The 528,040-nt window shown below is 43.7% G+C and overlaps 2 protein-coding genes, 3 long non-coding RNA genes and 1 other non-coding gene across 6 annotated transcripts; 2 read left to right on the forward strand and 4 right to left on the reverse strand.

Moving 5' to 3' along the window:
• The first annotated feature begins 38,522 nt into the window (after nt 1–38,522).
• Nucleotides 38,523–428,923, forward strand: Maml3 (mastermind like transcriptional coactivator 3). Its single transcript, XM_046459549.2, has 5 exons — nt 38,523–39,867; nt 273,628–275,181; nt 415,768–416,016; nt 420,769–420,853; nt 425,500–428,923. The coding sequence occupies exons 1-5, from the start codon at nt 39,388–39,390 to the stop codon at nt 426,495–426,497; spliced, it is 3,366 nt and encodes a 1,121-aa protein (XP_046315505.1). The 5' UTR covers nt 38,523–39,387; the 3' UTR covers nt 426,498–428,923.
• Trnaa-ugc (transfer RNA alanine (anticodon UGC)) lies at nt 130,574–130,646 on the forward strand. The gene has a single exon. It is a non-coding gene; the product is annotated as a tRNA-Ala (tRNA).
• Nucleotides 138,325–141,711, reverse strand: LOC124103062 (uncharacterized). The gene is made up of 3 exons (XR_006855089.2): nt 141,541–141,711; nt 141,055–141,089; nt 138,325–140,924 (listed from the first exon to the last, which is right to left on the reverse strand). It is a non-coding gene; the product is annotated as an uncharacterized LOC124103062 (long non-coding RNA).
• On the reverse strand, nt 223,319–231,639 carry LOC124103063 (uncharacterized). Its single transcript, XR_006855090.2, has 4 exons — nt 231,130–231,639; nt 230,630–230,781; nt 227,365–227,448; nt 223,319–224,374 (listed from the first exon to the last, which is right to left on the reverse strand). It is a non-coding gene; the product is annotated as an uncharacterized LOC124103063 (long non-coding RNA).
• Nucleotides 325,346–336,308, reverse strand: LOC124103065 (uncharacterized). The gene is made up of 3 exons (XR_006855092.2): nt 335,815–336,308; nt 329,004–329,074; nt 325,346–328,502 (listed from the first exon to the last, which is right to left on the reverse strand). It is a non-coding gene; the product is annotated as an uncharacterized LOC124103065 (long non-coding RNA).
• Nucleotides 428,924–431,804: 2,881 nt separating the features above from the next.
• Mgst2 (microsomal glutathione S-transferase 2) lies at nt 431,805–454,278 on the reverse strand. The gene is given in 6 exon segments (XM_046459514.1): nt 431,805–431,908; nt 431,911–431,936; nt 432,376–432,457; nt 436,212–436,282; nt 450,003–450,102; nt 454,221–454,278. Coding segments are annotated over 6 exon segments (441 nt in total).
• Between the last annotated feature and the right edge of the window lie 73,762 nt (nt 454,279–528,040).

Consider the following 528,040-nt stretch of genomic DNA (forward strand, 5'->3'; position numbering starts at 1 on the left):
TATTAATTTTGGTCCTTAGGTATTTTTGGAATTTTGATCCTGTCATCCATTCTACTTTCTATCTCAGTTATTGAGTGAATATTTATCAGTGCCAACTGTGCCTGGCACTGTTGTAGATGAATGGGGTCTCCACACACAGTTGTTCTCCAAGAGCTGACATTTCAAGGTTGGAGAAAACACAATAAACAGATAACATAAATGAATTAGTTCAGATGGTATCCCAGTCATTTTTGGTTGATATAACAAAATAACAAAATGCTAAAGCCTGGGTGACTTGTAAACAATAGAAACTAATTTCTCACAGTTCTGGACACTAGGAAGTCCAAGATCAAGGCACTGACAGATTCAGTGTGGGGTGAAGTCCTGCTTTCTGGTTCACAATGGCTATTTGCTGCATCCTCACATAGCAGATGGAGAAGGGAGATTTATGAAGCCTCTTTTATAAAGACAGTCACACCATTTATGAGGCCTCCACCCAAACTCCCCATCCCACCTAATACCATTATATGCGGGAGTAAGATTTCAACTTATGGATTTCGGGGTGGGGGGATGCAAATATTTAGTATATAGAGATAGTGGTCCCTACTATGAAGAAAGTAAAACTGAACACTGTAACAGATAATAGCTAAGGTAATGAGTGGCTGCTCTAGCTTAACTTTTCAGAGAAGTTCTTGTATAGGTTGTCAGTTGCAAACACCAGAAAACAACTCTGCTTAAACTTAACAGCAAAGATACTTCTTGGAAGAGTTTTAAGTGGCTAAGAACCTTGGTACTAGGCAGAACCCAGCTTCTGAAGGACTAAGGGAGGCAAAGCACAAGAAGATATAATCACAAGGTGGTCTGCATTAGCTCTACACCCGCCAGGCACTGCCATAGCTAGCAGCATCACAGCATGACTGCAGTGACCCCGGAAAACCTTAGACACCCACTAGCATTTCACTGGACTCTCCCAGGCCTCAGAGCCACCATGCTCGTGAAGCCCAGGGTCAGGGTCTGGTGAGCTGCTCCTGTGTCATACTGTACAAGATTTCAGAGTGGAAAGTAGAGACCTGCCCCTCAGGAATTTACATAGAAGCCAGGGATGTTTGTTGGGCAGGTAATAGACATGTCTCTACACCTTCTCTAAAAAGTGCTATTTGAAGTGATATTGAAAGAATGAGAAAAGTAATGAGCCATATCAAGGTCTGGAGGAAGAACATTCTAGATCAAGAACACAATAGGATCAAAATTCCAAAACAGGCATAGGCTTGGCATTTTGAGGGACATTGAGAGTCCAGTGGCTAGAACATAGTAGAAAAATAGTCAACAGATGAGGTCCAAGATGGCAGAGGCCAGGTATGTAGAACTTAAAGACCACAGGAGGGATTCACAGGGGAATGTATTGCATAAGGAAACCACTGAAGGCTTGAAGGATTCTAGACAGGGAGAGGATGTGCTCCTTCCTGGGGCTGTGTCACTTAAAATTTTGTTTGTATTTGATTATAAGCATGTTCCAGCAACTATTAAAGCATTTGGGAAAACAATAACATTTCATTGTGTTGATCCTATTTTCATTTCTACTTACTGCCTGCAGAATCTGCCTGTGTGCATACCTATTGTCGTATCACTGCCCATCTTATATATACTTCTATATTTCATTCTTTTTACTAAATATTATATATTATACACTATTCAACATTAGGGATAATGCCACAGTAGAAATTTTCCTTTACAAACTTTCTTTAGGATGAACATTTAGAGATGAGATTACACAGTCACAATATACGACATTTTATTTAAAATGCAATCCATATTGCCATGAGCTCTCTGAAAGAATTGCATTGATTTATAATGCTACCAAAGTCCATGAGAATATTAGTTTCACTACAGTTAAATAGCTTTGCTGACTTTGCAGATGTCTTATGACCAAGGTTGCTCTCACTTCATTTCTTTGATGAGTACTTCTGCTCATCAAACAGCAGGATGGAGCACAGGACATGTAGAAAGAAGTCAGAAGGGAGGGGTATTTCTCCAGCCCAGCCTCCATCCTGAGAAGTATGACACCCCCCCTTACAGGCCACACTGATCCTTCAAGCTTGGGGCTCCTGAAGGGTCTCACTGGTGCCCATAAGTGGCCATGACATTGCATTTCCTTCTACTGATGGCTGCTTTCAAATCAGCTCCTTGGGTTCCTCCTCCACTCTGTGACTGCCCACGTATCCTCTACCTTGTTGGACAGGTAACTGCTCCTCCCTTCAGTGCCTCTGGAGTCAGGTTGCCCAAGGAGGTGACATTCCCACCATCTCTCCTGCCACTGGCTCTGCTACAAAGAGTGATTTCTGGTGCTTTTGGTTTTCTTGGAAACTCAAAGTCATTCATTCATTCATTCATTCATTCAGTGACTCATTATTCAGCAGTGACAGACAAACTCCCTGCAAGAAACAGATGGCACAGTCAAAGTGGAAAGAATTTCATAAACGGATTATTTTTAAATGTAGGTAGAACTAAGGGTAATGTGTGCTCAGAGGCTAACAACAAACAGGAGCTCTTGCCACTTGAAGGATAAGAAGAGAGTGTGGTTACAGGGACCCCAAGATGGTAGCTTGAAGGTGACCCCTTTGGAAGAGGGATGCAGGCAATCCATGAAACCCAGCAAGGTGGACATCATGCTCCACCTTGGGAATGCATGATCCCTGAATTCACTCTCTGCCTAGAGCCCTGCCTCACCTCCTCACAGTGGCTGACTCCAACCACAGGCTGTAAGGCAAGACAGCTTCTTCATGGATCCAGGAGTCAGGTGACAGAGAAGCAGCCTCACAGCCCTGTGGACAAGATTCCTGGGGATGAACATGTCCTGGGCATGCTGAGTTCCTGATGGCTGACGCACACAGGAAATAGTCCATGATGACTTTCCTGATAGTCTCAAAGCAAATACCATGGCTTAGGCTGCCAGTTTGGAGGGATGGAGCAAAGGCTGAGGGTCTTGGCTAGGAGTATGCAGAGTTTTGTCATTAGTTCCTCACTCCCCCTAATGATGAGCAATCCGGGGACGGGCAGTGTTTTCCTGAATGCAGGAACTCCCTGGCCTGCTCTTAGACTCACATTTGGAGGTGTGGACAGTGGGCTATAATTTTACTCATTCTTTGTTTTGCTTAAAGATCAGCACAGAAACATACAGTGCAAATACAAAGCCCTAAACACAACAGAAAAATACACAAAAATATCACGAGTCCACAAAAGAGAAATGTCTAACTTGGAAGATGGGTGGATGCCAGGGAAGGCAGCATTCAGCTGGGAGAGTCCCCACCGACTCTGAGAGACCCTCATTGATCCACAAAGTGGGAACCGAACCATTCTTTCTGTGAGAGTGTCTTTTAAATGTATTTTGTCTTCTGTGAATTATCATTGCTATTCATCATGTTTTTTCATATGAATTTGAACACAGGTTTCTTTTTATTGTAAATATTATTCTGTCATGTTTGATTAAAATATTTTTCCCAGCCTGATTTTTGTCTTTTAATGTTAGCAATGTTATTTTGCATTGTATGGATATTTTAAGTTTTTACTTATTCATATTTGTTATTTGCCAGGCTCTTCTGTTAAAATTGTTTGTGTCTTTGATTTGTTTGTTTTGCAGCACTGAGGATTGAATTCAGGGTCTCGTGCATGCTACGCAGGTGCTCTTCTACTGAGCTACACACCCTGCCATATGCATTTTTTTATTGTTGAGAACATTACCATGCCTCCATAGATCTCTACAAATATTTTATTCTATTTCCTACCAGACTTTTATTTAATTTTGAATTATTTAACACTTTTAAAATATTTGAGAATGAGTTTGCATGTTATTTAACAAATGGGCACAAATTAATTCTCCATCCAAATATTAGAATCTTTTCTCTATCATTCAACTTACTGATCAAACTGTAGGGAGGTACAGAGTCAAGTCTGCCATCTAAGCTACCAGAAGCTTCCTTTTGGCCTTATATGAACCCCGTAATCAATATTCTTGGTGATTCCCATATGGATCCCCATTTCACTCTGTGTGTCTTGGGTGGTTCCTGTCTCATCCTTGCCACAGACAGTAGGTCCCATGAAGGCAGGGATCATGGATTTACCCCTGCCACCTACCAGAGTGTCTACACATGGTTTCTACGACACCAGAACCATTAGAAAGAAAGGAAGTGAGAAAGCAAGAAGAAAAGAAAGAAATAAAGAAAGAAAGAAAGAAAGAAAGAAAGAAAGAAAGAAAGAAAGAAAGAAAAAGGGAAAGGAAGGGTTGAGAATCTGCCTACTATTTTATTATTCATTTTCCTATAAGTCCACAAGGATAATATGAAAGACTCTCAAATGCTACTTAAGCCATCTGACTTATATTATTTCCTTGATCCACTAGTCTAGTAACCTTATCAAAAGAGAAAATTATGTTAGGCTCAGTGCTTGTCCCTAGTGGACTCCCAGACTCTCCGTAATCCCTGCTCTCCTGTCTAAGTGCATGCTCTCAAAACATCTGCTTAACAATCCTTTCTAGAAACTTGTCTGAAATCATCAGAAAGGCTTTTATTTCCAGAATCTGTCCCAAACTTGCCCTCACTTCTTTTTGGAAAACGAGGACAGAAACCAAGCCTTATTCGGGCTCAGTATCCCCTTTGCAGAACACTGCTCTGGAAAATAAAAAGTGGTCACTTACTATGTTTAATGCATGAATGATTGAATTAAAAAATAGCTTATTATCATCCAACCAAATTTTCAAGACAGCATAAATGAAATTATCCAAATAGACATGGGACAGTGGGAAAGGCATGATGACAAAAATCAGCCACGTTCCAGGCTCCTTCCAGGACTGATGTAGCAGCAGCCCTGAATATGTTCGCTGCACTGGAAGGAATTCCAAGAGGAAAAGACAAAAAGCTAGTCCCTGAAGGGAGCTCTAACATCAGGGAAAAGCACTGCCTGGTAAATGTGACACTTCCCACATTTAGGTCCTTAGAGCAAGACATGACCTAGGCTGGGAAATGTTTGCAGAGATACAACGTCAATCTTGATTTGCTATTGTTTGAAAGACATTTTATTTTGTTCCTTTTTTATTGATATAAGAAAGAAAAAAGACTTTTTAATGTCACAATTTCTTCTCATGTGACCCCTTATGCAAGGGTCCAAGCTGAATCACTAGTCTTTGGGTGTGCAGAAGGAATATTTTAAAAAATAAAACCAGTTCCATTAGTGAGTCATCTGCCTTTGAATATTTAACTTAATTCTTTAAAGTTATTGCCCGTGGATGGTGTGTTTAGTACCATTCGTCATAAAGCAGAATAAAGCTAATCTTACTGAAGGTCAGACGAAAGGTCCTCCAGTTTAATGAAGCATCAATATTAAATTGGAACCAGTAAATTAGTATTAGGAGAATCTGATAAGCAACACCAATATAGGAAGAGGAATGAAAGCAAGGCTAACTAAAGCTGCACTCTAATGACGCCTTCTCACCAAAGATCACCAGCCCCCTCTGTTGACCTAAAGCCTGTCAGTCTAGGCACAGAGAGTGTAAAGTCCCCCACCCTCTGTGGGTGACCAGCAGTGGGGGTCACAAGGGAATCCCACAGGCTGCACCCCACACTTCTCTGCAGAACTCACATGCCAGCACCAGGGCCCACCTTGCTCCTGGTTGGATACCTGCCCTTCCTGTTCACAGCCTCTTCTCCATGGCCTATCTGGGACCATCAAGTTCAAGGTCACCCTTTATCACTGCTGGTGTTGGTCCCACAAGAAGCCCAGGAGTCCCAGCTCTCCCCCCACAGCCTGAGTCTCATCCACCGACAGTGATTGATGTTCCTCCATGTTTCATTCCTCCCTGTCCCCTGAGGGAGGCCTCTGAAATTTAAGGTCAATAATCATCAATAAAATCCACTGCAAACTTTTGGCAAACTTTTTCTGAAGGGGACCAGATAGTAAATGTTTTAGGCGTTGTGGGTCAGATGATCTCTGATGTCACCACCCAACTCTGTCCTTGCAGTCCAAAGCAGTTGTGGATGTCACCTAAGTCACTGGATATGGCCAGTCCATTGATGTACCAAACCCCAAACTTACAAAACCAGGTGGCTCTCAAGTCATCATTTTTCAACCCCCTTTAAGAACATCCCCTGAGTTTTCTCTGGCTTTCTTGACTTCTCTCTGGCTGATACAAACCTCTCGCAAAGGTCTTTCTCTGTGGCCCTGCCAGGGCTCTGTAGCTACTTTTCCTTCACACTATGGAATCAGGGGTGGGATGGACTTCTGTGTTTCATAGTGTCACTTAGAGCCCAAGCTCCTGCCTCCTACCAGTACTCAGCTCAAAGTCTCATTCAGCAGATGCCACCTGCCCAAAGCTTTCTCATCAAGACTGGTTCTTCAAGGCCAGTTTCTATTTTTATTCACGTGATTTCAATGACCAATATTCTTTCCAACATCTGGGCTTGTCAGTTCCTTAATATCCTTTTTCCAGTGGCCTCATTCTCCCCTCAACCTCTGCTGTTCATGCCCATGGTCATACCTTTGATCTTTTCAGTATTAATAATTTCTCCACCTCCAAAGTCTTAATTTGAGAATCCTCATCAGTTATCACAGCCTACCATCTTCTCAACTCATTCCCTCTCACACTCCTACATGAACAATCCTTCTATGACACCAGGACTTAACTTCCACAGTCCTATGATCATAGGACTCCCTGTTCTACCCCTTGCCACCCTCTCTCTGCTTCATGTCCAGCTTAAACCCCGTAGTCTATCCCCCAAACCACTTCTTCCCATACAGATGCCACTCCTTGCTCTCTTCTCCCCTGAATGGCTTGGCTAAAACAAAGCCTTACCCACATTTCAACTGTGCCCATTGGGTTAGGGGTCCCCTCTGTACAGGATTATTCTTAGTGTCTACACATTATTCTTCCATTTTGGGAAAAAAAAAATTAAACCCTTCTGATTCCACAGCATTCACTTATCCCCTTCCCCCTACAGCCAAGCTTAGGGTCAGAAGTGTCTGCTCCACTGTTCACAATCTCAATTCTTCGACTCTGCCTTCTGTCCACTCCAGTCAGGCTTTCCCGGTCACCTCTCCACCAAAGTTGGCCTTATCCAGTCACCAATGGTGCCACATCTCTCAGCTCTGGTGGGCAATCTTTAGTCCTCTGGTGATTGACCTATGAGCACCTCTTCTATCTACTTGTACCTGGAATTTCCACAGTACCCTGTGCTTCTGAAGCATGGAAATGAAGTTCTGGTTTTATGAAATCAAAAGCATGGGGTAGGAACAAACCAGTCTCGTAGCTCTGCTCCCATCTGCCTTCTCTGAGTTGATGATGATTTATGACCGAGTGGTAGCAAGGAATGTTCATTGACTTCATTTTAGCACACGAAAATTTCTTACCAGGGACTACGGATTAATAGGGGAAATTTCGAACACTGAAATTTTTGTTTTTCCATCTGAAAGTTTCACTCATTTATCTATCTCAATATTTAGCATCCCGGAGCAGTGTAGGACTTGGAATTTATCTTACGTGGCAATAAGCTGAATGTTCTTCTTTGACAGAGAAGGACCCTGTGAGTCCAGGGAGGCTACACAACCCTCCCAGGGTCTCAAAGCCAATGAGTGACAGATTTAGGAACAGAACCAGAGTGTCTCACTCCAAGTCCAGTGTCCTTTCTACCTGGCTTACTGATGTGGTGGGTGCAAACACCCTCTCCAGGTTCACATTCTGTGGTGACACTTTTAATCCACTCTTCCAGGAATCCTTTTATTCTTCTGAATTATATGGAGTCTCCAGATCCAACATCCTTTCCAACGCACTTGCGGCTGATGGGATTTCTAACGTTCTGTTCAATGTGCATGTTCCGCACTAACACATGTCATTCAGTCCTCAAGGAGTCCCATTGTCTTCCTGGATGATTTGGGATTTTTGGTTCCATCAGGTAACATACTTCTCTTATCAGGGCTAAACCTGACAGTGGTTTTGATTTGTTGCTTTGCCCCCAAGTTATAAGAGAGAGATACTTGGCAGAATTCCAGATTGCATTCCAGGGCCTGGAACTGAAAGATGCTCTTGGTTGTACAACATACAAAAATACATGACATTCTAGGCTTTCTGACTGTCCAGCCACCTGGCCAATGCCATGGCGTGCTCCTGCTCCATAATTCAGGAGCCCTCTGACTTCTGAACCTCTGAGCACTGTGTGCAGTGTCCTGAGCTCTGCCCAGGTCCTCGCCCCATTGAGTTACTTTTGTGTTTATTCAGAGAGTCAGGACAAGGTGAGGAGAAATGAGGCATCCCCTCCCACAAGATGCAAATGATAGACCCCATAGGACAACAAAAAGCAAAGTCCCCTCCCTTTCATTAGCCACTTTATTGAGGTATGATTGACATATTGAAGCTGTATGTGTTGAATGTACATTTTTCCGTGAGTTGGGGGATAAGTATATATCCACGAATTCCTTGCCTCTGTCAAGGCCATGAACACATCGATAGCCTCCCAACATTTCTTCCCACCTCCTTTATCGTCATTATTTTCTGTTGCAGTGGTTTGGTTTGACAACAGCATTCAACATCAGATCTATTCTTTCAGCAAAGTTTAAACACACCATACAGTGTTGTAAGCTATAGACACTATGTTGTATGGCAGGATTTGCAAAGACCCCTTAATGAGACAAACTGGTTCTAAAAACAGTGTAATACTTGCTGACAGCTATTAGCATACCTAAAGAATGACTCTGCGTCATCTAAAAAGGGGTTCCTAGTAGCAGCTGTAATGATAACTAACACTTAACTATGAGCCAAACACTATTCTGCCTGCTTTGTATGTATTACATTTAATCTTCACAACTCTATCAAATTGGTACTATGATGGATGAGAAACATCAGGAACAGAGAAGTCAACAGCTGGCTAAGGTCACACAGCTAGTGCAACGTGCATCCTGACCCCAGTTTTCATTTCAACCACTGCATACCCTGCCTCTCTGGACACCACAGGTTAAAGAGCTGGTATCTACCATTGGTATTGTCAGATGGGGACTTGGGAACAGTTTTCTCCTGTAAGCAACCCACATGGTAAGGCCATCCCTTCAGTGGACAAAAGTTATTTCCTCAAGGTATCTCAAGATAGTTTTTAAATTCAGACTCTCTGGGTTTTGGTTAATGTGAGTCTAACAGCTCTTCTAAATTCGCTCCCCAGATGCTGACAGATCAGATGCAAAGCTGAGAGGCAAAGGCCTGAATGGAGCAAGTACCACCCTGGGGAGACCCAGGTGCTGATCTCTCCTGGAAACTGCAGACATCTTGGCATCACCAGCCAAGCTTGTCTTGTCTTTGAAGCTTCAACTCTCTTATCTTCCCTGTTGGAGTGGTGGCTTCTTGATGGAAACTACAGGGTTGTACATGTCTTGGTTTTCCCCACGGTCTCTGTCATTGCCCTGCCCATGTCCCTAGGACATTTCAGTGTGCTTCAGCTGACTTCCAACCGCCACGGTCTGCCTCTGGGAGCTGAGGGCTTTCCCCATCCTGGAACAGCAGAAGGGGAAATCACCCAGCAGGCTGACATTGGCTGGCTGTCAATCTACTGCCCTCCAGTAGCCTTCAGCCAAGGGTTCCCAGCAATAGGTGTGTGAACATACCAGCACTCTGCAAACTCAGTCAGGTAATCCTGAGGCTCTGTGTCACCATTCCCCTGTAGGATAGAGTTCCATCACCCACGCTGGCGTCTGGCCTAATAGCTCACCCTCTCTGGCTGCTTCTCCCCTCCCCTGCTGCATCCCCCACCTGCATCCTGCCCTGGAACCCTTATCTGTGGGTCTGCTCTGCTTAGAACCCAAAATAAGACAGAGGAGCAGGCAATTAGGATCCACAGAACATCTACGGTGCCTGCCACTGTGCTAGAATTCTTGCAGGTGTGACCCTTAATCCCTGCCACAGCCACACTACATAGGAAGCTGTTCTGTGCAACCTGCTGGTGGTCACAGAGCTGCTTAGCTGAGCTGGTCAGTGTGGGCTTCCTGTTCTCTTTGGCTTGATGCCTATCCTGTTCCTCCCTACCCCAGTAGCCTAGACCAGGGCTTCCTACTCTGCAACAGAGCCTTGGAGTATGTGTGGAATGCGTTCATTGATATTTCTGAAACAAAGCCTGGTGCCTTATTATCTATTACCTGTTCTACGGAAGGATCGGCAATGATAAAGCAAGTATCAACCTAAGCAAGCATCTTCAGAACACCTCCCTGTCTCTGTTCTGTCTCTTCTCTGTTCAGAGCTGTTGCCAAAGCTGAGCAGGGAGCAGGGTGACTCACTAACAGCCTGCTAGGCGGGCTGCACTGTGAGACTCCACATCCCTACGGACGGCTCAGACACAGAGGGAGGAAAAAGAGGGGAGGATGTGTCCGGATGCACCCACATCAGGGTGCCTGGTGAGGCCCGCAAAAAAATGTTCCTCAACCTCTGTGTTCACATGCCCTTCACGCCACAGAGAGGCTCCACTGGGGGAGGGGTCAGTGTCTTCTCACATCTGACAAATAAGCAGCCAGATTGCTCTCTAACTCAGGGAAAGCTATCGTCATTTTATTTTTCAAGCATTTCTCAAACATTAGTCAGTCACGATTGAGCATACCTAGAATATAAACTTAGCAACAAGCTCCCGTGGGCAAAAACTTTGTGGTCTGATCATGGGATGTAGCAATCAAATCCTTCAGTGGGAATGAGGTTCTTGCCTCCTATTCGCATGTCTCGCTGGATGACAGTCACTCAGTCCCCCAGAACAGAGCCAGCGTGGCCACCTCCTTGTTGACCATGGAGGAAATGTCTACCTTCTAGACATGCCCCATCTCCAAAGAGAAAGGAGGCAGGACTGGCCAGGAACCCTCCCTGCTAACACCTGGAAGATCCTCCTTCATACGACCACAGAGACTGTCTGTGGGTGGGGGAATCCTCTGATAGCCACTATTGATTAAATGCTGGCAAACGTGCTTAGGTTGCACTTGCTGTCAACCGAACTAGTGATGGCTCCATGTCTCCCTATAAATTCTCCCCTTCCAGCTGGGCTTTGTGTGGTTTAGTATTAAAATAGATGCTTCCTAATTAGACAGATCTCTGTCATGAGGATCAATCTAAGAACTTCTGGGGTATTTTCATATTAGATATCTCTTCACAAATCAGCCCTGTGCTCTCCAGCTTTTCTAAATCCTAACTCACTGAATAGCTCCTTAAGCAGGCAACAGCCACATAACTAGTAATTAGTGTCCTGTCAGCTGCTATCAGCAGCATCAGTTTGAGCTGCTGACATCAGCAAATTCATCATATACTTAAAGCCATAGCAGCTCATAATTGTGATGAGTACATCTGAGATATCCAATTAATAAGAAAATATTTTCTCAAAATGCCCAAATAATCCCAGGTTTGGGTAAAAGTGTACACAGTGAATTAAAATGGGAATTACCAGTCAAATTGCAACACAAAAAGAGTCCGAGCCGGTCTTCCTAAACAGGCTTCTAAGCTGCGTTCAGACACCTATCATAAATCCACAAACAAGTCTGCTCCTTCTGATTAAAGGATGGAGTTGTTTGGTCAAGGTCATAGAGAGCATCTGTTTTGATGACAGAAGTCAGGAGAAGAGCAGAACTTTGAGTCCTCCGTCCTTTATTCACAACTGCTCATAAAAGAGTTGGTGATTATTTTCTTTCCAGTATGTTCCCCCTGCTTAAAAAGACAGCAAAATAAAGAGTCGACACTTACATGTAAGAAAAAAAAAGCCCCATAAAGCTTGTGTTTACTTAAAAATTCAGAAATTGAAATTTCAGAATAAGTTAACATTATCTGAACCAAAGACCGTTTTTCAAAAGACTTGTGAACTATTATGAGTATAAACCAGAATGGGAAAAATAGAATCATTTTCAAGAAATTAAATACAAAGAAAAACACCTATTTAATTATGAAAGCTATTTGATTCTTAGGAAACAATCAGAAAAATAATTTTCTTTAAGAAATGTATTTCATCTATCATGTAACTTCTTCTATTTCCCCCAAATGCTATCAAAGCGATATCTATTTTTAGACTTTGTTGTGAGGTTTTGCACCAAATTGACGATTGGTCCACCTGCAGAGCCTCACCTATCAAATTGAGTTACCATGAACTAGATCGCAATTGCAACTAAACTTATCAACCTCCAGGAAACTCAGCCTGCTGCCACCAAAACACAGGAGCTCAGATTTAATAAAGGACTCCTGAACAGGTAACATTTTTCTTTCTCCACAATTTGAGACACGTTTGTTCATCATACAGAAATGGCAAATATGCATGTTGGAAATTCAGAAAACAAATATGTCAGGAAACATTTTATGCATCATTTAAAATTATATTTAAACAGTTCTCTGGCTGTAAATTAAAGAAAGGAAAAATTATGTGCCTAAGCTTTCATAAATGTCATATACCAAATTCATAGAAATTAATAAATACAAATCAAGTACAATTTATCTTTTTTTCATTAAATAAAACAGTAATTCACCAAGTCCAAATGAGAGTTACAGACACAAGCACATTATTAAAGGGAACAACGATACTGTGTTACCAGAAATATTTTTAACGTATTAGATATGTTACCTCAAATAGACAGGAATAACCTAGAAATAGCATGTGTATTTTATGACATATTGATAGTTTTTCTTCCTTGTTTAATCCACCCCTTTTTTTCTCAGAGTTTAACACTTCCTCTGTTGGGGGGCGATCTGCTATCATCTCATGTCAAAACCAATTCAGGACAAAATCGAGCTGCTAGGCAACTCAGTGAGACCCTGTCTCTAATTGTCAAGTGCCCCTGGGTTCAGGGTCAATCCCCGTATCCCTTCCCACCACCAAAAAAAAAAAAAAGCAAAACACAATTCAGGAGAAAAGCAGTGGCCAATAGCCAATAAACCAAGGGCAATGGCTAATAAGGAATATTTATATACTTGGGCAAGATCAGAGAATAAGGTCTGTTCCTTCACCAGCTTTTCTTGTTTGTTGACCTGCACAGAAGTCCAACCCTGATTACATTTTTGAAAGAGTCTGAACAAGGGGCTATTTTATAAAGGTGGTTTGTAATTACTGGCAGTGGACTGTAATCCAGGGATCTGTGACCCAGTGCCAACTAGGCTGAAGAGAGCAAGAAGAAAGAGGCAGGGAGGGAGGTCATTTTCTTTATTAAAATTCAGAGTTTTTCCAATTATAAAATGTATGTTTGCTATACAATTTAGAAAATGCAGAAATAGATTAAAAAGTAAAAGTATCACCAACCTCTTAGAGATAATCATCTCGGAGATAGCCAATTTTGTGTTTCTTCTAGGTATTTTACATATCTATATGACAAAATTTGAAGCATAGCTTATATTCTGCTTTTTGTGGGTGTGTCTCTGTCTTATGAAGTATCCTTCAAACACATGTCTTTTTTTAAGGGTTGGGGGGGAGCTACACAATATTCTATTGATGTCATTTAGTAAGACATGCCCTGCTATTGGACATCTAGGTTGTTTCCAGTCCTTTAGTTTCTCCAAATAATGCTGTAACAACAAAATCTTTGTTTATATGTTCTTGTGTGCATCTTTGATTATTTCCTTGGAATAGATTCCCTGTTATGGTAAGTGTGCTCATTTTACACATTGCCAAAGTATTTTTCAGAGAATACAATACTGATTCACACGGCTAACATCAGTGATGGAGGATAATATTTAAGTATGATCTTAGCAGCACTCAATACTATAAACTGAAAAAGAAATGAAAATTTAAATAGGTGAAAATGTGCAATATTTTTCATTTTAATTTACATTTCTAAGATAGGTGAATTCTAAAGATCTACTTCAATAATTTTATTATTTTTATCAAAAACACTTAGTAACTAAAAAGTATAGAAAATAGCAAACAACATGTATTATGTAGTTATAAGCAGAAATAACCATTTAAGTTTTTATTTAATATTTCTGATATATACATATATTATGTACAAATGAAATGACATTGTATATAATATTTTAGAAACTTTCCTGCTCAACAAAACATTTGTACATTTTCCCATATTATATAAATAGAAAGCATCATTTTTACTATTTGCACATGTACTAACATTTGTTTACCTGGTTGTCTATTGATTGACATTTAGGTGATAAGGAGGAAACTGAACATTTTGAAGACTGTTCTTTTTGTTGAAAAAAATAACTTAAAATCTAAATGTCTCAAATACAATATTTCAAAATCATATAAGAGATATAAGAGATAGTATATCAAATAATATAAACATTTCTATGTCTACCCCTGAGTTTTTAAAAATCCCAATGTTCTGCCGATTAGATCAAATATTTTTAAATAATTAAGGCAATATAAATAAAGTTAGATCTGCAATCATATACTATATTCATGAACAACATGTAGCACTTTTTGTGTACTTACACTTTTAATAAATATTATTATCTCCCATGCATCTCTGGCTTTTTTTTTTTCACACAGCCAATTTTTTTCTTAAAATTTGTCCAAATTGAAAAGCGTAGCTTAGGACCTTCATTTTCACAGCTGCACAGTATTTCAATATACAATTGTATCTGACTACTTTTTAAATTTTTCTTCTATATTGAGGATGATCTCCAATATTTTGTTACTACAAATAATGCAGTAAGAAATATTCACGCCTTACTCCTATGTAAGAGTTTCTCTCAATCAGAAAATATTTCCTAGAAATGGATGTACAAGCATCTTAACTTTGCTATTGCGCTCCCAAATTGTTCTACAGACTTTTACTCTCAACAGTAGAATTTTTGAGGCTCTTAGACTTTGTGATGTTCTGCTCCAATTAGTATGAAATGGTGTCTCTCCTTTCTGTTCTCTCTTTATTCTCTCTCTCTCTCTCTGTCTCTCTGTGTGTGTGTGTGTGTGTGTGTGTGTGTGTTACTAAGCTTTGAAGCCAGGGGTGCTCTACCTCCCAGCTAGAGCCACAGCAACTTATTTAAGGTCTTAATTTTGAGACGGGGTCTTGCTTAAGTGCCCAGATGGCTTCAAATATGTGATTCTCTTGTCTCAGCCTCTGGGATTACAGGCATATGCCACCACACCCAACTTGAAATGGCATCTCATTTTTATTTGCACTTTCCTGATTATTAGCAAGGCTGACCATTTTAATATATGCTTATTGGCCATTCGAGTTTCTGCTTCTGTAAATTGTCTATTTATGTCTTTTGTCCATTTGTCTATTGGATTGTCTTACCCATTCCTTGTGAGCTAAATGTATAGCAAATGACTTCTTTTAGTCTATAGCTTGACTTTATACATAGTTTTGGGTTTTGTTATTATTGTTGTGTAGTTGTTCTTACTGTGATGGTGAATTCTAACTTTGTAATGTCACATTTGTTTTAGTTAAAACTATGCACTGCTATGACTAAAAGACCAGAAGAGAACAACTTAGAGAAGAGAAAGTTTATTTTGGCTCATGGTTTCAGAGTTCAGTCCATTGTTGGCTGACTCCATAGCTCTGAGCCCAAGATGAGGCAGAGCATCATGGCAGAAGGCTGTGACAGAGGAAAGCAATTCAGGACTTGGCAATCAGGAAGCAGAGAGAGAGCTCTGCACACCAAGAACAAAATATATACCCTAAAATCACACCACCAGTGACCTATTTCCTTCAGCCACACCCTACCTACCTAGAGTTACCACCCAATTAACCCAACAGTGGATTAATCCACTGATTAGATTACATCTCTCACAATCTAATCATTTTATCCTGCAAATTCTTGCATTGTCTCACACAGGAGCCTTTAGAGGACACCTCATATCTAAATCATAACAACATTTATTAATTTTTTATGGGTTTGCATTTTATGTCTTATGTAACAAATCCTTACCCACACTGATATATTATAATATACATTTTGTTTTAAAATTTTTACTTTATATATTTAATTTTGCAGTGCACCTGGATTTTATTTATTTTTATTTTTTGGGTTTTTTTTTATTGTTTTGGTATGGTATGAAGTAGAGCTCCTTTCCCATGAATTGTTTTAGCATTATTTATCAGACATTGATATGGATTTGTGAGGCAACCTCTGTCTTATGCCAAGTTTTCCATAGGCCAATTTCTGGACTTCCAATTTCATTTCATTGGTTTGTCCCATTTTGCCCTATAATCACACTTCCTTACATATTCTTATCTGATAATGGGTCAGGATTTTCATGTTTTGTTCTACCTCAAAATGTTCTAGGCTACTTTTTGTCTTTTACTCTTTCAAATGAATTTTAGGATTTGCTTTTCAGCTGTTTTAAATGAGTCTATTATGCTTCTGATTTGATCTTTATTTACTTTTTAGAATAATTTAGAGTAAATGGACTCCTTGGTGTATTATACACTCTTATCCATGATCATTGTATTTCACTTCATTTTTCCCCAGTCCTCTTCCATATCCTTCTATAAATTTCTTATAATTATTTCTCAAAAACTTCTTACAGACCTTTGTTAGATTTATAACTAAGTAGTTACAGCTTTTGCTACTCTGGTAGATTATTACTTATTTTATTTTCAAATTAATTATTATTTGTGTATAGGCATGCTAAAGATCAGGTATTTTCATGTTGTACTTACTATAATTGGCAAAGGTCAAACTCTCTTATTTATTCTAATAGATTTTCCAAATGTTTTTGGCACTGCTCTTATAGATAATAATAATCTCTATATAAAGGTAATTCTATCTCTTCCATTTCAGTTCTTGTTCTTCAGATCATCATTTGCACCTCATTGCATTGTTTAACCAGAGGGATAATATCAGATGTCCTTGTGCCTTTCCTCACTTTAAATTTATAAAATTGTAATATTAAGGAAAAGGTTTCAGGCCAGCATGGTGGTACATACTTGTGATCCCAGCTACTCAAGAGCTGAGGCAGGAGGATCATAAGTTTGAGGCCAGCTTAAAATTTAAAAAGAGATTGGGAATATAGCTCAGTGATAAAGCATTTGCCTAGTATGCACAAGGCCCTGGGTTCAATCCCCAATATGGTGAAAAAAGAAAAGAAAAGGTCCTCTATTGTTTTTATATTTGGTACTTATAATCTGTTTATTCTGCTTTTCATGCAGTACGTTTTCACTGAGCACTTACTCTGTGACAGACGTTTTTCTAAGTGATGGGAATGGAGAGTGAAAATGTCAGTCTTCCAGGAAGCGTACAGGATAGTGAGGAAAACTATGCACATATACGCACATATCTACACAATATAGAGAAAAGCAGAAAGTGACAAGATGCTTGTTTTAGATAAGATGTTCAGAGGGCAAGTAGCTCCAAAAAATTAACATGTGAACAAAGATCTGAATAAGCGAGGTGAGTTGTGTGTTGCAGATCTGAGAAGGAATGCAGTGTGCAGGTTGTATTTCTTTGTTTGTTTCTGGTGCTGGGGATTGAACCCAGGTTGTGTTTTAGGAAGTCACCTGAGGACCAACATCAAGGGAAGCAAAGTGAGAGAAAGAAGAGTGGGCAGAAGAAGACACTGACTGCAGTCCTGGCCCAACAACAGCTTGCCAAGTGTGAGAGGTGATCATTGCAAGGATATAAAGGCCAAGTCCCTTGCAACGATCAAATACCGAACATCAGCCATTCCAGGAAGCAGTGTGACACGAACAAGATCATTTTCTCTGTTATGAAATCCCCAAAGAGGATTTCACAGAAGGCTGCCCACTGGGATTCCAGCAGCTGAGCACATGATTTTCAAAAAGGGAGCTGATTAGTCCCTCAGAGGTCATGTGAAGATCTGGAAGACTGTCAGTCCATGCAGGGGCAGGTGAAGAACACACCTGAGCTTGGCATGAGCCTACTATGTCCAGGCTGCATGAGTGAAGGGGAGTGTGACTAGAAGGGACCAGCAAGGAGATGAGCAGGAGAGGAGTCACTGAGGTAGACCAGTGTCAGGACACAGGGTGATGGCAAGAAGTTTGGAATTCACTCCGAAGGGAAGACTTACGGGAACTATCATGAGGGAAATGATTAACTAATTTTTTTTTTTTTAATTTCTCTCTGGCTGATAGTGGTAGAATTGACTATAAGGAAACAAGAGTGAAAGCCGAGAAAACAGTTGGAAAACAATTGCTGTCAATTGTGTAAGAGGTTAGCTGCTCTGCGCCATATTGGTAGCTGTGAGAGTACTGAGAAATGGTTGTACTAAGAATGTACTAAGAATATACTAATATACTAAGGATAAAACCAGTAGGATTAATGATGGATGGAATGTAAGGTTGGCAGAAAGAGAACAGTCCAAGAAGACTCTCTATTTCTGGGCTGAGCAGCTGATAAAATGGTGTTGCCTTTACAGAAATAAAAAGAGGGTGGAGTGGGGATAGGAAAGTATTGTGTGTTGGTGGAAGAAGGGAAACCAAGAGTTCTGTTGTGAACACACACATTTTGTATTTATATTTTAATGAAGATAATGGAGCTGTAGCTCCATTTGGATGTCATCAGCATAGCCAAGATATTTAAGGTCACAGGAATGAATGATATCACTAGCATGGCTGAAACAGAAAGGAGGAAAACAGGGAGAATGGAGGACTTAACTCCAGGGACCTCTGACATCTAAATATCAGAAAGACACTGTTGTCCCAGAGTTGGAGCGTGAGAATGGGTGACCATTCAACTAGAAGAAAAAACCAAGGGGCTATAGAGGCTCAGAACCCCAGGGAAGGGGAAAGAGTTCTTCCATGTCAACCTGCAAAGAGAAGATGAGAAGTTGCCCACTAACTTTGATAGTGAAATTGGGATGATCATAGCCTGACATAGTTGGGCTGAGGGAAAAATATAGGTAATGAAAGCAGTGTATCTAGAAAGAAGAGAATAAGGAAATTCCTTTCTGTTCATAGTTTGCTAACACTTTTTAAAACTTAAATCATTTTATCACATCATCATTTTTTGCATCAATTGACATTTTTTTTTCCTCTTTCATTCTGATAATGTTGAATTACATGTTTTATGATGTTGAAACGTCCTTAACAGGATGGGAAAACTTCATTTAATTATGCTGTGTCACATAGATTAATATAGACTTATTGTTGAATGCAACTTGTTTTATTTTATTTAGGATTTATTTAGGACTATGTCCACAAATGAAATATAATGACTGTATGATGATCTTTTCTTGTACTATCATTTCTACTCTCATTTCAAAGTTACATTAGCTTCGTAAAATGAATTTGGTAGTTTTTCTACGTTTTTAGTTACCTAAAATAATTTTTATAATAGTGAGATTAAAATTTCTGTCAAACGGTCTTTGGGTCAGGAAGCTAGGGAGCACATGAAGGATATTTCAACCTACAGGTTCCATTGCTTTCATAGTTACAGACTTATTATTGTTAGTTGTTTTTTTCTTCTTCTTCTTCATGAGTCACTTTTGAGGATGCCACTCTTTTCCATTTCCTCTCATCTTTTTTCTCTGTCTTCTTGGTGCAAACTGGATTCCCAAGCTTCCTGATCCAATCAACTACATTTGATCACTATCAGAAAACTTGTGGGTGGGAGAAAGAGAGAAGCCAAATGATCTCTCCTGTCCCTTTGCTTCCAGCAGTGACTGTCACTTCTGAGGTTCCAGCTCCTGCAGGACAGCTTTTCCCATGGTCCCAGCCGCCTCCTTAGCCTCTGTAACAAATGCAGGTCCTATGGGTTGACCTGCTTCCTACACTCTAGCAGGTGCCAACTAGGGGTGCTAACAACTTCCTGATGTGACTAATCTGAGGATTGCTTTGAAGTTCTCCTTTTGCAGTGACTCTTATATTAAATTTGTTATTACTGAACTACCTGGAGACACTTTTTTTTTGCCTGGCCTGGACCTAGCTGATCCTGATAGTTCATATTTTTTTTTGACAAAATCATCTAATTCACTTGCGTTTTCTAGTTTATAGCATACATTTGAAAAATTACTAGCATAAGATTTAGTTAAAAGGTTTAGAGTCCGTAACATATTCATAATTATGTTCCCTTCCTCATTCACAATATTGTTTGTGTCTCCCCTGTCCCCCGCTTCATTAGTCTTGCAAAAAAACTGAAAAATGTATCCAGCTTTAACATTGGAACCAAAAAAAAAATGGAGGAAGAAACTATACTGTGTGTACTGACTTAATGTAAAATAGTTATGCTTAGAGGGATGCACAAGATAGTAATATAGGCTGTCTAGGAGAGGGAAGTTGTTTCTCAAGAAGAAGAAAGCAAGCTTTTAATTGTATATCAAATCATACATTTTGAATTTTGAACCATGTGAAAAATGTATCTATTCAAATTAAATTTAAAACAATTTAAAAGAACAGATTTTTATTTTGTTTGTCTTTAAAATTTCCAGAAAGATTCTTTTTTGTAAACAGTTAAGATTATTCTAAAAGTTATTTTTAAAGGCAGAGGATCTTGAACAGCTAATAATTTGTAAAAAGGGGGCAGCGGTCTACCTGATTTTAAGCCTCATATACACTAATCTAGACTGGAGTGTTACTGGAGGGCTAGACACACAGGTCAATGGGAGAGAATAGAAAACTCAGAAATGGACACCTATCGATATGCTCAACTGATTTCAACAAAAGTCCAAAAGCAGATCAGCTAAGGAAGGACAGATGGCCTTTCCTACAAATAGTCTGAACTAGTTGGCCATCCATAGGCAGAGAGAGAGAGAGAGAGAGAGAGAGAGAGAGAGAGAGAGAGAGTATTTTATAGAACTATAAAATGTAAAAATGAAGGCTTAGGAGAAAATCATTAAAACTGGACCTATGTAGAATTCTTTAATACAAAATCATAATCCATAAAAACAAAATATTATAAATTGGACTTTATTCATATTAAAAACCTTTGCTCTGGAAAAAAAATGTCTTAGGTGACGAAAAGACACATTACAAGTTGAAACAAAATGTTCACAAAACACATATCTGACAAATGACTTGTATCTAAAATATATAAAGAATTCTTAAATAAATGAAAAATCAAATTGAAAGGTAGGTAAAAGATGCAAACAGACACTTCACCAAAGAGGACAGACAGGTGGGAGATAAGCACATAAAGATGGTCAGCACCAATATCCATTAACAAAATGCAAATTTAAAACCACATCTGTCACAATAAGTAACTACAAAATAGCACTATACCAAGTAATGGCCACAATGAAGAGAAACTGAACCCCCCCACCCCCCCACCCCACACACACTGCTGATAAGAATGGGAAAGACACTCCGGAAAATAGTTCAGCAGTTTATTTTAAAACTACACATGTACATACCATATGATCTGGTAACTGCACTCCTGGATGTTTTTCACAGAGAAATGAAAACTTACATTCATGCAGAAACTTGTATGTGAATATTCAGAGCAGCTCTATTCATAATAACTCCAAATTGGAAACTATTCCATTGTCCCTCAAGTATAAAGAGATAAACTGTTATATATCCCTGCCTACAAAAAATACTCTTCAGTAAAAAGGAGCAATATATTGATAAATGCAACAACTTGGATGCAAGTCAACAGGAATAAATGCTGAGTGGGAAAAAAGTTACATGTTATATGCTTCCATTTATATAACATTCTTGAAATAACAAAGTTATAGAGATAGAGAAAAGATGTTGCCAGAGTATAGGGACCTGTGGGAGAGGAGGTAGGCATTGGACTTTGCAGTAACAAGAAGCAAGACAACGATAACTTGAAAACTCTGAGAATGTTGTTAGAACCAAGAAGTACAGTTTCCATAGGAGATTCAGAAATTCGTGCTTCCAAAAGCATCATAACCTGGAATCTAGAGTATTAATCATCAAAGAGAATTACATTTTAATTTTGTATTTAGTACATGGACAATAAAAATTATTCCTCTGGTTCAGTATATTAAATATAGGATACCATCTGCTAACACATTAAAAAAAAATCCAATTCCTAAGAACTGCATAAACATTTGGCCCTATCTCAGCTAGAGGATTTGTTATAATTCTGATTAGAAAATCATTCTAGAAAGCAATTGATCTAAAATTTTAGGAGGTATATGTTTTAAGATTACTAAATGTTATCCCTTTAACACTGGGATATTAAATTAGAAAAAATTACTTAGAGCTAAATAATTGTTCTCCAACTAAAGAAGGAAGAGAAAAAGACTTCTGACATCAGGGCTTTTCTCAAATACTAATTTTTGTAAATATCATCTGTCTGGGGTTTAATTTCCCTTCTCACCACACTTATGTAAACACAAGTCCCAGTTTTGAAATATATATAGGTTTAAATATCAGAAATTCAAGGTACCACTCTCAATATTCTCTGTGTATCATCTGTTTAAATGATCCTAATCTGTAGGAGGCAGTTATAAAATCTGGATAATGAAATTTCTTGACTACTTTTTAAAATGCAAGAGATTCATAAATTCCTTTAATAAGTAGATTTCATTTTACAATAATGTATTGTAATTAGTGATATATTTGAATACATTTCCACTGTCTTCATAGCCTTTTAGCCATCTTTCCTTTCTATAATCTTCCTTCTCCTTTTCTAGCTTTCTGCTGAATTGATAAATGTTTTTCTTCCATTTTTAATTTTCCTCTGCTGATTTGAAAACTGTAAATTACATTTCCATCCCTGTTGTTTCTACACTTATATTTTAAACCTATATAACTTTTTATGAAAAGTTTAAAGTTATTTTATCACCATCCTCCTAAACACAGTGAGGGTCTGGGCATGATTTAACTACATACAGAACAACTCTTCATTTTACTATTACAGAGTCTTAGATTTTCCTCTTTTTAACATAAAACATTAATTATTACAATCAATGGTTAACTAAAATATGTCCACGTATTTTATCCACTTCTCTGTTTACTCTTGTTTCTTTCATCCAACATCTCCCAGTCTGCCTGATTCAAATTCTGGTCCTCACTACCTGTGAGATCTTCATCATTCTGGGCCTCGGTTATTTGATTGTGAAATGGGATTAAAAATGTCTCTGCCTTCAAGTGTTGTGGTCTTAGCTATCATTGTTATTACGAATAGTCTGATTAAGCTTTTCCCTTTACACTCAAGTTAATCTTGAATGGGCCTGTGAGAGCTAAAGTTGCCATAGGTGAAAGGTCATTAATTTGTGTCTCTTTTCAATGATGGTGTAATTTCCATCTGATAATGTAGCTAGATGCAAAATGATTCTTCTTTGGAGGTTTGAATCATCATTTCATCTATCAATGCTGATGAGAAGTCTGCTGCAGGACCAGTTGCTATTCTTCTGTAGGTGACCTGTCTTTTCTCTCTTGTAGCTTTTAGGATTCTATTTGCCCTTGATAATTTCCCTACAATGTGGATTTATTTTTACAGCTTGGAATTTGTTGTGAACTTTTAGTTGCAGGATATATGTCTTTAATTCTTGAAAATTCTTAGCCGTTTTCTCTTTAAATGTTATTCCTTCATCTTTACTTTCATCTGTTTTCCCCTGGAACTTCTATAGATTTATTTTGGAGCCTCTTAATCTATTATTCATGACTCATAGCTTCTTTTTCCTGGTTGTGTCTTCTTGTGTAGGATTCTCTGTGAATTCCTCGGCACTGTTTTCCAATTCTCTCTTAGGCTGATTCCAATCTAGACTTTATCCTATTTGATAATTCATTTCAAGTAATCCATTTGTGGTTTCCAAAATTTCTAATCAGTTCTATTTTGTAATCTATGTGTTCTGCAAAATGTTCATTTTTTCTATTGTTGTTTTCTATATATTACTACTTGAATGTGTGACTATCTACCTTCCTGCATTCAAGTAAGGAAAATTCAGAACTTTAGGTTTTCAAGAGAGTAATGCTTTTAATTCATTCAAGTTTATTAATTTATAATATTCATAAATTGAGCACCTATTTTATGTCAAAAATCACTCCAGTGTAGTAATGAAGATTCTTAAAATGTCTTATCTTCTGTTTAGCTTTCTATTTTATCCTTCTCAGGAAATCAACTATTTGCATCAAACATACTCCCTGCATGCACATTCCAAGGAAAATCAAGATTAAATGTAACAAGCACACAAAAATACAGTAAGTTATTTACTTATTCCTTTTGTGTGGGGGGGGGGGGAGTGGGGGAGGGTGTCAGGCAATGCAACAGTCCCAGGTTAATTTGGCTCATAGAAGACAGAAATTAGGAGCTCCATGGATTTAGAGCATGGGTTTAATCTCCATTCTGACAAACTGTATCCATCTTCTCTTCTGAAAGTACCTCAAACTCTTTCTGCTATGCAAAGGGCCCAACCAAGGCTCAGAAGGAATATTTAGAAATGTTTTTCCTACCAAGAGGCTGCTTGGTGCCAATGCATTCACTCAATGGCCCCTTTCAATGGCCTCTACAAAACATAAGTAGGGGTCCATCAAGAGCCCCTCTATTTCCCAAGGGGGAACCGGTTTTAAATTGGAGCACTTCATTAATTCTCTTTCATCAGGAGCTCAGACTCAAAGTGTCCCATTTATCTCATAGGATCCCAAGATCCTCAGAAAGTTATGTGACCAATGATGACTCCTCCTCTGAGGGCCAGCTGGCTCTGAAGTGCTGGTCCAAACGGAATCTCAAATCTCATATCGATTCTAACTGTGCTTGAACTGGGTTAGAGTTTCGATATACTAGCACCTGCATGTTCAATAGGCATTTAACCCAATATTGTTCAAATCTTGTTCTGAGAGAAACTGTAGCTACTGTGTATCTTTTATACTTTTGTTTTCTTTTTCAAAATGTATGTGTGCTTTACTTTAACTCTATCTTGTAACAGTGTTTCCAACTTGAGATGTGAGAGCCCCTGTGATTATCTGTTTTCTGGTAGCCCTCTATATCCTCCAAAACAGTTCCACACCAAGTCGCCTCATCATTTTCTTTTCTTTTCTTTTCTTTCTTTCTTTCTTTCTTTCTTTCTTTCTTTCTTTTTCTTTTAGTTCATGTCAGATGTGAAAGTATCTTTTATTTTATATTTTTTAGTTGTAGATGGACACAATACCTTTATTTTGTTTATTTTTATGTGGTGCTGGGATCAAACCCAGTGCCTCACACATGCTCAGCAAGCACTCTACCACTGAGCCACAACCCCGGCCCCCTGAGTTTCTTTTTGATGTGCTTTATTTGTGAGGAATAGCGGAATTCTGGAGCCAGAAGATGATGTAGACATTAACCTTCTGATATACATAGTTAAGGAGACAAAGTACCAGGAAAATCAAGATCAAACAGTTAATTAGCATCAGGTCTAGGGTTAGAATTCATGTCTCCTAACTCCTGATCTAATGTTCAGGAAAGCGGAGCACCCATGTATAAACAGGAATATTTAGTCCATTCAAAAGCCACCTGAGAGATCCCTATACTCTGTAATGAGTCTATTAGTAGTATAAAAATTGTTACTCCTGACATGTTATAAGCAAAATCAACAACCTCATGGACCCATTATGAGCTACTTAAGAACTTTGGAGGGCAGGGAAAGCAGAGGAAGAGCCAAAGGAGCTCTCTGCAGTGGGCAGCTTGCCCAGAGAGGCTCAGAAGGGGGTGGGGGGAGAGAAAAAAGAAAAGAAAGAGTCAACAAATTAGTGAATCAGAGTTCTTTTAATAGTTCTATTATGATGTCTAGTTGTGAATGTAAGACCCTGTGACTGCATCACAAGTTTGAGCACTTATTGAAAATGTTGAATCAACTTGCGTTCTTTCAAGACACTAAATTGGAACAAGCTCTTGACACTTAAGTGAAGAGACAAACCTACAAAAGTCTAAGCTTATCTTAGGTACAAAACCAGTTTCAAAAATCACAAAAGACCTTAGAAGCCCAACCTCACCATCACAGGTAGTTTATTTCTGAATCTTTACTAGTAACTTGCTCAAGATCTTGCGGACAGTAACACTGGACTGGGATTTGAAGGCAAGTCACTCAAACTACAGAATTTTGCTCCAAATCACTATGCTATACAGGCTCCATTTCATTATATGTGAGGATGGTAGCTCATGGAAGAAGACACTTCCATACCTGTGCCTAGAACTGTGCCTGACCACTTTTGAAGGAGGCTTAATAACTACTTGTTGGATACACAGATGAATAAATGTACAAGGGTGAAAAGGGCTGCCCACATCTCCAACAGGTGTGTTAAGCTCCTACGGAATTTACAGTGGATGCAGGACCCAAGAAAGCTTTGCAAAATCTTGGCCATTTTCTTGTTAGTCTCAACTAAATTGCTTCAAATATATCACAATATGAAACTTCAGAGTCCAATGGATTTCCAACTGTCTCTTTACTTTCCACTGCACAGTTCAAAACAGGGAGTCCATGTTCAGATGTAAATTACTGAAGATACTCTATAGTAGAAATATTTTTATCCCTGAAAAATAAACATAGGGAATACATTTTTTAAAAATCAATTCTTGGTATTCTTTAGTGTTTTTTAATGACTTTGCAGGAAGATCATTCCGATTGGGAGACCTAGTGGTTACATGTAGTCTCTGGAGTCAGGTGGACAGGCAGCTAGGTTTCCATCATTGCCAGCTGTAGGACATTAGTAAGGTCATCTCTGCCTCAGTGTCCTCATGCAGAAAATCTTTCATGCCCTCTAGGTGGCTGTGAGAACCAAATGAGTGGATTTATATAAAATCTCTTCACAGTGCCCAATAAATGATACATGATCAATAAATATTAACTATTATTACATCAAAAGCATCTAATGTCCCTGGATGTAGAGAAAGAAACACAATCCACTCATCAGCAAGCAGGTATTAAGTGTCCTCACATGCCAGCCTCTGCCTCCCACACAGGAGATGGAGAAACAAGGACTCTGTCTGCTCTTGAGGACCTGGGTTCTAGAAGAGTACCTACCCAGAAATAAAACCAGATGCACCTGTGCTTGGCAGTGAATGGGCTCAAAGGATTGTCAGAGTAGCTGGACAGGGAAGATGGCCTGAGGGACACTCCTGAAGGGAGGGAGGCCTGAACCTGCAGATGTCTGGGAATTCAATATTTCGAAAGAGGGAGCCCATGGTGTGTTCAAAAGGAAAGGAGACAGGAAGCAGAAGGAAGGAACGGTCGGAGAGGAAGCCAGCAAAGTGGAGTGGGCAGGCAGATTCTGCAGGGCCTTCTAGACCCTGGGGAGGACTTTGGATTTTACCTGGAATAAGATGAGAATGACTTGCAGGTTTTGAGAAGGACATCCACGATGTCACATGTTTGAGAAGGATCACTGAGAATCCTGTGCTGATAATTGACTGCAAAGGGACGGAGATAGAAGCATTTGGACATGAGTGTGTTGGATGTAGGCTCCGGTCAGGAAGGGAGCAGAAAACAAGGTAAGTAGTGGTCAGATTCTGGATATATTTTAGGGATAGAGCTGAATCTACCTTTGGGCTGGAACTTACATGTGAAAGAAGAAGGGTGAAGACTGACCCCAAGGTTTTTATACCAAGGCATTAGGAGACTAATGTCTCCTCTAGAGAAGGAGGATGCAGCTGTTGGGGTCTCCAGAGGAATGGGTCAAATAAACTATGTGTGTATTTGTATGTGTGTCTGTCTGTCTCTCTGGGGATTGGCTGAGCAATGATGGAAGTTATAAATCCCAAGATCTGCAAGTTGCATTGGCAAGCTGGGATCTAAGAAAGCCATTGATAGAGTTAACATCATCCAAATATTAACATCGTCCAAAACACTCTCACAGAAACATCTGCAATAATGTTTGACCAACTATCTGGGCACCTCATAGCCCAGTCACCTCGATTAAGCATATACTTAATCATCACGGAAGAGAAACAGATTTGGAGCGGAAACTGAGAGTTTTGCTTTAGACATATAAAGTTGGTAATACTTATTAGGCCTCAAAGGAGAGATATGGTCAAGGCAACTGTGTAGAGGGACCAGTGCCCTGCAGATGCGGGGTGGGGGGGTTCTTTTTCCTAGTATATCCCATATGTAGTCCTGATGTGAAATTCCTTACGTTAGCATTGACTTTACACCATTATATACATTCATACAATATTTTCAACATTGCTTTAATTGTACATGCATAATTGTATATAGGATTAAAGCAATATGTAAAAGATTAAGGTAATAAAAAGCATGCAAAATCCCAGAGTAATGATGTTGAACTAGATTTCTAGATTTCTTGCTAGGTTGGTTAAAAACATTTAAAATTACATAATTTTACAAAATAAACATTTTTATTATTTTTTTTTATAAACTGCCTTTTAATTTTTTAAAAAGGACTTGTCATTAAATTAACAAAAATGGAAGATACTTATGGTGTACAACTTGAGGTGTGAATATATATATATATAATGGAATGAGCAAATCAAGCTAATTAACATAGTTATTACCTCATATCATTTGTGTGGGTGTGTGATGAGAATGCTTAAACCTAAATTAAAATATTTTAAAATAGCCAGGTCCTGTGACACTCATACCTATGATTATAAGTCTGTGTCTCCCAGCAACTCAAGAGGCTGAAGCAGGAGGATCTCAAGTTCAAGGCCAACCTGGGAAACTTAGCAGACCCTGTCCCAAAACAAAAAAATAAAAGGACTGGGATATAGATCAGTATTAGCACAATTTTCTGGCAGTATTCTAGCAATTTTCAAGTATACAATATGTTGTAGTTACCTATAGTTACCATACTACTATACCTAATTCTCCAGAACCTATTCATCCTGCATAACTGAAATGTTGTTCCCTTTGGCCAACAATAGTACAACAATAATAATACAACAATTATTTACAATAGTCTCCCTATTCCCTTCCTCCCAGCCCAACTCCTGGCAATCATCATTATATTCTCTGAATCTATGAATCAGCCTTTGTTAGATTCCACATGTAAGCAAGATCAGCGGGTATTTGTCTTCTGTGCCTGGCTTTATTTCATGTAACATAATATCCTCCAATTCACCCATGTCATCACATATTACAGGGTTTCCTTCCTTTTCAAGGCTGAATACTATACCACTGTGTATACAGTATATGCCACAATTTTCTATTCATCCATTCATGGCCACTTCTATTGTTTCTACACCGTGACTTGTGTGGATAGTACTGCATTAACATGAAGTACAGATGTCTCTTTGACAAACTGACTTCATTTCCTTTGGATATATACCTAGTAGTGGAATAACTGGATCATATAGTGTTTCCGTTTTTAATTTTGTGTGTGTGAGTGGGGGTACTGGGGACTGAACCCAGGGGTGTGCTAATACTGATCTGCATCCTTGTTCTTTTTATTTTTTGTTTTGAGATAGGGTTCTGTTAAGTTTTCCAGGTTGACCTTGAACTTGAGATCCTCCTGCTTCAGCCTCCTGAGTCACTGGGAGACCCAGACTTATAATCATAGGCATGAGTGTCACAGGACCTGGCTATTTTAAAATATTTTAATGAACTGCCATACTATTTATTAAAATGGCTGTACTACTTCACATTTCCATCAATGGTGTAAAAAATAACCTGCTTTTCAAAAATCAACAAGATGTAATGAGAATCTTATAGAGTATCTTAATTGTGATATAGTTGAGTATGACTCATTTTAACAGTTGCTAATTTAAATGTATTTATATAATATATTTATCCAATCCCTTGATAATACAGATATCCAGTCCCTTGATACAGGCTTTCAGTTGTTTTTATCTATTTTGCTACAGTAAATAATGCAATGTTATGTGTAGATTTACATGCATATTTTAAATTGTTGCCTATATTTCATTATTTGGATATGAGACAATTTATTTAACCAGTGTCCTCATGATGGTCATTTCAATCACACCACATGCAACACACGTATGACTGCAAGAATGAAAAGAGGGAGAATGGATAATTGTTGGCTTTTGTAATGAAACTTCTGGGGTGTCCTGGCTTTAGCCCTGCTGGATCCAGGACAGAAATGATATTCTGAAAGGGATTGTCTCCCTTCCTTGGCTCTATTCTCCTTGGGCTTATTTTCAAGTAGGTCTTATCCATATTATATCAAAACTTGCCCCAGGCAGCTCCAACCCTATATGGTCCCATGGTTCCTGGAGGACAAATGTCTCTTTTCAGGAAGTTCCAGCAAAATTCCCAGAAATCTGTAATGGTACCAGCCTGAGTCACACATTCATCTTGGAACCAATCACTGTGATCAAGATGCACATGGGAGACCGACATGCCCCTGGGGCCAGGCAGTGCTCAGCCTCTCTAGCCCTCTACAAAGTGCCAGGGGTGTGTAGGCAGGTTGGATGGTTCTAAAAGATGTCAAGGTGTCCTGTTGCTAGACAACTGGTCAAGCTTACTGGGCAGATTACCATAGTTAAAAAAAAGAAAAAGAAAGAAAAGAAACAACCAACAACAAACACTAGCTCTTTTGTGGAAAAATAAGTTTTATATGACTTCCAATCTGTAAGAAGGTGCCTGAGGTTTAGAACCTCATTTTAACCAACAGATGCCACAGTTTCTACATTAAGGAGGGACACTCCTACCCCTTGCCAATTAGAATTGTCTTGTGTTTTTTTATAACATCTGCCACTCATCTGTAGTTGATGAGCAGCGCTGGCTCAATGAAACTCCACCATCATGAGAGGCTGTGACTTCATCCTCCGGCAAGGTCAACTCCTTGTGGAAGTGGAGATCTTATATACTCTTTATTTCTCCCATGCACAAGATTCTTTAACAGAGAATTTTCAGGAAAGGATGCATAAGAAATAAAGTGCATTTAACCCAAAGCTGAGACCTTTGTTTTGAAACTACTGGGACCTAACTAATACACAGGGAGTCCTAAAATTGCCTTATTTCATACTAAATTATTTCCTGACCTCGCCAAAGCCAAGGGTAATCAGAGGCATGATTGGGCCAAAGTGCCAGGCCAAAGTACATGTCCTGGAGAGGTCGACCATTTGATGGACCTTGCCATCATTTCCTTCGGCACTGACTTAGAGAAGGAACTAAGGATAAAGCAGCTGGGTCACCCAGCTCTCTCCTCCACAGTCCCAACCTGGCACACCCTGTGACAGCGGGATACACCCTTGTTAGGAGCAGTTCATTAGCCATCTACCTTTGCATGGCTCTAGGGTCTCTAAGCCCCTCCCCACCTCTACACCAGCCAGAGCATGTGCATGCCCAGCCCTACCCCCATGCCCTTCAGGTGTAGTAAATTATTTTTTCTGTATCATCACACACTTAGTTGGGCTACCCTTAAGCCTGCCCAGCTCAGAAAAATGAAGAGAAATCTGAGGGCCCCAACATTAAACAAGTGGATAATTGAGCTTTGGAACCAATGTGAACCAGGGTTTGGAGACATCAAGAAGAGAGAAATGAAATAATCTCATGGGTGATGGAGGGTGGTGAGTGGGCAAGGGCAGGAGAGAGAATTTGCCAGCAAAAAAACCAAGACAAAGCACAGAACAGCATTCAAACTATTTGGCTTTGGAGTTGTAACTGAAAGTGGTGATCTGAAGAGAGAGCAGACCCAGTCCCCTCCTCACTCTGCCATGGTCCCTGGGGCCCCTCAGAGGGAGTTCTTGGGCTCAACATGGCTTAAAATCCGCTGACCTAGACTGTCTACAGGATGCGATTGCACTATGTGCGGAGACCAACTGATGTAGCCTTGGCTCTGTTCCAGTGTTAAAAAGGGAGAAGAAGCTACGGAGCCAACGAGTCCCAACCATAAACAGCTATCTCTGGGTGATTTTTCATCAGACAACGAAAGCAGGACTTTGTGTTCTTAAACTATTGTGTTTGTATGTGTGTGTGTGTGTGTGTGTGTGTGTGTGTGTGTTTATTTATTTATTTATTTTACCTTTTGAATGTCATGCATACTGTGACAAAGCTTTTCTTAGTAATGGGTGTAATCTAACTAAGCTGAGCCTAAGTTTGTTTTTTCAAATCCCCTAATTTACTAGTTTTAACTGTGACAAAGGTTGCCCTATGCCTCCTGCAAACTCTGGTCAAAGAGGTGACTACTTCTCTTCTGCTTGCTTGGTATGATATTTCCTCTTGCCTCCAGATCAGTAAGCTTTCTCAAGGGGGAAAATGTCTTCTTTCCAATATGATTCCTTGTACCGAGCACAGGCTTGTCCACAGACACAAACTGCTTGCTGGATGAAGGACTCAAGCAGAGAAAGAATGACTTTGAGGCTCTCCAACAATGCCACCACCATAAAGAGATTTAGATAGTAGTGTGAGGTGCTTAAGACAGAGGCTTTGGGTCTGATTGGAATGCAAGTTATGTAAACTCTTTTTTGTCTTAATTTTATCTTTGTACGGTGCTGGGGATGGAACCCAGGGTCTTGCACATTCTAGGCAAGCCCTCCACCACTGAGTCACACCCTCAGACCCTATGTAAATTCCTTAAGCTTTCATTTTCTCATCCATAAAACAGAAGTGCATGATAACATGGTAGTTCCATATTTCTCAGGTGTGTAACTGCCACAAAACATTCTACATCCTAGTCAGTGGGGACTAAAACACCACAGACTAGGTGGCCACACAGCAGATGTTCATTCCTCACAATTCTGGAGGCTGGGCAGTCCAAGATCAAGGTTGGGGACAGTTTGGTTCCTGGTGAGAGTCTTCTTTCTGTCGGCAGGTGAATGACTTCTTGCAGGATTATGACCTGGTACCTGGTGGGGGGAGGGGAAGTACACTCTCCTGTTTCTTCTTATAAAGGCACTAATCTCATTGCTTCACTCTCATGACCTGATTACCTCCCAAAGCCCCACGTCCAAATACCATCATGCTGGGGATTAGAGACTCAGCATACAAAGAAGGGGAGGGCACAAACCCAGTGCACAGCTCTTTACATCATCCATGCAGTAGAGGAGGAATCTACAGTTTGGCAAATTCCTTTACTACCTATTACAACTCCCAAATGATAGTCTCTGTCCTTCCTCCACTGTTCATTTTGAGGACAGATGAAATAAATGCCCTTATTGAAAAAATATATATTATATTATTAAATATATACATAATAGATAATATAATATATATATACACACACACACATCTCTTTCACCCATGCATCTCTAAAAGTCAATTTATAAAAAACAGGAAACTCCTGAGAAATAGCATTTTGAAAACGATATGACATCTTCCTATGATTTCCTTAGATTACATCCAAATTCTCTCCCCAGGCAGACGGCACAGCACTGCTCTCTGCAGAGTTACTGCCGGGCCGGGGCCACGACTCTCTTGATCTGGGAACTCTGGCCATAGTGTTCTGCTCACTCTTGCATTTACTTATTCCCCATACACAGTTATGGAGCTGCCACTGCCAGGCCCTGGGTTAGGCACAAAGACTAATAAAAACACAAGTGAGAAATAGTTACAAAATAATGTGATAACCTAAGTACCAGAACGGAGTGGCCAGGAGGCCCAGAGCTCTGGGAGGGTGACTAGCCCAGAATGGGGGCTGGCACAGGCACGGCCTGCTGGAGATAGCGTTCTGCACAGATGCTACCCCAGCCCTCGCCCCGTTGCAGTAACAGACTTCTGTTAGCATAAGACCTGGGTAAAACACAGTGAGTGTAGTTTTATAGAAATGTAGAGCCTTAAAAGCTGAAGGAGACTTAAGAACCTAGCTACACGTTCCTTCCACAGTTTTGTGCTCTGGGGTCAGAGTGCCTGAGTTCAAACTCGGTCTCTGCCACTTTACACTGTGTGGTTTGGGGAAAATTCCTCTGCTTCCTGTGCCTCAGTTTCTTCAGTTTATTTGTTAGTAAAATGGGGAAAACAATAGAAGCAGGGTAGGACAGGTCTTCATGACTATGGGCAGTTAAAATGAATTACTTCTAAAGTTAACAGTTTAGCTGATCATAGTCCTTCAATAAATAAAAGAAATTCATAAATATTTTCTTTCAGAAATCTTTGACATCCAAAATGGAAGCCAACTGTGCTCAAGCCAGATCCCTTGTTCTCTCAGATGACTGAGTGCTGAGAGGAGAATATGTGAAATAAAATTAAAGCCTTCTAAAAATTTTCCCTGCCATGGACTTTAGATAACCTTTCCTGCATTAACCATAAAATCATTATACACATATTAAAATACATGAATAAGAAAATAAACTCCACGAGTTCCTATTCATGGAGGGTTCAATAAACCCCTTCTTAATAAAAAAGTGAAAATTAATAACTCAAATAGGATCTTGCTGGGAATATTTAATGACTTAAGGAAACAAACTTTGAAAGACCCCTAGTCCATGGGGAATGTCACCTACATACAATTGATTTACTAGATAGAAAGAAATCATTAAAATTGCTCCAAGAGGCCAGTATTTGGTAAGCTAGACAGACTGCAGGTTTCAAAAATAATGAAACTTTTCATCTTTAAAGGTATCATATAATTAAGATTTTCAGTTAAGTGAGACTGAACTTTCCCTTAGTAATGGGGGTTTTGTTATAGAGAAATATTAATACAGCATACTCAGAGGACTAATACTGGACAAGGTTGATCAAACACCCTTCTGGGACTTCTGCCTTGTGTGGATGCTTCCTTAGTAATTAAGGGTCAGCATTCAACCTTGAGCCCTGACCCTGAGTACTAGAGATTCAGACCGGGTAGATGGTAAGGGGAGTGTGATCTCTGCCTCAGGCCTCATACCAGGCATGCTGTAAATTTCAGTGGATTTAGAACTGCCTTCAATTCTCACTCTCTCTTGCACTGAGCTTTCTAGAGTATGTTCTATTCTGTGGGACATATCAGAATTTTGGCAATGTTAGGTTAAACAAAGTTAAACAGGCTTTGCTGCAGGATTTCATGTGACCTTCAACGTGGTAATGAATCTTCCAGAGACGTTGTTCAGATCACCTCCTAAACTTACTTGGCTTAGAAATCTTTCTGGTGAAGCGTCTGATAGGATCAGAGTTTTTAGGACACACTTTAGAAAACACTATAATACTTTGGCTGTGTTGCCAAAGCCAAACTTGTAAATGAGCTTAAATCCTTTTAATGGCAGCCATGGTCCCCAAGATGTAGTCTAAACTTCTGGATGGCCTTGAACAATCTGGCTCCTGCTTATCTCTCCAGCCTTCGCTTCATCTCCCATTACACCCTCTCACAGTCTCAATCCTGGAGGGAACTACTGGTGGATTTGTCTGCAAAAACTTTCTTAGACCCCCGAAAGCATGCAGTCTCTTATCTGTTCCCATACCAACTGGAGATTAGTCCTCTTGTGGCATCTACCACCCTGATCCACTGATGTTGGGACTCTACTTGATTAGGCTGTACAACCCAGTGCCCACCACATACTCAGAGGACAAATACTGGACAAGGTTGTCTGGCACACAGAAGGCCATAAACCTACTTGTGGAATTATTGAAACAATAGCTGTTAGTAGAGAGAGGAGGGCCCCACTGTGGCCAACACTTCAGGAATGTGTGGGGATAGACAAATGGCACATAAGCTGAGTGTCTGTACTAGGGCCTCCTGCTTCTCATTGGGACACTGGGTGCTATCTGTGGACAAAGGAAGATGACAGAGTTGGTCAAAGGAAAGAGAACCTGGTTCCATCCTCTGAACTGTCAACTTTGGCTCAGGGCTAGAGCTGTAGAACAACCTGGTGCAGGTACTTATTTGTCAAGCCCTTATTACTGTAGCATCCACAGAGTTACCATCAAAGTCTGAGGATAGAGCCACGGGAATTTCTCTGTCATTTCACTATGGCATTCCAGAGGATTTTTTTTTTTTTTTTTGCATTCAAGAGAAACTGCATTTGTGATGTGTCTATAGCCCCCATCTTAAAGTTTTGTTTTGTAGCAAACTCAAATAAAAGACAAAGAAGTTCATGCTATCAGTATCTAGTGATGGGAAAGAATGAAAATTGCTTCCCTAGAACTTGAATTTCTTTGTGACTTTCAGGGAGCTGTTTAGAATGGTGATCAAGAAAGTTGGCATGCTGGGCACAGTGGTGCATTCCTGTAATCCCAGTGAGTGCAGAGGCTGAGGCAGGAGGATGGAAAGTTTAAAGCCAGCTTCATCAATTTAGAAAGGCCCTAAGCAATTTAGTGAGACTCTGTCTAAATAAAATATAAAAAGGAGTAGGGATGTGGCTCAGTGATGAAGAGAGCCTGGGTTCAATTTTCTGGTACCCCCTCCCCTCGCAAAAAGAAAGTTAGCAGCCTTGCTGGAATGTATCATAGAATAAAGGTGTCTCTTTCTCCTAAGGTCATGGGAGTAGGTGAACATCTCTAATTCAAGGTGATTGACTAGCTTAGACTGTTCAAGATTCAAGTTTTATTCACTGCCCGCTCCTTACTTCTAATTACCTATGTGGTGCTGAGAATCGAACCCAGCACCCTGTGCATGCCAGGCGAGCGCGTTACCGCTTGAGCCACATCCCCAGCCCAGAATATAGGCCACTCTTTTAAAGTAAAATCGAGCCACAGAGAACACTGCTGTTGTTCAAGAATAGCTCCATTTGTCATTGGAGGGCTTTGGGGTAAAGCCTCAAAATATGATCCCCCCACCTAATTGTTCCCCAAAGGAAAGGATGCAAATTCCTGTGTATTTCCATAGGTGAGATAAATGCGTGACACGGGTGAGATAAACAACTTGATGGGAATACTTTGGTGCTGCCAAAGTCATTTTTTTTTTAACAAAATGAGAAAATCTCAATGGAAAGAGAACTCTGGAATGAGAACCCATGTCATAAAAGTGAAGGCTCATGACCCTCAAACTTGTTGCCTTTGTGAATCAAGTTGCAGTCATGTGTTGACTAGTGGGGTAGCAAGAGAGTTAAGAATTAAACTCTTGCAAAGAGTTAATGCAGAGTCATAGCTTCCCCTCTGAGGGAAGTCATGTGCTTCCTGAGTTAACAGATATTATTTAGTAAATATGTGAAAAAGAAAAAGGCTACTTTGGTATCGCTTTTTCTTATAACATCACTTTTTTTTTTAAAAAAAATATGTTTTTAAAGTGTGAATGGATTCATTTTCTATAGAACAAATTCAGTTTAATTTTCTGGCTGAGATTGGGGAAGGCAGCAGTTTTGATCCAGGAGTTTGTACATTAACTAAATAGCCCTTAGAAAAAGTATGGCAACTTTAATAAAAGATACTCTCTCTTGTTGGTTTCACTACTTAGAGGTAGTCTCACACCATGCTAAATAACATTTTGTTGCCCATTTTACCCTATAATCTAGTGATGTTAAAGATATGGTTCACCATATAACCTGATTAATTGAAGAAAAATACAGCTTCTTATCGCTGACATTATGAGGTTAGAAATAGCATCCTATGCTAATCTGCAATGCCAAGAAATGAAGATGGTTTAAATCAGATCTCATGACTAATGCATAAGATCCAAAGTTCTTTTATTCCTGGCTATCTTAGAAAACTGGGGTGTATTTTACCCTAAAAACTAATTCTATAAGATTTATTGAGGTAATACAAAATGCCTTATAATTAACATCTATCTCACAATTAAGATTTATCTTACCAATGATCACAGAAATGTTAGCAGTTTCTCCATTTCAATTTTTGTAAAATTATGCATATGCCATGGTTTAAGTCCAGATTCCATGATATTTGATGCTTCTTATTGTTTTTTGATATGCAATATTTGGAAATACAATTTTCCGTGATAAAATGAAAAGTTTAGATTGCTTTCTGCAGTCACCGTTTCCTTTTAATTGCACTTGCTGTGAATTCATTGAAACAGAAATATATCCAGCCATAAAGTAAGCCTGTTATTTTTGCTTGTTTTTGTTTTGGTCATGACAAACTGTGAAATGCTGTGTTTTTCTTATAGTTCTAGTCCATGAAATCTGCAATCTTTCCACTTGATTTACGAAGGGCCCTTAATTACTGCTGTCATTAGCACCTAGTGTTCAAAACAGTCTGTTAAAATGTACTGTTAGTCTCACCTCCAAGTCCCTGCTTGCTTTATTTTATTTTTTTCCCAAGGGTAAGTAAAACAATAATTGTCTTAATAACAATCATTATATACAGTGAATTAATAATATTGCAAGTTTTTTGGTGCTTTTTTCCCCCCTGTTTATTCAGAATTCGGTATTTTTGTGTTAAGACTGGTCCAGAGTTCGAACAAGTGTCCATAAGCAGGCTTGTTACTAGAGAGGACTTATTACCTGTGTTTGAAAAACAAGTCACTCATTTGCCTTTCTCTTTCCACATGGATGGGAATGACAGACGACTGCTGTGAGGCCGCAATGTTTCTGCCTGGTCATGCACAGTTCTGCAATATAATGCATAAATGTATAACAACAACTTGGGCTCCCAGGCTACCTCGCTTGGAATAAGGAAATCCAGCCAGGCGCGTCCCCGTGGTTGTCCTCGCGCGCGCGCTCGCGGGCGCACGCGCACACACGTACACACATGCACATATACACTCACACACGCACACACAGGTCAAAAGTTGATTCATTCCTGAGATCCCAGAAATCTTTCTTTTCCCGGTTCCTGGCGGCTCAGGCTTCCTAGTCTGGGTAGTAGTGAGGTTGGGGCGTGGGAGGGGCGGGGAGGGCGAGGCAAAGGAGGCGGGAGCCCGGCGCCGGGTGCCGGTGCGTGCCGCGCCCGCTCCTGCCGGGTGAGTCCGGGCCGGGTTTTGCGCCGTGTCCCCGGGCTTGTCTCACGGCCTCCAGCCGCCGCCGCTGCCGTGTTTACTGAGCTCGCGCGTCCTGATATCACTCCGCTGGCATGGAGGAGGAGGAGGAGGTGGAGGAGCGAGAGGAGGAGGAGGAGGCGGCGGCGGCGGCGAGCAGTTGATCATTGTGATGGTGGCAGGAGCAGCGGCGGCAGCGGCAGCCCAGCCGAGCGTTAGGGGCTGCTCTCCGCGCGGCGTTTTCCAAAGGACTTCACCGATCTACTTTTGCAGTCGCCTCGGACTGTCCATGTGTTTACTTCCCCCAGCCCGAGGATTCGATATCTAGGTTCCTGTGAAATGCAACTGAGCAGCCAAAGTACTTTGAGAACACGGGGCGGCATAAACACCAAAACTTTTTTGTGGAAGGAAAATGCAATAAGCAAGCTTGCCGTTTTCCGATGCGGTGTGGAGTGAGTGTGTGTCGCGCGTGTCCGCACTGGAGGCATATGCTTGTGTGTGTACATGGGGTGTGTTTTTCGGTACGTAGGGAGAAAATGCTTGCCAACTACCGGAAATCTCCTGGAATTTATTAGAAAATAATGGATTATAAAAAGAAGGCAGGCGAGGAGCGGATCTCCCCTTGAGTTGCAACCCGATTTGCTGCTGGCTCAGTTTGTTGTGATTCTTTTTGTTGATAGGTGTCTGATGGTATTCCGATAACACCCCCCTTTTTTTCCCCCTCCAGCTTTACAGTTTAAAAAAAGGAAACAAAAAAACCACCCCAAAATCTCTCCCCCTTTTTTTCGCCCGGTCGGGATCGCTGTTTCCATCCATGTGCTTGCGTCTCCCCCGCGTTCCACTTAAACTATTTTAATCCTTGGACCCAAGGAGGAGGCTGATAGGGGGGTGGATAAAAAAAGTTCTTCCAAAATAGTGTGCCCGGGGAGCAGGATGGGGGATTTCGCAGCCCCCGCTGCTGCCGCGAATGGCAGTAGTATTTGCATCAACAGTAGCCTGAACAGCAGCCTCGGCGGGGCCGGGATCGGTGTGAATAATACTCCCAATAGTACTCCCGCTGCTCCGAGTAGCAATCACCCCGCTGCCGGCGGCTGCGGCGGCGGCGGCGGCGGCTCCGGGGGCCCCGGCGGCAGCTCGGCGGTCGTCCCCAAGCACAGCACGGTGGTCGAGCGGCTCCGCCAGCGCATCGAGGGCTGCCGGCGGCACCACGTCAACTGCGAGAACAGGTACCAGCAGGCTCAGGTGGAGCAGCTGGAGCTGGAGCGCCGGGACACGGTGAGCCTCTATCAGCGGACCTTGGAGCAGAGGGCCAAGAAATCGGGCGCCGGCACCGGCAAGCAGCAGCACCCGAGCAAACCCCAGCAAGATGCGGAGGCTGCCTCGGCGGAGCAGAGGAACCACACGCTGATCATGGTGAGGGCGCACTGGCAGCGGGCTTGGGGTGCGCGTGGGGGGGGGGCGTGAGCTTCTTACTGGGTGTGTGAGGGTCTGTCTGATTTGCACCGTGGGTGAGGTGGGATGAAGCCGAAGGGTTAACGTCAACTTTTCCTAGGGAAAAAGCTGTCGTCGCCGCTACCTGTTAATCTGTCAGGGTTGTCAGATTTGGGGAGGAGGGGGTGGGGGGAGAAGCCAGTCACGACTGCGAGGGGCGGAGGGAGCCTCGAGGAGCGCCGGGTGAGGTGCTGGAAAAGTTTCCTCCTCCCTTTCTTAGATACAGATTTGAAAGAGAGTGAACCCCAGAGTTGAAACCTTGCTCCTCCTCTTTACCGCTCCCCTCCCCATCTCTCGCCGCGCCGCCTAGCCTCCCAGGACCCGTCCCCTTTCGCCCACCCCTCTCTGCACATCCGCCGAGTGTAGGGAGAAATTGATGCTGTCGCAGATTCTGGGCGGGCACAGGGCCCTCAACCCCTTGGGGGAAGGGGTAAGGGAGAGTCTCTCCTCCCGTCTCAAGCTCACCCCCTTTGGGCTGAGAAAGTCTGAGAGTTTTGTGAATGAACTTTGAAGTGGGTGAGAAAAGAGCGAGGCTGGCTACGCGCGCGCTCGCGGGAGCGCGCGCGGATGCGGGACGCGGGTGCGCTGCGCTCGCGGCTGGAGACCCGGGGCTAGCCCGGCAGGTGGAGCAGTCTGGAGGGTCGGGAGGGACTCGGCCCAGCAGGGGCGGGAGGCAAGAGCTACTACGCCCAGGGCTTGCGCCCAGAGTCTCCGCGGCGCCACTTGGCTTGGGGTTCTCTCCGCTCCTCTTCCTAAACTTGCTTGCACCCAGTCTTCTCCGCCTCACCCCCGCCCCGCTCCTCGCCAACTTTCCAGGCCGGCGTAAGGAGCCTGAAGGAGTGGAGGATAGCGGGGAGGTGAAAGAGGCTTAAATGGCTGGGTGGGTGGGTTCGAGGCAGGATGAGCAGCCAATGGCTTAACTTCTAAGGGAGGAAGGGGCAGTTCCCACCCCCTAACCCTGAGGGTGGAATCCTTTCTCTTATCTCCTCTCCCGGGTTCTTTGGCTTTCCTTTGGTGGTGGTGGGGGGGAGGCCGGAAGCTTGGGAAAGGTGTCTGCACCCCCTCCCCCACCGCGCTGCCCGGCTCGGGGCCGAGGGTGCGCGGGGTGGCGAGGCGGTGGGAATGCTAGCTGGAGCGCGCCCGCTCCCTGTGCACTCCGCGACTCGATCGGCCGCGCAGACACCGGCGCGGGGGGCCCTGTGTGTGTGCGGTGTGCCAACCGCGCACGTCCGGGGTCTGGGAGTCCTCGGCTCGCTGAGGGTGGTGTCAGTGGCGCCGCGGGCTTTGGCCCGGCGCTCAGTGACAAAGAGCCGGCTTGGGGGAGGGGAAGCTGCGGCGTTCGCTCCCCACCTCCCCCCGCCCCGCACGTGAAGAGGAACAATTTGTTTATCTTGGGCTTCAAGAATCCTGCCCTCCTCCCCGCTCCCGAGGCCGCCCGGCTCCTCCTCTCTCCCCTCCCTCCTGGGCAAGATGCTGCCGGGTCCCGCCGGCAGCGCCTCCCTCCTCCCCCTGCTCCTCCCCTCCCTTCCTCCTCCCCCGGCCCCTCCGGCCCGCCTTCCCCCTCCCTTTTGGAACGCGGTCGTGGGGGAGGGTGCGGGAGGCGCTTTGTCCGCCTCGCGGCCCTGCTCAGCCCAGGGCGGCCGGTGGGGAGGGGTGCTGCGCCCGCGGCCCTGCCCCCTCCGCCGCCCCCGGCCGCCTGCGCCAAGAAGGGGCCGACTCGGTTGGACGAACCACGGTCTCAGAGTCGGGGAGGGAGCTTCTCGCTTTACAAACAGGAAGCCAAAAGCCACTGACACACTGTAGCTTTTCTGATTGTACCCGGAGGCGGGGCGGGACCTGCAGCCTGGGTACCCAACGCGTACCCATTTCTCTTCCAGACCCCGCCCCGCTCCCGCTCTCAGCGGTGGAGACCCACTTTGTGAACCTGAGACTGGGATAGAATTTGAAAGGCATTTAGGATTTCAGCTTTACCCACCCTCGCCCCCTTTTCGTGTGTGTGTGTGTGTGTGTGTGTACACCCCCTGCTCACAGATTGTGTAGAAATGGGCGTTTTGCTTGAAATTCCAAAATCCCCGTCCCAGGGAATCACGACCCTAGGTGATGAGGACCGACGAGGCGCTTACCTCGCCAGCTGGGCGACTCTGGAACAAAAGCCAGTGTCGTCCCCTGTGCTGGGTCGCTTTTGACCGCTGCGAGAGCAGAAGAGTTTGCGACCACAAAGTTTTCGTGTTTGGGTTATGTTCTTACCAATAAGCTTTGGGATGGGTAGGGAGGACTCGGGGTGCGCGCGCCTCGGTTGTAAAGCATCCGCTGGTGGAAGTAAGCCCAGCGTCCTGACGTTATCTGGGAGGCGCAAGCCCAAGCCAGAGCTGCCTTTGCAAATGAAAAGATGATGCTTACTTGAATAGATGAAGACATCAGCTGTAAATTTCATAATGAATCTCAGTTCACCAAGGTGACAACAGAGACTTGAAAAATGATTGCCAGAAAATTAAAAAAAAAATTTCCCTATCAATTTTTGTGACAATAATTTAGCCTATTGACTATACTTGGCACCAAGGCACAGAATAGGATCATATTGTAGCTTCCACTGTTTCACATATGCATCTTTCACTGATACCAGTGCGAAGTATGTGTGATGAATGTTATGAAAATAAACAGCCTTAAATCTTAAGCAAAGAGTTGTGTATAAATTCTGTGTACTAAAAAAGGAAAAAGAAAAATTAACATCATCCTCTCTACAAGTTACATTTCCTTTCAAAATAATTAGTTTAAAAATTCACATCAGCCTCTGAAATGAAGACTATTTTAACTTAGCTTATGTGTGAGATAAAATCTGAAAGACAGAAGTTAGGAAGAAAATGTTGATCTTCATTTTCTTGAATTGACTCCTGAATTATAGTTGTGCTTCAGTGAGGCACAGAGCAATTAAATGTAGTTCTCAGATTGGGCTCTCCATTTGGAAAGCCCTTAAGAAAAACTATGATCAACCACAAATAATAATAAGGATGATGATAAAAATAAAGGTGAATAGGATTCTTTTCTATTTTATTGCTATTGTTTATTTTGGGGGGCCAATATGTTGAAAGTACAAAATATTGATTAATCCTCTTTCTGCCTGGCTTGGGTTAAGAAGGCAATCTAATGAGGGCTTTATATTTTTGGATTGTTTTGCTGTTTTAGACATTAACAAGCAGGGGCATGTACAACCGACTAGAAAGCAAAAAAGCAGGGTGGGTTAGGGCAAACAGGCATTCTTTGGCTCCAGGCTGTTGTATAGGGTCCTGAGTTTGTCTGGGTTCTCAACAGCACAGCTGATGGAACAGGTGGGACTTCTTAGTTTTGAAATTGCTTAACCTCAGCTAGGAGGTCCTTCTAGACAGAGAGCTGAGCTCCTACCCCAACCCCAATCACTACCACTTTGTTTATAGTGAGGGGCTTTTCCCTCCAAACACTTGTTGATGAGAACTCTTGATTTCATTTATTAAAGAATCCCAGTCACAAAGGTATCTTTTCCTAAAATAATTTTTTTTATGGAAATAAATGGAGTTGTTGTTTATTTGCTGTCCTTAGATCTGAGGTTCTGGTTAGGGTTTTTTAAAAATATTTTTTAGTTGTAGATGGACACACTACCTTTATTTATCATTATGTGGTGCTGAATATTGAACCCAGGGCCTCACACATGCTAGGCGAGCGCTCTACCACTGAGCCACAACCTCAGCCCCCCTGGTTAGAGTTTTAAACTAAAGTTCAATTAGCAAAGTTCATTTTCAAGCCCAAAGATAAATTGAATTGACAATGGGTGATCATTCAGGCATATTGAACAGCACCACAATGAAGTTTTCAAAATTTCAAAATGGTGGTCGTCTTACTCCACATGGATAAGACCCATATTGTTTTCAGGACCTTTTCACTGCACTACCATCATTATAACTTTGGGAGCATGCTTAATTTATAGAGCATTTACAGACTACATAAATCTGTGTGACCTTCGCTCTGAAGAATTTATCAAATAAAGTTCACTTGATTCTAATATATTAATGACTGGGTGTTGGAGACCACTGCACCCCTGCCAAAATGTTCTCATCCATTCCTGAAAGAGATCCAGGCAATGTCAACATATTAGCCCAGTGCTAAACCTTCTTATAAATGAATTGGGTTTGCTATTCCTGATCCTACTGAGGGTGATACTCTGGCTCTGCATCCAGGTTTCTTTGCAGGCTTGTACTATAATCTATTTCTAAATCTTTCCTATGATAACCTTTTCATTGGCTTTTCTTGTTTTGCTGCTGTTGTGGAGGATAGGACATAGCTGTAACTTAACTTCCCATAGCCCAACATAGTGTACTTTAATAAGTTTGTGGGAAACTTTTTAAACTTGGATTTCTCTGTCCTAAACATGTTCTGGTATTTTATTCTCAAGAAGCATTTTTTTTTCTTTTTTTCCTTAAGCTTTAATACGTTTAATTCTTTGATTGTGGTATACTTTCTTTTAGTCCTAGGCAGCCAGTGGTCAGAAAGTAGAAGTACAGTCAATTAATCATTAATCTTAATCTACAAACTGCTCTTCAGGCTGAGTCTTTCCCAGGGAAAGTTGCTGTGTATGTGCTCTTTCTAGACTGACTTTTTAGAGTTATAAAGTCAAACTTTAGAATCTTTTGCAAGTTTTCTGCCACCTAATATGAGAGAAATGAGCAGTTCTTGTATATGGTTCTGGTAACATTCTGTGAAAAGGATAAGGATCTTAGACCTTAAAGTCAAGTTAAAGAAAGTTATTATCTGTAGTCCTCTGTGAGACCAATAGTCAACTAAAAGAGATGTCCTGATGGGGATCATTCATTTGGATAGGAAGAAATGGAAGCCCCCCCCCATCCTTTGACCCCCCCAAACACACACACTGGTGCTGATGTCATAGAAGGGCTAGGACTCTAGTATAATAAAGCACATTGCACATTACATAGTAATTCTTGGACACAATTGAAGTACTTGTAGAAATTTATTTGTGATGAGTGTTCTGGGTTTGTTCATTAACAGTCCTGTGCCACACTCTTGAGTTTAGGATGGCTAAATTCTGTCTTTTTCCACATTAACCATCATAGAGAAGTGTAACATCAATCAATCAGACATTGAACTCCTACAAAGAAGAACATATTTAAAACTCACTCTCAAGGTGTTCATAATATCTGCCTCTTAAGTCTCTCAAATACCTTTACATTTTCACTCTGTTCCTCCAGAGCTGATTGTTGAGTTTTAGATCCTGAAGCTGCAGCTGCTGGCTTTGTTTTCCCTCCCCCCTCCTGCTGCCAACCTTTTGGTCTTTCCCCTGGTCCTTAACACTTTCACCAAAGAGTGGGAAGAAGCAATAAGAAGAGGAGAAATTTAATTTTGGTGCTTCTGGCTCTCATAACTAATGAAACAACTGGGTAAGACACTGCTTTGGATTTAGTGTGGATTTGATTTTAGACATTGTTTACCCTTCCTTAGCACAAATAATAGAGAATAGATCGGATTTTTAATTTCATTCATTCAGCCATATTGGTACACAACCCATAGTGCTTCACAGAAGTTAAAGTGTGAAGTCGTGTCCTTGCATCCTGGGCTTTGACAATGTGTATTCTTTGTAGGTTTCATTATTGTTCTAGCTAGTTTAAAGGGAATACAGACTTTTTTTTTTTATTTTTTTAAGTCAGCATAGTAATTGGGCTTCAGGCTCTTGCTCATCTATCCTATGATACTTTAAGGAAAATAATAGGCATATAATATGCTCTACATTCCTGCTGTTTCAAACTAATTTGACATAGTTATCTGGAAAAAAAAATTAAAAACAACTGATTTATACATGATTGCTGCACTGTTTTAACCCCCCACTCCCAAATTTAATTTTTTATTTAAAAATATAGCTTTTTTTTTTTTTTTTAAACAGACACACTCCAGAACTCCATTATTTAGGTTCAGGAGTTGGAAATACAGCTTTGGGACAATCAGCTATCAAGAACTGATTAATTCTCTTTTACTTAATTTTTTAAAATTTAAATCTAATAAAGTGTAAAAAAAATACAAGTTTGGATAAAATCACTCAGAAAATGGAGTTGAGGCTTCACTATTTATCAAATACTTAAATATCATAGGGTTCTACTCAGTAGATAAAAGAGGAGAACACACTTTGTTTTTATTTTATTTTGGTCTAGATGGCTATTCCATCTGATAAACTGTAGAGAGGCTTTTGAGTTCCTTTCTGCAGTTGGGAAAGAAACACAACCATTCCCTTAGGGCCACATACACACAAGCAAAGGAAACGGAAATTACTAATATGTCGCAGGTTTTCCTTGTTTGGGGTGTGTGTGTGTGTGTGTGTGTGTGTGAGAGAGAGAGAGAGAGAGAGAGAGAGAGAGAGAGAGAGAGAGAGAGAGAGACTGTTCTTGTGAGAATTTAATAAAAATCTCAAAAGGCTTGCAATGTTTGCTCTGACAGAGGAGAGTGATTCCTTAAGAACAATTTAGGCACTTCCTTTTAGTTATATAGAACCTCTCATTGGCTGGAAATGACCTTATGTTGAAGTAGAATCTTTTAAAATACTAATAACTAACATTCATCCCCTTTAGCATTGGCTTCACAACTGCAGAAAACTTCAATGACACATTTGATTCTTAACTAGCAACTTTCAGAATTTCCCTTCTAACCCCTGAGGTCCTCATCCTGCTGGGTAGAATCTGGTTGTGTCAAGTTTCACATTTACGGATGCTGCAACCCTCCATTGCATCAGCATTAACTTCTGCTTGGGAAGAGATTAGGATACCAGGATGTGTGTCCCCTTCCCTCTCCTAGCATCTTTCTCCACCTCCAGGACGTTTGTCTGCACAGGGGCTTCTTTCCTGGTCAAGGGAAAAGGCAGAAGAGCACCGAATGCATTTGTGTAGGTTCAACCTGCCTTGTGCCTGTGACTCAAAAGGATCGCGGAGCTTCACATCCTTTATTGTCTCAGTGGTGGGTTATTTTCTGTCTTTGTTAGATGCTGAAAGTAGCTCAGTGAATGAGAGTGAATCTAAAGGGCTGGTTCCCCAGTAAAGAGTTTTAAGGAGCTAACAGTAAGGGAGAAGCAAACGGAGATGCGCAGTTTGGAGGCATTGCTGTAATGGATGGCAGGGGAGATGGGTACAGGAGAGAGGATTGGTTTTGCCCATTTGTGGTAAACCATGTCCTGCTGTTTTGAGAGTTTACAGAAGAAGACTATGCTTTTAGTAGTCTATCCTAGACCTGCAGACCTCAGTGAAACTTGGATGTGAATTTTCAAGAGCTAATTGCTATATTATTTGTATAAAAAAATTGGGAAAAAATTCATGTTCCTAAGAACATGAATTTATTTATTCTCTTAAATGATTACTACTGCCATCTGAATGGAATTACTGTGAAATTCCTTTAATTCAGTGATTCGCAACTGGGAGAGATTTTGCCCCATCCCCCAACCAACAGGAACATTTGACATTTTTCTTTGTCGCAAACTTATGGGTGTTACATATATTTAATGGGTAGAAGCCAGGGATGCTGCTAAATGTCCTATAAGGTACCCACAACAAAGCACCATCTGATCGCAAATGTCAGTACTATTGCTGCTGAGAAACGCTGGTTGATAGAGGGAGCATCCCTAGAAAATTGAAAATATGGCAGAGCTTGGATTTGCACAATATGGCTTTACTCACGTTCTGAAAACATTCTTACTGCTTCAGGAGTGCAGTGAGGCAGCACTACTATGGGAGGTAGAGAGTCCTTAGTAGATAACTGTGCTGCTTTTTAGTTCTGTCTTGCTGGCCTAGGTAGGACCTTTTGCCTTTTACTTTATGAATATCAGCTCTGTCCCCTTGCCTGTCAGAAGGTGAACAGTTGTTCTTCTTTTCATCTCTGGAACAAATGTTAGGAACACACGAGTTAGTACTGTAAGAGTCTGCTGCACAAATGTTAGCTATATACATATATTTTTTTAAAATTTATTTTTTGGTACTGGGCACTTATTGTTTTCATTAACATATCTAACAAAACCACAAAAACCATTTTAGGGGGCACTTTATCACCAGCTACATCCTTAGCCCTTTTTATTTTTCATTTTAAGACAGGGTCTTACTAAGTTGTTCAGGGTCTTACTGAGTTGCTGAGGCTGGCCTTGAGCTTGCAACCCTTCTGCCTCAGTCACCTGAGTCAGCTACCTGAGTGGCTGGGATTATAGACATGGGCCATTGCACTTGGCTTGTTAAAATTACTTTCATTTCACTTTGTTGTTACTTCCCATCCAAATGCAGACTAAAAGTTGAGTGATTTGAGGCTTATTTTGCTCATACCTGAGCCAAGGTCTAAGGAATCTGCAGGGGGCAACAGTTGCTTCTGGGGCTGTATTCTAGCTACTTGGGGATTCAGTGGTGAAGGGGGCATCCTGATTCTCACTGGATGACAGCAGGGCACAGTTGCACATTGCAGATTAACTTCCTGAAATGGTATTTGTGGTTTTGTCAGACATGTTAATGGAAACAATTAATAAACTAACATTTAGGAAAAGCCTAAGGGTGCTAAATGGTTTGTATCTTCTTGCAAGCATTGCTTTCTGTAACAAAATTACAGAATTTATTTCAAGGGAGGAAATTAGGTGCCATGGTGGGGAATAAGACTGAGGTATGTTTACTAAAAGTGAGGCGAGTTATCTCCCCCGCCCCCTTAGCTCTTTCTCTCCCTTCCTTCCACCTTCCCTCCTTCCCTCCTTCCCTCCTTCCCTTCCCTTCCCTCCCCTCCCCTCCCCCCCCCTCCCCTGCCCTCCCCTGGTAACACCTGCTCATGTCTTGACATTAGCTGTTAGAAAAATTACACCAGGAGGACTGCATTTAGGAAGGAGCAAGCAGGAGCATTGGGAGGGGGGACCTACCTGGGGGTGTTTAGTCTGACCGAGGGGGTGATAGGATTGCTTCCTTAAAATATATGAAGGGCTGCCGCATGTGAAGAAAGGATTAGATGTGCTCTTCATGGCCTCAAGGGGATAAATTTAGGATCAGAGGTTGGTGGTTATTAGGAGCCAGGTTTCAGTATAATATATATTTTAAAAACCAATTTTATGAAAATTAAAGCTGCTCAAAGATGGAATGGGCTATCTCTGTGAGTGGCAGTGTCCCAGCGATAGCTGTTCAATTGGCTGGGATGTTGGAGAAGGAGAAAGATAGGGACTTTATTTCTTTATTCATTTTTTCATCTTTATGACTCCAAAAGAACCTACCTGAACATAGGAGGCACTCTAAGTATCTGTTGAGTCAATTACTAAGTGAAAGTAAACAAAATAAGAAGTGACTTAATTCCTTCCCTCACGATGTTCCCCTTCTTAGAAGTTACTGTGGGTTAGGGTCTTGTTCTCCTGACCATCTTCTGTTTACATGTATTTTATATATTGCACATAACTGCACATTAGTTTTTTTCTATAGAAATTGAATCATGTATATTGTTTTAAGATATATTTCCCCCCCCCAATTAATGTATTTTATTTATTTATTTTTGTCTGGTGCTGGAGATCAAAAAGGCCTTGAGCAGACATTCTACTGCTGAGCTGAATCTCCTGCCCTCCATTTTATATATTTTAGATATTTGCCCCAATTGGAACATATAGATTCTTTTCTATTTTCTTTTTTGTACTGGGGATTGAACCCAGGGGTATTTAACCACTGTGCCACATCTCCTGCCCTTTTAATTTTGAGACAAGGTTACGCTAAGTTGCTTAGGGTTTCACTGAATTGCTGAGGCTAGCCTCCAATTTGTGATCCTTCTGCCTCAGCCTCTGGAGCTACTGGGATTACAGGGATGTGCCACCACACCCAGCTAGATTTTTACTCATTCTTTTTAACAGCCCACTTAGCACTGCATACTGTGAAAGTTCTGTAATTAATTGCATGATCCCCTATTGATAAACACTGTTAGCCTCCCCTTTTTTGTTACTCCAGTGTTGCAACATCCTTATCCATACATCTCTTGAACATACATGCCAATTTCTGCAGTGCAGATGTAGGGTTCTTTCTATATATTTAATATGTATAAACAGAAAGAGGATGGCACAAATGTATCTTAATCTAATATGGTTAAATATGGCACCTGACCCTTATCACAGCCCATTTTAGGGCAGATGATAATTGTGTCTCCTTAAAAATGTGGCTTAAAAAAAAGTATCAACTTAGTAACTACCTTAGTCTTTGCACAGAACTTTTAGAGGCTGTGTATCTAGCCAGTAACATGGTATAGAAATGATGGTCCTTCTTTTCAGCTGGACCTAAAGAGGAGGCTGAAGTAGAAGGCTGATTAACAGCTGCTGCTCACTCTGTCAAAGTGGGGAACTCACCTCCTTGCATAAGTTTGTAGGTCTCTGTTCCTGTCTTCAGCGTGGTGGTTCACAGGCCTGATTGTGTGGCTTTATTATTCGTAAGATGCGCTTCAACTCACGATGCAATACCTGGGGGTGTCCATGGGTGCATAGTTGAGTGGTCCTACAGGTCTCGGGTCTTGAAGTTGCCACTTCCTGCAGGTTAAATTACCCTGACTAATCCAGTCATCTGTGAAACATGGTAATAATAACTTGCTGACCAGGCCAACTGTAGAAAATGCATCCAAATGGACTTGCCTGACAGTGGCCTTACAGCGTTTGTTTAGACAGTGAGAAGTCCTAGCAGTGTCGATTATTCGCAGGTGTTGAAGTGGGCCCACGAGGGCCCATCCTCAGAGTTCCTGTTATTTGATTTCCTCTGGCATCGCAGCTTCCTTGGGTGGAGACACACAAGTCTGTATTTTTACAGTAGCTGGAGCAGTCTGGCTCCAGCATCCAGTTCTTGGTTACTACATTATTCTGCCCTCTCTTGACTGCAGTGGTCTTTCTTGGAAAGGTCACCTGAGTGTCTCAATTTTCTAAACAGCCACGTTCTCCCAAGGAACAGTCCTCACCTGCTCAGCTTGTCTTTGGGGCATTAGGTCAGTCTGAACAGGAGCCCAAAGTAAGGTACATGGTTGTTATGGTTTGGATGGGAGGTGTCCCCCAAAAAGCTCACGTGTTGGACCATGCAAGAAGGTCCAGAGGAGAGGTGATTGGGTTGTGAGTGCCTTAACTCAATCAGCGAATTAATCCCGCTGATGGGATTAACTGAGTGATAATTGAAGGCAGGTGGGCTGTGGCTGGTGGAGGTGGGGCATTGGGGGTGGCTTTGGGGTATATATTTGATTCTGGCAAGTGGAGTCTGTCTCTCTGCTTGGTCATGTGAGCTGCTTCCCTCTGCCACACTCTTCCACCATGATATTCAGCCTCACCTCAAGCCCAGAGGAATGGAACCAGCCTTCCATGGACTAAGACCTCTGAAACCCTGAGTGCTCAAATAAACTTTTCCTCTTCTACAATTGTTCTGGCTGGGTCTTTTAGTCACAGCAGTGAAGTAGCTGACTAAAACTGGTGGTGGTGGCCCTTGCTAGCTGCCTTTGCTGTCTCCTGGCCTCACATACCTCTGGCCTTGTGTGTACCGCCTTTCCCCCTCGCTACTACCCAGGTTCACTTTTGTCACAGTGAGAGTAGCCCCTGGAAGCTTAAGCAAGGTGTAGGTGACAGTGAGATGAACCAGGGAAATAGATTAAGGGTAGGAAAGTGGGAGATGGGGGCCTACAGTTACACTTCCTCTGATTCCAAAAAAATTAGGCACCGTGCTTTCATTTATGCTGATTAGCCACTTAGGGTCACTTAGCAGTCACACAGCATCTTAGAAAAACCTTTGGCCAACCAAGGAAACTCAGCTGATGTGCTCAGTGCAGGCTTTAGGGAAGGCTTCATCCTAAACACAGCTAGATTTCTTCTGTTTCCAAGGCTTAAATCAGCAAGATTGGTTGAACACAGAAAATAGGAAACTTCTCCCCTTAGCTGAACCTAGTCCATCTCATATTATAAACTAAGAGATTCTTAAAGGTGCTTCTCTGGTCATGTGTCAGAATTCCAGTCTTTGGATTTTCCTGGTCTGTTACCTTCTCTGTTGTCCTTCCTAGGAGTGCCATGCCACCTTTATGGGTGTTTGCTACTGATTTTTCTGGGCTCTCTCTCTTGCTCTAGAATATTTTCTTTTAAGGATAAATTTCACCTACATACAAGGTAGATAAATATCTTGCATTTTGCATGAAGTTTAACCCTTACCTTTATGTTGAAATGTTTTGAGTCCTAGTTAGCTCATTGCTACCTGATTATAATATTAGATAAAAACTTCTCCACAGGCTATTGAGATTTGCTGTGATTAACATCTAATTTTTAATTCCTTTGGGAAATGTTTTACCATATTTCTTTGAAAGAGTCCAGAGATCATTTGAAATAGGTAATAAAATGGAAGCAAATTTTACCTTGTTACAGGTAAATTTTACCTTATTTAATATATATATATATATATCTTAGAAAAAGTAGATATTTCAAACCTGTTTTTGTTTTTGTTTTTAAAGAAAAATGTGAAAATTCCAGGCAAATCTTGACAGGACAGCCATGAAGACAGTTCAATAACTGTGGGTATGAATTCATAAACAGGAATATCTAGGGGTTAATGTTAACATTTATGCCAAGACATTTGACTTATGTCCAAGTTCAATAGAATTTTCTGGAGAGTAAGTAAAAGAAATGAAGAAATTATTTTAATGGTTTATTCTTGAGTTTGAGCTTCAGAATATCTAAGTGGTAATAAAGCTGGAGTTGCTAGTGGGTTTGGGGGGAGTGACATTCCCCTCCCCAGTTCCATCTTCTGTTCCTGGCTCCTGTCACTTTCAGTGCCAGTGCACTATGGTAGGTGCACCCTCTCTCCATGGTAACCGTGTGGCTGTAGTAGTGGCAGCAGGGCACCTCAGGGACGGTGACATTCACTATTCACATCCTGCAGTAACCCTTTACCCAGAGATTCTCTGGTGTTTGGTAAACAGAGGTGGTTTATATGAAGAAACAGCTTTCTCAGTTTAAAAGTTGTTATGGCTAAATGGTTGAAAATGGATTTTGGAGTTTAACTAGGAATTCCTAAATAGTGCACAGCTGCTATTGAATTTTTAAAAACACGTTCATTTTCTTTAGTGAAGCATGGAAACAATGATTTCAGATTTGGATTTCATGCTGCCTGATTCTCAAAACCTATTGAAAGAATATTTGAAAAAGTTGTGTGTCATGATGCTACATAACCACACTCAAAAATAGTTTGGGCAAGTTGTATTTGTTAGAGTGGAAATGTCTGTAGGTTGCAACAAACTGGAGACAGGGAAAGGTGATTTAGGGGGTGACAAAGTGTGACAAACTGGTACTTTGGGGATCAGGGATAGGTGGGATCCAATCTATTGAAATTCATGTCATATTGCTTTTTTGATATTTGATCCTTCTGTATTTGATTCTTAGAGTTAAAGGACTGATATGAATCATTCAGGGCCTTTTATTAACTTTTAAATTTGTGGTTGAGATTGGAATTGGGACACTTGGGACTGTGGAACAATAGTTTCAAGCAGGGGAGTTTAATGATGGTGTGTGCTTGTGAGAGTCCTGGCTTTGTTCCCTGTGAGGCCCAGGGTGTTTGTGTTACTGGTTTGGTCGGCTTTGTGTTTATCTGTGGTCTGGAATGTCAAAGGATTGCAAACCTGAGAACTTTGCTTCCCTCTTTAACCTAAAGTGATGGTGTAGGAGTGTCTGGTATTGTCCTGGGTGGGAACCTCCTTATATGGAAGAGGAGAGGGGATTGGCTGGCTTCGGCATTCTCCTCTGGTTTTTCTGATGCCATCTTCGTTACTCTTATTAACAGAGACAGTGGATACTTTGAATAATTACTTATGTCTGTCTTTACCTTCACAGTGGAGTGCACATTTCGCTTGTTTTTTTTTCCCCCAACTTTTTGTAATATATGTGCTTATGATACGTTGAAGAGCAATAAATTTGAGGAGAGAGATAATTAGCTTTGACAGACTTGCAGAAATGAGACTGTAAGAAGGAGAAGCAAGAGCATTGCTTCAGAAAAGGATTTGGTTACCAGCTTGAGGAAAATTATCCAGATAAGAACTTCTTCAGTGTTAAAATTCACAACCATAGGGGTAGCTCAGGGTTATGAGAGGAAGAGGCTACTTTTGTGATTTTAAAAAACAAAAAATTGTCTGTCGTTTAAAGAAATCTTTTTAATTTTAAAAATAGAAAATTTAAATGGAGAAATTCAAGATACTCAGTAATAATTTTGGGAGGAAGAAATAGCAACCCAGCTGCTGGGGTTAAAACTCCCTAGGTTGTTCACCAGGCCCTGGACATTAACTAACCTCTCTCAGCATAAGTGTGTCGTTTTGGAGGAACCTTTGTTTGGTAGCTACCTTACCTTAAAAAATAGTTTTCCTTTCACTTTGCTGGCTCATGCAGTTGGGGAAGTGACCTTCAGGAAATATGACTTAGCCAGGCACAGTGGCACAGGCCTGTAAACCCAGCAACTCAGGAGTCTGAGGCAGGAGGATTGCAAGTTCAAGTCCAGCCTGGACACCTTAGCAAGTCTGTCTCAAATTAAAAAATAAAAAGGGCTGGAGGTATAGCTTAGTGGTAGAGAACCCCTGACTTCAATCCCCAGTACTTCCAAAAAAGAAAAAAAGAACAAAAAAGAAGAAAAAAGACTCATTCTGCTCCAATTTGATTTAGCTGTTCATCCTGCATCTCCCAAATTGGGGATACTTTGCAAAGGGTCAACAGTCTCAATGCCTATAAAGAAAGAGATTAATGATGGGGTGTGTTGCCTTACTATTGTTTATAAATTTTTATTTTCTGCATTAATAAGAGAATTTATAGATTGACAGATAATTGATTAACACAGAAAGTGGGTAGGGATAAAATGGATGTCATCTAAGGTTAGCCAGGGTCCAGGATCATCTAAGGTTCCTAAGGCTCTTTCTCCCTGGGCCAAACATGCTCTCATCTGCAATGGAGGTCATGATGACACAGAGAAAAGGGGATGGGTGGGGGCAGAACTATCTACAACATTCTGGGAGATATTGGCTTATTTCTCATAAGAGAGAAAAGGGGAGGCTTTTTAGGGGAATTTCACTGAGAAAGGAAATGTTTAGACAGATCACAGTCAAGTCTAGGGAACGAGTTACCTTTGCTAACCTCAGCTCTCAGCAGCAGGGTCTCTAAGCATTGACTAGAGAATTGCTGGAAGAGGGTTTGGGGCTCCCAGGGAAGAATGGGGGAGCCCAAAGGTTTGGATTTCGCTATAAATTGAACCCAGTGTCACCAGGGATCAGAGTGAGGAGCCTTTCAAATGTCCAGCTTTTCTTCTCTCCACACCAGGAGCCGCCTCTGTTCCCTGCACCCCCGTGCCTGAGTCTTTTGTTCCATGAATAAATATTATGTGGTTTGGTGCTCATTACTCTTTGATATGAAAAAAGGCAATTCATTAGGTTGAGGGAGGAGGGGGAGGGAGATACCATTTTTCACCGGGTGCATCAAGCGCGGTTCCACTGATTTGAATTCCCAGAAAAGTAATAAAACAGTGAAAATAATGATAAGCAGGCTCCTGGGCTGACAGCTGTGCAGCACACGGGACACTGAAGACAGGCCCCGGTGTTGCAGCAGGACAATATTGCGGAGCATATGGTGCCTGGGCGAGCCAGTTGTTGAACTCGGTGACCGGCTTTTGTTTGGGGAACTCTCCCAGCGCTGGGTCTTGGTAGCTCTCAGAGCTTGCTATGGGGGCAAGCGTGCTCTTGGCTGTGTGCCAGCCCTGCTGCCTGCTGGCTGGCTCAGGCCAGGCGGAAAAGCTCGTGTTTGGAGAGCACTCACTCCTCCTTACTTTGGTCACTCATCAAGTCATTTGTTCAACAAGTAGACATTGGGACCTTTTCCCACAGTGGCCCAGTGGCTCCATGGCAAAGACAATTTTCGACAGGAATGCCAATTATCAGATGCTTCGATTCCCTGATGCTCCAGACTTCTAAGAGTGAAAGTTGTTTTGTTTTATTTTTAGTGCTTTTCAAAGCACTTTGCCCGTTACCTCTTCATTCTTAAAGTCTCGCATAACTAGAATTGGCAAGTATGTTGGGGCCAGGTTACTGCTAGAAAGGAGAGAGTCCCTGTCTATCTAGTTTTTATAAGGCAGGGCTAAAATAGGCCCTTTGCTTAGCATGGGTCTATTTTCTGAATGTGCGAAGCCAGCATGTGTGTGTGCATAAAAAGGCTAATTAACTCCACTTTCCTGGGAAGGGTCTCCTGGGCTGCCCTGTGGTGTGTTCCACGTGGGCCAGAGTCTCTCTGCCATCTTGAATGCTCCATGGCTTCAACCTGTCTGTGGTTATGGCCATCCATTCTGATTCCTTTTCTTTTGGCTCCAGAATGCGGAGGGTGATCTTGAAGGGCTCCATGGTCATGGGGGAGGTTTCTTGGAACACAGCAGAAGGTGAGGCTCAGAGAGAATCAGACTTCATGAGGAGGGGCCAGAGCCTGTGCTATTGTGCTCCGTGCATGAGAATATTTTTATTTCAGCAAGTGGTATTCACATATTCTGATGGCAGATCACCAAATGTCACCATATTCTTGATCTCTGAGACTTTTTTTTTTTTGGCAGAACACCTATGAAGGTTGGTTGGGTTATGGTGTTGAGACGAGTGGATTTCTTTTTCTCATGAACAAATGTCATTACAAGGCCAAATCTCCCCCCGCCCCACACACACATATACATATGTATGTATTTGTGATGCTCTAATCACTAATCAGAGATTATGTTTTAATGCCAGGCTGCTAGGGACACTGATTTTTTTTACATTTTTGATCACTGGCCATAAACAATTGTGTTTAAGCGGAGGAGACTAGGTCTGTTGATAAATCTGCTGCAAGTGGATGCTGACATTCAGGAGTTGGGGATTTGATGCCTTTGTCCTGGGAGTGATTCAGAGCTTTCTGATATGTGACCAGGGTCCTGTCTCCTGGTGACTTGCCAGTTTGGTTGCTCCCAGAGTGTGTTCACAGGAGTCAAAGTCAGGGGACGAGTGTTTCTTGTTTATTGCTTTCCCCACGACTCCTAAGTTAGGGGACCAATCTCAGGAAGCAAGAAAACGATGGAGGAGAAAGGCAGACTCTTGGCTTTTCCTTACTCTTGCCCTGAGCACTGTGGAGCCAACCACAGCTACTTGCAAAGGTTTCCCTACAGTTATCACAACCTCCCTGGAGTGGAGAGATGATAGAGATGGTGGAAGGTATGAATGGGAAAGAAGCAAGACAGCTGGAAGGGACAGCTGGAGGAAAGCGGGAAAGGAGAGGATATGAAAAGGTAGGACATTTTTGGATGTTAAGAACGGATAACAGTCTGTATTCCCAGCTACTCAGGAGGCTGAGATAGAAGGATTGCTAGTTGGAGGCCAGCCTCGGCAATTCAGCAAGACCCTGTCTCAAAATTCAGAAAAGGGGGCTGAGGGTGTATGTAGCTCAGTGATAGAGGGCTTGCCTGGCATATGAGAGGCCCTAGGTTCAAACCCTGGCAGTATGTATGTATGTGTATACACACACACATACACACACACACATAGTGGCAATTCAGATAGGTGAAGTATTCTTGTTTCCATCTAAATAAATTTGCAAATACATTTAATATTTGCAAAATAATATTAGATATTCTAATTATGCAGCTTGTTTATGGGACAAGAGGAGCTACAGTGAGACCTGACTCACCAGGTCCCAATGGGTGGCAAAGTCAAAGTACTAACGGGTTTTTGAATGTTTTACCCTTGGTACAGCTTTTCCAGTTTCGGATGAAGAAATCAGAATCTGAGAATCTGTCTCTGTTGTTTTATAAATTATTGAGAAATGCAGTCTTCAGGAGTTCTGAGGACAGTTTGATTTAAAAAAAAAAGACTTGCCCCCTAATATGACTTGTATTATAATTATTTAATACCTAAAGGACTCTCATAATTGAATTTTAGGGTGCTTCATTTCCATTCAAGCTGGCAAGAATTGCAATACTCTCACTTTGTGCGCCTCTAATCACTGTCCCAAACATTCACAAAATGCCCCGTGATTCAATTATAAGTATCTTCTGGGGACTGTGTAATTATATACTATGTGGTTATCATTAGAAAGCACCAGGGGACCTTAAGCCAATCAGATGGTTTTAGTGGTGGAGATTCATGACCCTGTAATTGATAACACAAGGTGCTTTGGGTAAAGCAGCAAATTTTATAAGGGGAGACCACTGAAGTTTTAGAGGCAGGGAAGGGTTACATACTAATTTTTAAGTTATACAAACAGGACTTTTGAAGTAAACTCCTTTTTTTTTCCCCTTTGTGTTGTTTTTCCAACATGGAAAACTATGCATATGTATGTTACACAAGCAACGGGCAGTGGTGGAAATTCATCTCTATTCTCCCTTCCTTTAAAAATAAATACAAATTTCAAAATAATCTGTGCATGTGTGTGTGTGTGTGTGTGTGTGTGTGTATAGATAGATAGATAATTTTTTTTTTTTTTGGTACTGGGGATTGAACCCAGGGCCACTTAACAACTGAACCACATCCCCAGCCTTTTTTGAATATTTTATTTCGAGATAGGATCTCTCTGAGTTGCTAGGGTCTCGCTAAGTTGCTGAGACTGGCTTTGAACTTGTGATACTCACTGGAATTACAAGCCTGCACCACCACACCCAGCTAGTCTGCAAAATTTGATAGTACTTAGAGTCAGCAACTTACACCTTGAAGTCAACTCACTGATACAATACTATTAATGGATAATATTAATGAACTGATTGACTGATTAGTTCAGGATAAACTCAACATGAGGTTAAAAAAGATCTAGACCCCAAACCTCTAAAGCTTCCAGTGAAAGAAAGGGGGAAGGGTACAGTTATGAACATGAAGCATATGTCTTTGTAAAACTAAAATTAAATCAAGAACAATCTAAGAATATATGCCACATATAGGAAATCATTACTAATATGTGTACCTAGTAATCTTTGAATTAAAGAACAGAACAAATGTTTTTAGGGATGTTTGTGCAGATAAGAAGCCTTCAGCCTGTGCCTCCCGGGCTCCACAGAGGCATTTACTGGAGGGCTTCACCTTCTTCCAGAGGTCTTTAAAGTAGTCGCCAACTCTCAACAGCAATTGCTTCTGAGTAGTGTTCAAACAACCCTGACACGAGTCCCTTGGTATATCATTATCTAGACTCATATTTAACCTTTTTCTAATAGCCTCCCCAAAGTCCAGAGTTTTCAGTTAGCACCAGAGGAAGTTATAAAAGATGTTTTTCCCCTCTTGACTGCACAGCTGTGAAAAGCATGAGTTATCTGAACGTCGTCTTTGTTTTTCCTTTCTTTGTCCTGCGAGGGACCAGGTGTATGTGAAAGTAAAGTGACTTGTGCAGATTGGCCAGGCTTTATGGCCGGCATCAGTACATTCAGAAGAACTCCTCCATTTCCATTTTTTACTGAGTCTCGTGTCTGATGAACTCTGTTCTTAAAAGAGAGGAGGGGAAGGGAGGCAGGGCAGACACTGGTGGACCGAGAGCCTCTCGTCTTCTTGGGTATTCTTAAGCTGGTTATTACTGGAGCGTGCGTGCCAGGACCAGGTCAGAAAGAAGGGGCAGAGTTGAGGGGGCCTGAGACCGCAGCGTTGAACACACGGGTACAGAGCCCACCCTGGCGCCTCCTTGTTGTAAATGAGACCTGCTTGCCCATTGCCACACCCTCTCATGACCCCAGTGTCCCTAGAAAGATGCTGCTGCTTTGGGAGGAATATATGCAGTTATGGCATCCCTGATGATGTCTCAGATAGAAACTGGAGAAGCATTCCTGATTTCACATGGGTGGGGAACACCCGGAATGTCTCATTTGGAGTGGAGACCAGTGGCCGATGACCTGGACAACCTTCCCTGTCACTGCCTCATGGCCCGGCCTGGTGTTGGGCGGCAGCTGACTGCTGGTGCTCCACCCCAGGGTCCACACCAGCTGCCAGGGCCGCCCCTGAGGTTGATAATGGAGATGGTGCAGCTGGATGAGAGGGGCCATGGGGTGGGTGGGGAGAGCTCCATGGGGAAAAAAAGAAAAGAAAGAAAGAAGTCGGAGCAGGGAATACCAGGAGACGTTGGGATACTGACTATTCATTAGCTGGAATTGATTTTTGAAATGGTGAGCTTCTGAGTTTCACCACTTTTCTTGAGGACAGCCTGTGGAAATCCATTGTGATTTTCCTTCCTGGAGGCACCTTTTGTCTCCACTCTGAGTCCTTTGGCAGGAGGAACTTGGAAGTCTCAGAAGTGGACCTGCTCCTTAAGGGGAGCTCCTCCCTATGCCCCCCTGAGTAGGAGACCCCACCCTTCCCCGACTGTGCTACACACAGGGAAACACCCCAGCTTTGGTCTGGGCAGAGGTCTGCTGCTCTGGGCATTCCCCCCATTTTCCTGGCCTGCTCTGCAAACTTCCCAGGCTAAACCAGCACCAAGTCAGTAACTTCCTCTGCATCCTCTCTCTGTTTCAGAGACAGAATTTCTGAGTATTGAGTATAACCAACAGTCCCACCATCACATCTGTTCTGGCTTTCTCCTCCACATCTGAGGGACAGCTGGGTTTCAGGGAAGGTATGTGATGTGGGAACCAGGAAATCGAGTCTGCATCGGGCCTGCCATTACTAATGCTTTGACCTTGACCAAGTCGCTGCATCTCTGAGCACCACAAGACTCATGGTTTGATTTGATTGATTTGGAAGGACATTTTACAGTAGGAAGGGAACAGATTTATGGCATGCAAGTTTTCAGCGACTTTGTGTAGCCATGCTATCCTACCTGAAATTGTAGGAACATCTGCATCCGTTTTTCTGTCCACCCTGAGACGTTGATCACAATAAAACCCAGAAGGGACTGGAGGATTTTTGTCTCCAAAGATTGTAAAGTTGTAAAATTAATGTCATGTGACATGCCCTGATTGGAAATTGGGTATGTAAGATTAGGCTGGTCAGCAAGCCACGAGGAGATGTTTCCCAATTCTGCCTGTCCATCCTGTCTGTTGAGAACTCTGGCTGCCTGTCCCTGATGCTCTCATAGCACCCTGCATGTGACCTTGTGCCTGTTCTGTTGCCCATGGGAACGTGGCCAACACCGGGTGGTGAGCAAAGTCAAGGTAAGAGTTAGGCTGATTCACCGGAGAAGCTCAATAAATGCTTCTCAAATTGACTATGATATTGGCTGTTTTATCATGGCCTTATTAATCATGGCATTAGTCCTGAACTTCAGGGCTGGAGTCTTAAATGCGGCTTGTCAGTGAGGCCTGCAAACCTTTCTTCAGGGGAATTGGAGCCACTTGTCTGCTCTTTCAGTTAGCACATATCTTTCTGTCACTACTATTGAAATAGCAATGTGTAAGTAAAACCCCTCCTTCAATAAGGCCAAATAATATCCCAAGGATTTTAGATTTTAAGACATTTTTTTTCCTGGTACTGGGGATTGAACCCCAGAAGCTTTACCATTGTGCTACATCCCACTCACCCGCCCCTTTAAATTTTTTTTTTTAAATGAATGTTTTTCTCCTCTAAGTTGTCTTATTATTATTATTATTATTATTATTATTATTATTATATTTAATTGTTGATAGGCCTTTCTTTTCTTTTTTTAAGAGAGAGAGAGAGAGAATTTTTTAATATTTATTTTTCAGTTTTCGGTGGACACAACATCTTTATTTTATTTTTATGTGGTGCTGAGGATCGAACCCAGTGCCCTGCGCTGTTAAGCGAGCGCGTTACCGCTTGAGCCACAACCCCAGCCCCTTTCTTTTATTTTTTTATGAGTGGTGCTGAGAATCAAACCCAGTGCATCATATATGCCAGTTAAGTGTGCTACCGCTGAGCCCCAGCCCCAGCCCCCAAATTTTTATTTTAAGATAGCGTGTTGCTAAAATGCTGAGGGTCTTGCTAAGTTCCTGAGGCTGGCCTTGAACTTGTGATCCTCCTGCCTCAACCTCCTGAGTTGCTGGGATTACAGGTGTGCACCACTGCACCTAGCTTTAAGCTGTTTTTTTTTTTTTAATCATTATACAAATTGCAGTTCAGATGCCTTTATAACAGATGCCTATAGATGACCCTCAGCAAAATCTTTGAGACTCTCAAGTGCTTACTATAGACTATCTCAAACAAAATGATATGATACCACTTTTAGTTGCATTTCCTTTAGAAAATAATGGACAGTGTTGGTATAGAGCTACTATATGTACAAACAGCATACTATTTCTTCAGTTCTAGAGATACTAATCATTAGAGTGGGTTTCTGGGCACATTTTCTAAAGAAAAGGAATTTTTAATGAAGTAGAGTGCTTGGATTATAATAACGCAAAATCAAAGAGTTTTCCAAAGTAGTATATACCAAGCATATTCTTACACATGTAGCCATTTTTCGGTCCTGAGTGACCCCTTTTGGCAAGCGTATTTTCTGTGCTTCTCTCTGAGTAGGTTTGACAAGCACATGGAGAAACAGGAGAAGGCCTTGGAATTAAATCAAATTCAGTTGTTTTGATGACAGTTCATATTCTTCTACAACTCCTGTGTGTGTGTGTGTGTGTGTGTGCGTGTGCGCGCATGTGGGTGGTGGGAACAACACTCCAATCAACTAAACAGGAAGAGAAATGAACTTGTTTTAGTGTAATGTTTGTTTTGAGCCTGGCAATCACACAGGTGATTCTAATTGCTGCAGTGCACCCATGGATTTCTTTCCCATGTCACAGTTAAAAATCAAAAATCCTTCCCTGCTCCACGTTTGGTTTGTAAACAGATTATTTTCCCCCAGTTAAGCTTTTTTTTTTTTTAATCTCCTTTCTGCTTCAGGTGACAACTACTGAGATTTATCATTGTGCCTTGCCCCATTATAGAAGGTTTATTGGAATAGTAGCAAAATATTCAGATGTTTTGTTTCAATTTTAAGTGACTGGTTAAACTTGGGCTCTTGTAGTTGCTCTGCTGATTGGCGGTCAGCCTGCAGGCAACATCTGCCAACTCTTGTGCCTTTACCTTTTGATGATATATACTTCAGTCAAAAGTCAGTTTTGCCTTAATTTGATTAAAAAGTACTTGTCCACCAGGTGCAGTGGCGCACGCCTGTAATCCCAACGGCAGCCAAGACAGGAGGGTCGCAAGTTCAAGGCCAACTCAGTTAAAGCGAGGCGCTGAGCAACTCAGTGAGATCCTGTCTCTAAATAAAATACAAAATAGGGCTGGGGATGTGGCTCTATGGTTGAGTGTCCCTGAGTTCAATCCTTGGTACCAAATAAATAAATAAATAGTAATTGTCTGCTGCTGGGGTGGGGGTGATGCACACCTATAATCCCAGCAGGAGGGAGGCTGAGGAAGGAGGATCATGAGTTCAAAGCCAGCCTCAGTGATTTAGTAAGACCCTGTCTTTAAACAAAAAAATATAAAAAGGGCTGGAGATGTGGCTCAGTGGTTAAGCATACCTGGTACCAAATAAAAATAAAAAAATAATTGTCTCAAGCTGGGGATGTAGCTTGGTGGTAGCCTGCTTGCCTAGTATATGCCAGACCCTGAGCTCCATCCCAGTACAAAAAAAAAAAAAAAATCTCATTCAAAAAAGGAAAGTATGTATAAGAAATTCAGGGGGTAAGGGCATTTAGAAACACCTTCTATGTAGGATTTTGACTTGACCTCAAAATGAGAGCTCATACCCTAAACTGTTCATTTATAGCATCTAGGTGGCTTCCAGAATTTACCGCAGTCTGGAAGGGGCGTTCATGGTGCTCCCATGGATGGAAAAGCAGTAGAGCCCACAGCTCATATTTCCTGAGTGCAGACACTGTTTTACATGCTTTCCATGCATTGCCTCTTGTCATTTCCACATGACCCTGTGCAGCTGTATAATTATTTCCATCTAAAAGATGAGGCTGCTGAGTCTCAAGAATTTTGGTTACTTATCAAGGTTCTCCAGGGGTGGAAAAGTGATTCAAACCCGACAGCATTGCTCAGAGTTTGGGTTACTGAGCGTGGTGGCTAATTACCTCCCTAGGCTGGCCCTCGGAGGAGGCGATGGCTTTAGGACTTTGGAAGACTGTTTGCCTGTGCAGGGTGTGAGGGGAACCGTGAAAGTCCACCCCAGATTCTGCTTGTTACCCACTGATTCCCTCACTGGCTCTCTCAATTCTGCCCTGAGCTTAAGGACAGTTCCCTGGTGTTAGCTCTGTCCCTGGCCCCACATGTGGCCTGCTCATCATAGTCTCAAAATGTTCCGTCTACTTCCATCAATTGGTTCCTCTTCCAAATCACCAAAGTCAAGATTTTCTTTGGGCTTTAAGGACCGGAGCAGCTGGCCCCAAGTTTTAAGTACTTTACATGTGATCGTCTCTCTCAATTTTCACAATGATCCCCTGGTGCTATAGTTGCTTTATGTGGATGTTATAGTTACTTTTTCCACTTAAAAGATGAGGCTACCAAGCCCCAGGGAGTTCCCATGTGCAGCCGTGTGTGGGAGAACCAGCATGGGTGCACCCCTTTTTGAGGGGCACATAGAGAGCTTTCCAAGAGCCCAAGTTCATGGTGGTAGAAGGAGGCTTCTACTACATACAGCTCCTCATGCCTGAGATGAGCCCTGATGGGAGCCAACCTTCCATAACAGGAAGACAACCCTTGACCAGGGTCCGAAGCTCTCTAAAGGCAGAGGTTCTTTTCCTCTTGTCTCCTACTCTGTCTGCTGGCTCTAGATTGCACATACTAGGGGCTCAATACACGTCTGTGGACTTGGATTATCGTATAGCCAAGCAGTGTTGTCCAGAGGCACAGGGTCACCTCCAGGTTCCCTACCGCCCTCATATCTCTCAGATCCTTTCTGAGCCTATGAATATGTTGGGCTTTTGCATCTCCTGAGGTGCAGAGTGCTCTATTTTTATGAAGAGCTCTCACCTGTCATGCATCCTAAAGTTTCCTTCATAACTGAAGGGGGGAGAAGTTTGGAGCAAACAGAAAAGGACCACGACAGATGACGAGGCCAAAGAGAGCCGGGCAATGGGAGCAGGGCCTCACCAGCGAGAAGATCTGTCTGTCTTATCACTAAGGTCTCCGTGATGTGCAGGTGACAGCATCTGTGAGGCACCGTTGATGGCCGTGACTCTATAATTTAGTGAAGTCACTTTATTTGGTGGGACAGTAACTCCAAACTTTGGCACAGTAGGTTATCCTTTCACTCTTGGTTAGCTCTTGATATACGCACACTATCTTGGGAACTAAGTGAAACGTGGATGGACAGGAGGCGTGGCTTGCATTGTGGTGAATGATGTCCTTCATTTAAAATCTCTGTGTCTGCAGTAAAGTTACTTGATATCTGGGCCTAGCTGGGCAACTTGTTTCCCTACCTGAAAAGCAAAGGGGACCATAGTTCCTTCATCACAGGACTGACATGAGAACTGAGAGATATGATTTATGCAGAATTTCTATATAGTTCTGGGAACACAGTAGACATTCTGTAAATAGCCTGTTATTATTAGCACATCACCAAGATGCCCACTGTTGTGCCTTGGGATGGCAGCCTCAGTGGGTAGCCAGGCTGTTCTCTCCAAAATATAGAGCACGGCTCCATGTCTGTGGTGGGGATTATAAGGAGGAGTGGGGCTTTTCCTGGCTCTTGCATGTCTTAGTGGAAGTGGTTATAGCACGTCTGGGCCCCGGTACAGTGACTTTCCATGTGAGCCATATTCCCTCAACACTTCATCTGTTCTGTTCACTTTGGACTTGACCACATATGCCTTCCATCACTTATCACCCACCATTCACCTGAAACCTGTTGTGACCGAGACTGAGCATGGAGGTGACGGCCCTCTGGGCTATTGACTTTGCCCTGAAGGGCTTGAGGAGGGTATGGGTAGGTGGAGGATGGACATATGAACCACAGGACATGAGCAGGGAGTCTTGGCAGTGTTGAAACAGAAGGGTCAGAGCAGAAAGTGGTGGGAGAAGAGGCTGCTTAGACAAGCCAACATCAGGACCCAGGCAGCCTTGGGTGCCATGTTCCAGATTGCAAACCCCACCATCCAGGTTGAGAGGAAACCAAGGGGATTATAAACCAGGGAGTGACGTGGTCATTAGACTTTAGATAAGGCACCTGAATGACCGCATGAAGGACAGGTGGAGACAAATACTGGAAGTAAGAGGCCAGGGAGGACCTGGTTGAACACTCCAGCAGAGATGTTGAGGGCTTGAAAGAGAGAGAGGTACATAGATGTGAGACCATTTTCAAAAAAATATGGAGGAAACCATTCATCAAACAGACTAGGGAGGATAGAAAGAAATCAGGATCAGGGATAACTTCCAGGTTTCTAGCTTGGAAGACGGTATCATTAGCTAACTTAGAAAAGAGAAGAACTGTCCTAGCTTTTGAAGGGAAGAGGTTCAGCTTTGGGCGTTCATAACTTAATGACTGCCTTATTTATGGTCCATTCTGAAGGATGTCAGTAGGTATTTGGAGACACAGGCCTAGCATTTAGCCCAGAGTAGGGAGTGGCAGGTGCTGACATAGCAGATGGCTGAAACTTTGGAATGGATGAAAGTGATGCAGCATGGATTCTACGGAAGAAGAGAGCAAGGGCAGGAATTTTGTGAAACAGATTCATCTTTAAAGGAGACAAGAAGGGGTAGTCCAAAAGCGAGGACCTTCAGGAGAGTGGGGCATTGAAATGTAAGGCCAATGTAGTTTTAGCGGCCATTATTGGCAACTGAGAGGTCCTGGCTTTTTGTCAATGGTGGCGGGGGCGAATGGGAGGTGTGGAATGGGAGGTGTGGAATGAGAAGTTTAGCCTGACAGAGGAAAAACAGATTGTACCAGAAGGGGAAGGAGGGGGCCAGGCCATTTCATAGTCAGAAGAATGGCCTCCTTTCAAGTAGCTGGCAAGTCTCTTGGGACAGGACCGTCTCAAAGAGCTATGGTTTTGTAGTTCTTGTTACCTGCCCCCCACCACACTCAATGCTAGTTCAGTCTTATTGTTTTTATTTTAAAAGAGGGAATTCTGGAATTACCAGGTTGCCACTTTAAAACCTGTACCTTCTCCTCTACATAGGAGTAGTGTGGTCATTTGCTTTGACTGTTCTGTGTGTGTACAAATAAATATATGTATGTAATATAATTTGGATTTTTGGAAAGGTCAGGTAAGAAGAAGTCATGTAATTACTAATTGCTTTGTAGTGAATTCTTCATTGTTTCAAAATATATGCATTTTAATAGCTTTTATTTTAGAAAAATGCACATTTTATTGAGTATTTTCAGCTTACATATGTTAATATTAATTTCTGTTCTGATATGACTTGAAGTGTCTTTTAATAGAATGTATATGAATTGAATGTCTAAACTTCAGGATATTGAGAAGTAAGCTAAAGTTGGGCTTAATTAAAAAGCCAAAGCCTTTGCTCAGTTTCTTTAATTAAAGGGCATTAGAAAACAATTAATTTCTATGAATCATTTCTTTTAGAAGAATTGGCCTCTTCTGCCTGTAGACTCTGGCTCTGCATAGGAGGCAGGGCATTTCAGCCTGGGCATCAACCTAGGGGGACTTGCTAATGAGGGCACTTCCGGTGCTGGGGTCACAATTCAGGATGCCCAAGGCTCTGCCATCTGTACCACGGGCCTTCCCGCAGTAAGAGCATGATGAGTTCCATGTTTTCTAGTTTACCAGCTTAATGACTATGAAGAAATGTCAGCTTAAGACAAATTAGGGTTGGAAATAGGCCTAGTAGCCCTGAATGTCCAAATGCTAAATCCACATACCCTGGTGACCCTCTTCTTTCCCCTTTCCTCTCTTCCCCTACCCTTCCCTTCTCTTCTCTTTCTTGCAGTGCTAGGGGTGGACCCAGGGCCTTGTGCATGCTAAGCATGTGGTTTCCCAGTCCCAAAGGTCCACTTTTAAAGAGGTGCTTAGGGTTCTATTTTGTGATACCTCTTAGTTCCCATGATATACATTTTTATCACATTTCTCAGGGATATCTTGGGTGGGACCTCCAAGCTCTTTCCACATTAAGAAGGACTTGGAAATGGCTGAGTGTTTGTCCTCTGAGAAACTTTTCCAGGCAGACCTAGTCAGTGCCACATAATCGTATCTCTGCATCAGGCAGCCTCTGGGAACTGCACAATAGGTCAGCCTGAGCTCTGTGGTGGGCGTACCTAGCTGCTAATCAAGAAGGTGGTATCTTGGACATTGCTTCAGAACAGCCACTGTTTTCAGCTCTCTGTGCACAGGCTTGGAGATACTAACATGCGCAAGGCGTTGTGCAAGGTGTGGGGATTAAGACAGATGTTCCAGGATCCTTGAGAAGACTTTGGAGAAAAAGGGCAGAATGTGACCTCAGAGAACAGGGTCAAGTGAAATCTGTTGGAAGGGCAAACATTCTGAAGACTGAATTTGGAAGTTTGAGAAGAGAGAAAACTCCTATGTGGTTATCAGTATTTATCTGGGAATTTTTTTGGGGGAGGGGGGATCTGACTGGATTTTTCCTAAAAACTGAAGTAAAACTTAGGGATTTTCATTTCAAAACTTGGTCATATCAAGGTTTGCCATGAAATGTGACACAAAAGAGCATTGTTTGTCTTGAATCTGCATTAAAAAAAAGCCCAACCTCTGTTCCACTCCAGGAACCTTCCAGAAGGATGGGGTTTAGTCCTGTCCTCTTCTCCTCTTGATTTATGATGAGTTCTTTCTCATCAACTTCACTTTATTATTATTTTGAGGATACCTTCAGTGTCTGTCTACATGCAAAGAAGCCAGACATATTTTAAAGATGTTTCTTCCCCAAAATTGAATTTATGATTTTTTACTCTTTAGATGCTTCAGGTTACTCAGATCTGAATGGTGAGGAGCAATAATGGCTTCAGACATTACTCTCCAAGGAAGTAGGCTGCACTTTCCCCCCTGTACCTCTAAAGAAGATCCTCCTGAACCAATCAGACTCAAGACCCTAATGAAAGTTATATGAGAGAGAGAGGAGAAAGAGAGAGAGAGAGAGAGTTCACCAGGTGTCAATTTCTCACCTATTTCTTAAAAACTTCTGCAAATACATCTTTGTTTAAAAAAAATTATCTTCAATTGCACTACTCAGGTGGCATATGCTATGGAACTGGGTATAATTTTTCAGATCCCTTTTAATTGTATATGTAGGCCTATAGATGCTTTCTTCCTTTTTCTACAATTGGTAATATCTCCTAGCTAATTTGACAGTTTATGTGGCATGCATTTTTGCAAGCCATCTGAATAAACCTTTTCTGGGGACAAGTTGAGACTGAATAAATAGTCACATTGTAGTAGAAAATTAACCATGGTCCATGTGTAAACTGTTTTTTGATTATAGCTGTCTCTTTAAAAAGCTATAGAGCTCTTCTTGGAAGAGGTTTGAAATGCTCAGAATTTCTGGTTTTTGTCTTATATTTAATATAGGGACCATATTGGTATAGTAGAGAATGAGAGCAATTGGAGGTTGAGATAGTTAAAAAAAATTTCAGGAAAGCTCAACCTTATTATTAGGATCAAAACTCTAGGTACCCAAAATGCTTGTAGATATTTACTTAATATTTAAATATTGGTGTACTTTTAAGAAATGATGATACTTTTGGATTCATAGATTGGACTCATTTGGTTATTCTATTATCAGAGTGGTTTTTGGTTTATCTTGTTTTGCAGTGCTGGGGAAGAAACCCTGGGCCCTCACACACAACAGGCAAGCACTCTACCACCTAGCACAGCCCCTAGCTAAGTTGCCCAGACTAGCCTCAAACTTGTGATCTCCTGCCTCAGCCTCTCAAGTAGCTGGGTTTGCAAGTGTATGCCTCTGAGTCTGGCAGAACAAAGTCATTTAATAAAATAAAATGTATCTGTAAAACTCTGCTCTTTGCTTTGGCACACTGAGTCCCTATCAACACAGGCTAAATCAGATGCAAGTATGAAAGGAGAGTCTTGCCCCTGTCTCTGGAGACTATGAAACCTGCACCTCTTTTTCCCTTTTAGAATGGTGGTTCAGTTGTGCTCACCAGCCAGAGAACATTTCTAATGGGTTGGATCATGGAAGAACATTGGAACTGGTTAGTCCTTAGAATCAACAGAAAGATGTGCTATGTTGTAGAGTGGCCGAGATAATCTGTCTTCTGAGGCTTGTAACAGTGGCGTATTTATGTGAAAAGAAAGCGTATTTAACATTTTGAGTTTCACCCAGGTTATGGTATGTGTCAGGGAAAGGTTAATATTTGTATCTCTTTGGTGCAATTAGGAAGAGCTAAATCTCTCTGCTTCGGAGACCATCACTGCAAGATGTAACTACAAAACAAAACAAAAGCTTTAAGAAGCCAAGAAATCGAGTGTGAGCTCATCATAGTTATATGTCCAAGTGAAAATGACTTTGCCTTTGATGTGTCTCTCTACGACATAACCAGTGCCAGAATTTCCAGAAAAACACCTTGTCTGTAAACATAGAAACATTAAGACTCTTTAGAAGCTTAAAATTAAGTCTGTCCTTCAGAATGGATTCAGCGTTTTTAGCCCAGAAGATTTTCTTTGATACTAGAAGTGCATTTTTCCTAGAACCACTGTGTGTTTTTGTAAATAATGGCTAACGACCACAGCAATGCAGCCCATTCCTAGGGAGGCTCTTGAGTTACAAACTGCACATCCTTGTAATATTTCCGCTCTGGAAAGGACACCTTTCCCCTATCTGCTGCTCATTTCAAAATGAAAAGTGAGAGTAAAAAGGCCAGTTAATAACATAACCGTATGTTTCTCTATGAAGAAAAAAAAAAAAAAGATTAAGGAGAAACTATTAGATCTTAGCTGTGACTGGTCTTTATATGGGAAAAGATTAATTCTGATGGACTAACTATATCTAAAATTAGAACTGTGGGAAAGGATTATATGCAACAAAATGCAGAAGATTAATGTGGAAGCATGATGCCCAAGGATTGGATGCCTTAAAACATGAATCCACACCAGACGTCTTTGCCCAGTTTCATGTAAAAGGAAGGGAATAGAAAAACAAGAGAGATATCCGCTTAGCCAGAGGTTTCGTTAATTTGTCTTTGGTTAATAATGACTTTTATAAGACATCATCTAGCTTGTATGTGCAGCTTTTTGTGTATGGTATCGGTAGTAACCTGTAATTTAATACTGCTCATTGCTCATTAGGAGAGGCACTCTGATTCACGTTGTAGATGTCACACTCTGGTTAGCTTTTAACCTCCGGAGATGATCTTGATCGTGATTGGAAGTCTCTTTTCAATCCCATAATAATTATTAATTTGCTTCTCTGGAGGAGCTAAGAGTAGTTGACTAAATGGAGAAATGGAGAGATGTTTGGCGGCAGAAGAGTGCCTGTCTTCAAAGGCATAAATACGGTTTATCCTGCAGTGTCTCTTAGAAGTAGTATAAAGGAAACTTGTACTGTGTGTAGGAACACGAAATGAACCACTGGTGCATATCCAAAAAATGGATGGTGAGATGTGAGAAAGAAAGATAAGCATCCAGGGAGGTATTGGATAAGTGTAAATTAATTTCCACCTAATATAAGACTTGAATGGTTGAATCCAAGTTCTTTTCACACCACCTGAAATAAGTGGACAAACGGTTACAATATCTATTAAAATTGTTGGTCACAGGAACATCTTTTTAAATGATTTCTAGAAAGGACAATGTAACAGAAAACAGAAATAAGTTCTTCTATCATGGGAGAAAAAATCTGGAGGTTGACTTGAGCAGGAGATTTTGAAAACACCCTTATAGCATACCAAACTTTTGCCTTGAATTCTGTTGGAAATTCAACAGACTTTGACATTTAGATGGGACGCAGTGGCGCACGCCCGTAGTACCAGTGACTCAGGAGGCTGATGCCAGAGAGTCACAAGTTGGAGGCTAGCCTCAGCAAATTAGTGAGATTCTGTCTCAAAATAAAAAGGGCTGGGGATCTACCTCAGTAGCAGAGCACCTCTGGTTTAATCTCCAGTACCAAAATAGATGGAAGGAAGAAAGAGAGGGAGGGAGGGAGGGAGGGAGGAAGGAAGGAAGGAAGGAAGGAAGGAAGGACATTACTAAGCTACCTTTAACTGAAGCTGCTACGGACTGCCACTCTGGCTAACAAGCCTATGTTAACTTCCAAATTCCTTATCAAAAAATAATTTGGTTAGCTTGAATGATCACATTTGGATTGCAGGACCCTGCATCCTTCCTGTATATGTCCTTGGATGCAGCTGGGACAGCAGGGAGAGAATCTGTTCAACCTGGATCCCTGGGTCCAAAGTGGCTCTTAGGTAGTTGTTTTTAGAACTGGAAAGGGTATCAGGTTCTCTTCCCCTGCTACGGCTTATTCATGTCCAGTGGGCTGTAATATAAATATTGATCAAAGGAATGCACCAGAGCTTTCTAGAACAGTTTCAGTGGTACATACTCCTCTCTTGGTAGGAACTCATCTGTTCACACTGTACCAAGCATTTTACCCACAGTAACTCATTTACTCTTCCAAGTAACAGCATGTTTACAAATGAGGAGACTGAGGCGCAGAAAGGCTATGTGACTTGACCGAGGTCATACAGCTACTGAATAGCAGAGCTCTGGCTTCAACCCAGGAAGTCTGGACCCAGAGTCTACACTGATGACTATTATGATTATTGTCATTATTACTATTATTATTACTACCTTTCTTTTGCAGTGCTGGGGAGGGAACCCAGTGCCTCACACCTCCTAGGCAACTGCTCTACCACTGAGCCACAATCCCAGCCCTAACTTCATTTTTAAATGTTCTAAAGTGAGAGACATGACATCCACAGTTAGTTATTTCTTCAGAGTCTATAGCTAGACAATCGCCACAAAAAATGTTCTTTCTAGATCAGCTACAACCCATAATCAAAATATTTAATGTATTTTTCCTCTTTTTTTTTTCTTTTTGTGTTCAGAACATTTAAAAATGAAGTTAGGGCTGGGATTGTGGCTCAGTGGTAGAGCAGTTGCCTAGGAGGTGTGAGGCACTGGGTTCGATCCTCAGCACCACAAAAAATAAATAAATAAATAAAATAAAGGCATTTAAAAAAATGAAGTTAGGGTGTTCTTTTAGGGTTTTATTCCCTTGGGATATATTACTTTTGGCATATATTACTGTTTATGATCTTAAACTATGTATACACAAATCGCCCTGAGGAGTTATTAGATAAAACTCTGTTCTTTGAACCATTGGCCTCTGATCTTGTGTGACGTCCTCAGAGAACCTGCTCCTTTGATAACTTCAGCCTTTTGTGAGTTTATTAAAGATACAGCTGTCATTTAGAAACTTTTAATTTGTGTTTTTATGGGGCTTAGGAAAGTGGCAATAGATTAGACCAATTTCTCTATTGGATGTATTTACAGTTTTGAGGTGTTTTGTAATGTTTAAATAAAACTATGTTTTACAAGGGGTTTCTGATTTGGAATAACTTGCTTTGTCATTTATGATGCATTTGAATGTTTTCTTAGGGAAATAAATATTCTGTAACAGACTTTTTAAGTTTGTGTTTAGATCATGCATAAAACATAAAACTGTATTTAACTTTTATTTTTAGAAGGTAGATTTTTATGTGGTCAGCAGTAAAACACACCTTTTTTTTCTTCTTCTTCTTGTTCTCCTTCTCTCCTTCTCCTTCTCATTCTTTTTTTAAAATCTAAGGTTTCACTATATTACTCAGGCTGCTCTTGAACTCCTGGGCTCAAGTGATCCTCCTGCCTCAGCCTCCCAAGTATCTTGAACAACAGGTGCACATCAGCCTGCCCGACTTAGGAACACCTTTTAAAGGTCTTACTTGAGAGCATTTAAGGACAGACAGGAGATATATTTGGATTGACATAATTAGGAACCCCAAACATTTACTTTTGGGTTGGAGTAAATAAGATATAAGGATGGCTCTCCCCATAATTAAAATTTTCCTTTATTAAGAATCTTAACATCACCCAAATGACACCAAGGGTAAAGGTGAGAGACATCCCCCTTTTGAGAACAAAAGAACTTTTAAAAAAGGAAGTAAACCTGCTTTTTATTCTGCCTGGGAAGAGGAAAGGGCCAGGTCTGGCACTCAGCATGGACTGCCAGCAGCAGCGAATGTCCCTGGAGCCCAGGTGCCTGGGTGAGTCTTGAGAGGGTCCTGCCAGCTTCCCCTTGCTGAAGGTGGTCTGCGCAGCCGCAGCCGCACTTGCCTCTGGATTTAAAGGGCCTGGGTTTTCTAAAACTCTCATGGGTGAGGGGAGATGTAAATCCAAAGTGCTAATCCTTTGTCATCAGTCATAATCCCCAGACACTTCTTTACAAGCTAAGTGTTACTGATTCAATTTGGCCAACTGTGTTTAGCTTCCTTAAAACCTGCTGCAGTTTCAGTTGAGTAAGACATGATTCACTTCCTGCCCTGTAGGGTATAAACCTGCTCCATGGGTTCAGTGTGCGAGTGGTCCCAGCTGCCCACCCTGGAGGGGATGGCAACTTGGGACGCCTTGAGGATGGCATCTGGGGTCGGAGTGGCAGTTACTAACAGGACATTCTGAAGGGGTTGAATCCGGGCAGGGGGCTCCACTGACTCCTGTTTTCTTTTATGTTCTTTGTCAGCCTCCCTGTTTTGCAGTAGAATAGACACCTCTAGGTTTCTGGTGAGAGCAGTCATCCCAACATGGTCTCTGTGAAGCGCATCTTTCTCGGGAGACCCCATGGAGACACTTCAGGGCTGTTCTGAGTAAGGGACTTCCTGAGTCAGGGCTGACTCTCTGGGTGACCTAGATAAGGGATAGAGTTGTTCTGAACACACACACACACACACACACACACAAATTAGAATCCTGGGAGCACTTGAGTTTGGATGTTCAGAATTTGTGATAATTGTGATATGGCTTTTTACATCTTGAATTTTTGAAAGAGTATCAGTGAACAAAACCAGGCATGGGATAGGATGTTTTACCTATTCAATAAAATAAACTGCTTTTATTTAGAATCAACCTTTTGGGGTGGAGTGGGGGAGGAGGAGAAGGAAACAATAAAATCATTGCCAATAAAATCACCAAAGATCTTAAAGGATGTATCTTCAGAAAATCTTTGTAGTCTATGTATTTGTATCTATTTCCTAGTCACTTGACCTTCATTAATGTGTAAAGTGGTGAATGTTTTCTATTTTTCAATAGACATCTGCATGTCCAGTGACTCTGGGTATGTGGTGGGAAGGCCCTTTATAGTCAAACAGAAAATTCAAAAGGATGATTTTTGCAGTATATAAAAAAAAGAATCTTAACTTCCTAAGATCTTCACTTTAATATTCATCTAAGGGCAAGATTTCTCTGTACAAATGTATTTAGCTTTTCAGAAATATTTCAGTTACTGAAATTGAATATAGTTATTTATATGCTGTTAATGGCCCAACGCCCATTTCCAGATCAGGAATATATTGTATATAAGTTCACCAAAAAGTGAACTTACTACAGCCAATCTTAGTCTCTCACTTTCCTCTGAACATATGTATAAAGGAAGCACCAGATCTATCCTGGTGTTGGTCTTTTGCATTCAAAAGACTAGAAGACACAAACAAGAGTTCTGTTTTGTAGATAAAAATATTTACTTCCATGTGTTAATTTGCATGCCAAGTAAAAATTCTAAAGGATATTTTATTGCTTTGCATACCTTACTTGTTTATGAATTATTTCATGGACAGCAGATTTTTTTTATAGCCGTAGTTTTATTTTAAAAGTGAAAATTGAGAGTGGAAGCATTTGTGTTAATTGAGGGTGAGCAGTTGAGTTTGAGGAGGAAGGAAAACATGTACTTTGAGTTTTAAAAATAAAATGTATTGTTATGGGCTATGAATAACCCAGAAGTAGTGTTAACTCATGTGGAAGTCTTTGTGGGATAAAATCTTTGAGTAGAAAGGTAATGAACTGAAAAAATTATTTTCATATATCTGTATAGGACAAATGTTTCACAGAATGCCAGCAGCGTAATTAGCACATTGCATTGAAATGATACTTCATGTGTCCTGCCCTGTGGAATGTTGTGACTCTATAGCATTTGAGTTTGGGGCTTTTTGTTTAAATAGGACAATTTATTTATGATCGCATAAAATAACATATTTACACTGTTAAAAATATACTCAGTGCAGAAGGCTTGAGGCAGTTGGAAATCATACCACTCACAGAATATTTGATGGTATTAAGGATAATTATTATATATTTTTTAGATGTGATAATGGTATTGTGGTTCTATTTTTGAAAAAAAGAGACCATGACTTTTAAAAGTGCATCCTGCGATATTTATAGATGTGATATAATGACTGGAATTTGCTTTAATATAATCTGGGAGGGAAAGGTAGGGAGGGAGTATAGAAACAGGAGAGGCGTCGGCTGGTGTATTGGAAATGTTCAAAAACCAAAGTTTTTTTTTTAAAAGAAAACATGCATAAAACTTATCGACTAGAAACACATTGATATTTTTTCAAGGGGAGTTAGGGTTTCAAGGGAAGGAAGTGCCTAAAAATATCAGAGGTTTGATTGCATTGCAATTACATACAGCTATATACAGCTACATGATTTTAAAACCCAATAATATTGTAGTTTTATTTTAATTAAGGCAAGCCTCTGCTTAGGCGAAAGGAAAAAGAACACTTGCCATTTTGACAACAGTCTTTATTTCAGCGAACATTTCCTTAAAGCCCCTCTTTGCCAGGTACTGTAGAAATCGCTGGAAATTCAAAGAACATGGAGGCGGGCCTTACACTGAAGTCATTGGTGGGATTTCTCCATGGCGTCCCACAGTGTGATGTGATAAGGGTTCTAATAGACTTAGGAAAATCGACTCTGGGAATAGAGGCTGAGCTGATTTTATTCTGCTTTGGTTGGGTGGCTGGGAAGGGGTATGTTTGGGAGTTGGTATCTGAACTGGACCTTGAGGAGTAAATAGAGTTCTTCTGGGCAGAGGCATGGTATGGCTCTGGAAGAATCATGGCAGGCAGAAAAAACAGCAGGATCCATAGCAGGGAGCAGGGGGACATGGGTTGGGCCAGCAGTGCCTGGGTTCATTGAGTATGGAGTAAAACTGGTGAGAGCAGATACAAGAACATCAAAGTAAAATCCAGCGTTCAAGTCCGCCCTGCCAGACGCCAGTAGATTTACATCTGTGAGCCTGATTTTGCAGGTCCAGGGTTAGACTGCACCTGTGTCTTTGAGTAGCGTCTGTCACCCCTGCTGGCGCTGAGGGGTTCTAGGTGTCCTGGCTGCAGCATCTCCTCACTCACGTGCACACACTGGCATGGTCCATGTACAGGTAAAGTTTGCTGACGGCCAAAAGCTCTCTAATCCTCTGTCAAACAGATTGCTCCCAGACTTTTGTGGGAGTTCTGGTTGCTTTCTTACTTGAATTGAAAAATAATGGTTGTGTGCAAAACCCATCAGGTAGGGAAATCCTTGGGATTATTTATCGGAGTAGAACCTGGTAGGTCTGATTCTCCCAGAGCAGTGCAAGGGCTATGTGACGGGCTCCCGGTGGGCATCACCCGAGGACAGCTTCGGAGGAAAAACCATCACTTAAGCTTAGTCACCTCATTTGCACAATCCTTTACAGGAAGGGGCCCTAGAAATTTCTAGCTAGTCATGCTTTACTTCATATTAGTCATTTGGCTCCTAAAGGATAAGGCCTAAAGGATCCAGGCCTCACCAAACCAAGACACCCCTGGCTTCTGAGCTGCACATGGAAGGTTTTCCATTCTCTATATTTTTGTTCTGAAAAGAACAAATAGCAATATTTTGTCCCTCACCAATTACTATGCAGTTGTATGTAAAATAGAATCAGATACTGTTTTGGGGAACAAGTGAAATGTGATAAATAATTTGGTCCTGACACAAGAAGGGAAGGACCTCATTGATGAGGTCCTCATTGCCAGCATGGATCTGGAACACCTTGTGGAACCAGACCCATACCTCCTGGGTCTGCAAAGAATCTTTGCTGACTTTGGCCCTGCCCAAGGCAGACTGGTGGACACACTGGCTTGTCCCCACCACTTGGCACTAGTGCTTTGGCTTCCTGATCTCTGTGCTCTCACTTTCCTTCTCTTTGACCTTAGTGGCCCCATGACTCCACAGCCGGGCTGTGTAGCCCAAAGGTAAGCCAGTTCTGGGATTACTGGAAGTGAACACATGAGATGGTCTGAGCTCCCCATTTGTACAATCCTTTACTCCCCGTACCACTGCTTCCTTCAGATAGTGATGCTTCTATTCTCTATTGAATAGACCAAGACATTTTTTTTTACATCCCATCCTCGAATAGATTTACATTATATGCCATGCTTGAAGAGCATCAAGTCCACGTATTACCTTTAAAAGTGTGGAACAAGACTTGCAGAAATGGCTACGTTCCTGGGCAGAGGTGGGGAAAGGACAGTTCCATCTTATGGAACCAGAAAGCAGAGGAAATTGTCATACAATCAGAATGACAGGGGTGAGATTGGCCAGATGGATGTCTCCCACTGGCCAAATTTGGGAGAATTTATATCATAGTAAATAAGGTAGTTGATTATCACCAATTTAATAATATATGAATTCCATTATTTCATACTGATATAGAAATAGGCCAAATAAATAAATGGGAGGGGGAGGTTAAAGCTCTTATTCAGAGTTAACAAGGAAGTATAAAAGGACTGACAGAGATATAGTCATCAGTGTGCGAGAGTGGAAAGTGTGCATTTGATGAACAACAGGGTATTTACATAGTCTCAAAGTATCAACCCACAAATGCCTTAATTAATTAATTACAAAGGCAAATCTAGCTTCGTAGCCAAGAAATCTGGAAGAGATCACTTCATGACAGAGTATCTGACAAATTCAGACTGAGGGTCATTGAATGAGTGGGCCTGGAGTCTTGAAGAATGTCATGTTCAAGAAGACAGAGACCCCCTGGAGAGGGCAGGGCTGGGCTGGAGTTGCATCAGTGGGCAAGTTAGAAGGGAAGGGCAGGTACTTTCTTCTTATTGATGGTGGGAGCCTCTGGCTTTCTTAAGAGCAGGTTCTTAAGCAAGTGTTAAAAGTTGGCCCTTCATATTGAGATGGAGTAGTGGAGAAAAGGCTCTCAAGGTGAAGATTGTAGGAGACATTGCAGAGGCCTGGTCTCCTCTCACAAGAGGGTACAGAAAGGACAAGAGCAACTTGAGTTTCCCAGGTATGTTCCTTCAAGACATTTATATATATTTAGCCCTTATTACCCAAATGATGTTTATCAAATTCTAGAAGAGAAAGGGGAAAAACCCTAAGATGACGTAAGTAAAATCCACAAATGTTTTTATGAATATGTCATGTGTAAGTGTTGGTATTGCCAGAATTCCTTGGAACATTCTAGTCATGGCTGGCCATTCAGAGCAGAGATTATGAACATCCAGTGTGTTTGCAAGCATCTCTCTCTGTGATGTCTTGCAGAAAATTATGCAAACTCTTGAACTTTTCCATGGATAAGCTTAGCCTCAGTTTCATCTGAGATCATCTTTTTCGGGCTTCCCTTGAAGACTTAATGAACAGTGAGGTGGCTAAGTGATCCAGAGAAAGATAAAAGGCCTGTCCACCAACCACTAAGCAGAGTGGCTGTGTCACAGAGGTCATGGACTCATCAAGCTTTCCATGTTTTTTGTAAAATACATCTAATACCATGTTTAATACATGTAGCCTAGGTAAGGTCAGCTCATAAGTATAATGTTTTGACAGCTGGTTAAATGTTTTGTGGCTATGGTTTTTAGGATTTAGTCATAAATAAAACATTTCAAGCACATTTTGACAGGTGTTTAAATACTAACCTAGGAATTCATTATTTATGTTTAAAAATTACGTCTTGTAATTTTCATTTTGTATTGGGATTGATTTCATGATATGAAATTACTTGTTTTTTCTTAATAGGAGTATTTTAGGTTAACCACAAAGCTAGCACCACCTCATACAACTTTCTGGGAGAAGAAGGATTTATTGTTATGAGGACGACTGAAGTTAGAGTAAGTGTGGAACAGTGTCACCAAGTTGAGCTGCCTGCACCCAAAGCATTATCTTTCTCTGTGCCCTTTTGTCCAAATTTTTTTTTTAATGGCTCTTTATAGTTTGCTTTTCAAGTCCACATGACTTTGAATGCTGCCTTTAAATTTAATTACTCTTTCCTGTAAGTACTTTTCTCCACAATGTTTTTCCACAAAAGCATTTGCTGGTCAAAGTTCACCTTTTTTTTTTTTTTTAATTTTGTGTTAGCTGTAGATGGACACATACCTTTATTTTGTTTATTTATGTTTATGTGGTGCTGAGGATCGAACCCAATGCCTCACACATGCAAAGCAAGCGCTCTACCACTGAGCCACAACCCCAGCCCTGCTTTTTAATACTGTATGAGTGAGACTTTTCTCAGAGGCAGGGCTCTCTCCACCACCAGGAATATGCTCAATGCCAACGACACAGGAGTGTTTGTTTTATTACCCGAGTGTGAAGGGAAAGAATGAAGAGCATTGGAGGAAAGGACGGAGGACACACGTTCACACGGAGGCCTCTGCCCAGGCCTCACCTCCGTCTGTTCCAGCTGCCATCCCGTTCAATGTCACTATGCTTGCTGGCTACTGTCCTGCAGGATCAAGGTCCCTGTGCAGGGTCCGAGCCGGTAGTAATGAAATGCCTTCCAGAGAGGTCAAAACTGAGAAATTCTGCTGTCTAATTTCCGGACCCAGATTTTTAAAAAAAATGTTAAGAGGATCGTCAACGAACCAGAGTTGTTTTTGTCGCCCTCTCCCTCTTGCTGGCTGGTGCATTCCTTGGCTGCAAAGGGACAGTTCACGCACAGTCAGCTACATTTATGCCAGTCACAGCCTCCTCCTTCTCCCATCCACCCCCCTTTCCACTTAAGGTTTCTTTTAGTTTTTGCAAAGCAGCCATGTGAGAGGAATAAAATAATTTTGAAGAGCATTATATGGTGGGAATTTTGACAATGAGTGGAAGATGGTAATTACTCTCTTCCATTAGACTCAGTGGCTTTGGACAGATAAGCTGTATTGAAACGTGTGACCAGGGCATGGGATCATGGATTGTCTTTCACTGTTGTCATGGAGACAGTGATGCAGGTGGCCTATAACTGCCGGGCTGTCAGATCTTATACATCAAACTGGTGCTAAGTGAAAATATGTTAGAGGCATTGGGGAAAAAATTGCCAGCGGTGTTTATAGGATCAGCTGGAGAAAAGCTAGCCTACTTGAAGAAAAGATTTCCGTTAAAAGCTCTAGGTGATTCCGAGGAAGTCAGAGTTTTTACTTTTTATTAATAAGATGAAGGTGGACTATTAAAAGAAAAAAAAATGGCTTCTGGATGTGGCATGGCTGTCTGTGTACACATAATTAACACAATGCCTTTCTTCTTCCCCCTTGAGCTAACGTGATAACACGGTGGCCTCAGAAGAGGCAGGAGACACCTTATGGTCTAGAAGCTTTGCTTGGGGATTAGGGAGCCAGCTCTGCCCACTGAAAGAGGTCTGAGACATCTTTTGCCAGAAAGCCTCACTGGATTTTTGCTAGTTAGAAGTGGTAAGGAGTCATTTTGTAAAATTCTAATAGAGCGCTTTGAGCATTAGCGGACACTGCTTGCTGCAGAGGTTTATGGAAGGTGCATTCAACTGGGGGTGGGGTGGGGATTGTTCCTTGTCAAGTAGTCACCACACTGCTTCCTTTCTTCTCCCTTCTTCTCTTTTCACAGTCTCTTCTTTCTTTCCTTAAAAATTGACAGACGTCTTCAACTGAAACCCTCACATGCTAAGAGACCACTGGTGTAACTTGTATGTGTGTGATTATGTGGTCCCTTGTCCCAACAAGTTGAAACCTGCTTTATATTTCTCGTAGAATCATGGCATCTTGATAATAGAGGGAGAGGAAAAGTGTGTACATTTCCATTTCCATTTTATATTGAGGGAAACGAGATACTGTGGCGTTCAAAAAGAAGTATTCAGGACAGGACAGGGTGTTCACTGGAGCATCAGAAGGGACACCGGGGCAGTGGGTCCTTTGGTGGCCTGAGTTAGGCAATGGCTTTACCTTTGACATTTCTCGGGCATATTCTTAAGCAATCAAGTCTAAGTTCATAGGAGTAGGTGAAATCACTCTTCCAACCCATTGGCACATAATCAATCAACCAATCATACTAACAGGGATTCAACTTAACCCAACACACATATTTTGAACATGTACTAAATGGTAGGTATTTAACTTGGTCCTGGTAATGAGTAGGAAGTAGAATCTCAAAATTATTGAGCACCTAGTTTTAAATTAACCTTCACAGTAATCTTGAAAAGTAGTTACACCATTATCATTTTGCATTTAGAACTTTGACAAAAATAAAATCTAAATGGGGTACACAAGACTCCAGACTCTTTTTTTTTTTCCACCACGTGGTTTCAAGGGATGGACAAGATTAGCCTCTCCTGCAAGGAGCTCAGAGTTTGTTGAAGAGCCAAAGAAGCACTTAATAACTCCAGGGCAGCTTGTTAAGTGTTCCAAGAGACATAGGAATACAAAACAGGGGACAAGTAACTCCCAAGAGGAGCTCATTGCAGAGATGGCTATTAAAGAGCAAATGGATAATTTGAAGGTAAATGAAGAGGAAAGGGAATTCCAGGCTGGCAGACTCCACGAGAAAAGACACAAAAGACTGAGACTATGGCACCTTCTGGAATGGCGTGGGCGTGCACGTGTACCCACAGGGGAAAGCCAGGGCTGGGGAAGGTGGCCAGGTGATTCTCTAGAGCCCAGCGGGACTTGTCTTAGGTATGCGATTGGGGATTCCCTGTTGGTTGTAGTTGTTGCCTGCGGAGTCCAGATGAGCTAGAGGTCATTGACTTGCATGGCAGGTCCTTCCACGTTTGGCTTTCTGTTTTATTGATGTTCTCCCTCAGTGCCTTTTCTTTTTCTCAGAGTATGTATTTCGCTCATCCAACCATTGTTGTTTCATTTCAATTATTCTAGTTAAAGGCTTCTTCTACTTAAAGTGGTTTTTGATCCATAGTCTATGAGACCCTAAATGAAAGGAAATATTAGGTAGAATGGGTGAGGAGACTGGTCCATCAGTCCTGGATGAATCGTTTGAATAACTAAGAGGAGGAGGAGGTTTTATTTGTTAAAAGGACTTCATTGGTGACAGTTCTTCAGTGTTCAGCTTCAGGTGACTGAGCGCTAGACTCAGCCTTCATCTCTGTGCCACACACTGCGCAAGGTGCTCCCTGCATGTGGTTTATGTACGTACCGGGGACTGGACCTCCAGCCAGAGATGTTTAGAAATCCTCTGCTGTTTATTTTCTTGTTTTCCTGAAGACATCATTCTCCTGAAACCTCATTCCTGGGTTAGCACATTTTATTCCAGAAATTAATCCCAGGCATTTGCTAAACTGTGCCTAATTTTAGACTAAAAAAAGAAAACTTGTGAACTGCTCTCAAGCTGTGATTGGTTGCCAGTGATTTACAAATTGTCTAGGTGAGTACCATACCAACAATTAAGGGAAAGGTAACATTAAAGCCATTAAAGGTGATAAAATTCAGTGTGGGTGTGCATGGGTCTCCATGCCATATGACACAAATATAAAAATTAAAATACTAGTACTTTAGAGGTATTTGAAGTATACTGATTTTTAATTAATTAGTTAATTAACTTTTGGACAAAGAAATCAAAGTTAAGGTCACAGTTGCATAAGATAGATTCTTCTTGACCTTCATATTTCACGTATCTGTGGATGCCTACGTGCGTGTACTTGCTCATGTGTGCACACGCACAATTGTATAGTTCTGTTGGATTGGTAATTCTAAGACAAGTGGCATATAGCAATTCACCCAGTATATCATGTAAGGAAATTTACTGAGAGAGAGAGAAATCCATTGGCCAAAACTAGGACTTAATGAGGGTTGAGTTCATTTAGAAGGACCGTCCTGGCTGAGTGGAAGCATTAGTACATCTATCCTTGCCTCAAAGCAGGAATGTCAAATCAAAGACAAAGATTTTTTGAAAAACGGGAAATGGAAAATTAATTTGAGCCCTTTCCCCCACAATCGTTTACATGTCTCAGGAGGGAGCCGTTTTTTTCCTTCTTTAAAAGTCACTGTTTACACCAAGACATATCTGGAAATAAAGATGACGAGTGGTCCCTTCAGTTTAGGATGACTGTCCCTAGTGGTGTGGCATAATGCAGAGTGATGGGATTATTAGGAGGAAGTTTTGAAAGTGGGATTAGGAGCATCGAGGTGGAAAAACCAGGCTAGCTCATTTTAAATCGTTTTCGAATTTGGGAAGCTGGAGCCATCTCATGTTCAGCTGTAAGTTTTTCAGGCATAGAGATGTTTTCCTGGTTTGCACTGGGCCATTGCACTTCAGAAGCCCAGGATGTCAGCCTCGGTGGGCCAGGTCCCCTCACTCCACTGATGCATCTTTGACCAGACCGTGAAGAAGATTTGGGTTTCTTCCACCATGTTCCCCACAAGCAGCTTCTGGGTTATATGCTCTCTTATGAATTTGTCAATGAAGCTGTTTAAACAGGCAGCTTTTTGTTCTACTTTATCAATACTAGACTTTGTAAACAAGAAAAATGGATGCGATCTAACTTGAAAATGCCCTGCAGGGAATAATCCTGTTTTGTCAGACAGAGGAAGGGCTGATCTGCTGGCTCTTTTCATGTTTAATTCTTATTATTCATTCCTCAAGGTACTAAGAAGTTCTGCAGGGGTCCTTGGCACTTACTTTGCACTTATTTTAGCCCTGAAAAAGTAGAGCAGGAGAGAGGGATTTGATGAACATTTGAAATGGAGCACCAGACTGAGGCCATGATAAGGCAGGCTTCTCAGGAGGCCTTTGGGTCCATGCACGGTTGTCTGTTATCAGGACTGTTTTGGTCACGATTTTAAAGGGCTTTTTTTTTTTTAAAGTTATAAAAAGCATGCTTTATCCAAAAAGACACAGAGCAGGAAAGGACTTTCTTTTACACAATGTCTTTTCCATGATAGGACACATGATCTTAGGTACAAAGCAGGCAGAGTGAGGGTCTTTATGTAGTCAGCTAAGTCAAAGAGCCTCAGGATAAAGATACTTTTGCTCCTTCCATGAGCACTCCAGATCCTCTACTACTACTTGGAAAGTTTAGGGAGAAACACTGGAAAGTCCTTGAATTAATATCTCAGACAAAGGACAATATCACCAACAGATTACCAAAATATGAACATTAAAATATGGCTGTGTGATTGTATATCCCTTTGTTTGGTGAAAAAGAAAAGAGTTTTACAATGATGCCTTCACTCTTTTCTTTAAGGTACTGTTTAAGAAAACACTATTAGTATTGATTTTTGGTATCAAAAGAGCACCGCTGTAAGGTTACTGATGTGATGTATTCAGTGGTACAGGCTGTACCTCTACCAGGAGAGTAGCAGACGGGTATTCTTGTTTGAGTCATTTCCTTACCAATAGGATGCTTCTGGCTTATAAATGAAAATTGGGTCTCTGCTCTGCTGAAGCTGAGAGTGCAGTTTTGATGTTCCTGTGGTTGTAGCCAACACTACTAAAGGTGAGTTACAGTTCTTCCCAGTAGCCATGTCTTATCTGGTAAGGCTGAAGCATCTCACAGAGCCCAGGGAGTCGACCCAGTGAGGGTCAGGCAACAGGCAACACAGATGCCATCTCCTTCTAAGGTACATCCGTTCCTCTGTGTCTCTAATTTGTTGTGGAATTATTCACAGAGAAAAACCATTTCGATATTTCATATCTCTTTAAGACAATACTTGGGCACGTCTTAATGCTTTATATAAAGTCATATCTTCAATATGCTGGTTTAATTTTGTATGAAACTAGAATTTTACATGAAAGGCTTCCTAATGCACAAAAAATCCTCAGTTCTCCCTCGGAACCAAAACAAACACATACATAAACAACAGCAATAAAAGAATTCCAATTAGGATTTTCAGAACACAAATACCCATTTAAATGCACCTAACAATTCTCTGCTAGCAGCCACTTTAAATTATTGTTCTTTTTAAAAGGAAAATCCAATAGAGTTGAAAGCTTGTGCTTTTCTAAATACAAGATGCTTTCTGCATTATCTAAAAGTGGGAGAAAGTCACGTCTTGCTTCTTTGGATTTAACATATTCTAGCTAATCAGAAAATCTTTATTAATTACATTTATGAGCTATATAGCACTCTAAGAAAGACTTTGTATTATTTTGGTTGCAAAAATATGTGATGAGAACAATTACATTGTATTTTATCTTGTGATTTTGCAAAAAGCCTGTGATTGCTTTGCGCCTGGGAATGACTTCAGTAGGACAGAGCACTGGTCCTGCCCTGTCATTTGAGAAGAGGGTGGGGTTTTCCTGCTGTTACAGCCAAGTCAGCATCCTGGTGCAGAGAGGGATGGGTTTGGAGGTGAGCTGCATTTCATCCCTTGCCCAGTCAGTTTTTCTGGATCTTATTGTTGCCTTTCTGTATGGTCGGGTTTCCTTCTTCCATACTCTGGCTTTACTCCCTTAACTTTGTATGATGGGTGATTGCAAAAGGTGATTTTCTGTGGTCAGGGAGTGAGGTGGTGTGGAGTATGCAGCACCACAGACACAATTGGGTGGCCCCTAGGAAATGGCAGGGAGCCAGGTGGACACCCCAGCTCTACCACTGACTAGCTTAGTGATTTTGGAAGTTGAATGGTCTTCATTGTGTCCCCCCACCCCAAATTCACAGGTTGAAGCCCCATTCCATATTGCTACTGTATTTGGAGAGAGGCCTTGAAAGAGTTCATAAAGCTAAATGAGGTCATAAGTTATGAGATTGGTGTTCTTATAAAGAGAAAGGAACTGCAGGGATAAGCAGGTACAAAGAAGACCATGTGAGCACACATAGAGAAGTGGCCCTCTGCAGGCCTCAGAGAGCGGCCCGGAGAAACCAACACAGCTGGCCCTTTATCTTGGATTTCCACTATTCCAGAACTGGAAGAAAACTAGTGTCAGTTGTTTTGTTATGGCAGAAATAGAAAAGAAATTCAGAAGGATACTGAAATCTCTCTAAGCTCCCATGTTCCCAGCTTTAAGTTGATGTTAGAAATTGATCTGACACTATAGGGTTCTGTATGAGAAAGAATGGAATGAAGCAGTTGGCCCAGTGCTACCATGACGCCTTCTCCAAGATGGAGACTTTCTGTCTGACAGGCAAGTGTCTATTTCCTATATGACTTTTGGGTGAGTACTTAGCATTATTTAAAAAAAAAAAAACACAAACCATTGAGCATGTTAAGTTTCAAGTTGTCCACCATATTTTGTCTGACTGATATCTTGGAGAAGAACCATGCTTAGATGATTATTTTCTGGTTCCAACATGTGTTATATCTCCTTGGAGAGTGAGTCATATTCTCCATACATCTCGGTGTTGTTCTATTTACTGTACCTTACAGATGGTAACAGGGAAGCCTGGCAGATGTCAAGCAAGTGCTCAGCTGACAAATTTCACACATGGAATTGCATGTACTAATTCAGGTCATTTTATGTCCTAGGATCACATATCTGCAGAATAACAACAGTACCTTGAGTTTATGTAAATTTTGGCCAACGAACTGGGATCTGAGGGGTTTTCCACCCAAGACCTCATTTCCCTTGTGGTCAGGTATGCTTCTCCCCAGTTGACAACTAGACACATGAAGGCACAAACATTTCTTCCTCCCCTGCATGGGAGGTGATGGGGATAGAGGATAGATGGAGGATCTCCTGGTTTCAGGACAGTGTTTACCGGATTGTTCCTGAAGTTATCTATTAACTACATCTGTCCAAATATTAGTGACAATTCTGATCTTTCACTTCTCAAAGTGAAGAACAGAGCTTAGGTTCTTACCTCCCAGTCTTCGGGTACAGTCTCTTTACTGGGCAATCAGTGAATGGGCAATCAGTGAATCTGATGCTCAAAGAAATGGTGTTGGACACCGGCTGTGTGCCACACCCATGAGGGAGGTATAATATAAAACATGAATGCTTCTTTCAGATGCTGAGATGAGAGACCTACTGGGCTCTAGGGCAGTTGTCGTGGTGATACACTGGTATTATACATACTTCTTTAAGTTCCGTTTACCCTTGACTATTCTATTCATTGACGAATAAGTCTTATTTTCAGAGGAAGCGTGTTCTTTTAGGTTGGTAGGACACTGAGTCAAAAGTGACTAAGATGGGGTCCCAGTTACCTATTGCTGCCTAGAAAACCACGCTAAAACCTGCTGGCTTAAAAAACAACAATCATCGTTTATGTATACCTGATTTTGTTGATCATGACTTGAAGCAGAGATCAGCTAGAAGAGATTCTTCTCTTCTGTGTAGCATTGACTCTGGTCACTTGAGGGCATTTAGTCAATGGCTGGTCTGGTCTGGAGGGACCAGTATGGCTCCACTCATCTGCCTGGCACCTTGGCAAGATGCCCAGAAGGCTAAGCTCCCCTAGGTCCCCATGCCTTTCCATGTCACCTTGGAGCCTCTCCACGTGTTTTCTCCAGTAGAGTAATCATATTCCTTACCGCAAAGTTCAGGGTTCTAAGAGACCAAGGCCAAAGCTGTTAGTCCTATCAGATACTGGGTTTGGAAATGGCGTACAATCACTTCTAAACTCTATTTGCCCAAGCAGTTTCAGCAGCTCATTCAAGGGAAGAGAAAGAGACTCACCTGTCCATGGGAGAAGGATTTTTCTCCACTAAGGAATTCCTCTGATTTTTAAAGGCATTTTTTTTTTTTTAGAGTTTATTTATTCTATCCTTTCAGGTCAAGAAATTATCAGTTTGGGTGTCATCTTCATACAAGGAATGCTAAAACTTCAGGGTTATTTTGTTAAATTAATAAAATTTGGTCTCTTGTCGTGGAGGAACCAACAATCCAGTGGAGAGGACCATCATTGATATGGGTAACTGTAGGTCACAGAGTTTAAGTGACAAACCTGAGAGGCATGGTGGATGCCTGAGTGAGGATCACTGAGGTGGCCAGGGAAGTCAGGGAGGCTTCAAAAGAGAAGGTGGTACTTGAGCCCAGCCTTGGAGGGAACAGTGATCTCTACAGATGGGAGGGTTGGGGTAGGGTGGCAGCCAGGAGGGGAGCAGCGGAAGGCAGTGTACCAGAGCAGATGGTATACCCCGGAACAATGACTGCAGCCTGGGACATGGGGACTGTGGTCATTCAGGGGCAGGGGTGGGTGGTCACAAGAGGTGAGGCTGAACAGATGGGTTGGGGGCATGTGGACTTTGCTCTGAATGCAGATTCATTCTGAATGTGATCCCATTGCAGGATCTGCAGCAGAGAGAGCCGTGGTCAAATTTCCCATGTTGTGAATGCTACTTCTAATAGCAGGCTTTGGATGATCTGGAGGAGTTGCAGGCAAGAAGCTGAAAAACCAGCTGGAGGGCAGGGGTCCAGGAGAGCTGCCATCACAGAGGAGGGAAAAGAGAGGTTTTGAGCGTGGTATGTTGTGGGCAGGGAGGTTGGAGAAACACCTTTTTCTGAATGCCTCGAACACTCTGCTTCCATCCTTCCTCTAATTTAGTCCTTTCAAAAATCCTTTTTTTTTTTTTCCAGATATTTATCCAGCTCCTTGATGGTGGATAGCATGAAGTGAATAGGGTTGAGGTTCAAAGCCAAGTGCATTGGGCTACAAAGTGCCTCAGAATTTTCTTATGAAACCTCATCTCCTCACCCATTAAAAATGACTGCAGTTTTCTTACTTAGGAGATCATGAGATAGATGGTTGTACCAGTATCAAAAACAAAGAACTCAGAATTTTGTTTAAGCGTTTTACAGATGTTTCATTCCTGAATCATGTGTGTGTGTGTGGCGGGAGTGGGGGGGCAGGGGAGAGAGAGAGAGAGAGAGAGAGAGAGAATCATATGTTTCTACCTTGAATGTGATTTTGTAGACACTTTAGGTTTGAGCTAGTTTCCTTATCAGTTCTATCAACTGAAATGTTTCAGATAAGAAAGGACGGTGAAATACACACTTCATGTTAATTGTGCTGGCCCTATTTTCTTGTTCATAAATTATTCTTGCCCTAATAACTGGTTTTATTGCACATTCGATTCTTGTAAACAAAGATTCTATTGTGCCCCATATGGAACACACCAAGACATGGGAGGGGGAGCTGGGGAGGAAAAGTAAGAATGAGTCTCAGAGCCAGAAACAATGGAGCAGTTCATTTGGGAACTTCCCCTGAATAGAGCTGTGACCCCCCCCCCCCACCTCCCCAATAAATCACCTTCTTCATTTTAAGAGCAAAAAGGCAAGAGAGACAGCAGTTTATGTTTCTTAAATTCTATTTCTGCCTAAACCCTAGAGACCAGGGTGTGTGTCACATACCCTCTGCTTCTGGGTTCCCAGGTAAAGCCTGTGGAGGACCAGGAGCCACAGGGCCTTTGTATTCAGGACTCAGAGCTGCAGGCTCAATCTCACTTGAAAGTGCCATCCTTGATGAGATCTGGAAAAGAATGGCCTTTGGAAGATTGGGACCATATCCAATCTTCACAGGCTTGCGGAGCCCTTGACAAGTTCTGGTGATAATAATGTGAAGGATGGGGAGAGAGAGGGATCTTGGTTCTCTTTTCTGTTGCTGAGGCTCCATGCCTAGAATAGACTCTGGCACGTAGCTGATGCTCAGTAAACAGTTAGTAAATGAAGGATTGCTTAACTGCCACGTGCCAGGTTCTGTTAGGCCCTTGACATCGGATCTCATTTAATCTTCATAACAACAATGAAACCTGGTCTTCCATTCGACAGATGAAGAAATCAGTGCCTAAAGACATTACCTGACCAAGGTCATGCAGTTTGTGTGTAATAGATAGGATTCAAACCTGGATTTGCATGGCTTGAATAAACCTTTTGAATGTATCACAGATATTTTTTGGTCCACTGCAAATATTTTTTATCAGAATATTATTTTTGGTGTGAATCAACGCACTTAACCATGTGCAAATTAAAATTTACCCCGATTTTGAAAATGTGAGGTTTCTAGGAACTCTCTGGATCAAACACAGAAGAGGTGTGGAAGACATGGTAAATAAACAATGACTACTATTTATTTCTTGCTAGTCTAATGTTATATCGTGGAGAAAAAAAAAAGATGTGGAGGACTCGAAGGTTTGTAGCTTTTAATTAAGTTATTTTCAAGACAAGTTTCTTAATACAGGCAGGTTGACAAAAAATACCAAACCAGTGAGAGTCAGCTGGGAAACGTTCTGCGGAAACACAGTATGGAGAATGTTGTGGTAACTTCTCCCCCTTGTCACCAGGAAGAAAAGTGAGCTAGGAGATGCAGTTGTGAAATTTCCAGTTCTGCAGGAATGGTCACATAAGCGGCTGAACTTTGGCTTCCTTCCCGTCGTGCTCTGTGATAAACTCTTTGCTTCATTCCTAGAATTAACCAATTTATGCCTCTGGCTGCCCTTCACCCCTGCTTTTCCTTGGATATGCTCCTTCCATCAATATTCCTTTTGTTTTTTTGGGGGGATGTGTGTGTGGGGGGGTACCGGGGATTGAACTCAGGGGCACTCGACCACTGACCACATCCCAATCCTATTTTATATTTTATTTACAGACAGGGTCTCTCTCTGAGTTGCTTAGCGCCTCTCTAGTTGCTGAGGCTGGCTTTGAACTCGAGATCCTCCTGCCTCAGCCTACCCAGAGCTGCCGGGATGACAGGTGTGTGCCACCACACCTGGTTGTAATATCCCATTTTGTAACGTTTCCCCTTTTATATTTTCTCATTCAACAGCATTTCCATATAATCCCATTTCAAACTCCTGTCTTGTGAAAAATAACCAGGTATGGCTCATCCTTCTGCTGAACCACCAGGGAAATGAGTCAAAGAAGCCAGTTTTGGTGGGCTTCCTCATCTAAGCTGCTCCTGGACAGCTGAAGGGTCTCAGATGAGGTGGACAAAGTAGACATAGAGAGGGAAGGAGAGAGATGGAGAGTGGGTTGTCAAGACCCAAAGAAAACTTTCCCGGGTGGAACCACCTTGAAATACAGTCACCCGTGTTGTTTGGCCCTGAATTACAATCTTAGTCCATTTGAGTTTTGCATGGATGCGGAGGTGTGGGACGTGCTGTATTTGGTAGTTTTTTTGGCAGACAGGGTTTCCTGTTTCACTGTGTTTAAAAATAAAACTGCACATACAAATGTGTTCTCCAGAGTATTGAGTTTTTTAGGTTGAGCACTGTTGGTGGGCGAGCATGGCGTGGCACTTAGCAGTTCCACGTCAGCTGAAGTTAAGCAATGGCTCATTCGTCAGGTATGTCAGTAGTATCAAAAATGCCCAGATAAACATAATCAGTGAGTTCTGAGACGCCTTTTTTAAAAAATTGTTCATAAAATATTACAAATTTCTTCTGCAAGTAGCAAATGTTGTACGGGCTTCAACTCTTTCTTGCTATCTCAATCATCATTATAGAGGTCAATAGTTTATCTTTATCATGGGATGTATTAAGGGTTGTTTTTGTGTGGAACTTGCTCCCAAATGTGAGATGTCCCCAGCTGCTGTGTTCTTTGTGGACCACTGAGCTACATCCCCAACCCTATTTTATATTTTATTTACCGACAGGGTCTCACTGAGTTGCTTAGCACCTCACCAGTTGCTGAGGGTGGCTTTGAACTTGCGATCCTCCTGCTTCAGCAGCCCAGAGCTGCTGTGTTTCATTGAAGTTTGTCTGTCTGCTCTTTGGTACATGGTTAGCACTTCTCCCACCACAACTGTGTGGGGTCCTGGGGGAGCCTCTTTCCCGCTCACCTCTTCCCATACTTTCTCAAACTTGCTGTGCTGGGAAATGAGATTGTCCAGATTATCAAGGTGGCTTTAAAGCAGGAACAAACAGGCTCTGGACCTAGACCAGATGACCCCTGGCAAGTTATCTCTTTAAGTTCTAGTGCACGGACTTTCCTACATGTATTTTGGCTTCTCAGAAGTGTGTTAAACTGAGATCCCTGCTGAATTCTGGTTAGTTAAGGTTTCAAGATAAGTGAGCTGTCACTCTGTGACTCATCCGGTCCTGTTTTAAGCAGCTAGACAGCCTCAGAGAATAAAGGGATGTCTAATCATCTCCCGTTTCCTGTCATGGTTGACGTCATCGTCTTCAACCCCATCACATTATTAAGTCCCCCAGAGTACGTAAGTTGCGAGACAGAATATGTTACACAGGCGCACTCATTGGTGCCTGGGAACCTTCTGTCTTTAAACATAGATCATACGAAAATGGATCCGATTCAGACCAAGACATTGATTGTCCCGCCGTTAAGTAATAGGTGGCATTGACTGGTAATCAGAAAGCACAAATCCAATATCCCAATTGCCAGGGGCCTACAGTGTGTAACAGGTGCCCATGGTGTGTCACTACGCAGAGAAATATGTCATGACGGCTGTTCTTAAGGAACTTGATGTGGTGACAGACATGTGCCTGAGCACTGGAGGAGCCAGGAAGAGCGAGTGGCTCCTAGAGTGGGGGTGGGGCCCTCTGGCACGGTTCCAGGTGTCAACTGGGTGAAGAGGTGGGAGGGGCCGATCTGTGGGGAGGGTGGAGCGGGAGGCTGGAGGCTGGAGCTTCCTGGTGGGGCGGGCCCTGGTTCAAGTCCCTGCTGCAAGGAGTGTGGTGACAGAGGAATAAGAGTTCTTGAAACGTCATGTTGAAAAGCTCGGAGGGTGGGGCAGAGAGCTTGGACCGTGGTGGAGTGAGACTTTGGTATTAGTTTCTTTCTGGTGGGGAACCAGAGGCCCAGTGTGGAGGAGGATGGATTTGACGCAATCTAGGGCTGTGGTCTTCTCCCTGGACTCCGGGAGCTGGAGTTGAGAAATGAGTGTGAGGTTAAATTCAGAAAGCTCATGACTGGATGAAGGAGATGAGGAGAGGTGCCGTTAATAGGGCCCCCAGCCCCAAGTTCAGGGTCCTGCACACTCAGAGGAAAACAGTGTGTTCAGCTTTTCATATGCAGGTTTTACCTGTGCCTCCCAGGGAGGCACCTGGCTCCAAGCTAGTCCCTCAGTACGATCTTAGAGAACCTGGGAGTGGCACGTCCACTGATTTTGCTGTGTGAAAGTTAGGGACAGTGACTGGGATTGCTGGGAATAAATGAGGGAGGGAAAGGCAAAGCTTTTTCCCAGTTTATCAAAGTCAAATCTGACATAAAGAAGGAGAGGCAGACCTGTTGCACCCCAAGGGCCGGTACTCAGAATGACGTCTTTTGAGAAAGAGGCGGGGCTCCTGCCTGAGCCAAGTGGCCCTGGGTGCAGTTGGTGGCAGCAGCCCAGGCTGAGGAAAGACAGCTCCTCTGTAGCCAGGGGCTCAGATCCGTGCTGCTGATTGGCCCGTGCGCTGTTCTCCGCCCTGGATGGCAGGCTGCCAAGCCTCCACTAGGCTGCCACTCACGGGGAGGGCGGGAGAAGAGGGATTTGCTCCTCCATAAAGTGTCTTTTGGCTTTGAGACAAAAGAAAAAGAACAGCTTATTGCACACTTCATGACCCAGAGAGCCAGCTATTGATCAGCTGAGAGAGAGAGAGAGAGGAAAGAGGAAGGAAGGAGGGTAGAAGATGTTCCAATAGTTTGTTCAGCTTGAAGCAAAATTAAAAAATATATATATATATATACAGAGCTGAAAGAAAGAGAAAGTTTCTCTCGTGGGGCCCAAGTTCACCCTGCAGCCACTGTGGAGCTATTTGCCATCTTTCCAAGTGCTCTCTGGTCACCAGAGATGGTCAGAACGAGGACTGAAATGAGCAAGAAAGGAGCACAAAGTTTCCAAATTTAAGCTTTTCTTAATTAGAAAGCTGGAAGAAGATGAGCAAAGCCAAACCTGAGTCCCCCCCGACCCCCACCCCCATGTGGCTGGACACAGTTGCTGGTCCTCAGCACGGGCAGCCTTGGCCACTGCTAACCTTGATTTAACTTGTGATTTTTCTTTGTTATGCACTGAACAGTTCCCTTGTCTGGCCTTCAGTGGGGAGCAGATAGCCCGAGGATAGCAATTAGCTAACGCAAGGCCCAGTCTTCTTTGCATAGCCCGTGATGATGTGTACAATCCTGCTGGCATCTCATCAGCTCTTTCAAACCTTCCCTCTGCACAGTGGGAAGAAGACAGGACCATCTTCTGAGAGTCCCTCCCATTTTCTCCCTCCCAGATTCCTCCTTACCTGGATGAAACCCTGGTGCACATGGACCTTGCCTGCCAATAGAACTGACGGCACTGCTACGTCATTGGGCCTGGCAGAGCTCATTGGCAGAGAAGTTATGAGTTTTATTTTAGACCAGGAGGAGACAGGCTGGGTAGATCTAGCTAGAACAGGTCTCTTCTGGCTCAGGCCCTCCTCCTGCGGTTGCTGGGGTTTCAGAGGATGGAATGTCAGAGAGAGCTAGCTGCTGACTGTAGCCTGAGCAGGACTAACTCACTGCTATTCAGCAGGGGACACTAAGATCTGACAACCAGAGGTGGCTCCCCACCCAGCTGGCTGCTGATCTGCCTCCATGTTGACCTTCCAGTGGCTCCTTGCTGTAGTGCACTGGGCAGGAGCTCAGTCAGCAAGGACCTCCTGTGTTCCTCAGTTTCTTTCCTTTTCCCTTCCCTCTTAAAACATGCATATATCCCTCACCTAGATCAAGAGAATTCCAAAAGAAAGACTCAGGCTAGGCTAATACATTTCAGATAAGATGCTGCCTCTGCAAATGGGAGTTTCCACTGTGGAAATAAAAGCTTTACTGCAGTGTACAAGGGTATATAGAGATTTGATCCAGGAAGGCATAGGAAACCAAATATGTGAAAAAACAAGGATCCACCGAGCAACCAGAAAAGGTATCTTTGCAGAAACCTAAAAATCTGTTTACATGGTCTGGCAAGCTTGGATTCTGATTTAATTATAAAAATTCACATCTGGTTGTACCTTTAAGGAATCTTTTTTTAAAATAAATTTTTGTTATCTAAGTACACAACTTACCCCTGATCTGTACAACATGACAATAGAACACAAATATAATTTCTAGATATTTTAACTCAGGGCTGCCTGAGAATATTCACATTGGAGCCAATGGATCAACACCCTGCGTGGGAATCCATCTGGAATCTGCTGGCAGCGAGACCTGAATTAGACTTTTCCGGTCTTCCCATTTGTAGACTATGCCTGACTTGATTTTTGCAATAATATATTGCAATAATCCCTACTTCCTTTCCTCCTAGCCTCGTTTGCCGTCACTAAGCAGCAACGTCTCTACTGCTCTAATGTCACCATCATTATTCTTGCCATGGCATTTTGGGGTCAGATGTTCCTCTTTTTGGTTGCCTTAGTGTGGAGCCAGGCGCAGAGCACAGCTGCAGTGTGGTCATGGAGCCTTGGGGTCCTCTGGAGCGGTCTGTGGCCTCCACTTCCGGAGCAGACCTCCGCCGCCCCACCATGCTGCAGAGGAGGCCGGGTTCTGCCTGCTCTGGAAGCCCCTGGGCTCCTGGCCTGGTCTTTTCTGTTGGACCGTGCTCTGGGCCAGGCCCCTAACAGCACACAGGGAAACGCAAATGACAGCAGTAATTGGCTGAGAGATAAACCAGGAGGAAAGAGTGAGCAGGGCTGCGCGAGTTAAGTGGCTAAGAGACAATTACTGCTGTGCGGCCTGGGGGATCGGGAGCAGCCAGGCCGTTTGTTCTCAGTTTTAAAGGAGCAATGACACATTAATTGGAGGAGGGCTTCCCGGTTAACACGCCTCACCCTGCCTGGCTGGGCACCTGCGTGGAGGGGTGGAATAGATGGCCTGGAGAAGGCTTGCTTTGTTGACTGTCTGCCCCTAAACCCACTCGCCCCGTTGGATTTGAATTTGGGAAATTGGTTGTCCTTGATTCCAGTGTTAGAGTGATAGTTGGCATAGGTTTCGCACAAGTTCTCTATAGAGGAAGGGACAGGTTAACTTCCAGTGACAAGGTTTTGGTGTCTGCAGCAGTGAGTGAGGCCTAAACCTCAACCTGAGTTGTCTTATCCTCCGGGCAGTCCATTAATCCTCTGATTTTTTTTTAAAGTTTTTATTCCAAAAATGATCTATGAGTCAGATACAGCAAAGAACAGAGATGATTCCTTGCTGCTCTCTTTGGGGCTTGCAGCTTCTTTGAAGAGACAGGTAATAAATAAATAAAACCCTGGTCTACTTTGCACTTGCTCAGAGTGGGGATCCTTAGCAAAGAAGGGCTGGGGGTCTTGGAGAGAGGGTGGTGCAGTCTAGGACAGGCTGGGCTAGGCCTGCCCTGCTCTTTTGAAAGGCCACTTGACCCTGTTCTGGCCATAAACCACCATTAAGATGATTAGTCTGGACCTGAGGTGAACAGACTAGACAAGCCCTTGAACTAGTTGGGGCCCTTTCTCTCTGTCCCTGGCTTTTGACTGCATTCAAAGTGCTCAGGGTCTACATACCTTACGAGTGCTGTCTGATGGGCCCATTGTGTGTGTTCTGATGGTTTCCTTCAGCCTGGACAGCTTTGTTCTTTGCTTTTACTAACTGTCCCCCTCTGGTTTATAAGGTTTAGCCAGTTGGTCTTACCTTGTGAGGAAGAACTGGTCATTTCTGGAACAGGAACTTGTCTGCTTTGGGACAGTTTTCTCTCCCCAGAGGCCCAAACCTACATAAAACAGCAAAATAATTGAAGCCTAACCAATAGCAGGCAGAAGACCCTTCATTCTCTTGCCTAGTGTTAGAGTCTAGGGGGGTGCTCCCCACCAGTCAACCCTGGTGCCAACAGGGAGCAGGGCGTAGGCAGGGACAGCTAGAAAGTCTCTGTAGGGCTTTCGCTGTGCAACTTCCTTAGGAACTCACCAGGTGGCGCGGGGGGTGCTGGCTTGTCCTCATTAGAGAGGCCTCTACCCAATTTCTGAAGAGCACCTAGAATTGGTAGTATCACACAGTAGAAGCTGGAGACTCTCCAAGAAGATGAATAGATTGTTCCTTTAAATACGGCTTTTCTACACAGGATCTTTGCTTTGTGGTAAGAGCCAAGCTGTCTAGGTTTCAAGTCTGACTCTGCATCTAGTAGCCATTTGACCTTGAGAAAATTGGTTGATCTTCTCAACTGTCAAACAAGATAACGATATAACCCATGGCAGGATTGTTCTCGGAAAGAAATGAGCTACTTTCTGTGGCACTAGTAAGGCTTTATAGAAGCACTTTAGCACCTGCAACATATTAAGTGCTAATTAAATGTTAGCTGTTATTGTTGCTGTCCTCTTATCATTTGTGTTCTGTACCTTGTATCTTTAGTATGAAGCACAAAAAGTAATAACAGCATTTTTTGGCATTCCACCAAGGCCACTCTGGGCCCTGACCGCCCCAGAATCATTCCTACTTGGGTTCATTTCACTTTTTTGTTGTTACCACACTGGGAAAGAGAGCTACACAGAAAGGATTCTGCAGAATGTCTGTCTAAAGGTTAAAAGCAACAATCACACCACAAAAACAAACAGCAAAGCATTTCGATACACACTTGGTTCATCAGTCTTGGAACAAAATGGTGTTAGCAAATACAAAGGATCAGTAGTAATTTCTTGGGAAACTGGATAGTATTACAGGAGCAAAAATTCCATTGGCTCGGTAATTTTTAAAATGCTTTAATTTAATTCACATGCAGTAAAATTCACATAATACACACTTTCTTGGTGTACTATCCTGTAAATTTTGGCAAATGCACGGAGTCACATAACCCCAACACAACCAAGATATAGAACATTCCATGGCTCCTCCCTAGAGTCATTCCCCATGATGGCCCTTCAGAATCAGACTGTTCCCCTATGTTTAATTTCGGCCACCTCTGATCTCTCCTGCATCCCTATAGCTTTGTCTTTTCCAGAATGTCATGTGAATGTAATCATAGTTGTAGGCATGGTGGCCCATGCCTATAATCTCAGTAACTCAGGAGGCTAAGGCAGGAGGAGTTCAAGCTTGAGGCCAACCTCAACAATTTAGTGAGACCCTGTCTGAAAGCAAAAAGTGCTGGGGATGTAGCTCAGTGATTCACTGCCCCTGGCTTCAACTCCCCAGTACCGGAAAAAACTCTTATTTCTAATACTCATAAATCATCAAATTCTAGGGGTGAATATATCTTAAAGATCAGAGCCAAACATTCTTATTTCCCAGGTGAAGAAACAGACTTCCTAGGGAGTAGTGACTTGCCCAAGGTCAGGAAGCTAATTAAAGGAAGAACTTGAACACTGGGATTCCCCACCATTAGTCCAGGTCCTGTCTGTTAAATCACACTGGGACTAAGAAGAGGGTGTAGCTGATTGTCAAGGGGGTTTCATTCTTCTTGGAATTATTATTGATCAAAATCTGATCTGGCAAACTGAGCCTTACTTATGATGACAATTTTAGAAAGATGAGATTTCTAGGAGGTACAGGTTCTTTAGAAAGTGGTGTGGATTCGTCTCTCGGTAACACAGTTCTTCCTGAGGAAGTGTCTTTGCTGGTATGATTTTGTCTCAGGTGTGATTTGATAACAGAGCTTAACCTGAAGACCTATCATTTATTTTATATTTACAGTGAATACTTTTTGATAACTAATTTATCAGAATATTTTGAGTATTATTTTCACTAATATTTTAAATACTGGTGTTTCTGTATGGCTTATTCTAGAGCACGCAGCAGTGTATCTGATTGGAATAGAGCTATTGACTTCTTTTCCTTTTCTTTCCATTCTCTTTCCCTCTCTCTCTTTCTTTTCCTCCCTTCCCTCCCTCCCTCCCTCCTTCCCTCCCTCCCTCCTTCCTTCCTTCCTTCCTTCCTTTCTCTAGGGATTGAACCCAGGGTTGCTGTACCACTGATCTGCATTCCCAGTCCTGAGGCTGACCTTGAACTTGTAATCCTCCTGCCTCAGACTCCTGAGTTGCTAGTATTACAGATGTGCACCACTGCACCCAGCTATAGCTATTGGTTTCACAGGTCATTGGCTAAATAATGATTTATGGAAATTATATACTGAAAAAACTGAAGTACAGGAAATACAGTTAAGACACTTTTAAAAATAAGTTCACACTTGATGACTAGGTACTGCAAAATATGTACAAGAAACCTCTAACTTCAAGTTTGAATTTAAGTTCTTCTGCATATTCTTGCTAAGTGAAAACCTAAAGATGAGAAGGCAAGCTCCCTTTCCCCAGGAAGCTGTAAGCTAATACCAAAGAGAGGTGCAGATACAGTGCTATTGGAAATGTGGTTTCTTGGTGAAAACCAGTTGGGATATGGTTACTCAGTGCACAAAGTACCCCAGAATTTTGTATAGCGGGAAGACAAAGTCATGGCTGTCCTGTAGGAGGTTTATCTAGAAGCACCACACAGGACAGAGCGGGGAAGGAGACCAAAGCTGGAAATGAGTTTGGCTGGGAAATGCATTAGTCTAGAAAGAAGGGAGGAAGGCAGACCTCACGGCAGTGGGAATGGAGGAAATAGGTGGGTCATAGAAATAACTACTGGACACAAGAGCAAGCACTCAGAGATCAGGGAACTGACCCCTGGATGCCTGGGTGGGCAGCTTTACCATGCTGGAGAAACAGGTTTGTCTTGGGGAAGTGAGTATGGAAGGTAAGTGGATGTTGGAGCTGGATCCTGGGGCCGGAAGGAGGGGGAGGGCTCTTTCTTTGACCAGGTCAAGTTTGTTTTTATGTGCTTATGTGTGAACTTGTTAACAAGTGTTTATGCTTGACTGTTATTCATTTCCAGGAGGCTAATTATAATCCCATTTTCTTGTGTAGAGAATTCTGGGTTTTGTTCTGAGGAGTTGGTTATATAGGTCAGGGGTGTTAGCTCAGTGGTAGAGTGCTTGCATGAGACCCTGGGTTCCATGCACAGCAGAGAGAGAGAGAGAGAGAGAAAGAGAGAGAGAGAGAGAGAGAGAGAGAGAGAGAGAGAGTTATATTGGTTAGTTATAGTTTAAAAATATGGTTAAACAATTATTTTAGACCCCTTCCTCTACCAGCAGCATGATGCAGGGCTTAAAGAGAGGTGGCATGAGTGACAAAGGAGGCAGTTTGCACAGGGTGCAGTGTGGATCATAAATTATCGCTCTAATTAGGAGATAAAGTGTATGTATTAAGGCAACTGTAGCATGAAGTTATGTGCTTAAAAGACTAGAGGGGAATTAATCAAAAATCTTGAACCAGTATTGATCTAAATGTGGGCAAAACAACTTCCACTCCGCTGATATCTCCGTAGATGGTACAACAGACCCAAAGAAGACTCTTCCAGTGACTCAAGAAGCTGAAACTTTACATAACCTAAATACCATGCGGAACTCCAAATAATTGTAAGGAATAACGTTTCTTTTGGCAGGCATTGATACAACAATGAAATCAATGAAAAAAAAAAAACAGTAAAAATTTCCAAGTCACAGAATGTTGAGGCAAATATTGCTTAATCAGATATTTCCTTTGGCTTGAAATGGGATGCTACCACAGGTGTGAGTAGAATGATGCTTAATGTACAAGACAACACAGACTCTGATTACAGCCAGAGAATGTGAACACTAAAAGCGCTTAGAGCCGGACACAGTGGTGCAGGCCTATAATCCCAGCAGCTTGGGAGACTGAGTCAGGAAGATCACAAGTTCAAGGTCAGCCTCAGCATTTAGTGAGGCCCTGAGCAACTTACTAAGTCCCTGTCTCAAAAATAAAATACAGGCGCATGCCTATAATCCCAGTGGCTCCGGACGCTGAGCTGGGAGGATTGAGAGTTCAAAGCCAGCCTCAGCAATGGAGAGGCACTAAGCAACTCAGTGAGACCCTGTCTCTAATAAAATATGAAACTAAGCTGGGGATGTGGCTCAGTGGTTGAATGCCCCTTAGTTCAATCCCTGGTACCCCCCAAAATATACATATATATGAAGAAAAAAATATATATAAAGGGGTGTGGATATTGCTCAGTGGTTAAGTGCCCCAGGGTTCAATCCCAAGTACCAAAATAAATAAGTAAATAAATTAATAAAATAAATAAATAAAAGCTTAGAACCACACATGCACAAAATTGAAGGGGTTTTTTAATTTTTATTTTTCAGTGGTATACAATAATTGTTCAGAATTCTGGGACACATGTGGTCTTTTTATACACGTTTACGTTGTGCAATGTCAAGGTAGTCAAATATTTATCCTTTTTGTGGCAAAGCATTACAAGTCATCTCTTCTAGCTGCTTTGGAGTAAGCACACATTACTATTGCCTGTAGTCACCCTTCTGTGCAGTAGAACACCTCTTACCTAACTATAACCTCGTACGGGAAAACGGAAGTCTCCAATGTAGGGCAGAGGTTGGAAGAAGACTGTTTTGTGTTTTTGTTCTTTTTCCTAAGTGAGTCAATGGGACAGAGTCAAAAGGAAGAGAATTTCTAGGGACATGGTTTCCTGTTCACTGAGCCCTTCCCCTTCCCTTCCTTCCTTGCCTTCAATTGGTTCAGGTTCCATTTATGTCTGTTGTGTCCTCAGGAGAAAGAACAGTAGGCTGGAGTAGCCATGTCCAGGACCAGTTTGAAAAGGGGGACTTTAGTTCCGATTTGTCCGTGTTTAATCCAATCACAAAGTTGTTCTGGAGCCTTTTCCCCTGTGAAGAATGGTTGGAAAGGCCTAGTGCTCTGCTAGTCCTGGGCTGCTTAAAGATCACTGACATAAAGCCTGTGGACACAGGGAGGCCTTCTGACAACTAGGCAGCGTGCTGTTCAACTCTGTTATGAGACAGAAGAAAATGAAGGAAATGGGAGATGAACTGCCCAGGAGTTCAAACCTGTGGCTATCAGAGTGGAGCTCAAGAAGGAGGGGCTGCAGTGGACAGGGAGGGGGTGGGTAGGGGTGGAGGAGTGGGGGGGTGGAGGGGGGAGGGGGTGGGAGGTAGAGTGGGGGATAGAGTAGGGGGTAGAGTGGGGGGTGGAGTGGGGGTGTGGAGTCGGGGGAGGGGGGTGGAGTGGGGGAGTGGGCAGGGTCTTTCAGGGCCACACTTGTGAGGCAAGGCGCACATGGGGGAGGTGGCGGTCAGAACCCTCTGGGAGATCAGCTGTTCCCAGCTCAAAGCAACTTTGGACACATCATTGAAGCTTTTGATGTTTTATGTATGTACAGAGAGATACTCTTAAATTGGAAAACAAACACTCTTGGGGCGGGGGGTGGGGGAGGTTAAGAGCCATTTTCTTAGATTAGAAAAGACTTGTGCTGAATCCAAGAAAAGAAAACATCACGGTGAAATGGAAAGTTTACATGAGTTTTAGGGCCAGAATTTCCTTTACTAAAAGTAAATTTAGCCTGATTGTAGTTAAAGGAGAAGGCATGAATTTTTCTCTGGCAAAAATGATAGAGGCCTAAGAACCAATCTAATCTGGATCCAGGGCTCCCGGTATAGATCAATATGAAAAAATGAAAGTTTTCAGTCCCTTGAAGCTACATTTTTCCAAGAAAATGTGACCCTAACAAACGCAGCAGCTATCCCACCTTATTAGGATTTTAGATGTTCCTACGTGTCATGGTACCTTGTTCTTTATTTTGAAACTCCATCATAAATTAAAATTGCAAGGTCCTTGTGGGTTAAGCATGATCTTGTGTAAGAGACAAGCCATGGGAACTACTTTCATAATTCTAGGTTTCTCTCCATGTATTCTCTGGCTTTGGCCAAGCTGCCCCGGTGAGGTGATCTTTCCCAGGAGCTTGCATGAGGGCCTTGAAAGTGGAGTTGGGAAGAAGCAGAAGGGGCTGGTGCAGGGACCTGACTTCTGTTCCTTTCCCGGGTGCAGAGGGGCACAGTAGATATCCCTTTAGGTTATGTGCGTGTGCACCGTGTGGCTCAGGTGACCAGGGCAGGGAATGAAATCATTGCCTCCTTCAGTTTTATAAAGTGCCCTGAGGCTTGGGTTCTATCCCCTGTGAAACAGATCTAAACCTGGGGTGTCCTTTGAAGTGAGTGACTGGCTGCTCCACTTGGGTCAGCCCTGTGACTGTGCAGCAGGATGAGTAACTGGTCCTATAGGTTTAACTACCCATTACCTGTTTGTTAGCTGGGGAAGAAATAAGCAAAGAAAACACAGAAAACAGGTTAGGCAACAGCCGTTTGGGCCTTTCTGTTTCCCCATGCTGCCCTGGTGGGTGAACAAACCCTGGATTCTGTGAACTCCATTCTGTATTCCTAGCCTGCTAACAGCTTCACGGAGGTGGGGGGAGTCACATACTGAGGTGCAAAAAAGCATTAGAGGGACATTAAAGGGAGCATTTCCAAATTATCACCAAGCAACAGCAGTAACATCAACAATAACAATAGTCCAGCTTTAAAATGTCTAGTTACCCCTTTTCCCGTCTTGTTTTCTAAGATTACTACTGGGCTGGGGTGGTTCATTATAGGGGGGGGAAAAAGCAAAAAAAAAAAAAAACCACAAAATGTAGCATTTTAATATTATAATCATGTATTTTCCTCATCTTATAATTAAAAAAAAAATCTTGAACATAATGTGTTCAAGCCAGTTTTTAGTCCTGAAAGTAGGTCAAAGGATTCTCTTTCTCTGGAAAATAAGTTTTGTTTATCAGATCCAAAAATAGTTGCTAAAACTTCTTCCTTTTTTTTTTTATTTATAAGTCTTTTTCGTTTTGGAGGTCAGGAAGTAAATGCTGGCTATAGGTCATGCTTCTCAGTAACCTGAAGTGAAAAGTAGAATATTAGGTATCAAGTGGTGGGAAAAGTTGCGACCGATACACTCAGGTATAGGAAGTTGAAGAATTTACAAAGAGAAATTTTAAAACTACTGATCTACTTGTGAAAATGTATAATGACATAAACAACATTGCCACTGACTTTGAGGAGCGTGATCTCTAGGAATGATAAAGCGCCCGTGTCTGCATGCATATTACATTGCTCATAGGGGAGCACACCTTAAAAAATAGTTAAGTATCGCCAACAAGCACAGCATTTAAATGATTGTGAAGGCAAATAAGCATGGCTTTAAAGTTGTATCTGTCACCACAGAGTAAATATCTGCTAGTCCTTGACCTTTTGCTTCTCTAGTAGCTTAACATTTAGTAAGAATTTATCTGATCAAGTTTCTGTCAAGGGCCTGTTACAGGAACGCTAGTAATCATTCATTGATGCCCTAAGTATTGGGTGCTGAGTGATAGTGACACATCAGAGACTTAAAAACTCCTAGGAATAACTAGAACTAGGAAGATGGGTTTGGCTGTTCTCTGCTGACAGGGGGGTTTAACCATGAGTTGCACCTGGTTCCCAGCTAGCTCTGAGTTTCATTATCAGCAGGTTTTTGCAGGACTTTTTTTTTGTGTGTGTCTTTTAATCTAGGGTGTTTCTTTTGCCACTGAGCCTCTTTGAAGCCTGCAGTGTGGGAGAGGACTTAGGCCAGGAGGAGTGGAATGGGCCAAATGCCTGGGCCAGACAGCCAGGGAGAGGTAGGGTGCTCTGAGTTGATTTTAAGACCACAGAAACCCCAGGCCCTGCCTTTGGCAAAACATCATCTGGCTTAGTTAAAACCGGGAAGACGGAGAAGACTTTCTGGTAAAACCAAGAGAAGTCAAACTACAGAATAACTGGAGTCCCAGAGAGGCGGATGGCAGCCGCGTGGTGTGGCTTTTCCAGACTGACATGGCTGCTGGGGAAGCACAGGGTTCAGGAAGGGCTCAATTGTCAAGCTGGGGAAGCCAGATGGCATTTATGGGCACACAAGGAGCAGATCCACCTGCATTCTTTCTCGTTTTTCTGACTACTTCAGATTCCATGTGAGATTCATGGAGGCCTCCTAAATATGGCCCAGGGCAGGGAAAATAGGGACCCATGGGAACAACATGGATGAGGGCGCTCACTGGCTCAGAACTCATTTGCTGGGCAGCAGCCATGCGTTAGTTACACGCATAAAAGGAGAGACATTTTCTTCCCACACCTAGAGGAATGAGCGCTGTGGAGAAAGACAGGGCTTTTAAAAAGTTAAGGCCTCTTGCTACAGGTGGGCTGCGAAGTGATAGAAAGAGACCAGATTGGGTTTCACATTCAGTCTCTTCTTTCTAGCTCGGTTGTTTTGGCAAATGACCTAGCAATTCTGAGCCATGGATTCTTCTTCCATAAAATGGGGGTGATAATTTCTACCCTTCTTCCTCTTAAGTTTGCTGTGAATGTAAAATTAAAATTTTTCATAGAAAGAATACAGAGAAAACTGCTAAGCCCACATACACATGTACAATGATGGTTACTTAATAATAATAAAGATGGTGATAATCATAACATTCCCAGAGGGCTCCGTAGTTGCTAGCCTCATCTGTGTGCAGGAATTACCTACTGGATGGAGCCTCAGGAGTCCATAAAGGAACATTTTCCAGTTTCATTTGATTGTCGGTCCCACTGTGGTCTCCAACTTAAGGGTGTGTGTGTTGTGAAGAGTCCCAAATCCAGTTTTTTTTTTTTTTTAAATCTTCTTTTTAATTGAAATCCCTGAGTGGTTTAGTTCCATTCTGGGGAAAGTCTGCTGGGTGCTGTGGTAACTTGGGGGGTGAATGGGACTTGGTGCCTACCGGGTTAGTTTCCTTGCCTGCTGACACCTTGGCCTGTGAGGCTGGGAGGTGCATGCTGTGTGGACTGGGGAGGCCGCACGCTGCTGCAGGCCTATGGCCATCGAAAGGACACTCCTGTGGGCTCCATGTTAGGCCCAAGAGGCCAGAGGACAGGGAGGAAGGAGTCTCCCTGGAATTCTGCTGGGGTGGTTCCAGTACTGCCTGCCGGACTCTCCGATCAGAGTGGGTAGACTGGTGTCTGCTGTGCCTCTGTGTGGCTTGTTTTAAATGAGACCAGGCCTGAAAAACGAAACAAAGAATTTCACTTTGAGAACATGCGGAGATGACCAAACTTGTCCCACGTGGGCCCCCAGGCAGAATAAACTTGCATGGCTAGTCCTGAGCTGCAGTGTGCAATAAAACATTCTTTCCTTGAGTCCTTTTGACTGGGAAGGAGGCACCGGGGGAGGACACAGCAGGAACTCTTTCTTTTCAGCTGCTTCCTTCTCTGTTGCTTACATTCACTCACAGATCTCATTGGGCGGCTACTGTGTGAGAGAGGGAGCCTGAGCCAGTGTTTTATGGAGGAGACTGATTAGCTCTGCCTCTGTTTTTGTTGCCATTGGTGGTGCCATGGATCCTATTTTATGTTTACTGCCCCTTGACATTTCTTAAAAGGAGTCTTCAAAGCAGAAGGTCTTACTCCAAAGACAGGTTTCTGGGCCGTAAAGTTGACAGAGTTTAACATCGGGAAAGTAAACCTAATAGAAAAAGAAAGCCGTATAAACAACCGCAGGTCCACTCCACGAAGACCTTTGATGGAAAAAGGCCTTGTTTATGAAGATCTGGGGGCAACTTAGACCGATGGCATCCCTAGTGCTATGGAGCATGAGGTCTGTGTTTTAGCCTTCTTGTTAGATGATCCCCGCATGGGTAGCAGCAGCGAACTATTAAAGCTACTAGATAAAATCACGGTGGGAAGGCATCAATGTTGACTGATAAGATTCCTCACGGAGTTACTGTTGACCTGTTCTCACCTCCTCATCTAATTCTCTCTCGGCTCATTCTGTCACCGGGGCCTCTCCATTCTGCAGCCAACGTGTGCATATTTAGTGAAATTTACATTTGCATGTGAACTTGAAACCAGTTTATTTAAATATAACCAAGGCAGTAACTACAAACTTTGATTCAGTGAACACATAGTGTTGATAAATAGTGAGACAGTCTTTGGATGGTCCTTGGGCATATCACTTTTCCAGCTCGTGAGGACTTTGCAGGACTCTGTTATTATGAATGTATGTTTGTGCTTGTGACCACATATGTATGTATATTGTGGTTTCTTGATGTGTTTAATCTCAAGACTTATAACTTTTCTTTTTATATTTATTCCTCTTCATAAACAGAATTCCAGGGAGAAAAAATCTGGGCAGAGGAAACCTAAAATCTGGCAGAGAAGATTAAAAAGTAGCATTGATAGAGCCATAGATAGTCAAATAAAATATATATCATGTTATTATAAAGCAATGTGTTACACGGTATGGTCCATGCATTACGTCATATTCCTTTATAGTAAGGCAGAGTGGGAAAAGCACCCATTACGCCACTCATGTATTTTGTGCTTAATGATGTATAATTATTTGACTATGCTTAATAATCAAAAATATTAATTTCTTTTTTTCTCTATCGAAGTGTGCTTAGTTTTGAATTTCTTCTTACATACAAATAAACAAAAAGATCATATGAGGAACAGCTCGAAAAGATAAAACATGTGTTGCTTTTGGTGGAATCTGTGCTTCAAGTGAACATACCAATCACGGCCCGTTTTTTTGATCAGTTTCCGTATAAGCCAAGGGGACTTCTGCATTGTGAAAACATAAATCAAAGGTAAAAACTGAGCAACAGAAAACTGTCATATGTTTTATTCACTCCAGGGTGAATGCTTATTAATGACAGTTTTAGTTTTCTTTTATTTTAGTGTGCTCTGTAGATTACTTGTGTTGGAAAACCAGTTTCTTTTCCTATTTCCAATCCATTATGGACTGATACATTTAGGAAATACAATAAAAAGGAATTGCTAGAGAAATATCACCTTGAGTATGCCTTCCGTTTCAAATCGGCCTAAGCTTCTTAGCAGACATTCTCAAATTCTGTACTTACCCTGTCAGGAGTGAAACTTTGGCCAGCTTAGGGATGAGCACAGGGTCCAGGGACCATACTTTGAGTGATAATGTGTTTGAGTACGTTCTGACCACTACTAGAACTTCTGTCAATGATGGTTAAGTAAATAAGAGATAGTTCAGCTTTTTGGGTCATTTCTGCAAGTACATCTATGTTAGCCCATCCTTGCCCATCATTAGTCTCTGTCTTCCATTCTTCATATTGTATACTTTTTGGGTTAATTACTGTCTTAACATCCCATTTTCGGCAAATTAACCTTTACTTTGAAATATAAGTGATTGCATATGTTTCCTTCCCCCCCCAGTTTCACTACCACACACTCTGTGATACTCTTTGTTCAAGGGTATTTTTTTTTCTTTAATACATTTGAAATAAATCCAAACACCTGTCTTGCCTTTTGTAAACATGTATTTCAGGGTAAATTATACCTCCAGTGATTCCATATGTTTTACAGGTCAGCCTGAGACATTTATGTAACAATTAAGAAAATGAACATACTGCTAGCTTCTTGTCCTTGGCTTTGAAAGCCTGGGTACAAGGCAGTAAATGAGAAGGTCATGGAATTAGTAATGGAGAATTCACTCTTGGGTCTGGGGTCATTTGGGAACTATTGCCTGCCTTCTCATCTATGACTCAACCTTGACTAAACATTTTTCTTTAGGATTTAGAGGAAACAGTTTTTTGAGGATGGGGATTGTTTACCCTTTAATTTTCCAATGCCAGGAATCAAAAATATCAGCACAGAGAACTTCCATTGGCTTCCGACATTTCCTCCTTTCTGAAGGGCATTCATTCACCAATCTAATTTCCCCTAGTTCTCTCCTTTCTAAAAACCATCATGGCTATAGAAGTCCTTCCATATTGGAGAATGAGGCAGGGTGTCCTTCCTGGTGGAGGTCCTGTAAAAGAGCACCGAGCTCTTGATTCCTGGCTTTCCCTCCCCATGGTGACCTTAACACGGGTTCAGAAGCTAGATTCCTCCTTTCTGAATGAGTGCAGCCCTCGTGAGGTTCCCACGCACCACGGTGAATGAAGCTTCTAACAGCCCACCGAGACTCTCCTCTTTCTTCTGCCTATGTTTCCTCTCGTGACAATGGCCTCCAGCCCTGGGATCTGGAAATCACACCTGTCTCCTCTCCTTTCCCGAGTCAAGGTGGGCCGTAGTGAGCTTCTACAGCACGGTGGGGTGGCGGGTGGGGGGAAGGTTCCCTCCATGAGCCCAGGAGTTCTTACCATCCTGGTGAGGGGAGCTGATGACAAGCCTGAATTTATTTGACTCCATAGATTTCTTTTCATTATTTTCCTTCCTTGTCTGTTCTTGCTCTTGTCCCTTTTCCCTTCAATCTTTACCTTCCCATCTTTTACATTTTGTTCTGAGGGTACAGAGAGATGGTCATGGAGAGCAAGCAGGTTTCAGGACCCAAGTGCAAGGTCTTCTGCTCCCGCTCCAGCCACCCCTCCCCGATCCTTGGGAGTGAGGCCCTGAGAAGTCAAGCTCAGAGTCTCCTCCTCTGATGACCAGGACACCACTGGTGTCATATACAGGCCTGAGCTCCTGTAGCTTTCCTCAGAGCACTGTTTGGGAGGCATAGAAGTGTAACAAAATTGGTAATCATTAAAAGAGTCCTGTTCTTTCCCAAGGGTTCTTCTATTTCCAAAGCAAAGTAGAACTCATAAGGATCCTGCTTGGTAGTTTGATAAAGTTGGAAAAGATTGGTCTGAGAGTGGGTGACACTTTTCTTTCTTTCTTCTTCTTACTTTAAAAATATATATATTTTTTTTTAGTTGTCAATGAACCTTTATTTATTTATTTATTTATGTTGCTGAGAATCGAACCCAGTGCCTCACACATGCTAGGCAAGTGCTCTACCACTGAGCCACAACCACAGCCCCAGTGACACTTTTCTTAACACCAAAACATCTGATCCCCATTCCTTGATGCTGGAGTTGACTGGACTGGGCCTTCTAATCCTGTACCTGTGTTCTTTGTTCTGTTGAAGGATTGAGAAGGAGGAGGAAAGGGAGAGACCTAATTTCTGGGAAAGTCTGTTGCAACTGATTCATTTCCAGAACTCTTTGGGTGCAGAAAGACTCAACTTTACTTTTAACTCTGCTTTGCTCAGAGGGCCTAGTGACTGCCTTGATAAATAAGACTAGCCCACTTCTGTGTGGTCTATGCCCAGACTTGACATCCAGTACCCCTGTTAAATCCCAAAGCAGTTGTAAGATGGTGATCACCATCATCACCACTTCGAGGTTAGGTAAACTGAGGCTTGGTGCTGTTTCATCACTTGTTCAATGTCACTGAGCTCCTGTAGCTTTCCTAAGAGCACTATTTGGGAGGCATAGAAGTATAACAAAATTGGTAATCATTAAAAGAGTGAGAGGTGGAGTTTGAATGGAAATCTCTGACTCCAAAACTCAGTGGTGTATTGAGAATGGCACTGTGACAGATAAAAACATTTGTCTTCCCTGTTGAAGTGGCACTATGGGGCTGTCTTGGACATGGGGCTGCCAGATTTGGTTGATTGACAAGAAAATAGCCTTGCCTGCTACTTTTTTTTGTTTGTTTGTTTTTTGATGGCAATCCCGATAGGGAAGTTTTGTATGGATTAGGAACATTGGTATTATAAAGTACATGGATAGCATTCCTGCTTTAGACGTGAAGAGATGAAGAAAGCATTCTTCAGGGTATTTCAAGGTAAAGAATTTGTAGAAGTTATTGAGGGTGAGAACTCCTTCCCCGAGTCTGCACAAGAGCTGAGCTGGAGAGAGTAACCTAAGGCAGCCCTTGTTTGGAGAGGACAGACTCTGAATAGATTGTTAGAAGGGAAGAAAAGAAACAGATAGGCTTCAGGGAAAGATGGCGCCTCGTAGAGGCCACGGGAGAAAGAGGCTAAACACAGCCCAGAATAAGTGGCAAAGAAAATGAACTTTCTAGAGGTGTAGAAACAGCCTCAGCACACTTAGATGAACCAAATGGTACCAAGAGAAGTAGGGCAGGGTGAAAACAGGACTTCAGAGGCCAGGAGCCTGAGATCTTGAAGAGAGACAGAAGAAAACTTAAAAATCAGCACAGGTTTACTGGAGACTACTTAACAAAACCACAAAAGCTCTTTTGTCTCCTTCTATGATCTGAGATCTCCACCAGGTAAGAAGTTTGGAAATGTTTTCACCAGTCACGCACACTGGCAATCCCCAGTGACTTGGGAGGCTGAGGCAGGAAGATTGCAAGTTAGAGGCCAGCCTGGCCAATTTGGTGAGATTCTGTCTCAAAATAAAAAATAAAAATGGCTGGAATATAGTTCAGTGGTCCAATCCCCAGTACAACAACAACATAAAAAACTGATCTAACAGCCAGGCATGGTGGTACATACCTGTCATCCCAGCCGCTGGGAGGCTGAGACAGGAGGATAGAGAGTTCAAAGCCAGCCTCAGCAACAGCAAGGTGCTAAGCAACTCAGTGAGACCCTGTCTCTAAATAAAATACAAAATGGGACTGGGGAGGTGGCTCAGTGGTTGAGTGCTCCTGAGTTCAATCCCCGGTACCAAAAACAAACAAACAAACAAACAAACAAAAAAAAAAAACCTGACCAAACAAATATCACAACACTCACAATATTTTCGTTTAGAAGATATAAAATTAAAATGCTTAATATCTTTTCTTTTTATGATTTTTCTTTTTGTAACAGGGATTGAACCCACTGATGCCTAACCCCTGAACCACATCCCCAGCCCTTTTATACTATTTTATTTTGAGGCAGAGTCTCACTAAGTTGCTTAGGGCCTCACTTAATTGCTGAGTCTGGTTTTGAACTTGTGATCTTCCTGCCTTAGCCTCCTGAGCCACTGGGATTACAGGCGTGCACCACCACACCCCGATGATTTTACAATTTTTAAATTGCAGAAGACACGTAAGGCAGAATACTCAGCTACCATAATACCTTATTTGATCCTCATAGACCCTGGGTTGGGGGATGAAGAACATTCCTAGAAAGAATAAACACTTTTGTGTACTTTTGTATTATGCTTTGTAATATGTAATATACATGTGTGTGTGTGTAATTCCTTCCTAACACTTGGTGATGAAAATTAGTTAGTGGCCCTATTAACTGTTAAACATATGGATTTTTCCATTAAGAGTGCAAGAGACTTGCCTTTGACTTGTTTTTTCCTTAATTTTCTTTTTCCATCCTTTGGTTGGAGCCAGAGCCTTGTGCGTACTAGGCAAGTGCTGTATCACTGAGCTACACCCCCAACCCTCCTTAGTTCTTTAATGCATTTAATTGGGTAAAATCTCAAACAGGTCTAGCCAGGATACAGGAAGAACTCCATGAATTAAAGTGGTTCAGAGCCTGACTCTGGAAGGCACATATCAGAATCCAGTTTCTACCTCTGCCACTTGTGAGCAGTATGACCTTGGGCCAGTAGTTTAAGCCACCAAGCTCTAAAGTGTCAGTGAAACTGCCTTAGAAAGATGTTACAAACATTAAGTTAGGTAATAGATCTAAAGCAGGGGGCAGTTGCTGTTGGTTTGCCCAGGGGCCAGCTGAGGAGTCACTGCTGAGGAGTCTGCCTTTGAGGTTTTCTGAGGACCAGGAGTTGCTGGGAGGGAGAAGGAAGACAGCACTGGGGAATGGCTGGGCATGAAAGTGCCCCTCCCCATAACAGACCTCAGATCCTTCTTTTTCTTATTTCTTTGCTCTGTGCTCCAAACCTGCCTGTTGATTGACTCTGGTTCCCACTTAACCCCTAAGGTTTCTTCAGTGATTTCCTCCCCAGAACTCTCCAATCAGAAGACTCACCTGAGCTGGCAAGACTAACCTGTTGGCAAAAAGCAACGTGTGGATTATCATTATTTTTATTTGGTTTGGTTTGGTACCAGGGATTGAGCCCAGGGGCGCTTAACCACTGAGCCACATCCCCAGCCCTTTTTTAATTTTTATTTTTTAAAAAATTCTGAGACAGGGTCTCATTCAATTGCTTTGGGCCTCACTAAGTTCCTGAGGCTGGCTTTGAACTTGCCATCCTCCTGCCTCAGTCTCCCAAGCCACTGAGATTATGGATGTGCCTCACTGTACTCAGCGATTATTTTGAAGTCTTCTTCCAGAAGCTGTGAAGACTGACTGATGTTCACACGCGCGCGCGCGCACACACACACACACACACACACACTTTCCCAAGGTGGCTGACTGGGGATCCCCACACCCCCAGTTCTTTGTACTCCTGTGGGTCCCTGGCATAGCATCTCACACCTAGTGAGCACTCAGCGCATATCTCAGATGCAAAGGGCCGAGGAACTCATCTTAGGTACCAGAGTCCCTCTAATGGCAGCTCATGGAGATTAAGTTGAAAGGTAAATGTGAATTGGTGCAGAAAACTAGACTCTTGAAGACCTGTTGACTGCAGGTCCTCCTGAACCCATGTGGGGTCACTTGTGTTTGTCATTTCTCTCCTCCAACCTGCCCCCTCCACTCTGCCCCACCATGCTCTTTGTTGGTCAGGTGAAATGGTGACTTAGAGAATCTTCACCCCCAAAACACTGATATGGGGATGAACACATCAGACCCCTGTTCCTTTGACCATATTCTGGGTGAGCCCAGAAGAGATGCCCAAGAAGTGGCCATCTAAGCCAGCGTCTCCTCTTCCCTCTGTGATGTTTTTCTGTTTGCGGGGCACCTGTGTCTAGAAAGGGAGGATCATGGCGGCTTCTGTGACCCAGCAGTGGTTTCCTTCAGGAGTAACACCGTCACAGGAGTGGGCGGAATGGGATCCGGAAGTGTCTGGGTGACAAACCAATGTTGGGGGACTTGAGGTTGCTGCTCGGATCACAACAGGCCGTCTGTTCTTCCCCTTCCTTCCCCAAGTCCACCGCAGAGGCTCATATCTCAGACACGAGCACATTCTTCTAACATCGCATTCTGGGGCCTTCACACCCCACACCAGCCTGCCCAGGGGACTTGGTGATAATGAATGAGAGCTTTCTTGGCTAATGATATTCTTGACCATCTGTCCAGCTGGTCACTGAAACCATAGGCAGATGCATGCACAACACTCACACACACATTCTCTCTCTCTCTCTCTCTCTCTCTCTCTCTCTCTCTCTCTCTCTCTCTCTCTCTCTTTCTCATCCTGATCCCTATAAAAGGAGAGCTCATATGTTTATCGAATCTGAAAGAGGGCATCTGCTCCTACCTTCGATGGTGGGTTTTGTTTTGTTTGAATAGTGATTGCTGTGAGGCTGTGGGTCTAAGAAAGGAAGCGGGAGTTCTGTGTTGTTTTGGAGTCCTGGCTTCCTGGCTTCCTGTGGATGTTGACTCTCATAGGCCACTTTGGATTCCTCGCCCTCAGAAAGGTGGTAGTCTTGACAGCTGTTTTTAACATTCAAAGCTAACATGGGCAGTGGGAGTGGACAGGGGCTGAGGGCAGTTGACCTAGCGTCCAGCTGTGAAATCAGAGAGCTCCTGCAGGGCTTGGGAACCACAGGAGTGCTCCTCCCAGGGCAGCTGGCCATGGGAGTCACCTGGATGCAACAGTTCCCTTGCATCTGAGGGGCGGGGCATGGACACGTGTTTCCTGGGCAGCATCCCTCCCTACAGCTGTGGAGAAACCCCCGGTTGTTTGCCAATGATGACAAGACACAGTGTGATCTGGAAGACAAAGGAGACTGCAGAAGATGAGGCTCAGGCAGGGGATCTTGGGGTGAAAGATGCGGCATTCCTACTTCAGTGGCACATTATTATTATCCGTCTTGGGAAGTTTGGCAATTCTCAGAAAGACCCAGGGACTGGAATGGCAACGATTATTAGCATGGCAGAGGGTCCCCCTCTGGAGAGGGAAGGGTGCATTTCTACTTCCAATGATTTTAAAATGACCAAGTGCCACCTTGACCAAATGCAGAGGGGAAATCATTTGTATGTGTGCAAGACTCGGTCAAATTTGAATAAAAATATTAACAAGCTAAGGCATGAAGAGGTTGCCCAGGATCCGTGTCCTTCCCGCTCAAGTGGCTCATCCAATGGCATCCCCACCCCCACCATCGTTCCTGGTCACATAGGTGCCATTTGTACTTCAAGGATTTGTTTTTCATGGCTCCAATTTGGGCTTTGCTCAGAGAGGCCGGTTTCCTTTGGTTCTTAGGTGTCAGCTGTAAGGAGACCTCACAGCACTTTGTCTGTTTGCAGGGCTTCTGCCTTCATTTCTAAGGCTTGTCTATTTTTTCTTTTTTCCTCTTGAGTGTGTTCTACTTTATTCTGATTATCTTCATCAGTGAACTGAAAAAATAAGCTCACGTTCAAAAGGGAGAAACATTTTCATAATGGAAAAACAGGATTATTAGAGATTAAAATAGGATCGTCTGTAGGCCTCAAAGTACTAAGGCTAAAATCTCAGGAGGGCTCCTTTCCCAGCCATTTATTTGACATGGATGTATGCAACTCATTCAACAAATAATTCTGAAGGACTCGCTGAGTGCCAGGTTGGAAGTGCAATGGCAGCTGTGACAGAGATTGCTCCTGTCCTCACAAGGTGTCAGAATCTGGCTCATCTGTAGTTCAGTTTTTCAAAAGCAATTCCAGTGCGATCTTTCTCCAGAGAATCCTTTTCCCACATCACGTTCTGTCCTGCAGGCCCTCTGCCACGGATGTTGTCCCTGCTCCACCTGTGGCGTCTCACCACGTCCATTGTGTTCCCTGGTCTCAGTCTCCTTCCCAAGAGTGAGCAAGCCAGTCTGTAAGGGACCCTCGTCAGACTCCACAGCTGGCCTTCTCCCATAGGGTGCTAACACTTGGGAGTTGCAAAAATCAAGGTGAAGGGTTTTTTTTCCTGTGTTAAGTGGAAGCTGATAAAATCATGTATTGATGATGATTATTCAAGCTACTCACAAAGCTTGATTTTTCTTGAAGTCACAGACTTGGGAGTTCTTTTATATTTTTCAGAATATGAAGAAGGGACAGAGAGTAAGAAGTTCAGAAAGTCCAATCAGTTGGTGGCAATACAATAAAGAGGCAGATAGAAATGGATACAGTGAGGGTGCTGGGTAATAATTATATTAATAGGTAACGTTTATTGAGTGTTTGCTGTATGCTAGAGAATGCTCTAAGAATTTTTAAATAAAAATAATGATACAAAAGCAACACACATTTATTGCCTACCGGTCCATACCTGGCTCCATTGCCTTCTGTAGGTATTTCCACAATGACTTGTCACAGCAATATGAAACAGATGATATTATTTGGTGTTGTTTTTAAAATGACAGTTTTGGAGAGATGACATAATATGTTTCAAGGTCCGACTTGTGAGAGGCTCAGGTTTCAGATGCACATTTTTCTCATTCTAAGGCTGATAGAGCAGGTGTTGTTAGAGCTCTCTTTCTGGAATGGTGTTTGTTTTCATTCAAATGTAAGAACTGGGCCATTTCGTTTGAAAAGTACCCGATGGCGACCCTTGCTTACACTCTCACATCCTCCACGTAGCTTGGAACATTGCTGTGTGAATCGATTTCAGTTCAAGTTAGTGGCCATGTCATACCTTACTTCTGACAAAAGAATTCATGATGTATCTTCTCAAATATTTATTAAACACCTACTGTGTGCAAAGCCTGTATCTACTCAGGTTTACAGGACTGTCAGCCATTGCAAGGAATTACAGAGAACAAAAAACTCACGGCACTGTGTTGCGGCAGATGGAAAATATGGCGCCCAACTTTCTGACACTCTTCACAGAAGAGGTGAGGTGTGTGTCTCCTTTCTCTGAGCAATTTGTGACTACTGGGACCAACAGAATACCTAGAAGTGATATGTATGGTTGCTAGGGTTTTAAGACTAAGTAAGAAAAGGCCTTTCTGTTCCCAAAAATAGATTTTAAAAAGTTAAGACTGAGGGCTGGGGCTATAGCTCAGTTGGTAGAGTGCTTGCCTCACATGAACAAGGCTCTGGGTTCAATCCCCAGCACCAAAAAAAAAAAAAAAAGTTAAAACTGAGGCTTATGTATTACCTGAAGTGTACATTTTCAATGTTGGAAAGCTTTCCCTATGGGAAAACTTCATCCTTATGTTTTATTTATTAGCAGGAATAATATCAGCTGCCCAGTCCTGGCTGCTGAGTATGCTATTTAACTGGAAGAGACAATACAGAAAACTGTGATGTTTTAGGAACTTAATATTATCAACCACATTCCTCCCCACCCCAATTACTATTATATTCTGGGACATTATAATTTAGTGAGATTCATCGTGTCATTTGTGCTATCTCCCTCCTTGACTTGGTGGCTATTCCCAGCATTTCTTTAGAATCTGTGGGACAGATTTGCCAACTCTTGGCCATTGTGATATCTGGGCTCAAGCCACATCCCTGAGCACTAGAGGTTTGGAGGTCTTTTTTCTCCCCTTTTCTTCTCTCTCTTTCTCTCTCCTCCCCCACTCCCTCTCATACAGTGGTGCACATGCATATCCTAAAATCTTGTCATATGTGGCCCTTTGGGATTGGAACATTTAGTGATTTTCTTAATTATCATCCCTAGTCCCTCTTCCTGCTTATAAATGAGCGAAAATATTCCAAAAAGCCTTGATATTGGAGAAAAAGCATGCCAAAATGTATCATTCAGGGACTCATATGGGAACAGTATTGTTGAGGTTGCTCATATAAGTGCTGTTGGCCCTAGCCCATTTACAGAAAAGATTGGAAATCTTTGTGATTAAAAATAGCCAGTGTGCATAAAGTCCCCTTCATTCTGAGTCTGGATAATTGGCACTAAAAGATTTGTGGCTCATCTCTGCACACTGATCTGCAGATATTAGGTTCAAAGCGATACTCATCAGGGCTTTAATTGCATGGGATCTCCCGGAAAGGAAGCAGCAGCTGGGGGCTGTCCTGTCCTGCTCTGCCTGCCAGGTGTTGGGCCCTCGGAGCAGCTCAGGTGCAGCTCTTGGAAGCAGCTTCTATAGGGGCCAAGTATGTTGTGCACATTTCCTGCCTCTGGTGACCTTGGGGGAAGGTCAGTGGAGACTTTGTGGATCAGTTTAATCCAGAAAGTCTTGACGATGGCAAAGCCAAGAGAGATTGATTCTGAAAAGTTACAGCTCTGTGGGTGAAAGGCTGTGCTGACTTCCAAAGCAGAAGGAATTGCTGCATTTTTTATGAGAAATAGCACCATCAGTACAGCCAACAGATATGTGCAATAATTATATTTCTTTCCTTCTGCTATAATAAAGTACATACTAGTAATATATATGCAGGAAAAAAATTTTTTGAAGAGATTTGAAATTCTACCTTGATGGAATTTTAGAGGCAGAAGAAAAAGAAAACTTGTTAGTTCAACCATGACTAAGTGCTCAATGTCAACATAATTTATACTTTGATATATATGTACTTTCACAAAATGGCTTTGGGATTTTGCTGGCACACCCTTTATATAAGACCAGGACTTTACTTCTGCTTCCTTATTGGGTCTTGGCATTTAGCAGGGGGATGAGCTCTTGGGTAAGAGTTGTAGCCGGAGTCCCTTTACCTGTCAGGGAAAGGCAAAGACAACCAAAGTGCAGAACCACATGGTCGTTAGAAAAATGTCGTCTTGGCAGCTTAAAGCACTCTGTTTGATGAGCTGGGGGAAAGAGTGTTCATTTTCAAGAGAAGCCTAGAGTCTTTAGGACCTTCCATCAGTTTGAAGAACCGCCTTGAGAAAACCTTCTAGTAATTAGAAGAGAGGTTTAAGAAAAACAAAACTTAAAAGGTCCACTTTCATTTTAGGACACAGCTGTTGTTCCCTGTTTGTTTGTCTTTTGGTGAGGGAAGGGGAGGGTCAGCAGAGAGAAAGTGATGAGATTCTGCAGGGAAGCAGGGAAGGCGGGGGTGCCCCTCAGCAGACACACCAGGAGCTGATTTGTGCAGTGTTGTGAAATACTGGTTTCCAAAGAGGACCAGGCCATGGCAGAATCAAAAGGGACACAAGTTTTGTCCCTTCTCAGTCTGCTGGGAACCAGAGGTTAGATGGACAGCTTTTGCCTCTCACTGAGGAATTAGCCAAAAACAAACAAAACAACAACAACGAAAAGCAAACTAGTGCTTCAAATGCACCTCCAGCCCAACTCTATAAACCATAGAAACATTTACAAAGTAATAATGCACTCCTTTCTTTTTCATGGTACTGGAGATTGAATCTGGGGACACTCCACCACTGAGCTACATCCCCACCCCCCACCCCCACTTTTTATTATTTTTTTTTTATTTTGAGCCAGGGTCTCACTAAGTTGCCCAGGCTGGCCTCAAAATTGCAATCCTCCTGCCTCAGCCTCCAAAGTAGCCGGGATCATAGGTATGTTTTCCAGTGCCAGACGGTAAAGCACTTTTATATGCCACCAGTTTGGAAATCTCTGGATAACTGTGTTCTCCTCACATTCCATCTCATATAATATGCTTATGTGTGCTTCTTACAGTTCCCTTGGCATGAGTGCCATATCAGAATGCTGATATTCTTCTTATGAAACACTTGGATTTTATCTCTCATTTCAGTCATTCCTATAGAAATTCCTATAAAATCAAAGGGGATTCTTTGAAATTTAGAAAGCAGAAGCCCGTTTATGTGATTAAATATGGATTATAATCAAATTATTGGAATACAAAGTTTGCTTCTGATTTTTCTCAATAAGAAATGGAGAAGACTTCAGAAATGATGTTTTCCCAGCAGCTCCAAGAACTCGTACAAGGTCGACCTCGATGCTGGATGAACACATTCTTACCTAACCTCCCCCTGCCTGTCGTGACTTCTTCCACGGTATCCACCCATAGCATCTGTCTGCACACTAATAAATGTTTCAGAGAACACTGCCCAGCGTGCTGTAGCGTGACTGTGTATTTAGTAAAATCTTAGGCTCAAAGAAAGCGAACTTGACATCTTTCCTTTTTCTCTTTTTTTAAAAAAGCAAGCAAACAAAAAGTCAGAAGAGAACATTTTACTTTTAATATTCCAGGTGGTTCGACATTGGTTCTAGGCTCTCAGTTACGTGCTAGAAGATTCTGACTTCACCATGTTTACAAATATGAAGATTGTGTTGTGTGCTTTAGACCAGCTTCTAAATGACTAATTGAGGACCCCAGAGTGGGATAGAAAAGGGAACATGGGTCCCCGTAGGAGCGAGATCCGGGGATCCCTTAAGACGGTCCAGCCTGGCACAGCTTCTAGGCAGGAAGCAGAGAGTGCAGATGGGGTGCCACAGCCAGGTGTTCAGGACCCGGGAGCCCCTCTTACCACAGGCGCTGGTAGGTGTGGGCTGCCCAGGCTGGGTGGCCTGCTTGAGTCACGTGTCTTCCTGGCCCCATCCCAAGAAAGATACACCTATCCCTTTTTTAATATTGACCTTTTATCATGGTTCTTTTTTATTCTTGGGATTCATTTTTTTTTCTTTTCAGTTTTTAGTTTAGACCTGGCTGCCTCTTTCCTATGTAACCCAGTGGTGTTAACTTTTTAAAAGTTTTTTTTTTTTTTTTTTTTTTTTTTAAGGAGGAAGGCTCTGGGGCTTTGGGATCCAGCAAACCTGGATCCCAAAGTTCTGGCTGTACTTCTGGCTGTACTTCTTAATAGCCCTGTGACCTTAAGCAAGTTACTGAATAGCTAAATGTCTCTGTTTCCTCATCTAGAACGGGGCTGATAAAACTTGTTTCACATTGTGAGGCTCTAACTAAACAGAGTGTGTGAAATGCTGAGCAAGGTGCCTGGCACACAGCAAAGAGCAGTTAATGAACAGGAGTTATCAGTGGTACATTAAAAATAATTTAGATACACGTTGCACTGACTCACTGGCCCACAGAAATGGGTCACCTACTGGAATTCAGTTGTTCTGTGACCTTCTCTCTGACCAGAAATAAACACTCACTGTACAACCACAGAAGGATGCACAAAAGGCCCGGAGCACCCAAAATTGATGCCCAGAATCTGACCTCAAACTGTACACTTTGGTGCTTTTCCAGTTCCTAAGCGGCTCTCCACCGAGTGGAGCCTACCTGTTTGTAGTGTACACATGGTTTTAACAAGTGTGACAACCGATTTCTAAGCGTAGAGCAGATTAGATACAGCAAATTAAAGAGAGAAGAACCCAAAAAGGCAGCTTCGGGGGTGGGCAGAAATGAGCAGTAACTGGAGAGCAAACAGAAGGGGAGTTTATTGAACTAGAAAACTCGAGGAGTCGGCGGTCTAGAGCCCCTTACTGGAAGGCACCGATCTTAAACGTGAGCTTCCACCCACCTCCCTTGGAAGGCTGTCAGAGGACTGCATGGCCCCACTCCAGGACTCCGTGGGTCTCAGTAGGTTCTGAATACCGCGATTCTCTAGGTCCCAGATGGCACTGATGCTGCTGCCACTGGGTGGGGTCAATACCCCATCTCCTGGGATGCTCATTTTCACCATTTAGAGATCAAGAGAAAAGTTTATCTGGGTTCATGCTCTCCGTTTATACAGGCAGAATGGTCTGTGCTCCACTCCGGAAAGGTGTTTTATTCAAAATAATTAATGAGAACAAATCTGGTGGATAAAAAAGGAAACTATCTAGAACTATCCAGAAGCAAGCCAGAGCCATCTGCAGGGATGCCCTGCCTGAGCCTCCAAGGTGAGGCCTCAGCAAGGGTGCAGGAGGTTCTGCTCCCACATGACGGTGATCCTTACGGTTTTTTCGGGAGGTGTGTGTGTTGGTGTGAATGTGTGCTTCCTCCTCCTTCCTTAGTGACTTTCTAGACAAAAAGATGCCAGAAACAGATGTTTTTTCCTGCCACACCAACTGTTGGATTCAACTTAGTTCTCATAAATAGTTGAGTTTGTTTCAGTAACAATGTCAAAACACTGGGCTTTGTGGCGGTTGCATGTACAGGCACCATATTGTCGTTTCTTCTCTGTTCCTTTTGCCAGTTAGTGGTAATTTCTGCCAACACCAAGTAAAGTCTCAGTAACATGCTGTGGACCAAGGTGACCATGTGCGACAGAAGCAGCATGAAAATCATTTCTATTCTGAATCCTGTGTTTTCTTATTTTTCTTTCTTTTTTTTATATATTTATTTTTTAGGTGTAGATGGGCACAACACAATGCCTTTATTTTTATGTGGTGCTGAGGATCGAACCCTGGTCCCGCCCGTGCTCAGTGCTCTACCGCTGAGCCACAATCCCAGCCCTTCTTATTTTTCATTAAGTAACTGGAAGATGTATCTGGATTGGCACAAATTATTACTGGCATGGTTGTATTTTAGTACCTGGATATAAACTTGGTATAGTTCCTGCTTTGAGTTTAGGTACTAGAACTCCTACATCATGGTTGAACTTTGGTCATTGTTTTGATTACAGAAATCCTTCAGAATTCTCCCTTACCAGGCACCAGAATGGCATCTTGTTCTTTGTTAATCTTAGAGGTGCCTAGATTGATGTTTTCCTGCCCTAGCAGAAACAGTGTGTTCTTTAGCTAGAGAGAGAATGCCATCTTCCATGTCATAGTTAGGAGATCACTTTCATTAGATGGATCTCTCTCTATGATAGATCTCCTGTGTGCACCAAATTGCTTAACTTACTTAGGGACAGTGATTTGAGTCCAATTCTGGTAAAAAAAGAGAAAAGTTGACCATTTGCTAAAATGAAAATGAAATATGGCTCTAGGTGCTGGTGGTAGAGAAGAGAGGGATGAGGAGGGCTTTGAAAACCTACCTCTGCTTTATATGTGCCACAAAGAAATCCACCTCAGATGTGCATGCCATTTTGTCACTCCTAGCTACATAAAATTGGACTCATCTTATTCCCTGATGATAACTTGGAATAAAATCAAAGTTTTCTGGGACCAGTTGCTTCTTCTCCTGCCTGTTTAGCTGATAAAATTATTCTGTGCTGATAGCACGGAATTTCAGTTTGAATCTGGACCCTCTGGCTGAAATCCAGTGGCATGTATAGTTAGATTTCTGTTTACAAGTTGTCACTCTGCTTATTGCATTAGTGTTGTATTTAGGAATAGGGATTACTTTTATATGAATGATACAAAATATTCAGTACCTGTATTTAAATAGATTGTAGGTTATTTAAGAGCCTCAGAATATCATGTATAATAGTGATGTTTTAGTTAGCCAGTGCTTTCCATTACTGTAACAAAATACCTAAGATAGTCAACTAAAAAAGAGGAAAGGTTTATTACACCTCATAGTCTTGGAGGTTTCAATCTACATGGTCGATGGGGCTCATTGCTTTTGGGCCTGTGGTGAGAGCATATGGCAGAGGAAGTTGCTCACTCCATAGTGGCTAAGAAGTGGAAAGAAAGGAAGAAGAAGGGGCTAAGGTCCTCACATCCCCTTCAAGGGCACACCCCAAATGACTAGAAGAACCTCCCACTAGGCTCCACCTTTTGAATGTCCCTACCGTCTCCCAATAGTGCCAGGGAGTAGGGACCAAATCCTTAATACCTGGGACTTTAGGAGACATCCAAACCATAGCACCATTTAGACATTGTTTTATAAACTTAATGCAGGCTCTGACATTCACTGTAGGAGAAATCCATGAAATAAGCAAGACTTTCCACTTAATTTAGTGTCTGGCTTGAAATGGTTTCCTGTGCTTCCACTGTGACTGGCCATGTTAGCCCTGATCTAATGCCTGAGTCAAGGACATCTTTGTAATGTTTTTGGGATCTGTATTCCTGGCTATAGCAGGAGCAGGATACTGGGTTAAATTAAGGAAAGTTAGCCTACCTCTGTTCACAGCCTGGATTTTCATTTCAGGCTTGTGACTTCTGATGGTTTATTATTAGCCCCTTTTTGGATGCCTCTGTAAACCCAGATAGAGTCTTCCAGGCCTTTGTTAATATACATAAAATGGATATTACATCAGATATCATGTCGCATATAACAAAGGAACTTTGAGTTCCAAATATGTATAAGAACTATTATGTTGGAGAGAAAACATTTTTGCCTGTGTTTAAGATACCTTTTACATTGCTATGTGCAAAAGATGCACCCTTGATTTTGCATTTCACTGCCATAGAAACCCTGACAATTTCTGCAAATTTAACCCATCCTTTTCTATTTTCCCTCTCTTATCTTGGTCTTTAGCTCTTAGAGGCAAACTTAAAGTCACCCAGGCCAGTTTTATGAAAGCTGATTCCTTTATAAAGAAGGGCTATCCTAATACAGATTTATGAAGTTGGGCCTCCCTCAGGCTCTCTGTTCACACCGGGCAGTCCTTTCTTGAGCATGCAGCCATTTACTCATTCAATTTATTTTATATCTTTATTTATTTATTTTATGTCTTTTTTAAATCATGAGGATTTATTTTATTTTGTTTATTTGCTTTTATAATAGAGATTTATTTTGCTTCCTTAATAATCAGATACCAAGAATGTCAAGAGCATTTCTTTTTACGTTTGAACTGAATCCCCAATCAGCACATGCTCCTAAGCACATTCCTCAGGACCGGTGCGATATCAGATTCTTGAAACTCTTCCATTCCTAAGTCTGCACACACTAGGAAGGATGACTGTTCTTCAGGGGAAGGAACACCCCTGCCACCAGGCATTCCTCCAGAGTTGTTTACCGGGTTCTCTTTTTCTTCCTGTGAATGCATTTACTTATTGATTTGTAATTGACAAGAAGTAGTTGTACATCTTCACAGGCTACAGCGTGATGGTCAACACCTGTTTACAACGGGCCATGATCAAATCTCTCCAATTGGCATATACGTCACCCCTAAACATTAGTCATTTCTTTTTATTAGGAATATTCAAAATCCTTTCTTGTAGGTATTTTGAAACACAGAATGAGTTATTGTTGACTATAGTCATCCTACTGTGCTGCAGAACACTGGAACTTAATCCCATCTGTGTTCTTGAACCTGTTAGCCAACCCTTCTCCATGCCCCATCCTCCCAGCCCCTGGCCATGCTTACTGAATGCTGCTGTGCTCCTATGATTAGGCCTGGGATGTTGCAGTGAATTAGATGTTTTTCTTTCCCTGATCAAACTTAAAGTTGTCCTACAGCTTCTGATAATAGGATATCTATTTCTTTACCTCTGTTAGACAAATTTTTAAAAAAATCAAAGTGAAGCTCCATCCGGTAGAGAGAATGGGAGTTGTTGTAGAAAGCACAGCTGTTGGTTTCAGTGTGTTCTACATGGAGAAGACCTGTGCCCTCAGCATACTCACACCGAAACGGTCCTCACCTGCCCCGTAAGCTACCCCACGGTGCCGCTGCGCACGCTCATCTTACCTTGCTCGTCAGATGTGGTCACCTGCTGGGAGCCATTAGCCAAGTAGGTATGACAATTTCCTTGCCAGCGTACCCCATGTTGCTGACATGTTGCAGTGACATTGAATGTAAGTAACCTTGCTCAAGGACCAAGGCAGATTAGGGTGTTCCCGGTTTTAAGATAATCGTGTTTAGGGTGTTCCCAGTTTAGGTTCCAGGTTTAAGGTTTAAGATTATTCCTGCTGGGAATAGGGCGTATCCTGCTGCCTGAGTTCCCCTTGAGTTCTCACGGGATTCAGACAATATATTTTGGAGATAGAAGCCCAGTGGAGGTGGATTTGGGCAGAGAACGTGGATTTCCCCAGAACGTGATTGTAGACGGCTGGTGTGAGTTCGGGAATAAAGAGTTGCTGTTTGAATCTACAAGCTGTGTGGTGGCTCGTGATTGTGTGCCCAGCCAGACTGCGGCATTTGTGCCCAGCCAGACTGTGGCAGTCACCTCAGAAGAAAATGGGTCCCCAGACTCTTCATTTCTCTCACACTCTACTCCTTTTTTTTCTTCCTTTATTCTCTATTCTACCTGTGCTTGGGCCTCTTATTGGATCAGAGCAAAAATAAATAAATAAATAAACAAATAAATAAATAAAGCAAACTAAATATGCTCCAATAGGGGAAGAGGGAAACAAAAAAAGATGGTAGATGGTGGCTAAAAACGAAAACACCAGAAAGCTGTAACATGGTGAGATAGACGCTGTGTCGCATCGTGGTAACATGAAATCACGTAACTTGGCAGGACACAAGTACCAGGAACATACAGATTCACAGTAATGCCGCCTGCGAGTGGAACTGTCCATATCACATCTAATGTTGTCTGTCCATTCATTGGCCCAAGTCAACCTGAAATAAGGAAAGAATTACATCAAATGTTAGGTTCTCCTTTCTTAGCGAGGTAGCTTAAATTCATAATCTAAAAAGAGTCTAAACTTAAGGAGCTACCAACAGAGACAAAGTATTCAAGGGAAAACACAAGCCTATTGAAATCTTTGTAAAAGAGTCATCCTTCTGGGCTGGAGATATAGCTCAGTGGGTAGAGTGCTTGCCCAGCATGCACTAAGGTTCTGGGTTCAATCTCCAGGACCCGCCCCCCTCCCCAAAATAGGTTCATCCTTTTTTTTTCCTTCTTGCTCCACTCTGTGTTAATATTTTATTTTTTTAAAAAAGTATTGTATCTAATTTCTCAGATGAATGAAAGAAAACTCTTCAAATCCACACTGGGTCTTTTCAGCCAGGCATTTCTAAAAGAGAAAATTAGAGGAACTGTACATTTAAACAGAGGTTAGCCTCGTCAACCTCAACCATCTGGAACCTGTAAATGAGTTTAAAAAAAAAAAAACAGAAAATTCAGAGAAGGGTGTGTTGGGGGTGGGGCTTCACATTTAACCCCGGAGAGACAGGGAGCCATCCTGAGCTCCTCAGCAAGCAGCCTGTGTAGAATAAGAAGCGGACTAGAATCAGGTGCCAGAGCAAGAGTCAAGATAATGGAGGGCAGGAAGAGAAGAAATAGGAAAAGCAGTCTCGGACTGGGCACAGTGGTGCACACCAGCCATCCCAGCAACTCAGGAGGCTGAGGCAGGAGGATCACAAGTTCAAGGCCAGCCTCAGCAACTTAGGGGACCCTGTCTCAAAATAAAAAGCAGATGGGGATATAATTCTGTGGTAAAGGACCCCTGGAGTCAACTCCCAGTACCAAAAAATAAGAGAAAAAACAAAAGCAGACAGACTTAGGACCTGGAAGATGGAGCTGTTTAGGGTACTTTTTAGGGCAAAACAAAGAACCCCAATGATTTTAACTTCCCCAACCCAGAGCAAATTGTTTTACTGCCTGTTACTGCTAATAATATCCATAACAGTGATCATCCTATTTCAGAGCATTGATAATATGATATTTTCTGCTAAGAACACAGGAATATAAATCTGTAATGTTCAAGAAAGATATCCTTAAAAGATTCCTTATTTCAGTGACTAGACTTTGTGGGATACTATATTTCCCTTGAAGCCTAATGAAGTATAGTCTAAGCCGTCAGGTTAGCATGGACTTTTGCTGACCAAGGGCTGTTCCTTCGATTTCTTCTGCTCTAATGTCAATAAGTTGATTGATTTTGTCCTCTTCCTACTACTTCAGAAATAAAGCTACTGGTGAATAGTCCCACGTCAGTCTTTTGGGGAAATTTTCATTTTGTATTCTTAGGATGTGGTGGTTTTCATTAATTGAGCATTTACAAAATTTTATGTTTATTTTTGAAGGGGAAGAACTTTTTAGTTAATCCAACTTATGTTAACAAATAATGCACAGTTTTGACATCTCATTGGCTGGCATTCAACTTTCAAATAGCTATGGTTTAACGATGAGAAGGCTTTGGAAGATGAGAAGGTGGGTCAACACGGCATTTGCTACTGTTCTACAGTTCTGTGGTTGAGAATGATGTGTTTGGAGTTTCACTGCTTGGGTTTAAATCCTGTCTTTGTCATCTACTAGCCTTCTGACCTGAGCAAGCTACTGAACTTTTCTAATTCTCAGTTTCTATGTCTAAAACTTCGGATAATCCTGGTAAAGTTTTTAGCTTAGTGCATAGAGTGAGCACTCAATAACTGTAAGCTATTATTATTAGTCCTGATTTTTTTTTTTAAGAATCAGAAGATTTATAGCATGCCTGAATCTTTTTGAAACAATTCCAGGAAAAGACGAAAAGAAAATGAAGATGGACAGAGGGCATTCTGTACGGGCAGGGCTTGAAGTAGGTGCTTTGTAGAACATATGTCCGAACTGTCTTGGAAGGTGCTTGGGGAACTGGAACATGGAGAGGTCACTCCTTGTCGTGAGCACCAGGTGATTAGCTAACCTGAAGGCATCCTGTGGCAAAGGCCCTGGGGCATTGGAGGCTGCGCACACACTGGTACCTGGGCCCCACTTATTTCCAGTATTAGCCCCAGGCAGAGTCTCATTCACCCTTTCCTCTCTGCTAGTGCCTACTGTCCCTGTCCTTACATCTGACACCAGGAGCCCCTACAGTTGCAGCTGATTCTCACTCTTTTACCTCTTTCTCTTTCTTGCATATGCATTTCTTTGTCATCTGCTATCTATCTCTAAAGTCACTGATTCTCCATCTGTAAACTTCTAAGAAAGCTCAATCTTTCCTAGACAATGCAAGCCAGTCAATGGAATTCTTTCACTCTTTTTTTTTTTTTAACAATGAAATGACCTTTTGGTAGGTGACCGTGTACAGACATTTTGCTTACTGTCTATACCTGGTACAGACAGAACTGCCTGGCACATGGTGGGTGCCATAGGTACTTGATGAGAGGACTCTTGGAGGGCCCTTTTGGACATTTGGCTTTTTGAAATTATGTGTACTTGTAGCTGGGTGCCCAAGGGGCTATATTTTTACTTCCAAAAGGGAAGTAAAATGTTTCTAAGCTCGTTTTGAATCTGGGATTTTCCTGGAATTCTAAAGGATCTAGAAAGATAGAGTCAGCATAAATAAAATAAAGGTATAATTATGATTTACATGGTATCATTCAGACAGGTGACTAGTGACATCAACCCAACAACTGCACTTAAAAAATAAATCAACAACAATGAGGAAACCATCTCCAGGGAGCCGTCTCAAGGAGAGGTGGGAAATCTCTGTGCTCTGAGATCTGTTTCTCAGGTTGGTGCTTGAGGTTTATCGAATGTTCTAAGCCTGCTTCAAACAAACAGACCAATACTGTCTCCATACACCCCTAGAATTAAAAAAAAAAATGCCAATGATCAGTATTGCACACTTGTGATTTCTGTTGCTTTAAGCTACTCAGTTTTAACAAACAAATGAGATTTTTTTTGGATAGGGGAATACAGTCAATCAGAATAACAGATTCTTGAGTGGGAAAGGACTTTAGAGGCCATGTGGTCTGACCTACATAATACAGGAATTCCTTCCACAGAATCCCTGACAGATGGCTGTACACTTGTGTTTTGAATACTTTTTAGTGTCAGGAAATGTGTTATTTCAAGAGGCAATGTATTTCATTGTTGGACAGTTTTAAAAGTTAAAAAATAGCATTTCGCACATTAAGACAAAATTTCCATGTTTCTAATTTCTACCTGCTGATCCTAGAATATTCATTAAATGCTGTTTTAAAAAGTCTGCTGTTGCATTTTAGCATAGACTGATCAAATACATAGCCATGCAGTGTTTGTTGATGTTGGAGATTCATCACCGTGCGCTGCTTTGGAGGGCGGAGGAGGTTCTGAGGTGGTCCCTGCCTGTGGGGAGCTCATAGGCCAATTAAGAGACAGGATTAAACACACACTAAATTAACTGACAAGTGATGATCAGATGACAGGCTATCCCCATGCTGTCTCACGTATGAAGGTCTTAAAGAAGAAAGTTAGGAAATGTCAATAACTTGAAATATGAGCATGATCTTGCCAGGCAGTAGGTCCAGGGGATTTTAGGGAGGTCATGGAGACACCGCCATCCTCATAGAAACAGAGGGCAGGAACTCGAAAGCTCTGGAGAGGTCTTTATTTTAATCCGTCAATCAAAACTTCTGTTATTGTTTCTTTTCATTCTTATTTTTAAATTTTTTTTTTCTGGTGGTGCTGGGGAACAAACTCAGGGCTTCAGGCATTGGAGGCAAGCACTCTACCACTAAACCACCTTTGCAGCCCATTATTTCTTCAATCATAAAAGTAATGCATGTCTGTAATTAAAATGTAAACAGGGGCTGGGGATCTAGCTCAGTTGGTAGAGTGCTTGCCTTGCATGCACAAGGCCCTGGGTTCAATCCCCAGCATCGCCAAAAAAAGAAAAAAAAAAAAAAATATATATATATATATATATATATATATATATAAACAATACAGAAATGTCTTAAATAGAAAATAAAGGGGAGTAAAAAATTTTTGTTCCCGTTTGCATTTGACCACAGGTAGAACCATTTAATGCATACTCTAGTGGTCACCAAACAATGACTCATGAGCCCAAACCCTGGCCCATCACTTGTTTTCGTATGGCTCACATGATCAGAATGATTTTTTATATATTTAAATTGTTGGGGGAATAAAATCAAAATAATAATAGTTTTTCATGGTGCATGAAAGTTGTGTGGGACTCTAGTTTCAGTGTTCATAAACAAAGTTTTGAATTTTGATCACAAATATTTGTGGAAGTTTGTTTCCTCTCTTGTTGTATCAATATCTTCATAAGTAAGATCACTTTTGCCCTTCAGCCCTGGAAGCCTAAAATATTGACTAAATGACCCTTTACAGTAAAGATTTGCTGGTCCCTGTATATTCATTAAAAAAAAAAAGTTTGGATAAATATGTATACATAAGCCTGATCTATTTATAAAAGTGTATGAGCCAAGTTGCAGTGAAGTTCTTTAGATCTGCAGTGATTGAATTACATAAGAGGTAAGAGTCGCTGCTGGTGTGAGGGTCAATGGGGACATGAAGTTGGATGGCCCAGCAGGAAACCCAGGGATCAGGAATGTGACGTCTGCAGTAATTTAGGTGTGAGGTGGTTTGGCCCTGGAAGCCTAACCAAGAGATAGTCCAGTACCTATTTCAGACAGAAGTGGGAGATCCAGATGTGAGACGTTCCAGAATCGTCCAACGGGCATCCCGAGGCACTGAGGGAGGTCAGGTGGGGAGTAGTCAAGGTATCCCCCATTTCCAAGCCGGTGCTGAGAGAATCCTGGCACCTCGGGAGATGTGAAGAATTTTGGAAGTGACTGCACGAGGAGACAAGTTTCAGAATTTGAAGTTTTCTATCCAACACCAGGGGCACCAGTTGTTGGTGGCTATAGTTCATATCACCACCTGAAGAATGCAAAGCCCCTCACGGTGTATTTGCCTCTTGTGGTTGATTTAATAAAATTTAATAAAATACCACTTTCACGTTTTCAGTAGGGGTGTTCTGTAGGTTTCAGTAACATATAATTCATAAGCGTAGTCCTGTAGGTTAAAGCTGGATATTGATTGGGGCTTTATGTTAAAATAGAATTTGGGGGAAAAATGAATCATAAGGATACATTTATCACCATTTATTTATCTTCCCTTCTAGGAAAAAATAGTTGTTGATTTGGGAATATTTTGAGAGAAGGAGCCTCTCCTAACAGATATATATATAGGACTTTAGAGGGACATTTGAGAATGCCATCCCTATCACCGTCACCCCACCAGACAACCACACATGGCCCACACATACCAGTCACTGGGCTCTGCTTTGCACACCACACACAGGGCTGTGTTCAGCCAGTGGGATAGTCTGTGGAAAGAGTGAAAGTTTCAGTGTTGCACTATGAATCTAACTACACAGCTGCCCCCCACCCCACCCCCGTCCCCAGCAGCTCCACCTTGTGGATCCCTGTCTAGTGAAGACCTGGAGCGGCTTTACCTTCAGTGTTGGCATTGGCTAGGTAGGTGCAGGTGGTAAATACAGCCTTTCACTCAACTTACACTTGAACCATGGCTGTTTTTTTTAAAATAGGTTTTATTCATGCCCCCCATAGACTAATTTTTTTCTTAACCCATTTTGTGAAAGCAATGATACATGAGAAAGTTCAAGAAGAATGTTAAGAGGGCCATCAACAACTCTGCGACAGTAGCACAAATTAACTCAGGGATGAGGTCGACTCCACTGTGATTCAGAGAGAACCACCTGCCACTTGTGGCCCAGGGGCTAAAAGAGGGCTTTAAATCAGGAGGCCTGATCCCTCGAACCTCCACTGTCTTATGCTGTGACCTTGAGTAAACTGTACAACTCCTGTCTCCCACGTGAGAAATGAGAATATCACAATTCAACACCCAGTTATTCCAAGTAGATTGTTTGTGAATCAGCAAAATATCTGCAAAGCATTTCAGTCATCCAGAAGAAAGGGTGATATTTGAAGTTTCTGCATTACTAGTGTTCTGTTCAATGTGTACCTATCATGACGGAAGACTCCTTAGATGTGCTTTGCCAAAACCGAAACAAGTTGTACCTCCTGACCCATTAATTTTATAACTATCCTGACTTATGCTCTTGGCCTCTTGGTGTGGTTTTAAACTTAGTGCCTATTTGGGAGGAAATCCTGGATTCTGTTTGTGATATTGTTTCTTGTCCTTCCTGGAGAAAAGAATCAAACACTTGTAAATATTATTGGTATCAGCATACAGGCATTTTCTCCTGCTTTTCAGAATATTGTTAATTTTGACTTTCAAAATTAAATGGATTTTTTCCTCAACAAGAGGGAATTTCTGCCATCTAACGAATGCACAGAATAAAAGAAATACAGAGTAATTTAAAATGCTATTCTATAATTTGTGCAAGTAGAGTTTTTAAGTACCCCTATTCCTTGTACCATGCTTTGCTAACGTGTTTTTCTAAGTAGAGCAAAATTCAGTGAGTCCTTTCATTTTTCCCAGAATAATTTAATCAGGTATCAGGATAACACAGTGGTTTCTCCTTAGTAGTGACTCTGAAGAAGGCATGAGCTCTTGGAAACTGCTTTCCACTGTCCTCTACGCAGTCTAGATCAAGTCTCTTGATAGATGGGTGTATGTTGTGTCTCCACCGAAGAGACCTAAGTTACAGGCCTATCTCTGAGGTCTGCCTGAAAGTGAGGGAACCACAAATGTCCCCAGTCAACTGTTTTCCCAGAGTAGCCAGAAATGTGCCCATCAGTGAGAACCCGGTAGGTGATCTCAGGATGTACAGCTGTGCCCCGAGCAGTAGGTGTCACTATAGTCAGTGGCTTCTGCTACTCAGTACTTAAGGGGTTAATCGGGTCTGGTGTAGCAAGGAGAAAGGGGCCCATCTGTGTCCTGCAGGGTGCTGGTCTTTGTCTCCAGGGCACAGATGACCCCAGTGGAAGACCCAAGTGGGCTCCATTTTTCCCTAGGACGGGCAGAGGGATCCTTTGCCATCTGTATTTTAGACGCTAAGGCTGGCTCTTGGGTGTTATGGAGTCTGGTGGGTTGGAGTGGAGACACTGGTGAGATGATCCTTCTAACCTTTGGAAGGGAGACCTAGAACCAGGGGAAGGGGAGGATTCTATGAAGAGAAGCAGGAGAATCTGGATTAGCCTGAGGTGTTTCCTGGTTACTGCTGCTGAGCAGTTACATTTGGGCAGTGAGAGGGGGCAGAACTTCCATCAGCCTCCCTCTCAGAAATTTCCCTTGCACCATAAAGGAGGCAAAGCAAAGCAAAGCAAAAAAAAAAAAAAAAAGAAGAAGAAGAAGAAGAAAGAAAGAAAATCTCTTTCTAGCAGAGCTGTACTTCTCTTTTGCCACTTCCACAAAGCTAATTTTCAACCACTAAAATGGAATTTAGGATTTAGAAATAGCTACTGTGTTGACTAATTAAAAAAAAAAATCCCCTGATTACATAGCCAATTGCCTTTTCAAGTACACCCAATTTTACTTTTTCCTTTCTAGTAACAACACCCTGGTGTAAAACAAAATCAAACCGAGGAAACTCACTGCAGAGTTTCAGATTCATCTCATCTCTCATTTCTTGCCCAGATAACCATCTCTCTCCCCACCCACCACCCATGCAGCAGTAGATTGTCCTTTAAAGAAAAACACGCGGAGACAATCTAGGGTGTATGCACAGACTCATTAAAATCACTCCTGTCCAGTCTCTGCTCCTCCCCGCAGCCTGCCTGTTGGCTGCTGGGCGCAGCCTGATTAAGCCCTGCTCTTGGTGGTACAATACGTTAAGCTCAGACTGCTCTTTCTCTCTCTCTCTCTCCCCTTCTGTCTCCCCCGGAGCGAACGGCTCCTTTTAAACCCTCGCACACTCGCTGATCCAGGTGGCGTCGCTCGCTGCGTCTCCTGCTCGCTGTTGCTAAGTGAGAGGCACCAAATCGCACGGAAAGCTGAACCAATAGCATCCTGACCCCCATAGGCTGGTAAAAGCTGAAGAAAGAGAACCCCACAGTGCGGTCTGGGACCGGCGGGTCCTCCTCCCCCTCCCACCTTTTCTTTTGCAACAGGAAGGGGAGGTGGCAAGGGAGGTGGTAGGAGGAAGAGGGAAGAAAGAATGGGGGAGGTGAATCCTAATACGCTTGGCTGTACTTGAGATAAATGCCATTTTTTTTTTCTTTGTGAAGGAAAAGGAACGGTCGCTTCCCCCGTGCAATCGCACACCAGCAGATGCGCTTCTCTCTGCCCCCAAACTGCCTGCGTTGTCAGGGCTCATCTGAATAAGATGTCTGTTGACCTGCACATCCGCGTGGCTTTTCTCTCTCCCCGCGCAGCCTGCAGTCTTTTAATCCCGCAGTTCTGCGGCTCTGGGCACCCTGTTCCTTCCTCCTGTTCTCTCTCCTTTCCTTTCTGTCTTGTGACAGTCTCCTCCCATTCCTGAGTGCATTTCCTTTGAATGCAAAAATGAGCAAAGGGTATTTTATGTGTCATCTCCTAACGTCCTTAGATCATTTTAGGGAGTGGGACAAGGGCGGAGGCATATTTATAAAGGTAATTAAAAAAAAAACGATTAAGGATTCATAGTCTTTTGGCAAGGTCTGTGCTAGTACAAAGTGAAATGAGAGGCTGTTCTTAACTGGCTCACTGCCAGTGTAGACAGCCAGTGGTATAGTTGAGATTATACACAGGAAATGACCTTTCTCCTATAATTACCAGGATATTTTAGGCAACATCAGACCCGAGTTACCTGGGTAATTATGGCTTTGTAGATCTGACCTTAGAACAAAACAGATCCCGTGGAAAATGTTTGCTCTCTTTGGTGATGACAGTGTGAAGGGCCCCTTGCCCTCGCAGCCCCATGAAGCCTAAGTTCAAGGAGACTTTCCTCCATTCTGTGTCAAGCAGGTTCCCAGCAAGTTGATCCTGACCTTTTGGAGATGGCGCTATTGTTTGGTTGCTTTGAAAAACTAATCTGCATTTATTTCTGAACCAAGGATGTTGAGGTGCTCTGTAACCTCCTGGGTTTGCTCTGTTTGGGTGGGATGTCAGGCTTAGATGGCCCACTTGCCCCAGGAAGTGTTCTCTTTGTATTTGAAATCCATTTCCTTTACTCAGGGTCACACAAAGAAGTGACTATTATTTTCATCCTCCACCTGCTTCTCACAGCCTTTATACTCATTTGGGGCTTTTTGTTTGTTTATGTGAACAAAACGAAACTGCTTTCATAAAGAAAGTATCTGCTTAAGCAAAAAGGGAAGCCCCACTGAAAAACCTTACCCAGTGCTGAATGTCTGGGACATTTTCCTTTTTTGTCTCAAAAGTTTCTTTTTCTCATTATCACGAGAAGATAGTCAGGGCTGCCAGCTCTTCTTTATAATATTTAAAGAGAAAATTCATAGATAACCTTCAAACCTCATTTTACTTTCAGTCTCCTCTAAGTTAAACCAAAGGGATTTACAGGTCACCCAACCCCTTCGTCTACTGTGCCTATTCTGGGGGGAAGATGTTAATGACAAACTAATGCTGCAAAAATGGGCCCAGAAGTTAAGAAACAAAGACGGACAGACAGACAGACCAACAAGTCCTGTAAGTTGACTCATCCTGTGGTTGACCAGGGCTGGCTACTCTGAGGTGGTGTTCCTTGGGCTCCTCTGTCTGTGCTCAGCATGTTCTCAGGGCTAGGCACCCCCTGTGCGGGAAGAGCTAGGCCCTGGTTGGTGCCTCCCTCTCTGGGCTGCATCCCTCACTGTTTGACCAACTTCATTATTCAGATACAGGCGCTGTACTCCAGCCAAGGAAACCTGCCAGGACCAGCTCCCCTGCTTCTCTCTTCCTGGTTTATAATTCTCCTCCTCCAAACCCCAGCTTCACACCACTCCCAACTCATTTGGCCACACACAGACCCCTCTAAGTCCCCCAGCACTTTGCCCTCGAGTGCACACTGGTCTGACATCCTTCGTGGGCCTCCTTATAAGGCCTCTGTCAGATTGCCCTGGGGACCTGCTGTGTCCTCTGCTCTGTGCCTTTGCTTACCCGTGCCCTCTGTCCAGATCGCTCCTTTCCCTCAAGCCTCTCCCGTGGATAACTTGGTCTCAGAAGTGCTCTTAAATACAATTTCCCCAGTGAACGCTCTCTCAGGGTCTCCCCCTCAGACTTTATCTTCCAGTCCTTTGAAGCACCATGGCTACCTTTTCCTTTCCCCTTTTGGAACTTTTTACTTTCTACTTTCAGTTGAACTTGCTGCATCCTGGGTAGTACTGGTGCAGCCCAAGGAGGACTCTAGTCCCTCTCTTGTGTCCACTTTGGCATTCCTGCAAAGCCACATCAAATAAATATATAATTGCACACAGACTGCATTTGCTTTGTGAACATCACTTCGCCGGGTGCCCTTCACGGCCCAGTTGATAACCTTAAATTCCTTTTATATAGAAAATCAGAAACCGTATCCTTTCACTTTAAGTTATTCAGAGCCAGACTGGGTCTTTCTTATCTACCTATTTCCTATATTTGTCCACTTTATGTTGCTATAACAAAATGCTTGAGGTTTGGTAATTTGTTTTAAAAAAGAGGTTTATTTGGTTCACAGTTCTGAAGGTCCATCTTCTGCTCCATCTGGTAAGGACCTCATGTTGGTGGTGTTACAGTAGTAGAAGTAGAAGCGGTCCCAGGGAACACAGGAAGCCAGGGAACTTTGGGGGTCAGGCCTGCTCATTTATAACTTGTTCCCACTAGAAAAAGTTGGAGTCTCATGAGAATGGTATCAGTCCTTTCTAAGGGCAGTGACCTCAGTGGTCTAACCATCTCCCACTAGGTCCCACCTATTAAAGGTTTCACCACCTCTAATGCAGTCACATTGGGGACCCAGCTTCCAGCAGATGACCCATAAGGGGCAGACCACAATCAAACCACAGCATTCATGAAGTCCGTAACTGCTTTGTACCCAGGGAGCACTGTTGCATTGTCACATACTGAAGCCCAGGAAACCTGAAAAGGCATGTCTGTCATTTGCCAGGTTCATAAACAATGTGTGAGGAGAAGAGATGAATTTTCTGTGAACATTTTAAATTAGATCATGAGATCACAAAGAAATTCAGCTAAATATTACTGTGCTTACCATTCAGAAGAGTCTAGATGATGATACAGTAACAAGCAACTCCAAAATCTTAGTGATTTAAATTAAGAAACCAAAGTTTGCTTCTTGCTCATCTATATTGTGGATTGGTGGAGAAAGGGGGACTGTATTTATCCCGTTGCTCAGGGACTCTTTCCAATAAAACCAGCATTGTGTCCCACTCCTGGTTGTGCCAAGGAAAGAGAGCTCCAGAGGGTTTGTTTTGAGTGGATCATGTGGGCTCTAACCTCAACAGTGGGTTGATCCATCATAGGCTAATAGTTTGAATGAACTACTGGGAGGAGGAAGGAACTGCAGGCAGGTGGGGGCATGGTTGGATAAAGTAGGTCAACCCCTGGGGACTATATCTGCCTCTCACCCCTCCCTCCCTCTCCCCCCCTTCTTTCCCCTTCCCCTCCCCTCCCCCTCCCTCTGTCTCTCCCTCCCCTCCCCTTCTCTCTCTTTCCCCTCTTCCTGGATACCATGAGCTGAGTAGCTTTCCTCCACCCTCTCCTCCTGCCATGATGTTTGGCCTCACCTCAGTCCTAAGCAATGGAACTAGGTGACTGTGGACTGAAATGTCTGAAATCATGAGTCCAAATTCATCTTTTCTTCCTCCAAGTTTTTCTTGTCAGATGTTTTGGTCACAGAGGTGAAAAGCCAATAAACACAATTCAGTGCTCCAACCCAGAAGTGGTGTCTGTCACTCTTATTTGCTCACAACTTATTTGTCAGAACTAGTCACATGATCCCATGTAACCACACAATATTCCAGAAAGTTGAGAGATGTTGAAAGTATATTGATTGCTTCATTCTTTTGAATTATGCTCCAGGTACCTACCTAAGGACTACTCTGAGGTTTTGACTGTTGCCATAGTCAGGATCCCAGAAAATCAGGACAGGTTTTATGATTTTACACTAAGAAATTAGAGTATACAAATGTTCCATAATAGTTGCATTCTTTTTCTTAAGGAAACATTAGAAGCAGCCTAAGTATCCAATAGTAGGGGATTCTGTAAGTTATAGTATATATAGAAAATGGAATACATATAGCCATTAAAATTATATTTTAGAATACTCATGAGATTGAAAAAATGTTGAGAGTATATATTGATTGCTGCATTCTAAAAAAGCAGGCCCTGGGAAAGGAGATGCAGCAAATTCTCTTTAAAAAAAATGCATTGAAATTGAGTGTAGAATGGTAGTGACTGGTGGTTACTAGAGGCTGGAGGCAGGAGAGGTGGTGAGGCTGGGGAGAGGTTGGCCAGCGGATACTAAGTTGCACGTAAATAGGAACAAGAGGTCCTAGCCTGCTGCTGCACAGTGAGGTGACCTCAGATAACAGTTGTGTCCTGCATATCTACAAAAACTACAAGAAGAGATTTTTGATTGTTTTCCCCATGAAGAAGTGATATATGTTAGAAGAGAAAGAAATGTTTGGCCTAATTATTCAGTTTATGTAGACATCAAAACATTACATGGGACCTCATGAATATGTGCAAGTGCTGTGTTTTATGTGTCAGTTAAAAATAAATTTAATTAGGAATTTTTTTTTAAAATGCAATAAAGCTGGAAATCAGAAGATTAACAGAGGACTTTTACTTTCTCATGGTAATATGATGGGTGGATTTTGTGCTTTTTACCTTGCTGGGTTCTTTTTGGAGGGGGCCCGGGGGCAGTAGGTAAGCAGGAATGGCTTTCGTTGTCCATAAGAGGATATGTAAATATCTCTGGACTCCGAAATGTGTTCATTTCAAGTAGCATGTATGATATGACTTCTTTTAGGTGAATAATTTGGTATAGGAGGTCCACAAATGTGTCTCCTATGTCTATGGTGGGACGAGCCTGGTGCCAAGAGGCGAATTCCTTAGCGGTGCTCCTGTGGATGAGGAGACAGCTCACATGTGTCCGGGAATGGGCGTTCCACCATTTCTTGCCCTTTCTTCTGCCGAGGCGCTGTATAGATCTTCCATGGCATTTTGACTTGACATTTCACAGCTGCTGCAAATCCACTAAGCAGGGACTTGACACTGGCACTTTGAGGCCGCTGGTAGCACGTTGGTTTGTAAAGAGATGCTAAATTTGCTGAGATAGGGAAAAGCTGGCGTGTATTTATTTTGGGATGAGACGGACTCTTGTGAAATAGGGGCCCATCCTGAAGAACTTGTAGCACTCATTCATCTTGTGTTGTGCACGGAGCTAGAATGCCACAGCTGTCATGCGCTCTCAATGAACGATTGTCATATTGTCAATCCACAATAATACAGAACAATTTTCATTCTCCATGTTGAAGCGTTGCCATTGTAATATAATTCAGTTCATATAACAATGCTTTGATGACAATGCTTACCGCTCCGCCCTTCCAGCTCCCCCTCTCTGCTTTTCTTAACCAGAGGGAAATGTATTTTGACAATACATCCAGCGTTACCAGTTTTCTGCTTTTAAAACATTTTGGGCACCTAGCCCTCATCGAAAATGAAGGGAACACACCAGTCTATTTCCCCTTTCTGATTGGACTCCCTTGGGATTCCATAGAGCTTTACCTAGAAGAACTTAAACATATTTTTAGCAAGTTCGTATCTATTCTCCATGAGAAAGAAACAGGTGTTATTATTGTCTTCTTACAAGAAGCACAATTAGAACTCAACTCTCTTTGCTTTAGGTGTTACCGTCTGTTTCTTAAAGAGTCTGATTTTTTTCCCCTACCATTAACAGTGCTGTCCATTGTGTTTATGTGGATGAATTAATGGCCCTAATGAATTTATATTCGCTGATTTTCCCTGGAGGGGAAATTCATTCTGTGTATAAGTCTTCACTGATGTTCAAGGTACTTTCCTGTGGCAGTAGACTAGTTTAAACCGAATGTGAGTGTTGTCTTTGTTAGCCTTTTCCCAGGATCTAAATTGAGGTGGGCACAGTTGATATGATTAAAATACGCTGTGCATTCTTGTATCAGCTGTTCCTGGTAGATGCTGTGATTTTAAAATACAATTTTTATGGTCGCTGTTGGATGTTGGATTTTCTGTCTTTTAGTTTTTTCACCAGCTCAGATTCTTGCCTGAAAATATGTGGCAGAACACGGGGAGAGCGAGAGTTTGAGACAGGGAGAAAGTTGGATGTCAGAAACCACCAGAAATTTTTGTAAGGTCACAAATCCCCCAGATGACTGATTTGAAAGTGCTACGTACGGCATGGTCTTCCTGGGGCCTCTTCCTCAGCATTCCTATAAAGTAAAAAATCAGGGCCTTTGAAATAGCACACTCCTCACATATAGGAAAACAAAATAGAAACTAGGTAAGGAGAATTCAGCCTGGCGTATAAGACTTGAACAGAGCCTTAGGTAAATAAATTTAGATTTAAATGTCTCCTATTCTGCATCTATAAATGACAACTGGAGATGTTAAGAGAGAAGAGGGGTGAGAAGGAGACGGGAAGGGAGAGATACAGTCATAAAATATGCATGTCACGTTCGATTAGTCACGTCCTTAGTGCCAGGGTGCATCTTAGAACAGTCCTGAATTTGAATAGCTTGTCTCTTTGTCCTGATAGGTAGTATTTTTTTAAAATCAGAACTGAGCCTCTGTTTCTGGCTGGCACTACATAGTCGCTAAGCTGTTCAGGGCACTATGTGACCCAAGTCTAGAGGCCCCGGGGTCGTGAAGTACAAGACTTACCCAACAGCTTGGAACAGGAAGTGAAGACCCTGCCACTAACTGAAACTTCACACTAGGGCACCAGGGGCCCATGTCTCTTCTCAGGCAGGAAGCACCAGGGGGGCCCACAGGAAGCTCCACAGTCCTTATGCGGATCCCCACAACACTGTCTTGTCACATGGTCCCTGTGTGACTGGGCCAGACCTATGGGATATCACCCTTGTTTTTGACTTTGCCCCTTTGAAAAGGGGGGCTGTGGATCAGAGTGGGGCGTGGTGGGGGAGGGGCATGGGAGGCAGGGTTTAGCTGAGCCGCCCTTTGTTCACATGGCTGTTCTGTGTGGTCCAGACAAGGTCTGCCAGCGGTCCTGGAAGCCACAAGTTAGAAGCGTTTATTTTGCCTTTATTTTTGCATTTATTCACTCATTCGTCCATCCACTCACTCAGCTGATGACATGGTTAATAGTGCCGCGTCTGGAGTCATGTAGACAGTAGGATGTGAATCCCAGCTCTGCCATTTCCTGGATGTAATGTGAATACTAGTACTTCTGACTTTAGAGGAGTTTGGGCAGAATTAAATTAATTACAAATGATTCAAACGGTATCTTATGTTTAGTAAGACTTTAGTAAAGTCATCATATTTATCTCTCTCTCTCTTTTTCTTTCTTTCTTTTCGCGATGTTCTCTCTATGTTGCTCAGGCTGGCCTCAAACTCCTGGGCTCAAGGGATCCTCCTGCCTCAGCCTCCTGCACACCGTCGTACCCAGCTTGTTTGTTTATTTCCCAAATAAGAAAAGGGCTTCACATAGTCTAAGATCTCTTCTAGTTAAAAGTCTCTGGTAAAATAGGCTCTCTGGATCATGGAACTGCACACGTTCCTGGTTTTTCTATATATTTATCATCATCTGGATAGTTAAAAAAATGAATATTCTCCCTGTCATTAACAGTGTGAGAGGTGAGATCACTCCTCTGGTTTTGGGAGGCAGGAGGGCTGGGTTTAAATCTAGTTCTTCAATTTTGAATAGCTGATCCTCTGCCTCGCCCTCCCTTCCCTTCTGTCCAGTTGATTTCCTTCCATCCTAACCACTGGCCTCCTGACTTCAGAGCCCAAGCTAGCAAAGGCGTGTTTATTCAGTGAAGTGTATGAAACAATTCCCATTCATGTCACTTCAAGACCCAGAGGTACTATAATGTACCTCTGGAAAATTGGAATATCTCACTACGCATATGTATAGGGTCGGACATGAACTCTTGTCTACATAAAAGAAAGTAAAGTTTTATTTTAAATGTCAAAAACATAGAAGTATAAAAAATATTCACAGCGTGTCTTACATTACAACGATTCCTGGGCGCCCTCCGTGAACGTGTCCTAGACTGCATGATCAGACACTTGCTGAACAGCAATTGTAGTTCTGTTCTCTCAGGGACTTGAGTTGAATTAACTGTATTAGCTCAGATTGTCATAGCGTCTCAAGAATAGAAGGAGGGTAATATTTTATGTTTATGTAGTGGTGGAAGAAGGCTATTATTATGCATAATATATATATTTGAATCCTAGTTAAACTGTGAAGAGTTCATTCCTGACACTGATTCCCCTACTCTGGCAAGATACGGTCAGTGTGAAAGACATAAATATGGCAATTACTCTGTGTGCAATTTCACATTTCCATTGTTCACAAAATCATGATGGCCTTTTGTTAAGTACTTTACAATGTGGATTGTCGCTCTGCAGAGAGGGTGTGCTTTGAAGTTTCTGATTTCTGTGGAAGGTAATCTCAGATACAATATGGCAGACCAGCGGTAGAGGAGGAGGGCTGGTCAGGTTCGAGAGGATGTCCACCATATTACTCTTGCATGGGAGGGACTGAGTTATGGTACCTGCAGAAGCTCAGGTGGGAGGGACCCTCATCCTGCACCTGGACATGAAATCCGTCTGAGTCCTACACGGTGATTGGTGGTTGGGGAACCTCCCTCTCTGGGGTTCAGGCAAGTTTTCAGGTCTATCCCATAAGTTCAAAATATAGTTCTTAGTTTCCCTTTGTCTCCCACCCCATATCCATTTGCTGATTCAGACGATTAGGGATACTCTCAGTGAGACGATGAAGTAGAAATAGAAATGAAAATGGAAACGTGTTCCCTCCTCAAGGATCTCATAGGATGCCCTCCTTCACAGGAGACCAGATCAGCTTGCTACCTAAAGGAAGCGCTAGAGTCACCCTCTCCCTCCCTTTCCCACCTTTTCTACCTGAACCTTCCTGTCTTGGCCACATTCTGGTCTGGAAGCGTGTCCACCAAGCCTCTCTGCTCTCCTTGTTCAGTTCTGTTTGTGTTCATTCCTTGTCTCCTGTTTGGCCATGCAGAGGAGTTGGTCTTTGAACTTGGTGTGTGTATTTCTTGGGGTGGGGCGGGAGGTGTACCGAGAGGTTGGCAATAGGGTGTATTCGCACTTAAAAGGTAAAAATGATGAGTGAGGTGGCATGTGTCTGTGGTCCTGGTGCTGGGGAGGCCCAGGTTCAGCCTGTAGTTCAGGGGCAGCCTGGGTGACACAGCAAGGCCCCATCTCAAGGAAAGAAAAAAGTAAGGAAGAAACATCTCCAGGTGTTTTATGGCTGTAAGGCAGCACCATGTCAGCTGGGCTCTTGTGTCTGTAACATGTGACGCTGGGACAATCCTCTGAAGAGTCCCTTTTATCAAATCCCTGCCTGGCCCTGCATTCAGGAAGTGCTGCAGCAGAATAGAAAAGGCAGAGGTGACGTGACATAAGCAATGACAGTTCTTGTCCCTCATGCTGTGCCTAAAAGGTGTCAGTAGGAGGAGCAGATGCCAGAGGTAAAGTCACCTTCAAGGTCAGAAGCGTGGTGACTATGAAGATGGTGACCAGATCACTCGTGTGTGCATGGGTAAAGGTTGCCAAGCACGGTCATGGAACGCGCCTCCTGGCTGGTGGGCTGCTCAGGAGTGAGTGTGCGCACAAGGCTCCCCCTGATTGTGCCCAGGTGACCCAGCAGGCAGATAGGGAATTACGGCACTCTCAGAGATCCTTCCACTAGTGTACCTTACCAGCTTGTCCTGTCCTTTCCATCCTTCCCTTGATTCTCATCCCAAGGAAGGTCATAGCATTTCATTTAATTTGCCTTAATTTACCTTACTGTCATTTCTGTATATGCAGAGGCGGCTCTGCGTTGCCGTTGGGCTCTGGTATTTGTGCTGTCTGTAGACTAACTCTCAATCCTCATGACCACCCTGAGAGCCAGGTACTATTATTATCATCCCTATTTTATATAAGAGTAAACTGAAGTACTTGTGTTCAGTATTTTCCTAAAGTCTCACCTCTGGTTAGCAATGGAGCTGGCATTACAAACCCAGACAGTCTGTTGTTGGTGAGGGTTGTCTAAATATATACGGTCCTTCCTTGGGGCACACAGTCATTGTGACAGACCCTAGGAAGTCAGGGGAATAAACACAGAATCTTTGCCCTGCATTAAGATACACATTTAAAAGTATCACAAGTCGCGCAGGGGTCTCTCCATGGTGATGTGCTCTCCTTTCTGTTTGTTTTCAACTGTCCTGACATTTTTACCTGAAGCCTTAAGAAATGCACTGTTGCCAGCCAGCTGGGTGACCTTGGACAAGTCTTTTCATTTCACCTCACCTGTAAAAGCACGAGGTGGGATCAAATGATGCTCTAGGTCCCTTCCAGCTCTGAAGGTGCTTAGTTGTGTCTTTTGGGAATATTTTGCGTGGGCTCTTGGTGGCTCTGGAAATACAGGCCTTCTGATTCTCTTCTTCACCCATGTAGAATTTCTGAAGTGTCCTGTGATCTTTATTAATCACACAGGGACTGTGATCTCCTCAGACTTATGGAATGGCTAAGGTGCCCTCTGCAGAAGATGTCGTGGCTAATGTTCTCATTACTGACTAATTGGCTAAAGAGACTTCTCTCACATTGCATTAAGGCTGATTGATAGTTTTCTATCACCTGATGGGTGGGATGGACAGCCAAACCAATTACCACTGCAAAGAGAGCTCTGAACAGCAGAGCCATGCAGCTGAAGACAAAAGGCCCTTATAGATTATGTCTAGTCGGGGTGCCTGCTGAGAGTTTGCTAAACGAAATCATTTTCTGCAAAGTACAGTTTGACATGCCTTGAAATACGTGTACCTTAGGGTCACCCTTACACTCACTGGGCCTTGTCCTATTAAAGGAGGGTACGTTTCTGGTTATGTTTCAAACAGGGATAGCCTGGATACCTAGTTCGCTTTGTGACTCACACGAGTTAGCTTTGGGCTGGGGGGAAAAACATGCACCCATTTGTTCAAAACTGGAGCGCAGCCTTCCCGTGACTCACATCACGCGGAGACATGCTCTATTTCGATGGAAGCTTGTAGACATAGGGCATTACTCAGATTCCTTTTCCTATTCGTTTTCTTTTCATGTTGCTCAGGCTGTTTAGAGGAAGTAATATTCAGGTCACTTGTTTCGTCATTTAAATTGAGTCCATTTCTTGTAGCTAATGCATTAATTTATTGAAATCTCTGTTTAAAGTGCCAACTCCAGTTGTAGAGTGGAAAGATAAAGTTAAAGCGTAACTCAGGGAACTTCTTGATCACATCTTAGTCTTACTAGGGATTGAACCCAGGACCTCGCATGTTAGGCAAGTGCTGCTGAAATACACATATCTCCAGTGCCTGCCCCCGCTCCCCCCATCAAAGAGTCAGAAGTCATTTTTAATGTTTCCCTCTAAGCAACTCTGAGTTTTGAGATTTTCCTGGAAATGAAAACTCAGGATTCTTAGTGCCTTGGTTTCCCAGGAATCTACTGACTTGTGTTCTACACTCAGCAGTAGACTGAGAGATAGCAGTGCCCCCAAGCAGGACCATACTGATGACCACTGGACTCCTTAGCCTCCTGTGTTCGAGAAAGCTTCAGTCATGTTGGAGAGCCAGACTGCCAAGCTCAGGGGAATGGCTGTAACCACAGATGCGCCACAGTTGCTCTTGAGCCGTTGTCATCTCACCTTCGAGGTGTTTTCTAAAATAGGCACCCAGAGTCTGATGCGAGAAATCAGCTCTAAGAGACCAACTGGTGAGAAAAGAAATGAAAGAAACCATGGTCATTCTTATAATCTGAAAATTCGTGACTGAAATAGGAGGAGGAGGGAAAGACGCATCCTTAGGAGTGGGAACATTTGGGCTAGAATGACTGCGCGTCACTCAGGGGGCGAACCTGGAAGCTATTCCTTGGTCCTACCCATCCACCTGCAGCAGGAGAGTCCTGCGGGGGTGAACTGGCTGGTGCACCATCAAAATGATAGAGGGGTGGTGTTGATCTAGCTCAGCATCTGACTTGAAAGGGTCATTGTGTGCACAGCAGTGACATGGCTGATTTCAAGAGGGGCAGGTTTTAAACCATGGTAGCTCTTCCATCCTCCCTGACAATGAAGATGGAGTTCAGAAGTACCATTTTCCTGCATGTGGATGACTGAGATCCCCCCACACACACACACCTGCCACATTCCTTGAGGCAGAGGGCTCCCGGAAAGCAGTAAGGCAGGCTGTGACCTGGGCAACTGCTGGATTATCCCTTGCCTCAGAGCAGCGCGTGCCAGGGTGTGCCTCAAATGTGTTGGGAAAACGCACACAGTCATCATTTAATGGAAATCTTGATGGACAGGGCTATGGAAGCCCAGTTAATCACAGAAGTACTGTTGGCAACAGAAAGACTGTGGTATAGAAAACGATTTTGGGAAAGGAGTATGCCTCTTCCTTACTTTTCCTGGGTCATCCATTCCCTTTTGTAGGTGCTCTTGTTTCTGGTTGGAATTCATCTTAATCTGTGTTCATCTGCACTGTTTATTCTTCCAGGAGCTCCTCAGTAAGAAATATAACAGGATAAAATTCCAACAAAAACTGGACCTTGGGTTCTGAACAAAGATTTACCCCTCAGTTTCAGATGGAGCAATTTGGTGTTAAATTTTAGCATTCTGTTAGCATTTTAATGGGAATACTTTCCATATATTCCCCAGAAGTAAAGGCAGGGTTTGGCTTTTATAAAAGCTATATTTTATTAAGTGATGATTCCAGTAATTATTCTATTGGATAAAACAAAAAAGGGAAACCTGGTCCCTGAGTTCACGTGTCAGATCTGAGAATGACTGTGTTGATTTTACATATTTAGAATGTGAACATTCTATCTTTGAGGGTTTAACCCTGGAACTTTCTAAGCTTGTTTTGTTGGACAGCTAAACACATTTTTGACCTGGGTGTGGTTACTGTTTTCCAGTGGGGTTTGTAGCTGCTACTGTGCCTGCTTCTACCCATGCATAAGCCCCATCCATCAGTGTGTTATTTTATTTGGTTAGATATCATTAAATGGAATTTGCTAGAAGTAGGCAATTAGGAGTCAAAAATACAATCAGTTAACTGCAGTGCCTTCCTTCTCTATTGCCTCCTCTTCAAATCCAAAGCAAGACAAAAATGTGTTCAGTTACTGAGTAGCTGTGTTTATAGATCTGTGAACATAAAACAACAAACCCCGATAAACTATTAAGGGCTTACATTTGGTAATCGACTCCATTTCTTTCAACGTCAAAGAACAACTGAACTATCTCATATCAGGTGTTCATGTAGAAAGAACTGACTTTCACACTGGTTGAGTCTAGGGATCCGTATGTACTTAGCCCATCTCTTGCATGAGGACAAGAACATGGAAGCCCTCGATCCCAAGCTTGCCTATATCCTGACAGTTGGCTGGCTTACCGCACAGAATTCTATGGATTCTGTAGGAGCCTTTTATAAACACTTGGGTACTACAAAAAGGCTGTCATTGCTGTAGTAGTAGCAGTAGTTATTACTGGTCCATCCTATGAGAAGAGCAATTTAGTCATCAAAAAAACAAAACAAAAAAAAGCACCAGTTCATTTATGTTTGGGCTGTTATATTTCCAAAGGCAGGTAAATTGTTTAATATATCTTACAAAGATTTTAAAATGACAGTTGAAAATTTTTTTTTTACTTTATCACTAGTATCTTTTAAATTTTTATTGGTGCATCCTAATTTTGAAAGGTCTGCTGTCATTGCTTAATACCAGCCGACATCATTTCATGTTATATCCAGCACCTTGCCAATATTGGAACTTTTGCCTTGTTCTTAGGTATTAAATGGCTTAGTCCTTTGGACATCCCAGCAGGGTGGGTCCTGTTGTCCCCCTTGTTTGACATACTGGAAACTCAGACCTAGAGAGGTTGACTCATCCCAGACCAAGAGCTAGTCAGCATCAGAGTTGGTTTGAAACGAGGTACACACTGGTTCCAGAACTCAGCGCTCTGAATCTCTGCTGTACCAGCTCATGTGGCACCTGGCACAGAATGGACACCCAGTGGGTATTTGGAGGCTGATGATCGAATGTGATTGGACAGTGAAGGTGTCCTTGAGACAGGGCCTCCGTGGCCTTTCCTTCTGACTCCAGATTTCAGTATTTTACCTCTCAGACCCAGTTCTTTCCCACACTCCACCTCTTCACACACATCACATTTCCTTCGTCGTCCTCTGCGCTCTTTCCTCGTCAGTGTCATCTGCAGAGGCTTCACCCTTTTTTACATCCCTACCTTTTGTATTTGTATTTTAATTACAGACTCTCATTCCTAGTCATCTTCTCATGTGCTCACGTCATCGCTGCAGGACCCAGTTATAAGCAGCTGGGAAAGCTCTGGCCATCAGTCTCCTGGTGGCTCTTGGCGCAGTGATGTTCTTGCGATGTGTTCAGGGGGCTTTCTAGGTCTATGATCATGTGAAACCCACACAGGAAGAGGAGACTGAGCCGGAGTCTTATCTTTCTGTAGCTTTTTGGAAATCCAAGCATCAGCTAATGCTCTGAATACGTGTTCACAGTTAGAAGCTGGTGGCTTTTTTCCAGAAAACACAATTTCTCCCTTTCTATGACCTTTTGACCAGAGAAAAATATCAACCAGTGCATGAGACCCAAAAAGGGACCTTGGAGGATAAACAGCCAGTTCGTTTTCTCATTCTTCGTAAATAGTATTTCTTCCCCCTGATGGCAAAAGTGACATAAGTTCATTGCGTAGAATTTATCAACATACAGAAAGGCAGGAGAATAAAAATTGACTGTATTTCTAGATCTCTAGTAAGTTTCCCTTAGAATAAATGTTTAGATGTGATGTTGACACTATGAGCAGGGTTCAAAGGTCAACTCTTTTATACCGTCAAAAGCCCTTCAATAGAATGGTACCAATTTACCTACTGGTACCAGCCGCAGGGATATGAATCCAGTACTCTTATGTTTATATAATGTGTAACCGGAATCATTTTCAAATGACTTACAGTTTTGATAGTCAAAGAACTTTGAGCCTGCTTAGCTTTGGTGAGGAACTGAATGAACGAGATAATTTTAAAATTCTGGTTTACTATAACTAATTAGCAATTTCAGTGTCTTTGAAAACAGAATAATTTCAAGTCTGAATTTTTCACTCAGAGTAAAATCACTCTACATTCAACACTGGAAGTTCAACAAATTCTAAGACAGGTCAGCTGCTGTAAAAATAAACCCAAGCAACCACTTTCAATTTTGCCTAAATTTTATCACTGTGATAAAAGGGAGTGAGCCTCTTGGAGCTTTCCTGGCCTTGTCTTTGAAAATGAGTGAATAGGACTAAATTATATCTCAAACCACTTCCAATTCTGTGATTCTAGAACCATCAATCTAAATCTGTATAGAAACATTTAGAACTACGGGAATAGTGTTGGGGGTGGGGAATGAACCCTTCCTAGCAAAAGACTGAGGTAAATATGAGGCTGGGCTACATAGCAATAGGACTCCAAGGTTCACATTTCCTTTGGAAAATCTTTATTTATTTTGAGCTCACCATGTAAGTCACTTGACCCGTCAGCCAGGGCAAACAGAGTCCGCAAAGTTAGTTCAAGTGGCTGATAGAACTATTCCAAGTAAGTTGGTAGTAAGGGGTCCAGCAATACTGAAAATAGAACCACAGGCAAATTCCAGAATATTCAGAAGACAGAGCAAGCTCACTCAATTGAAAGATAAGGGCAATCTCCGTGAAAGAACTTTCTCCGCTACACTTTGGTAGGCAGAGATAGAGGAAGTTACTAACTAAGGTAATCGGGTCCTTTCCAAAATTTCTTGATGACTAACCCTCTGAAAATGTAAAATCGATGGATGAAAGTTTCCATGCCACCACAGAGTTATTATAAAATTTAACTTATATCCCACTTGAAAAATGTCACTCATTGAAAATCTTTGTATAACCCATATTGCGAAGCCTTTGCTGATGGATTACGTATTTGAGTCAAAATTTAATATAGTGAAATTTCAGGGAAAGAATCATGTCAGGCTCACAGGGCTTGTTCTCTCTCCTCTAAGAATTTTATGTAGTCTCCTCACACACAGTCACAAACTTCCTCCGAGTTTGAAGCAGCGTGAAACTTTTTGTTCTCTATGCCGTCTATAAGGAAAAATTACTTAGTTCATTTTTAAATATTTATTCTTTCTATAATAATATTATACACACAAAATCTCAGCTTTGATCCTCGGAGGAGAGTCGAAGGTCCAGTGTTCTGATGATTTCACAGGGACACACACTGGCTGTATTTGAAGAATAAATATTTAAATCATAGAATGGGTAAGCATTGGAAGAATAATGGAGAAATTTTCTTTGTTGTTAATCTATTTGTGCTTGAATTTGTTTTAAATGCCCCTGACGATTTTTTTCCCCCTCATAGTTCTTACATGGGGCCATTTTGAAGGAAAGGGGTTTGAACCTGAGTGGCTTGGGCAGAGGCACAGCACGGGGACAGTCTGCAGCTATTTTCTGGTTGGTTTTCGTCTCTGCTGTCGCTGCCTGTAGAGCACGGGATTTTCAGTAGGTAGTATATGCTGATGCTGCGTAACCATTCTGTGTAATTTCTGAGTTTCTCATTATCAAAGGTGGAAGCCTTGATTTCCCCCTAACACCATAGTGCCTAGAGAGGTAAAGATGACAATGATTTGTGCCATGCCTGAGGTTTAAAGGTCTCCTCTGATAGATATGAGGCAGAGGTGACCCTGCGACTCCTGCTCAAGCACTTAGCTGGCACCAGATGGGAGCATGCATTTGGATCTCAGCAGCTGGGAGGCTCAGGTGGAGGGCCAAGAACGGGGGCAGGTAAAATGCCCAGGAGTTGAAGGCAGAGGCTGAGGTGAGGTAAGGGCATCTGTAGTTTTCAGGAAACACAGAAACAAAAATGGTGGAGAAAGAAGAAGGAATTAAAAAAACACCTGGGGAGAAGAGGAAGCAATGGGAGGAGATGGAGGAGAGGATGATGGGCCTTAGCACAGCTTTCTAAGCCGGCTCCTATTTCCCCATGTCCACTTAGTAAAAGCTGACTCTGTCTTCCCGTAGCATTTTTCTCAAGCCAGAAGACAGGCTTCCCTTGGCAAGTGTTGGGAAATTGAGAGCAGACCCCTTCTCCAAAACTGGTGTTGGCTGTCTGGGCCATATGGGTCATATTTTCTCAATGAATGGCTGTAATTTTACAATAATTGAATACCCTCTCCCCAAGAAGATTCCTTGAAGTTACTGATGTGTGGTTGGCGTGGCATTCAGAGATGAAGAATGCAATTATCCTGGAATTAGATGGGGTGGGGTAGAAGGAGCCAAGATCAGCACCAGAGCTGAAAGAGAGGAAAAGGCCTGTCGGGGAAACCAGACCAGAGAAACCACGAGGGGCAAACAGAAAGAAGTGGTGGGGAGAAAGACCCACACTTCACCTTAGGTATTTCTTCCCACTTACAGAACCATGAATGCACTCCCCGGAGCAGACTGGGAGAGTGCGAGATGTTCACTGTACTCAGACCAAGGAAAAAGTCAACTTATTTGTCTTCAATGTCTTACTTTTATCAAACCAAGCAGAGACCTCCCCCAAAATATCCAAAATCATTTTAGTTAAAAATATGGGCTTGGGGACAGATCATTTAGATTGCTTTATTTGGTATGAATTTTACAGAATATAATAAATTGACACCTTTACTTATAGTAGTTTTGAAAGAAAAATAGACACATTTGCTAAGCTGGTATAAAATGGTTTGGACATAATGATTATGTATCTTATTTCAGTTTTATTTATGAATTTATTTATTTACTTGGGCACTAGGGTCTGAACCTGGGGTGCTCTACCACTGAGCTATACCTTCAGACCTTTATTTTATTTTATTTTATTTTATTTTGGTACCAGGGACTGAACCCAGGGCACTTAAACGCTGAATCACATCCCCAGCCTTATTTTTTTATATTTTATTTAGAGACAGGGTCTCGCTGAGTTGCTTAGGGTCTTCCTAAGTTGTTGAGGCTGGCTTTGAACTCATGATCCTCCTGCCTCAACCTACCAAGCCACTGGAACTACAGGCATGCACCTCCACACCTGGCTTTGTTTTTTTTATTTTGAGACAGGTTCTTGCTAAGTTGCCCAGACTGACTTTGAACTTGGGATCCTTCTGGCTCTGTCTCCCAAGTTGCTGAAATTATAGGCATGTACCACCATGCCCAGTTCATTTCAGTCTTTTAAAAAGAAGATTCTAGAACAGCAGTTGCGGCTCAGTGGTAGAGCGCTCGCCTATTATGGGTGAGGCAGTGGGTATGATGCTCAGCACTACTTAAAAATAGATAAATAAATAATTGTATTGTGTCCATCTACAACTAAAAAATATTTTAAAAAATAGAAGATTGTACCTGAAGTGATAGATATATACAAGTAGTTTTTTTTTTAACTTTCCCTTATTCTAAAAGTTTATTTCTATATTGCAATACAGGGTAAAAATTCACTGGTGATTATTCCAACATAACAATCAATGGTCACCAATTGAGTCACCACACAAATAAGAAAGGAATACACAGAGCAGGAGTGAATGTTTCTGAGTACAAAAATAAGCATGCATTGTCACTCAGGAAAGAGGGAACTCAGGGTCTCAGCTTGGGGTCTTTGAGGGATAACTGGTGAGTAGAGGAGGCTATCCTGGTGGCCAGTGGAGGTCATTGCAAGAAGAGGCCAAGGGTGTCGTTCTGGTGTGGGACAGTTACAAATTGGGGCCAACGCCCTCTTCCCCAGTTCAATCTGTGTTGCTGCCTACTGTGCTGAGCAAGATTTGGTCCCACCAGAAAGGTGGCACTTGTCCCCCCGGTGTGGGAGCCATGCACCTGCAGTCTCTGCCTGTTGGGTCCCATGGTTCTGTGGCTCTTCTCACCTTGTAAAATTGGGGGCAGGTGCTTCACTCAGTGAATGATTTCACCAAGAAAGCCAGACATCGTTGGAAGAAAAACAGAGGCAATATCAAAGCGGCAGTGACAACTGTGCAAGAGAGAGAGAGAGAGAGAGAGAGAGAGAGAGAGAGAGAGAAGGAGGGAGAAGGAGAGAGAGAGAAACTTGAGAGTAAATGAAATCTGTCTGTAGGACTCTCACAAGAGAGCATGAATCATCAGAGAGGTTCCGGAGTTACCATCTAGAAGTATTTATGGTGATCAGTGGTGCAAAGGGTAATAATACAAACATAATAAAGAAGAGAAAGGAAGGCACGGCAGAGATAAAGGAGGCCTGGCATTAAATGAAGAGGGAGCTAAGCTTAATGATTATGCTCAAATGACTGAGCTATTGATGGCAAAATGGCTGAGCTGCTGAACTGCTTTTTAAAACTGGCCTTTAAGAAGATAAATAAGGATAATTAAACAGTAATGAAGACCTGTTTCATTAAAAAAAAAAGGAGAAGAAGAAAACAAATAAATAGGCCAGGTCTTGGATGATGTGTTAGCATGTGTTAATGAAAGTGGTAATGACTTGATGAAAATATGGAAGCCCTCCTGTGGAAAGCATGAAGAATAACGAGAGACAGACGGATGGACGGACAGACGGTGGAGTCAAGAGTGCATGTCCGATTCTAAATGGCTCCACATCTAGTGGGCAAGGATGTCACAGACAATCAGACAGAATCATGCTGTTATCTTGTTTTAGCCAGTTTTTCCAGAATCCTCCCCCCAGGAGCCTGTGGGCCAGAGCTGCACTAGGAAGCCACACTGAATGCTCTGGGCCCTGTCTCCGAGCCCTTCGGGCCCTATCTCTCTTCTAGTGTTGCTAATGTGTAATCAAAACACCAGTTTGGGAGAGACTTTACAGAACAAGAGCCCCTGAATAATTAATTTCTAGATAGAATTAGTCCTAAATCTGTTTCAAGCACAGTACCTGCCCATAGTAAATATTCTGTGGGTGTTTGTTAAATAAACAAATGAATTAAGAAAACTACATTGCTAACAATAATAGAACATTTGAGAAGGCAAATATGGGAACTTCTATGGGATATTGGAGTCATGAGCCACAAACAACACTGATTTATAAAGATTTTCATGTTAGACCAACTTAATTGATTTTTTTTTTGTTTTCAAAATCAGAAAAGAGTAGACAAAGAGTACACGAAATATGTTATTATTTCTAAATACATTCAGACATTAATGGAAGAATCGGTAGCAGGTCTCATGAAATCTAGTTCAGAAAATGAATTCAGACTGAGTCAGATGTGTCAAATTGATTGAAAACTGCCTGAAGGACTGAAAGTGTAATGATAAATGGCGATGTATTGGGTTTCAAGGAGGGCGGGGCTGCATGCTCAGCACAGTCTTATTTATGACTTTTTAAAATTATCTAAGATAGGATGTAAATAGCACATTCTTTAAATTTGTAGAAGAAGCTAAATGGAGCGATGTTGTTAAGCCCTGCGTGGGGCAGAGGACAATATAAACTGAACTGACCTGCTCAAGAAGAGAATGCTGTTGATAATTTGATTAAAATCAATTAATGCCCCTGCAGTACTGACTCCAGTGCAGAGCACGATCCCAGACATTACAGGTAGTTAAAAGACGACTGAGAGTCTCATTGGGAATGGCTGAGGCTCAGTGGTAGAGTGCTAGCCTAGCATGCTCCAGGCCCTGGGTTCCATCCCTAGCACTGGGGAAAAAAAAAAATCTCAGCCAACAGCAGACATTTAGCTATAGCAGAAGGAAGCTGTAATAAAGGTACCCGAAAACTGCTGTGGGAACAGAGGAGTGATGACATTCTAAAGGGAACAGACAGGACTGCAAATTCATGTCCTTACACTATAAGAAAAACAGCCATTTAGAGGAAGTGGCTCGGGTTGGACCAAGGGTAACACCATGTGCCACCAAGAAGCAACAGGACAGTGACTCTTTTTTTGGTTTATTGTTTTTTCTAGCACACCGTGTAAGTCACAGAGAATACAGTCAGGACATTGGGCTCATCCAGTACAAAATCCCATCTCAAAGGGACCTGCCTCTTTTATCATTATTTTTCTTGTGTTAAGGTAAACTACTTGACGCTGTCCTTAATTAGTCTTTATCCTGATCTGAGGATCAATACTGTGGAAACACATAGAACTGCATAAGAAATAATTGCACATAGAGATGTTCATTACTTATTTATGATATTAAAAAAATGGCAACAAAATTTAAGAAGAAAATTTAAAAAGATGTTACTGTCTCATTTGACAGTACATTCTCTAGCCGTTAAGGGGTGTTTCTGAAGAATTAGAACAGGAAAATATTCGCATTTTAAATGTTAGATGAGAAAACTAAGATGCAGAATTTACAGCACAATATGATTAGAAGCACAAAGCTAGTGTATTTTTAGAAACAAAATGGTTGTCTTCATGTAGTGAGAAAGAGGATGCTAGGAAATGAAGTATTTGTAGAGTCTGACCTAATATTCTGTGTTTATTCCCATCTCTAAAGGTTTTTATTTGCATTTTGATAAATGTTTTGTTGAACCTCTAGTAAAGGTATCTTGGGAAAATGGAATGTTTTAGCTATGTGGTTATTTTCTCTGAAAAAAAAAAAGTCTAATTTCTTAATTACTGAGGGATATTTCATGGTCCTGAAGTTAGATGGACATTAAGCACCCATGGAGTACCATGGCTCCTGGCTGTATAAAGGCATAGCCCAGTGAGTGAAGGATGAGGATATGAGCTGGGGTGGAGCTCAACAAGGCCCTGGGTCCATCTTCAGCAGCACAAAATCAAAACAAAACCAAAAAGGAGCAAGGATGTGAGGAGGAGCTGGCCACCTACACAAACAACACATTCCTACGCCCACAGGTTCCTCAGTAATTGAGCCAATGACTCTCCAGGACTGGGAGCCAGTCTCTGGGAGAGATTGTAAATGCCAACCATGGAAGGGGAGCAGGGTTAGTGGGTTCATTTAGTACTTTCAAACAGGGCTTGAGGATACTGCATGAAAAAAGACATATTAAAAGTTGAGACAGCAAATCTAGAGCTGTCAGGAGTCCTGTGAAGTCTCTCTGAATCAAGGTGGGCACCGTTACGGTGTTCTTTTCTTCCCTCTCAGCTCTCCATCACCCTTCATTCTCTTCTCTTTCATTCTCCCCTTTGGTCCTGACCTCAGCCTTAGGAGAAGGGAACCATAGACCCAGGTGTGCATCTGACCATTTTCTGAGTAGTTTGTTTTCAAGATTAGTTTACCCGGCATGCATTTCTTTTCATGAGGATGAAAATCCTTACATGTTTATCGAAATGTTTTATCATGAAAATTGTCAAGCATATGCAAAAGCAAGAGATGGTATAGCTGGGCACAGTGGTGCATACCTGTAATCCCAGCGGCTCCAGAGGCTGAGGCAAGAGGATCAAGAGTTCAAAGCCAGCCTCAGCAAAAGTGAGGCGCTAAGCAATTCGGTGAGACCCTGTCTCTAAGTAAAATACAAAATAGGGCTGGGGATGTGGCTCAGTGGTCGAGCGCCCCTGAGTTCAATCCCTGGTACCCCCCACCCACCAAAAAAAAGAGAGAGAGTATAACGATCCATGTGCCTTCACTGAGCTCCCTTGATTATCAAGATTCTGCCTCACTTACTTCATCTGTCCCCCTTTTATCATCAAAGAGAAAATCTAGGACATCGGGTCATTTCAGCCTTCTTCACTAATTCTAAAATTAGTGATTTCTCGTATGCTATTGCCACATCTAACCAAATTAACAATAACTCCTTCGCAACATCTAATACCTAGACCATAATCAAATTTCCTCAATTAACCCAAGGAAGCCTTCTGCATATTGGTTTTGTTTTTCAGGATCCAAGCAAAATCCCTGCTTATATTGGTTGTTATGTCTCTTAGATGTTTTTAATCTCTGTTCCTGTTTCCTACCCCACCCTCATCAACAGGTAAAACACATTCTTTGAATGTCAGAAAAAATAGTCATGGAGTGCTCTGGGAAAGCATTAGAACAACAAGGTCAGCCTGTTTATTCTTCTGTGCGAAACTTTTTCCAGAGTATTTCCGATATTCCTATGACTTTTGTTATCAAGCATTTGGGAAGGAGATTCCTTAGCCTCTGGTAAGCCCGTCTCACAGCATGTTGTGGATCTAACCTATATCTTTCATGACAGGTCAGGTCTTTTCCCCTTGGATCTCACTTAGGTAGAATCATGAGGTCAGATATTCCTTTTTCTTTAATTATATCCTAGAGTTCATGTGTCTCCAAATTATGCCCCTCATCTCTCTCTCTCTCTCTCTCTCTCTCTCTCTCTCTATCTATCTATCATAGTAGTTCCTCTGTTTCACAAATCAATCAAGAGGTCCTGTGGCATAGTGATTAAGAAGATGCACTGCTGGATTCAAATCTCAACTCTGCTACTTACCACTGGTGTGGGCTCTTGGCTGAGTCCTCTCTGACCCTCAGTTTTCAAATCTATAAAACTGGATAACAATAATACCTATTTTATGTGGTAGCTGTTAAGATTAGTAGACACATGCATCACTGGGATCAGGTCTATCACATACTAGGCACTTAAGTAATTTTTGGCTACTCTTGGTACATCCATCATTCATGTCCTTGCCATAAAAACAAGAAAGTAAAAAGCCACCCTCAACTTGTAGAGGTAACCTTGGTTCTCCATTGTTTTAAAGGAGACTAATGTGCAAAAAAAATATATATAAAAAATGAATAATTTTGTGACACTGAATAAAAGTCATATATTTCCAGCATTAGAAACAATCTTCTGGATTGTGATAATTAAAAAAAAAAAGTTGAAATGTCAGGATTAATAGCGTTTCAAGGGAAAGCATCTGAGAATGTGGCCTAAGAATGCAGGCCTGAAGAATCAGTGATAAGAGTTTGCTTCATTTCTCTGTTTTGGGTGAATAATGTTTATTAAACTTGAATATTTAAGTGAAAAAGCACAAGAAACTATTTAAAAAGCCATGTACCAATGCCAACAAATGTTTCAAAGAACAAATGTAAGCTTGTTTTAACAATTCTCTGCAAATTCCCTCCCTCCACCATCCCCCCTGTAGCCTTTGCAGCATTAGCTCTGAGCCTGGCATAAAGGACTGAATGTGAAGGGGTGTAAAGGAGCCATTGTCTCCTGCTCCGGGGGGTGTGATTGCTTCTGAGGTGGCTTAGCAGGAGCGAGCAAGCTGTGGAGTGGCTCCCCAGGCCCCGGCTTCCACCCGTGGACAATGGCCAGGAGGCCAAAGAATTGCAAGTCTGAACAGAGCCTTAGCCATCCTGCCTCAGCTCCCTCAGGAGCGGGAAGCACAGGAGGCTGGGTTGCTCCTTCAAGTCACTCCACAAGGGAAGAGGGGAACTCTGCTTGTTCTCCTCCTGGTTCAGAGTTCTTCCCATCATTCTGCATAAAGATGTTAATCAAGGCCAAGAAGAAAGAACAGTGTCGTCTAAAGTCTTGGGAAACACTGGCTTACACATCACACTGGTGTCTTTCCTGCCTGGCTGCTCAGAGCCTTCAGTTTTCTTAAAAGGAGGAATCTCATGAAGCATTTGTCAGATTTCTTTTGGCCACTGAACCCCTTTTTTGATTGACTATGCTTTGGGTGAAAACTATTCTATGCTGTCCTTTAACTTGAATAGAGCATACGCCCCAAGAGCCCAGGGAGGAAGTGATAGCACACATTCATGGTATTTATAGCAGCCATCCTGACCTGCATTTCAACTAGGGTTATACATTCTTCTACTGAGTTAGGAGTGAAAGATGAAGACAGGGAAGGGAAGGTAAAAATTGATTCAACTGCTTATCGAGTAGGCTGAGCCAAGAAGAGATGGGCATATTTTGTCTATTTTCATTTTCCTAAATCTTATAAAACAAGAGATGAATTTCTCTTCTGACCAGGCGTCCTGGCCCGTTGCTGCTTCTCTGGCCTACACAACTTGGCTCTTTCTAGAACCAAGTTAATCCATTGTTCTTTGTGAGGCATGTTATTGATCTTCCTGGTTATTAATATTCACTTTTGGTTTCTAGCTTAGCTCTAATGAACCATTTGTGTTTATTTTTAGCACACTTAGAAAATTGGGATGTATCACCCCGCTTGCATTCCACAGCGTAGGAGCTGTATGAATGAGGAATGGGAAGTCGTTCTCCCTTTCTCTTGTTTCTCTTGAGTGGAAATAAAGGAAGTCTCCAGAATATCAACAGGCTGTTCCAGTAGGGTTTTTTGAAACTCAGAATTTTTGTTCCCATGTTCCTTATGTGATCCCACTTAAAAACTATTTTCCCCCTCGTAATTAACAATCTATGGAAGCCGTTTGTGCCAAACATAATCGAATATATTCATTGACTTTTAAACACGGGCTTCCCTTCCCTACCCAGACTCACTTGCTGGAATGAGGGACTCACTGTGTGGGTCCCCTGGGACAGTGGAGGCAAAATAATGTAGGATTGGACCAAGCCGTTCCCCCTCCATCTGCCCCTTGCTCTGTACCCCTGGTAGGCTACCTCCCCTTCAGCTGACCCAGTTTCCTCATCTCTAAAATGGGGATATTGAAGGTACCTATCTCATACAGACACACAGAAAGGTGCTCAGTAGGTATTTGCTATCTTTACCATGGGGTGCTGATGGCGTGGGGCTGATGGAAGAAGGGGAGCCGAGGGGTTTTGCTATGCAGAATATGGGGGTTAGTGGTACCCCAGGTGAGGGAGAAGGAGGTTGGTGGAATAGATTTAGAGAAGTTAAACTGCTAAAGAAAGGAAAGAACAAAGAAGGGAGATTCCCAAAGGCTATTATGACCCAGAGTAAAATTGGGAAAACAGAAATCAGAGAGGGATGAGAAATTCTTGGGTCATTTTTTTTTTTTAAGTAGGAAGGAAAAAAAAATGAGGTCAGGACGTAGGTGGGTGGTTTTGCCACTTCTTAGCTTTGAGACTTAGGACTAATTACTTAGCTACTTTGAATCTTAGTTTTCTCATTTTATAAGCTGGGAATAATAGAATTAACCTTGCGGGGAGATATAAAGATGAGAACAGTGTTTCTGAAATGCCTCGCACATACTAGGCCCTAATAAATGATGACATTTGTTCTTAGGTAAAGGTTATATTACTAAGTACTTCTCAGCGAATCATTCTCTTTTTTTTTTCCCCCATTCACAGTTAATTTCTGTAACTCAGTAATCCATGCTCACTATTGAAAAGTAGGAAACTTTTAATAGCTAATTATCTGTTCCAAGATCACACCAACCATGAAATGGTTAAATTGGGACCTGAAGCTTGCAAGTATAACTTTTCCAAAGCCTAACCTCTTAAACAATATGCAAATTTGTAAATGCCAGGGGAAGTAGCATTGTTGTTTTATTTCTTATGGTGTATAAGAAAGGAATTGTCTTCTCTTTCTCCACACATTATCGGTTTACAGCTCCATGTAATTGCTAGGGTACCTTAAAAATCAGGAGGTGACCTACCCCTTTGCTTTCTGCAGATCACTTCTTGTTAAAGAAGTGTGGATTTGGCTTCGGTTTGTTTCACAGGCCATTCCCTGCGACTATCTGAGGATGGAATTCTGCCTTCCCACCTGATCCCAGCACATAAACTTAGGTCAATTTATGAGTGGGCCAATTTTTACAGAAAAGCTGACTCCAGTGAAAGATTTTTTTTTCCCTGAAGTCAGTTTTTTATTTGTATTTGATCTCTTCTGCATGGTGTCCATCCTTCCTCTTCGCAAGTTTTGCAATTTCACTATCCAACAAGCAGTATCTGATAGGAGTTTTAATAAACTCTTCACCCTCCTCAAGTTAATATTGTCAGCTTTCTTCCATCCCCTCAGAAACAGAATCCTACTCACTCCAACATAGCTGTTCTACACAAAAACCCAAACGTGCAGACAATGAACAAAGAGAATTTAATGCCAAGCACCCCCCCAACTCTTTATTCTGTAAAATATTTATACACTGTCAATATCAAATTGTTCAAAGTTACACACATATCTAGAAATATGTACTAAATTGTTCCTATACTAGAACTGACCAATGCACAGACAAAAAATCAGTCTTGACTCAAAGTTCATGGTGCAATTATGTTATATGTTTCTGTGAACCACACTCATAAAGTATCTGCTGTTTGCTTCTGTTCTTTTCATTGTCTCCAGGTCTTCTCCCCACCCTCACCTGGGAAGAGACCAGGCTGGTGTTTGCATACGGACATGTACAGAGGCGCTTCTGTCTTGGAGAAATATGGCAGCCGCAGAGATAACCCAGCCTTGTTAATACTTAACTCTGAATAAATAGGGCAGGTAATGACCATCGTTAATACTTCCAAATGCATCATGGCAACACAGTTGACAAAGGTCAGGAGAGAAAAAAGTCGTGCTGCTGTTTGCAGTGGGGAGAGCCCTCTGAAATGAGACATGGGAAAACCAGGGGCAAGCAACATCCTGGGTCTCCTGGCCTTTGTCACCGGGAGGACTGTCAGGCTCACTCAGAACTGCTATTTGAAGATTTGTAGTCTCCATACTGAGAAAGATGGAAACTTAGCAGTAGACCTTAGTACTAAGAAATCCTTACTTTAAAGAACCCAGGGCTTTAGTATTTCTTCAGATAAATTAAGCAAAGTAACCTGCCTAAATATTGCATGACAGGCACGCTGTTATAAAAGCCACTTAACTCTGAACACTTCCACTTGCTCATCACACGCTGAAGTTACATGATGTCTCTTTTCAGGGACCTTGCAGTATTCACCAAAAGGATTTTGGTACTTTGAGTAATCCCTTGGAGACAAACCTTGGATTTGGTATTGTTGGCTTAATTTAAGTTGTACAGCAATGGAAAGGTGAAATATATTTGGGGCAGCTCCTGGGAACGTCCTCCTGTTGTTCACCTTGTTCATTAGAAGGAACCATTCATTTGGACAAACACTGAGTGGCCTGTCTTCCTGTGCCAGCAGTTTGGGGGTCTGTTTGTCCTTGTACGTTCGTCGCTCTTGAGAATTTATTGCATAGCTGCTAGGGATCAGGCCCTCTTCTCAGTGCTGGGGATAAAATAGTGAATTTGTTAGAAAATTTTGGGTCCAGCAGGAAGACAGAAGTCAAGAAGTGATTACAATATGATGAAAAATTACAGGGTCTTAAGTTGCGCTTCAGATGGCCTTCTGAGAGACCTGGGATGATTTCACACACATACAAAAAGTCATCTTTGTGGCTCAAAAATCTATTAGGATATAGTCAAAGTGTTGGGTGGGGACATTTTTGAAACTGAAATGATACTGAATCGCTGGGAAAGAGCATGACCAATTAGGGGAAATGAAAGTAGTTCAATGTGTCTAGTGGGTGGAGTTAGATGAGTCAGTAGAAAACAATTGGAACCCAAGTTGGTCAAGAGGTTGAGGTTTGAGCAATTTGGGAAAGAAAACAATCATTCTCCAATCACTAATTTTTTACATATAAGCAATTGGAGTTAAACAGTTTTGTAAGACTTCATGTATTTTAAAGTATTTGTTTAATTTTTCTTTTTAGTTTGTTATCACTGATAACAGTTCTGTGTAGCTAAAATTATGAAAAGTTGAGAAAATACCTAGGTACCCAACATGAAGGAATTAGTTACGTAAGTTGTAATAAGTTAAAATACTACGTCCCATATGGAGGAAAGTTTTTAAAATATTAAACTACATGTAGCCATTCATTTCTCAACCCATTTATTTAAAAATAAAACCATAAAACATGAATATTAGGAACCATTTCTATTTCATCTCCTTGTCTTGGTTCCAAGCAGTACCTGTTGATAGACTTTCAAAATTCTTATGGATACATTCATGAGTGAATGGGAAAAACTAAGCATGGTGACAAGAGACTCTTGGATTTCCCCTTTCACAGAGAAATTAACTGCAGGAAAAGAGTTGCATGGAAGTCAAACTATTGTGATTAATGTGATATTTGGAATAATTAATTCAGAGCCAAATAACTGTCGTGTGCTTTTTTGTTTCCATATTCCTTTCCATATAATGACATTAGTATATAAAGATAAACAAGATTTTTTTTCTTAATTAAAACATTTACTCTACCATTGCTATAAAATATTATAGTGTACTTTTCATTTAATTTATTCATTGTATCCCACAGGTAGATATATGGGCATTTGTTTTTAACATAAATTTATTTTCCACCTTCATTTTACTGAGTGAAGGGTTTTGATTTTTTTTCACAGTGTTTTCATATATATCATTCGGTGTCTGTACATATACCAACTGAAGTTACCACATAATCTGTGGGTAACACCCACAGATTTAAATTAGAACCAGGGGAGATCAGTTCTCAAATTAAAATTTTAGGTTATTTGAAGTTGATATTTCTAAACTTGCAGTTGAATGCAGAAGCCCCCTTCAACAGCTGCTTCTAGGACTAATAATCTAGCTTATTAATTTATTTTAAAAATTAAATATTTTATTTTAATAGTAGATTCACATATAGTTACTATAAGACATGGTATGGGGTGACCTTATGTGACCTTAGCCCAGTTTCTCCCAGTGGTGACATCTTAAAAAACTGTAGTACTTGGGGCTGGGGATGTGGCTCAAGGGATAGCACGCTTGCCTGGCATGCGTGCGGCCAGGGTTCGATCCTCAGCACCACATACAAAAACAAAGATGTTGTGTCCGCCGAAAACTAAAAAATAAATATTAAAATCCTCTCTCTCTCTCTCTCTCAAAAAAAAAAAAAAAAAAAAACAACTGTAGTACAGTGTCACAACCAGCATATTAATAATGACACAGTGACTGTAGAACATTTCTATAAGCTACCAGAAGTCCTCAGTCAGTTATAGCTACTCTTCCTTTCCCCTCCCTCTTGCTTAAGCCCTGGCCCCTTTTGGTCCTCCCTCTTTTTTTATAATTCTGTCATTTCAAGAAGGCTACACACATGTAATCAAACAGCACGTGACCTTTTCCCACTCGGCACTACTCTCTGAAGCTGCGTGTGTATCTGGAGTTGATTCATTTTCATTGCTGAGTCAGTACCCTATGCACTGGATGTGCACCAGATTGTTCACCATTTATCCCTTGAAGGGCATTTGAGCTGTGTCTAGATTTGGGGAGTTATGAATGAATAAAGCTGATATGTCTGATCTATCATTATGCATAGGCTGATATGAGCAATCATGTCATGTACAGGTTTTTCTTTGAATGTAATTTTCATTTCTCTGTAACAAATGCCCAGGAGTACAATTGCTTGGTCAGGTGTTAGTTATATGTTTAGTTTTTTAAGAAACTGCATTCTGTAGTGGTTATATTATTTTGCCTAGTTACCAGAAACGTATGAATGATCCAGTTTCTCTGGATCCTGCCTACATTTTGGTTATGTCACTATCTTTAGTTTTAGCCATTCTGATGGGAGCATGGCCATATCTCATTGTGGCTTTAATTGGTGGCTAAGGATGTTGGCCATCTTTTCATGTGCTTATTTGCCATCTGCATGTCCTCTTTGATGGAGACATGATGCTCATGTCTTTGACTCATTTGTAACTGAATTGTTTTCTGACTGCTGTGTTTTGAGAGTTCTTTATGTATTGTAGATGAAAGTCGTTTGCCAGATATGAGGTTTGCAAATATTTCCTCCTAATCTGTAATTTGTATTTTCATCCCTTTAAGAGAATCTTTCATAGAACAAAATGTTAGTTCTGATGAAATACAATTCAACATTTTTTCCTTGATTCCTCACATTATAGGTGTCAAGTTTAAGAATTCTTTGCCTGGCTGTAGATCTCAAATAGTTTTTTTCTCTCTCTTTATTTCCCCTCAATTTTTTTTTTTGTTTGTTTTTACATGTACACTTAAGTCAGTGACCTATTTTGAAGTGGAATTTGGATAAGGTATAAGGTTTAGATCAACCTCAGCCTTGGTTTTTCTTTGTTTTGCCAATGCATGTTTAATTGTGATACTCTTTTAATAAAAAGGCCATTATTTCTTCATCAAATTGCTTTTGCAACTTTGTTAGAAATTGCCTGAACATATTTGTGTTGTGTGGATCTAAGTTCAACATCCTGTTCCATTGATCTGGCCTCTGTCGCCACCAGTCATCCACACTGACTTCATGATGCAGCTTAAAATCAGGTACACTGATTCCTTTCACTTTATTTTTTTCCCAAATGGTTTCAGTTTTTGTAGTTCCTTGCATTTTCATATAATTTTTAGAATAATCTTCTCTTTATCTATAAAACATCTTGCTGGGCTTTTGTTAAGAATTATGTTGAACTTGTATATCAGTTTGAAGAAAATTCATATCATTTTACTATACTGAATCTTCCAGTCCATAAAAATAGTATGTATCTTCATTTGATTGGATTTTCTTGTACTTTTATTCATCAACATTTTGTTGTTGTTGATGTTTTTAGCATGTAAGTCCTGAATGTGCTTTTTTAGACTTGAAGTGAACTTATTTCTGTTTTCTAGTAATTACAAATGTTATTATAATTTAAATTTGATGCCTACATGATTATTGCTAGTACATAGAAATATAATTATATTTTTGTATGCTAATCTTCAATCATATTACCTTGCTGAACTCACTAGTTCTAAAAGGGTTTCGCTTTGTTTTGTTTTAGATTCCACTCACATAATCATATTATCTATGAACAGGAACAAATCCTTTCTCATCTGTGTAGCTTTTATTTTCTTTTCCTGTCCTATTGCCCTGGCTAGCACTTCTAATACCTTGTTAATAACAGTGGTGAGAGTAGCCATCCTTGCCTCTTTCCTGATTCTAAAAGGAAAATATTCAGTCTTTTAACATTAACTATATTAATTGTAAGAATTTTGTTAGACGTGCTCTTTCTCTATCAGTTCTATTAAAGTTTTCCTTCATTCCTAAAGACTAAGAATTTGAAATATTTACATATATTGGGAGGTGGGTACTGGGAATTAAATCAGGGGCATTTTACCTCTGAGTTATACCCCAGTCCTTTTTATTTTTTATTTTGAGACAGGATCTCACTGAATTACCCAGGTTGGTCTCCAACTTGTGATCCTCCTGCCTCCTGCCTTTAATATTGCAACATCTACTCAACATGATGTCTACTTTCACATATTACTTTTTCTAAAATAGCATTACATATTCCATTTTTTCTGGACACACATAATAAGGTCTTTCAGTATTTTAGACTTCTTGATATCACAGCCTTTTGACTAGCTGGGATTATAGGTGTGTACCACCACACTGGCAAATATTATAAATCATGCACATTATTCATTTTTTAGCTTAAGAAATTATAGAACATATATTTCATTATTTAGATACATCTTCAGGATTTATTCAAAACAGGGCAACCTAGAGTAGTAGAAATTCATTTTATTGATGTTTCATAAGAGATTAAAAATTTTGTTTATTCTGATTCTTTTGCATAACTTTGATTCTTTTCTTTCTGTGTGTGTTTTTTTCCCCATTTAAAAAATGCATCAGTTTTTCCAGATATTGGGAAAGGTTGAGGGGAAAGGTATATAAAGAGAGACTGGATTTGATTAGCATACCCTGTATGTATATGCTGAAAGATCACATTGAATATGTTAATATGCACAGTTACTACATATTGATGCCTATTAATAAATAATGAAATTAAAAAATAAATGCTATATATTGTAACAAATAAAATGCATCACTAGATAATACTGTTACATTGTAATTGATTGATAGAAGACTTTTAGTTCATACTTTAAAATAATATATACTTAAAATGAGTATATAAAAACACTTCAAAGAGCTATCTAAAAACCAGTTTCAATTGAGATTCCGAACTAATTTTCATTTGATTAATACTGGCCTTGTTTAAACTGATTTTTTATTTATTTTTGAATTTTCAATTTTTGAATTTGAAATGTTTCTGGATTTTGAGTTTTGTGTTACTCTTCACTTTGAAATTTGAACTTTGTGCAAAAAATTTAATGTTGCAAGTCTACTCAATAAGATGTCTACTTTTACATGTCCCTTTTTATAAAATAGCCTTATATTTTTCGTTCTTTCTGTACACATATGATATCTTTCAGTATTATTTTAGACTTCTTGATATCTTAGTGTTACGCAAATAAATAGGGAGAGGAGTGCTTGAATTTTAACAATTTATAAGACATTGATGATGAACTTAACACCTTCAAGGCAAGCTGTGAACACGGAACAAATTTATCTTGAAGTTATGAAAAGCAGCAACAACACACAATTAATTTACATAGATTTGGTCTATTGTGACCCACCATGTCACTCAACAATATGACTTTCTTGTTATCATAAACTTTTCTACATGAACATCTAGACTCTAAGCACCATGAAGGTCGCATCATTTTTTTTCCTATTCATCATATACAAATGAGGCACTTGGTCAATACTCGTCAAATGAATTATTTCAGATGACCATGTAGTGTCTCACTGTTCAGTTGAGGCACTGTTTATTTAAGAAGTCCCTTCCTCTTGGACATTTAGGCTTATCTAAGTTTTACAATGATACATGTGTACCTAAATCTTTGCACCCCTTCCTGCTTTGACAAGTCTTCTCTTTTTCATTTATGTCTTCATTTGACCTTTGGACATTCAGACTCTTAAAATTGTTCAACATAACTTGTCATTTTAATTACTCTGGTCTTTCCTTTGGACATTTGTCACTTCACTAATGGGTGTGGCTTGGCTTTGCTGCTCTGCTATAATGTTGGGAAGTCAGGACACTGTCAAAGACAAGTCCTTTAGAAAAATTCAGAAAGTTTTAACCAAGAAAGATTGTAAAAGTTGTGACCAACATTTTTAAGATGATTTCATAGAACACCGTGGAAAGGTAGTTCTAAATTGTGTGGTTGCGGCACTTTTGCAATCCTGGTGAGGTGGACTTTGCCCACACCTGTGGGAATCCTCATCCCGGCTGGAAGTGCTCTGGGAGCTGCTGAGGATACAGTGGGATCAGCACTAAATTATCTAATTTCAATAAACCTCAGTTTATTCATCTGAAAAGATGGAAATAAGGATACTAGCTACATTTTTTTCATTGCTGAATCTAGGGTTGGTGCATGCTAGGCAGGTGCTCACCACTGAGCCATCCCCCCTATCCTTGGTACAGTTACTTTGAAGAATACATGGGAAAATGCACATAAAACTTTTAGAAAATGGCTTATCATGAGGAAGATGGACATATTTTCATAAAAAGGGGGAAATGGGCACAAAGTACAGTATGGTCTTGTGTCAGAGATAGTAGGTTTCAGAGGTCTAGTGAGAATGAGGAGGATGTTAAAAAGACAGTAGTAAAGCACCTGAATCTTAAAAGACAGGTAGAATTGCAGGTGGATGAGGAGGAAAGGAAGGAAGGTGAGAGAGAGAGAGAGAGAGAGAGAGAGATGACCTGTGCATAGGCAAGAAGAAGTAGGGGTGTGTGGAGGACCATAGATTGACAAGACCACAAGAGTGAGCAGAGGGAGATTTGTGGTACCCTTGGTACCACAAGCTTTTGGCTTCTTGAATATTTGTTCAACGTTTTCTAGTGGGAGAATAAAGGAGAAATATTATTTTCTATTAAAAAGCAGATATACTTTTCTGTATGTTCAAAATAACATTTATATGCTCTGACTGCAGCCTGACATTTTTAACTTATTTAGACTTGCCTTTCATTTTATAGGTTTTTTTTTTTAATCATTCATAATGAGATGTGATTCGTCATCCATCACGGGTTGAGGTCATTTCCGTGGTCACAGCACATGAGGGCATGCTTGGCTGCATGTGAGTGGGTCTGCCTTACATTTTGCCAGTGGGTAAGGAGGGTAGAAACCGGAGTTAACTGGCACTGTAGTTCTCACTTATTAGTGGTGTTTCAGTGCCCCCTATGGGATAGTGCCAGGGCGCTTGTCTCATTGGGCATCTACAAAAGTCAAACCAGAATGAAGAGTAGGATGCAGAACTCAAAAGATACCCGAGGGCCCCATCCTAGGAAACTCGACTGCCTGGCTAGAAAGTTCCAGATTTTATTCATTAAATGAAGATGTCTCTCAGAAGGCTTCCTCCCAGGTGCCCCTGGTGGGATTTAGGAACACTTATCAGTGGGGAACTGCATGAGAGAAGGAAGGCAGAAGGCTGATTTGGTGGTCACATTTTGAAATGGTGTGAGGTCTTAGAGTTGGCTACCGTCAGAGTCTAGCAGGTAGAGGAACACTGAGGGCTCTTGGCAGTGAGAAGAGCTGATGGGCTGGCCAGCTGACTCGTGTAGGAGGGCAGGAAGGGGAGCCTCCCAGGACCAGACCTTGAGGCTCCCTGGCTACACACAGGCTGCACACTCACAATGCCTGTCCTCTGACACATACCACGCGGTAGACTGTTTCTCTACGTCATGGAATCCATGCTTAAGTTTCACAAGAAAAACTTGTTTTTGAATCTAAATAGCACTCATTCTTTTGTCTTTTCCTCACTGAATTATCTCAGAAAAAAAAATTGGTTGTCAAACTTGCAAGAACTCCCTGTTTTTCAAAACTTTCTATTTTAAGATCCCTTCCTTGCAAGAAAACTCATCTGATTGAAGAGGTATTAAATAATAGGTAATTGCTTAAGCATCTCTAGACCTTTTTCCCCCCCGCTTTGAGATTTAGATTACTTCTCTAATATATGGTAAAAATTAACTCGAACTTGCTAATTCAAAATTTTTGGTACTGTAGGCAGGGAGAAATTTCCATTGTGATTCTTCAAGAAAAAGATTTGTCTCCCTTTCCCCCCACCCAGAGGTAAAACATTGAAGAGAATAAATTGCTAATAGCTCTTAGAAAAGTGATCAGTAGGCTAACTAAGGCCTCTGTCCTCCCCTAAACAGAAACTTGCCGGGTCTCTATCTCTATCTAACAGATAGAGAGCTTAGACAAAAATAGCCACACCTTAAACAAGAACAAAAAAATCACTGGGGCCATTATGTGAGTTCACTTGAGCTGCTTCCTTTTACCTTCAAAAAAAAGAAACAAACTTGGAGAAAAGCTAATATTTTTTTTCTCTCCTTTGCAAAGCTATCCAAGTAAAGTTCTTAGAGCCTATACATTTTTAATATATGGTTTAATGGGATCCTTATTTCACTTGTTTCCCTTAATTCAAATCAGAAACTGCTTGATATTTTTATTAGGTGTGCCTCCCCCACTTCAAAATATTTTGACACTTCTTTTGCCTTCCCTGATTTGAAAAGATTTTTCTAACATGAGCAGATCTTGGGAAACTTGTAGGTATGTGAACATACTCAACAAAATACCTTGAAACATCTGCGAGGCAATGTTTATGCTTACTCAACTTAGTTCTCGTTGGTAATGTACTTGAAAACAAATCACATTTCTTTAAATAAAAATTCTTAGTTCTAAATTTTTAAGTGGTTCAGATGAATCTACCCCTTACACAGAGAATGAATTAAAGAATACATAGGACTCTGCTAGTAAGTGTGTGTGTGTGTGTGTGTGTGTGTGTGTGTGTGTGTGTGTATGTTTACCTCTTCATTTGGAGCAAATGCTAACTGTACCATGTGGCAAACAGAGTTCCGTGTGTATGCAGGTATCTGTATCAGTGGCACAAATTTCCAGTCACCCCAGTCAAAATCTAATTTAATTTTGTTCCTTCTGCTGGATGCTGGATACAATTTAGAATCCAGCCAAATGAGTCCCCTTTCACTAAGTTCGGGAACTAACCAGTGCCCTTGTATTTGTAGCACACATTGATGAGTCCGGTTTTTGTTTTTTGGTTTTTTTCAGTGAACCACGTGAAGGATAAAGAATGATGTTTCTCAATTTTTCCTTTGCTTTATTTAGTTGATGTGATGCTACTCAGACAAGTGAGGGTAAAATTGCCATTTGTGCTGGAAAAGAAATTTGGGGAATGTGGAAGCACCCAATGAGAGCCATGTCCATTTCGACATTATGTTGGTTGGCAATAATTTCTCTGGATAACCAAAGTTGCTTAGTTCTCATTACTGTCCAGCCATTTGCTCAAGTAGTGCTAAGCCCGACCCTAGCATGGATAAATAAATGTAAGATGCATTCTGTCCCAAGTGAGTTTAGCTTAAATTGGTAGATTCTTTTGGTACTAGATACCTTTGTAGATTCCTATGAATATAGGAAAGTATAGGCTAGTTCCCCAAGGGTGGGAATTTTTGTTTTTCTTTTCATTTCCACTTTCAAATCACTGACTCATTGAATAGTTCCTGGTCTACAGTAAGTACTCATGAGATTTTTGTTGAATTAAGGAAACGTAATTAAATATTTTACCTGGATTACTGAGAATGTTCCTTGACTTGGGGAGATGGGCAAAGTGTAGTGATTCAAATGTATTATTATTATAATATATGTTATAGTTGAGTAAGAAAACTAACCTAATGATTCTTAAACATTGCTCCACATGGTTAATTGAGGACAAATACACACACACACACACATATATATATATATATATATATATATATATATGTATATATATATGAGTATGTGTATATATATGTATATATATATATATATATATATATTTTATTAGTTGTCAATGGATCTTTATTTGTTTACATGTGGTGCTGAGACTCGAACCCAGTGCCTCATACATGCTAGGCAAGCGCTGTACCCCTGAGCTACAACCCCAGCTGTGTGTGTGTGTATTTTTTTTTTTTTTTGGATAGGAGAAGACCTCTTACTAACCAGAATAAGAGGCCTGGGACTCAGGCTGGGAAGGCATTTTACACTGAACTGTGTGAAGACAAGGCAAAGTGGGTCAGATAGGAAACACATGTGACAGGAGGGCCAAGGGACAGCTCCTTTTATAGAAAGATGCAAGATACCCCCACTGAAACATGTAGCCTGTGGGGTCCTAGGGCTTGTGGTTTCCTAAATGTGACCACTCTGTGTATCTTTCAGGCAATTCCCATGTAGTAAACCAAAATTCTAGTGACCGAACTACCCATTACTAGTAACAAGGAGGACAGGCTGATGTGTCCTCTGTGCATTAGCAACTGTCAGACTGGAGCATATGGGTGCCTCTGTGCAGTGGTGCAAATGAATACTATAATTTGCATCTCTCATGGTATCATATTAGGAACTCAAACACATAGAGAACACTCTCATTAAATCACAGTTTGAACGGTGTTAGAGTTTAGGGGGGGAAATGACCCTTTTAGATATTCCAAGAACTTAAGCCAGATTTGCAAATTATAATTTAGAAACAATTTCACTGTCCCTTTCCTGCCAAATTAATTGGTAAAGAATTTTTGCTGTGGGGAAATGCACAGGTGGAGCTACACCCTGGCACAGCTGACAAGTCGGGACCCGACAGAAATGTCTCTTTTATCGCAGGGATCCCAAGGCATACAGGGCGAATTTTTATGTGTGTGTGAATGCAGGTTGTTTACAGATACAGGCTCCTCTCTGTTTTCCATTCTCGTAAATTTTATTTGTTTATGGGAGTAAGACACATTGAGATTATCTAGAAGATGAACTGCGCATATTCAGTATCTGAAAATCAATAGAAAGGCAGGCTTTTAACTTGTGAGTGGGAAAAAAAATAAAGAATAAGATCAACCATTTGCATCTTCATCCCTTATCAGCTCGATTGCCTTCTTCTCCCTTCCGGTACCAGCATCACAAAGGAATGGTAGGTAGCAAAATGTGTTCCTCATAAACCTGCATTATTTGGAAAAATGTTGGGTCAGAAAGCATTTGGTCCTCGCCAGGTGACACAATTGTGAAAGGTCTGCAACCTGTAAGCCCCCTGTGAAAACATTTCCAAAAATAGTCCGACTCTGGGACTAGCCTAGTGTCAATATCACAAATATGAATCCCAGACATTTGGAATCTCTGTTCTCGGCAGCATCAATTGACCTAACCATGCCGTTTCTTACGGATGACAAATTATCTTTGACGGTGGGGCCCAATAAATGACTGGGTTACTAGGTTAAGGTGACTGAAGGACCATGGCTTAAGAAGGCAGGAGGCTTCAGTGCTAGAGCCGCTGCAGTTTTGGTGGGTAAGAGGAAGCTGGTGGCTTCTCCCCAGTCCCATGGGGGAGGCACAAGGTGGAGGATGGCAGTCGTAGGACTAGAAGTTCCCTGTATCTTAGTTAGCTGTGCTGGAAGGATGTGAGCAGCGAGGCTTCCCAGGCTGCCCTGGGCTGGGGCTCCAGCCTACAACCACATCTTCCCACCTCTCCCTTCTCTCCCAAATGGCTGAGCTTAAAATGGGGGAGAAGGCAAAAGAGACAGGTTCAGGAACCCTTTTGGAATTGCCATTTCTTTTTCTCTCTAGATTAATGAGATGCAGGAGCAGTTCCTGTTCTCCCTTTGCCTTATTTTTTTAGACCTTTATTATTATTTTAGCTACTAGGAATTGACCTTAGGAAGAATCTCAGCAAGTAAAAGCTGTCATGATTATGATTTCTAAGAGGGATAGTCTGGCTTTATTTTGTTTTGATTTAGATTTTCTGCTCTTTCAATGAGCACAGAAGGCTTCCCTCAAGCTGATGAGAGATTTTTAGCTATGATGAGGTCTTTCTACCCTTTACCACAAATCCTCTTTTGTATTTCTAATCTTCTAAAAATCTTAACTTTTCTCTCTACAGAGATCAGTATTCTCTTCAGTGCAGATTTATGAACACCACTATTAAAACAAAACTTAGATGAGGTATGCTTATGTGTATTCTTCACATAACATTTGCCCCAGTAATATACAGGGCCACATCCAATATCACAGGATATGTCGACTTCAGGAATACCTTTTCAAAATGGTCAGCTTTCCACCACAGTGACAAAATACCTGACATAATCAACTTATTAAAGAAAAGTTTTATTTTGGTTCATGATTTCAGAAGTTTCAGTCCACGGTCAATTGCCACCATTACTTCTGGCCGGAGGTGAGGCAAAACATCATGGTGGGAGAATTTGGCAGAGGAGGCTGTTTACCTCTTGGTGGCCAGAAAGTGAACAAGAGAGACAGGAAGGGGCAGAGAGATAGGAAAGGGCCAGGCACCCAATAGGCATGCCCCCTGACCTAATTTCCCTCCACTAGTCCCCACCTCCAAGAGGTTCTACCTCCTCCCAGTGGTGCCAGGCCTTCAATGCAGGGACCTTCAGGGGAACATTTAAGATCCAAATCATGGTGCACCAGTTACTACCAACTTTATGATGCATTTTATTTCTCAGATATAACCAAGTTTATATTCATTTTTACATGGGGTTGTTGGGAAGATTAAAAGAGTTAATCTATGCAAAGCCCTTAAGTTAGTGCCTGGCAAAGGGTAAGCTCTGTCTGTATACCTATTGCTATTAGTTTTATTATTACTTGTTTTGCATTCTAATTTGATAAGAGACTACAGAATGCTGATTTCCTTCCCTTCCTATCTATGGCCTTACCATTGTTTAACCTTGAGAGGTTATCAGAAGTACTTCAGCTGAATGAGAAAACATGCCAACTGCCTTTTTCTCTGCTCTGCCCAGGGGTCTTGAAATGCTCCCTAATTTACTTCTCATTCACTGTAATACCGACCAGGAGAGGAGAGGGTACTGGTCCCTCCTCTTTTTTCTCCCTCTCTCCCTATTGGCACCTTAGAATTAGGGTCAAGAGAGGATTTTGTTTTGTTTTGTTTTTGGTAAATTCAGTTTATTCTATGAAGTCCACTTAAATTTGGAAAATCCTTGCAAAGCACACAATCTTACTTGGCATCCTCTAAGCTAAAGATGAGATGCCAACCCCTAAAATTCAAGGTCAGGAGACTTAATAGTGTCTATTTACCCACCTGGTGCTTTAAAACTTACCTGTTTCCCACAAGTTGCCTTGAGGTTGAATTATGTCACAGGAGTAATGACTTTAACACTGTTGGGTGATATGATTGGAGAGAGATCAGATTTCATCAGGTGAGTGACAAGACTTGACCCCCCCACCCCCCACCCCCCGGCAGTGTATATAAAAAATTAAACACTCAATGTATTTTACCAAAGCCTGGCTCACGTGTGCATATTAAAATTTTTTTCAGAGGCCTATGAAATAGGAGCCTCTCTCCCTAGGAATGTTTATGGTGCTCATTGCCAAAGTCCATCCCCAGGATGTTTTCTCTTTCTAATCTGCTTTTGGGAGCATGGAGGGTGGGTGGAAATCAATTTCCTCAGCTGGATCTGCATGTGTCTTAAGTTAGAAAAAGATATTTCATTTTAATTTAATTTCATTTTAATGTCTGGTGGTATTGTATTATTTTTCTAATCTGTTGGTGTTTGGAAGAGCAAACCCTATTTCCATAGTCATCATTACCTGGGTATTTATGGTAAATGCTTTGTTGTAAGCAGATCATGGTTCTAGAAAGATCTAGTTCTGAGGTAGCTGTGTTGCCAACCTCCTAGTGTGGCTGTTTTTCCCCCTTTCCACGTTTTAGGTTTTATCTCAGTTCTTCTAGGTTGATTTTTTCCTCCTTCGTGTTTTCTAGGTTAGAGACGATTTTTGCACATATTATTTGTCAAATCGCCAATTTTTTTCCTGTCAGGGATGATTAGGAGTCACTAGTGCATTACTCTGTTCTAGATCCTTTTGGGGGAAAAGGAGACGTGAAACGTTAGAAATCCTGTCCCTCTGCAGTGTGTTCACCACCCAGCTAAACAGGACAAAGAGCGGCAGTACCTTCCAGCTAATTCCCTCTGCCATACAAGCCCCTGGTGTCCACGTGCATTCCCCAGCTCCAAGTCACACTTCCCACCCACGTTTTTCTACCTGTGCTTTTTAAGCAAGCACAGATTTTAGCTACTTTGCTCAAGTACTTTTTTCCTCTTGATTGTTTTATTTCACAAGAAATTTGAAACTCTTGAAAGCTTTCTGTTTGTTCATTTGATAGTTGGAAATTCTAGATCTGGGGAATGTGGCAGTGGAGAAGTTATATTTTATTTTATCTTCAAAAAAGCAACAACCTCATTAAAAGGGTAGAGATCCTTTTAGCTAGGAAATGACTGCGTCTCTGCTCTGCAGAGCAGCTGCTGTGAGCCCTCAGCTGGCAAGAAGGGAGTGTGGGTTTGGGGAGGGGACGGTGACTTCCCTGGCAGCCCCAGCGCTCTGTGTCTTGCTAGGCGCCTTCATTGTCTCCCTCCCCGGGTCTCCTGTTCTTTGTCTGAGGTGGGTAGCTTGTGTCACACATGCCCTGGCAAGTCCCAGCCCTGTTCATCCCACCTACTTTCTTCCTGTCCTCACTATCCCCCCCCACCCCAAACCCTTTCCTTTCTTACTGGTTTGTGATTCAAGGAATTGAAGAGCATTTTGGCAAAGTAAATTTTGCTCAAAAGGAAGGGTTTCTAATGGGCTTCCAAGAAGTAAGGAAACCACGCAGGATTCCTTTAAAACTGACAGTGCCCCCATGTGCACTGGGGAGCTATGTTCTTGGTGTAGCAATTGCTAGCTAGAAAACCCTGAACGTTGTCAGGGAGGCGGCATGGGGGGAGGGGTGTCCAGGTAGGGAGGTAGGGCCGGGTCTTAAGTAGCTGTTCATCAGAAGTCAAGCAAAGCTGCCCTGTTGAGGGGTACTGGGGTATTGAGAGAACTGCCAGTGTCCCCCAGTTTCTGTGCCATTGTTAACAAGATAGAAAATGTGACAACAAATGCCTTGTGAATTTAAATAGCCAGGTATGGCCTTCAGAGAGGGTTCTGCAATAAACACGCGAACCCACAGTCTGTCTTGTGCAAAGTGAAGCATTAATGTCTTGGTGGGCTTTCCTCTAAAGAGCCCATTTGCAGTCTCTCTCTCTCTCTCTCTCTCTCTCTCTCTCTCTCTCTTCTTCCATTACCTGTGGCTCACAATGCTTTTTAAGTGATTCTCTGGCTTGTGCTGAGGAAGAGAGCAGCTAGGGGAGAAAGGTGGGGTTGACGAGGCTCTTAAAGCCATTTCTAATTTATACTGAAACTTTCTTAGGGGGGGGGCGTACAGCATTTCGTGAATGGAGATCATATAGCGGCGACAGGCTTCATTCCAGGAGCCCAGTTATGTGTCTTGATGGGGATGGAGACTAAGACCCTGGGATACTGGGGACACAGCCAGGACACAAGGCCAGTGGGTGGCCGTACCAGCACTTGAATCTGGTGCTCTTTCAAGTCTCCTTCAGGGACACTGTTAATATCTCAGTCCCTCTGGAAAGATGTCACCAGCAAGATGTGAAAGTGGGAACACGAAAACACAGGAAAAGAAAAATTAGCCCAGGGTTAATGCAAAACCAGCCAGAATAGGGTGTTGTCCTTCTCAGAGTCCTTCTGAGCTAGTTGAGATTCATTGTGTGATCTTAAGAGATCCTTGGCTCCTAACTTACTAGAGTTCCTGTTTCTGCTTCTCCTTTCCAAGTCCCCCTCCCCCAATCTACCTTCTACCCCTTAATAACATTTATCTCCCTCTCCTTATATTAAAGATGCCTTTCTTTTTCTCCTTCTTATGGTTTTTAATTCCCAGGATGTCTGGAACTCTGTCCAAGAATTTTACCTTCTAGAATTTTACCCTGGGTATCCCAGACCTAGTATCCCCAAAGAAGAAACTTTCTAAACCTACCATGTAGTGTGGTACAGTCAGTAAAAGCAGAGCTGGCCTGGGGACAGGAGGTCAAGCCTGGGTGCTATCCACCAGTTGAGAAGACTTACAAACTCCCACTCCAAGTTCTTTCCAACTGTAGGATCGTAAACTATTATAGTAATTTGCAGAGAGGAATCTTGAGAAATTATTAATAAATTGAAGCATCGACCCAGTGAGATGATTTTAAAAGGGACAGGAGCTGGGGGATTTGTCCCTGCCTTTGCCTTCCCACCACCACAGCACAAGTTGCACTCTGCTTGTGCTTGCTCAGGGGACCAGGGCTGCTGGGAAATGAAGACCTTGGGAGTTCTGCAGTACAAGGGATACTGTGTGATTGGAAAATGAATTTTAATAAATTCAAGTTTCTTTTGTGCCAGGTTGGTTGGGGTATATCTAGTAAACAAAGCAAGGGATATTGCAGCTGTGCTATTTAGGTTTTTCTATGGTGTGTGACTATTGTGACTCAGGCCTGAAGTGTAAGCTCCTTCAGGGCAGCTGGTCCACCATATAGTGTTGGGCAGTGGGCTGCTACTTAGCAAGTAATTAATGATAATGACCACAAGCTCTGATTCTTCTGATTTGAAGTCCAGTCTTTTGAACCTACAGTCCAGTGGAATACTTACTGTCTTCAGAATACTTACGAATGTATCATGAACATAAATTGGATAGAAAGTTGACCAGTCGTCCTCTTTCCCATTGTGACTTATTAAAAACCATGATTTGTGTTTTTCTGCTTCTGCTTCTATGTAAGTTTTCTCACCTCAGACCTTGACTGAAATGATTTTCTGATTTTAAACCTATTCTTCATGTAATTATAAACAGAACACACTTCAGATGCCCCTGCCCCCCCACCCATGGTAATAATCCACATACAGAAAGACAAACGCCATCTGATCTCACTTATCCAGGGAAAAAGAAATTGAAAAGAGCAATTTGGAACCTTCAAACTGGTTTTATTATAGAGGATAGAGCTGTATTGTAGAAAAATTTCTGTATTTTACTGGAATTAAGTTCATTTTAATCTATAATAGATTATGATAAGTTGAGGTGCATAACTCATAGAGTAACCACTAAGAAGATAACTAAAAAGTGAGTAAAAAAAAAAACAATTAAATTGGCATGCCAATAAAAGATGTACTTAATACAAAGAAAGACAAAAAATGAGGAACAGAGGAAGAAAGAAGATAAGAGAAGGTCTGGGGTATAACTCAGTGGGAGAATGTTTGCCCAGTATACATGAGGCCCTGTGTTGCATCCTCAGCAGAAGGAAGGGAGGGAGGGAGGGAGGGAGGGAGAGCTGGGAGACATAAAGAAAAAATACCAAGATGGTCTTTGTAAATCCAACTATATTGGTGATGTATTTTATATGAATGATCTAATTACCCTGATCAAAAGGTAGAAATTGTCAGACTGTATAGAATAAAATAAGGACTATGTGCTATCCATAAGAAATGCACTGCTGATTTAAAACATAAATAGGATAAAAGAATAGGAAATGATATATCAGGCAGATACTAATCATTAACATAAATAAAATATATTTTAAGAACTATTAGGGGCTGGGGTTTTGGCTCAACAATAGAGCACTTGCCTTACATGCAAGGCCCTGGGTTCGATCCTCAGCACCACATAAAAATAAATAAATAAATAAAATACAGTTATTGTGTACAGCTACAAAAAAAGAACTATTACTGAAGATAGAGGGATATTTCATAATTATTATTGGTATTTCCCAGTGATTAAGGGCTATCATACACACACACACACACACACATACACACTATAAAAGTATATTGCATCTAACTACAGAGGCTCAAAAGACGTGAAACAGCAACTGACAGACCTGCATGAAGGAGCAACACTAAAGATGTCCATATTGATGGGAGAACTAGAAACCAGGGCTTCCTATACACAGAAAGACTATAGAAAATGGAACACAATTTAAAAAAAAAAAAAGAATTCTTTGGATGCTCTCCTATTTCTTATAGTCATGATTTTTTTCTTTTACCTTTCAATTTGCTTTAAACTTACTCAATGTTTAAATTATTCTGGAAGTGAGTGTGCGTTTGTGTGTTGCGGGGGGGCATGTTTGCAGGACGCAGTGGTACTAAGGGCAGGGACTAGATGAACGAAATCATTAAAACACCAGGCTCACAACTGTAGCATTGGCACCTTCACATAGTCCCATGGATGTCCAGTTCTTTCAAAGCATTGGCCACTAGCTTTCAGAGAAAAAGGTAGCCTGACAAAAGTCCCGGATAGAAGGACAACCAGAGCGTGCATCTCCCTGGCAGGAGGAAGCACACTGATGCGGTGGGACAGGAACCAGGCTGAGTCTCTGGGTTTGTAGTGAGCGCTGTGGGCTCCAGGACTCATGGACCATGAGCAGTAACATCCCCTGCTGGAGACAGTCCAGCAGAATAGTTGACACATCCAATGGCAAAATCTTTTTCCGGGTTTGCAGAACAAAGGTACCATAATAGGGAGAAACCATCAACTATGTCAGGATGCTTCATCCAAATAATGCTGGTGGTGGGTGGAGAGAGGCTGATGGTTCTGACGCTCCTGGGGACCTCTCTGGAGGAGACTCCAGAGGCCTCATGATCACATTAATTCTCACAATGCCCTTGTAGCACAGGTAAGTTGGCCCATGTTAGTAGGAGCAGGCTTGATAAAGGGATATGAGTGGATCCATTCAGAACAGTATTTTATTGGAAGGAGGCACCTTGGTGGTTCTGGGAGATTTGTATCCTTGGACATTATTTCTGCCTCTGCTCTCAGAGCCCTGTCTCTGGACTGCACTCTCAGATGGACAGAGTTCATAAATCGCTGGGAAGGGGCAGTTGTGCTGATGGAGGCATCTTGCAATTTATTAAATCTCTACCTACTGCTTTCTCTGAGGGGCAGCCAGAGAAGGGGCAGCAGGCTCAAGCCGCCAGCTAGCCCTGGCTTCGATTCTAAACTGCTGATCAGCAGGCAGAGCAGGATGACTCTCTAAGGAATATGTCGTATTTGAAAATGATTGTCCCCCCCCCCCATACACCAGAGGTAAGATAAGGACACATTTATCTCAATTCCTCATTCAGTGATCTTGCATGTCCTTTTAGACTTGATTCCTAATCAAGAGTTTTTACTTTGACTTTATCGAGATAAAACTTATATATGCCAATTGCACCGATCTGAAGTGTCCAGTTTGAGTTTTGACAAATACCTTTACCCATGTAAGCACCACCCCAAGGTGTAGTGACTCGACTCCCCTAAAAGCTCTCTTTGCCCCTCCCTGGCCCTGTTTTGTGCAAGTGTAAGGCAAAACACCTGAATAACCGAGGTGATTTGCAAATAGCAGTTTAATGGAAGCCTTTAATGAGCTTAGGCTTTCTGTTCTCTCCAGCTCACAAAAAGGGAATCTATGCTTGTCTGGAACAACAGCTAAAGCATAGCAAAAATAGACTTCAAGTACGAAGTGTGGGACAACTCGCAGAGGCCTTCCCCCCTTTTGATTGGTTTCCATGTATTGTTAAGCCAGAAGGTCCATCAACATGGTGACTGTGGATAGCCCACTATTCAGTAGAAGACTTGAACTTGACAGAGTGGCAGCAGAGGCTGGGGCTCCAGACCCCACAAGCGTACAACTCTGTACTTCAGAACTCCTGGGTATGTCATATTGCAAGTAAAGACGGCCAAGGAGGGAGAAAGAAAGATCCCAAACCTAAAGAAGAGGTGAAAATACCTTCTCTGTTGGCATGCTAGAGACGCAGAGAGTGTTTCAAATGCTCATGGACATGATACAGAACATTCTAGAATGACACATTGTGTATATATGGTGAGGATGCATGGCGCCATCAGAGAGCACAACTTGAGTGCCATCATCCATGGTGACTGGGGGCATTTAGAAACAACAGGGACACTGATTTCCTTCTGTACCACAGCCTCTGTTCAGTCATTTTGTTTTCAAAGCTGTTTGCTTGCAAAAAACTGCTGACCAAGATACCTTGTATTATGCCAAAATATTTATAAACGGTCCTCCCTCCGGGAGTGAAGGAGGGGAGACTATTGCTTGTTTTAAAATAAACCTTAATGTAGGGCAGGTGAGTGGCTAATTTATCCATTTATCTTTTTACTGTGAAGGGGGAAAGCCTGCTTCTCCCCCCCCTCCATGTGCAGGCTTCTCCGTGGCCACCCCACATGTCACTTCTCACACAGCCTTGAGCCCTTTCAAACTGGAAGGTCGGCAGCCCTCGGGTTGGTGGTGCAGAAGTGCTAACTGCGTTTGATGGGTATCATTACTGGTCTCTAGTAATTGATTACTGTCGTGGTGAAATATTCAGGGCAAGCACCCGGCCAATAGCAATCGCTTTATCCATCATGACTGTTCCCTTCCTCATCTCCTGAGACCTATCAGCCACATGCTATCTGACCCCACCAGGCAAATTGCCGTCGGCTGCTTCGTGTGTGCAATTGACTGTGTACTTCCTGTGTTAACCAAAGCCACTGGCTTTAGTGGATGGGGAGACGCTGGGGAGGTTCTTGCTTTGCAATGTCAAGTTCAGTCTTTGGCCTCTCTTTTTGTGGTGATTTGGGATTCACTGGCATTGGTTTTGTTGCTAAAAAGGAAGCAAGAAAAAGTCGAGTGGCACAGTGGTTATATTAGGAATATTAATTGTAGGACCTGAGATAGGTTGATTGGAATACGATCCTGGAGGGGTGTTTGTAATGCAGATTTTTTAGCAACAAGAAGTGGGAGAATAATGAATAACAACCAGAACTAATCAGTTTTGTGTGAGCGTGTGTTTAATCCAGTGATAATGACTAAAAGTAGTTATAAAAAGAAGTAGAAATTCAGTAGCTGCACCGTTTTCTCAGTTTTCTTCCAAGATGCTTTATCCTTGGGTCTCGGCCAATAGCCCTGTCCCTGGTATACTCAGCCCAAAGAGGAGCACAATAGGAGGAGGAGATCTCTGGGAGGAGAAGAAGAAACAGATGACGGTTACAAGAGACTGCAGTCTGATGACAAGTGATACTGTCCATAACCAGAATTAGAAAAACGGTGGGTGCCGATCCATCTGCAGAAACAGTGAGAGCCGTGGAGGGTAAAATCCCACTTGGGTCTGTTCCTCTCATTGTCCTGACACGGCTGCCTGTCGTCCTGGAGGAAATGACGGGATGCGGGAGTGCATTTGCAGAGGAGGATGCTGCCGGGTCTGCCAGAGAGCTAGGAGCCAGCAGACACGAGGTGGAGGCGAGCGGGAGAAGGCATCGCTGCGGGAGCAGAGAGATCCAGCCTATTTCCAGAGTCACTCTTGAAGAGTTCGCATTCCAAAATGTATTTAAGGAAATTGCTACAAGGGTCTCTGTGGAGATCTTGCCTCTTTTGGTGTGTTGTTGTTTGTTTGTTTAAATACTCCCTGGTGCCTGGAGCGCACGGTAGAATTCTAGCTAATTCTCCACAGGCTGGGGCCAGCGTGGCCACGGGGCTGTGCCCGGATGAGGCTTTCCGTGGACACCTCCCTGCACCAGGCTTAATCCCAGGACATGTGCATCCTTCATTCAGGGCCTCTTAGCAGAATGACAGGGACAGCTGGCTTAATTGATTCCCAGGTTGTTGGGCATGTTTCACTGTTGATCACAATCCATTTCAGCTCAGATAAATAGATTAAGCACATCTAAAGGCACTGACCTTTCACTGTGTGCTGTGAGACTTCAGTTGTGGCACAGAATTTAGGCTCAACCCTCTGCTTAAGAACCAGCATGCGATGTGCTTTATAATTCGAAGGCCTCTGGGGTTGGAGGCGTCCTTGTCTGGAACTCTCCCTGGTCACAGGCAGCTCTCCCTTCTCTGGAGTCTGGTGCTATAGCCCTCTCCTGGCTCTTGAGTCGTGGCATGGAGAAGTAAAATAGCAAGTTCAGCTGTACTGCTGGGAACTTCTAGATCTAGATGTGCTGTGCTAATAGCTGCCATTTTTTAGGAAACTTTTAAAACTCTGTCAGTTTGACCTGTCTTGAAATTTTTCAGAAAGAGTCTTTGAGAATGTCTTATACTAAAGAAAAACTGGCTTCTGGGGCTGGGGATGAAGCTTGGTGGTAGAGGGCTTGCTTATCTAACATACATGAGTCCCCAAGTTCAAGCCCCAGCACTGCAAAAAAAGAACACCTGTGTCTGGTGTACAGAAAAATAAAATCTAGAGGCATTTTCATAACAAATGAATGTCCTCTAATCAAAAGCTGCCAGAATCTATAATAGTCCCCCCACCAACACCTTATCCGAGGGTTACTTTCTAAGGCTTCAGTTAGCCAGTTAACTGTGGTCCGAAAATATTAAATGGAATAGTCCAGACATAATTGGTGAGTTTTCAATTGCATGCCATTCTGAGTAGGGTGATGAAATCTTATAGCATCCCTGTTTGTTTGAGTCATCCCTTTGTTGGGCATATCCGTTCTACATAGACTACCTGCACACTAGTCACTTAGCCATCTTGGTTCTCAGATGCACTGTTGTGGTATCACGATGCTTGTGTTCAAGGAAGCCTTATGTGGTAGCCTATACCATGTCACTATGCCTATATCATTCATCTCGATTCATTTTATCACGTAGGTTCTGAATTATCGCAAAGTGAGATAATTCACTCTGTAAGAGTGAGTACAGTACAAGATAGTTTGAGAGAGACCATATTCACATAACTTTTATTATATTTTTATAATTGTTCTATTTTATTATTAATTATCATTGTTAGTCTCTTACTATGCCTATTATAGACTTTATAATAAGTATGCATATGTAAGAAAAAACATAGTATGTGTGTGTGTGTGTGTGTGTGTGTGTGTATATATATATATAAAACCATACTTTATAAGATTCCAGGAATCCCCTGGGGGTGAGAGGCCGACTCTGTGTTTGCCTTAATAAATTGCACAAAGCTGCAGAATCTATCTCCCATATCTGCTGTTCCATTTATTCCATGAGTAACGGTTATATCTAGTCTAGATGTTGCTATAAAGGTGTTGTGTAGACGGGCTAACATCGCCAACCAGTTCACTTTAAGTAGAGGAGAATATCCTGGAAAATATGGGTGAGTCTGATCCACCTAGTTGAAAGTTAGGAGCAAAGATTAAAGTTTCCTAGAGAAGAAACTTTTTTTCTGCTTCAAGACTGTAGATCACAATCCTGCCTGAGTTTCCAACCTGCTGGCTGCCCTACCAGTTCCAGACTTGCCAGCCCCTACAATCTCCTGAGCCAATTCCTCAAAATAAATCTCTTGTTGGTTCTGTTTCTTTGGAGTACTCAGATACACTGCCTAAGTGATATATTTGAATGAACAAGAGTGAATTAGTTAACCTTGTCTTGTGATCCTCTTTGGGGTAGATCATGCTAGAATAACAGAATGCCAAATATGTCCGAAAATTAAGAATGTTGACTTGTTCACAGCAAACAAGTGGAGCACTGAAATTGGTCCCCAGTTCAATTTAGAAATATGAGTTAATCTCCTGGCTACTCTTTCGTCTTCACAGTTGATTTCAGTACCTTGGTTACTGTGATAGTTTATTTCTGTTGCTGACAAAATACCTGAAATAAACAACTTCCATGGAGGAAAGATTGTTTTGTCTTGAAGTTTCAGGGCTCTCAGCCCAGAGTTGACTGGTTCCATTGCTTTGGGGCCTGTGAGCGGATAGAACATCCTGGCAGGGAGAAGCTGTCATCTCATAGTGGCCTGGAAGCAAAGAGAAACAGAGAGCAAGGGCCATTAAGGGCACATCCCAGGTGACCCAACTTCCTTCCACTAAGCCCCACCTCTTAAAGTTTGTTTCACTTCCAAAGGTACCACAGGTGAGGAGGCAGCCCTTTAGCCATGAGCCTTTAGGGGACATTAAAGATCCAAACCACAACAGTTACTCTCTCCCCTGCACATACACACTGACCCCCTCACTATATCTGATGATGTCACCTTTTGTGTATTTTCATGGTGTTTTAGTCAGCTTTCCCACTGCTGTGACTAAAGGACCCGACCAGAACAATCGCAGATGAGGAAAAGTGTATTTAGGTGCTCACGGTTTCAGAGGTCTCAGTCCATAGAAGGCCGGCTCCATTCCTCAGGGCTCTAGGTGAGGCAGAATATTATGGCAGGAGAGTGTGGCAGAGGGAAATAGCTCACATCATGATCAGAAAGCAGAAAGAGAGAGAAAATCTACTTGCCAGATACTACATATATACCCCAAAGCCACATCCCCAAGGCCCCATCTCCTCCACCTGTCTCCACTTACCACCCAGTTAATCTCATCAGGGAATTAACTCACTGATTGGGTTAAGGCTCTCACAACCCCATGATTTCCCTTCTGAACCCTCTCTCATTGTTTCACACGTGCGCGTTGGGGGGACACCTCCCACCCAAACCACAGCACATGGCTTTGTGCTCCTTAAGCTCCTCATTTGCAGAGTGTTTTTCTCTATCTCATATGAACCATCTATTCTCAAGGCAACACTCTTGGTCTGTCATCAGCAATAACTGATCTTAAACTTTGTGTTTCAACTATCACCTCCTGTTCTGGCTTCCACTTCCTGAGTTCATCAAAATCAATCCTGATACAGTACCTGTCCATATTCTTACCTCCCTCCCAAACCAACTTAAGATCTCAGGGTCTGTTATTATGGTTGCATTTTTTATAGCTTTGCATTATTTTCTTTCCTATCTTCTTCTCCATTAAACCTGCCTTGCAAAGTCTGAGCCTTGGCTAAATACATCTACCCAACTGCTATTTACCTGCATCCACACAGTTGATCGCAGCACTAGAGGAAAACATGGGAGCTTGCTGACTATTCTCTTTTAAAATTCTTGAGCACAATTCTCCAGTGGCATTCCACTGCCCAGCACACCTTCTCTTCCCTAGTGAGCTTGCTTTTTCACCTTCCAAACAATATTTCACACCTTCTTATCCTTCTTCTAATACCATCTTCCATGTCACCAAATCTAATAGTCACTCTTCTGCACGCACTTACCACTCAGCAGCTTCCACCTGCTGGCCGTGACCTCACATTATAACAAAACTGGTCTGAAAAGTCTACATACTCTACGGTTCTATTTTTATGACATCCTCTAAAGCTCAAAACTATAGAGATAAAAGCAGATCGGGGATTTGAATGAGGGGGGAGGGCTGAATAGGTGAAGCCCAGGATATTTTTTAAGGTGTGAAACTATTCTTTATGATATCATAATGGTGACTGCATAACATGGAATTTGTCAAAACCAATGGACTGATAAAGCACATGAGTGTTTCTTAATGTAGGCAAATTTCAAAACATTTAGGAGGTCAGAGAATCCCAAGAAGACATGCGGATTGTGATAGAAGAGTCTGTCCTGAATATGTGAAATAATGTGACTTAGGGATTGGAGGGGGTGAGGTTGCTGATTTGAAGTGATTTTAGAAATGAGTGAAATTATAAAACTGGAGCCAAAGGCAGCTGTATAGAAGTGTTTCTTTTTAACACATAGTACCCTCTCTCAAGGGAGGGACAGATGAACAATTCTAACACAACTATAATAATGTGTACTGGAACTGAACAATTAAATAAGTAGATGGTGGAAGGTGGGAAGCAGGTTTCTCACTGTTGAAGTAAAAGGTTACAATAAAGTAAGGAGAGGAGGCTAGATCCATCCATGTGGTTCATGGATTAGAGTTGGAGACATCAGTGTGAACAGGCTTAGCTTAATGTAGAGGCAAATGGTGACATAGAAATGTTTATAGACATGTATATGTATATGTAAACAGGTTAACACACACACACACACTCACACACACACACATACACATTCCTTTGTTCTGTCAGCTGAGAGGACCTAGAACTGACACCCCAGTAACGTTGAGCACACCCAGAGCCCAGTTCTTGGTTTCTAATGCTGTTCTCTAGTGAAAGGGCATCTTGAAGGAATAACTGCATGTAGGGCTGGGACAGGAGGAGTCTTATAATGTCAAGAATTAAGGGAGTTTTCAAAACAAACCCACAGTGGGGAGTGGGCTGTATCTCAGGAACACAGCAGCCAACTGAAACAACTCCCAATGGCCAGTGCTGGAACAAAATCTGAGCAAAATAAAGTACTTGGATAATAACCCAAAGCATAAAATAGACATCATGAGTTTAGACTCATATAGGGAAATGCTTTAGCAAATAAATGTGTGAGGAAAAGACAAATCTCCCACAAAGAATTCCAAATAATTTTTGTAGATACTCTGCTGTCCAGAAGGTAGAGCACAATTCTTCATTCTTTTTGTTTTTTTGTCCATTTGTTTTGTTTGGGAGGTGGGGGGGGGGTACCAGGAATTGAACTCAGGGGCACTCAACCACTGAGCCACATCCCCAGTCCTAGCTTGTATTTTATTTAAAGACAGGGTTGCCTAGCACCTTGCTTTTGCTAAGGCTGGCTCTGAATTCTCAGTCCTCGTGCCTCAGCTTTCCTAGCCACCAGGATTACAGGCGTGCGCCACCACACCCGGCTCAATTCTTCACTCTTTAAATGCCATCCACACAGAGTGACATCCTTCTGAAGAGTGCAGTATAGAAGGGGGGCAGAGTAACTTTACAGCAAAGAAATCTGGCAAATACTACCTCAGGCAGATGATGAGGCTTGTGTCAACAGCGATAAGTCACATTGATACCGTGCATCCTTGATAGGATGTGATAAGCCTGGCTCTTTGCCTCCGTGGTCCTTCTCCTAGAAATCCCTAACCGTCTAGCAGGAGAAAAACATCAGACAAATCCCAGCAGAGGAAAATGCTATAAGCTGGTCAGTCTTCTCCAAATAACTGCCCCTCTTCTCCAAACCTGTTATCTAGAACAAGACAGAGAAACTGTCACAGCCAAGAGGAGCCTAATGAGAGTTAATGACAAGATGCACTGTGGTACCTTGGATGGGATCCTGGAAAATGACATTAGGCAAAAATGAAGGAAATCCAAATAAAGGATGAATGTGAGTTACTAACGATGTGTCAATATTCCTTCATCTGTTGTGACAAATGCACCATATTAGTTGAAGGTGTGAATAATAGGAGAAATGGGTGCAGGATCTACGGAAATGCTTGATACTCTCTTTGCAATTTTTCTTTAAAACTTCTTGTCATGGATGGAACTGTCTACTCCCTACCCCCATATTCGTGTTGAAGTCTCAACCCCAGAGTGTGGCCTTGTGGTAAAAACAATGCTGGCATTCTCTCTGCTGCCAATCCAAGGCTTTTGCCTGGAATTCTTCTTCCATCTCAGCTGAGGGTCATGCACAGAGGAGTGTCCTGTGACCACACCTTTCTCTCTTGTCACGTTGCTTTACTTCCAAGTTACTTCTCTGCATGGGACTTACCACCAAAAGTTGCTTTTCTCATTTGTTTATTCATTTATTGCCTGTCTTCCTGAACATGGATAGGAGCTCCTGAGAGGAGGAACCTCATAGGTCTTCTCTGCTGATTCCCCGGCACCAAATGCCATCCACCATCAGTGCCAACAGCGTGGTAGACATTCAGTGAATATTTGTTAAACGAATGCTATGTGCCCCTGGAGGCTGAGAACTCTTGATTTGGACACTTGTTCACCTCTATTATTAGACTTAAAGCACTTCTATGAGATGAAGTTATTGGGATCTGCAGGGTAGGCAGATTGGAAACCAGGAAGCCCAGGGTGTTAGATTTTTGATATGTTCAAACTCTGAGGGTTCTAAACCAAGAATGGAGGATGGGGAATCCTGACTTGGCCACAAGCCCTCACCAAACCTTGACTTCGACAAAATCAAGCCAAAATAGGACTATAGTAATCACCAAAGAAGGTGGGCATGCAGACAAGGATCAGGAAGCTGGACAGAGCAGGCAGAGTGTGGCCTCTGATCTCAGGGTGGACATAGGCTCTGTTGTGTGTGGATGTAGAGGTTGTAGACCTAGAGGGCCCCAGAAGAGGAACCCCAGATGCAGGGAGATACCCTGGAGGAGGTGAGGGATCCCCAAAGCCAGCTCATACCAAAATGTTTTCAAATTTTATATATAAGCTCTATGATCTTAAATCTCTTTATCCCCTAGGATAAAGAGACTGGGAGGAACTGGGGCCTCCAGACAACTTGCGGGGCATTAAGGCTGGCCTCTGGCTCAGAGGAATATTCCCAGCCCCACTTACCAATTATAACTTTTGTAAAAAATCAAAGTCTTTGTCTATTTTGTGCTGCTGTGACAGAATACCTAAGAATGAACAGAAATTTATAAAGAACAGCCTCCTTTCTGGAGGCTGGGAATTCTGATATCTAGATGCCAGCAGGTTCATGTGCCTGGTGAAGGCTGCTTGCTGCTTCCAAGTTGGCACTCTGATGCCCCTATCCTCTGGAGGCGGGACCCTGTGTCTTCACATGAGAGACAAGCAGAAGAGCAAGTGAAGTGGATGCTGAATTAAACTTTTCTTAGAGGGTCCTTACTCCCATTCTGGAGGGAGGAATCCCCCTTGGCCTGATTCCCTCTTAAGGTCCCGTCTCTTGATGCCATCACATGGATCATACCTGAGTCCTGGGAGGGGACAAGTTCAAACCACAGCAACCACAAACTAGCTCCTAGTGTCTGGGTAGCACTTAGACGACACCATTGAACACAGTCCAGAAGGGCTCAGCCATCAGAGCCCACAGTGGCCAGGGGTGGGGGGAGATGGGGGGGAATCTCCACAGGGGGCTTATTGACAATCCTACCTCCCAATAAAACATGAGGATGAGCATCATGAAAAGAGAGCTGGAGATGGAACTGTGGTCTAGGCAAGTCTAGACTCATTTACAACATGTTGAAGGAAAAGACAGCTCAGACCAAAACGTTTTCAGATTTTATTTACAAACTCTATGCTCTTAAATCTCTAACCCAGAGTTCTCTCACATTCACATGGGAGCAAAACTGCAGGGTTGTGGAGAGGCTTATAGAGAACGCAGGAGTACCGCCCAGCACACAGCCCGCCACATGCAAGATGCTTGATGTGTTCTGCTAATGTCACACCAGAAGGTTTGTTGCTTTTGTTCCTGTCCGTTTCTTGAACACCAACTTGTCAGAAAGTAAAAGGAGATGTGTCCTTGTCTCAGGGCCACCTGGAGATGGAGAAGTGGCACGAGGCTTCCTCCTCTGCTGGGTCTGTAGAGAGGCCAGACGAGGCAGCTGGAAAGGGGCAGGTTGACCTGCTGTCTGTGGAGGGAATCATCCAGGAGGCCCAAAGGCAGCTACAAGGCAGACCCAAAGTTCTCGGACTACCCACCAGTGACCAGGTTGGAGGCCCTGGAGGGAGACAGTGCCACAAAGGCCCGGTGTAGGTTGTTCCCAGGTGGTTGGGAACTTCACAGCAGGCCTTTGAAGAGTGTGAGGAGGATGCCTCTGCCACTTGTTTTTAAAGCAATTCCAGGTCTTCATTTTTCTAGTACATTCCTTTAACAGAAGTGTACTTTAGACACCTTTGCTCCCATTCTCTACCTTGAGAGGTCTCAGCTCCTGGAAACTGAGCCCTGAGTCCTCCTCTATATGGGACAGAGAGCCAGGGTACTGCATCTCTGAGACAGAGCCAGGGTACCCACTAGCTCATTTCCTTTGAGGCTAAAATCAAGAGGGAGACCACGGTCCAAGAACTTCTTTGTGATCTTCTTGAGCTCTACTTTTCAAATCTGCTTCAGATTCAAGTAGGAGGAGCACAGACCTGAGGGATGGGGGGGTAAAAGTCCCAGGTTGGTTGAATTTAGCCAGCCGTGGCCTGGAAGCAGGTCTGCAGCCTTCACTGGGCATTGCAAGAGGATCTATGGCAAAAACCTCTACTCTCTGCAGCTTTGGTATTCTCTGCTTCTCTGATAAATTTCCCTGAATTTCTGTGAGAAAAGAACATAGAACTTTTAAAGCTCATCTGGAGATTTAATCGGAATGTTCCTAATTAGCATTACCAATAAGGGAAGAAGGTCCAAAGCAGAGTCTGGCTGCGTTTTTAAAACAATACCATTTGCAGTACTTAGTCATATATGAAGGGCACTCTAGGACCAAAAGGTTATCACTTTATCATAATTGGGCATCTCTCTCAGATGATGTAGAGCAGGGTGTCGAATATTAGAGAATTCTGTGTCGGGCAGTCTGTCCCGGGTACTGCAGGATATTCAGAGTCCCCAGCATTGTAGTCCTTCGGGCAGCCATGAGAAAGTCCCACACAGTGGGGGGCTTATAAACAACAGAAATTGATTTCTCACAATTCTGGAGGCTGGGAAGTCCAAGATCAAGATCAAAATTCAGTGTTGCACACCTGTAATCCCAGCAGCTCAGGAGACTGAGGCAGGAGGATCACAAGTTCACAGCCAGCCTCAGCAACAGCAAGGCACTAAGCAACTCAGTGAGACCCTGTCTCTAAATAAAATACAAAATAGGGCTGGGGATGTCGCTCAGTGGTTGAGTGCCCCTGAGTCCAATCCCCGGAACCCCCCCCTCTGCAAATTCAGTGTCCAGTTAAGGCCCACTCCCATCCCAGGCAGTGTCTTCTCACTGTAACCTCACATGGAGGAAGGGCAAGGCAGCTCTCTGGGCCTGTTTTATGAGGCCATTAATCTCATTCACGAGGACTCTGCCCTCCTGATGCTAATCACCTCCCCATAGGCCACACCTCCCGGTATTATCACATTGATAATTAGGTTTCAACATTTGAGTTTTAGAGGAATACAAATACTCAGACGGTAGCACATGACCTCTGCCTACCAGGTATGAGAAGAAACCACACATACCACCACCACCCACCCCAGTTAGGACAACAAAAGCATCTCTAGACATTGCCAAATGATTCTAGTGCTAACCCTGAGTTAGGGCTGTTTAGGGTATGTATATAAGAAAAATAAGCTTTGATGTGAACTTCATTAAGCAAATGCCTCTTTAAAAATACATAATTTGTAAAGAAGAGTAAAATGTGAATCTGCGGATGTGTAGGGCTGTCTTTTAAAGCTCTCTCCTCCTTATGCCCATGCACACACAGCTCCGCCACTGCACTTGAGGTTTCTTTTAATAGTCAAGAGAGAATACCCCTCCCCGCTTTTTTGCCCTGAAGATATCACGTATGATTCCAAATAATTCTGGATGACTGGCTGTTAACGTACCATGTTTTCATCATTTCTTAAGAAATGCATGCATAAGATATCAGCCTCCCACATGGCATCTTCCTGCTGCGGCTCCAGTGGAGTCCTAACATCTGCACAGACTGGAAAGACCCTGTCACAAACACTCTCTCTTTTTCCATTTCCTCTCTGTTCATCACACCCTGTCTGATGTTAGAGAGATTGATGGTCATCTCACTGATTACTATTTTGGGGGAGGAGAAAATATAATGAAGAGGCTAAGAAAACAAGAAGAAGAAAAAAAAAAAAAAAAAACAGAAAAACAGGATCTGTCCTTCCTGCATTCTGCCTCGTGGTCCTGAGGGTTGACAGAGGACAGACAGAGGGTGTGAAGCTGTGCCCGGCTACTCGTGCCGAGGTTGCTTCGAAAGAAAACTGTACATTTCCCTCTTCCTTCTTTTTTAGATGCTTTTCAGCCATTCTCAGAATTGGAGGCAGGAAGAAAACAGAAATCAGTTGTGTTTGGAAACAGCTGAAGTCGAATACAACTGGGGTTTATTTATGGAACTCCGTGTTGTTTCAGCTTCAGTCCTCTTCCTCTTCTGTCCTTGCCCCTTCTCCTGACTTCCTCGAGAATCTCTTTTCTGTCCATCAGGACCTGGATGGTGAAGGAGTTAACCACCCCTTTTGGTTGGCGCTGCTGGGTGTGGGCACCCGAGAAGGCCCTCTCTCTCCCCCGTCCTTCCTTTAGTTCAGGCTTTCGGAATTCATCCTCAGACCCTCTGGGCTCCGGATGGAGTCCCACTTGTGTGCTCAGTTGACCTCACACCCTTTTTGTTATATTTCTGCATTTGCTCTCCGGACAAATCGTTCCTGGGCCCCCATTGCCTCCCACACACTGTTCGGGGCCCTGAGAATCCAGCAGGGAATAGAATAAGCAAAACTCGCTGCCTTCGTAGAGTTTTTATTCCTCTGGGGCATGAGGGATCTCAGAGAAGGACATTTACAAAATGAATTAATTAAAATATTATGGTAGAATGTGGCTGATGTTATGGAAAAAGTGAAGCAGGGAAAGAGAGTTTGGGAGGTGTGTGAGGTGTGGTGTGGTGTGTGTGTGTGTGTGTGTGTGTGTAGAGGTGGGCTGCAATTTTTAATACCTTGATAGGGGTTGGGGGGCCTAGCTAAGCAGCAGAGCCCTTGCCTAACCTGGGTTCCATCCCCAGCACTGCAAAAAGCCAGTGAACATGGCAACAGCAAGGGCCTCCCTGGGAAAGTGACCTTTGAGCAAACACACAAAGGAGTAGTCAACCTGCGGATCCCAGGAAGAGCAGTCCAGGGAGAAGACAAGCAGGTGCAAAGGCTTGATGCCCACCAGCAGCCCCAGCTGCTCAGTAGGGTTGGTGGGAGGCTCCCTTGAATTTAGGAGTTTGAGGCCAGCCTGGGCAACGTGGTGAGACCCCAGCTGAGAAACGACAACAAAAGCTTGAAGCATGAATCCTGTCAGGGGGGTTGAGAACGATGACCTGAGGAGATTGGGGTGGCAGAGGAGCGGAGGAGGCTGAGGTGGCAGAGAAGCAGGGGAGAAGGAGGAGGAGCCAGAGAAGCAGATGAGGCAAAGCCTGATAGGCCCTTGCAAGAACAGTAGCCTTAATCTAGAGAGATGGGATGCTTCTGGATGGTTCTGAGAAGAGAAGGGGGTAAGCTGACTTACAGGTTAATCAGACTAAATCATCAAATCACTTCCCCTAGTTAAACCCCCCGCTTGACAACATATAATCCTTTTATCCACAGGGACCAATACAAACTCAAAAAGACCTATTCTAGTGACCCTGCACGAGTCCTCCCCACTCTCGGTGAGGAGTGACGCCTTCCCCATCAAGTTCCACCCATCCTTCAAATCCATGCTGAAGTTTCAGCTTTTCCAGGAGTCCTCTGTTGCCCCTACATCGACCTCTTCTTCATCCTTTGTTACATTGATTATTTATAATGTGCTTTTGGTATTCGCAGTATGCTGTCTGACTTCTAAGAAGGCTTCATTGGTATTGCATCCAAAGGTCCAGAGAACTTGAGACCTGGAAGGATGTCAGGAATTACCCATTCTGACTCCTTCATCTTATGGATGGGGAAACTGAGCCCAGCCAAATTCAGACGTTGTTCAGGTTGGCTCAGCTAGCTGTTTAATGTGCACACAGTCTTTCTCAATGAAACAGTAAGCTCATGGAGGGATGGTGCATGTCTTATGCTTTTCAAAAACACCCTATGACATTACTTAGTAAAGTACATATGTGACCGATGCTTGTTTAGTTAAATGTAAAAGAAAACTGATTTTTTTTTGGTTCATCTGTTTTTAAAATCACACTATAGGTCCTTAATTCATCAGCAACATACTGGATTCACAGGTACTCGAATGCAGAAGGCCACTTGCAGCATTTGTGTGTGATTTGCCTTTGGATTTTTAGGAATTAGCTTGTGGCTGTGGGTAGATGGGGAAATGAAAAATTTTGCCTTTCTAGGAGGTTTTTGTCCTGACAAAATGGTAAAAAGGTAATTCTGTCATCTCTGCATGATACAGCTATTTTTGTTGCTTCAGCAAGATTTATCAAAGCAGTTGGGATTGAAAACAAATGGTTTTTTACTATTCTTTGTCCACCAGGGAAGGACAGATGTGGCAGAATCCCATTCTCTGAGCTGTTTTCTTTGGAAAATTAGTAGTTTTGATAGTAGGTGTGAATTTGTGATGTTCACAGATGCTGATGGCTGTCAGCACCCCGTTAGGAGACCTCATTCATCTTTTGACCAAGAAATGTCCTCATCCAGGTCTGACCTGAAAATACACTCCATGTGGGGGCGATGCTAAGGCTCTGTTCCAATAAAAACTACTCAGCATGATGAAGTGTTTTCCAAGAATCCGTGGTCTAGAACATAGACTTGTTGCACTTCACCTTTACAGTTCAGACCCATCCAAACAAATCAATAGTGATTTTCCACTGTTTTAATCATTGCCAATATATTCAGCACTATTTGGGGTTTGGCTTATTTATGACCTAAACTGACTGAAGGATGGAAAGTGAGTCCGTCCGCCATTGCTGTTCATGCACTGAAGCCAAAGCAGGGTTCCCCAGGATGGAAATGACCTGTTGCAGAAATCCTGCTTGTTTTGGAGAACTCTTAAGTCTAGTGTTAGTGACCCAGAGTCTGACCTAATGACTGTCAGTTGACTGAATTGCCCATAATATGATTCTGGTAATGCTGAGAAGGACAAGATACCTGAATGAGCCAAGTAGCTTGATTTATACCTACAGAGTGGAACCCCCCCCCCCATCTACTCATCTAACAGATGAATATTAGTGGTCACAAATCAAGTAAAAGATAAATTGCTCCATGAACCATCAGACTGAAAGTGACTCTAGATAGTACATTCATCTGAATGATGAAATATCTGGTATTTTGGGTGCATATTTGCTGTAGTTTAGGTGTTCAATGTCCCACAAAGCCCCATAGTATCTCCTAATGCATCCTCAGGGATGCATTAGGAGGTACTGTGGGCCTTTAAGAGGTAGGGCCTCATGGGAGGTCCTTAGGTCTTTGGAGGTGTGTCCTCAGAGGGGATTGTAGGACCCTGGTCTTGTCCTCTTTCTTTGCTTCCTGTCAGTTGACTTAGTTGCCCATAATATGATTCTGGTAATGATGTAAGGTGGGTGATGAAAGTGTTTTTGCTCTACCACACACTCCTGCCATTGTTAACTAGCATCCTCACAGGGAGCCACCAGTGGGGCCACTTGATCATGGACTGTAACCTCTAAAATCAGGATGAATAAACTTTTTATTTTATAGGTTAATTGTCTTAGGTAGCTTGTTATAATAACAGAAAGCTGACTCGCACAATATTCTAGATAAAGTATTCATCATCATTTTGTTGTATGTTTGTTTTCATATGATATGTATTATGCTTTTTCTAAATATTTCAAATAAGTATGGTCCCTTTAGAATTGTCAAAAACTTCATACATTTATTTTCACACTTACAATATGATACTGCTTTAGAAATTTTCTTCTGAGTTCACTCTTGAATTTTTTTTTTTTGAGATATCACTGTCATAAAATAAAATTCACTAATTGTCAGCGTACATTTATGTAAGCCTAGATAAATGTATAATTTGTAAAACAGCCTCCATAATTATGATACAGAACATTTTCATCTTCCAATAAGTTTTCTCTTTTTAGCACACATTGTTGACTATTATTGTTACATGGTGGCAGCAATTTAGTGGGTTTGACTTTTGTAGGAAGTGAAAGGCATAAAGAGCATCACACAGCATGAAATGACCTTGGGTCAAAACCAAAAAATGACTATGAAATCATGGAATCTGATTTCTGATGGGACTTGTAAACTTGTTCGGATGGTCATCTCAGTGCTGAATTCCAAAAGCATTTTGAGCCATAGATTGGGTGTATTTTTGTAATAAACTTCAGTGTGGTCTCCAAGCGTGGCTCCCTCTGTGAGTCACAACATTTATTTGGTTCCTTAATAGATGCATGGTATTTGCAGAGTTTACCATTTTGTGTATTTAAAAGAGGCTCCTTGGTAGAGCACTTTCCTACCATGTGCAAGGCCCTGGGTTCCATCCCTAACACTTCTAAAACAAACAAACAGAAGAACCCAAAAGCACCCCCAAAGATCTGAGATAGAAAGAACTTTGTACTTTTGCCAAGGCATAAATTCAAATATTGAATTTACAAGCTGGAGTGCGTTACAAGAGTCAGTCAGTTCCCTGGTGAGTGAGCCAAGCCAGCTGCCAATCATCTCAATCTCAGAGTCAATAGAAAGGTCTAGTCCAAGTCTGGATCAGGAGATTTTCATAATGTGATAGAAGCATAGTGTCTTCATGAGATGTGGCCTGCAAGGGAAGTTAAGTTCTGGAGTTGGAGATGCAAGTAGAGAAGGCTAAGACAGCAATTTTTCTTAACCAGAGAAATAGAAATATTGAGCAGATTAAAGGGTGGCTAGGTCATGGCCAGGAATGAATTTACCATAGGGAAATAAGAAAAGGCTTTTAAAATTGTTTCAGAGAAAAATCTGACTAATGCAAAAATCGGTCTATAAGAGACACACAAGTCATTAAGGATGAAAAGACCTTTTACGTATTCATTCATATTTTTATTAGCATAAAGCACAACACCACAACACAAATTCCATGTTACTGTGTTTCTGAATGGGAGGGTTCATGAATAGGGGAGGTTTAGTTTGTAATATCTGTTGTGATAGTTTAGATACCAACATCATCCAATTAAATGCTTGATGAGTATCCAAGAATATGAGGGAAGTTAGCATTTGAAAAATAATCTGTTGAGTTAAAGATGAAGAGTGTCCTTTGCATACTTTGAATAGTTTGGTTTACAGTCACCTGAATGGCTATTGACTGACAGAGGTCCAGTAGGCTGGTGGTGAGGCACGATGCAGGGCTGTTAGGGGGCTGAGAGGGGGCTGGGAACTGTTAGTGGCTGAGGAGATCTTTCATGGGATAGTGGGGCAGGCAGGGGAGCTGGTGGACATACTTTTTGAGAACTAGAAAGGAAAACTGGGATTTGAAGAAATTGCAAAACTAACTCTAAGATCCTTTAAAACAGATACATTTCATGTTCTAAGCTTCCGTGAACATGAGTGTAACAGTTTCTACTTTACAATACAAACCTACAATTTCGATTTTTGTTTTCTTATCTCTGATCCTGGGTAATTTATCCAGAAATTTTAAATAATACAATAGAATGCTTTGCATGTTTGGTTGACTATGACAGCTTTTTGTCACTGTGGCTAAAATACCTGAAAAGGACAACTCAGAGGAGGTAGAATTTATTTGCCTCATAGTTTCAGGGGATTGGGGCCCATGGTTGACTGACTCCATTGTTCTAGGCCTTCACTGAGGCAGAACATCATGATGGAAGGACATTCTAGAGGTGAGCTGCTCAGCTCATGGCATCCTGGAAGCAGAGAGAGGGGAGAAGGGGGCCTTTTAGGGTGTGCTCCCAGTGACTGACTTCCTCCAGTTAGGTCCCAACTCCCAGGAGTCCAGTCAGCATCAGTGGATTAGTCCACTGATGCGGTCAGAGCCCCCATGATCCAGTCGCTGCCCCAAGCCCCGCCTGTGAACACATGAGACTTGGGGGACATTCCAGATCCAAGCCATAACAGTTAGTCTTGTAGGCTTCTGGAAACAGCGAAAAGGTCCTCCTTAGAAACACTTCTAGCAAGAAGAAAGGCACGAATGTACTCTATGAAATTCACCAAGAGTTGCTGTAATGAAGATATGGACCTAGGAGACCTACGACTGACCTTGTTCTCTCATTTGGAGAAAAGAAAATGATGCTAACGCCCTAAAATCAGATGCCTTTCCTCCTCATCCATTACCTAAACTGCTTGGGCATCCTTCTAATCTTCCTCCTGCTTCCTAATGTCTTGTCCTCTGGTCCATTCTTCAACCCAGGGAAGTCGGAGTGTCTCCTCATTGCCTACACACTAAGTCCAAAGTCCCCACCATGATTTTCAGGCCACCGTCTCCTTCCCTTGCACCACATTCCTCCCAAACTGTGCTCCACAGCCCAGGTGACTCTGCTACCTTCTTTTGGTACAAACATTACTTACCTCCAGCTCTTGCTCATGTTCTTTCTTGCTCACCTTCTTCTCCACCTTTCAAAATCCAACTAGTTTCCTTCAAAGTCTTGCTCAAATGCTGCCTCGTCCGGGAAGCTGGCTGTGATTCTCCTGGTTTGATCTAGTTATTGATACTTGGCTTTTCCACAACATTGATTTGCAGACAACTTCCCTGAAAGTAGCTGCATTCTGTTTTGATGAGGATTGTGGTTTATATATCTATCTTTTCCTAAAAATAGTCGCTGGAGGGCAAGGGCTCCTATCTTTCATAACCCATTGACCTCATACCCAATAATTATAAAATGTCTTCATCCTATGATGCTGTGTATTGCCCAAGGTGGCAGATATTAGTGGCAGATCAAGGTCTAAAAACTTAAGTTTCTTTTTACTTATATCAAACGTTTAGGAATTCCAGTGTGTTACCTAGCATGTACCCCTCCATCACTGGCTCGCTTTGAAAACCCTTCTTTGTGAGTCAGGTGTGCAGAATGGCCAGTCTTATCACGGCTCCCAACATTCGGGGTGGCAGGAAGAGAGGGAGGGAGTCAGGGGCCAATGTGTTTATATAGAACATGTTTTCCCTTCTACAGTAGGTCCTGTGAATGTTTGAAGGGGAATCCAGAGGCCGTTTCCTATGAGGGAGGTTAAGTTGAAATGCAAGAAGTCAAGATTAAGGAATATTAACATAAAGCCTGTACTGTGAATTCTTTTACATAAATATGTTCCCATTGTCAGGAGAAGTGGTGTCAGGGAGCTTTCAAATGCCTACATTTTAATACCCAAATGAAAAGTTTGTTATAAATTATGAAATGTGGGAATTCTTCAAGCTTATAAAGGTCCTTGACAAAAGAATGTGCTGAGAGGAGATACTGTGTGTGTGTGTGTGTGTATTTTTCCAAGAGTAATTTTCTGATGCAAAAATGTGGGGAAGCAGGAGGGAGCAGGAGTAAAATGAGGAATGGTTGGTTCAGTCTTTAGTACTTTAAACCAATCCCTCTCCCTTTCTCCCTGCCCCCAGTCTACCTGTTTGCTGGTAGCACCTGAAAAAGGGTCTGGTGGACCCAGCATGATCTGGTATGTTGTGGGGGTGTCTAGAGAAAGAGAGGGAGGATGCGGATCTTCCCTTCCTTAAGTTTCTTCCTCTGCAGCCAGAACCCCTCTTCATCTTGCTCTGTGCTGTGGGCCCCTGGAGCTCTCCGTGAGGCTTGCTCGGTGGCCTGCTCCATGTCACCTCCTTCCTTATTCTGGCTCCAGGCAGCCCAGCACCCTTTTGTTCAATTTCTCTTGCTTGTGTTTTCTATCCAGCTCTATCTTAAAGTCATTTAAATGGGTCCAGGCAGGCTCGGGGCCACATGCTACTCTGCTTGCCTCTCTGAAATGGGGAAGGTTGAAGAACTTCCTGTGTTTTACAAACATCTTCAATGGAAAAGATTTGCTTTCTGTACTCCTATAGCCACTAAAGTTCTTGCAAATGAAGGTATTTAGTCATCTTTGCTTGAAAAAATTCTTACCGAGAGGTTGGATCTAACAGCTGGCTTCTGGGCGGATCCTTGAAAGATTTCAAGCCCCCCACCCGCACTCCTCAAGGTGGCAGAGAACTTAACCTCTATGTGCTTTAGTATGGGCATCTGCAAAGTGGGTGTAAGAAAACTCATAGGAAGTCTTCGAAGAGTTAATAGGTTAATATAGGTATAGCACAGAGGAGCGTATCTGGCAGTTAATAATAAGCACTGTGCAAATATCAAGCTATCATTACTGTAGGAATGCTTCTGCCAGCTGCTCAAAAATTTGGTTTCTGGTACTTGGAATGGACTTACCAAGGGGAATTAATAGCCTTCTCAACCCGAGGACAAACTGAGGCACTGAGATAAGCAACCAGCCTGAGCCCACAGTGGTGTCGGTGTAAACCAGGTGTGGGCTTCTGTTGCTGCTCCACTGGGTCTTAGGAAAGGACAGACCCCCTAAAGTGCCCAGCCTGGAATGTGCATCTGCTGGGAAAGAGGGGTTGAATTTAGATACATGGATGGCGGGCGAGCTAGGAGAGAGTGTGAGTACGACCGGGGACTAGCCAAGGTCAAGAAGTTTGATTCCCCCTTGCTCAGGTGTTGGGAAAAATCACCTCCAAGCCTGTGCCAACCAGAAACCAGTCCTGCAGACTCTGTGATTTTGGAACTTGCTTACACCTGTATTTTGCTAAAAGCTTTCCATTTTAGATGCCCTCCAGAACTCTTCAGGCCCAGCAGGAGAGGCTGGGTCACCTTATGCAGGTAGCCCATTTGGGAATGTGTGCGTGTGTGTGTTAAGTGGCTCACTTAACCACTGAACCACATCCCCAGCCCTTATAAAAAATATTTTATTTAGAGACAGGGTCTTGCTGAGTTGCTTAGGACTTTGCTAGATTGCAGATGCTGGCTTTGAACTTGCAATCCTCCTGCCTCAGCCTCCCTAGCTGCTGGGCTCAGCTTGGTATTTTTTAACATTGTTTTGTTTGGTGCCAGGGATTGAACCCAGAGGTGCTTGACCACTGAGCCACATCCCTAGCCCTTTTTATATTTTATTTAGAGACAGGGTCTCACTGAATTGCCTCCCAAGCCTCAGGGATTACAGGTGTGCGCCACCACACCTGGCTAACACTGTTTTTAATAAGGCATATGTTGTAGGCCACAGAGAAATAGAGTAAGCTTATATTTTAATGCCAGCTTGATTCTCTTCTCTCTTGGGTTTCCCAGACGCTGCCCACAGGAAGGGCACCCAGGAAGAGGGAAAGGTGATGGTTTTAAGAAGAGCTGTCAGTTTAGGGGGAGAGAAGAGCCACTCAGAAAAAAAAAAAAAAAGCTTCTCTTTTCCACTTCTACTGAATATTTTTTATTGTTTCTTTGTTTCAATAGAGATTATTAGGATCTTTTTGTTTTGCTCTTCACTTAGGCTTTTAAGTTTATTCGTGGTGGTTAGAAACAATGTGAACACTCATTTGCTTACCTGACTCTATGTTGTGTATATGTCCACATTCAAGTCGATTTCTCTAGCTGTCCCTCAAGCCAATCTTTATTCTTCAGCCTCTTTTTGCAATGTTTTGATGTAGCTTCAGCTTAGGTCTGCCGGGCTGGTGCACTGGATTAGTGGGAAGTCAAAAGGCCTCTGTTGCCATCATTCAAGAACATCCAGGATGAATACTTATTCTTTCATTATGATATTTTTGTCACCTTTCAAGCCTGTTAACCAAGGGCTTCTGATTGTTGTAAAAATAGCCTGCTTAAACAAAAAAGGACAAAATAAAACAACCACAAGCCAGGCATGGTGGCTCACACCTGTAATCCCAGCTGCTCAGGAGGCTGAGGCAGGAGGATGGTGAGTTCAAAGCCAGCCTCAGCAACAGTGAGGTGCTAAGCAACTCAGTGAGACCCTGTCTCTAAATAAAATACAAAATAGGGCTGGGGATGTTGCTCAGTGGCTAAGTGCCCCTGAGTTCAATATCTGGTACCCCCCCAAAAAAAATAAAACAACCACAAAGCTACACTCCAATTTAGTAAAAATACTGTTGCCACTTTGTTATAAACTGATGATCAGGATCAGCCAGAATGCCTGGTTAATGGCATCAGACATTGGTAAGAAACACCAAGATAGCAAAAGGTTTTCCTGTGGCTATGAGGTTCCTGCACATAAGGGGTGAGCCCATCCTATTAATAATCCTGTCAAACCAGAGCTGCACCTTGTGAATTTAAATGCATCTTAGGAAAGGAAGGGCAGAGACAAATTCTGCCTGTTCACCTTTGATGAGCTGACTTCCACCATTTTTCTAACATGAAAAATCCTTGCGTGTTTCTAGTTCCGAACATCTGGAGAATGGCAGGGGGTGGACGGCGCTGTGTTCTGCATGTGCCGCAGCCGAATGTGTTCATCATAAACGGGGTGCTCGGTGCAGATGAATTTTACAAGTTGAGAAAATAAGAAGACTTGAAGGGACACATTTATTTGTGAAGAGTTAATAGGTGCACAGGATCCACATGTTTAAAGATCTGAAGGGGGATACGAGGGAGCAAGCAGAAGGGCTGGATTTGAAGCAGTGTTTTATTTTTCTGGATTTGTTTCAAGCAGTATGTTTTTTTTTTTTTTTTTCGAGTTCACAACACTGCCAAAATCATTTGCGTTGGAGGTGGTGGGCGAGTGGTGGTGGCTTTTTGTTTGCTTGGTTTTGGCTTTTGCTGATGGAAAAAGCCATGAGGATAGCCATGATGCAAATGTTTTTCTTCAAGTTAATTACATTACTTGGCCAGATATTTCTTCCCCGGCGTCCTCCCTTCCCCCATCCTGCAAGCTCCCGTCTTTTAGCTTTTGTGTTCTTACAAGAGCCTCACTGGTAATAAGCAGGTGTATTTGGGGAAAATATGAAACATAGTTTAACAAAGAATCACACATAGATTAAAAAGATAATGAAAGAACGATATATTAAAATTGTATATCTTAGGCAAAAATGCACCCATGTAATAGTTTTTGTTGTTGTTGTTGTTAAAATGCAGTTTTCGAATTCTAGTGTCTTTTTAAATATATATATGAATGTATATTTTTATTTAAAACAAATCAGCTCAGATATAGGAAGGGACATGAAGACATAAGCCACCCCATCATTCTCAGAAGCAAATCGTAGGGAACAGTAAGAAACTGGGTGATGTCTTGGCCTTTTCTGCAGCTTTGTGCGGCCACAGAGGCTGGCTGAGCTGTGCCTTAGAGCACATGGAAGAGCTTGTGATAGAACAAAACACACAAATGGAAGAGTTCAGCATTCAAGTTCATGTAGAAGAATCCTGAACCTTCCAGTACATTTGTGTCATTAAAATCCAAATGGCTTACTTTACAAGATTTTGTGATAATTACACAGATCATGAGATTCGTCTTAAAAAAAATAGCAAGGAGTTATTTTTGGTTTATGAAAACATGAGGGCTTATGGATGGCTGCTGTTCAGGAACAAAATGAAAACATTTTAAGAGGTGGGCCATCTTGGAGTTGTGGGATACTTTTACCCCTCCTAACTGGTTAACAATTTAGTTATTAAAGCACAGTTTTGTTTTGTTTTTCTATTGTTGGGGTCACTTGCTCTTATTATGTGCCAGAGAACACTTGTCATTGTGCACATGTCTTCCTGATTCTGGGTTCAGTAAGGCCAGGTGCCTGGAGTCAACCATGGCACCATCAAAATTGACAGCTACATCCAGGGCCTTTTTGTTGCCATTGTTCTAGGGACCTTGGTACCAAGTACGGGCCGACGTGTGCCTAGATTTAAAGACCGTTTGAGTTGTATTCATCAAGAGATGGGAGAAGTCTAGAATAAGTAGAAAATCCATTGTTTAGAATTCAGTAATTGTACTAAAAGAGTTAAAAACCCAAATGAGGAACATTAAGACCCATGCATTAGTTGCAGTCTGCACAGTACTTTCCACGAGTTGTAAGAAGTGAGCTCTCCTGTTATTCAAGGCCATGGATGGCCCAGTCTCACCATTTTGGATGCAGTACAAGTAATATTCTTTTTCAAGTGGACATCAGCCATATGGCAAGGTGGCATTTCATCTTGTAACAGTTCCTCCTGTGGAACATAAGTACCATCGTCTCCTAAGAAGGAATAACACTTTGGGGAAGGCTCTAAGAACTATATCACAGTTCTTTCCTAACCTCAAAGTATGATTCGTTCTAGCTCTTTCTGCCATCTTCCCATGCTGCCATAATGGTGCACACGAATGTCCTGGGTGGGAGCTCTCAAGAGCAGTGATGATGCTGAACAGAGAGGAAATACTGGGTTCTTCTCAGGCCATGTTCTCACGTCACTGTGGGATTCCTAAATGTGATGGTGCATCATGGTTACATTGGTGAATTTGAAATCACTGATGATCACAGAGCTGGAAAATTGTGAACTTCACAGACAGGTTAGACCAGCATGGAGCAAGTGACAAGCCCCAGATTTGATGTGCAACTCAAAGGTCTAGAAAAATGGCTGAAGAATTTGCTCCCAAGCCATCAATTTGTTTGCATGGCACTCAGTTGGCATCATGACCACAAAGAAGCAAGACCCCAACACATAGGAGGCAAAATCCTGGAAGTCCTTTTCTAGGAATGTAACATAAAACATTCAAGTGAACAAAACAAACTAGTGAACAAAAACAAAAATTACTAGTTCTAATAGATAGTGTTTTATAGATAAAATTTTTTGAGGTATAAAAAGACATAGAGTCAAAATAACAAGTGAAAATTAATCATTGGTTTTTAAGTTGCCCCTGAATCCTCCTTACCATGGCTAGGACACTCTGAACAAGAATAAAGAGTTACTTTTATTACTGGGATTCTCTGAGCTAACACTCTACCTTGTGGTATAATGCGATTCTACCAATGTGTTTTAAAATTTGACACAGGGGATTATTAGCCAAAGAAAATAGAAAATGTGTATCTGTTTGTTGGCAGCTGTTTCTTGCAGGATTCTCATTGTCAGCCACACAAACAAGATATTGTAGCTCTGTTTCTGACCAATTGAACTCACCCAATTACTAATTTTTATACGCTTGCTACTCAAAGTAACGTCCACGGACCAGCAGCTTTGGTGTTAACCAGTAACTTGCTACAAACACAATCTCAAGCAACATTCTAGACCCGTCAAACAAGAATAAGTCGTTTTGCAAGATCCCCAGATGATTGGTACGTACATTAACATTTGAGAAGTCCTGTCTGTCCTGTTCACGGAGGTCATTCTCTAACAAGCTCTTCCTTCCGGAGATATTGAAATAAGTTGTGAATTAAGACATAGAGAAAGAACTACAAGTTTGAATAAATGGCGGGAGAATCAATTTTATTTGTGGTTATTGTCTTTCCCTTCACTCACCTCTAGTTTCCAATACAAACTTACTTATTATGGGAATTTACCATGGGAAAGAAGAAGCACTGAGATCTCCCCAGGGAGTTAACTTTTGGAATTTCCAAATGGAAATTATGGATGGCTGCTGTTCAGGAACAAAATACATATCTTCTGAATTAATTGACTATTTCCAAAGTTTACTTTTACATGGGAGGCTGCTAGAGTGGAAGTCACACTAAATGGCATTTTTTGGTCTCATTCCTCTCTTTTTTCCCCTTTGTTGCTTCTTGATTAGTTTATTTCCGCATTTGTTAGGATTTTTTTGTCCTGCACTACTGGGGATTGAACGCAGGTTGCACTACCCCTGAGCTACACCTCAAGCCCTCTGGCTTTTCAAAAAATAAACCTTTTTTTTTCTTAGAACAGCTTTAAGTTTGAAGAAAAGTTGCACAGAGAATACAGAGAGTCCCCATGCACCCCATGCCTAGCTTTCTTGCTTTTGGACCAGAGTTGCATTTCTCCTTTTCCTAGATTCCCTTTTTCTTAGATTCCCGGCTAAGGAAGCAAAGTTATAGCAGTGAACACAAATAGTATTTGATTAAGGCTAATTACAGTGCTGTCACATAAAAAAGGGGTGAAAAGAAAGCTAGCTTTTTCAAACAGCAATGAAATAACCTGCTGTCTATCTACTGACTTAATAGCTTTAATTGCCAGAACATAATCAAGATCTGGTGAATTTGTTTGAACATATCAGCAGGCACCAGATATTTCAATGGGATAAAGTGGGGAACTAGGTGGGCTCTGAGTCAACTGAAATGGCTCTGACAGAGAGAGCTGTGTAACCCAAAAGGCAGCACCTGTTGGAGGGGCACCATGATAGGATGAGCTGGTTCATTCACACTCTGGACCAAGGAAGTTGGAGGTGTAACAGGACCACCTCAGAGAAGCCTCCCTCTGCTAACATGTCTGACTCCTTATTTACACCGTGAATTAGATCAGGAAGGTAGTTTCATTTCACCTGGGGACTCATTTTACTTCCGATGGATTGAAAACTTTTTCAGAGTGACGTGAAAAATGTGGGCATTCCCCTTAACCGGCTTTGTTCATGTGCCTCAGATCATCAGGGAGGAAGTCACACACGACAGTGACCATTTCTCTGTCATTTTATTGTCCTCTACTTTCTAGCTCTTGGGAATGTGGGACTAGAGACCAAGGCACATGTAAGACAATCTACCTCTAGGAAGTGAGTTGCACAAATGACTTTGAAAAGGGAAGCCCTGGCAGGCCCACTGTGGGACCTTGGAAGCCTGATGGCATTTGTGTGGTGCCTCCCACATTCAGATATTCACTACCTTTTTCAGGATAATCTAAGGAAAGGATTTCTGCTGGGAGTTGAGTGTGTTTCCCTTGAGCTTTCTGAAAACACATGGTGTGCAGGTAAACATACCCCTTTTTGTGGAATAGTAGGAATAATTTGTTCTCTATTTTGGAATCATTGAATTCCCTGGAGTTTCAGAACTCTTTACAAACATAGCACCAAGTCAAAATAGTCTCCAAAGGAGGGAAATGTAGGTGGTGTTTTCCTAACTTTGAGAAACAGATGATCTTGCAACAGCAAGAAGAAAATAACAGCATAGATTCTTTTCCCACACCAGCTCTGCAGGGAGGGTGGTCATGGCTGATAAGTTGGCAGAGCAAATGAGAGGAGATGGTTTCTGTGTTACCCTGACCCCCCAAACTATTGCCTTAGGCCCCCCCTGAGAAGCCTCCATTGGGCCCAGGGGGTCCGTCTCCTGGGTCCACATTGAGGCTGATGGATACCTGTGGCTGCTTCTAGAACCAACCACCTGGACTAGTCTTGGACTGAGTGATGGGGACTTAGATACAGAACTGGCGCTGGGGGTGATTCCTCTCACTTCTTTTTCTTTCTTCTTTTCCAGTCAGGATTTTCCCGAATCTCCCCACAGGCTGTGCCTTCAGCAGTAGTTCCTGGGAAACAGCTGGGGACTAGGAAGGCTCTTGCTGCTAATTTTCAGATGTGCAAAAGGCTTAAGGTGTCAGGAGGACCACAGAAAAGAACAGAAGTCTGGGGGGGTTGCTTTTCAAGTCCTTGCTGCAGTCTCTCTCTCTCTCTCTCTCTCTCTCTCTCTCTCTCTCATTTTCCTTTGCCTCGTCTCCTAACTCTTTGAGATTTAAGAGGCCCAAAGTGAAGTTTGTCCTAATTTTAAACTTGCCTCTGTGGCTGCCCTGTAATTTTCATTCCACGGCTTAAATTGGAACGTGTCTCCATAGGCTGGCCTCGGAACATCTCCTTCTGTGATGCTTTACCAAGCTCCGCTCGGTGTAGCAGAGGAGCTCCTGCGTAAAAATCCAGGACTCCATTTTTTGTCAGGAGGCCGCCATGGGAAGGGCTTTGTCCAGTTTTAGAAAGTAGAGGAGGAGGAGGGCAAACGCACCCCCTGGCTGAAGCCAGCCATCTCTTAAAGCAGACATGTTTCTGCAGGGCTCACAGGGTGAGGTGGTTCATGTTCTTTCTTCCATGCAATTAAATTTGGGAAATTTTTTTTCTTTTTTGAAGGGGTACCAGGGATTGAATGCAGAGGCACTTGGCCACTGAGCTACATCCCCAGCCATGTTTGTATTTTATTTAGAGACATCGTCTCACTGAATTGCTTAGGGCCTCACCTTTGCTGAGGCTGGCTTTAAATTTGCAATCCTCCTGCCTCAGTCTCCTGAGCTGCTGGGATTACAGGTGTGCACCACAGTGCCCAGCTTAAATTTGGGAGATTTTGACTGAGATGAGCTCAGATTCTTCTTGCCCTGGGTATTTCCCAGATTCAGGCTATGTCCCCTTCATGAAGATCATGAACATCCTCATTTTCTCTAGGACCTGAGTTCATTTCTTTCTCCCTGCCGATGGATTACTTAGAATGACCTTGAGTCTCCATGAGCTTTCCTTTCCTCTCAATCTCTGGGTTCTCTGTGGTTCTCTCCAAATAATTGATATTCTCTGCTTTCTAATACTCTGTGTTTATTACATGCCAGGGATAGGGTAGGGAATAGAACATGAAGTTTTTCAGTTGATTAATTGTTATTAATTGTTATTGATTGTTATCGTGATGTAGAAGTCAAGAATTTCCTTACCATTTTAATCATAGGTATTGATGGCTTAGGTAGGTCTACTTCCATTGGAAAAACAGAATATTAATATTTGCTATCCATGAATCACCACACAAATAGGAAACGGATTTATATGTAACTAGGAACATGGAAGAGATTGGCCATCAAGGTATGTTCCTCAGTAAGAGCCTGGGCTTTTCCAGATTGTTCCACAGTAGGTAAGCAGCACATTCCCTTCAGGGCCCAGAGCGCCTCAGAAATCTCAGTGCCTGTCAATCATGGAGGCAGAATAGGCTTGTCCTCATGAGGACCACAGCTGGCTACTTGGATTTCTGTCCCAAGAGCACACCTGCAGTCTGACATCCATCGGAGCTGTACATTCGCCATAGACCAGTATCCAGCATGAAGCGGAGAGATCTTGAATCCCCCCGAGGTGTTTCAAGAGTCAGTGCCCCACTGAAGCAGAGAATTGGGGATGATCTGCCCAAAGCAGCCCCACAGCCGGAGCACCCACAGATACAGAATCAAGACAGCTAAGACAGGCCGTTTCTCTGGGCCCCTGCCTGAGCACACAGATCTGTGGGCTGCCTGATTTTTATAGGAGATATCAAGAACTGTGAAGCATGGAGATTCAAGACAAGCTGCTCACTTGACTACCTTTCTTCATCTAGAAGATTTGGTTAAAATGCTTTAGCTCTCTCTACCCTAGTCCAGGGTCCTGAAAGCCAGGCTCCTCCATTCAGTCTCTGCACAGACCTAACGGATCACCTAGGATTCCAGCCCTCATCCAGTATAACCACGTTTCAGAAATGGAACACGCCGCTGGTCACGGGAAAAGCCAATGTTGAACGATGGCTATGCTGGTGTTGCCCCAAGACTGCTGCAAGAAAATCCAAGGCGAGCCAGAGTTCTATAGAGCAGTCAGCAGCACCATCATACCTGTGGAGGGTGACAGAGTCCCATGACCACTATGGCCCTGGTGCTAGTAGTTTTCCAACCCGAAGGGTAAATACTTCAGGTCCATGGACAAATTGGGGGCAGAGCTGGGTTGGCTGCAGTAGTAGTGGAACTTGAGACCTGGATGTAAAGACAGATGTTGAGGTGGCTCTGGTTTCTCAAGGCTACTCTCTGGGTATGCCTCATCCCTTGCCAGATCCGCGTCTCCTACCCAACCTTTACGGCTCACTTAAATGCTGCCTCCTTCATGAATCATTCCCAACCCTGTCCCTGCCAGGAGAAGTCCGTCCCTCCTCTGAGTGTGGTTTGACTCTTTGGTAGCTGGCGTGATGAACTTTACATTTAACTCTTTATATACACTTCAGTTCTTGAGGCTAGGGACTCTGCCATCTCGATCCTCCACCTTGTCTCTGGTGCTTGGGCCACATCCAATAATTATTTATTGAAAGGAGAAATGAATGAACAAGGAAAGAATTCGGCCATGGCATAGCATCTCTAGCGCATTAGTGGCCGTGTGGTATGTGAGCATACTCAGCAAGTGAATCCCAGGAAGCTCCTGGCCAGTAGTGTAGCCAGAAACACAAACAAGAGCGAACAGATGAGGGTCCTGAGACATGGAGAGTGACCACCCCATTTGACTCCTCCACCGTGTCCGGCTCTGCCCGTAGAACCTTTTGTCTACATTTTGGGTCTGTTATCAGGGCTGGGGATTGTTTGTAGAATTCACTCAGGAAAACTTAGTAATTTTCCAACATAGTTAATATTCAGATATGAAAAATCGCTTACAGTTTAAATGGTGAGTAGATGCTAATTTATACATATATACTTATGCTTGGAATGCCTAATTAATGATCCTCCGTGTCAGTCACGGGTATGTTAATGAGCTGCTTCTGCTCCTGTGTCATGACTGCATTGCTCCCACAGAGCTTGAGGTTGGGGGAACAGCCTCGCTGTGGATTAGCCCATGATGCAAAATAACAATAACAAAACAACGATTCCTAAGTTTGGGAGATGGAAGTGTCTGATCACAATGACTTCGTGTGAGAAGATGGAGAGACAGTCAGAGAACACGCAGCTGGCTCCATGCATGGCCTCTCTCCTCTTGCTGAATGCAAGAAGTTGTCCTGACGTGCTGGACTGTTTTTCTCTGGTCCAAACACTGATTCACTGTCTTTCTAACTCTGTACCCAAAAGCACTCTAGATAATGGGAACTCTATTGATTAGCATTACCCCGTATTTGGATGTTATTTTTTTCAGGATCCATAAATGCTGGCTTCTGAGTCCCTTGCATGGTTTTTCTTTCTACTGCCTTCTTAATGCACTTTTCTTTCTCCCCAAAAATTTTGCCTATTTTTCAAGGCATAGAACTCCCCACTTTCTAGTAGAGGCAGGTTGGGTTTGGTTCCCACTTTACTTCTTTTTGGCCTTGTGACTTTGGTCAAGTTGATCCACCTCTCTTGGTCTCTGTTTCTCCAGCTGTAAAATGTAGCAAGAACACCAATCACTTTAGAATAGACAGGAGCTCTAGGTGAGTTATGCATCTGAAGCCCATTTCAAGGCATGTACCAAGTGACGGATTGCCCCCACTCATATTTTCCTTCTCTTTTTCTATTCTTCCCTTATAAAAAAAGGCGGCAGCAAAGAACACAAACATCTGGAGCTAGGTTATCTGGGCCTGACTTCTGTTTCTGCCAAATTCTTGCTGTGTGACCTTGAGCAAGTTGCTTAACTTTGCTGTGCTTTGCTGTTCCTTGATATATAAAATGTCAGTGCTTGGCATTTTGCAAGTGTTTGAAAAAAAGCCAGCTGTTATTATCTGACAACCTAAGCAGCTGGGTGAACGTGGCCCTGAGGCATATCGGTCTGTGCATTGGTGTTCTCAGTACTCATTCTCAGGGGTCAGGAAGCCCTTCTCTTGGCTTAGGATTAGATGCTGGGCCTCTTGGACAGCCATAGCAGGGGACACAGTTCCTTGTTCTGTTTCTCCAGAACAGAGGGCCTTTTCCTCGGTTGCTGTTTCCTCTGGAGATACCTGCTTCCCTGCAAGGGTTACACAGGAACAGATCTGCACTGCCCCCCACCCCCACGTGTGCAGCTCCCTCGGTTCCTTTGTGCAGGGGCAGGGTCTGGAATGCCCAGGCGCTGCCTCCCTCCCTCCCCACTCTGACAGGCTGTGGGAGGAGTGAAGGGCTTTGTGTCAGGCTTTTCATTCGGGGCCTCTATTTTTCCTTTCTTTTTATGCCAAAGGCAAATAGTTAAGTTTGCTTGCCAGAGCGAGGCTTCCGAACCACCCAGCTACCCTGACACTCCTGGGACATGCTATTCTCCAACCGGGATCAGAATTTGACTTTTCACGATCCTGATCTTGCACTGGAATGGGCTGCTTGGCTTTTGAAGAACGGTAAGGCAGTGAGTCCAAGTAACTGGCCCCAAATTAGCAGTCACACTTAGCCCCTTGAGTTGTGATTTGCAAGGTTTCAAAACACTTCCAGAAAAACTCATTTGATCCTTGTCAATCTCTGAATGGTGGACATGCCAAAAATCATTATCCCCATTTTACAGTGAAAAAACCTGAGGCTCAGAAGGATAAGGTGAATTATCCACCAGTGATACAGATAGCAAGTCTGGTATTCTGACGGGAGCTCAGAGATTTCAAACCGGTTGCTTTGAATTCATTAGAAAAGGCAAGATTATCCTGCAGTAACAAATCCACCCTCCCCTGTGTCCCCTTGGCTCCATTGGCTTTATACAACACATGTCCCTGATACATTTCCAGCTCAGGTTGGTGGGAGGAGATTATGGAGGCTCTGCTCCACCTAGTCTCTCAGGGACCCAAGCTGACCCAAGCTCCACCGTGTTATCACTGCCGTGTCATGTGACCCCCCAAGTCTGCTGCTGCAGGAAAAAAGAATGGGGTGAACTCATGTCAGTTCTTTCTCCACTCATACCCGAACTGGTGACTTGGCCCCCATCTAACTCCATGAGAGCCTGGAAGTTTTCCCATGATACTCACAAAGCAGCCAGCTGCAATGACCCCAGAAATCCCTGTGTCACAGGTTTTTTGGCTGGCATATTTCAAGACACCATTCAAGGACCTCTGAGCTGGCACATGCCTGTAATCCCAGCAACTCCTGAGGCTGAGACAGGAGGATCATAAGTTCAAGGCCAGTCTTAGCAATTTAGCGATACCCTATCTCAGAAGAAAACTAAGAGTCAGGGTTGTAACTCTGTACTAGTAATATGCTTGCCTAGTCTATGGACTAGTTACGTAGAGAAGTTAGGTTTGGGTGTCCTTTTGGTCTGAAAGATCTTAGCATATTCAGATATAGGTGGGCCCACAAGCGAGGCAAAAGGTAAAATGGTTCAGGGCCAGCCTGGACTCCTCAGGACACTTCTAATGCAAAGTGTATCTCTTGCATCCAACCCCATTCCTTAAAGTGATCTGCCACCGACCAGTTACTGATGGGATTCTTGTGTTGGGGCTGCCCTGGGCTCTAGCCACTAGGCTCCCACGCAGCACTTTCCCTATGGGTATTGCCCTGCTCTCCGGTTCTGGAAACAGATGTACTTGTCAAAAGCAGAGGCTCCGCCAGTGGGAGCACCCTACTCAACACAGCAGAAATTTTCATAAAGGCCTCCATAGGAGCACAGACGTGCTGTCCACTCCCCTTGTCTTTTGTAAATGAAGTGCTTTTTCATAAAGTGAATTTTAAAACATAAAATAGCAATCCAAAATGCAGTTGCTCACAGTGGCAATGATGATCATAACTGACGGTGATCTATGACATGGTTCTGTAGGGGACCTTGCGGCTTCCCCAGGCATTGCCAGAGTCTCAGCAGATCCTTTGGGTTTCAAAAGTCATAAATGTCATTGTGTTCCAGGGATATGAATTGGGAGAGTGAAGCGATTCATCTGGGGTGGCAGGTGACACAGGTGGACAGATGATAATGGGGTTCCTCAAGTGTGCCCCAGCCTAAGAGTCAAGAGATACTTGTTAATGGTGTAGTTTCTCAGGCCTCCCTTTACAACTGCTGAATCAGCATTTCCAAGAAAGGTGCAGGGAATCTTCCTTTTCCCAAGCTCTGCAGGGACTCTCAGGGCACACATTTAGGAACAGCCCTGTCCAGCAGTTACCCGCCACCCCTGGAGGGATGAGAACGTTCACCCCAAAAATTCAGAGGTGCTGTAGGCATACCTGACACTTCTTCCCATCCCTTGAGTTTTCTAGAAATGAACAATTTTGTGTATTTTTAAATGTCAACACTTTGTACCTTTGGTTTTAAAATAGGCCCTGGGGATGAATAATGTGTGAAAATATTCTTCTGGAGGTCTGAAATCTGGATCCTTTCGGAATTTGTCTTTTTTCTTGTAACTTTTGAGTAGGTAATACATGCGCATAGAACAAATTCAAAAGGCTAGAAAAGAGAAGTGTCTCTCCTATCTCTCTTCCTGTGTCCCAGTTTTCTTCCCCACGGGCCACTGGGAGTACCATTTTCTTCTCCATGTCAACTTAAGCACATATAAACATGTAAGTGGACAAATGCTTTTTTAGAAAATTTAAATGGTAACACATCCTATTTAATGCCTATGACATTGTGTCTAATTGATCATTTCCCTCTGACACCACTTACTGATTTTGTACAGTTTGTAACTTTGGTGAAGGAGAAGTGCCGAGATGCCCAGTGGTTTACCTCCCTCTCATGCAATGGCCCACTGGGGGCCGGTGGCAGTTCCTTCCTCTGGTAGCTCCTTGATGGATCTTGGGATCTTTGTCCTCCAGTTAGTGGATGGGAAAAGAGAGAGCCTGGAAGAGCCTTGCAGTCTTGCTGGAGGTTTTTATGGACCAAGCCTGGAAATGGTGAAATGGTGCATGTTGTATCTGTCCACATTTTTCTTTTTCTTTTTTTTTTTTGGAAGAGTTAAGTCCATGTTAAGAGTTAAGTGCATGTCCACTTACCAAGGTCGAATCCACATAGTTGGAAGGGTGCACATGTCTCTGGTGAGGAGCTAGCCATTTCTGCCACAGATGTCATTCCCAAATGTACCTGGTTTTCTTTCAATTACAGGGAGTGAAATTTTGTTTTCCTCTTGGCACAGGAGAAGACAGTAGGAGGTTGGTAGGGATTTTTAGACCACAGTTGTGGTCTGTAAACTTGGAAAAGCATCACTTTAGACAAAAATCCAAAGAACCCGTGGAGCTTTTGTCTCCGCTAGTGTGTGAGCCCAGGTCCCTGAACTGGTCTGTGCCTACCTGATCACTTCTTTTCTTGAACCACCTTAAACTAAATGACTTTGCTATTATCTAACCCCAACAGGGCTCAGATTAGAGAGATTCCAGAATTCGCAAATCCCAGTCTGCCTATCAAACATTATAGCCATATTATAATAGTCCTCTTCAAGCTTTCATTTAATGGATTCTCTCTCTCCCCTCCCCCTTTTAATGCTAGGCCTGCTACCCAGACATTTTCTGGCACCCGTTTTTGCTTACAAAAGTTTCCTTTGCTACTGGAGGAAAAAAAAATGAACAAACACAAATCAGCAACATAAAGAACTTTTGTTAAGTGAAATGCTGGCCAGGGAGAAGTTCGCAAAGCTGCTGGGAAGTGGCAGCCTGACCCCTTCCTCCCTCCTCTCCATGAACCAGCAGCAGGGAGGGAAACCTAGTCTCCCCGGGAACGGCTCCCTCCTCCACAGCCCTGCGTGCGTCAGCCCCCGAAATAGAAGTGTGGAGACCGAGTTGGAGGGGAGCGGAGGGGAGGCTGCCTCTGCTCCTGCCATCCAGCCCCAACTGGCCACGCTGGGTCCTCGCTGGGGCCTCGGGAAGCATTTCCGCAGCTGTCTGCTTGTCCTTGCTGGTTTGAATTGACTCTGTGGTCACCGTTATCCATGTCAGCACATTCAGAATTGCTGACTGTAAACACTGGAGGCAGCTTGCCTGCTACTGGAGAAGCCACAGGGAGAACAGCTCCCGGCATTGGGGGATTTTCTTGGTGTGACATCTCCCTTGCTCCCAGCACAAGCCCTTTGCAAAGCATGAGGCTTTGTGGTTTGGGTAGGATGAGGAGAAAGTGGAAGGAAAGGAAAAAGAGATGGAGGTTTGGCTTGTTGAGGCTTTTTTTTTTTGGACTGGGGATTGAACCCAGGGGCAATTAACCCCTTAGCCACAACCCCATCCCTTTTTATTTTATTTACTCATTTGTTTATCTATTTTTTTAAAAAAATTTGAGACAGGGTTGAGTTGCTTAGGGCCTTGCTAATTTGCTGAGGCTGGCTTTGAACTCACGACCCTTCTGCCTCAGCCTCCTGAGCCACTGGGATTACAGGCGTGTGTGTGCCACCATGCCTGGGGATGTCTTAAGAAAACAAACAATTGGTATATTGGGTCTTTGGGGGCTGCAACAGAGAGAAGAACTCCAGAAGCTGAAATGGGTGGGGCTTGAGCAAGCAAGATGGGACTGGAACCACTGAGCCCCACTGAGCCCCATGCAGAGAGGTTGGAAGCCATTAGGGCAGCAAGATTGTCCTGGAGGAAAAGGTCACCAAGTGCCATCTGTAAACTGAGCTGCCTCCTCACATCCTTCAGGCTGGTTCTGAGGGACACAGAAAGCCTGGACTGGGGGGAACTGCCCATCTACAGAGCAGAACTGGGCTGGACCCCTCCAAGCAGGGTGGCCTGGGCTCTCTGGAGCCCCTTTTGGGGACATGTATACACCAGGTGCATGTCGTTACAACCTGTCATGTCACAGTCATTCGCAGAGTGGGAGTGGATTAGAATCCACCCACTGAACCAGGAGACTGAGCCTTCCTGCTCCAGAAGGTTGTCTGCTTTGTGTATAAACACACAAACACACACACACACACCACATTGGACTGGACTCAGTACTACTTAATAAAAGAGTTACACATCTGAGACCAGCTCATCCCATACCTTGCAAAGCACCTATAAGTCCCCAGCAAAAAGTCGGGCTAATTTTAATTTATGGGAATTAAAGAATATTAGAAGGTGACCATAAAGTGCTTCCACTTTTATATTCCTGCCATCCGGAATCTACCTACTTATCATCAATTTGGGGGGGGGGAGAAAGAAATGGAGAGAGATGTGGGGTGAGAGCTTAAGGAATTTGGCTTATTGGGGATGAGGGCCGGTGAGTGGAAATTGGAGGTTCTAATAGTCATGAATGTATGCCTAGCACAGTGGCACACATCTGTAATCCCAGTGGCTCAGGAGGCTGAGGCAGGAGGATTGCAAGTTCAAAGTCAGCCTTAGCAACTTAATGAGGCCCTGAGCAACTTAATGAGACCCTATCTCAGAAAGAAAAAAAAAAAAAGACTGGGGATGTGGCTCAGTGGGTAAGCACTTCTGGGTTCAAACCCCAGTACCAAAAACAAAACAAACAAATAAAAACGATCACCATGACTGTTGCAGTCTTGAGGCCAACATGTTCAGCCGTGAAGTACAGGTGAGTTTTCTGTGATGTAGTCTTAAGGCAGAAAGCTGCCTCTTGGGTACCTCAGTCTTAGGACCTTTACCTGCCTAGGTGAGATGAGACCCACCCACAGTATGGGGGGAAATCTGTTGTCCTCAACATCTGCCCATGTAAATGTTAATCATGTCTAAAAAATAACTCCCACAGCAACATCTACACTGACATTTGACCAAACAGCTGGGCCCCATAGCCCAGCCAATAGGACACATAAAATTAACCATTACATAGGGGAATTCGGGGAAACTGAAGATATATTCCTGACTCCAATGATTTCAAGATAACATTGCTGTCTTTAGGCTCCATAGTTGGATAAATTTCGTGTAAATTAATCTTATTTGTAAATTGAAAATAGAACATTATATTCAGGTTTCCATAGATCCCATGATGGGAATGTCTTTAGAATAAAAGCCAGGTTGTCTCGACGACATGCTGGTAGTGTGACATGGCATAATCTCTGTTCCAGGAGACATTCGTTGGAAAGAGTCTTCTTTACCTCAGTGTCACAAGAATGGTATAGTGAATGAGAGAGTGAGAGTGGGAATCACTGATTTCCACCACCACCCCTGAACTCTCAGAGGCATGCTAGTGAGACGTAGAGGTGGTGTGGCTGTATGGAAGTGTTAACCCTGGGGTGGGCTGTCTGCTTTCAAATCCCAGCCCTGGTGCTACTCCTGCATTATTTTGTCTACAGTGCCTCAGTTTCCTCACATATATGATGGCAATGATATCTACCTGTTTCTACCTCCTGGGGATCTTGTGAGGATCCATTGTATTAATATATATGTGTCTGTACCTAATTAGTGCCACCTAAGTGTTTGCTATCATGATTCCTTCCTGGGAATGTGCACAGATCAAATCTGAGTGAGAGCTGAGATGGAGGAAGAAAAGTTTCCTTCTTTTTTTTTTTTTTTTTTTTGTTTTTGTTTAATAATGTTATTGTATTTTGTAAACCTTTATTTAATTTATTTCTTTTTATGTGGTGCTGAGAATCAAACCCAGTGCCTCCCACATGCTAGGCAAGAGCTCTACCACTGAGCCACAACCCCAGCCCCTGAAGAAAAGTTTCTAGAAGCAGTCTTTCTGCTGGAGCTTTGCTGTAATTCAGTCCATGTTTGAGACCACTGTTTGAACCTCCTTTGGGAAGTTCCATTCGTAGTCCTCTAGATGAACTGAAACCAAGATGGAGCTTCCTGGCCTCAAATTCTACACCATAGTTCATAGCGTCATGGAGGATTTCTAGGGTATTAATAATGAGCTAATACACCTATGAATGTTAAATGTCTTGGAAGCAGTTTCCTGATGAGCAAATAGCAGATGTGGTGATGGTCATGGTCTAATTGCCCGAGAGGCAGTTAAATATAGTTTTTAGTCCCCTCTGAAGCAGTTATTTGAAAGCTGAAATATTTTCTCGAAAGGCCCAGCAATTGTTCTTAACAGTCAAATGAAGCACAGGGGTAGAGCAGCAGGGGTGTCTGGGAGTGGGTTTGCTTCCTATATACCTAATTTCCCTTTGTAAATTGTTGGGGGTTTTCTCCATGGGGCTTGTTTGGTGTACCTCTGTTTGATATTTGGTGCAAAGCAGAAGCTTTTATTCTTGTAAAAATCCTAATTTAAAAATAGTGCTAGTTATGTTTGAGTTCTTCCGTGTCCAAGGCACTATTTTAACTCTTTTATATGTACCATCACATGTCATCTTGAAAAATAATCCAACCAAGTTGCATACCCATAATCATCATTATTTTCCATTTGAGGACATTGTGGCTTGGAGAAGTTAACTTGGTCCAGGTAGCTGGCCCATGGTAGATTCCAGGTGGCAGGAATACAAAAGCCCAAACTCTTAACAGCCACTCTCTAAGGACTTTCTTTATGTTCCATAAGTTACAATCAGCCCTACTTTGCACTAAGGACTTTAAGTGCTTTGTGGGCGTGGGTTGAGCTGGGCTCAGGTAAATAATTCTTCTATTAAGTAGTGCTGAGTCCAATCTGATATCTGGGAAATGTAATTTTCATGCCACTATTTTAGAGTGTGTAGCTTGTCTTCCATGGACAAACATCATCTCAGGAGGAGGCTGGGGTCGGCCCTCGTAGAACGCTGAGGTCTAGAAACTAGGCTACAGATAGCCGTCCATGTAAGCGTAGTCAGCAGCACTCTTCAACCTTGACAGCAAGAAGGAAAATGCCATTTAAACAAAATGGTTTAGAGCCATGAAGAGGAGGAGGCAGGGATCCAGTGTCCCAGAGATTTGAAGAAAAATCTCCATGCAAAATGAAGAAATAAAGCAGTACAATTTTCACAATTTTCATGTCTACTGTAAGCGTATTTTTCAGAAAGACTCATATTCTTATGCAAAGGCAACACTGCTGTATCAATGACTAATGTTAAAAAAACAACAGAGTGGTTGCACAATGCGGAGTCTTCCTCTATATTTAGAATAAAACTTTGTGTTTTTACTGTCAGAATGTGAGCTTAATTATAGCATGTTGCAAACTTTGCTTTTGTAAAGAGTCTGTGTGTGTGTGTGTGTGTGTGTGTGTGTGTGTGTGGAGAGGTTTGTGTGCTATTTCTTAGTTTTCCTTCTGAAATATCAATAGGAGTTGATGTAAGGTAGTTTAAAAAGTGTAGTTATTTCTTGACCCTCAATGAACTGATAACCTCCCTGAGACCAGGAAGCATATTTTAATCTGTTTTAGCTTTTCCATACAAATTTATATTTATTTACTTATACAATCAGGAATGTGATCTGGGCTATTTAGGAGGCTTTCATTTTGATCTTTACTTAAATAATATATTAATTATTCTTCTGGAAATAATTTTTTTCAAGCATGGAGACTTGTCCTTAAAAAATCAGAATTATTTATTATGTGACCTCTAGAATTAGCAGTTATGTGTGTGGTATGGTTATTTCTTGGCTACTAGGGGGCTACCTTTGTATATTTGCCCATACCTGTGTGTTTAGCATCCACAAAATTATTGCACTGAGATTATTCACATTGTCAGGCTCATTACACAGACTGAAAAGTATTTGCTTCTAGGCTTAAGTCCTTCAGATCAACCATGAAAATTTGCTCAAGCCAACATTCCCTGAGCCTGAAAGCATCAGCCTGGATGGTTTGTCGAGATAATTAATAAACTTCTCGCTTTCAGAAACCACTATTATGATGAAGCTGATGCATATATTATCTTGAGTTTCTGGATATAAGACTTTACCATACCTTGCACAGGCACATTTTCAGGATTATGTATATTGAGTGATTAATTCAAAACAAATCAAGATGGAACTAGAAAGATAAAACCGTTTATAAGCTCACCTTTGGGGGAGGGTTTTATTCTCAAGGTTTGTTGCTTTTTTCCGTTCTACCATGGTACCGTGGGGGAAAACTGAACATTTTCTCATTAGAAGATGTCTGGTGCTAAAATAGAAGGTAGTTCATCAGGCCCAGGAGGTGTGCAGGGCAGACTGTGCCAGCTCCTTCACCTTGCATTTTTGTTTGTTTCCTAAGTGACTTATTAAAACCACTGCCTAAATAACTGCTTTCATGTTATGTATGTGGATAAATAGATGAAGTGCTGCTGGCACAGCCATGACCAGGAGGAACTCAACATTTCAACAATTTAAATAAAGTTGTATTAATTGTGTGTGCGGGGGAGGGGGTTGCCTTGGAGAAAACATTTATTAAGTATCTATCCTTCAACAGGCTGCTTAAAACTCAGTGAAACAAAGTTTGTGAGTCCCCAAGTGGGAAGCCTACCAATTCAATGTCATATGACAGAGGGGAGGATAAGTATGATTTGTTGATATTTAAATATATTTGTGCAATTGAAGCTTTGACTGTTAAGTTATATTTGAAAGAGTACAGAGTGGTATGAAATATGCTGCTTTGTCTGTGGTTTTGGTTTTAGTATTAAGTATAAATGTTTGGCTATTAAAAAACCAAACAACAAAAAAAGAACTGGCATTCATCACTCACCTATCCCTAAAACCAAACATGAGACTTTAAGGTTTAGGGATAAATATATTTTTAAAAAATGTTTTGTAACAAGGTTTAGATGAAAACACATCACTGTACTGCTGGAGATATTTAAACGTGTGAATTCCTCAGATGCAAATAAAATGGTTATTCAAATAGTCTGCAGGAATAGGAAGACTTGTTGGCTTTGGAATAATTCACTCTGAATCAAGAGCCTAGAATTTAAAAGGCAAGAAGCTTCTTTCCTCAGTAGCCCAGGTCAATAAGGAGAAAGGGAGGACTTTCTAGAAACTTCTTTGCACCTTTCTAGAGCCAGGCTTGTTGGGGTTGGGGAGAGTGGAATCATTTCTTTAAACTTTTGTCCTTGAGCCTACAGCCTCACCTTACAGTATCTCATGGTAGTCCAGACTTTGTATAGTGGATAATGAACAGATTGTGCTTATGTAGCATATAAAAACCTGCCATTGCAAGAGGATCTCCGCTGTACATATTTCATATAAGAAAATCCTATACACTCATTGCAGTAGGTGTGGGACCCAAGCTGATGCACATCTCATTCTGGTTCTTTCTATTTGGGTTTTAGCCAAAATCACCCCCTACATCATGGCTTGAATCCAAAGCAGGCCCCCTCTAGAATTCCAGGAATGCAGCAATAGGGGTTGCTCCTTAAGCCTCCTGGTTGCCTCCCTCCCCAGGGTTCAAATTACAGTGGCGCCCTATTCTTCCTCCTTAATGCTTAGTTCCTCCTGTACCTCTTCTTTTCTCTCTTTTCAAAGCATGGGTATTTTACTTTTCTAGCCCCAGGCCATGTATGAACTGCCCCTCCCCCACCTCCAGCCTGTCTCCAGGTCCCCACAAACCTGGGACCTCTTTACTCTCTTTCCTGTTGATATGACCTGTCTCCAGTATCTTCTTTCACATTTGAATGCTGTAAAGAATATATGATTTTTTCCCCTCCCTACAAGAGAAGCAGCTCTCTACCCATTAAAGTTTTGTGATTAGAGGGAGAAGGCACTATTGAAAACAACCTTATATTTTAGCTTTTTTCATGTTGGAAGAATCTTTTTATTTAGGTGAGACATTCTTTCCCAGTTTTTCAGCACCCCATTTCTAATACATAAACAAAATAAATTTTGATTTTATATATTTGTTGAAATTTTTTGTGTTTTGTTAGAGAAAACGGATCCAAAATACCAACAGGCTTATATCAACATTATATCTTGGCAAAAATTCAATATCAGTTGTTTTGAGTTATGCTGGTTATCTAATAAAGCAGAACACAAAATGTTGCCTAAATTAACCTGTCAAGCTGAAAACGTTTTGTCTCTGTGATGTCACAGAGAGTTGCTTTATTCAGCTTTGGGAGATACAATGGTCAAATCACAATTCAGTTTTCTAATGTAACTGCTCGAACATGTGTTTCTACACAGTTTATACATAGAATATGTACCTTCTTTATATGGAAAAGCACAAACCTGAGGTCTCTGTAACTAATATCAGGAGTATATACCACAAGGGCATATTTGGTAAGAAAAAAATTAATGAAATTGTGTCTTATTTAATGTTAGTTTAAATCAACTTTTTGATGAGTGATTTAAGTGAGAGAGAGCCTAAGACAGAAGGGGACAGTGAGCTCATGCCATGGTCACAGGGTGGTGGCTCTCAGATAAGGTGTCTGCTTTGGTTCGTCTAGACAGTGTTATGTCCAGATTAATCACGGGGAGCTTCCTTCAGTAATCACGAGGGGTTCCAGGCCACCGCGTGTCTGCAGCAGGACAGGGGACAGGAACTAGCAAGGCTGTGTTCTTCAGCCTTCATAAAAGAGTACTCACTGTAAGCAGCATGGACTCTGGCATCTCTTGAGCTTGGCTACTAAAGAAGTCCTGAAATCCTCTGGGTTGTGTTCTCCTGGATATTATGGCTCTTTGTTTCTGTATTAAAGGTTTCTGACATAAAATAATAGGTTGGGTCATTTATTCAGTTATTTGTAGTCAAACTGAAATATAAGAGCATCGTAGACCAAAGGGCCAGAGCTGATCACCGCTCTGTCTTGCCCCAAGCAAGGCTGTGCGTGTATCACCCCCTAAACACACACGCATGCATGCGGCACACACCTGTGCACAGAAAAGAACCGTGCCTTAGTTGAGGTCTGATCCTTACTGTCTTTCTTACTGCCCTAATTCTTCCCCCAGCCATAAAGAAAGACTCCAACACCAGTACCAACAACAAATTTCAATTGTCAACTGGTACCCTAGTTTTATGTACCAGAATTAAGCTACAGCACGATCACTGGGGAGAAAACTTCTAACCAACATAAGTATGACTGAAAGCTCACACCTAGGCCTCAACCTACCTCCATATGTTGATGGCTTTGTTTCAGAAACTTACGGTGATACATATTTATAAGTCAGTGGATCATTTTTGCAGAATCTTCATAATTTTGCAGGGAAACCAAGGGCAAAACACATACACTATTTAAGCTAGAAAAATCTTCTACCCTGAAAAGAATTTTCAAAGATCGTCTAAATATAACTTATTACCAAATTCTGTAATCTGGGAAGCACATGTTGCCAATCATATACAGCTACATCTAGAGGCAGAAAACAAAATTAAAAAGCCAGCATGTTTTTATGAAAACTAAGAGAATATTATGTTGTCATAATGAAACTTAGATCAAATTGACATAGTAGGAGGAGAGAACATTTTAATTTATGATTGTGAAATGAACGAACACAATTGTGAGATCTAACCCATTCATCAGCATCACTCGTGGTCTATATTTATCATAGCTTATAAGACAATATCATTAGTAACAAAGTCTGTGAATTTATCAAAACTCCTAAGTTATGCAAGTAAATCTTAATAAACAGCAACTCCCTGGAATTATCTCTGCCTGCTGGAACATGGCAATATAGAATCTGAGTGGTGCCGTGCCGTGTTCCTAAAGTGAAGGGTGATGTGTACCCATTGAGAAGAGGGAGAAGTAATGGCCCCCGTGTGAAGAAACTCAGGAAACCAGTGTGCTGGGGAGAAACCAACCTTGGAGATGGGTCTAAGGACTCATTGGTAAAGCAGCTAAGAAGTGTCACAGTTTGCCTCCCTTACAGATCACTCACCTTGAGCTGGTCTAACATACACCACACACTGATGTATGTTACTGAATGCCTTCTTTAGGTCAGAGATGACTGCCACTGTAATCCTTACAACTGGGGAATTATTATCCCATTCTACAGGTGAGGAAACCATGACTGAGAGCAGTTAAGCACCTTGCACAAAGTCACATAGCAGGGAAGTGGGTGAGTACAGATTCTAACCGCTCCTTACTAGAAGGGCCCTAGCAAATCTTTAGAAGGTGCACAACTATGACATAGATTGGGTAGGCCAAATGTGGAGAAAATGAGCTGCCCCGATACAAGTAAAAGCTGTTCCTGTCGACTTAATTGCAGCAATCACAGCAGCATTAGGGGTGGAGGGGTGAGAAAGGGGGATTGTAAGAATGCCTGGGAAACCCGATTCCAGACAATGCAGAGCTACGGCAGGCTGGGCAATGAGAGCGCTAACCTGCATGCAGAGCGTACAAGATTCAATCCAGAAAAAGTTTACTGAGATTACCACACAAAGCAGTGTGCCAGTGACTTGTCCAGAGATGCAGGAGGTCTCCTACCCCTCAGGCATTTATAGTTTAATGGAGAAAAGTGCTCTCATTGGAGGTCTTAACAAGGCACTGTAGAAGGACAGGGCACAAGAGAGTAAACGTGAACTCAGGGGTTTGGAGAAGCACAGTTGAGTGTGTGGCTTTGCAGTTGGACTTTGAAGAATAGAGAGAGTTTGACCAGGGATGAGGGGGCTGGGGAGGAAGATGGCAATGAGTGAAAAGGGCATCCATCTGGGCACAAAGGTCAGCACAAAGGTACAAGGTTGGAGCGTCCTGAGGATTGGGCTGGATGTGATCAACCAGACTGACCCATCTTATAGAGAAATTGAAACATGGTAAAAAGAAATTTGAACTTTACTCAGCCATGGAGAGCCACAGAAGTTTCCCGAGGGACTTAATGATGTCTAGAGGTGTGTGTGAAGATGCTAATTCCGATATCTTTGTCAAGGATAAAGAGAAATGCTTTTGAAAAACAGTTTATACAAGAGAGAGGGGAGCAGCGTGTGGTGGTACAAGCCTGTAATCCCAGAGACTCAGGAGGCTGAAGCAGGAGGATCAGAGTTCAAGGCCAACATGGGCAACTTATCGAGATCCTCAGCAACTTAGCAAGACCCTGTCTTTAAATAAAAAATCAAAAGGACTGGGAATGTACTCAGTGGCTAAATGCCTCTGAGTTCAATCCCTGGTACAAAAAAACAAGAAAGGAAGGAAGGAAGGAAGGAAGGAAGGAAGGAAGGAAGGAAGGAAGGAAGGAAGGAAGGAAGGAAGGAAGGAAGGAAGGAAGGAAGGAAGGAAGGAAGGAAGGAAGGAAGGAAGGAAGGAAAGAAAAGAGAGGTGAGGGAACTTCAGGCAGGTCAGTGGCAGGGAAAAAGGAACACACACACTGAAGAGGTGGCACCAGGGACAAAAGAGACATGTGAAGAAACAGGGATGGGCTCTGGGTGTTCCTCAGAAAAGATGTGGAGCGTCTGCCAAGGGGCAAGGTGATGCCATTTGCAGGCAGACTTCAGTGGACAGCCAGTCCTCATGGTGCGTGGAGAGGGGAGGAATGACTGCTGGCCCCTCTGTCTCAGCCTCGATGCACATGAAGGGAGGGGGGAGTTATTAGCGGAATTGTGTCTGGGAAGGACACATATATTTGGCATCCTACATCATATATTGGTGGGTTTATGTCTATCTAGAGGTGTTTGTGCACTGGGTAGGTTCTGTGAACACCACTGGCCAATAAAATCAAAATAATTATTTTAATTACAATACATAGACTACATGTATTGAAATTACCTTTCAGAGAAAAGATGGCTTCTGTTGACTCCAAGTTTCCATTCTCATTCTAATTTAGAATTTTAACTCCATCCTTGTGTAACCCTGGAGGCAAAATGAAATCGTGCCATTATGTCATGACTGTTAACGGTATGTCCTGTTCTAATGCAATATGAGCCTATGTATTAGAACATCATTATATTTTGTGATCATTTGATCTGAAGTTGGCTGGAATTATCTTTGTAAGAAGCCTTACTAACTAATAATGGACCCTGGTTCGGGCCCTAGCTTGCTTCAGATGGGCATTGTGATCTTGAGCAAATCACTGCATGACTACCTTGTAGGGTTCTTTTCTGAAAACTGAAGGAGTTGGTGCTAGTAGGTCACTAGGTCTCTGTCACTTGCAATCTACTAAATGCCCATTCCTGCCCCATCCCCATCTGTGGAATTTAGTATCTACCCCAAACCAAGTGCAGTTCCAAACTTTTGCTATTACCATTTCAGAATATGCCTGTATTTTGAAATCTCTCAGCCTAGGGGGCCCCACCCAACACCCCTGACGACCAGATTTGGTAGGGATGTCAGTGCTGGCATGGGAGACAGGCGAACCGGGAGCTCTGGTCGGGTGTTATCAGAGCTGTTCGTCCACCTGGCAGACAGACACTAAATCAGTGCTTGTCTCTGCAGCCTCAGAATCCAGCAGGGACACCGAATGCAACTCTTTGCATCTTGATCTGTCTGGTTTGTGAAGTTTTGAAGTCTGGAGAAATTGCAATGCTGGCAGCAAGGTGTGATGTAATTTATGGATACAGTTTTCCTACATTCACAAGCCGAAAGCAGGTTTGTGTGCAGAGAGGCTTAGGAAGAAGAGATGTTAGAAAAGGACCAAAGGCGCCGGAGGAGTGGCTGGCAAAAAGTGGGGTTCCAGCCTTGTCGCCTTTGAGGTTAAGTAACAAAATGCCCCTCGGTAGATCACGGGACCCGAGTCTATGTTGATTGCTTGAATGGGACCCAAGTCTATGTTGATTGCTTGAATCTATTTCACGTATGTTATTTATTTATAATCAGACTAGACCAGACCACACCCGTGTCATTAACCCTTAATTCACTTTAAATTGTCACCGGCATGAATCTTGTGGCATTTTGTTGTACATTAAAAACATGAGTGAGGTTAATCATGAAAAAAGGGTTTAGTTGTAGGAAACAAGAGTGCAATAATTGCATTTCCACGAGGGGAAAAATCTGATGAAATTACACAGACTTAATTCATTACTGAAAAAAAGAACATTGCTATAAAACTTTTCATTTGTGTGTCTCTTTTAGAGAATTTAGCTATTGAGAAAAAAACAAGTTAGCAAACAACACTGCAGGCTCTTTCTTTCTCTTTCTCCATTTGAAAAAACAAAACCAAAAATAAACAGCTATTTTTTTTTTACTTATTTTTGGGTGATAATGTGATACAGTTGTTTGAAATTTGACTCCCCCTTGCTTTCATATCACAACACAACAAAAACAGAAACTCTTGGCTCCTAAAGCCAGACTGTGAGCTCCCACAAGCAAGATGAATTGCTAATGGTGTTGGTCCTTGAAAACATCTACTGAAGATGTGATTTAAACAAGACTTCCTTTAAGGGAACCACTTTTTCAAAGCTATTCAAGGGACTCTGTGGGGCAGGGGTGGGAGAGAGGAAGAAGCAAAATCAAATGAAGATACCATAGAAAATCTCTTAATTATTATTTTAAAACAACATTGGTGGGAATGTAAATTAGTACAGCCATTATGGAAAACAGGATGGAGGGTCCTCAAAACATTAAAAATAGAACTACCATATGATCCGGCAATTCCCTTTCTGGGTATATATCCAAAGGATATGAAGTCAGTATCTCAGAGAGACATCTGCACACCCATGTTTGCGGCAGCACTATTTCACAATAGCCAAGAAATGGAATCAATTGAAGTGTCCATCGACAAATGGATTTAAAAATCTGGTATGCATACACACACACACACACACACAGAGAGAGAGAGAGAGAGATTATACAGAAGTTTTTAAAATGAAGGTTTTTAATATTTGCAAAGATTTGGGTGAACTTGGAGGACATTATACTAAGTGACGTTAAGTCAGGCACAGAAAAACAGATGCTGCGTGATCTCATTTATATGAGGCATCGAAAAAACTTGAACCCATAGAAGCAAAGAGTAGACTGGTGGTTGAAAGGGCCTGGGAGCAGGAAAAAATGTTGCAGTGTTGGCCAAAGGGTAAAAATTCAGTTTTACAGGATACATTAATCCTGGAGGTCTAACAGAGGACGTGGTAACTGTAACCAATAATACTGAATTGTATAATTGAAAATTGCTAAGATGGTAGATCTTAACAGTTCCAACTACGCACACCAAAAAGTGGTAACTATGTGAGGTCATGGCTATGTTCATTAGCTTGATTGTGGTTGTCATTTTCAATGTTATACATTTATCAAAATAGCATGCTGTACACCTCAACATGTACAGTTTTTATTGGTCAAAAATACTTCACGAAAGCTGGAGAAAAAATAAATACTAGAAAGCATAGAAATAAAATAAAATTTAAAAAAAAGATCCTCAGCAACAACCTAGGAAAGCTGAAGCATTGAGAATAAGTATTCGGGGCTGGGGATATGGCTCAGTTGGTAGAGTGCTTGCCTTGCATGCACAAGGCCCTGTGTTCAATCCCCAGCACCACAAAAAAAAAAAAAAAAAAAAAAAAAAAAGAGAATAAGTATTCGAGAGAGAAAGCACTATTTTTTCTAAGAAAGGAGCAACCATATTTGATATGATGGATGTATGATTTTACCAAGGAAGAGAAGCAGATCAGGCACTGAAGGGCCTATTAACAAGATATTGCCAAAATATCTCTAGCTTGCTGAATTTTAAACTTAGTATTGTTTGCCAAACATATGTTTATTGCTTAAATCTATTTCATGTATGTTATTTATTTATAACTTTAAAGATAATTTAATATGTAAAACCATCTCTGTTGAAATGTGGGTATTCATTTCCAAGCATCATTTATTGCACTTACAGCTGATGGATTGCTGCAAGTCAGAACTAATACACTTGTAAGGATTAATAGAATATCGGTCCAAAAAAAAAAGAAAGAAAAAGAAAAAGGTGTCTTTATGGTTGCCATGTAACTGCATCTGCCTGGAAGGCTGAGTTCCCTGAGAAGTCTGCTGCGCTGTGTGTCCTGCCACAGAAGGGGAAGGGGTGGTGGGCAGCCCAGGACAGCAGTAAACGGATGATCAGTACCTTCTGATGGAGTGCAATGGGCAGCCGTATGTGGTGGTGCAGGACTTCCGCAGCTGGCAAAACAGAGATCTTACGCTGAACAGGGTCACACTCTTGTGGAAGTGCCCATGCTGTAGATGGGGCCGGGAGGGTGCTCAGGGAACCTGGCTTTGCTGAAACGAAACAGGCACAAGATTCAAGCAGATGATCACTGCATGCCTTGGGGTTTATTTTCTCCCAGCAGACAGAGTGTCCTGCGTTCCCTGTTCTTACAAAGTGTTGTTAGGGCAAAGAGGTTTTAGGAAAAAACATCGTGGGCAGCCCACCAGATTCCCGCGGCAGTGGGGAAGAATGCAGTGGGTTTGGCTCCCCACCCCCTGGAGACTGCTCCCGCTAGGAAGCTGAGGTCCCTGCTGCACATGCTTTGAAGCCAGGGGTGGAGGAAGCCACGTGGTTCCTATTCCTCTTTCAGTGGAGGTAGAAATAGGAGAGCCCAAGAGCCGGCGGGGTCAGCTTCTCACCCTCTTCCTGGGAGATGGTGGAGCACAAGGGCGGGAGCATCTGCCTCCTGATTAATGGAGGATGACATCACCACTGCGCAGCCTGGTTCCTGGCTGCTCCTGCTCCACCATCATCTGCATTTCCAGCTGAGGGAAGAGGCACGTCTTTGCCAGCCTCTCCTTCCCGGCTTCCTGTCCTTCATTTCCTCCTCCTGAGTGACCCTCAGCAGACCTCATGGTCATACCCGCTCAGCCGCATGCACCCAGGCACACACTCAGGCACACCTCACACACTCAAGTCATACAATCGCACGTGCAAATCACACACACAAACACATAGTCACATGCACGTGTGTTTACATCCTGACACATTCACACACACCGTCATACATGTATTCACACACACTCACATTCACACATACAGTCGCATGTTCACACACTCACATGTCCACAAACTCAGGCACACATGCTCACACACACTCGCCTTTTTCAGGGTTCTCTGCTCCCCGCTGTGCTTGTTTTCAAACAAAGCCCGGGCTGACCTCAGGAAGTAGAAGGGCACTCTGGGTCAAGAGCTTGCCTGTTACTGTAATCACTCATTAGACCTGAAGTTTGATTGGCCAAATTGGATTAAATATTCAGCAGGCAGAGACTGTCCTGACTGAGAACATCAAAGGCGTGTGACACACTCCACCCTGTCGCTGGCACTGGGCCGAGCAGTGAGCGCAGCCGCTTCCAGCTCTCTCCACTTCAAGGCCCTGGGCACCCCAGGGAAAGGCCCTTCAGTGGTTCGGCCTCAGTGAAGAAACAGAAGCATTTAAGGCCACGCACATGCTCCAGAAGGGAGGCTCCTGAGTGTGCCCAGTGGGCTATGTCCCACCCTGGCCCCTAGGTATCCCCTCCCAGAGCCCTACTCCCTGCTCCTGTTGGGGTGTGGGGAGTTGTAGCCGGTCCCTGGCAGCAAGCTCCAGAGTAAGCAGTGAGCACTGAGTCTCTTCATCTCAGAGGACAAAGAGGTTCACGCTCCCCAGTGCTGTGGGCTGGGCCTGCCCAGAAAAAGCCAACCAGGAGGTCTCCAGGGACAAACTGCTCCCTCCTGGGGGTCACCTGGTCATTCTGTCATCTGTCTTAGCCATGTGTGGAGAGGTCTGTCTCTGTGTGCTCCTTCCTTCCTCCCTCCGCTCTCCCTCCCTCCCTCCCTTACTCCTCCCTCCTTCCTTCCTCCTAGCCTTCCTCTTTTCTTTCTTTCTCACCATCTCAGTTTCCTCGCACTCATTTCCTCCTACACAGACCTCCACACAAGGCTCATCGCTTCCACGTCCCTGACTTTTAGGTTCTGCTGCCACTGCTAAAGGCATCCATTTCCCTAGGTTTGCAGAGAAATTTCAAAGGGTCAGAAGAGGGACTTTGATGACATTTTCTACTAATAAAGATTTATCAGTTATCTATGCTTATTTGGAATTTTCAGTGGTTCCAGCAAAGACAGGATTGGAAGACAGTGTCTATTTGTACTGAAATAATTGATCTGTGAGGTGGGTATTTAAAGCCCCTAACAAGCTGTTCTGAGCTCCCCTCGAGCACTTTAGAAATGCTCGTTTATATGTAAACAATCAATATACTAATTACAAATAAGCCTTATCTATTTATTAAAGCACTTAACTGACTCCTGGTCCCTATTAACTAAGCAACATTTGGTCAACCTTAGCTTGAGGTTCTGCCTAATCTTGAGATCAATGGACCTAAATTTCTCTTAAAGTATTTTATAATTTTTTCTCACTTAATGACATCCTTCCAATTCCACTTAGTCTGAATTAGAAGGAAAAATTAAAAAAAAAAATCCAAGATAACAAAAACTTATCAGCCAGGGAGGAACTAAAGTGTACACCAAGCAAGAAAAATCTGAGACTAGGATAAAGTTTGTGTCCCACTGTAAGAAATAAGAAGCAAGTACTTCTTATTTACCTATTTTTCTCACCTAAATATGGGCAAAGAAAGTCAGGCAAAAACACTATTCAGAGTATTATGCAAGTCATGAAATTATTCTAAATTTCTTTTCAAGACTTCTCTTTCCTCTTGAGAAAGTGATCCCAGAACTGGGTGACTAAAGGGGAGACGAGGTAAAGAGAGGTAGGCAGAGGGGGTGAGGCTCTGGATAGAGAGGAGTATTCAGTAGGCCCACTCTAGTGTCAGGAGCTCTAGTCGAGTAGAAAAACGTTAGAGGAGACCTGCAGACACGTTCCAGAGCATGAGACAGCCTATGAAAGCATAAAACCCCAGTGAGGTGGGATTTAAAGAGCACGAGGGCGTTTTGATAAATGTCGCCATTCTAGCCAGGAGAAGGGAAGGAGAAAAGGCCGAGGGAACCCGGTGTTCTAGCAGCGTTTGAAACATGTTGGTTGATTTTCGTGTAAGACCCATAAATGGCTGGGGCCGCGCATCTCTCAAGCAGTGAAGGGTTAGGGAAGGATGAATTGGGTAGCCAGAGGAGGGGGACCAAAGAGAAAGAGCGCCCAGGCACAGCATCGAAGCCCTGTGGCCGCTGGGTCTGCAACTTGGTTGAAGACTCTGCTGTCACCCTCTGGAGACTCTTTGTCATTTTGGGGATGGAGCGTTTTCACTGAGCATGGCTCTTTGCAAACCGGGTCCTGCTGAAAGCAAAGGTTCCTTTACAACAGCTAGGGACATGAGAGCCAGAGCCTCGGTCCTCCCAGGAGAAAGAAGAGAGCAGCTCATTCTTCTCTCCTGCATCTTTTACCTCTTTTTTAGAAAACTAAAATATGTGATCGTTAGCTGCTCTCTGACCCCTGGCAGTTCTCACAGCCTGCTGGCCCAGGTTTGAGGTTCCTCCAGCAATTGGCATGGGCTTCAGTTCCTTAATTGGAAACTTAAAAAAAAAAAAAAAAATCATGGGCTCAGTTGGTAACATGATAACGTAATTCATCAATAAATAAGCATAAATGTCCAGGGTCGCATTTCTCCCCACTTACATGTAAGATAAAGGGACTAAGAAGAGGGTGCTGGATGCAGGGGCAGTGGGCACCAAGGGGAGGGGCCGGAGCAGGACACAGCCAACCACACTGCTTGCTGCCTAGTTTTTTGCCTGTTTTTCGGTGTGTGTTTCAGAGCTTGTAACTGACCCTTTATACCTGCCAATGCTGCTCCCTTTAATTTATAAGGATTTTTTTTTAATGTGGCATCTTTGTCATGAGGGACTGGATTCCTGGAGGAACTGCCGCCTGATATCTGTGAGGGTGCTGACCCCCAGGAGCAGGGTGTCAGCACCTCCTCCCTATCTTCCCGTCCTCCACCACCTTCGCTTTGCGATGCCCATGCAAAGCTCTGGCAGTGAACAGCTCTCGCAGTCACCAAGACTCTTTGTACAGATTGCGACCCTCTCTTTCAATGTGACTCTTTTGACTTCACTGGAGTAAGAAAAAAAGTCATCAGCCTCCGTCTTGCACATGGTACTTTCATGTCCTGAAGAGCATAATTAAATTTCCTTTTCATTTTCTTTTCTGAAGATTCAAATTACCTCTATTTCACTCAGAAGAAAGTCTGGTGTAGGAACTGTTTTAGAAGCTTTGTTCTGTGAGAGCTTTGTGGGTAGGAGACTCTTGGTCCAAAGTAAAACTTGAAGTCGGCTCACCTGACAGAAGAGAGGAAGGAGCAGGGTGCCACCATGGGTGCTACCCACTCCCACTTGGGCGCCTTGGCTTGGGCAAGGCTGGGAATCCTTATAACCAGGCTTCCTTATAACCATGGGGTCTACAGCTTCAGACTCTTCCTGACATAACTTGCTTCCCACTCCCCTTCCAGGCTTCTGGCTGCCTGTGACATAGTTACGAAACAGATAAACAAATCTAGCACTTTTCTCTCATACCCGATAAGAATGTCATAAACAGAGATGGTAACAACAGCAGTCAACTTGTAGCTGCTTCTTGAACTTGAAAGATAGCTATTTTCCCCAAAATGCACTCTAGGCCTGTACATTATGCACTAATAAGTGTTGTCATGATTGTATTGACGTCAGAGTATTTGAGTTTAAGCTGTTCCCTGGGAATAAGCGATTCCATCTGAAGGGTGACACAGCATTACTAGAGTAGCTCTGAAAGTCTCATCCCAACCTCAGTGTTCTAAAACTCCCTGGAGACTAGAGTTATATGGCTCTGTTTTAATATCCTCCAAGTTGTAATGGATAAAATGTGGGCAATTTCTAGTTTAGAGAGTGCTAACTACCTAACTTCAAAGAAAATGCCGCCGAGTGGCGATTATCAGCGGCAGTGGCTAACCACCACTGTGGGTAAATTAAATTTCATTACTATCTAGGAATTTCTGTTGCATTTTAGTGTAGTTTTCTACCCTACAAGAGCTTTAGCATTGCTGCTAAAAGGTGAGGGTATTTTTTGGTATAAAGTCTGACTTTTCTCTCCTTTCTTTCCTTCATAACAAAGCCCTGAAAGGGTCACCAGGGAAGTGGTTTATCCCAGATCTGCACTTGGGGGGCTGTCAGATGCTTTCCCACCCTCTTATCTCCTAGTTTTTCACTCTGGCAGTTTTTAACATACCCCTGGAATCCTGAAGTTACCATCATTCTTCCCTTGCCAACATCAAGTTGTTGGCAAGTGCCATTGATTCTGCTTAGATATATATACCCCCCTCCTCTCCATTCCTGTGTTCCCTCTCCCAATTTGGACCCTCTCGGATCCCCTAAACTATATCACTTTCTCCTCCAAAGATCTTCCCTGTCCATCAAATGCCCCTCCATACTGGATCCTGCCATGTCACCCCAGGCAGGTCATTTCTTTACTCATAAACTCAGGGGCTCTTTATGGCACCCCCAAAGAAGCCCAAATTCTACCAGAATCTGCTGCCTCTGGAGCTCTGTGCACCAGCCCTGGGCATGCTCCCTTCAGGGACCCTGTTCCCTACCCATAGGCAGATTTTCTGTCTCTTTTGCTTGCCTCACCTGTATTTTGTTCCCCTCTATGCCTTTGTTCATGCTATCTTCTTTCCAGGAATGCTGTCCCCAAATCTTTTCAAGATCCAAATAACTGTACACCCTCAAAGACCCACAGCTCTGCCTGGAGCGCCTCCATCTTCCCTCAATAGGAATGTGTTTCTCCCTCCTCTGTCCACAGCAATTTGTTTGTTTCTCCTAAGACTTCTTACTCTCTGTATTATTTGTATGGTCCATAAACCACCTGGGGGCAGGACTTAAAGTTCATCTGTGTTCTACACAGAGTCTTCCCAGAGTACAGGGCCTTAAACATGGAATATGCCAAATTAATATTCACTAAATTAATCATCCCATTTCAAAACTAATCAGTGAATGGTGTGTTGATCAGCTTTCTGTCACTGTGACAAAATACTTGAGATAATCAACTTATAAAGAGGAAAGGTTTATTTTGGCTCACAGTTTCAGAGGTTTCGGTCCATGGTTGGTTGGCTCTATTGCTTGTTGGACCTGTAGTGATGTAGCACATCATGGTGGGAGCATGGGGCAAAGGTAACTGCTTATCCCATGGCAACTGAGAGGCAAAGAGAACGAGGAAAGGCCTGGGGTCCCAATATTCCCTTCAAAGGCACGCCCCAATGGCCTAGCTTATTTCTACTCTACCTTGTCTTCTAAAGTTTCCATCACCTCCCAATAGCACCATGGACTGGGGACCAAGTCTTCAACACTTAGACCTTTGGGGGATTAAAACTGTGGCTTTGGAACTGATTGTTATCATATTAATACTGTAACAAGGAACATGGATGGGTGGGTTCTTTGTCTCACGAATTGGAAGGATGAAATCCACAGATAGAAGCATGAGAGCAAAGTAACAGGATTTGTTAGAGTAATAGAAAGAAAGCAGAGCTCTCTAAAAGGGAGGGGTCCCAAGCCACAGTTACCGACAGGTGCCTGCGCTCTTGGGGGTTTTATGGGCTTGATTTGTCTCTACTGGAGATTGGTGGGTGACGTGTAAATACAGGATTCAGAAAGGGATCCATCAACTCTCTCTATTTTGTCTTCTTCAGCAAATCCAGAGAAAAGTGATTTCTAAACCTTTATTAGCACAAGGTGGGGGTGAGGGTTTGTTGATAAAAAAGGAAGTGCTTGGGGTAGGGGTGGATTTTGTGAATAGCCATTACTTGGGCTAGGGGTAGAGGTAACTAAGGAAGAGCTGTGGCAGTTAAAGCTGTCAGGGACAATGACCAGCTGTCCTAGCTAAGGAGAAGCCATTATGGCCAGAGCTGTCAGGGGCAGCTACAGGATGTTCTCTAGACTCGATGCCTCCCTCTGAGATGGGATGGTATCATTCCCTCCTTCCCTTCTCTGTCTGCCTGAGGGCGGTCTACTTTCCTGCCCCCTTACTTCTTTTGAGAAAGAGTCTTGCTATGTTGCCCTGGATTCCAGTAATCTACCTTCCTTAGTCACCTGGAAGCTCATTATTAAATGTAACTAACTTATAAATTAAAAGGAGGCTGTCACAGACATCAATATAGAAAAGGGAAGGCTCAAATGAACCTGTGATATTATATGAAATATTCATATATATATATATATATATATATATATATATATATATATACACACACACACACACACATATGTATTCCAAGAGATACAGAAATGTGGCTCTGTGTTCATAGGTAGGTTAGCATCCATACATACACTACCCAGCAATGTCTGCCGAAGCCTAGAAGTGATGGAGCCCAGTGACTCCACCAGGTGCTCAGTATCAGTAAGCTCACACAGAACTCAGGTCTTGTTTTTAACAGTGTTCTCTAATGTCAGGAACCAAGCCACCATGGAGAAGCAGCTGATTGTAGGGCTCAAGCAGAAAAGGAACAAAAATGAACCTGGAACATCTTACAGTGCCAATACATAAGGAAATGTCCCCTGCAAAGACACAGGATTGTTAGAGCACAGGAATCAATATAAATTTGTTCCTGGTATCCAAAACCAGTACAATTTGAAGAGCTAAATAAAGAATGCTAGCTTTGAATCTTAACCCATAGTATAAAACAAACATCCAGAAGCCCATTCTGATATAAATAATTTAAAATAAGGGAAAAGAGACAACTGTATCTTAAGTAAAACTCCAAGTGATAGACATGGAAAGCAAGTGGGTGACAGAATCATCATTAGGCAAACACTACAGGAGTAATCGTTGCAGACAAGATGCACAGTCAGATGCCAGAATTGGCCAGTAATGGTGTAAGGAGAAACAGTTCTCCATAGTCTCACCATGTCTCCGGGAAGATATTTATTTGCTGCAAAGGGAAAGATAGTAACTTTACAGCAGAGAAACCAGCACACACCAACCTCACCAAGTGAGCCAGGGAACGCGCCCAACAGAAACACATATCGACATCATGAACCCATTGATATGATGCACAGAGAAGAACACAACGTCATGTTCATGGTATCCTTGCTGAAAATGCACAATTTCACTCCAGTCATGAAAAAACATGGGGGGAACCCAAATTGAGGGACATCCTATAAAATCGTTTTGATGAGTTCTCTTTCAAAATGTCAAGGCCAAGTCAGTTAAGAAAGGGCTGAGCAGACTAGAGTTGTGGCTCAGTGGTAGAGCGGTTGCCTAGCACGTGTGAGGCCCTGGGTTCAATTCTCAGCACCACATAGAAAAACAAACAAATAGAATAAAGTTATTATGTCCAACTACAACTGAAATTTTTTTTTTTTAAAAAAAGAAAGGGCTGAGCACTGTTAGGGACGGGAAGGGCCGGTGCAGGAGTATCGACTCAGTGCAATCAGGCATCACCCTGGACAGGCTCCTGAAACAGAAAAACAACAGGGGAAAAAAGGGTTGAAATTCAAATGAGGTCTTTAGTTTAATTAATAACATTGTATGAATGTTAATCTCCTGTTCTTGATAATTATACTGTGGTCATGCAAGATGCTGGCATTGAGGGAAGTGGTGTAAAGGAAAAGAAGAGCTTTGGACTGTTTTTTAACGTTACTGTAAAAATTGTTTTAAAAATTGTTTGAAAGGGAGGCTGTTGGTAATAGTCCAGGTATTTTTTAACCAAAGAAGATCTTTTAAAGAAAACCAAGCAAATGTCCCTTTTTATTCTATTTCTTCTCACCATTCCTTTCCATGTCTGACTCTTGTTTCCATTCGTTTCCAGTTATAAGGGGATGGCGCTATGTAAAAAGCCTTTTCCTTGGGGGTCAGAATAAAACCATGTCTTTCTCTGAATACGGCTGTTGGGTTTTCTGACTGAGCTGGCTCTGTCTCAGTGTTCCCTTGGAGCCTAGTGCAGCCCACAGCCCATTCTCCTTTCCCTGGACGGTCCCTATCACCTGGGAAGTTCTCTGGGAAGGACCAGGGACCCCTTCATTGCCTGCGTGCCTGTCCATTCTCCTCTCAGGCTTGCATTTTGACTCTGCCAGGTGTTCAGGGGTCCCCCCAAGGACTCCATCCTTCCTTTACCTGCATGTATACTTCTTTCCAATAAGTCAGTCAGCCTACTTTTAAAATGTTTTATTTTGAAAATATTCAAATATACAGATAAATAGAAAATAATAAAGCCTTTGTCAACTTGGCCTTAACCAGCTAGGTACGTAAACTGTTCATCCATGGCAGGCAGGAAGGAAAGACCCCAGTTCCCTTCATTCTTCATCCTGACTTTATACTCTGGGTTTGGGACCAATGCCTTGCTTTTGGGCTGCTCTGTCTTATCAAGAGTACAAAGACCCACTGAAGGTCCTCTCTCCAAGTCCTTTGCACAAGATTGAGGTCATTTCGGGGGTGTTTTGTGAAAAGGGAACCTCTTTAAGTGTTTTGCCAAAGAGCCCATGGTTTAATTTATGCTTTTACTATAATGTCAAAATCACTATTGCTCTAAAGGTCTAATTCTTCCAAAGGAAGCTGAAATCGTGTTTCACTGATTAGACCTCTGCGTTACTAAACACCGAAGGAAAAAGCTTAATGAAAGGTCACAGAACCACAGCTCTACCAGGTGTTAATCTGGGTTTTTCCATCATCAGTAACGCAGATTTAGGAATTTCAGATTTTATTCTTAACAAAGCGATTCTAGCGATTTTTTGATCCTCAGGAATTGAGGACCTGAATGGATACTGAAATGAGATCATAGTAACTCTTCCCAGAGAAGGCGCGAGATGAATGATAAAATGCCAGTTTCCTAAGGGGCAGAAAGAGTTATCTGTGTCCATGTTAGATATTGGAGTGCAAAGCCACACACCTCTTTGGGAGAAGGACCAGTGGGAGGTAAGCAATGGAACATTTGGCGTCTCATTCAGTATCACTAGCCAGAGGATGAAACTCCACTTCAGTGTGCCTGACTTCAGTGATTTTAATAATCACCTAACAGTTTTACAATAGGATATGATTTTTGTCTCATGCTAGACAGAGGAATAGAATACCATTTCTCAATTCAGGACAACAGGTTGCAAGGTATTTACGTGGCGAGGGAAAAATTATTTTTATAGCCAAATATAATTATATTTTATTTTTTAAAAATGGAGAGACTTATCCTACAAAGTATCTCAAGTAGCTAGGATCACAGTCACTAAGATTTTAAGTTAATTATATAGCACATGCATTTCAGATTAATAATATTCAAAGAATATCAATAAGAGTAGTTAATAATGAGAAATATACAAATTGGATATTAGTTCTATCATAGGAGCAACATTAACACAACTGGGCTCTGAGTTAATATCTGACGCCCAAAGAAACCCCCATCTAGAGTTTTTCATTTGAATGTTTAGCATTCTTGCATTTGTCTGCAGTTATTTATTTATATGTAAGAGGCTTTGAGATCTTGTAAATAAGAACCAATTGTTCTTGTTTTGGCGACCCCAAGGGTAGCACTGAGAAGCCGCCTGTCTGCTTTCTTGGTTTCACACCACAGAGCAGCCAGGAAAGCGACCTTCTCTATTCCACCATCTTGAAACTCCCCAGAGAGGGAAAATTTCATGTGTTACAAATGAGAAAAAGGAAAAAAGGTTTCACATAAACAATATGAAAGATGGGTTTTTTTTGTATATTTTAAATTAAAATAGCTCTTCACGGACATACCAAAAAGCAGTCAAAAGAAGAGGAATACCCTGTCCCTGTGTAGTTACTTGTGCTTTGATATTAATAAATATACTTGCTTTTACCACAGTTCCCCATCACTGGAGCAGAATTCCTTACTTGACAGTCCAGCTGCTACCTCTGGATTAGAATAACTGGAGGACCACAGGGGGTTTGTGAGTTTCTACATCTGGGTAGAGAAAAAGAGAGCAAGTTGAAGAAGTCTGGGGTCAGGACCACTATTTTTATTCCATGGTGACATGTCCTACCCAAGGAAAAAGAAAGAAACTAAAATGTGCTCTTTCTGTTTGGTGGAGATGGGAAAGTACATGCATTATTGAGAAGCAGGACCAGCAGGCCCATAAGATTCCATATTCTGGAAATACAGCCTGACACCATCTCAAAACAGGGCCAGAAGTGAGCCTCACAAATTACATCGTTCTTTCATCTTTTGCAAGCTTCTGTTCCTTCATCATAAAGGTAGCTGTAATCAAATAACTGGCCTTTTTTTTTTCCTCCACAAAGAAACATCAGACCTATAACCAACCAATACAGAGTCATGAGTTATCAAAAAAAGTTAATGATCTACTTCCTAATAAACCAAAAGAGCATCCGAGTGTTTTTAGACAAAGGTTTTTATAAAACCTTTCATAACAAAGGTTTAATATCTTCAGAAATTGTTTTGGCACTTTTATTAAAAGGCGTGGTCTTAGTGTATATGTATGCATGTACCTACAAATGTGTATGTGGGGGGGTGTTATATTTTAAAGGAAGCCTTACCAGTGTGTCTTTATACACACACGTGCACATACACACACTAAGGCTAAACATAAATTAAGATATATATCTGTGAGTGTATCCACATGTGTGTGTGCATATGACAAGTAGAATACTCCACTCTCCAATGTGCAGACAGCAAAGCATTTATTATAATTTTCACAAGGGATTTTGTAGTGCATGTACTATATTTCCAGGCCTGAGATGAGGCTGTTCCATGAACTAAGTCAGGAAACCAAGGAGAACACATCAACATACTATTTGTTGCTTATGTAAATGGGTGATACCTCACCCAACGTCAACACTTACAGGCACCAGAGATGACTGTACTCTGTGAGTCGCTGTGGCTGTTTGCATTTAGTGCCAAGGGGAGCTAATGGGGTGGTGCCCCCAAGGGCAGTCAATATTGTTATGCTGCCGGCCTGGTGGCCCCCTCCACCTGGAGCCTGGACAGAGGGAACTGGAGTTTTGTTCAAGGCTGATGCCAGGAATAATAAAGAGGCAGGTGTAGGGTACAAAACCAGGCCCTCTAGGTCCCACGGCCTCACTCAGAGTGTGCTGGTCCACAGGCCCATGGTCAGGCTTGTGGTCTGGATGCTGTTCATTGTGTCACGTAGCCCTCTGGAGTCCTATCATGGCAGAGTTCCCCCATCTCTGGGGTTACCTGGGATTTAGGACCCCAGGCACTCTGGTCCCAACCCTTTGAAGTCATACCTTTGTCCTTACATCCATTGGTCGGGAGCTGCTGCTGGCTGCCTCTGACAGCAGCCATCCAGCTCCATGTTGGCTGTGTCTCCTGTGCCAGCAACCTTGGGGAACAGACAGGAATTTGGCAAAATTCCTGGTAAATGGATGGCACCCAGTGAGCATTGTGGGTAGCATCTCTCAGTGTTGCCAGACACATACATTGCTGCTTTCTCGCTCTTCCTTGGGAAAGGAGGGCCATTTTGGAGCAGATTGTTCAATAAGAAAAGAAGGAGATGTAAAAGAAAGCTAAGCCCCCCATCTCTTTATAGCCAGAGCCTCAAAACAGAAGAAAGGATTCACTTTTCCAAAACTTTTGCTTCGCGGGTGAGAAATAAATATAAATCTTGCGTCTCTTCCCCTGATCTTTCAGACTTGGCTAAGGTAGAAATCCAATCCATGGCCTTGTGCACTGGTATCATGAGCTGGAGGTGAGGGACCCTCGCATCTCTCTGGGCAGGCCTGCCTTCTTCCACCTGCCTGCATGCTAGCCTGCTATCATTTTTCTCTCTTTTCATCGCCTTTGATATGGTAATGATCTTGGACAAGAAAAGCTTTATTTTTTTTATTTGAGTGCTTAAGGAATTAAAGGTGAGGGAGAAGGCAGAGGGGGCTCAGAAAGATGGCAGTTTGTCATTAAAAAATAAGTAAGTGTACCCCCTGGAATTACAAGCAAGCCGGCAGAAGGCGGAGGACAGGCGCGAGAGACAGTCTTACTAACAGCCTGGCTTAGAGCCCTCTTAAAACGTGCGCTTGCTCTCCCTCGCGCGTGGATTGATTTCCCTCTGCCCTCCACAGACCTGGCTGCAGTTAAGCCTTGTGTCCTCCACGTGATGCTGAGCCGAATCAGATTTTCCTTTTAGTTGTTCGATCAAATTTTCCTTCCTAGAGCTTAGAAGGCACACTTGGGACCATATCGTAATTGCCTCCCCACACTGAACTGCTGATACCTTTATTGGATTGGCATAGGGTTTCAGAGGACTGTGTTTAACATGCAGTGAGCCGCAGCAATGCAAACAGCTCCAGTGTTTAAACAAGCATCCATTAGGCCAGGAAACAAGGCGGTGCCAGCCCATTTGGTGCTCTGTAGTGCTGGCAGCTCGAGGTGAGCAGGGCAGCCGGGGCGCTGGAGCAGGAGAGGGCGGGCTCTGGGGGAAGTGCAGGCATCATGGTGTCAGAGATGCGGCCGCTTCTCTTTGGATTTGCAGAAGAGGGGGTGGAAGGGGGAGGGGGGAGATGTGTTGTGGCTGGGGACATGTGCAAACCTCATTAATATCTCATTATGTTAGAATTGCAATCTCCCCGCAGATCTGCGTTAACATTGGCTATGCCAGAGGACAGGCTTTGGGAAGGCAGCCCCTCCCCTTTTCTTGCAAGCCCCAGCAAGCTCCCCAAGCTTGTTATGCCTGAGGGACCCGTGGTGTTGAATTTGTGAGAGAGGGCCCTGAGCAAGCCTCGCAGGAGCGATGGTGAGCTGCTCAGGAGAAGGAGAGAGACCAAAAACTACAGTTTGTAAATGCAAAGTGATCAACTCTCTGATGCACCAGGCAGCAAGGGAGGAGAAAGAGAGTTGACCAGCAGCTGGGAAAGGAAAATGGTGTGGCTTTCACACCAGCCATCCTGGAACCCGGATGTGAGGGGCAATGTGAGGGACCAGTTCCACATTCAGATCTAGGTTTCTCAGAGGATGTGTCACTGATGCACTGAATTTCCCTGGGGCTCCTGGAGGTCCCTTTGGATCAGGTAAAGAGGACAGAGGGGTGAATGAGGATAAAGAGGAGGGGGAGGGCAGGGGATCCGCCCCTGGGATTAGGAGAACTGTGTTCTCAATGTTTCCACCTGCCCATGTTGGTGAGTGGCACAAGAGAAGATTCTAGAGCAGACAGAAGGTGTATGCCAGGGCCTTCCTCTCTTTGGGTCTATCTACCGGAGTCTAAACTAATCTAGTCTTCACCCCAGGGCTTAAATCCTCACAGTCTGCATCTCTGTAACCACTGGCTGAGTTGGACTTCTGTGCCCAGGTAGCAATTCCAGGGCCTCTAGCACAGAATCAGACTCATGGGTGGGGAGTTGGAGCCACGTTCTGAGGAAATGGCAGTGTCCCTGCAGACAGCTAATTCTGCTCTGCTAAAGGATCAGATATTTCTGTCTGGCCTGAACAAATACGTACACTTCATCCATTAATGGGAAGTGGGTGGTGGCCACTTCAGCCAATGATTGCACAACAGGATATACCAAAGCACAACACTATGTGGGTTTTGTGTGATAAAGACCCTTTAAAGTAATCCGTGTTGACGTTCTTTGAGAATGTCCCATTGGTGCCTTTTTGTTCTGGGGGAGTCCTTATTTCTACCTTAGAATTTTGTTTCTGTGACCCTCTGGCATTCGGGTCCCATTTCTAGCACAGACGCACAGAAGCACCACGCAGACCATGGAGGGGCCACCCACCTGTGCTCAGCCAGCGACTGGGATCATCAGCAAATGAGGGAGCACGGGCACTTGATGTATATCATGTAAAACGTCAAGGCCAGTTTTCAGGGACAGTTTGTGAAGACCTCCATGGTTACACTTTGTTCTGACTTAACACAACATTCCATTAAAATATGGATTATTCATTAACTCATAGAAAGGCGAAAAAAGTTAATGTCATCGTTGAAAGCTGTGATCCTTTTGGGGAAAAAAAAACTCAAGTCATAGTGGTCCTTATTTTTTCTTTTTTACATACAACAATGCTTGTGATGAACATTTAAAACTAAGTGAATTTGATAATCACAACCACATTTATTTAGATTAGAAAAAATAGTTATATAAATACTGCCAAGAATCAAACTTAACAAGGATTTTGTTGTTTTTGTTTTTACAGTATAGACTCTATGGTAAAAATAGTAAAATGCAGCCCTGTGTGTATTAAAATCTGTTTTTCTTTTGATTCTACAACTCAGTTCAGTTACTGTCATTTCATTGCCACACATTAGAAAAATATTTGTTTGCATATTGGTTTTTGCCAAGCTCAATTCCACCAAAAAAATAAGTGAGGAATCAATAGTTATAAGTAGTAAACTTATAACTATTTATAAGTAGTAAACTTATAACTAGTTAAGCCCAAGGTCTTAACTCCATGTCAAACTGCAGCACGTCCCATGCTGGGACACACCACATCTGCACGGTCTTGGCCAGCTCTTCCCTGTGTCCCTTTCAATGGCATGAGCAGGACCCACACATAGATTGTGTTCTCTGGATTTTCACTTTCCAAACACTCTCATCTGCAGTTCCGTTGCTTTCTTTTCTAGGAAAGAGAAAGTGAGAGTTAAGCTGCATCCAAACTTTCTACATAACAAAAAGTGATGGCATTCAAATTTCCCATTTGAAGAGAAGGATAGTGAAATGGCCTAAGTACAGTTCAGAATAAAATGGGATTTAACGTGCAGTTAGAAAGGAAAAGCGAATTTCTAGCTCCTTCAGGCTTTTACCATGAATAAAGGTCTAAGGGGAGATATCAGAAAATAGAGAATGAGACGGGACTCGGAGAGATCCTTCACCCCCTCCTGTCCCCCTTCTCCTGTCTCAACCATCCCATATGGCAGCTCTATTTTTAAAGATACCCAGAGAAGGAGTCTCTCCCACCTCCTCAGTAACCCATCCCAGCATCTCTTGCTCCTCATTGCCAGAATATTTTTCCTGAGAGTCGTCAGAGAAAAAAAGACACACTCTCCTAGATTTGAGGACCTTTAGTGTCCTCTAGGATTTTGCACCATTGTGAACTGGGGGAAACTCAGAGACATGGGCCATGTCTTTCTCTCACCAGTAAAAAATACTGTTTTCATGGATCTTTGGCTTTGAATTATGTTTGTGAGTTTCTTGGGAGTCAACCCAAAATTCTCTCAAGGGCCTGTAGGATGGACAGAGCTCTCACAGGTAAAAGGATGAAGAACCAGTCACACACGGGCCCAAAGCTCACCATCAATTCTGGACATTCTTGTGTGTGCGATCTCTCATTTACTCATTCGTTCATTCAGAAGTGCTTACTGGCCACTAGTCCTATGCTTGGCCCTCCACTGGATGCCAGAGAGACACGTTGGTGGAGACAGGCCAGGTCCTTATCTTCGGACTCAGGGAAGATAATACCAAGAAAAGAATGAGAAGCAAGAAGATTATCCACTGTGATAAGCAGCATGAAGAAATAAAACAGGGGCCTGGGGCTGGGGCTCAGCAGTAGAGCTCTTACCTCGCATGTGTGAGGCACTGGGTTCGATTCTCAGCACCGCATATAAATAAGTAAATAAAATAAAGGTCCATCAACATCTAAACAAAAAAAAAAAAAAAGGAAGAAAGAAAGAAAGAAAAAAGAAAAGAAATAAAACAGAAAGATGTGATGCCACAGCACAGGTGGGGAGGTGCAGCTGTCCCCACAGAGTGGCTTGGACAGTCTTTCTGGGGAGGGACGTGGGCTGAAACCCGAAGGATGTCAATCGGCCCCACCTGAGCCCAGAGAAGCACATTTCTCAAATGGAGAATCTCAGGTGCAAGTGCAGAGGAGAAAAAGAGTCAGGGGAGGGGCCAGTGGGGGGCTAGAGCATAATGGTGCCCGGAGACCCCAGGCCACCCAGCACCCTCTAGGCCATGGCGATGAGTTTGATTTAAATGGGAATCTATGGAGGGTTTTAGGCAGAAAGACACAAGCCGATTAGAGTTTTTCCAAGATTACTCTGGATGTTCATGGAAAATCGAATGAAAGGGGAGGAGGGAAAAAAGGTCAGTAGTGCTAAAGTCCAGGGCATGGAGGGGAATGGGGTGAACTTTGGTGGGTGCAGAGCAAGCTAGAGGCCTGCCAGGTAGGAGGCCTGGTATTGGCTATCCGAAGCACCATGCTGTACACAGGTGCACTCCCTTTTAAGGATACAAAATATGTAAAAAATCATTCCCTTAATAAAGCAATTTGACTCAGGTATCTATTCTACAAAGTAAAGGAAGACATGTTTGGGCTTTAACTATAAATTTTAATAAGAGATATAAAATCTTAATAGAGAGATCATGGAATTAGAAGGAATCGTAGAGGTCATTTTCTCCTACCTTCTACTCGATAAAGGATCCCCTTTTAAAATCTCTGACGGATGAACATGCAGCCTTAGTAGGAAAACTTCAAGGAACAGGAAGCTCATTAGCCTCACAAGGCAGCCCTTTCTATTTTGAATCTCTCTAATCGGTTTTTAAAAGTTCCTCCTTATACAGAGGCTGAATTCTTTTTCCGTATTACTTGCGGCCATTGATCTTGGTTCCATATTCTGGAGCTGCACAGTTTAAATCGAATTCTCCTCCTATGGAGCAGTCATCAACTATTGAAAGAGGAGCTCAGGCGTGCCTGCACCTCTACTCTTCCAGACCTTTCTGCAGCCACATGTCCTTAGCTCCTTCACATCTTTCTCCCCTGACCTGTTTGCAGAGTCTTCTTTACCTTTTGGTGCACAGGTAGAATGCCTGGTAAGAATCAAAACTGCAGAAACAAACCCAGCCTCCTAGGTGCCGTCAGTGCAGAACATACATGTGTCTCTCCATTAATGCAACCTAGAATCTCTAGGGCACTTGGCTTTGAACTCAAAGGAAACCAAAGCTGCTTTTAAGACAGGTTTTCCTGTCTTAAAGGCAAAACTTTACAATCGGACCCACCAAATCTTAGTTGCTACGGCTAACCTATAGAGAGTGGTTCTTAAACTTAGGGAAAGTCACGGACCACACTGAGAGTCTGATGAAAGTCTAAAAGGAGAAAAACACACATCCCTATAAAATTCTCTGTAACAGAGGCTGGAGTTGCAGCTCAGTGGTAGAGCAGTCACCAAGCATGAATGAGCCCTGGGTTTGATACTCAGCACCACATAAAAATAAATAAAATAAAGGTATTGTGTCCAAAGACAACTAAAAAATAAATATTTTTTAAAAATTCTACATAACATTTTTTTCAGAATTCTCAGAGCTCTTAAAAATTCATATTCATGTAATCCTCCAGTTTAAGAAGCCAGCCACATCGATATTGTGGAACCCTGGTTCTGTCATGTACAACTGCACATCTTCCTGATCTGTATATTTTATGATATACTTGTAGAGGGGAATTTAAAAATCTGTATAGGCTACTATCAAATTACTAAATGGAAGAGGAAAGTTATAAAAAGTCTTTAAGTGCCATTGGTAGTTACATTTGCTTCTAGGACCTTGTATCATCCTTACAACCATCTTCTCCACTAGATCAGATTAGCCACAACTTACTGAAATAGCTTTCTGTCACTGTGACAAAATGCCTGAGGAAAAGAAATCAATTTAGAGGGAAGATTTACTTGGGCTCACTGTTGCAGAGATTTTTTTAGCTGGCCATCATTTTGGCCTGTGGCAAGGCAGAACATCATGGCAGGGAGTACACTTACCTCTTGATGGCCAGGAAGCAAAAAGAGAGAGGAAGTGGCCAGGATCCCAATATTCCTTCAGGGCACACCTCCCACAATGACCTAACTTCCTTCCACTAGACCTCACCCCCTAAAGACACCACCATCTCCCATAGTGTGACAATCTGGGGAAAAGCCTTCAGAACATGGCTTTTGGGAGACATTTAATACCCAAACCATAATAGTAGTCAAACAAAATTAAAAGATATTAATGAAAAATTTAGGAAGCCCCATGTGACACGGTGAGAGTTGGTGGCCTTCCTCACTTTTAAAGGCTAAGGTTAACTAGAACGTGGCATTGCAGATGCTTATGGGTAAGTTGGGTTTCCTGGGAAATGTGTGCTTGTGTTGGTGTCGCTGCTGCAATGTCCCTGGAAAGTGGTCATCGGTGTGATACGTCATTACTGGGGCTCACGTGGGTGCCATGCCATCATCACCAATGTCATTTTCTTCAGTTTGGGGCTGGGGTGGGATTAGTGGACAATTTGTACTAGACTTAACAACTCAAACAGCTGTAAAACAGTTTTGAGAACATGAGAAAGAACTTCAGCCCTTATAGGAAATCCACTTTCAGAGAGGATTTCCTTCTGTGCCAAGTGGCCTCTGATGGGGACAGCAGTTCAGAGGAGCCTTTCCTCAGTTCCTTTCACTGAGGATCCTTCTTTCTACGGAGTAGCTCAGGAATGAGAAATGTGTTCCACTCACAGGTGGAAAGGCCTGCAATGGGGGAAACGCGGATTTTGGAATTCAAATCTCAACTGCCTCCCTCTAGCTGGGTGACCTTGGGCAATTTATTTAATTTCTTTGAGCCCCAGTTTCCTCGTTGGCATAAGTGATGTTCTTTAACCTACCTCACATGTTAATGTGGAAACTAAGAGGATCTTGGATTTGCCTGGCATGTAACCGATGCACAGGAAAGGGGAAGAAAAAATGGTTGTCTGTTGCTTGGTGATAATTTTGAGAGGAGCCAGAATTGTTGGGGACAGCCTGAGTGGCAGTCGATTTGGCCCCACTCCACTCTCAGGCTTACTGTGTTTTGACCTGGATTGCAGGACATGTCAGCACAGCTAAGCTACCATCCAAGGTACATTCATCCCAGAGGAATGAATTCCTGTCCCCATCCCCACCCCTCGTCACCCTAAGATTTTGCTTAAGGTGAACAAGATGCCAGGGTGTGTTCAGGGTGAACCCTAGGCTCCATGTAAGGTGCCACGTCACCAAGGGGGTTCAGAGAATATCCCAAATGCTGCGTGGCTCACAGCTTCAAAAGGGGCACTGGATATTTTGGTACATTGAACTCCTCTGAAATGAAGAAATGTGGGAATTCAGCAGTAAGCAGATCTCAATGGTAGTTTATATTGACATTGCTGAGATAATCCTTGCTTCAACAGTAGTAGAGGCAGAATTAAATACTGGGTGGGATATATTCTGCCTCTGCAAGTTCCATGAGACTCTATCTGAAAGTTAAGTTTAAAAATAGAGATGGGGCCCGCTAACCTCATCATTCCGTGAGTCATTAGATGTAGACTAGACTTGGTCATCTCCCTTTGCTAATAAGGGAACTGGCTTAATTAACTGAAGGAAATTAACTTGGATAATTTTGCAGCATGAATCTGTTTCCAAAGAGGAGTTGATTTTTTCCCTTCCTGTGCGCTGACTTTCACATGACAGTTAATTCAGGAGGCCCTGCTAACATGCTGCCTGACAAATGTAGTATTTTCCTGATCACGCTCTCAAACCTTTCCCCGGCTCCTCCAGCAACTGCGAGCCGAGTCGTAAACTACCCAGAATGATTTTGCAACATGGGAGTCATTTGCATGTCTTTGTAATATGGGAGTCAAATGCCTATTTCGGTAAATATAAGCCTCCCAGTTGACTTAAGGTAATTGAATGATTTGAGATTTATCGGATATGTACTTTCTCCTCAGCCACTGGTGTTAAGCAAGCAAAGAGTCACGTCTGAAAACCCGAGTTTTGCAATTCGAATTGGCTCATCTGAATGAAAGCTGAAATGTGTGGAAACTGGGTTACCAACTCAGGACTGGAGCCCTGTGTCTATGAAACCTCAAATGTCTCCCTTCAGCAGATTCTGGGGGGCCACTGCAAGGGAAAAGGAGAGGAAAGAAAGATGCTTTGGACCCTATTCAAGTTTGTTTCATTTTCTTTTTTAACTGATTTTTACCCCGTCCATAATTTTCTCTCCCAATCAGTTTCAAATTTCTCCCACTTGCTCACGGATGTTTGCTGTGGTTCCATTTGGTACTGTTCGGTGAGACATTTTGCTGTGACAGTTCTTTCCCTGCCCTTAGTTCAGAAGAAGGCTAGGCTGAGAGTGTGGCTCTGTTTCTGGAGAAACCTGCCACCTTTACATGATTGACTGTAGTCATTTCCCTTTTTTTTTTTCCTTCCTTCTCCACAATATGGTTCTTTGTGAATTAAAATCAGGTTCCTGGGGCTGAAGGTAGGAATGGGCACGGGAAGCCCAACTACATTATAATGAGTAATAATAATATCTGTCTCCCTCCGTTGCGAGCTCTTCCGGGCAGACTGAGCCCTATTCATCTTTGCAGCCCCGGCTTCTCACCCAGGGCCTGGTGCATCCATGAGGCTCCATGAGGGTCCCGTAAATGAATGAACTAATTTTTGCAAAGCCCTTTGTAACTTATAAAGATACTCTGCATGCCAACATGGGGTGATTGTTTTTAAGACCTAAACAAAACCATTTCCTCCCTCATTTCATTATGATTGTGAAAGTGCTTTGGAATTTTGCAGCAGTGATGCTTTCACTATATGCCTTTCATGAAAAGCCAAAGTCTAAATGCTTTTTTCTTTTCCTTTTTTGATCAATGTGAGGGGCTGTGGGAGAGAGGGTGAGAGGGTAGAGGGAAAGAATTTGTTGCTGGATATGTTTCTCGTAAACAAATACAAAAATGCAGATCTCTATTTTTTTTTATTTACAACTGCGGTTCATAGCACTTTTCCTAGGTGAATTTTAGCAAAAGCAAGAAGTGTGTTTGAAAGAGAGAGAGCAAGTAGGCAGCAAGGGAGAGGAGCTGTGGTTTTCTTTCTTTATTTTCTTTTCTTTTTTTTTTTTTAATGACTTGTGTTTCAACTTGCCAAATGCCCAAGGTTAATTCTGCTTAACCAAATAATCTACACGGCTTCCATGTCAGCACAGCTCAGCTACCATTCCAAGGTACACTGCCACACTCCCCTGTGAGGACCTGGTGAGGGATTCAACCCGCCTTGTCTTGCACTGAAAGCAGGGACAGTGCTGACCCCACAGAATCCACTGGCTCTCTGGCCTCATAGCCATTCCACCTCCACCTCTGAAAGAGAGACAGCCAGGAGTTCATAACCAGAGAATCTTTTCCTAAATAGCTTCATTGGTTTGTTCTCATTACCCTAACACTTTTTTTTTATGAAGTTCAAGTGCAAAAATTGGAAAAATTGATGTACTACTGATTTTTCAAAAATCATTGGTTGGCTGGGGTGTAGCTCAGTGGTGGAGAGTGTGTTTGGCACCTGTGAGGAACCTGGGTTCAAACCCAGCATCAAAAAATAAATAAAATGGAAAAAAAAAAAGCAAAACATCATTGGCACTTAGGGGAAAGACCAAAATCAGCAAGAGCTCATATATTTAGAAATTTTAAAACTTAGAAAGGGCTTGACTTTTACAGGTAAAGCAAGAGCCACATCAGGATGACAACTCAGATAAAAGGTATAGGGGACAAGTGTAGGTGAAGTAAAATGCAGTACAGCTTCCAAGTAAAGAGAGCGTCTGGCTGTGGCTTGGACACATGGACTTCACACACCTCAAATACTGAGACCCCCTGACCCCCACCTTGGTTCTTAGAAGCTACAGTTTAGTGTATTTCTACACATGCCCTATTTCTGTCTGGAAAAGACAGAAAGGAAGAAGCCTTTTAGTAAGGACTCTGATTGAAAATATACGTTACACTGATTTATTGTCTATATTATCATTGAGTGTCCAAAAGCATATTGCTCGCAGATGGGATCCCAGCAATTTGGAAATGCTCATTTTAGCCTTCACATGGGATGACCTTAGCTACTACAGACTCATGCTCCGTGGCCCTATTAGTTCCTAGAGCTGCTGAAACACTGCATACTAGGTGGCTTAAAGTACTAGGGACCTTTTGTCTCACAGTTGTGAATGCTGAAAACTCAAAACCAAGATGTCAGCAGGGCCACACTCCCTCGGAGGCCCTGCATGGTGTCCTTATTTGCAGCCACTTCACTCTGATCCCTGCCTCTGTCATTATATGATGTCACCCCGTGCGTCTCCTGGTCTTCACATGCCCAGATTCTTGTACCAGCTGTATTGACTTTGGAGCTCCCTCTACTCCGGTGTGACCGCATCCCAACTAATTTCATCTGCAAAGACCACACTCCACCACTCCCCACAGATCACATTCTGAGGCACTGGGGGGTTAGGAGCGCAGCATGTCATTCTTTGAGGGGACACAATTCAACCTACAACATGGCTGCAACTCTGTTTTGGAGCCCTCAGAAGGTCCCCTGCTGTCGTCTAATGAACTGACCTACAAAACCATCATTCACTGCTCTCCTTGAGCCCTTGTCTTTTCCTCCTCCACAGTGCTCTTCTTTGGAGGTGATAACCTTGGAGCAAGGTCATTGAGAAAATGAAAACCACTGGAGCCGTGCTGCTTTGTCTCTGCCCCACCACTTCCATCTCAAGGCATCTCTCCCACATGCTTGTCTTTTCATGGTTCTTTTGATGGCTCTGATGTGCCAGTCTTATCTCAGAAACAAAGATCTTGATGGGGATGTACAACACAGCCGCTGTGGAAAACAATATGGCGGTTCCTCAAAAGAAGTAAAAATAGAATCATCTTATGATTCAGCAATTCCATTTCTGGGTATGCACCCAAAAGAATGGAAACAGGGTCTCAAAGAGGTTTTGTACTCTCTTGTTCAGTAGCGGTATTATTCACAATCACCAGACTGTAGAAGCAGTACAAGTACCCATCAATGGATGAATGGAGAAACAAATTGTGGCATATGCGTACGTTTTAGTCCATTACGGCTGCAATAACAGAATACCATATAAACAATAGAAAGTATTTCTCACAGTTCTGGAAGTTGGAAGTCCAAGATCAAGGCACCAGCAGATTCATCACCTGGTGAGGACCCTCTTCCTGCTTCTTACCTGAATTCTCACTGTTTCCTCACATACTAAAGGGATTTTATAAGGGTACCTACCCCATTTATGAAGGTGGCTTCCATATTACCTAATTCTTCCAAAGGTCCCATGTCTTATTGCCATCACCTTGGGGGTTAGGGTGCCAACATATGGATTTGGGGGAGGAAACAAACTTTTAAACCATAGCAACATACTATGAAGTATTATTCAACCTTGTAAAGGAAGAAAATTCTGACATGCTAGGAGCTTTAAGGATGTGATGAAATATTCCAGTCATAAAACCACAGATATTGAATGAGGTCCCCAGGGTGGTTAAATTCATAGAGACAGAAAATAGAAGGCTGGCCAGAGGTGGGCTGAGGATATTGGGGGGAGTGGAGAACATGGAGATGTTCAGTGAATACAGGGCCTCAATATTGCAAGATGAAAAGAATTCTGAGATGGATGGATGATGGAAATGATTGTATGACAGTGTGACTGTCCTAAACGCCACTGAACTCTATGCTTAAAAATGCTTAAGAGGATAAATTGTTATCAGTATTTCACCACAATTAAATATGTACACACACACACACACACACACTCACACACACACACCTGTGTTACACTTCTTGGATTTTTTCCAACACAAATTTTCGCTTATCCCTCAGCTTCTGGACTCCCTGACTTTTTTTCTCCTTCACACCCACCCGTAGCTTCCTTTTCCTGGGAAAAACAAAACAAAACTATATTTCGCTTCATGACACGTAAGCTATGAGGCCTTTGTTCCTTCCTGCTTCTCCAGACAAGATTTCTTGTACCCAAGAGTCACATCTAACATCTCCGTCCTTCGCCATTGCTTCCATTGACTGACCAAAACCCTGGCGTTCCTTTGCACTGCAATCCTAGAACTGTGCCGCCCAGTACAGTGGCCACTAGTTGCATGTAGTAATTTAAATTTAATTAAAATTAATAGATTCGAAGTTAGTGCCTCAGACGCTGCACACGGCTAGTGATGGAGGTATGGGTGCAGATGCAGGATGTTTCTGTTCTCTTATCAAGTTGCACTGTTCCTTTATAAGGATTCTGAAATTCATCACAATCATCTGGAGGGCTTGTTAAATCTCTAAATGTCAGGCCCCGTGCTCAGATTTTCTGATTCAGGAAGTCTGAGGACTCACAATTTGCATTTTAGCAAGCTCTCAGGTGTTGGTGCTGCTGGGTGTGCACACGAACGCTCTCTTAGATTCCCAGTGAATTATTTTGGTGCCAATCTAACGGTCTCTTAGCTTTCATTCCAAAGCTGCAGGTGACACTACAAATGTGCCCACAAATTGTCCCTCTTTGTTTTGTCCTCCTTTCTTGAGGATGTTGTGTTTTGATCTCTTGTACTGTTTCTTTGTCTCTTTGCTGACTCTTATCTAATCAACAAGGCCATTTTCAACTTTGCATTCATCTTAGGGAATTTTTTAATCTACATCATTTGAGCCACCTTGTGGGTTTAAATAGATCATTCCCAGGTAGACATCACCTTGTTCCTAAGGCCATATCTTCTAGTGTGTGGGATGACTGTGTATTGGGATATACCACTACTCTGGACCACCATGAGGTTCAAAACTAAGCTGCCGACTACCCTCTCTGGCCAGGGCACTGATGCTTCCCAGGTCTCTGATAATTGCTGCCATGCATTTTGTTTTCAGCAATGTTGAGATGCTCATGTGAAAAGCACCATAGAAATGTCAAGTATTATGTGTACCTGTTCATTAAATATTCATGCAGATAGAGAAGTCACCACTGCAGCAGGCTGAGTGATTTCCCTAATGCCTTTCCCGGAGGTGACCAGCTGTTTTATAGACTTATTCTGTCCAATCCTTTCCACGAGCTGTAGTGGGGGTCACACATGAATGTGGTCATGTTCAAATGAGGGGCCGAGGTGCAGGAAAGTTTCAAGGAGTGGTCAGAAGGACACAGCTGCCACAGACCTGCTGCCCAGGTCCATGACTCATGCTCAGCCCCAGACGCCCAAGCAGAGTTCCAACCATTGGAAAGCACGACGCTTCTGGGTTTCAAACATCAAAAGAAATTGCTAAATGTGATTCAACACGTACTTCGCATAATGCATTTCTGTGACACTTCATAGTAATGAGATAATTACCATGGGTACAGTATTAGAGTATACATATTCTGATAAGTTACAGCTGTAAGAAATCAGTAATGGCCATTAATCATTCCATGTTCATTCTTTATGAATCTCAGACTAGAAGTTAAGCTGCGGAGTTCCAACAAACCGAAGACAAATGTTATAGTCATCGTTTCTGCTGTTTAGATGAAGATTTTATGAATACAATAGACTCTCCCTAATTTAAACTAATTTGGGCAAACAGCTTCCTGAAAGGAGAAAAATCTGAATTGAAGTATAGTAATAAATATATACGGCGTGTGATATATTTAAAAGTAACAACTGCAATTCAAACTAGACTATCAAACTGTGAGTAAATAAGCATCCTTAGGGGACACTCTAAGATATGAGAAGAATTCATAATACATGTACCAATTGTTGATTTAAATTTGAGTCCTTGAGACTCATTTCTGTCTTAAGTAGGTTAAGCATTCCCCTTATAATCTTTATTATGCTTATTCTTTTACATGGTAAGCTCTTTTTTTCTACATAAGGATAAATATTGGGTTGGCCCTTTGCCAAGATACAGCAGAAAGGCGAAATTAGCAGGAAGTGAATTAACTAGGTTTTGCTGTACAATACATGGAAATGGCAATAGTTGCAGACTCCTTTCTTCTTTCAAATTTAGGAATTAGTAATATATTTTAGGAAGGAATATGTAAACAGACCGTTTACTTATATTAAAATTAAAACTAAAATATCAATTAGTTCATCTTCCAGCTAAACCCAAATTAACCTAGAGAGATCATGAAGTTCTAGGCTATTAGGTCTATAAAGGACTCTAGAGATTATTTTGTCCAGGACAAAAATGACAACACAGTGCATGGTCAACTGACTTCCACAAATACATGGTTGGCCAGGAGAGAAGGGATTCTAGGGCCCGGGGCCCTCTGCCTCCTTTAGGTGAGCTCATAGTAGTGGGTCCCTGCAAAGGTACACAGCTTCTTCTTGGAAACTGGTCCAGTATCTAATTACCCAAACTGATACATTCAGACTCTTTATGTCATTTAAGGCCATTTATTCAAAATCATTCCTGGTGGAGAAGAAGAGCCATGCACAGGTGTATAGGTTAGCCCAGGTTTGGGTTGCAGAACACAATGCAGCACTGTAATCTGTTTCAGGCAAGTGTTACCCTAAACAGGAGCATTTTCAACTAGATGCTTAGGAGCAAAAATGAGAATATGCAGTAAGCCGCAAATTTCTTTGAAATCAGGGGTGCGGGGTATCTTTCACATCCTCTGCACCCAGCCCAATACCTGCCACCAGGTGTGCGATGAAAAAATAAAACGTTCTTTTATATAAATTGTGTTATTTGCACACTTGGTTTTCTGGTTTGTTTGTGTTTTTTTTTTTCAAAGATAAGTATGATTAAGATTCAAGTGTAATTGTCTTTCAAATGTGCCAAAGCCAAGAAACCTTTGCAAAAGAGTGTAATGAATTCTCTCTCTCTCTGTTGGAAAACGAGCATCTTAGTGACTCAGTAACTGCCTGCCAAGTTCAACTGCCCATCTGGGTTAACAGTGCCTTCCGGGGTGATTTTGAAAGTAAGCTATTGATTTGAATCCAGAGTCCAAATAGAGACTCTTGGAGCTTGAACAAGCCTTGGAGATCATGTAGTTCAACCCTCTCATTTGATAATTGAGGAAACAGAGGTCCAGAGAGGTTAAGTAACTGCCGCCTGATCACATAATTAAGTTTGTTTAGTTGCTGTGCTTTGGAGAGATTTGGAGACGCCACATGCATATTTTTTAGCTTTTCAAGTTCCTGACATTTTCTGTTGTGTGCACGTGGGGTATTTTTCAATGCTGATAACCATGTGAATGCAGACCTCATGGGCTACACCTGGCAGTATGGGCAGTCCTTGGTGAAATCTATTACACTGCTTTACTCAACGCCTTTATGCTTAGCTCTTTTTGAGTTGCAGTATTCGATTGGACAAAAGGTAACAAAATATTCACTGCAGTAAAAAATCTTCTTTTCTTTTCCATTCATAGAACTCCAAAAATATCTCTAAAGTCATCATCTGTTGATAACTTTTTTTTTTCCACTTCTGAACAGAGACCAAGGTGAAAAAATAATTCTGTCCCAGGGGAGTTCTTGAGAGTCATAACCATGCCCAAGTTGGTAGTTGTGGAAAATATTATGCAAACTTAACTGTAGCATTCTAATGGAAACTACATGAATAATGTCTAGATGGCTAGGTAAGAAGGATAAAACCACTGGATCACAGACCTTGCGCTACAGTTTTACAGCACATTTACAGTACACCATGGTTTGAACAGAAAGTTGACAAACTTGGAACCTTTTATAAGCAAAGTGGGTGAGTGCAAGGGGCATTGGGCTGGAGCACGGCGTCCTGACCACCATGCCTCTGATGCCACCATGGCCCATGCTTCTGTGTGACAGCTTCCCTCTGTGTGCCTCTGAAGTCAGGTGGTATCATGGTCAAGGAACATTTATTTACTCAGTCGGTATTCAAAGCCTCTTAAAGTCAGGAGAGCTGGCCACAGCTCCCTTCTACGGAGTGAACGTGAAGTTGGTTTTGAATGTGGGAGACGGGAAATGCTTTTCAGATGAAAACCGTGGGTAAGCTCTGGATCAAGTAGCAGTTGTTGATCTAATTGCCTCAAGACTTAATCTGCGTCCTGTTGATTTATATGGTGAGGATGGCTTTACCATTTGCCTAATTGGCTATGCAGGAGTGATGTGGGATCGTATTACGAGCTGAACTCTGTCACCCTCAAAATTTTTGGATTAAAGTCTGCTGCAGTCTGGCTGGGCACAATCAGGAGCCACTTGTCAAAAGAAACTAACTTTATTTTTAGAACCACACACGCCAAACAAAACAGCCTCTCAGGAAAAACCCTCAGAGCCTCAACTGCCACCACCGGCTTTCCACAAGCCTCTCTCTCCCACACAAGCTTCTCTCCACCTCCCACAATCCTCCTGCTCTTGAGGCCGATTGGCTGGGTCACATGGGCGGAGCCAAAAAAGTCCCCCAATGAGCAGCTCCGTGGTCTGAAAGGGCAGGGAAACAGCCCAATGAGCATCACCGCAGAGGAGCCAATCAGCTAGATGTTGCTGGGGCCGCTGTGAGCCAATCATCAGCCGGCAGCTGGAAGTTTGCTGGGGCCCCTTCGGCTGTGGCTCTCAACAAAAGTCCATCACCAAAACCTCAGAGCATGGCTATTTGAAGACAGAGCCAGCATAAATTAAAATGAGGCAGTTAAGGTGGGACTTTACCCAACAGGACCTCTGTCCTTATAGGAAGAAGGATTTTAGATACACAGAGGAACCCCAGGGATGTGAGGTCCTAGAGGCCAGATGATGTGAAGACACAGGGAGAACAAGGCCATCTGCAAACCTAAGAAAGAGCCCCAAAAGAAACCAACCCCATTGACCCCTTGATCTGAGAATTCTAGCCTCCGGGACTATGAGGAAATTAGTTTAGTTGCTTTTTCACCACTGTGTTAGTTAGCTTTCTGTCCTGGTAACAGACAGCCTGAGACAAGTCAACTTAAAGAGAGGAAAGGTTTATTTGGACTCATGGCTTCAGAGGGCTCAGTCCCATCATCTGGCCCCATTACCTTGGGCCTGAGGCAACATGCTACATCATGGTGAGAGTGCAGGTTGAAGGAGCTGCTCACAACTCAAGGCAGCCAGGAAGCAAAAGAGGAAGTGAGGAAGGGCAAGGGTCCTGATATCCCCTTCAAGGGCACACCCCCATGACCTGACTTCCTCTCACTAGGTCATATCTCCTAACGACCCCTCCATCTCCCAGTAGCACCACAGGCTGAGGTCCAAGCTGTCAACACATGGGCCTTTGTGGGACACTCCAGATGCAAACTCTAAGGGCCACCCAGTCTGGTTTTATTTTTTTTCCTCCTTTTTTTAATTGGTGCATATTTTAATTGGTGCATAGTAGTTGTACATGAGGGGATTTGTTATGTATGTGTCCATTCCCAAAAATCAACATCATTTGGCCAATATCACTCCCCAGCACTTCCCCTCCCACCCTCCCTGTTCCCCGTCCTCGATTCTAGTCTCCCTTTGATTTTCATGCGACTCTCCTCCCCTTTCTTTTTCTTTTCCTCTCCAGCTTCCAGATAAGACAGAAAATATGTGACCCTTGACCTTCTGAGTTCGGCCCATTTTGCTTAACACCATGTTCTCAAGTTCCTTCCACTTTCCCGCAAGTGATGTATTTTCATTTTCCTTTATGGCTGAATAAAGCTCCACTGTGTGCCTGCACCTCAGTTTCCTTTAACCACTTACTTGTCGAGGGACACCTAGGCTCACCCAGTCTGTGCTGGGTTATGGCAGCCCTACCCAACGGTACAGATCACTTCAGATGGTTTACCACTTCTCATCAGTTTTAACCAACTTTTATCATGATGAAATCAGAAGTTAGCCTCACAAGCAACTATTTTTCCTCCATCATCTCCCAGAACTTTCTGGATCAGGTCCAAGCTTCCCACCATGGTTTGCAAGCCCTCTCGGATCCATACAGCTCCTCCTTCCCAGGCCATTTCTCAGAATGCCACTTGACACTGTGGCTCAAGCCAACAACTTGAGATTTTGCTTACAAATGGGCTTCTTCCTTCTCTGGCCAAAGGCCTGGGAGATGTGCCTGTTTTGTTCCCACAGCACCGTGCCTCCTGCAAACTGCACCATGCGTGCTCATCCGCTTTCCTTCCCCCTTCATCCTGAGGGGTCTTGAGGTCGGAGAGCCTTGTGCTCTAGAGTCCTGGTGCCTGCTACAGAAGCAGCCCCAATGGATGCTGAGAGAGTTGAATCGAAGCCTGAACAAATTTGTGCAAGATATTCCTTTCAAATAGTTATTAAGTGCCTAACTTATATAAGACACTGAGAGGACAGAGATAAATTTAAATCAAATGACTCATTTTGTTAGTTTGCTGGGGCTGCCATAACCAAGTACCACACCTGGCTTACACAGCACAAATGATTCCCCTCACGGATCTGGGGGCTGGAAGTCCAAGATCAGGGTATTGCAAGATTGGTTTCTTCTAAGGCCTTGATGTAGTTAAATGCTCCCCACTGCCAGAACTCATGTATTGAAACTTAAGCCAAATGTGGTAGTATTGAGATGGAGGCTTTCGAGAAGTGATTAATTCATGAGGTCTTTGCCCCTAAGGATAAGATTAGCGCCTAGTAAAAGGGCTGAAGGAAACTAGTTTAGGCCTTTAACTTCTGATCTTACACATGAGGTGCCATCTAGATGGTGCCAGCTATGAAGAACAGGGCTCTACCCAACACTGACCCTGCCAGCATCTTGATCTTGAAAATATTGAAAGATAAATTTATGTTCTTTATAAATTACCCAGTCTCAGGCATTTTGTTACAGTACCACAAAGGAACTAAGAAAGGCCCCTCTCCTTGGCTGGCAGATGGTCATCTTCTTTCTGTGTCCTCGTATGGTCCTCCCTCTGTGAGTGTCTATGTCTTAATCTCCTCTTCTCAGAAGGACACCAGTCATATTAAATTAGGGCCCTAATGACCTCATTTTAGCTTAATTACCTCATTAAATCTCCAAATATAGTCACATTCTGAGGCACTGGAGGTTAGGATTTCAACAAGTAAATTGGGAAGATGGCAGGGGGGCGGGGCACATTCAGCCCATAGCAGTGGCTCTGAGCACTGGCTGTGTAGATTTTTAGGCCTTTAACTTCTTTAACTTTAACTTTGTGTGTCCTGAGGGTAGATGTGGACTGCCTATCACACCGGTTCTCTGGTTAGTCATTTACCATAAGGATTCCGTAGTAAGTGTACATTTCATCAAGAAAGGAGCCACTGGAGTTGAGGGTTATTTTCAGAGGTTGGAGTGGGTGTGACACGGACAAGTCCACACCCCCAAGAGTGAAGTCCCCTCAGGATTCACCATTACCATCCTCAGGAAATTCCTGCTCTGAGGTGTTCAGTCCCTGATTCACCCAGGAAATTCAGCGGTCACATGTCCAGGTCCCACCTGGGAGACAAAGCTTCGGATCCAACAGTTTTTGCCTGACTTCAGTGCTCATAACACCTTCAGGACCTGGAGATCTCTCCAGAACCCAGTGAAGTCTTGTTGTCTTCGGGCTTCTGAGTGGTCATAGGGGATTTGGACTTACGGGTCTTAAGGGCTAATAAAGGGTCCGACCAGGCTCAGCCTCGGTCACTGCCTATACATAATTGAAATTGCTTCCCACCAAAGTCAGAGTGAGGTTGTGGGAAGAGACTGTGTAAATGACTTTGACTGTTGCTATAACAACAGTACCTCAGTGTAATTTCTTTTGAAAAATGAATTTCAGCTGGTGGGATGAAGCTGAGCAGCTTCTCCCCACAGATGAAACCTCTGCCAACAGGCTCTGGAGCTCTGGGTTGATGCCCTGAGTGCGTGGTGCACACACCGCTGCCCAGTGGCAAATTTTCAGAGTGGGTTAAATTTCCTCCATGTTGGCTTGGGTATGGAGACGTGCCTGTGTACACATGGGTCTCTTCACCCTCCCCGGGGTGACTCATCCCGGAGAGAAAAATCCTCTTCTTCTACCTTATCTTCCGTTTGTGATCCAAGTTAATCCAAAGATGTGTAAATAACGGTCATCCCCCTGTTGGTGAAGGAAGACAGGCGTGTCCCTCGCCCTTCAGCTTTGGAGTAAAATAGAAACTTGAGAGTCAGACCTTCTCTGGGAATAAGAATTGTGTTGTTTGCTTACTCACTGAGGTGTGTGTGTGTGTGTGTGTGTGTGTGTGAGAGAGAGAGAGAGAGAGAGAGAGAGAAAGCGCTCTTCAGGAGGTAGCTCTTGGCTGTCTGTGATTGATGCTTCATCCAAACTACATACAACTCAAGGAAGCGGACTTCTCTGACCTCTTTGGGGGAAACTGGAGCTTTTTATAGAGCACGAGGTCTTATTTCAATACTTTTGGTTTCCAGTGGGAGGTAAACATGCGCTGTGATTTTATTCAAAAGCAGTGTCACATCTGGACTCTGGGCTATTTGCATCCCCTGAGCTGTTTCACAACTGCAGGCTGCAGAGGAGATCGGGCTCCCGGAAGGGTCTAAAATCATAAGTGAGAATTTCTCATTGAAAAGAAGGGGCATTTTGAGTAAAGAGTGAAGTAAAAATATCCTTGATTCCTGCCCAGAGGAGAGAGGAGCGCTGAGCCCCCCTGAAGCCTTTCTCCTTCCTGCCTTCCTCCTCCCAGAAAACAAACAAACCCAGGCTCCTCCTTGGTCCTAACATGCCTGTCCTTTGGTCTGCAGCTGTGAACCAGGCAGATGAGATCTGATCTTTCCGTTCGCCCCTTCCTCCTTATGGATTTCCCTTCTTCCCCAACTACCTCCCTCCCCCTCATTTCTTTACAGCTCTAAATAGCTCTAAATAATCCCATTAGAAATTTCAGATTGTAACCAGGTCATGTATACAGCATGTTTGAATAGAAAATGTATGCATGAGTCTGGGAAGAGATACCAGGAGGGATTCCTAGGGAAATTGTCTCTTGCCCTTAAAAACAAACGTACCTTGTGTTTCTGTGTATGAAAAGACAGAGGAGTCAGGGTTCAGGCTGTGGAATTCTAAGGGCAACTTCCGGTCTCAGTGGAGCTTTTTCTAAAGCTGCTGCTGGATGCGCACATGTGCTCCCTGCTCAGGAGCTCGGCTGCACCATCCCACATCACTTCCCCAACACATGCAGTATCTGCGGCTAGCTAGCTTCTTTCCTTGCAGAGTAGCATGACTGTCCTCTGGCGATCAGGCAGACCTGACTCAGACACACATCATGACACAGGTTCTAAAACACCTCCCCAGACTTTCTAAGCAAGTTTTGCCAAAGTTTGATTGGGACCGATATCCATCAGATGTAGAATAGCAGAGGAGGTGAGAGCACAGATTTCAGCAGCAGACCTGACTAGATAGGCTCTGCTGAGTGCCCTGGGACCAATGACCTGACCTCTCTGAACTCAGTTCTCCTCCTTTGTAGGTTATCAGGAGGATGAATCAAGATAATACATGTAAACCACTTAGCTTGATGCCTACTTGTGGTAAAGTTCTCAGCTAATTGGAATATTATATGACAATATCTAGAAACATTCACTAAACAGTGAACCAGATTCTCTGATAAAAATTTAAGAAATTTAGAGCATTTCACAGAAACCTATTTGAGAGGAGATTTGAAAATCATGTAGCCCCGGGCATTTGCAGAGAAAACAGTCTTGGTTTTAATGAGTAGTTAATCATTTTGTTAAGGCATCAGTTTAAAGTGTGTATGTGGAGCTTTGGAGAAGCCTTGTAACTTCAGATACAAGAGTATGCAAGACTCGTGTGACTTGTGATGAAAATATAATTTATTCATTCAGTTGGGAGGAAGCCAAAAGCCTGCATGAACATTCATGTATTTGGAAATTTGGAGATTTGAGGGAGTCTTATGACTTGGGGTTTCTAAATGTCAAGGGCTTTGTCTCTTACTGCTCCTGATGTTTTTGTGATCCATTCCCAACGTGTCTTACATTCCACTGGTACTTAATACATGTTTAAGCATAATTAAAAGATAAAAGCATGCCTGAAAATTCAGCCACACAAAGATTTCAAATGTTGTTAAAGAGAAACTAAAAAAAAAGCACCTGACCTTGCTCGAATACCTCACAGCTGGAATTTGATGACCATCTCTTGTGTCCCAGACTCCAAAAAGATGTACCATCAGACTCATGCCTGAGACTACATCATGCCTGAGACTACACGGGAGTCATTTTAAATCTGACTCCTGGTGGAAGGAAAAGGATCGTGGGCATTTCTAATCATAACCTTAGAGTACCTCAGAATGTTTTAAATGGTCCTGTTTCTCTGCACTGGAGACTCGAATGCCCCAGTCTTCCTCTGGGGCTCTTTGCTAATATAACTCATGCCCACTCAGAGCGTGGAGTCCCTTTGAAAGTAATCCTGTTTTTCCATTTCAGAATGGAGACTTTTTAGTGACTCATGGCTGATATCCAACACTGGTACATCCCCCCCTCCAACACTGGTCACAGACCAGGCCCAGGGGAGCTACATTCTGGAATGGTTGCAAGCAGAACTTTTAAACACTTGATCCTCGTGGCAATATGACACACATTTAGTATATACTAAGGATATAGTAATTCCATGATTTATATAACATTTTAAAATTCATGTAATAAAATTGTCTCTGAAATACTATTAGGAGTGTATAAGACTGAGAAGGGGGGCTTCAGGAGTTGGGATACATTTCTTCTTCTCATTCAGTGTTGCTCTGTCCATCATACAGATCTCTTTGAAACAGAAGTACTTAACTTTTGGCCACATAGGTAGGGCACGTGCTCACTGTGTGGAGTGGTCTTTGTTCTTGGGAAAGGGTTGACCACCCTGCAGCCCCTGGGATGGCATGGGCACATGGGCACCTGTCACCTCTCCCCATCCATTGAATAAAAGTGGAGGTAGATAGCTAGTGTGTAGGGGTAAAGGTCTATAATATTACTGTGTTCAGAGAAACATACAACATTGAAAAATACACATTTTTCATGAAAAGTATTGTGGAAATCCAACAATCTTCTGTAGAATTTAGCATCCTCTGAGGTTTTGAAAAATCCCGATCTAGAGCATTATTTCATAATCATGCTTATGAGGTGCTCCAGGGTATCACCCATCAAGTTAAGAGCATTCTATGTTGACATCGGGTTTGCATTTGTATGTTTAAAAAATCAAAGCAATGATTTCAAAATGTCAGAATCTTACAGTTATTAGCCTAGATCAGAATGTCTACAAGCAGATCCTAGACCAACTGCCTCAGAAGAACCTGGGGTATCTATTAAATTTCTTTAGATGCATGTCCCCATCCTGTGTCCCAATCTGGACCTCATCTGGAGCTACTCAATCGGAAATTATGGCAGCAGGACTAAGACATCTGCATTTTTAGCAGCTTGTCGGGTAACTAGTCCCCTGAAGTTTGAATATCACTAAAAAGAAAAAAAAAATCAAACTTCTAAATCAACCTCAATTGTAAGAGAGCTTACATGCAGAAGACAGTTCTGGAAGTGTTTTGCACACTATCAATATTCTACTAGTGGAAATACCAAGAATACATGAGTATTCTCATCAGCTACCTTAAATAAGCAATTCAGATCCATCCATGTGTCCAAAGGCTTAGGATCTGCTGGTAGATGGAAAGGGAAAAACCGTATGAAATCGATGGCAGTGAATCATCTTCTAGTTTGACCAGAACAGATCAAAATGACCAAAATATTCTCTGTGAGCCTCTGAATTAGATAGAGCGTCTACAGCTTTGATTCTTCACGTCCTGGGAAAGAGTCGTGTCTGCAGCAGCTGGTGAAGGAGGAGGTGCTGTGTGATGTACGAAACCTTTGTTTGGAAATTTGAAGTTCAACTATGAACATATCCAGCATTTCACACACGTGAAAAAATGTGACCTTGGTAGTGTCCTTAAGACAACTGTTTTTTTCCGGGTGCAGTGATGCATGCCTGTAATTCCAGTGGCTTGGGAGGCTGAGGCAGGAGGATCAACAGTTCAAAGCCAGCCTCAGCAACTTAGCGACGCACTAAGCAACTCAAGGAGACCCTGTATCTAAATAAAAATACAAAATTGGGCTGAGGACGTGGTTCAGTGGTTGAGTGCCCCTGAGTTCAATTCCCAGTACCAAAAAAAGAAAGAAGGAAGGAAGGAAGGAAGGAAGGAAGGAGAAAAGAAAACTGGTTTTCACTTTCTGCTTTTGTTGTTGTTGTTGTTGTTGTTGTTGTTTTCCACAAGTACTATATGTGTTCCCTAGTGGTTCCTAATGTGGATTCCCTGAACCCTTAGAATCTTTGAAAATACAAAGGAAGAGATGGTCTGTTTCCAGTGTTTCCAACTAACCAAAAGAAATTGTACATTTTCCCTTGAAAACACTATGCAGCCAAACATTTTCAAGTGCCTGCTTTGAGGATCAATGACATGAATTTGGTGTGGTTATTTGAGAGCTCTGCTTAACATTTATTCATTCACTCATGAAGGAAAAGGAAAACAGTTTTATAGTGTGACATGCATTAGTATGCATGGAGAGTCACCTAACTAAGACCAGGAGCTGTGGGGAGTTGCTGTCAGGAGAGGCTGCGTAGAAGGTGATGTCTAGACGGAACTGGGAAGGATCAATGGCCAGGTGAAGAAGCTGGATGGGTGGTAACAGGTGCAAAGGCTCAGAGAGAAAAGAATCACGGGGTGTCCTGGGGACTACAAATAGTTAAATATGGACACTAAATGTATCACGACATTCCCATCGACCACGGACCACATATACCACAGTCCCATGAGATTTTATCACCTAGTGACCTCGTAGCAGTTCCTGTCTAAGCACACCATGGGAACACAACATCATTGATGAATAACAACCAAATCGACAAAAGGTGCCTTTCTCAGAACTTATTCCATTGTCCAGCCACACCCGACTGCATAGCCAGTGTTAGGAGCTGGTTGGTGTTGGAGGCCAAGTGGGCAAAGAGATTGGAGGTGACTGAGGATCCAGCTGGGGAGGGCCTGTGTGCCAGACCCAGCTGAAGTGAAGAGCAAACTCGATGAGATTCACAAGGAAGAAGAAACCACAGGGAATGTGCTGAGGAAGCAGGCAGGCAGGGTCTTCTTGGGAACTGATGCAGAAATTCAGGAGAGAAGTCTCGATCTGAATGGAGGTGCTGGCCCTGGGGTGAAGATGGGCCTAAAATTCTTACAGGATAAGACCAGAGCATTCTTGAGCTTTATTGTGTGCAAGTGGCAGGGAGAGGGTGGAATCAAAGATGATTCCTGAAAACACAATCTGGAGAACATCCTTGCATTAGGATGCCACGGATGAAGGTTGGCGATACGTGGCCCAGTCCTGGATGAGGGTGTAGGATGGGCTGTGACATCAGCCCTGAGTTTAGTCACCTCTCTCAGTAATCTCAAACAACTGCTTAATCTCACTCTGCCTTGAGTCCCTCCTTTGTAAGAAGGTTCAAATAAAACCTCCCTTTAAAAACCATTAGGAGGGCTGGGGATGTGGCTCAAGCGGTAGCGCGCTCGCCTGGCATGCGTGCGGCCCGGGTTCGATCCTCAGCACCACATACAAACAAAGATGTTGTGTCCGCCGAAAACTAAAAGATAAATATTAAAAAAATTTTTTTAAAAAAATAATAAATAAATAAATAAATAAAAACCATTAGGAGTAGGAGGCAGGGAATCTGAGGTTTCTGCCAATGTCTTCCATCTTAGAGTCCTCATTATTAACAGTAGCACTACCGTCTTTATTCTCAAGCTCAGGGACTCTGCCCATTTCATGCAAAATCAAGGACAGAGCAAGGAGAGTTGCTTTGAACTAGCTAGCACAGCTAGAAGTCGAAAGAAGGAAAAGATCTCTTTATTGTGGACACTCTGGCTCAGGGGACACCTCGAGTCCTCCACTGTGTCAGCAGAGGGCTGGTAGTCTTAGCCAGGCTTGTCCTTGTCATGGGTGTCATCCACACCTGCCCCTTCCACCTCCTCCCAAACACTGCCCCTTTCCCTGCAGAACCATCAGAACAGCACCTGGCCTGCTCCCGGGGTTTGCTACAAGAATAAAGTGGGATTGTGTGTGAAAGTGCTTTGTAACTCCAAAGGCACAACTGTTCTTGTTACTACTGATATGCCCTCCCCATCTCTCTCTCTCTCTCTCTCTCTCTCTCTCTCTCTCTCTCACACACACACACACACACACACACACCCCACGTCTTCACAGAAACACAAACCATCAAGCCACATCCTGTGGACAAGGGACTATTGCTGGAGCCATTATGGAGGAGGAATTGTTTCCTCCAGAGTCACTGACACATGATAGCAGCCCATATTGTCACAGGCCTTGGATAAATGGCACACTTGGGCTCCTGGCACCACAGCTTCTCTTAATGGGACACAACATTTATACATAATAATGGTAATTCAGGAGCAAGAGGCTGTGATGCTCAGAAAAGAGTTTCTGTGATTCTTCCACAAGGGTACAACCCTGTGAAGAGCCTCCCGGAATGGTGACGCGGAAGGGCCAGGGACTTGCTAAGTCTTTGGGCTGAGACCAGGACCTGAGTCCTTCAGGCAGGGCCTCACCAGGACATTTCCCTGTGTGCAGTTAGTCATCCGCATGCTCACTGAGCCGGCGGCTTATGCTTTAGCCAGCCTTCTCAAACACACAGCCGGTTGGCCATCTTCCTCCCCCCTCGACTGTCTCCCACAGGGGACGTTAAAGAGAGAATTGGACTCTCAGACCACCTTTCCATATAACAAAGGATGATGAGACAGACAGAATTGATGGGAAGATTGCTCTGCTATTTTGGGCCTCATAAAACAAAACACAACATGAAAAACCATAACCTAGCATCTTCAATGATGTCTTGCTTATGTTCCAATATGCTGATACCTGAAATATATATCAAGATTTGGGTTAAAAGGGGCCAGTGGTGGAGAACGGGAGGCCCTTGGGGACAAGCGGTGCTTGGCAGCTCCATTCAGGTGGCGTGCTGAAAACGTATTTGATCTGAACCTCAGCAACCTCCCCTCCGCTGTTGTACAATCTAGGACATGAATGCGTTCGCACTTGGACTTGAATTGCAAATTTGATTTTTGTTGTTCATATTTAAAAAGCTCCACCAGATGCTTGGAAAACATTAGGGTTTTGCCAGCCAGGGAACAGAAATATTATCATTCTACCTATTTGTATTTCAAAGATCCAGGAAGCATTCTATCTCAGCTGCCGTTGTGACAATTCACATCCCTGAATTTTAAAAATGGTAAAACTAAGGCTTCCTAGGTACCTTTCTACATTATTTCATTCAACGTCATCCTCACAGTCACTCTATGAGCTAGGTATTATTAACCCATTTTGCAGAGAAGGAAATCAGGGCTTATGTGTTATGAGTTTACCAAAATTCATTCATTCAACAGGTATTTATTGAGCGTCCACTATGAACTGCTGGAGACCCCAAAGTGAATAAAACAGAAAACTCACTGCCCTCATGTAAATTCCTTTCTAATGGAGGGCATCATAGCCACCTATCATTAAGGAGTGGCGTGACATTCATGTACATTGACTCTCGTGTAGGGATCTTGGTGGTGACATTTATGTGTGTTGACTCTCGTGTCAGGATCTTGGTTTTGAGCCTGGAGTTCTGACTCAAGAGCCTTGCTCCCGATCTGTGACACTGCCCTCCTGCTGCACCCACTCTGCTAATGAGAGGTACAACTTGGGCTTCCAGCCAGACGTGTCTCCGTGGTGTGCCACCACCATCTTACAGGGGAACACATGGAGCGTCTTTTGTTTCTCTGTCCTGTCCCACCCATTACCTAACCTAGAACAGAATCACAGACCTTTGCTTTCTGAGTTCATTTTAAGACAAGTGTTTATTTTCTGCAGTCTCATATCACTTCAAGAGGTGCCCGAAGCCTGGTTTCCCTCAAGTCCTGAAGCTATGATATCTGAACTTGCCGCTGGAGCCTTGTACATTCAAGTGTCTGCCGTCTCTATGATCAGAATCATGGCTTTTTGGTTTGTTCCATAAATTACATCATTTTTGATCAGTGTCTACCCAATATGATGGATTGAACCAGTATTTTCTTTGAAGTCAAATTCCCGGTGTGTCCCAGTTAGGACCTTATCTTCAGAGTTCGGGAGCATCTATCTAGTGACTGCAGACAGCGTCTGGTGTTGTGGTTAAAAATATAAGATTCAGGAACAAGGGTTACACTGGACTTTGACTTAAGAACCCTTCCTCCATTCCTTCCTCTTACAGTGGAATTCTCTGCTTGTGAGAAAGTGCACAGCTGTGAGTGACAGTTCTTGAAACTGACCATATCACCCTGAGATTGGTTTTCTTATACGTGGGGGGGCTCCTCCAGAGCCTTGGCAGCTCCATGTGTGGGTTCAGCAGGGTGGAGACAGGGGATCCCTGCTCCTCTGCCACAGCTTCTGTAACACAGCAGCTTTGCCAAGAGTAGCAGCCCCCAAGTGGAAGAGCCACTCCACCGTCCCCCTCCCACCCTGCATCCTGCTCCCTCCCCCTTTGCCTGTGCAAAGCCACTCCAACCTAAGCTGCCTCAGTCACCAGCCCATACCCAGTCTATGCCAAGCCTTTAGATCAGAACCACAAAAGCAGCACACAGGTGAATTTGGGTTAAAATTTATAAACCTATAGAATTAGAAAGACCTCTCTTAACAAGACTTCTTAAATGGGCCCAGTTAAGTAGATGTCACACCCTCTGGAGTGAGAGATCCAGCACTCCTGTTACCAGGAATGTTGAGTCTCAAAAGCCGGCATTCCTTACCGTCAATGGTGCTGCCTCCTGCTCTGAGTCAAGCTTGCTTCTTTTAGGACAATAGACTTATTCATTGAATTTGCGATTATTTATTAACCACTGCTAAGAAGCTGAGCACTGGGTGCAGCACGGTGGATATAGCAAAAGCAAGTTAGCCACAGTCCGCTAAACAGGCATGTAAGTCATCGGCTCAAGGTATGATAAAAGCTCTGATGGGGAAGTTTAGATTGCCTGGAAGAACTCATTCCCTTACGTCCATCCCAGTATGGGTGGGTCAGGGAAGGCTCCTGAGCTGTTTGGGTGGGGAAGGCATGTAAGATAAGACTTGGTAAGGGGAACTGTGATCTCACCTGAAAAATAAGCAACTATTAACCAGGGAAGGGGTGGGGGAGGAGGAGTGTGTCCCAAGAGGTGAAGAAGCACACGCCGTGCCCTGGAGGCAGAAGGAAGCCTGCCTGCTGAAGTAACAGGAGGAGTTGCAGAAGAGTTGACTGGAAGTAGAACAACAGGTGAGGGGTGGGGGATCGAGATGCTGAGCAGAGAAGCAAAAGGTGAACTGGAAGGACCCACAGCAGCCAGGTGGTTTGATTGGGAGTCGTTGTAGATTTTAATCCATACACAAAGCATTAAATCATTGCAGGGTTATAAACAGAAAGGACAATTTTTTTTTTAAGAGCATAGAGATTCATTGGAAGAGAACAAAACAGAGAATCAAAGGACTGATGAGAGAGTGAGTGGGTGAATGAAGACAGGGCAAAGAGGCCAGCAGGAGACGAGGGTCCCTGGCTAGGGGAGTGGCAGGGTAGATTGACGGAAGGGGGCTTGTTAGAGGGGCTGGTGATGAGGGAGGCTTCAGAAAGATGCGTCAATTTCTATCTTGGGTAACCGAGTAGATACTGAGGTGGGGAACATTGGCGAGGATCATATTTGGGTAACAAACGATAATAAGCTCAATGTTGAGTTTTAACTGCCTGTGAAATATCCAGGGAGAGAGCCTTGGAGTTAATGGAGCTCAGCGGGGAAGATGGCGCTGGGTACACTATTTGGGATCATAAGCCTGGAGAGGAGAGCCAAAGCTGTTGTAATTTGTGAAATTATCTACAGAAGCATGTGGAATGGCCAGGAGGAAAAAACCAAGAAGCCTAAGACAAAATATCAAAGAGTCCCATCATTTAGACAAATAAGAAGACACGAGATTGAGAAAGAGCAGGTGGGGAGAAGGAAGGAAATCCACAAGAGGGAGAGATCATGGAAGCCAAGTCAAACAGGCTTGGAGAAGAGAGTAGATCACTGGATCAACATGGTATTGGGAGTGAGTTGTAAAATAGGGAACGAAAGGAAGTTTGTGGTCATGTTCAGTATTCATCTTCTATTGTATGCTACTCAATAAATAATGGGTTAATAATAATGGGTTAAATTCCATATCCTCAGTGGGATTTTTAGTGTTCTTCAAAATGTTAATTTAATTCCTTGATGTTCTCAAGGTGTGGCAAGAACGTTAAGATGGGTATTAACATTTTTCTCCAGTATGATGTGTTTAGGTCCAAGTCTCGTTTCTAGCATTCATTTGGAAAAGGATAACAGATGATTCTCCCTTAAGATCTTTTCTATTGCTCCCTACCTACCAGTCTTCAGTTGGCTTTCTCTCTCTTAGGTGTCCAAACTCTGCTTTTCAGCAAAACCTTTCCCCAGAGAATTCGAATTTCAGTGTTTGTTGCCTGATTTAAAGTGAGAAGCATCATTTCTTTCTTACGTATCCTAAAGCATTTAAAATTAGTTCACAACCAGGCACATAACGATGCTTAAAAGAGGAAAATGTGGTTGGAGATTGAGTCAACCTCTCTTCTGTCTCTTTTCCAGCTACAAGAGACTGTGAAAAGGAAGTTGGAAGGAGCCCGATCCCCACTTAACGGAGACCAACAGAATGGAGCTTGCGATGGGAGTTTTTCTCCGACCAATAAGCGGCTCCGAAAGGACATTCCCACAGGGATGGAAGCCATCAACAGTTTGCCCAACAACATGCCCCTGCCTTCAGCTTCTCCTCTTCACCAACTTGACCTGAAGCCTTCTTTGCCCTTGCAAAACAGCGGGACTCACACTCCTGGGCTTCTGGAGGATCTTAATAAGAACGGCAGGCTCCCCGAGATCAAACTCCCCGTCAACGGTTGTAGTGACCTGGAGGATAGCTTTGCCATCTTGCAGAGCAAGGACCTCAAACAGGAACCTCTCGATGACCCTACTTGCATAGACACATCAGAAACATCTCTTTCTAATCAGAACAAGCTGTTCTCAGACATTAACCTGAATGACCAGGAGTGGCAGGAGTTAATAGATGAGTTGGCCAACACGGTTCCGGAAGATGACATTCAGGACTTGTTCAACGAGGACTTCGAGGAGAAGAAGGAGCCGGAATTCTCACAGGCAGCCGCGGAGACGCCTCTCTCCCAGGAGAGCACCAGTGTGAAGAGTGATCCCTCTCACTCTCCTTTTGCACACGTCTCCATGGGCTCTCCCCAGGCCCGGCCTTCGTCTTCCGGTCCTCCCTTTTCCTCCGTCTCCACCGCCACGAGCTTACCTTCTGTTGCCAGCACTCCCGCAGCTCCGAACCCTGCCAGCTCACCAGCCAACTGTGCTGTCCCATCCCCTCAAACGCCAAACCAAGCCCATACCCCAGGCCAAGGTCCACCGCGGCCCGGCAACGGTTATCTCCTGAATCCAGCCGCAGTGACAGTGGCCGGTTCAGGGACAGGCCCCGTGGCTGTGCCCAGCTCTGACATGTCTCCTGCAGAGCAGCTCAAACAGATGGCTGCCCAGCAGCAGCAAAGGGCCAAACTCATGCAGCAGAAGCAGCAGCAGCAGCAGCAGCAGCAGCAACACTCAAATCAGACTTCAAGCTGGTCTCCCCTGGGGCCTCCGTCTAGTCCATACGGAGCAGCTTTTCCTGCAGAAAAACCAAATAGCCCAATGATGTACCCCCAAGCCTTTAACAACCAAAACCCTATAGTGCCTCCAATGGCAAACAACCTGCAGAAGACCACGATGAATAACTACCTCCCTCAGAACCACATAAATATAATCAATCATCAGCCAAATAACTTGGGTACAAACTCCTTAAACAAACAGCACAATATTCTAACTTACGGCAACACTAAACCTCTGACCCATTTTAACGCAGACTTGAGTCAGAGAATGACTCCACCAATGGCCAACCCCAACAAGAACCCTTTGATGCCGTATATCCAGCCGCAGCAGCAGCCCCCGCAGCAGCCCCCACAGCAGCAGCCTCCGCCCCCACCCCAGCTCCAGGCTCCCAGGGCGCACCTGAGCGAGGAGCAGAAGCGCATGCTTCTCATGAAGCAGAAAGGAGTGATGAATCAGCCCATGGCTTACGCTGCGCTTCCATCCCACGGTCAGGTAAGTGTGAAAGTGAGACACGCTTGGAGCACTGCTCCCCGTGCATTTCAAGCTGTCAAGTGTGATGCTCTCCGAGCTTCTGCCTGAGCAGGGTCTAATTACCCTCTGAAATTCTCCCTCCACGTCCTCCTGGAGTTAGAGCGCTTAGGTATGTTTCCCCTTTCTTCTAAGAGATGGAAAAAGGGTGACCCCATCAACTTTCTTGTATTTGAATGCCTAGGACTCGAATTTCCTGCTCCTGCCTGCAGATTGAGAACCAAAAAATTACAAAATTCTCGCTCTGGGGAAGGCAGGCTGCAGACCCATGGCCAAACATTTTGCTACTTCATTAACTTTCCTACCAGATGGTTCAATCCCAGACTCAGGTGACAGGAAGGCCAGGATGCTTAAGGCTACCTATAACCATTTTCTAAGGCCTGAGCAACCTTCAGCTACCTGATTGAATTATGAATAATGGGAAATTTGGATTCTCCATGTTCAAATGTGGGAGAGATTTCTGTATTTTAAAAATGAGCCCGAGGGTAGATTTTGTAGGACCAGTCAGCACTGAAACATTTGCTGCTATGGTATCAACAGTTAGAAGCAGTTTCAGTCTTGTTGCTTGAGATTACAATGACCTCTGTCCAACTCATTCAGCTCTATTTTGGGAAAATTGGATGATGAATGTACCTTGGTGCTATATTAAAAACAAAGTCTCCTTTTTCCTACTGTCTTCCTGTTTTGGGGGGGTAGGGTCGTTCATGCAGCCACAGTTGGGTAGCAAATACTCACCAACAAGCACTTACTGATGCTCAACGTGACCACAGCTTCTTTAGTTTATTTATTTTTTGCGGTATTGGAGGATGGAACCCAGGACCTTGTGCATGCTAGGCAAGTGTTCTACCATGGAGTGACATCCAAGCCAGCTCTGGTTTAACACTGTATCTTCCATGAAGGAAAGAAGAAGTAGGGAAATGCACTTTATCCGTACCTTCCCCCATCATAGATGAATTCATGGGGATCACTTAACTACCAGTTGCTACTCTATGCTCCACCCCTTTTTTGTACAGTAGTTGGAGATTTTGCAGAATTCTGCTTTAGAGGCCCTCATGTTTAAACTGATGATAGGATATGCATCCACAATGGGGTGCATTGGGTGCCCTGGGAAGGAACCCAGGCAGATCTTGTCTTGTTTCTTGGTTGTTTGCATCTTGTATCTCCTGGAGTACCCCACCCTATCTCTACCCCCACCCCCACCCAATCCATGGAAGCTACAGGGCTGGGGGGTGGCCTTGGCCTGCAGAGACAAGCCTGAGCTCTGTGGCTTCATTCTTGTCCTTCACAGCCTTCCAACCCTAAAACCTCACAGTGGCTTCTTGTCTGCACATGCCAGCAGCCCTCAAGAAATTCTGTCTGGATAAATAAAAGTATAGCTTAGTTTACATCAACTGAAATAGTTAGCTGGTATAAAAATATCATTGAAATGTGAAATTTGTATGTTTTATCTTGGTTTCATCTTAAAATATATTCATAATATATATATATATATATATATATATATATATATATGCCTATGTATATGCATTTACATATATATATATACACTATTAGAAAATGCAACATTTTATGTACTTTTTAAAAGATTAAGTTCTGAAGCAGGCAAAAACAGAGGCAATACGTAGGGGTGTTTGTGGTAACACAGAGGCATCACAAGATTTCTGAGAGTGAAAGCTGTCACAATGAATTTTGTTAACCTTAATACAAATTGTGCCTTTATATTCACTGTTTTTACACCAGTATTTTCTCCAACCCAGACCAAAGATGATTAGTTTCGACTCACAGATTCTTCAGACACATAGGTGCAATATGTACCCACCCATAACCCCCACCCTCACTAAACTGCTTTTGAAATGTGCTCACTTGGGATAAAGTTCCTGTCTTTGCTGGAACATGAATTTTCAAGATGCTCATTTGGGTCCTTAATGCTTGCCTGTGAGTCACTGAAGCCATGAACTGCAGAGGTCATGTTTTGAAAGGGCTTAGCCAGGTGAAGGAGCAAATGTGAGGCTTTCTGGATTCAATCTGTGGGCCTCTGCTCTCTCCTTATCACAAGGTGCTCTGAGGGTGGACAGAACCTTCCCAGGCAAACCCTCATTAGAATAATCACTTCTTAATCTCACAAAGTACTGACAGGTAAAAGCATGCTTTTTAATGAAATATTAACTCACCACCGCTTGAAAGATGCTTCAAAACACAGACATGTGGATTTCTTTCTGCAAACATCGTTTATTTCATGTTTTTATCTGATTGCAGAGCAATATTTACATAGCTCACAGAATAGTTAGCTCTACTATCTGGGGGTGCATTGCACAAATACTAGCGTGAATTACAGGCAGGACGTACAATATAGTTCGATTTTGTTTTCAGTTGTTGCTAGAAAAAATTCATCTCATTTTTTCTTGGCCGCAAGGACCATGATCAACACTTAGTTCTAACAAATGGCTTAAGCACCAGAGGAGAATAGTAGCCACATTTGTTTCAAGAAAGTTGTATAGATGTTTGCTTATTTGGAACACTTGTATGAAAGTCCATTACTTTCAGAAATGAACAGAAACACCAGCACTTCCTGGATATTTCAAAAAGGAGAGAACCAAAAATAGAAGAAAAAAAAAAGACTTTCACAACTTTGGATGTGATTTATCTAGTAATTTCACTTCTCAATGTTTACATATTCCTTATAATCAAAGGATTAACAAAGATTATGCCCATGGTACACTTGTGACAGTGAAAATTTGGAATCAATATAAATATTTTGAAAAAAATAATGTACATGAAAATCATGATACTAATGAATGATTAATCACACAGATGTGCTCCTAATATGAGTAAGATAAGCAGATCATGAAACAGTTTATGTTATAATCCAGACTGTGTTGTCTAATACACATAGAAAAAGGGTGTTCAAATTGTTAGAAATGGTATTTCTGGTGGGTAAGGTTGAGTGATTATAGCTTTGAATTTCATGTTTTAATAAGTTTTCTGTATTTCTATCATACATATTTCTAAATTTCTAATATACATAGGTGTTAATTCTACCATCAGGGGAAAAAAAAAAAACTAAGGAAGGAGAAGTCCCTATTTTTAAAAAAAAAAAAAAAGTTTACACTTTGCAAATTCTTTTTTTAAAAAGAACATTTTTGAGTCGAATTGATTTGCCAGTTGGATTGGGGCAATGCCATTAAATCCTGTTAATTTACATACATTAGCTGTGAGTCCCTGCATTAGTAGGTGGTTCTAAAACCTTCCTCCCACCCTCACTCTCTTTTCCATTATCTCTGCCCACCTTCTTTCCTCCCTAGCATTTTTTCCTAATTCCTGTAAAACTTAAGCTAAATGATTGACAAGTAAAATACAAATAAAATTTCAACCATTGGAAATACGCATATTCGTAGATTAGTTCTTTGATAATTTCTCCCTTCCCTTCACTCTTATTTTTTGTTCATTTGTTAATTTCTTCTGCATTTATTCATCATGGATTGACCCTCCTGGATCGCTCTCTAATTTTTCAAATATGTTTTTCTATAACAAAATACACAGAACTTACTTTGGCCTTATCCATCTATTAATCTTTTCCTAATGTTGCTATTTCTCAAGGGTAGGATTGCACTCTCGTGTGTGCCTGCGTGTGTGTGCGCTCTCTCTCTCTCTCTCTCTCTCGCTCTCGCTCTCGCTCTCTCTTGCTCTCTCTTGCTCTCTCGCATTTTTGCATAGGGCCTAACTCTCTATCTTAAACATAAGGATGTTTAATAAACCATTTGGTGGCAATTCTCAAAATTTGGGCTAAAAAATACATTTTCAGTTGATTATCAGCTCCAGTGAGGAAAGCAGTAGCACAAATGGCAGAAGCCTACTTTTGAGATCAAACAGAAGAACTGGAAAAGCAAGTCAAAGAGAATCGTTTGCAAGGGGGTGGCTATCTCCAGCAGTGGAGCAGCCATGAGGTTGCTGGGAAGCAAACACAGTCCCTGTTTCTAACAACAAAAAACAATGGCAAAATGATTAAAGAAGAAAAACTGCCTGCTGGTCAAGGAGGGCCACAGGCTACCCGTAGCCCAAGAATAATCCCTATGTTGACAGGCAGAAGGTGAATCATTTTGAAAATGAACTTGCAATCAGAAAACTAGATAAGTCATTGACTACTCTGCTACTTTGTTCTTTGTGTGTGTGTCTTCTTTGTGTGGCTTTATGTATCACAAATACATGTTTGCCCTTTTTGGTTATTTTACCAAAATTTGTAGGGTACCCTGTAAAGTATATCATTGTAAGCTTTTTAGCTATAGAATCTGCATAGAAAAAATAGACCTTTAATATTCACAGCTGTTTTGGAAATTTCTTTTGAGTACACATATTTCCTAACTTTAAAAATCTACAGACCCTCTGTTCAGTTTCTTTAAATACATACTGCTTACTTTATCCAAATAATGCATGTACACAGATCAGAAAGCCAAACAGCCTTTGCAAAGCTTGTGATGAGTGATGGTGGTCCCCTGCTCCACCTGCCCTGTTCTTAAACTGTGCTGTCCAACGGCAGCCACTTCAGTTCATTGTTTCCTTATTTATCTCCATAAACTGCTATTCCTCAATTTTTCAATTATTTGATTCTATAGAAGATAAGGATTTTGCTCAGTTACACTACATCCTCATAAATATGCCCAGCCTTCCACACTCTCTCTTTCTCTTCCATACTCTCGATATAGCTAACTGTATCACAGATTATGACTTTAAAAGTATTCCATGCTGGGGCTGGGGGTGTAGCTCATCGGTAGGTAGAGTGCTTTCCTAGCACAAGTGAGGCACTGGGGTCGATCCTCAGCACCATATAAAAATAAAATAAAGGTATTATGTCCATCTACAACTAAAAGAAAGTTTTTAAAAAGAAAAGTATTTCATGCTTACATGGCTAATTTTTGCATGGTGCCTCACCCTTTAGCCATTTCATATATTATGATTCCGATTCTTTTAATGCACAACTTTTGGAATTAGTAATTGCCTCTTTAAAATACTGTTGTTATCTCTGTACCTATCTTCATCCCGTCCTCAAGCTTTCCTGACCCTGTAGAACTTTCAATATGATTAAGCACATCCAAAAAAAAAAAAATCTATTTTCTTTTGTCTTCCCTTGCCTCTTCCCTCTATCCCCTCCCTCCCTCTGCTCTCCATCTTTCCTTCCCTCCCTCTTGCCTTCCATGTCTTTCCTGGGGGCTTCTCTTCTCTTGCTGCACTGTGCTTCTGTCCCCTGGTTTTCTGGCCCTTCCACTTGACTCTTGCACCTGCCCTTCAGCAGCATTCCTGACGGGTTTTACCACCTTCTGAATTGCACTGTTTTCTCGGTGGATCCTCCTTCTTGGATCATTCCCTGAAATTAGTGGAACACATTCACCTAGCTTCTTGCAAAAGAGTACAGGAGGTTGTTTTTTAACGAAAACCCTTCTCGAAAATGTCTTGTCCTTTTGATTGACAGTTTACCCTCTGGTAGAACTGTAATTTGGAAAACATATTCTGTTTTAAAGACATTTCTTCATGGTCCTATGACTTTCAGAGTATTGAGAAGTCCAGTGACATTTGGAGCCCACGCCTTGTGGGCGTAACCTGTCTTCTTCACTCTGAAAGCCTTTCGAATCTTCTCTTTATCCCTAAGATTTCACAATACGACTCATCTTAAGGAAGCTCTTTTTCATGCAGTACATCTGGTACTGTGAACTCTTATTTTTAATCTGATAATGCAGGATAGTGAGGCCTGGATATGGTCTTGTTGGGTTTTTGTTTTTCTGATCAATTATCCCTCCCTTTTTCTTTCTTCATTTTTTTATTTTTCCATAACTTCTGTTTATTATGTATTGAATCTCCTTGATGGCTCCCTGATTTTCATATCTTTTCTATTTTCCATGTTTTTGCCTTTTTATTCCATGTTCCATGAGAGTTCCTTAACTTTATATTCCAACCCTAATATTCAATATTTCATTTAAATTTTCATATTTTTAACCTCTGTAAGCTGTTTTTTATTCTCTGAAGTATCCTTTCAATCTAAGGATATTAATTATCATTTTAAAAATGAGTTTTCTTGTGCTTCCTAGTTCTCTATTTCTCCCATGCACCTTTGGCCATATGCTGATTTGGGTTTTCTTTGTTTCATATTAGAAGCTTTTCTCAAATGTCCACTTATTGAGAGTGAAGCTCAATAAAGCCACTGAGTTGCTCTGTGTGCTTGGACAGGACTTGTCAAATGTGGTGCTTTGCTACAGGGAGGTTGGATCAGAACCCGCCAATTTGCTGGGTCCGTATCTGCAGATGGTTTGCCCTGGGGCAAGACAGAAAATATTCCTTCAGTCTCATTACTGAGGGTCCTAAGTCTGGGATAGGGCTTCCCACAAGTAAGCAGGGAAAGGGAGTTGGTAGGAGGCAGCAATGGCTACTGTGTAGTGTTGAACTTAAACTCTTGGTTTACATGTGGCTCTTCCTCCTCCCACTCTCAGCCAGGTGTAGGATCCAGGATGCTAGGGTCCAGTGGCTTCAACTCTGCAGGGTCATGCAACTTTCTTCTTCTAGTCTGGGGGACAGGCTAAGGACCTCCCTCCCCATGTTCAGAGGCACCTCTGAGGCCTCCTTTGCCTTGAACCATCTTGCTTGATTTCTCGATTCCCTGATGCAGAATTAGACTGAGCTTTCTCAGAGCTGATAAGTCGTCCGGTTTTCATCTTCCAGAATTTTGTTGACACCCCTTAATTGCTGTTGCCATCTCCCATCTTCTGTGTTCTTGAATGTCTGTATCATTTTTAATTCTTTTATTGTCACTGTCCCGGGGCATTGGAGAAAGCCCAGTTTATTCTCTCAGAGGCTTCTGCGATGACTTTCAGCACCTTTGCATTTGAATAGCAAAGTTGTCCAATATTGAAATATCATTGTGTGGTGAATTTTATGCAATTATTTCTAATATATTTGGCTTCAATAAAGCAGGTTCCATAAAAACCTAAAATGCTCTCTTTATGGAAAGTTTACTGATCTCAGATGCATGCGTTCAAAAGGACAACAGTGTCAACATGATCATTGTGCCATTTTGGAATAATACCTTATGATCATAACTACTGAGTCATTTTTAGAATCTTGAAAATATTGGCTCACTTCAAGGACTATAAAAACATTTAGATTCCATGACCCTGACTAAGCCAATAGGACTTGGCACCTTGACTCAAGGTGAAAAATTGACTCTTGCTGGTAGAATCCAGGCCCTCCCAGCCAATGGAGCCATGGGCACGAGGGCTACAAAAATCCAGATAATAAGTGAACTGTCTGTATCCATGAGTTCCGTAAATGATTTCCATACACATGCTGGCAGACTTCAACAATCTTGATTGACATTCTGTCAGAGTCTTAGAAATGGGAGGCTAAGAGAAAACAGTAGAGAAGGAAAAGTTTTAGGGAAGGAATTAGTTTTATATTAGTACTGTGGAAGAAGGAGGTTTTAATTGGCCCCCTATGAGAATACTCTGTAAGGGTTTTGCAGGGTGGGAATATTATTGTTTACTGAGAGAGCTTATAACCTTTCAAACAGCAGTTCTGAAATGTTTATGGGCCTAAGAATCACCTAGGGATACTGGTCAAGATGTGGGTAATCAAACTCCACTGTCAAATCAGGGGGTCAGGCCCGGGGCCTGGGAACGTGCATTTTAATAAGCAGCACCACCACTGCCATTGTGTAATGGAGACCTGTGCGTAAGATGCTACCAGAACCACGGCTGAAGCCAGCCTTGGTCGACTCCTTTCCTTAGTGTGTATATATGCCTGAATATGGAAGTTAACCTCCTGTTGGTTTTCTTAACAGGATAAAGTGGTTCATCCTCTTCCTCCCCACTCCCAAAATGATGAAGGGTGGCATTTCCAACAGAGGGTTGGTTATTCAGTCACTCGTTTTTCTGTTTGAGGACCTACTAAAGGCACAGCTGTATGCTGAGCCGCAGGAAGAGAGGCCACGGTGGAAGGAGTAGTGTGCGCTAAAGCCAGCAGGAGGCTCACGGAGGACCTCTTATAGGATCTCCTCTGCAGAGCAGGGCTGCTCTCAGCCACATCACAAATGACATCCAGGCAACTGTCCCCCATGTTCCTGGGCTTTGAACAGGGTGTCACCTTGCCTATCCACCTAATTTCATTTCACTTCCTGCATTTGGATTCCCTTCCTTTCCAGACACATTCCCCTGCACCCGAGGCCCCTGCTTCCATGGCCATTGCATTTACATGTTGCATTTACAGGTAGGAGGACATGTCTACTAGCCTAGGGGTCTGACAAGTAAGGACAATTGTGACACCTGACCAACCATACCCTCCCTGGGTATGCTCCCTCCCGAAGGTCTCAGTATTATGGCTTAGAAAGAGTTACCAAGCTCTGCAATCTGGAGTGTCCAGCACAGTCCAATCCAGTGGGGAAGATGAGGAAGGCCCTTGTCCAGTCAGCACAAGCCCTGGAGCCCTCACCGCCACCTTGCCAAGTGCTGCTTACAGGCTCATGGGCCAAGGGAAGGTGAGGATCGGCCCAGCCTGGAGCAGAGAGAGAAGCAGCCACAGGGAGCTGAGCTCCCTGAAGACAGACTAAGTAGCCATTGGATGGCGGGTGGCTGGAAAGGCCCTCTAGAGGAGCCGAAGGGCTGATGCTTGAGTGGACAATTGGGGCCACAGCCAGGCTGGAGTGAACAGCTCACATTGAGGGAGAGAGAGGTGAAATTTGAACAGTTAGACTTGCTACCATTGCAAGTGGGTATCTATCTGAATGTGGCATATAAATTTAAGGAAGAGCTAGGGGTGTAGCTCAGTGGGACAGCACTTGCCTAGCAAGCTCCAGGTTCCATCCCCAGCACCGCAAAAATAAACAAAATTTAAGGGAAAATAGTCACAGAGGCATTTATTTAGAGGAAGGATGTAACAGGACTTGGTGATTGATTTTATGAAGATGAAAGGGAAAGGAAGCAAATGTTTACAGTCATAAGGTTGAATATCATAGTTTCTGAAAGATGCTGATGATGTCTTTTAAATCTAAGTATCAAATGTTGTTTGCATTTAGAAGCGATTCAAACACTTGTTATTTTCCTTGCTGTTATGTATCTCATTCTCCTATTTGTGGAGGTACTTGTCCCACACTCAGCAAGAGGCATGAAGCAAGCTCAGAGCAGGTCTGTTCAGCTCGTACTGCCTAGAACCATAGATAGCTCCTCCTGGGTTTTATAGTTGGCCTTTTTATTGTTGTTATAAGAAGTTTTTTTTCCCATAAATTCATATCATTATGAAAATAGTAACACACTTTATCACATGCTTATTTTTTCTTTTCTTTTCTTTTTTCTCCCACAGTGCTGGGGATGAACACAGGGCCTTGCACATGCTGGCAAATGCCCTGAGCTACATCCCCAGCCTCTCTTTGCTTAATATTTTCATTATGAAGATTCACATTCTCGTGTCTCTTTATTGAGGACAGCCCTCTCTACAGTTCTTATTTAAGTTGATGAGGGGACCAGAGTCGCAAGCTTTAAAGTAGTGTGTGTCACGATTTGTCAACTGTTCATATCAAAGCTGGGCTTTTCTAGAAGTTATAAAACTCTTTAAAAAATAAAATGTTCCTTTTCTACACACACATCTTCCTTATATCTTGGTGCCAGGGCAAGTTTCATGAAACCAAATGCTTCTTACGTCTGACCCAGTACCTAAAGAATCAGGATACCTGTCATGTTAGATTTCAAATACATGGTCATAATTAGTTATTATCAAGACATAAGACAAAACGGTTTGTCGGTAGATTTTTATTTTATTTATTTATTTATTAACTTACTTATTTACTTATTTTATTAACACTCTGATTTCCAGGAGGGACTCTATAAACATTCTTGCCTTTCAAATGGCTTCCAGGTCTGAGATGTTTGGAGGTGATTTGGGCTCCTTGGCACTGGGCTCTAGCCAGTTCAGACAAAGCTATATTAATGGGCTTCTTAGGCCAGCAGCTCTTTCAGGACCAGGCTGAAGTTATCTAGTGGTGCAAGAAAAAAGACCACCTCTGAGTGTGGAGAGCCATCCACCTCGGGCACTTCAGATAAACAGAAGCCCAGGTCCCCCAGGCATCCCTGCTGTGATGACAGCCCCCTTGCACCTTCCTCTGGACACGGTTGAGCTATGCATCCTGCCATGGCCCAAGTAGCACCCCTGGGCCCATAGGATCATTCCCTAAAAGCCGCCAAGCACAGAGCAGAGTCAGCTCTCCAGGTCTGTGCTGTAGGAATGAGTTACTGAGCTGCAGTGCCTTGGGGTGTGCTTGCTGGGGCGAGTCTGACCTGTCATGTGAGCTGAAGGTGATTGAAGGCTCTGGAACTCAGGGCGATTCGCGTCTGAGTGCAGAGCAGCCTTGGTGGTCGATAATGCTAGTTTCAATATCACCCATTAGTAAGATTTTCATTAGTGTGGCAGCAAAAGCCCAGAGACAAGACTTGGAAAATCGTGTGGCCTTTGCATTCCTCTCAGCATAGTGACAATTTTAGACGTTCCAAACTCTAGAGCGACACCACCCAATGAAAATACACTGCAAGCCCCCAGTGCAAGCCACGTAATTTAAAATTTCTATTGGCCATAAAAAGAAACTGGTGAAATTAATTTTAATACTTTTCAATTGAACCCAATATATTAGAATCATAATTATGTCAACATTTAATCGGTATAAAAAAGTACTAATGAGATAGTTTACATGCTCTTCTCCATACCAGATCTTTGAGTTCTGATGTTTTGTTTACACTTACAGCAGTTTAATTTGGACCAGCCGCATGTGGAGTGCTCAATAGCCATGTGTGGCCTGCAGCTACCATGATTGACAGCCCCATCTAGAACCAACAAAAAACATCTGCTCTGTGATCACAGAGGCACTAGCTTCTGACTGTTGACATTGCCTTTTAAAAATGACATAATCCTAAACTGGACAGAAGTGTTAGTGCCTCCCAGTACCCTCCACCCAGCCAGGGAGCCCCCTCCTCTGGACAGCCTGCCACCCAGCCAGGCTTGTGCCGAGGTCCTTAGAGTCCTTAGAGTTCACCTGAGCAGGGTGTCCCACTGGCTTCAGATCCTCCCACAGCCATTTGAGTCCAGTAACAGGCTGGGGTTCTTATCAAAGAAGGAACACACCCTGTTGTCAATGTCCAGCATTGATGAGCAGCTTTGGGGCCACATAAACATCTTGTGGTGACGTCGGGACACCTGACCCCCTATTAACATTTCAGTGAGTGGCTGGTGCTCTGGGCTTGGTTTCTAGGGTTTTGGGGTACTTCATAAACTATGTGGAGAGAGATAGCTGAAGGACAGCCCACCTAGCTCCAGGTGAGCATGGCTAATTGGCCAGTGGGCAGAGTGTTGAATCGATGGTCTAGTGAGAGAAACTCGTGAAAACACAAATCCCCCAAACACCACAGGACAGCTTTGGCAGGACCCCTACCACTCTGCGTTCTCTTGACCTGGAACTGCCTAGGGATGAGACAGTGGATGGGCAAAATGTTAGGGAAGTGACAAAATGTAGAGGTCAGGGGTCAGCTCCAAAGCCAGGACTTTGAAACCCTGACTCCACCACTTCAGGACGTGCAGGATGGTGGGCAGGCTGCATATCTTCTCTGAACTTCAGGTTTTCATTTAGAAAATGCAGATGATAATAATAGGGTCATCAGGACAATTCTGTATTTCATGTGAAGCATTTAGAATAGTGCTGAATGTGTCTCTGTGGAATTGAAAACATGGATCTTTTCATATGCTGCTCACATCTTTTTAATCCTCTAGGAGAGTGCAGCTTTGCTTCAGTTTTCCCTAAAACCAGCTTCATTCATTCATTCATTCATTCAATTGACATTTATTATGTACCTGCATTCCAGACATTGAGCACTACAAAGAAGGAGACAGTCTGGAAGAAGCAACTTATCATATATATGGGAAAATGATACATGGGGGACTGCAAGCAAAGTGGTAACAGTGTCTCTTTTAAATCTCAGTTGCTGGGCTGGGTGCAGTGGTGTACACTGTGCACCCCAGGCACCCATAATCCCAGTGACTGGGGAGGCTGAGGGAAGAGGATAGAAAGTTTGAGGCCAGCCTGAACAACTCAAGACCCTTTCTCAAAAAAAATAAAAAATAAAAAATTTGAGGCTGAGAATGTAGCTTAGTGATAGAGCACCTCTGGGTTCAATCCCCAGTACACACCCCCTACCCTACCACACCCCTGCCAACCCTCAACCCATCTGCCCAAAAGTCCGTTTTTAGGAAGTTCCACTACTGATGAGATTTTTTCATCCTGGTTCTGGCAAGATTGTTCCTGATACATTTACTTCTGTTTCAAATAAAAATTACTTATTTGTCATATTTTAATTTGAAAATACCGCCTTTTTGTTTAAGTTAAATGATCTTAAGTGAGGAGAAAACCTCAGAGATCGTCTAGCCATCTCCTCCTTAGAGCTCCTGAACTTGGAGGTCTTCTAGTGAATGCTCTGGATGTTTCTGCAACCTCATTATATAAGAGAAATCAGTTGTCTCTATTAAAATCAGAAGTTAAAAAGGAAGGTGGGATTTAATTCACCCAAATACTTATAACATCTAAACTTTGTATTTATTAAAAGAAGATAGATATTCCAAAATCATGAATGTGGTTTTTACTTTAAAATGCTTAAAAAAAAAAATCTTGAGCTAGGCATGGTGGTGCACACCTGTAATCTCAGTGGCTCAAGGGACTGAGGCAGGAGGATCTCAAGTTCAAACTGTGCCTCAGCAATTTAGCAAGGTCCTAGACAACTTAGTGAAACCCTGTCTCAAAATAAAAAAAATAAAATGGGCTGGGGTGTGTCTCAGTAGTTAATCACCCTGGGTTTAATCTCTAGCACAAAGGAAAAAAACAATCTTGAAGGTTATTCCAATTTAAGAAGACATTGAAGTAAAACTTTTAAAACTTAACGCCAACATAAAGAAGAGCTGTATTGGAAATATTCTTGTATAGTTATCTACTGCTGTGTAACAAATTAAACCCATAACTTAGCAGCTTCAAATATTAAACATTTATTATCTTTTGGTTTCTGAGAAAGTCAAGGAGCAGCAGGATGACCAGGTGGTTCTGGCCCAGAGTGTCCCATAGGTGACAGTCAAGCATCACCTGCTGGAGGATCTGCGCCCCAGAGGGAGCTCACTTGCTCCTGGCTGCTGGCTGGAGGCCTCGGTGGCTGGTGGCATCCCCCTCTCCATGGGGGATGCCTCATGACATGGACATGGCTTCCCGAGAGGGGGGGACTCAAGGGAAGGCAAGGAGGAAGTACGTGCCTTTTATGACATCGCATCCAAGTCATCTTCCCCTCCTTGTTGTTCCATTCATCACTGGCCAAGTCTGTCCAGCCACGGTCTAGAGGGGGGAAAGGAGAGCCTCCCTTCTGAGGGGATGTTGGGAATTTTTGAGCATACTTGTGGACGACGTAATGACCACGAATGATTTCTGACATTTCCTAAAGTGCTTACGTGGCATGGCAGGAGGATGCTCAGGACGGGAGGCACTGAGCTGGCAGTGTGAGCAGATGTGGATCCCAGCAGCAGACTGGGGTAAGGGATGAGGTCACAGGCTCCAAATTTCTACCCTTCCCTTAGCAGCCCTGGACCTGATGTCAAAGCTATGCTCCACAGCAGAGAAGCAGTACCCCACTCAGTGGTCAAAAGTGAAGCCTCTGCTTTTATTTAAAGCAGGAAATAAAACCTAAGAGGACCTGAGCATCTAGCCATTATCTTGTTCATTCTAGTCCTTGTCATCAATAGGGTTTTTCATTTCTGCTTTCAGAAGTTTTTCCCCCACCTTTTCACTGTAAAGCATTTATTGTTTCCATGCCTTCTCCTTTGCTTTCCAAGTCACAGCCCAGCCAATGCCCTAATCATATTGGAACTTCCTGTTACTATTTCCAGGGTCAAAGCTCTCCCTGCCTCATGCTGTCCACCTCGTCATCTCTCCCACTCTGTTTTTTCATAGCAAGATGCATGCACGCAAACCCTCTGAGTCTTCAGCTTTTCATTCCATTTCCCCTTCAAATGTGAATCACCTAGCAACATTTATCCAGGACCAGCTACACACAGAGCTGCATTTCCATCACAGTAAGCGTCACAAGGAAGCAAAAGACACCTCCCCTGCTCTTAAAAGTTTATCCTCTACTGAAAGCTGGGTTTTAAAAAAAAATTAAATAATATCGAAATTTCCATTTATAGCCAATAGAGCAATATGTTGTCCAAATGACAATAATTAAATTCAAGGACTATACCTTGGTCCACCTTTTGATTGAAAAAGCAAGCTGGCTTTTGAATGAAGCAGATGCACATGCCTTGATAAGAGAGAGATTGCCACAAGAAAATCATTGCCCCAGGTTGACTTCTCAGAGGCATAAACATGTTTCACCCAACCTGGTGAAAAAGCAACATGTTTCCTGAATTATATGCTAATAAAATAAACAATGCATTTATGAATAATCTGTAACAAAAAAAAAGATATGCCCTACTAATATCATAAGGAATTAGGTACCATTGGTAGCTGAAGTATTCCGCAGAAGGATCTTTAGTGTTCTTAGAAGACATCAGTTCTGTGCTTTGCTTTGATTTGCTTTATATTGAACGGACTCTTGTTCCACAAGGGAGCAAGGGTGCCATGGATTGGGAGGGGGTGATCAGGGATAAAAAGTGGGTGCTGCACAGAGCCCTTGGGAGGAGATGGAAGGGAGGGAGGGAGCCCCTCGGTGATCTAACTTGCCATAAGACAAGCGTTGTAGGTTTCTGAAAACAGGCAAGATCTATCTGGATGCAAGGGATTGGCAAGAGAGATGCTAGGACTCAGCACTCCTGGAACTAGGTAGTTAGGACCTGACTGTGTGCCACACTGGAAGGGGATCCAAGGAAACAGGAAGCAACAGTGGAACTGACCATGCCAGGCAGGAGTGGGAGCGTGAAAGGGAGAGAGGAGTCAAATGTGATTTCCTAACTTCATATGTAAAATGCTGGGGATGGCTACTGTTTACTGATGAAGTAGGCTTTGACCCAACCACATACTTTCTAATACTACTTGGTTTGTTGGCGGAACATTCAATTCAAGTTACCATCCTGGAGAGGAAAACAGGAGTAAAGGTGTAGATTTCAGGCCCATCCACATCTGCATGGTCGCCAAAACACATAAATAGATGAATCTCTTCCTGAAGGATGCTGTACATGAGGGGGAATTTTAAAAAGACAGAAGTTTAGCACCAGGTCTGGATATGGCTAGAATTAATGACTGTGAAAAGTGAAAGCACACAAGAAATATGTGTGTATGTGCATTGTCTGAGTGTATTTGTACATGATTGTGCGTGTACACACATGCATGTGTTCAAAGAACATCTGAAAACCTGTTCCTTCTTCACTATCATCATGTTATCCCAGTTGGCTCTGACTAATTGAATTATAAATATTTATTTTCTGCTTATCAGAATTGTTCTGTTTTCTAGTTGAAGGTATATTACTTGTATCCAATTCTTCTTAGGGAGAAATCATTCTAAATCGTTGGAGAAATGAAAGAGATCAGAAGAGATTTTCAGAGTCAGAATTTAGAACAATAGGGAGCCTTGAAAAAATGGCCTCAAGATGAGGAAACTGAGACCCTGCTGGTGAACCCAGTTTCTTACTCATTTGCAGAATGGGCTTAAGATTATGTGTCAAGGAGAAGAATGAAGTTATCTTCACCTTTTAGAACTTGAACTGGTCCAAAGCAGTGGTCCTCAACCATGGGGCATTGTGTTCCCCCATCCTGCAGTGGACATTTGGCAAGATCTAGATGGATTTTTGTTTTTTGCAGCTAAGGGAAGGGAAGATTGAGATTGCGGCTAAGTGAAGGGGAGATTGAGTTTGCTGCTTCCCTTAGTTTTTGCAGCTAAGGGAAGGGGAGACTGAGTTTGCTAGTGGGTTTGCTACTAGCATCTAGACCAGAAATATTTCCAAATATCTTACATTGCATAGGACAATCCCCACATGAAAGAAGTATCTACCTCAAAATGTCAGTATACCAAGGTTGAGAAACTGGTCCAAAGTGAGGTACGTATTGATACTTACCACCTGTGGAATGCTTTGGGTGCCGAAATCTGTGCTAAGCACGATCATTCACATACTTGACCCGGATCAATTTATGTCACCTTCAAATAATCTTGAAATTCAGGCATATAAATAAAGTTAAATAGTCTTTTCAAGGTCATCAGTAAGCACATGCTAAGGAACCAAAGAAAAGTGTATTTGATCCAAACCTGAGCTCATAAGGTTTGGGTTCCATGTTGACACTCACAGAATGAACATTTTGGTCTTATTTTTTTCTACTCTTCTCTTTCCTTGCCAAGACAGCAGCCTCTTTGCTTCTGAACCACTTTTAACCTTCCAGAGTGCAATAGGTGATAAAACAATTTCTGCCCATCTCTCAGAGAAATGTTTATTTATTTTTTAATGAATACTTTGTGCTTTTTGTTGGAATGGAGGGGTATTTTATTTTATGCAAATGGGTTCCGATGTACTTCTAGACTGTAGGCTTGTCAGTCATGGGGAAGTGGTCTGGAATGTCTGAGAATTCATACTTTCAGTATCCTGTTAGCAAGAACACATATATTACTATATCCCTCTTATCCAGCTTCCTGGGTCTTTATCTCCAGATGAAGAATTCTTGTCTGCAGCAATCTAAAGTTACTGTAACCTCCTTGTCATTTTCAGTGAAGGACACTGCATATGAAAAACAAAAATTGTATTGCTTTTAGAAAGCTGACGTCCCCGGGTCCTTGAAACATAGATCCTCTGCTCCGTGTATCTGGTTGGGTCAAGGTCTCCAAGATCACGGACATTCTGCTGCCAGTGTTCACTCTTCTTTTCTGAAAATTAGGATTTTAAAGGATTTTTGCCTTACATATACTGAATAACTATAGCAAGAATTGGAACATATCAATCAAGCTTTTCAATCTGCCTTCTTTGGTTCATGCTTCCCACGCAGACATGGGATTGAAATAATTCAGGCTAATGTTGACATGTAAGAAAGACCTTTCAGAGTATCCCACCCATTCCTGTGGCTCCCTCTGGATCACACAAGATTATTTTAAGCAATAAAGTGTCAACAGTAATAAATAAAATTGGGAAGGAAATTTGGATAAACCTATGCACAGGAAAAGACTTATTTTAGAATTCTATCCCTGTGAGATTTTATTGTAAGGACTGAGTTTCTTTTCAAACCCAGCACTGTCACTCACAGAGAAGGAGAATTTGTTTGTATCCTTTATCCTGTTTGGATTTTTAGAAGTTTTACCAATTCTTACTTTTGCACATCCTATTTCTTTAAATGAAGTTAAACAAAATAATGCTGCTTTTTCAGTGAATATATAGTTTCAAGCATTATAGCTACACATATTTCCTCATCTACTCATCTCAAAGCTTGTCATAAAGATATTTTTTTATCTCCATTTATGTGTGAAAAGACTGAGGCTTAGAAAAACCAACCAATTTTTTTCCTAAGGGCACAGAGCCTGTAAATGGCAGAGTGAAAATTTGAACTCAGAGCTCTATGAATTCCAAATGCATGCTTTCCTTCCCTTCTGTGCAAAACTGCCTTCTGAAAGGTTGCACACTAAACCTGAATTTCAACATTATTTTCTTTCAAAGAGCTAACAGTACTTTCACATATTAATTTACTCTCCTGATATCAAGCTGAGTAGCTAAATGGAATGAATTCATAATGTCAAATGAATCTCAAATGACCGTGTAGCCAACCTTCCATATATGTTTAGTGTCAACAGTATTGTCTCTGAGTTCCGGCTAAATCTGTGGGTAGTCTGCCTTAAGGATTGAACAGGGTGTTACATATGTGACTTGCACAGTTGACTACACAATCACCACAGATCCTAAACAACCCTGAAGTATATTCAGAGAGTCAGAAACAGCACCTGACATTTTGGTTTAAAAGTATGGCTGCTTTTCTTGTGTGTGTGTGTGTGTGTGTGTGTGTGTGTTCCCACGGCAACAGCCATAGGTACAAAATAAGTGCTTTATAAATGCTTGAAGGAATGGACTTATCACTGGAGAAATGTGAAGGAAAGAATTGAATTCCAGAAAAGTAGTGATGGTATATTGAAATCAGGATCCAGCTCAGTGTTGTTTTTTTTTTTTTGTATCCATCACAGGGAAGGCAGGATGTCCCCCTGAGGATGTAGGAAAAGTAGTGAGGAGCACTGGGCTTGGCAATTAGGTAGACCGAGGCTGGACACTGTCCCCTTCATTACCAGCTATAGGGTCTTTACCAAGTTATCCTATACACTTGAATTTATGTATATTTCTTTCCCTTTTCCATTTTTTTTTAATTCCTAGTGTTGGGGATGGAACCCAGGGCCTTACACATGCTAAGCAAGCACTCCACTGCTAAGCTATATCCCTGGCCCCTCATATATTTCTTAACTTCAGTTTTCCCATCTGTGAAACAGGGATAGTAATATACTCTTAAGTTATTTATTCAAAATTATCATCATTATCATTTTAGGTAGAACATCAGAGATGCAGAAACCATTTTGTTGAAAAGCTTCTAATGTGGAAACAAACACTTCACATTCAATGTTTGATAACCATGTGCCTGGGGTGAGTCTCCCCACTATTTCATGGAGATGATAATGGCTACCTTGGCGAGAACGTTCAGCACAGTAAATGTCAAGTGTTTGGTGTGTAGCAAGTGCTTAACAAACGTTAGCTTCATTCATTATTTTCTCCTTACCAAAGCTGGTGGGTTATTTTCCTAGAAACTTAAGACTCTCTTCTGGGCCACCAGCTAGCCCACGAGTTTTTAAAATTTTTTCTCCTTTTTAAGTAACACATCCCTTTCAGAATACAATGAGAGCTTTAATGAAATCACCAGAGAAGCACACATTCCCACAACAAACGTGGATCCTGTCACACGAGATTCATAGACACCCAGGTTGAGAGTCCCTGGTTTAGGTCCAATATCTGACAGTCCAAATGGGGTAATTATTGGCTTTGTAAAAGGATTTCTCAGACTCTTCCCATTGCAACTTTCCCAGCATCATTAAAATCAGATTCCACTTACAGAAACCCACTTTTTTCAGAACATCTCAAGAACACATTTATTTCATTAACAGAGGCAGCCTCTTTTAGCAAAACATATTTATCAAATGCCTATTATGTGCCTAATAAGGTGGTGGGTGTTGTGGGACACAAAAGGAGCTTAACATGTGGTCCCTGCCCTGTGCATTTCTTTCTAGTTGGAGAGGCGAATGAACGCGACAGTATGAGATGTATTAGCGCTATATGCTGATATAATCAAGTACTAAATTGTGTATGCTTGTGTGGGTGGGTGCACAAGCCGCACATATCATTCTCTGACCTTGAATTGTACACAAATCATTAGCGTCAAACTGGAATTGCCGACGGCTCCCCCACCCCTTGTCTCCGCTTGGCCGACTTCCATCACAGCCCCTCCCTCTTGGTCTGAAACACACTTCAGAAAAGAGGGGTGAAATAATACAGGGAGGAAGAGAGAAAAACCAATAAAGGGGGAAAAAAAGAGGTCACTTGTCTGTCTGTGGTTAGTGCTGCAGATGGATCCTGTACTGGGCAGGGTCTGACCCGGGAGCACCCCACCTGCGTGAAGACCTCTCTTGGGGACACACGGCAGCTTCTCTTCCTTGTTTACAAATTAGCCAGCAGGCCTTGACAGTGGCTGAATGTGAGGACCGAGAGGGGTGGTACGAAGAAGGCCTGGCTAATCGAAAGGGACCTCGATCACAATGAACTTCAAACTTTATTCTGGATTCACTGCCAAAATGGCATGTGAATCGAAAACAGAAAATCTGCAGGAAAGTGGTCTGTGGGAAAAGACCTGGGCAAGAGAATAGTACAAATGCAGGCCTCCACATCTTATGCCTCATATAATCATTACATATGAGCTAAAAAGCTATTAAGCAAAATATGTTCCATCGGCAAATATGTATCTTACAGTAAGAGCAAAGGCCAGCTTCGAACGTAGAATCGGGCCTCCTGGGGGTTCTGCTGCCTGGGTTCCCTAGACCACCTAACTGTCGTTCTGTCCCTGACTCTGCACTGTGCCACAGGGGCTGCCCCAACCTGTGGGACCCTCTTGCCCATGCCTCCACAGTCCATCTGCTCTCCCATGGCCACTTTTTGGGCCTCGAGGTGCACACAGCCATCTGGCTACCTTCCAGAGGACAAGCTGGGGAAGCTGACTCATGGTCCCCCATGCAGGGAATCTGGGGGTCCAGGCAACCAGAGCATGCTCTGGAAGTGGGAACACAGACTTCTGGCCTTGCTAGGGAGGAGCGTGGCCAGAGGAGGATCCAAGCAGAGCCTAACGCCCAGGGCCCCTCAATGCCCATGTCCAAGAGCATGGCTGAAGAGGAAGAGGCGACTTAGAGAGGAGATTAACACAGAGTCATTAAGACTGATTAAGACAATTCAGTTCATTTTGGAGAGCAAGATGGTAAGTGGGAAAGAGGGAAACAGGAGGAAGAATAGGCTGATGAAAAGAAGGGGTAAGGCCAGAACCTGGACCAGCCCTGCACAGACAGAGACTCTTAATTTATTATTGTGTTTAGTTAAAGAACGGAAAAAAAAAAGCTGCTTTTACAGAGGCCAAAGGGCTCTGTAATTCAGTGACAAGGGATATGAAAGGCAAAAGAATGATGGTTTTGGAGCTAAAAGCAGGGACGGGAAATGATTTCTCCCAAGGTCACCTGACTCCATCTTGGTCTTGCACCACCCCCTCCTCTTGCTGGAAGCTGGCCCTTGACCCCTTCAAAAGAAAACATTCCACCTGATTGTATCCCCTGGAGGAGAACCAAACTGGAGGTTAATTCCAGTTCTCCAAAGAGGAAAAAGAAAAAAAAAAACTTTTAAAAAAAGTAATACTGAAGTAGTTCATTGAACCTTTAGCGAAGCAGGGAAGGATAGTTGGTATATTTGAAGTTACGCTAGTCGCAGAATTAAACAGGAAAAGATAGTTTCAGTATTGCCCAAACATACTTTGTAGAACTGAAGACAACTCTTCATGGTATCTCAACATTATAATTTGTTTCCATTTCACAAGTTCCTTGTTTTGGAATCAAAATATTTCCATGATTTAACAGGGAAGAGCCTGATTAATAAGTAAATCTTTGTAGCAAAAAATCAAGACACAACTTTGCATTATTATTGTCCTAAAAGTATATCTGTCCATATTTAGCCTTATTCACAAGCAACTTAGTAGGTGAGGAGTGGGAGATTCTTTGAGAACCCCACCTAATACATCCCGCTTTGCCCCTAAGCAAGTTACAGCAACTGTAGGAAGAGAAGAGAAGAAGGGAACATAGTTCACTTTTGGTATTCAGGGATTTATCATTCGAGATTTTTATTCATCCCAAGCAAAGCCAAAGCATCAGCTGTGAGCAATTAATAACACTAGAGTATGAATTTGAGGGCAGTATTAAGAACAAACTGCTAGTGAGTGAGCTACACAGTAGCCTAGATCTTGGGGCTCGGCTTCCCTGCCTGCCATCTGCTACGTCCGTGCTAGGTGTCATCTGTCGGATTTGTACTGCTCCAAACCCCCTGCTTTTCCACTGGGCTTTCTTGTGAAGACTCAGGTCCCAGGGTCTTAGTGTAGACCGGGGTCCTTTCCTCTGCATATACAGTAGGTATTCACTGACCTACGGCTCTCTTGCTCTTGGTTCGTTCACTACAGAGCCCCTCCTCCTTGCTAGGCCTTGTGCTCTGAAGAGGTGTGTCCACCCTCACGGGCCCGTGTCTGGAGAACCCAGTGCACTAGACACACAGATAGAAAAAGTGAGGAAGAGAGACAGAAAGAAGTTATCTGGGGGTGTTAGGACAGCTAGGCAGGAGTGATGTCCCAGGTCTGTGGGTGTCCACCAGGCAATACACAGAGAGGTCAAGAGTCAAGGTAGAAAATGATTCCTGGGTTGCAAGGTGGTTTTAGCTCCACCAAGGAAAAGAAGGGTCATGTCTTATTTCAGGCAGTTTTATGCCCTTATATGCATATCGTATGTAGATGTAGGCATATGTAGGTGTATATATTCAAAAGGCTTGATGACCTGTGCGCGTCCTCTGTGCACACAGCCAAAGTTGGAGCCAGAGCTCAGAAGACTGGTGAAGTTATAACTGATTCAGTGCCTGACCAGGGGGGTGCTGGACGGTGGCCACAGTGAACAATAAGCCGGGCTCTCCTCGGGTTCCAACTAAGTGTAAATGAAGAGGTTCCATCATAAGTTTTGGCATTCTGTGGAAGAATAAAGGTTGGCTTGACAGGGGCAAGAAAGATTAAAAGGACATTGGTGTTGGCAGCCTTATGCCCAGCTTATTTCCATGAGCTCCACAGCACAGGAAGTTCCTGTTTCAGAATATTCTGGAATGTGGCTGGAGAAACCCCTCTCCCAAAGGCTTTTTGAAGAACCCATGAAACTGCAGAAGAACATTCTCGGGGAGTGCGTTGAGATGCTTAGGACCCCAAGGCCGTCCTTCCCCAAGCGCCATGGTGCCCCAGCTCCTGGTGAGACCTGGACCTGCCCAGGGCCTGCTCCCTCGACTCCTGTGGTGGAGAGGAAGAGGGTGGTTCCACAGGTTTTGAAGTTTCTGGTGATGGATGAATGTCCTTCTGAAACTATTTGAGTTTCCCTCTGCGAGACCAGAGCAGGCATGATGGCCACGCGCAGGGCAGCACCCAGGATCCCAGACCTGCCCGGCCGGTCTCCACAGTGCCCTTGACCTGACCTGCAGCAGCTGCCCTAGCCCTGTGACCATCCTGGTGGTGCCTCCCTGGGGTGGTCTCCCAACCTCTTCACCAGAGCCTCACTTTCCTCCCCTGTAGTATCCTCACCCACTTAAAAACATCATGTCCGTTTCTGCAAAGAGCCGCGCCGACGCGCACCCAGGCTTAAGAGGATCCACATTCAGTTGTGTGGGGCTGGACTTGGGCTCTGGGCTGATGGCAAGCAAGGCAGTGACCCTCTCTGCTTCCGCTGACCCGTCTGTAATTAGGGAATAATTCCCATGTAGTCTCACACACTGTTGAGCCTGCTAAGTGAGAGCAGGGCTGTAGGTCAATCCACACGGTTCCTGGCGCTCAGTCCACACTCCGCTGTGGTTTCTGGAGTTCGGGTGTTTTCAGGGCTCTTTATCCGAATGGACTTGGAGGTATTTTATGTACCATGCAGGAGGACCCCTGGTAAAGTTGGTGTCCAGTAAGCTTTCTCAGGGTGAAATCAGAGATGTCTTCCTGCCAGCGCAGGCTTGGGGACAGGGCCTGACCTACCAGGGTGGGGGGTGCACAGCCTGTGGCCAGGGCTGCCCTGGGCTGCCCTTCCATAGTGTGGTTTGACAACATATTGGGAGATGGTGTGGTCATGCGGTGTCCACCATGGTGTCCTTGTTTTTACCCTCTGGTTTCTAGACCCCAGTCCTGTGTGTGACAGATGTCTCATCTTGAAGCCCTTCATGACAGATGGCTTCTGATGCAGTCATGATTCGTTCTGTCTTAAATATGGCTCATGTTCCAAATTTCTCGGTGTCCAGTTCAGTCCGTGTTCTGGAAGGCATGATACCTGACTATGTTCACAGTGTCACTGTCACACAGAAAGCACAGAATGACATCTGGCAGCATAGAAAGGCTGGGACGCTGACGGAGCAGTGGAGAAGCTGAAGGCTGCTCAGCCCCACAGGCAGGGCCTGCGCCACCCCCTGGTGCCCTCGCCAGGCTTCCTACTGCACACACAGTACTTCTTTCAATGATTTTTATTGCTCATTTACTGGCTGTGTGGGGTGCAAGGAAGCACGTGACATGGTCTCGGCATTCAGTGAACTAACAATGAGTTCATTTTTAAAATGAAGTCTCATAATTTGACTAAATGTAATAATTTCCACTGGTATTACAAGAGAGAGGCAAAGACAGGGAAAGAGGGAGAGAGAGAGAGAGAGCACCAAGAATCATCACCCCATCACCCAGCCATGGTAATGTCCTGGTAAAAAATTTGTATGAATTTCATGTATTTAAGTTATAAAGGGCACATTTATCAAGTTGGACATGACATGGGGCTGAGAGGAATTATGGATACAGTACATTGAAGGAAGGAATGCAGATCTAAAAAGATCTTCACCATCTGGAATACTGAACAGAATCTATGAAAATAAAGTGTACTGGGAATCCGTGTAAAGTTCACAGGTTACTGTGTGGCTTTAGATGAGACACTTAACTTCTCTCTGTCTTTGGTGTAAAGTAGAAGTGATGGTAGTCCTTATACACGGGACAGTTCTCAGCATTAAAATTAGTGCCTCGAAGTGCCGCTTGCGTGTTGTAGATGCTCAGTAAATGTAGCAAGTACTGCTTTTAGTCTGCAGCTGCTTGATGGAAATACGTGATTACTTAGAGGTGGTCCACTGTGACTGGTACTTGTCAAACCACATTAGGTAACGTATGTCCAGTAAAGACCACATTTTAAAAGAGAGAGGAGGAAATTGGATTGAGTTCAGAGGAAAGTAGCTGCAGTGGTGGGAAAACTTAAAATCATATGATGCAAGGTTAAAAGAATTGAGTATATTTTGCCTGAAGTAGAGAAGAATCAGGTGGTACATAATAGCATTTTCTAATATTTGAAAGGTTCTCATATTATAGATGGTTTAGATTTATTTTCTACCCAGGGGCCAAAGGTGGCTATTTCAGAAAGACAAATTTTGGCTCAATCCCAGGAAGAATTTGCTAATATTCAGAACTGCTCAAGGATGGTGACAACCTCTTCAGGAGAAAATGAAGTTCTTGTCACTTGAGGGGACCATAGGCCAAATGGCCACCTAATGAATGGAAGGGTGGACATGCCACCTTTAATGTCCGATCTTTGGAATTCTGAGAACAAACAGGGCCATTTGATCAAGACAACAGCAAGAAAATACATTATCAGTGAATTGGTCTATTATATGCCAGTGAAGAAAACCCCCAAACACCCAATCAGAACCTGGTGGGGGGAGTTTCTTCAGGTTCACTGGGAGTCAGGTGGGAAGACTTCCACCATGTTCCACAGCAAGCCGGTCCTTTTTGTCTGCCTGCCTCCTGGCTTTGTTCACGTGTGTGAGCACACTCACTCAAAAACAGACCTTCCGCTTGGCTACACGCAGGCAGCCAAGAAACCCTGGCTCACCAGACTGCTTCTTGTTTATCTTTCTTAATCTCTTTTAAACCTCTTCCTGTGTGAGCCAGCAGCAAACCAGTTACAGAGGTTAAGCTGAATGCCCACTCCTCTTTCTTTCTAGTGTTTAATGTCACTGATATTTGTGGATCCTATTTGCTTTGGGTTCCATTTATTATTTAAAACCACGAAACTTCATTATGCCTATGCTAATTAATTATCTTCTTTTTTATGTTCTTGTTTCTTTCTTGGGTTGCCCTTCTCCCGGCTCCCGCCCCTGCCCCCACTAGAATTTAAAATTCAGAACCACATCAAAACTCATATCCAGTTTTGCCTCTGCTTTGTGTGTTTAGATTTATTGTGGCCTTAAGCATCTGTTAATGTTACAAAATAGCATTCAGATATGGTTTGTTGGTTGCCAGCTCCTAAGAGTTACAAATTATATTCTTCAATAATAGCAAAGATTATGATGGTCGGTTTGCTTTCTTTTGGTGGGTGGAACACAGCCCCACCCCTTCTGGTAACTCTTCAGAGTTTAGAGGTGAACTATGGCAGTTTTCTTAAAGACACAAGTTTCTCGTGGCCTGTATGGGCTCCACCATTTCATTGTCGTAGAATTTGGACAAGAGGCTTCATTTCAGTCTTTAACTGCCTGGGTGTAACACATCAAGACGAAGCTGGTCATTTGTTTTCCGATGACTGGCGATCAGCTCTGAGCACTACCTGCTTATTCTGCCTTTCCAGAATCTTCCCACCCAAAGAACTGCTCCAAGCTGGAGGAGAGGTTTAAGGTCAGTGGCTGCTTGTGTCTGTCCAGGTCCCCTACATCGCAGGTCCTGGTAGTTATCCTTTCTCCAGCAAGAGAATCCCTCTCCTGACTCCTCTCTTCTGCCCTCATTTGAATATAACTTTAGAAATGACCAAAGTTATAGTCATCTTACTGCTTAAGAAGTCCCCAGAAGGAGTGAGATCTGAACAGTCTTAAAGGGTGACTCAGAGTTTTCCAGAGCCTACATTTGGAATACAACAAATTTTATAAGGAATTTTTTTATTTGTAGATGGACACAATACCTTTATTTTATTTGTTTATTTTTATGTGGTGCCGGAGAACGAACCCAGTGCCTCACACAGGCTAGGCAAGCGCTCTACCACTGAGCTACAACCCCGACCCTATAAGGAATTTTCATAAGGAAGCCTACAATGGTTTCCTCGTAATGAGTTTATTTTGCTTTCCTGTGGACTCATAAAATTTTTTGTTGCCATATGAAAATTAAAATTTAGAAAAAAAGCAGTTTGTAATGCCATCTCCACAGACCTGAACTAATTTCCTGCTCTCCCAACGATAGCAAACCTTGGATGCCTGATAAAGAGAAGATAATGTACATAAAATCACTTTATGAAGTAAAGATAGCCATACCAATGTAAGGGCTTAGGGCTATTAGACAGGCTTTTTTGGAATATTTTCCCCTCCTTATAAATTCTCTAGTGATTTTTTTTAAACCTGAAAGACTGAAAACTTTTGGAAATATGAAGCAAAGAGCTATCCTCAGTGAGTGTCCGTGTGCCATTAGGATGACGGAGCTGGTACATGGGCTGGAAAATAGGGAGATGCCTTTTTAAAACTGCTTTAACTGTAACAGATCCCTGAAGCCATTTTACTTGGACAAATTTCTTTTCTCTAATATATACATTGATAAACTTTTTATTCTGACGTTGTTTTATCTCTTTGCCTGAAATGCTCTTTATCTTGCAACAGCTTCATTCCCTCAAACCTCCAGAAGTGTCAGACCCTGAGATTTATTACCCACAGCGAGGAGCATAGGATGAAGTTCATATTCAAATAGGAGGAGGACAGGATTGCTTAATATATAACACCTGCTCCGGCTACACCCCATTCGTCCTCTGGTGACTCTTCTGGAAACCTCAGACTTCTAGACATGCCTGTCTCTAGTGGTAAGAGCCAGAGTCAAGATGCAGAGCCACCCCGGGTTCAGATCCATTGATTTAGCATTGACCGTGGAACACAAGGCTGGTGATGGAGCCAGTCTGATACTCCTTTCTCTTGGGTGAGAGCACGTGGAAGGCTCAGGACAAGGAGGGAGGCTGTGGACGAGGCTTGGGAATGGTCACAGTGAGTCTTCAGAGTCTAAGCCTCCTAGGATTATCTAAGACTGCCCATCTCTTCCAGTAGAATTTGTCTGACAGCTGCCATGCTGCTGGAGAGACACTCCCCACCCAAGGTGGCCCAAACACCCAGCAGCATGCTCTCAACAAAGAGCAGGCCTCACTGCTCCCAGGCAGCTCTGTGAGAGATCCTGAGTGTAGTGTGGGATTGCCCTCAGGACAGGAATCTGCCAGCTGGGGACTGTGGTTACTGATGCTGTCTGCTATTGCCTTTCCTGATCCAACGGATCATCTTTAACTCGGTGTTATGCAAGAAAAATGTTCTTCTACCTGACATAGAATGTGGAGAGATGCTTCTGTGCGTTGCTCTGTCATTGATTCTGTAGACCTCGGGGGCTGTGACAGCACATCCAGCCCACTCAGTGTGCCCTGGGACACGCCAGGCATCAGAATTAGCATGGGGGGGGGGGGGGTAGGATGGAGGGATGGAGAGGATCCATTGTACTTGTGGCTACGTGATTAGGTTGGTAGTTAGTATTTTGCCATTGATTTGAGCCTTATGGATTTGAGCAAACCCCTATACTTCTGTGACTCTCAGTTCTCTCACTGGATATTGAGGAAGCTGAAATTAGTAGCAAAGCCACTGGTATTTCTTGTATACCATACCACTGTATGCCAGACACTGAGCTGAAGCTCTGTGAACATGGACCTTAATTCCCAAACAACCTAGGAGGGGCATTCTGGTTCCTTTCCCCTTTACCATCCTCTGATTTTCTGTCTGGGTATCATGAGCTTTGCCACTCTCCTCAGTTTCTCTGAGACATACAGTAGAAGCGTGACCACATGTCATTTGCCTATGGAAAGGTCTTTGATGATCTTAGGATCCAGCCTTCAAAACTCTGCCTTCTAGGGACCCCCCAGGCATTCTTCATAATCCTCAAAGCATTCTTCCAGTTTTCTCCCCATCATACCCCAACCTGCAGACCCCGCCTGCTCCACTTTCACCTCGTTTATTTGAGGACATAAAGATTATCTATTCTGCCTCTGGAGCATATGAGCAGCTTCAGCAAGGTCAGGTAATGAGTTTGATTTTTGCCATTTTCAAGGAAACATACTACATCAGGAGAAAAGGAGTAGCTTTTGGGGGAGTGTCATTTGAACTTGATGAAACTTTAAATGCCAATTAAAAGCCTGTCCTTAATCCGCACGTTAATGTATAAGCAGAAATGAGAAGACATGCCAGTCCCTGGAACATGGTCTGATGGGACCTGTTCTGTAATGGAATTCCTCTGAGGGTCTAGTCACGTAGTCGTTCTGTGTGTCATTGACTTCTCATCTATAACATAAGAGAACAGTAATAACTTGTATACACTAAGTTCCACCTGTAGGTAATTTTTGCATTCCTTGCTTCTTGTAAATAAGAAAATAAAAATAGAACTGAGGCTCACCATTGAGGGTACAAGACTTCCCCGAGACATCCAGCCCGTTAAGGGAGATAAACCCAATGTGCTCTTTCCATTCACTATAGCTGAGTCTATGAGGAAAGAGAGATAATTAACCAGAATGCTTTACTTTGGCAAATGTGAAGTTCCTGGAATGGATTACTAACAGTCCAGAAATAAGATAAGTACCATAAAACTAAAAATATCCAGTCCTCTGAATCTTGGTGAGTGCTAAGAATAAAAATAAGCTATTGATGACAGGTTTCACACTCCTTTGGACCTGTGATGCTTTCTATAACTTTTACATTTTATTCTGTGAACATGACCCAGGCGTAAGTTGATCTGGAGAGAGGTTATAAAGAACTGTGCCTTGCAAAGTTTTCATTAAGCTTTATTCAATACTGTAGGGATGATATACTCGATTGAATGGTGTTTAGAAATACAGAACAAATGTTCCAAAATGTTTTCAACAATTCCAAAATGTGTACTTCCTCTGGGCCTGATTCCTGCAGGTGGTAAATCTATAAATCTGTTATCCTGTGCGGCTCATCTAGCCTGCGTCTCAGCTTTTAGGACCAGGGCAGAGATCGCCAGGTCGCCAGTCCAACTCAAATTGAAATTAGCAACAAGCCCCAGGGCACTCTGGGGTTTTAGAAGCCCTTGGTTGGTTTGGGAGAGAAATTGTACAGACTTAGAGGGTGCTCTAGTTTGGATCTTAAATGTCACCAAAGGCCCATGTATTAAAGGCCTGGTCCCCAGCTTGGCACTGTTGGGAGGAATTGGACCCTTTAAGAGGTGAAACCTAATGGGAGGTCTTCAGGTCATCAGGAATGTGCCCTTGAAGGGGAAAGTGGGACACTGGTCCTCTCCTTATGTTTTTTTGCTTCCTGGCCATGAAGGGAGCACTTTTGCTCTGCCACCACGATGTGCTGTGAAACCCAAAGCAAGAAGGCCAAGAGACTACAAACTGAAACCTCCAAACCGTAAGCCTAAACAAACCTTTCCTCTTTATAAATTGATCATCTCAGGTATTTGTTACAGTAACGAAAAAGTATCACAGAAGGACACCCTTCACTTCTCAATTTCCATTCAGTGACCTCAGCCATGCATTCAGAGATCACCGAAGTCAGCTTCATGCAGGAACGTCCTTTTGTCCTCCTTGAATAATCAGTTACTCACAAGTGGCCATTATTTCAATGTGAGAACATCTACCTACAAGCTGCACTGATCTTAGTCTACAAGCATACCACATTTTCCTATTTCAATAAGAGTCCTAAAGCCAGGTGCACAAAACTCCCTTTCTGCTTAAGTGCCTGAGCCTCTGCCTCCAGCATCCTATCTCACTTGTTCTTATATTGGACTCCCATTGCCAAGTATGAGCACGGACTCTCTGGAAAATGGAAATAATGAACCACATGTTGGTTGTCGGTATTTGGGAAGAGAACAGGCCTGAAGACATTCTATGTTCTCAATTTGGTAGCTCTTTCTCTTTCTGTTCCCTTCCATATTTCTCTCCAAGCTCCAGGGTTTATAGCCTTGGGCACCGGCAACATAAAGTGAATTTTCAGAGCCAAAGGAAGTCGGTGTTCCTTTGAAGAGTCTCAAAAAGGCCAGAAGAAGAAAGTAGTCCGGGTGGCATGTCGAATCTGTGATGTCGTATAGGCAGTGCAAGCCAAGGGCAGAACACACTGGAGACAAACAGCACCCAGGAGAAGGTGGATAGTCACACTGTACCTGAGAAAAGCTGGCCTTCAGTTCCAGGTTCTGACCAGTTCTAAGTGTATCAGTGGGAAGTCTATAAAATGATAGAGCCATTGGTACCTTCAGAGAGAAGGCACCTAGAGGGATAGTGTTTGAAAGAAGAATATGCTGATAGAAATCACTGGAACCCAACTAGCCAAAGAAGCAAATGTTAATACTCCAAAATTAATAATAACAATGTAAATCACCATAATTTCCCACCTTTGTGGGAAAAAAATGTCCCTTAGAGATTATGAACTATTTCTAGGGCCAATCATATTCCATATTTTGGTAGAGTGACTTCTCTTCATGTTGCAAATAATCCTCTGTCTTAACATGAGTCTATATGCACATCAAAAATTTCACTCTCACCAGGTGTGGTGGTACATGCCTGTAGTCCCAGTGGCTTGGGAGACTGAGGCAGGAGGATCGCAAGTTCAAAGCCAGCATTAGCAACTTAGCAAGGCCCTAAGCAACTCAGCAAGACCTTATGTCTAAATAAAATATTATTTTTAAAAATATTGCTGGGGATGTGGCTCAGTGGCTAAGCAACCCTGGGTTCACTTCTCAATACAAAATATATATATATATATATATATTCTACTCTCAACCATCCTTTGGGAGCAAAGAATATGTATAAGGTTGAGTTTGAATCAGTGCTAGATGGTCACCATAATTTTGTTCAGTGAAATTACCTGAGTGAACAGAGAGTGCTAAGACAGTAATAATGATTTGAAACTGTTTTTAAAACTGTTTAACATTGTTTAAATATTTACATCTCTTTTACACAGAATCATATAGAACCTTAGATTTAAAAAAACGCTGATTTTTTTTTTTAATTCTGACACCAGGTATAACTAACTACAAACACATAGGGTTTGAGGGAGGGAAAAATATACAGAATCTAAATAAAATTAGATGTTAGGCAAGTAAGAATTTTAAGGAAAAAGATGGTTGATAATACCAATACTATTTGTCTATAAATTTAATATAAGCCATGAAACACATTTTATGTTGCATAAAGTTCAATATGTCTGTTTTATTTCTGGTTACCAGACCAAGCCATGTTTTCTTATCAGAAAGTTTTCTCTGTAACTTCTGTAAATGGACCAAATTATTATTGAAAATGGTAACCATAACAGAAAAATAGCCCTTCAGAATTTTATGTAACATCACACTGAACCACAAATGAACCATAAAGGGATATTTTGATAGGATAGAGCAAACATGACAGATTAAAATCTCTGAGGTTATTACAGAGGATCTCATTTGTGTTTAACTAGTCTGTACTTTGGGGTTCGGTTGCCACCAGGTGCAGTATTGTTTCAATGCAAGTAATTTCCAGACTCAAAATGTAAAATTACTCTTTTCTAATGAGGCTCCTTTTGCCTCTGTCGCGCCCTATACCTACTGTTCCGGCTTTCCCTGAACAAACTTATGAGCCAACCTCTCAAGTCACAAGAGCCACCCCAGATGCCCCGTTTAGCCTCTTTATCAGCCTCACAGTCATAGATTGTCTTATTTTTTCCCTGGTGTTTCTTGTAGATGCAGAACCTGGACCCTCCTTTAGATGTATTTGCTCTAATCCCTTTCTACAGGAAATTCCCAAGGACCAATCAGAGACAAGCAGTTAATACAGTTTTCCTTTTAACCACTTAATCTCTGGTCTCGAGAACTCACAGAATCCCTATTATAGAATAACAAGCCTAAATTTGGGTTCACACATACAGAGCAATTCAAGTGTGCCTGGTTTTGCTCTCTATAACAACTGGGTTTCTTGTTTTCCCCTTTTCCTGTGATCAGGATAGTCAGCATGGAGCCATTTGAAAGAAGACAATGTGAATGCACATGCAAGAAACAGATTTGATAGTGTTTAAAAATGTGTGTCAGGAAGAGCCACACAGGGATTGCTGAACAGGAAAGAAAAGAGAGAAACAAGAAAGACACAGACACTCGTGCTAGCTGGTAGAATCCGGGGCACATTTTTCATTTCAGCTTAAAATCTGAGCCACAAATAATGACCAAAGAATACATTTCTTATAATTTCATAGCATAAAGCATGTCCCTTTTCTGAATGTCCTCTGTGTTGAATTCCCCCCCCCAAAAAAAATTGATGGCTTTTTCTCATCTGAGAAAAAAACAGACCTTATTTCCTACACATTTCAGAGCTAAAACTTAGATGACACTTATTCTTTTCTTTTGTGTTAATTTACATAAACCACAAGTGAAATAAATAAGAATTTTAAATTGGTGAAAATTTTCTTGTGACATTATAATCTTGCTTCACTTGTGATTTTTTAAAAATAAACTTTCACTTTATTACAAATAAAATTGAAAATAGTTTGTTTTAGGAAATTAAAATAAAACCATAGATAAGCAAATTAAAAATAAAATTTAAATCACTGTAAGTCCTAATGCCCAAAAATAACCAGTGTCAGAATTGCTGGTGTATTAAATGATTTGTTTTGTTTTGTTTGTTTGTTTGTTTCTGATCTTTAAAGGGCTCTTTTGGAGGAATGGATTCTGCCGATTTTAACCTTGCTATATTTGTGGATGCTGCATCTCACACACTAATGCTGCTGGATCTATAGGATAGAATAATTTTTTTAATGGCTGGAATATTTAACCAGAAAATATCTGACATATGCAGCTTCTGTCTCAGCTTTAACGGTGCCCTGGTGAGAAGCAGCCCTCCATGCTGTCATTTCGGTGCACACACACAGACAGCCATCCATCATGAATATTTAAAATTCAATCATTAGGTGCAGCAGCAGCAGTGGCAGCGTATTTGTTGCAACTGATCAGCCACTAATGGTTTAAAAACTTCGAAATTGGGGGCTTCTTTTGTCAATTGAAGAGGATTATTCCAATCCACTGAAGCTCCTTGTCAGAATGGAAGAGTGTATTAAAAGAGATGTGATTGCACCCCAGGGTCGCTTACAATATATAATTTACTAAGCACACATGCTAAAGAGAAAAATAGATCAAACGGATGAGATTGGCGAGTCCTAAAATCTTCCCGTACCCAGATCAAACATGCTCACAAACAAACAAACAAAATACCCCCAATTCTGTTCCTTTCTGAGTCCTGATTTCTGGCCTCAGAGGGCCCCCGTGCTTTGTGACCTAGGCACCACTCAGTCATTCATTCCTCCAAATTAGCTTTCCTTTCCAAGGGAGCCCTTCACAACAATAGAAACAGCAGTGCAGTCTGTTGTCACAACAATCAGGCGGAAGTGTGTTTTCTTTCATTGCCCCGAGTTTGGTGATCAGCCTGTTGTGCGTGGCTAGACAGGATTTTTGAAGATTCTCCCTCCTGTGCTTAATTGCGCCTGTTCATCAGTGCAATCAGCTGCCTAGCGCTGGCCACTGCACTTTGCCTCTTAATCAGTTTCCAACTCCCTAAATCATATTTAAAAGGCTTTGTGCAGAGGCCCAGAATCAGTGTTCAGTTTATCTGATCCCTCCCCGTGACCTGAGCTGTCAGAAGTCCTTGCGGGAGAGGTTCGGTATCAAGTAGAACATGGAAACCCATGTAAAATAAGCACTGTAATTTCTTATGACTCTTGCAGGACCCCGTGAAAAATATTTTTACAATTTGCTCAGTAGATTGTATCAGAAGGTGAGCTTGTGCGCTCCTCGCTGCCCTCTGCACCTTTCCACGCTTACCTGGGCTAACCATGGTCATGTTGACCCAGAAGAATAGGACACACAGTTTGGTTTGGTTTTTTTAATGTTGTAATTTTGTACAATCAGAATAATGAAGGAAAGAGGGATCAGAATAATGGAGGAAAGAGGGTGGGAAGGAAGGAGGTAAACAGGAAAGGAGGGAGAGAGGGAGGGAGAGAGGAAGAAAGTTTTGTCCAGTAGCATGCTGGGTACCATTTGCAAGTTCATCTATGAAATAATTTCATCTTTAAAAAATAGTTCCATATAAACGTGTTTGCTCCTGGTCTGCACCCCCGTGCTTCAAATAACCATTGCCCGCCTTCATCAGGATATCCTGCAATTTAGAAAATCCAAGTGATTCATTTTGACATTTTGAAGGGAAACTGTGGGCTTTCTCTGTGAGGCTACTGATCCATGTCACACTCAGCCCTGTCCCATTATCCTGTCCCTGGCCTGCCTTTTCATAGATTCAGAAAATCCTAAGTGCGAACTGTGAAAATCTTATTGAGTGATGTGAGAAAAAGCAGATCCATCCAGTTTCATTATACTGTTGGGGGTCCCCCTGCCCCTGCCTTCATGCTTATTATCAAAGAGCTCAGTGTGACTTGGACCCGTAGCCTCACACCATCTCCCTCCAAAATATCAAAATGGATCACCTTATTGTCCTAAATCACAGGACATCCTGAGAAAGCCACGCAGTAGGTATTTGGAAGTATACAGACGGCCAGAAGTAAACGTTCACCTGGAGCTTTGTGTAAAGACTGTAAAAAGACTTTTACAGAAAAGCTCCATTCGTCATCAGAAGTCATAAACCGATGACTATTTTAAAATACATCTTTAAATATACAATAATATTGAAACTATCAGTAGATCATTTCTTTCTTAAACTCTTTCCCTTACAGACACAAATGCTTAGTTTGTGCCTGGAGTCTGGCTAGTAAACTAAAAATCAGGTGCAGCCTTGAGCTTGTTATAATCCACGGTTTAGTCGACAAGGCTCCAGGCAATGTGCAGAAAGGGAAACTAAGGCACAGAATGATCAATCGGGCTTGCAGAAATAGGCATCTGCAAAGTTGAGGAGAAGGCATTCCAGATTTTTCTATCACTGTCAAACTGTCATAAATAACTGTGAGGAAAGTCTGCTTGGAGCATTTCAAACTCTGTGGATCCTCTGTTGATACAGATGTTGAGATTTCCCCCCACTCCTAAAACCACATTAGACTAAGGGGTTAAACAGCAACATTACCCTGGTAAACCTTACTCTGACTCAAGATTGACTTGACCAACTGTAATTTTACTACTGCACAGATTCAATCTGCTAAGCAAATACGAATCATTTTGAAAATGACCTACCTAGGTATTTATTCAGTTTGTATTTCAGAATTATCATAATATTGGGCAGAAGGAGATGGTGGTACCAAAAAACCCATTTTAAACCGCTCACCATAGATTTATAAATGGGACCACAAAAGAGAAAATAGGAAATCACATCCTGTGAAATGCTTTAGTTCAGATAAGGTAAACGTCTGTTTCAAGTCCAAAAACATCGAGATGAGTAAAATTTTATTTCAAGTAGCTTCCTGCTTTGCTTTGGTCTCAAGCCAGCCAAACTCCCGATACCACTCACTCCTGTGCAATCTCCGTACAGTCATGGAAAGAAAATGGGCAGCCTTGAAGCTTTCTGGCATCTGTTCAGAGATGTATTTATTCAGCCAAATATCATTTTCTTATTTAATTTCTCTAATTTCAGTTTCTACCTGGATATCTTTGTCAATTTGGGCCTGATTCAAACACCCTGAACTTGAGTAAAGACGGCTTCTGTTTCCATTCTTAACTCACACGCCTTCACCCCTCTCTCTGTCGGTGCACCCCCCTGGGTGTGCTCCATCTAAAACAGCCCCATGTCTAATTCCTTCCCTGCCTGCTCCCCATTCATTCTCCGTCACTCCATCTTCTTGCTTCTTTGGTGTGTCCTCTCTGTAGGACAGAGGGCCATTTCTGATTCCCCGCCCACGACACCCTAGCCCTGATATCTACCCTCAAGCTTAGATTCTCCCTATGTAATTTGCGAAGCCATTAGGCTTGAGTAACTATTTGACGGCAAAGTCAAGGCCCATTATCTTAAAATAAATAAATAAATACATAACCTCTCCAGGAGAAAAACCACATTGATGATAAAAAAAGAAGGAAAAGAGGGTGAATAGTGCAAGCCAGAAAAGGACTCCATCAGTGGCAGACTTTTGGCCTCTGAACAGGGGCTCTCAGACTCTCCACTCACCAAGTCCCCAACCTCTCTAGTGTGGTCTAGTCCACCTTCATCGTCCTATGGACGGATGGCACCTTTGAACCATCTTCCCATCATTCCTCTTCTTGGCCACTCCAGGACCTCAGTAGCCCGTGAGGAGCAAGGTGGCTGCGGCAGTGAGGGGACAGTCATGACCAAGGAGGAGGCACTAAGTCGGCAAGGAAAAGCCGTGCACTCTGCTCTGACCGCCTAATTGTCACAACTGATGTGTGTCGGCAGCGATTCTGAAAGGTGTAGAAAGTCGACGAGGTTTTAAGGAATTCTCAAGTTCACCAGTGGTCTACTTTTTGCAAAGAAGGCTGATCAGCTTGGTATTGTCAACCTTTATCATCCCTATGCTAATGAACAAGGCAAAGATACCAGAAGCCACCGACATCTAAATGATTGCATGTAATTGGTTTTAATCGTCGTTCAACCTTGTGACCAAAAGGATGTTTCCCTTACCACCAGCATATGGAACACGGAGTGATTAGGAAGGGTAGGAAGGGTGTTTTGTTCTTCAGACTTAGCAACTATTCACTATTCCATCAGATGTTGCTCTGATGAGGCAGGCGTGCCCCAGGGGGCTCAGAGTACAGTACACACTTGCAGGCGCTCAGCTCACAGCCAGAGTCTGTGGAAGGTCTTGGAAGAGACTGGTTCCCATACAAATGGGCCATACTGGAGCCAGTGCGCAGGAGCTGCAGAATTCCACTCTAACCTCACCCCACATATTAGTTGTGAATTTGATAAATGCCATCCTGAAGAGCAATTGATTTATTAATTAGCTGATTCAGAATGTTCTTAGGGCTCATTTGGGATATGGAGTCATTATAATTTAAAAATGTCAGCACAGTGCAATAGAAGATGAAAATGGTATCTCCCAGGGGCCCTGTGGGCAAAGCTTTTTCCTTTGGTGGGTGAGGTTTTTCTCCATGGCCAGGATGCCGCCCACAGGAGGTCATTTCATGAGGTCCACAGAGAGAGACTTCAGGAAATGAGGGAAAGCTCATTTTTTGAAAAAGAAGCTCAGGGCCAGATTGGGGAGGGACTAGGCCAAGAAGGATGGTAATCATTTGGTTATTAACCTGGAAATTGTAGCTGTTTCATGACAAGACTCAAAAGAATTAAAGTCCTTTAGAAGTGACTGCCATAGAAACTCCAACTGCATATCATGACCTGATCTATGAACTGGTTGTCTGTAAATGTCTTTCCAGCAAAAGATTTGGTGGGCTGAGAAGGTAAAAATATGGGCTGGATTAAATTATCATTAATTTTAACTAATTAGGGGTTTGTTTGTTTGTTTTTTGTTTTATTTTTGCATTGTCCTTAAACACAGGTAATTAAGACCTGACAGTACTGTAAGTTGGCATTTTAATTCATAATTAAAATACTCTATTTCCCTGCACTGGGACTGGGAGTAAATCAACACTTGTGATATATCAAGTTATTGTCTGGTGTGATTCTCAAATGTGAGCATGTATACCCATGACACGCCTTAGTCACGTACTCATTTCTGGGCAAAAGATAGATGAAATGTCCTTTCTGTTGCCTGCTGAGCTGGACAGCAGATTGAGGAGTTTGGTTGGGAGAAACAAGTAACCGGCAAAACCCCATTATCCGATGGGTACACATGGAGATTCAGAGAGGAACAGATGTCATTATCTGTGGGTTTAGTCCTCTCAGAGGGAAAAGAAGATGAAGAATGCGTTGGCAACTAATAAAAGAAGCTGGGCTTGTTTACTGTATTAAAGCCTCACTGATGTCCAAGGCCCTGGGCCTCTGGAAGGTTCCTGAAGGGCCCAGCAGCTAGAGAAGAGTGCTCCAGTGACTCCAAAATGCAGATCACTGAGCTTCTTACTGCCCAGTGTTCATTGTAGCATTGAGCGGCTTGGAGTGGAATGAGTAAGGAATTTAAAATCAGGTGGATTAAGGTAGGAATCCAGCCCTTGCAGAGTGGTTTTGAGCAAGTTCACCAATCTCCTTAAATATTAGTTTCTTCAGCCCAAGTGTGGTACGTGAGTGTGTGTGTGTGTGTGTGTGTACCTACCTCCACTGGACACAGTGTTGCATGCCTGTAATCTCCGCGACTCCGGAGGTTGAGGCAGGAGGATGGCCAAGTTCAAGCTCGACTTCAGCAACTTATCGAGACCCTGTCTCAAAATAAAAAATAAAAAGAGCTGGGGATGTAGCTCAGTAGTAAATCACCCTTCAGTTCAAGTCCCAGTACCCACTAAATAAATAAGCCTCTCTCCTGGGATTGCAGAAAGGGAAGTAGATAATGAGTATGTGCTCAGGAAATATACTTTCTCTTCTGTTTCCTTTGCAGACACCTGATGCAGTCACTCACCTATAGTGTATCTTCCTAGTATGTAAAATGTAGGAGTAATAAGTCCAACACATTATTTCCTGCTTAAAACTCCTCTATTATAAACCAGGTACCTTAGCGTCCCTTCCTTGTCTGACAGCCTTCGCACCTCCCAGCTTTCTCCAAACGAGAACTTGGACCTAATGTTCGGTCCTGGTGCACAGGCACAGAGTGTATCTCCCTTGCCACGGCTGGAAACCAGTATCTCCCAGGGGATGCCTTGTCTGTGGGTACCCCCTAGCCCGCAGTGAACTCTGGACCTCCTATTGATCTCATGTGCATCTGGGTCCACTCTGATACCAGCAAGAATGGAGGTTGCCGGCCCTGGCCTCTGACTGGACAAATAAATGTGTTTGTCAGAGCCCTTTCCTGACGTAGTTGTCTCTAGCCCAGGTGGCCCTGTGTAGGGTAATTAGCTCTCTTTACAGGAGGGGACATCAGGAAGCTCCTCGCTGCTTACTTGGGAAACATGCAAAAAGATTTTGTTAATGCAGCTGTTACTCGCCTTTTGATCATGCTAATGGGCAGCCTGTGAGAAATTTAACTTCCTATCACTGCCACCAAGCAACACCTGTCACACAAAGCATTGTTTCTTCTCACTGTTGATAAGTGTGACTTGTGGAGACCAGCGATAGGATGCTCATTTTTATCTGCTAAGTGCACAGTGCTTGTAAAAAACCAGCAGTGGCCTTGTTACCACTTGACATGACACTAGGTTTAGCTGTTTACATTGACACGCTGCTGCACCCTTTCAGAGTTGCAGCCGGGGGTCAGATTCATTAGAGAGCACTGGGCCCAGAGAGAGGCGGCATCTGCTGAGATTCTCTCTGCTCCCCTGTTGGAAGCAGCAAGGCAGACAGGAGCTTGAATCTTGGAATGGGTGGCTTTTCATCCTTTTCTTTGTTATGATTATTTGAGAACCCCTGTTTGTTCTGTGACCCTGCATGGAGAAGATGAGAGAGAAAGATAGATCTGGGCATGGCTCTCACCCCAGTGATGAAGAATAAGAAGGTTGGGGCCTGCTGCAGTTGCTTTTCTCTTTGCTGACACGTGGCTCTTTGTTGCCCAGAGGCTGCAAGGGAGGGAGTTAGAAGCACGTGTCTTTCTTGCCATAGCAGCAAGGCTGAGAAGTAGAAGTAAACTGAGCGGAACTTTCGGATTAGTCCTTTCCGTCTCTTTTCTCCTCCTTGTTTGTGAGAATTGCCTTGACTAATTTGGTGAGCAGATTTCCTACATCGTGCTTGAAGCCACATATCTTTAGGTTCTAATGTTGTCATCCTTTGGACATTTAGAAAATGGAGGGTGATAGTCCAGAATCCTCAGTGCATTTTGCAGCTGCTGATAACTTGTAACAACTAGAGTGCTCATTGCAGCAGGAGCTGAAGCCTAGCCCTTCACTCATGTCATTGAATGCATGTGCAGAAGCATGCATGCCACACGTGAGATGCTCCTTCTGCAGCCCTACCACAGTGTTGTGGGAAGGCACACTGGTGCAGTGGACCAAGAGGACAACCATCTTCCATAACCTCGGGAACCTCTGGCACTACCTACCACCCATGTCTAACATATCTATCCCACGCCAGGTCTCAGCCTCCTGGTTTGACAGGCTGCCAAAGCTCCTTTCTGCCTCCATGTCCATAAGGATGAGAAGATCAGTAGTACATCTCCTTGAGTCAAGTGATAGACACATTTCAAAAAGCAACTACCATGTCACTCTGTCCTTGCCCTTGGGAACAGGATCGCTTCATTTGCCAAGTGGGTCCCCGGCTAGGCCTTTTTTAGCTGCTGTTCGTATAGCATAGTGAGTTCTTCTGTCCAAAAGATTCTCACCAGGTCATACCAGGGATCCATGGGTATTTTCTTAAAGTATATCCCGTGAAGTAGTAATGCCACTGAGTCACAAAGCCCGGAGAAGCTCATCAGGCTCTTGCTTGGCTTTCTCAGTCCCAGCGTTATGGCAGCTAGCTGGCAAGTCCAGGGCCAGCCTGGCTTGGACAGTCCCCATCCCACATATGAACTGGTTTCTGTCTGCGTCTTCTTGCCCTATATGCCTCGGTCGTCGACCGCAGGGGACGCTCCCCAGGCCAGGAGCTGGGCCACTGTTCAGTGTCTGGGCCTCGTGTGTGTGTCGCTGCAGGCTCCTCCGTCACATTGTGCAGATGTTGTTCTGCTGCCAAGAACTTCTTGTGCGGGAGGAGAGGGATGTTTGTGGTGATACAGGACTTGCACACAAGATGCTCCTTCTCCCTTTTGTGGGGGCGGAGCTTCTGACAACTTCCATCCACCTGAATTCAGGTAGAATGAGTTGCGCGCCTTCTGGGGGTCAGCTGCAGGGCCGGACAGGCAGGGAGAGCAGACTGTGGACACTCACCTCCCCTGTCTGCCACCCACAGCAGCCTCCACCTGCAGCTGCTTCCTCGGCTCCCGCCACTGTCTCCCCTTGGTGTCCACCATCCCCTGTGTCTTCGCAGGTCATTTATAATCAGCAGTCATGGCGTCCGGGCCTCATTAGTGATATAGCCATTCCTTCAGTGCTTCAGAAATAATCATTTAGAAGAAAACGCACAGTTTCCTTCCCTTGAGAGCCCATGAGTGATGAATTTATTTCAGTTTGGCTGGTTTGGCTGTCTTGCTCAGCCTTATTTCCATATTTATTTCAACAAACAATGCCGGGTGGGGAGGGGAGCACATGCTGGGTGTACACACACACACACACTGACGATCTGCTCCCTCCTCGAGTCTTGGGGGAGGTGTAGGAGGAATGCCAACCAAAGAAGCCTCCATTAGAAAGAGAGAAACTGGCCTGCGGGACGAGGAGGGGGTACAATGTAGCAGAAGGTGAGCTAGTTCATGATTTTTGAATTTGAAAAATTGTGGTTAGCATGCCAAAGCCATAGGTTATTAGCCCCCCCCTCTCTGGAGGAAAGCGTCTCAAGAGTCCTTTAGCCCCTTGACCCCTTTGCTCTTGTAAGATCTGATTTATGTGACAGTCGACAGCGATGAACTTTCTAGGCCAACAGAGATTCAGGTGCCCTAGCTGATTCTCTTCTATTCCACGCTGCTCTGGTGAGGAGCTGGAATGGGATCAGATGCTGCTCTGATAAGGAGCGAAGCCAGCAGGTTCTGGATAGTGAAGGGGGTCCGTGAGTCAGACTTGCAGATGTGCAGACCACCTGGCTTCCAGAAAAATCTGTTCTCTTAAGATTTTTTGGCTATATTAAGAAGTCGGCCAAGGCTCAGCCCACCTGAATTTTTTCAGATGAGTGTTTTCAAGTGACTTCAGCCAATGGTCAGGAATCTGTCTAGAACCAGGTCACGGTCACTGGGTCAAGGGGCCAGGAGGGCCACTTCACCATTGCTAACATCATCTTACAAGCCAAGGAAGACAGCAGCATCTTAATTCTGTGGGGACACTTCAAATATGGCATTTAGTGTCTAATAGCAATTGCAGTGGCAGGAATAGTAATGATAAAGATGAAGATGATGATGGTGGTGATGATAAAGGGTTCCCAAAGACTAGCTCCCTGAATTACAAAGTCATTCTCTCTTCTACTACATCAGTAGAGTTTTTCTTATAATCTTTGTATTTATGTTTGCTTCTTTTAAGCCATAGAGTAAAAAGTTGTAGAATGTGCAGAACCATACCAGGTCCTAGACATACCTAACACCACTTTTTCTGAGGAAATTTTCGACAATGAATCCATTTTACAGGAGAAAGAATGGAAAAAGCAAATGAGTAGAAGAACTAAGGGGAAAAAAAACATTTTTTGAGTCATGGATCCAAACAGCAATACTTAACAAAATTTCTTTTTCTCAGAAATACATTTTATAAAGCATAGGATTCATTTTTCTAAGAAAGATATCTTGCTTTCCCCAAACCAATTCAGTGGACAAAGAGAGGTGCTCGGGGTGAAGAAAAAGATGAATTGAGCAATATCTAATGGATACTGTCCTCCTCCAAAACTGGATTTGACATGGTCTGAGATAGGAGGGAATATCTCAGGGGAAGAGGAGTATCTGCAAGTTGGGGAAGTTCTACTGACATGCAGTATTTTTTCAGAAATAATCTTAAAAAGAATGTTTAAAAATCTAGTGCCTGGTGGGAAATAGATAGTAGATTCACATGCAAGCTAATATCACCATGAAGAGTAGCCCGGGACCAAGTGAAGAGGCCCATCATTAACAGAGCAAGTCAGGCCAGATTGGCACTTATCCAGTGGCCCGCAGCTACCTTGCCTCACTCTGTTCATGATAATCTCTGGAAATGTAACCCAAACCCACTCTCTGCTGCTCCAGACCTGCCTTTATGGGGAGAATAGTCTAGCATGGTCAGATCTCTCAGCCATTTTCTCTTCAACCTTTCATCTAATGCAGACTTTCAGAATGGCTGGTGTGTGTGTGTTTGTGTGTCTATGAATTGAACCCAGGGACATTTAACCACTGAGCCACATCTCTACTCCTGTTTTATTTTTATTTTGAGTCAGGGTCACACTGCCTTGTTTAGGGCCTCGCTAAGTTGCTGAGGCTGGCTTTTAACTTGAGATCCTCCTGCCTTGGCCTCCCAAGCTGCTGGGATTACAGGCATGTGCCACCACCCCCAACCAGAATGGCTTATTATTTATTCAGCCAAACTGTGATATAGGAGGAAGTGCCTTCCTTCTCCCTGAGAGATGAGCTGTGCTCTTGTGGAAAACGATATGGATGGGTTGGGCTGTATCAGTCACTTTAGCAAATTAAAGGTCTGTAATCGCCTCAGACCTTCTTGGAGACATGGTCAAACAGTAATAACAACAGTATTGTTTTGGAAGTTAGAGCTATGATGAATTCCACCAAGAATAATATTGGCTCAGGCTCTCCAGCATTTCTGGGCCTTTGGAGACAGGCACAGGTGCCGGGAAGCTGGGAAGGGCCCCTTACCATCTCATCTAAGGCAGGCTCCAGCACTTTGCTAGACTCCTGGGGCTTCTTGCAGGAACTGTGGTGTTCCATTTTTAATTGGTAATCTGACCACCCCTAAATGTGGCATTGAGACAGCAGAAGTTGATAATTGAATAAAGATGATCATCGTGGTTGTTTTGCATTGGAAATAGTTCTCACAACTACCCTCTGAGGATATTTCCTATCACCACCCTCGTTCCTGCTCCTGTAATTTTATACTGTCTGAGTCTGAGATTTTTATTGTATTGATATGTTTCTCCCAACTGCCCTTTTCTAACTTTCTTTATTTAGTGATGAGTTGGCAGAGGATAGGAGAGTGAAGCGGGCAAATTGACTGACAGGCTGAAATGTAGATGGTTGTCTAGTCTCTAGAACACACAGTGGTTATCTATAGAAATGGTCATAGAAGAGAAGACACAGAAGGGTGGTCCTTGATGTCTTCCGTGGGCATCCCAGCCCCAGAGCACCAAGGGCCGCCATGAGCTGACCTGCCACCTTCCCTGGCATGCCCAGCCATGTTCTGTGCAATCCGCTCTCTCCTGCAGACTCGGGGGCAGTCCCCTCCCCCAAGGCCCCTTCCTCTTCGTGGCAAGCAGAAGAAACATGTTCCCAAAGACTAGCTCCCTGAATTACAAAGTCATTCTCTCTTCTACTACATCAGCGAAGTTTTTCTTAAAATCTTTGCACTTGTATTTGCTTCTTTTGAGCCATATTTCCTCCATAGAAATAATATTTGACACTTGTGTCATTGGAGGAAGGAAATTAAGGGCCTCTTTATTCAGAAACGTTATCTTCGATTTTGATTGAGACACAGCACCACACACTAGGAAAACCTCTTAAGTGAGACCTGTTGGGTTCAAGCCAAAGCTCCCATACTACCCAGCTATTTGTCTTCCTTGGTGACTACAGGCCATTGAGTAAAAATGGGGACAGTCCCCTTTGATAACGTAGATCAAGTTAGATCATCTCGGGTCAGCCGTAACACTGTTTTCCCAGTCTGTGTAATATTATGGCTGCCTGTAGGTGACCACCCACTGCTGAGGGGACTTTCAAACTCAGTCGTAGGCTAGTCATAATTCTCTGGTTCACAGAAAAATGCAGGTTCGGAGTTTGAAAGGAATATGACAAGGACCAAAATAAAATCAGTCTCAGGACGCCTCAAATAATAAATGAAAGCTGAGCCCACGTGTCTGTCTTTAGTCAGTAGCATCCTCTGAACATTTAGTATTTGCAGCATTGTATTAGGCACCCTGCAGCCTCAGCTGAAAATTCATTCACCAGCAGCACAGGGCAGAAATATAAAGACAGGCACAGCCCAGGGTACCTGTGCACACTGAGGGCACATGGAGCCATCTCCGAGCCAGGATGGAGGGGTCGCCTCTCTTTATTCAGCCTTTGCTACTGGTGGAATCGTTTCCTTTACATAAACTTTCATTAATTTTCACTGAATCCAAATTACTATGCAAGAACATGCTTCAGAAAGGGGGTGACACCATGCTCTTGTTCCCCTCTCCCTGTCACTGCATCTTTGCCAGAGCTATTTGCTTCTTCAGCCAAAGGAAAATGTGGCACTAGAAATTAAATAAAAATGCAGGACTCTTATAAGAATACTTCCCCCTTGTGAACTGAATAAAATTAACTTCTTGGGGTGCACATAAAACCAGGGCCTATTTCCTGTCTCTAACTATACTTCACCTCCCCTCATTTTTCTCCCAGAGAGTGGTGGTCACCGTTTGATTAATTTTCTGACATCTCTGTAGTTAATGCACAGTTGTTTAAATGACTTTGATTCCAAATTAGTAAAAATTCCTAGAGCAATTAAATGCAGTGTTTCGTGTTCAAGGACTTCAGCTTTATTCTACCCTTTCCTTCCCTCACATCAGCCCAGCCTAAAGACCCTTGGTCAGAAGTACATGCAGGTGGGTCTTTTATAACCAGGCTCCTCTCTGGGGGGCCCAGCAACATCAGTATCCCTTCAGAACTGGGAATTGCACTGCCTAGGCCCACTCTAAATGTACCAGATCAGAATCTATGCTTGACCAGGTCCAGTCAATGCTCAAGTTTGAGAAGTACTGCTATATTGGCCGGGCATGGGGATCCCCAGACCACACAGAGAGGTGGCACGTGGGTCTCCAAGAGTGGAAAGAAGCAGTATCAAGTGGTAGTAGCCAACAGAAGCTACAGGGTCTTCCCTCCAAAGAGCTGCCAGATCTTTCTCACTGCCAATTGTGATCCACAGAATACGGTATTGTTCCAGAAGGAAGAAAGAGGATGTTTAACCACAGCAAAACCCCACAATATCAGCAGTCCTGTTTCAGATTGCAATAGAAGTGCACGGAGTTTCTGGCAGAAGGTTTTGTGTAAGAATAAGTTTCCTGTTCAGCCACACAGTGGATTGAAGTCTCATTTCAAAATGGCAGAGCTTCTTAGTTCCCTGTACCTGTCACCAAGTTACATAAGCGATTTTGGATTTTTGTTAGGATGAAGTTTCAATGTCAACCAAAAGAAAGAGAAGCATCTTTTCTTTTTTTCTCTCTTTCACCTGGGCTACTTCCACTGATTTTTTTTCTTTTAAAAATGTTTGAGGTAGATTTCTTCCCATACTGCAGGAAGCCCATAATCCAGCAGAGAAGTGTCTTGTGAAGGCAGAGTCCCCTGATAAGAGAGATGCAGTGATTTGCTCTTCCAGAGAGCTTATAGGAGAACCCACCCTCCCATCAGCGTACCCTGTCCTACACCAGCTGCCTCTTTACAAGCCCCCGGAGACTAGAGCAATTGGGCAAGTCTGTCTGTCCCCAAGACACAACCCTGGGATAATGATGATGGAGAACTTCAAGCAACTAACCCCTGGCCCTGCCTTCTTTAAATAAGAGGGACAAGTAACACTTGCAAGTACAAATTCTTGCATCTGAAATTTGGGGCCTCTGAACTCCAGAGGAGGTCCTCTATTTCTCATCCCAACTTTCCACGGGCCCATGTTTCTCTTACCAGAAAGGGGTCTCTCTCTGGGTTTCTCCAGCCCTTTCTTTTTCCCCTTGGCTGCACCCCCCTTTCCCCCCACTCCAGCCTGCGGGCCTCTGCTCTCCCACTCCCCAAATCGAACATGTACAGATTTTACGGTTCACTGGAGAATAAGTGGCTGTCATTTCACAGACGGGCCAGGATGTAATTAGCCACAATGCATTGGAGTAATGGAACAGATGTCTCTTTGTAAACTGAGTTTGCTGCGGAGCACCGCGTGCGTGTGACCTGCCGACTGCTCCCAGCAATCCACGGCCCCTCCCCCACCCACGGCCACCACCACCGCCTTTCTCTCCCTCTCGTGCTCTCTGGGTTCCCTGGCCGGGGCTCTCTGGCTTGACTGTGTGTTGACCGTTTTTGTTTCTCCTCTGCTTCTCTGGCTCACTTCTGCTGCAGAAAAGCTGCCAGAGCCACTGGGGAGGGGTGGGGGGAGTGAGGGGGCTGAACCCACAGTTATTGATGTAGTCGTTCACAACAGAAAAGGTGATACCCCTCTTATGAGATAATTGGCAGTTTCACATTGCACTTATTACAGGATGATAATACGCCCGCAAAATCATAAATTACTGTTATGCTCTCTGGCCTGTTGTTTTTCTTAACTAGAAATAAAAGAGATGTATCTCCCTTATTCTAAGGTTACTATTTAAAATTTAAGAAGAATCCATGCTGGTCCCAGAAGGGTGATATGCACGAATGTGAGACACTTATACGTAACTTCCAAAGAGCCTTTAAGATAATTTATTTACATAGATTACCTGCTCAGGTGGATCTCTGCTTTTCTGTGTATTTTATTTTAATATGAAGGTCAACCCTGGGGTGGAAGTGGTGGGGGTAAGTAATGACTTTGGCACATCCTAACTTTTGAGACTGAGAGTTTAGTGGGAAGATACCAGGTGAGGTTGCTGTTGGCAAATCAAAACCAGAGGAAAGAGTGAGAAACAGAAGGTCCATCTGCAGAAGAAAGAGGAAGGTCAGGAGAACAGAGAGAACAAAGGTTGTGGCTGCACTTGTTTTAGTTTCTCCTCCCGCCTAAAGGGAACAAGAAGCACAGACAATAAATACATCCACCTCCTCCCTCCAGCCTCCTGCACAGCAGAGGAAAACAATCCCTATTAAAATACAGGGGGTGGCAATCCCTGGCCTTTGTTCCTTAGGATATCATATTCGCTTTGATTGATTTTTTTTTTTTCCTCCTGGCCACAAGCTCAGAATCTCAGCCTTGGTCACCCAGGAGAAGGCAATTCCATGCTAAGACTGTACTCAAGATTGGGCGTGTATTTGGTACCTTTGACAAGAGAGAAATGGTCACTGGGATCAGCAAAGCCACACCCTCTTGGCCAAGGATAGAAAATGTTGCTACTAGCATGACTTTATCAATAAACAGGGAGCAGCCTATTTATCATGTGGGAAAACTGAGGGGAGTGTCTAAGGAAAGTTCTAACAGGGATCCCAGGTTTGAGTCTGAGACCTGGTGCCAGAGAAACTCAAAATGTTTGGTTGATTCTGATTTTGTATTTTAAGATTTTAGGTGTTAGTCAGTTTTCCCAAACACATCTGAGGACCTTCATTCGGGCTTTTAAAACTCATTAGACATTTAAAAACAGCAGTCTAATGCTAATTTCTACCCTGAGGATTTTTGATAAATAACAGGTAGAAATAGATCTCTGGTGTATGAAATTGATACTTACCCTGGTTTAGCCACAAGTAATCGGAAACCTCCTTGCCATGAGCTCATCGATTGTCCTTGCTTATGAAAGTTGAAACCTCCCTATTCTCTGAGGGGTTTGGGTGGCCCTGACTCTGCCATTGGTACACATTTGAAAGAGAAATCATCTCTTCTTTTTTTGCCTATCTCCCTACAGCCCAACAGCCAGAACGAGGAGTACCTGAGGGACTCCACACACTCTGTCAACCTGGCTTTTGTTGTTTTGGTTTCATATGGCAAAGGAATCCTTCTATCCTCGAGGTACTTTATAAGCTCAATATTAGCATAACTATTTCTGCATCATTTCTGCTTCCTAATGAATGCCAAATTGGGCTCGGACGATCAACGATTGTTGATCCATGGGGTGGTGTTGCACATTTTCTCCTGGAAAGGACAGACCATAGGAGGAACATGTTTTACTTTTTGATCCACCTCCAAAACTGACCAACTGTGCAAAAAATATTTGTATTTTAACACAAACTAGACACCAACCAATGGGACCATTGGTTTACTTTGAGATTAGAGATTCCGGATACAGCCAGGATCTACTGACATTTTAGAGAATAGAGGGGTTGAAAGGACTGTCAAGGTCATCTATGCGAAACTCTGGCCAAAGTCAGGAATCTTCTCCTGAACTCTCCGGGAGTCCTTGCTTGTCCTCACTCGTACTTTTTGGATATGGAGTGATTTCAAAGTCCTTCCTCACATTCAGTCCTTCCTCACTCTCCACCTTGGTCCTATGTTGTAACACGGGGTAAATCTTTTTCACATGCAATCTCCAGAGGGCCAAGCAATGCCTTTGTATTTCTCATCTCCTCTCCAACTCAGACACTGCCAGCTCCTTCCAGTCCCTTCAAGTAGGCCTGATTACCTGACCCATTGTCACAGAGACTGTCCTCTCTCTGACATGCTCAGAACAACTGACACCTTTTTTATGAGATTTTTAGATCCATATATAAAATTCCAAATGTCACTAAATGTCAGAGTTCACTAACAATTATCACATTTTTTTTGACTTCAGCCTAACAGTGCTTGAATCAATTACAGATCTCACATCTTTTAACATAAAACACATATAGACAAGATTTTTCTAGCACAGAACAGAGTAGTTAGTGTTTATGAAGCTGTGTATTCAGGCTTTAATATTTATCTTTGCTGGTCTGGTAAGATATTTTTTTTTCTTGTAATTGTCATTCTTCCTGGTTGCGATGCCGGTATACAAACGGCTAACACAGATGAAGAACGGCATCCATTCAGAGCCGTCCACTACTGCCCAGTAGAATCCATTCTCCTTGGTTTGTCACAAGACTTCATCATTGTTCCCTGTCATGCCCTGGCCCTACCTCTTATTCTCCGGGGTCTACCTCAGCACTTGCTCCAACATAGGTTCTTCATGTCTTCACACAGGCTGTTTCTCTGCGTGGAAGCCTCCAGCAACACTTGATCTAATTCATAAACTTCTACTCCTCCTTTAAGACTTAACTCAAGAGCCACAGGGAGACAAGGAGGCTGCCCAGCAAAGGGTTTCCACCTTGCGTCCAAAGTGTGGGGCCAACAACAGTCCATGAGCATCTTTGTTCTGCTTATTTTTCACATTAAGTAAAGGCCATTGATTCTTTACAATAAAAAAAATAATAATTGCAAACAAACACAAACAATCGTCACTTCTAGAAAGCCCTCCCTGGCCCACTTGCAGCCCAGTCTTTGAAGCGCTGGTCCACGGCGCCATTGATCATTTATCCTGTTCTCTTCAGCTGTTTGTTCTTGGTCAGGCCTCACTAGCCTTTCAGCTCTTTGATGGCCTGGGCCTTTTTATTCCCTCGGGTTTCACAGTTTAGGACAAACCTTTGTGTTACGATGGGAGTCTCTGTGTGCATGACATCTGTCCAGGTCTACAAGGGCACAGCTTCCCTGCGCAAAGGGATCCCAAGGAAGTACCAACAAATGCTTTGCTCAAGTCAAGACACCCTGACCCGTTAGTGTAGTAAGACGGTTAAAAAAGAGAAGTGAGCTTTGGTGAGTTGTTCGTTGTTTTGTTTCTTCCTTCTAAGAAGCTCAGGACAAATCGTGACAACCTGACATCCAGGCTGCCTGACCATGCTGAATATCACTTCACTGACTATTACAAATGCTATTATGGCTCTATCCTAAGCCATATTATAATTGGTTTTTTTTCCCCTAAATGTTAATGGGTTTATGATTAACTATAATTGTATATAGGAATCCACATCAAGGACTAATTATAGGTACTTATTCACTCACCTTTTAAATCCCTACTATGTGCAAACGTGTCAGACAAATAACATCTTGACAACGCTGTAATGACTCCAAGTATAATTAGCAAACAAGATGATGCTGAATTGTTCAATTACATGCTCACTTTTTCAAGAGTTGACATACCACCACTGTATTTATCATCAATTAAATTTCCCTATATTAGTTACTTGCAGTAATTTTGGAGGCAATCACCTCAGCTCAAATTGCCATAGCAAACCACATAATCTTACCAAATAGAATTATTTCCAACAGTCATCGTTCCTCATCAATTCTTTATTAAAGACTCATTTCTCAAACCACTTTAAATTGTGGCTTAGAGTAAGTCATTTATAACCACATTTTGGAAATAGGCACATTACATTTCCATTTCACAAATATGTTTTATTAGTAATGAGTAGTAAGTATTCGATTACTATTAGTATTCTCATCATAGGTTGGAAAATGCTTAATTAACAAAGATATTGGATTGGAAAAAAAATGACTCTGGGCATATTTCTTCTTGACCAAATTGCTTTTTTCCCCCTGATAGTCTTTTGTAATTTTTAATTGCATTCACCTATCCCAGAGAGTATATTTCCCAGGGTCTGTGGAGGGAGGCGGAAGCCCTATAGAAGTGAAACACTGTCAGGATCTTCCAGACTCTGAACCCAGTTAGGTGGAAAGCCCTTTGTAGAAACCACCAGTGCCAGAGTCTTCCCATTGCACAGAACAGAGCAACTAGATTTCTATTATGGTGGATCCCCTTAAACTGACATTTGTAATCCACAGCCACTGTTTCTGCTACCCTTTGGGGATGGTTTTGGTTTTTTATTTTTTGTTTTTTGCATACAGCTTCTTATTTTCCTCTCTCTGACTCAGCCTCACTTTCCAGAACATCAGTAAAAGCCACAGAGAGGGTCACTATGTCAGGAAAGTCACCGAGATGTCCCTGCCCAAACTGTCCCTGGTGGGGATTCTGACCTTGGGCTCCTCTTGAGCCAGCATCTTTTCCTGGTTGTCATTTGGTTTGGCTGGAGCATTCGGGTGGCTTGTTGTCCTGTCTCTTCCTGGAGCCGTGGTTTTACTCCAGGTGCAGGGCTGCCTTGGCCTCTTACCTCATGTGTGGTGTTGTTCTTTCCATTCTTCTGCATTGTTACTTTGCCAAGGGCCAGGGCTCTCCTTGCCACAGTAGCATCTGCTTCTGCTGGGGTCAGCTATGTGCTCTCTGAGGTCACAGATTGATGGCTGCACTTATGGATGCTCTGCGCACACAGAAGAGCATGGGCTTGTGTTTTAGCCTAAATGACGGAGTTGTGGACAGCCCCAGTCTGGAGTGGCTCGCTGGTTCCCTAACAGCAGGCAATTAGCTTGCCTCTGGAGCCTCCCCGCAGCAGTTCTTACGCAGATAGTTATCTGAGTGAACAGGAAGAACATTAGAAGCATGTGAGAGACAGGTGACTCTTCCTCCACAATGATTGCCCACGATTGTGTCCTAATTGCTGACGTCACTAGCCTAGCTACACTTAATATTTGGCTCGGGTGTCTTTCCCAATGTCCCTAGACATGGGATTCATGTTCATAAAAGCTGCTAATACAGCCCTTCCGCTCACCTGGCGGGTGAATAATGCGCACATCCGTAAGGTAAGCACTCTTATGAACATGTCCTTCAAGATTCTGAATGGGTTCTGGGAGAGAGAATGACCCTGGCTGACACCCCTCTTGGCAGACACAAGAGATCCAGGGCACTTCTGCCTTCCAGAGTGGAGGAGGGCTTTGACACAGGAGGCCACAGGGGAAGGCCAGACAGGGGGGTGGCTCCAAGTGGCTGCTGGGGAAGGCTGTTGGTCACAAAAACTGCACAGTGCTCTTCTTGGGTGGGAAAGAAATGGCTTCCCGTCAAGTGAGTGCCTGCCTCTTTGAATCAGAGCCCTGCACTACCCAGTGAAGAGACCAGCCCCGCTCAGCCAGGAAGATCTGTGGCAGATGCCCCCTTCTTCCCGCAGGGCTCCCCGTGGAAAAGCTGGCAAGGGACCCAGAGCTGCTCCCTCAGTGCTATCTCCACCCTGGGTTACAAATGAGGATTGATGTTATGCTGGGAAACCGTAATGGCCTGATCACAGCCATCATTCTAGAACAGCCTCTCTGCTCCCTTCACATCTGACTGGTTATCTATTGTTCCTCGTTGCCAGTTTGTTTGAAGCTCTCTGCAGCATTTGCAGGTGTAAAAGAACTTGCAACTTCTTCCCGGCTCTCTTCCTTGAAGTCATTGTCTATATTTAGGTCAGTGACGTGATGTGATGAGAGATGTTGATAAGTTTCCGTGCCTCACCCTGAAAATTGCTTCTCGGGATACGGGGAAATGGAGAGACTCTAATGGCACCGCCTCATGCCACCGGGGCTGTGCAGCTTATGTGGCTGTGGCTTCCAGCTTATGCCGCCAGCGGGGTGGGACCAGCCCTGAGCCACCTGCCAACACGCTGCACACAGTGTCACAGGAATCTCACTCTGGCCTCCCAGAGCCGCCGTGTGGTAGAGGAAACTGATAAAAAGGTGAGAGGGAGGGTTAGGAAGTTGCTCTCTCCTTTACCTGGAGTCCAGAGCCCGCACTCTGCCCCTTCAAGTAGAAAATGTGGCCCTGATGAATCCTGCCCACAAAGGAACTGCGCCTTTTTAACATGCAAATGTTCAGTCAGGGAAAGGAAATAGACACCTCCTCCTTCAGGGACTAGGAGACAATCACAGCCACCCCCGCCCCACCCCCAATCCCATTTTCCTTCCCTCTTCCCATTCTAAGAGAAAGAAATTCTGATTTCCCCCATTCTTTTTTTTTTTTAAGGGAGGGAGGGGTTTGCACAGAATTGTTCTTAAACCACTGTCTTCTACCCCACTTCCTCCCGTCTGGATAGGCTTCATTAATTTGATAAGCCGACACCAAAAGCTAGGGGTGGCGGTGGGAGGGGGCTGGGCGATTGCAGGGGGGCTGCCTAGGGGCTGCCCGGAGGTTTCAGAAGATGAACCGCTAATGATGTTGAAGATGTACCTTTTCAGACTGCGTGGTCCCTCTGGAAAAATCAGGGTCCTTTTTCACTTGTTCCGATTGTACTGCAAGAACTGAAAAAGAGAGGCCTGGTCGGGACGGAGGGGGGTACCGGGCGGGGGTGGTAAGTAGGCAGATGCGTCTCCAAGGAGGAATAGAAGCCGTCAGTTCCACAGCTTGAACGGGGCCTTTTCTTTAACAGGGTATCTGATATTGTCATGCTGAAGAGTCGGAAACTAATGGGGGGAAATACATTCATTTGCTAGGTCAATTATTGAACATTCTTGCCTGATACTTACAAACTAGTGAAATTACTGCAAATTGACAATATGAATATTTTGATCAACATCTGTGACCCTTGAATTCAAACCGGGTGGGATGCAAACCACAGGGCTGTGATATCTCAGACACAAGGATCTTTGCTAGCTCTCTCCCATCTCCTAGCATGATGGAAGCAGATTAGACCCAAGGCAACCATCTGTATAATTTGCCCAAGACAGTCTGTCCCAGTTTATGCCATTTGTCCTGGTTTGGGTGGAAAATTATGTATTTGCCCTCATTATACCTCTCAGCAACTAGGAGAAGATGAGAGATCCCCAGTTTCAGCGTGATTTTATTTTTATTCTCTGTTCTCTTGCATACCTTCGAGACTATTCTCAAACATACACAAATGTGCAAGGCATTCTGAGGATAGAAAGGCATCTGAGGTAGGATTTTCCCTGATCATACTTAGTGGCAATAGAAGGATTTTAAAACAGTGTCAAAATTTTTTTGACTATTCTTGAATCACAGAACAAGATCATATACTGGTCTGTTTGGCTTCTGAAATAAATACCAAGGTGGGCTGGGGGGCCAATGGCCATCATTAGTTAAGTAAAAACAACCCAGTCTACTGACCTCTGGAATTTCTGCTTCACTAAGTATTTCACTTCCTCCTCAATTTTACCAAGTGACAGTGATTGCTCGGCAGTGTCAGAACCAGCCCTGCTGTGGACAGGGGGAGCGTGGTGAGTCTGAGGAGTGGGAGGTGAGGGCAAATGCTTCCAAAAGAGGAGGCAAGTTTGGACCTGTGGACTCATCAGTTACTCAACAGGAATATGAATTAGAGTGGCTGATAAATGTTCATTCACTAAACAAACACTGCGTACCTGTTGTGTGCCAGCCACTGAGGTAGGTGCTTAACATGTATCAATGGATAAACAAGGTAGACCCCTGGCTGGCCTTGTACAGCTTACATTCTAGACATTAAACATAATAACTAAGCATAAATTGTATAGCATGCAAGATGCCGTAAGTGCGATGGGAAAAGGGGTGCAGGAAGGTGAAGAGGGCAGCCATTATCGAGGCCACCTGGGAATTCTGCCTTCCACCCAGAACAGGGCACATACGCAAACCCCCAGGGTGTGGACACACAGAGGCCCCAGACCCACGAGGAGAGTGACTGGGAAGCAGCCACAGTTCATTCTTTCTGTTGTACCAGCCGTGGCTGCCACAGCCAGTGGTACTCAGTGCGTTTCCATTTGCCTTAACAACAAAAAGGGCTAAAATCCTGTGTGAACTTTAGAAACCTCTGGTCCCAAATAGATGGTTTGTTTCTGGTTATTCTCTGATTCCAAGTACTCCCCAAATATTGAAGTTCCATAGGCAATTGTGAGCATGGAATTAATTTTCAAAACTAACTACTTCCTGCATGCCTACAATTCACATGGTGCTGTGATGAGGCCCTCTACCTCACTTAATCCCAACTCATCTTTTGAACAGAGCCATTATTGTCCACATTGCATAAATCAGGAAAATGAGCCTGGCTCACAGTTATCTCCCTACCAAGCTACAAGCATCAGGCTTTGAACTCAGGGTTCCAATTCCCAGGCCAAGTTCCCTGACTCTCCTCCTCTCCGCCTCCTCTCTTCTCCTGGGCAGCCTGTGGTAGAATGACAAATCTTGCCACCAGACCCTTCTTAACTCAGATTAGCTTGTGACCTGGTACATATGTTTCACAACCATTGCAATAAATAGTTCATCTAATTAAACTGAAACCTGGTGATCAGCTCCATACATGCAGACAAAATACTCCATTCTTGTAAGAAGGGAACAGCAGATTTGCTTTGGTAATAGAATTTGCTGCTTCCAATCAATTGGACTATGAGGTTTCTCATAGGAACATCAAAGTTCCTATGGACCTCCCAACACCAGCTTCCATATAAGAAACAAGCATGGAACAGTTCAGCAGTATAAAAAGGTCCTCCGAGTACTCCTACCCCTTGACCTAGTGAGTCTGCTGGAAAAAAAAATTATCCTAAGAACATGATCATAGATATAATTTTTTGAAAAGTATCTATAAGGATGTTCACTCTAGAATTATGAATAGTAGTGAAAAACTGGGAGGGAAAAAACTTACATGACCAAAAGTAGAAGATTTGTTAAATAATTTATGATATACTCATCTACTATTAAAGTATTTTAGTAGAGTATTAATAACATGGGATCTGTGATATAATAAGTGACAAAAGGTGGAATATAAAATTACCTACAATCCCATTATTTTTTCCTCCTTTTTTATTTTCAAGAGCAAAGAAAATTACATTTATTTGGGGCTAATTAGGATTGCAATCTAGAAAAACACAGATTCAAATGACCTTGAAAAAGTACTCCTAATCCTAATATTTTTAAAAAAGCAAGAATATAAACAACTTGAGACTGGATTTTTGGTTTTGTGAGATGGAAAATAAGCACTTGCTCCCATAAATGAATTTGGAGTAAAAATTTTAAGAACTTAGAGGAAAATTTAGCAATGGAGACTTTTTTCTCATCAAAGTTCCTAATGAAATCATGGGATAGCTGAATATCTAACTTCGAACTACTTTATATTTCTTTTCTTTTCCTTTACCTTAAAACATATTTTACCAAGTTATAGTCTGATATACACTGATAGTTTTGTAGTTTCATGTCCCTTCAAAAGAAAAGCAGGGGTATTTATATAATTTGTGCAACAGTTACTTCATTGCCAAAATGTGGAAGCAAGTGGATGGATTGACGGACAGAGTCTGACCCCATCAGGAAAATGGCACATGGGGATTGGCAGAGCCAACATGGAGACACACCTCTGCCATCCTTCCTTATTGTGATCATGTGAATAAATGAGGTAACTTCTTTGTACTGGAGTAAGATATGGAAAGGCAGCAGCTAGAGTATTTGAGTGCTGAACTCAGCACCACTGACTGCCTGAGAAAGTCCAGGTCATCAAAATATTATCTTAATACTACAGGAATGAGTATATTCTCCAACACAGGCTGTACGTGAGAATTATATATGTCCTGGAAGGACTTTTTTTTTTTAACTGGGTATTACTTTACCACTGAGCTACATCCATAGACCTTCCTATTTTAATTTTGGGAAAGGGTCTCACTAAGTTGGTAAAGATCTTGCTAAACTGCCACGGCTGGCCTTGAACTTCCCTCCTCCTGCCTCAGCCTCCCAAGTCGCTGGAATCACAGGTGTGAATCATTGCATCCAGCCTGGAAGGAACTTCAGATTTAAAGTGTAAAATGTCAACGCTCAGGGTCAGATGAAAAAAAAAAAAAGGTCTTTAAACCTGAATAGGATTAGATTGGAGAGAAATCTGAGTCAAGCATTTTTAAGAAAGCTATCTAATTACACCTGAGTGTTTTTCTAATCTTGTTTTCATAATCATATCTCTGAGAATACTTGGGTGTTTAAAAAATAGCATTCTAAGTACCCATGACCGCTTTCCTGGTGGCAGAATAGTCCAATTGGAAGAAAATAGACCACAAGAAGTAAAATCCCAGCTTAGGGGTAGCCTTGCCCACCTGGCCACTCAGATGACTGTACACATCACAACCCATCTTCCCTGAGCCAAACCTGAGGACAAACATGACCTATTGAGGAACTTCATACAGAGGATACAGCCAAAACCACACGACCAGCTAGTATTTTGAGTTTGTGCTACATTTTAGTGCTGCACTAGGTTCCTTCTGCATAAGATCCATCAAGAAGTGAGCTACACAGCAGGTGCTATATTTTTCCTAACAGTTTCTCTGCTTTCAACAAATTTTCTCCACCTATCGTAGGTAGTTAACAGTGTTTGGTGGTTCCCCTATTTTAGGGAACCTCTTTGAGAGGGGATGGGCTTTTTCTAAATAAAATAATCATGCATGAGAAGGGATGGTGATATGTACCTAGCCAGAGAACTTCATGGAAGAATTTCTCTGCTTAACAATTATTTACGAGCATACACTATATGCCAGGTACTTGGTAAACACTGGGGACAGAAAACAGACGTCCCTAACCTCATGCCCATGAGTCTAACTGCAGAGACCAGAGTTAATGAAATAATTATACAGATGTATAATTACAGCCCTTAATTAGAGCAGTATCATGAAGGAAATACACAGACGGCTATAAACTTGTGTAACCTCACCAAGGGAGTGACCTGCACGGAAGGCTTCTCAGAGACCCAGAAAACCTGTAGAAGGTGCCAAGGGCAGCGATTCTCAGAGTGTAGTTCCAGGACCAGTAGCATCAACAAACAGCACCTGGGGACTTGTTAGAAGTCTAAATGGTGGGGTCCCTCCTCAGATCTACTAACTCAGAAACTCTGGGCTGGTTCCTGCCATGGAAGTTGGTTGATTAGTTGGTTTTTGTACGTCTGAGAAATTTTATTCACCTGCACGTCTCTTTTCTTCTTTTTTTTTAAACATTTTTATTTTAACTGACACATAGTAATTGTACATATTTATGGGGTGCAGTGTGACATTTCAATACATATATATACAATAATGATCAGATCAGGGTAATAGGCCTATCACCTCAGACTTATACCTTTGTGCTGGCAACTTTCAAAATCTTTCTACTACCTATCTTGAAATTTTCAAATAAATATGGTGCACCACAGTTATCCTACTGTGCTGTAGAATGTTAGAAGTCATTCCTCCTACATCGTCAACCTGTACCCATGATCCATCCTCTCTCCACCCCCCCTCCCCACACCTTCCCAGGTTGTCAGAGCACTGTTCTGCTGTCTACCTCTTTGAGATCAACTTTTTACCTTCCACGTATAAGTGAGAACATGAGGTTTCTGTCTTTCTGTGCCTGACTTATTTCACTTAACATAACGTCTTCTAGTTCTATCTGCGTTACAGCAGATGACAGAATTTTATTTGTTTTTATGGTCGAATAATAGTCCATTGTGCATTGTGGGTTTCAATAAGCCCTCTAGGCGATTGTGATGGACCCTGAAGTTCGAGAGCCACTGTATCAGCAGATGAGGTGGGGCAGGGGCTGAGATGAGCCAGAAGAAATAGTGCAGTGAAGCCCCAAGGCTGGAAGGGACACAGCATGGGGCGGGGGCTGCCAGGTCAAGGCAGAGGACCCAAAGAAAGTGGTGTGTGGCCAGGCTAGAAGCCGCTGGAGGCAGAGGGCTTCAGGGCCTGTGGTAAGGATCCTGCCCACTGTCCTAAGAATGGGAGAAAGCTACTGGAGAGTTATGATCAGGAGTGTGAGAGGATCATATTTGCATTTTCAAAGCTTCCTCTGACCACAAAACTATGGAGGGCAGTGGACATGGAAAGACTTATTGGAAATGACTTCAGTTCTTCAGTTTAATAACTGATAGAACGGAATAATAGGATATGGAGACAGAAGAAAGTGAATGAAGTTCAACTAATCCCAATATTAAGGAGGTGGGGCCTCAGGGAGAGGTGATACTTTGAAGTGGGGACTGAGGGAAAGGGATGTGGCAGGACAGAGCCCAGGTTTCCAACTTGTAAACCTAGATTGAGGGTGATAGTCCCAGACACTGAGAGACAGAGGGTGGAGATCATGCATTTTATTTGGATCATACAGAATTTAAGATCCCCTGGAGCTATGAACTAGACCTTGGTAGAAATTGCATGAGTGAAAACGAAGGAAAAAATTATTCTCAAAGAGAGATACAGTGACCATATGAGCCAAAGGATGGAGATAGAAATGAGTTTTTGACATGCATCTGCCTCTTTTATTATTCATTCATTCATTCATTCTACCTATTATGTCCTTCCAAGAACATGGAAGGACATTGGAAGGTTAGAAGAAGATTAATAGGAGGGATGAGGAGCAGGTATGGCAGATACTGAAATCCAAGCTAAGGAGGTTGGGTCACCATGGAACATCATGGCAGAGGGATGCCTCAGAAAGATTAACCAGCAGGGAGATACACAAGTAAGAAACTCAAGGGGAAAGTTTGTTATAGGAATTCTAAGGAAGCTTGGGAATGCCTGATTCCTTCTCACAGACCACAAGCAAGTTCACATGCATTCATTCATTATATCCCATCCATGTGGCTCTATATTCTTAACCTCTAAGCCATATAGTTTGGGAATAAGAAAAGATAAGCTTTGAGTGTATGAAAACAAGGTCTTTTTTTCCTGCTTTCAGCTTTCCAAGGCAGAAGCTGGGTATTTTAATTGGAAGGGGAAGGCCTACACGTGGTGGGAACTGGGGAAGATGTATTCAATCGAATTGAGCCAACACCAGTGGCGTCCTGGTCCTGAGAGAAGGTGCCACAACACTGGAGTCCCGGAGAAAGGGGCGGGCAGTGGGGCCCTTGCATGAGAAATAGGACCCGGTGACCCCCATCTGTTCCTCCTCCTCTCCCTCCCTCCCCCACCGCTGCCATGGCGACATGTCTGGAATCACAGTAAGCCTTATGCCCCAGAGAGAACAATACTCTGTTTGAACCTTGTGAGTTGGCCTCTAAGCTCCTGCTCTGCAGCCCCATCCCCCACAACCGGGATTCTTACAAAAGGCAGCTTTTTACCGGAGGGTCAGGGCGCTGCTGCTCATCGATTTGAGCCCCTTCATCGCTCCTCGGCACTTTCCTCTTGTTGGTTTTTGAACCACGCCGCAGCCTCGACGCTGTGGGTCTGTTTTGGCGTGAAGCTACTGATGTAGCCATGCGCGGCCCCTCTGCACGGGCCCCAAGGAGCATCCAGCTCTTTTCTTTTTTCTGTCGTCTTGTCATGCGGTTGACTCACCAGCAGGCTGGGGCTGCCTGGGCTCCACTGAATTAGTAACAATGCAATCAACATCTCTATTTTTATCTCTGCTCCCCCCCTCCCCAATGACTCACCATTTCTAGGTCTCAGAGCTTGGCCGCCTGCACAGAATTATATTGGGGCTGGGGGTGAATCTACGCACAGATGCGATATTTCTTCCATTCAATGCAACGAGTGTTTTCCTTTCTCCTGGTGCACGAGGGTTCAAGCGTTAGAAGTATTATTTACTATGCTCATCGTCATCCTTATTGTTGCAGTGTTACTGTGCAAGCTGCTGTTATCTCCTGAGGTCGAAGATGAATTGCAGGCAAGGGAGGGAGCCTGGATCTGATTGCCAAAACTCATCTTCAGAGAAAACTTGAGTTCGACGCTGAAACTTTTTAACTTCATCCCAGTTGAATTCTAGAAACCCGACCTGGAGTTTAGATAAAGCTAATACCAAACACAATGTTACCTATTAAAAAAAAAAATGCCCCACTGATGCAAGATATCTTCTGCCTAGGTCTCCGAATGCTGTTAATTATATTAAATTTATAATTTATAGAGTCTGATATGTTAAGAGCCTTGGTTTTGAATTCCACTTGGCCACTTATTTCCTGTATTCTTCGAGTAATTAATTTCCTTGTGTCTTAATTTTTTTTCTTTTATAAAATGGAGACTTTAATGTCTCATACATATATCATCATCGGATTGTTTTGAGCACTAAAAAAGCTAGTATTCATAAAGAGCTTAAAACAGGGTCTCACATATGATAAGCGGTCAGTAAGTGTAGGCTGTTTTCATACAACAGACATATCTACCTGTTTAAAGAAAAATGATTCAATCCTCAAAAAGAGTTTCCTCTAACAACACCATACACTCAGGATCCCACCTTTCCTCACTTCCCAATTGACAAGCCATCCATTCTGTGGAGACGGCGTGGACACTAACCTACAGAACAGGCCTGTTTGTCTCTTATTCCGAAGTGGAGCCTTCTAGCTTCCCAGTCTGCCTTTCCCACAGCCAAATTTACAGTCTCATTTCATCAAAATTAGGTTTTTGGCTCTCATGTACTCTAAATCCAAGCACACTTACCTCTCCTCCAGATAATTATATTTTACATTCGGAGACTTTTCCTTGGCTTATCTGACGCTTCCTCATTAGACTCTAAACCCTAACAATACCTTTTCATTTCTATAGTACGCCATGGTAATAGCATGTAAAATTCTCTGTAGAAGTTTTCCTTTGTCTTCATCACCCAGATCTCTCATCACTTCAGTTCCTGCCCGCTTTACTAAATGAAGGAATGTCATTTGCTGGACGATTCTGGAGAGAGTCCAGAGTGGGAAGTCACAGGACTGAGATGTTAAGTGGGATTCAGAAAACTCTCGGACACCCTATGAGCCTAGAAACTGTTAGGGGTTTGCACCCACCTTTCAGCCAGCAGAGGCATACAGAAACGTTATCTGAACCACATGGTTCATTGCAATTTGGTCCTGTCTACCCAGAAGCCACATATCAAGACCAGACAAATGTGGGCACAGATTCACTAGGAGCAACACTAGCAGTTTGGAAGTTCTTTCTCCATGTGGGAAATGCTCACAGCATGGCTGCCAAAGCCTGAGGGATTAGTCACACCCACCTGCCTTCATCCTGAGTAGGTGTTCAAGGGAATTCATTGGCTCTTTTGTTCTTCGGTCAGTATCTTAAGCAACAGTTAGGTATGAGTTCTGCAAAGTGTATATGATGAAAAGTATCAGCACTGCCCCAACCCTTCCCCATCACAGTTTCTTTTTTCTTTTATTAATTGATTTTATTTTTTTAAAAAAATGACAGCAGAATGCATTACAATTCTTATTACACATATGGAGCACAATTTTTCATATCTTTGTATATAAAGTATGTTCCCCATCACAGTTTCTTTTCCCCAAATCTTTGAAGTGTTTCAGCCACTTCTTCTGATATGAACCTCTGTCTTCCTAAATAGCGTGTTCCCCCAGTTGTCTCTTGATTATTGTGTTTTTGAAATTACCTATTGACTCCCGACCATAAAAATAGGGATTTACCCATCATCCTTCCACCTCTCAAACCCACTTCCTCACCTTTCATCTTACCAATTATTGTTATATCACAACTTTGGACGAGATTAGTATTTAATGTGTGTGTCTGTGTGTATTACGTCTAGATAAATACTATTCACAGCTGAACCAAATGGTCGATTTCGATGACATTGCTCTTGCATACGACTTCAGCTTTCCTGCAAGTATCGGTTGCATTTCTTGTTCGGTCTCCTCTGCTCCTATCCTGAAATCATTCACAGACTCCTCATCAGAATGAACATCATTCTCAATTCATATGGAACATGAGTTAATCAAACCAGTTCTTTTTCTTCATGAAGTCCCCCAACCTGGTCCCTTCTGTGGTGCCAAGACTGCCGCAGACCTGGCATCCAGAGCCTTTGTTGTACTAGAGTCAACGCTGGATCTCTTGTTTGTGGATTCCAAGTGTTCCCCAGCTTGGTTTAGTTCCCATTTTAAGTGAAGTGTATATTCTGCTCACTTCCTAAGAAGAGTACTTGCGAGGTAGATTTTTGCGGACTTTTATATGTGAAAAGAGATTCATTCTCTCTCACATCAGGCTGGATATAGAATGGCAGGCTGTAAATAGCTTTCAGCAGGAATACTGAAGCACTTCATGCCATCTCATCCGGCCTCCAGGGTTGCTGTCCAAAGTGCACAGCCACTCTAATTTCTTGGCAGATGTTCAGGATCTCTTTTGTATTCTTGATTTTATGAAATTTTACAGTGAGGTACTCTGGTGTGGCCCTCTTTGCATTCATCAGTCAGAAAATTTTCTAGACCTTTTCAATCGGGAGGGTCTTGTCCTTTGGTCCTGGGAAATTTTCTTGTACGATGTCATTGATAATTTAATGATTTCCTCCACTGTTTTCTCTTCTTACTTTGTGGAACTCCTACTATGTAGATATTGTACCTTTTGAACTGATTCCCTATTTGGTTATCATTTTCTTTTCTTTTTTCCATCTCTTTGAGTTTCATTCTACCTTTTGAAATATTTCTGAACCTTCCCTTCCCACTCTCTAGTTTGTTGTTGTTCCTACTGTTATATTTTTAATTTAAAAAGCTTTGTTTCAGTGCTGGGGTTGTGGCTCAGTGGCAGAGCACTTGCCTTGCACGTGTGAGGCACTGGATTCGATCCTCAGCACCACATAAAAATAAATAAATAAACAAAAAACGGATAATGTATACCTCTATAATTAAAAATTATTTTTAAAAAGTTTGTTTATTTTAAATGTTTAACATCCTATTCTTAATTCATAGGTTGACTTTTTCTTTACTCTTTTTGAAAATATTTTATCGATTTTTTTTTTCAAATATTCTTCTGTTGCCTATATTTTCTCTACTTTCTCTTTTCCATTTGTTTATTGGACTCTGCATTTTGGGTTAGAGACTTTCCTCAAATGTGCTGTGATTTCTCTCTCTCTCTCTCTTTTTTTTCCCCTGGTACCAGGGGATTGAAATCAAAGGCACTTAACCACCAAGCCACATCCCCAGCCCCCCCTTTTTTTTTTCTTTTGAGACAGGCTCTTGTTAAGTTACTTAGGGCCCCAGTAAATTGTTGAGGCTGGCTTTGAATTTGTGATCCTCCTCCTGCCTCAGCCTCCTGAGCCACTGGGATTACAAGCATGTGCCACCAGGCCCAGCTGTGTTATGATTTTTGCCTAGACACTTGTAGTCAGAGTAAGGCATTAACAATCTAGCTGTGTACATGTGAGGACTCTCAAGTGGTGATCATTAGCTTAGAAGCCATGGGGAATCCAAGATCTATTAGTCATGTCTCGTGGGCTGGTTAATTTCCCAGAGGTATCTGCCAGTCTTCTGTCTAGGAGCCATGACTCTGTCTGCCAGAGTTCTTGAAGCCAAGTGGCAGAGAGGTTTTGGCTGAATAAAGTTATCTCACCACTGAGTTGTAGATTTTCACTTAATTGTCATTTACAGTTCAATACCCCCACCTTCCACTGTGCTTTATGTCCCTATGACAAATCTGTTTCCACGCTTTCATGGAGTAAACCACAGACTTTTCAAGTTGGAGGAGAAATGTTGGTTGAGTATCCCTTATCCAAAATACTAGAAGTATTTCAGTTTTTTTCCAAAGGTTGGAATATTTGCTTATATATAATGAGATATCTTGGGGGTGAGATCCAAATCTAAACAGGAATGGATTATGTTTCACATGCACCTTATATACATAGCCTGAAGGTGATTTTATACAACATGTTTAATGCACCTGTTTTGACTGAGACTTGGCCCATGAGTCAAGTGTGAATTTTCCACTTGGGGTATCTCGTCGGCACCCATAAGGTTTTGAATGTTGGACCATTTTGGGATTCAGACCTTTGGACTAGGGCCACTCAACCTGTAGTTGCGTGATGATGTGTGTCACTCCATCACAGGATGGAGACAAAGGTGTTAGAGTCTAAAACTTTATCTTACACAGATGTTCAGTCAGTCATCCTGTTTTTAGCCACATAGACATCCCCATCATCAGAGGTGCTCCGTGTCTCTGACTCCTGGGCTTTTTGAGGTTTTTAACTTGCACTGGGTTACTTCGGTTTTCCTCCCATTGAAACTCTGGATTTTAGCTGTTCTTCCTCTGCTAAATGAGTTCCTACTCATTCATCTGCTTTCTGATTTCCAAAATTATGTTGGCATCTCATATCTCCTTTTGCCTACTTTTTTTTTTATTCTGCATGGAGTTTTGTTTTATACAATTTTCTATCTCTCCCCCCCCCACACCTTGGTCATTTTTGTGGAGTATGAGTAGGTAAGGCAGAAAAGAAATGGAGATAAGCATGTAGTCAACTTGCCACATTTAGCTGCAATGTATGAATGGACCCTTTTTTCTAAGGAATGCCCCATTTCTATATGCAGCAAAATAAAACTGAGTTACTTGGCAAGTTCCTCATCTGGGAATGTTTCCTCTTGGGTTGCCATGTTGGTGTGGGTCTGCATGAGAATTCCTTAAAGAATATGCAGTGTGATCTAGAGCTATCCCAGGATCAGGAGTCAGATGTTCTGGTTCAGCAGCAAGGAGTCTAAAATTCACACATGATCAAAGCCAAACAATTTGCTGGGTCTGGCACTGAGATCTGTGCACAAATTCCAGAGCAGTCTAAGTAACTAGAACAACCAGTTGTGAGTCTCTGTATGAATCAAAGAAATTGCCCCATGCTCCTTCTTTTGTCCGGGGCACCCTGCAAACACAGGGTAGGGACCACCATTAGGTGATGGATGTTCTTAGGTAAATTAGATTAGATAGAGAGCTCAGCTCTGCCACATTTGTCTCTATGTAAGGAGCACTAGATTACAGCAGCATAGTACAAATGTTTCATTTTCCTCATAATAAGAAGCCCGAGACAGGCAGAGGAGAGGAAATGCAGCTGATCCGCCATGGCAGGTATTTCCCATCTCTTACAGTCTTTCTATCCCAGCATGTGGCTTTTATCCTTGTGCTTGTTATCTCAGGGTCACAAGATGGTGTCTTCATGCCCAGCCTATGTCTGTACTCCAAGCCAGCAGACAAAGAGGAAGGCAACTTGAAAAAAGGGCAGAGACCTATTCACAAGTCCCCAGGCTTCTGCAGACATCTTCTTGGCCAACACTGAGTTAGGCAGCCACCCCCAGCTGCAAGGGAGGCTGGGAAATCCCTCCTCAAATGCAAGAATGCAATCATGATTCTAATGCAGAAAAGGAAAGGAAGATTCACTGGGCAGTTACTGGTGTCTACCAACACTAGGAGCAACTTAGTTAATATCACTTGATATTCATAAACCTTATCTGTAAAGTGAGAAAAAAAAATCTACCTCATGGAGTCATAGTGAGAAATAAAGGAGAAAACATTTCAAGAATGCAGAATCCCACACCTAACAGGTAATGTGCCTTTATAATCAATTCCCTTCTCTGGGATCGGGGATCCCTCTGTGATACTTCCGGGGGCTGACTTCCAAATCCATCACACCATCAGCATGTGCTGCGGAGACATAGAGGGGTGGATGGATAGATAGACAGACAGACAGGCAAATAGGCAGATGATTTGATGCAAATTGATTTTGCTTTGGACATTACCCAAAACCTCTTGGCAAAACAGTAGTAAACGTAAAATTTCAAAATCAAAAGCTAAAAACATGCATAAAATGTCTGAATTCAAGGCACAGAAAATATAACACCATAAAGATGATTTTACAGTCCACGGCTTTTGTTATCATCCTTAATCTTCTTTTATGTCCTTTCCCCTTTTTTCTCATCCCACCCACCAACCTTTTCTTACCACACTCTTGTCTTGATTCCTTGCTTTCCCTCAATTTGTGTTTACTATTTTTTTATCCACAAAGCTCTATGCTGAAGTCACTGGAACCTGTGTGTGGTGACTGTGTGAGCGGATATGCCTTGCTTTAGTCAGCCCCATGACCCCCTCACTCCCTGTACCCAGAAATCTGGGCCAGGAAGGGCTATGGCCAGCTGAGCCTACAACCCAGGCCTTAGGAACACCACAGTGGTCTGTTAGCATTGGGGGTTCAAGGGTGAGATGCATGTGACCCTGGGTTTTACAGCCCACCTTGTTTCCCACCCCATTCCCTGAGACTTGACATGTGCCAGTCCAGCAGAGGCCAGGGCCAGGGGTCACATTTCAACAACCTACAATGCAAGGGACCTTTGTTTTCCTCTCCCAGCAAAAACCAGCTGGGTAACCGAGGGTCCAGGTATCGTGCTGAGGTTTTCTGTACATTGAAGGAAAAAAAAAATTCCAATCCTGCAGGGGCCAGGCTGCTTCCTGAAATGCATGGCAAGAACACATCTTCCCAAGGCCAATGTGTCGGGGAAGGGGAGAGAGCCCGCCTTCCCCGAGAAGGGCTGCATGCCCTCCCCTCAAGGCCCGGTGCTAGCAGGCCTGTGCCTCCATGGAGCTCTGGCTCTGTGTGGAAAACGAATGCCACAGTCCAGAGAAGCTCTTTCACAGGAAAACAAAAGGCAGCTGTCAGTTTAATCCCAAGCTCCCTGATAACATTCCAGCAGAACTCCTTTTTCTGGAGATGAAATAAGAACCCTGGCAGGCCCTCTTGACTGGCCACATAAATCATTTGTAGTAATTGCTCTGAGAGAGGAGAGTCACTCGGGCTGCGCAGAGCAGGGGGGGAGTCACACGCCACCATTCATACTGTCCCTCCTGCTTCCCTCCCTCCCCCTCCCCCTCCCCCCGCCTGCCCCTCCCTCCCTCCCTCCCTCTCTCTCTCTCTCTCTCATACACACACACACACACACACACACACACGCACACACCCTGCGTCCATCCATGTTCCCACGCACCTCTCTTCCCAGGGCTCACTGAGGGGTGGGCTTCATGCAGCATTTTTTTTTAAGAAAAGCAGGATACGGAATATAGTAAACAGGGTATGTTGCCTTCTCTTTGAGGTTGAGCCAATTCAGATTCTTCTGGAATATAGGTTGGAAGGGGATATCAGGAGAGTCGACAGGAAGAGTGGGAGGGAAAGAACACAGAAGTCAGCGAGAGAGTGAGGAGGACTTGGCTTTGTAGGCTCCTCGGTGGCTGCGTGTTCTGTAATGTGCCGCCCGCTTCCTTCTTTTTGCTTTTTCTGGTGAGAACTGAGATGTGGTCATAAAAATCCCCCATCCTGTGATCTGGGAGCTGCTGCTGAGGCTTGGCAGTTCACTAAGGACCCAACTCTCAAAAGCCACAAAGCTATAATATCCCTTCCCCTCTGTGGCCAATAAAGATGGCGATAATCAAATAACACGGCTTAAAAGTGGTGCTGTGCCTGCAGCGGTTGGCCACAGGCCCGTGATATACGCCCTTCACTTGTAGGCTGATGTATGTTCATTGAAAATATTGAGGCCACCAGAGATGTTGGAGGAGGGGGCTCCCCCAGGCACACAGAGCTGTTTGAAGAATGAATGGATGGATGAATGAATACGTGAATGGAGAGATGGATGAATGAATGATGGGTAAGTAGAGTTCGGGGTTGTGTTATGAACACAGCTTGGAAAGTCAGGAAAATTGCCCAGCTTCTCTGACAAATGAATGCCTGGCCCCTCGGCACACACTGTAGGTTACCACTCTCCTCAGCGTGTGCCCACGGATGAAGAGCAAGAGAGGGTCGGAACAGCTAGCGCTAAATGGACTGCACCTTTCCCCGCTGCACCCCGCAGTCCTGACTGAGGAACAGCCCTCGCTGTGAATCAGTGCTACCTTTGACCATGGGACTTGCCAAGCTCAAATTCACGGTCATTTGTTTTGTCCGATAAGAAAATCCATCAAATGTGGAGTGCATCGTCATCATTTATGTGCCATATGCCCACAGCCCACTCCGCCTTTGTCAAGCTAATAATAATGTCAGCCTTTTAAATTTACTTCCCAATTTGACACCAATGATCTGACTTCAGACGGAGAGTAAAGAACAGTTCCCCCAGCCTACCCCAGGCAGAGAAGAAGGTGCACGCCGCCACCTCGATTCTGCCTCTGAGGCACCAGGTGTTTGGGGCACACATATGTTCCTTTGTGGTGTCCTACAGAATCTCAGCTCAGGCCATCTGTTACGGTTTGGATGTGAGGTGTCCCCCAAAAGCTCATGTGCGAGACAATGCAAGAAGGTTCAGAGAAGAAATGATTGGGTTATGAGAGTCTTAACCCAATCAGTGAATTAGTCCTCTGATAGGGATAAACTGAGTGGTAACTGAAGCAGTAGGGTGTGGCTGCAGGAGGTGGGTCATTGGGGACGTGGCTTTGAGGTATATATATATTGTATCTGGAGAGTGGAGACTCTCTTTCTCTCAGCTTCCTGATTATCATGTGAGCTAGTTCCCTGTGCCACATTCTTCCACCATGATGTTCTGCCTCACCTCGAGCCCTGAGGAATGGAGCCGGCCTTCTATGGACTAAGACCTCTGAAACCTTCGGCCCTATGATAAACTTTTCCTCCTGCACAATTGTTCTGATCAGGTCTTTCAGTTGCAGCAGTGAAAAAGCTGACTAAAACACCATCTATCCTTGGCTCCATCTTTCTTTTACCTTCTCACCAATAACCCTAGATGTAATTTATCACTCCTCTCTTAGCTACCAAGCCGGTTATTACAGATCAGCATGTGTATGTACCATGATAATCTATAACAAAACGGTTCCTGTGTGTGACGCAACAAGGACATAAATGTTAAGATTTTCAGAATTTGGGTTTCTCAGATATGGATTAGTAAATTTTTCCTTTGATCTACAAGTTCTACTTAGGTTGGAATGCTAAACTCAGACACACACAAAAAATTACCTAATAATAATGGCTTATATTTGCAATGATAGCTTACAGTTTGCAAAACAGTTCTTTTTCTGTGGTATCATCAGTTGTTATTTTTTAAGCTGAGAAACCAAAGCTTAGAGAGACCAGTGACTTGTTTAGGGTCATTGTGGCAACTAAGTGGCAGGAACTAGAATAGAAACTGGTGATGAGACCTCTGATCTAGTTTGCCATGGAATATATAGTGTCTTTCTAAATTATTACTGGGAATTTTAACAAATTACTGTTTACATGATATTTTAATTCTAAACAATTTGTTTGTTTTAGAAATTTAGAAAACACATAGTGTTTTTTCAATCGTGCATAATCGTACCATTCAAGATAAATACTCAGATATCACTTGGAACTGATTCATCGCAGTCATTATTTCTATGCCTATAAGGTCTTGATTTATACAGCATTAATCATACAGCAGTTGGTGTAATAACCTTACATTTTCACTTCTCTTACTGAGATTTTTTTCTTGGTCATTAAACATTATTTATAAAACATGATTTTTAATGTCTGCCTAATTTTCCCTGATATCACTATACCATAAATTATTTAAAATTTAATCTATCCCCTCTTGTTGAACATTTTAGTTTGCTTTTTTTTTGTTTACAAACATTCTTCTAAACAAATATTAAGTGGAATTTCTGGTGGGTTTTTTTATTGTATTAGATGCTTAGAAGAACAATTGCTGGGTTGGGAGCGATTAACAAATTTTTTAGGATCTTGACATGTGTTGTATATTTGGTTTCTAGAAAAATCATATCGATTTTTCCAGCCATATGAATGAGCTCTCTCGCCACACCTTGTCCAGCTTTAAGAATTATGTCTTTCTCTAGAGTTGCAATATAATAGTGAAAACATAAATTTTGAAATTTAATTTGCATTTGTAGGATCATTAGTGAGATTGAGCATTAATACGAATTATTGGCAAAATTGCATTTTTCATTAATAAACTGTCTAATGTTCACGCCTGTTGACCAGGTTTTACAATAATATATGTATTTTTCTTTTTAAAACTTACATATCATAAATTAGCATTTTTGCAAATACTTTAACTTAGATTCAATCTGTTTTTAATTAAGATTCTTATGTACAGTTTTTAATTTTTATGTGTAATAATAACTATTAAGGTTTTCTTTTGTAACTTTCATTTTATACTTAGGAAGACTTTCTCTATGCCACAATCATTAAATATTGACTTTTTAAATGTTTAGGGGAGTTTATTTTTTTTACAGATGATTTTCAGAAATGTATTTTGGGGTCGTTGTGAGGTCTAGGACTTCAAGTACTAATAATCCTTCTTTCCCCATATTTTTAACAGATAATGATTCTTTTAAGCAGTTTCTGAACTACGTTTATTTTCCATTGACCTTCCAATTCTTCTCCTACTGGCTCTGTTTCCTATTTGTAAGGCGATGGGTAGATTTTAACATCTCAATTATTCTCCTTCAAGTTCCTTAGCTCCTCCTCCCAGTTGATTTTTCCAGAATAACTAGAAAAACATTTCACTTCATTATATTTATTAATTCCTCTGGGATGTTGTTTTGAACTACATTAAATATACTGGATAATTTGGGATGAATGAACATCTTTATAATATCCAGTCTTTCCATTCAGAAACGAAATATATCTCCATTTACTCAAGTTTTTTTTAATGATTCTCTAAGTTTTTTCATATAGTTCCTATTCATTTCTTATTAAGATTGTTCTTGGGTAACACAAATGTTTAATTATTTTTGCTTCTGAAATCATGGCAAAGTGGCATTTTTAAAAGGAGGGTCCTGATTAGCTAGATTGGGGTTACACACTGCAAAAACCCAACAGAACCTGACAAGCTAGAAGTCATTAGTAATTAAATAATTTCCATCTGAAAACTAATTGGATTAAATTAACTCATTTTAAGGTTTTTATTTCTCAGACAAGAAATGCCCAGCCGCTATTCTCATATCACCACTGGTGAGTATCCCTCGTAATATGCTACTCTTAGTCATTGAGAAAATGAGGAATAAATGAGCTTCATGCCTATAATAAATTCACTTTTAAACAAATTGTTACAGTTACCAAATAATAATGTTCTAGACATGTTATTTCCTATTATTCTAAAGTCACACTTCTAAGTCAAGTCTCAGTAGAACATATCTTTTGATTTCCCCAGATATATTTTTTCCTGCTACAAAAGTAAACATTTTAGTGTCCGACTATGAGACTACAGGCAATTTAAATTAATATGCTTATAGAAAGAGAATTATCACTAGGCACAGTAACCCACATTTATAATCTCACCTACCTAGGCAGATGAGGCAGGAGGATCAGTAGAGCCCACAAGTTCAAGGCCAGTCTGGGAAACATAGCAGGATCCTGGATCCTATCTCTAAAAAGAAAGGAGGAAAGAGGGAAGGAACAAAGGGGATATACTATAGAATTTTAGAGGGTAAAAAGACCTCAAAAATCAACTAGCCCAAGCCATCTAGTCTACTGGGATCCCAACATTGTTAGAGAGATGGCATGTGTATGTCCACATTTTTCTGAGGAAAGAATGGGTACCTGAATTTCACATGTGTGACCTTCCTGTCACTATAACAAATACCTGAGATAATCTACTTATAAAGAGAAAAAGGGTTATTATGGCTCCGGGTTGTAGAGGTTTCTGTGAATGATTGGTTAGCTCCATTGCTTTGGGCGCACGGTAGCACATCATGGTGGGGACATATGGTAGGACAATATCACCTTGTGACTGGAAAGTGAAAAACAAGAGAGAAAGAGATCAAGGTCCCACCGTCCCCTTCTGAGAGCATGCCCCCAGTGTCCTAAAGAACTCCCACCAGGCCCTACCTTGTCTCTACCATCTCCTAATACTGCCACACCGGGGACCACACCTTTGACAATCCAGATCCAAACTACAGCAATGTGGTTGCCAGTTGTCTAAGACCCTAAAAATTGCTGAGAGTGACTGCACTGCCCCAACCCTCTTATTTGTCAGATGAGAACATGAGGGTCCAAATTGCTGAGGAGATGGAGCCTCGGACACACAGCTCTGCAGGGGCACAGCCAGGGCAGGAAGTTGGGTCTCTGGATCCCCAGCTTTTTCTAGGCACTCCCCGTGAGATTCTGTCTGATCCTTGCCCACCCAGTGTGTGCGCATCATGTGACCTGGGTGTGCTGGAATTTAGAGTCAAGCCCCTAAGTTGAGATTTGGTTCTGGATTCACCAGTTGTGTGACCCTGAGCAAAGTGTTCAACTCTGGCCTCAGTTTCCTCTTCTGTGAAGTTGGGTTGCAGAGATAAGACCTATCTTACAGGGCTTCCAAGAGGATATAGCCAAATGCTCTGTGTGTGTGCACGTGCTTGTGCAAACATACCTAGGTACTTCATAAACTGTAACGTGCTAGAGACTGCTGTTGTTCTCATCCCGACTCTGGGGGAATCGGGGTAGGGGAAGCACAGTGGAGTCAGATGGCAGCATTAGTAGCCTTCAGCTGACACTCTGTGCCCACCAGCACCTCATTCTCCACCAGAGCCAGCCTGGCTACACTAATGAGCCCTCTCTGCTGTTTTGATAGCAAATGTGGCCATTAACTCACATGTCACCCAAACACCCTCTGACAAAACTCCCCTTTATGATGTTACACCTAAGAACAGGTAACCCTTAGAACTTCCTAATAGGGGATCTGTTTTTGTTTTGTTTTACTTTATAAAATATTTTCCCTACCCCCCCAAAAAAATGATAGTCTGTAATCTTTGAAAGACTATGGTAAAGTAGGCTTAAAACAAATTAAATCTTATATCTGGCAGCACTACCTATAAAATTATTCTGATGTACACATTTATCAAAGCATCACCTGGTACCCCATGTGCATAATGTATATTTATACCCATTAAAGGAGAAAGAAGGATAGGGGAAGAGAGGGAGATGGGAATGGGGACAATAGTAGAATGAATCGGACATCACTTTCCCATGTTCATATATGAATACACCACCTGCATAACTCCACATCATAAACAACCACCAGAATGGGAAGTTATACTCCATGGATGTATGATATGCCAAAATACACTCTACTGTCATGTATAACTAAAAAGAACTAGTTAAAAAGAAAGAAACATGGGCATGGGAAGAGGTGCATGTTAGAAGTAGGCAGTTCTACCAACTTGAGGACCAACATGCTCCATCCTAAAGGTCTCCAGTTACAGGGTAGCTTCTGCTTTCCACCCTGCCCTCTACCGACCCATCCAAGTACAACTGAACCCACAGGGCAGGGGAATTGGAGTTCCCCAGTTTATGTAATATGATGCTGACCTGAGGCCTAGGATTAAAAGAGAACCCTTGGTGTTCAGAAACAACCAGACCACAGCCCCTGACTCACACACCCTGCCCTGTTCTGAGGGGAACCATCAATCTGTCCATTATCCCCCTCTGCTTAAGGCTTCTGGGGCATCTGGGAACTCATCTGTGGGGAGCCCAGACCTGCTGCAGCCTGAAGAATTGGGAATTAACAGGACTGTACTTTTTCTCATCTGTTCTTCTCATTGAACAACTTTCCTACCATGGTCATCAGATCCACTCCTGATCCTCAGCAGAATGGCCACTTCAGACCTGTGTCCACAGGTGCCTGTTTCTGTTCTCTTCAGTCTAGGTCTCCCCAGGATGCTGATCCAAGTCTGAAATCTGTTCTCAGTTTTGCCATCTTCACTTTGGGACTTCTTTTTATTGGAAAAAAAAAAGCCCATGTTTGATGTCCCCTTCCCCCTCTCTGCGACTTTGGCTCCATAATTGAGCAGTGGTATAGCTCAGCCCTACCCTGGGGGAAGTTACTTGAGAATGGGGTTACCAGAATTGGGGAGGGGGGGAGGGGTCTAGTTAAATTTGAACTTCACTTGAACAACAAATAATTTTTAGTATGTGTATGAAAGTGTAGTATAAATTGTGAATCTGAAATTCAAATTAAGCTGGGTGTCTCATATTTACTTGGCCTACCACCCCTGGAGTCACATCTGGCCCTTCAATATCCTCTTAGGAAGAGGTCCCAAGATGGTTAGCTCTGTGCTAAAGTGGGCTTTGCCATTAAAACTGGTCTGTCCCATAGCAGGCTCGTAGCTACCTGTATTTAGAAGCATGGTTATTTCTAAGAACTAAGCAGATTCCGTCTTGGTCTATTAGATGAACCCAACATGGCCAGACCAACTCCCTGAATACATCTCATTGTAAGGATCAAAATGTCATTCTCTGTCTCTGTCAGGATTTCCTCCAACTTTGCAAATAAGGTCCAAATATACTGCAGTTATCTAAAACAGTTTTCCAACCCTGTCTCTCCTCTACAGGATTACTGGTTGCCAAATCTATGAAATCGATGAGGTGCATAACTCATCGTCTCCAATTATTATTCATTTTGGGGATAGGGCTGTTAATAAAACTAGTCTGCCACGGTTTTAGTCATTATCTCCCATTCCTTTCAAAAACCGAAAGCTGACTTGAGTTTTCAAAAGAAACTAAATCGGAGATCTTTCTGATCCTTTGGGTTCTGCTTGCTCTACCCAGTCTTGCAGTGGTGAAGGCCTTCTCATTGCTGGCGTCCAAATGGCAACTCAAGAGGTGCCCTTTCTCTTTTCTACTCTTTTAAAAATCTTTCTCTGATCTGCACAACTTTTAAAACAGAAACTTTACAAGTTCCAGCGAGTTACATAGTTCCCTTTTTCTTCTTTAGTTGTCATCATCATCAGATCAACTACAAGGCTCATAGGTGTTCCTGACAGCCCCAGAGTTCATGGGACGGAAAGGAAGAATCTGTAAATTGGCTTTTGTGCGCTCTTACACAGGCTTCTACGTGATTCTCTTTGCCTTCTTAAAGAAGATGGGACGGGCCATCATGAAACAAACCTAGACATAGAACTGACCATCTCCCTGTACTGATCACGCCTCCCTTTCTGCACCCAAAACTTGGCCAGAGAACATTCAAGAATATTCACTTTGGGTGATGTGTGTAACATTTTTTTTTAAATCATGGGCTGTTAAAGCCTGAACATATAGCCTGATTCTTCTCTTTCCTAAAATTAAATGATTTGGGGCATAGATTAATATATAGTCTTTAGCCTGACAAAGAAAATAGAACCCTTTGTTGTCCAGTTTTGTTTTAGACAGAGATTCACATTATAAATACCATTCCCCTTTTCTTTCTCTTTCCCTTACTTCGGAAACTTAAGAGGGCAGATATGAAAGTGCATTTGCTTCTGTTTCAATCTAAGTCACAGGGCTTACCGGACCTCTCCCGGTGAACAAATAATTGTAAAGCACTGCAATTGAAATCAGCTGTAACTGGGTTTTGTCATCCCCCCATCTCATGATATAGGAGGGGACAGGCATGTTCTGAAATCTGGTCTTTGGTTTCTTATACAGAAGGTGTGGATCAACTCAACCTGGAGGGAAAAGGAGAGTCTAGCTTCTTCCTGTCCGGCTTCTCTTTGGAGCTGTTTCTAATTCAAAACTGATTTTCAGTTGTCCTTACATGATCCTGGTAATGTATCAACTTAGGACAGAAAGAAAAATTAGTTAATTGCCTTCCTTGGAGAGTGAGAGTCTCCCTCTCACTACCAAAGGGTTTTCACTAGCCATCCATTTTTACTTAATATCCATTTTATCTATGAACCCTTGTCTAGTTATTTTCTGAGTTCAGTTGCTTCAACCTTGAAAGTAGAATAGTTACCTTATCATTAGGCAATTGGTAGCATTAGGTTGATTGATAGTGTTGGGATAGTTTTCCTTGAAAGAATCACTTAAAGGATTGTTGATCCCAAGCAGATAAAAGCAGTTTTAACTCATGGACATAAATGGCTTTAGAAGTTGGTCATTTAATTCTAGGTAGTACTTCACAAACAGACAGGCACTGCTCAGCCCTGAAGAATAAAGGCCAGGCTTCTAAAGGTGCTCACGCACACTTTGAGTATAGGGGATCAGGGCCTGCAGTAGGCCGGCCAGGATTGGAATGTTCTTATTAGCCACAGGACAGAGAAGAAAGCTGGGGAACTCAAAACCTTGCCCATAAATTTAGTTGCTTTAGTGCCTAAACTAATTACTTACAGACCAAGGGATTGAGCTGCTTTTAATCTTCCCACTTCAGAAAATTGAACTTATTAGATAAGATATTTAAATTTACCAAATTTAATGGGTGAAGGCCACAAGTGGGCCCCGAAGAGGATCAGGATTAGAAGCGACATGTTGATACACAGCCGTTAAATTGGACAACTTTTGCTATTTTGAAGTACAATACCAAAAGTAGTTTTATTATTTTGTTTAATTTTGGAAGCGAGGCTAGGACTGAATTTAGAAATCAGTGGAATATCTGACGTTAAAGGCTTCTCCCATCTGCACTGGGGGGAGATAGAGTTTGTGGGTTGATCCAGACCTGTTTTACCTCATAGGCCATGAGCGACCCGATACGTGTGTAAGGGAGACCCCTGAGTGACTGACGTGGACAAGCAGCAGGACCGGTGATGGGCAGGCAGGGGCAGGGGGTTCAGCCATACGGCCACACAGGTCACAGCAGAGCCTCTGTCTTGACTTTCTCTGCACTGCGCTTTACCATGCAGTTGCAACAGGAAGCAGTTAATGGACGAGGGTAGCCAGTTATCTAACTTGTGCCCAGCACATCCCTGGAGATTCTGGCCCAAAACTATGAACTTGCCACAGAGTTTACCTGTCTGGGTTTATGGGTAGAACATCAGAGATGAACATGGCTTTGAAGGCTGTGGGACTGAGTTGAGTTCAACCAGTCTGGGGTCTGGGGTTGTTTTGTTTTCAGTGCTAGGGATGGAACTCAGGGTCTCACTCGTGCTAAGCAAGTGCTCTGCCACTAAGCCACACCTCCCACCCCTAGCTGCAAATATACAACAAAAATGGCAAATTTTGAGTTAGGAAGATGGCAATTTCATGTGGCTCAACCCAAGTTGTACCACTCGTTTTAAATATTGGGCACCAGGGCTCAGAATGAGTAGTGATTTTTTTTTCTTACTTTATGATGAAAAAACTTAGACAAAATAAGTGTATTATGAGCCCCCATAGAAATTCTGCCCCAAATCAGTTCTCAAGGTATTGCCACACTTCATTGATCAGTCCCTCTCTGCTTTTGTGTGTGTGTGTGTGTGTGTGTCTGAGTTTTTTCTGGTGAGCGCTAGACCTCAAGTCACTTCACCCCTACATTTTATGTGCATGATCCAATTCTAAACTATGGCCATTTTCTCAGGCAATCACAATGTCATTATCACACAAACTTAAAAAAATTAATGGTTAGTACTTTATCTACATTAACATTGTTTCAAAAAATGTTTTGTATGGTCAGTGAAGATCCAAAGTCCACTGTTGCATTTGAATGTTATATTTATAAATTTTTTTATGAAGGCCAGGAGTACGTATTTGTTTCATTTATTCTTTTATTCTTCTTGTTGAAAATTTGTGCATGTGTTTTGTTTTGTTTTTATTTTTGAGGTGCTAGGGCTTGAACCCAGGGCCTCCTGGGGGTACTCTACCCCTGAATGACATCTACAGCCCCTTGTCAAAGTACTTTTATAGCAAGTTTCAACCATTATATCAGTTTACTCTACAGACTCTATTCCTAAAAGGTAATTGGCTGTCTTCCCCACGGTGTGCTCTTGGGCCAGCCCTCAGACCCAGGGTGCTTGCTGAGGCGGAAACACCCTTCCTCCAAGGATGTGCTGTTTGGATTCAGGCTCTTTTCATCTCTTTTATTACCTGCCCTTGACTTGCTGAAGAAACACATCTCTTCAGTGCCATAGGACATTAGCTTGCAAGTGGTCCTCACTGTGGCGTCTCCCTGGCTCTCCGCTCTCCTGACCCCCAGCCAGCACCTTGCAGCACCAACCTGCCCACACATTCACTGTTTAGATGGCCACCACCATCATGGACCTGTGCTTTAATTAGTTAAATATACACTTGTGTATGTGTACATATCTGTTTTTGTTACTTTAAAATAATGCCAAGTTTGGTTGAGATAAACTATAAAACTGAGAGGTTTCATATGATATATGTAATATTTTCTTCAACCCTAAGAACAGATTGAAGGCTGCTGTCTCAACACACCAGCCCACCTGGAGCCCCGTAGAGTCTGGGAACTTTGATATTATCCCTTTAAGGCATCATAAGAATGAAGCAGATAATCCCCATTTTTCAGTTGAGGAAACTGAGTTTAAGGAACCCAAATAACCTTACCTAAGGCTCCCTGGGACCAATTCCATTGCTCAGGTGCAAAACAAGGTGTGGGAAAGCTCACTGCTGGGTCTTTGTCTTCGAATGCAGGTCACCAGTCCTGCATTCATTGTTGCTATATGTCACATGCCATGCTTTGCTGGAGTGGATGCCCTTCTTCTTTGGATTTGTGATCATTTTAAAAATACATATTATGGCTGGGCATGGTAGCCCACGCCTGTAATCCCAGTGGCTTAAGAGGCTGAGGCAGGAGAAGTGCAAGTTCAAAGCCAACCTCAGCAACTCAGAGAGGTTCTAAGCAACTTAGCAAAACCCTGTATCAAAATAAAACATAAAAAGGCTTGAGATGTGGCTTGATGGTTAAGCACCCCTGGGTTCAATCCCTGGTAAAGAAAGGAAGGAGTGGGGAGAAGGGGGAGGGGAGGAGGGGAGAAGGAAGGAAGGGAGGAAAGGAGGGAGGAAAGGGGGGAGGGAGGAAGGAAGGGAGGGAAACACCATTCATATTGTGAATATTGACATATTGCTGGTACAGAGAAGTAGAACCTGCTTCTGGCGCACTGTAATGTGAGATGCTTATTGTAGACTCTGGTGGAGAGAGCTACACCATGGCCCGTGTAAATCCATGTTGATGGCTGGCTTTTCAACACGTTCATCTAGCTGAAGTTTCCATTGAAAAGAACCAATCCCTTTGGAGATTGGAGCCATAGATTCTCACCAGTAGAAAACTCTGATAAGTTACTGAGGCCTGGAGGGATTTGAAACGCTGCATAAAGCCTGCAAAGAGGGGAACATCTCTTGAAATCCATGCAGGATCTTCGCACCAGCTGGGCTTCATTTCAGAATCTACTGCTGTCATTACAAAATAGCTGTTTTCTCTTTAATCTGTGTGCCACATTGCAGCAATTTTCATCAAAAATATATTAAGCCCCTGCTGTAAATTGGCCCCACACACCCTTGTCAGACATGTGAAGCGTAAAATATCTTCTTTTTCCAAAGTTTTCTCTCTCTTGAAAGCCCTAGTAGATATCAGCAGTTCCTAAAGCCTCATAATTGTCACGATGCCTGTAAGCCAAGGATTATAACGCGGAACAAATCCGCTGCCGTGTCAGAGATGGGTCTTATCCTTTGTTTACCAAAAAATTATAGAAAAGGTATTCTGCGAGGAAAAAAAAGGGAAAACCCTGCATCGCCACATCCTCTGAAACCTCACCTTGAATTGCCTGCCCAAGAGAGAAGAGTTTTCCAATACCAGGGAGGAGATTCCCATGCACCACCTAAATCACCCTACCAAATGTCCTCGATACAGCTGGGCTGAAGCAGGTGCACCAGTTGTGGGGTTCACCCATGGGCACATGAAGCATGGGTTCAAGGGACTTCTGTCTGTGTTTGGGTGTGCATCTGTGTGCCCATACATGTGTGGGAATACGCCTGGTAACTCTTCTGGAGTAGTGTAGAATCTTCCAGCAATGCTTTATATCCCTTCCATAGTAGAGAGAGCTGTGTGGGTCAGCTGGACACCTCCAGGAGTGTCAGCTGGAAGGACAGGGCCTCCTTTCCTGTTTTCAAGCTTCAAGATGGTGCAGCTCTGTGGCGGGGAGCTTCGTGGGGCCAACACCAAAAAAGTGTGTCTGTGTTGTGGAGAAAAGAATGGCGTCTGTTCCTTACCCACAAATGTAAAAATGTCATCCACTTCTTTGGTTTCTTGAAAAAGACAACACAAGAGCTATGGTGACTTAAACAGTTCCCAGAAGCTCCTGCAACAAAACAAGGGTTGACAGTTTTAACGGGAAATTGCCTCAGAGTTTTAAGCCTTTCTAATTTCACCCTTAATGCTCACTAAAATGCATCCAAGAACATTTCATGTGTAATATGCAGGACGCGTGAGGCACGACCTCTTGGATCGAATTCAGATTTAGTTGACACCCTTATACTTCTGTTTTTTTAAAAAAATAATGACAACCAGAAGTCTACATTTTAAAAGGGACTTCCAAATTTGCTTGCTGTTCTCCTCTTTAATAAGATATCTATGAATTCAACATTATGTAGGGTTATTGTTGGGTTAGGTTGGTTTTTTTTTTGTTTTTGTTTTTGTTTTTTTTTTTTGCTACTATTATTAATGCAATTTCAAGTTAGACAGTTTGCAGGCTTTCCTGAGTTTCAGGATGGATTATTGACATACCTGACAGGTGTGATACAAATCTTCTGTTGCCAGCTGTGCCTTCTCACCTAACTGTGTGGCTGCCCTTTCTGAGTTCTGATGAGGAAGCAATAGAACTCTGGGCCCAGTCACTCTGTTAGCAGAGATAACTGTATTGCTAAGGAACATTTTTTTTCTCAAAAACTTCACCTCTTTGGGAGCACCAATGCTTGCCTTCTTCTAGGAAACAAGCTTCCGGGGCAGACCACCTCTTGGCACCTGATCCCAGTCTATTAAACACTGTGAAACAGGTCATTTGGGCCAGCTCCAGGAAGGAGCAGAGACTTTTGGCAGTGCCACCAGCAAGAATCAGATACCATGTGCTCTTCCAACACAGAACACAGATGTGCCCCTTCAACTACATTTCAGCCACAAAACTAGGAGGCAGAGGGTTGGCATTTTCCAGTAGGAAATCATTCCGATAACTGAAAGAGAGCTCTTTAGACCCAGTGTTAGAAGACCATCTCAGTAAGTCATAGGAGATCACATTTTAAAGCAAAAGAAAATGCTAAGGTAGAGATGGAAGTGGCTGGAAATTACTGTTCACTTTGACAAGACCTTGTGGGTAGACAGTCAGACAGGGCCAGAAGCAGACTGAGGATCCTAAGGTACTCATGTGCCCAGTGCACAGTCAGACTGGGTGTGGGGTGATCCTTCTGGGGGACCAGGCTCCCTGTTGATTGCCTGGGTTGGTTCTGTAGTGAAACTTCCTGACCTGAGGACTGGTCTCCCTCCTCACCAGACTGCATGTCCTTCCTGATGCCCACAGAAGGCAGAGAGCAGAGAGCTTACCTGGCCAGAACAATATTCTTTGGACAAGAATGTTTGATGACTTTGTGTCTTCTCTAGCTCTCTACAGGAGTATAGTGCTCTGGTTGATCTTACTGGAGTAACCAGAATACTGAAGGATGAATATTATAATTTTTCAAACAAAATTCATTACATTAAAATGAAGTAAATGTTGGGGCTGTGGTTGTGGCTCAGTGGCAGAGCACTTGCCTAGCATGTGTGAGGCACTGGGTTCGATTCTCAGCACCATATATAAGTAGATGAATAAAATAAAAGTCTGTCAACATCTAAAACAATATTTTTAAGAAATGAAGTGAGTACAATGTTTTGTGGATTTTTGTTTTTGTTTTTGTTTTATTCTGTTCTGTCCAGGGATTGAACTCAGGGATGCTTAACCACTGAACCATATCCCCAGCCCTGTTTTATGTGTTATTTTGAGACAGTGTCTCCCTAAGTTGCTTAGGGCCTCACTAAGTTGCTGAGGCTGGCTTTAAACTTTCTATCTTCCTGCCTCAGCCTCCCTAGACACTGGGATTACAGGTGTGCACCACTGCACCCTGCTAATGTATTCTTTGTTTGATGATGATGTATAAATTAGTTCAGATCATAACAGGACCAGGGAGTCGCCAGCATGAATTTTGACTATTCACATGGGACTTAGGTACATGGATACTTTCTGACAAAGGGTTCTAGCTAATGTGAGAAGTCAACTAACCAAGATGTATGGAGATGTTTGTTTTTTCTGTTTCCTTCTATTTAGGAAAGTAATGTATTCTCAATACATAACTATAACAATATTCTCTGAGAGTTTCACATTCCCAAGTAGATGCTATAGGACATTCAAACATCTACCCATAGATGATAGCTGATCTAACATGAGCAAATTATGGTGTCTCCTACTCTCTGAAATGGAAGATCTGCATTTTTGGACTCAGTATAAATGGAGTGCTTTTCTTAGAAGAGCAATAAAAATCAACTCAAGTGAACTTGAAAGAAGGAAGGAAGCAAACAAGCAAGCAAGCTAGCTAGCTGTAGGTAGCAGTGGGTAGCTCCCAGATTTCAGAACACTGGACTGCCATGTTTTAAAAAACATAAGAATGGAGGTAACTCTGGGGCTTTTTTATCAAGAAGTAGTATGTAGGCTATAAAGATGCCACCACCAAAATGAGTCCCTTCCACCTCTTTTCAGCCTCTGCATTATTCTGCCTGGGACTCAGAGACCTGAGAGAGCATGTACTTGGCCTGTGGGTGAACTACCCACACCTTGGTGAGAGAAGCAGGCACCTTGCCTGGCAGTTCCACCAAGTCAGTGGAATGGCTCCCAGAAGAATGTTGAAGTGCCATTAGAAGGAGGTGACATGGGCCAATGAATGTCAATTATTGTCTGCTGCAAGGAGGTCCCTCAGCTTCATTAGACATCTCTGTTAAGGTCTCTTTTGTGTAAGCAGATTGAGTTGGTGGTCCTTTCCATGATACCCTAAGCATGAAGTATGTGATGTTTTTAAGCTTGTGTATCTGAAAATACAGATGGGGGGAGTAGATCTGCGCCATCTTGGTTAATCCACTTAATCTCTGTATAATTGTGAGGTAGGGTTATTGCAGAATGGTTGTAACTCAGAGCTTATTAATTTATGAGGAACATAAATAAATGAATACCAAACAAATTTCTATCTTAAATATTTTAAACCTGAACTGGTGTTCAGATATTAGCCTGAATCTTGGTTCCAAAACCATCTCTACCATTTTAAACATGTTTGCTCCTTGTTACAGGAGGAATTGGACCTTGAGGACATCTTAGGTCTCCTAGATTTAATATACTGTGAGCCAGAGTCTCGTCCCTTTGTGTGTGACAATGCCAATGCCTTCATTCTGCTCTCTCCTTATCTCCATGAGCAGAAGGCACTTGTGGAACCCAGCACGGAGCCTGAGACTTAGTGGGTCTCAGTAAATGTGGATTGAATTGATTTGCTCAAAGCAACAAAAACTTAACTCACCCTGTCCCCATTTGTGTTGCTTTAACCTACAACACGCATCTGCCCACAGACTCAGAAGTCTCTAAATTCAAGCAGATTCCAGTATATGCGATGCCCGCTGGCTGATCAAACAGCCTTTACTGGAGAGTCCGACCCTCGGTCTCCACCAGCTGCTCTGGGGAGGAGCGCCTTTCTCTACTGTACCAATGGCAGGAGGCTAGCTGCTGAACAGTCACTCATGTTGATGGGGAAGTGATACCAAAGTCTCCGCTAGAACACAGTAGGCTAGAAATGCTATAAAAGATGCTCGGGTTTTGGAATAAATAATGGTGGTTTTGTAGTAATGTCCAAAGAGCCTAGTGGATAGCTGTTAGGAGGGACAGTTCCCCCGGTTTTGAGTAAAACTGCCTTTGACTATCCTCTTGGAATCAAGAGTTTTCAAAAGTTAAAATGCACTGAAAGGAGTTCTTACATGCAATGAAATTTTTTTTTCTTTTTTTTTTTGCAGTGTCAGGGATGGAATCCAGGGCCTTGCACATGCTTAGATAGAACTTTACCGCTGAGCCACACCCCTGCCACTGTGAAACTTCTTTTAGCAGATGTCAGAAGAAATTTATTTATAACTTTATGTCTGTGACATAGTCTGGATGATGGGTCCCTCATTTACTTCAAGGATAATGAATGAGAGGATAGTTTATAAGCATTAAAGGTTATATTAGTGTAAGCTTCTACTATTATAAAACTTGAAATTTAGTACACATCAAGAGTCAAAAAGATATTTATTTATTTATTTTGGAAGGGGGTGCTGAGGATTGAACTCGGGGGCATTCGACCCTTTATTTAGAGACAGGGTCTCACTGAGTTGCTTAGAGCCTTGCTTTTACTGAGGCTAGCTTAGAACTCAAGATCCTCCTGCCTCAGCCTCCTGAGCCACTGGGATTGAATGTGGATTGAATTGATTTGCTCAAAGCAACAAAAACTTAACTCACCCTGTCCCCATTTGTGTTGCTTTAACCTACAACATGCATCATACAACACCACCATGCCAGGCTTGAAAATATATTTAAATGAAATTTCTATCTTAAACTTCACTATAATACCATGATATCAGCTTAGTGTTCTATCCAAAAACGCTGTTTAATATTGGTTGATATGGCATCTTTCAATGATATGGTTTCCTCTGTAAAACCTGCAGAACAAAAAAAGATAGCATTCAGGTCTTCAGCCCCATGTTGGGATCCTTCCGTGCCTTTTACGGTGCCCCCTCCCTCTTTGGAGCTCCGCATTCTGGCACTGACGGAAGCCCCCAGCCATCCTTCGCCTGCTGCGCCTCCGTGGTCCAGACCAGCCCGCCCCCCCATCGGTGGCCAGGCTCCCTGCGTTTCTGCAGCACACTGAAGCGCTCTCTGCGGCACTTCCATCCCCGGCCTATGTTACTGTCCACTGTGTGACGAAAGCTCCTTCAAGGGAGAGAGACATCTCTCAGGGCATTTCGTCTCCCTCTGGCCCTTGGTCAACTGCCTTTCACATGGTAGGCATTTGACAAATGAGATGAATTGGGCTGTATTTGAAGAAATTGAGTTTGATGGTCTCTCAGGCCACTTGCTAGCATTAAAAGGCTTTAGTTATATGAAATAAACCTAAACCAAATCTTTCTATCTCTGTAAAAGTTAGATACAGCTGCGAACAACAGAGGTCCCCTCTCTTCCCCACCTCATCTCCCAGAATAGTGGCTTAAACAGTATCATTTATTTTTCTTTCATAGAGAGTGTTCAGAAGTAAGCAGTCCAGGGTCAGAAAGGGACTCCACAACATCTCCCAGAACTCAGGCTTCAGCCGGCCACAGTGGCGCACATTAGTTTGGGAGGCTGATGTAGGAGGATCTCAATTTCAAAGCCAGCCTCAGCAATGGGCAAGGTACTAAGCAACTCAGTGAGACCCCATCTCTAAATAAAATACAATAGGGCTGGGAATGTGGCTCAGTGGTTAAGTGCCTCTGAGTTCAATCCCCAGTACCAAAAAGAAAAAGAACTCAGGCTTCTGCCATCTGTTTTCTTGGTTTATAGTGGCTTGTGGAGCTCCAGCCATCACATATGAATTCCAGGCAGAACTTCTATACCAGGAACAGAAGAAGTCATGCCATCTTTGATGAAAATTACCAAAAAAGCCTACTCAAACTTTCACTAGAGTTTAGAGACCAAAACATAGTTTCTTGACCATCACTATTTGCAAGAATTGAGGATTATAGTCCTTTAGCTTGCTAGCAATGGACCCAGATAAAAATGAGTAGGTGGGAGACAACTAGTAGTCTCAGCCACAGTCTTGGTAGTAATTCTTAAGTCGGGAGGATTCCATTATATCAGGCATGGAAAAGACTGGAGTCAGATGGGAGCAAAGAATTAGAGACAAGATACAATCTATTTCTCTTTCCCTTGTTACCTGAGAAAAGAAATCAGGAAATAACCATGGAAAAATTTGCAATGAACCAATGGATCCTAGTTTCTATTTGATTAAAGGAAAAGCCACCAAGAAGAGGAGAACGGGAGGGTGCACGGGATCTTGGTTTAACAAGCCCTCTGCAACCCCTACAGTACACAGAGGAAGCCAGACTAGGAGGTGGCTCTGCAGGAAAAACCAGCTTGCTGCAGGTTTAAGTTTTCCATATAATATCCACCTGGAATGAGAAGCATTTTAGGATCATTTGTTCTCAGCACAGGAGTGAAGTTGCTTTGGGGGGTTGAACTTGACTCAGATACTTCATCCTCAGGACTATCTTCACTTGTTGGGATCATGGACATATTACTAAGCACGGGATCATACCAAATATGATCTCCAGAAACACAAAGAGAGTAGAGGGCCAAAGTGCTAAAACAGAGAGTTAAGTACAAGGCTCTGAATAGGCACAGTTAATAAAAAATTAAGGATTGCTATGAGACACTTCAGGCAAAGCTGAGCCAGCTGGGGGAATGGATAGTGTGGAAACAGATGAAATTTAATTTGGTTAAGTGTAAAGTAATGCACTTTGGGGAAAATAGTCTAAACTTCTCATAATCTCTGGTAGGCTCTGAACTCGTAGTAAAATGAGTTAAGAGATGGTTGATAACTTGGGGAGAATATCCATGGGGTGTGCAGAAGCAATTGAAAAAGCCAATAGGATGCTTGGGGGGTTACAAGGAAAAAATGATGTAGAAAATTTAGGAAAACAGATAGAACATTAGTGCTATTCTGTGTCCAGTTTGGGTTATCTTAGGAGAATATTAAATCCCAGAAAAGGGACTTGAAAATAGTTTAGAAAAGTAGTGAGACATGGGATTTATATAAACTTACTGACTCGGAAAATGACACTTTTGTGGAAGGAAGAGTAGGTATAATACAAAGAAGAGGAATAATAATTTAGAAATGGCTACTTCCGCCTCGGGTCTGGTATCCCATGGTATGAAAAGGCAGCACTTGGTGAATTCAACAAAAAAAAGAATATGAAACAAAGATATAAGATAGCTCCAACCAGTGCTCGTTAGCTGTAGATTTCCCTGTGCCAAGAGGGCTTCTGTGTTTGATTAAGGGGCACAGAATTACATTAACATTTGCGTCTGTTCAGCTGAGCGACATGGAAGGAAATTCCCCTGGGAGGCGAGACCAGGCAGAGCTATAAGATGCAGAAGGTTCCACCCAGTTCTGCCCAGAGCTGGTTAGAGAAAAACCCGAACTCGGCAGCCAAACCCACTGAGGAGTGTAACATGTTTCTCTCGTATATAGAATATTTATCTTGCCTCTCATGATTGGGCATTTCCTATGTCACCAGTTGCAGGGGTGCGTCTGGGAGGCACAGTTAGTCCCTGTCAAAGAGTGTCCCAGATGGAACAGAAGCAGGCTTCGGAAGCAAGGCCAGCAACACATGCTTCCCGCGGGTCCATGCTTCGCGCTGTCTTTCTCCAGTGGAAACTGTACTAGCAATCCCTGGCCCTTGACCCCACTTTAACCTCCCCTCCTGAAACACGTAATCCCAGGTCATCCATTTTCCAAACATAAGGAACTGCCCGAGCCCCGCTTCCCACTGTGAACACAACCTGCCCGGCCATGGCAGAGCTGTTGTATTGACAGATATGTCTGTTACCGGCTGACACCTTGGAGAACCGATTGATTAGCTCAAACAAAAATCTTAAGAGATTTATTTGAAGGGCCAGATAGGTCCTTCACAGCATTTTCTCGGTTCAAGATGTCAGTTCTGCCCTATGCACGGGACGCTAAAGAGAGACCACGCTTCTACAGGTATTTTGCCAACAGAAAACCACCCCATTTCCACCCAGGTCCTGTGAAGTGAGCATCTGGCTAGATTTGCTGGCCACCTTCCTTCAGGTCTACCAGGAGATGCTTGAAATCCCCCGAATACCATGAAGCCCCCTCTTCCCCCTTCCGTGGTTTGTCCTGTCACACCCCTGGTGTGGAGTCTGTGCGGGCTGCCATAAGAAGGCACCAAAGAATGGGCTTAAATGACAAAACGTTTCCTGGCAGTTCTGGGGACTGGAAGTCTGAGGTCAAGGCATGGGCCAGGTCGATTTCTTCCGAGGTCTCTGCTCGCCTTGCAGGTGACCACCTTCTCCCCGCGTCCTCACATGGTCTTCTAAGTCTGTGTCCAAATCTCCCCTTCTTTAAAGAGCACCAGTCATACTCGAGGCCACCTTGGTGATCCTCATGGAGCCTTAGTTAGGCCTATAAAGAGCCCTGTCTCCAGGTACAGTCACATTCTGAGGTGCCAGCAACTAGGACTTCAACATATGAGTGCTCGGGGGCTCGACCCATAACAACGGGTACCCCCTCTGTACCATCATGAACTTAAGTCTCAAGATTCAGTGATGTTCTCAGGTCTGTGTGGCAGGTCACAATTGGAGCTGTCATTGAAACTCACTTCTCTGTGTCTGAGCAACTCTCAAACACCAAGTGGCCCCCTGCTCCCTTGCCAATCAAGGACTTTTCTTAAAACAGAGTTGTGCCGGGGCCAAAATCCCTCAGTAGCATTTTTAAAACAGGAACCCCATTTGTTTTATCACAGGGGGGGGCGAAAAAACTTAGTGGGGAGATATGTGAACGAGGGGACAGATCTCTGCACACACCGCCTCGGGCCCTGGGTCGCCATATTGTTCTTGCTGGGTGAGACCTTTTCAGACAATGCTCCACAGTGTGACACCAGCCGAGCAACAGCCTGGCAACCGCAGGCAACCTGTTCCTGCCAGTGGGGATCGCCATATTCCACACGAAAATAAAAGGCTGCAGTTACTGCCCAATTCACTCATCAGGAACATTCCGATCCCTGAGCAAGCATCAGGAACAATTTTATTCCTCCCTCACAGCTCTTCCAGGGGAATTGAGAGTATAGCTCTGCCTTCGATTTTCTTTTCTGCCCAGAGCCCTACTAAAATGAACTCTGCTGTTTAATATTTTAATGTAAATAGCAAAACCCCGCCATGTCTTTGCTACAGGGTCCTACACCACTGAAGGACCCAGAAGTTGAGGGACAGGCTGTTGTGGAGACAATGGGTTCTATGAGGCATGTGGCAGGGCTGTCAGTTAGAATTCAGGGATAGGTCCTGGCCTGTGAGCTCTGGGGTCCAAGCTAGCCTTCCAAACCGATGCAGGACCTTTGTCAGGTAGCATCGTAGATACAAAGCAGGAGCCCTCCCACTCTCCAAATGGGGAAGCACCATTGACCAGGGGCGACAGAAGGGGGTTGCTGACTTGAGCAAGGTAGAGCCTCAGGAGAAGCCTAAGGAGCTGGAGGCCACATGAGTTCTGTTGGTCCTTTAAAAGAAGGGAAAAAATACCATGCTGAGGGGGTACAGGGGAAGAGATGAGAATTTTTAAAAAGCAGTGCAAACGTGGTTCCTTGATTTCCTTTTAAGGAAGGGGGAAAGATCCTTGCACACACACACACACACACACGAAAACATCAGTGCTGGCACAGTAGCCACCAAAGCCATAAAGAAATATTCTTGCAAGTGGGGAGTAAATCATGCCAGGAAAAGAAGAGGGGCAGGCACCCCCAAACCCAGTTGCAGAAGCCGCCTCGGCAGATACGGTGCCGCTCCCTCTGCTCTGAGTGAAGTCAGCTCTGCCTGTGACTCGCCAGGATCGCTTGGAATGCCATTGGAGATGCAAGACAATTTTAGAAACAGGAAATTGGAAGTGTTCTGCTGAAAATACTCAGGGCTGTGTGTGTGAGACCGAAGAGAGGGTCCATGCATGGATAATAGGAGCGCTGGGTGGGCTCACCCAGCCCAGCTTGGGGGCCTGGCCCTGCCTCCTGGACTCCTGTCCTCCACAAAGCCTCGCTTGTTTTGCATAGCCATGTCTCGTGCATTTCAGAATCAAGACCCTCCCTCTTTTCTTCTTCTTCTCTTGCATCAGGAAAAGGTGTTGCGTGTGTGGTGTGTGCTGATGCTCAAGAAAGTAAACATATGCATTTTAATACCTCCGGCTCCCCCCACCCCAGTCAGTGAGCTATTTCCTCCACCCAGGTGGAAAAAGGATAGGGGCCTCTCTGACATGCTGGTTAGTCTGAAAACAGACCGCTAAATGCATAATGAAGAGCCTCGGAGGAGTCAATCTGCATGTTAAAATGGTGTTCAGCAGCCCGGGCTGTCACACAACATAATTTGAAGATGAATGTGCATCCAATCAGACGGCCAATCTCTGAGTGGCAGGGTCCTGGCTGTTAGGATTACCTGTCTGCTCGTGGCAGTGGCGCTTCCGAGGGGCCACAAGTTTACCAGCCCCCAACCCCAAATCTGAGATGAGACAAACGGGCCTTCTCTTGGCCCTGCCAGAATTTGCATGGTCAGCCTGATGCCAAGAGTTGGTCAGAACTAGATAGGAGCAGTTAGGAAGCGGATTTGGATCCCCAAAGAAAAGCACCCGGCTTGGGGCATGGTGTGGGGGGAGAGGGGCCGGCTGGAAGCAATAACAAAGGAAAATGTGCAGCTTGACACTTGGAAGCAGAAAAGCAGGTTCTGCGCGGCCCTGCCCTGGCAGGTACCACCCGCCACGAGGTTTATACTGCAGCCGCAGCCGCCAAGGCCACCTCAGTTCACAGCCAGGAACAGCCTCACGTGAGTGATGCATAGACGCCACTTTTGTCTCTGATCCTTTGACAGCAATTAGGACCTGACTCCAGGGGCAAGACATCACAGGAACACAGGAACGCCGGAGAAATGAGGTTAGAGCGCAGAAATTAGCCATCTGCCTGGTGAAGACGGTGTCCTGGAGGTAGCATTTACATGGGAACCAGGAACTGCACGTCTCCATTTTCATTGTCCTGCTCTGCAGCTCCACAGCACAAAGGGCTTTAAGGCCCCTGCACTCAGAGAATCTGCACATACCTCCTCTCTCTCTCTCTCTCTCTCTCTCTCTCTCTCTCTCTCTCTCTCTCTCTTCCCTTCTTTCTTTTTACAATTCAAAATGCCTGCTGCAGCAGCAGCTAACTGCCAAGCCCTGAGGAAGGGTTCCTGTTAGCTGCAGGTTTTACGCGTGGCTCCTGCTTGAGGTTCCCCAACAGTGGAAATAGGAAACCTGAAGCCAAACTGGGAGTGTAGGAAAGAGCAGCAAATACAACGATAAGGTCCTGTGAATGTGCCAATTCCCACCCAAAACATGGAGGAGGAAATGCTTTTCAGTGAGGGCCTCCTGTCTGTAGTGAGTTCCCGCTCACAGATGCTGCAAACTCCCGCTCCCACACCACTGGCTCCAGCCAGCACCTTCATGGTCAGAAAGCTCAACCTGCAGCTGTTCCTTGGCCTCATTTGCTATTCATTTTTACAGGCCAACCCAGAGAAGGACCAGGGAGGCTGTTTCCATTTAACATGTGTATTGTCCTTCCTAAGAGACCTGTTAAATTAGGGAGAGCTTCCAAAGAAGACTTTCCTACAAATAAATACTATTTAACTCTTTTATCTCTGTGCCCATATGAACTAGAAGTTTCACTGTGCTCTGTGATGGAGGATGCAATTAAATCATCCAGCATTTTGGCTGCTTTAAAAAAAAAAAAAAAACTTACTTGACTAATTGTATTAGGTAGCTTCATGTTACTATGATGCAATATCTGGGACTATTAGCTTATAAAGAAAAAAGGTTTATTTTTGGCTCACAGTTTTGGAGGTCCCAGTCCTAGATCTGGTAGTCCCATTTCCTTGAGCCTTTGCCAAGGGCAGCACATCATAGCAGGGGTGGGGAATAAATCAAACCACTCACTTCATGAGCCAGAAAACAAAGGACTATCATAGTCCCACAGGACACATTAAAGGACACATCCTCAATACCTAATGACCTCCCAATAGGCCCCACCTCTAAAAGTCCCACTACCTTCCAAGAGCAGCAGGGGTCCAAGCCTTTAACACGTGACTCTTTGAGGGACACGCATCCAAACCGGAGCACTAAGCATGATTTGTGGATAAAGCATATTGATGGAGTGTTGGGGTCTGTAAACAAGTCAAGATGGCGCCTGGCATTTTGCCAGAGGGAGTGGTTTGTGAAGTAACGCCAGCAAGCCATTAAGTGTGGAGATTCCTTATTGGTTGACTGATGTATCCAGTTTATGTTAATTAAGATAAGCTGTGTGGAATGTATAAATACTGCTCCTGTCCTACAATAAACGGCTCCCACTCCTGCTGTATCAACGCACACAAGTTGCTCGTCACCCCCCGGTTAGTTTGCCCAGCCAGCCGGACTGTGGCAATGGAACCTTCATTCCCAAGTCTCATCACTTTCCATTTCCCTTCCACAAGCCAGCAAGTCACTTCAGTGATCATGTTCTGAGATGCGACCCCTCCACCCCCATCCCTTATAGCTTCTTCCATCCAAGCCGACTCAGCTTCTCTTGGACCAAACTGGTGATCCTATTATTAGCTAATCAAAGGACACCCATGGGTGGTGCGTAGTGGGGAACTGTGGGGAAGATCCAGATCCTGTCATCTTTAACACGATGCTGTTTGTCTTGTCAGTCACCTTGACCTTGGGATGCCAGATATTTTCTCAAATTTTCTAGAAGAGGCAGCATCACCACGAATAAAGTAACTGGTGTCAAAACTAGTGTCCCCGTGCCCAGCCAAGCAACAAGCTTGGCCTGAAGTAAAATCCCCCTTCACAACCCTAGGTGAGGCCTGAATTCTTGACCACTTTATTCTCCATTTGTCCACCGACGGAATCAGGACGATAATTAATCCTGCCGATTGCAGAATAAATGAGGCTTATAGAGAAAACAGCCACAACAGGGGCCTGGTGCAGAGTACATGCACAAAAAAAAAAATCCTCTGAGATCCTCAGAAGAAAGCTCCACCATACATTCAACCCAGTGATGGAACTGAGATTTTGAGGTTCACCAAAATTAAACATCATGAAGTTGACTGAATCCAAACAGCACACCCTGACCTTCTGATCCATAGAACTCCCAGTTTGATATCTATTTGTAGATATAAAAGGCTTTCCCTCTCACCATGTCTGCCCCAAAGGACAGCAGCCAAGGCATGCAGCAGGAATTCTGTGCTGCATAGGAAAGGGGGGGTTCCATTGCTTCCTGTTGGAGACAGCGTCTGGATTTTCCCTCGGCAACTTCATTTTTCACTGATGATCTATAATACCTTTGAGGGTGGCAAATAAATTAAAAATTTAAGAATTCATAATATACAATACAAGAAATGTCCAGGGAGCAGGACCTTTTGGGAAAGGAGCCAGAGAAGCCCGTTGGCTGGGCGTGGGGGAGGAGGGCTGAACAACCTGACCCGGATAGAATAATGACTTCAGTGACAGTCCCGTGAGCAGAGGGAAGTTATCAGAGCCTCTGTAGTCTTTGTCATCAGAACAAGTGACACACACACAGCAACATGCAGATGATGGAAAGCAGGGTTGTTGAGGCTCCCTTGTGAGTAACAATGGAAAGGGGGCAGACGCAAGGTAAAGCATCCAGGGGTCTTTTGTATTGTGGTGGAATAAACCTCACACTTTGTGCTTCTGTAGAGAAACGTGAGGTTCGTTGGAGTCTAACTTTGGCTTCAAGATGCCCAAGATGTGTCCTAGGTCAGGGCATTTGTACTGCCAGCTTTACAGATCGATGCATGGTGTCCAGAGAATCCTTGGATTTCTGCTGAGGTCCTGGGGACAGAACCCAGGCCTTCATGCATGTTGGGTGAGTGCTCTACCACCGAGCATCCCACCCGAGAATCCTCAAATTCTACGACCCTCAAATTCTGGTCAGTTCCCTTCTTGACCACAGAGGTAGCCATGTTTCTGAACAAAGAAGGAGGGGCCTCTTGGAACCAACTGTGTCTTCTATACCAGGGCTGTCTGACAGATCTTTCTGGAATGAGAGAGATGTTCCATGTCTGCATAGCCCAATACAGCAGCAGCTAGCACTTGTGACTGTGAGCACTTGGAGAGGGGCTAATGTGACTGAGGAACTGAATTTTTAACTTTGTTAATATTACAGTTAAACCATGGTGGCTGCATTGGGCACCATGACTCTAGATTTTGTCTCCACTTAAGGAGCTGGAAGTCAGAATGGGCAGTGCCTCGCTGGCCTAGAGGAACCAGGGAACAGCAGCATCCACAAAACTGACAGACAGCAGGAGTGACATGTGCCCCGTGCCCTGCAGAATGACCAAGACTGCTCTGTGACAGAGTGGGGGGACCTTCCTTGTCAGCCTCCCCTCCTCCACCCATCCTCAGAGCAGTGAGTGGACAGGGGCCTCTGTAGTCCAGCCTGGTCATCGTCAAGCTCTATTTGCTAAGCCTTTTGTTTCCCAATACGCAGTCTGGCCAGCTGTGGCTAAAAATGAAATCACCAATACGACAGTCCCTCAGCCCTCCAGTTATTGATTTATAAACACCTGTCCCATGTTCCAGGCTGCCATCAAATCCAAGGTCCTGTGTGTGTCTGGCAGACCCTGGGACACACACTGAGACCAAGAAACGCTTCCTGAAGTGGGCAGTAAATATTAACTTGTATTTCTAAACGTAAGGATGTTTTACTGGCTTTTCTCAAATATTTTAGAAACAATATTAAATAAAAAGATCAGGGCCTTGAAAAACACAATTAAAATCATGACCGTTTTTGGAGCGAGGGACCATAAATTTTTAAAAGAAGAAACATATTTTAAAATCATTTCAATTGTCTTCCATTCTGTCAGTCACCTGGTAATGACACCTTGAGAATTTGAATCGAAGGGCAACAAAGACAACTAAAAACCTACCAGAGCCACACGGAGTCGATACGCCCGTAGTGTTTATAGAACCCCAAAGGCCACCTCTCAGCTCTTAGAGAAATGAGAGCAACATGAAGTAGAAGCCATTGGGTGCCCGGCTGGGCACCCACAGGCACCGCTTGCAAGGACTGCAGGAGTCCCGTCTGCCCACGTCCTTCCCTTTCCTCTTTGGCTCAGTTCCCGTAGGCGGTGTGAAGGCAGACTTAGGACAGCTCACAGAACTCTGAGAACCTGGGACCACGGGGCCTCATAAATGCTCTGAAGCTAGAGCTAGGCATTAGCCTCCAGGACGAGGAAGGGAACAGCCCAACCTCTCCTGCTTCTCTGTGAAGAATAAACAGAAACCTCACTTCATCCTGACAGGTGATCCAACTCGGTGGTTTTCTGATGATGCAGCAGGTCTTCAATCCCTCCCACTCTCTCCTTCCACTGTGGCTCCCCTCGACCCCCTGCCCACCCCACACACTTTTTTTATCTTGCTCAGGGAAACTGCCCTAAAATTCCAAGTCCCTGGTAAAGACAGTGCCCTGCTGGGCCTATTTCTTCTCTGGGGCCTCCCTGAAGGAGGGAGGCCCCACTTCAAAGGTGAATCTCTGTCCTAACTCAAAAGATGGTCTAGGCCCTGGCAATATCAACCTTCCACGAGCTTCTTTTTCTCTTCCCCTCATCTCGTGGGATAGCAGGCAGCCCTCTGCTTTTACAGTCGGTTGACTCTTTGATTCAGCCAGTTCCTACCTCTTCACCCCACGGCTTCAGGCCCCTGTTCAGGGCTGCAGGATAGCGTTGGCCACAGGTAGACAAGGTTCCCACTCTACGTGTACATTGCCAGTGGCCAGAGATGGCCTGCAAAGGTGACACTGGAGCTGAGCTCAGAAGGACAAAAGGAGCCAGCCACATGAAGGACCCGGGCAAGAGTGTCCCAGGCTGGGTAGCAGCTGGCACAAAGATGTAACAAAGCCACTTGTTCAAGAATGTCCGGGAACTTTGTGTGGCCCAAGTGAGCAGGTGGGACGAGGACTGAGACAGGGCTCGGCAGAGGGCAGGAGCAAGATGCAGGACTTGAAGGTCATGGTTTAGAGTTGGAGTTAACACCAGGTGTGACGGGAATTCTTTGGATGAGATGAAGCCAGACAGTAACATAGTCTGATTGGTGCTCTAAAAAGCAGGTGTATGAGCCGAAGGATGGACCCAAGAGATGGGTCCAAGCAATTGATGATGATGGCCGGGACAGGGAGGGCAAAGGTGGGGACTGGAACTGGTCACATGCACTGGGTTCCTTTAAGATCTGCTGGAGGGCTGCACCAAAGGTGGGCAGGGAAAGGAGGCAAACGTGGCTGTCATTGGTTTTGTTTTCAGAAATGGGAAGAAAAGGACCAGGAATTCTATGTTAGTCCTATTAAGCCCAAGATCCTTCACAGTCTGTCCACAGTTTAAATTACCCTGTCCTTCCACAAGTTCTTCCTTCTATCTGACTATCGGTCCTCTAGCTTTTTATTTAAACCTGTTGCTTTGGGGGAGTCTCCCATGCCCGTGGAGTTGACGAGTTCCCCTCCAAAGCCCTTCCTGTATTTGAGTACTACCACTTTTGCCCCTAAACCTTTATTTTTACAGGATAAACAAGTCGATCCTTTTGTCTAACTGCCAGAACCTTTTTCTTCTATCCATTAATCATGGCAGTTGCTGGCCTCTGGGTCCTCCCGAGTTTTCTCCACATCATTCTTCTCTTTCAGAAGCACAAAGGGTCTAGGGGTAGTTTGGGGCCTTTTGTAAAGGATAGACCCGAGTAGGACAGAGACCTCTAACAATGGTCTAATGCCCTTTGTGTGCCACGCTCCTTGTGAGCCATCCCAGGCTCCAGAGCCTTTCCTGGCTGACCCCTGGTCCACACGTGAGCTCTGCCTCTGTGCTACAGTCTGGGCCCAGCTTTGCCATGCAGACTTTGCACCTTTTGTTTAGGGGCCCAATGGCTCCACTTTGCAGGTGTCTGCTCAAATGTATTTCCACCCTGTCTTTGAGGAAGGCATCCAAAGACAGTTCAAGGAAAGACTCAATCTACTTGAGACCCTTTGCCCAAATAGCCAAGAACCCCGCCACAGCCTGGCACTATTTTCTACAGCTGCCTGTAGCTCTGTGATTTTCACTTCCCTTTATGAGAGTGTGTCTTCTCAGTGCTTTCTAATCAGTCATCGCCCTGTCTGCAGAGACCCGCCCAAGAAAAGTTCGACAGACAAAAACAGAAAGGGTGTGGGCTTGCAGAACCACATGTCCAGACCTGTTCCAGCAGGTGCAATCGGATCTCCTCTATCTCTTTAGATACGGCAGCATCTTGCTAGACAATCACAACGCTTCTGCCACAAAATGTAACAAAAATTAATATTCCAGAATAAAATGGGAGCAAAATGCCTCAAATTAACTGCAATAGAAATCAAAGAACTGTTGATTTACAAAATAATCTTTTTTTTTCAACTTTTGTGAATTGGAAAATTGTCTGTGCGGATGCATTTGTCATCTGCCTTGGGTTCATACATTCAGATTTGGCGTGCTGTTTGGTGGGAAATATTTATGTAAGTGAGATTTTTATTTCCCATAAATAAGTTAAATAGCTGTGGTAGAAGCAGAGCTTATGGTATTACACTGGGCTCTGCCTGTTCCCAGAGCAGGGGAACGGGCCGCCTTCTAACAGCTGCAAGTTCTACCTTCAGCGCGTGAAAGAAAACGGAAATATTTCTCAAGCAGTTGGAACCATAAAATGCTTTAACTAAACTGAAGGTAACAGGCTTTTGAGGGAATTCTAGTGTAGCAGAAAAGCAGAAAGTCAAAGGATGTGCATTGTGCCTTGCAAACAAATAACTATTTAATATACAGGGAAGATATAAGCAAGAATAAGGAAACGGAGATGCATTGGGAAATACGATGCCAACCGGAAATCAAAGAGGAATCAAGTGGCATCATTCTGTCCCCTGAGCCATTCCACTTGGCCGCTAACTGTCCCCTTCTTGCTTTCCAGCCTCACTGCTCACGTTTTAAACTGTGAGATTGTAAACTCCAGTTTCATTCCTCATCCTTAATTTAGCTAGACAGAGCTTTGAAATGGCAACTAAATTACCTTTTGGTGAAATCAAATCTTCCCTACTAGCCTCAAGCAGGGAGGAATCTAGACCACCAGGTCGCTAATGCATCCAGCAGGCCCAGCCGCTCTCCGGGAACCCACAGAGGGGGCGCCCTATTAAAGGGTTACTCATATCCTTTGTCCCCCGCAGAGGGTCCTGTAGGGGGCCGCTCTGTGCACAGTCTTCTCTCTTCTGACAGCCTGCCCAGCAGGAGGTTGCTGGGGCAGTAAAATGTTTATTACCTGTTTATTGTGTGAGTAACTGCAGTCTAGGGGGAGAAAATATTTCCCAGTTTAGCTAGGGCAATGAAAATAGGATTAAGAGTTCTGAGGGCTGAGGAAGAAGCAGTATAAAACCCAGAGAATCGTACACCATGCAGCAGCCGGATCCAGGTAGCTCATGTTATCCGTTCATTCTAGCCCCAGTGACGTTCCCTCTTATCCTCAGACCCCTGTAATTCACCATTATGGATCTGGGGGCTGCTGGTATTCTAAAAGTAAGCCTTCCCCCCAAAGCAAGTTTGGCTCCTATCCCAGGTGTAGCTATCCAATTGCACCGAAAGGCAGCTCGTCGGCCTGATGAACATTTACACGCACGTTTATTTCTCTTGCCTCCAAAGTAAGTTACAAACAGCTTAATTTCCACCAATTTTGCAGTGTGGAGATTCAATAAAATATCATATAGCAGTTCAAGCTCTCCTGGAACCACCAGTTGTGGTGAATTCCGTTATCATGGTTCAGAATAATTCCTGTCTGAGATTTTAAAATTGCTATCATAAATCCTCAATTAGTTCTTAAACGTGATTTTTCTCCTGCCGTTTTCCCCTCCCTTGCTTTTGCCCTTCTTAAAACCCTCTCTGTCTTGATCATTAATGGAATGACACAGAATTTAAGTTTTTTTTTCGTAACTCACAAATTATACTTAGCACTCTCTGAAGATAAAATACCAGGGTCTCCTAAGATAACATCACTCTTAGAAGTGGGCTACAGGAGTCAGTCGCAGTGGCACACACCTAGTGTGCTCAGGAGGCTGAAGCAGGAGGATCGAAAGTTCAAAGCCAGCCTCAGCAATTTAGGGAGGCCCTGAGTAACTTAGGGAGACCTGTCTCTAAATAAAATATTTTTTTAAAAAAAGGCCTGGGGATGTGACTCCGTGGATAGACACCCCTGAGTTCAACCCCTGGTACCAAAAGAAAAAGAAGCGGGCTACAGGATTGAGACCCAGTTACTGACGGAGGCTGCCATCTCTTCATTCATTTGTTCCTTCATCCGCCCTTCAACTACAGGGTGAACTTCTGCTATGGGCCAGCCACAGCGCTGGGATCTTGGGATAAAATAGTGAGCAGAATAGATGTCATTCCTGCCCTCATGTCACTTGCAGACTGGTTGGGAAGACAGTAAAAAATCATTCCCCCGGATGACTGGGCATGATTTGTTCAGAGCAAAGTCCAGGTAAGGAGCACTCTGGTCATTTTTTCTGCTTCCAAATTAGAGGAACAGCAGACTGAAGCTCAGCTCTGGAGAGCGGCATCCTGGTGGGAGCTGAGCCAGTCCTGGCTGGCACTGTGCCATTGTTCTGTGACAGGGGCACTTCTCTGAGGAGGCATCCTTGTTGGAAAAAAAATGAAGATCTCCTGACCCCCTGCAAAGGAGGGCCAGGTGTGGCTTGCTTCCTGTTCTGGCTGTTGGTTTTAGATTCCAAAATCTTGAAAACTCTTCCAGAAATAAAGTGCCCAATTAGTCACAATCCATAAAGGTGACTTCTCGGTGGTCCTGTAGTGTGCACTTTCTCATTAAATTGGATATTTCTCAGTCATCTCAGAGGACCAGTTTCAAGTCATCCAGAGCGATGGAGATGCTTAGGCACGTCCACACAACGTGGATTGAAGTGTGGCCAGTCTGGAACCATTTTCTCAATATGATATATGTAGGTGATTTTGCAGATGATTCCAGCTCCACCATTGGCTTCCCTGTTTCTCTGAACTGTTAGTTTTATTCATTGAAGAACTTCCAGGTCTCCTTTTAGTTTCACAGTTGCCCGTCCTCTCTTCCCATGAATCCAGAGCTTTCTGGTAATTTCCTACTGCTCTCCCAGCCTTGCACTCGTCGGCATTTGGAATTCTTTTTCTTGCACTGTGGACCAAGGGGTGATGGAAAACAGGCGTCGTCACACAGTCAAGCATTTACCCTCTTGAGAATCGGGCTTCCCGGGACTTCTGGGAGGTACTTTTTTTACTTTTTGTGAAAGACCCTGAAGCATTGGGACTGATTTAAGGGTCCCCGGTCTGTTGAACACTGTTGTGAGGTGTGTAAAGGCTCCGCAGGGTGCTTGGGAGACGGTGGACCAGTGTAAAGACAATGGACTCTTGCCTTCTCCCTATCCCCACGAGCACAGGCTCAGAGCTGGACTTAAGGCTAAGAACCCCCAAGCCCATCGAAAGTTCTGTCAGTAGCTGCTGGACTCGGATTTTACCGACTGGTTTTCTTGCTTCTTTTAAAAACTACCAATAAAATTTCTGAGTGAATGCATAGACTTTTTTAACATAGTACTTGACATATTAAAGCTGATTTTGTTATAATGTTATCGCAGGATCCTAGAGCTAGAGGAAATGTAATACATTATTTCAGAGTTGGAACCCTTTATTGGTACTTGAGTCCTTCCTGCGATATTTCTGATAAGTGGTTTTCCAGCCTCCGCTTGAACAGCTTCCGTGATGGAAAATTCACTAACCCGTTCCATTTTTGGACAGCTCATCCTTTTAGATCTTGCTATAATGCATGTAAAAGTTAATGGAGGGCCAATAATGTTAAGATAACTTCTTAAAAATGTGAGCCAGGCGAGCAAGAACTACACCTAAAGAATGTGATATCTTTTTTCTTTCTTTCTTTTTTCTTTTTCTTTTTTTTTTTTTTTTTTTTTTTTTGCTTTCAAAGCTTGGGAGAACAGGACATGTCAGTGATTCCTAAACTTCAACATGTTTAAGAATCACCCAGTAATTTTGTTGTAGGTGAAGATGTTCAGCCTCTAACCCAGAGATCTAGGTCTGGGATGAGCCCCTGTATCTTCAAAGCACCAATACCTAATTCTAATTCTGGTAGAAGTGATCTCTATGAATCACCTAAATAAAAACTCTTATCTGAACATGGTGCACATGCCCATAATCTCAGCACTTCAGGAGGCTGAGGCAGAAGGATCACATCTTTGAGGCCAGCCTCAGCAACTTAGCAAGGCCCTAAGCAACTTCGCAAGATGCTGTCTCAAATTTTTTAAAAAAATTTAAAAGTCTGGGGATGTAACTCAGTGGTAAAGCACCCTGTGTTCAATTCCCAGTACCACAAAAAAAAAAAAGAAAGAAAAGGAAGCAAGAAAAAAGAGAAAGTAACTCTGGCCTAGGCTGGGAAAAAATCACCATCTCATAAACTCAGCATTTCTCCGACTTTCTCTATTTCTCAACCAGAAAATTATTTCTAACAGCCAAACTCTAGAAGTATAGTGTACAGATAAGGTAATGAAATTCTGCCCCTTATTTTACATCCTATAATTCCAACTGCTTACATAGCAAACAATCATTGAGGTCTTAGTGGATCTTCTTCCCAGTGTTTGCTGCTGGGGGAATCGTGTAGGAGCCTGAGGGCTGAGGCCACAGACTCTTACTCTTTCAGGGAAAAACTTTGCATTTAGTCAGTTCAAGTGACTGGTCGTTGCGACAGTCAGGAAGAACACCGAGAAAGGTCCCTTTGTGTGGCGAAAGCCCTTTATATACAGAACCTGTAGCACGAGGGTCCATCAGAAGAGCTCTGAGAAACAGCTTTGCTTCTGGGACCCATAAAAACGTGTGGTCAGTCTATTCAAGGGCTGCCCCACGCTCCCCAAAATAGAGGCTCTTCAAAGGAGAAGGGTTTGACCCCTATGTTTGTTAGATGTGCAACATAATATATCACTGCCATTTTATAAGCTAAGGCTGAACTTTAAGTGAAGACTTTGTGAATGAAGAAAAGTTGGAAAATCTCAGGATGCTATAAAGACGGCTCTAGAAGGGAGGTGGACAGGGATCCCTCAAGGATGCCTTTGTATGAGGCACCCTGCTGCACCCAAACCCCCGGGCAGCCTTTCCAGCCTGGCCTTCTCTCCCTGTCCTCACACCCGCCCCCTCCTATCCACTCACCTTTCCTGCCTATTTTGCTTTACAGACATGCACACCAGCCATATCCTTTCTGGAGAAACTGTCTCTTAGGTCCATGAACTTTATTGCATAACATTTTATCCAGGGCCGGAAGATCTGGAGCTCACCTTTGGGCAGGGAGCTACTGAGCTACTTTTAAAAGGAGGTCAGCAGTTGGCTGACTTCGTTCCAGGAAAGATTCCCCCAAAAAGGGTCAGACTTATTTTTAGGAACAAAGAGCAGCTTTCCAACCAACTGGCCAACTTGCCCCCTGACATCAGCATCCTATTCTGTCCTGCTCCACCCAGCCCCCACCAATCTCTGTCCTTCTTGTTCCCTTTGGAGCCTGGGAGGGGCTTATTACCAGAGATACAGAGAATAGTCCTTTTGAAAGAAAAGGCAAAAGTTAACAACGAAAACAGGGACGTCCCTCCTCCTTCTTTCCCTGTTGCCCTGTCCATGGGAGCTGTTCGGCTCTGAAGCGCTTCCATCCTATCCACCCTCATTCATACTAGAAGTTTCCAAAGATTTTTTTCTAATATTGTCACTTAGTTTATTTCTATGCAAAGTTAATGGAAACATCTTTCGAGATGTCTCTGAATCCTCCTAACAGACAAGAAGCCTTGCCACAGAAGGTTTCCAAAATCACCTTTCATTGCTGATGAATAAATGTGTAATGTTCATGTGGATTTTCCTGGTGATGGTAAGACCAGAGATAGTGCCAGTGTTCCAGGTCCTGTTCCCCCAGTGTCGAAGATTGACCTGAGAAATGCTGAGGCAAGAGCAAAAAGTTTTATTGAGAGAGAGAGAGAGAGAGAGAGAGAGAGAGAGAGACACTCTTCCATAGAGGAGGGGTGTCCAACTCTGGTTCCTGAGGGAGTGGGGGTGTTCTGCCCCTTTTATAGATTTCAGATTTCTTTTGTTCTCATGCCCCCTTCTCCCCTTATCTTGCCTACCTAACCAAAAGGTGGGAAAGGAGCCTTCCAGGGGTGCCTCCCCATATCTGCCCAGAGAGCAGGAAGGAAGCCACCCAGGAGGTACTTTATTAACAACCCCTTGCAGGGAGGAATAGTTCCTCAGAGGCAGGTGACCTTGGCAACAGGTTGGAGGAGGGGGAAGTGATCTGGAGGTATTAGCATTTTATTTCCTCTGGAATCAGCCCACATCTTCCTGACCTAATCATTCATTACCTATAAGACTGTCCTCTGCACACTCCCCTCTCCCCCAATTGTACTAACACGTCCTGTGGTCTGCTGTAAGATCTATCACTCAAGGTAGTCTCCCTAGAAAAGGCTCATTAGAGTGAACTCTTAGAGAGTGTCACCGTTGGGCAGATGGTCTGCTCCCGTGGATGACAGAACAAAGTGGACAGGAGGGCACTCTTAATCAAAGCAGCAAGTTTTGTGTTCTGTGACCTTGAGATGTGTCCTTGGGAGAATGTGCTTTATCTCATCTGCTACTACATCTGGATTCAGAGACCCCAGGGCCCCTTTGGATGTGGGAGGCATCACCTCCCCTGGGAGAAGGGTGCACAGCATGAGGCTGTCTAGCCCTGCCTACCTGCTCCCAGTTCCCAGCTAAGTGCTCAAAGCCCAGGGCTCCTTTGCCAACCCAGAGGTTTCTCCAAGCCTTTTCTAATGATATAGGGCTTCTGCTTTTGCTGAGATGTGAAATTCTTTTAGCAAATTTGCCAGGAGGTGAGCTTTGGAAAGAGGTCGTGACTTTTCTTCCTAAACACCATGTTCTGGCTAGAGCAGCCACAGCCACAGCCACAGCCAGGACCTGGTCTCAGCCAGGCCCAGGGTTCAAGCTTCCATTCCTCGGGGGTGATGTGCACTTTGTGACAAGGTTGATGGAGGCCAAGTGAATGGAAACAGTCTTGTCTGAGATTACCAGCTGGGAGGAAAGGGAAAACAGTTATTGCTGGTCTGAGTGGAAGCATGTTGCTAAAGAGGGAATGTCCAGCATTTTGATTGGTCCAAGAAAGCCATGATAGCACTCAATCCTTAGCTTGGGTCAACCAGGCCCTTTGCATCAGCTAAGGCCATGTCACACAGCAGCAGAACTGGTTTCTGCCCTGGCCCAGCAAGGCCAATTTCCCTGCATTGTCATAACAAGATCAGCACCAGAAATTCACATTGCTTTTGCATTATTTCCTAAACACTGGGAAAAGAGGAGCTGGTGTTACTTACCTCTATTGTCACTAATTCATAAAGAAATACTTACAAGTTTAAATGAAAATGCATGTTAATACTTGACTGGCAGAGGCCGTCCTGGTGATTGATAAGGCCAGATTAAACTAAGCCATAATAAACACTAACACAAGGGAATCCTAAAGCAATGTGTTTCTGAGAATCAAAATTCTTTTTAGATATGCAATCCTTTACTAGAACCTGGTATTTAGGTAAATAGCTTAAGCCTGTGGCAGAGACTATCATGAATATCTGTGACAAAGCCCTTTATGAAATCTCTTAAAAATACTTTAGGCCCAAAGATTTTACAAGAAAACCTTTTTTGTGTGGATGGGGAAATGGCATAGAATTAAGCATGGAGAGAAATGAGACTGTCTATGGAGCAAACTGTTCCAAATGGTGGCTGATATGCATGCCATCTAATGGCATAAGTAAAACTGCTACATTTTAGTGGAGGACAGATGTATAGTTCCCACTCACCTAATAGTCAGTGTGAGTGTTCCCTGGCTTCTTGTTTCCTGTGGACAAGTTCCCAGAGTCCTCTGTACCTTATTATCAAATGGAGAGAAGGAGATGATGGAGAATATTCTCTCTCTCTCTCTCTCTCTCTCTCTCTCTCTCTCTCTCTCTCTCTCTCTCTCTCTCTCTCTCTCTACCAGACTTTCACTTCTGAGTACATCCCCACTGGCAAGAGCCAGTTATTTGGCCCTGTCTGTACCCAAGAGGTTATGGGAACCATTGTCACTTCTGGGCTGACCCCACCCAGAAGAGCACAATATTGGGGGGTTTAGTTGTTTCTACTATATGGACTTGGCTACTTATTTATGAATTGTTTAGAAAAGGGAGTCCACAGGAACACCTATATGTTTGCAGAAGACATTGTCACAATGAAACAGCCAAATCCACTTACATACATCCCAAAAGATCTGACAGAATCCAGGCTGAGAAACAGACAAGTAGCAGATGACACACAGTGTGAAAACATGTAAGTCAGTGTATCTGGGGGAAATAACCCAAATTAAGTTGTAATGATGTTATAATAGGCTAAGGTACCTGATCCCACTGAGAAGATGGGCATGAGAATCATGGTACACCATTCTCTGAAGACAAATCCACTGTGGGCTGCTTCAACCCCAAGACCCACCAACATGGCAGACAGCATTTGGTGGATTACAAAAAAAACAAAAGCCCATCCTCGGCTAACTTAGGGAACTCAGACCAGTTTATTTAAGAAATACTGTGGGAAAATACATTTTAAAGTTTGGACTCTTTTGTCTGAATATATAAAGTGAGAGAAGCTATAATTGGATTCTTTAATCACCGGATATGTGATTTGTGCAAACCTGGACATATTCACTCAGTCCCAGAATGGTAAGACCATCCTGGAGATTGAAAGAGGCAAATCTAACAAGGAAAAAAAAATCCATCACTCACTTAGATAGCTGGTTTCCTAAGCTCATGGAACTTTGTTAATTTAAGATATGGTAAAATATAAGGTATAAATAGCTTTTTAAATGGCTTGAACCAATCTCATGAATGATACATGAATGATATCATGTTAGCTGAATGGATGGATGATAGGTCCATCCAAAAGAGATGCAGTGCTAGCTGAATGTATGGATGGTGAGTCTGACCTCATGTAGAGTTTTTAGGCTGGAATTAATCACCTGTATCCACTTGTTTTATTTTGTCTGTTTGGGAGGCAAAGGAACGTAAATTGATTTATGGAGGTGACCAAATAGGCATGATAATGAAGTGGGCAATAATGGCCATCACAAGATATTTTTGAGAGGTCAGGAGGATCACACCTCAGTCCTCCCAGTTTTCCGTGCATGTATGCAAGCATTGTCAAGCCACCACCTCAACCACTTACTGCCAGATGGTGTTCACTACCATGAATGTGTGTTCCACCACCATGACTGTGGAGCCAACATCCAGGGAGATAGTACAAAAGATGACCCTGACCTTTTCCTCAGTTCTCCTCCCTCTGATGAGCGACCAGCCACCAGGAACTCCCCCTCACCTTGTCTTCATCTATCTCTTTGTCAAGTAGAATAATTGCTTAAACTGTTTAAACAATTAGAAGAAATGGGGAACGTGGAGTTGTCCGGAGAAAATGGAGAGGGTCTGAGCAGGTACCCACCATATTACTGTGCCCCTGCAGAAAAAGTAGAGGGTGAACAGAATCCATAGGAGCCAAACCCTATTTCTCAGTGGTCTCTAGTTGTTTACTTGAGGAACCATAAGTTGTTAAAAGTTCCCCTTACTGACACTGTCTTGGTACTTAGGACTTTAAAACACATACATGCACACAAACGCATACAAAGAACATTGACTGCCAGATGTCTCACAAAACCACCAACAACAAAACTAGTGGGAGGAGAAATGTGGTAAAAATGATGAACATGGGGGGAAATACACAACACCTTGCCTAATGTTCTGCACATATAAGTGCTCAACAAATACTGCATTGTTTACCGATTGAATAGATTGTAGATGTCTTGTTAATCAGTTTTCCTTTACTATAATAAATATCTAAGGTAAATCAACTTTAAAAAGAGGAACAGTTTAGCTGGGCATGGTAGTGAATTCCTGTAGTCCCAACTATTTGGAAGTCTGAAGCAGAAAGATGCCTTGAGCCCAGGAGTTCAAGACCAGCCTCGACCATGTAGCGAGACTGAGCCTCAAAAGTTAAAAAAGTGAAAATTAAAAATAAAAATTTGGAGTCTGGGGATATAGCTCAGTTGGTAGAATGCTTGCCCCACATGTCCAAGGCCCTGGGTTCAATCCTCAGCAAATAGAAATTTTGAGCTGGGCTTCGTGGCACACACCTGTAATTCCAACAGCTTGAAATGCTGAGGCAGGAAGATCAAGAGTTCAAAGCCAGCCTTAGCAACAGCGAGGTGCTAAGCAACTCAGTGAGACCTGTCTCTAAATAAAATAAAAAGGGCTGGGAATGTGGCTCAGTGGTCGAGGGCTCCTGAGAGGAGGAGGAGGAGGAGGAGGAAGAGGAGGAGGAGGAGGAGGAGGAGGAATTTTGAAAGAGACAGGAAGAGAGGCAAGTTGATTTTTTTAGTTGTAGATGGACACAATATCTTTATTTATTTGTTTATTTGTTTGTTTATTTTCATTTGGTGCTGAGGATTGAACCCAGGGTCTCACACAGGCGCCCCAGCCAGCACGTTGACTTTGATTCACTATCTCAGAGGGTTCAGCCCATGATCAGTTCGGGCTGCGGCAAGGTGGCACTTCGTGATGGGAGCTCATGGCTGAGGAAGCTGCTCATCTCATGGGGACCAGAAACAGGAGAGACCAAAGTCTCAATATCCTCTTCTTGGGCACACCCCAGGTGACCTGACTTCCTTCCACTAGGCCCCACCTAAAAATTCCACCAACCCGCAGTAGCACCGCAGGCTGGGGTCCATGCTGCCCACCCGTGGGCCTTTGGGGTCACTCAAGATCCAAACTATGGCAAACTTCAGGGGTTTTCCAAATAAAAGTGGCTAAGCTTTGATTTTACATGGCATGCCCTTTGTCATTTACTACATTCTCAAAAAAAAAAAAATACCTTAAAATGAAGGATACCACACTTGAAGTATTTTAGAGGCTGAAAATATGATTATTATATTGAAATATGTGCTGTTCCTTTAACTTTGCACTTTCAAGCTCAGTACAGCCCAAATCAGGGCAACAGTGCCATTTTATAAAATGTTAAAACTCCAATTACAATCCTTTTCTTTATTTTAAAGACTATTTAACAACATTAGCCAGTGCAGAAATCGGTGAGAGGAGGCTTCATAATCCCATCATCCTAACACAACAGGCAGTCTCTTTTTTAATATGCTCTTCCAGTTTTAGACAATGTGCAGACATATTTTCATCCATATGTATCACGGTACCACGACGGTGAACTGAAAATTTTCATCAGATTTAGGTGAGACTTGTAAGGCAGAAGAGAGGGGGAGGGGGAAAAACAGAGAAAATTAATAATATCATCTCAGTTAAGTGGCAGCCAAACAGAAACTATTCGTGGGACTTCCCAAAGAAAGTGGGCCTCTCCCTCCTCCCCAGGGACAGTCCCAGGGTGGGCACTGGTGATAACCCTCCCCATTAAGCAGAGCCCACCCTGCTGCCCAGCGAGTCCAGGCCTAGCTCCGATTTGTGAGCTTCCCAGAGGAGGCAGTTCTGGAAGGAGGCGCAGAGCCAGCAATGACAGCAATGAGCCAATCAGAGATGGAAAGCAAGTCTGTTTCCTGATGTCCCTCCTGCTCCGAAGGGATGTGGACAATGCTCCGACCTTCTTAAGGTGGTGTGGACCCCCACAGGAGAACCCAGGCTAGCTGTCTGTGGGCACAGCGCTCCCTGATCACGTGGAGAGGCGGCCCTTCTCCCTGCCTTGGCAGGAGAATGCCCACTCACAAGGCAACGACATCTTCCCTCAGGTGCACAGAGCGCTTTCCTGTGCATTGTCTCCTTCTGTCTCCCACCGCCTCAGGAGGCCACCGGGGTGACCTTTCCAAGCTCCATGTTGCACAAAGGGAAAGTGGCACCTGGAAAGATGGCAGTGTCCTCCGCCATGAATTGAAAGTTAAATGATTCTTGGTTCTGGCGGCCATTCAGTAGAGGGCACTGGCCCCTCTGCCTGGCCACGTATGATCGCACAGACTCGTCCTTGTCCCTACTGTTAAGCAGGCGGCTCTGCCAGGCCTGTGCAGGGTGTGTGGGGTCCTTTCCAGCTTGGCATCGGTGAGCAGGGCGTGGGGCTGCTGATAAGGGAGGCCAGCAAAAGGATGCTTAAAAATAAATGGCTCCTGACCAGGATGGGGAAAGTTTGGCTTGTCAGCATGACAAGCAGCAGACTAGGGATGCATTGTCTTTTTGGTGCTACCATTTCTGTCTCACGTTATTAAAAAATAATGTATTGATTCCTGCGCTTCAGTTCTCTCCATTTAAAGGACCTATTTATTTTTGAAAAGTGGCCTAGTGAGGAAATGATTTCCTTCCCTTTGGCATGGCTTCGAACCCACTTTCTGGAATGCCACCCTCTCCCCCTTTCACCCATTTCTGATAGGTTTGGAAAAGGAACCTATCCGTTCAGGATTATTTGAACAACAGAAGCACTTCCACTTTGGTTATTTTTAGCATGTCAGGTGCATCTGCCCGCCATGAACTTGGTACATTCGAGTGTTTAATTCCACGGCCTCCCTCATTTGAAAGGGAGACTGTTCCAGCCCTCTGCCCACCAGAGCCCCACTTTACAGCTGCTCGGAAATTTCTGAACATGCAGAGATATCTTTAGCTGTGACTCCAGATACTTCCTGTTGAGCTGCAAGATGCAATCTTGCAGGCACACTGAGGCTAAATATACCCTCTCGGTCCAGTACTCAGCCAAATAAACAAGGGCAACATCAACAGGATTTTTTTAATCCAATGCTGAACAGGATTTTTTTTTGTTAGATTAATTAAGCAATTTTGTTTATTTTGGCAATTGAAGTCTTTTCAGCTTCCCTGCAGCTTTTAACACCCAAGGTTCATTTTCTTTTCTGATTCAAGAACTGACCAGAAACCCTGGTCCGGTGACCCAGCATGTTTTAACGCCATGTGCCTCTCTGGCCTGGTACCTCTGCTCTGTTAAACAGATGGCCCCACAGCGGCCAGCTCAGAGCCGCCACCTCGCTCTTTCCCACAAAATCCAGACTCCTCTTTAGATTGCCTGGAGCCTGAGTCATGCAGGGGAAAAGGGAGACTCCAAGATTTTTTTTAAGGAGCTTATCCTTTGGGGACTTGGGAAGAGGGAGGATGTTGAGTTCTCTTCAAGCTTATTCCTGTGCAGGAGAAATTCCTCTCTGGAGTTAAGGGATGCACGACCTTTTTACCAGGTCCTAAAAAGTTGTATTGTTGCCAGGTGTAGAGGCACACACCTGTAATCCCAGCAGCTTGGGAGGCTGAAGCAGGAGGATTGTGAGTTCAAAGCCAGCCTCGGCAACTTAGTGAGGCATTGAGCAACTCAGCCAGACCGTGTCTCTAAATAAAATATTTTAAAAGGGCTGGGGATGTGGCTCAGTGGTTAAGCACCCTTGGGTTCAGTCCCTGAATAAGTCCTTGGATTCTCTGAGAGAGTTCTGTTCCCCTGAATCTTCATAACAAGTAATATACAAGAAGCACCTTTGGTCAATTTCCTTTAACCAAGATAAGCTGGTAACCAGCTGTAACCAGTGCTTAGCCAGTCCCAGTGGTTCCCAGGCCAAAAAGAGAGAGAGAAGCCAGAGAAAACAATGTGAGGAAACCAAACTTCTACCCCTGGATAACCGCTGTGCCCACCCGGCTGTACTCCTGCCCTCCCTAGGGAGACCCTCTCACCTCACCACATTGAAACCCCTTCCGATGGTTGTTAGGGCCCGTGGGGTCTACAGACACCTCTATTCCCACCCACCATTGTCTGCCTGCCTCTTATCCAGGGGTCCCTGTGAGGTACCAGCGTTGTCCATCAGTCTGGCAGTGGAGCCAGGTGTGACCCTTGTACACTCTGGAGGAGGACGGCTGTGAAGATGCATTTTAGAGTTCCCATTGAGGAATGAGCCCCCTCTCTCTCCTTTGCATCTTGTGGTTGAGGATGCTGCGTGTTTCTCTTGCTCTATGCGCTGGGGCCTCTTTGGGGGCTGTTTTGTTTGGCAAACATCATTGCCCATCAAAATGTATTAAACAGGGACAGACGCAAGAGCAAAGGTGCTGAGCAGAGAGCATGCAGAGCCAACAAGACGGGAGAACAGGAGATGCCTGGGAAGAATAACAACGAGAGCACCCCCTCACTGTGCTCACCGGGCCGGGGCTGCTCTTAGGAAACGTCACAGAAACCCTGTGTCCTGTTCCCACGCATTCTCTCCATGAAAACAGACAAGATGGGCTAGCGCTGGACGAGACACTGGGGACACAATAGTGAGTTCGATGGACGAGGTCCCCGTGCTCCTGGAACAGAGCACACACCGTGGTGATCGCTGTGTTTGGTCAAGTGTCCCCCAAGGCTCCCTGAGTTAAAGGCTTTGTCCCTAGCCCGTGGTGCTCTTGGGAGGGGTGGATCTTTGAAGAGGTGGGGCCTGGTGGGAGACTTCAGGCCACTTCTCTTAATCCTTCACATCCTGGCCATGCAGCAAGTGGCTCTGCTCTGACCCATGCTTCCTGCCCTGATGAGCTTCCTCACCGCAGGCTCAAAAGCGGTGACACCAACTGATCATGGACTGAAACCTCCGAAAAGGGGAGCCAAAATAAAACACTGGCTATCTCAGGTCTTTGTTACAGTGACGACAGGCTGCCTAACACGGTAATGAAACCCACAATTGCACAGATGAAGCCAAGGGTTAGTGTGCGAGCCTCGGGGCTTGGGCCAGAGTTCCTCATGCAGCCCTTCGAAATGCACGCTGGGCTCTCTGGGCTCTCACCCCTGCAGCCTCCCCAGCCCCGACTCCTCCTAAGACAGGCCTGCGCTTCACAGCCCTGCGGCGTCTCACTGATGGTCCTCAGGGATGTTTCCTCTGTACACTTTCTAGAATCTGCTCCCCCAGAAAACCCGCCCTGGCTTTCCTTGACCAAGTCAGGCTGGGTGAGCTGAGCTTCCTTGGTCCTTCCAGGGCCTGGTTTCAATCTCTCTCTGCACCTGCCTCCCCACTTCACAGGGGTCTGATGAGGGGTCCGTTTCCCACCAGACCAGTGCTCCCTGGGTGCTTTGTTCTTCTTTGTACCGCCTGTCAAGCTGCACAGCCTGATCATGGGCTGTCACCGGTGAATACTGCCAGATGCATGAGAATGTGCGTCCTCTGCCCTAGAGGAAAAGGTTAGCAATCTGGAGACTGAGTCCTTCCTAAGAGTAATTAAGGAGACAAGAGGGAGCCTGGTGAGGTCAAGCAGTAGAGGCGTTGCCGCTGCCCAGGGCAAGGGGACATGGGGAGCAGTTGTGAGGACCTCTCCAGTTCCCTAAGTGACTCTCACCCGGGCTCTTCTTGAACACATGCAGTGATGGAGAATCCAGCAATCTGCTCCATTGTCCAATCTGTTGAAAGCCTTCCCTTTTGTTAAGCAAACTCAGCTGAGGACTTTGAGAATTTTGTCCTCTAGAATAATAATTTGACTCTCTTTTCTTTAGAATAGCCCCTCAAGTATCTCAGTAGCATTTCTGATTTTTCTTTATCAAATGCAAGCCTTTTCTTCACCTGTTTCTCGTTGTCTTGTCAAACAATTCTTGGTGCCCTCCAGCCCCCCTGATGTCTCTTAAAAATTGGTGCCCTGAGCAAAACAAGACTCCAGGTGGCTGCTGATAAGTACAGAATGGTCTTTCCTCCCCGATTCTACAGCTTAAGTTCAAATCAACTTGTTTCCCAGCCTTATCTCTTTATCAGTTCTTACTGTTCTTGTGGCAATGAAACTCCACCATGTTCAGCACACCCAACCCAAGCAGACCACACTAAATAGTGATAATAACAACAGCTGCCAGTTACAAGCACATGAACCCTGGCGCTCTGCTAAACATTGTACCATGAGTACTGTCCTTAATTCTTCCACAGGTTCTGGGGCTGAGACAGGTCATACAATTTGCCCAAAGGGTTGGGATTTGAACGCAGCCAACTCTAAATTCAAAGCCTGTGTTCAAATTGACCCACTTCCTGCCTCCCGTGTTGAGCTTGGGTAGCTGATTTGTTTTTTCACCTGAATTCTAGATGGATCTCTGCTAAGTGTGCTTAGGGTTTCTTCTGGGCCTCCCGGCAGCTTAGAAACTGCACAGGTGGCCTTAGGTCCTTGCTCATCTCTTCAGGTTGGTGTCAACGTGTTTGCTGCCTTCATCCAGAACCGTGCCCCATAGCTTCCGTGAGAGAACTCTTTCCAGGTCAACACCTATCTGGAAGCCAGATTGAAGATGACATATTTGTTCTATGTGTAACAGCACTAAGGAATAATGGCAAAGATGCCTCCTTTATTTTATATATTTTCACAAATCTATGTTTAATCTTTTGTCCTAAAACTTTGCCCAAAACTAGTCTCCTATTTAACTTTGCTCCTTGTGTGAAACGGGGCAGTCGGCTCAGGCCTTCGAGTTCACTCCAATCTCCCATTATTCATTTATTCTCAGCATCGATGCAGAAGATTTTGTAATCTTCCATCATTTTCCTTTTCCCCCAATATTAAAATAATGCATACCTCTTATAGAAACTATGGAAGTACAAAAATAGGTAAAGAAAGCCCAAAACACAATTGTCCCGTAGTCCTAAAGAGCGTCCCTGCTGTCAACAGTTCTTTGTAGAATCTAGAAGACAATTTGCTCAGGTGTGAAAAGAATTCATTGCTAGTCCCCAGGTTGGGTTCCCACACCTGCAACAAGGACCCAGCTAGCGGCAGCCAGACTTGCGAAAGAGGAAAGCTGGTGCCAGGAGAGGAGGAAGGCCAGGCCCCGGGGACAAGGGAGGATGGATGTGATGTGGTGTGTGGCAGGGTTCTCTCTGCCATGTTCCAAAAGATTTGTTGTCTTTATTCAGTGCACTGCAGTATGTGACAGTCAAGGCAGTCGGTTCATGGCCATCCCCCAAGCCTCTTGATTTTCCTTCCCCAGGGAAATAGCTGGACCGTTCTCGTGCTGCTGGGTTTTCTCTCTCTGTCATAACTGTTGTGCCCCATGCTACCCTGCCTGAGAGCTTTATGTGGACACATTTCTCTCTTCCCCCACACGTCAGTTTGAGCATCAGGGATTCAAGGGGAAACATCTGGGCAAGAAGGTCCTCTCCGGGTGACTGTGATTTGTTGGACATCTGTCTCCGAATACATTAGGTTCAGTTTAGAACCCGTCTTTCAATCAATCACTGTGACTTTTCACAGATGGATGGATGGATGGACAATCATACAACAAAATCTCCTGTCGATTCCCATCAAGAGAAGTTCAGGTGCCACGCGGCCCCGAGGTCCCTTCCAGCTCAGTCATCCTTTGAATGTGTGATTGATATTTTGGAAACAGGGATATCAGTTGATACATCTGTCAGTGGCTGGCAATCTCCATGAAACTTTAGTTTAGCCAGGAAAAGCCTTGAGAAAGATGTGAATCATACAGAGGAACTTGGGGAAGGGACAAGCTAGTCCTCAGATGGCAGACAGCCAGGTGGAAACACCTGGGCCAGCTGTTGATGGAAAATCAAGGAGGCGGCAGGAGAGAATCAGAAGTGCTTGATGACATGTGGAAGATCATCCTGCAGTTGTGTGGCAGGAAAGGTTAAAGGAAAACAGCCATGAGCCGAGTCAAGAACTTGGTTCTAGAAGGCCACTGTGGGTCAGACAGATGGCAACCAGCCACGTTGATGACAGGGAAGCCTTCCTGGGTGTGGTACTAGGAGGCGTGTGTGAAAGGATGGATAGAAAGAGTGAGCCTGGTGAAGGATGCAGGCAGGAGAGTGTGAGATAGAGGAAACAGAGGGGAGAGCAAGACCCATTCAGCCAAATAAAAGCAATTCAGGAGGACCAGAATAAGTACGGGGACCCAGTGGTGGCCGTCACCTGGTGGCCATCACCTGGTTGGGCCAGGGAGCTGGGTCATGAAGTTACCCTGCTAGGAAAATGATTTTCCCTTTCTTAGGGGGATGTGGGCAGGAGTACTGAAGGGTCCAGGCATGATCAGAAAGATCAGCCTCATGGGTGGGCTGGAGGGTGTACTGAAGGGAACCAAGAGCAGAAAACAGTCTCACTGTGACCCAGGGGCGGTTAAAGACCTGGCCCAAGGAAACGTCAGGTGGTTGGCGTGAAGGCCGTGAAATCTCCCAGATTCTCTGATGGTTTGGCCATGAAGAAGGACAAAGGAAGGAAGGGTCTAGGATGGTCCTCTGCCAGACTGGCAAGATGGCAGCACTGTTTTCAGAGGACGGAAACGTGTGAGTCTGGAGTAGAGTGGCAGGGTTGCTGATTTCATCCTGGTTCCAGAGTGAATTATCCTTTTTCTTTGAGAAGTTGCTTCCAAGCTGCCGATGGCAGAGCTATAGTGACAGGTGGCTTAGTCATACGTTCATATTAGGTCCTGCAAAGCTGAGAGCCTCCTTGAAAACCTTGGGGAGAAGGGCAGGGGCTCCAGCTTTGCAAAACCTCAAAGTTTCCTTAGAGAATCATTCTTACTTTGACTCTCAAGAATGTGGTGTGCAGATAGTCACAGTAACCACAGTTTAGGGACACTGAGCTGTCAGCCATTAAGCCAGTCTAGAGCAAAGAGTTCCAGGTGGGGGCGGGGGAGGGGGACTGTGCAATGAGCAAAGAGCTGCTCATGCCAGGAGGAGCCTAAACCAGCTTAGCACAGCCACATCCAAGTCATTTCCAAAAAGTATTGCTTGAATTTGCACCAACCTCCTGAAGCCAGCTTCCCTGGGAGGTAGAAGTTAGCTGGCATATAGGAAACCATCTATGGTTTATCATGCATCAGACCTGGGTTCCATCCCCAGAACCACCCTCGCAAAAAGGCAAATAACCCTTTACTGTTGCACATCAGATTTTCAAAATAATCAACTTTTTTCACTGGGAGAGGAGAGTTACTTCCAAAACATACTAAACAATTACAAATTGGGATTCGGAGGTCTGATGGAGCACCGATAGTCTTTGCTGTTCTTATGCTACTCAGCGGAAAGTTGCTTTTTTTCCCTTACGGTGTGGACAATTTTCTAATGAATTATGTAAAGAAACAAGTAACTTTTAACTTTCCAGGTCCTATTCTCACACCCGCATTTTGACAAAAGTTCTGCCAAGCTAGAAATTTTTCTTCAAGCTTGCAAAAACTGCCTTTAATCAAATTTGGACCCCCTAATTCCTATTAAATAAATTGAATTATAAATTCCAAAATGTGGAATTTGTTACTGTGGGATTTTCAATTAATAGTTAATTTTAACTATTCCTATTTCCTATCCATTGCCTAGAATTCATACAAACCTAACAAAAAAATATTTTAATAAAAAATAACATAATCATATAACCAAAAATTTTGATAGAACGTGCTAGCCTTTAGTAGTTACACCAGCAGTATCTGTTTTTCATGCGTGTCAATGTTTATCCAATACTGACATGCAAAAATTCAGTATTCCTCTTTCTTTTATATATGTGGACCAAAAAAAGTAATTAGGAATCCTGAATCAAACCCCCTGCCATTGTAACAGAGCAATAGATTCCAACTTGGTTGCCGTCTTTGCTGATAGTTACCTTCAATTCAAGATGCTAAGGTAGTGAGAGGTCCAAGCCAGAGAACAGAAGCAGGCTTTCTGAGTATTGTTCTGGGTGCCTCTCCTTCCTGGAGCCTACAGGTGTTAGACTGGCTTATGGCTGTTGGAATATGGAATAGCAAACCAGCTGTCATTCATAAGAATTGGTGCTGGCCAGCTGGTCCGGCCAGCAACAGGAATGAGGATGCAGCTTTCCACTGTGATCCACAAGGGCTTTGCCTCCAAGCAGACAGCTGAAGAATCTCAGGTGACAACTCAGGGGAATAGTATTTGTGGCATCTGGGCATTCACCACCCTGAAAAGGGAGGGCAAGAGACATCAGATGTCAGCAGGCTGATTGAGGAAAGCAGGGGCTGCCTGTGCCCGTACCCAGCGCTTGGGGCAGAGGAAAAGAAACCGAGGGGAAGGCGCAGGTGACTGCGTGTTGTTTCAGTGGTCTTATTGCAGTGTCTTCCGTTATGTTCATTAGGAAGGAAACATGCAGAATCGTCGTTGCACAGGGGCAATTGGTCGTTTTAAAAATAAATGACTCTAAAGCATAATCAAGAGACCCTTGCATATTCCTGATGGCAATATAATTAGATAAAAACATTGCAGAGACCAACTGGAGAACAGACACTGAGACAGGAGCCTTAAAAATATCCGTGCTCGTCAACACTGAGCTACTTCTAAGAATTTAGTTGAAGGAACTACTCAGAGATTAGCACAAAGGTTTACTATTTACTAGTGTTTACTTCATCCTTAAGTGGTGACAATTTGAAAGTTATTTAAATGTCCAGTAATAGACAATTGTTTAGATAAATGATAACACCTCCATAGAGTAGAATGATATTCAGGCTTATATATTTAGCTGGGAAAGTTATCAAGTGATTACCATTTTGTAATAATGATTAGCAGTGGTTTTGCTTCTTTATTTTATGTTTTCCTGTGTTGTCCAAATTTTATGGAGTGGATAAATTTATAATCAGAAAGAAAAAGTGTAAGCTAATATAAGTAAATATTAAATTTTTTTTTTGTCCCTGGGATTGAACACAGGATGCTTAACCACTGAGCCACATCCTCGGTCCTTTTTATGTTTTATTTAGAGATAGGGCCTCACTAAATTGCTTAGGGCTTCGATAAGTTGCTGAGGCTGGCCTCCAACTTGTGATCCTCCTGCCTCAGCCTCCCTAGCCCCTGGGATTGCAGGTGTGCACCACTACACCCAGCTTACACCCAGCTATGTTTAAATTTTTTTTAAAAATTAAAATTTTAAATTTTAAAAAATCACCCATAATTGACCTCCCTAATACAACTTTGTTTTATATATATATATATATATATATATATATATGTGTGTGTGTGTGTGTGTGTGTGTGTGTGTTTTACATTATGCACTTGTTTAAGCTTATACACAGTTGCAGTCATAGGTTAGATGCCATTTTATATTTTACTTTTCACCCGTCATCATAGTTCCATGTGGTGCACAGTCTGTGATTGTCCTATGAACATTATCACGTATTAATGTTTGCTCACAGAGTAGGGAATCTTGGTCTTAATTCTGCCTTGGGTGAAGAGGGTTTCCATTAACTCCCACCCCTGGCCCCACACAGAATTACTTCTTCCCTCATCTCCCTTTTGCTCATGGCAATTTTTTTTTTAATTTTTTATTGTTGGTTGTTCAAAACATTACAAATTTCTTGACATATCATATTCCACACTTTGATTCAAGTGGGTTATGAACTCCCACCTTCACCCCATACACAGATTGCAGAATCACATCAGTTACACATCCATTGATTTACATATTGCCATACTAGTGTCTGTTGTGCTCCGCTGCCTTTCCCATCCTCCACCATCCCCCCTCCCCACCTCTCCCCGCTCATGGCAATTTTTGATTTCCATGTGTCTCCCTCCTGATGGAGGAGTGGCTTGAGGAACAGCCGATGCCCATGTTTCCTGGTAGGCAGGGTGCCCAGCTCTGGGCCTGGCTCATGCCAGCACCTGCCCAGCAAAGGTGAATGCCGGAGAGGAAGGAGAGATGGACAGCAATGAATGGACAGGAGAAAGGAGCAGGCCAGGCTTGGATGCTTAATAGCCACTGTCTTGTGAGCCTTGCACACTGTTGAATTCCGACCTTGGCCCCGGGCACTGTGGTGGGAAGGAATATAAAAGGTCTACAATCGCCTGGTTTTCCTTCAGTCATTGTGTAAAATTATATTTTATTTGCATGGAGTTAGACGGTTGGAAAGGTCCATTTGTAATAGTTCTCTCACTGGCTTCTGAAATTCATCTTTGGATTTTCCCATCACGCATTTTCCACATCCTTTCCTAATTTGCATCAGTTCTCATAATCACAGTTAAAAGGCTCATAGCAAAAAAATAAATAAATAAATGAAAGGAAAAGAACTGAAAAAAGAAAGTCTGCTTAATGAATGCAAAGTTTCTGTTTGGGATGATGGAAAAGTTCTGAAATAGGGGTAATGGTAACACAGCTCTGCGAATGTACTTAATACTACTGAACTGTACACTTAAAAATGGGGAAAGGATACATATTATGTTATCTATATTTTACCACAGTGAAAAAGGGAAGGAAAATAGAAATTGAGTCACGTGGAGGCTACTCTTCCTGTAAATCTGGTTTTTACTAGTTGAGCCTCTCCTAAACTAGACTCAAGACTGCAGTAAGTCTTTTTGAAGACAGAAGGAGTAAATTCCTCACTTTTGTAGTGTATCCTATTATCTTGACCTAGCAGATAAGGAAAAAAAAAAAAGCAAAACCTTTGCTATCCCATTGTCTTTCCCTCCGTATGGCCTTACCTGTGTCACCACCACAAGGAAGTGGCTGGTGACATAAGCATTAACAGCTTAGAAACATGATTTTCTTCTAAAAATTATTCCCTGCTCCTAGCCTTTTTGTCTTCTAGGATCAAGCAAAAATCATTTGGGTGCTAGTTCTGGCTCATCTGAGTGAGCACGTTACCTCTTACCTATACACAAGCTCTCTTGAGAGAAATACGTACAGTGTTATGTGATTAAAAAAAAATTAACCACCATTTAGAAAACAACAGGTGTTGGTGCCAAGCCTTGGTCTGAAGAAGCCATGAAAGGAAAGGCCCGGCCCTCAAGACTTCCTGGGACCTGCAGCCACTTTCCCTAGATGCCCTCTCCTCGTCTCCAAAGAGGATTGGGAGTAGCTGTCATCATCTACCCATTTTCAGAGGTGGGGCTGTGAGTGTGAAGGGAGCCAAGCTCCATCCAGGGTGGGTACCACCCAGTGGAGGAGAAGCAGCTACCACTCTGGACCCAGTGGTTGGCACGGCTCCAGCCCCAGGCCGGGGTCCATTACAGAGATGCACATCCTAAGATGCACTTTCTTGCCTCTCTGAAGTCAGAATGCATCTTATAGTCGATGTCACGCCACTGTGTTGTAGGCAGCTTTTCTCTCTCTTCCTCGTAGTATATACAGTATGCCCTGAAATGTATGAGTCTTAGAGTTGATGAAATACAAGATATTGGGGAGGACCAAAAGATAGCCATCTGCGACATTTTATAGAGATTGTTGAAATGCCTACCTGCAAGGAAAGTTCAAATTCAAATCTCCAAGTCACAGGCCAGGGAGAAGACAGGGCTATTTCAGAGTCAGGCAGGTAATTATAAGCTTCAGATTTCTGCTGCTGGGCCTAGACCACAGTAGTAATAAATGCAATACAGGCCTCCTTTTACACTGGAGCTCCTTGGAGGTCTCTGCTTTGAATGTGTACCTTTCTTTATCAAAAAGAGCCATGTTGTAACCTTGCATGCAGACACCACAAGAAGTAAGAATGAATCCTTTGTGGATTCTAGGTCAAAGATGTCATTGTAACTCTGTGGCTTGCTGTGAGCAAAATTGTGACCAGGGCTGGGTTTTTTTTTTCGGTGTCCTTTCCCTCCCTGACCCCAGGTATAAGGTCCTATCCCTCTGAACCCCTGGGGGCCCTTCAAACCCACCCATGTTATATACCACCCCTTGGAACCTAAAAACACTCTTTAGGTTAAGGGTGACAGGGTGTGTGTGTGTGTGTGTGTGTGTGTAAGAACACTCCAAGTAGTATTTTAGGTGTCATAGTCAAGAAGATCTAAACTCGTATGCAAAAATGTCATCGTGAGACAGAGACTCAGGAGAGGTATTTTAAAAAGCATTTTGTCACCTCAGGACAACCACCCACCCACCCACCCACTTGAAGACTCTTTTCTTGGCCTACACTGCATGACAGAGCCCCAGGACTGACTTCCAGGTCTGAAGGTCTCCAATTTGGGGAAAGAGTGACTGAATCACAGAACCAGCTTGCCTCTGCCCCAGCCAGGAGTAGACACCTCCACTCCTCCTACCCATAACCCCTCATTTTCAACTGAATCCAAAACTAGAGATTTAAAAGCAGAACAAAAACCCTTCTCCTGAAACCTCTCAATCCCATTTAAGAGGATGAAAATGGTTGGGCGCAGTAGTGCATACCTGTAATCCCAGTGACCCGGGGAGCTGAGGCAGGAGGATCTCAAGTTCAAAGCCACCCTCTGCAACTTAGCAAGACCCTAAACAACTTAGTGAGACTCTGTCTCAAAACAAAACATAAAAAGGGTTGGGAATGTGGCTCAGTGGTTAAGTGCCTCTGGGTTAAATCCTAGATAGATAGATAGATAGATAGATAGATAGATAGATAGATAGATAGATAGATAGATAGATCGATCGATCTATCAGATGAGGAGTGGATGTAGGGCTGAGGGTTGAGATGGGAAATCCCAGGATGAAAATGTATCACCAACTTTTAAAATTTGAATACAGTGGTCTTAGAGAAACCACTTTTGGCGGGGAGGAGCATAAAATATACAAAGAAATGAATTGAGCTTAAACAGGACCCAACCCCTTCTTTAAATTTATTTTCTTCCTGACTGCCCAAGGGTAAGCTTCTGAACAGGGCCAGACAGAGTGAACCATAGAGGGAGAATTGCAGCGTATCGGGCTCCTCCATGGCTCAGTGTGGTTTATTTATTTTTTTATTTTTTAAATGTTTATTTTTTTTTAGTTGTAGTTGGACACAATATCTTTATTTTATTTATTTATTTTTATGTGGTGCTGAGGATTGAACCCGGGGCCTCGCATGTGCTAGGCGAGCGCTCTACCGCTGAGCCACAACCCCAGCCCTCAGTGTGGTCTAGATACCGCTCAGCTGGTAACTCCCAATGCAAAGAGTATTTAAGGCTTCCTGTCTCCAAGGAGCAAAGAGGAGAAAGCCCCAAATTGCACCAAAGACCATTTCTAGACTCGGCCTGGTTTCTATTTTGTGCAGAGGCAGCAAATGCTGAACTGTCCTCACGAGTTCCAGTGACCTGCCTCCTAGAAGGCCTCACCTTCCCTACAAGCCATGGAGTGACCCACAAGGACACCCACATTAAGTTTGTAAAGTCTCTAATGCCACCTAGGAAAGGGCAGGAGGATCGTCTCCCTCTCTTCCCTTCATAGGTAGGGGTGGAGGCGCCCAGGGGTTTCAGCCTCCCCTCTCTCTTTCTCTCTCTCTCTCTCTCTCTCTCTCTCTCTCTCTCTCTCTCTCTCTCACCATTGAACTTTCATGTGAGCAACAAGCTGCCTTATCTGGGGGGGAATCTGATTTCTTGCACAAAAATTCCAAAGCATTCTGCCATTCATTGTTTTTTGTGTTTCTCACTGCTGCGTTTGGCATTCTATTGGCACTTGAGGGTACAATCAAATTCGCTGTCACTCTAGTGACATGAATAATCCTTCCATATTAATGAAGTGATAGCTGTCCCTTGCCATCTCTTTTCTCACGCTGATTTCAAATAACATGAATTCCACTTGGGGTGCATTGTAGAAGGATGGAGGTTCTTATTCAACTCCACTATGCAGCGGGGGACAAAGAGATAGTGGAACGATGGACATTCAGAATAACTGGAAAATAATTACTGTGTGGCTCAAAGCTCTATCGTTCATCCATGGAGTGAGAGCTCCTGTCTGGTACGCCACTTGGGCGGCAACCTCAACAATTAGCACTGCCACCACAGGGTTGCGAATTGCATGTGAAACTAGCATTTTTCCAGAAGTGTTCATGCACACTGTCCAGTGCGAACTCAGCCTCATGTCAAGTCCTTTCACATGTTCTGACAGATTTGTGTCTTTCCAGATTTCTCTGATTGGTGCCCCTCAGCCCCTTGACAGTTACCAGAGCTCATAAGCCAAAAGAATAGTTCCTGTTACCATAAGTACTGTGTCTGTGGAGAGATTTTCCAAGCTGTTCCTGGAGCTGGAACAATCCAGTTTTCACTCAGGTCTGTAAGAAAACAGATTAAGGAGAGAATATATGCAAATGTCTATGTTAATGCCACCAAACCTATAACTTGGCCCCATGGTGCCCGAGTTGAGGTTTCTCTTAGTGAAAACTTTTTAGCATTTTAGCATTAATGCATGTTTCCTGTTTTTAAAAGCTTTATTAATGCAAAGAAATGTGGGAAGCAAGAATACTAGGTCACGTAGGAACTTTGCCATAATTTGATATCATCAGGATGGATATCTTTGTGAATATAGAAACTATACATTTAAAAACCATCATTTGTCTTTCCCCAATTTGAAGATATTCCTAATCTTTCATGAGGAAGAAAAATGTTTGTTACCCTTGAACTGTTGGATTGGTTTTCTGTTGGCAGTCTGGGGGCCTCCAAAGAGGAAGGGGTGTCCTCTCGTGAACCTCAGAGGCTCAAGCAGCCACAAAGCCTGGGCATGAGCACCCTCTGTTCATCAAAGATGCAGGACCAAAGATGGCATGCACACAGAGGCCTCCGGGACAGGCTGTCTTCTGAGACCTCCAAAAACTAAGACCAGGTGGAGTTTGCCTGAGAATGGCTGCCGGCGAGATACCCAGGCAGGTTGGGACCTCCCTCCATCGTCCCCCGCTTGCCTTTCCACACTCCCACCATCTTTCCAAAGCCCGTTGCACTCAGACTGAAAAGAAATAAAGAAAAGTCATCCCAAGAGCTCCATTGTCCTTACTCAAAAAATGTATGGACTGCGGAAAGCGTGGCTTGGGGGCAAGAGTGTCTCAAATCAGCCTTTATCCTGCTTTGGAGTTGGAGATGGAGATGGAGGGGTGCCCCAGACGGCTGCTCTTGGTGTCTTCTTAGCTGACTTGGCTCCCGCAGCGGCCTGCTCCCTTGGGATAATTTCAGTCATTTCCATTTGTGGATTGTCCTCTCCTCCCCGTTGCTGTCTGTTTTGGATGTAAGCACCAGACATCTTTTTCTTTTTTAATCCCCACTGTTGGTTCTTGACCTGAGTTCTGGGTCTTTGGCTTCTAGACCCTCCTGATTTTCAAGTCCTTAGTGATTCTATTTCCAGTTGTTGACCTGTTTCTCTGGAGTCCCTCAAGGATTATGATAGGCATAGAGACTTGTGGTTAGCAGCCCTAGAAACCTCACCCTAGGACGCATTCCCACCATGGCCCATGCCCTAAACCTCACTTTCCAAGTACCATCTTGTGGATTAGCCACTGCACCATTTCAAGGGACGGAGGCCTTTGAGTAGACAGATGCTTCATGTACCACTGGCCACGTTGCTGGGAGTTTATTTCCCTATCTCCTCCGCACAGGGTCAGCACTTCTAGATGTGTATTTCTGTTGCTCTTAGCAAGAAGTAGTCAAAACATTGTGTGAGCAAGGAAGAACTATCATATGAGATACTTTTTGCCGTGATGGGACTCAAACCCAGGGCCTCCCGCATGCTAGGCAAGTGCTTTACCACTAAGCTACATCCAGCCCTCATACAAGATTTTCAAAACTTCCTCCCCAAAATTCATTCTTCAGCTAAAGGGATGTAGATGTTTGAAGGAACCATTCCTGTCCTAAAGGGGAAAAGGTTGCCTAGTGCTCCATGTCTCTGCCCACCCCCTCTCTTCCCCATACTCCAGGGTACATTTCCTTTGTCAGGGATGAATCTGGTAGTAAGTTTTAAGGATTTAAATGAATTGTTCTTGCCACCTGCTGACTCCCTTCAAAACGTCTGCAATCTTGAAAAGCTGTCGCTTCCCCAGGAAAGATGTGTACCCTGCATTTCCCTGCACCTCCTGACGGCCTCCCTCTCTGCTCACCCCAGCGCTTCCCTAGCATATGGACTCAGTTGATTCAAAACAGAGAAACAGAGAAGCACAAACAGAAAATGAAAAGCCACAGATTCTGGCCTCTGGCCACCAGGCAAAATCACAACCAGGTGGCCCAGAATTCCTCCTGGTGAACCTCCAGAGGAGAGCAAGGAGGTTGGGCCCAGCCTGGAACAGCAGCACCAGCCGCCTGCTCCACCCCTACCTGCCCCAGCACCTTATTACCATTAGATCAAAGGAAGGGAAGCAGTGGGTCTCTCTTCTACATGTTTAACAAAAGAAATAATCATAGTTAGACACATTCCTTTCAGTGGGTGTACAGAAAGAACATTCCATACAAGATAGGTGGGGTGACAGGAAAGCAAATGGCTACCTGCGGAGGAGGCCCTGTGTCCAATGTCTGATGAAGCTAGTTGCTTTAGACACCATGGGAAAGATCAAGGCAATGAGGACAGACAAGAGACCTGCCGTCCCTCTCGTAGGCTGGAAAATTCAACTAATAGGCAAAGTGAGCCCCTCCCCAGACCTGAGTTTGGGGACCTGAGTGTTTTCACTCCAAGTCTCAAAGGGGTAGGAAATGTTTCAAAGAGAAAATCTTTCAGAGAAGATACTCAGTCCCCGAACTGATGGCATAAGACACGTTTTTACCTGGAACCACCAACATATTCTTAACTTCAATCACAAATTTCCAGTGACCCAGGCAGCTTTGTCCTGATGAAGTGTTTTGTATTAACCATCTCATAAAAATAGAACACCATCTCTGTGGTAAACGAGATTTAGCAATAAGACCTAGAGCGGTTTTCCGACTATTCCCATCCCAGAAAGAGCTTTAGCCTAGGAAATAATTAGTTATCACATCTGTTACAAAGACTACTTGCTATTAAAACCCTTAATTGGGCCACTGTATAACTTTCATTATTCTTTGTCAGGGCTTTCCTTGATAAAAGGTAGTGAGACCTTTAGCAGGAAAGAGAAAAGTCAGAGAAACAAGTTAAAGAAGCACAAAATTTTAAAGTTTCTTCTCAAAGGAGTTTTGATCCTCTTTCCTGTTACCATTTGGCATTTTTCCCTTCATCCCCAGGACATGTTGTTAGGACTTTGAAAATATTCAAGATATGTACCTACTGTTCTACTTCCCGTTAAAAAACAGGTGGTATATTTAAAATACTATTCACATTTAAATAAATTCGACTTGTAGAGAGTAAGGAGGACAAGAAATGCTGGAATTATTCACACCCTATTCTTAAGCAGGGCTCACCATCTCCGCCAGATTTCTTGTAGCCTCCTGGGCTAAGAAGAGAGAGAATAACTGGAAGGGTATGAGAGGAGGTGGGACCCAGAGGACAAAGTGAGCCAGACATGTGCCTGTGGTCAAGAGGGCAGAACTCTTACTCTCACCCTCAAATACCTTGCAGTAATGGAACCCCAGCTTCCTCACCCCAGAGCTGCTTCCCAATCCTTCCTGCCCATCAGTGAAGTCCGATGTCTCACCAGCGTGCAGACCTTCCTGTGCCCACCCTCTGCCACCCTTGTTTCCCACATACCCCAGCAAACATGTCAACTCCCTCCCTCCTTGTAGGTGGCTGCCCCTCCCCTTTTCCTCCTCCTTTTCTCATTCACATCCAAACCTGCACTTCTGTCAAGGCTCTCAGTCAAGTCACCCCTTATCCATGCATCTCTTGCCAAGTGGAACCAGAGAATTCTCAGTGACTGGCCCCAGGGCATACAAGCCCTAGTTACCCATGTCCTGTGTGTCTCTCTCTCCCCACCCCCAATTTGGGCCCCTTTCCACCATGCCATGACACGACTGTGACCATCCAGGGGTCGCCAGGATGGCTTCGTGGAAACCTAATGGAACCAGAGCACAGCTCTCACAGTTTCACCCTTGACCGACTGGCATCGCCCTTGAGCTTTTCACAAGGAAAAGCCTGTCTTCCCAGTTGGATCTCAGCATCCTGTGGGGCAGCGCCATGGCGGCACCTCTCTTCGTGCCCCCACAACCCCTGCCATTGTGCTGTGGGTGCTGAAGACCCTCACCCACTCCTTGAGCAATGCTATATTTTAAAAGTGGCATGCTTATCTGAACTGAAAGAAAACTTTAATGGCAAGATTTTAATGGAAAATTATATATTCCACATATAAGGTTCTAGCACTCAGATTTCTGATGCAGGCTTTGTGGCGGATGCTTGTTTTCTGAGTGATAAATGCATTTTGGCCATGAAGTGACAGGATCTTATCTCACATAAAATCCAAAATGTAGCTGGAAACCCAACCCATGCCCATAGGTTCTTGTGTCATAATAAGCAAGTCAGTGTGTGCTCACTTGTTTTGTTTAGCTATGAGTATTCTCTAAGATCTAGAATCTGAACATGTCACTTGAGGTTTGCATGGTACAGTTCAGTGTCCTGTGAAGGGCATAGGCTCCAGGTTCTGGAGCCAGGTCCCTGAACTCTAAGCAACCCTGGCAATGCATGCTCTAACCCAGTCCTCCTCCTCCTCCTCCTCCTCCTCCTCCTCCTCCTCCTCCTCCTTCTTCTTTTTTCTTAATTTATTTAGTTGTCAATGAACCTTTATTTAATTTATTTATTCTTATGTGGTGCTGAGAATCGAACCCAGTGCCTCACACATGCCAGGCAAGCGCTGAGCCACAACCCCAGCCCTCAGTCCCCCTTCTTTATCCTTCACAGCAAGTGAGTCAGATATTTCACACTTCCAAGGCTCCTACAGGGGTGGGGGTGAGGGGGGTGCACGCATCTGACTGTGGGATACATTTGGGCTCTGTCCCCGAAGACCTTGCTACAGCCAGTTTCCATGGTGACAGTGGCTGGACTCTGGCCTACCTTCTGAGATAGCTCCTGAGACAGCTCCTGCACCCTGGGTTATTTCAACACATGTGGGGTTGCTCCCTGGAGGATCACTTTTGTTTACTAATAGCGACTCAGTGGCCCCTTCTCTCCTTGGACATTCTCTATGACTACATTAAAAAAAAAAAAGAATAAAGACCGGTGTGCCAGTGGCTCAGGAGGCTGAGGCAGGAGGATTGCAAGTTCAAACCCAACCTCAGCAACTTAATGAGGCCTTGTCTCTAAATAAAATACAAAAAAGGCTAGGGATGTGGCTCAGTGGTTAAGTTCCCCCGGGTTTAATCCCCATACAACCACTGCTGATTGAGAAATGGTCTCTTCTTAGGAGGGGGAGGATGAGGAGCAAGACATACCAGGGAGAAAGAAATCAGTTGGGGGCTGGGGATGTGGCTCAAGCGGTAGCGCGCTCGCCTGGCATGCGTGCGGCCCGGATTCGATCCTCAGCACCACATACAAACAAAGATGTTGTGTCCGCCGAAAACTAAAAAATAAATATTAAAAAATTCTCTCTCTCTCTTTTTAAAAAAGAAAGAAAAGAAATTAGGTGGGGCAAAGTAAAAGTTAGGAGGTGTGTCTACCAGGAAAATGTGGAGAAACAGGATCCTTAGTGCTGGGGAAGCTTTTCTCAGGTTGGTAGACATCCCAAAGAGCAGGTGTGACCTCCTGTCCTACTCCAGAGTCAATCTGCCCCCTGCTCTGATGTTCACCTCCTGCAAGCAGCCACCTTTGCCAAGTGGCAGGAGTTGTAGAAGCTCACACGGGAAGCTGTGGGTGTGTGATTCTCGAGGATGCTGTCAGGGATCCCACCTGAACACTGAAAGGGGGTCAGCTAGCTGGAGGGAGAATTAACCCAAGAAACTTCTAGAAAAGGATATGGGGGAGGGAGGGATATTGAAGGTACAATTGTGGTAAGGAGGTCAGAGTTGGCTTTAGCTTCTGGTAGAAAGAAATAGAAAACTGGGACTACTTAAAAGACACATAAGCCAAAACATGTAAGTTTTTTCCACAAAGGCTGAGTTGCAAAATATATTGGGCTTATAATCCCCATCTTAGACCTATATTGCTGTTGTCAACAGGAATGGGTTTATTCCTCACTTCAAATAAAAGTTTCACATAAATTTCCCTCCCACTCCAGCCTAGATCCATCTACTTTAGCCACCTACTTCGTTTTTATCCTAAGCAAAAAGGCATATTTTCCTTCCTAGAGCTAAGGAACTGGTCTGACCATTTAGAAAAAAAACAAGCCAGGAGTGGAAAGTCTAGGCTCCACCTAACATTTCTAATTTCCTCATTATTATTAATAGTGATAATAATGAGAGCAAATATTTACGAGCGCCACCTAGTGGCCATGCTCTGCTGCATTGTACCATCTGAGACAGCTGCAGTGAAAGTGAGTGGAAGTTTAAGATCTGCCAAGGGAGCTGGGCGTGATGGCCCACGCCTCTAATCCCAGTGGCTCAGGAGGCTGAGGCAGGAGGATTGTGAGTTCGGAGCCAGCCTCAGCAAAAACAAGGTGCTAAGTAATTCAGCGAGACCCTGTCTCTAAATAAAATACAAAAAAAATAGGACTGGGGATGTGGCTCGGTGGTCAAATGCCCCTGAGCCCCTGAGTTCAATCCCTGGTGACAAAAAAAAAAAAAAAGATCTGCAGCAAGGATGATTCCTAATGATTCCAGACTGCTCTGTCCAGGTAACCGTGTACGGGGTGTGGAGTCAGGGGCTGTGGTTACCGAAATGCAAGTGGAATGAATGGAGAAAACTCTTCAGGTCCGCATTTTCTAAGATCATTTTTATCCCAGTTTGTCTCCAGCTCGTCTCAAGGTTAAGAAAATACCAAAGCCACAGAGGAACTTTGTTCAGGACATTGTAAATTCTCTGGGATCATTCGTTTCTTTAAAAAATCATTTACTTCATCTCTAAAATTTCCACTAGTCTCCCCTTTCCCTTTCCCCTTTGAAGAGAGTATTTCAGCCCTAACTACCTGGTCTTTTTTAGTTTCCTATGTTTATGGCTCCCATGTCCATGTGCATATTAATAAATTTGTTATGTTTTTCTCTTGAAAAAAAATAAAGAAAATGTCTGGGCCACATCTATTTTTTTAGAGTCCTCAGGTATATTTACAAAATGAAGAAATGTCTACAGGGTTAAGGGGAGGGAAAAGCGATGTTATAATTTCTGAAAGTGCAGGCCAGTGTAATTATACTCTTAGCAACATATACAGGGAACACAGAAAGAATATTAATTGACAATGGACAGAGAAGTCTCTCCAGTAACAGGGTACAGCTGAAAGCTATAAAATAGATGCTATCTTTCAATCCCATCAGGGCATCTCAGTGTCTCTGTGTCAAAGCTTGATTGAAGAATAGATCTAACAGTCTACACTCAAGGGTCTTTGTGGATGTGAGGATCAGGGTCTGTTCTGCCCCAGCCCCACTGGCCCGGGGCGCTCTCTGAGAAGGGGTGAGCGCCTCTCCTAGATCTGCTTCCTCCAGTAGCTGGTTTTCAGCCAGAATCTCTAAATATATAAAGTACCAATCCCAGATTTCCCAGTGTTGCTGCTTTTTTCCTGCTTTGCTCGAGTCTCCCGAGTCCTACCTTCCTGAAGCCCCAGCCCCTCCACAGAGAAGGCTGCTGCTCTTAGGAAGGCCGAGGCAAGACCCTCATCACAGGCCACAGCCTCCTGTGACTCAGTGTGTTTTGCCCATAGCCAGGTTCAGCAGTCAGAGAACCAAGAGAGCAGGCTGACAGGTCACCCCTCTGGCAGTGTCAGTGGGACACAGCGTGGGAGTTCTGCAGAAGCAGCTCTTCTCGGCAGTTGGAGCTGGTCTTCCTTGCCCCCCTTCCCAGGTTAGGAGGGTCTGGAACTGATGGAGGAAGCTGAACCCCAGCAGTCCTTCCCTCTTTCCTGTCGGAGCGGCTGCAGTGGAGGGCTCCATGTGGCAGGGTGGTGATGCTCTTGTCTATAAATGGAAACGTTGGCCTGCCTCCCAGTATAACACAAGATAGGCCTGTGCATCCCTTATGCAATCTGTGACGACTTCATCAGAGGGGCAGGACCCTGAGAAAAGGCTGGGGTGGGGGAAATAGTCGCTCGAGAAGAAAGGAAATCTTCCTAGCAGCTCCGTGGAAGACGGCTGAGACCGCTGCCCCTCCTGGCTTGCAAACCAAGGAAAGAAACGTGGAAACATGCAGTAAATAGGCTAATGGAGCAGCCGATGAGCCACATGTCCTGACAGCAGCCACTTGGATGCTGGCCTCCGTGGGGCAGGTGCTGTCACCTAGAAGCTCAGGCTTGCTTCCCCACAGAGAAGGTGACCTGTGGAGGCAAGGGGCAGTCTCTTACATCTCTCAAGTTCTTGAACTCTCAAGATCTGGCTGGCTTGGTCCCTGCTCTGTGGTTTCCAGCCTAGAATGGAGAAGAGCCACAGAGATCTGGGTAGTGAGCTCAACCAGGTGGATCAAAGGATTCCTGGAAGATGGTCAGTGCCCTTCAGAGCCTTGCCTGGGACGTGGGAGCTGTTTGTTGAAGCAAGGAAAAGCCAGCCTGTGTGTAGAATCTGGACCCCAAAATCAGTGGATCACACTATGTGTAGGCCTTGAAGGAAGAACTTTCATACTCCAGAGCATAAAGTAGGCTCAAGGAAAATTAGTCCAGTCCTAGACATGACCTGGGTCCCCCTGTGAACTTAGTACATAGCAGTTTAGACTATTAAGGAGTTTATTTCAATAGTATATTAGTTAAAAGTAATATACATTCATAATGGAAAATTTGAAAGAATATAAAAATTAAAGTCACAAAAACTTTGTCTAGCAATATTATTATGTGGCAGTATTTTAGAAACTGTTTCTATTTCCTTTCTCCCAACTATATATTGTGGGCCTTTCTCCATGTGATCAGCTAGTCTGAGAAGGCATGATTTTTATTGGCTGCCCTGTATTCATGGTATGGATATGCCATAATTTATTCAATCAGGCTTCTATTGTTGCACACTCATGAACTTTTAACCAATTTGGAGTTGCTTTGGTGGTGGAATTAAACACAACAAAGGGATCAAAAGGACTCTATAATTCACATCAAAGGCAGAGGAAAAAACATAACTCTCCAAGTTGTGTCTTCACTGAAGGGACTTATGGTAAAGATGGTCAAAGTGCTGATAAGGACAAATGGTATTTTTGTTATTTTTACCCCCAAGGAAGTCCTTGAAAGCCCAGCCTTCCCTGTGCCTGATGGCACTCTCACCGAGCTGACCACTTTAACCCTTTCCTTAATAGTTAGCAGAGGGTCCCATCCTTAGCTCAGACAAGCAGTTCTTCATAGGGCCATCTCCACCACCAACACTACCCACCCCTACCACCACCCCAGTTGCACCTCATATACCTCATATTCCGTCTGCCAGATTCTATCATAGCCAATTAGTTGAGTTCAGCAAATATTCATTATTTGAACTTTGGACCAGTTCTGTGCTGGATGCTGGGAAAGTCACAGTCATGGTCCCCAAGGAACTAAAGACCTTGCCAGTAAAGAGGCCATATGATATCACCCTGCCAGAAAATTATAACTTGAAGCACTTGGGAAAACACAACTTTCTACTACCCCCAGGTTACACAGTAAGAATCAGTAGGTATACAGTCATGTGTATGCCATGATCAGAAGCATGGAAAATATTATTGCTTACCAGATAAAGGCTAAAAGGAAGAAGAAAAGCACATCAAAATATTAACAATGGTTATGCTTGAGTGTTAAAAAGGAGTATTGCTTTTTTTTTTCTTTATTTCCCTGCATTGCTTTTTAAGTTTCCCCCAAATGATTGGGCATGGAGGGCAGGGTGGGAATCAGCCAACCATGTATTTTTAAAATATAGTTGTCCTTAGTTATCCCTTGGGATTGGTTCCAAGACACTACCCCTCACCCCCACCAATACTGTGGCTGCTCAGCTCCCTCATATAAAATGGCATAGTGTTTGCATAGAACCCACACACATCGTCTCATATACTTGGTCATCTCTGGATTACTTACAATACCTAATACAACACAAATGCTATGTCAATAGTGTTAATACTGTATTTAGGGAATAATACAAGAAAAAGTCTATACATGTCAGCACAGATGCACTGTCTTTTTGAAGATTTTTGATGCTCAAGTGCAGAACCCACAGATGAAGAAGGCCAACTATGGTTACTTTATCCAATGTCTAGGTAGAAACTCCATTCTGCTCATTGAAATTTAGAAAAAATGCCAAGTTGAAAGTCCTGGTCCCCACTTTTGCAGGAGCTAAGCTAGAACCTCAGACTTCCCTCACCCCAGAGGATGCGCTACATGACCAAGAACTAAGGCAGTATGAGCACAGCTGCTTGTTTTGTGGTCAGAGTGTGCCAGTCACTGGGCCCACAGGGGAGCTGAGTTCCTGTCCAAGTCTGCTGGGTTCCCCCAATGCAGACTGCTTCTTCTTGAAGGTTAAACAAAGAACTTTGCTGAAACCATTTAGCAACCCAACTATTGGGCCCTAAGTTACTGCTATTTCTATGATAAGATTCCTAAATTAATAATCAGTGCCCTTAAATTCAATTATCTTGGGGTTACAACCACCACACATCATAAAGCAACCCTTTTAATCCACCCTTCTTTAATAATCTTCTGTAAATGAGATGGATCTTATTGGGACTCTGCTATAAATTTATTGTAAGCAGTTCTCCAAACCTACAGTGCAAAATCGTTTTGGAGAATGGGAAATCTGTACAAGATATCACCATACAGAAACCACATTTCTTCCCTGACACTTGATCAACTTCAAAGGGGATTCTAAGGTCTTATTTTATGTTTTGTTTCTTTCTCCCATGTATGATTGGATTGTCTAATCTTATGCCCTTTCTTTAAATGTCAAGGTTGATACATGAGGGGCAGCCTGATTTGGGTACCAGGCAGTAAACTTTAACATGATGTATATTTTTTATTCACTTTCAGTTTTATTCTTTGATCCTAGTCACTCTACCTTTTTATTCTGGGTCCATTCCTTTCCCTTTCGGGGATTCTTTTCCCCATAATGCTCCTGGGTGGTCTGCTCAATTAAGACTAAATGCACATGACAGTGATGGAGAAGTCAGAATCCCAAAGATGCCACCACCCACTGTGGAACATCAGACAAGTCTCTTAACCTCCCCCAGAGACTGGGGGTGGGGAGGCTGATCAAGAAAATAATTGAATTAAACAGGTGAAAGCACCTGGCAGAGTGCTCTGTCTGTTGTAGGTGCCTCGTTCATGTTTAGTTTATCTTCTTCCATTGTATGGTCTTCTCCATATTTGGAGAACCCTTTCCAACCAGAGGGGACTTTCTTCAAATCACAGCTTTCTATGGTGCTGCCTTAATATCACACCAAGGGAAGTCTAGTGACGCTGATGCTCCCTTAGCAACGCATTGCAACAGATGCAGTCGGGCTGCACCTACCTCAGTTGGGCTGCCCCTCAGCCTCCACAGCAGAGCTACAAATTAGAGTACTCTCCTTCCTGGAAGAATCACGGCCCTGAACTCCCTTTGGAATTCTTGGGTTTGCATAGCAAACCTCACTGCCCTGAGCAAATGAGAGTTTTGTCCAAATGAGAAGAATTTGCAATAAAACATAAGCAACTCAGCACTCTGGCTTGCCTTTGAAAATGCAGGTGTGTAACCTATTTCAGGCCTAGGTTATATGGTCAGTGACCAAGAGCCTGGATTAAATTTGTCCCAGTGATTCTCAAACTATGGAGCATGGGCAATCACCTGGAAATCTTGTTAAAACACCCCCAGAGGATCTGATTCAGGGGCCTGGGGTTGAACCTGGGAACATGCATTTCAAACCAGCTCCCAAGTGATGCTAATGCTGCTGCTTCTGGAAACACACTTCAAGAACCCCTGATTTAGCCTCTGATTGTACCCAAGGGGGGGCAGGAGTTAGCATCTTAATCATTTGCATCTCCAAATTTCCATTGTCAAGGAGGAGTCAAATCTGATTTTCATTTCAGGGGACGGGTACTGAGCTGGAGAGATCAGATGGCTTGCTTGTACCTGTGGCCGACACCGCCAGGGGCCTGGTTCAGCCCCACCGTGGTTGTCCCTGGCTGCTCCCTGCCTTGAGACTGTTGAACTCTTGCCAAACCCTGTGATGTTAGCTTTCACCTCTCACAGACCTCCACCTCTGAAACTCAAAACTTGATAGTACCTTGACAGGAGAGAGCTTCTGCATACTGAGAGGTTGGACATAGAGGTCTTCTGATAAATAGAATTTAGTGGAAATTCCATTTGGCCCAAAGATTGATTTAAAACAAACAAACAAAAAAAATTACTTGACCCAGTTAGAGTGTGTGTGTGTGTGTGTGTGTGTGTAACACAGATTTGTTTTCTGGGACATCTTTTATGTTTATTCATTTATTCCTACTTTTTCCTAGCCACCACCGTGACTGTCCATTCGTACTTCCCTTCGGTATCCCGCAGACCACTGGCACAAGCGGAGTGGCAGAGCCAGGCAATGCGCGCTGGCTGAGGCCCTCGGAGACCCCAGGGCTGGGGCCTGGCCTGGCCACGCGCCCTACCAGCGCGGGGACCCTGGAGCCGGCTTCTTTGTTAGGGCCGCGTGCACAGGGAGACCAGGAGCGCACGGGCCCCACTGCCGCCTGCTTAGCCCCAGGCCCCGAAGGACTTGTAAGCAGACAGGCTCGAGTCGAGAGGGTAAATTACGCCCCCGGGGACTTTTTAACGAAAATCCTAAATTTCATTTAGGCTGCTGGTAGACCGCGCGGTGGCAGAGCCCAGGCGGTGGCTGCAACAGTCCCCGGGCCCGCGCCTCCGCCCCTCCCCGCGCGCGCCTGGTGCAGCCCGGACCACCGGGAAGCCAATCCCTCTCGGACTGCGCGCCCCCGGGCCCATCGGCGGTCCCCTCCCGCCCCCAGCCTGTCCCCTCTCCCTTCCGTTCCCTTCCACGTCCTCTTCCCGCGCCCTCCCCCGCCTGCAGCCCTCCCCGCGGGCTGGGAGGAAAGTCGGTAATAAGAAACCAGTTCGGTGTCACTCGGAGAGGGGGGAGATAACCCCAGAGATACACGGCAAGGGAGAGAGAACTCATTTTGTGTAAAGAGGGCCTCGAGTCACCAGGGAATTCCTGGATTGTCTCAGGCTGTCGTGTGTGATGTCCATCACGCCGTGCGAACACCATCTGCTCGGTATTATGCTCTCAGTTGCCAGGCTACCTGCTGTACGCAGTAACACTTGACTGCCTGGCTCCACGTCCGCAGCGGCGGCCCAGACGCGCGGGGCGGGGGAGAGCCGAGTCCTGATTAAGCCATCTGCAAGGGGAGGGGACGCGGGCGGAGCGGGCGGCCGCGTGCGGAGCGCCGGGCTGACACCACCATCTGCTGGGGCGCGCGGAGAACAGCAGCTGCTCCCAGGGCCCCGACGAGGAACGCCTGAAAAAGGCCCGATTCAGCTCTGGGCATTTTCAGGCCCGTTATTCACGACGTCGTCGTCACCCCGGCCTCATCCCTGCCGGCAGCCTTTTGTGACAGTCCCTCCCAGGAGCCCGCAGTCTTTGGTTCGCTGCCAGTAACCCCGGCCCCTCTCACCCAAACACCGTGCATGTTCTTGAAAACACTTCAGAGAAAATCAAGCTTCCCTGCGCGCAGATTTATAAATAAACAGCTGGCTGTTCTTGGGAGATATTTTTACCACAGCTGTTTTTTTTTTTTTAAGTCGAAAACTGACTGGGGGAGGTAAGGGTGTTTTTTACACCTCCCACCTCACTGGAGCCTTTAGAAGATGGCTAAGTTCTTGTCCCTGGAGGGGGGAAGATGTGTAAAACAGGTTCATTGGGTTTGATTTCTTGTTCCTTCCTTTATTTTACTGGAGAGTGAGAAGGTTTGGAGAGTAATGAAGATCTATGTAGCCAATTGGATTTGAGGGGAAGAGAATGTATTAAGATTCTGTGGAGAAAGCAAGGGAGGTCGTTGGGCAGGGAGTGGAGAACAAGCCAGTAATTAAAACTAAAAATACTGCATCATTTGGCTTCCAGGCATTACATGTCGCATGACGAAAGCTCAGCCTGGTTTCCTCTAATTGCACCACACAGTGTGTGTCCTCCTTAGAAACAAGAGCAGAGACTTGAAATCATGAAATTTGACGGACTATTTCTCATTAAGCCTTCTTAGACTGGAGGTTAAAAGAAGTCTGTAATGTGAAGGAGCTCCGCCAGCTTAATTTGTAATGCAAGTCACTTGATGCGCCTTCACACTTTGCCATACACACCTGAGGCTGGGGCGGTAGGTGACTCTCACCTGCTGTTGAATGTAGCAGAGCTTGCTGGGAAGGTACTGAGATGTTTCATTGGTGATCCTTCACCAGTGCACACAGCCCTCCTGCCTGTGTTCTTCAGTGAGGAACCCCAAGGCATAACTTTGGGGAGAGGATCCTTTGGGGAAATAATGGAATCCCTGGAAGTAATCACTATTCTATCCGTTTGGGAGTATTTTTCCCCCACAGGGGGAAAAAAAAGTGGCTCAATAGATGAACATCATCACCCCATTTGCCTCTCCCTTTCTTTCCCCTTTGGAGAGAAATCTGGGAAAGCGAAGGTTCCCGCTCCTCCCCTGGGGCATACTCTCCAGCTGTGTGGAGCTGGTCACACAGGACAAGAATACCTCAAAGTGCACAAAGAAAACAGGGCCAGTCAGGGCAACCCTCTCAAAAACTCAAGGTACAAAAACCTGTTATCTTTCCTTGGGTCTCATTTCTCTTCAACTTCCTTCTCCTTTTCAAAACTGGAAAACATGAAATATACTGAAACATGCAGAAAAAATACTTTATATCAATATTCTTGCTGATGGACTATGCATCAGTGTAAACCGGCTTGTAAACGTGTTAAGTCAGCCATGTGGATGGGTGGCAAGAAACAGCTCTATCCTGTCAGAAGGAAGGGCTTGGAAAGCAGGTAGCAAGTGTTAGGGAGAAAGAAGACCCTGAAATATCTAGACCTCTGCAAGGGTCAGGCATAAAATAAACTTTTTGGAGACATCATGATTTGGGGCTTTTTTTTTTTTTTTTTGGCATTAGACTTTTTTTTAGCAACATTAAAAATATTGCATGGCTCTCTACCTAATTACAGAAAAAAATGCACACCCTAAAAAAGTTTTATGAACTTCAGGGCCAGCATTTATGTGTGACACTGCACATTCTTGAGAGACACGCTAGATATTTGGTCTACAGGCCACTCTTAAGTGTGCATCTGACCCCGTGCATAGCCTAGACAGGGCCAGGGCAAGTGGAAAGAATCTTGCATTTAGAACCAAGCTCAGCATTCTAGGTCTGCTAGTTAGGGGTCATTCACTTACTAGTTGTTTTGCCCTGATTGCTACACTAACTAGCAGAATTTCTTGAGCCACTGTTGCTGGGGTAAGAGGAGGAGTGTGTTGTGTTGTGGTCTTTGTTTTTGTTTAATCTGTTGGTTTGGGTGGATGGAAAGAGGGAAGAAGTGCAACCAAAGGTGTGGTGTAGATGGAAATCCGCGGGTGGAAGGAAAAGTCTGTGAGGCTCCTTAGCTCAGCTGGTTAGAGCTTGGTGCTGATAACCCCAAGGTCGGGAGTTCGTTCCCCGTACAGGCCACCAAATGCCGCGGTCTGGCTGGGCACAAATCACGAGCCACTCAAGCAGGTACAAACTTTATTTCCAAAACTCCCACGAATATATCACGAATGCGGCCTTCTCCCGGGACACACTACTCCAACAGGAACTCCCTCCTCCGGATTCCCTCCTACCGCACTTCCCCAACCAATGGGAACTTTCCAGGAGTCCCTGAGAGCTCTAAAGTAGCAGGCCAAGGCAGACAGCAGGGGTCTAATCTCCAATTGAATGCACATCTTAACATAATCATTATCATCTCAATGGCTTGCTGGCATCACCTTTCAACCAAAAATGCCATGGTCATTCCTACTTGGCTGTGGCTCTCAGCATCAACCTATACAGTGGGAGGAAACTGGAGTACAGCAAGCTGGGGTCGTGGGGAATTAAATCCAGGACTCTCCGTCTAGGACGTTCATCTAGACATCTAGGACAGAGATGAACTCTGTGTTTTGAGAGGAAACTGCCAGCACGATCAACAATATCTACCTTAAAAGATAGCAACACGAAAGAGGAAAATGCTAAAATCAATTCACATTATAATAATTTTTAAAACAACCACAGAGTTGTTCACATTCCTTTAGGTCTCATGATAGTCACTCAGGGTATGGCCATTTTTGTCCTTATAGCTGTACCCACTTAATTTGTATATACCTCAGAAATCAGCTCCTCTAGGTTCAGGTTAGTTGATTAAAACTTTAATGATCTAGAAGTATTTCTGCAGAACAATACTTGCTATTACCAGATGTGCTTGGTAGAAGTGTCTAGAATCCAAATCTCATCCCACACCTGATGTCCCATCAACTATTTTTCCTACATAGTGCCCTCTCTGCCAGCTGTTTAGACCTCTCTGAGCACATCCTCCAGTCCTTGGGCTGCAGGGGATTAGCTCTCTATCACTTTCTATCCCCTCAGGACCCCAGTCCTTAAAAATTGCCATTATTTGACTCCCTGACATACAATTATAGAATCAAGAGTTCCAATCCAGCCCCCCACATTCAAATCATCCTAGACACATGAGACACGATTCCATTTTTAAAGATGTTCAGCGATTACACAGCTTTGGTCAAAATAAAACATTGCCAATTCTCACCATCCACAACTCTGACCAGCAAGATTTTTAAATCCCTTCAATGTTGTAATCAATTAGAATAACATCAAATATCAGATCTGTTGATTTTTTTTAAAAATCCAGCATTTTTCTGGGTTTGTCCCTCCTACTTGCTAAGATGTCCATTTTGGCCAAATGGATGGTAAGGAGGAAGAATCATGGGCGAGGTCAGGATGCCACCTCCATGATGATGGTGAGCCCAGCCTGAGGGCTTATTCCTTTTCCTAGGAGCGCACGGAAATGAGTTGAAAATCCAGTTCATATCCTTTAGTTTCACCTGAAACACACTGGACTTGGCTCAGACTTCCCAAATTGTGACAAAGCCACGCTCTGTCACAATCCCCTGTAGCCTCTGTTTCTACTGAGGGAAGGCCGGGTTTGAGGACTGCTGGATTGTTTTTATAGAAATATAATGGGTGCCCCTGAGAACCCCTAGGGCCTGCTCCCTTCCCCCTCCCAGGGCTTTCCCCTGAGAGGGCAGCGAGTGTCCAAGAGGAATCACTGCATCCATCTCTCTTCTTGTCCCCCCAGGAGCCGCACCCAGTTGGGCTTCCCCGGACCACAGGCCCTTTGCAGTCCTCTGTGCCCCCAGGCTCGAGCAGCATGGTCTCTGGGGCCAGTCCTGCTGGTCCCGGCTTCCTGGGCAGCCAGCCTCAGGCAGCCATCATGAAGCAGATGCTGATTGATCAGCGGGCTCAGCTGATGGAGCAGCAGAAGCAACAGTTCCTGCGGGAGCAGAGGCAGCAGCAGCAGCAGCAGCAGCAGATTCTGGCTGAGCAGGTACTGTGCCTCCGTGGTGTGGTCCATCCATTCAGCAAGCACTTATGTGGCACCTGCTGTCTGTGAGGGACTCACCACAATCCCTGTCCCCGGCACACAGACCAGCAATTCCCAGGACCATGGAAGAACCTACAGAATTTAGAGCTTTTCAATTAGTTAGGCTTTTTCCTCTAATGAATTAGTTTGTTCTTAAAAGGCAAGCTTCAGCCATCAATTTGAAGGCCCATTTGTCAGAGACAGTTCTTCAATCCGAGGCTGGCTCCTTGTCTTCTGGATCCTGGTACAGGGATCTGCGTCATCAGCCTGCAGTGGGGGCTGGCTCTCATTCTTCTGAGGCCCTCATATTTCTAGCATGATGCAAAAAAATAATAATTCCAGGAACTTTGTTTCTTGGGAGGAAAGTGGCAGGAGGAGGGACTGCGGAGAATTCTGCAGAATTGGTCACAAACAATGGACCGGGAACAATAGCAGAACAATAGGGCCTGCAGAACCACCTGGAAACCTGAACTGGGGGTCACAGAGAGGGTGAAAACTTAAGAAAGTTCCTGACAGCTTTTAAAACAGCTCGGGAAATCTGTGAGTTAAAGAAAGGCCTGACACAAATACACCACTACCTTAGGCATCTTTGTCCACCCGTGCCATATAATTCCTCCAGCTTTGAAAGAAAGCCTTCCCTGCAGACCGCTCCTGTAGGTTTTGATTTGTTTTGTTTTTACAGATGCCTGAGCCTGATTTAGTATTATCCCAGGGAGGGCCTGAGGCCGCCTGCAAGAGATCCCCAGATGGCCCCTGTGGGGGCCTGCCCAGGGGATCTCACACAGCAGCTTCTTTATTGTGAGAGGTGGGAGGTTGTCATATAAGGCTCAAGGCCCAACATGGCTCTGACGCATAGTAATCCTTCTAGAATGTTCCTAATGAGATCAGAATTCTAGAAATTTACAAAGCATCCACCACCGCCTGTTTACAAGATACCAGGTAGGACACAGGTATCTCGTATGCTGTTCCCTACTAACCAAGAACAGCAGTTCGAAGTAACACCAGTTATCCCCCAAAGAGAAAAATTGTCCTGTTGGGCACAGTTCACTCATGTTCCCTGCTTTTGCTTTGCTTCCTGAACAGCTGTGTAATTATCTCCCTTTTTACCAAGGTCAGTCAGCCGCCTGGCAGCTATTGTACAAACAAACCTCTATCCCTCTCACCCTGCATAAGGTGTGTGACAAGCAGCCATGCTAATATCTCTCAGGCAGTGATAAATGGAACTGCAGAGGGAAGCCGGGTTTTATAAATCCTCTCCTCGGCCAATCCCAGGAAATTTCAGGTGTGCCTGAGATGTTGAGTGATGGCTTTTGATACGTGTGCTGCCACCAAAGCACAGGGAGAAATCAGGGTGACCAGGCTGAAATCGCAGTGCCAGTCCCAGGATATTCCTGCTCAGGAGCCAGATCAGCCAAGCCCTGGGGGAATAAAGAAGGAGGTGGGAGCGTGTAGAAGGAGATGTATCAAATGATGCCCAGAGATCAAGAGGTGAGAAAATGAGCGAGACCCCTCGGAATCCAGGACATGGAGAGAGAGAGGACTCCTTGGAAAAGATGGCAGGGGGACTGTGACCTGAATGCAATTCTTTAGCAACCATGTGTATTTATAATAGAGGTCCAAGTCGAGATTATTTTACTCAGGGTGAGAACCTGCCCATCCTCTTGCTTGCAGTGGTGATTTTGAAACAAACCACTTGGCCTCTGACTTCGTCTACCAGATTAAGTTTGAATAATTACCTTCATATAGCTGGTTTCACAATCGCATGAGATAATGTGTACAAATGCCTTTGGAGGCTGTATGCTCTGTACTAACTTATATGGGGACCCAACGTGAAGAGCTGCAACCCATGTGCCAGCCACATCAGAATGGCATCTTGGCCTGAGCCTGCAGATAGCACTTATTAGTGCAGGCTCTACTGGGGGGTCTCCAAGTGGTGAGCTGTCAACTTTTTGCTAGAGAATGAATACTGCCTATCACATCAACACCTTGCTGATTTTCTGTCTCTGCAGCATTGAAAGTGTCCTGGCAATTTTTAATTTTGGAAACAGTGTATTGGAAACACTTGGGTTTCCTGAAAAGCCATATGAGGGAAAACAGAAGGATTTGGGATCACAGATCTGTGGGAACTTTAAACTGATTCTCGTTGAAAGCAGGCATGGGTTAACATTAAATGCCTCACTCTCCAGGAGCAAGGCCCTGTCACTTCTCATCTGTTCACAAAGGGTCAACAGAACTGGGAATTTTAGATATGAAAGAAATTGAGATAGTGAAGCCCAATCATTTTACAAATGAGGAAATTAAGGTGTCATGGTTTGGATATGAAATATACCCCAAAAACTCCAGTTAGTAAAGGAATATGTAGGTGAGGAGACTGGATTATGAGAGCTGTAACATAATCAGTTTATCCTAGTTTGATTGACTCACTGATTGGTAACTGCAAGCAGGAGGTGGGTCACTGGGGAATGCCCCGGAAGGGTCCTTCTTCCTTATGGCGCCTTCCTCTCCCTTCCTCTCTCTACTTCCTGGGAACCATGAGTAGAGCCGGGGTCCTCTACCATACCCTTCTGCCATGATGGCCTGCCTTACTTGGGTCCAGAGCAATGGAGTCCGTCAACCGTGCACTGAACCTCTAAAACCATGAGCCAAAAATAAACTTTTCTTCCCTAAGTTGTTCTTGTCAGGTATGTCAGTCACAGTGACGAAAGCTCACACTTAAGGCCAGGGAGCTTACGTGATTTATTTGAGATCACAGAACTAGGGAGAGGCAGAGCCAAGAGGGAAATGGGACTCCTGACCCCTGACTCCAGGCCATAGCCCAGGTTTGTTGCTCTCTGTGAGTGGCACAGTTTAATCCTTTTTTTTTTAAATGCTGGGAATCAAACCCCAGGCCTTGAGCATGCTAGGCAAGTGCTCTGCCACTGAACTATACCCCAGACCTAAATTCCTGCATATTAGGGGAAGTTCAGCTGAGGAGAAACTTTTAAATGCTCAGCTAACTCTCAGTAATGCCTCTATATTGCTGCCTGAAAGATTAGCATGGTTTCTGGTCTATTCTTTAATGGTCTGCACGTCGATAAATGTCAAGAGTTTTCTGCAGAGTCCTATGGTAGGCACTCAGCTGGGGTCAACAGGGTAGAGGCTGTATGTTTTTCTTCTGGATGCCAGAAATGCTGGCTGGCCTTGTAGAGAAAAAGAAAATTATAGAGTTGCTCAGGAACAAACACGAGAGAAAAAATAGAAGCCAACACATGTGGTAAGAAGTGGTCTATGTGTGTTATTTTTATAATGAATACTCTAAAGAGCAGGGCCTTGTTGTAGGTTCTTTAGAGCCCTTGCAGATGAAGGTGCTTCATGCATATTCAGCAGATGCAAGAAGGAGGTCAACCAGCCTCGGAAGGTCACGCAGCTACTCAGGGGCAGCCCTAGAACTAATACCTCTTTCTGTTCTCTTTCCACCTCACTCTGGGTCCTCTTGCTTCGCACATACAGCATGATAATGATTGTAATAGCCTGCCCGGTGTACTGGTAACAGTACTAGTAGTGCAAATTCCCAGGAGTGGCAGAAGAAAGACGAAAATGCTGGCCTCCTGGATCTTGGTACATGTGGAATCCCATGTGGTTTCCTCAAAGCAGTAAATGCTGAATATTTTACTTGTAGAGATGTATGTTACAGGCAGTGTGGCTTCATGGGAATAAGATTAGCTCTTTTATATAGCCCCTGAGGATCGCATCCTCCTATGCCCAAACCATCTATTCAGGTCATTGAAAAGTAGTTGTTTGTCCCTTTGAGCTGGGTCCCCTTGGTGCTAAGGAAAGGCATGCAGACCAAGGTTGGAAAATTCAAGTCCAAACCACCTCCCTCGACACGCATTCCTCATGAGCAGCAAGTCACATATCAGAAATGCAGGAAGATGTTCACCAAAAGCATACACAGAAATGTTCATAGCAAAGATATCATGTCAGCCCCACACTAGAAACACCCAAAATGACCACCAGCGGTAGGATGGGTGAATTGTGGTATATTCATAGGATCAATGCTATTCAATAGTAAGAATAAGAAAACAATCAGTGTACATCCCAGCACAGGTGAAACTCACAAATACAGCAGTGAGTATAAGAAGAAGACAGACACGAAAGCAGCATTATATTAGTCCATTTTTACAATAAATTTATTTTTTATTTTTTATTCCTTGGTACTGGGGATTGAACCCAGGGGGACTTTAACCACTGAGCCATATCCCCAACCCTTTTTTATCTTGAGAGAGCATCCAGCTAAGTGCTAAAGGTCTTGCTAAGTCATTGAGGCTGGCCTCGAACTTACGATCCTCCTGCCTCAGCCTCTAGAGTTGCTGGGATTGCAGGCATGTGCCACCGTGCCAGGTTGAAGCCCTTTCTATGAAGTACAAAAGCAGACTTAACCAGTATACATTGTTAAAAGTTAGGCTAATCATACCCCTGGTCAAGGGAGGGTGATGACCAGAGGGGCACCAGGAGCTGTTATAGACCTATGGAAGCTGTTACATGGATTGTGTTCACTTTGTACAAATCCACCCACCTGTGTACTTGAACTTTGCACACTTTCCTGTTTGCACGTTGTTTTTCAACACAAAGTTGAGTTTTGGGAAACAACCCTGCCTTCCCCAACTCCCAGGATATATAATCAAGTGTCCTTCCCCCATCTCACGTCCCCATCTCTTTTGTCCTCTCTCGTTCTAGCAGTTGCAGCAGTCTCATCTCCCCCGGCAACACCTCCAGCAACAGCGGAACCCATACCCTGTGCAGCAAGTCAATCAGTTTCAAGGTGAGGCCGTTCTGCACCTCTTCTGCCTTATCCTTCTCAGTGGCAAAGTGTAGGGAATGAGTGGCCAGTGGCGTTGCCTTACAGTCTGTATTTGTGTCTAGAGAGTCTCCCAAATATTTAGCAGCTGGCAGGAGAAGAGTACCACGCATTCAGAATGGATTCCTGGAGGCCCCTATTGTGCTAGGAATGATCACTTTAGTCACTGGGTCACAGAGAGCCCAGGGGGAATGGGGTGGTGGTGGAAGGGAAGACTCAGGCAGCTGTCTTTTGGCAAAGGAACAGCGTCTCTCACTAGTTTAGCAACCAGTAAGGACATACCAGTGCCTACTGGCCCAGTATCAGCATTTTTTATGTCTAGATGGTCATGTTAGTGACCACAGGGCCCAAAATCCTGGGCTGTATCTTTCTTGCTAATCCCAACAGGTGAGGTGACCAAAGCCCTCACTTCCAACAACCCAGTGGAAGAATCTGGCTTGAAACAAACACTAGTCTATGCCGAACGTAGAAGAAAGGTAGAGCCTTGAGGCCAAGTGAATTGTGCCAAACCTGCTGCCAGTTGCAAAAATCCTGAATTGTGGGCACACTGTATGCCAGCGTAGCCACCTCATGTAAATGCAGAAGGCCCACTCGAATATCAAGCCCTCCCAGTCTCCAAGAGAGAGCCCCGGAGAGTCTCGTATGGCTGGAGGAAGAGCCTAGGACCCTTCCCAATCTTACCCACAAGAGTTTTCAGGGGGCCACAGAAACCTTAATTCTCACCCTCTGCCTGTTTAGTGGGATCCAGATCAGTGTTCTAAACCCCTCGATGTTACCGACCCTTTAAGAATCTGCTGGAAGCATGTTATTTATAGGAAAATGGATGGAAGAGTCCCTTCATTTGTCTCATTGTGACAAGTGAAATAAACCAAACTCAGAAAGTCAAGGGTCATATGAATTTGTATTTCTATAGGGTGTGCATGTACAAATATGTAACAACAGATCTCAACATTATATACAACTGTAACACACCAGTTTTTAAAAAAATAGGGGGGGGGGGGAAGAATCTGTTGGAAGCTACAGAGCCTCTGCACAGAAGTATGCATATATGTAAATATATGCAAACTCTGACATCATTGCACATGTGTGACACTCGGGAATTTGATCAATAGACTAGGTGAACAATTTATGACCTAGGGTAGCACTTCTCAGTCTTTGGGTTATAACAGATGATTAAAATGATTTAGTGAGTCATAACTCACATGTTTTAAATGAAATACAATAGAAATTATCAGGGAATATCAGAAATGTTAGTTTCTTTTATAAAACCCATGTATATATATACTGGATCACCCACTATGACTTGTGGCTTAATGAATGTGAAAACCAGTAGCAGTTACTGATAGATCTTGTTGAAGAGTGCTTGTAAAAACACTAGGCCTTGAATAACTCCTACTCCTTTGCACCCCTGGACCATTTATATGACCCTAGACCCCTTTGGACTTGACCCAGGGAAAGACAAAAGGAATTGACCTGTGCACAGGTGGACTGATCAGTGCCAGTATTCTTTGAAGAGGTACTGTTTCAAGTTTCACCACTGGAGAAGACTGGGGGAGAGTCACTGTGACATAAAGTCTTTGTCACAGATACAGAGCCCTCCTTTTCACCTGAGTTCTCAAACTTGAGCCTGCAACAGAGTCACCGGCAGAGCTTATTAAAGCACAGACAGCTGGACCCCATTAACAGGGTTTCTGACTCAGTAGGTCCAGCCTGGGGCCTGAGAGTTTGCATTTCTAACAGGTTCTCAGGAGTTGCCAATCCAGCTGGCTAGGGGAGCGCACTTTGAGAATTTCTGCTTTAAAAACATAAATGCTGATATACCAACCACAGAGTCCCTTGAATTTTCTAGGTTCATAACTCACTTTTTGAAATAAAGGATCCACCAGAGTTGAATAATTCCTCTGTGTTATAGGACGTAGATATGTATTTATATGACTCTTCTGAATGCTTTGAGTCTAGGTTAAAAGTTAGTAGGGCCCCTGAGCTGATTGGTCTGAGATATAATAATTTTTTTGCTATGTTCAGTATTTTCCAGGATCCCTAAATAGTGTGATGTTATGCTCCTGGGAAGATGGTAAATTGATAGATAATAAATACAGTCCTCAAAGAGAAGCTCTATTAGGAATTACTTGCATGGTTATTACACCATGCTCGTAACCACCACGCAGTGTAAAGGTCTTAATGACCATCCTTTTTCCTGTTGAGTTCCTTGCCTCTGAGTGATAATCCATACCAAATGCTTCTTTTTCACAAATATAGAATTGTGAATGAAAATAAAACATAGAACCTTTTAGGGAAAAAACTTCATATTGCCATCTCTGTTTGAATATGGAAGATTTTCGCTGACATTGTGATGTTAACCAACAGACAAGAAAATTAATGTGACTACAGTGTCTCACAATAATATCTGTTTTATACAAAAAAGAAAAAGAAAAAGTAGTCTGTTTAACGCACTTAGTAATCGGGTAAAGACAATTAATTCTTTGGATGCATTTGAATTTTTTTCCTTTGTATGTTTAAAATAACGGAAGGCATAAAACTGGGCTAATAGAAAGCTTTATATTTCGTTTAAGTTGAAAATATTGTGCTGATTGCTGATATTTAAATGCTTTTCTAAAAAATAAGAATTGCATCTAGATGGTGCTGTCATTTATGCTAAGTAAAAGTAATAGTTGGCTTTGAATAATGTTTCACTACCTGTTAAAGGGCATTTCAACATTTCTGCCTTCTAAAGAAAGGAACCTATTTCCCATTCACAAAATTAGTCCAGAGTATACTCGGTCCTTCAACATCCATTATAAATATAAAACTAAAATGTCCAAATTATGAAAGTCCTTTAATCTGTTTCCAGCCATCATCTCCATCAGTCTGTTTATATAATCTGAGTCTATCCAATCAGCAATATTTTTCCCTTAAATTTTTTGTAAACAACTCAATAACTCATTTCACGATCTGATTGGCCATGCAGTCGATACAAATTCAGTGGTGAAGGTCACAAAACTTTATAACAAGATTACAAGTTGAAGGAGATACTACCATCCAGTGTTTGACCAAGAGGGTTTGATTTTTTTCCAAAAATCACTTGGATATAATTAATCTTAAAAAAAAAATTGAAATACTTCTAGGGATTTAAGTTTCTAGATCTTTCAGTTTCCCCTCAGTACTGTTTCATTTTTCAATGTAGCCTCATATTGATCAGAAGCCACAAAAACTTAAGTCATAATCAAAATTCCCATAATTTTATTTCTTAAAGAAAGGAAGAAAATATGGAGACGTATTTGCTGCCCAGAAATCAATAACCCCCATCAGGAAGACAAAAACATGCTTCAGTTATCTGCCAAGGTGCCAGGCTTAACAAGGTTAGACTGTTCTCAGCTGGTTTCTCATCACAGTTCCAGATGGGATCAAATTTGCTTATAATATCGATCAGCTCCTGTGCTGCATCTTCTTTAAATGTCCAGGAAAAAGAACTATTTTTCTTTTTCCCATAGACTTAATCATTAGCAGAGCCATAGAAAAAATCTATTTTTGTGCTCCTCCCAGCCCTTTACAACATTGACTGGTGTTCCACAGGTGACATTTCCATTCACTTGGCTGGTCTGGAAATGTTATGGGAATCAGAAAGAAGGGCTTCATTCAAATGCCTAATTGAAGTTGAATGACTTGGTGCTGATAGATATTCTGGCCAACATTTAAACAGCGTCATTAGAACTGTTGGTTGGTGATCTGCAGAGAGAAGTTCACAGTCACTGCAGATTGGAAAGGGTAGACTTTGCTACAAAGTTCATTGCCAAGTGGCAAGTAACAAGATGATTTCTTTTTCTAGCTCTAGAAGATGATCAGTTTGAACTGACATGTATGAGTCAGAGAATCCAGAGCATGTGGAAATCTACAGGATGGATCTAAAAAATGTCCCATTTGTCAAAATAGCTACTGGGCAGAAGCGATGACATCCGACCTCTCAAATCCTACTCCAGTCTCCAGGGAAATCAACCTAATGGTTTCCATTGATAGCATTCCCTACTGAGCCACATTCCACTTCACAAATAGAATGTGCAGCGTGATCAGACATTTCCTCTTAATTTAGCTGGAGAGATGAATTCCCCCCTCACCTTCAAAGAAAATGGTATCCTGTTGGGTTGATGGCATCATATCCAGAAGAGTGAGAGAGAGTTTGCTTCTGAAATGCACACCTGTAATCCCACTGACTCAGGAGGCTGAGACAGGAGGAGTGCAAGTTTAAGGCCAGCTTCAGCAACTTAGAGAGGCCCTAAGCAACTTAGTGAGACCCTATTTCAAATTTTAAAAAAAGGCTGGGGATGTGACTCAGTGGTTAAGTACCCCTGGGTTCAATTCCCAGTACAAAAAGTAGCGGAAATTTGGGTGACTTTAATTTTTGTCTTTGTGCTCTTCAATAATTTCCAAATTTTGCATAATCAGCATATGTTATAATTAGAAAAAATAATAATCATTTTTATTAAAGATATATTATCAGAGTAAATCCTTTCATATTAAGGATTTTGTCATTTCCAAAGGAAATTCCAGCGACTTGTCACAGTATAATGTTTATGGAGGAGAGTGAGTGATGAGTGTCCTGTGTTTTCCTGCAGGCTCACCCCAGGATATAGCAGCCGTGAGAAGCCAGGCAGCCCTCCAGAGCATGCGAACGTCACGGTTGATGGCACAGAACGCAGGCATGATGGGAATGGGGCCCTCCCAGAACCCAGGGACGATGGCCACAGCTGTGGCCCAGTCAGAGATGGGACTGGCCCCTTACAGCACCACACCTACCAGCCAGCCAGGAATGTACAGTATGAGCACAGGAATGACCCAAATGTTGCAGCACCCAAACCAAAGTGGCATGAGCATCACACACAACCAAGCCCAGGGGCCGAGGCAGCCTGCCTCTGGCCAAGGGGTCGGCATGGTGAGTGGCTTTGGTCAGAGCATGCTGGTGAACTCAGCCCTGACCCAGCAGCACCAGCAGATGAAAGGCCCAGTGGGCCAGGCCTTACCAAGGCCCCAAGCCCCTCCAAGACTTCAGAGCATCATGGGAACTGTCCAGCAAGGAGCACAAAGCTGGCAACAGAGGAGCTTGCAGGGAATGCCCGGAAGGACTAGTGGAGAACTGGGCCCATTCAACAATGGCACCAGCTACCCGCTTCAAGCCGGCCAACCCAGACTGACCAAGCAGCACTTCCCCCAGGGACTGAGCCAGTCGGTTATGGACGCTAACACTGGCACAGTGAGAACCCTCAACCCGGCTGCCATGGGTCGGCAGATGATGCCGCCACTCCCGGGGCAGCAGGGCACCAGCCAGGCGAGGCCTATGGTCATGTCTGGGCTGAACCAGGGCGTCCCTGGCATGCCAGCCTTCAGCCAGCCCCCAGCGCAGCAGCAGATGCCCAGTGGCAGCTTTGCCCCCAGCAGCCAGAGTCAAGCCTATGAGCGGAACCCTCCTCAGGACATGCCATACAATTACAGCGAAGGCGCTGGGGCTTCCTTCCCTGGACTCCCGGACAGTGCAGACCTAGTGGACTCCATCATCAAAAGCGGGCCAGGGGATGAGTGGATGCAAGAGCTTGATGAATTATTTGGTAACCCCTAGTCAAGAGGGGTCCCGGGAGCCACAGCTACAGTGGTACAAGCTTTTACCACGTGGAAAAGAAACAGGATGTTGACCCGTCCTTGTTTTTTTTGTTTTTTTGACCCACGTAAACTGAGCAAAACTACAGCTGGCTGATGGTGGAAGATCCAGGTGTCCACCATGGCCCAGTGGGGCCTCGTTCAGCTGGTTTTCACACAGCAATCGAGCTGAGACGCCATGCCGACCCCTGCTGTAAAAGAGGAGATGGGGAGGGCAGGCGGGGAAGACGAAGGAAGTGAAGCCCCTCTGCTCAGCGCCCCCTGTGATCGCCCGACCCAGCAAGAGCTGCTCCAGCCCAGAGGGACTGGACTGTGGCCAGAGGTGAGGTACCGCCAGCCCTCCTGCTCCAGGTCCAGGGACTACAGCTTAGGAGACACACGAGACAGAGCCTCAGCCAGGGAGAGTCCCACAGAGGCTGCTAGCCACCGCACAGGCAGGTGCAGGTCAGAAACGCTCCAGTCTCTGAGTGGGAAGAGACGCGCCTTCCAGACACGCTCCTGTATTTGCAGAACAGGCAGGAAGAACAGGGACTGATCCCAAAGGATCGTGCAGGCCTGTCTTCTGTCCCTGCCCACAAACCTCAGGCCAGCTGAGATTGAAAAGGGCCTTCCGGCAGTCCTAAGGAGCTGCCCCATGCCAATCACCACTCCAGATTGAGCGGAGTCTTTGGGGGGGGTCAATACAATAATAGACATGCAGGTGGCTCTCATCTGCTCCTGGTGACCACAGGGTGGAGGGACCCCTGCTGGACTGTGTGGGTCAGCCAGCCCTCCTCCTTCACCCCTGACTCTGGACCCTCTCACTGCACCCCAGCCTGCCTTTGCTTCTCCTTAAAGACCATCCAAGAAGAGGTGAAGCTTTGGAGCAAAGTCAGAATAAATGCAAAACTGAGACAATGCCTGGGAGGCCAAGGGGACACTGGAGACTCTTTCTCCCACTTGCATAGAGTGGAACGAATGTCTGCTTGGAACGGAGTGCGCTGCGCTGATATTTGGGTGTGGGTTTACATGAGCTACACATCTGATACTTCTGATACCCCCAGAGAGGAGTGGCCTGGAGAGCACCAGTTCTGACTCTCTTGGTGAGAATCCCAGGGTTGTCATTCTAAAATTGGCCTTGCACAACATCTTTCTCATCATCAAACACCAATATAAAACCCCAGAGATGGAGGAACAGAAAAATCAATAGCTCCACCTTCCAGATTTGGATAGTGAACTGGGGGAGGTTCCTTCCTAAGGGCAAGGTGATCCACTTCAGGAATTCTGTGCAGGTGTCCTCTGATGTTCTCAGCTCCACCCTAAGTGACACCTCCATGTCTGTTGGTCTGCCTCCCCTCCCATGGAGGCAAAGTGGCACAAGTTGAATGGACTTTCCTCCTGTCCCTGGTCCCCTCGTGTCCTACTTGCTGGCTCCCTTCTGTGCACCAACACACAACTCAGCACAGGAGGACAGAACCCATGGAGGCCGCACTGGCCGAAGGCGAGTTCCAGGGGAAAGCTGGGCAGAGGACTGTGTGGAGGAGGCAGGCAGGCATCGCCCTTGACTTGCTCTGCATCTGCCAGGAGTCTAGACCTGCTCAGCCAAGGGCAGGAGGGGAGGCCAGAGGCACCTGGCTGCTGGAAGGTGGTGGCAGGGTGACGTGAACTTCCTGAATGGGGAGGGAAGCTGAGAGGAAACAGATGAAAACCAAAAAGTAGAAAACAAATGCGAAGACACAGATTCATAATTATTACCCTTTCCTACAAGGTTCAGGAAATGAATATATAAGCAATGAGGAGGAGCTGGAGGAGGCTGATGGAGAGGGGGAGGCTCCATCATCTCCTCAAAGCTTCCTCCAGCCGCTCAGTCCTGGGACCAACAAATAGAGAGGTAGATTTTAATAAGGTTGTTTTGTTTTGTTTTTACTACGGTGCTGATGTATATGTAATGTCTAAAAAAAAAGTTATTTGTACATAAGTTTTTACAATACTGCAGATATCACTGGGTCTACTATCTGTAAAAAAAATATATACATATAAATATATATATACTGTTTGTTTAAAATAGAGTATTTTTATTTCATTCCTTCACTCATCATCACAACAGTGGTATTGCACTTCAGATTACATCTAATGACTAATTTGTACTGTATGACCTATGGCAACTGGCTCCATTTGATTCAGATTTTTCTAGTTTTCTGTTTTTACTTTGTACATTGAGCATTGCTTATTTCCTTTTAAGAGATGTACAGGACTCTGAAATGTAGAAATGAGGTGATGTTGACATACCACTTTTAAAGAAAAAAAAAAAAAAACAAAAATAAATGATCATTATCTGAATCAATCCCAAGTAGAGTTCATTTTGGGATTCTCCCTGGATCTCCAGCATTAAAATAAGTGGACGAATTATGCCTGGGTTTTAATTGATTAACTGCCGTTCTTTTCTCAAAATTTGGATGTCACGATTTAGAGATTTGTTTAACAATAGACATCAATCATTCCTGCCCTTTTTAATCCAACCTCACAACTGAAACTTTCTAAATTTTCTGGTGTACTCTGGAGGGTATGACCAAGGGAAGGGAGAAGTCTCCTTGGCAGGGGACATCTTGGGGTCCATTTATCCATTCAGTACCATAGCAATTCAATTTCCAGCTGGCACATTCAGAGCACTTGGAAAATGGAGAATAAAAATTTGGCAGGGGGGGCAAGAATCAAGAAATAAAGCAGGCATGGTGGCACACACCTATAATCCCAGCTACTCAGGAGGCTAAGGCAAGAGGATCGCAAGTTCAAGGCCAAGTCTGGGCCACTTAGCAAGATCCAATCTCAAAAAATAAAAAGGTCTGAGGATGTAGCTCAGTAGAAGAGCACCTCTGGGTTCAATCTCAGTACTGCATGAACACAAAATTAATCAATATGTTAGCGGGGAGTAATATACGGGTCTCACTCCACTACCATGGACACTATAAGTAACATCCCCCCCCTCCTCGAGTTCTTATTTCTACAGCCCACATAACATCTCTCAAAGCCACAGCCCAGCCTGGCTTTGCCTGCACCCACCCCCAGAATTGAAAATGCTTACAAGTTTGTAAGTGACTTTATTCAGTGCCTCACTGTACAGGATAGGAAAGGAGTTAACATGCTGGACACACTCTGAGACACTAGATGTGCTCCAGAGCTCCCTGCAGGGTCAGCAGAGGTGGGGACTTGGCTGCCCACTTGCTTGGTTTCTTCCTCTGCTCAGTCCTTTCTCCCCACTCCCTTTCCTTTCCCCTTCTGCAAGCCGTTTATTAATAAGTTATATGCATGTGAATCCATTTCTCCCTTTCTAGAAGACCTGTCCTAAGTCTCCCATCAAACTTTAAAAAGCATAGTGAAACAATATATTTCAAAACTGTTTGGGGGGAGTGAAAAAAATAGACCACAGAACAAAGTTATCATCAGAAATGGACCCAAAACAAAGGTGTTCTTGTCCCTACCAACACCACCATTGTTACACCTAATTCGAGTCACATGAATTGCCTGATACCCTCGTCTCCATATTCACATGGTCCCAGGGCCTCACGTGGGTCTTTCACAGCTGATTCTCTCTAACAGGATGTTTGCTCAAACAACTCACACTATCTTTTGGTTTTGATGCCTCTTAAGACTCTATTCATAGAAACTCTCATTGTGACATTGACTCTTTTTAGGTAGTGAATCTGATTTCTAAATAAAATTTGACAAAATTCTAATATACTAAAAAATGTATGTACAACTGTCAAATCTATCAGAAACTCTCATCTCTTTGGCCAGTACATCTGCTCCATGTAGCCAAATCTAATAGGAGTTAAAATAGTCAAGAGGTAGCTTGGTGAACATGGAATTAGAATAAAGGAAACAAACTCTAAGATGCAAAGTTTTGATAGGCTTGTACACTCACTATTTCCACGTCGTTTATCCAAAAGTGTGTGTGCGTGCGTGTGTGAGTGTGTGTGTATACATCTGTGCATGGTTTACACTGCCCAAAAGGAATTTAAGTGAAAAATAGGACTTCCTTAAACATACTATAGTATAAGATATGGAAGGTATTTTTTATTCCCACTTGTAAAGGACATGATCATGCAGTAATGATGCTATCGAGTCAAGAATCTGTGCCCTCTCTTCCTTCATTGTCTTCCAAGTATTTAAAAAAAAAAATATGTCCCAATTCAAGTCACCATCATAACTGATAAAAAGCTATGAATTGCTGGAGTAGCATGGCCAGCAAGTGACAGGACAGGACAGGGTGGCCTGGCTCTGGAGTCTTCACTGCTCGTCCAAAACCAGGCAGGCAAGGAGCGGGAAGGCAGGGCTAACACCCCAGGGCCCCACTGCAGACCTGCACTGCGTGTGTCTGGATATTCAAACTGCTATTTGGGACCGGGAGCTTGCTATGTCTTCCTGCCCTACTGATCTGGAAACACTAGTATTTAGATGCCAGTTTTTCTGGAAAAACTGGCGGAGGGCTCTTCTCCTAATGTTAAGATGTTTTATGACACTTTCCCAAGGTCTTTGTGTGCTATGAGGTAGAAACGTTCCCATTTTATAAAAGAGGAAACTCTACCTGCGTGTTGCTCAGGCTCAGGGTAGCCACCTGGGTTCTGCTGACAGGCTTTGTCACGCCCTAAACCCCAGATGTGCAGCAGAACCCAATCCAGGTTCTACAGCTGATGATAGGACCCTGTTTCCTCTACCCAGGGCCAAGAAGAGTTACTCAGCATCCAATTCCTCGGTGGTTCCTTAAGATGATACCTTTTTTCTTTTTCCTTTGTTCTTTATGAAGTACATTTTCATAGTCGGTGTGACCTGTGCTGTTAGTTGCTGGCTCTCTTCTGTGGCTACTCTGTGTTTGCCTGACTTCTCCCCTTACAGCCACCCCATGCTTCCAAGCCACCAGAGCAGGAGGCTCGGTTGCCTTAGCAATATTTGTCGGGAACTTTCCATCAAGACAGAGGCTGTCTCAGAGGCAGGCTATGTCAGCGATCCACAGAAAGCCCAGCCCACAGGTCAGGCTGCTGTGTCCCCACAAAAACAATCGTGACTTCAACATGCACTTCCAAAACTAGAGCTTGATACATGTCCACTGAGGACATGGATAGACCCACCCAGAAAATTCCACCCTGAAATAAACAGGAAATGTATTCTCTAAAGGATGTGTTTCCACAAAGCCATTCCAAGAAAAACAAAATGAAGACTTTTATTTTTATTTATTTAACAAATGACACCATGTGGAGGCAGCTTTTGTAGGAATGAAAGGGAAGAGAAGAAGCTAGAAGGGCCGCCTCAGGTTCTTGGTAATATGGAGGTCCAGGTACTCTTCCAGACAGCAGTTTGCAATCCCCAGGCTGCTGAGCACAGTCAACAGAGCAACGTCCTCAGACTCAGCTCCAAACCACTCATCCTGCAGGGGGGACAGGGAAAGGAGTGACCACCTGGGCCACTCTGAGGAAGCTGGGAGCCTTGCCACGTTGTCAACGCTGCCCAGAACACGTGTTTTTGCCATTTGAAATTTTTGCTTTGTCACATAAACTAAAGGAGATGCCCAGCCACAGAGGTCAGTTCACTCCTTTGATCACTCAAAGGATTATGGAGACTGGACAAGATGATCTCCCTGCATTTTACAGAGAGGATGCAGAACTATTGCAAGGACTGGGAACGTCTGCATGCAGAGCAGCTTCAGGCCTGCATCTCCCCCTGTTACGCCTCTGTGTGGACTGCAAGACCCGGCCTCGGGCCACATGGATGACTCTGGTGCTCTTGATAGCTCTCAGGATCAGGAAAGGAACTCAGGCTTCTCTGCTGCACCTTGCATAAATACAACATGATTGGATTTTCCTTACCTTTTTTCAGTAGCTTCTGAATATCCCCAGAAGTACTTGTGACGGCCATATATGTACACCAGTCCCAAAATAGCGGCAAAAACTGTGAAAGAGAAAAAAGAAAGAACACTGCAGTAGTTTTTTAAAATAAGATATGGAGACAGAGAAAATATTTACAAAATGCGTATGTGAAAAAAATATACAATTCAATAATAAAAGAAAAACAACTTTGGGGCTGGGGTTGTGGCTACAGCGGTAGAGCGCTTGCCTAGCATGTGTGGGGCACTAGGTTTGATCCTCAGCACCACATAAAAATAAAATTAAGGTATTGTGTCCAACTACAACTAAAAAACAAAATATTAGGAAAAAAAACAACTTTTTAAATAGTCAAAATATTTGAATAGACAGTTCATAGGAAGACAAACCAAAATGCCAATAATCACATGAAAATGTTTTACCAAGATTCGACAGTAGGAGACTGCCCCTTAAAACTACAACGAGGGCCAGGCATGGTGGTGCACACCTGTAATCCCAGCAGCTTGGGAGGCTGAGGCAGAAGGATCACAAGTTCTAGGCCAGCCTCAACAACTTAGTGAGACTCCATGTGACTTAGTGAGACTTGGTCTCAAAATCAAAAATAAAAAGGAATTGGGATGTGGTTCAGTGGTTAAGCACCCCTGGGTTCAATCCTTGGTACCAAAAAAAAAAAAAAAAAAAACTACAATGACATACCACATAGCTCTGTGAGTTTTGACAAATGTACAATTCCAACTACGTGAAGTTACGGAGTGGGCAAAACAAAATTTATTATGTTACTTGGTGTTCTGATTTGGATGTAAGGTGTCCACCAAAAGCTCACATGCGAGACAATGCAAGAAGGTTCAGAGGAGAAATGATGGGGTTGTGAGAGTCTTAACCCGATCAGTGAATTAGTCCCCTGATAGAGATTAACTGAGTGGTAACTGAAGTGGTGCAGGAGATGGGAGTTTGGGTGTGGCTTTGGGGTATATATTTGTATCCGGCAAGTGGAGACCTCTCTCTATGCTTCCTGATCATCATCTGAGCTGCTTCCCTCCACTAACCTCTTCCATCTCGAGCTCCAAGGTATGGAGCCAGGTATCTATGGATTGAGACCTCTGAAACCATGAGCACCCAAATAAATTCTTTCTCCTCTACAATTGATCTGGTCAGGTCTGTTAGTTGCAGGAGTGCAAAAGATTCTGCACTCACCAGAATGGTGAAAATTTTAAAAGAACAATACAAAGCGGTGAGGGTGTGGGAGCAACTGGAATCCTCATACAGTTTTGTTAGGAATGCAAAATGCTATAGCCCTTTTGGGCAAAGTTCTGGTAGTTTCTTAAAAAACTAGACATATTATTGACCCAGTAATTCCATTCCTATGTATTTACCCAAGAGAAATGAAAGCATGTGCCCATAAAAACTTGTACAAGAATGTTCATGGCAGCTTTATTTGCAATTAGCCAAAAGAATCGATAACCAGCTGTGGTAGAGGCACCTAGTGGACAGTTAGTCAGCAGGGAAACGACACAGCTACTCACAACAGCATGGCGACCTCAAGAACATTCTGCTGTGGGAGTAGAGCATTACAAGGTACATGCTGCACAATTCCAGCTACATGAAGGTTTGGCGTGTGCAAAACCAAAGGATGAAAAAGTCAGAACAGTGTTTGCATCCGGAAGGGAGTGAAAACAGGCAGGGCTGGGAGCACCAGCAGCAAACTTCCATGTTCTGTCCCTCGATAGGGGTTAGGCTCACAGAGACTTGTACACCTTTCAAAACTCATCAAACACTCAAGGTCTGTGAATTTTGCTACATGTGAATTTTAGCTCAAAAGAAGGAGGAGGGGTGGGGAGGAGGAGGAGGAATTTCAATATGATATCTGGCTATCCTGATGGATGCGAATATCTGCATCCTCCCTGTGAAGGCCCCTCCCAGATGCAAGCCACCAGAGCCCTCTCATCAACGTCCATGTGTGGGACTGTGATATGCTGGATGGAATTAGGTTTGCTACTTTCACTTGCTCATAAAGATTTTTTTTTTATTTCTACTGTATTCCAAGTGTTATTCTAAGGACTGGGTAAGCAGCTCCCTGCCTTTAGAGGATTTTTTTTTAATATTTATTTTTTGGTTGTAGTTGGACACAATACCTTTATTTTATTTATTTATTTTTATGTGCTGCTAAGGATCGAACCCAGGGCCTCGTACATGCTAGGTGAGTGCTTTACTGCTGAGCCACGACCCCAGGCCCTAGAGGGTTTGTATTCTATCAGCAAAGTCAGACAGCAAACAAAAGAATGGAGGAGAAAATCCCAGACTTGAAACAGCTGTGAAGAAACTGAAAGGGAAGGACAGAGAGGAGCTAGAGGAGGCCACCTTCAGAAAGGGCCCTGAGGGGAGGGCGCTGGTCTGCGGATGCTGAAGGATGAGAAGAGGGGACCCAGCAAAGGGCTGGTGACAGAGACGCCTAGTGTCTGAGGAACTTGAAGGGTTCTACCCTAACCAGTGAATGATTCCCATAAAGCTAAAGAAAATGACGAGGAGCAGCTAATGGGCAGCTGACTTTGGAAGAAAAAGAATGAAAAGAAAATCATAAGATACCCAAGAAGCCCTTTCCTGCCATGCCATGGGCCTCATTCTGCCCATCACAGGGACACGCAAAGGGTCAAATGGCCGAGACAGAATCCCATTATCAAAAGGCGCTTTTCTTATTAGTGATTAATATGCCCTCATGTGAGGGGAACAGCCACTTCCATTCATGTCGTTAAGGGACAAAAGCATGAGTTGGAATAAAGTTAAAGAGCCTTTCTCTAAAGGTCATTTGATCTGAAATTCCTTAGTTGACAGTAAAAATTACAAGAGAGAGATGGATGGGGTTTCCTCTGGAAGCAGCTGGATTTGGGTTTCATTCTTAGTAATCAAGTGCAGATATAAATGAGGCCATAAAAGTCACCAGAAATCAAAGGGATTGAATTTCTCCAACCAAGGTGGCCCATGCCGGTCAGACTCCCTACTGAGTGGATTGGCAGTTTGGATAAAGCCCGGAGCTCACCAGGGATCCCAGAGTCAAAGAACAGGGGATATTTGTAGAACTGCTATCTATAAACAGTAGCATTATTTTGGGGGGGATCCTTCTAAAAAGGTACACAGTTTTGTAGGACAAATAAATGTCAACATCCCCTCCTAGGGCTATTTTCCCTCTATTGGGTAAAAGTCAAGTTAGACAAATTACTTAGCTTCTCTGTTCCTCAGTTTCCTCATCTGTAAAGTAGAAATTAGTTATAGACTCTATGTCATGTGAAGGTTGTAAATCCTACAAATCTTATTCATGAGACTTAACACTTAAAAATAATGCCTAGTGGGGGCTGGAGTTATAGCTCAGCGGTAGAGCGCTTGCCTCGCACTTGTGAGGTACTGGGTTCGATCCTCAGCACCACATTAAAGATAAATAAATAAATAAATAAAGATATTTTAAAAATAATAATAATAATAATGCCTAGCATAGTAAGTGTTCCATAAATGTTAACTATAATTATTCAGGTGACTATTTAATTCTAATAATTTAATTCTAATTAAATTCTTGGATTTGAAGACAAAAAGTTCACGTTCTTTTCATCCTCTAGTGCCCAGCATATAGTTTGTTCCAATATTTTTTTAATTATTGAATTAAATCACAAGGGTCAAATTTGGCAAATCTACCACACATATTTATGCAGACATGGCTTATTTTGCTTAAGATCATTTTCAGGATCAATAATTGTATGGTTGACTATCTGCTCTTTAATTATTTTTAAGCACCATATTCACTAGAACAGAGTTGACTTGTATTTCCTGAGTACCTTCATTGAAGTACCATCCCGCCATCCACAATGTAATCAAGAACACAGGATAAAGCTCCACACAGTTTTGCCTGCAGGGAAAAAATGAAAACAGGGGTTGATGTGTGGGAAACCGTGCAATTATATATTGATTCTTCATTGTAGGTAAAAATTCAGTCTATCCTAACAAAGGTAATACAAATGCAGAAAGAACTTAAGTGATCCTTCCGTTTAAAATGAATCTTCTAAGGTGGGCCTCAGACATGTTTAAACCTCAAGAAGGGCCCAAATCATTCTCCTACACAGAAGCTTCCACTAATAGATATGAGTTATGGCTCTTTTCAACATGATAGTTCTGCTGAGCCTAAAGATCATTCTGTATCTTAGCTAAATCCCAAAGGTCACTTAATTCATATTAAACAAATTTCTTCTCAAAAATTCCTTCACATCCATTACTTTCCACCTAGTGACTTGGAACACTAAAAGGTGGTCTTTAAGTAATTCCCCTTGCTGGGCACAATGATGCCCATCTGTAATCCAGCAACTCAGGAGGCTAAGGCAGGAAGATCACAAGTTCAAGGCTAGCCTCAGCAACTTAGGGAGACACTGCCTCCAAATAAAAATTTAAAAGGGCTGGGGATATAGCTCAGTGACCCTGTGTGCTCTGTGTGCCCCATGATAACTCCACCTCTGTAAGCTGTCAATACACCCCTGGGCTCAATCCCCAATTGCAAAAATAATAATAATTATCATAATTATTATTCTCCTAAAACTTCCTGAAGTAAACATATCTAATTTCCATTTATGAAGGAAGAAACTCAGGAGAGCCCAGGCTGACTGATGGCATTGTAGAGAATTAAAAGTAGAGAGTGTCTATCTCTAGATTCCAAAACTCTGTCCTACTGTCTGCTCAAACCTTCTTTATTCATAGAAGACTCAGATGGAAAATTTGCTGCTATTTTAAGTAAATGGGCATAGTAATAATTCCTCTGAACCTAACAAAGAGAAAAAAACATGACTCCTACTCATCCTCCTCCCTGAGCTCCACCCGCAAGGGATCTTGGTTAGGTTGGCTGAGTTCTTTGCGGACACCACCACAAGCAGGAAGAACTTCATGGTAACAGGTAGAGGGTGCCACGGTAGATTCTGGTGGAAGAGTCACAGTCAGTCACAGGATTATTCACAACTGACCCCACATCCCTCCTTAAATAAGCCTCATGGCTCGATACTCAAGGTGATGGGTAACTGACCCAGAAATAGTTGATGCCCCAGTCACCATGAGCTATCTTTTTTATTTCTTAAAAGAAGGAAGGAAGGAGGGAAGGAAGGAAGGAGGGACAGCGGGAGGGAGGGAGGGAGGAAACACAATTACAAAGCACATTGTCTGTAATTCTTCCTTGTCCATAATTCCACAGAAAACGTGGACAGGTCAACTCAACCTCACCAGATGAGGTCTCAATACATGGGACAAAGCTCCCCTGCATCTTTCAACCATCTCTTAATGCTGGGCGAGAAAAACTCATAATTAACAAACTCAAGGCTGGTATAAGTGAGGCCATGGCTGATGCAGAATCCTGAAGCACATGGGGAAACTTTAAACCCCCCAGAAAAAACACAAGAGCAAGGTCCACCTATGGCTCTCTAAGGGCCCATACGGCAGTGATTGCCAATTCCCTGGAAAATCGAAAATGAGTCTCTTCTTGCTTTTCTTATTGTTTGTAAAGCCCTAAAGGCTACTAATGACCCAAAGAAGTTTTCCTTTAGAGCCTAGTACTCTCAGGAACCAGAGGTCCAACTTTCTAGTACTCAAAGAAGCAACCGAGAATCTTCTTTCTGCTGATTCTCCTATTTGTATGATTTTCTCTTTTTGATGATGGTTGTCTTTTTTTTAATTAATGTCCTCTTAAGTTTGTAAGTGGTTATGACAGGTTAAGTGAAGATACTTTATAAATTTGTGTACTCGGAATAACTGCAGCTACCTAAAAAATACCTGGGCTCGCAGCTTCCCCACATTTCCTTTTCCTTGACTAACTCCATTGAACTGTTCTCCGTGAGGAGAAAGAGAGGGCTAGCAAAGGAAGGCTCTAATCCTTCCACCTCGTAGGAATCTTATAGGATCCTTTTTGGATCCTATTAATTGCCCCATTATTTATTACAGTCCATAATGTACCCTCAGTTACCCCAAAAATAAGGACTAAGTTTTTCCACAACATACTTTAATTCAAAATTGGCTATGATATTTTTTAAGTACCTTCAAAAGCATCCCGTTTCATCCTTTGGCATGGTTTGGGGGGAGGGACAGGGACATCATATTGTAGATGAGCAATCCATCCAAGCCCCAGCTGCTCTGCAGGGACAGAGCCCATGGGCCTGTGGCCTCTTAGGACATCTGTCCACACAGGTTGATGGGTGGGTATGCTTTGGGGTCCCTTACATGAAAGAGGAAGAAGGCCTTTGGGCAAGAAAGGAAAAGAAGTGAGGATGGAGGGATAGTGGGCCCTTCCCCCCGGCCCAGCTGGGGAACGGCTTTCCCTCCTTAACGGAGACCAGCCTTAAAAGGAGGGATCATCTTCTGAAACCCTTGGTGAGGCTCCAGACACAGGCAGTGCCAGACGTCCATGACAAGAGACACAGAGTTGGAGAGAGCCAGACCCCTTACCTCCCCCTGCTGCAGACCCCAGGGCAGCCCCAGGAAGTCCAGTTACGAAGCTGGAGAGGAAGGCCACCCTCAGGGGCCCTGCGCAGGCCAGTGGCAAGGCCCCTCCCTTCAACTGCTTGCAGCAAGGGCTGTGCTCCTGGGGACATCTCCTGACTCCCAAAAAGTAGCAGGAATACGAGGAGGCAGGTTCCGAGAGGCTGGTGAGCCAAGCAGGTCAGGAGCCGGGAGGTGTAGGCAGGATGGGACTGTAACTCCATTTGTGTTCACAGTGCGCAAAACCTGTGGCCCTGAGGCAGGTTGGCATCACATCTCTGCATCTTCCTCTGCCAAGAAGTGGGTCCCTTTGTTCCCTACAAGGAGTGTCCACTGCTGGACTCGCCCTGACCTCATGGCCCAGCTGAGCTCGCTGTACTTGCCCGGAGGCCCCTCTGGGGCTGACCTGCCTCAAGCCCTAGTCCCTGTGAGATGCGGCTCTAGCCTTTTCTTGCTGTCATCTTTCGGAGATTGAAAATACTTCTCTGCCCACCTGTCAGGGGTCCTGCTATTAGCTGACAATCCTCTTTGCTGCCCACCTGCAGAGAACGCCAGGATCCCGTTCCACCTGCTCATCGTCACCTCCCCCAGCCCTCCCCCATGTCATCACATCTTCTGTCACCAGCTCTTCTTCTGAGTCCAAGCCCTGCTTGATGTGGCCCTGTGTGCCCTGTGTGCCCCATGATAACTCCACCTCCGTCAGCTGTCAGCAGACATATTTTAACTCAAGGGATGAAATCCTGACAAGTCCTCAACAGTCCTATCAGCCACTAATTACAGTTTCATGAACATGAAAATCAATATGGAATCATTTGCAGCCTCCTTCTGGTTATGAAGGCAGACATATCCCATATTCACGTCACAGGGAGCCTCAGAAAACTTCCCCATTGGGGACAGCAAGCAGCCTGCAGCATCCACACATCAGTTGCCCTTCACGTGGGAACAGAGGGTACAGCTGATTCTGATCATCGATGGACAGTCCTCTGCCCCGCATGTCCACACTGAGGGAAACAGGTTGTATCTGCTCATTCTCTGGTCACAGCCTCCTGTGTTCTTCTGAAATTAAAGTCCCCATGGAAAGATTAGGAGGAAGTTATCTTTTGTCACAACATCAGGGGCCTCAGAGACTATGCAGGAGACAATAACAGAATGAAGCTTTGCTAGAAGGACAGTCGGGGGAGTGTCACAAGTGAGTGAGGCCATTAACATAGACCAAACACGTTAGTGTCTTTCCACATGTCAGAATTTATTGAATGACAATAAATTTGTAAGCTACATTACTTTCATTGGCTTTCATTCACCAAAAATACTCATGGTTCATTTGGTGTCATGCCTGAGGTGATCACAAATTCTTTTATTCCATCCCAATCTTAATTTCAACATCAATAGCACTCAAGTCACATATCCTGCATCACACAGTGAGATACACAGGTAACAGAACGGGTTCAGGAAGCCACAGGTGGAAAGCAACTAGGAAGGCAAAGAATCTCTGTAGGTGATCAGATAAGGGTTTGAAGGAACCAGTTCTGCAGAATTATTAAAGTAAGGGTCTAGACCGACAGACAGAAGTTCCAGAGTGTCACTTAAAGTATCAATTTGAAGAGGGCCTCATGTTATCCTCACAGGCAGGAGAAACCACACTGAGCCGAATCCAGGGTCAGAAAGTCAAAAATTCATCACTGTGGTGATTTTCCTGGGCAAGGCTCATGACAAGGGACAAGGTGAGGAGGTCAGAGGGACTCTGTGTCCATTCTTTAAAAATAAAATTTTTTTTGTAGTTATATATGGGCATAATGTCTTTATTTTATTTGTTTATTTTTATGGAAAGGAATGTTACTTGAGAGGCTAGTGCTCTGCCACTGAGCTATAGCCCCAGCCTTCTGTGTCCACTCTTGAGGGGCTCCTTCTTTTGTAGGTCTTAGTGGGGAGAGTATGTCCATTGAGATTGATAACTTCCTTGTATCTGATGTTTCTGGTTTGATTTGAATTGCCCACTGGTCTAAATGTTCCCCATTTGATAAATTGACACAAATAAGTTATTTCCAATTTGTGCCTGGTGGATGTGCTGAACAGATGGAGGTTGTTTACTTGCCCAAACAAGGTGTGGATTAATTCTACATTGGCACTTGTGCTTCAAATGGAGTAAGTCATGGCAACCTACTGCTTTATAAAGTGGAGTAACTCAGAGTTAGGCACAGGCTGAAAACCATAGTTCTACACACCAAGGAGCAACTCAGAGCAGGACACAGCCTGCAATCCCCAGGGAGCAACCGTCCTGGTTTGCCTGGACTAGGGACATTTCCAGAATGTGTAACTTCAAGCTTCAAAACCATCTCAGGTAAATCATCCAGGTTGGCCTGGGACTGAGAAGTTTTTTTGGGACATGAAGCTTTAAGCACAAAAACTGGGAAAGTCTCAGAAAAACTGGGAAGCGTTGGTTACCCCAAGGAACAGTCAGGTAGAGATGGAGATTGAGCCGTTAGAGTTGCTGAAACACTTGTGTCCAAGGTTCCTGTACCCTGGGGGCTTGGGACATGTGGCTACTACAGATTCTGCCTGGGTCCAAGACCTGGGAGCAGTGAAGACGTCCCAGACTAGGTAGCATTTGCCATTTGGGCCTAGTCTTAGTGATGAAGTAAACTACAAACTTTGTATCATTTTGGGAGGGGAAAGAAATCAAAGCCTGGCCTGGCTGTTCCAAATTTTGCAGCTTCTAAAACACTAGTTTCCAAACTTTTTGCATAGCCCTCACAGTTGCCCAGCCACATAAAAATATATACATGTCCTAAGTCACAGAGGGGCCAGCTGACAACAAAGACGGGGAAACCGTAGCTATGAAGCCCATGTGGGTTGCATGCCAACGGGAAGTGAGGGGATTAGATATGTCACTTCCAGGCCAAACAGTTAAGCAGCTGTCATGCTAAGCTACCTTTCTGCACCCACTGACTGAACCAAGAAGACTCTGAGGACCTGGATGGGCGCAAAGATCGGAGTAAGCTGGGCCTCTGTGACCAGGTAGGTCACCAGGGGACTCCCATGGAGAGCCAGACATGAGTGAGACATTAACACCCATTGTGTTAAACCACTAAGAATCTGGGGCATATGGCTGGAAAGGAATATTACGGATATTATAAAACACACAATAGAACTAAAGGATGAGATTTTAAGAATAAATAGAAGCTCCAATGTTTTCCTCACTCCTTAGTAGATTATTTAGTGTCTTCCTTTGGTGTGAGGGAAAACCCTGGCCTAGAGCATTTCTGAGTATTTTTTCTACTTGACAAATTTCCAGCGAACACACAACATGAAACTTCACTTGCAACAGCCTCATGCAGAAAATCAGAAGGAACATTCTCCAAAGGAGAAAGCTGATCAGCCCTAGAGAGTTCCTAATCCCAATGCTCACAGTGGGACATCTTTGAAAAAAATAAAGCCGGACCAGGCAACACCAAGGAGGTTTATCAGGAGCTTTCCTCCCTCTCCCTTCCCTGGTTTTGCTGAGTCTTCTAAAGCAGCCACTGCATGCGTTCAGGGCTTTGTGTGACGTTCACAGATGGCCCTGGTTGAGGACTTTGGACCCCCACAAGTCTTTGGATTATGACACCATCTGAGGACCAGAGCCACAGGTTAATGTGCTCAGAGAGAGAACATGTGGAGTCTGTCTTTCCATAAGGACCAGGCACTGTCTAAATGACTCCTTGTCAGGGAACTTGTGTGTGGGCACGCGTGACCACCGCCCACCCATCGGCAGTCCTGCTGGGAGACTTGGGATGAACACAGGAGCTGGAGACGGCACCTCCCCTAAATTCCAGGTACCTCTTGCCCCCGTGATCTGGAGAATCACCAGCTTGTATGACAAGTACACTTAGGTGTTTGTAGAAGGTGCTAGCGTTGGAATAACTCATCACCCAGAGTCATTTCGTCATTTTGGGAATCCCCTTTAAATAACTCAGTGTGTAGGGCTTTCAGCTCATGTCCAAGATGGTCACACTTTCAAGAAAAATAGGGATGTATTATTATTCATTCTCTCTCTCTCTCTCTCTCTCTCTCTCTCTCTGCATTTTCTACAAAAGTTAATGGCCCACACTTCTATGATCTTGAAGTTGCAGAAAATTTAAAATATCACTACCTTTCTGTGAAGAGCAGGCTTTACCCTGCTTTAAATTACTCTGTGATGTATAGAACAGCAGTTTTCAGGCTGTGCCTAAACCTGTTGCTTCATTTTGTAAAGCAGTAGTTTGCCATAAGCTGCTCCATTTTGAGTACAGATGCCAAGGTAGAAAGACTCTATACCTTATTTGTACAAGTAAACAACCTCACCATATGCCCAGCACGACCATAAGACACTGATAAATAACTTATATGTGCCAATTTATCAAGTTAAATCAAGAAGTAGCTGGACACATGGACACCCCAAATCATGTCAGGACAAGGAGCATATCAACCTCTCCAGATGAGAAACCCTCACTGGAGACCCATAAAAGGAGGGGCACACTGAGACTGGACACTGTAGGACCCTGACCATCCTGGTCACTCATCACAGGCCTTTCCCAGGAAAATTGCCATAGCGATGAACCTCGGAATCTCTGTCCTCAGGCTTTAGCTGAGTGCAGTTTCTCCTGCCCATGATGACCACAGAAGTCCCACTCCAAGCTGACATCTCAAGCCGACACTGAAACTGCGGCAGTCCAGCCTTGGCCTAGAATAACTTCCTGAGCTTTGACAGCTCTGCACCCTGAACCAATTCTTGGCTGGGTCTCATACTCTGACCACCCTCAGTGACTCTTTGCATCTGTATCTGCTCTCTTCCTTTGCTCTCAACTCAACCTGCTGAAGTCCTTATGGGGACTTCTTAACCCTTTCTTAGCCTTTCTGCAACCTCTGTGTGTGTGTGTGTAGTTGTGTTATGATTTGAATGTTAGGTGTCCCCCAAAAGCTCATGTGTAAGACAATGCAAGAAGGCTTAGAGGAGGAATGATTGGGTTATGAGAACCTACACCCATTCAGTGAATGAATCCCTAATGGGATTAACTGAGTGGTGGCTGAAGACAGGTAGGGGATGACTGAAGGAGGTGGGTCCCTGTCAGTGTGGCTTCAGGGAGAGTGGAGTCTCTCTCTGCTTCCTGATCATCACGTGAGCTGCTTCCCTCCACCACACTCTTTCTCTTTGCCATGACCTTCTGCCTCACCTTGACCCCTGAGGAATGGAACTGGCTGTCCACGGACTGAGCCCTTCAAAACTATGATCTACCAAATAAACTTTTCCTCCTCTACAATTGTTCTGGTCAGATCTTTTAACCACAGCAGCAAAAAAAGCTGACTAAAACAATTGTAAAATGTGGAATAAAAGTACCTGTGTTTGCCTGGCTTATGACTACCAGGTGACCCACCCATATTCAGTGAACTGCTACAGAGGAAAGTGGTATCTCTTGTGAATTTAGTATTATTCAATAAATTCTGACATTGTGGAAGGACACAAACATGGTCTATGTTAATGACAGCTCACTCATGACACTTTCCTATTCTCCATTATTTTTAGCGGTGCATTAAGGTTACTGGTTTTAATTTCTAAAATTTCAGGATTAGAATTTGAAAAGACTGTAAAAAGTTAATGAACTGGTAAAATACAAAACTATAGTAGAAGAAGAGGAGGCTAATATTTCTAGTGTACCTAGATTCATGGTGGCAGGGTTTATTTGTGCCTTATGGCAGGTTAATCTGGGGCAAGAACTGAATAATTCAGCATTAAGCAGATAGGTATGCCTTCACACGACCTAGGTCAGAGGTGATTCTTCTATCTTTCCCTGCCCCACTGAAACCATTGTATGATATTCTATATATATTTCTAAGCTCCAGGTTTATAAATAATCCTAAAAATTTTAGTCTGAAGGGAACAATTGAAATATCTAAAAGTGGTTGGGGAAAAAAAAAGATGAAAAATTAGTGCTACCCAGCCTCAAAATAGAGATGAAGGAAGCTTAATAGTGGCCACAAGCTTGTGAAAGAGTGAGTCAGGAGCTTCCTTCCAGTGAAGATACAATCAGAGGAAACATATTCAAATTGCAACAAGATCAGTTTGTTACCTGGATCCCCCATTTAGATTTAATAAAAGTCTCTAATGTAAAGGAATTGAGGTGTTTTAAATTAGACAAGATAGAATTTTCTAAGTTCAACAGTAGCACAAAGGAATGTTTCTTTGAAAAATCATAGCTTTGATTCTCATGATTTATAAAAATGTATTTTGGCAAAAGGGTGCAGAACTGTAGAGGACAGTCATCTCTGTCACCTCTCCCTGTGGCAGAGGAGGAATTAGCAGTGACTCTGGAGGAGGATGCCTGGCTGGTAACTCAGGATGCCTAGACTCCTAGCGGCCATCTCTGCTTGGCAGAGGACTCCCCAACCCCAGGTGGCCTCAGACAGGAAGCAGGCTCTGAGGGGTGCTGGGGCACCTTGAGGTGATTGCTGATGAGGTAGTAAATGCAGCCAGAGAGAAGGTTAGGGGAAGGTGACATTGCTGTGAAAGTCGGACTCCTGACACCTTCAGGAGAGGCTTAGAGGTATCAATGCTTTGATCCCCAAGAACCAGATGGAAGGGTACATTCCTTCTCCAGGGGATTGCAGAGCTCAGGGAGCTGATCTAAAGAGAGGTATAGTTACCAAGAGAAATTGGTTACCCCGGGATCCCCAGCCGGACCTCCTCAGATAAAGTCTAAATGACGTCCCGAGCAATGAATGTAAACTGATTTGGCCAGATTTATCCTAAACCTTAGAGTCTAAGGCAAGAACTTGAGTAGGGCTGAAGAATATCCAAGAAGAAATCCAGGGAAGCAAGTAGAGCTGTCCCCATTCAACCTCACAGAGAAACCAGGGCAACCACCAAGGTGCCCTTCAAGGCCTTTTACGTCTGCCATGGCCCTGATGTGGGGGAGGGGTGTTTTTATCACACAGACCCTGACGGTTTCTCTGTGATTAATCAAACCAAACGAAACACTCCTAACAAAGGAATTGGGTTTGTATACTTATTTTATAAATAGCAACTTAAGAGAAATATTTGGAAACAGTGTCCAGCTTTATTTCTAGGACAAGAGGAGTCCAGATATAGCAAGAGTAGCAACTTGAAAGAAAATCAAATGTATGGAAACTGGAGGAATGAAAATAGAACCAAGAAGTGGCCCAGGGAGCTAGCCTGCTGGAAGCCTGGTGCTGCCCACGAAGAAGTCCTCAGATCATGAGGGACAAAGTGAGGAGACCTGAAATCCCTCCTGTGATGATTTTTATAAATAGTATGGCATTTCCCAAATTTCAAGCATTAACCCATCCCTGTCAAAACAGTTACCTCTCCACGTACCATGGAGAAGTTTTCCATGAATCGACTCTTTTAAAACTTAAATTAGGAAAAAAGGAATTTTACATCACCATCACAAATGAGTATCCCTTTCCTAAATAAAGGAGAAACATAAGTAAAAAAAAGTAAGTAACAAATCCCATGAAAACAAAAGGCTCCTGAATTCTAGTTAGTAGCTATGGGTGGCTGAAGGCTGTGAGTCCGGGCCTCTGACAAGGGGGGAAATAGGGTTCAGAGGTCACGGAGACCACACGGAAGAGACTTCCTGTTAAACATGGCAGGTGAAATTCAAGTCTATTTCTTTTCGCTCCTGAAGCCTCTCTCAAGTGCTGGTAAAATAATAAAAAATAGAAACAGCCATCTAGAGCAAGTTTCTGCAGGAAGGACAGTACCTGGGGGTACAGTAGCTAAGCGGGCAGAATATGGGAAGAAAGAATGGGGGAGGCTGGGAGCATCCGTGCTCCCATCCCGGAGAGGCTCAGGGATGGGAGACCAGTGCCTTAGAGGCCAAAGGTTGAAACAGAAGATTGGTTGAAAGGCCAAGAAGCACCAAGCTCCCCACACCTCCGCTCTCTGCCTCTACTCCCCCATCCCAGGAGCTGGGGGGTCACTGTTGGGAGAAATTGAATCAGAGACTTTCTAGGGCACTCCAGGCACTGTGCAAGGTGGGGTAAAATTCTGTCCAGAAAACAGTGAGAATCCACATAGTGAGCAGAACCAAGCCTTTCCCCACCACGCTCACTCCTGAAGACGTCGTAGAGAGTTTTCTCTAGAGAAATAAAATGGTCCCAGAAAGATGACAGATAGGGCCTGTCATCTGAGGATTCCCCAGGAAAAAGGTTGGGCATGGTGAGCACACCTGTAATTCTGGCCACTCAGGAGGCCGAGGCAGGAGGAATGCACGAGGCCAGCCTCAGCAATTTAGCAAGAGCCTGTCTCAAAATAAAATAGACAAAAAACAAGCTGCCTCCCAGCCACTCACCTTTGGGAAGCTGACTACTCACTAAGCCCGAGTCATGACATGGGGCTTCCAATTCACCCTCCAGTGCTTTGGTTGTTGCTCGTTGGGTTCTTTAATTTGCACATATAACCAACGGAGGGTCACCTAACATTTGAGTAGAGCCTCCATGATCTCCTTAGCTCTGGGTGCTGGTCCTAGCATCATCCTCAATTCCCGATGCTGGAGAGCTCTGGGTTCAGGTCCTGGTCCTCCTCCTTCTTGCCCTACACCCACTACCTTCATGATCTCATCCATGGTTTGGAATGATCATCATGATGGAGATGAATTTATATTTCCCGCTCAGATCTCTCCTAAAACGCAGATTTGTATGCCCAGTGACCTCCTCTCTATCTCTAATTGGAGGTGCAAACCACAGTTACTTAGTCAGTTTGGGGTATAATAATAATCCAAATAGTTCAGTAGATACGGTGCCTCTTCTTGGCTGCAGCACAGACACAGCATGTCAGGACACTACTTCCTAATTTTCCTGAAAACAGCCTTCTTCCTACAGCTTTCTCCATCTCAGTTAATTACAGCCCCATTTTGGGGGATGCTTAGGCCAAAAATCCAAGGGTCGGTTTTTATACTTTTCTCACACTCTGCCTTTGTTATGGCAAAATAGATCCAGATCTGACCATTCCCCATCATCTGCTGTCTCTCTGGCTACAGCCACAGCGTCTCCTGCTTGGACTATTGCAGTAGCCTCTTCAGTGAATTCTCTGCTTCTACTGATGCTTCTGTACAGACCACTCTTAGCAAGCAGAGCCATCCTTTTAAGAGATTAGATCATGCTTCCCTTGTGCTTAAACCCTGCAGTGACTTTCCATTATACTCAGAGAAAAAGCCAGTCCTTACAAGGGTCTTTAGGGCCCTAGTGGTGGGTGGCCCATTACCATTCCAACTTAACCTCCCACCACTCCCTGCTGGGCTCCCTCCTCTCTGGCCAGCTGACCCCCTGCTGACAAGTTCTCACAGAAAGTCTTTGCCCTGGATCTCCCGCTGCCCAAGAACTTCTTCGTATCTACCTGTTCACATAGCCAGCTCCCTCACTTCAAGCCCTGGTTGAGGTACCACCTTCTCAGTGGGGCCTGCGTCGACCACCCATTTCAAATTACAACCCACCCCAGGACACCTTGTCCTTTTCCGGTGCATATATCTCCCTTGAACATCATATTTCCTTATAATACTATTTGTTCTTGTTTATTCTCCAACTTCCACAGCTATAAGGTAAACCCCAAGTGCACAAGGACTTCTGTCCGACTCGTTCACTGATATGGTCCGAGCCACAGCATAGAGGGTGCTCCATAAACATTTAATGAGTATCTTCATTTAATGAATAAAAATGAAAGTCAAAGGCAAAAACAGACAATCAGAAAGAACTTGGAAGACCACAAGGATTCAAAGACAAATGGGAATGGCTTCTCACTTGGTTCAACATTATTTAAAATCAAGTTTACACACCTCTTGAAATGACCTCGTGTACTACCAGGGACATTCACCCCACACTTGTAACCTTGGGAAGTCTGTAAAATCCTCCTAGAAACAAGTAAATAAGAGACCAATGTTGTCAGCTCAAGGATCATGACTGGCCAAAACTGAATTTAGGATGTAAAAAAGCTTGCATAATCCAGTAATCATTAAAAAGCAAATATAAGTCAAGATTTTTGCATAAGAGAAACATCAGGTCCAGATAGGTTTAAGCCAAGTTTTACACAAATTTGAAGGAGCCCACCCTTCCAATCTAATGAAATTATTAAGAAAAGAGAACAGGATGATTCTTCTACCTCATCTGAAATTAGTGTAATCTTGATATTAAAAAAAAAAAAAGACAAAGAGCCAGGCACAGTGGCGCATGCCTGTATTCCCAGCAGCTTGGGAGGCTGAGGCAGGAGGACCGCGAGTTCAAAGCCAGCCTCAGCAACTTAGCAAGGAACTTAAGGGATTCAGTAAGACCCTGTCTCTAAATAAAATACAAAATAGGGCTAGGGATGTGGCTCAGTGGTCTAATGCCCTTGAGTTCAATCCCCAGTACCCCTGCCCCCCCAACAAGAAAGAAACATGGAGTCCCCTTCCCCTCAGGAGTGGGGGTAAAGAAAAAACCCAAAACATGAACAAAGGAACCCAGCATCATGTAAATGGTGATACAGGCAAGGCTTTTCAAACAATCAGTGTTAGGGGAAAAAATATATCAAGGGAACCCTAGCGTCTTGCAGGAGGCAGATCCATGGTGCTTATGGTAGAGCATTCCAGAAGCAAGAACAGGAGATGATCAAAAGCATGGTGAACCCATGTGACCCAGAAAGCTTTCTCACTCCTGCACGTTCCTGGTTTTAGGAAACAATTCATGGAGAAATGGGCCGAGGGTGTACTGATCTGCCTCTGTTTCGAAGTAGAGAGAAAGAAATAGAGAGAGAAGAGAGAGAAAATTACAGAATGGTTGATTCAACTGGGGTCAACTGCACTCTCATGCGGCTGGAGGGGACTCTTTGTCCAAGTGGCCCTGCTTGAGAGTCGCAGCAGTCCTTTCTATGGTCTCAGCCTTTTTGGTAAACATACCCTGCTGAATTTGAAATAAAGCTGGGTAGACTCCTTGCACCGGACACTTCAAGTTTCATGGTTCACAGAAGGCTCTTGGCTCTGAAGAGTCGTTTTTTACAATCAAACTGGTTATTGCAAGCATGAACTCAGGACCTTCTTCATAACTCTTTCCCTTAATCAGAAATCATGTGTCTGTGGTGAGCACAGACCCGTGAGGGGTGGGGATGCATTATTCACTGTGCACGAAACATTCTCTCGAACTTTGGTGACCCAGTGACTGCTGAGGGAATGATCCTGCATTTTAATCCCATCTTTCCAACCTGAAGAGCAAAATAGTCTGCAAGAAAGGGGGATGTTGGTTAAAGCCATGGCATGTGCATATCAGAGAAATGCAAATCAAACCACAGTCAGACAACACTTAGACCTAGGAGACCATCTAAAATTAAATTATAACGCCACTTTAAAAAGACAGGTAAGGGTGTGGAGCAACTAGAACTCTCAAACGCTGCTGGTGGGGATGTGAAATGGTACAACCATGTTGAAAAACAGTTTGCAAGGAAATTTTTTATTTAAGTGTACAACCAGATGACTCAGTCATTCCACTTAGAGGTATTTGCCCAAGAGAAATGAAATCATCTTTCTGTATAAAGACCTATACACCAATATTCACAGCAGCTTTATTTATTTATTCTTAAATAGTTTTCTATTTGCTCTAATTAGTTATACAGGTCAGTAGAATGCATTTTGACACATCTTACATAAATGGAGTATAACTTCTCATTCTTCTGGTTGTCCAGGATATAGAGTTACCCCACTCATACATACACATAGGGTAATTCATTCATTCTACTGACATTCCTACCTCTATATCCCCTCTCCTCCCTTCACTCCCCTCTGTTTATCGAAAATACCTCTATTCTTCCATAGTGCCTCCCAACTTATTGTGAATTAGCATCTACATATCAGAGAAAACATTCAGCCCTTGGTTCTTTGGGATTGACTTATTTTGCTTAGCATAATATTCTCCAGCTCCATCCATTTACTGGCAAATGCCATAATTTCACTCTTCTTTAAGGCTGAATAATATTCCATTGTGTATATATGCCACATTTTCTTATCTATTCATCTGTTGAAGGGCACCTAGGTGGGTTCCATAGTTCAGCAATTGTCAGTTGGGCTGCTATTGATGTGGCTGCATCACTGTAGTATGCTGACTTTAAGTCCCTTGGGTATAAACCAAGGATTGGGATAACTGGATCAAATAGTGGTTCCATTTCAAGTTTTCAGAGGAATCTCCATACTGCTTTCCAGAGTGGTTGCACCAATTTGCAGACCCACCAGCAATGTATGAGTGAACCTCTTTCCCCACATCTTTGCCAACATCTATTGTTGCTTGTATTCTTGATAATCACCATTCTGAATGGAATAAGATGAAATCTCAAAGTAGTTTTGATTTGCATTTCTTTAATTGCTAGAGGTATCAAACATTTTTTCATACATTTGTTGATAGATTATATTTCTTCTGTGAAGTGTCTGTTCAGTTCCCTGGCCCATAGACCTAGGAGTTTGGGTTATTTGTTTCTTTGGTGTTAAGTTTTTTGAGTTCTGTGTATATCCTGGAGATGAGTGCTCTATCTAGGGTACGTGTGGTAAAGATTTTCTCCCATTCCCTAGACTCTCTCTTCACATTATTGATTGTTTCCTTTGCTGTGAAGAAGCTTGAGTCCATCCCATTGATTGATTCTTGATTTTACTTCTTGTGCTTTAGGGTTTGTGTTATGGAAGTCAGTTCCTAAGCCAACATGGTGGAGACTGGGGCCTACTTTTCCTTCTATTAGGCACAGGGTCTCTGTTCTAATGTCTAAGTCCTTGATCCACTATGAGTTGAGTTTTGTGCAGGGTGAGAGACAGGGGTTTAATTTCATTTTGTTGCATATGGATTTCCAGTTTTCCCAGCACCATTCGTTGAAGAGGGAATCTTTTCTCCAATGTATGTTTTCGGTGGCTTTCACCTTTGTGCTGGAAACTTTGATTTTATTTCCCTTCTCATGAGTTGATTAAAACCACTTGAGAATCGTCACTATCTGCTTTGCCTGACTTTCCTCTTCCCTGGTTTTATCCAGGGGATACCTGTGTACAGGTATACACAGGAGAGTGGATGGAGATACCTGACCTCCACCAATGCTCACTACACCCACCCACCCACCCCCCACCAGGGGCTACCTCTCTATCCAGCAGCTTCTCTCTGCAGCAAGAGAGCTTAAGATGGTAACCACCGTGCTGAGCACTACCCTGGGCCAGGCACCAATGGGGGGGGGGGGGCACTTCCTGTCCAGTGTCCTGTTTATCCTTCTAAAGGGGACATCAAAAGGTGGAGTATCCTGGCCAGGGGCACCTCGCTGGTAAGTGGCTGGACCAGACAGATAGAGGTCTATCTGTCCATCCTCAAAACTTGAGCTATACCCGGTGCGGTCGCACAGGCCTGTAATCCCAGTTACTCAGGAGGCTGAGGCAAGAGTGCAAGTTCAAGGCCAGCCTGGGCAACTTTGCAAGATCCTGTCTCAACATTTTTAAAAAGAGCTGAGGATGTAGCTCCATAGTTAGAGTCCTTGCCTCGCGTGGGCAGGCCCTGGGTTCAGTCCCCAGTACTGCCAAAAATTGAAAAATAAATAGAATTGCTTCTATACATGTCACAAGGTGTCCAGATTCCATAAACACCAGACTTTTGCAAAAGTGGCAAATTCTGATTCTCAGTCCCAGCTAACAGTCCTCTCTCTCCCTCTTCCCCCACAATCATCAAACATTCCTGGTCCACCACAAACCATGATTCTCCCTAACTCCCCCCTCCCTTCCCACCCTGGCCACGGAGTCCTCTCATCCTCTGGTTCCCATTCTCCAGGCAGAAAACAGAAGCCTGTGGGGATGAGGGAGTCCCTGGCTTCGTGGCCCTGCCCTGAGCTCTCTGCAGTGGCAGGATGACAGCACGTGTGGCTTGGGACCGCCTGCTCTAAAGCCTTGCTGCAAAGTAAACTAAGGACACTGTCCTGAGAATTAGTGCCTGGGAAGGGGAACGGTCCCCTCCCCTCTCTAGTCAGCCTTCTTCAGGGAACTTAGCCGTCCACTCCCACCTTTTGGATTCTAAATGACTCCCCCTAGGATCTAACCACTTTCCTTTGATGTCCCCTGTGGAAGCTCTGGCCCAAGGCTAGAGATTTATCAAAAACCTTGAAAAAGGAGCCAGTTCTTCCCCTTATCACACTCTAAGCTTCCCACTTGAAATTCCACACACAACTATGTATCATTTAGACCAGAAAATTCATGGCACTAGGTAGCCTATCAATGTTGTGAAAAACTGGTGATGGGTGCTCCAAATTTGGAGTCTGATCTCCGGGCGCATTGGTGTAAAATAAAGTTGGGCCTTCTCCTCTCCAAGCGCTGCTTGCTGCTTCTCGACCAGTCTGTTTCCCGCAACGGGGACAGGTTACTGTAGAGCCAGGTTATTTCTTCAGTCAGTAACCAACATCCCTCCCTACTCCACGGAAGACTGGGAACCAAACCGTAAGGTTTGTATCTGAAGGTTTAAGAAATCACACTCACAAAATAGACTGATGAGACAACACTGAGTCTAGACTCCGTCCTTAACTGGGTTGCCGCTGATGGCCTTCCGGTTGTGGGTGTGATCCGAGCAGCCCACAACTCAGTCCTGCTTCCTGGCCCATGAACACGTGAAAAATGATCAAGAAGTACGCATGCTTGGTAAGAAGGCTTGCTCCCTGTGCTCAGACCCAGCCCCCCGAGTCTTGTAGGTAAAATACCAGGAATTGAGCAAATGCGTCTCCCGTGGAGAAGCGGCCCTCTATATAACCAAGCAACCAGGATCCTGAGTAATCCTCGTGGGAAGGTGCTTTCAATATTTAGAATTAATTACTTACTCTAAAGCTCATATTTCTGCAGGAGATTTTTTTTAACATGATAATCATGCCTGCCATAGGCAGTTTGTTGAAGAAAACACATTAATTAAAAGATCAGGTTTCAAGAAATCACAACCAGGTTTAGAAGCAGAAACAATATGGCCTCTGGAACCCTGGTACTTAATGCATCTGCCCCACCCTCTGCAGGGGAGCTCCCTTCCAATGCTCCCTGGAGCTGGGCTGTGGGTTGTAACCACAGATGAGGCAGAGTCCTGGGCTCTGAGGGACCATAACATTCCCGTTAGGAGAACTAGTCTCTGGAATGTTCCATTCTCTGCCCACCCTGGGGAAGGAGGAGGCAGCAGGTGGCCCTGAGCCCACTGCTCTGCTGAGCCCCCAGGGCCACGGATAAGGGCAAGTAGAAACCCAAACTGAGCCCACCTCCCTCCTTCTCTCTCTCTCTCTCTCTCTCTCTCTCTCTCTCTCTCTCTCACACACACACACACACACACACACACACACACACTCAGCCAGTGACTCTTACTTTGCTGACAGGTAGAGAAAGAAGAGACAACAGCCAGCAGGATGGTATTCCCTGCCATCTTTCCCAGGGATGTCCTGAACTCTGCAGGAAGTGAGGGAAGATCACCAGCACCTTGGGGCCCTGCAAAGCTGACCTTCCTTCCTTACAAGGTCAACAGAGTTGAGGAAGCAGCCTTTGCACTGGAAGAGAAACCAGGATGGCAGGCTAGCCTGGAGCTCCAAGACCCATAGCTGACCAGGATACTTCCTGAACTTCCTGAGGTTCTTCCTGAACTTGCCCTAAGGCTCTCTGGTGGCCAGCTGCAGTGTGGCAGCTCCCCCTGCGGGATGAGCCCTGCAGAGCAGCCATTCTCCAACTCTCCGGGTCCTTCCTTCCCGCACAGGCACCCTGCCAGGCTGGCAGAGGCCTCACCTCCTGGGGAAGAAGCCGGAAGCTTGTCCCTAATCCCACTCAGCGGTTTCAATGCTTATTTAAACCCACTCTAACCTTACTCACCCAGGGAGGAGCCGCAGACCCAGGATTTGAACCCAGGTCTAGCAGACTCCAAGTGTGCCTTGTCCCCTGCATCAGGCTACTCCTACTGTCCCCTCAGCGCTCCTCAGACATCATGAGCATAGCTTTTAAAAAACAAACTTGGATACCTGTCCTGAGGAAGGGCCCTCATGGAAACAGCTGAACCAACATTTTAAGGTGGATGAACTCTAGGGAAGCCCAGCGACTGGCCACCACCCTGGGCCAGGCCTCTCCACTGTCAGGACAGTGCCACACACACCTCTCCAGCCAAGAGTTTCTGCAGAGTCCATTCATCACAGCCGCCTCTGCTCTGTCAAGACAATTCTTTGTTCTTAATGATGCAGCTTACCCCCACCCCCCAAAAAATTGGGGAATCCTTCCTCAACCCATCCCCCTGCTCAGTTGGAGGGGTGTCTGAGTCAGCTCCAGCTGCTATAACAAAGACACCATAGACAAGGCTTAAGCAATTGTTACTCCTCCAGTTCCGGTGGCTGGGAACTCCCAGGTCACAGTGCTGGCCACTTCTGTTCCTGGTAAGGGTCCTATTCCTGATTTGCAGAGAGATACCTTTTTTTTTTTTAATTCTTTTCTTTTTTTTCTTTCTAGTGCTAGGGCTGGGGACCCTGTTCCACTGAGCCAGCCCTTTGTATTTTTTTTTTATTATTTTGAGACAAGATCTTACTAAATTTCCCAGGCTGGTCTTGAACTTATAATCTTCCTGCCTCCACTTCCAGAGTCACCCTGGTTACTTTTTCAAAGGGCACTAACCTCATGGTGACACTACTTTCATAATCTCATCTAAACCTAATTACCTCCCTAATTCCCCTATCTGCTAATACCATCCTATGGGGAGTAGATTCTCAACATACAAATTGGGGGACCCATTTAGCCCATAGCAGAAAGCTCCTAGTAACTAGAAATTTGGGGGGCCTCAGCCTCACATTCTCACATTTAACAATGACACAAATCCAGGCAAGATTCTGAGCCTCCGTTTGATACAGCTTAAGGTTGAATCAGTTAACACATAAAGTACTTAAAAGAGCACCCAGCATATAAAAATCTGTTTGTAAAGTAAAACACAAAAAAATTTCAGAAAATTATTTGCCTATATCGTACCTAATATTTAAAGATATTTTCAGAAATAAAAAAATCATGCCTCTTATACAATATAAAATGAAAAATACATCAAAGATTTTATTTAGGGCTAGGGATACAGCTCAGGGCTAGAGCTCTTGCCTCGCATGCACGAGGCCCTGAGTTCAATCCCCAGGACCATAAGAAAAGATAAAAATAAAAATGAAATTATATTTAACTAATTCATAAAGGAAGCACTGAGGCAATAGGGTAACCAGCTCAGGGCAGAGTTCAAGGAACCACACCCGTGACGGGCCCAGGGACGGCCAGATAGCTGCACTCCAGCCTGCTCGGGGTGTCTTCAGCTTGCCCTGGATTCCCTGAAGACAGAGATTATGTAAGGAGGCAGATCCAAGGCATCAGGGGCAGCACTGAAACTCTTTTGTGTACTCTATTTCATGGCTCTGCCCCTCAGGACATGGCAGGGACTCTAAGCTGCAAACCAGCCACCCCAAACCCACATCACCACCTACTAAAATAACCTCCCAAATGAGAGGCCTGGAAGGAGAGGTCTAGGCTGGGCCTGGGGACAGGGAGGGCTCTCAAAGACAGAGAAGTGCTCAGAGAGGCCAACAGCAGGAGGAGGAGCTGTGGGCGCTGCTTGGGGGGTACACAACTCCTGTGGTGAGAAGCCCCTGGGTACTGCGGACTCCTTTAAATCAGCAGCTCCAGACTGACCTTCTTGGGCTCCCCACTGGACGACAACTGTACCACTTTCTGGACAAATCCTCTGCTTCCCTACTGACTTCTCCCAGCCCATTGCAATCAGTCCCCAGTCCCTCTAAGAGCTGGTTAAATAAACAAAAGCCTCAAGTGCTTTGAAACCCCTTGCATCTGACTTGAGAGAGCTTGATGGTCAGTGCAGGCAGTTTCTGCCTCTAGGAAGGAATGAAACAGCGCAGCTCTGTGCCGGGTTTCTGTTCTCGTGATTAAAAGGCTCAGGGGTCACTCCAGTTGAACTGGACTGACTGGGCTGCACGAAATAACCACACAAGAGACACAAATACCTTTTCCTTTGGGGTGGCTGTGACGGCTCCTCTGACCTTAAAGGTCTGCAGAAAGAGAGAGTGAGAGCACACACTGACCCCTTTTATTGAGGAGAAGCTATTTCAAATGAGGCAAGGGGTCAGGTTTCAGGGGGCTGAGTATCTTCCTGATGTCCACTGTCAGCAGGTTTTCTCCTCTTTTAGAAGCTGCAGCATCTTTTTCTCTGTAATCCTGGATGTGAAAAAACAGCAGGCCACACCCAAGGGCACAGAAAGAGAAGGGGACACACACAAGGCACTTCCATGGAAGATTCTATCCTAGACAGGGCAAGGGGTTATATTACAAAGAAACAGGTGAGCGTAGCTTCACCCATGGGGCTGTAGCAAGACACACCCATGCACGAGACACCAACCACATTTCTGTGACTGAGCGCCTCAGCACCCAGCCAGGGAGTGTGACCCAGTCACATGTAAGGTTGGTCTCCCACAGTTCTGGTGGCACCACATGCCTCGTGCTCTGCAGATCCCCTGATGTTGGAATACAAGTACCACTGCATTAACAAAACCCCACAAAAATTAGATTCTCCAAATTTCCCTTGGACTGGCTGAAGAGGAAAGGCATTTTACCTGAATGTAGTACACATAGATCATAGATCATTCTAGTATGTGTTCCGTGGTTTTTTGTGTTTTTTTGTTTTGTTTTGTTTTGTTTTTTGGTGTTGAAGATTGACCCTGGGGCTTTGTACCTGCTGAATACATCCTCCACCACTGAGCTACACTCCAGGCGTTTCTTACATTTTTGTAAGGAAAGGGAAATTAGAGGGCAAATAATATTGGTTAAAATTGCCTTTTAATATTAACATTATCTATATAAACAAGAAAGAAATCTATAAAGTTTTTTTTAATAAGGGCTTTTTTTTAACTTTATTTTATTTTATGTGGTGCTGAGGATGGAACCCAGTGCCTCACACATGCCAGGCGAGCGGTTTGCCTCTGAGCCCCAGCCCCAGCCCCTAAATTTCTGAGAAAGAATTTTGGCTTATTGTTTAATCAATTTGTGATCAAAGTTATAGTCCAGGTCAGGCAAATCAGAAAGGCTAAGGTTTGATGATATAAAAATTATAGAAATGTTAAAGAACTGCTTCTCTGCTATAATTATTTCTGGATCATTTTGGAAATTGGTGAAAAAATTATACATTGAATGGCAAGTGTTTTCCTTCGGAAACATTCTCCATTGCATCCCCCAGTATTATCCCTCAGCCCCACCTTCTCTTTTTTCTATCTTTCCCAAAATGACAGCTCGTCAACCTGGGGATGTCAGCAACAGGGCTGTCCCAGCTGCCAACAGGCTGGGCAGCAGAGAGAGACACAGAGAGACACAGAAAACATGCCTCCTTCTCAGGGATTTCAGGAAATAATTAGGGCCATGCGGATATCCATCACCAGAACAGTCTTGATTGAAAAATACACCACAGAAAGCTCTCCGGGAGCCTGGAGTTTCCTACATCATCTTGCCGAAGTCCTGACCAGTTGGCGAACCCAGTAAAAACCCAGCCAGACCTTGAGCAAAGCTCAAATAAATGAAACTTGCAATCAGGCCCCGTTTTGTTATATGTTGCAGAGATTGAAGGAATTGCAGCAATCCCACAGAATGTTTTCTCCCCTTTCAGAAGCTGAAGCATCTTTTTCTCTGTAATCCTGGATGTGAAAAACCAAGCTAGAGAAGACAGCAGGCATCTGATCCCGTTGAAGAGGACTTTGTCCTGGGCACAGGCAGAGTCATCACTGAATTCCAATGAGCTGTGGTGTCCCCACATGTCAGGCATGTCCCACCAAAGCTCAGAGACAGAGACAAAAGAAGAACAAACTGTAGGGGAGATAAAGATCAGCTCCCAGTGTGGTGGAGAAAAAAAGAATGCGCGATTAGAGCTAGTGACCCAAGCTCACTCACTGGAGGTAGGCCAGGTGCTATACTTCTCTGGATGTTTTCTTCAAAGGGAATGATAATCTGATCTGGGACTACCCAAAGGGCTTCCTCTGATGAATTAATGAAATACCATGAGGGATGCATGTGACAGGCCAGCCACAGTGTCACACTCTCCCTTCTCTCTGCCTTGCCCCAGCTCCCTAGCTCTGGGTGAATGCGGAAAACACGGCTGAGAAGGCCCTGGCACACAGAGGGGCCTTGGAGGCCAGTGTGACTTCCAGGGCTGTGCAAATTCTCCAGGAGGAAAGAAACAGCCTTTGAATAGCTTCCAATTGGCTTTCAACCGTGTTAGGTGTCAACCTGAGTCATCTTAAGTTTGCCCAAGGGTTAGGAGAGGATGAAATCAAACAGAACCTAGAGTGGGGAGGAGAAATGGAAGTCCTCATTCCAGACAGCTCCCAGCACACACGGCCTTGCACGCACGCATACACACTATTTCATATACCCTTCCACACACATAAACACTTTCATGCCGTTCACACGTGTGTGGTCATACACACTCATGTACACACTCAAAACACACACCAAATGTGTGCCTACACTCATGCTCTACCAACATTCACACTCCAAAAGGGAATTTGTATGCCAAATGTTTAAGCCTTCAGAACACATATTTTCACAGAGGTGATACTGCAAATGGTGGCCGTGTTTCCAGGTTCCCACATATTAAACAAAATTTTAACTCACAAAGGAGGAGACAGAGCACATACTGGAAATTTAGTGACAATAAAAGGAACTAAAATTCATGGCCTCTTTCATTTACTCACGAATGTTTTCAGTGTAATAGTATTTTGGATGAAATGCTTTTTAAAAGAGTTGTTGACGTGAACTCCCTGCCCTGGCCAGTGTGGGCCATGCTCAGAGCCTGATTCATAAACTTGCTGGGACCAGAGAGCAAGAGGCAGGAGAGCCCAGAGCCCAGGGACTGAGGTGCTCAGGGCGGGCCTCGGACTACCAAAAGGGCTTCAGTCTCACGGGGCCTCTGACATCCACTCCCCCAGCTCCCAAGCAGCCAACAGAAGGCAATACACAGCATTATCTCAACAGGTCTGCATGATCAGTAAGGTGCCGGTTTGTGCCCATTTTTCAGGTGGAAAGACTGAGCCTCAGGTTAATGACTGGCCTGAGGTTAGCCTTACCTACACACACACACGCACGCATGCATACACACACACACACACACTCCAAAGTTGCATGCTTAACTTTGCAAAGTTGAAATCACCCCCGGGGGTAGGGGTGGCACCAAAACCACAGGCACTTTGAGCTCTGCACACACAGAACTTCTGATTTCATTGGCTCAGGTCCTGCCTGGGCACCTGAACATTCTAAAACCTCCCCCAGAGGATTCCAACGCACGGCCCAGGGTGAGCCTCTGTCTTCACCAGCATTTTCCAATGCTGCCCACGCCACCTGCCACATCACCTGAAGTCACATGAACATGCAGACTTTGGGGCCTCATCCAGGGTCCACTACGGCATGCTGGCCAAGCATGTGTAGTGTCACAGAATGCACACGACACTCCCATGAGGCTGTGGAGTGTCCCCACTTCACAGGTGAGGACACTGAGATCTAGAAAGCTTTGAGTTGCTTCACCGCAGCCCAAAGAGGGAAGGTCTGGGCAGCGGGGCCGGGAGGATGGCCAAGCAGGTGGAAGCCACAGTGAACATCAGCAGCACCTGGAAGGAGGAAGAAAAGCTCTGGAAGTTTCCACAGTGATTTCAGGGACGACACAAGGCCAGGTGGGCAGGATCCCTGGGCCTCAGGAGCAGCGTCCAGGAGAAACGCCCGGGTTCCCACTGGGTTTAGAACTTCTGGGTGCCTGGATGGAGGAGGAAGGAGCAGAGAGACGTGGGAGGGAAATCTGAGTCTGTGACGAGAACTCTGAGACTCCAGGGGACAAAAGTGTGACTGGTGCCAGCATCGTAGCCAAGAGCCCACCAGCATCCCCCAGCTGACCTGGATGTGCATCTAGATTACTGATTCTCACGTGAGAAATAATAAATAAACACTGATTTGCCTGAGAAATCCCTTGAGTTTGATGACCCCAGGATGGCCAGTTAGTGTCTCAGAGAACTTCTTGAGATTTCTATTCACAGAGGAGAGCTTACTTTCTCTGAACCCCAAACAGCAATTCTCTTCAGGGTGTGCTTAAAGCTTAAATGCTATTTCGTCTCTCGTGCCTTGACCCGAATCCCTCACCAGGCATCTTGTGGAGACAGTGAAGAAATCTTCACAGGGTTAGTGCCCAGCCACTGGGCTACCTAAGAAGAAAGAGGGGACTGTGACTGCCCTTCACATAACTCCCAGGGCTTGTTAAGGCAAAGAGAAAAGGGTATGTTATCCCCCTCTAGATGAGAAAACAGGGAAATGGGCAGATTAAGAAGAAACCGTTAGGAGCACTAATTCTCAGTCACTCTGAAATGTGGTGCTGAGGCTGCCCCGGGGCTGCTGTACCTGACACAGGTAACTGTGACCACACGAGACCGTGACCACATGCCTCAGGAACACAGCGATGCCACCAGATCCTAGGCCGAGTCATGGCCTACGCAAGACAAGAAACCTACCAGGAAAGGCCTGGCGTGACAATGCAGGCCAGACCAGCAGCTGGGCACTCGGTCAGCTTCTTCAGCAGGACAATAAAGGACCTCAGAGACAAGTGCCTGCTTTTCTTTTTCTTCCTTTCTTTTTGTTCAACCCTCCTGCTGTCCCTTAGGTTTTTTTGTTTTGTTTTGGTTTGGTTTTTTGGTATCAAGGATTGAACTCAGGGGCACTTAACCACTGAGCCACATCCCCAGCTCTTTTTTGTATTTTACTTAGAGACAGGGTCTCACTGAGTTGCTTAGGGCCTTGCTAAGTTGCTGAGGCTGGCTTTAAACTCATGATCCTCCTGCCTCAGCCTCCTGAGCCACTGGGATTACAGATGTGTGCCACTGCGACTGGCCCTTGGGTTGTTTTTGTCTTTTTTTTCTTTAATTTCTTTTTTTAAAATATTTATTTATGGGCTGAGGATGTTGCTCAAGCAGTAACTTGCTCGCCTGGCATGCGCAGGGTGCTGGGTTCAATCCTCAGCACCACATAAAATAAAATAAAGATGTTGTATCCACCGAAAACTGAAAAATAAATATTAAAAAAAAAATTCTCTCTCTCTTTCTCTTCTCTCTCTCTCTCTTAAAAAAAATTTGGTCTAATATGACTATTTTTAAAAAATATTTATTTATTTATTTATTTATTTAGGTGTAGGTGGACACAACACAATGCCTTTATTTTTATGTGGTGCTGAGGATCGAACCTGGGTCCCGCCCGTGCTAGGCGACCGCTCTGCTGCTGAGCCACAATCCCAGCCCTCCTTGGGTTGTTTTTGATTCTTATTTTTGTTTCTGAGAATTTGGCAGCAAAGAATTCTTGGAATCTCGGTCTTAGGCAATTCCCAGAACACCTGTCTGGGACAGGAACTCCAAACAAAACAGCTTTATCTGGCCCACTCTACCCCACCTCCCGTGCTTTTCCCAGAAGACCCACTGGCTGGTCATCTAATTTCATCTCTAATTTGCAGTCAGAGGATTGTCAACACCCACACTTTCAGAACTGGGAGCTGAGCCTTAAATTCTGTTCTCTCAAGATAACCTATATTTTGTGAAGCCACTAGGGGGCATAAACCCCAGGGTTACAGCCCTCCCAGGTAGCTGCAGCTTTGAGACAAGCCACCCTCTGGGCTCCCAGCTGCCAGTTCCTGCTTCTGCTTCCCAGAATCCCTAAGGATGTGCGTCAGTAAAACTGGGACAGGTCGGTTAACAGAAACGGACTGCCGGGATCGTTTTTAAACGATGTCCTCTAAAAATGCAGTTTTCCAGAGATCCACAGATCCATCATTGCCAGTAAGAGCCCTGTGACACAAAGGAGCACAGACAATTGCTCAGAAACCACGGGTGCAGAAATGTGAAAATACCAGGATTTAACCTTAGCCCTGACCCACTCTGAGGGGGACACCAGCCAAACACAGGCTCCACCACAGAGAATGGCACAACCAGAAAGGGACACTTCCGATTTGGCAGCCCCATTAGAAACTGCAAGGATGTAGCAAGGAATGACAGGCAAGAGAAGTCAAAGCAGACCCACCTGGAGGACAGCAGCCAAGGGACAGCTCAGTCCTCCAAGAACATTGTGAGGAATCCGCTATCTGGCCTTATACTTCAATCTGATCCTCGGATGTGCCTCTGGCTTCTAGAACAGATCGGTTCCAAAAATGCACTCTGCAGATGACTTTGAGTAAATGCAATGGAGCGGGTTGGAGAGCTGGGAGGAGTCTGGAGAGCTTCTCAGGATCAGGCAGATGGTTTGGTCAATAAAACGTCCAGCCTCCCAGGTACTGAAGGAGCCTGCTTTGCAGTGCTGGAAGAGCAAGGAACTTAAGGAACCCAGAGACGTCTGGGGAATACAGATCAGCATCCACACACCCACCAAATGCTCTGGGTACCTTGCACCAAGCTCAGGGCTGGGACCCAGGGATGAGCAAGACACACAGCCCTCCTCTGGTGGAGTTTGCAGAGGAGTGAAGGACAAGACCTTAAGAACTGTTTAGTCAGATTAGTTCCTGATCCCCGTGATGGTGCTGCCAGGGAGAAGTGCGGGTGCCAGGGAGCCTGTGTCAGGGGCCCCACCAGAGCCTTCACAGAAGAGGCCTCTCAGCTCAGGACTAGTGTTAGCTAGGCGAAGGCCTGTAGGGGTGCGTGTCGGAGGGGCGACAGGAAGGAGAAAGAGGAATGTTCCAGGCTGAGAAACAGCAGCAACAGCCCTGAAAAGAGAAGGGGTGTGGCATGTCCATGAATCCTGAACCAAGTCCAGAGTCACTGTTGAGTGGGGACGTGGGAGAGCTTGGCATCCCACACAGAGCCATGCTAAGCGTGCTTACCTTATACCAGAAGTGCTCACCCTGAGCCACTGTCCCCCACCCCCACTCCAGGGGACACTGGCCAACACTGGAGCCATTTTTGCTTACCAAACTGGGGAGCGGGCTGCTGCTGGCATCTAGTGAGCAGAGCCCAGGGATGCTTCTAAACTCCCCCCATTGCAGGACAACCCACAACCAAGAACCCTCCCACCCACAATGTCAAGACCAGCAGGTTGAGCAGCCCTGTTTCATAACGAGGATACGCCACTCCGGGGAAAGCAGGAAGGTCTGCTGATATTTTGGAAAATCACTCTGACATCAGTGTGGACTGGTGGGGCAGCATCCCTGGTGTAGACATGAATGAGTGTGTTTGGGAAGCAGACTGTGGTCTAGGCAAGAGGAGACCATGCCCCAGGCCACGGGGATGTCAGTGTGGACAGGGAAGGTGAATGGCTGAGAAAGAGATTTAAAAGAACAAGTCAGTCCAATCTGGGGAGGGATTGGCTGTGCAGGGTCTCCTGGTCCGTGCTTTTAAAGCCGAGGACAAGGCAAGGTTTAGAGGCTCTTCCTGGACTTTGATGGTGCGGTACCAAGGCAGCAGGAGTGAGGCCCAGGGACCAGGAAGAGAATGAGGGGAAGCAGAATACGTCCTCAAGGGCCACTGCTTCAAATGTGTTGTGACAAGCAAGCTCCATCTCTGAGCAGGTGCCCCAGCCCCCACTCAGAAGAAACCACCCACCGGAGGGAGGCAAGGAGAGATGAGTCACCTCTGCGTCCTGCCCGCCACTGCTAGCTTTAACACTGACCTGCAGATGCTGACCTCTGTCCCATGGTGAGGTGGAGACCGAGTCCTCTCCTGTGAGTCTAAGCTGGCCTTAATCAGTGGCGTGGGGCCAACAGAATACAGCGGACGTGATGCCGTTTGGCTCCCGGGGCAAGGTCACAGGAGGAAGTGTGATTCTGCTTCCTCACTGGCACACTGGGCAAGAGCCCTCAGCTGCCCTGCCAGACAGCAACCCCTGAGGCCACCACGCTGGGATGAGGCTCTGGCCACGTAGAGAGCTCATGTGCAGGGGCCGTGGTTGATGGCACTGGCTTCAGTCCCAGCCACCAGCCTGCATGAATGCCCACAACCATTGAGTCACCCCAGCCAGAGTGTCCCCAGCTGACGCTGAGGTGCAGACACAAGTCGGTCCTGTGGAGCCCTATTGAACCACATAATCCATGGGGCTAAGTAAACAGTTGGTTTAAAGCCTTGAATTGGGGATAATTTGTCACACCTGAGTAGTCACCGGAACCCCCGTGTTACAAGTTAACAACTCACCTCCCAGGTGGCATGGCTGGACTCCTTCCACTCCCACCACCCCCTGCATCATGCAGCTTCAGGAAAGAGCCCCGGACACTGGGAATGTGGCTGGTGGTCCCCAGGAGGCAGAACTGCAGGGATGCCACAGGAAGCCACTGGGCCACAGTGGAGCCACAGCAGAGCATGCGACTGAGGGTGGGGACAGAGGGGAGGTCAAGAACATTGGACACAGGGCTGGGGCTGGGGCTCAGTGGTAGAGCACTCACCTAGCATGTGTGAGGCACTGGGTTCAATGCTCAGCACCACGTTTAAAAATAAATAAGTAAATAAATAAATAAATAAATAAAATAAAGGTATTGGGTCCATCTACAACAAAAAATAAAAATTTTTAAAAAAAAAAAAGAACATTGGATGCAATGCCCTAGATGTGTCTATAAAGCAAATAGGGAGAGGAGGTAAGGATTTCCACATTTCTGGTTACAGACCTAAGCAATTGGATGGAGTAATTAATGGTCGTACAATTTGCTGAAATGAGAATTAGACCAAAGGAAGTCGAAGGGCCTGTGAGTCCATTAGAGATGGCAAAGTGGTGAGCAAGACGGCCAAGGCCATGGGTCTTTAGAATACAGTGCTCCAAGAAGGCTTAAGGGTCTGCCCTGGTTCTTCCTGCATGGTGAAGGTTTTCTACGTGTTAGGCTGCGGTGTATTTCTAGGACAGCATGTTAAAGAAGACAGAGGTGGCCCAGGAAAGAGCATGGCTTCTGCATGGGCTGCCACAGGAGAACACACACCACACATCCCAACCGTGGCAGGAGAGATGCCATCAGATTTATTTTCAAAGGAAAAAAATAAAAGAAAGAAAGAAAAGAAAAACTGTGAGGGAAAATATTTTAGTTATTTTCCAATAGGTTAGAACCCTCTCTCAATATGTAATGAGTCCTCTTTTCTCCTTCCTCTGGCCTTTAACCTGAATGGTAAATTCTATGTGCATAATGCTTTTCAGTTTTGCATTTGATAATTGGTGGCTTTGACTCATGTTCTTGTTAATGTTGCTTTAATTCATATTCTCATAATATTCCCAGGCCTGTAGAGGATCTTGAAAATTAGTAATGTAAAACAATCTTCTGTGCCTGGATGCCTGAGGTGATGGGGAGCTCACCACCTCCTGCTCTTGACTATACCAGTTCCAGCTTGGACTCCCTAACCCACACCTTTTTTTTTTTTTTTTTTTTTTTTTTTTTGGTACTAGGAATTAAACCCAGGGGTGCTTAACCACTGAGCCACATCCGCAGCCCTTTTTGATTTTTTACTTTGAGACAGGGTCTCGCTAAGTTGCTTAGGGCCTTGCTAAGTTGCTAAGGCTGGCTTTGATCCTCCTGCCTCAGCCTCCTGAGCCCCTGGGCCAGCCTGCAGGGCAACCCCACACCCTCTGTCCTTCCAGCCCCTAACCTCACCCCCAGCTAGTTTCAGCAAGGCCTATAAAAGTAATAATGTGATCGGTTAAAAATCATGTAAGAGGGAAGAAATACAAGTAGAAGTGAAGAAAGGAGGGTGAGGGGATCATTTACTGAGACACCACATTCCAAGGACGACAATCACAATGAAGCCTCACAAAACCCTCACAAATGAGCCATATTTTTTTTACATAAAGAAACTGAGGCACAGAGATAAGTAACTTGCCCGAGATTGTGCACACACAATAAGACGCAGACTCTGCCGTCACTCCAGTCTGGAGCTTTCTTGCCAGGAGTCTGTGGCCCCAGTAGAGCTGGCGGGCTGTGCACTGGAACCTCTGCACCGCTCTCTGATCCCCACCAGATGGCGCAGTGAGCGGCTACACGCGCCTTCTCGTTTTTCAGCGCAGTTGGCGACACAGAGGAGCGTGGGGCAGAACAGCTGCAGGAGAATGTCAAAACAGAGTTCTATTTAGGAAAGTGAAGCCTTCTGCCTGCCCTGTCTCCCGCCGGGATCCTTGGTTGGCTCTCTGGCAGGCTATAAATGAATTCGCTTCCTTTGCATCCCACTGCTAACCCACATCTCTGATTCTATTTTCTCTCCATCCCTGACACAGGGCACTAGTCCCACCCACATCAGAGAAGAGTGTGTCCTGAGGACAGAGGGCGGCAGGCTCGCTGGGGGTGGGAAGAAGCCAGGCTGCAGTCCTCCTGGAGCTACCAGAGGCCATTTTCTAAATTGCCCACTTACCCAACACACACACACACACACACACACACACACACTCACCACAACATACACAGAACACACACCACACATGGGCTAATCCAAGGGAGCTGTCAGCCTGCCCAGGCTGCCATAAAGCACCGCACACTGGGGGGCTTAAACAACAGAAATCTGCGTTCCCACAGTTCTGGAAGCTGTGAGCCCAAGTTCACAGTGTGGGCCAGTCTGGTTTCTCCCGAGGCCTCTCTCTTTTGCTTGTAGATGGCCGCATTTCGTGCTGTGTCTTGACGGGGTCTTTTCCCTGTGCCTCCCTGGAGTTTCTGTGTGGCCCAGCCTCCTCTTCTGACTCCTCAAACTGACACCAGTCAGTTTGTATCAGAGTCCCCCAGCAGTGGCCTTATTTTAAATGTGTCACCTCTTTAAAGGCTCTGTCTCCAAGGTCACATTCAGATGTTAGGGTTCCAACATCTGAATTTGGCAGTGGGGGTGAACAAGTCAGTTCTTAACAGGACCCACTCTTTTTTTTTTTTTTTTTTGTAATCCTGACTAGTGGGTAGAGTTTTGTGCTTAATGAAGATGGGTGGTCCCACATCTTATCTCACAGGAGACGTCTCAGGTTCCAGTACACTCATTACCTGGTGGGTGTCGTCAGCCATGTGAACATTAAGGGTAACAAGGCTGAAACAACCTTGCGATGGCCTGTCTGGGGCCTCCCTTGGCTGCACTAGGAGATCCAATCTGAAGGAACTGCATGGAATGTCACCAGCGTCCACATGACTCTGAAAAGCCCTCTCTCCTCCCCCTGCTCTCCCCGAGACCCTGCAAAGCACCCCAGTCCTAGAGGTTGTGGGACTCCCCCTTCTCTGGGGTCCTCTGCCTGGAGAATGAGACTCAGATGGCTCCCTGACCCTGATTCAAGATTCACCTTGGTGGCCCTGGGGGTGGGCAGAGTTGTCCTCAGATTAGAAGTCCCAGCCAGAGTCTTTTTTTCTAAATGGCACCTTGTTTAGAAGGAAGCCATAGAAAATTAAGAAATCCCAAAGAATTTGTTCCTTACCAGAAGAAAAATTATAGAGTCAAGGAAATGCCCTGTGAGAAGGGATATGGATGGCATCTCCTACCCAATGGTAGTTGGTGGGCAGAGGACAGGGGTCTGGGTCCCTTCCTGGGCGGTGGGCATGGAGTCATTTGGATACCCACGGGAACCCCTAGCCCTAGTCTGCTGACCTCAGTAATTCTCAGCCCATCCCCATGTGGCCCTTCAAGGTGCTACAGTGAGTCAGGTAAAGTGGGAGATGCTGGGCTGAGCCACAGCCCAGTGGAGGCAGTAGATGTGAGTCCAGCCTCCTGGGGTCGTGAGTTGCGACTCGCCCCTCTGGGCAGGGAGGGATGAACAGCAGGGTTCAGTTCCTCCCAAACTCACCTCAACAGTGAAAGTTGGCCTCGGTGGAAGTTCTCCTGACTCAGGTTTTAAACAGTTCAAAACACACATATTGATGGTTGCTACCACATCAGGCTCTGCGCCGGACAACAATCTGCTGCAGGAAAGAGGCATGTGACTAAATCCACAGAAGTAACAACATGAACAGGGCACAGACCTGCCAAAGGGGGAAGTTGCTCCTTCTTCTTACAAAGGCCGGAGTGGGCTTTACAGAGGAGGTGACCTTAGAATGAGGGTTGGGGTTTTGGGTTTTTGTTTTTGTTTTCAATTTTTTTTTGTAGTTTTAAATGAACAGCATGCCTTTATTTTATTTGTTTATGTTTATGTGGTGCTGAGGATGGAACCCGGTACCTCACACATGCTAGACAAGCACTCTGCCACTGAGCTACAGCCCCAGCCCTGGATGAGGGTTTTTGAAGGATGAATAAGAGTTTACTACACAGAAAAGGATGGAGCAGAGAAACTTCTAGAGCAAGCATAAGGCATGAAACAAAAGCACGGTGGTGTGGAACAGCAGAGCATATCTCAAGATCCATCGGCAAGCATGTGGGTAAGGCTGGAGCATTAAGTGTGAGTGAAGGAGGAACTGGGGGTGAGGCTTTGAGATGCGGGTCCAGGTCATCTACAAAAGCCCTGGTATGCTCATGCAAGGAGTCTGGACATCATTCTAAAGTCTTTGAGTGATTTAAGCAGGACTGTGACATAGCCAGGGAGACATGTTAGAAAGTGTGCTCTATTGGCCTGGGGAGGAAGATGGTGGCTCCTGCAATGGTCCTAGTAAGATCTGACAAGGCCAATGGCAATCAGGATGCAAAAGAGAGATGGCATTTAATAAATACCTGGGCAGGTCTTACTCTGTAGGGAGAGAGGGGTTTAGACTTTCATTCTTTTTTGCTGGAGCAACTGAGAAAATAAAAGAGTCAATTTGGAATGAGAGGATGAGTTAGGGTTTAACCAATCAAGTGGAAGTATCTCTAGGCCTATAAAGATATGTGTGGTCTAGAACTTGGAGGAGACATCAGGATTAGTTCAAGAGAAGCAGGAATAATCAACAAATAAGCATTAAAGCACATAGGATGGTGACCTATCCCAGGAGGTATGAGCAAGAAGACAGCAGAGGTTAGAACCGCAGAGGGAACAAAACGTTAAGGTTCAGCCCAAAGAATGGGGGGAAAGTACTTTCAAATCATACATGGGCACCGATATCCAGATACACAACACACGTCTACAACCCACCAACTCAGAAACAGACAACCGGGTTTAAAAATGGACAAAAGATTTGAATAGAAAACACAGTCGCCTCTTGGGACCCATGGTGACTTAATTTTTTTTAATGTTTATTTTTTAGTTTTAGGTGGACACAATATCTTTATTTTATTTTATTTTTTATGTGGTGCTGAGGATCGAACCCAGTGCCTCACGCATGCCAGGCCAGCGCGCTACCACTTGATCCACATCCCAAGCCCCCCATGGTGACTTTTTATTGAGCACCTACCATGTGCTTAGCACTGTCTACAGAACTGGGGACACAAGACAGATGAAAGGAGGAACTTGCATTTAGCTGACGAGGACAGCACTGCTACCAGAGGTCCCTGTGCTAAAGGTTGTGTGAGCTATTTGCACCCAACGCTGAGGAGGAGGGGGGAAGAGGGCTGGGAGAGGGCCACACAGAGGAGGTGGCACAAACGGGGATTTGAACTCCATGTGAAGGTCGACTAGTATACGGAGAGGGTGACATTGGCGCTAGAAGGAATACACAGAAAGGCACAGAGGCATAGGTGGCATGATGCATTTGGGAACAACAGCTATTTCTTAAGGCTGAAGCAAAGGGTGAGTGCTGGAGGATGATGGGAAAAGACCCTAGTAATCAAGGTAAGGTGAGGTTACAGAGGGGCAGGTCGGCAGGGCCCTGTGCTGCAGCATTCTGATGGAGTGGGGGGACTGGTAGCAGGTGGGGCCTAGAGGGAGGTGATTAGGTCATTGGAGGTGTGCCCTGAGGAGGTTTTGGGGACCCCACCCCATTCAGTCTCTCTTTGCTTCCCAGCTCATGAGGTGAGCAGTTTGCTCTAACATGTGTTCCCTGCCACTGTCACCCCAAAGCAATGAGTCCACCCAATTTTGGACAGGACTCCCCAAAGTGTGAGCCAAAATAAGCCTTTTCTCTTCCTAATTATCTCAGGTATTTTATTATGGTGATTGGAAGCAACTAACACAGCATTATTTTGCTACTTTCTTTATTTGGAAGCAAATCTAAGCAGCCTTTAAAGACCTGCTCAGATTCCATGTTGAGCTGATCTCTGTGGGTTTGTATTGTGACGACCTAGCTAACCTGGAGCCGCTTCCCCAGAGTGCCCATCCAGAGCAGCTCCGGGTCAATCGGGGCCACACTCTTTAGGATTCGGAAGGTAGGAGTACAGCAGCAGTCACGTTGCCTTTCTAATCAGAAGGCCAGCGAGCGTGCCCATCCGCCCTCCTGGGAGGCCCATCTGCTTTGCCTGGGGCAGGCTAGGCCGGCAGCTCCTCAGTGTCCTCAGTGTCCTTGCTCTGGGCCGGTCATAAGTTTCATTTCATGATGAAGGGACCAGATTCCCCTGTGTCCTGCCCTGTCATCAGCCCTGGGTGTTGGAAGGATGAGGCTGGCAGAGTTTTCTCCATCCTCATGGGCTCCAGCCCATTCTTGGCGGTTCCAGGGCGTCCTGTTTCTTTCCCCCACAGGCTCCTTCCCTTCCCAGCTGTCCAGGGCCTGTCCCACTGACGTCCCGCCCTGGCAGCAGAAGCAACAGCCACAGAGAAACTGGCTAACCAGCTCCCAGACTTCCCCAGGTCAGACTGAAGTAGCAAGCAGCTCTCCACAAAGATACGGGTACAGGCGTGGTTTCGCGTGTGCGAGGGTGTGGGGTCCATGTGCACGTGTGAGAATGTGTGTGTGCGTGTGTCTTTCTGTTTCTCAAGCTGGACTTGACCCAGGGAGGAGGCAAGAGTGGATGCCCATGGGGAGGGACTGTCTGGCCGTGATCTGATTTTCCTGGCCTCCGTTCCTCCCTCTCCTGCTTCTCTGTGCTGCAAAGGACTGTGTGTCCCAGGCCCTGGTTCGGCTGGCTTCCTGCTTGGTGGGGCCCCTGGGAAACCCCGAGGAGGGGAGACCCAGAGGACGGGGAGAGGTCCAGAGCTGTCTTGCACCCTGCTGTGCTTTGGGCAGCACCTGGCCCTGGCTGTGTCTCCCAGTCTCCAGCTCTGTCCACCGCACCCACCTGTCACCCCAGGACTAGTTCTGACTCTGGTGATGCCATCTCTGTCCTTGTCCCTTCAACCTAAGGGACATATTGAGGTGTCTTTGGGTTGTCCCCCACCCTGCTTGGCCCCTCAGCCCACCCGCTGGCCCACCAGCTGCTTGTCATCGAGATATTGAGAATGGATTCTCTCCGCCTAGTTGGGCTGAGACTGACAGCCCACGTGAAGTGAGTCCATAAATTCACAGTGAGGTAATCAGGATGGCGCAGGGTGTGTCCGGGTGCTCAGCTCTTCCCGGGATCCAGGTGCAGGGAAGGCAGAGACCTGAATTGACGAGGGCTGGAGTTTCTCCAGGAAAATCTGAAGGTGGAGGCTGGGCTGGGACTCATGGCCAAGTCGGGAGACAGTGGGTTCAGACAGGCTGGAGAGCCGTGCTGAGAAGGTCCGAGGGTGACCATCTTTCTAGTTGGGGTGCTGAGGGAGCCAGCAGAGAAGCTCTGTGAAGGGAGTCGAGGATGAGGATGTCAAAGCAAAATTTTGGAAAAAAATACAATACATTTGTGATGACAAGATATGCAACGTGGCCATGGAGGTGAGGGGCCGAGCCAGGCTGGGGGACAGGGCTGGGGACAGGGCTGGCGGAATGAGGCAAACAGACAGAGAGACCGAGGTGTTGGGTGCACCATCCACAGGGATACGAAAGGCCAGTGCAAACTGGAAGCTTCCAAAGGACTGGGGTCTCCCACTGCTCATTTCAAAGCTGGAGAACAGGGTCCCGGCTTGACCTTTGCTCTTCCCTGCAGTCTTCTCCCCCACCGCTGCCCTCCATTCCTGGCCATAGTGACTCCTCCATTCCACAAGCTCCTTTAGCACAAAGCTGTTGTGTGTGATAAACAATGACCCAATATTTGCAGATAAAAAAGGAGCACAGTGGTCGGGTGCAGTGGTGCACACCCCTAAACACTGGGTGCGGTGACACAGCCTCGGGAGGCTGAGGCAGGAGGATCCAGAGTTCAAAGCCAGCCAGGTGCTAAGCAACTCAGTAGACCCTGTCTCTAAATAAAATACAAAATAGGGCTGGGGATGGGGCTCAGCAGTCGAGTGCCCTTGAGTTCAATACCCGGTACCCACCCCCCCCCGCCAGGAAAAAAAAGAGGAGTAAAAAAGTAGAAATAACTTAAAACTAAACGTTACACAGAATGCCCTACAGTCCTTCCCAGAAACTTCCCAGGGGCCACTTTTCCCTGTAGGTCCCCACCTCCACTGGTCTTGTCCAGGTCACCTCTCTCTACAGGAACTGTCTGCCTCTTCTCCTATCCAGGACTCCTGGTCCCCAAGTCCCCCTTGCCACATCTGGCGCTCCTCATCCACACACAGGGCGTGTGTGCAGTAGTGCCCAGCTCTTTCACGATCCTCGCCCTCTGGAGTCTCACTTGATTTCCAAAAGACCTTCTAAGGTATTCTCTCAAAGAAAACAACCAACCATCTCTATGGTGAATTCTGCACTGTCCCCAAAATGCAAAATTGGAACAGCATTGGAGTTATTTTGATAAAGCAACTTCATCATGTTCCTGTTACCTAAGAGAAAAAAACATCACCAAGTAGTTTGAAATCTGAGAAGCACTTTGATAATTCGAGTTTTTTTAACACAATATCTTCATTTTTATTTATTCATTTTTATGTGGTGCTGAGGATTCAAGTTTTTTTAAAAAAAATATTATATACAACCCCACAACCCAAACTCATAAGAAGATGACCCAAGAACCAAAGAGCCATTTGTCTGCAAGACCCAGGTATGCAGAGCTGGGGACAGGGGCGTGACTAAACGGTGCTGGTGGCATGCTTAAGTGGAGGAGTGAGGTGTGACTGAGCACAGGACGAGGAGTTGTGAGAAGAGGCAGGCTTCAGCCATCCCAAGGAAAATATTTCATGGAGCTGGAGATGGAGCTCGGGGGTTTAGCATATGTGAAGCCCAGGGTCCATCCCAGGCACTGTAGAAAAATAGTTTTAAATTGAAATGGAAGACAGGCTAAGTTGGAGAATGAATGGAAATAAAAAATTAGAGAAAGCAAGTGTGCTTTCTTTTTCTAGAAGCTGGGCATTATTAAAAGGAGAAAGGCAGTGAGGTACCTGCTGAGCACTCCACAGCTCAGTCCACACCTAAACTAGCTTTGTGTGTTTATTTTGTTTTGTACAATATTGGGGATGGAACCCAGGGGCACTTTACCCCTGACTTACATCCCTAGCCCTTCTTTTTATTTTTTTTTTAATTTTGTTTTGAGACAGGGTCTCACTAAGTTGCTTAGGGCCTTGCTAAATTGCTGAGGCTGCCCTCAAACTTGTGATCCTCCTGCCTCAGCCTCCTGAGCCGCTGGAATTACAGGCGTGTACCCTGTGCCTAGCTAAAGTCTTGTTGTTGATGTTTGGTTTGTTGTTTGTTTGTTTGTTTGCTTGTTTTAATAAGCACACAGCCAGGTGCGGTGGTGCAAGCCTGTAATCCCAGCAACTCGGGAAGCAGAGGCAAGAGGATCCTGAGTTCAAACCTGCCTCAGCAATTTAGTGAGTCCCTAAGCAACTCAGCGAGACCCTGTCTCTAATAAAATTTTTTAAAAAAAGAAAGAGCTGAGGATGTGGCTCAGTGGCTAAGCACCCCTGAATTCATTCAATCCCTGGTACCAAAACATCATCGTCATCATCATCCTATCTTCTAGAAGAGACCCTACAAAGGGCATCTCCAGATTATTCTGCTCTCTGTCCTCCTTATTCCTTGGGCAATGCCTGCAATGCCCTTTCCTGTGTGAGAATTTGGATACAGTTTGGGGGAACAAAAGTAAAAAGGACAGGCCTGAAAATTGGTGGAAAAGAGAGAGAGAAGATGTGTTGTGGTCTGAACTGTGTCCCCCCCAAATCCCTGTCCTAATCCCCAATGTGACTCTATTTGGAAACAGGGCCTTTCTGGAGGGTCTGCTATGGTTTAGATGTGAGGTGTCCCCATAACTAAGCAGAACCCCCCACCACCATATTCGTGGCACGTGAGTTCCTCTTGTCATCAGAGAGCTTTTTGCACAGGATGTCTGCAAAAACTCAGTCGGTGGCACTTGCCCATGGCAGCCCGTGCAGATTAACATGGGAAGGGGAGGTGCGTCTGGGGCCAGGCCTGCGCTTTTCTTCACAGTTTTTCCTGGGTCTGCCTCTAGGGCATCCCTAGAGATAGAAAGGGAAAAGTGGCCAAGGGACAGGGCCCCCTGCCACGCCCACCCGTTCGCTTCCCCTTTCCCTGGGCTTCTTGAGCTGCAGAGCATGGGGCCAAGGCTGTGCCCCAGAGAGAGGCAAGCTTTGGGGTCAGGAGCTCCCCGCCTTCATCCTGGGTCACTCTAGTCCTCTTAAAGGTTCGCTTTGTTTTTAAAGATCCCAGCTTAGATTCCTAAAGATCCATGGGGGGAGGCGTGGATTTTGTTTCTTCTGATTTACGAGAGGATCAAAAGAAGCTTTAGAGACTTTCCCGTGGATATCGACCCACTGAGAGCAGCTCGGCAGCCAGAGGCCTCGCTGTGATCCGCTGAAGGCGGGGGATTAGGAAGGACGTCCCCGGAGACTTGAAGAACCGCGCGCCTGGAGTGTACCTGGCGTCTCTCTGTGCAAACATATAATGGACCCAAACGGTGGAACACTCACAGATTCTTTGCCCTCCTTTCTTCTCTAACCTTCGGGGGAGAATTGCATTAATTAAACAGCTGAGCAGCTCAAAGGCTTCTTTTCAGCAGCAGCGGCTCACGTGGCTGCCTCTCTACGGGGCGGGTCGCTGCTACCAAGGGGGAGGGGGGCAGCTTTACAGGGAGCGCCTGTTTAAACAAGGCCAATTTCCAGCCTATTTTGCAATGCAAATGCTTGCAGGAGCCTCGGAGGCTCCTTAGAATTAGATGCAATAATGACACTTTGGAGCCATGTAGTTTGGTTTGTTTCCGGCCTTTTCTTCTAATGGCTAAAACCAATTTCTCCAGATCATCCTTTGGTTTTGGTGTGCTCAGAGTTTATCTCATAAGGAAAAACGACTTTAGAGGTGACCTGTTTGAAAGTCAAACCATTTAATGTTGTTTGACTCTGGTTTTACTTAAAACAGTATCTTTTAACTGGGTCTCTAATAAAACCGTGAAGCCTGGAAATTCCAGACTCCTTGGGCTCTGTTGCCATGAAGGGATCTTGCTTGCAGAGAGCTGCAGGAGGTCAATGTGGCCTTAGCAACTCTGCATCTGACCAGGTGCCTGCCAACCACACAGTAAACACTCACTAAATAATTTCCTTGGTGAATTATTGATGGTGTGGTGGCATTCATCTTTTATCTGGGACACCAACTCACATGCTATAAAGTGTTGGTTTGGATATCTGTGAATTTTATTCATCAATGGGCATTTTCCCTGAATTAGCTCATCCAAAAAATGTTGCCACAAGCTAGATGATGTCCTTCTCTGGTCAGTTCTTAGCAAATGAATATATGTAAGTGCTGCCGAGATTGCCAGCCATACGCTAGTTCTTCCAGCAGCAATCCAAAAGGTGAAGGAAGCACAGTTTTTGTCTCCAGCTTATGTTATGCTACTGCTTTTAAAACCAAAACAGAGTTATGGGGCATTTCATCCATTCTTTCATTCATACATTGACACGTGAATTATGGCACAGACTCAGCTCGCCCTTGGAAGCACCTGGTCTAAAGAATCATGTAATCAAATGATGACAAGGTGAAGTTGATAAGTAACAGACAGACGTGAGCAGTGGGAACATGAGCTTATGAGAATAATGCTATAAGCTGAGCCCACAGTGTTGACCTCCATATGCTTTCTTCTAAAAGTAATTTACCTAGGCTGGGGATATGGCTCAAGCGGTAGCATGCTCGCCTGGCATGCGTGAGGCCCGGGTGAGGCCCGGGTTCGATCCTCAGCACCACATACAAACAAAGATGTTGTGTCTGCCGAGAACTAAAAAATAGGTATTAAAAAAATTCATAACCCACTTGAATCTAATGTATGAAATATGATATGTCAAGAGTTTTGTAATGTTTTGAACAACCAATAAAAAAATGAAAAAAAAAAGCAGACCACCTTAAAAAAAATTCTCTCTCCCTCTCTCTCTCTCTCTCTCTCACTTAAAAAAAAAAAAAAAAAGTAATTTACCTGCAGCCCTGCCTGGCTTCAGTCAATAGGATAAGTTCCATTCCTCAGCAAACAACCTGTGAAAGGTAATTCTTCCAGTAATTACAAGTGGCTTGAGAGCCTGAGGCAGGAAGATTGCAAGTTCGAGGCCAGCCTCAGCAACTTAGCAAGGCCCTGAGCAACTTAGTGAGACTCTATCTCAAAGTAAAAGAATAAAAAGAGCCTCCTCCATAAAATATGTAAGAACAGGGTCCAATTAGAACTGGTCAGCATGGACCAAAGTGACCTGGAATTGTCAGGCATAGTGAGGACTTGAAAGTGTGAAGTCATCCTGCTGTCAGTCAAAAGTCAATATGTGGGCTGGGGTTGTAGCTCAGTAGCAGAGTGCTTGCCCACTATATGTGAGGCACTGGGTTTGATCCTCAGCACCATATAAAAATAAATAAAGTAAAGGTATTGTGTCCATCTACAACTAAAAATTTAAAAAATAAATTAAAAGGTCTAGGGATAAGACTCAGTGATAAAGCATCCCTGGATTCAATTCCCAGTACAAAAATATATATATATATATCAAGAGGTGGACTTGGGCGGGACTCTTTGGAAACTTCCTTAACTCTCTAAGTTCTGGGCTGTGTAAGGGTCACAAAGCCCCCATCACCCAGGGCCACTTATTTTCTTCCTACCTGCACTTTGGGCCTGCATTTCTCCTGCAGAGAACAGGTTGCTTGCCAAGGGATGTAACATGTTCTATTGACTTAAGCCAGGCAGGGCTGCAGGTACATTGCTTTTAAAAGAAAGCATAAGGGGGTCATTACAGTGGGCCCAGTTTATAAACTTCCCTGGAACTCCCAATACAACTGGAAGACAGGAGGGGGCGCTGTCCCTCCCCTCTCTAAGAGGATCACTCTCCCTTGAGAGTGTCCTCTTTGCCCTTGTCCTATCCCTTCAATAAACTCACGCCTGCTACTCTGAGTTAAATGTCTGAAAGCTTCCCAGCATGATCACAAGAACCAGTGAGAAAGGACTGCTGAGGCTGCTCCAGCTCCCTGGCAGGTCCTTGCCCTGTAACAAAGTGATAATGAGGGACATTTTCATAGCTTTTTACTTACTGAACTCACTGCTGGGTTCGCTCATGAGCATCTCATTAGGCCTAATGGGCTGCAGCAGATATTGATTCTCTGATAAGCCAATCTTGAGCATCAGAACCTGGAGTTCCCCGGGCAGGAGGAGGGGAGCTGGGCAGAGGGGCTGTGAGAGCTAGTGACAATAGGAACAGGTCACAGGGGCTGCACAGCCCCCATGGCACATTAGCCAAGACCCAAGCCAGGCCTTTGGGCTACACTTCCTGGAGAAGCTGCCTCCCGCCATTCTAAGAAAAAGTCCCCTCACACACACCCAAAGGGGGTGATCAGGTTATGTTAAAAGTCACAGGAACATGCCTGTTTGTCCCTTTAACCTGGACCTTAAAGCGCTCAACCCTTTAAGAAGAGTTCAACCCTGATCAGTCACCATCTATGTGGCAAAAGCACAACCAGAGCAGACAACAGGGATGCGTGGAAAGCCAGCCCTTCTGGAAGGATCCTGATACTCAGGAATGAGAGCAGCCATATCCCCCACAACTCCACAGTTGGAAGGATGCAGTGGTCAAGAAAATCCAGGTGCCCTATTCTTTGAGGGTGAAGCGTCCTGGTCAAATCCCCAGGAGGGGCAGCATTGTTAGTGTAACAGCAAAGACCTAGCCTACACCACAGTGCCTTATTCCAGAACTGACCAGCTTTTCAGAAAACCCTTCCAGAGAATCAAGCCAATCAGAGCCCAAGCAGCCCTCCTGCTCCTCGGCCATTTTCTCACCTATCAAACAAAACCAAGAGGGAGGAGGCTCTGAGCTGGCCCTTTGCTCTGCTCTCTCCCCACCTTCCCACCTGGCACCCTGAAGATGTCCCCTCTTAGAATAAGGTGTCTTGCATGCCCACCTGTGGCTCTGTTGGATGCAGTGAGGTGCTGGATTAGATTGCAAAAAAAAAAAAAGCAGAAAGATTCTTGCAAAGAGGAGACAATATTTACTTGAATCTTCCAAGGATCCCTGTCATCTGACCAGGAGGATCCTAGCATCCACTTCAGTTTGACTACGTTTTACATGGGATTCTTCCTGATCTTCCTTTTCCTGAAGCATTTTCTTTAGAAAGAAAACATATTATTGTAAATTCTTTCTCTGCCACTTGGAGATGTCTGTAAATCTTTTTAAACGCCTCTTACCAGTTTTACAATCCAGGAATGTCTGTCTCAGGGACCTGGAAGCCCTCCCTTTGAAATGTAATCATCTGAGGAGAAAGCTCTCCTCCGGTCCAGGACACCTGGTCCCCACTCCCCACTCCTGAGGAGCAAACACAGATGGCCCATGACCTCTCCCCTTGATCTTCCAGCACTTGGACTGGCTCCCTCCTCCCTCCCTCTGCCTAGGAGTGCTGGGCTCACCCTGAGTGCTGCTCCCTGGCCCCATCGCCATAGCCTTCAAGAGTCTTTTGTGATCATTTCTCTTTGCCTAGTGCAGTTTCTGCCTGGACACCCTCCTCCTCACGCCTCCTGAACCGGTCTTGTTCTTTGCAGCAGTGGCCACCAAACTTGAGCTTGTTTTCAAATCACCTGGAAGACGAGTTAAAACAGTTTCTGAAGCTGTGGGTCGGGCTGGGCCTCGAGGATTCCATTTCCAGGAAATTTCCAGATGAGACCCTGCTGCTCCAGAGACCAACCAGCCTTAAGAACCCCCTGAGCCTGTCCTTTGCCATCTGTCTCAACCCTTGTAACCCTCGGAGGCCCCTTCAGTGAACGGAGAGCCTACTATACCATCCCACAATGGGGCCATTTCCAGAACGGAGGGAAATGTCTCCTTTCCAGCAATCTATTCCCTATCCCCTGCCATTTAACACCCTTCCTCCTCCCTGTCCTCTCCTTCCACCCCCAGGTCACACAATTCCCCTTCCAACCAGCCTTCCCCTAAAAATATCTGCTACTCCTTAGGGTGGCACTTGCTTTTGTTTCTTCATATCCAAATCCTTGTGAAGCCCCCTGCACTCTGCCTCCCTGGGGAGCCCTGAGGGGGGCTTTCCTCAGCTCCCTGGTTACCTAGCAACATGTCTCCTCCCTGAGAAGTCACCACCCCTGCCGAGATGCCAGCCCAGGGTACACACAACAAAGCCCTGATCATTAGCACGGTGCTGAGTGGCTGCTACCCAGGGCCTCCAGGGCCCCCTCTGGGACTGAGCCTGCCACACTGCTCCTCCAGGGAACGGGGAGTGAAGGCAGCTTGTCAGGCTCCTGAGTCGCTGGGAATTTAATTGCCCCCAGCCCACCACCTTTGGAATTCATAATGGATGGAGCCATAATGGTCTTTCATTGTCATCTGCAAGCCACCAGGGCTGCGTGAACGGTGAAAGACCCCGACTGTATTCATGCACGTGTTTCTATTTTGCTACTACATCCTCTTCTTCAGACTTCAAAGCAAAGGTGCTTTTCTTTCCTCCTGCAAAAGCCTTTATGAAAGAAGGTGTTTGCTTAACACTTCAAGCTTCCCAACGACATCCTTTGTTCCTTCTCTACATATTCATGGATTAGCTGCTTTGGCCCAGGCTTGGTAATGACTTTAATCTGTCATAGAAAACATAGGTGCCCCAGATGGGGCTTACTCAGTGGAAAGAATGGGATACAAACTTCGTTCTTGGACCAAAGGAGGAAGGAAGATTTTTCAACATCACTTTCTGTAATCCTGAAAGAAACAGAAGAATAGGAGACGAGGAAGTAAGAGATACAGAAAGAGAAAAAATGAACTTCATTTAAAGAAAAAGGCATTCATACAAGTAATACTTAGAACAATGTAAGTCACCCAGGTATCCAATAGGTGAATTGCCAAACCGCATAGTAATATAACCAAAAGTCATTATATCAGCTTATAAATGGCAGGCCACTTCTATGGACCATCCTGATCACAGAGAGAAATATCTATGTTAGATATACATAATGTGTGTGATATGCAAGTGTATGTTAAATATATTTATATAGCAAGAGTAAGTCATGGAGAAAGAATCCAAAAGAGATTGAACACACCAAAGAGTTTGAACACACTGTTTGAATTAGAATATGTGAAAAGATGAACAGTAGATCTCTGCTATCCAATAGGTAGACGCTAGCCACATGTGGTTACTGAGTACTTGATATGTGGCTGGTCTAAATCGAGATGTGTTATGAATGAAAAATGTATTTCAAAGATTCAGTGTTAAAAATGATTGTAAAATATTTTGTGAATATTCTTTATATTGACTACACATTTAAATTATTTCCAAATATATTGAGTTGAATGATTAGCTTTGCATTTGTTTTCTTTTCATGTTTTCAATATGGTTACCAAAAATTTTAAATTACACATGACTCATATTTGTGGTTTGCATTACACTTCTATTGGATGGTTCTGGTTATGGAGTTTAATGTTTGCTAGGTTCTATAAAATTGCTAAGCTTCTTAGTTTGTTTATATTTATGAGTGTAAGAGTACTGGAATATAGAATTAAATAATTCCACACAGACCAGCTCTAGGGTTGGCTTTCTGCATCCTACAAGGAACTTCAGACAAATAATGGAAAGTGTGGCTTCCCTGGGGAGATGGGAGGGAGTGGAGAATGGAAGGAGGGAAAGGAGGAATTAATGGAGAGGGAACAGGAAGAAGGTGATAGGGTCATTGGGAACAGCAAGACTCTGGAGTCATGTCACTTCTCACTCTGGAGGAGACATCCTTCCCAAACCAACTTTTCTATTGGGTTACTCGGCCTCTTGGAGTAGAGAAAGACCCTGCTACTAATTATCCTAGGAAGAAGAGCACGTTCATAAGCTAAGAGTCAATTATATGTCTTAAGGCAGAATTTATTATTTTTCATTATTTATGTGTTGCTTTGTTGTTCAGATTCTTTCCTTCAGGAGTATTTGTTGACTGTAGATTTCAAAGGGTGGTAGAGTGGGTAGCATGCTACTGGTTTCTGAGAGCAGTGTGCTGAGGAGAACCCTGCTGGTCCTGAGGATGGGACAGAGGTGTGGAGTGTCATAGTAAACAGAGACATGAGAGCAAACCTTTCTCACCAATGTTGAACTGAGGACTCATGAAACTGTGACCAGAATGTCCTGGTAACCAGGAGAGCCAACATATGCTCTTAAAAGTCTTGTGAGGGGGTAGTTTACGTGGAGCCTAGACCAGCTCTTCATTTCTGAGACTTCCTGGACCTGAGAGACAATAGTCCTTTATAGTCCTGCAGGTGGCTCCCTTGGGGAGCTACTCCATTTGTCGTGGGTAAATCACCCCCAATGGTCATGGAAGTCTGTTAAACTTGTAATAATCTCTTGTTCCAAAAGAAAAAAAATACATGATGGTATAATATTTCTCCTTTTTTAAATATTTTTTATTATTCTTTAATTATCGGTGGACACAACATCTTTGTATGTGGTGCTGAGGATCGAACCCGGGCGGCACACATGCCAAGTGAGCACGCTACCGCTTGAGCCACAACCCCAGCCCAATATTTCTCCTTAAGAAAAAGAAATTATTCAACTATCAAGTTCCATTTACTAATAAACCTTAATTTAAATTCTTCTAGGTAACATTCATTCATTTAACAAATATTGAGCCTCTGATTACGAACTGTAGTGTAGTTGAGATCCTAAAATCTGAAAGACTCTGAGTTCAAATCATGGCTCTACTACTTTCTGTCTGGGTGAACTTGGGCAAATTATTTGATTTCCCTGAGCTTCTATCTTCCTCTGTAAAAAGGGGTGTTGTCACCCACTTCAATCAAAGTGTGGAATATGATATGTCAAGAAATTTGTAATGTTTTGAACAACAAACAATAAAAAATTTAAAAAAAAAAAGGGGTGTTGTCGTCAGATTTTCCACTATTGCGACAGAAAGGCCCAACCAGAACAATTGTAGAGAAGGAAAAGTTTACTTGGGGGATCACAGTTTTGGAGGTCTCAGTCCATAGACAGCGGGTTTCATTTCTCAGGGCTCAAGGTGAGGCAGAACATCCTGGTGAAAGACTGAGGCAGAGGGAAGCAGCTCACATGATGATCAGAAAGCAGAGAGAGACTCCACTCATCAGACACAAAATATAAACCCCAAAGGCTCGCCCCCCACCTGCTAAGAGCCACAGCCAAATAATATATTGCATGGCATTTTTGGTTGAAAGGTGACGCCAGCAAGCCATTGAGATGATATGATTATGTTTAGATCTGCATTCATATGGATATTGGACTCCTGCTGTTCATCTCAGCCTGCTACTCCTGGAGAGTTCCCATTGGTTGGGGAAGTGAGGTAGGAGGGAATTCCGGAGGAGGGACTTCCTGTTGGGGTCCGGGGAGACCACCGCGTGGGTTGGTCGGCAATCTTCCCGGGAGGATACGGGGCATTGGCGGCAGTTTCAAAAATAAAGTTTGTTCCTGCTTGAGTGGCTCGTGATTTTGTGCCCAGCCAGACTGCGGCACCCACCCCCTCCTCCAGCCACACCCTACCCACCTTCAGTTAGCACTCAGTTAATCCCACCAGGGAATTAATTCACTGATTGGGTTAAGGTTCTCATAAACCAATCATTTCCCCTCTGAATCTTCTTGCATTATCTAACACATGAGCTTTTGGCGGATACCTCACAACCAAACCATAACAAGGGGTAATAATATCATATTATTGCAAGAATTCAATGAGTTTCTAGATTGAAAACATGAAAAATACCAGCACAAAGAATGTGCTGAGTGAGTATTTGTTATGTGCTACTCAGTGAGTGATGGGAAAGCCAAAGACTATCATCATAGACTTTGACCTCATGGCGACTCTGGTAGTCTGTCACATGGGGTATTTTATTTCATCTTCATAGCTAGTTAACACTGATAATCTGAGGTCCAGACAGACTAGACTGCCTGCCTGAGATCATGCACATAATGAAAGACAGGTGTGATTCCCAGCTGGTTGTTGTGAGACTAAGTCCAGGGCTCTTGGTGCGATAGTATTTGCCTTTCTAGTCTTCTAGAAGCCAAGACTTAGCTTAGCTTACAAAGCCCACCAGCACTCTATTCCCCATTGCATGAACAGAGATATTTTCCTTGTTGCAGTATTAGTTAGACTGTCTGGGAAAGCAAGCAACCGAAGGAAAGTCTGCACTGAATTTGGCTTACGCATTAAGATAAATCATCTCACATTAAAGAAAAAAGTCCATGAGGTTGCTCCGAGATTTGATGATTTAATGACATCAAGAAGAAACCAGATTCCTTCCATCTCTGCTCTGCCTTCTGCAAGGTGCCAGCTTTGTGCCAGGGTCACAAGGGGGCCACCACCTCTCTAGGTGTTCTATGCAGATACAACTACAGCCCCCAAAGAAGAGAGGACAGTTTTTCAGAAACTGTCATTGATGTTTTGTAAGATCAGAGCCCATCCTTACGCCAGGCTCTGGAAAAGAAAATGGATTTATCATGATTGGCTCAACAAAACCTCCATCCAACCCTGGATGGGGAACAGAGTCACCTTCATGAAGCAGAGGCCACTTGAAGGAAGATGAGCATGACCATAGAATCAGCACTCCCACTGCTGGCCGTGTGGGCACGCAGTGGCATCTGCTGCAGATAGATCACACAGCACCCACCGTCACCAGGGAGCATGCATCAAGTGTCAGTTCAGCAGCTGACAGAGTCCTCATCCCAATTTAGTTAAAAATCCTGCATCAAAGTGGGCTGTAGAAAGGGTTCAGTGGTGATGCTTGCCGTACTGCTTGGATGAAGTTGGTACAATTTTCCCCAAACCCATTTTTATTTTGAGAGCTTGCTTGGAATCATCTAAACTTCTAAGTTGTTCCAACCAGTTTAAATCTTTTTTTTTATTAGTGCATTATAATTACACATAATAGTGAAATTCATTAAGTTTTTAAGTCTTTTAAGACATTTGTGGTTATTTCATTTTTTTAAAATCACAAAAAAGAGAAGGGTAACAGGTAGCCAACAATGTAAAGGGACGTGTACCAGCCAAAGGGGAAAGTATCCTTCCTAGGAGGCAAGATTTTATGGAATTCCTGGATCTTTTCTGTGCCTGATTGTTGAGGTCTTGACAGCTCTTCAGTTGAGGAATAGGGTCATGTCTGTTAAACTAATTGTAGCTGTTCACTCCACTATATAATTTTACAACATTTCAGCTTCAAACAGAATGACTTCAATAAACATAAAGCAGACTGACACATCCCAGATTTCTGCAGTTTATTTTACACCAAGAAATTACATTTAGAGATTTCTAGACACATGCTATAAATGAAAATTCAACAGGAAGTTTCTTTCACTTCCTCTAGATCTGACCTATATTTCAAAAATATATGAGTGGGCTATAAACAGGAACTTCTCTTGCTGCCATTATTCACACCAAGTTTTCTGAAGATTTTTTTTTCTCTTCTGTGACTCTCATGGCCATTGAGGGAATTGTAGACAATGGGAGACTTTATACAGCCCTAAGTGAAGCAGCAAATGTTATCAATGGGACGGCCGGTTGTGTGGTTTTAGGCTCCCTGTGTCTATCTGAAGAGTCAGACTCCTTGCGCCTGGCATGGAATAGACGAAACCCATTGTTTTTCTACCTCTGCAACCTTAGATTTTTTTAATGTGAGTGCCCATTTGCTGGCTATGTCTTCCCCATATCATAGAACACTAGTCTATCTACTCTAAGTGAAGGATGTACTTCTGAATTAGATCTAGTGTACACACCGTCTGTGGTTTGAATACATGTTGTCATTTAAACCCAAAGGTTATAATTGGAGCTTTAAGGAGATGACTAAGTCATGAGGACCCCACCCTTGCTAATGGAATCAATACCCTCGTAAAAGGGCTCAAAGCAACCAGCTAGGATTTTGCCCTTCTGCCTTCCACCATGTGAGTACACAGTGCTCAGGTTTTTCCACCACACAAGGATCTAGCCAAAAGGTGCCATCTTGGAAGCAGAGAATAGCCCTCACCAGACGTGGAATCTTCTGGCATCAGAACACAGACCTGATATTGTTCCTAGAGATGTATATGGATTTATGCCTGGCAAAATATATATTGCACAGAAGCTTTCCTTTTCATTTTAGCATGACTTCCACAAAATAGATGGATAAGGTGCTTCTACCAGAGCAACCCCTGTCCCTCTCATCACAGGCAAAAGGCCAGAGGGCATGAAGGAGAAGAAAGCTCCCTGAAGTAGTAAACGTGTTAATTTGCTTAGGGATCAGAAACTGAAGAACAGCTTGGTGCAGAGACCGAGGAAGTTACAGGTAGCTCCTGACACTTCCATCTTTAGCAAGGATTTAAAACTCAATACATCCAGGGGACAGACAGAATAAATTATCACATGGCTAATGTAAGACTACAGGAGTGACTAGGTCTGGCATAAGTAGAAGAGTACAAACCCTGCCAACAGGCATTCAAACTTTAATTTTTTAAAAAAAAATTTGAGAAATAGTAACTGTCCAAATAAAATGTGGCCTCTGGGTGCTAAACATGAACTTATGTGAAAGAACGGCTAGAGAGACGTCTACTGTGTTAAGTACTTCTGCTTCAATGTGAACTTGCCAGGATGTACTTGAACGCAATGCAAAGTGTTGCATGTGTTAAGTCTCGCACTGGCCTTGGGTTCATTGAGACAGACATGTGAATCTGTGTGTGTACGTGGTACCAGTGACGGAACCCAGGGGTGCTTAACCTCTGAGACACATCCCAGCCCTTTATATATTTTATTTTGAGACACGGTCTCCCTAGGCTGCTGAGGCTGGCTTTTGAACTCATAGTCCTCTGTCTCAGCCTCCCAAGCCCTGGTTCTTAGCACCTAACAACAACAACGAAATCATCACCAGGACTCAGAGTCCTCCCTACATGGCAGGCTCTCTCTCTTCCAAGCACTTCATACATATTAACTCATTTTAAACACTCGAAAGAACTTTATAATGTGGACACTCCCACCCTAAAGGTCAGGAAACAGAGGCCCAAGGGTCACTGGTAGGAAGTGGTGGAGGTTGTGTTTGACCCAGGACAGATCCTCACCCATTGCTTCTCCACTAAGCTCCAATCCTATTGAGGATTTCAGTGGCTCAGCGTGATCTGGGGATCATAATCACACTGACTCAATCACTTAGTTCACTTGAAGCTTAAATTTCAAAGTTTTTTGGAAAACACATTTCCTTGTAATCCAGTACACACACATACGAGCTAAATATCTCACAACGTGCAAGACACGCAGAATATTTTCTCTTCTTTTCTGTTCTCCGCCATTTTTTTCCAGGCCAGTCTCAAATAATTAAATAGATTTATGCAATTTGGAAATCACTACTGAAAGGATCTTTTCTCAGTCCAAATGGGCATATACGGAAATGCTGATTGACATGATATACAGGAAAAAAAATGTATCTTCATAAAAATGATTTACCATTGCCTGGTTTTTACCTCCCAGTGGGAGGCATTAGCATACTAGCAAAATGGTGAATTAGCGTCACTCTCTGCAAGCACAATGCCTCTTTCATAATTGTCACAGTCAAGAAACAATTTTTAGCACAGAACACCAACCTTACATATTCAGCTGCTGCACTGAAATCTCACTACTGTCCTCTATTCAAAAGTTGCTCCATACATACGACTTAGAGCAGCCGAGTAAAGGGAATTTACTTTTTCTTTCCTTTCTTCTTTTCTTCCCTTTTATTTACTTGTTTTTAGTATTTATTTTTTAGTTGGACACAATACCTTTATTTATTTATTTTGATGTGGTGCTGAGGATCGAACCTCGCACATGCTAGATGAGCACTCTATTGCTGAGCCACGACCCCAGCCCCGCCACTTCTTGTTATTTTTGTGTGTGTGTGTTATTGTTCTTTTTCTTTGTTCTATCTTTCCTTCCTTCTTCTTTTTCTCGTTCTTTAATTCAACAACAAAGTATTGGCCATTACCAGCCATTACCAAGACAGTCACATTCCTCACCAGGTGGCACTTATAATTGGAGCGAAGGAATGAAGTAAACTGGACCCTCAGCCCTGACCTTGACATGAAGACATGGGTTTAGTTCCTTCCCTCACACTCTGAATCACTGATATAGCAAAATACTTCTCAAAAGCAGTTCAAAGCCGCGAGCTTTAATCCCAGTGCTGGAGGCCGAGGCAGGAGGATTGCAAATTCAAAGTCAGCCTCCACAACTTAGCAAGACCTTGTCTCAAAATAAAATACAAAAAGGCTGGGGATATGGCTCAGTGTTAAGTGCCCCTGGTTCAATCCCTGGTACCAAAAAACAAAAAACAAACAAAGAAATTCAATATTTTTTGTGAAGACATCAGGCATCTAAAGTGAAAACAAAATCAAAACTAATATTTCTCATGCATTATACATTTGTACTAGAAGATTTCTGCACAGCAATCAAGACCAGAAAAGAAATCTGTGTTTGGTTTTTATTAGGTCCCCTAATCAGGCACCTCTGATGATTTACCTCACTCCTGAGTTTTATAGCTATCTCTAGGATTGAGACCTCAAACACCCCAAAATCAGACATGGATGGTGGCAATTTCTATTTTCACCTAATATCCAAGTAATTGAGGCTAGGCTGTGTATTTTTAGTTCCAGTAATTTGATCAACTTAGTTTGGATCCTCTGCTTAGTGAAAATCCCAAGGAGTTACGAGTGATACTGTTAGTACAATATCACCCTATAGTTAGCGGGGACAGATATTAAACTGGTATAAATTTCACTAAGAGATTTTTACAGATATAGGAAACAGGGAATTAGATAAGAATCCAAAGAACTCTTTCTCTTCCTTCAGTCTTTATTCAGTGGCCACCCAACAAAGCCCATTAGCATGTACCCACTCCCAGCCTCTGTTACCCTGTTCTATTCTTTTTTTTTCTTTTTAATTATACTTAACACCTCCTAACATACTTCATGACTGAGTTATAGAACATATTTGTGTTAAACATATTAATATCTTTAGTACATCGAGTGTTGTTGTTATTGTACTGGCTCCCACTCCCACTCATCAGAAAACACACTTCTAACAGGACAGGAAGGTTTTCTGTTTTGCTTATTGACGTATATCAAGCCCTATAAATAAACATATACTGATTGATTGACTGCATGTCTTCGTCTGTTTTGTGCTGCTGTAACACAATACCTAAGAGTGGGTAGTTTATGCATAACAGATTTATTTCTTGGAGTTCTAGAACCTGGGAAGTTCAAGGTCAAGGAGGTCCACATCTAGCTAGTGTTTTCTTGATGAATCATCCCATGGCAGAAGCAGAAGGGCAAGAGAAAGAAACAGAGAGAGGGAAAGAGAGTTGACCTCATCTTTTTTTATCAGAACCCACTCCTGCAATAATGATATCAGTGCATTCACAAGAGCACAGCCCTCATGACTCATCATCTGTTGAAGGTCCCGCCTCTCAAAATTGTTGTATTGGGGATTTAGTTTCCAACACACAAGAATTGAGGGACATATTGGATATATAAAGGAAAAATGCCTCTACTGATTCTCTAGTATGATCCATGGAATCAAACTGTTTGGGTTCACCTACCACCAATTCTATTTATTAGCTGAAAATCTAAGGCAAGTTATTTAATGCCCTCAGTATCCCAGTTTTCTCAACAATAAAATAGATACAGCAATAGCTACCTAGTTCTCAATGGGTGCCATGGCTCATGCCTGTAATCCCAGCAGCTGAGGAGGCTGAGACAGGAGGATCTCAAGTTCAAAGCCAGCCTCTGTAAAAGCGAGGCTCTAAGCAACTCAGTGAGACCTTATTTCTAAATAAAATGTGGGGATGTGTCTCAGTGTTTGAGTGTCCCTGAGTTCAATCCCTGCTACCCCCCAAAAAATAATACCTAGTTTTCAAAGATCTTTTAAGAGCTAATTCAGGCAATCTTCCTAAACCAGAACATGCTAAGTCCTGAATTTGTTAGTATTGGTGGGCATCTGGCCTCTTAATACATCTTATTCCATTTTAATGCAGGACCCTGACCCGGCAGAAGTAGAATCCCTCCAGGAATTTTACAAGGACTCTTGGCAAATCTGATTAAAACCATTGTGTTGGTCAGCTTTCCATCACCATGACCAAAATGCCTGACAAGAACAACTTAGAAGAGGAAAGATGTATCTTGGCTCACTTTTTCAGAGGCTCAGTCCTGGGTGGACTGGCTCCAGGAAGCAACATCAAGACGAGGAAAGCTTCTCAGCTCAGGGCAGCAAAGAAGCAGGGAGAGAGAGAAGAGCCACTACACAGTCCCCCCGGGCACTCCCCCAGGGACCTGCTGCCTCCAGCCACACCCCACCTGCCCGTTACCAGCCAGTTCCCCATTCAAACCATTAACCCACCAAGTGGGTGGATTCGCTGGTGAGCTTGCCACCCTCAAGGTCCAATCACTCCCTAAATCGCCCTACCCTGGAACTTGCTACACTGGGGACCGTGCTTTCAACACAGGAGACTTGGGGCCACATTGCAAATTCAAACATTAAAAAAAAATTTTTTTTGGAAATTAAAATAAAGATCAGTCTTAGAAACACAGAATTCTTGTGAAAAATAGGAGGTTCTGACTCTTTTTCCTCTGAATAGCAAAGAATGAAACCACCAATCCTCTTCCCTATACTCTAAATCCACCCAAAACAGGGATTCCAGAATGAAATTCCTATAGAAACCAACAGACATGATGTTGTAAACAAAAAGATAGGTTACCTTACAATTAAAAAAAAAATGGGGAAAAGCATATCCCAGAAATAGGGCCCTTTTAATTCTCTGTGTAGACAATTGAGAAAAGCACATGCACCCAGCCATATTCAATTGCCAGGGGGCCAACACAAAGAGGCCAAGTGCTGGCACTGTGGCCAACACCACCACACTCGGCGTAAGTAAGTGATTACTTGCCATCATTTTAAAGTGAGAGAAATAAGATTTTATGTTTGTTTTCAGTTACCCACATTATAAATGGCACCCTAAACGGCCCAGCCTCAGGGTTACCAGAGACACAGGTTTCAATGCTTTAAAATTGGTGTGTAAAATATGAACGTAAGCCATTATTTTGGTATTTACTCCAATCCCTGTATCTGTTTGCCAAGAATTGGTCCCACTGAGCATGTGGGAAGGCAGATCATCCTTGGCTGTCCTGAGGACGCGGCTTATGATGGCTTTGACAGAGGGTAGTGCTGAAAGAGGATGGTCACCCTTTGACCTAGGAATTTCATTTCTAGACCTTAGAACATAGCCCAAGAGAGGTCCAGAGAATCACCCACAAGAATATTCACTAGATATCACTTGTTTAAATTATTTAAAAGAGGCAAAGTGATGTCTCAAAATTGGAGATGACGTAGAATGGGTACAGATGTAAGGCTGTAGACCAGGGACAGGAGAGTTAACAGTCCATGGACCAAACCCAAACTGTCTGCCTTTTTGTAAATGCAGATTTTGGGGAACGCAGGCACAACCACCCATTTATGTATTGCCTATAGCTGTTTTTTGCTACAGCAGCAGATTGAATAATCACAATAGAAATTGCAATGTATTCGTTTCTTGTTGCCAAATATAACAAATTGCCAAAAATTTTTAGCAGCTTAAACAACACCAATTTCTCAGGATTTTAGAGGTCAAATGTCCTAAAATCAAGGCGCTGGCAGAACTGAATTCCTTTCTGAGGCCCTAGTAGAGACTGTTTCCTTGCCTTTTCTAGCATCTAGAAATCACTCATATTCCTTGGCTCATGGGCTCATCCTGCCTCTCTAAAGGAGATAGAACAGAATCCTACAATCTCTTTCTGACTCCAAGCGCTTAGTGTCCTTCTTAAGAACTCCTGTGATTACATTGGGCCCACCCAGATAACCCAGTCAAAAAAATCTCATGTCCAGATCCTTAATTTGCTCACATCCACAAATCTCTTTCAGTGATTTGGATGCAGATATTTGTGGGGACAGGTTGTTCTTCATTTTACTATACCATGTAATTCACAAAGTTTCAAACATGTACTATCTGGTCCTTTGTAAGAACTTTGCCAATCTCTACTTTGGACCTTAGGACTAAAGAATCAGAGCAGTAGCACTTGGCTTAAGGGAAGAGTTGCTTTGCCACGTAAACCCAAGAGTTGCCCTCTGTATTAGTTAGCTTTCTGTCACTATAACAGAATACCTGAAGCAATTCACTTACAAAGAGAAAAGGTTTATTTTGACACACAGTTTTGGAGCTTCCTGTCTTAGTCAGCGATTTTGCTGCTGTGACTAAAAGATCTGACCAGAACAATTTTAGGGGAGGAAAAGTTTATTTGAGGGCTCATGGTTTCAGAGGTCTTAGTCCATAGAAGTCTCCTCCGTTCCTTGAGGCTCTAAGTGAGGCAGAACGTCGTGACAGAAAAACGTGGCAGAGGGAAGCAGCTCACCTGGTGATCGGCCAGCACAGAGAGGTCTCCAATTGCCAGATACAAACATGTACCCCAGGGCTGGAGTTATGGCTCAGAGGTAGAGCGCTCACCTCACACCTGCAAGGCTCTGGGTTCGATTCTCAGCCCAATATAAATAAATAAAATAAAGTTATTTTAAAAAAGAAAGGAGATTATATTCTTAAAAAAAAAAAACATGTACCCCAAAGCTCTGCTCCCAGTGAACCTCTTCCTCCAACCACACCACACCTGCCTCCAGTCACCACCCAGTTAATCCCATCAGGGATCAATTCACCAATTAGGTTAAGGCCATAACCCAATCATTTCTCCCCGGAGCCTTCTTGCATTGTCTCACACGTGAGCTTTTAGGGGAAAACCTCAACATCCAAACCATAACAGTTAAGTCCATGATCAGGTGTCCCTACCACTTTCAACCTCTTGGGGTGCCAGATGGTGATGTGGGGAGAACATGGCGGACTGTTCAGCTCACAAGACAGGAAGTGAAAAAGAAGAGTCAGGGCAGTACCTGACCTCGTGGGGACATGGGGATGGTCAATAGGTCCCAGCCTCCCACATAGAGCACAACTATTTGGGGACATAATGGGTTAAATTTGCTGTATATCCGCTGCTTGGCCCAGAGCCTGGTGCACTGGGTTGCTAGTGGAAGTCTGTAGAAGAAACTCCTCCTGGACTAGCTTCATTCTGCTGAAGATCAGAGAAAGAGAGACCCCACTGAGCCAGGGGATGGCAGGAATTCTATCTGCAGAAAAATAACGATTCCTTGCTCCACGACAATTTTCCTAGACGTGATATCTCCAGGGTTCAAATACCAGCCTGTCTTCAGACGCTCTTAATAAATGCATGGTCTGTCGAGTCTTTTGCTTCTTATCAAGAGGACTTCTAGGCTGACATGTAAAATGATTAAGGGGCAGAGATAACAGAAGCAGATTTGGCTTTGGATTTGAAGGCGGAGTATGTGAAATCAGCGGTGGTCTTCACTAAGGATAGTAAAAACTATTATACTCATCTCTGTTCCACTTTCACAAAAGCACAAATGAATCACGAAGCTGATGTGTGGCGTTTAATGCAGGAATTCCACCAGCTCTGGATTAGACACCTAGAAAACGGAGACCTCGCATGGATTTATCACATAAAAACTGTTCAGTTTTGAAGTGAGGCCGTTGACTCTCATTCGGGTCATGTCTTCATGCCCCAAACACTATCACCTGTTTTGCAGACCTTTTTCCTGTGGCAGTTAGTTGTATTCATTTATTGCACAATTAATCGGGGTAATTTCGGGGGGGGGGGAAGGGTAGCAGGGATTGAACTCAGGGGCACACGACTACTGAGCCATACCCCAGCCCTATTTTGTATTTTATTTAAAGACAGGGTCGCGCTGAGTTATTTAGCACCTCGCTTTTTGCTGAGGCTGGCTTTGAACTTGCGATCCTCCTGCCTCAGCCTCCTGAGCTGCAGGGATGACAGGCGTGCACCACCGTGCCCAGCTTGATTGGGGTGATTTTTAAAGACATCTTCTTCCATCAGTTTTTATCACAGTTTCTGGGGGGAAGCCAGCTCATCCTCAGTCTGATTTATAGACCCTCGTCAGCCAGGGGGCGCCATTCCCACCTTCAGTCTAACCCCTTGGAGCCAGGACTCCTCTACGTGCCTCAAAACCCCACTCCCTGGAGGCTCCTGTCCTCCAGGGACGATTTCAGCTCTCGGGTTGAACCATTTTTCTCTGCCTCCTGTCCTACGGCATCTTAGGCGACCCCAGTATCTGCCTGGGTGGAGCTCCTGGTTTCTTCCCTTGTCTCTCCCTTTCAGCCACGGCTCTCGTGGACACGCCGTGGCCTCGTGCCCCAGGTCCAGTCCTCTCTGAACTCCTAACACTGTCATGTCCCTGGTTCCCCAGTGACTTCTCGGACCACATCGTTCACCTCTGCAGCCCCACCTGGCTTCTGGAGTCACCTCTGTCCTCACCGCCTGGCCAAGCCCCCACCTACGATCCCGTCTCCTCCCCTGCACCCCCGCCCACTTCATCCAGAGGAAAATGGACCCTTACAGAAGAACACACCTGGAACGGTTGCCACTCGATCTGCACACCCGCCCTCTTCCTCCTTCTCCCCTGCCCTCCAGGTTCAACGGCCGAGGTCACCCTGGTCCCCCGCTCTCCTGGACTCTGCGCCCTCCTCAGCTGTCTTCACATGGAGGATTAGCGGCTCTCCTTGTCTTCAGTTTTCCCTCTTCCCTCCTGTAGACTATTCCTCCAGCATCAGCATGTCCATTTGGACCCGTCTTAGAAGTGAAATCAAAACCCTCGCACTCCCCACTCTCCTCCACTCCCAACCACCAACATGGTCCCCACCAGAGCCCCCCACTGGCCTGGTGACGTCCTCCATCGCCAACGTCCAGGCAGCACTTGCCACTACACCCCCCCCCCTTCCTCTCTGGAATCCACAAGCACTCGCTGGGTCTCCTCCTCCTCCCTCTCTCTTCCCCCTGCTTGGCCTCCATCTCCTTCCTAGACTCCTCCTTCTATGTTTCCCCCTCGGGCTCTGGCCCCAGCTCTCCTCCCTCCACTCCCCCAGCTCTCCCTGGATGAGCTCAGTGACCGACGGGGTCTCACTGACTGAAGTCTGACCACTCTCAGTCCCTTTTCCTCATCAGATCTTCCTTCTGCTCCACAGAGCCAGCTGATCACAGGATGCCTTCCCTGGGCGGACTCCTGACAATGCCCAGACTCTTCCTGCCCCAAACCAACTCGTTGTGTCTTCTCCTCCCAGCTCACTCCCCAGTCACAATAATGACCTCGGGACTCACCTGTCGCCCAGCCTGGATCTATAATCCTGATGCCCCCCCCCTCTTGCCTCAGATCTAATCGATGGCCAACTCTTCTTTCAATTCTCCATTCTAGATATGGGTCTATCTGGCTCCTCACCTTCAGTGCCACCTTTGTTCCAGGACACTAAGGCTCCTAACTTCTTGTTAGCCATCTTTCTGTCACTGTAACAAAACACCTGACATAATCAACTTTTAAAGAGGAAAGGTTTGTCTGACTCATGGTTTCAGACCATAGTCACTCGACCCTGAGGCTGTGGGACTGTGGTGGCACAGTACACCACTGCAGGAGCCCTTGGTGGAGGAGCTGCTCACCTCACGGCGGCTGTGAAGCAACGACAAAGAGAGGAAGAGGCCAGTGTCCTCATATCCCCTCCAAGGGCAGGCCCCCAGCCACCTAACTTCTCCCCGCCTCCTAGCGGTGCCGCCCCCTCCCCATGGCACCACAGGCTGGGGAACAAGTCCTCAGTATGTAGACCTTTGGGCGACATTTTGGGTCCAAACTGCAGCACTGATCTTGCATCAGCTCTACATGACCTGCGGTGCTCCTCTGATTTGCCCTGCACTTCCCACCTGGGCTCTGCTGCCTGGCCCCTCACCTCTGTCCCCGTCCCCTTCTCTGCATGCCCCCTTGTGCCCCACACCACACTCCAGGGCCTGGTCTGCTCTTCCTGCTCTCCAAGCCTGTCCACCACTCCGTCTGACCCTGACCAGCTTCCAGGCCCCGCTCCGACATCACAAGAAGCTTCTACAGGGGTTCAGTGAAGCTGCTCCCCAGCAACCAGTGCTATTCCACCCCCGACCCCTGGAACCTGTGACTGTCACCTGGCTGGGCCATAGCGGGGATGAGCTAAAGGTCCCCGGGGGAGAGGCTAACCTTGAGCGTGCATAGCCCTGCCTCTGTCTGCCCGGGTACCAAACCCTAGACCGTGTGGCTTGAAAAACTGATTTTTTTTTTCCTTCACATTCTAGAGTCTGAAGTCCAACATCAGGACAATCTGGTGAGATCTCTGTCTCTGGCTTAGAGACAGTTGCCTCCTGAGGCCGTGCCTTGCTGTGTGTGCAAGGAGAGAGGGGGCGGGAGAGACAGGGAGGGGTCTGGTCTCGCTTCCTCTTCTTTTTTTTTTTTAATTTTTTTTAGATATTCATGACAGTAGCGTGTATTTTGATATGTCATACACATACGTAGAGCGTAACTCCCCACTTTTGTGGTTTGCGTGGTGTGGAGTTCCACTGGTCGGGTACTCATATATGAACGTGGGAAAGAGATGTCCAATTCATCCCGCTACCTCTCCTACTCCCATCCCCCTCCCTTATCTTCATTCCCCTTGGTCTAATGAACTTCTATCCTTCCCTCCTTACCCTTACTGTGTGTTAGTACTCACATATCAGAGAGAATATTTGGCCTCTGGAGGATTGTCTTATTCCACTTAGCATGATAGTCTCCAGTTCCGTCCATTCACTGGCAAATGCCAAAATTCATTCTGTATTATGGCTGAGTAATATTCCATTGTGTATATGTACCACATTTTCTCTATCCATTCATCTGTTGAAGGGTACCTAAGTTGGTTCCACAATTCAGCTATTGTGAATTGAGCTGCTATAAACATTGATGTGGCTGTGTCCCTGTAGTATGCTGATTTTAAGTCCTTTGGGTATATGCAGAAGAGTGGGATAACTGGGTCAAAGAGTGGTTTCATTCCAAGTCTTTTGATCTTCCTCTTCTCTTACAGGCACTAGTCCTACTGGATTAGGGGCCTCATCCTGAGACCTCCTTTAATCTCACTGACTCCTAAAGTCCCTGTCTCCAAACCCAGTCACATGGAGAGCGAGGGCTTCGGCTCAAGGATGGGCAAAGGAGAGGGCCCCTATTGACCCCATAAGGAATCCTAAGGGAAATCTTATGTATTCTTATAATGGAGACACCCAGAGTCAGAAGGAGGAGGTAATGTGACCACAGAGGCAGACAGTCACCTTGCAGTCACAGAGAAGGGATGGCTGGAGCCACCAGATGTGGGAGCCCCAGGGAGCGGACCCTCCCACAGAGCCTCCCCAGGGAGCGTCGTCCAGCCAACACCTGGTCTCACCTTCTGGCCTCAGAATCTCGAGAGGATAACATTTTGTTGCTTCAAACCATGCAGTTTATGCAGAAGCCACAGGAACTGCTATACTCCTGGGACCTCACAGATAAGGTTAGGGCCCCTCCAGCTGCTCCCCCGTGTCCCCAATGCCCTTTCCAGCATCTATGTCACACTCCACTATGAGGGTGTTGATGTCCATCTGCCCTGCCAGGCTGCAAGTTGGTGAGTTCAGGGACTTTGTCTTTCTGCCCACCTGGCTTCCCTGGGAACACAGTAGGTGCTCAATAAATACGTAGGCATGGGTGAATACAGCTGGTCTTGAGAAGTGCTTAGAAGGGAGCGTTGTTAAATAATAGACTGGGCTATGAAAACACACCAGGAGCGTTCTCATCCTCTGAGATAATTAGTGGAGTCCTCCTCTGCAGCCCACAGGGACCACCTTCTGTTTCTAGTCCTGGTTCCTGTGACCCCTTAGTTTGCAGTTTTCCTAGCAACTTGAGCTTTGGTGCCCTCTGGTGACAGGAATGAATCATCTCTTGTTCTAAGTGTTAAGAGTGATGCTGGCCTAGACTTGCTGGGAATTTCTTAATATGGAGAAATTGAATTTTGTCCTTGCAGTTAAATCTACTCAGATCACGTCATTAACTAAATCTCTAAGTTTCAAAAAGCACGTAACCTCCCCCCCCCCAAGACTTTGCTGATGCACTTGGGAGTGTTTCATTTTGAAAATTAAGATTTGTGTGTGTGAGATTCACTAAATTTCGGGCTCCACTTGCTATCATGCTTGTCTCTTCAAAGAGTCGTGGTTTTTAAATGTCACTTGGAGCGCTGACACTGTAAGAGCCTGCTGACATTCACCCAAGACTCACAGAGGCTCCCAAAGCCCTTAAGCCTTTATTATGATTGAAAAGCAACTTGTTACTTTGTAACAAACCACATACAGGAAAGGATCTGCCTGCTGCTTCAACAGAAGGGTGGGGCTGCCCCTGTAAACAGGCCTCCTCTCCTGAGCTGCTGAAAAAGCTGCCCCTGGGCCACACTGGGTCACCCTGCCTTCAGATTTTAATTCCCGGGTGTTGCAATGCCAGGCCTTTCCACGTGGCACCCGCATGCAAGAGCGGGCTCCGCCTCCCACCCAAGACAGGTTTCACCAGGTGTCATGTTTTTTCGGGAGGAGGGAGTAAACAAATCTCCTTTCTCACTGATTACATAATCATTTTAGGGATCATTTACCATAACTTTCTGATTGATCTTCAAGGGATCCAATGGGTCTGTGAACATTTTAGTGCGAGGGTTTTCTGACCCCAACCATTTTGTGAAATACACAAGCTGCTGTTTACAGGAACTCCACACTGGTTTCTTTCCCAAATCAAAGAATCCTTTCACAATGTAAGCAACCACCCTCCGGTTTTCTTTGTCTTGTACATTTGGAGTTTCTCTTCCTGTTAGCTGAATGCACGGGTAAGTCTGTATATTCCCACAAGACTCCTGTCCCCAGCCTGCTCACTTGCAAGGCAGATCAGGTGTCTTCTGATGCAATTGCTTTCTGCAAGATGCAACTGTCTGCAAGATGACTCTTTGCTGGTGAGATTTCACAGGTTGTTTTGTTTTGTTCTAGAGAGAAATGGGCTAAGGAAAAAAGATTTCGGAGTGGGGCTGGAAAGCTAGGTGATTATTTTAAGGTGTTGGAAGGCGACAGAATAGAATAGTTGAATTAGATTCTAGAGTCAAACCGTCTGCCTGGGTGAGAACCAAAACCAAACATTGCCATTTCCTTGTCCTGTGCCCTGAGGAAAGTCGCTTACCCCCCTGGGCCTTGTGTTCCTTACTTGCAAAACAGTGAAGACACATTCCTATCTTTTAAAGTTGCTATGAGAATTGAATGACTCACTGTTATGAAGTCCTTAGAAGAGCCTCTGGGGGGCTGGGGAGCTCAGTGGTAGAGCGCTTGCCTAGTACGCACGAGGCACTGGGTTTCATCCTCAGTGTCACATAAAAATAAAAGTATTGTGTCCATCCACAACTAAAAAAACATTTAAAAAAATAAAAAGAGCATCCGGAACATAGAAAACATCGTGTGTGTGTGTGTGTGTGTGTGTGTGTGTGCTGAATCATGCGTGTGTGCACGCCTCCGTCTGTTTATTCATTTCCCCCAATATTGAGCATCCTGATCACCAGCAGTGAGGGCCTCTTCTCTGCCCATTTCACCCCCTCTAAGCCAGGAGACTCACTTCTCCCAAGGGACAGAGATTGGTTTTGAAGGGACTGTGGTTCTGCTCCAACTGTTGCCTGACATCTGCGATGATTTGGGGGCTCTCTAAGGTGAAGACACTTCAAGGACTTGAACCCACAGAAACGGGAGGCGTGGCTAAGCTCCTTTAGAAGATGGTGCATGGGTGAGCGTGTGGGTACCGGGAAGTGCAGGGAACCGGCTTGCTCCCACCTAGAACCCCCAGAGGTCCCTCTGCCATCCAGCAGCGGGCCTAAGTCCACCAAGCCCAGCGCAGCCGACTCCACTGGAGGAAACAGAACTCACCGTGACACATGGCTTCCCAGCGCGTGGCTTCCCCAGGGTCCAGTTTGGCTGTCTGTTCTGCGCTGCTTCAGCAGGGGCCACGGTGGGGCAATTGGTGGCTCCGAGGGGCCCAGGTGAAATACCAAGCGCTGCTCCCAAGCTGAGCCCGAGGACTCAAAAAGATGAAGTTTGGCACCTGCTACAATATGAGTGACCGCGGACGGCAGGCTATGAAGTGAAATAAGCCAGTCTCAAAAAACCAAGAGTAGCTGGGCTGGTGGCTCAGGGGTAGAGCGCACACCTGGCATAAGTGAGGCACTGGGTTTGATTCTCAGCACCACATACAAATAAATAAAATACCAGCCACTCGGGAGGCTGAGACAGGAGGATCGTCAGTTCAAAGCCCGCCTCAGCAAAGGTGAGGTGCTAAGTAACTTACTGAGACCCTGTCTCTAAATAAATACAAACAAATAGGACTGGGGATGTGGCTCAGTGGTTGAGTGTCCCGGAGTTTAATTCCCAGTACCCCAAAATAAATAAATGAATTAATTAATTAGATTAAAATAAAGGTCCATCAATGACTTAAAAAAAAAAAAACATGAAACTGTATGATTCCACTCATCTGAGGTGTCTGGAGTGGTCAGATTCACAGAGACCAAAAGTAGAAGGGGGTTGCCAGGGTGCGGGGGAGGGGAACGGGGAGTTGGTATTTAGTGGGCAGAGTTTCAGTTTTGTCAAATGAAAAAGCTCTGTAAGTACTTAACATTACTGAGCTGTACACTTAAAATGGCAAGATGGTAGATTTTATGTTATATTTTATTAGTAGTATTAATGAATTCTTTTTTTTTTTTTTAAGCTTGATTTTTGGTAGCATAGAATTCTCTCCCTCGGTTTCAAGAAAGAAGAGGAAACATGACAGCAGACAAGATGTGCCGTCTTATTCCACTGAAACGGATTTTAAATTATTCATTAAATAAATATCTTCTGAGCACTTACTATGTCCCAGGCATTGTTCTAGAGGCTGGAGTTTCAGGCATGAGCAAAGACTCCCCACATTCTCTAGCCTTAGGGATCCCTCTTTCCAGCCGGTGACAAAAAATGATAAATCCATTAAGGTACAAGATACTTTGTTGGTGATAACAATAACAGAGAAAAGCAAGGAGAGATTGGGCTGGAGAGCATTTCAGGGTTGCAATCATAAGCAGGGTAGTCGGGGAGGACCTCACTGAGGGGGCGATACTTCAGTAAGACTTGAATGAGATTAGGGAGTCAGCTAAGTGGGTATCTGGGGAAGACTGTTTCAGACAAAGTGCAGAAGCCCCAAGGCAGAAACACAGTGGGAGCGTAGAAAGGGGCTACTGTAGCTACAGGAGGAAGAAGGGAAGAGATAGTCTAGGATAGCCTAGGTCACAAAGGCCATGTCAGCCCATGTTGGTAAAACCGTGACTCTGAGATGGTAGCTAAGGAATGACATGAGCTAACTTTGAGGTTGGGAGGACCACTGAGGAGTGGTAGAGCCAAGCGCAGAAACACAGAGACTAGGTTTATAATATTCTAGGCAAGAGATGCTCAGCGCTCAGGCTGGTTGCAGCAGAGGTGATTAAGAATGGGCAAATTCTGGGTAGATTTTGATGATCAAGCCAACAAGATCAGCTAAGACTGGAGGTGCGATGACCTCATGGTGGGGCCCTTAACTTAATTACATCTCCAAAGACCCGCTTTCTACATAAGGAGGAATTCATGGCTCCAAGGTTAGGATGTGGGCGTATCTCTCAGGAGCCACCATTGGACACACACGGTAACTTGAAGCTGTTTGAGTCTAAGCAACTGCAAGTGTGAACTTGCCTGTTCTGGTTTGGATGTGGTGTCCCCCAAATGCTCACACAGGAGACAGTGCAAGAGGGTTCAGAGGAGAAATGAGTGGGTTGTGAGAGTCTTAACCCAATCAGTGAATTAATCCCCTGATTGGGATCAACTGAGTGGTAGCTGAAGTGGTGGGTGTGGCTGAAGGAGGTGGGAGTTGGGGCGGCTTTGGGGTGTATACTTGGTATCCAACAAGTGGGGTCTCTCTCTGCTTCCTGATCATCATGTGAGCTGCTTCCCTCTGCCACACCCTTCCGCCATGGTGTTCTGCCCTGAGGAATGGAGCCTGCCTTCTATGGACCAAGACCTCTAAAACCGTGAGCCCTCAAATAAACTCTCCCTCCTCTACAGTTGTGCTGGTCGGCTCATTGAGTCACAGCAGTGAAAAGGCTGTCTAACACACGGCCATTGAAGGAGATGGGGAGAATGTGGTTTGGAGGGAGTCTGCTAGCTTGGTGGTGGACATGCCAGGTTCAAGATGCTCCCTCACGTGGGTGAAGGCTTCAGGCAGGCAACTGTGTGAATAAGCCTGGAGCTCGGGGAAGAAGAATGAGAGACGTAAACACAGAGGTACCAGGATGCGGAGAGCACCAAAGGCCCCATCGGGGAGCTCCACCCTGAACTCCATCAGGGAGGAGAGCAGACGGCAGAGAGGAGCATGGGAGACCCAGCCCTGCAGCACGCCAGCCTTCAGAAGACCAGCGAAGGGACTGAGAAACAGCACCCAGGAGAGAGGAGAGAGGACAGGAATGCCTGAGGTCCCAGGAGCCGAGGGAAGGCAGGAGGCAGCCGTGAGCCACGCATGCTCCCAAATTCTCAGGCCTGGGTGTGCAGGTAAAAGTTGGAATTATCTCTGCAATCTAGCGAACAAGGAATAGTCTGGAACATTCTATAATAAATAATCTACAAGAAGATTTTGTGATTTTCATAGATCTCCTGTTTTTTGGAAATCATCACTAATGTCCTAAAGTTACAATGAGGGCTACTTTTAAAGGCTTCTTTAAATTGTTTAAGTGAGCAAAACCTTTTCATGGATTTAGTGTGCAGTGCCTTGACTCAGAAAGGCAAGAAGACCCGTCTCAACCCCACGCAGAGGCAAGAGAAACCCTTGAGAAGGAGCCCTGGGCTCATTTCAAATTCCTGTGGTAAAAAGCTTATTGTCCTTAATGGTGCTGGTGGCTGTGGGGAAAACCATCCAGGGACTGTTCTACAAGGTTCTCAACTTCACCAGTGAATAGCACAGCCCACTCAGGCACCTAGGCCCACAATTACGCGAAAAATCCTTGAATTCCACCATCTTGACTGAAAGCCTGTTCCACAAAGCCAAGCACCAGGTCCAATCCATCAAGGGGGTTGTCTGTCATTAGTGGAGAGAGCATGGGAGGTGATTGATTGGGTCCTCCACTGACTGGGCCCCCAGAAGGTTTTGCTGGAGCCCTGAGCAGTTTGGGGTTTGTTCGTCAGTGATAATGAATGGGTAAATTAGAGAATTAGAGCTAAGTCCTGAAAAATGAATCTTGGGGAAATTGTTTCTGTCTCTGTAGCCAAAGTATCTCAGGCTTCATCCATCTGTGACCGTGACTGCCATGTCATCATTATGAATATCCAAACCTCAGTGACTTAGCCTCCGCCGGCTCCCCACCAACATCCCCCACCCCTTAAATGTATTTGGGAAACCCCAGGATGCATGTTTATAGTGTCCCTGCCTGTTTGGTGAAGGAAGGACCTCAACCCTGTCCCCAGAGAAGAGGTCCACTCCTGGGACCTCTCCACCTAACAGAACCACTGCTCCCCCTGGTGCCCGTGGGGCTCAGCTCACATGTGACCTGTGGAGCCGACTCTGATGCTCCATGTGGGAGAAAAGGCTCCCTCCCTTAGACACCCCCTGGTTACACTCAGTTGGAAGGTTGACAATGTAAGGTTTCTTTGCCTCAAATGTCACAGGACTTAGTCATAAGCTCTCTCAATTCAAGCACAAAGCCCTTTTCCACCCTGGGCATGAAATCTGCAGCCTGGTTCTGGAAAGAGCCCTCTTTGGGCCCTTTTACTTGAGTCTGCCCCTCTGTCAGCAGAAGTCTCCTCGCCCCCAGGTACATCAGCGGCTGGGAAGAGATTGAAGGGACAAGTGGCATTTACCTAGAATCCTTACCAGATTCGTCCAAGTCTCCAGTCTCTCCCCGAGCAGAGACATTTCTTTAGAAAGCTGTGTTTTAAGGATTGGAAATGTTCTGTCCTCTGAAATGACAACCCAATAGACTACTTCCAATTCTAGCAAAAGACAGAAATTGTACTGAAAACGGGGGCCATGGCTAGAGCCCTCTGGAAGAAATCCCACTTTTCCTCGGGAGCCCTTGATGCCCTCATGCCCAAGAGAAAAACCCATGGCTTGCCCGTGGAACACCAGTGGGTTTTATTCCAGGCTTGCCCAGCCTCCAGACCCAAGAAAAGAGGGGGACTCCTTAAGTGAGGACCACAAAGCTCCACGTGCCCCCAGTTCCCTCAGGCGTACACTGCTGGGTTATTTTACAGAGTAAACAGAATTCAGCAATCCAGAGCTCCTCAAAAATGGATGACATTTATAATAGCAGTGCTAATAAGAAAAAATTTAATTTCTTTGAATATTTACTGTGTGCCAGGCACCAGACTAAGCCTGTTTGTACATACAAATGTGTATATAGTCTCGTTTAATCCATTCACCAAGCTTATAAAATAGAATTATTATCCCAATTTTACAGAAAAGTAAATTGAACTAAAAAGCAAACTGTTTTAATGAGCAAGGCCACACAGCTGGTACGTAGCTAGCAAGGAGTAAAGCCAGAAGCCCAACCCTGTGTAACTCCAAAGCCAGAGCTTCTAATCTCAACGCCATGTGGGCCCTTGACATCCAGATGTAAATGTATCAACCCAAATTTCTTCTGACAACAGAGAAATACTTCACAAATCCTTGTCCGTGTTTTGTTGTTGGTGGTGGTTGTTTTTTGTTTCCTTTTTGGTTTTTTGTTTGTTTGGTTTGTTTTTGTTTCTGTTTTGTGGTACAGGAGATTGCAAGTATTCTACAATCTAACTACTCCCACCCCTTTTATTATTTATTTATTTTGAGGCAGGTTCTCACTAAACTGTCCACCTGGCCTGGAACTTGCACGCCTCCTGCCTCAGCCTCCTGGGTCATTGGGATTACATGGGGGGAGCGCCAGGAGAGACCACTGTGTCCAGCACAAAACACGATTTTATTGAAGGGTTCCTTTGGACATCATTGCAATTTGGCCTGTGTTGCAGAAGGTCTAATGTGAGCGAGAGAAGAGAACCCTTCCAGCTTGGGCTCCTTGCACGCAGTGATGCTCTCAGGCTTCAGTTCCCTGAAGCCTCTTTATCTCCGCCCACCGGAACCATGACATCACAGCGTGGACTCACTAAGGACAGCTGCACCCTTGCAGGGCGCTAGCCCTGGTTTCAGCTAGCCCTGAGCTGTGAGTACTCAGAAGAGTCATGGCATCACTCAGGCCTTCCTCTCTCAGGTCTTAAAGGACAGGACAGGTGGCAGGTGGGTAACGTCCCTATCGCAGCACCAAGGGACCGTGCAGGAGGATCCTTCCTGGGAAGGATGCGACACTATTATTTCAGAAACCAACAGGTCCTGTCTCCCAGGCCATCCACTCAGATTCCATTTGCCACCTAGTAATTACAACTGAAAATGAGTTCAGAAATGCAAAATAAAATAACCATTAAAAGTTTTATTACAGTACCTGCCTAATGGCTATTTTAAAATAAAATCCCTTTGAAACTTTATTTTTTACATTTTTTTTCCATCAAGCAGTTGGGAACTATTTGATGAATTATGTAAAATTGCACTTTAGACTTAGGTTGCTTTTTAACTGACCCTCAAAATGAACTACTCATTTTAACTCTCCTCATCCAAAAGGAACATCAAATTCAAGTTTGGAGAAAAAGCAATTGTGACAATTTTCTCCCTTTTCTTCAACATAATTGTATAAGACTTTAAAAAAAGAAAAGAAAAGAAATCGGTTGAGTTAATAACCTTCAACAAAGACGACTGATAATGAATACTAAGCTGGCACCTCAAACTCACAGGCAGGGTAGAAATCCTTCAGGAAGTCAATCGAAGTTGTGTGATAAAATGCACCAATCGAACCTATTTATTTGCATTCCATTTTAAGGGACACTAAGTAGAAGAGCTAGTGTCACAGTTTCATTATCCCTGTCCCTCATGCATATTGCATTATGAATTAATGTAGTAAAGCCAAGTCGAAAGCAGTCTTAAAGGCTACTCAGAGCAGCTCACTCTAAGGGGCTTCGTTTCTGTCAACGAAAATCTATCATCACTGTGTTACCTCACTCTCTTGCCGCAACCTAATGACATCAGAGGCACTGAATCTGGAACCTGAAGTAACAGGACATGCCTCTGTGCTGCATATAATACTTAGGAGAACTAAGCAAGTGGAAAGAGAACCCTCCCTTTGGGGAATGGCCAGCCAATGAGAGGTGCCTCTGATGATGTAATGCCTTTCCCTGGAGTGCCCTTGGTTAAATAGAAACAAAGATAACAGGAATGCGCCCCAGGAGTTGGCAAACGCTCTCTGCCCAACAGCTCCTGGCAGTGTGCAGCCATCTCATTGATCTCAGGAGGTTGGAAAGATCTCTACTTAGGGAATGGCCAGGATTTTAAAGGTGGCTCCAGGCTAGAGCCCTAAAGAACAGATGGACCCTAGCTGCCTCAGAACAGGCGCACAACTGTCCCTAGGATTTGCCAGTCCCTTTGGCTTGGGTGGACACTGTCTCACTTTCCAGTGACAGCAAGTAGGGATTTCTCCAGCCAACAGAGGGTGGCAACCCCATAGAGTAAGAATGTGCCCCGGGGCAGCTGGCCCAACATCAGGACTCACTGCTCTAGACTCTTCACCACTTCATCTCAGAGTAGTTCCAGCAAAGCCCAACTCAGACCACAGCTCTCTCCTGCTCCATAAAAAGTTCTGGTGTTCTGGTATCACTGAAATCTTGTCTTTCCAAATGTATTTCCAACTACTGTGTACCCACACCATGGTCCAGCCTAGGCCAGTGATTCTCTCACCGAATGTTTCCTGCATGTGTGTATGTATTGTGTGTGTGTGTGTATGTGTGTGTGCACTTGTGCTACTAGGGATTGAACCCAGGGACTCTTTACCACTGAGTTCTATCCCCAGTCCTTTTCATTTTTTATTTTGAGACAAGATCTCACTAAGTTGCTGAGGAGAAGCTGGCCTTGAACTCTTGATCCTCATGCCTCAGCCTCCTGAGTCACTAGATTTCAAGTATGTGTCTGTGCCTATTTAGAGGAAGTAATTTTTGATGTAGTGGTTCTCAAACATAAGCGTGTATCAGAATCACCCTGAGGATGCCAGGCATGGTGGTGCAGGCTGGTTATTCCGGAGACTTGGGAGACTGAGGCAGGAGCATTGTAAGTTCAAGGTCAGCCTGGCAATTTAGCAAGGCCCTGTCTCAAAAGAAAGGATTGGAGATGTAGCTCAGTAGTGAGTGCCCCTTAAAAAAAGATATACCCAGAGGGCTTGTTGATGGTCAGACTGCCCCCTGTTCCCAGAGGTTTGGGTTCAGTGGGTCTGGGATGGGATCTGAGAATCTGTGCTTCTGAAAAGTTCCCAGATGTCGTCAAGACAGTGGGCTCAAGAACCACACTGTGAGAACTGCTTGCCTGATGTTAGGTAAATATTGACATTTAAACATAAAACTGCCAAAAATGTATCCAGTAGGAAAAAATAAATAAAAAACAGCAATTTGAGAGAAACCATCATCCATTTTTTAAAAATACAAAATAAGTTCCTCTTAACAATTGAAAGTTTTATATTGTTCTTTTTTCTTCCTTAAACATTTATTTACACTCTATTTCTCCAGTACAATTTTATGCCAATTAGTTTTATCCATGATATTATTTTATTGGTCTCACTCTCATATGTCTCTAGCACAACTATGTATAAAAATTAAATTTGAATTTATTTAAATTTCTTCCAATAGGCTCTTGTTGTCATGATTATTAGTAGTAGTCATCTATTGAAAACAACTATTGTGTATGTGTGTGTGTGTGTGTTTTCTAAAATCATTATTAAAGACTAAAAGCAAAATTTTGTTGAAAATATATCTCTTGGGTTAGAGATGTAGCTCAGTGGTAGAGCACTTCCCTAGTATGTACAAGACTCTGGGTCCCATCCCTAGTACCCCCCCAAAAAAAAGAAAAGAAAAAGGTATATATCTTAAAAATTAAGATGGGCTTCTTTGCAGATTCTATTCCTCTTTATTTTTAGATACAAGTGAAAAATATTGTTGATATAAGAAGGTAGACATAGAATGAATTTTTTAAAGAGAAAGAGAGAATTTTTTAATATTTATTTTTTAGTTTTCGGTGGACACATCTTTATTTTATTTTATTTTTTTAATGTGGTGCTGAGGATTGAACCCAGCGCCCCGAGCATGCCAGGCAAGTGCGTTATTGCTTGAGCCACATCCCCAGCCCCAAGAATGAATTTTTTAACTGCAATTTTACTTGAATTTCTGAATGTCTTCCAAATTCTAGACCAACAATCACAGTGATCTAGGAGCCAAAATTATTGTTATGATCTACCACCTGAAAAACTTGATTAGATTCTTTTCAATACAGCGGAAAGCAAACAAATAGAGACCACCTGGATTGCAAACATTTTGTTATCCAAACATTTGAGTCATTCTCTCTTTCCATATTGACATTATATTTCAAATTGTCCTTTGCTTGCTGCATTACAAGTTTGATTTTGTTACTGGTTTTGCTTTTTTAATTAGCTAGGACAGGGTTGGTAAGCCAAGGCCAGTTGGTACTGGCCAAATCCTGCCTGGTCTCTTCTTCTACAGCCCTTGTGTTAAACTTTTTTTTTTTTTTTGGTGCTGGGGATTAGAACCCAGGGCTTTATGTATGCGAGACAAGCACTCTACCAACTGAGCTATATCCCCAGCCCTTAAACATTATTTCTACGTTTTTTTAAAAGGCCATTGTAAGAGGGATCTTAAGTTTATGGGGAAATGGACCTTTATGTCCCTCATTTGCCTATAGCAGAGAGCCCATCCAGCCATTCAACATAAGAGGAACACACACACACAGAGTGAAATAAATGGTAGGTGGCCCACAAATTCTAAAATCTATGCTATACTCTCTGTCCCCTTCCAGGTAGTATTCAGATCCCTGACCTAGGCCAAGGAAGTCTACTAAGTGTCAGGAGGGTCAAGCACAAGCTTTGCTTTGTCCAGTTAAAGACTGGCCTCTCCAAAAGGAACTGCCTTGATCCCAGGTTCTCGAGATGATCAGTTTTAGAAGACAATATATGAGATGAGTGTTTTAGCCATCTTTGCATCACTAGGATGAAGTATCTGAGCTGATTAAATTATAGGAGGTTTTAGAGGTTCCACTCCAAGATCAGGTGGGCCCATCACTTTGGTCATGGGTGAGGGTATTGTATGGTGATGGCTGGGAGCACCTTGTGGGGCAAACAGCTAGGGAGAGGATTCCCTACCTATCATTGCCTAATAAACCTAATAGCTCAAATCGGTAACAGTCATTTGCTCTGTTCACAGATCTACAATGTGGGCAGGCTCCGGTAGGGAATCATGTCTCTGCCCCTCGTGGCTAGCAGGAGTGGCCTCAGGCCCAGGGGATGGGTTCTGAGACATGTCTGACAAGACAGTAGAGTGCTGCCTGCCGTCTATGGGGATCTCCATTGGAACGGAGGCCAGAGGCTCTGGGCCCTGTGTAGAAAAGAATGAAATAGCAGGTCAGGCCACTATCTTTAGAAAGGCCTATTTGTAAGGTTGGTCCTTGGTGGGCATTTGGGGGTTTGGGATTTGGGATTCGGGGAGGATTCCTGCCACCTTAACTAATAAAAGTGGTTCATTGTGCTTAAACTGACTTTCGTACAATCAGTGTGGTTTACACTGAAGCTGAACAGTGGCTTAGTGGTGAAGCACCCCTGGGTTCAATCCCTGGTACCTGCTTTTGTCCTGGGGGTCTAGAGTCTTGGAGGGGCCAGGAGGAAATGCCTACAGGGCCATTCCATGATCAAAGTCGTGGGCACTGGCCCTGGCACTTCCCTGGAGGACAGCATTCACAGGTATTGCTACAAGCAGTGGCAGGAGGAATTAAGTGTGCCCTGTGACTCCACTGGAGGGGACTCTTTCCTCCTGGCTTCCACATGCTTTCTGTCTGCTGCTTTGGCCTCCTGTGTGTCACCTGCAATGAGTCTCAGCCACGAGCACAACCACGGGAGTCCTGTGAGTCTCCCAGTCAACCTTCATATGGATGCACACCTGTAAATCTTGGGGTCGCAGCACAGGACCTTGCCACGTGGGCTTCCTCACAGCTTGGCAGCTGGGTTCCAAGAGCAGTTTCCCCAGAGACCCAGGTGGCAGTGTGCTGCCTGTTAGGACCCAGCCACCCAAGTCAGCATCGCTTCTGTCACCTCTCACTTGAGACATCCACAAAGGACTCAGGATCAAGGGGAAGAGACAGACTCTGCCTCATAGTGGGGGTGTAGCAAGGTCCCAGAAGAACACATGGTGGGGAAAGTGCTGAAGCCCTATTTAGAAGATAAAACCAACCACATCTGTGATACTCTCTGTGCCCGCGTAGCCCTTGAAGTAGCTTTGACTCCCTTGGTTTAGGTCCTCAGTTGAGACCACTGTACAGTGGACACCACCTTGGCTTTGGAGTCAGACTGGATTTGAACCCTGGCTCTGTCGCTTCCTGCCTGTGGTATCTGAGATCCTAATAAATATGTAAATATGTCAGTAAAGTTGATTATAAAAAGTAAAATAAGCTCACTCTTTCCCTCCCCCTGCTTCTCTGTAAAATGGCTCCTGGGCTTACGGGAAATTAACTTTAGTGTCCTTAGCTAGTTTGGACGGAGTGCACCAGTTCTCCAACTGAAGGGGAACAACAGACATCGCAAAGCAGGGGAGTGGGTGAGATCCCTGTTGACCTCCCCAAGGGGAGGAGGTTCGGCTTGCTGCGGCCCAAGAAGCAAGATCTGGTACTTCCCCCTTTTTGTTTTCTATTTTGAGACTTTGAACTTGCGATCCTCCTGCCTTGGCCTCCCGAGCCACTGGGATTGCAGGCGCGTGTCACCGAACACCCCACTGGAGAGCTTTCTTGGTTGTCATTCATTCTCGTTGGCATGAACTCTGTCTCTGCGCCCTCCCCGGGGAACCAGACCGTCCACAGTCCGGCCTGGGCTCTCCCGAGGTTCTGGATTGGCACATGCCCATGCGCTTGACTGGAGGAGGGCTGACCCTGGCCCTGGGCTTGTTTCTGCGAGTCTCCTGGCTGCGTTCTGCTGATCTCTAGACCAAGTTTCTCTTCCCCATGGTGTTACCAGCCTCGTGGGCTGAAATTGGCAATGCTAGCTCAGCAGCTGTGGAACAGGCCTCGCCGGCATGGCAGGGCCTAGGTGGCACCCCTCCCTTACCGGCTCATCCTCCTTCTGCAGAAGTCTGGGCTCCTCCCATGACCTCCAGCTGGCTTGTGAACCACCCCTGCCACCCATCCAGTGCTCCTAGAGGGCTCTGTGGTAGGACCACCACTCTTGATGGGGCCTCCATGCAGTGTGGGGGTCAGGAAAGCTAGCTTCAGGGCCTCCGTTCCTGACATCGCTGTCTCCTGGCTGAGAGAAAACTGGTGGGACAGAGATCTTGTACCAAGAGAGGAATTCCCATTAGTCATTTCTAAACAGGTACGCTTTTTATAGGTTTAGGATCAGTTGCTTGGGATCCAGAGTCAGTTGTGAAGCATTGGGAATTGACTGATTTATTCATTCATCAAATAGAGTACCTTTTATGAGTTGGCCCTGTGTGAGTGCTGGATCCACCATGCCTGGCAAAATGGACCCATCCACAGGGATCTTACATAGAAGGGAAAAACCGACAATCAAATCATCACACTTGGTACCCCATTAATGTGTACAATTTTATATTTTTATGTATCAGTTTAAAAATAACTTGAAAAATCGCATCAATGCATAATAATATGTGTGAAATTACAAGATAGGATCTTGGCTAAAATATAAGAACCGCATACGTTTTTATTTTGTTCATTGATGTACCTAGAATGGGACCTTGCACATAGAAGGTGGTCAATAAATATTTGTTGAGTGAATATGAATGCTGTGAGATTTCTTCTGAGAGGTTAGAGGTAAATTTCCCAAAGAAGTGCTATTTGGGTCACTGTGATAAAGATACACTCAATTTTCTTAGTTCAAATTCTACTGAATGAATTTATATCAACCAAATTCTCAGGAGACTAATATATACATTAGGAAACATTCATTATTTTGTAGCAGGAGACATATCTGGTTTAATATTTCCCTGGAAACCTCTAAAAAATGCCAAAAGAAATGATCTTCAATATTACTGAAATTCTATTGAGATATACAATACTTAGAAATGTCCCAGTGATCCAAATTAATTATCAAAAGACATATTCAGAGCCAGGCACAGTGATGCACACCTGTAATTCCAGAGACTCGGGAGACTGAGGCAAGAGGATTGAAAGTTAGAGGCCAGACTCAAGCAAATAGCAAGGCCTTAAGCAACTTGGTGACCCTGTCTCAAAATAAAAAATAGAAAGGGCTGGGGATAGCTCAGTGACAGAGCAACTCTGAGTTCAAGCCCTAATACCCAAAAATAAATAAATAAGGACAAAAAAATAACTGATTTGGAAAAACCTAGAACCAGTAAAATGGTAAATAAGTAGATTTAGGGGACATTCATACAACCAACATAAACCACTTTTCAGCTTGGGACACTCTTATGCAGATCAAAATTTTCCCCGTTTGGGTTGTATTGGGGCATCAGAGAAAGCCTCATTATTGCAATGATTCCTTTCTCTAGGTTCCAAACTGGGAGCTGCATTTATATGAAATTACAGGGCCATTTTGTCTTGCTTTTGACCGACCGTGAACTAGTTCTCTTCAGGATGGTCATCATCTTCATGAGCTTGGGCTTATATTTCCTTTCTCCTTGTTTCCTGGCATCTTTTTGACTCAGAAGCTTATGAAGTCTTTTCTATGCCTGGGCCAGGGAGGCCTCTATGCATCCCTCTGCTCCCTCTGGGTAATTTATCTATTTCTGTGTGGCTATGAGCAGACACCCAGGCTTCTCTTGTCACTCATCTGCATGACTAAGTACTCAGGTGTATGGGTTTGTAGTGCTACCCCGAAGTCTTGGACCCAACTTCACAAGCCCATATGAACATTAGTCTCAGTGTTGGGACTCACAAATCAGACCTGCTGTGGATTCAGACACGTAGCCACGTTGGGGTGCTGGACAGCTGGACGTTTCTACATCTTCGCTATCACAGGTCCTCTGGGGATACAGGGCTCCCTGAAGTGATAATGTGTTTAAGCCAACTAGAAGTTGAGTCAAGGAAGAATCTAGAAGGGCAGGCTCTACCGGGACCCCAGAGAATACATCATTTGCTGGGTTATGGGGAAAAGAAGGGAAAGAGTTAATATGAGTGCTGGCAGATCTCAGAAGAGTATTTTGCTCACAAAAAAAAAAAAAAAACCACTGAAAATAGCATGTGGAAGTAGGACATATGAGCCTTATGGAAAAGAATTAAAGGATACTTTGTTACAAAATACTGCCAGGAAGGTAGGGGATCTCCACAGCCCCATCTGGGTCTGATGTGCTATGGATCGGAAGGGTGATTTTTAGCTCATGAAACAATAAAGTCAGTGTCTTAAAAATGAAGATTTCCCCCATCTGTCTTTAAAAAACAGATGTTCCTAATTAGGAATGTCCATATCAGCGTTAAAACAACAAATGACTTCCTTCAAGCCCCAGTGCTGTGAAACTCCTCCACACACCCAGTTCCCAATAACTGCCCTTTGAGACCTGGGAAATTAGTATCCACAGAGCAAGAGGGATAGATGGCTCTGATTACCCAGAATGCTCCACATAAGACCTCCAAGGTCCACACAGGGGCCTCCGGGAACTGCCACCTCTTTCCACCTCTCCTCTGAGACTGGTCTTTGCCTTCCTATGGGTGCTGGATGTATCTCGGACTAAACCTCTCCTTAAAAAAATATGTGTTCATCCCATGTATTAATTGCCTCCTGTGACTCAGTCATAGCACCAGATCTGCTACTGACCTGATGAGCACTTTTGCTGACAAATGGGAAAAGGTGCCCTTTACACTTTACCTTCTAATGGAAAATAGAAATCGTCCTAGTATACTGATTCTGTTTGAATCAGACCCTTTAGCACCATCTACAGGAAAATTTTCCATGATATCTGCATGGCACCCATATAGACATAAAATCATAGGCCCAGAAACCAAGCAATTTGAATTCAACCTCCAGCTCTCCCTCTTCCAGCCGTGTGAACTTTGGGCACTTTGCCTAAGTTTTCTGAGCACCAGGTTTTCCCCATTGGTAAAGTGATGACAGTTATATAACAAAGGGATGAAATGAGATCATGTATGTAAAAGCATTATGTTCATCAAACAGAATGCGTTGTGCACAAAGGACAGGAAGACACTATAACACTGCTCATGGTGTCAATTTAAAATAGGATTTATTGAGGAAAACTATTTTCAGAGAAGTAGCAGTATTCTGTAGGCTCTGAGTCTCATTATTCTTCAGAAACGTCCTCCAGCATAAGATGACAGACAGGCACAACAGGGAAAGACCCCAGGAGAGGGGCCCTGGCCCTATATTGCTGTACATACATAAGTAGAAAGAAGTGCAGGCACATCCGGGTACCTCTGCTGTCTGGCATTCCTGACAGGAAACAGCCCAGTGAGAAAAGGAGGCTCCAGAGCGCCCCCTCTGGCGTCAGCCTGTCATCCCTTCAAGCTCAGAACTCCCAGGAAATGGGCTCCCATGGCCCTGCGGATTTTCTGTTGCACAAGATGATTTGTGTGACCTGCCTGCCTATGACAAGGACTGTATTCAACTTCTCCAGTCTCCATGGCCAAGCTGCTTCGACTAACAAGGCACCCCAGAAATCATTAAAGCAGTTTAATTGAAACTAATTTCAAGTCCCTTTGAGTCCTAGTTGCAAAGAGCCTTGGAGATAATGTAATGCGATCCTACACTCGTAGACACAGTGAAACTCAAAGTGGGTAATTTATTTGGTTATTGATAAAAAGTGGCAGAGTCAGGAATTGAACCTCCATCTTCCAAATTCCATTTCCTCCTAAATTGCAATGAAGTGCAATTTGACCTTATTTAGCACACAAATCACAGGGATCTTGTTAAAAGGGCTTTATAGCTTTGATCTACAGGGTCTGAAGAAAAAAAGAAAATCTCTTCCAGAGCAAACCAAGAAAACAAGTAAACCTAAAGATATTGATTACTTTTATTAAAAACCTCTGGCTTCCACAAATAAGAAAGAAAAGCTAGATAACTTAAGAAATAATGATATGAAAAATACTGTTTATTAAGACTTATGAGATATAGTCAAATATTTGTCTAAAGGAAAATTTGGAATTTTAAAATCCTTCATTCAAAACAATGAAGGAAAAAATTATTCACCTCAAAGAGATAGAAAAATAATATATTTTTTTAAATAGAAGGAAAGAATTAAAAAAATTTAAAAATATATAGTCGGTCCTCTATATTCATGAGTTTCACATCTGGAGATTCAACCACAAATTAAAAAGAATTTTCTTTTCTTTTCTTTTTTTTTTTTTTTTTTTTTTTTGGTACTGGGGATTGAACACAGGGGTGCTTAATCCCTGAGCCACATCCCTAGCCCTTTTTATTTTGAGACAGGTTCTCACTAAGTTACTTAGGGTGTTGCTAAATTGCTGAGGCTGGCTTTGAACCTGTGATCTTCCTGCCTCAGCCTCTGAGCAGCTGAGAGTTCAGGTGTGCACCACAGGGCCCAGCCCCTTGAAAAGATTTAATAGAAAAGAAATGTACTTGAGCCAGGCAGAGCAGCACATGCCTATAATCCCAGAGACTCAGGAGGCTGAGGCAGGAGGATCACAAATTCAAATCCAGCCCCAGCTACTTAGTGAGGCCCTGAGCAACTCAGAGACACCATTTCTCTAATCAAATATCAAAAAGGCCTGGAGATGTGACTTGGTGTTTAAATGCCCTGGGTTCAATCTCTGGTACCAAAAAAAAGAAAAGAAAAAAGAAATGTATTTTTATTGAACATGTACAGATTCTCTCTTGCTTATTCTCTCTCTCTCTCTCTCTCTCTCTCTCTCTCTCTCTCTGTCCTTATTCCCTAAATAATACAATATAAAAACAATTTATATGGCATTAACATTGCATTAGGTATTACAATAACTTAGAGATGACTTAAAGTACACAAGACAATGTGCATAGGTGATATGCAAGTAATAGACCATTTTATATAAGGGCCTCAAGCATCTGCAGATTTTAGTATCCTAGGGTTGGGGTACAATACTGGAACCCCATCCTCCTGGGGATACTGAGACAACTGTTTAATGAATTTGAAAACAGGGAGCAGAGTCATTAGCTGTCTTTGTCCTGGATGATCTTTTCAAGGGGGTTTGTGTATCAAACTGTTATGGAAAACAAAGAATGTTCTCCTATCCAGAGCTAAGGTCCATTCCTGACGGTCCATTATAAAAGAGTCAGGTTCCCTAAGCTCAGAACTCAGATTCCCCACCTTTGCCCAAATATATAGGCGCCAAGTGCCTTTATGGTGACCTGTGGAAACTGGGGTTTAAGATCTAGTACAGATGCTGATACTATAGTTATCTCTGACCTGGAGTCTCATGAGTTCTGCCTGCAGATTAATTTATTTGCTTGCAAGTAGGAAAAAAAACTCATGCTGTTTGCAGTTTTTCATATCAATAAAGAAATCCAAGAGCTAGTTTGTTGAAAAACCAAAATGGAAAAGAGCAATAACAATAAATAATCCATTAGCTAACCTAATCAAGAAAAAGAAAAAAATATAAATAAAGTTAGTAAAGAATGGCTTAGTGCCTACACATATATAGGAAACTGTATTCTTATAAAAAGACTCATTTGTGCAAATATATGCTAATGTTTTGAAAATCTGAGTGAAATGAACAATTTTCGAGGAAAACATAAAACGTCAAAAAGAAGAAGAAATCCTGAACATGTCCGTTTCATGCGAGAAAGGAAAGGCCAAAGCCCAGGGTGAGGTCTGCTCAGTAATTAAGCACATTCTTCCTGGGCCTGCCTGCTCACTTGTCCTGGCTCCCATCAAAGATGGACACCAGCCTCGTCAGCCACCAGGGTCGGTGTTGGCTCGGCTGGATTGAAATTGGTGGTCAACTCCGGCAGCATTAATTCCAAGCACTGTAAGGTGATCAAATTACCAAATCAATAGCATTTTTCCCCTGGAGATAAAAAAAAAAGAGAGAGAGAGATGAAAAAAATATTTTGCTATATGGTGCATTATACATATTTCTTATGAGTCCTACTCTTTAAGTTTTATGATCTTTTTTCAATAAAACAACACCTTTGCCTTGGAAGTACTTGGCTAAGAAGTAGCTGTTTTTTATTTGACAAGGACAGGAAAGGCCCCAAGAGTCTTTTGGTGAGGTCTGTGCACTTCTGTTGTTCAATCTGATATAGATTGTCCACCCCACCCATCAAAATACAGCAGTGGTTCCCAAAGTGTGGCCTCAGAACTAGCAGCATTAGCATTATCTGAGAAATAGTTAGAAATGCAAACTTTCACCCTTGTGGAATGAGTGCTTGCTACCCCCCACAACATTGATATGCTGAAATCCTATTCCCAAGATGATTTATTAGGAGCTGGGATCTTCAGGAGGAAGCGAGATCCTGAAGGTGAAACCTTCACAGGTGGAATTAGTGTGTTTCTAGAACAGACCCCAGATAGCTGCGTCCCCTTTCACTATGTGAGGACACAGGAAGAAGACTGCAGTTTGTAAAGAAGAAGCAGACCCTCACCAGACACCGGATCTGTCAGCACCTGGATCTTGGACTCCCAGCCTCCAGAACTGCAGGAAGGACCTGTTTGTGGTTTAAGCCGTCCAAGCTGTGGTACTTTGGTATAGCAGCCCAAACTGACTCAGACACGCACGGAATCAGACACACTGGGGTTGGAGCCCAGGATTCTGTGATTTTTTAAAACCCCTGCAAGTGATTGTGGTGTGTGCTCAAGGTGCCTAAGAGACTTCATTCCTGTGATCACATTTAGCACCCATCAGAGCTCACTTCCTGTTGTTGGTTGCATCAACACTACTCAGAAGGAAAAAAAAAATCCATTCCTTGCAGCCCCCCTCCCGCTATAAATAGCGAACACGTGCTCCCAGGCAGCTGGAGCTGCAGCCCATCCCGCTCCATCACACAGCCCGGCAGAACACCAAGAGCTGCGAGAACAAGGATATTCCTGTGTGCCCAGAGGGAGATCTGACGGGCATTTAGACCTTGCTCAGGCAAATTATAAAGTAGCTTTGCAGTAAAAGATCAGGAGAGCAAGGACTGCCCACTTTTTTGTTGTTGTTGTTGTTGTTGTTGTTGTTGTTGTTTTAAGAGCAAAGTTAAGATGGAACTCATTCATAGCTATAGCTCCCCCTCCCTTTCTAACTAGATTTGAGATTTAAAGAGGCAGCAGGCCGGAGCCAGGGAACAAACTGGAAGGGCCAGAAACCCGAATCCTTTCCCTTTCTCTGTTACACGATTGATTTCCCCATGTGACCTTGGGAACAGTACCAAAGCGTTCCCATGCTTAGCATTCCTGTGTGTGTATTAGGAGTGATCACAACCCTCCTCCTCGGGCGGAGACTGTGAGGTGGAGTCATGGTGTGGTCTAGAAGACAGGTTGTAAAGAAAGCCGCAGACACAGCTGCCCCTAAGGACCTTGGTCTGGTCTCTACCCACCTGCTCCCCAACTCAGACTGGAGTCGGGCTGGGATTTTAAAGACCCCCTAGCTCATACATGTGTGTACCACAGCTGCTGACCCGCACCAACATCACAGCATCCAGGCCAACGGGGCCATGTCAGGGCTTGGCTTGTCACTTTGGGGATGCCAAGGGAGGTGAGAGGTACTTTTTCATTGTTCTCTTTTAGCCCTGAGACCCCCAATCAAGGTTTTTGAACCCAAAATAGGAGTCTATAGCCTAATAAGTGAAGGGTGCATAAGGGCAAGCCAGGCAAGATGTCTCATCCTGGGCAATGTCACTCCCAGCATTAGCCCTTCCAAGGGGTCTTCTGGTCATTCCCCAACTCCTGGCTTCAGAGCTCCTTAAGAAACATCTGTTTTCTTCCCTATTCTTTCTTGCATCTGAGTGCTCATTTGTTGAATGAAAAATAAAAGAGTGAATGGATGAATTCTTCCCCTTTGAGGGAGAGCTTGAGGCAATTTTGCCCACTTTTCACCTGCTTGTCGCCCTGTGTGGATTGCCACATGCCCCGAGGCCCTGGCTGCTGGGGACTGGAGGATTTCATCCCATCGGGAGCCCATCCTGCTCCTACAACCTTCTTTTACATAGTACCCCAAGGCTCCAGGGAAGAAATGAGCTAGGTCTATGCTTAATCTAGAAAATTCAACGTCAATACATTAAGTTGTTGAGTGACAATTGCTCTTTCAAAGAAGCTAGAGACCTTTGGAAGCAAATAATGGATGAGGGAATAGAAGGAACATCCGGGCATTGTCTTCAGGGGATGAAAAGCTACTCACAGGCCATTCGGCACTCAGCCCTCCTCTCTGCCACTGGACAGACTCAGCTGCAGTCCTAAAAAACCAACAGGAAGCTCTTCAAAGCAGACCTTGGGCAGTGGCTCCCACAGACCTTCTGAGGTCTACCCAGGGTTCCCAACTGCCCCTTCCAAAGGGGAGGGAAGATGTGCCCTCCAGGGTCTCTTCAGACATCTCTCAAGGAACCCGGTCAAGGCTTTCACAGCTGCTCTTGATCTATTGCTCACTTGTTCCGATCGATTTATGAGAGAGGCCTTGGGTTTTGCCCGACTTAGAAATGACAGAGCTGGCATTCAGAGAACTCCTGGCCCGAGCAGACCAGCCATAATTAGGAAACAAATTCAAAGCTTAACATTGTATTGAGACATTACAAGTCCCTCATAAATATGTGCAATTTCATGTGATAGTAAAATGTGTATGTGTGTATGTGTGTGTGTGTACATATGTATGTATGTGTATATATATATTTATGCTTAAAATTTCAGTCATGGGCAGGATTCTGGGAGTCAGGTGGCTGTGCCCTCTCTTCCTCTGCTCCTCCTTCCCTGCTTCCTTTGCATGGGTTCCCCCACCCTCATACCAGTGTCTGGGGCTCACCCTCTCTGGACTGAAATTGGGTCTTCTCCAGACCCACCCCTGCTTTGCACCCCGACTCTCTACTTCACCGTCCCTCCCAACTGAATGGAACTTTCTTCTCTTACACTGACTTCATTTGTTCAAAGTAAAGTGATGCTATTTCAAACCCACCAAAGGTAGATCAGAGAGGGGCATGGATGACAGCGACATCTCTTTCCTTTGAAAGTGATGTCTTTGATATCAGAGCTTTGGGGCCACCTTGAAATCACAGCTCTTACTCTGCTAACATGGGATGCCAGCGCATTGCAAATCTCAAGTAAGTGACAGAGAAGGTCCCTTCAAGTCCCCCATATATAATTCTTCCATGCTAGTAGCTCTACTTGGAGACTGTCTGCCAGGCAACAGGAGCTCCAAATCTCACCACTAGCCCATCAGGAATTATCACTCTCATTACAGGTAAGAGGAAGAAAGTTCAGAGACATCAGTAACTGGCTTATTGGTGCACAGCTTGAATTGGAAATCAGGTCAGCTGACTTCAACAGTTAATTCAAGGGGCATTGCTTTCTTTTGCAAAACAGACATCATTGAGGTAAATTTTAATGACCACTTTAAATGTATACCTAGTGAGGGGCTTGGCTGCCATTAAAGAGAGAATGGGGGTTTAGTTAGGGCTCTTGTGTTATGCATATCCCTCTTTTAAATAAATCATATTCTGGGGCTGGAGTTGTGGCTCAGTGGTAGAGAGCTCACCTGGCATATGCAAGACACTGGGTTCGATCCTCAGCACCACATAAAAATAAATAAAAATAAAGGTATTGTAGGCTGGGGATGTGGCTCAAGTGGTAGCACGCTCACCTGGCATGTGTGTGGCCCTGGGTTCAATCCTCAGCACCACATACAAACAAAGATGTTGTGTCCACCAAAAAACTAAAAAATAAATATTAAAGAAAAAAAATAAAGGTATCATGTCTATCTACAACTAAAAAATATATTTTTAAAAAATAAATAAATCATATTCTTTGCTTTCCAGTTTATTGGCAGGAAGAACCAGCCTGGAGATTAAACTTGTGAGTGCTCTACTGTGTCCATATTCAGGAAATTTAGACAAAGTCAGACATTCACAAGATGATGTGAAGACACACAGGGCTGAGCTAAATGCCCAACCCTGTTTACTTTTTGTTTCAAGATAGGGTCTAAGTTTCTGAAGCTGGCCTCTAACTTGTGATCCTCCTCCCTCAGCCTCCCAACTAGCTGGGATTACAGATATGTACCACTGTGCCCAGCTCCATGCTCTTGATGAGCAACCAATCTTGTGATGATATCTCTTGGGAAAGAGACTTTAGACAGCATAATGTAAAACATCCTTACTATTCTTACTTTGGAGAATTTTTGAAAATAAGAACCATTAGTGTTATGGGTGGGATTGCATCTTCCCAAAAAGGATGTGTTCAAGCCCTAAACCCCAGCGTCTCAGAATAAGACCTCCCTTAGCAATAGGATCTTTGCAGAAGTAATCAGTTAAAATCAGGTGATTAGAGTGGACCTTAATCCAATAGGACCGAGGCCTTATCAGGGAAATTTAGACACAGTCAGACATGTACAGGGGAAGATGACACACAGGGAGAAGAGGCCATATGGCTTGAATGACGCATCCACAAGCCAGGGGACTCCAAAGCTTGCTGGCCAACACCAGAGGCTAGGCACAGGCAGGCAACACTTCCCTCACAGAGGAAATCCAAGGGAGCATGGCGCTGCTGACCCCTTGATTTCAGACTTCTGGTTCTAAAACTGTGAGATATAAAATACCTGTTGTTTTAACTATTCAGTTTGTGGTCTTTGTTACAGAAGCCCCAGAAAACTGATACAATTACCAACCTGTACTTTAAAATAATAGTAACAATAATAATGGCAACCATTTATTGCTGGGTTTACAAGCTGAATCTCATTTTATATTCTCCATTAGCCAGTGAAGAGGGTCTTTTTATCATCCCTAGTTTAGAACAAGGCAGGCGTGCCTAAGTAAGATGAACAAATTTGCTTAAGATCAGACAGCTAAAAAGAGATGAGACTTGGATTTGATTCCAGGCCACCTGGCCCCAAAGCTGCTGACACTGTAGAGAAAGTTCCATGGAAGAAAGGAGCAACCACTCAGCGCCTACGATATGCTTGGCCTGGTCTTACTACCGTGTTTAAAGTATGATTGCAGGTAGATACAAAATGTCAATACCAAAACACATAAGTGACATGAAAAGTGGTTTTAAATTAATACTCATCTGGGATTACACAGACCTGCTTCCAATTATTAGCATCAATTAATAATTGAGATGGTATATGTATAACAAAGATGATTTTAAAAGTAACTGTTTCTATTTTTTCCAGTTGATAAAGCTGAGAAACATACAGGTGACTTTCCAGAGGACCCAGTGATGGTAATAAATTCAGAACTAAACCCTGAATCTTTGATTTTCTTTCTCTTAATCCTGTATGCCCTGCCTTCTTCAGAAACAAACTATTGATACATGCCACATGAGCCTGAAAGCAAAGAGGTGACATATATAATGTAATCCTTATTTTCCAATAAACTCCTGCCCCTTCCTTAGCCCAGCTCGATATAGTAATTACTAGAGATGTGGACAAAAGAGTCAAATGTCAGTGATATTTAATATGTTAATGTGAGTGCATGCATATTTAAATTACACATTATATAAAATAATACATTAAGAAATACTGCCACTTTCAATCTGACATTTCATGAAATGATCTTATTCAAACTCTTCACATACATCTGTGATATGAGCATCGTCATCATGATTACAGCCATTTTTAGAATCAGCTAACACAGTTTTCAGGAGCATATTATTTCTCCTGACTAAGCATTTAAAATTCCAGCTAAGATACTATCATTGAAACCTTACCTTATTTTTGTATTTGTCCTTTAAGTTTATTTATTTATTTATTTAGCAGCACCAGGGATGGAACCTAGGGCATCATGCATGATAAGCAGACCCTCTGCCACTGAGCTACATCCCTGGCCCTGTCCTCTGAGTTTACATCTATCATTTTTGCAAATACAATTATTTATCAATATCCTAAAGCTCATTTATAAAATTTAATTGTGAGGTGCCACCAGACTGCGGCAGTGAGGTCTTCTTTTTAGGAATTTGTGTTAATTTCTTTGCCTTTTTGACCAATCTACCAAAGGGGCCCTTTCTACAAGCATCCAAAAGAATGAACTGGAGGGGCTGGGCTTGTGGCTCAGTGGTAGAGTACTCACCTAGCATGCGTGACGCACTGGGTTCGATCCTATTTAAAAATAAAATAAAGATATTGTGGTCTGGGGTTTTAGCTCAGCGGTAGAACAATCGCTGAGCACGTGTGAGGCCCTGGGTTTAATCCTCAACATATAAATAAATAAAATAAACATATTATGTCCAACTACAATTAAAAAAATATTTAAAAAAGATATTGTATCCACCTAAAGCTAAAAAAATGTTAAAAATTAAAAAAAAAAAGAATGAACTGGAATTGTTTCAGATTCACGAGTCTTTCTAAAATGGAACAATTTCTTATTCAAAATGACATGACAATTTTTTTAAGGCCTTCCATATGAGGACATTGCCCCTCTTTCTGAGGACTAGCTTTTAGGAGACAAAATCTCTTCTCTCCAAGTAGCAGCACAAAACTCAGATCTAGAAAGAAAAGAAAAGAAAGCCTGAAATTACCCTGTGGTAAACAATGATGAAACCAAAATGGAACCTATTATTTTTTTAGAATGCATTACCATGCCTATACTTAGATAACTCAGGCAGAAATTCCTGAGAAAACTCAAGAGCCACCCATATTACATACTCAAATCTCAGTTTTCTGGAAGAATCCTCATGTGTTGATGCCAGCCTCAAGAATTCAATGGGTGGAAGCATTGGCCAGTCCCTGCCCACCTCTGTAGCATATGGATCTGCAAAAATGCTCTCTCAAACAGACTCAGACCTGCTCGTGCTATGTTGTGTCCACAGCCTCCGCCTGTCAAATGCAGAATGTAAGCTCAGAAACAGCTGAGCGGGCACTGCCCTCTGCATCCTCCAAGCCCTGAGCCTTTCTCTTTCCCCTTTACTAGAAGGTGCTTTTCCTTGAGCACTAGCTTTCAAGATAAACATTTAAAATGTATTTCTTATTTGTTTCCCCTGTTGTGTTTCCTAGAATTTCACTTTTTTTTTTTCTTTTTCACTTTGTGGATTAAGTAGGCTTTTGTGGGCTAGTCTGGGAACATTGTTTTCAGTGAAAAGTGCATTCTGTGTTGGAAACAAATAATAGACACAAAGAAACGCTGGGAACACGACCTCTTTGTAGGATGGTGACTGCCTGCCCAGCCTCATGGATCAGAGTTAAAGCCTACAAGGGGGTTCTTTTCAAATCTGAACAACCTTAATAAAAACAACAACAACAACAATAATAATAAACCTCAATCGGAGATGGAAAGCTAGAAATTCAGCCACATCTAGGAGGTCTTGAGAAACACATGGTTTGGATTTTCTATCATCCTCTTCCTAACTGAGACTGAGGATGAGAACGGGGTATTGAAAGCAAAATGATCTAATGACCCTGTTCCTCCTTAGGAAAGCAGAAGCCCTCTGAGAAGGTGGCAAGAGGTGATTAAACTATTTAAACATTTGACAAAGATCACCCATTCAATTAATTAAAGCATTTAGCCTTCCTGTACCTAGCACCTTGGATGTGCCGGACACTGTTCTAGGTGTTCCAGGGACAGCTGGGACGTGACAAAGTCTGCAGGGAGACTGACACTAGGAAACAGAATAAAATAAGTAAATAAGAATATGCAAGGTAGTAATCAATGCTGTGCTGAATATTCAACAAGGGACGTGCTGAACCCAGTGTGTTGGGAAGCTGCTCTTGGCTGGTGGTGAGGGAGACCCCTCTGAAAAGGTGACTTTTATGCTAAGACCCAAACTGACTGAGAAGACATGGGAAGAAAATCCCATGTGAAGAGTGAGTGCGAAGTCCCTGCTAGAACTTGACTTCAATTCAGGAAGAGAGGAGGAGGTATGGCTGGGGTGTTCCCTGGGGTATCAGGTCATTCACCCTCTGCAGGCTACTCAGGCAGACCTGGGCAGCCTGAGTAGCCTAAAGAGGGTGAATGACCTGAAACCCCAGTGTAAGCTTTTACATCTGGTCCTGCCTGCCAGGTCCACATTGGAAGTCCTGACCTATATGAGCTGACTTCAAAGGCTACCTTCCTACTCCATGAAGAATGGACAGGGGGAGAAGCAGAAGTCCAAATGAATATGAGTCAAGATGGTGGCAGCCACTGTGCCCTTACCAGGTTCCTGTGACAAGTTCTACCTGCATTATGCAGATTGACCCTCAGGACTTCTCCAATGAGGAGAAATGACTGAAATTTCCATCTGACAGTAGAAATAAAGCCCAGAAAAGTAAAGAAACTCTCCTTATCTGGGAGGATTTGGGAAAAAATAGCCCCCTTTTATAAGAAGTCAGTAGTAGCCACTATAAGAAAAATTTTAAATGAGCAAAATGAATAAATCAATTGATTAAACCTTCTGACATTACATCATCCAGACATAACCTTTGTTAGTATTTTAGCTTATATTTTTCCAGATGCTCTGTACAAATATATTAACTACTGTTTTCGAAATCATATGATTGGTTCTATGAATAAAATTATTCTTAGATTATAGATCCTTTTGTATTTTTACTATTAATTTTTAAAATACTGTTAATAAACCCATCTTGATGCTGTGAGGAAAAAATGCTGGGTGGTAATACATAGAACCAAATGTATTCTCAGAATTAATATAATATTAATATAATAATAATATACTATTAATATATTAATATAAAATATTACTTAGGAATGGAGTTCATTTTAAAAATACAGAGTAGTATGTGTTCTGTGAGCACATAATAATATAGAATATTATGTTTACCTATGTCTATATGACTTCAGGAAGTATCTGAGAAGACATATACCACATTGCTCATAGTGGTTAGAGTTGGCGCAAATTTTACTTTCTTCTTTTTGGTAGGTTTTTTTTTTTTTTGCGGGGTGGGGGATTGTACTGTGGGATTGAACCCAAGGGTACTCAATCACTGAGCCACACCCCCAGCCCTTTTTATTTTTTTATTTTGAGACAGGGTCTTACTAAGTTCCTTAGGGCCTTGCTAAGTTGCTGAGGCTGGCTTTGAACTTGCGATCCCCCTGCCTCAGCTTCCAAAACCACTGGGTTTACACGTGTGAGCCATTGCACAGGACTTGATAGTCCATCTTTCTAATATCTCTACAATGGGCATGTTCTTCTAATTAAAGCAAGTTGTGGCTGAAAATTGTACATGAATACTGGATTTTTTAAAAATTAATGTAGTTCTTGGGGCTGGGGATGTGGCTCAAGCGGTAGCGCGCTCACCTGGCATGCGTGCGGCCTGGGTTCGATCCTCAGCACCACATACAAACAAAGATGTTGTGTCCGCCGAAAACTAAAAAATAAATATTAAAAAAAAATTCTCTCTCTCTCTCTCTCAAAAAAAAAAAGAAAAGAAAAGAAAATCCTCCTCTTTAAAAAAAATTAATGTAGTTCTCAAAAAAATCAGTTCTACTTCCACAGTCAAGGTATCTCTCAGGACTAAGTTGCTCCCAAGATGCCCATGCTTAGCCATGGCTACCAGTCTGCTCCTGGTGGGCTCGCAGACTGGCCCCTCACTGGGAGAACGGTTCCTCCTGGCAGTAAGCTTGCCCAGATCTTCTGGACCCACACGTTCAGCATTCACTAGGCATGGTGAAGAGTAATGCACTGGCAGCAGACAGAATTTCTGCCTCCCTCTCCCCCATCATGACCAGAAGAACAAACTGAGCAACAAGAAGTGTGTGATCTCCAACAAGGGAGAGTCATCTCAAATGACAGAGGGCCACTGGGGACACCTCCATAAAGGCACACCCCACAGACAAATTCAAAGCTCTCCTCAGCCATCTAAGGCCAACCATATGTATGATTGTGTGAATTTGCCATCCCCATAAGTCCATCTTCTATGGCACACTTACAATTGATATGGAACTTCTAGAACCTTCTCTTTACCCAACTGCCTTCTGTGTGCTTATTTCCCTCTTCTCTGTACAGACCTATCCATAGTTTGGACGTGATGGCGCCAAGCCCACACTCACTAGTTACATGACCCCAGACAAGCTATTTAAACACAAAGGCTCAGATTTCCTCAACTATAAATGAAGCTAATGCTTCATAAGGTCATGTGCAGGATTAAATAAAATCCAATGAATCAAACTCCTGCCACACAGTAGACAGCTCTAAATATCTTTCTTTCCTCATTTCTCTCCTGCCCTCCTAGCCCACTCCCTAAAGGGTCTCAGTGCTCTGTGTGTGAGGTGAGAGGCGTGACTCAAGACTCAACGAGGTTAATTTAAACCTCGTTTGGCCACATTTTAGTTGTGAAATCCTGGGCGAGTCCTTAAACCCCTCGTCTTGGAGATTATTACGAGGCACAAATTAAATCATAGATGACAAATTACTTTCTCTTCAAGATAAATCTCTCCAAATACTTGAAAAGAACATGGCAACAGTAGAAATAGTCCCTTGGATAAAAATGAGCCTATAAATAAGATGAGTCCACTGTTCGGCCCCCAAATTCTCAATACACACTTTTCAGAGGGACTAGTTTGAAATATAAAGAAAATGTAGTTGCAGATACCCCAACCTAGAGGATTGGTGGGAGGGGAAGGGTCATTGGGTGGTCCCTCTCTCTTATGGCATCCACAGCTGTGAATGAACCTAGCCTGTTCAAAGCCCAACCATTTGGCACAGCTGCTAAGATAGGAAAGGTGGAGAATGTTGGGGGAGAGCCCGGGGGAGCTCAGGCAGGGTGGACGAGGAGAACTCATAGCCCAGCAGCAACCAGGCTCCTGTCTCAGGCCCAGGTATTCCTCAGATGCCAGGTTGTAGGAGATGTTTATGTCTTGCAGGAGCC

This window comes from Marmota monax, unplaced genomic scaffold (genome assembly GCF_021218885.2).
Source record: "Marmota monax isolate L192 unplaced genomic scaffold, Marmota_monax_Labrador192_F-V1.1 WCK01_AAM20220418_F8-fsc00039, whole genome shotgun sequence".
Classification (NCBI taxonomy): domain Eukaryota; kingdom Metazoa; phylum Chordata; class Mammalia; order Rodentia; family Sciuridae; genus Marmota; species Marmota monax.

What these genes read in the sequence shown, in the direction of transcription:
- Maml3 (XM_046459549.2), top strand. Translation starts at nt 39,388, where the DNA reads ATGGGGGATTTCGCAGCCCCCGCTGCTGCCGCGAATGGCAGTAGTATT. An exon ending in GGAACCACACGCTGATCATG is followed by an intron (nt 39,868 to 273,627) that starts GTGAGGGCGCAC and finishes TCTCTTTTCCAG; the next exon opens with CTACAAGAGACTGTGAAAAG. An exon ending in GCAAGTCAATCAGTTTCAAG is followed by an intron (nt 420,854 to 425,499) that starts GTGAGGCCGTTC and finishes GTTTTCCTGCAG; the next exon opens with GCTCACCCCAGGATATAGCA.